This window comes from Schistocerca gregaria, chromosome 10, assembly GCF_023897955.1.
Source record: "Schistocerca gregaria isolate iqSchGreg1 chromosome 10, iqSchGreg1.2, whole genome shotgun sequence".
NCBI lineage: Eukaryota > Metazoa > Arthropoda > Insecta > Orthoptera > Acrididae > Schistocerca > Schistocerca gregaria.
The window spans coordinates 186,379,604-186,953,482 of record NC_064929.1 but is presented as its reverse complement, the minus strand read 5'-3'; the positions used below and the strand labels follow the sequence as shown (position 1 = coordinate 186,953,482).

Genomic DNA, 573,879 nt, shown 5'->3' with positions numbered 1-573,879 from the left:
ACACACGCGAGACAGTCCTCTCTCCCCCTCTCCCTCCTCTCTCATCTCCCCCTCTCCCTCCTCTCCTCTCTCCCCCTCTCCCTCCTCTCCTCTCTCCCCCTCTCCCCTCCTCTCCTCTCCTCCCCCTCTCCCTCCTCTCTCTCTCCTCCCCCTCTCCCTCCTCTCCTCTCTCCCCCTCTCCCTCCTCTCCTCTCTCCCCCTCTCCCTCCTCTCCTCTCTCCCCCTCTCCCTCCTCTCCTCTCTCCCCCTCTCCCTCCTCTCCTCTCTCCCCCTCTCCCTCCTCTCCTCTCTCCCCCTCTCCCCACTCCTCTCTCCCCCCCCTCTCCCTCTCACACCTCTCCTCCCCCTCTCCCTCTCATCCTCTCTCTCCCCCTCTCTCCTCTCTCTCCCCCTCTCTCCCTCCTCTCTCCTCTCTCCCCCTCTCCCTCCTCTCCTCTCTCCCCCTCTCCTCCTCTCCTCTCTCCCCCTCTCCCTCCTCTCCTCTCTCCCCCTCTCCCTCCTCTCCTCTCTCCCCCTCTCCCTCCTCTCCTCTCTCCCCCTCTCCCTCCTCTCCTCTCATCTCCCCCTCTCCCTCCTCTCCTCTCTCCCCCCTCTCCTCCTCTCCTCTCTCCCCCTCTCCCTCCTCTCCTCTCTCCCCCTCTCCCTCCTCCTCTCTCTCCCCCCTCTCCCTCCTCCCTCTCTCTCCCCCTCTCCCTCCTCCCTCTCTCTCTCTCCCCTCTCCCTCCTCCTCTCTCTCCCCCTCTCCTCCTCCTCTCTCTCCCCCTCTCCCTCCTCCTCTCTCTCCCCCTCTCCCTCCTCCTCTCTCTCCCCCTCTCCTCCTCTCTCTCTCTCCCCCTCTCCCTCCTCCTCTCTCTCTCCCTCCTCCCTCTCCTCCCCCTCTCCCTCCTCTCCTCTCTCTCCCCCTCTCCCTCCTCCTCTCTCTCCCCCTCTCCCTCCCTCTCTCTCCCCCTCTCCCTCCTTCCTCTCTCTCCCCCTCTCCCTCCTCCTCTCTCTCCCCCTCTCCCTCCTCCTCTCTCTCTCCCCCCTCTCCCTCCTCCTCTCTCTCTCCCCCTCTCCCTCCTCCTCTCTCTCTCCCCCTCTCCCTCCTCCTCTCTCTCTCCCCCTCTCCCTCCTCCTCTCTCTCTCCCCCTCTCCCTCCTCCTCTCTCTCTCCCCTCTCCCTCCTCCTCTCTCTCTCCCCCTCTCCCTCCTCCTCTCTCTCTCCCCTCCCCTCCCCTCCTCCTCTCTCTCTCCCCCTCTCCCTCCTCCTCTCTCTCTCCCCCTCTCCCTCCTCCTCTCTCTCTCCCCCTCTCCCTCCTCCTCTCTCTCTCCGCCTCTCCCTCCTCCTCTCTCTCTCCGCCTCTCCCTCCTCCTCTCTCTCTCCCCTCTCCCTCCTCCTCTCTCTCTCCCCCTCTCCCCCTCCTCTCTCTCTCCCCCTCTCCCCTCCTCTCTCTCTCCCCCCTCTCCCCTCCTCTCTCTCCCCCCCTCTCCCCCTCCTCTCTCTCTCCCCCTCTCCCCCTCCTCTCTCTCTCCCCCTCTCCCCCTCCCTCTCTCTCTCCCCCTCTCTCCCTCCTCTCTCTCTCTCCCTCTCTCCCTCCTCTCTCTCTCTCTCTCTCTCCCTCCTCTCTCTCTCTCTCTCTCTCCCTCCTCTCTCTCTCCCTCCCTCTCTCTCCCTCCTCTCTCTCTCCCTCCCTCTCTCTCCCTCCTCTCTCTCTCCCTCCCTCTCTCTCCCTCCTCTCTCTCTCCCTCCTCTCTCTCTCTCTCTCTGCCTCCTCTCTCTCTCTCTCTGCCCTCCTCTCTCTCTCTCTCTCTGCCTCCTCTCTCTCTCTCTCTGCCTCCTCTCTCTCTCTCTCTCTGCCTCCTCTCTCTCTCTCTCTCTGCCTCCTCTCTCTCTCTCTCTCTGCCTCCTCTCTCTCTCTCTCTCTGCCTCCTCTCTCTCTCTCTCTCTGCCTCCTCTCTCTCTCTCTCTCTGCCTCCCTCTCTCTCTCTCTCTCTGCCTCCTCTCTCTCTCTCTCTCTGCCTCCTCTCTCTCTCTCTCTCTGCCTCCTCTCTCTCTCTCTCTCTGCCTCCTCTCTCTCTCTCTCTCTGCCTCCCTCCCTCCTCTCTCTCTCTGCCTCCTCTCTCTCTCTCTCTCTGCCTCCCTCCCTCCTCTCTCTCTCTCTCTCTCTCTCTCTCTCTCTCTGCCTCCCCTCCCTCTCTCTCTCTCTCCTCTCTCTCTCTCTCTCTCTCTCTCTCATCCCTCCCTCCTCTCTCTCTCTCTCTCTCTCTCCTCTCTCTCTCTCTGCCTCCCTCCCTCTCCTCTCTCTCCTCTCTCTCTCTCTCTCTCTCTCTCTCTGCCTCCCTCCCTCCCCTCTCTCTCTCTCTCTCTCTCTCTCTGCCTCCCTCCCTCCCCTCTCTCTCTCTCTCTCTCTCTCTCTGCCTCCCTCCCTCCCCTCTCTCTCTCTTCCTCCCTCCCTCCCTCCCTCCCTCCCCTCTCTTCCTCCCTCTCTCCCTCTCCCCAACTGCCCATGGTTCACTCCTATATAAGACTATACTCCAGTCAATAACATTTAGCAAGTCTTTAGCTCAGCTCGATTCAAAGTCTTGCAGCTGTTAGTAACTACTTCACCTTGTCAAGTGCTCTATTTCCCATCTATATCCTTCTCCTTGTTGCTTCTCTGTAGCTTATGTGCCATGCCATAAACTTCTCAGGTACATGAAGGATTTAGTTGTGCTTTCTTTTTTCCCACCTAAGAAATGTTAACTGGAGCTTAGCTTGATGAATGCATATTCTCATCTCTTCTTGTCTTTCCTTTATTTATGTTGATTGCGTACGCCTTGGCCTTTCTTGCATTACTCTTCAACATCTTCTGTAGCTCGTATGATTCCATAAGCACTGCTTTTATAGTCTTTATCCTTAAATTGAAATATAACTTGCATCCTCTATGGCCTCGCTTTTGTCCATATACTGGGTGAAGCAGCTGAGTCATAACATCCTTTGTATCTCTTCAACCGTAATAGATACAAAGATGCTGTTTGGACAGTGAATTGCAGCTGACAGGGGGCTGCTTGAATACATCACATTTCATGTTTGTGCTCTTTTTTTTATTGCAGAGATATGAGGCCCATCCTTTTTTTAAAATTATTAATGGAATGTTAAATTTTAGCGTAACATGATGGGCTTAAAAAGATGGTTTCAAATATATGTATATCATAATAATTGGGCGAATAGTTTCTGAGACACAGATACGATCTCGTATCGTGTTTGTTCTTCAATGCGGCGTTGTCCAATGTGACCTTTCTTGTTGTGTAGAGGACATTGTAAACATCGTGAGTCCGTCCTTACACAAACACCACACCCATTTACCTGACAATAGAAATACATACTGTGATATTTTGAACAAAAATTAACTGATGATGTTGCACAAATATTATTCAGTTATTTGACAACTGTGACACGAAAATAGTAGACAACATACAGTATTAAAATACTACAAGATGTTAATACATTTTAAGTAACAGAAATACAAATGTAAATGAGGAGGCACTTATTGGTAACAATTATTTCCTATGTATTTGTTTTTTATTTGAAAATATTTATTATTGATCACAATACGAAGCAAATACGCACTAAAATGCAAAATACATACTGTACATGATACAAAACTTTACTGAAGCATTTTTCCTTGTAGTAACCAAAACCAACTGCGTGAACGCCTTGGGCTGCGGATCAGAGCCGCCAGGTGGGGAAGCCGCCGGTGGTGGAGCACGCACCACCAGGTAAACGTAGGAAGAGTCGGGCGACATACCAACGACAACTGACAACTGACCACGGCCGACTATGACCGACACAACAAGGAAGAGATAAACAACAGAGGCTTGTGGAAACCACAACACCAAACACAAACAGTAAATCCACTCAGAACCAGAGCCAGGCAAATGTCGACAACGAGCAACGACCAGAGGGCAGTACCGCCGAGATAGAAACGAAATCCAGAGTGAGTACCAAACTGACTGGACTAGGGCAGAGCGGGTCCCTATATACGAAACTGGAGGGAGCGGCTATTGGCCGCTGTCTGCACGTGGCGTAGCGGTGGCGCCCTCGCTGCGCAGCATAGCCGGCGCGGATGCGGAGCCCTCTATGGGCTGACCACGTCCATTTGTTCTGGCGTGTGTTCGACTTCCGCAGCGGAAGGTACTAGACCCCTCTGCTGTAATGGACATTTGTAGTCGCTGTTCGAATGATTTGTGAACAGCTGTGAGGGTGTCACATAAGATATCAGCGCACGCTTCGATGATACGTTGCATCATATCGTCTGGTGTACTTGGTATTTGAGTACGCACTTTGTTTGATTGTTCCCCACAGAAAAAAATAAAGAGGGGTCAAATCAGGAGACCGGGCTGGCCACTCCACTTCAGCATGTTGTCCTATCCAACAGTCTGGGAACTTTCCATTTAACAGCTCTGTAGCCACATGGGAAGAGTGAGCAGGACAGGCGTCATGTTGGAACAATGTGCACTGATGTGTAGTTAGTGGTACCTCTTCCAGCAAAATGGGTAGAATGTTTTGCAGGTACTGTGCATAGTTATTGCCATTTAGTATATCCGGAATGTCGTACCGCCCCACAATGACATTTCTGACAATGCCGCACCACACGTTAACACTCCACGGTTGCTGATACTGTACCTGTCGAAGCCAATGAGGGTTCTATATTGACCAGTAATGCATATTATGTAAATTCACATTACCATGGTTGGTGAAAGTTGCTTCATCAGTAAAAAACACCCATTGGAAAAAAAAAGAATGTTTTATCATCTCATAGGCACTGCAGAGCAAACCGGCAAAATTCCTAGCATCGTTTGAAATCCACACCGGAGAGTGCTTGATGTGATGAGAGGTAAAAAGGGTGAAATCTGTGCCAGTGCAATATGCGTAGAACACTTCTGACTTGTACCACATTCCGAGGCGATACGTTGTGACGAAACAGTAGGGTTGTTATGTGCCAGCATTAGAACGCCCTCTTCATGTACCTCACCAGTTGCAGTTTTCTGCCTTGTACTCCAAATGGTGTTCCTTGGTCTCGATTCAAGTAGTTTCTTGCAAATATGTGCAAGAAGCTGGTGCATAGGATGCTCACGATCAGGATACAGCTCTCCATATAGCTTTATTGCTCTAACAGCATTTCTTCTGCTTTCACCGTACACGATAAGCATATCTAACTTTTCTTCGTTAGTGTACCTGTCTGCTCCAAGAAACTCTGATGGAAATGCAATGTCTCATTACCCCAGAAGCACATTTGTACCCTTCTCTCCAGCTCCCTTGTGCGTCGCCTTGCGTTACTGAGAAGCAGGAAAACAACGTCTTCCCTGTTAAGTTCCTCATTGGTCAACAGGAAAGGCAGCATTGGACAACGCCACTTCCCAGGACGAATACAATATGGGAATATATCTGTGTCTCAACAACTATTTGCCTATGTATTATCATATGCACATATTTGAAATTGTCTTTCTAAGCCCATTGTGTTACAATAAAATTTAACATACGGTTCCATTAAAAAAAAAAACAAACCAAAGATGGCCCCATATCTCTGTAATAAAAAAAAAAAGGGCACAAACATGAAACGTGGCGCATACAAGTAGCCTCAGTTTCTGCAATTCACTGTCCAAACAGCATCTTTATATCTATTATGGTTGGGGACAAGTAAGGGGTGTTACGACATAGCTGCTTCCTCACACTGTATGTTGTATATCTATGATGATGATAGTGTGCGATGTTCGTTACACTCCTAGCATTCATCTCTTCTCTGGCATCATTCCCTGCTCACATCACCTTTGCTTTGCATACTTTTCCTTTATTAACCTTCTATCTTTCCAGTCTATACCAACATCTTTTAAAATACTCAGCAATATACTCCAATTGAGTCTTATTGAAAACACACTGGACTCGCATTCGGGAGGACGACGGTTCAATCCTGTCTCCGGCCATCCTTATTTAGGTTTTCCGTGATTTCCCTAAATCGTTTAATCGTTTCAGGCAAATGCCGGGATGGTTCCTTTGAAAGGGCACGGCCGATTTCCTTCTCAATCCTTCCCTAACCCGAGCTTGCGCTCCGTCTCTAATGACCTCGTTGTCGACGGGACGTTAAACACTAACCACCACCAACTTATTGAAAGCTTTCTCCCAGTCGATAAAATGAGTAGACACCATCTTGTTGATTTGTCATTCTTTCTCCAGTTATGCTCAGACAATCTGTAGCACCTCAGGTTCCCTTATTGTTTCTGAACCCACTCTGGCCTTCCTCAATATTTTCCTCAATTTTCTTTTTTGTTCTCCATAATGACTTAAAAAAAACTAATTGTTCAATAGTCTTTGTATTCTTTTATGTTACTCTTTTTCAATAAAGATACTAGAACTGTGTTAAGTAGGTCCTGAGAACAAATTCCTGTGTCATAAACTCTGTTTACTGCCTCAGCCAATCTGGCTGTTAAATTTGGACTTTCAGTGCCAAAGATGGTATTCTATGACAGCCAATACTTTCTTTTCCTGGAGCTCTCTAATTGCTTTCTTCAGGTCCAATTTAAATATCTTGGGACCTAAGTCATCTTCACTCTGTCCCTCTTCATCTTTGAAAACCAGTCTGCTGTTATATGCCCTCTGCACCGTATAACCAGGATCAGTCAACTTGAGCCAAATCGGATAGAAATTGTCTGGGATAATGGAAACAGTCGATCAATGAAACATAATGGTGAGTGCTGAATCAGGCTTCGTCTTTCATTGACTAGCATGTATTGAGGAACAAATAATGGAAACTCCACGTTGGAATATCAGCAATATATAAGGAAAAGGATAGGTTACTACTCACCTTAAAGATGACAGATTGAATTGCAGGCAGGCACAGTGGAAATACTGTTGCACAATTAGCTTTTGGCCAAAGCTTCCATCGGAAAAGAAAACACACATTCATTCATACAAGCAAGCACACCTTATGCACTCATGACTGCTATCTCCAGCAGCCAGGTCTGAAATGCCTGGATTATGTACCTGGAATATCGGGCACCCTGGCCCGAGCTGCCGCAGATGGTGGTCATGTGTGCATGAGGTGTGCTTGGTTGAACGAGTAAATGTGTGTTTCCTTTTCTGAAGAACGCTTTGGCTGAAATCTAAGTGTGCAACAGTATTTTCATCGTGCTTACCTGCAACTCGGTGTGTGATCTTTATGGCGAGAGAAGCAATCTATCCTTACCCTTGTATTATTTATTGAGGAACAGGTTCATATAATTTGCAACAAGTCTGCCTTTAGAAGAGGAGATGCTTAATTGATGCTCCCTTAATATAGTGACATGCTTCATGGCCATGTGATAACCGCTACAGTACAGCTTGCTTCAACATTCTGCAGTTGAATAACAACAAAAAAGTCTGGAAATTCATCATTGTTAAAATAATAGCAATAATATAGTTGTAAGAAGGTTAGGAAGGAAGATTAGGGTTTAATGTTGCGTTGACATTGAGATCGTTACAGACTGGAGGGCACCAGCTCAGATGAGGGAAGTATGGGGAAGGGAACTGGCCGTACCCTTTACAAAGGAACCATCCGGGCATTTGCGAAAAGTAATTTAGAAAAATGGTGGAAAACATAAATCTGGGTGATGGGACGTAGATTTGAATGAATGTTTGTCCTCCCAAATGTGAGGCCAGCGTGCTAACCATTGCAGCACCTCACTCGGTGATTTGGTGAATGAGCTACAGTTAAACATCTTTTACTGAAGTACAACATAAAATTTCCAATGTTTCAGGTATCCTAGCACGTTTAACTGATTCTGATCAAGCTGATCTGAAGAAGCAGGGCTACAACTTGATAAGAGTGGTTGTGTGTAACCTGTACCCATTTGTCAAGACTGTTGCAAGATCTGATGTCACAGTTCCTGATGCTGTGGAAAACATTGACATTGGTAAGTCATCCACTATATGATATTTTGTTTTCCAAAGTAGCAGGTATCTTCCTAGTGTACTTGGTTAAATTTATCTGTCAGCGGCACTAATAGCATAAAGCACCATAGTGATATTATTTTAAGGAATACCACAACCAACCATTTTTTTACGTATTTTTATTTACGCCCATGTCCATTTTGGGCTTTCACCAGAGTTTTCTTGGCATGATAAATATTTCAATCTTCAGTTAGTACATTGTCAATTTTGGTGCTGTGGCTGGTCTGTGCTGAATAATTGTTTTGTTTAGTTATTATACTTTGCAAGCTGCATAAAAGATTGGCCAGAGACACAATTTTGTGATCCAAATAAAGATGTCAGACGCTGATGTGGCAGATACTGCATTGTTTTTGTGCAACATTCAAATGGAAAAAGTGTTTGTGCCAGGATTATAAATGGGAAAATCAAAACAACAACAAGCAGAGTAGAAAGTAAGGACTTTGAGCAGTAGGCAGGCATAAGGCTGCTAGGTATCCATACTAATAATAGGAAACCCACTTTGTGGCTCATGGTGCACTTTGCCAGTTTCAGGTTACCTGTCTAATGGCACCTGGGGGAAACAAACCCCTCCCAAAATTAAAAAAAAAAGTGCAATGATGTCATACTCTACTCACTAAGAGACGTCTTTCTCCCCTTGCTCACTACACCTGAGGGGTTACCTCAAGCCAGTCAGGATGCAGAACTGTAATCCTGAGACAGTGTATTCAGCCAGAACATTGTAGTCGCACAGGTTGTATATCTTGTGTGGGGGCTGTAAAGCTTTACTTTTATTATTATTTTGTGTTGTAGAAATGAAATGTGGATTGGATTACACCTGTAGATTAATTAAATTTTGGCTATAAAGAAGTGGTATGGTGAATTACAGGTGGGGTAACGCTGTTACGTGCAGCTGCCAAGAACCATGATCGTGTTACTGTGCTCTGTGATCCTTCAGACTATGATTCGGTAGTTGCCGAAATTCAGAAGTCGCCTGGCAAGGATACTGAACTTGCAACGAGGTAGGCTGCCTTTCATTTACAGTTGACATGTGGAAATTTGTAAGCATGTAGTGCGATGTATTTTTAGCATTGTGTAAATTTTCATGGTTTGGTAGTAGTGATGGTGGTGTGTTTGTCTGTGAAACATTTTGCAAAGTAGTATTAGTCACTTCAAGATACACAGAGACATGTAAGCATGATTTGGCCTAATTTGCATTACAGTTATATTTCACAATTTGTGCTAGACAAATGCCCAGTGGGCAGGATATTTATAAAAGGGTATTATCCCAAAGCGGTTTTAAATGCCCAAAATATGGGAATTTATAAAAAAAGAGTACCCTTTAAAATTTTTACTGCTAGAACGTATAATTTATCAATTGTAATAAGGTATGGAATGATATTCCCGAAGTTAAAAGTTGGTAAATGTTTAAATTTAAAACTACGTGTATCATTTATTGCCATTATTACTAGGAACGAAAGGACAGAAGAGAGAAGCATGGTTTTTTTAACTAGCACTCCAACTTGTTGTAGCGAGGAAAGGGCAAGTATTGCTGACAGCTGCTTGTCATTGATAATGTCCTTTTTCTTCTTACAATTTCTACTATTCTCCCTCTCCTCCTCACCCCCTCACCCCCCCCCCCCCTTACACACACACACACACACACACACACACACACACACACACACACACAAAGAATTGAAGAACAGGAAGTGATAAGACGGTACATATACCAAGACATTGCCCTAAGCTAATTGCTTTGAAGTGTAACACACTTTATAATCCATTGAAATATCTGAATGATTATCAACAACAAAATTATCACTAAATGTTAAACTATTTTCGAGGGGGAAAAAAATGGTTTTATTGTCAGATGCAGCAACATTTGAGGCAGACTCCAATTGTCTATTCTGCTCCTTTATTTATACGCGTTGGTATGACTGACTGCACTGCTGTGAATATAAAACTGGCATAAAAAAAGACTTATTAACAAAGAATCGATGTCCAAGACACTGGAATCATTCGATTCTGATACTAGTAGAGTCCTAGAGAATTGGTGATTCTTTGAATTGTGGATTGGAAGTGCCACATTATACATTCCTAATTAAAATCTTTATGATTACCCTTCTTGTCACTGTAATTCCAGTTACTCTAAGTAAATATTAGTGCTATTGCTATAATTACATGTAGTAGATGATATTTTGGGTGAGTGGCCGGTGATGTCAGGTAAGTCGTGCAATTCTGTGAGTTATTCAGTTACTTGGAATTGGCAACAATGGTCTGTCTATCTGATAAGCATTGAATTCTTTGTGGTTGAGTGAGAAGCAAAGTAACTTCAGGCTTGTCTTACGTAGTGTTACAGGTATTATTTGTAGTGAGATCACTGAAGCAACCTCAAACATGAATCCATTATTGTCAAAGTTTCAAAGCCTGAACCACTTTCTGTTGAGTTTGTAATAACTATAAGGGGGTGTTAAAAAAGAAACGAGTGGGAGCCATAATGACAGAAACCAGTACTTGTACATTAGAAGTATTAACCCTGGCTGTTGAGACACTTGTCACACTGTTCCACAAGGTGATGAATGGCTGTCTCACAAAATTCCCAGGGCTGTGATGATAACCAGTTCCGCACATACAGCTGGATGTTTGTCATCAGAGATGAATGGTTTGCCCCTAAAAATTGCGTGGTCCGGACAGTATGGAGGATGGCTGAGAACCACCTATCTGCAGGAGTGCCACGACTGTGTTGGCTGTATATGAGGCTTTGCATTGTCGTGGAGCAGAATGATCCCACGGGTGAGATTGCGTGGTCATTTTGATTCATTTGTTTGGTGAAGGGTGGTCAATGTTTGAGAGTGATACTGGGCGTTCACTTCGGTCCCATGCTGCAGGAAGGGAATCAGAAGGGGGCTATCTTGTTCAAATGAGGTCAGCATGATGATCCACCTCAGACAGCCACCTCCAGCTGTACGTGCAGAACTGATTAACATCGCAGCGCCGGGAATTTTATCAGACAGCCGTTCACCACCTTGTGTCACATTGGGACAAGTGCCTCAACAGCCACGGTCAATACTTCCAACATACAGGTACTGGTTTCTGTAATTATGCCTCTGGCTTGTTCCTTTGTGAACGCCCCTTATGAAAGCAAGGGCCGCAATCACAAATGTTTCACAGAAGCATGGGCCAGAAAAGTTTCTGGTGGTGATAGGTGACAGTGCTGCATTGAATTACGTGAAGGATAAGTTCCTTCTCATTGTTCCACTTGGATTCCTAGCTCACCACCAGAGGTGCATCTCCCCTTTCACAACCTTATTTATGGATGTCGCCCCATCCTTGTCACTGACCGAGTGACATGATCACCTCTTGGCTTCTTTATGTCTATCCCTCCAGGTAGGCCACTTCCTCATGTTGAACTGTCTACCTAAATACAGCAGCTCATGCCCCCGTTTCTCCTCCTTTGGGACTTTAGTGCCCAGCATCCACTGTGGGTGGAAGTGCCACTTAAACGGGTAGGGGTCTCCTAATTGACGAACTTGCTAAAGACTTCAATTTGTCTCTCCTCAATGATGGGCCCTCTGCCCATTTCAGTGCCACGCATGGCACCTTTACTGCTATCGATCTCACGATCTTATCTGCCTTCGTGGCTCCCCTACATTGGCCATCCCTTGATGATCTTTGTGACAGTGACCACATTCCAGTGGTCCCCCTGCTGCCGCCAGGCAGGCAGGCCCCCACGTTGGGCATTCCACAAAACCAATTGGCCTTTATGTACACTTCCACATTTCCCTCTTCCTCTTGAATTGCATTGATGCGATCATGCACTATTCTTCAAGCTGCTAGCATTGCTGTCCCACCTATCTACAGGTCTCCCATGTCATTGACCAGTACAGTGGAGGACCAAGGATGCAGCAGTTGCTGTCCAGGACCAGCGTCATGCGCTGCAGTGATTTAAACGACAAGCTTTACAGACCAACCTCCTCGCTTTTAAATATGCCTGTGCTAAGGCCTTATTAAGCAGAGTAAAATTGAATGCTGGGAGCGCTTCGTTTCTACCCTAGGGATTTATGCCTCTTTGTCGCATGTTTGGTCCAAGCTCCATAGCCTTCTGGGCTGCTAGTGACAGTCAACTGTCCAGGGTCTTAACCTCCGAGGTGCTATTTGCACTGATTCATTGGTCCTTGCAGAACACCTTGCACCACTCTTTGTGATGGCATCATCATCCTGTACGTTTCTGTGCCAGAAATGCCGAGTTGAACAGACCCCCCCTCTCTGTTTTGCCTGCAACATGCTGAACCCTATAATGAACTCTTCACTGAATGGGAATTCTTGCAGGCTCTTGCCTCTTCACGAGGCACAGCCCCAGGCACAGATTCCATCTACCAACAGATGATCCGACACTTGGACATTCCCCAGAGGCAACATCTCCTCAGAGTCTTCAACCACATGTGGCTCACGGGAACTTTCCTGTCGCAATGATGAGACAGTATACCTATCCCCGTCCTTAAGCCTGGGAAGAACCTAACATCTCTCAACAGCTACCATCCAATTAGCCTGATGAATGTACTTTGTAAACTGCTCAAGGGGCCTTTTGTCTCCATATCAGTGTGGCTTCCACAAAGGACAATCTCCAACAGACCATTTACTCAGACTGGAAACAGTAATCTGACGGGCTTTTATTAACCATCATCTTTTTTCATCCACATAAAGGCATATGACGTGGCTTGGGTACATTTTAGTTACCATCCATGACTGGTGCTTCCGTGGCCCCCCTACAAATTTTTATCCGCGAGCTTTTATCTCCCTGGCTCTTCCGGGTTTGAGTTGGCACTTCACTCAGTGCCCATCAGATTCAAAATAGTGGTATCCCACAGAGTTCTGTGTTAAATGTCACACTCTCGCTCCTAGCTGTCAATGGGCTTGTAACCTCTGTTGAGCGTGTGGTTACCCTGGTGTTGTACATCGACGATTTTTGTATATGGTGCTGCTCCCACTCGGCAGCATCTGCGGAGTACTGGCTCCAAGGCGTCATCCAATGGGTCTCTGGGTAGGCCATCTCCCTCCAAAATGCAGGTTATGCATTTTTGTCATAGACCCACAGTAAACACCGATACCGAACTTTATTTAAGTAACCAGATCCTCGATGTTGAAACACAGTGATGTTTCTTGGGCCTTATTTTTGGTAAGAGGCTGACATGGCTGCACCATATTCGCCACCTAAAGACTACATGCATGCGGAAGCTCAATGCTCTCCACCTTGTGTCCCAAACATCTTGGGGTCCAGACCATACAACTCTACTTCATCTGTACTGTGCTCTGGTCTTGTCCAGAGTAGATTATGGCAGTCAGGTTTATGACTCGGTGGCTGCTTCCACGCTGCAAATACTTGACACTGTTCACCATTGTGGGGTGTGTCTGGCTATTGGTGCCTTTCATACTAGTACCGTTGACAGTTTCCTCACAGAAGCAGGGATTCCCCTTCTACAAATATAACAGAGCCAACTCGTGGTTTCTCACACAATCGCCATTTGCCGATTCCCCGACTATCCCATGTACCCTGACCTTTTTGCAAATGAGGGATGTCTCCCTCCTGACAACCGCCCACGGGTGTTGATTGCCAGTTAGCATGTGTCTCAGTTCCCCCTGTCAGAATCTCCATTTCTACTCACTGGAATGCACCCCGTGTGTTTCCTCCCACACCCCACCTTGGATGGTGCTTAGACACGGATTGGGACCAACCTATTCCAGGGTCCCAAGGTCTCTGTCACCCATGTGGTTTTCAGGCATCTTTTATGTGCCATGCTTGCAGACTTACAGGGTGCCACCATTTTCTACACTGATCGTTCTAAAACAACAGATGAGGTGGAATATACTTCCATGTCTCCTACTGGCTTAGAACACCATTTATTGCTAGCATCATGTAGTGTGTTCACAGCTGAGCTTCTAGCCATTCACAGAGCCCTCCACTTGGTTTCTCAGACCTCTCTGCACCGTGTGTTTATTTGTACTGACTCAATGAGCAGCCTGCAGGCTATTGACTGATGCTACTCTCACCATCCTTCGGTCTCTGCTATCCATGGCCTTCTCTCTGCCCTCGGCCAGGCTGCCAGCTCAGTTGTCTTTCTCTGGGTCCCAAGTCACGGGGGCATCCCAGTGAATGAACTGGCTGACCGTTTGCCCCCACCCCCCCATTCTCGTCACGTTTCTAGTTGCGGATATGCGGAACTGCCAAATCTCTCTTTGGTGGAATGACATCGGGTGTGCTACTGCTCATGGTAATAAACTCCACACAGTGAAGGAGTCCACTGCAGTTTGCCTCTCTTCCATTCCTCTTGGAAGGAATCCACTGTTTTATGATGTCTACACTTTGGTCATACCTGGCGCACCTATTGTTTCCTCCTGCATAACAAACCATTCCCACAATGTGGTTGTGGAGCCAGACTGATAGTATCCCACATATTGGTGGAATGTCCCCTTCTTTTGCGTCTTTGTGCTAAGTATAGCCTTCCAGAGTCCTTAATTTTAATATTCCTCCATGAAAGTGGTTTTTATTTCCACGTACAAGATGTAGGAATAGGACAGGGTAGTTGTGGTTGGAACCTCTCTTCATGTCTTCTTGGTGTGGGGACCCCATGACTACTCTGCATGGAAGATTGCTCTTTTTTCCATTTCAGATTTGGTCTCACCTTTTATGCTTTTTACTTTTTTTTTTTTTTTTTTTTTTTTTTACTTCGATTTGACTCCCCTTTACCGGATCTGTCCACTTTTAGCAGACCCTCTTTCTTCTGTGAATAACTTTGGAATTGTGGGACTGATGACCTTGCCGTTTGGTCCCATAAACCCTCTCAGTAATCAATCCATCAATCAGTCAGTCAGTCAGTGGAGCAAGAACATGACCTAAGCCTGTCGATCCCAAGAAAAAAGTCCATATTTAACAGTCCAAGCAAAGTGGGAAAGGAACCCAGTAGTCGGTGAGGAATAAGATCCAGGAGAATAGGAGGCAGAGTCAGAACTTCATGAATCTTCTTCAACTTATAAGGATCAAGCAGCTGACGGAGAAGAATTTCTTAATTTTTTACAGTAGTATAGTGTAAGTAAAAATACCACCTACAGGCTAGCTACTCAACATAAACTATACTATACTTCAAAAATTAGTTTTAATATTGAATGTTGTTTTCATTTTTATTATGTACTAACCCAAGAATTGACCTCATTAAAGATGTAAATAGTTATGTTTACAGTCCAATTTATTTCCCCTAGTAACGCTCCACTAACTCCCAAGCAACTACTTGAACTTGGTTACCCACTCCCTGAAAAGCAGTGTTGCAAAACACCTTTTCCGATACAAAATATCATGTTAATTTTTTTTTATAAGGGCCACTTGTCAATTAATCTTTAAAATGCATAAATGCTAGGACATAATGAACTTTGGGCATCTGCCCACGCATTTATCCTAGGCATCTGCCCCAACTTACAAATGCTCAGGCTTTTTGCATCAGTAGTTATATAACATTGTTGGTCTGACTTATTGTCAAAACACTCACAGATATGTGTTTGTTCAACCCCCCCCCCCCCCTCTCTCTCTCTCTCTCTCTCTCTCTCTCTCTCTCTCTCTCTCTCTCTCTCTCTCTCTCTCTCTCTCTCTCTCTCGTCCTTCCCAAGACTTGGGTCAGCAGCCTCATGTGTCAGTGAAGGCAACTGAGAGAGAAACGAGCAGCAGAAACTTTTTTATGTATACACATCACTCCACATTTTGTATGCACATGTGCATTACTTATCCAAAATATTATTTTGCACCTGCATTCCCAAGCCATCTTTTGCTGTGTGGAGGAGGATACCTTGTGTATCACTGTCACATCCCCTTTCCTATTGAAGTTGTGTGCAGTGAAGAACATTTGCTGGTAAGAATATGTGTGAGCTCAGATCTTATCTTTAGTTGTTTTGCAAGATATACGTAGGAGGAAGCAATATATTGGCTGGTTCTTCTAGGTATGTACACTCTAATAATTTTAATGGCAAACAACACGACAGTGTAAAGCACCTGTCTTGCAGTGTGTCACTGGAGCTGGTTGAGCATCTCTGTGGTGCTTTTGTGCTTGTCAGATGAAACTGTGGTGAAACTTGATCTTCTTTGTGTCTTCCCTATTCCCTGTATAAATCCAAGCTAGTACAGGTCGATGACTGATAATCTTCTCAAATATTGTTCAAATGAGGGTTTCTTAAACTGTTTCCTTGGTGAGTGGAGTACATTTCCTCGGTGAGTGGAGTACATTTCCTCTGTATTCTTTCAATAACTCTCACTCTATCGTCTGCCTTTCCCATGCAGTTTGTTTTACATAGTTGTTTTCCCCTAAATTGCTCTGCACACATACTCCTAGGTGTTTAATGGCTATCACAGCTTCCAGAGCCTGTTAGGCACTTGCGTAATAGTACATAATGTGTATTTTCTTCTACTGATGTACAATACCTCTTTTTTTCTTTTTCTTTTTTTTTAAGTTCTATATCAACTGTTAAGAGCTGCTAGTAAATAATTCTTTACCCAGAACTAGTTTCACTCTTCAGATTCTTACCAGGTATCCTAATTACTAAGTGCAAGAAAAGAAACACATTTCATATTGAACTTTCAGTGCAGTGCTATATGGTGTAGATGTCAAAGCACAATCAGATGTCAAATAAGTAATTTTGTCACTTCTAATAGTCTACATAGCACTAATAAAGCTTTGGCATCAAGTAACATAAAACTTGTCCTCCATAACAGAAATTAAAAGTACAAAACATCCTGCAGTCATTATGAATCAAGACACAAAGGAATTAAAGATATTACCTGCCAGTGGGCATTGATTTATATAAATGGTGAAGAGTTGAAAATTTATGCCAAACTGGGATTTGAACCTGTCTCTCCTTCTTACTAAAATGGCTCTAAGCACTATGGGACTTACCATCTGAGGTCATCAGTCCCCTAGACTTAGAACTACTTAGACCTGACTAACCTAAGGACATCAACAGACATCCATGTCCGAGGCAGGATTCGAACCTGCGACTGTAGCAGCAGCACGGTTCCAGACTGGAGCACCTAGATCTTCTGGCCGTCCTCCTGCTTACTAGGCAGATACGCTGACCACTGTGCCATCCGGAGACAGTGGTTAACACAACTGCATGGATGGACTATCCCAGCATGTCTTCCATCAGACCCAAATTCTCAACATATCCACACACTACTGATGTAGTGCTTCTTGCCAATTATCCTCATTACTCGTGGCACTTTGCCGATTCCCGTAGGTATGCAGGTGTGCATCTGCAGTAAAGAGATCAATTGCCCTCCTCATCTTAATTATATATGTGGGGTGTCTGTTCTTTTGGACATGTCCGAAAGAATGGAAACGACTTAAATGATCCTTTCTGTGCATATGCATACAAAGCTTGAACTCTTATGGGAATTGCCGAAATGCCACACGTGACGAGGATAGTGGGTAAGGGACGCTACATCAGTAGTTTGTGGATAAATAGAGAATTTGGGTCTGACAGGAGGTGTGCTAGGGTAATCCATGCAACTGTGTTAACCACTGTGTCCGGATGGTATAGTGGCCAGTGCATCTGCCTAACAGGCAGGAAGCCTGGGTCTGAATCCTGGTCTGGCACAAATTTTCGAGTTTGCCCATGGCAGCTAATGTCTTTAATTTCTTTGTGCCTTCGGAAAGTAATGGGGGAACAAAATACTTAATACAATGTGTTTGAACAGTGTCAAGAATGAAGTGTAGCAAACGCTATTACTCTTCGTGTACATGCTACAGACTGGTTCTAACATTTTGTGTGGACGCACTCTACGTACCGGTGGTTACACAACTGATTTATGTTTACAAGTCCAACCAAAGATAATAAAGTGTAGTACACAGTATGTCTCCATGCCTCAACATTTACGCTACAGTCTGTCAGATTATAAATGTTTTACATCATATGTAACTATGAGAATTTCTGACAGTTATATAGGTAAAACTCACAATATATAGAAGTCATATTCAGTAGTATGTTGTATGTACTACAATAAGGTAAGTGTTCAAACAGTTTAATAAGTAATGGGTTCTATTTATGCATTCTCACCTATGTGAAATAATGTAAACTGTGTGTTCTATATGAAAGTCTTTTATTTTACAGCAATCTTTGAGGGGAACAACACACTTCAGTTTTAATATTAATCGTGTATGAGTGGGTACATTTATATGTGTGACACACACTTGGTTTATAATTTCACTCCCCTAAATATAGGATTTTACAGCTTAGTATAAAATGCTGTTTTTGGACCAAGTAATAACTTAAATAATTTCTCTGAGAGTGCTGCTTGTTAGCAGTTCTCCTCCTCTTCTAGTATTTCTGCTGTGAAATATCCAGCTAACCTGCTTTATCGAGTAAATATGGGAATATTCTCCAGCTCCATACATATCATTTGTGGGGTCCTCAGAGATGATGATAGACTAGTTATAGCGCACACAGGATGATTTGAGCAATCATTGTTCTTGTGCTCCATATGAAAATGGAAAGGGAGATAACTCTAATGTGTTGTACAACAGGAAGTATTCTCTCCCATGTACTTCAGTGGTGTTGGAAGGTTAATGTAGATCTTTGAGCAACCAGTAAACCCATAAACTGAGCCAGTCCATGTTTGCTGACAGTACCAAACGAACAAATGCCAAACGTGGGTAGTAAATGTTTGCAAGCCCTCTGCTACAGACACAGTTGGTGATGGACTCTGGTGGTTTGTGTTACACCACATTGACAGGGTCACTCTGTCATATATGAGAATAGATTACTGAATGTGCCAGATGCCACAATGCAGACTGTTAACATAGACATGAGAGTGCATCAACAATGTTTTTAGTGCTAGAACCCAGTGCGTTGTCCTTGATAGCATGTGTTCATCAGAGACAAGGGGATCATTAGGAGTGTCCCAGGCAAGTGTGATAGGCCTGCTCTTGTTATCTATATATACTTAAAAGATAGCGCAGGTGGATTGGCAGCAATCTGCCACTGTATGCCAATGGTGCTGCAATGTATGGGAAAATATTATCATTGAGTGAATGTTGGATGATACAGGGTGACTTGACCAGATTTTCCATTTTGTGTCTTGTATGACAAGTTGCTATAAATGTGGGTTAACTAACTTGAAATAGATGAGTAGGAAAAACAATCCTGTAGAGTGATGTAATGCTTCACACAGTCAGCATGCTAAGTAAATATGTAGGTATGACATTGCAAAGTGGCATGAAATATGTAACAAGCACATAAGTTAGGCTGTAGAAAAGGCATCTCATCTCTAAAGGAGACCATAAACAGAATATTTGTGCGACAATACTTGAGCAACCCACCACATACAGACAACTTGGACATCCCATTCCTGAGTACTGCTCACATATTAGTGACCCCTACCACACCAATTAAAGTAAGACTCCAAACCAATTCAGAGGCATTCTGATAGATTTGTTACTTTCAGATTCAATGAAAACAAGCATTGTGCAAATGCTCCTTATACTCAAATGGGAATCCCATGAGGGAACAATATGTTGTTTTCGCAAAACACTGATAAGAAAGTTTAGAGAACCAGCATTTGCAGCAGATTGCAGATAGTTCCTACTGCCACCAACATAAATCTCACATCTTGTGTACGGGCTGTGAAGACAAGACAAGAAATTGGGGTTTGTGCCGAAACATATAGACATTTATTTTCTTCCTTTAATCCATTGGTGGTCCGCCACTTGTGGTCTTGTGGTAGCACTCTCACTTCCTGAGCGAGAGGTCCTGGGTTCGATTCCCAGTGGGGTCAGGGATTTTACCGGCCCTGAGATGACTGAGTGTTGTAGTGCTGTCTTCATCATCATCATTCATCCCCATTAAGGTTCGAGGAAGGCAACGCAAACCACCTCCATTAGGACCTTGCCTAGTACCACGGTGTGGGTCTCCTGCATTGTTCCCCTACACTTTATCAAGAAGCGTGGGACTTCATTTCCGTGAGTAGCATTGGTGTAAGGTACCCACTGTCCTCCTGCCTTGCATCATATGCTGTCTTGGTAAGACTCCATGATAATTGAATCCCAGAAAGATGATACAGATGCCCGAATTTCAAGGGTGTCATAGTCCATTGAGTGGATGGCACAGTTGGGTGTTGGGCCACTGAATTGTAGTGAGGTAGTGGACAAGTGTAACATTGATTTTCCATGCATCATTCTCAAATGCTTTGTGTTATTTGTTTGACATACGGAAGTCCACACTTGCACGAGAGAGTGCTGTGTATCGCCAGACTGTCCTTCACATAACTGAACAGAATAGACTTTGATGGTGACAGGCAAAACATCCTGTTGTTGTTTGTGCTTAGGATTTAACTGATTTTGGAGGACAGTCTCCCAGCATAGGGTAGGAAGACCAAAGATTGAAATCTTCAAATTAACGGCTTTGTCGTCGGTAGCCCCTTGTCACCCTTGGTGGCCAACTCCTGTATTGAAGATTCTGAGGCAGTCAATGCACTCTGCAAGCTTATCAGGCTGTATGCTGAGAAAAAGGTGAAGGTACATGCATAGCATTTCTGGTAATTTATGAATTAAATCTCGGACAAGAACTGCCTTACTCCATTACACAGTATAGAAATTTATTTGCTGCTATTTACAGTAGGAATACCTATGACAGGAGCTAGTTGCAGTTCATTGTGTAAGTGTACCATGTCTGCCAGGGCATAGTTCTTTCCTAGCACAATAGACAATGGTTATTGTAGTGTAGATATACAAGTTTTTGGATTTGCATGCCTTTTCATATAGCAGTGATTCATTGGGGGCGAGCAGAAGCAGTCAGATTTTCTGTGATTGGAAGGGGGGGACGGGGGAGATGAAGCAGGAAAACTGGGGAAGAGGGAAAGGACTTCGCAGAATAGATGTTAGCTTCTGGGAGAGGGGGGAGGAGGGAGAGAGAGAGAAGGGGTACATGAGACTGGAGCGGGAGCAGGTAGAATGTTGAAGCAGGTCGAGGAAAGGGACTAGTGAAGGTTCAGTCCAGGATTGTCACAGTTAGGTGGTAGTTGTTTGTGCTCACAGATAGCCTATTATCGATCATTTCCACATAGAATGCTGCACAGTGGCTGCAGATATTTTACTAGGCCGAATGGCTTCTGTCATGAATGGCACAGCTCGTGATGAGATAGGCGACACTTGTAACAGAATTGGAGTAGCTGGTGCTGGTATGATGAATAGGACAGGTCTTGCATCTGGGTCTTCTACCGCGATAAGAGCCATGGAGCAAAAGGATTGGGTACAGGGGTGGGATAGAAATGTACCAGGATATTGTGCAATGCCATTGGGCAGCAGAATACCACAGTGAGAGAAAACCATATGTGAATTCCACCCCAAAAATGAATAGATTCTGGTTGCCTCAATTAATCTCGTGGCCACAAATAAGGCGAATGTGGGACGGAAGATTGTGGCAGTATGTCAAGATTGTTGCCTTACTGTTTCTGCAGGCAGCGCCTGGCACTGAAGGCATTCACACACACAGCGCAGTATGACGATGCCATCTCTGACTACTTCCGGCGGCAGTTCAGCAGTGGGCAGGGCCAGCTGACACTGCGCTATGGCACCAACCCCCACCAGAAGCCGGCACAGCTGTTCACGACGCGGGGTGCACTGCCACTGCGTGTTGCCAACGGTTCCCCCGGCTACATCAACTTGTGCGACGCACTAAACGGCTGGCAGCTGGTGCGTGAACTGGACAGGGCGCTTGGGCTGCCGGCGGCTACTTCGTTCAAGCACGTCAGCCCTGCAGGGGCGGCAGTGGGTGTCCCACTCACCAAAGATGAGGTGGGGTGCTTTGTTAATGTGTGTTACTCTGTTACACTTAAACTGAGGTGACAAAAGTCATGGGACAGTAATATGCATGTATACAGATGGCAATAGTGTCATGGACACAAGGTATAAAAAGGCAGTGCATTGGCGGAGCTGTCATTTATATTAAAGTGATTCGTGTGAAAAGCTATCTGATGTTGTTATGGCCACACGATCAAGAATTAACAGACTTTAGACGTGGAATGGTGTTTGGAGCTAAACATGTGGAATGTTCCATTTTGGAAATCATTAGGAAATTCGGTATTAGGAGATACACAGTATCGAGAGTGTGACAAGAATACTAAATTTCAGGTGTTACTTATCGCCGAGGACAATGCAGTTGTGACGCTCTTTTCTTAATGATAAAGAGCAGTGGCATTTTTGAGAAGTTGTCAGTACTAACAGACATGAAATAATCGCAGAAATCAATGTGAGGCGTACAATGAATGTATCCCTCGGGTCAGTGTGACAGAATTTGGCATTCATGAGCTATGACAGCGGATGATTGACATGAGTGTCATTGGTAACAGCATGATGCTGCATGCAGCACCTCTCCTGGCAGATGACTGGAAAACTGTGGGTCAGATGAGTCTCAATTTCAGTTGCTAAGAGCTGATGATAGTGTTTGAGTATGACAGACCCCATGAAACTGTGGACCCAATTTGTCAACAAGGCACTCTGCAAACTGGTTGTTAATCCATAATTGTTCGCGTTGTTTATATGGAATGGACTGGTTCCTCTGGTCCAGCTGAACTGATCACTGACAGGAAATGGTTATGTTCTGCTACTTGGAGACCATCTACAGCCATTCAAGGACTTCGTTCCCAAACAATGATGGAAATTTTTATGGATGACAATTCACTATGTCAGTGGGCAACAGTTTCTCGCAGTTGATTTAAAGAACATTCTGAATAATATGAGCAAATGATTTGGCTACCCATTGAACATTTATAGGCAACAATTTTGCAATTATGGGCTGTTATGCAGGCAACATGGCTCAGTATTTCTGCAAAGGTTTTCAGTGACTTGGTTAGTACATGCCACTTAACATTTCTGCACTACGCTGGGCAAAAGAAGATCCCACATGTTATTAGGAGGTATCCCATGACTTTTGTCACATCAGTGTATTTTTGGGTTCTTTTGAAATACTGTAAGATTCAAATATAAGTTGCAACAAAAAATTTGTCCACAGAAAATTTGAGTGTGGCTTATTCTTTTAATGGTACAATTGATTGATTTGTGATAGTCCAGTTATATTGTACAGTGTGAATTGTAAAAGTGATATTGGACAGGTCAAAATGTTGATTCAATAAACCATTTTATCAGCAAAAGAAGTAGACAAAATAAAATAAGGTAGGTATTCTTGCAGCCTCAGTATATGAGTGCTTGTTTATGTAATATTTATTTTTGCATATTCAGAAATCCTTTTAGAAAATAGAAATAGTGTTTTATTAGAAATGCCTTGAATGTAGAAATATTTATTTCCCGTGGTATCTTGTAGTGTAGTATGGTACAAATGTCAGTTATACACCTCTGATACGATGATGATCTGGAATATCTTTGCTGTATTTTTGTGATTGTCCTGTGCTACAGTAATTGTGTACTTTTTCTTATTCTGAAACAATTTGCCTGTTTTCTTGAAGTTCCAAGTGAATAAGATAGTTTCATAGATAAGTAAGCATAGAACACTGGCTTAGTAGTGAAGTTAATAGCATTCCATTTCTGTACTGCCACAAATTATTCTTGGAGCTTTTTTTTGCGTTCTAAAAACATTTATGCTCCAAGTTGTGTACCCGTGGATCACAGGAACATCATCTGTAATGCTTATTCCTCAGTTTGAAATGGAGCAGCATTATTGATAGTTCAATCATGTTTTCTCGGCATGATTAATAGTGAGCTTGGGGGGGTGTTCAACCAGGTTGTCGTTTCCAGTTTGTGATATTATATTATTTCGATGACCGAAGCAGCTGTCTTCTTAGAGTGCTGCAAATTTTGTAGTTCTGTGTACTCACTGCCCGGACTCCGACCAGACTGTGAGTTATTGTCTGACTCATGCCGCTATTTATTTCAGAGTTAACTATAGATGTGTCACGGTGAGATACGTGCTGTTCAGCAGGGAATTTAAATTATGTTATCATTTACAACTATAAGATTGTGGTATACTTATTTTATGTCTCCTATTTTTTTTTCTTTTTCCGCAACTATTTTGTAAGCACTATGTGAACACATAATAAATCTTCGTTAACTGCAATCACAGTTTCGCTGTATTAACAGGGACTGTAAAACAAGAATAATCACTACTCCAGCAGTGACAGCACTGCCCGGGCCACACTAACTGCTATTGGCGTGCAGCAGCAGTGTTTGAATGCTGCTGGAGTACTGATTATTCTTTTTGTTTCATTGACCCTATTCATGATAAAACTAATATTGCCCTAGACTAATTTGGGACTGCTCTTAAAAATGGTCATGTAAAGTTCTGCTTAAAACATAATTTTGCTTATAACAGTAAGTGAGCCTGCACTTTCCACTGACAATGGACCTCACATGAAAGATGTGGTGAGCAGTGGCCTAGACTGTATCATTATTTCTACTATGTGGCACACAAGTACAGACAATACCAAATATAGGATTGGTGCATAAGTTCATAGTATTTTTCAATAAATTTAATAAGCACAACAGATACATGTAATTGAGACTTCAGTTGTCAATAATATATTCTCCTTCACTATTTACAACAGCCTGCCAATGCTGAGGTAAATTTTCAATTCTGCAACCATAGAAATCCTATGGTTTTGAGGTGAAGAACTTGTTGAACCATGTGCAGATCGCATTTACAAGTGGAAAGGAAATTGGAAAGGAAATTCCTTGAAGGTTGTGGAGTAGATAGGGGGGGGCGGGGGGGGGGGGGGGGGCGGAAAGGTAAATAATCTGAAGGCGCAAGATCAGGTGAATAAGATGGATGCAAAGTGTGTTCCCAGTCTAACTCCTGTACACTGTTTATTGTGTCGAGCAGAGTGGGGTTGTGCATTATCCTGCAGTACCATCAATTCGTGTAGTGTTCCTGATCATTGTTCTTTGATTGTGCCTGGAAGACATCTCAGCTGTTGACAATAAATGCCATCGGTGTTAGTGACACCTCGGAGAAGCAGTTTGTAGTACATAACACCTTTGCTGTTTCACTAGACACTTAACATTATCTTTTGTGGGCACGTGCAGCTGGGGAGCTGCTGCTTCGTTTGGGCTCAAACATTCCTTTCTTTTCCTTATGTTAGCTTAAAGACACCATTTATCGTCAGCAGTAACAATTCAGGATAGGAATGGTTGGTGTTGTTCAGGAGCCAGTTGATGATGAGCCAGCAGAGATGCACATGCGGCCAGCTGCAGATTTTTGTGATATTGGCTTAGAACATGCAGTAGCCATACACCTGATTCTGGAATCTTTCCCATTGCAAGCAAATATCACACCGTGGTGAAATGATCACAGTTCGTCACATTGTACTGTTCTTGAATACACTGAAGGTCTTCTCAAACATAGTGTCACTAATGTCAAAATGACCCTCCCTAAAATGAGAGAGCCATTTTCTTGCTGTGGATTGTCCAATGACATTATCCCAAACAGGAATACCAACATGTGAAAAAAAAACCAACCAATACGAACTTTTGCACCAGTGTAATTTGTAACACTCTTATCGAGGGGATTTCGAGGGATTGGTTTCTTCTCTGCACAAGTGCTGTTGCATTCAGTGTAATGGCTCATAGATATCGAACTGGTTGTCTGCAAGTGGTAGCTCACTAGTGGAGCGAAAAATAAATTGCCAAACACATACACAGTTTTGCTGTTGGCAGGCGCGGCTGTGCATGGTGGAGGACCTACTGGAGCAGCTTACGCCCCTGGCCACTGCCTATGCCCGTGCCCGTGGAGCAGACAGGATGTCGTCCTTCGGAGACTTTGTGGCCCTATCCAGGACGTGTGATGCTGTCACTGCCAAGATAATCTCTCGAGAGGTTTGAATATTGATTCAGTTTTATATACTCCTTTTACTTTCCTTGTAAGTGTTTTAATTTTTAACCTCTCATTTCCTTACGTTTTCTGTTCGTACAGTAACATGGTGAGACTGTAGGTAGGCTTAGAGAGCAAATTGTGTTAACAAAAGCATTGCTGCTGACTGCAGCATTAGGGTTTATTTTATTCATTCACTAGCAACACAGCCTGACACTACACAGGTAGTGGTAAGTGTCTACGCCAAGCCGACTTGGGTGGTGTAGTGCATTTTATCAGCCACTGTGTAGAGTTATAAATGAATTTGAGAAAACAACATGACTGAATACTTTCATGTAACTTACATATTGTTAGCAATGCATGTCAGAAAAGTTGTCTGGAGGCATGAACATTGTGTATTCCACATGGAATTGGTGTATGAAGTGACCTATCTTTGTAATGATGGGAACATGTCATGATTTAATATCTTTACAATTGAGATAAATATTGTGTGTGTGTGTGTGTGTGTGTGTGTGTGTGTGTGTGTGTGTGTGTGTGTGTGTGCGTGTCTTGAGAGAAAGAGAGAGAGTGTGGGAGGGGGAGTCTCACATCATGTTCTGTAAATGTCATCATGATCGAGAGCATTCGACAATAGTCAATGAGTAAAGTTATGTATTATTAAAATTTTTGACAGGCTCGCAGAAAGAATGAAAAATTTATTACCTTTGCCACCTTTTGGCAAAAATCCTTAAATGAGTGCCCATGTGCCAACACACACACACACACACACACACACACTGCGCCTTCATTGTGCCAACTGGACACACAGTGCCGGGCCTAACATTAACAGGCAGAAGAAACCATTACTGGCTACAACAAATTATGACCAGAAGTAATGTATGGAAACTGATAATTATGGTATTTACTTCTGGATTACTTAACGTATTTGTGGACTGTAGAAACTTGCCTCATAAGCTTGGTGTGTAGGGCACAACTAGGACTTCAATGTAAGTAAACAGGAAGACAAAACCCTCAACCACTTTTGAATGAACAGGGCTTAAAAATTTTTAGGTGTACTTATATTATTCTTATTTTTGCTAATATCCAAAATATATTATTTTCATAATTTTTACCCTGAAAAATCAGATTTTTCTCTGAAGTTTTGGAGGTAGGTGTCCATTATAACTACATTCACCATTCATTACACGTGCTGTATGTTGCAGTTGTGGCAGTTACTTGGCAGTTGAGTTATTCATATCTCCCGCTCTCACCTAACTCTGTTTTCTTCATTCTAAGCCCTAGTTTCAGACTGTTTAACTGACTTCTTTTTTAGTAATGTATTAACATTTTAGCAATTTAAAAACTATAGAATCGATTTCTTCTGTTTCCCAGTCTTTCGGCCTGCAGTTCTTTTAAAACACAAACTCCACCACAAATAGCAATAGGTCTTATCTTTTCTTGACCAGGGTTCATAGTGGTGCAAAATTTTTCATAGTTTAGCAAAACTTTTTGACGGAAAACGTTTTCAATTTTGATGGTCAGTTTTATTGCGGTCACCACAGTTGCAGTTTTGACCATTCACTTTTTAAAGTGTAACACTTCATACTGATGCATGGGCACCTACAGAAATTTATCCACAGGGGCCTGGATTCTAACCTGACATTTTGATATAACTGATTCAGAAAGAACGTGTTGTATTCCAGTACTGAATTTGATGAGAATTACACAAAACTTATTGTCTCTCAAACAATTGATAGTTTTAACTCAATAGAATGTGCAAAGTACATATCTTGGTACTACTAATATGAATGCCATCTCTTTAAATTAATCATATGAAATTACATTCCCTCATCATTACATACAAGTTATCCAGTTAGTTATAAAATCAAGCTTGAAAGTACAGTATCCAAAAAGATACTTTTGTTCATATTACAGGGTTAGGTTGGCCCTTGAAATTAACATATAGTCAGAGAATAAAAACACTTTAGAAAATCATATTGGTTATTAACAAAACTAAACAGCAAAAATGCTGAAGATTAATAATCCTCTAAGTTGAGAAACAGTAAACGAGCTTTAAAAATTGTTGTCCATCCTTGGTTTCATCTGAACACATTATTTGCTTACAAAACTTCATTTCTGGTCATGTTAATTAACTAATTACATTTCATGCCTTTTAATGTAACTATATTTCATTGAGTTGCTTCAGTCAAATTTAACCTGGTTCAACACTGAAGGAGATGAATGTAGGGAACCTTCCAAAACACACACACACACACACACACACACACACGAAGTGTCCAATACTTCCTAAACTCACACAGCACTTGAAAGCAGGATGAAATTCCTGAAATGCTACGCCCAAAATAATGTTAAGGCTGCAGTACTTCATTATTTAAATTAATTATGTTGTATTTTTAAGAAATTTCAAAGGGTTTGTGGAACCAAATATGAAAAAACAAAATTGCACTGGAGTTGTCACAGTTGAGAACTTAAAAGGATAGAAAATTAGGGTTTCCCTCTTTTGCTGCTGTGGGAATGTACGCACGTCCTGTTATGTTGTTCCCCAGATGCTGTGGACGTGTATATTTGTGCCATTTGGATTTTCCTACAGTGCTGTAGACGTCTGAAAGTGTCCTGAGGCGACTACCTGTTACTGCTGCGGATTAATTATTTTCACATCTCTGTGAATAAAACAGTTTCAAGTATTTATCATAAAACATACGTCCCTCATTGTGTGCTACCATTTGCATAAAACCTCATTTTCATATCTTGAATTGTTTGAGATACGGCGATTGTTATGACCACGTGATTTGAAAGGTGCAAGGATGTGTAAGGGCGCATGGTGTGCAACCATTCTTAGTGTATAAATTCCAGTAACTTGAGAATGAAATGAGATATACTTCTGCTCTCATTGTTACATACAATTTTGATATCGTCTTTAAATTTCGCTCATTGCAGTGTATCGGATAAACTAATCTTAAAACTTCACACAATGTTTTACTTAATTTGACATGGCACGGTAACTATGGTACGTAATGAAAATAAATTCAGCCTTTTATCGAGTGAAGATATCAGACCATAAGATATGCAAAAATAAATTTATTTCATCCACTCACTTTCAGACAAGTGGATGATAAAAATATTGGCCGGAATGTGATCTGTCGGCATAGGCACCAACATTTGGCGAGAAGCAAAGCTGTAGCAAAAACCACTTCAACATGGTATGCAGAGAGCATGTCTGTAGCAGCGAAAGAGTTAATCTGTCAAAAATTAAACTTTTATCAATTTTGCAGGCTAATTTTAAAAAAAAGTGTTGTCACTAATAATTGTTTACATTTTTCCAACTTGTTTTTTTACTGTTAAAATTATAGTCTACTGTTGACAATAACTTAATAAGTGTAATTTTTTCTTTTATTTATGTTGTCGTTCCCCTCATGGTTTCAGTTGTGGCCAGTACTAGTATTCATCCAAACTTAACATGTTTTGATGCCAGATATTCCTCTTAATGTCATTATCAATTTAAATACATCGCTCCAGGTTTCTGACGGTATCATTGCCCCTGGCTACACATCAGAGGCACTCGAGATTTTGAGTAAGAAGAAAGGTGGTGCCTATTGTGTCTTGGAAATGGATCCGAACTACGAGCCGGACCTCATCGAACGGCGCACTTTGTTTGGACTGACATTGGAGCAGCGGCGGAACGATGCAGTCATCGACGAGTCCCTCTTCCAGGGGCGCACGGTGTCGCAGAAGAAGGAGCTGCCAGCAGAGGCAGTGCGGGACCTGATAGTCGCCACGATAGCACTCAAGTATACACAGAGTAACTCCGTGTGCTATGCCAAGAACGGCCAGGTGATCGGTGTGGGTGCAGGCCAACAGTCGCGCATCCACTGCACCCGGCTGGCAGGGGACAAGGCTGATAACTGGTAAGTGTAGCTGTCCAATGAGTTTCATCATTGTAGAGCATTGCATGTCATCCTCTGTGATTTTTTTTTCTGAAATTACAGTGCTAGGTAGATTAAAACTGTGTGCCAGAAAGGGACTCGAATCCGGAACAGTGTCCATCACAGGTTGTGCTCTTACTGACTCAACTATCTGGGGAAATCTTACAACCCGCCTTCACACTTTTTGTTGGCTTGTACTCTCTCCCACTTTCCAAATTTCACCCAAGCACTCGTACATGTCTTGTGTGTCAACTACTTTACTTTTTTCATATGCTGATGCCTTAAACAGTCCTTTAGCAATTGACTACCTGAAGCGGAATAGCTTTATTTGTTTAATATACAAGTGATAACATTTCATATAAAATTGATTTTTACAAAAACTTCTTAAAGTTGTATTCACTTCTTTATCAGTATTTACAACTTGTATAGAAGCTGGACTGCTGTTGGAAGAGTCAAAAGACATGATGGGGAGGCAGTAATTGAGGAGTACATGACAGGTTTGTAGTCTGTTCCTGATGTCCTTCAGTCTGTATTTTCAGTGAGTAGTAAAGGAAACTAAGGAGAAATTTGCAAAGGGAGTTAAAGATCAGGGAGAAAACATAAAAACTTTAAGGTTTGCTGATGAGATTGTAATTCCATCAGAGACAGCAAAGGACTTAGAACGGAAATTGAACAGAATGAATAGTGTCCTGAAAGTAGGTTGCCAGATGAATATCAATAAAAATAAAACAGGGGTAATGGAATCTAGTCAAATTGAATCAGCTGATGCAGAGGGAATTAGTTTAGGAAACAAAACCCTAAACGTAGAAGAGGAGTATTGCTATTTGGGCAGAAAAGAACTGGATGGGTGTAGTAGAGAGGATATAAAAATCAGATTGGGAATACCAAGAAAATTATTGCTGAAAATGAGAAACTTGTCAACATCTGATATAAATTTAAGTGTAAAGAAGACCTTTTTGTGAATGTCTGTGTGTGGTGTGTAACAAAGTACAGAAATTAAACTTGGACAATAAGCAGTTTATACAAGAAAATAGAAGCTTTTGAAAAGTGATGCGATAAAAATGGATGAGATTACATGGGTTGGGCGAGTATTGAGGAGAGAAGAAATTGATGGCACAATTTGGCTGAAAGAAGGGACCAGGTAATAGGACCCTTCATGAGGCATCAAGGAATAATTAATTTGGTAATGTGGGAAGTGCTTAGGGTATATTTGGAGGGGAACTTGAGCATCAATACAGATTCAAATGGGTGTAGGTTGCAGTAAGTATAGAGAGACGAAGAGTCTTATACAGTATAGACTTCCATGGAGCACTGCATCAAACCATTCTTCAGACTGAAGACAACAACAAAAACAGTAACAACATTATTTTTAAAAACTAATATTGACACTGTACTCCATAAAATTCTGTTATCTTATAGAAGAATACAGGGTCCCCTTAGTGCTGCAGTGGGAACAGGAAGAGGATAGATGGATGACGACTAACAAACATTGAGCGCAGGAGGTTTAGGAGAATGTAGGATAGGTTGCTGGGAGGGTTCCCACCTGTGCAATTCAGAAAAGCTGGTGTTGGTAGGAAAGGTCCATATGGCACAGGCTGTGAAACAGTCATTAAAACTAAGAAAGTTGCATTGGGCAGCATGCTCATCAACTGGGTGGTCCAGTTGTTTCTTGGCCACAGTTTGTTCGTGGCCATTCAGGTGGACAGACAACTTGTCAATTTTCATGCCCACGTAGAACGCAGTGCAGTGGTTGCAGCATAGCTTTGATTAGATTTACTTTTATTCCAATTGATCATTAGTGAGGTGGTCCTCCAGGATGTAGAACATGTCAGAAAACCAATAACACATGATAAATACACTCCTGGAAATTGAAATAAGAACACCGTGAATTCATTGTCCCAGGAAGGGGAAACTTTATTGACACATTCCTGGGGTCAGATACATCACATGATCACACTGACAGAACCACAGGCACATAGACACAGGCAACAGAGCATGCACAATGTCGGTACTAGTACAGTGTATATCCACCTTTCGCAGCAATGCAGGCTGCTATTCTCCCATGGAGACGATCGTAGAGATGCTGGATGTAGTCCTGTGGAACGGCTTGCCATGCCATTTCCACCTGGCGCCTCAGTTGGACCAGCGTTCGTGCTGGACGTGCAGACCGCGTGAGACGACGCTTCATCCAGTCCCAAACATGCTCAATGGGGGACAGATTGGAGATCTTGCTGGCCAGGGTAGTTGACTTACACCTTCTAGAGCATGTTGGGTGGCACGGGATACATGCGGACGTGCATTGTCCTGTTGGAACAGCAAGTTCCCTTGCCGGTCTAGGAATGGTAGAACGATGGGTTCGATGACGGTTTGGATGTACCGTGCACTATTCAGTGTTCCCTCGACGATCACCAGAGGTGTACGGCCAGTGTAGGAGATCGCTCCCCACACCATGATGCCGGGTGTTGGCCCTGTGTGCCTCGGTCGTATGCAGTCCTGATTGTGGCGCTCACCTGCACGGCGCCTAAAACGCATACGACCATCATTGGCACCAAGGCAGAAGCGACTCTCATCGCTGAAGACGACACGTCTCCATTCGTCCCTCCATTCACGCCTGTCGCGACACCACTGGAGGCGGGCTGCACGATGTTGGGGCGTGAGCGGAAGACGGCCTAACGGTGTGCGGGACCGTAGCCCAGCTTCATCGAGACGGTTGCGAATGGTCCTCGCCGATACCCCAGGAGCAACAGTGTCCCTAATTTGCTGGGAAGTGGTGGTGCGGTCCCCTACGGCACTGCGTAGGATCCTACGGTCTTGGCATGCATCCGTGCGCCGCTGCGGTCCGGTCCCAGGTTGACGGGCACGTGCACCTTCCGCCGACCACTGGCGACAACATCGATGTACTGTGGAGACCTCACGCCCCACGTGTTGAGCAATTCGGCGGTACGTCCACCCGGCCTCCCGCATGCCCACTATACGCCCTCGCTCAAAGTCCGTCAACTGCACATACGGTTAACATCCACGCTGTCGCGGCATGCTACCAGTGTTAAAGACTGCGATGGAGCTCCGTATGCCACGGCAAACTGGCTGACACTGACGGCGGCGGTGCACAAATGCTGCGCAGCTAGCGCCATTCGACGGCCAACACCACGGTTCCTGGTGTGTCCGCTGTGCCGTGCGTGTGATCATTGCTTGTACAGCCCTCTTGCAGTGTCCGGAGCAAGTATGGTGGGTCTGACACACCGGTGTCAATGTGTTCTTTTTTCCATTTCCAGGAGTGTATTTACAACTGAAACAAATAAGCTAATGTACCTTCCACAGGTCCAGGCTTATTTGATAATGAGCACTATTTGAAAGAATCATTTTACAAACACTTATTTATAAGGTAATAAACATGTAAGAGAACTACTACAATGAACACATTACTGCACTGAAATGGTGCAGAAGTTAGATTTTAGTGTCAAACACACACACACGAATCAGTTGGTTCTACTGATAAATTCAACAATGGAGTAGGAGTAGTTGGCAACCAATAAATCCTTCTTTTAAATTGAATTTCATTGGTTGCAAAGCTTTTTATGGCTGCTGGCAAGCCATTGAAAAGGTGTGTTCCTGAATACTGCACACCTTTTTGTGCAAGAGTAAGTGACTGTAAATCCTTGTGAAGATTATTCATATTTCTAGTATTAATTCCATGAGTTGAGCTGTTGGTTTGAAAAAGTGATGTATTTGTAATGACAAATTTCATTAAGGAACAAATACATTGGGAAGCAGTAGTTAGTATCCCTAGTTCCCTAAACAGGCTTCTGCAGGATGTTCTCGAGTTCACACCACATATAACTCTCACTGCATGTTTTTGTGCCCAGAAAACATTAGCTTGGCTTGATGAACTACCCCAAAAAATAATCTCATAATCCATTATGCAATGAAAGGAAGAATAGTATGCCAGATTCTTCATTTTTATATCCCCCATGTCTGACATGATTCGCATTGCAAAGAGAGATTTGTTAAGACGCTTCAGCAGTTCCGTGGTGTGCTCCTCGCATTTGTATTTATTATCAAGCTGCAATCCCAAGAATTTAACACGGTCCTCGTATGGTAGGCATACACTTGTGGGGCCCCCCTTCAAGTTCTGAACTGTATGTAGTGTGTTTTTTTCAAAGTTTAGTGACAAAGAATTGGCTAGGAGCCAGTGATTAATGTCCACAAATATTTTATTAGCCAATGTTTCTAAGATCACATGTCCGCTTTCATAGGTAGCCCTACCTTTGATGGGACAGGTGATACTTTTGACCAGACTGGTGGTGGTGGTGGTGGTGGTGGTGGGAGGTTGTATGGGACAGGTCTTGCATCTAGGTCTATTAAAGGCATATGAGCCGTGAGGCAATGGGGTCTGGCTGCTCACAGTCTGGCCTCGGCAGCCAGTTACAGTGGTCGTGTGTGTGTGTGTGTGTGTGTGTGTGTGTGTGTGTGTGTGTGTGAGTGAGTGAGCAGAAGGCCATTTAGCTGGAAGCTTACTTGGTAAGTCTTTTTGTTGTGCCTGTATGTGACTCAACATCTGCATTTTATGGTGAGTAGCAACCTATCCTTTTTGTAACATTGTCATTATTCCACCATGGATTTTCCATTGTTTGACAGTACATAAAAAAGCACACAACATACACTGAATAGACTCAAAATAACTAATTGTGGAAAGAAATGGAACAATTCTTGTCAGGTGACCAGCATGAGCCTACATCACATGTTTGACAACTCCATCTGGATCTGAGAGGGGTCTTTCTCGTACTACAGTATGCACAACGTTTTGGAAGGCGATGTTGCGGCATGTATTTTGCTCCTGAATTTCTCTCTCTCTCTTTTTGACACCTGTGGTTTGAATCTCTTGGAGGGGGTGGGGGGGAGAAGTGTACTACATGATGGACCTTGCAAGCCTGTCACACTTCCAGTATCTGCTACATCTGTTACAACATTCCTTCTAAATTCTTTTAATCGTGAACTCCTACCAGTGTTGTACAGTGTGTGCAAAGTAAATTAATTTACAATTGATGCATTGACAAAATACCAAAACAATCTTAGCGTGGACCTGTGCCAAACCTTTGCGATCACACTCGACGGTACCACAGTGAGGCATTCCACATTGTTTTTGCTTTTCTACTAATGCAGATTCGTGAAATATATATCAAAGAATACATGGCAACCTTTCCCCTCCAGACCCTTGCACAAATAAAGTACAACTCTTTTTTCCTTAATTAACCTTCGCTGTATCCTTTTTTTCCCACTGAACACTTGAAAACAACAAACAATTCCTAATTTATTAGCTCAAAGCCATATGCTATATTTTATTTTGATAGGTTTTTGGGCATGTATTGTCTATAACTTATCCTACCTTTGAATTTCATCATGTGTTCATCAACTGCTTCATTTTTGGTGGGGCATAATTCTTTTTGAAAGTTTTACTCGACATGTTAAGCACAGGTCTTTATAAATTATAAAGTTTGTCCTGACACGGAGATTCCCTTCTTGGCATCATGTTGTTGTTATTCAAATGGATCAAATCTATTTAGAGACTTGAGGGAACTTCATAGTTGCCCCTCAACTCTTAATTGCAATACCAACAGTCACAGTAACTACGAGGTTGTTCTGTTAACATGAGAGTATCTATTGGTAGAAAAACTAACATTTTGTCTTCGTTACAGGCTTAAATGGTTTGGCATTTTGCATGGCATATAAGTTAGTTTGAAACACTAAATGTTCAATCAAATCATCAAGAAAGTAACTGAAAAGAAATTGTTATGCCCTTTTGTTAAGCCGGCCGCAGTGGCCGAGCGGTTCTATGTGCTTCAGTGTGGAACTGCGCTGCTGCTGTGGTTGCAGCTTCAAATCCTGCATCGGGCATGGATGTGTGTGATGTCCATAGGTTAGTTACGTTTAAGTAGTTTAAAGTAGGGGACTGATGACCTAAGATGTTGAGTCTCATATTGCTTAGAGACATTTGAACCATGTTGTTACCCTCATATTTCAGTTTGTCCTTTACACCAACATACCCATTGAAGTTGGGTCACATTATACTGCTGCATTAAATTGTACTCCACTTATTAGTGGCCAGAGACAATAAAGGCACATAGCCACCACTGCTAAAACTAACATTATGACTTTCACTGTCAGAAATTACTAGGCCTCCTGGGATTTTGAGCGGTGGCATATCGATGTCACTTTCTTCAGCAGCAGCATCCAGAACAGGATCAGAATAGGCATGAAGATCACTTTCTAATCTGGGTTCATATGTAACTTTGTCCAAAGATTTCTAATATATCTTTCTCAGACAGTATTTTCCTAGATTGTGTTCTGGGGAGGAAAAAATATAGTTTAGATTTGGTTGCAAGTGTTAAAGCCCAGTAGCTCCATATGAAGCCATCATATTATTGCACATATTGTGCTAACTATATTTTTTGTTTCGCGTTTTAAAATATTACACATTGTATCTACAACATTTTTAAACATAAATACCTATGAACATACCTTACGTATGTACAAGAAATGTTTGCTTTAGTAAATTGAAGAGCAGCCACCATGACTGTAGTAAACATCAGTGTAGATACTTTCTTATGACAACAAGAACCTGTTTACAAAATTTCCTATTGTTGGCAGCACCGTGTAAGGCTGAGAGCAGGTGGATTCAGTTGAAGCCACTGTCTCAAATAGGCTGAGAAAATATGAGACTAGGTGGACTCAAATGAAGCCACTATGCCTCAAAGGGGTGGTTGCTTTGACATAAAGTAATTCTTTCTAGATATATAGTTTAACAACAGTTAGAAGACCACCTCCATAGTCAAATGGTTAGCATCACTGTTTTTGGTGCAGAAGGACCTAGGTTCTATTCCTGGTACCTCCTTAGATGTTTTCTGAGTGAGGGAGATCTGGAATGATGTCCACTCTGTGTTGTGTTGCCAGAAGATGAGCTGCTCCAATCAAGAAGCAATGGGATAGTCAGGATTCATGTAGTAGCCTTATTGGCTCGTTGAATTTTCAACATGCCAATAATGTGTTCCACGATTGTAGATTATTTCCTCATTCTGCCTTGAGGGCAGCAGTGGTCAGTTAGAACAGTCAATAGCTGCAGCTTGATGAAGAGGAGATGGCAGTGTTTCTTAGTATTTACTTTGCTCATTAATCTGACTACATTTTTCTCTTAATTGTCTGATACAGCACTGTCCCCATATCAGTATGCCTTAGGAGATATGAAACTGCAACAGGCCAATGTATGCCATCTTCAGAAGTGACTGCATCTGTCAGTTTCGGCATGCGATAGCACTTTGAGCTATTCTCTTGCCGAACTGGCTACTTCAGTCTAAGAATACATGTGAAAGCCTAATAGTTTTAATGATTTACTTTTTATGTATTCAGTTCATACCATAATTAATTCCTGTGTCTTATGCGGATTACAGAGTTTTGTGGAAGAAATCCTATTCATTTCTTGTTCTAATTTTTCCAGAGTTGCCTGGTGCAATGCTATGGCGTTGTGATGTGTATTATGCTGTATTTGTATTGTACCGTATGGATAATAAACTGCTGAAATAGCTTCTATGTGGGGAGCTTTATTATCAGTTACATCAGTGAAAAGAAGTGGACCAAGGACTAAGCCCTGCAAGTGAAGAGCGCCTGTTGCTATCTGAGACCATCTGTTTCTTGTTGCTAGAACAGAAGTTGATTACCAACAGTTGGCACCCCAAGTTGGAATATCAACAGTGTAAGGAAAATGTAGTTTGCTACTTACCATAAAGATGGCCTTTTAAGTTGCCGACAGGCACAATTAAGATACCCGCCTCCCTGTTGTCACCTCCCACCGTCTTTGTGTTCTGCACTCTGCAAACGCACCTGCCTGTCTTTCCCCTTACCTGCTCAATTCGCCCCCACCCCACCTGCACCACAGTCTGCTCCTGATGGTGCACTCTTGCATGACTGCACCCTCCACCAGACAGCTTTCTTCTCTCCCCATATCTATACACTGCTATCCTTTCTCTTCCTCACCCCCTCCAGACTTCGGCCTCGGCCTCCAGCCTGAGCTGCTGAGATGGTGGTGGTGTGTGTGAGGTGTGCTTTCTTGTGTGAATTAATAGATGTGTATTCCCATTTCTAACAAAGGTTGTTGCTGAAAGCTAATGTGTAAGTGTCCTTTAGTTGTGTACAAGTTAATGTATAATCTTTATGGTAAGTAGCAGTCTATCTTCTCCTTACATTACAGAACTTGATTATTGTTATAGGTGGGTTGTGTACACGATAAAATTACAGTTTTGCGAATACGATACTAAGGACTATACAATCAAAGGCACCTTAGAAAATGCCAGATTTTAAACATTCGTTAAAAATGAAAGTAACTGGTTGACAGGTAATACATGTTTATTTTTGTAAAAACATATTTTGAGATAACATTAACATGGAAAGCATCCCTTGTAAATGCGTCTGCACCAAGCAGGTATAATACATGTGTTACATTTTGGTTTGTCTTGTTTTTCACCTCACTATAGGGTGCCTTGCGTAAACCCGGACAAATTTCAATTTGAATTTCCCGCCACATTGTAGTTGCACAGGAGGTTGCTATTAGCATCCTTGAAAGCCGTAGGCATCTAGTAAACAATCAGAACCTCTAAATGGCTGAGATGTTATGGACAAGTGCGGAGTGCAACTGAAGAGCCACAATTATCGAAAGTCTTCTTGCTGGGCGTTAGTTGGATTCTTCGGGTGCCTGAGATCAACTGTTTATGGTATTGTGGCCAAGTATAATACTTTGGAGAAGTCTGGGGTAGGTTCTGCTAAACCGGCAAGGTAAACTCATTTGAGGACACACGTGTCACAAATTGCGGCAGTTATTGGAAAGGCTGAGGTGCTGATTTCAGAGGAGGAAGCTGGTATCAGTATTAAAAGTGAGCAAACAATGCATCAGATGGCAGACAAGGACTCATACAAGCCGTTTAGTCCAAAACTGGTTCTTGAATTACGTTGACATGTTCTGGTCAAAGGAGTTCTGGCCCCCGAATAGCCCGGATTTGAATCCCTTGGCTAATATGTTTGGAGTGTAGTCAAAGCTACCAATAAGGCAAGGCACCCTAATGTTGCATCTCTACACACTGGCCATGGTGGCTGAAGGGGTTTCCATTGAGTAATGTTGTTCTTGAAGGATACCACTACTTGTAGGTAAAATGATTTTAATTTTCATTTGTATTTTTTTTTTAAAGTTTCATTTGTCCAGATTTAAGTGCCGTACCCTATACTTCTGCGTCCAAAAGTGTAAGTGTGCGTGCGTGCGTGCGTGCGTGCGTGCGCGCGTGTACGTTTCATTTAGTCAGTAGAAAAAAAGTTGTAGGCTGCACTTCAAAATTGAATCACAGTTGGGTCATTCTAACACAAGATACAGATAAATACAATGGATGAAGATCCACCTATAGTAGTTAGGTTTGAGTTGTAAGCTTCAGTGGGGTTACATTGTAGATTTAATTAAGTCTTTCGAACATTTAAAACCACAAAGCTTGTCTGTATAGAATTTATAGTCTTAGAAAATTTAAGCATCAGCGCCAGAAGTCAGTGCCATGCTTCATTTCTCACTGTAAATTCATGTTCTACTTTATTGTGTAGCGCTACTTATATTTGACAGCAAAAGTTAGTTGGCCCCTAGCACCATTTTTCAAAACTTCTGTGCTTTGCAATCGATTCTAAGCTGCAGGCAGGTGTTTCTTTTATATCTAGAAAACTGGAAAGTAAGTTTGGATTAGATTTGGGTACATACAGTAGTTATTTGTAAAGACATACATTTTGCATTTTGGCACCATTTGCATGGCATCTAATTGGTCATTTGCCTGAGGATAATGTCACTGCTAAATTTTTGTGATGTCATTCTTTAATAGAACACAGAGTAATAATCTGTGATACACACTTAGAAATAAAGTATTCGTTGCGCAGAAATGTGAAGCAAAGATGTGTTTATACATCATCAGTTCTCCAATCAATTGGTTAAAGCTAATGGGCGTACAGATTACAAATTCACGTTACACTGACACACTTATAAAATGTGTTGCTAACAATAAATCACAGTACGATAAATCCGTGTTCCTAAATAAAACGTTAAGAATAAAAACATGATCTCAGGTGTACAAGTCAGGCACAGAAAGGTACAATTAAGATTGCCATAAAAGTAATCAGCTATGCACTTCAGATGCTGATCGATGAAGTTTTTGAAGATGCTATTGGATAGCGAAAACAGTTAAAAGTCCTTTTATTCAATAAAGGAATCTTGGAATAGACAAGATGTCTTTCCCAATTAATTGATTGAAAAACATATAATACTCAGTTGAAATATCAATTACACCACTCTTATAAGTTGATTATACTTGAGAAGTATCGTATTTGCCTGATTGCAAGACCCCTTTTTCTTCAAGAATCTTTTTGAGAAAAAAAAATTATATTCTGAAAAATCAAAACTACAACTGTTTTATTTATATGAAGTGTCTGCTTAATAAGTTAACATTATACTGATTCTAAATTCATGCCATTTATTGATTGTCTACATCTTGATAATACACGGAGAAATAAAATAAATGATAAGAAATAGTTTACATTAATTTGAGGACTGTTTTTTTTTCTTTTCTGTGTTTTTTGCCTACAAACCCTGTCATCTGTAGCATTACTCTTTTTAATCATCATCATCCTAATAGCACAGCTGTGAAATTTATATCTTTGTTGTTACGAATATTTGACTGTTACTTCCGAATGTTATGATTCCTGAGGTTGTGGTTACCATGGGGCCTGAGAAACTCTGCTGTTCTTATCCATGTGCATAACAGATTTTGCTTCTGTACTGACATGAGAATGTTAACAATGTCACTTGCTTCCAAACATATTGTCTGCCTGCCAGTCTCTCATTGGCTGTGTAGAACTAGTAACTGATACACCCCTTTTTGTTCCTGTTATGTCACTGCAACCATCGACAACATTGCAGCTCAAAACGCCTAAGTCCGCTACTGACCCCATGTAGGCTTTTACAATCTGGTGCAGAAATGAATACTGTTGCTGAGTATTTGTCCAATTTTGAAGTTGGTTTTATTCAGACTGCAAATGGATTCAGGCAAACTACATTTTTAATGTATAGATGTTCTTAAGAATCCAAGGTACGCAATATAGATTCCCATGGTTGGCAACGTGACGTAATTACTGCCTCCTCATTGCTCACTTCTCCACACTCATCTAGTTCTCAGCCAAGTTGGTACCACTGTCTTCCCTCCAACTCTTTCACAGTGCTGTTGCTTGAGCAACTGTGAGACATAGACTGCTATATTTTCTAGTATGCAAGTCATATGCAACAACAGAAACAAGTACATAAATAAAAGGTCACAATCACGATTCCCAAATTTTTGCTCCCACGATCTATTGATGCCTATTGATCTCCATAACAGGTCTTGCTGCTGTAGTGTATTGTTCTGACAACAATTAGTCAGTTTAACAGGATTTATTTTGTTTGACAGACATTTCATTCTGGATTAATTTGCTTTTGTGTTTTACTTGTATGCACCATAATGTTCTAAAACCAATTAAAAGGTGGTAATGTATTTACCCAGTATTCTAAACATTAATAGTGACAAAATTTCTCATTTCCAATCCAGTTAGTAATACATTAGTCTCTTGCAATCAGATAGAATAGTGATCTAGGATCAGAATTAAATGATGTTCTTTGAAGAGTAATATTTTTACATTGTGTCGATAAAAGTATGAGGTCTTCTATTGTAAACCTATTCACATATGAGAACAGTTTGTAAGTTGATAGAATTTATTGCTATTTCCTCCTGTGTTTCACAAAATTGTCAAATTTGAAGCAGGGTAATCGATTATTGTAGTGGCTAGTTCAGTTTTTTGAGCATCATGTGCACTACCCCTGCATGAATCAAATTTCTCGTATTTGTTCAAGCTGTGTTGATACTGTATGAAACATGTCAGTGTATCAGGAAATTTTCAGCCTGTTAGAGTCCTAGTATTGTTTGCCCAGTTTGTCCTTGTGAATTCTTCAAAATAAATCTGCACGTGACCTCAATAACCAAAACTTCATCTGTAAATGTAAGATGACCACTATACACTGTATTAACCAACATTAAAATGTTAACCTCAGCAGAAATAGTTCAATCTGGGAGTATAAGACGACCGTGTACTTCCCAAATGACAAATTTGGAAAAAAAATCTCATCTTAAAATTGGATAAATAAGGATGTGTGGAAAATAATTTGAGGGTTCCCATTAGCTTTTGTAAATTGTCAAAATAAAGGAGTATATCCACTGTGAACATTTCATTTCTTGTTATAGTGGTATTATGGAACACTTTTCAGCTTCATGATTCCTAATATCTGCTGTCCCTAAACCACTGCAGGCCAATGTCAGAATCATATCATACCATCTATCGCTTCCTTCTTCATTCTTGTCCAAAGTAGCCAGCACTCATGACTGAGTGAAGTGGCGCAGTAGTGGACACACTTTTGGGGGGCCAGAATTTCGTGTTCTCATCTGACCATAGAGATGTAAGTTTTCTGTGGTTCCCCTAAATTGCAGAAGGCAAATGCTGGGATGGTTCCTGTGAAAAAAGACACCGTTGATTTCCCCTCCCCCACCACACACACACACACACACACACACACACACACACACACACACACACACTCTCTCTCTCTCTCTCTCTCTCTCTCTCTCTCTCTCTCTCTCTCTCTCTCTCTCTCTCTATTCGATCTGTTGCTCCATCTCGGACATCATCGTTGACGGGATGTTACACAGTAGTCTTCCTTCTTATCTGTGCTTTGTCTTGTACTGGCCTTGAGGATGATAGAGAATTAAACTTCAATATTCCTCACTGATTAATTACTGAGGTAGAGAAAAATAAATACTGTAAAGTCAGTTTCCTGTTTTCCTATGTTCTTTTTACAAGGTCATTTGCAAGACTAATGTGAAATGATACCCCATATTGTTTGATATACAACCAACTGCAGTTTTCCCTCTTGTAGCAGACTTAAATTATTTTTACTTTGCCTTACAAGTTTCTGATATGTACTCTGTTGCAGGTGGCTACGACAGCACCCACGAGTTATTGGCATGAAGTTCAAGAAAGGTGTGAAGCGTGCCGAGATATCAAATGCCATTGACAACTATGTGGGTGGCAGTGTTGGTAAGTAGTTCCAGTAATCTTTCTTCCTGCATGTTTGAAGTTGTAAAAACGTATTTTCCTAAAAAGTACATTCTTCGTAGTTTGCCATATGTACTGTAGCATCTTCATGTTTTCACAAAACATTTCTCAGACAATGAAATTGCAGGAATGCAGCCATAAACCATCCTTCTCTTCCTAGATATGGGCTGCAGAATGTGTTGCTATTTTCAGAGTCATTAGAGTAATGGTGTGGCCCTCCTGTCTGCCTTATAAACCTGTGGTCCCACTCCATTGTGCATATCATAGTAGACACTACCAGCTGAATTAATACCATTTGAACAGCAGAAATATTCACTGCCTGTGGGGTCATCATTGGTGATTACCTTGACTCATAAACATTAGTATACACCAACTTTGGTGGTCTGTTGTTGGCTTTGAGGGTTGACTACTACTACTGCTGCATATTGCATTCATATGGTACACTATTGTCTGAGACAATGTCTAAATTCCAGCACACGTGTCATCTTTTTGGAATTTGATCACTGAGGAAGCCTTTGAAATCCACCTCGTGAAGGACTGACTTGATAACACTATTGGCTTCAGTTTCAGTTGTGTGTGGAATCTGGCACTTCCAGTGGCCAACTGTTAAGACAATGTTACAGTACCCCCCATTGATAGGGCATAATGCTTGTCACCAGTGGTGTTCTTTAGTGGAGAAGTGCAGGCAGTGAATGCCTCTGCTGTGCACGTGGCATTTCCTCACCAGGCAATGTCTGTGATCGCCTGCATGCTGGCACTATTCGCGAGTTTGAGGTAAGCTGTGCTGCTCTTCGTAGATTTGTTGACATTCACCATAAGTTAGTATCATGGCATCATTTTAAAAGTTTAGAAATTAATACCAATTTGACATTGTAAATATTTTATGAACTGCACAAATTAACCTTAGAATGGTCGGTCGAAAAACCGTTTCAAGAACGGTTGACAGGGTCTGTGTGGGACCCAGTAACAAGTGATAAACTGTTCAGGTAGTACTAAATGTTTTCTGAATTATGCGATAACTGTAAAAAAGAAAACTAAGAAAAATATCTCTTTGTAGTATTAAAGGTAAGAAGGTAAGCAATCTGGAAATACAAGTAAATATGATTGATAACTAATTTGTATGAGAGTTGGTTGTAAAACTAAGAGTCAAAAATATTAACGTTTCATTATATAAATAGAACAATCAGGTTACCTTCCATTCAGAAGGCTATTGCACGCAGCGACAGTTATATTGACTTCTAAATAATAGATTTCAGCTAGCAAATAGCCATTCTCAATGCTAAGAATACAAGAGGTATGTAATTAGATGATGTCACAAAAAAGTTGCAATTAATGGCTTAACTCATCTGGTTTGTGTATTACATACCACTATCATTTATATCAACGCATGTAATGCCTGTTGGTTGGGCAATTACGTCAGGTGGAAAAAAAAACTTGAAGGTGTGCTGTAAACTCCTATTAGTTGATATGGCTTAAATATATTTATTTTATATCTCCCTTTATTAAAATATAATAAGTATATTGTTCATCATATTTACTAAATAGTTCATAGATGGCGCCAAACATCAGTCAGATGCATTGTTATTACAATTTGTCTATTCCACTATAGATATAGAGGGTACTAGCCTCTTTCTCCCATGAAGCTGATTTTCCTTGTAAATGCAAAACAACCAACGTATTGAATTAATAATACTGTTTATGCGTTTGACCTAACATATCATGGAAGAAGTTGTTCTGTTGGTTCAGAATTATACTCATCATATTTGTATAGTATAATGCAAATGGTTGCTACACATTGGCAGGTGTTATCTCGTTCCCCCGGGTCAAATCCTACACCGGTTCCCAGCAACAAGTTATCAAACTTCCAGAACCATGCATTTTTCACAACAACCTGATCATTAATCGGGTTGCTGCTGGTATTTTTGTGATAGCAGAAGATCTTCAGCTCTTCCAGGAGGTGGAGGAACTTGCCCTTCTCACACTTATGCAGCAACTTCTTCCATGATGTGTTAGGTCAGATGCATAAACAGTATTATTAACAGCAATTCAATGTATTGGTTGTTTGGCATTTACAAGGAAAATCGGCTTTAAGGGAGAAAGAAGTTAGCACCCTCTATATCTACAGCGGAACAGCCAAATTGTAATAACCATGCATCTGACTGATGTTTGGCCCATCTATGAACTATTAAGTAAATATGATGAACAATATACTTATTATGTTTTAATAAAGAGAGATATAATATAAAAATAAATATATTTAAGTCATATCAACTAATAGGTGTATACAGGACTTGTCTTCTAGTGTTTTTAAATAAAAAAAAATAGTTTTGTCCACCTGACCCAATTTAAATGTTTTAATAATAATGACAGACTCACAAGGAGTGAAGATGGAAATTTTTTATTACTTGATGATAAATATGAAATAAGTCAGACGACAATGTAAGAATTTTACTTGTGTTTCATTTTATGTAATTAAATTTGAAGTGGTTTACTTCCCTTGAGGTTTATACATAGTTCACATAGATGGCGCCATGTAACCAACGAATGTGTTCTCCATACAGCCCGCCTTCCGCAAACAGTAATATTCAAAGAACTGTGGGCGAAGCCCAACCAACAGGCATTACATGCACTGATAAAAATGATAATGGTATGTAATATACAAACCAGATGAGTTGAGCCATTAATTGCAACTTTTTTGTGACATTATCTAACTATGTACCTCTTGTATTCTTAGCATTGAAAATGGCTAGTTGCTAACTGAAATATAGATCTGGCAATAAAATTTAAAAATGATGACTGATAGCTGAAATCTAGTATTTACAAATCAATATAAATAGAAGTTATGAATATAATGAATTGTATGTGAGATATCGTCCTCCAAAATCATCATTTCTCAAAACAGTCACCACAAACCATTTCAGCATATGGTAGCATAACCACATCTTGCAGACTTAGTGAACGGTTTTAGTTCTGCTGTTCTTGCATTTCTGGCATTTTCCACTTTTCCTTGGTTGTGGATCTTCAACTAGTCTTTGTTCTTGGATGCCGGAAAGGTTACAGGCAAACCTGAGAATTTTGCGCAGGAGGTATGTCTGGATTCCACTTACTGTCAAACGTGGTGTTATGAGACTTTCGTAGGGTTCTGAGGTATTCTCTTCTAACTTCTTCATCTCAGTGACTGCTTCACAGCCTGTGCCATATGGATCTTTCCAACCAACACGAGCTTTTCTGAATTGCGCAGGTAGGATCTTTCCCTGCAATACATCCTACATTCCCGTAACCCTCCTAGCCTCAACCTTCATTAGTCACTGTCCTCACCCTTCCAGCCCCATACCTGTTCCCATTCCAGCACTACACAACCGTCATTTCACCGCCCCACCCAGACTTTTAATTTATTTTTATTTCTCTCCTTTCCGTTGCTTATCCCCTCCGAAGCTTTTCTCCTGCCCTCCGTCTGAACAGCGACACTTCACTGTCCACCACTCCCTCCATACTATCCCTCCTCCTCCCGGCCCCAGCCTCCTCCCTCCTCCTTAACCCCCCCCCCCTCCCCTCCCGGTCGCCACTCCCATCATGCACTGGTGCTGCTGCTCGCAATGTAGTTTCCGCTCTCTGAGACTGCAGATGTATGTGCAAGTTGCATTTGTGTGTGTGTGTGTGTGTGTGTGTGTGTGTGTGTGTGTGTGTGTGTGTGTGTGTGTGTGTGTGTGTCTATGGCTGACAAGGGCCTTAATAGCCGAAAGCTATGATTGTGTGAATCTTTTTATTGGGCCTATCATGACTCACCATCTCCGCTATATGGTGAGTAGCAACTTTCCTTCTCTGGTATTGTCTCTTCTAACTGAAACGTTTTTCTTAGTTTTGAATACAATGTGGCTATTGAGAGCTGCAGTGTTCAACAACCAAGAAGAGAGACACAGAAGCCACTGTCTTGTCATGCTAGCAACAGAATATTTACTACACACAGCATCAGTGACATCTATGCAATCATTGGTTTTGTTGTTGTAATACATTATTATACCTTTTGCCTCTCCCTCCTCAGCTGTGACAGTCGGTTTCATCATGATGATGCATTGATGAAATACGCGGTTCTGATTTGTTTTGCTTTTGTACGTGTACATATCCGATGGAAAAGAATGACTACGAGAGCAGGTTTTTTTTTTTTTTGTGACAGTTATTTTATATCAGCTGGTCTGCCCTATGTATCATTATATCAAAATGGTTTATAAATGTTACACTACACTCACGTATGTGGTACTGTACTAATAGTAGCGTATATAGTGTAACTCATGTAAGCCCTCCCTCAAACCTGTCGCATTATATCTTCACAGATCCAATGATGGCAAATTTAGCGTGTTGAAACCGGTTATCCAGTAAGTAGTTCTTAAGTGATCTTGGCTTTTGATTATTTCTACAACAGAGTGATTGCCTCACTACGCACTGTGTGTTCACTGCAAAATTATTTCGTAATTTTGGAGGAGGAGTAGGAGGAGGATGGGTGGGTGGGTGGGTGGGTGGGTTGGTGGGTGGGTGGATGGATGGATGTATATATGTATGTATGTATGTATGTATGTATGTTTCCATTGAAAGTTGTCTGCAACAAAATCTAACACCATGATGTCAATTGCTGCATCTGGGAACACTAAATTTTGCAAAATAATGTTTGAGGCACCATGATTTTCTTTATATTTACTCAACCTTTACAAAATGGTTTTCCTTCTTTGAGGTGATCATTATTTCTGTTCTCATGCTATGGAGGATGATCTGCTATTGTCATGCTATGGGGTCTTTTAATTAATTTCAGGATTGTTAATGAATGATTTTCAGGAATGATAATATGAATCCAATGTAGTTTGGATACTCCGTCAATATAATATTGTATAATGCTATATGCATTAACTTGTTCTGAACTGCACAAAATATTTAACATAACGTTTGTTCTGACACACCTCGTGCCAGTCATGTAACTATCCGTTGAATCAATAAAAATTGAAAAACAGTTATGCAGAATTCTTCGTTAAACTTCATTCAGCTATCTCGTACACAAAAGTACTGTACTTTTTCCTGCCACTTTTTACAATCACTGTTGGGTGCTGTTCAGTTTATTCTACTGTTTCATAGAGGTTACTTTGGCATGTTAATGGATTATTCTATCACTTCATGGTAGAACTACTCCATACTTGTTTGTTGTTGTGGTCTTCAGTCCTGAGACTGGTTTGATGCAGCTCTCCATGCTACTCTATCCTGTGCAAGCTTCTTCATCTCCCAGTACCTACTGCAACCTACATCCTTCTGAATCTGCTTAGTGTACTCATCTCTCGGTCTCCCTCTACGATTTTTACCCTCCACACTGCCCTCCAATGCTAAATTTGTGATCCCTTGATGCCTCAAAACATGTCCTACCAACCGATCCCTTCTTCTAGTCAAGTTGTGCCACAAACTTCTCTTCTCCCCAATCCTATTCAATACCTCCTCATTAGTTACGTGATCTATCCACCTTATCTTCAGTATTCTTCTGTAGCACCACATTTCGAAAGCTTCTATTCTCTTCTTGTCCAAACTAGTTATCGTCCATGTTTCACTTCCATACATGGCTACACTCCAAACAAATATTTTCAGAAATGACTTCCTGACACTTAAATCTATATTCGATGTTAACAAATTTCTCTTCTTCAGAAACGCTTTCCTTGCCATTGCCAGTCTACATTTTATATCCTCTCTACTTCGACCATCATCAGTTATTTTGCTCCCCAAATAGCAAAACTCCTTTACTACTTTAAGTGTCTCATTTCCTAATCTAATTCCCTCAGCATCACCCGATTTAATTGGACTACATTCCATTATCCTCGTTTTGCTTTTGTTAATGTTCATCTTATATCCTCCTTTCAAGACACTGTCCATTCCGTTCAACTGCTCTTCCAAGTCCTTTGCCGTCTGTGACAGAATTAGAATGTCATCGGCGAACCTCAAAGTTTTTACTTCGTCTCCATGAATTTTAATACCTACTCCAAATTTTTCTTTTGTTTCCTTTACTGCTTGCTCAATATACAGATTGAATAACATCGGGGAGAGGCTACAACCCTGTCTCACTCCTTTCCCAACCACTGCTTCCCTTTCATGCCCCTCGACTCTTATGACTGCCATCTGGTTTCTGTACAAATTGTAAATAGCCTTTCGCTCCCTGTATTTTACCCCTGCCATCTTTAGAATTTGAAAAAGAGTATTCCAGTCAACATTGTCAAAAGCTTTCTCTAAGTCTACAAATGCTAGAAACGTAGTTTTGCCTTTTCTTAATCTTTCTTCTAAGATAAGTCGTAAGGTCAGTATTGCCTCACGTGTTCCAACATTTCGACGGAATCCAAACTGATCCTCCCCGAGGTCCGCATCTATCAGTTTTTCCATTCGTCTGTAAAGAATTCGCGTTAGTATTTTGCAGCTGTGACTTATTAAACTGATAGTTCGGTAATTTTCACATCTGTCAGCACCTGCTTTCTTTGGGATTGGAATTATTATATTCTTCTTGAAGTCTGAGGGTATTTGGCCTGTCTCATACATCTTGCTCACCAGCTGGTAGAGTTTTGTCATGACTGGCTCTCCCAAGGCCGTCAGTAGTTCTAATGGGATGTTGTCTACTCCGGGGGCCTTGTTCCGACTCAGGTCTTTCAGTGCTCTGTCAAACTCTTCACGCAATATCGTATCACCCATTTCGTCTTCATCTACATCCTCTTCCATTTCCATAATATTGTCCTCAAGTACATCACCCTTGTATAAACCTTCTATATACTCCTTCCACCTTTCTGCCTTCCCTTCTTTGCTTAGAACTGGGTTGCCATCTGAGCTCTTGATATTCATACACGTGGTTCTCTTCTCTCCAAAGGTATCTTTAATTTTCCTGTAGGCAGTATCTATCTTACCCCTAGTGAGATAAGCCTCTACATCCTTACATTTATCCTCTAGCCATCCCTGTTTAGCCATTTTGCACTTCCTCTCCATACTTACAAATGATAAATATGGTTGTTCTGCAGTAATTTATTTTGGTAACCGCTTTTTGGCTTACAAGCCCATCATCAAATGGTAACTGTTATTCATGTATAGTGCTTTTCTATTACATCTTTAAAAAAAAATATTTAAATAACCATTTTATTTTGTGGTTTTGTGCTGTGACAATACTGGTAGTTACAGGGTCCTTACTAATTTTGTTTTATATTTATCAGCTAATAATTCATTATTCATTAAAACAGATCTTGTTGATACAATTTTTCGTTTTTCAGGTAAAGACATGGAGTATGATACCTGGGCATCAGTTTACGAAGAGGTTCCCCCATTCCTCACACAGCAGGAACGTCAGGAGTGGATCAAGCAGTTGAAGTCAGTTGCTCTCAGCTCAGATGCTTTCTTCCCCTTCCGGGACAATGTCGATCGCGCCTACCAGGTGAGTGGCTGGAAGAGGAAAAACTATGTATGATATCAGAAGGTATAAATGTCCATTGTTATGTCCAATAACATGATTAGAGTTATTTTAAGACAGTGTGCTTGGCTGTTAAGTTTTGGAAAAATCTTAGGCTGTTTTTATTTTACCAGTTTTGGTTAATACAGTGCTAGTAAAATAAAAAGAGATATCAACTTGAAATTGTCCCTTCCCAATAATACATAAATGCTGTTAGTTTAATTATTAAGATGACTGAAATCATCTTTTGGTGTAAGTGCATTCATTTAACTGATATGGTGCTTATGTTAGTGCAACTTATCTCCAAGCATTAGAGAGATGCTTTAAAAAAAAAAAAAAATTTTTTTTAGTACTCACCTGTTGTCGGTTCATTGTTGAAATAATGGCTCATTGAGATGGTGGTTGTCTGTCTAGGTGCAATGTCCCAGTTTAATTTTATGAATGAATAGTTGTTGAAATGTTTGCTTCCAGATATTTATGTCCTTGTTCGTACATTGTCAAATAATTTTCATATTCATCATCATCATCACCACCATCATCATTTAAGACTGATTATGCCTTTCAGCATTCAGTCTGGAGCATAGTCCCCCTTAGAAAATTCCTCCATGATCCCCTATTCAGTGCTAACATTGGTGCCTCTTTTGATGTTAAGCCTATTACTTCAAAATCTTTCTTAATCGAATCCAGGTACCTTCTCCTTGGTCTGCCCTGACTACTCCTACCCTCTACTGCAGAACTCACAAGTCTCTTGGGTAACCTTGCTTCTCCCATGCGTGTAACATGATCCCACCATCTAAGCCTGTTCGCCCTGACTGCTACATCTATAGAGTTCATTCAACCGGTTTCTCTTTGATTTCCTCATTGTGGACACCCTCCTGCCATTGTTCCCATCTACTAGGACCTGCGATCATCCTAGCTACTTTCATATCCGTAACCTCAGCCTTGTTGATAAGGAAACCTGAATCCACCCAGCTTCGTTCTCATACAACAAAGTTGGTCGAAAGATTGAATGGTGCACAGATAACTTAGTCTTGGTGCTGACTTCCTTCTTGCAGAAGAGAGTAGATCGTAGCTGAGCGCTCACTGCATTAGCTTTGCTACACCTCACTTCCAGTTCTTTCACTATGTTGCCATCCTGTGAGAACATGCATCCTAAGTACTTGAAACCATCCACCTGTTGTAACTTTGTTCCCCCTATTTGGCACTCAATCCGTTTATATTTCTTTCCCACTGACATTACTTTCGTTTTGGAGATGGTAATTTTCATACCATAGTCCTTACATTTCTGATCTAGCTCTGAAATATTACTTTGCAAACTTTCAATCGAATATGCCATCACAACTAAGTCATCCACATATGCGAGACTGCTTATTTTGTGTTCACATATCTTAATCTCACCCAGCCAGTCTATTGTTTTCAACATAAGATCCATAAATAATATTAACAACAGTGTAGACAGGTTGCAGCCTTGTCTTACCCCTGAAACTACTCTGAACCATGAACTCAATTTACCGTCAACTCTAACTGCTGCGTGACTATCTATGTAAAGACCTTTAATTGCTTGCAAAAGTTTGCCTCTTATTCCATAGTCTCGTAGAACTGACAGTAACTTGCTCTGAGGAACCCGGTCATACGCCTTCTGTAGATCTATAAAGCAGAGATACAATACACTGTTCCACTCATAACACTTCTCCATTATTTGCCGTGAACTAAAGATCTGTCCTGACAACCTCTAAGAGGCCTAAACCCACACTGATTTTAATCTAATTGATCCTCAACTAATACTTGGACTTTCCTTTCAACAATATCTGAGATTATTTTATCCACAATGCTGACTAAAGAGATACCTCTGTAGTTGTTACAGTCTTTTCTGTTTCCATGTTTAAAGATTGGTGGAACCTGTCCCGACTCCCAGGCCATTTCAATTATCCTGTGTAGCCATTTAAGACCTGACATTCCACTGTATTTGATGAGTTTTGACTTAATTTCATCCATCTCCAGCTGCTTAATTGCACTGCAAGCTATTGACCATTTTCTCCACTTCTTCAAATGTGATCCTATTTCTATCATTCCTATCCCATTGTACCTCGAAATCTGAAACATTACTGATCATATTTTCACATACATTGAGCAACTCTTCAAAATATTCCCTCCATCTGCCCAAGGAATCCACAGGATTCACCAGCAATTTTCCTGACCTGTCCAAAATACTTGTCATTTCCTTCTTATCTCCCTTGCAAAGACTGCTAATTACACTCCAGAATGGTTTTCCAGCAGTTTGAGCCAAAGTATCCAACTTTTTTCCAAAGTCTTCCCAAGATTTCTTCTTGGATGCTGCTATTATCTGTTTGGCTTTGTTTCTTTCTTCAACGCAACTTTCTCTGTCTCCCTGAGTTCTAGTATGTAGCCATTTTTGATATGCCTTCTTTTTCCTTCTACAGGCTGCCTGGACTGTGTCATTCCAACAAGCTGTTTGCTTCATCCTACCTTTACACACTAGTGTTCCAAGACATTATTTAGCCACTTCTAATATCGTGTCCTTGTACTTTGTCCATTCCTTTTCCAATGACTGTAATGGACTATATTCAACTTAGTGGTACCTTTCTGAGATCACTGTTATGTACTTGTGCCTGATTTCCTTATCCTGAAGTTTCTCCACTCTTATCCTCCTACATATGGACCTGACCTCCTGCACTTTCAGCCTCACAATCCCAATTTCACCGCAGAGAGAGAGAGAGAGAGAGAGAGAGAGAGAGAGAGAGAGAGAGAGAGAGAGAGCTATGCTGTGCTTTTTGAACACTCGAGGCAGTTGTACAGTGAAGGGCCCAGAGGGGACGAGATACCCCTCTGGCCTGGGAACAGTGTCATAAAGTCGTTGATTCTCTCCTGAGACAAGCTGACCCACAACTGGTATAACTGATCATTCATATTCTGGATACCACACACATTCTATCGGGGACAGATCTGAGGATCTTAGTGGTCAGAGGAGTACCTCAACATTGAGCGAAGTGTTTGTAGAGATGTGCTAAATGTGGACGAGCAATATCCTGTTGAAAATGTCACCATGATACTTTCACGTGAGAGTTAACATGTGAGGACACAAGATGTCCGTAATGTACCATTGTGCCATCAAAGTTTCCGCAATTACTACCAGCCGTCACCTGAAATCGTACCTAATGGCTGTCCACACCATGACACTGGGAGTGGCACTACTGGGCGTTACCAAAGCAATAAAAGAATGGGACCTATCCTCTGCTTAACACTGTACTTGCCAACAATGGTCATCTGTTGTAATGCAGAACATTGATTTGTTAGTGAATGCAGTGTGACATCACTCCTCAGCAGTGCACACTTCGCAGACATGGTGCCACTCCAAACACAACAATTGGCATTAATTTTGGCTCCTGTATGGGACGGTAATTCCATTATCCAGCTGCTGCTGGTCTTTGGCTAATGGTGTGTGGGATGACACAAAATGTTGCACGGAGTTCTTTACTCATCATGAGGTGGCAGGAACAGACGTGAATGGGTTACTACATGCTTGGCACTCAGTATGGTGATCCATCCTTATCGTGCTCAGGTGTCGTTGACAGAGAACCTTGATGACAAATGTACCTGCATTCACATTCCTGTGCCGTCCAGCAACCAGTCACAGTAACGTCCGATTGCACTGCAGATCTGGGTATTGTACGAGTTTACCAGCTGGTCAAATGGACACCCACAATGATGCCCTTTTCAAACTTATCAGGTTCTGATAATGCTGCTTCACATGAGTATGTGACATCTTCTTGTCCTTCACAATGAACACTCGACATCTGACACTGTCACACCCCTTATGTATGCTAGTGGGACTGGTAACAACACTTAAAACACTGGTGGACATTCTACTGGTTACAGACAGATGCAAATCCTAGCATTTATGTTCTCAATGACTTGTATGTATGTGTGTGAAGTTGCATTGACATCCGATGATGTCTACTGGCTGCTTCATGTTTTTGCTATCGGGCAGTGTATATGTATATATTTTGATTTTGTATACTTGCCTGGAATATTTATTATTAGCTTCCAGTAATTATGACAACATACTTGATGACATACATAATTGGTTTTGGATTTTTTCTAATCGGTATAACATCAATGAGAGATTAACTTTTTTACCTGATGCTTGAGATACTATTCATCTTACAATTACATTAAATTATTTTTCATAATCTTTCAAACAATTGAAAATCCAGGAGGGAACAATGAAAATGTTATGAAAAGGGTAGATTACTACCCACCCTAAAGTGGAGATATTGATTCACAGATAGGCACAGCAAAAGACTTGAAACAAATAAGTTTTCAGCTAAAAGGCCTTCTCCCGAATTAGACTTCGCACACACACACACACACACACACACACACACACACACACACACACACACACACACACACACACACCATTGCTACATGGTCAGTATCAACATTCCCTTTCATAATATTGTTACATTCCATGTCGGATTTTCCACCGTTAGATCTAATTTCTCGTATCTTATCTTCGTGGCCATTACGCGCGTTCTCGTGGTCGTGCGGTAGCATTCTCGCTTCCCACGCCCGGGTTCGATTCCCGGCGGGGTCAGGGATTTTCTCTGCCTCGTGATGGCTGGGTGTTGCGTGATGTCCTTAGGTTAGTTAGGTTTAAGTAGTTCTAAGTTCTAGGGGACTGATGACCATAGATGTTAAGTCCCATAGTGCTCAGAGCCATTTTTTGAACCATTACGCGTGATATTTGTTGACAATAGAATCTTTCGGCAGTCGGCTTCAAATGCTGGTTTTCTAAATTTTCTCAATAGTGTTTCTCGAAAAGAATGTCCTCTTCACTCCAGGGACTTTCATTTGAGTTCCCGAAACATGCCCATAACAAGTTATGTTCAAACCTGCTGTTAACAAATCTAGCAGCCCACTATTAAATGCCTTCTTTCAATCGGATCTGGTATGGGTCCCAAACACTCATGCAGTACTCAAGAATAGATCAAACCAGCATCTTATACGCAGTTTCCTTTACAGATGAACTACTCTTTCCTAAAATTCTCCCAAGAAACTGAAGTTGAACATTTGCCTTCCCTCCCACAATTTCCAGATGCTTGTTTCACCTCATATCACTTTGCAGTGCTACACCCAGATATTTAAACGACTTGACTGTGTCAAGCAGGACACCAGTGATACTGTATCTGAACATTACAGGTTTGTTCTTCCTACTCATCTGCATTAACTAAAATTTTTCCATATTTAGTTCTGGCTGCCATTCATCACAACTGGAAATTTTGTATAAGTAGTGTTGTATTTTCTTACAGTCACTAAACTTCGACACATTGTACACTACGGCATCATCAGCAAACAACCATAGACTGCTGCAGACCCTGTCTGCCAAATCGTTTATGTATATAGAGAACAGCGGTCAAATAACACTTCCCTGGGGCACTCCTGACAATACCGTTGTCTCTGATTGACACACACTGTTGAGGACAACATACTGGATTCTATTATTTAAAAAGTCTTTGACTGTGAACTTATTCCATATGCTCATAGCTTCATTAACAGCTTGCAATGGGGGCACGGTTTCAAATGCTGTCCAGAAATCTAGAAATATGCAATCTGCCTGTTGCCCTTTATCCATAGTTTTCAGTATGTCGTGAGAAAAAGGCAAGCTGAGTTTCACATGAGTGATGCTTTCTAAAACTGTGCTGATACATGGACATACGTTTCTTAGCCCCAAGAAAGTTTATTGTAGTCAGACTGAGAATATGTTCAAGGATTCTGCAGCAAACAGAAGTTAGGGATATTGGTCTATAATTTTGCTGGTCCATTCTTTTACCTTTCTTATGTGTTGGAATCACCTGCTCTTTTTTCCAGTCACTTGAGACTTTGTGTTGAGATACACGATAAATGCAAGATAGGTAAGGGGCCAATGCTGTAGAGTATTCTGTATAAAATTAAACTGGAATTCCATCCGGAACAAGTGATTTATTTGCTTTCAAATCTTTCAATGGCATTTTGACGCCATGTCGGACTCGATGTTTTCATGCCTTTTCTACTAGAGTAAAACTACTTACCACTCATTCTTACTTGAAAAACAAAACTGTTTACTATAAATCACTAATAAACTATCAGAAGTCAGCACTGCCAAAAAAAAAAAAAAATAAAATAAAATAAAATAAAATAAAATAAAATAAGGATTTGAAGTGAAAGAATTGTCTGATGCTGAGCTAACGTATTATTGTTTTCAAATGCTTCTAACTACACCCTGACACTACGGGGGGTATCAAGATGGGGCAGGTGGGTCGTTTCGGGTTATCTGAGGTGCTAGAGGAGCAGCTTGGAATTTCATAGAACCTGAAGAGAGAAATGGGACATAATGTGAAATTATTGATGGGATGTTGAAATAAATATAGGTTGAAAATTTCCTTATGAAGATTGATGGCTTAAAGTAAATGTTGGCTAATGACTGAGATGTTGCATAAAATATCTTGAATAGAATGGCCTCCTCCATACAGATCAGCACAAATTTAGAAAACACCGATGATGCAGAATCTGATTCGGATCAAGAAAATCAGGTGAATACAGTATTTCTTATTTCCAAAATGCATTTGATGCCCTACCAAGCCAGTTTCATTAATAAAAGTGTGATTACATGGGTATCAAACACAGTTTGTGACTGGGTTAAGGATATCTTGGTTGGCAGGACACAGCAAGTTATCTCAGATGGAGAGTCATCAACAGAAGGAGAAGCAACTTCAGCCAATGCTCCGAGGAAGTGTGTTATGGCCTGTGCTGTTCATATTGTACATCAGTGACCCTGCAGATGGTATTGATAGCAACCGCAGGTTTTTTGCAAATTAGACAGTTATCTGTAATGAACTATTTGTCTGCACAAGTATCTGGACGATCTTAATAAGATTTTGAAGTGGTGCAAAGGTCAGCATCTTGCTGTAAAAGGACATAAATGTAAATCTGTACACTTCACGAAACTCAAAAATGCAGTATCTGACGACTATAATCCCCCGAGTCACTGTCGGAATCGGACGGTCGTACAAATACCTGGGTGTAACAGTTTGTCGAGATATGAAATGGAATGATAATGTAGGCTCAGTTGTAGGGAAACTAGGTCACAGACTGCAGTTCAGTGGTAGAATACTGGGGAATTCCAGTCAGTAAACAAATGAGACTGTTTACAAAATCTCTCGTACGATTAATCCTAGAATATTACTCAAGTGTGTGGGACACAAACGAAATAGGACTAACAGAGGCTATTGCATGCACATAGAGAAGGGCAGCATGACTGGCCATAAGCTCACCTGACAAAAAATTGGTCACCCTTAGAGAAATAGTTTCCAGCAACAGTTAATACAATATATTTCCTCCCCTGGACTTAATAACGACTTAACTCAATAAGGAAGTGAGTGCACAAGGATGTGCAGGTATGCCGTATGTAGGTTAATCCACTTGCTGAGATCTGATCTCGCAGTCCCACCAAACTGTGAGGTTAGAGTTGTGTGATTTTGCAGGCCAGTCAAGGCGTAATATGATGGGGAATGTTCAGAAAACCAGTCACATATTCTCTTGGCCCAATGAACTTTGTTTTTTGTGATCTATAGGTGCCTGTGTGAGCAATGGCCTCCTGTGAGATGACATACTCAAAATGTTCATCCTGTGCAGTTCCTCTCACTATTTTGTCTTGCTAATCTTTGGGGGTGGTCCTTTCTTCACTGCCTGCAGCAATTCCTGTCAGGTTTGAAAGCAGTTTTAATTCACGAGCCGTGAAACATGTTTTCTGTCCCTCTGTCAGGTTTCAGACCACAATACAGTGTCGTGCATCGTGGCTGTGTGTGTTACACCACTTCTTCTAGACACATTGGATAGTCTACTGCGAAACACCAACAAATGCAGCGACTTTATACACTGTGTGGTCATGGTCACGACCAAATGTGATTGCCCTGCTTTGCCACTTTGTCATGTCCTTACATTTACTCGTGTTTGCTGCTGCCTTATGCTCACTTAGAGGCAGCATGTGCATGTTGAGCATGTAACTCGATTACTGTGCCATCTGTAAAGGCGTAACGATTCATTTGTGCATGCCCACTGAGGTGACTAGCTCGTTTGTCTGGTGAGCTTACGTTTGTTTGGCTCACAAGAGAGACTCGAAGGAATTTTTAATAGCTTGAATTGGTGTTCTCTTGAAGACAGATGCATACTGCGAGCCTGAGAGACTACTTACAAAACTTTAATAATTGTTATAGCATAACTTAATCATAGCTAACACTTGGTTCAAGAATCCTGAAAGGAGGTCGAATACATGTAAGAATCCTGGAGATACTAGAAGGTATCAGATATATTATATAATGGTAAGACAGAGATTTTAGGACCAGGTTTTAAATTGTAAGACATTTCCAGGGGCAGATGTGGACTCTAACCACAATCTATTGGTTATGAACTGTAGATTAAAACTGAAGAAACTGCAAAAAGGTGGGAATTTAAGGAGATGGGACCTGGATAAACTGAAAGAACCAGAGGTTGTACAGTGTTTCAGGGAGAGTATAAGGGAACAGTTGACAGGAATTGGGGCAAGAAATACAGAAGAAGAAGAAGGGGTAGCTTTGAGGGATGAAGTAGTGAAGGCAGCAGAGGATCAAGTAGGTAAAAAGACGAGGGCTACTAGAAATCTTTGGGTAACAGAAGAAATATTGAATTTAATTGATGAAAGGAGAAAATATAAAAATGCAGTAAATGAAGCAGGCAAAAAGGAATACAAACATCTCATTTTTGAGATCGACAGGAAGTGCAAAATGGCTAAGCAGGCATGGCTAGAGGACAAATGTAAGGATGTAGAGGCTTATCTCACTAGGGGTAAGATAGATACTGCTTTCAGGAAAACAAAAGACACCTTTGGACAAAAGAGAACTGTTGTGGTTGGCAGGGGAGCCAACACCGTATTACTAAAAAAAGAGGCCGAAATGCACGCATTTTAGCTCATGCAGGCTGCCGTGAGGTCTGGAACATGACAAGAGAATTAGAATTGAGAAAAACGTACGTAGCTGGTGGAATACTTAACTTTAATCCATTAATGACGATCGTCTCTCTCGACATTAAATGATCCACAGTATCAATAGTAACAGATAATGGCGCCTTGCTAGGTCGTAGCAAATAATGTAGCTGAAGGCTATGCTAACTATCGTCTCGGCAAATGAGAGCGTAGAAGTCAGTGAACCATCGCTAGCGAAGTCGGCTGTACAACTGGGGCGAGTGCTAGGAAGTCTCTCTAGACCTGTCGTGTGGCGGCGCTCGGTCTGCAATCACTGATAGTGGCGACACGTCGGTCTGACGTATACTACCGGACTGCAGCCGATTTAAAGGCTACCACCTAGCAAGTGTGGTGTCTCGCGGTGGCACCACAAGAACCACTTGTATGAATATCAAGCGCTCAGATGGAAACCCAGTTCTAAGGAAAGAAGGGAAAGCAGGAAGGTGGAAGGAGTATATAGAGGGTCTATACAAGGGCGATGTACTTCAGGACAATATTATGGAAATGGAAGAGGATGTAGATGAAGATTAAATTGGAGATATGATACTGCATGAAGAGTTTGACAGAGCACTGAAAGACCTGAGTCGAAACAGGGCCCTGGGAGTAGGCAACATTCCATTAGTACTACTGACGGCCTTGGGAGAGCCAGCCCTGACAAAACTCTACCCTCTGGTGAGCAAGATGTATGAGACAGGCGAAATACCCTCAGACTTCAAGAAGAATATAATAATTCCAATCCCAAAGAAAGCAGGTGCTGACAGATGTGAAAATTACCGAACAATCAGTTTAATAAGTCACGGATGCAAAATACTAAAGCGAATTCTTTACTGGCGAATGGAAAAACTGGTAGAAGCTGACCTCGGGGAAGATCAGTTTGGATTCCGTAGAAATGGAAAACTTGAGGCAATACTGACCCTTCGACTTCTCTTAGAAGCTAGATTAAGGAAAGGCAAACCTATATTTCTAGCATTAGTAGACTTAGAGAAAGATTTGACACTGTTGACTGGAATACTCTCTTTCAAATTCTGAAGGTGGCAGGGGTAAAATACGGGGAGCGAAAGGCTATTTATAATTTGTACAGAAACCAGATGGCAGTCATAAGAGTCGAGGGGCATGAAAGGGAAGCAGTGGTTGGGAAAGGAGTGAGACAGGGTTGTAGCCTCTCCCCGATGTTATTCAATCTGTATATTGAGCAAGCAGTAAAGGAAACAAAAGAAAAATTTGGAGTAGGTATTAAAATTCATGGAGACGAAGTAAAAACTTTGAGGTTCGCCGATGACATTCTAATTCTGTCACAGACGGCAAAGGACTTGGAAGAGCAGTTGAACGGAATGGACAGTGTCTTGAAAGGAGGATATAAGATGAACATTAACAAAAGCAAAACGAGGATAATGGAATGTAGTCCAATTAAATCGGGTGATGCTGAGGGAATTAGATTAGGAAATGAGACACTTAAAGTAGTAAAGGAGTTTTGCTATTTGGGGAGCAAAATAACTGATAATGGTTGAAGTAGAGGGGATATAAAATGTAGACTGGCAATGGCAAGGAAAGCATTTCTGCAGAAGAGAAATTTGTTAGCATTGAGTATAGATTTAAAGGTCAGGAAGTTATTTCTGAAAGTATTCGTATGGAGTGTAGCCATGTATGGAAGTGAAACATGGACGATAACTAGTTTGGACAATAAGAGAATAGAAGCTTTCGAAATGTGGTGCTACAGAAGAATGCTGAAGATTAGATGGGTACATTACATAACTAATGAGGAAGTATTAAATAGAATTGGGGAGAAAAGCAGTTTGTGGCACAACTTGACTAGAAGAAGGGATCGGTTGGTAGGACATGTTCTGAGGCATCAAGGGATCAGCAGTTTAGTAATGGAGGGCAGCGTGGAGGGTAAAAATCGTAGAGAGAGACCAAGAGATGAATACACAAAGCAGATTCAGAAGGATGTAGGCTGCAGTAGGTACTGGGAGATGAAGAAGCTTGCACAGGATAGAGTAGCATGGAGAGCTTGCATCAAACCAGTCTCAGGACTGAAAACAACAACAACAACATTGCCTATTTGTTAGTAAAGCATTTCCTTAAGGGTAACTCATGACGTTTGAGCACAGTATACCTTCCAAAATCCTACTGCAAATTGATGTTAGTTACATGGATCTGTAATTCAGCAGTTTACACTACTCCCTTTCTTGGGTGTTGATGGGATTTCTACAACTTTCCAGTGACGATCTTTCAATAAGCAACAATTTCCTTATGATTGCGAAGCATGGAGCTATTGTATCAGCATACTGTGCAATGAACCTGACTGATATACACCCTGGACTGGAGGGCTTGCATTTATTGTGCGTTTTAAGTTGCTTCACTACACCACAGATACTTACTTGTAAGTTACTCATGTTGGCAGTTGTTCTTGATTCGAATTCTGGAATATTTACTTAGTCTTCTTTTGTGATGGAATTTTGGGAAACTGTTTAGTAACTCTGCTTTAGCGGCACTGTCATCAATAACGTCACCATTGTTATCGCACAATGAAGATATTGATTTCGTCTTTTCGCTGATGTGCTTTACATATAACCAGAATGCCTTTGGGTTTTCTGCCATGTTTCAAGAGAGTTTCGTTGTGGTAACTGTTAAAAGCATCCCTCATTGAAGTTTGTGCTAATTTTTGAGCTTCTGTAAAACTATGTTATTTTAAATTTGGCATGCTTTTTTCCATTGGTTCTACAACAGTGTTTGTTCTGCCCTGTTTCGTGTACCATGGGGATTCAATACCATCTCATATTAATTCATTTGGTATACATCTCTCGGTTGCCTTTGATACTATTTCTTTGAATTTAAACCACATCTGGTCTGTGCTTATGTAGTCGGAGTGTAATCTCTATCCATAACAACTCACAGGAACTGCTTACTTCAATTTCACTCTGAGGTAAAATATTGACAGCAATAAAAACTCCACTACCAACTGTGTTTAATGTATCCTTTCTAAACACATTTAAATCCTTTGTAAAAGTTTTGGTTGTATTTATTTCCAGCTTTAGCCACTTTGCATACCTCTGATTGAGATTAAGTGTTTCCTGTTAGCACTTGGAGCTCTGGTTCTTTTCTGACACAGCTATGACAGTTTACAATTACAACATTGATCGCTGCTATGCCTACCATCTTCTTGTGCTCGCCCTGCACTCTTTGAAACTGAAGCCCTTTCAGCACTTTCTGTGGAACTTCTAACCTAAACATGTATAAGTGAAGGCTCTGGAGAGATTCTTCAATCCCAATGTATCGCTCCTTTAGGGGCTGTAGAGGTGTAATTAGACTAATTAGAGGATGTGTGGAAGTATTTAATCAATCACTCTACCTGTGTTACATACCAGATTTAACAGGAAGAAACCCCCGTGTCTGATACTGTGATAAGTGTCCTGTGCCATGGGTTTCAGTCTCTTTGCAATGTATGTGGATCAAGTAACTACCTAAATAGATCTGACCATTTTTAAAATTCATGCAGACTCATTGTTGCTTAGCATAGGTTAAAATAAAACTTTGTCTCCTGGTTTAAATTAATTTTATTTCTGTTTCAGAGTGGAGTGGAATACATTGTCAGCCCAGCAGGATCTGCAAATGATGCTGAAGTCATCAAAGCATGTGATGAGCGCAAAATCACTCTTGTACACACCAACTTGCGTTTGTTCCACCACTAAACTGCTGTTATCTGTACTTTATAATCAAATGGAGTATCAGCATGCAAACAGTAGACACATGCAAAAGTTAGTCTCGCACGCTTGATAGTTGTAATATGATCCACTGTCACAACTATCTTTTCCCCGTGAATTGTCATCTCATTGTTTTTAAATGTGGTCACTAAAGCAGTTTGTTCCTTCTGCTTGTTAGTTTTTTACCACATGAAATGCACACTTCTGCAGAAATCTTCTAGCACAGGCTACGAGCTTAGGTCCTTCAATGTAATGCCGTAAAAACCAGACTTCCGTGCACAAACAGTAAGGTCCAACACACAACTTGACTGTCTGTCAACAGCTTTCCGTCTATTGCTACACATCGACCATAACAGGCCTTATGGATCCTATAGAGGGACATTGTAGGTGCCCATCTGCCTTGGAACTATCCATACACTTATATTAAGCATGATGGCCCACAATGCTATTAGTTTCGGCACCTTACCACATGCAAACTTTAGGTGTTCTGTACCAGTAAGGATGCAATATTTAGAATTATTGCATCCATACTGTTAACAGAGCACCTGAAGTTTGAATACGGTAGGTATTCAACACTACTAGCATAGTAGGCCATTGGGCCTAATATTGGTGTATTGGTAGTTCTAATGTCTGCAGAAGGCAGATGGGTACCTACAGTGAAGGACGTAAGCTCGTAGCTTGCGCTAAAGGCTTTCTGCGTTAAGTGCAATTTCATGTGGTAAAAACTAACAAGCAAAAGAAACAAACCACTTCAGTTATTGCACTTACAACATAAATAGTGAAATGACAATTCAGGACAAAAAGGCGTAGAACACTTGCTGAAATTTTGACTGTCATCAATAATGTGTCTGCAACCATAAGTGGATAGGGAATACTTTTGTTGTGATCAACAACATACACCTGGAAAAATAAATTTTCAAGTTAGTACAGAAAAGAAACACATTTGAGTAGTATGTTACATTTACACTATCGAAAACTGAAACACTTAATTGCAACATAATTAAGCTGAAACTGAAAGAACTGACGAAATGAAAAAAAAGAGATGTCCTCTCTTAAACAACATAATTTGTTATTCCTGAGTTCCAGTAGTTATCTACACAGCTTACATATTACCAAAGCAGACAGTGACACTTTTATCAATGATTATAAAATCTAAAACCAGATGCTGCTAGCAGACCGAAAAGATGCTGGAACTTGCAAGGAACAAAGTGTCACTGAGCTGTCACTATAGCAAATACACTGCCAAACCATTGACCTGTTCTGATGTTCGATTTTATACCACACCGCTTCTGTTTAGTGTAGCGCTTAGCTTCTGTTTAGTCTTAAACAGTTGCTAATATGTCATACGAAAACATTCCATGACATCCAAGAACAAAAATGGTGTATGTAGACCTTAGTACATGTTAGATCTGAGTTAATGTATACAATGAATTGAAGGTACATTCCTAGCTGAATCATGCCTGCAGAAATAGAATCTCTTGTTCTAAAACTGTTTGTGATGCAGCATGTGCAATTTGCTCATTTTTGTAAGACTGTTAATGTTCTCATTTCTGCTATGTTTGTTGTGGTCAGTATATGGCTTTGTAGATACTGAGGAGTTTGATTAGAAGTTTCCTGTATTCTGTGCCATTTTTATACTCATATGAAATTTTTATAATTATGAGGATATTTTTCAAAAACATAATGCAGCTTCTTTACTGTATGGATATTTTTGTACTAAAGCATTTACTCATTGTTAAAGTCTGTAATGTTTTGATGTTAACTGTTGTCTGGAAAAGCATCCTGAAAATTAATATTGTAATGTTAGTTTTTTTATTGAAAATATATAGTTTGATATGAATGGCAATAGTTGTGCTGGGTTTAATTCATATGAATTATCTGTTGAGGTAGCTATAGTATAATTAGCTAATTAAAAAAGTCTACCCACAAAGAGGCAGCAGGAAAACACACATAAAAGGTATCACAGTTTGCAAGCATTAGAAGTCAGTGGCTTCTGGCAGAAGTGTTGAAGAGGAAGGAAGAATGGTGAAGGAAAAGGATTGGTGAGATTTAGGAAAAGGGGTAGTGTTTGGAAAGATCACTCAGAACCCAGGGTCAGGTGAGAGTTACCAGACAGGGTGCAATGGAAAGAGTGAATGTTGGGGAATGCACCGGATGAGATTTGAAACCTGCGAGGTTAAAGGTGGAAGATGGGGTAATATAGAAGACAGTGATTACTGCTGGAATATCGTGCATGAGTTTATAAGAGCAAAAAACTAAGTGCATTGTGTGTGATAGAGGTTGGAAAGGGAATTGAAGAAAGAAATTGTTACTGTGAAGAAATGCTTAGACAGAAGAAATTGACATAAATTGAGGCCAGATAGGTGGTGAGAACCGAGGACATGTTGTAGTGTCAGTTAGAATCTGGTGTCCGGGAGAAGGGTCCAGATTGCATGTGTGGTGAAACAGACCCCAAGATCTTGACTGTCATGTTGTAGAGCATGCTCTGCAATAGGGTGTTGTGTGTGGCCAGTATACTCCTTCTGTCTGTGCTCATTCATCCTAACTGATAACTTGGTGGTAGTCGTGCTGATGGAAAAGATCGTACATTGTTCACATTATAGCTGTGTTGTTTCAAAAGTGGCTCTCCCTTTGACAGTATATGTTTTGCCAGTTACAGGGCCGGTATAATTTGTGATGATAGGATGAAGGGGCAAGTCTTGCAGTGGGGACGGTTACAGTGGTAGGCGCCACGGGATAGGGAGATGGGTACAGGAGCAGCGTAGGGTCTGACAAGGATTTAAGAATTTTTAACATTGTGCAGCCCTGTCAGCAACTGTGATAATTGAACATATAACACGTAAGCCTCAGTTGCAAACAGAAATCAAACTTTACCCAGGTTTCAGCCAAAATAATTTGGCCTTCTTCAAAGAGAGCGACTCTAAACTACTGCATGCCAAAGTTTGGCTATGTCAAGTATAAAACTGTAGCACCTTAGTAACCAGTCATAATGTATTTGCAGCTGAGGCTGATGTGTTAAATGTTCTGACAAGGATATTGTGGAGATTGGGAGGGTGACAGAATGGATGACATTTAAGGGCATAATTTTAGGAAGTTGTAGCCTTGTCGAGGTAGCTTATTAATACATTCAAGACCTGGATAATACTGAGTGACAAGAAGTGTACTCCTGAGTTGTTTTTTGGAGGGATCAGCAGTACCAGTATCAGCTGTGATGGTCTGGAATGTCTGCTTTTGAACTAAGCTGATGGGGTAATTATGCCCAGTGAATGCTGAGGTGAGAATGGTGCTGTACTGCTTAAAGAGCCTATCTGAACAAAAACATATGCCTCAAGCGTCGAGGCCCTATGGTACGGAATGTTTGACATGGAAAGGATGGCAACTATCAAAATGTAAGTACTGTTGTTTGTTAGTTACTTTTATGTGAACAGAAGTGTGTAGCTGATCTTCGTTGATGGTGAGATCAACATCAAGGAAAGTGGCATAATGCAAAATTTAATTGGGAAAATCTATTTAGAGATTTCAGGAATTTTAACAGGTTAGCCTCACAAGGAGTCCATATGGCAAGCATGTCATCAACGTACTAAACCAAATCGGGGCTGACGACTTAGAGATCCCAGGAAAGCTCTGTCCAAAACAACCTGTAAAAACTTTGGCATAGGAAGGAACCATCGTGGTTCCCATGCCTCTACCTCTGATCTGTTCATATGTTTGGTCCTCAAAGATGTAATAGTTGCTGGTAAGTTATACGTTAGGTAAGGTGAGCAGGAGGGATATCATAGGTTTGGAATTGGGTGGGCACTGACTGAGGAAGTGTTCAGCAGCAGGAGACCATGTATGTGGGGGATGTCGGTGCAGAGGGAGCTGGCATCAGTGGTGACAAGCAGGGGGTGTGGTGGGAGTGGGATGTTCAGATTTCAGATGATTTAGGAAATGGATGGTGTCTGTGATAGAGGAGGGAAGTCTTCGTACTATGGGTTGCAGGTGTTGATCAACTAAGGCAGATATAAGTTCAGTGCTTTGAAGCCAGCAACTATGGGACGGCCAGGGTGAGTAGGTTTGTGTGTTGTAGAAAGGAGGTAAAAGGTGGGGGTGCATGGTTTGGGTGGAATAAGAACTTCTATGGGTTGAGGTGTTAGTCCTTGTGAGGGGCCTAGGATTTTGAGGAGGAACTGCCCTGACAAAACTCTACCATCTGGTGAGCAAGCTGTATGAGATGTGCGAAATACCCTCAGACTTCCAGAATAATATAATTATTCCAATCCCAAAGAAAGCAGGTGTTGACAGATGCAAAAATTACTGAACTATCAGTTTAATAAGTCACGGCTGCAAAATACTAATGCGAATTCTTTACAGACGAATGGAAAAACTGGTAGAAGCCGACCTCTGGGAAGATCAATTTGGATTCCGTAGAAATATTGGAACACGTGAGGCAATACTGACCCAACGACTTACCTTAGAAGCTAGATTAAGGAAAGGCAAACTTAAGTTTCTAGCGTTTGTAGACTTAGAGAAAGCTTTTGACAATGTTGATTTGAATACTCTTTCAAATTCTGAAGGTGGCAGGGGTAAAATACAGGGAGCGAAAGGCTATCTACAATTTGTACAGAAATCAGATGGAAGATATAAGAGTCGAGGGGCATGAAAGGGAGGCAGTGGTGGGGAAGGGAGTGAGACAGGGTTGTAGGCTATCCCCGATGTTATTCAATCTGTATATTGAGCAAGCAGTGAAGGAAACAAAAGAAAAATTTGGAGTAGGTATTAAAATCCACGGAGAAGAAATAAAAACGTAAAGGACCACTGGTGACATTGTAATTCTGTCAGAGGCAGCAAAGGACTTGGGACAGCAGTTGAACGGAATGGACAGTGTCTTGAAAGGATATAAGATGAACATCAACAAAAGCAAAACGAGGATAATGGAATGTAGTCGAATTAAGTCGGGTGATGCTGAGGGAATTAGATTAGAAAATGATACACTTAGAGTAGTAAAGGAGTTTTGTTGTTTGGGGAGCAAAGTAACTGATGATGGTCGAAGTAGAGAGGATATAAAATTTAGACTGGCAATGAAAGCATTTCAGAAGAAGAGGAATTTCGTAAAATCGAGTATAGATTTAAGTGTCAGGAAGTCGTTTCTGAAAGTGTTTATAGGGAGTGTAGCCATGTATGGAAGTGAAACATGGACAATAAATAGTTTGGACAAGAAAAGAATAGAAGGTTTCGAAATGTGGTGCTATAGAAGAATGCTGAAGATCAGATGTGTAGATCACATAACTAATGAGGAGGTATTGAATAGGAATGGGGAGAAGAGGAGTTTGTGACACAACTTGACTAGAAGAAGGGATCGGTTGGTAGGACACACTCTGCGGCATCAACGGATCACCAATTTAGTACTGGAAAGCAGTGTGGAGCAATCATAGAGGGAGACCAAGAGCTGAATACACTAAGCAAATTCAGAAGGATGTAGGTTGCAGTAGGTACTGGGAGATGAAGCAGCTTGCACAGGATAGAGTAGCTTGGAGAGCTGCATCAAAGCAGTCTCAGGACTGAAGAGCACAACAACAATTTGTTCACCTATTCTGTTGATCCTTTGTGCATATGAGAGACTGATGTGTAACGATTCAAGTGATATGTAAATTTAAATTACATAGAACATGTAATGGGTTAAAGTACAGTTAATTTATGAAAACATTTGCAGGATGAATAAAAAAATAGAACTGGGACCAAAACCAGAGCAGAATGGTAAGACATTCAAGGATTAGCATATCTTACAAAATATAACAAGCAGGCAGCAAAGTAAAAAATAGCAGCGTAGTTTCCTGTATTGTTTGCTGGAGTGAGGGAAAGGTAAAGTGGATATATCCTGTGTAACTGTTACCCATATGAGAGACCTTCAAGCACATCCCTTGAACAGTGCTGTGTTCGCAAGTATAGTGCATTGCCTCTTGTAGTTTTTGACAGAATTGTACCTGGACACTGACAAGTAACGACATGTACTGTACCTCATTAGTCAAGTGACCTTTTTCCAAGCTTCAAGCATATATTGCTGCACCCTCAGTAATGTCTTTTTTTTCCCCTGTGACATACACTGAGAACAGGTATGTGGAAGGGGCATTAACTTCTGTGCATCACAGGGAGAAGATGGTTCTGAAAGCTACAGTTACTCACGCTGAACAGTAGAGAAGTTGCTGCACTGTCACCCGTTTGTGCACTGTTAGAATCTGTGGCAATTGACCGCTGCCTGTAAAAGTTTTCTCTCACAGTGGCAGTTCCCTCCGAATTGAGGTACCCATGATACACACTCAGTATAATGGTGTATAAAAGGCCCAGTGCTTCCTCGACTGGGTACCGTGTGTTAAGCACCTACGGCCTGGCTACAATTGAATGGCTGATATTGTAGGTATCATCTATTCTACATTTCACTAACACACTGACACCAGTAAGAGTTACAATGAGAAAACTGTCATGTTATACACTCGACTGTGCCGTTACTGGTTGCAAGAGATGAACACTCTGTAGAGCTCAGCAGCTGTATCCTGTTCAGTTTCTCCTGACAGTAAATAGTAGGCATTACAACAACAATGCATTAATTGTATCACCCAGCAAAGCAAACTATGTACCTGGCATTGGAGGGAGCATACAGGGTCACATGACTGAATTGCTATTGCACAGTGCAAACACGTTCATGTTGCTAACGAAATTAAATTTACTGGTGATAAGAAGGAGAAAGCAGTGACAGATTAGACTGCAAAGGGGATGAAACTTGGAAGGAAAATGTTAAAGCTAAGCAAGTCAAAAGAACGTGCCACTAAGTCTGCTCAATGTGTTACATCAGTGTGCAAGTTCATAAAGTTTTTATTTTGCATGTTGGTATTCCAGCTGCATTTGCACCATGTATAGGGATAATGCTACTGGGCAAAGCATGGCAAGATAGTGGTTTTCTTGTTTTAAGGAGGACTGTTTTGACATTACTGGCTCTGCACATTAAGGAGACCTTTGGTGTCTGATGAAGATCGTTTAAATGTGTTAATCCACAATGATCCATGCCAGTGTACGAACTGTGATCATTCCACCATCATGCAATATGTGCATCTCTATTTGATCATCATCAGTTGGCTCGTGAACAATACCGATCATTCCTATCCTGTATTGTCACTGGTGATGAGAAACGGTGTCTTTATGCTGATATAAAGAAAAGAAAGGAATAGTACAGTCCACACAAAGCAGCAACTCCTCATACAAAGACCTGCGTGCATCCAAAAAAAAAAGTTACACATATGGTGAAGCAGCGGCAGTGTGGTGTACTACGAATTGCTTTTCCAAGAAGTAACCATCACTGCCGACACATACTGTTAACTAGTGATAGGTTTTGCAGACGCAACCTAAGAACGACAACTAGGAAGAATGCATGAAATCTTGCTACTGCACAATACCGCCTGTCTGCATTCTGCTAGTGACAAAAATCACTATACGGGGCTTGGGTTGGGAAGTCATTCTGCAACCATCTTATCCACCCGATTCACATCCACAGATTTTCACGTTTCCTGCTCTCTATCAAACAACCTTCAAGGAACTTCCTTTAAGGATGAAAGTGTGCTCTGAACATATCTAAAATGTGTTCTTCGCATCAAAACCGTGTGATTTCTGTAGTCTATGAATCAAAAAGTTAGCCCAGCACTGGAGGCTATTGTTAAATAGTGAAGGAGAATACATTATTGCTGACTAAAGTCGCTGTTTCGTGTAGCTATGTGTTTATTAAACTTGTGGAAAAACGTAATGAACTTACGCACTAATCCTACAGGAAAACCTCTTCTTTGGTAGACCTTCAGAGCATGTATCATATAGAACTGTAGTTCAGAGCTCCCACACAAATGCTGATGTGGGGTCTGGGAGCGGGATAGGACATTATACTGAGTGATGATATGGATTAATTTATTTGGACTGAAAAGTGGATTTGTACATAGTATACTGTGAGTGTATGTTAGCGAAGTGACATCGTCTGAAGCAGTCATCGTCAAACTGCTGTCTACGGGACGTATGCAGCCCGACTTGAGTTGTGAGCCGTGTATTACAATAATATGCATGTAGCACATAACAGCCAAATGCAAAAACATCGACTAACTTTAAGAGCTTCGTAAGAGACTAGTTTTCCTCTCAGTAATACTCGGAGACTGTAATACTTAAGATATGTGTTGCTTTGACTGACAACGTGAATTCGGCCATCAGGTAATCGTAGCTGGTGGCCTATCTCAGGAACAAATGGGTAAATAGTGTAACCACGGTAGGGTTGGAGGATGTGAGAGAGGGAATGTTTTGCTGTCTGCCAGCCAGTGCTGACGACTCTAGAGTGTGTGTGTGTGTGTGTGTGTGTGTGTGTGTGTGTGTGTGTGTGTGTGTGTGTGTGTGTGGGCGCGCGCGCGGGATCACAATGACACTTTCATGAAGTTCAGTGTTACAGCTTCGGGGTCACTTAATGATGGCAGCTAACTGAAACAGACAACAGTCGTCCTGAAATGTTCCGAATGGTGCTGAGTTTTAACGATCAGTAATCACTGGCTGGTGGGCAATTTACCACTCCCTTACTACAGCTAATTTATTGGGCACTGATAACACATTAATTTATCTGTGTCACCAGTCAATGAGATCAGTACATATGCAGACACCCCCCCCCCCTCCCCCCCAAGGTGCCGCACTGCAAGTCAGTGTTGGCATTTCAGCAAAAATGTTTGACAACCACTGGTCTGAGAGTGTTGGCAGATAAAGTGCCCATTTTTGCATTTATTGATTGTGCTGTGCAGGGCTTCTCTGTACGGACGAGTAGTGTGTGGTAGTACTCTACTTTTATGGATACCAGACTGTGTACTATTGCTGCCTCCCTTCCCATCCATCCCCCTTCCTTTCCTTGGGTGTAAGAATGGCTGTGCTGCCACCCTGGTCAGGTAGCCAGTCTGTTTTGCTGTGTAATATAATTGCACTATGAACTAGAAGCATTATGAAGACTGGTGCAACTATTGCTGTTTTTCCTTTAACAGGCTTTCATAGGTACACACAAATACAAAACTTGTTAACATACACTATCTGATCGAAGGTATGTGAACATCTATTAATAGACATTAATATGAGGTGTGTCCACCATGCACTTTCAACAGCTTGAACTCTGCTGGGGTCACTTCCAAGAGCTGTTGAATGTCTGTGGAGGAATGGCAGCCCATTCTTCCTGAAGAGCCTAAAGCAGAGGTAGCAATATTGGGCATTGGAACTAAGAGCAAGGTCTACGTTCTAATTCGTCCCAGAGGCGTTCAGGTCAGGATTGTGGGCAGGTTGTCAATTTCGGGAATGTCATTGTCAACAAACCATTACTTAGAAGTGCTGCTCTATGACAGTCTACTGTATATGGTACACAATGCTGTAAAATGAGTTCATACCCATAGAATTTAGTATTTTCTTAAGCACAATAAGGGAGTAACACACCGCCTCCTCTGTGCTTCACTGTAGGCACTACACATGATGACACATAACGTTCTCCCAACGTTCCCCAACCCAAAACTCTTCTGAAAGTTCCTGGCAGATTAAAACTGTGTGCAGGAGTGAGACTGGACCTCGGGACCTTTGCCTTTCACAGGCAAGTGCTCCACCAGTTCACAGGAGAGCTTCTATAAAGTTTGGAAGGTAGGAGACGAGGTACTGGCAGAAGTGAAGCTGTGAGGACGGGGCATGAGTTGTGCTTTGGTAGCTCAGTCGGTAGAGCACTTGCCCGCGAAAGGCAAAGGTCCCGAGTTTGAGTCTCGGTCCAGAACACAGTTTTAATCTGCCAAGAAGTTTCATATCAGCACACACTCCGCTGCAGAGTGAAACTCTAATTCTCAAAACTCTTCTATTGGACTGCCACAGGGTACAGTGTGATTCATCAGTCCAAATCACTCATCTCCAGCCATCCACCGTCCTGTGGTGTCGCTCTTGACACGGTCTCAAATGTCGCTTGGCATCGCGTAATTGTGGTATCTTGCCTGCCAGTAGGACTTTGGAATTCATGACTGATTTCTTCCGTTAGCATTGCATGATTTGTGACAAGTGCACTCTGCAATGCTCAACAGATCCTGTCAGTTAGTACATGAGGTCTAACTGTTGTTGCTTTGTGTTTCCACTTCACCAACAGTCCAACTGAGCCTCTTTAGAAGGACTGAATTGTCATTGATGGAGTTGTTACTCAGATGACATCCAACGGTTAGTCAACATTCAAAGTCATTGAGCTCTCTTGACCGACCCATTCTGCCATTGCAGTTTCTCTATGGGTGACACAATACTTGACACCTCCTTTTAGACTGGCAGATTCATCTCTTGTGACATATACTGGTCAATTCTGCTCTAGTTGTGGTGTCTGGATGTTTATGATCAGATAGTGTAAGTTATGTAAACAGTGTTCAAGAAATGAAAGTAACTCGTCAGAGATTTCCCTTTATTAGGTACTCAACTGAACATTTTATTTTCATTGTACTTTGTGCAAGTATCAAATACTTACACCACACTGAAGACCTGTTGGCTTCTGGTGTTATTCCTTAGTACCTGGATAAATTCCAACACAAGCTGTGAATTCTAAAGTGAAGAAAAGATACTGTTGCAGTACCTGCATGTCTGGGAATATGTATGGGGCTAGATTCAAGGTGAGCAGTAAATGAAAGAATGAATTTGTTGGAGCTAAGAAAGTAACACCACTCCTTATCATACTGCAAAATTACAAGACATGATGCAGTGATATGGGCACAGCAAAGAGCAGAAAATGAACTGTGGTTGGCAGTTACCACGTCATTCTTTCACTCATACACCATGTTCCATGAATCTCATCATGAGAGAGATCCTTCAGTGATGGAGGAGAGTCATTAGACATTAACAGAGACAACCAGGCGTTGCTGGCTACTTCATTATTTTTAATGAAAATTCACACAATGTGCAAGTGCAAATATAAAGCTGAGTTACATTACCCTAGTCCTAGTTTTCTTATTGACACAGTTCTTTCCCTGTAGTTTTTTGTGAGATATCATTCACAGTTCACACATGCAGTCAGTTGGTGGAACCTCTTGTTTTGGTAGAACTTGTGGTGGAATTCGTGTGTTGCATATAATGTTACCATGTATTAGATTTTGTAGCTTGCCTGTTTCCACTCTTCTGTCCTTATGGATCAGATGAGTATAAGTTGTTCCAGATTGAGTTGTGTTTCTATATTGAGCAGGAGCATCTGCATTCTGATGTCTTCTATGAAGGAGGTTCCTTTCATTAAAACATAAGCCAGTCTCGAAGGCACTGTCTTCTCAATGCCCAGGATTTGTGCACATATCAGGATTTGGCTTTCTCTAGTGTTAGTCATTGGCTTTTAGCTAGTTGCTATTGTTGCTATGGCTGTTTTAAATAGTGTCATCACCATTTCTATTGCTGCTATTGCTCTTTCCTTCACATGGGTGTTGAATGATGCTGATGTTTGCAGATGACTAAGATATTTGTAATTTAGTACCACTTCTAGTGGTTTGTCTTGGAGGGTCAGCATGCCCTCTCCAAAAATCATCTGTTCGGTTTTGCTGCGACTTATGTGTAGGTCGTTTTCCACAGCTCGTGACATGAGTCTGTTTAGCTCTTCTTTGTCTCCTGATCCTATTACCATGTTGTCTACTTTTGTTTGTTTGTTTGTTTGTTTGTTTGTTGTGGTCTTCTGTCTGAAGGCTGGCTTGGTGCAACTCTCCATGCTACTGTATCCAGTGCAAGATTCTTTATTTCCAAACGATTACTGCAGCCATCATCCATTTTAAATTGTTCATTGTAATCGGTCTCTCCACAATTTTTACCCTCCACACTTCCCTCCATCCTCAATTTGACTATTCCTCGATACCTATCAACAAATCCCTTCTTTTAGTCAAGTTGTGTCATAAATTTCGTTTCTCCCCAATTCAGCTGAGTACCTCTGCGTTAGTTACACTATACAATAATCATTTTTTGAAAGTATAATGTAACGGTATAGAAAACCAATATAGAAGTTATGGGAATGTTGCAAACTTTTGTAGCCAGTGGCTCTTTCTTCTGGCAGAAGGGTTGATGAATGGGAATAGACAGTGTATATTAGCAACTCACAATAGCCTGATGTGGAGCATGCTCTACAATGTAACAGTGATGACTGAGTGCCTCTTTCACCACACATGCTATATGGAGTGTGTCTCCTGACACCACCAGTTGCTCAGAACTCTGCTGGTGAGAATTGCGTGATTCTAACCATCCACACGGCATAAATTTATGTTAATTTCTTTAGTTTCAGCATTCTTTTTCAGTAACTATTCCTTTTCCTCATTCCCTTTTAGTTTCCTACATCTTTTGTTTTCTGGGCTGTCTATTTCTCCTCACCTGTCTACCACATTTAATGCACTTAGCTTTCCACTCTTGTGAGCTCTTGCATCATGTTTTCTCAGTAATCCCTGTCTTACATATTACCTTATCTGCCAACTTTAAGCTTTCAAATTTTCAAATCCCATATGGTGCAGCCCCTAACAATTAATCTTTCCTTCGCATCCCTATCAGTAAATCTCCCTGGACCTGGAGTTCTGGGTGTCTTTTCTGCAGCTTTTCGACCAGTTGGGCATGGCGCTCTTGTCCTCTTCACCTAAGAGCCACTGCTGTCACATTGTTGTCTTGGAGAAGGGTCAGTCAGCAGGCTATTGGCTGACCTCTTATCACAGCCCTGCTATGTTGTTTCTGAATGCCATGCTGATGCTTGACTTGATGCCGTAACAGAAAGTTTGCACATTTCCGTAACTTTTATGTGCATTTTCTCCTGCTATCACTTGGTAAATATATTTTTTATCAATCCAGTTATATTATATCTTCAATAGCGATGCCATTTACCATTCTGTAAAGCTGTGTTGTCTGTGCTGTTTGTCATCTACATTCCTCTTCTGTACAAGGCAACACTACAGACAAATAACTTAAGAAAAAATCTTCCTAACCCTTAAATTTATATCCAGTGTTAACATATTTTTCTTTCCTCTGTTTTGGCAGCCTACATTTCAATATCCTCTTTACTTAAGCCACTGTCACTTAGTATGGAGCTCAAAAAGCAAAACTCATGTATTACTTTTAGTGCTCATATCCTAATCTAATTCCATCAGTAGCACCTAATTTAATGTGACTACTTTCCGTAACTCTTGTTTTACTTTTGTTTATTTCACCTTGCAACATCTTTTTCAGGCATTACCCATTCCATTTAACTAATCTATGTCCTCTGCTGACTTATGGAATTATATTGTCAAAGGCAAATGTCGAAGTTTTTATTTCTCCTACCTGAATTTGTTCTCCCTGGGCCTCAATTCTCTTTCAAGATTTCTGCTAGGCTTGCTTTATTGCATGCTCGGTGTACCAGTTCAGTAACATGGGGGATAGAATAAAACCCTGTCTCACTCCCTTCTCAACTACTGCTTCCCTTTCATACCCTTCTACTTATGTAACTGCAGCCTGGTCTATAACATTTTTCTCTCTGCACATCTGACTGATGTTGTTGAGAGTTTTTATCTTGTTGGTATTTCGCAACTAAGACTTATTAAACTTGTTGTTCAGTAGTATACACGTCTTCTTTCTCGGAACTGGAATTTTTACATTTATCATGAAGTGTGAGGGTATTTCACTTGTCTCATATACTGTGCACAACAGGTGGGAGAATTTTTTGAACGCTGGCTCTCCCAAGAATCTGTCATTCTGAGGGACTTAGGCTTTTCAGTGCTCTGTAAAATTCTTCTCGCGCTATCATATTTTCCATCCCATCTTCATCAAAGCCCCCCTTTCCTTTTTAGAATATTGTCTTTAAGCTCAATTTCCTTGTGCAACTCTTCTAAATATTGCCTCAACTTGTCAGCTTTACAGTCCCAGAATACTCTGGTGCGACAAGACTCCTTTGTGACTTCAAATGCATCTCCTTTCACACACTGTTTAATCATTGCCAGCTTTTTCCATATCCAAGAGATCAGCAGCATTGATATTAGTGCTTACCAGAGTTTACATCATGCAGTCAAAATATACTCAATCACTTAAAAAGTACTCATTTACCTCTATTTTTTTATTAACCGGGGAATTCCAGTTTCCTGCCTTGGCAACCTATAACAACTGCCATGCTTTGTGAAGTGTTATCTAAAACCAGCAAAGCACTTCATTCAGATTGAGGAAAATATGTTATATTGACACATAACTGATTAGGAAATCTCTCCTTCAAAGTGTTTCAGATTCTTAATTACTCTTATAACCCTTCTGTAACCTACTTTCCCCCTTACAATTTAATCCCAAATAATTGCCCATTTAGTTTAATTATTTTCATGTTCTCTTAGTAATTTGAAACATGCATTATAATGATACATAACAGGTTGATTTACATTCAATTAAACATTACTTGTGTTTAAATAATGCTGTAGGGGTATGTGTAGATGACCGTAAAAATATTTACTATAATAACAGAAGTAATAATGCACTAAAGAATGCTGAATTCAAATTGTGTTATTGAATGTAAGCTGATATTTAGTTTATCTCTGATACTTGTTTGGGATTTTATATACCAAGAGGTAAAAATTTTGGAAGTAGCTTTATTCAACCCTTTGTGAGTGAAATTCAATGTTAATTAAGAGTAACAGTGGAGAGTGTGGTTTGAAAATGAACACTAAGGCAAGAGATGAAGAGTATGCCCAAAAGAGAGATGCACCAATCAGGTTAGAAGTTATCTAGCAATGTGGATAATAGACAAAGTAATCCATTTGAGCTTAAATAAATGGATAATACTCATTCATTGCACCCAGAAAAATGGAATTCGTTTGGATGATGATGATGATGATGATTATGATGATTATGATTATGATTTTTCTTTTAATATCGTAGTTATGGAAAGGTTTTCCTGCTGAATATTAGGGTATTATTTACTGTAATTTTTTTGAGAGAATTTATATGTTGCTAACATGTAACTGAAATACCAAACTCACTGAACAGGTGTCCGCAAGACCTGCTAAATGCTTCAGTGCAATGAAAATTTTTGTTAAAAATGAGTTAGTCCACAACATGATTACACGTGGCAGAAATTGAAAAGTGAATGAAACAAGCTGTTTTAGAAACTCTGAATGTTATTTCTCCAATAAAGATTCTCAACAATCTTACAACTGAAAATTCTTAAAAATTTGGCGTATTTGGTAACTCTTGGTTGTGAACTGAATTTATGAGTGGTGATGTGTGTTTTGACGTGTGAAGCCAGTACTGTAATCTTTAAGGTGTAGTGAAAGATGAAGTTAATTTTAGTTTGTTGAGAGTGTATATATTGATGTCTTAATATTCCAAATGGAATAGATTATCAGAAACTTATTCATTTAAAACTTGTAAGGGCAGTGCTTCCTTTCGGTCATTTTACTCGAACCTTTTTATTGCAATATAGACAGAAGCAGCAAGTTTTAAAGCACATAGGCAGTTGCAAGCACAGGGGCCATTTTTATGCATTAATCCTGATTCAGATTCTGAAATTAGAAATGACGTTACAAATAATTTGCATTGTCACTCACAGAAGCTCGTTTGTCATTTCCTCTTCTGTATGACAGGGTGATTAAGGAGTACCGGTAAGTAATTGCGTAAGGGCAGATGGTGAGACCAAGGTCAAAGATGTGAACCTACCTGTTTAGAGTAGAAATTAACTGTGGTTGGAATAAAAAATGAAGATTAAAAGTAATAGTAACAAATATTCCACATTTTCATATCCCAGTTTGATGATGTAATTTTGGTTTATGCACTAACCTTTTTACCGAACCCTGTTGCCCATTGCTACATACTTCATTTTGCTAGTTGTCTGGAGAAGTTGACTACGTTGAGTTTTTTTTTCTGTGCCTCTAGAGACCACACACTAGGCTACTGCAGCTGAAGAGTCAGGAACAGGATCTGCCTTGTATGTGGGAGCCACTCATGAAAGTCTAATGTTGTCCTGGCTCATTAACATAGCTGACAGTGGGAAATCTTTTCTTCCTGCCTCGCAACGCCTTGTTGTGCTTTGTGTATTAGCTGACAGTGATAATGTGGGTCATCTGGTACAGTCATCATTTGCTCTTGTTGATCTCAAAATGTGACAGCTTAGGTAATTATTCTGTTTCAACAATGGTGTCTGATGAGACTTTTGCCTTCCTCAGAATGCATAGGGAAGTAACCTGAAATGTACATCGTAGTGGAGGGGATATAGCTTATGATCAGACTGCAACATTGAAGTTGTTAAGGGAATACTTTTATTTTGAAGATATTTTCATTAATGCAAATAATTACTTTTATGTTCAAAATGTAATGTGTTACTTCAACTACATAAACTAGGAGAAATTATGTTAACACAATTTAACCATTAATGTACAAAGTTAGCAACTTTCATTCTGGCATTACATTTCCTTAATTTGAACTTAATAGTTCAATTGTAATATTAACAATAATACACATTTTATTGCTCCCACTAGTAAAATAGAGTACAGTATAGTTTACCAAAATTCAAGGTCCAAACTAACTGCAATACTTCACTTCTTATTCAGTATAAGACTGATTGATTAACATCAAAACTTTTCGAATGCAACTCAAATGTTCTGGTTGACTACAATCCTTTATTCTGCTCATGGAAGTCCTCCTTGATTTCATCCAGGATGTAGCCTCTTAAAAGAACTAAACTGAAAAATATTGTTATTGTTTGCGTAGTGATGTTTAATGTTTCTCATAATAATTGAAACTGGTAGAAATAGTGCAATTACTACATCAAAAATGAAGAAAATTGCAGCAAATTCTTGAAGGGAGAGAAGGATTCAAGTTAAACCTTTGTGTGTGTATGTGTATGTGATGCCTATCATCATGTCTATCTCAGACATTTAAGTTGTAGAACTATGTTAATTATCTAACTGTTTACAGAGACTTTATACATAAGGGTTTCATTTGCATAATCTCAGTTTCTCAGATGATTCTTGTAATCAATTTTTTAGGTGATTTTTGTTATACGAGTAGTGTGGTCACAAAATTGTTTCATATCAAAAGCTAAGAGAGCTGGACTGTTCGCAAATCCTAGACAACTGGGGTTTTAAGCTAATTTGGTATTTAGTTAAATTTTCCTTTTTCCCAAATTTTCATGATCATTTTGACTGAAGGCCATGATGAAAAGCAGTTGGGATAATTTATTGTCTTGTCTGAGTTTGGTCATTGTTTTGAAAGAAAGTTTCTATTCTTCCTCCTGAATTTCACTTTGGAATTTGTGCTAGCTAAAGTTAGTATGACAATTTTTAATAATTCTGCGACGAAAACAGTATGGTCCAAGGATTTTTAAAATTAAGACCATAAATATAATTTCAAACAGTGAGAAGAATATTATCTTTTCTTCCAAAGATTGAACTGATTTTCTTTCAATAATACCAATCCACTGTTTCATACATTTACTCAAGTTCTGTTAATAGTTGCAAATTTCTACATAATTGATGCCACTGTTCCCTTAGATTTTCAGTGAACATACTCCTAATGTTCCTTGGTTGGCTGCACCTTCAGTATTTCAAATATGTTATTTGAGACTTAGGAAAAAGGGGCATAATAAATAGCGGATTAAAAATAATTATGGCATGCTGTTTTTCATGTTTTTGTTTCGGTAACACTGGTTAAAATTTGCACTGCAAATGCAGCCCACACCTACCACAGTAGTACAATTTTATATGCCAACTAGCTCTGAAGATGATGAAGAGATTGAAGGAACATATGATGAGAGGAAAGAAATTATTCAGATATTTAAAGAAGATGAAAATGTAATAGTGATGGGAGGATGGTATTCAATAGCAGGAATATGAACTGGGGAAAGGAATGTAAGTGGAACTTCCACATGGGAAAAATATATTAAAAACAAAGATTCCAAGACTTACCAAGCGGGAAAGCGCCGGCAGACAGGCACATGAACAAAACACACACACACACAGAATTACGAGCTTTCGCAACTGGCAGTTGCTTCGTCAGGAAAGAGGGAAGGAGAGGGAAAAATGAAAGGATGTGGGTTTTAAGGGAGAGGGTAAGGAGTCATTCCAATCCCGGGAGCGGAAAGACTTCCCTTAGGGGAAAAAAAGGACAGGTGTACACTTGCGCGCGCGCGCGCCCACACACACACACACACACACACACACACACACACACACACACACACACACACACACACACATATATATATATATATCCATCCGCACATATATATATATATCCATCCGCACATATATGTATTATATAATGGTAAGACAGTGATTTAGGAACCAGATTTTAAATGTCTTAACATTTCCAGAAGCAGGTTTGGACTCTGATAACAAGTTATTTGTTACGAACTGTGGATTAAAACTGAAGAAATTGGAAAAAGGTAGGAAATTGAGGAGATGGAACCTGGATAAGTTGAAAGAACCAGAGGTTGTTGAGAGTTTCAAAGGGAGCATTAGGCAATGGATGACTAGAACAGGGGAAAGGAACACAGTAGAAGATGAATGGGTAGCTTTAAGAGATGAAACAGTGGAGCCAGCAGAGGATGAAATACGTAAAAAGACATGGCCTAGTCGAAATTCTTGGATAACACATGAGATAGTGAATTTAATTGATGAAAGGGGAAATTTTTAAAAATGCAGCAAATGAACCAGGCAGGATTTAGAAGCACATTTGACTAGGGGAAAGATACATACAACCTACAGGAAAATGATAGGTGCCTTTGGGGAAAAGAGAAGCAGCTGTATGAATATCTAGAGCAAAGATAAACCACCCCTAAGCAAATAAGGGGAAGATGAAAGGTGGCAGGAGTATTTAGAGAGTCTATACAAGAGAGATTAACTTGAAGGTAGTATTAGAAAAGTGGATGTAGATGAAGATGAGATGGGAGATATGACACTGCGAGAGGAATTTGACAAAGATCTGAAAGATCTGAGTTGAAACAAGGCCCCAGGGGTAGATGATATTCTGTCAGAATTACTGATTGGTTTGGAAGAGCTAGCCATGAAAAAACTCTTCCATTTGGTGTGCAAGATGTACAAGACTGGCAAAATACCCTCAGACTTCAAGAAGAAAGTAGTAATTGCAATTCCAAAGAAAGCAGTTCGTAGGTCATGGTTACAAAATACTAACTTGAATTCTTCAGAGAAGAAGAAGAATGGAAAAACTGGTAGAAGCCAACCTTGAGGAAGATTGGTTTGGACTACAGAGAACTGTAGGAACATGCGAGGTAATGCTAACCCTACAACTTGTCTTAGAAGAATGGGTAAGAAAGACAGACCTATGTTTACAGCAATTGTAGACTTGGAGAAAGCTTTTGACAATGTCAATTGGAATAAGCTCTTTGAAATTCTGAAGGTAGCAGGGGTTAAAATACAGGGAATGAAGGGCTATTTACATCTTGCACAGAAACCAGACAGCACTTATAGATGTCGAGTGGTGTAAAAGGGAAACAGTGGGTCAGAAGGGACGATGATATTATTCAGTCCGGACATTCAACAGTCAGTAAAGAAAACCAAAGAAAAATTTGGAGTAGGAATAAAGTTCAGGGCGAAGAAACAAAAACCTTGAGCTTTGCCAGTAACATTGTAATTCTGTCAGAGACGGCAAAGAACTTGGGAGAGCAGTTGAACAGATTGGACAGTGTCTTTCAAGGAGGATATGAGATGAATACCAATAAAAGCAAAACAAGGATAACAGAATGTAGTCAAACTAAATCAGATGATGCAAAGGGAATCAGATTAGGAAATGAGACAATTAAAGTAATTTAACTACTTGGGCAGAAGAATAACTGGTGATAAAATATAGCATGGCAATGGGAAGAAAAGCATTTCTGAAGAAGAGACATTTGTTAAAACTGAATATTGATTTAAGTATTAGGAAGTTTTTTCTGAAAGCATTTGTCTGGAGTGTAGTCATGTATGGAAGTGAAACATGGGCAGCAAACAATATAGAGAAAAAGAGAATAGAAGCTTTTGAAATGTGTTATGGATGAGTCAATAACATAACTAATGATGAGGTACTGAATAGAAGTGGGGAGACAAGAAATTTGTGGCACAACTTGACCAAAAGAAGGGACACATTCTAAGACACCAAGGATAATCCGTTTAGTATTAGAGAAAAGTTTGGGGGGAGGGGGGTGGTGGGGGTAAAAGTCATAGAGAGACACCAAGAGATTCAGAAGGATGTAGGTTGCAGTAACTTTTTGGAGATGATGAGGATCACACAGGATAGAGTAACGGTGCATCAAACCAGTCTTCGGACTGAAGATCACAACAGCAACACCATTTTCATAATTCCAGTGGTCCCTCCTGTTCTCATTCTCTTTGTGATCCAATGACAACCTATTCCTCATCTTTTTCACATTCATTCCCACGATACATGGAATGTCTTTGGCTGTCTGAGATAAACAATGTGGTTATTATTAAACTTTCAATGCCTGAGAGTGCCTCACGAGAGAAGAGTGATTGTAAGGCTATGAAACTTTGAGGAAACATTTATGAGGACATGCAGAAGAGAAATAATTAATAAACCACTGAAAAAAATATTTATATCCCACATGAGAGTGTAACAATTGTTAATTACATATCAAGTTTACGCTCCAGGTTATAAACATTGATCAGTGCAAGTACTATCTGCATCCATGACAGCTTGGAACCTCACTAGTGATACCTTTTCATAATTGTTTGCAACACTTCTTGAATGGTGGACCTCGGAATGTTTTGCTGTTGTGACATAACTGTGCACTGCTTGAAGATCGCACATTGCGCACAGCATTTTCAGACACGGCAACAGTAATTTCTTCACTACAATGAAAAAACAGTCAAAAGTTGTAAATTTTACTTTTTTCATTCACTCAATGACTAGTTTCGGGCTGAGACCCATTTTCAAATAATTGTAACATAGTCAAAAATGGTGTTTCCAAAGACCATGTCAAAAATGTGCAATGAACAGTTAAAGGCTGAACATAATTCATATGAAGTTAGTGGCCCATATGGTAAATAGTTTTCTGTTCACACTGGCTCAAGTAGTGAAAGTTTAATTGTAAGCACAGTGTAAGTCTAGTAGTTCTGTAATGATCGATTCCTTTTGCATTTGAGTTCGTTCTTATGGGGACCGTGACTTGTGGTGCAATTGGCCATCAGCCTCTCCCGTGAGTAGTTCCTAAATCGCCAGTTGATTTGAACTTCTGAATCGTGCTATCCAACCCCGGTACTGAAAGAAGACCCATCCATATTCCTTTAATGCATTGATATGCACGAAGAGCAGCAGCACTATTACTGTTGTTTAGTAAAGCAGCTTTATGAGTGAAACCCTGCTCATCTTGTCCAGACCCACATTAACTGGCTGCAACTGTAGTGCACACTGATGCTTGTATTTTAACCCTACACTGCCACACCAGTACTAGCACCTAATAGCAAGTCACAGCTCTAACACTACTAACAATGCAAATCCAGGAGCACATAGGCCTGAACATAGTCCATATGAAGTTAGTTACTCATATGGTAAATAGTTTTCCATCTACAATGACTCGAGTAGTGAAAGTTTAATCGGAAGCAGCCTTAAACCTTTTTTGCATTTGGGTTCTTCCCTATAGGGACCATGACTATATTAAGAAAATCTTTTCACTATATTTGTCAACTGAACCTTTTGGTTGTGAGTGATTTTAGCCTCTTTACTGCATCACTTCTGGCTGTTGTTCAATATTTATGGTACGATGCGATACAATACTACAGTGCCTGTGCTATTCTGATTACTGTGAAGAGTTCCTTTGGACAAGCACTGCAGTGACCACAGCTGTTACAAAACACATCAAATGAATTTGTTATTATGAATGAGGACTGTCATCAACTGTAGAATGGAATGGTGACAGTGAAAATTTGTGCAGGATCATAACTCAAATCCAGATTTCCCCCTTATCATGAGCAGTCCCTTTACCATTTGGCTATCTGCCCATGACTCACGGCCAGATCCATACTTCCATTTGTCATCAACCGTGCATCTATGACCGGAAGTCGTACGTCCATTATGTATATTCCCGTACAGATCAGTGTTGTACTTGGAAGTCGCTCGCCCGGTATCGGCAGATAAATACGATACTGCAATGCCTGTGTTATTCTGATTATGATGGAAAGTTCCTTTGAACATGCATGCATTGATGTGTTCTGTAACAGCTGCGGTTGCTACAGTGCCTGTTCCTTTGGACATGGATTCATTCCTCCAAAAACTCAACATAAAAAAACCTCAACAGAATAAATCTCAGTTTTTGGTACACCACAGGGTGAACAATCCATCCTAGTGATATGTGGGGATCATGGAGGGTATTTAGTAGCACACCATCTGCCAATCCATTCATCAAAATTTTCATTCACAAGGTCTCTCACTACTACTTCATGGAGGAAGGGGGGGGGGGGGGGGGAGGTGCATCTCACTTCCATGTTAACTTTTCCTCAACTGCCTGCATATGTTTAAGAAGTGGACTATTTTTCAGTTCTGCTTAAAGCATATGCAGGTAATTTACAGAACTGGCAGTAGCACTAATAAATAAATAAATAAATAAGTAAATAAATAAGGCTCTATTAGCCTACCACTGAAAAACTCTGCTCATAAACTTGTGACAGTGTTTGGTCTACCTGAACAAGTAAGATATGCCTACAGATTCAGTCTTTCAAATGTTAAATATATCCTGCCAGTACCATGTGAAGATGGAGGTTGGATGATTTGAAAATATTCCACAAACAAATCGCGAACATCACTGTAATTATGGTCATGTTTCTACAATGTTTACAAAATGAATGCATACTGTTCTGGTGTTAACTTTCTATTAATTGTTTTTCAGATAGCAATAAGTAACCTAACTGCAAACTGTTCAGGTCAGCTGACTTATGGGTACGACACAGCAGTCTAGTTCACAACTGACTACTACTGCACTAGGCAACACAAAGTCTAAGGACTGCTAGTTGCAACTGATTTTGACCCATATTCTATGATTTGAAAGATTTTTCCTGTGGAACACTGTTCTCTTCCCTTCATGAGTCATTCATTGCTAACAGTTATCAATCAGCACCTCTAAATCTCAGAACTTTGTCGGAATGACATTACTGAATATGTTACCAGGATAAGCACAAATTGCAAATTTTGATACCAGAAGATGAAAACAAGTAAGAACAAGAATCTCTTGCAAACTGAACATAGTCACTATTTTTAATAAATTGGTCAACATTGCTAAGTTGCCACCACTGAATATTTGAAAAGTAAAACAGCATGATTTACAGTAAGATGACCAATTTTACATTATAAAAACAATTATACAGCATTTACAGTACTGACCTTCGATTTTGTGATTGCAACTGTACTTCTTGTATCGTCAATATTATTACTGTTTATCAGTGGTAAAGCTTATTTTATTGTAAACAGTCATAGCTAATAAAGATTGAATCTCATGCCAATGTAGGAGACATTTGTGAAAACATTGGCAGAGTTTGTGCACTCTGGGTGTGTGGCAGGCAATGACTTATGATAAACAGGAATAGGATAGGAATTCTGATCTGAAAACCATATGATAAGTGGGGTGAGGGAAAAATGAGTGTTGAGTAAGAATAGTTAGTTTTTATTTCATATAAAGTTGTGGAACTTACATAAAATAGTATGTTTTATACTAAAGCAAACCTCCTCACTAAAAGTTGTGCAAAATGAATTACTTCACAGCTCTGGAGTAGATTTCTGTAAACACTTAGATAAAGTTTTAGTTTCTGTTTCATATGATCAGTTTGTCATCATATCCATTTGGAATCACTAGGAGCTGAATATGAAAGACAACAAGAAGGATCTCGTAACGCAATGATGTAAGGTTTTGCCATGAAAATTAATGAATCATTATTAAAGTGTGTTGATGGTATAATCACTGCTAATCTAAGAAGTTAGACATAATATTAAGCTAAAAAAATAAATAATTAAGAAATAAGTGTTGACCCATCTTTTATTACACAAAATATGTTAATTTGATTTTTTACATAAACCTAAAAAATAGCAGTCAAATATGCATTTTAGCAGATTTCTTACAACTTGAATGAAAAAATATTACATTGAAAGCACAAAGAACTGATGTCTGCAGTCTCTTAATGTAAAATAGAACAAAAGCATTTACATTTACAAATGATAATGATTATTACATTTTTTACCTTTTATGTAACTCTTAATGTAAACACAACATTATCAATTATAATTTATGACAAGTTATAAAGCCTCTATCGTTTAGGTTGTGAGGTTTGTGGTCAGTTCATGCAACTATCCATCACCCCCCATCATTTTCTTAACCTTTCCTGGCTCCTAGGCAGTCCCTGTTAAATGATATGCTACATTGTATTTACAACCATGCCAGTATCACATGTAGACATGGATTTATGGGTTTTAAAAACTTAACTGGCCTTTCCCTGTAATTTCGTGGAACGTGTTGCATAGTTCGTGCCAAGTGTGGCACTATTCTGCCTAAGTTTCCTAGGTCAGCAATATTTCCTGTAGTTTGCCGCCGGCAATGTGCTGAGACTCTCTGGTGGAGGAAGTGTTTACCTTCTGGCACAGAGAGCTGAAGGAGGACTGTAAGCAGAGCCACAAGTGTTGACAATGCATGCCGGCTACTGGCAGAAGTTTGGCTATAAGTAGACGTGAGGTGTGTTTGTGTGAGGCCGCCCACATGCACGGCAGTTATGGGCTGCTAAGCTGGACAGTCTTGAGGTGCTGAAACGTGTGACTAAGGAGATCAGTTGCAGTGTGCTGATGTTGTCTGTAGGTCACATATGTGGAATAATACTATGTCCGTGATGTGCATTTAGCTAGCATATATACTTAGTATTGTAATCTGCTGTTTGCTAAAACTGCTATTGTCTGACAACTACCCATACACAGTGGGTCACTAGACTATGTTAATAACTGATATGAGGTGGCCACCTACAGTATTATGGTACCTGACTGGATTCTGATGATACTGCTGGTTCTTAAGCAGAAGGGCTCACTGGACCACGTATCGCTACCTTAGAAAACAGCTGAGGAAGAAGCAGAAGTTGAATCTGGGTGCTTCAACACAGAGAGCGATGATGCTAACCATTTGGCCACAGGGGCAGTCAGTGGAATATATCTAACAAATAAGAAGAAGAGATTGGCCTAGGCCAAATCCAACCAGTCAGTAGACTGATGACATAAAAAAAGAATAGGTGCCCATATCTGGTACTATTATTACTCACTGCGATAGCGAAGTGCTTCAGGAACCCACTTCTTTGACACTGGTTGGAGAGTTGGCCTCTGATCAAATCCGTCTCATGAATTAATAACACTGTCAGCCTGGATGTGATTTTTAGGTGATTTTCCAAATCCATCTATGTAAATATCAGGCTGGTGCCCATGTTCTGCCTCAGATACACAATGCGCAAACGCTTTGAAAAATGACGTTGTACATGACTGTGCAATGAACACTAGATGCAGTCAGAGAGGGTACATGGATCGCTCTGCTGGGACAGAGCTGCTGGTAGCTTTAAAATCCCTTTGAGAGTGTTGATACCATCATAATAATAGTCTATATATGGGTGTTACTGGTTTTCCATGAAATAGGCGAAGCCATATTGGTCCTGAGCTTCACTGGTTGGAAAAGAGGACTGAACAGGATGAAGGATCTGTTAAGATTATTCTTTGTGTATGTGGAATACAAATGTGTAAAATGGTGAAGAGAATAATGTATTGTTAACACAATGGAATACACATCACTATGTACTAGTTCATTACTGTTATTTGAGACCACCTCCTGTTGCATGTATTAGTTCAACATTACTGGCCGTAATGTACACATTAACTTGGAGACTCTGGGCACTCCTTTCAGTCAGTTCAACTACAAGTTATTTAGTGGCAAAACGACCCAAGGAATGCTGAGAACTGGTAGCTGGAACATTTTGTATGCTTTATACTGGGAGGTGCACCTTACAGAAATATTCAGTTTGATCTACTATTGTTGAGCTGTCGCTTTAACAAAACCATTTTTACAGTGCATCTGATGAATAATTATTGGGGAAAGTCTCAGGAGCTAATTGTATGAGCTGTAAAGAACAGCAAGTGAGTTTCTTTTGATATTGTATCATTTCTATAGAGTAAATAAAGAAACTTCCTAATTCACATGCTCAGTTTATTGTGGATTTGTGACATGTATTGTTGGCTGCCTAGGAGATACATGGGCATCAAGCCTGTTTCAACTTATTGAATTAGCTACAGATCATCTTTTCTCTCTCTCTTTTCTTTTTTCTTTTTTTCACATTGTTTGTAATATAGTCACATCTTAATAAGGGATACAGAATAAATTATGCCACTGTACCAGAAGGAGGCCATGTAACCTACCAGTATGGCAGAAGAATTGAAAAGAGAACCAAGAGATGCCAGTGGTGGTCTGTAGCCTGCTTTTGCTTTTAAACACAATGTTGCCAGGCAGTGAAACTGCAGTGAGAAGATTACCAATCCTTCCATGCAGTGTTTTGCAATCATTAGCCATAGTCTCAATATAATTATAATAATAGCAATGAATTCTGGTACAGAAAATTGCACGATAGAGAGGGGATGATAATCAGCAGTGACAATTTTCAGTGACACAATTTGTGTGAACGTGCTTTGGGGCTAATGGTAATGTATATTGTGCTGTGTATGTTAGTGTACATGTCTGTGTTGCCGCAGCCCTTTAGACAACTATTGTTCTCAGTCACACAGCTTCAGTATCGCTAGCAGCCCCCATGCTTTGCAGACCGTGTTGCAAACTGTAAGTGTGCTAATTTCGTCATACAAAGTAGAATAGCAAGTGCACCAAGAGCTATTTGTCATAAACTATCAGAATTATTTCATAAATCACTGTGAAACGAACACAAGTTGCAACACCCGTGTCTCCATCCCACTTCAGATCCTGACCACACAGCTGCTAACTCACTTGCAAACCCAGGTTCTTGGAAACTACTGCATATTGCAACATTTCATTAATTTCATTATTTTATGACAGGAAAAAAGTGGCAGCAATATATAGTTTTCTGAATTTTTTTGTTATTTACAAACAATCATCAGAGACTTTCACAGTGTCAGCCAGTCACTGCCTTTAGTCTTAAGATGACCAGTAGCATAGTGAAATGCTTATGTGTTTGTGTTGTAAAGATATATAAAAAATAACATGAATCATTTACTCTACTAGACAACATGTCATTGTTCCAAAGTAATGTATCGAACAGGATGAAACACCTAGGAGCTCTGTCAATCGGTGACAGCACACCTGCCGCACATCTCGGGCTCACGAGGTTCACCTTGCAGAACTGCACAGCATGCCAGTGCCGGTATGCTGTCAGTATTGTTGGGCTATTGTTCTGAAGTGGCTATTACTATGAGCTATTGTCTCAGTGGGCGAAACTCTCGACCCCACAGAGCAGAAGTCTGCATTTCACGGTGCGTGGCCATCTCGTGAAGGCACGGCGGCCATCTCGTGCTATAGGCCGGCAGCTTCGGGCGGTCGCCGGTGGCGGCGCTGGCTGCGTGGCCGGCAGCTCTTGACGAGGCGCACGTGGTAGAAGCGGCGCGAGCCGTCCTGGCAGAGCAGCTCGACGCGTCTCCTGCGGGTCGCACCTTCGACGCATCGCTGCCTCTCTCTTTGGGCCGGGACTGCCTGCGACTGCTGTTGCTGCTGTTTGCGGCGGCGGCCGTGGGAGGGTGCACGGTCTGCACACACCACCTCGTGTACAGGATACGGCGATGAACACAGCCCGTCCGAGATGAACCGCTTGGACCGCAATGACGGGCATGCCTCCTCGACAGCACCTGCAAACACAAAGACATGTGTCTGTAACTCTTGGGACCGAATAACCTGTATGAAAACCCTTCAGACTTTGAGATGAATGTAATAATTCCCTTCCTAAGAAATCAGGTGCTGACAGCTGTGAATATTAATGCACTATCAATTTTATATGTCATGAAAAATGCTGACACGAATTATTTACAGAAGAATGAAGAAACGGGTAGAATTGGGTCTTGGAGAAGAATAATGGATGCTACCAGGCACCACCACTAGTAATTTCGTTTCCCGTTCCATTTACAAACAGGGAAAGGGAAAAACGATTGTCTGATGGCCCCTAAATGACACCTAATTTTTTGCATCTTAGGCAACATGTGCCTTGGCGGCATTAGAATCGTTCTGCAGTTGGCCAAAATGCTAATTCTCTAAATTTGCTCAATCGTGCTCAGAAATAACATAGCTTTCCTCCATCGATTCACATTTGAGTTCATGAATCATCGCCATAATACTTGCATTCTGATTGAACACACTGGTAACAAATCTAGCAGCACACTTCTGAAATGCTTCGAAGCGTACCTTCAATCCGACATAGATAGCATACCAAACACTCAGAGTGTACTCAAGAAGGCGTCGCAAAGTGTTCAATACATTGTCTCCTCTATAGGTGAACTACACCTTCGCTAAATTCTCCCAATGAACTGAAGTCGAGCATTCACCTTCCCTACTACCAATCTGGCTCACATTCCATTTCATATCGCTTTGCAACGTTACATTTAGATTATTTCTTTCTTAGTGTCTTTGTCCCACTTTAACGCAGTGTCGGCCATGTTACTATCGATTTGACAGTGTTAGTTGCTGAGGGTTGATTGATGCCCTTCCTGCTGCCCCCCTCCCCCTCCCCTGTGGAACGAATTAGCATACCCCTGCTGTCTTTGCCTAGTGCAAGCCATGGAATAGTGCGAACGGCTTCAAATGTCTGCGAGTCGTGGAACGTGGGGACCAGCCCAGTGTTATTCTAGTGGGACGTGGAAAACCACATTCAGGCTGGCCGGCAAACTGGCCATCGTCATTAATCTGCCGGGTGGATTCGATCTGGGGCCAGTGCGCATACCCGAGTCCAGGAAGCAGCGCATTAGTACTCTCGGCTACCCTGGCAGGTCAGTGTTACACCTAGGTATTTAATCGATATGACTTGTGTCAAGCAGCACCCTGCTAATACTATATTTGAATGTTATAACACTCAGTTTCCTACTCATCCGCATTAACTGACAATTTTATATTTAGTACAAGCAGCCATTCACCACACAAACTAAGTCACTTGTGCCATCCTAAAGTCAGGCAGGCGCACGTTGTCGCTCACACTGTCCATCAAATCTTTTATGTTTAAAGTGAACTAGCTTAGTGTTGCTTCTTTTGCGTAGACTGCATGGCCCGCACAGAGTTTTTTTTCCTTTAATCTAAATTTTACGCTGTTCACAAACTGCAACAGCCTCTAAACTTTTCACGTTGATTGTGATATTTTCCGGAGGCACTTCTGGGTTGCATTAAAAAAGTATTGATATAATCAATCAACTTTAACTAGAATAAGAAGCGAAATATTGCAGTCAGTTTCGACCTGAAAGGAGGAGGAGATTAGTGTTTAACGTCCCGTCGACAACGAGGTCATTAGAGACGGAGCGCAAGCTCGGGTGAGGGAAGGATGGGGAAGGAAATCGGCCGTGCCCTTTCAAACGAACCATCCCAGCATTTACCTGAAGCGATTCAGCGAAATCACGGAAAACCTAAATCAGGATGGCCGGAGACGGAATTGAACCGTTGTCCTCCCGATTGCGAGTCCAGTGCGCTAACCACTGCGCCACCTCGCTCGGTCGGCCTGAAAGATTGGTAAATAATGTACCCTTAATCTTATTAATTGAAGCCAAAAAGAGGCGTATTACTGTTAATAATATAATTGAACAATAAAGTTCCAATTAAGGAAATGTAAAGCCAATATGAAAGGACCAAAAATCGATTCTGATCGCTTTTGCCTTCTTGTGGTGCAATTTCCATAGAAACTCCCAGTCTCTAACACATTTCTTCATATCCAACTGAGAAACGACCAGTTTGCTTTGAAACGTTTTACAATATACCGAAATATTTCGTTAAAATATTTGATCTCCTTTTTCTTCACCTCAGGGACTGAATATCGAAAAAGAGTGAGACACGTGTATATATATATATATATATATATATATATATATATATATATATATATATATATATATATATATATATATATTACTTATGACAGAGAAGCCAAATACAAATCTTAATAGATTAAGGTTTAAAAATGCTTTCATAATGAAAACAAAACATTTCATCCCCTATTTCACCCTATTAAGGGCTGCATTCCCAAAAACACTGAATCACATATTATTTATTTGTAAGTGAGAAATCAATCACAAATTTTCAGAGATACAGCATTGAAACACTTACAGTAGTTCTTTAAGAATGATTTAGTTTTTTAAAAAATTCACCCACTATTTCACCCCGATAGTCCGCTGCTCGTGTTCTCACGGTAGCGTTCTCGCTTCCCGAGCAAGAGGTCCCGGGTTCGATTCGCGGCGGGGTCAAGGATTTTCATTTGCCTCGAGATGACTGGGTGTTGTTGTGTCGTCCTGATCATCATCATTCATCGCCATTACGGTCGGAGGAAGGCAATGACAAACCACCTCCGCTAAGACCTTGCCTAGTATGGCGTGTGGGTATCCCGCATGGTCCCGTAACCTCAGAGGGGTTACATTTCCAAAAAATGTTCAAACACGTATGTCTTTATTTCTGACAGAGGAACCAAATATCAATTTTCGTAGGTCTAGCTTCAAAGTTGCCTTAATATGGCCATATTTTCAAAAAACCTGTCATCCCGTATTTCACCACCTTAGGGGTGGAATTTCGAAAAGTCCCTTCTTAGACTTAGCCGAGCGATCTAAGCCTCTGCAGTCATGGACTGTGCGGCTGGTCCCGGCGGAGGTTCGAGTCCTCCCTCGGGCATGGGTGTGTGTGTTTGTCCTTAGGATAATTTAGGTTAAGTAGTGTGTAAGCTTAGGGACTGATGACCTTAGCAGTTAAGTCCCATAAGATTTCACACACATTTGAACATTTTAAGCCGCTGTGGCCGAACGGTTCTAGGCGCTTCAGCCTGGAACCGAGCGAACGCTACGGGTGCAGGTTCGACTCCTGCCTCGGGCATGGATGTGTGTGATGTCCTTAGGTTACTTAGGTTTAAGTAGTTCTAAGTCTAGGGGACTGATGACCTCAGATGTTAAGCCCCATAGTGCTCAGAGCCATTTCAACCATTTGAACTCTTCTTAAACGACGCCAGCAGTATAATATTAGTATCCTGCCCAAATTTCGAGTTAGTCAGGACATTGCCTTTTATACCCTAATCAAAACAAGTTTTGCATCACCTCGGTTCCGGAACCTGTACAGAAAATTGGAATAGGAATCAATATAAACACTATTTCCGCCTTTTTTATTGCTCATGAAACCCACACATTGCGTGTTGTACCACCATACAGCCAGACCTTTCGATGTGGCGGTCCAGACTGCTGTTAACACCGGTACCTCGATACCCAGTAGCACGTCCTCTTGCATTGATGCATGCCTGTATTCGTGATGGCATACTGTCCACAAGTTCATCAAGGCACTGTTGGTCCAGATTGTCCCCCTCTACAACGGTGATTGGGCGTAGATCCCTCAGATTTGTTGGTGGGCCACGTCGTCCATAAACAGCCCTTTTCAATCTATCACAGGCATGTTCGGTAGGGTTCATGTCTGGAGAACATGCTAGCCATTATAGTCGAGCGATGTCGTTATCCTGAAGGAAGTCATAAGATGTGCATGATAGGGGCGCGAATTGTCGTCCATGAAGACGATTGCCTTGCCAATATGCTGCCGATATTGTTGCACTATCGGTCGGAACACGTCATTCACGTATTGTACAGCCAATACGGCACCTTCCATTACCACCAGCGGAGTACATCGGTCCCACAAAATGCCAACCCAAGGAACATCCGTCTTGCTGAACAGTGTCTAAGGCGTTCAGCCAGACCGGGTTGCCTCCAAACGCGTCTCCGACGTTTGTCTGGTTGAGAGCATATGCGAGACTCGTCGGTGAAGAGAACGTGATGCCAGTCCCGAGCGGTCCATTCGGCAAGTTGTTGGGCCTATCTGTACCGCGCTGTATGGTGTCGTGGTTGGAAAGATGGACCTCGCCATGGACGCCGGAAGTGAAGTTGAGCATCATGCAGCCTACTGCGCACAGTTTGAGTCGTAACACGATGTCCTGTGGCTGTACGAAAATCATTATTCAACATGATGGCGTTGCTGACACAGTTACTCCGAGCCATAATCCGTAGGTAGCGGTGATCCACTGTAGTAGTAGCCTTTGGGCGGCCTGAGCGAGCCATGTCATCGACAGTTCCTGTCTCTCTGTATCTCCTCCATGTCCGAACAACATCGCTTTGGTTCACTCCAAGCCGCCTGAACACCTTCCTTGTTGAGAACCCTTCCTGGCACAAAGTTAACAATGTGGATGCGATCGTCTAGGCACGAGCCGTCTACCTCCTTCCTGGTGGAATGACTGGAACTGATCGGCTGTTGGTCGCCCACCGTCTAATAGGCGCTGCTCATGCGTGGTTGCTTATATCTTTGGGCGGGTTTAGTGACATATCTGAACAGTGATACAATATCCACAGTCCTATCATACTTCTCTGAGGAGCTCCTTAAGATCCTTACTTCTGCTGAACACTCACTGTCTAGGACAACGTACTGCGTTCTGTTACTGAAAAAGTCTTCGAGCAACTCGCATACTAAGAAAAACCAAGACCTTAGGACACATATTAGTATAGAAGCTGAGGAAATGCTAACCTACATTCACAGCCTTTGTAGTTTTAAAGAAAGCATTCGGCGGTGTTGACTGGAATATACCCACTGAAATTTTGAAGGCAGCGGTGATAAATACAGGAAGCGAAAGGTTATTTACAATCTGTTCAGAATGCACAGTGCGTTTATAAAAGTTGAAGGGGAGCAATGGCTGAGAAGGGAGTTAGTGTTTGCGGCCTCTCCCCAGTGTTACTGAACCTGTACATTGAACATGAACTGAATGAAACCAAGGAGAAATTTGGCAAGGGGATTGAAGTTGCGGTTTGCGGCGACGTTGTATTTCTGTCGTAGACGCCAAAGGACTTCAAAGAGCAGCTGAATTTAATAGATAGTGCCATGTATAGCGATCATATGAACATCAGCAAAACTAAAACAAGGATAATGGAATGTAGCCGAATTAAATCTGGTGATACTGAAGAAATTAATCGGAAAATGAGGCAGTAAACTTAGTAGATGAGTTTTACTATTTGGACAACGAAGTAACTGATGATGTAAGAAGTGCAGAATACATCAAAAACAGAATGGAAGAAGAGAAAGCTTCTGAAAAAGAGAAATTTGTTTACACTGAATGCAAGTTTAAGTGCCAAGAAGTGTTTTCTAAAGATATTTACATAGATGATATACAGTTCAGACAAGAAGGGAAGCTTTTAAACTGCGGTGCTACAAAAGAGAGGTGAAGGTTAAGACGGATAATCGAGTAGCTAATGAGGAGGTACTGAATCGAATTGGGAAAAGAAGTTTATGGTCAACTTGACGAAAAAAAAAGGTCAACTTGGGTGGTAGGTTTGGGGAGTAAAAGGACTAAACTGTTGGGTTTTCAGTCCCTTTTTACGAGGTCACTCAGGTCTCGGATGAAAACCATACACCAACAAAGGGAGAGAAGAAAAAAAAGAAATCGGTCGATAGGACAAATCTCGAGTTGTGAAGGAATCTTCCACAAGGTGATGGAACAAGATGTGGTGGGATGAAAATTGAAGAGGGACACCAGTAAGGAGATTCTGTGAGAAATAGCCCGCAGAAGTTGTGCAGGTATGAAGAGATTTTCACAGGCCTAGTTAGCAAGTAGAGCCACACCAAACCTCTCTCCAGGCTGAAGACCATAGCAGCAGCAACAAGAAGAAGACCAGGTTAGGAGCTTCGGGCTCTTTTTTACATCTACATACACCCTCCGTAAGTTACCTTTGGTGTGTTGTGGAGGGTACTTGGTCTACCATTTGTGGCGAAACAAGCGCTGTATCGTTTGAGAGCGAGTGTGGTAACGCGTCTGTGCATAGCACTCAATTATTGCCACAAGAATGAAATTAAAAGCTGAAGTTGCTTTTTCAAACTTTGTCAACAGATACTTTAGTGTAATAATGTTTAAACTGTCAAGTATCAGATTGATTAGTTCAATATTTTACCTAAATACGACGTTTTAAGAAAAAAAATAAGTTGCGCTAAATAATAAAGCTAGGAAGCCAGAAATTGGTCATAATGTTGACATGTATGTCAAAATATTTTGGTCAGAAAAACTGAACGCGATAAATATTAGACTTAGAAATGTGAAAATTTGTATGACGCTTCCGTTCAAGATAAAAATAATTACTACGTGACCCCATTAAGCTACCTCTAACAGTTTTCGAGTAATGTACTGAAAACTAAATTTGGAACAAGAATGTCCTTATTTGTAGTAGATTAAGTATCTGTTATATTAATGCTAAAAAGTTTTGGTTACAGCACGTGATGAAACCTATTAAATAATACAGCTATAACAAGTTTTAGGACCTTGATGTTAATAACAACCAGATTAGATTAGATTAGATTAGATTAGATTAGATTAGTAGTTCAGAGGTCATGTTCTACTGTCAGTTCCGTTCTAAAAATTCTGGAAGGCAAAGATTTAATTCAGGCGAACTACAACTTCTTCTGTGGTTTTAACCAACTTACCTACATGCGTACAAAAATTACAAAGACTCTAATTTGATTCATGACATTGTTATTAAATATTGTGTGTCCTAGAAAGTGGCCGTTTAGAGACCGGTACCTTGTGCATAAGGCGGATGACAGCATCTGTTCCCTTGGCCGTCCGCTGCGCCACATATATAAATACAGCTCGAGAGGAAAGACTAGGCTTCACTTCGCACCCAGCCACCGCAAGATCAGCGTCAGTCAAACGCCGGAGTGCGCGCTGCCTCGGATGACGTCAGAGACAGGCTGTTACAAAACGCTTATTTTCAGTAATAATAGAAAGTGAACTCGCCAGGGCTGTACAACGCCCTGGATCGCTTAGATTTCGCAAAAGTAACTGTTAGTGTTTCGCCTGTAATGTTAACAAATCCGCATGGCAAATGGTGAAAGTTATTTTCCACTTTTGTGGCGAGCATTTATTTCGATTATCGGTAGTCAGGGCGAAAGACAATTTAGTAGGAACTTGCCGTGGAGGTGACCTCTGAAATGCTCATAGTGCTGTTCAGGATAGAGACTTACTGTCAGTATGAACGTAATGACTATTACAATGTTGTGTGTGTGAAATTTCACCAAATATATGTACCGATTAGAATTCAAAAACTAACATTTATAATCATAGCCTTGATCCCGCCGAAGAGGTAGAGAATAGAAACATTTCTTTGAGTGGGCTGGACAAGAAAGTGGGCTTGCAGACTGAGAACTATGGTCAGTACGTTTTCCATCGCTTTCTGCCTGGCCACAGAAATGCAGTAGTTGCCAGGTTTTCGTAAAAGACGGCGAACAATATTTACAATTCCAATTTCCTCCTATGAATAATGATGTAATAATTTAATCCGCTGCCCCACACACTGTAACTTTCCCCTTCTCCTGTTCCATTCGTGATGATCCGCAGAAAAGACGATTGCTAGTAAACATCGGTCTGAGCGTCAATCTAATTCTACCTTCATGGCTTTCTTCGATCTATGTACACTGAGGTGACAAAAGTTATGGGATAGCGATATGTACATATACAGATGGTGGCAGTATCTTGTAGGCCTACACAAGGCGTAAAAGGGCAGGACATTGGTGGAGCTGTCATTTGTACTCATATGGTCATGGTCGCATGACGGAAATTAACAGACTTTGAACGCGGAGTGGTAGTTTCAGCTAGACCCAAAGAGGATTCTATTTCAGAAATCGTTATCGTATTCAATATTCCGAAAACTACGGTGTGCAGAGGATACCAACTTTTAGCCATAACCTCTCCCCACGGACAGCGCAGTGACCTACGGCTTTCACTTAACGATCGAGAGTGGCGGCGTTAGCATAGAGTTGTCAGTGCCAACAGACAAGCAACAGACAAGCCGCAAAAGTCAATGTGGAACGTAGGCATCCGTTAAGACAGTGCGACGAAATGGGGCTTTAATAGGCTATTGCAGCAGACGATCGACGCGAGTGCCTTTGCTAACAGCGCGATATCGCCTGCAGCGCCTCTCCTGGACCCACAACCATATCGGTTAGACCTTAGATGACTGGCAAACCGTGGTCTGGCCGCATGGAGATGGAATGAGCGTTTGGAGACATTGGCCGGGAGACCCCTTATGGAGCAGGTCCAGCCCCCTCTGGTGAAGGTCTTACTACATTCGATGACACATTGGGCGACCTGTGCGCCGGATGGGGATGAAATGATGATGAAGACAGCACAACACCTAGTCGCTGAAAGAAAATTCCCGACCCAGCCGGGAATCGAACCGGGCCTGTAGGACGGCAATCCGTCAAGCTCACCACTCAGCTATCAGGGTGGACGCCTGGTCGCATGAGTGATTGAATTCGTCGCTGGCGAAGAAATTGTGCCGATTGGAAACCGTCAACGTTTGCTAAAGGTGTACGGAGGCGGTACAATAGACTTGAGGAATGTGAGGTGATCGGTACCACGGCATTTTCAAGGTAGTGAAGAGGCTGTGCATGACAAGCCACAGCCCAGTCGATCCTCACGTCTTGATCAACTCATCCGTGCTGACCAGCAGATAACGACCAGAGAATTGTGTTGGTTCAAATTGCTCTGAGCACTATGGGACTTAACATCTATGGTCATCAGTCCCCTAGAACTTAGAACTACTTATACCTAACTAACCTAAGGACATCACACAACACCCAGTCATCACGAGGCAGAGAAAATCCCTGACCCCGCCGGGAATCTAACCCGGGAACCCGGGCGCGGGAGAGAATTCTGTGAAAAGCTAATGTCGACTCTACAGCACTGGAAACAATGCTGGAACATCTTTGTCTGTGCGAGATGGGTTCTGCAGATGTTCACAGAAGAGCAAAAGCCCATCGAATGGAAATTTATCGGGGCCTGCTGGACCGATATGAAGTTGAAGATGGCAGTTTTTCGAATAGCATCGTCACCGGAGATGAATGAGACGTGGTGTTACCATTACATGCCGGAATCCAAAAGACAGTCCACAGAATGGCTACATGCGAATTCTCAGTCAAGGAAGCAATTCAAGACACAGCTGTCTGCAGGCAAAGTGATGTGCACAGTCTTCTAGTATAGCCAGGGTGTATTTCTTTTGGATGTCCTGGAGCCTGGAGAAACTGTCAGATCAGCACACTCAAGACGACACTCACTAGGCTGAAAGCCAAAATTTTCAAGGTGAGGCCAGAGAAGAAGACCTACACTACTGGCCATTAAAATTGCTACACCAAGAAGAAATGCAGATGATGAACGGGGCCGGCCGTTGTGGCCATGCGGTTCTAGGCGCTTCAGTCTCGAATCGCGCGACCGCTACGGTCATTGGACAAATATATTATACTAAAACTGACATGTGATTACATATTCACGCAGTTTGCGTGCATAGATCCTGAGAAATCAGTACTCAGAACAACCACCTCTGGCCGTAATAACGGCCTTGATACGCCTGCGCATTGAGTCAAACAGAGATTGGATGGCGTGTACAGGTACATCTGCCCATGCAGCTTCAACGCGATACCACAGTTCATCAAGAGCAGTGACTGGCGTACTGTGACGAGCCAATTGCTCGGCCACCATTGACCAGACGTTTTCAGTTGGTGAGAGATCTGGAGAATGTGCTGGCCAGGGCAGCAGTCGAACATTTTCTGTATCCAGAAAGGCCCCTACAGGACCTGCAACATGCGGTCGTACATTATCCTACTGAAAAGTAGGGTTTCGCAGGGATCGAATGAAGGGTAGAGCCACGGGTCGTAACACATCTGAGATGTAACGTCCGTTGTTCAAAGTGCCGTCAACGCGAACAAGAGATGACAGACGTGTAACCAATGGCACCCCATACCATCACTCCAGGTGATAAGTCAGTATGGCGATGACGAATACACGCTTCCAATGTGCGTTAACCGCGATGTCGCCAAACACAGATGCGACCATCATGATGCTGTAAACAGAACCTGGATTCATCCGAAAAAATGACGTTTTGCCATTCGTGCACACAGGTTCGTTATTTAGTACACCATCGCAGGCGCTCCTGTCTGTGATGCAGCGTCAAGAGTAACCGCAGCCATGGTCTCCGAGCTGATAGTCCATGCTGCTGCAAACGTCGTCGAACTGTTCGAGCAGCAGGTTGTTGTCTTGCAAACGTCCCCATCTGTAGACTCAGGGATCGAGACGTGGCTGCACGATCCGTTACAGCCATGCCTGTCATATCGACTGCTAGTGATACGAGGCCGTTGGGATCCAGCACGGCGTTCCGTTATTACCCTCCTGAACCCACCGATTCCATATTCTGCTAACAGTCATTGGATCTCGATCAACGCGAGCAGCAGTGTCGCGAAACGATAACCCGCAATCGCGATAGCTACAATCCGACCTTTTATCAAAGTCGGAAACGTGATTGTACGCATTTCTCCTCCTTACACGAGGCATTACAACAACGTTTCACCAGGCAACGCCGGTCAACTGCTGTTTGTGTATGAGAAATCGGTTGGAAACGTTCCTCATGACAGCACGTTGTAGGTGTCGCCACCGGCGCCAACCTTGTATGAATGCTCTGAAAAGCTAATCATTTGCATATCACAGCATGTCGCGTGTGTAGCACGTCATCTTCGTGGTGTAGCAATTTTAATGGCCAGTAGTGTATATAAAAATTAAGGGTGTACCTCATGATATGAAGGTTACTGAGAAGATAAATCTTTTCTTTATGTTAAGATAATAACATTCATCATCGCTTGGACATATATTTATGATTAAAGCAAGTGGCGGCTTGCATTATTATTGTATGATTATACAGTTGCAGAACTGTCGCTGGAAGCAGTGGCAGCCATTGAACATTTGGAAATATGCATATAGAGCGACAAGAAGTTGAACAACCACAAAAAATTAATCGCAGGGAAAACTTGATGCCGGACTGAGGTTCATTGGAAGGACCCTCAAGAGCTGCAGTCCACCGGAACAGAAAGTAGCTTACAGAACCCTCATTCGTACCATACCTGAATACTGCTCGTCAGTTGGGATCCATATCAAATAGGATTCATTCAAGAACTAGAGAAGATCCTAAGGAAAACAGAGCATTTCGCCACAGTAATTTTTAGTGGGCGCGAAAGTGTCGCGGACGTAATCAGCTAACTCTGGCGGCAGACGTTACAAAAGAGGCGTCGTGCATCACGGTGTGATTTTTGTTCAGATTCCGAGAGCATGCGTTCCTAGAAGAGTCAACCAATATATTGCTTTCTCGGAAGTATAGACCATGAAAGAAAAATTAGAAGCTACAGTTAGACACATTAGAAATATAAAAAAAAGTCTTACTCCCCACAAGCCGGCCGGGGTGACCGAGCGGTTATAGGCGCTACAGTCTGGAACCACGCAACCGCTACGGTCGCACGTTCGAATCCTGCCTCGGGTATGGATGTGTGTGATGTCCTTAGGTTAGTTAGGTTTAAGTAGTTCTAAGTTCTAGGGGGCTGATGACCTCAGAAGCTAAGTCCCTTGGCGCTCAATGCCATTTTACTCCCCACATTTGCTACTGAACAGGCAGAGTCAGCTCAATTATTCACACCTTTTACATGCGAACAATATGTCTTCTACACGTGAGTGAACCTTGGTGCCGTCATCCATACGTAGATAACACAAATATCCATTCCTATGCACATAGGACTTTTCAAGCACACTGAAGAGCCAAAGAAACTGGTAAATGTGCCTAATATCGTGTAGGTTCCCAATGAGCACGAAGAAGTGCCGGAACACGACGTGGCATGGACTCGACTAATGTCTGAAATAGTGCTGGAGGGAATTGACTCAATGAATCCTGCAGAACTGTCCATAAATCCGTAAGAGGTGGTGGAGATCTCTTCTGAAGAACACGTTGCAAGACATCCAAGATATGCTTAATTATAAAAAAAAAAATTCTTCCAAAAATACAGCTTCAAGAACATAGGTGACTGGTTTCGGTCATATCACATTACCATCATCAGACCTGTAATTTAATTTAGAAAGTAATAGAAACCTTACTAGATTGACAATAAAATATGACAAAATGCTTATAAGGATAAAATACAATAAGACTTGTTATACCCATGGCAACCTTCGAAAGTGGTAAGTGGAGCACTCTTCTCAGTTGCTGTGATGTCAACTGGTGCCAGGAAGTGACGGTCATACGCTTAAATACCTCTTCTCCCTCTACCTCACATCAACCAATCAGTGAAAACGGGTTCACATAATCGTCAAAACGTAACAAAACAAAGTACAATAATAGCATAAAATAGTTATGTATAAAATATTCTTTAAAACCATGGAACTGCTGAAATGTTGTATAAAATATCAATTAAAAGCTTTAAAAATAACAGTACAGGTGATGTATACTCAGTGTGCCCTCTATGGGCTAAGGTGGTAGTACCACAATGGTTTCAAAGTCAATGATGTTGTGAAGGTCTTTGGTATTGTGGCATCATATCGATATGTGAGTTGAGACTTGACTGCAAGTATACACCTATGCTAGATTTAGTTTGTCTGTCTTATATTAACATTATTTGGCACTGGAGATATATGTAATAAAGGAATCATCAGCTGCAGAATGGTATGATATTACATACATTTTTCTTAAACCTCATAAAACTGATTTACTAAAAATGGAGTTATATTTCGTAACATTTCTAGTTGGAAGTTTGAGATTGTGATATAAATATTTATGTACTGTTCTAAGGCACATTTCTGCCATGGATAGAACTGGGTCCTGTGATTTTTTGGAACAAAATAGTACATATGTGTTCACAGAATTACGTCAAAGAGATAATAAAAATGTTTTTCACGAAAATCCAACTGTTCATTGAGAAGCAGTGACGGTTCATCTCTATAATGGGCATATATCTCGATCTCCTCCAAAATATTTAATAATAAGCCTTTCTTAGCGTAATGAAGGACTTGTAAATTCTGTTGTACCGTCCCTTCGGCATGCTTATTAAATGTTATGTGATGTCCGAAGCCTGATTTTGTTCATGTGGTACATGATGTATGTTCTTTGTATCGTGTGGTAAAGCTCCGGCCTATTTGGCCAATGTGTATTTTTCTATACTTACCACACTGGATCTTGTAAACCCCTGATCTAAGACATCTATCGTTATCGTTACCTACAGTATGTCTTAATTTATTTTGCAAAGTATTGTTAGTTTCAAATGCTATTGTTATTTCAAAGTTCTTAAATAAATTACTGATCCTATCTGATATGTTCCCCATGTAGGTCAGGCGTGCACTACACGCCGGAAGCGGCTACGAGGGTAGCGGAGTACGTGTGGAGTGCACATGGGGTTTTTTTAGGTTAGAGAATTCCCTCCCTAGGCCCGACAAGACGCCTCCTGAGACGCGGCAAGGCAGGAGTAGGCAAAATGCAACAAGGAATAACAATATTAATGTGCTAATAGTAAACTGCAGAAGCGTCTATAGAAAGGTCCCAGAACTGCTCTCATTAATAAACGGTCACAACGCCCATATAGTACTAGGAACAGAAAGTTGGCTGAAACCAGACGTAAACAGTAATGAAATCCTAAACTCTGATTGGAATGTATACCGCAGAGATAGGCTGGACAGTGAAGGGGGAGGCGTGTTTATAGCGATAAGAAGTGCAATAGTATCGAAGGAAATTGACGGAGATTCGAATTGTGAAATGATTTGGGTGAAGGTCACGGTTAAAGCAGGCTCAGACATGGTAATTGGATGTCTCTATAGGCCCCCGGGCTCAGCAGCTGTTGTGGCTCATCACCTGAAGAATAATTTTGAAAATATTTCGAGTAGATTTCCCCACCATGTTATAGTTCTGGGTGGAGATTTTAATTTGCCGGATATAGACTGGGAGACTCAAACGTTCATAACGGGTGGCAGGGACAAAGAATCCAGTGAAATATTTTTAAGTGCTTTATCTGAAAATTACCGTGAGCAGTTAAACAGAAAACCGACTCGTGGCGATAATATATTAGACCTTCTGGTGACAAACAGACCCGAACTATTTGAATCAGTTAATGCAGAACAGGGAATCAGCGATCATAAAGCGGTTACTGCGTCGATGATTTCAGCCGTAAATAGAAATATTAAAAAAGGTAGGAAGATTTTTCTGTTTAGCAAAAGTGACAAAAAGCAGATTACAGAGTACCTGACGGCTCAACACAAAAGTTTTGTCTCAAGTGCAGATAGTGTTGAGGATCAGTGGACAAAGTTCAAAACCATGGTACAATATGCGTTAGATGAGTATGTGCCAAGCAAGATCGTAAGAGATGGAAAAGAGCCACCGTGGTACAACAACCGAGTTAGAAAACTGCTGCGGAAGCAAAGGGAACTTCACAGCAAACATAAACATAGCCAAAGCCTTGCAGACAAACAAAAATTACGCGAAGCGAAATGTAGTGTGAGGAGGGCTATGCGAGAGGCTTTCAATGAATTCGAAAGTAACGTTCTATGTACTGACTTGGCAGAAAATCCTAAGAAATTTTGGTCCTATGTCAAAGCGGTAGGTGGATCAAAACAAAATGTCCAGACACTCTGTGACCAAAATGGTACTGAAACAGAGGATGACAGACTAAAGGCCGAATTACTAAATGTCTTCTTCCAAAGCTGTTTCACAGAGGAAGACTGCACTGTGCTTCCTTCTCTAGATTGTCGCACAGTTGACAAAATGGTAGATATCGAAGTAGACGACAGAGGGATAGAGAAACAATTAAAATCGCTCAAAAGAGGAAAGGCCGCTGGTCCTGATGGGATACCAGTTCGATTTTACACAGAGTACGCGAAGGAACTTGCCCCCCTTCTTGCAGCGGTGTACCGTAGGTCTCTAGAAGAGCGAAGCGTTCCAAAGGATTGGAAAAGGGCACAGGTCATCCCCGTTCTCAAGAAGGGACGTCGAACAGATGTGCAGAACTATAGACCTATATCTCTAACGTCGATCAGTTGTAGAATTTTGGAACACGTATTATGTTCGAGTATAATGACTTTTCTGGAGACTAGAAATCTACTCTGTAGGAATCAGCATGGGTTTCGAAAAAGACGATCGTGTGAAACCCAGCTCGCGCTATTCGTCCACGAGACTCAGAGGGCCTTAGACACGGGTTCACAGGTAGATGCCGTGTTTCTTGACTTCCGCAAGGCGTTTGACACAGTTCCCCATAGTCGTTTAATGAACAAAGTAAGAGCATACGGACTATCAGATCAATTGTGTGATTGGATTGAGGAGTTCCTAGATAACAGAACGCAGCACGTCATTCTCAATGGAGAGAAGTCTTCCGAAGTAAGAGTGATTTCAGGTGTGCCGCAGGGGAGTGTCATAGGACCGTTGCTATTCACAATATACATAAATGACCTGGTGGATGACATCGGAAGTTCACTGAGGCTTTTTGCAGATGATGCTGTGGTGTATCGAGAGGTTGCAACAATGGAAAATTGTACTGAAATGCAGGAGGATCTGCAGCGAATTGACGCATGGTGCACGGAATGGCAATTGAATCTCAATGTAGCGAAGTGTAATGTGATGCGAATACATAGAAAGATAGGTCCCTTATCATTTAGCTACAAAATAGCAGGTCAGCAACTGGAAGCAGTTAATTCCATAAATTATCTGGGAGTACGCATTAGGAGTGATTTAAAATGGAATGATCATATAAAGTTGATCGTCGGTAAAGCAGATGCCAGACTGAGATTCATTGGAAGAATCCTAAGGAAATGCAATCCGACAACAAAGGAAGTAGGTTACAGTACGCTTGTTCGCCCAATGCTTGAATACTGCTCAGCAGTGTGGGATCCGCACCAGGTAGGGTTGATAGAAGAGATAGAGAAGATCCAACGGAGAGCAGCGCGCTTCGTTACAGGATCATTTAGTAATTGCGAAAGCGTTACGGAGATGATAGATAAACTCCAGTGGAAGACTCTGCAGGAGAGACGCTCAGTAGCTCGGTACGGGCTTTTGTTAAAGTTTCGAGAACATACCTTCACCGAAGAGTCAAGCAGTATATTGCTCCCTCCTACGTATATCTCGCGAAGAGACCATGAGGATAAAATCAGAGAGATTAGAGCCCACACAGAAGCATACCGACAATCCTTCTTTCCACGTACAATACGAGACTGGAATAGAAGGGAGAACCGATAGAGGTACTCAGGGTACCCTCCGCCACACACCGTCAGGTGGCTTGCGGAGTACGGATGTAGATGTAGATGTAGATGTACGTCATTTTTGTATATTTATGAGCTCCTATTAGTGGTATACTTTGTGATTGTTTCATTTTATTAAACATAATGTCAACTTGACGTGTATCAAAAGAATCGTGAGTCATAACCTTATGTTATAAAAAAAGAAACAACTATTCTGAAACTGAGTGCGAAGACCAATTCTTTTGAGATACATCAAGTTGACATTATGTTTAATAAAATGCAACAATCACAAAGTACATCACTAATAGAAGCTCATAAATACACATAAATGACGTACATGGGGAACATATCAGATAGTTGACATCACAGCAGCTGGGAAGAGTGCTCCACCTACCATCTTCGAAGGTTGCCATGGGTATAACAAGACTTATTGTATTTTATCCTTGTAAGCATTTTGTCATATTTTATTGTCAATCTAGTGAGGTTTCTATTAGTTCCTAAATTAAATTACAGGTCTGATGATGGTCATGTGATATGACCGAAACCGGTCACCTATGTTCTTGAAGCATATGTGGTGTGATCAAGGCCGAATTTTTGAAACAAAAATTTAAAAAAAATTTTGATCACTGTACCAAAAATGTTTATTAAAAATGCTTAATAATGTTCATGTCTGGAGAGTTTAGTGGCCAGTGTAAGGGTTTAAACCAGAAGAGTGTTCCTGGAGCCACTATGCAGCAATTCTGGACGTGTGGAGTGTCGCATTGTTCTGCTGGAAAATGCATACTGACCATCAACGTTCTACCACCGTACTTTTCATCTTGCGTTCTCCTGAAAGCTTTAATTGTAGTTATGTTATTAACTGACGTTTAATTATAACAAAATGTACGAAGAACATTGCATTTATTATGGATCTTCGGTCTACTGTTGCCTTGAAACGTCGTACTTCCACAACACGCAAGTTACAATAATTCTTTAACCACCAATATGACGTTCCCCGTCATTTTATCGCAAGAAATCACACAATTAACGACGGGACTTTTGAGAGATCCTTAGCTTTCTGAAGCTTAGAACGGGAAAATTATATACATATAGGGTTCAACTCGAAGCCAAAATGGCGTCTCGCGCTTCTGTACTGAAGAGAGATGGCACGAATGTGACGTAGGTGGCTCTTTGCCATTTGATTGGTCAACGTTCGGAATATTTGTCATGCCAGATATTGCTCTGCACCATAGACCATAGATAACATAGACTGCACATACTTCGTTATACTGAAACCAACATCTAAGTCATGTGACTCGGGAACGAAGCCTAGTATCGCACTACGCTTTTATAGTGCAAAATTTATGACATTTTTTTACAGATCAAATGTTGTGCGGTTGTGCTTCTTACTAGAAGCTGAAATAAAGACCTTCACATATGCTCTGATAAGTCTTTTTTTTTTGTATCCTACAGATTAGGTAAAGTGCCGAAAATTACAGTTGTTGAGCCGTGAGGTTCGATCAGCGATATTCCCGCCGTCATCTTTCCGGTGGTGTGTGCAGAGCGCGCGGTGGCGCCACATACCGGACCGATCGGTAAGTGAGGGCTAAGCTCTAGCAAGTAGCGTGGAATTTTGTTTTGGGAGTCCTGGCTGTAAAGTCGTTTGGGAACCCTGGCGGACAGTACAGGCGCCGTGCGAGGCAGCAGGAAGAGCGCATCTGAAAGGGGCTGTTTACCCGGGAGACGGCGCCGTAACAAATGTCGCCGGCGTGGAAGCAGTCTCTTTACTGGGAAGCCTTTGGTGTATTTCGCTTGCTACATGTCTCCTGGCCCCGGGATCTGCGGCGGCTGGCTTCGTCGAACAAGCAAGAGGGTGAGGGCTTTGCTCGTGCTGTAAGTTGTGACCGGAATCGACTACTGGCTTCTGTGCTGTTGACTTCGTTTTCTTGGCTGTCCGTTGCTACTCCTACTGACAAGGGAACCTCCCCATCGCACCCCTCTCAGATTTAGTTATAAGTTGGCACAGTGGATAGGCCTTCAGAAACCGAATACAGATCAATCGAGAAAACAGGAAGAAGTTGTGTGGAACTATGAAAAAAATAAGCAATATATACAAACTGAGTAGTCCATGCGCAAGTTAGGCAACATCGAGGACAATGTGAGGTCAGGAGCGCCGTGGTCCCGTGGTTGGCGTGAGCAGCTGCCGAACGAGAGGTCCTTGGTTCAAGTCTACCCTCGAGTAAAAAGTTAAATTTTTTATTTTCAGACAATTATCAAACTTAAGGCACTCACACATAAACAACTTCGCTCTTCAAAATTCCAGGACATGTCCAGATTTTCTTGGACGTATGCAGGATTTGACGGTCTACGCACGGAAAAATTTGAAAACGGTAAAACATATGTTTTGACAGAGCACAGGGAAAACTGCGGGACTGTGAAACTGTTGCATTCATTTGTTGCAGTGTATGTGACAAACTCTTATGTTTTCATTACTTTTTTGGGAGTGATTATCACATCCACAAGACAACCAAAATCGGGCAAGGTAGAAGAATCTTTTTATCCATTCGCCAAGTGTACAATTTAGGTGGGTCGACAACATATTTCTGTCATGTGAAGCACATGCCGTCACCACTGTCGTATAGAATATATCAGACGTGTTTTCCTGTGGAGGAATCGGTTGACCTATGACCTTCCGATCAAATGCTTTCGGTTCCCATTGGCGAGGCAAGTCCGTTCGTCTACTAATCGCATGGTTTTGCGGTGCGGTCGCAAAGCACAGACACTAAACTTATTACAGTGAACAGAGACGTCAATGAACGAAAGGACCGATCATAACTTTCCGAAAGTAAAGAAAGTAAACATTTCACTCGAGGGAGGACCTGTCGTTCCGCAGCTGCTCAAGGCTGATCAACGGGACCACGGCGCTCCGGAGCTCACATTGTGCTTAATGTTGCCTATCTTGCGAATGGAATACTCATTTTTTATATTTTGCCTATTATTTTCATAGTTAAACACCACTTTTTTCTGTTTTCTCGATTGATCTGTGTTCAGTTTTTCAAGGCCTACCCACTGTGCCAACATATAACTAAATCTGAGGTGGGTGCGATGGGGAGGTTCCCTTGTGAGTCTGCCCTCGAATGTGTTTAATTTCAGCTTGCTTAGTACGCAATACTCCAGTGAGAGCTGTATGTCATGCGACGATTAACATTTACTAGGGCCTGGAGTGCTGATACATTCTGTTTGTAGATTCTTACTATCACTGTTTAACCGTCATTGAAAACAGTTTGGCTGGTCCTCGTCTAAGTGCCGCCTGGTTATTGTAAGTTTAGCTAGCCATTTGCTATAGATATATACATGGATAAAAAAATTTCCCTGGATATATTTTGCCGTGAATTGCAATAACATTACTGTTACGTTTCTATGTGAAGTAATAGTGTGTCTGAGAGACACGTGTCTATTTCTAAATGATAAGTTTCATAAATTCTTACGAGCTGCTAAAAAATGTGTGTGAAATCTTATGGGACTTAACTGCTAAGGTCATCAGTCCCTGAGCTTACACAATACTTAACCTAAATTATCCTAAGGACAAACACACACACCTATGCCCGAGGGAGGACTCGAACCTCCGCCGGGACCAGCCGCACTGTGCATCACTGCAGTGCCTAAGACCGCTCGGCTAATCCCGCGCGGCTTTAACAGTTACTGAGAGGCCAGTTGTTTCTGTGTGTTTACATAGTTTCAAACTGATTCTATTAATGAAAATACAAGAATTCCTTCAATGTCAGTATGTGGATATTGTAATTCTGATTTAATCACAAATTTAAGTGTGGCTATTTGCTGCAAGTCGCGGGAGGGGGGACTCGATACACCGTTAGCCTGCACGCTAGTTACTGACATTTTGATTTCATTTTATCGGGACTTCTGCTGGTTGTCTTGCTAGCGGGTGCGGGGTCCTGGGTTGTGTCCTGCTTCTGCTGTTGTGTATTTTCCGTCCCCTTTTCCCGCTCGTGCCGGCTGGCCGTGTATCTAGTTCGCTCGTGGCTTAATGTATAATTGGCCACACGCACATAATAATTTGTACTGCTTAGCTGATGTTCAATAATAGCTTGATTAATTCTATAGATGATGTGCTTTAATCAATTATTGTGTTTCTAGTTACTTAAGTCAGATGTCAGTCTGTTGTAGACACCCTCTAGCTATGGGATTTTTTGTGCCTGTTCGTGACGGTCGCTGCTCCCGTTTGGGGGTCCATGCCGAGCCTGTATTGGAAACAGCTGAGTGAGCGGGTGTCAGCTTCTGCGCGTAGTTTGTTGAATCCCACGAGATTGCTTGGTCACCTGATATTTTATATTTTATATCCTACATTGTAGGGTGCCTGACATGGTTGTGTGCCATGGTATCTGATTTGTTGTTGCCTGTACTGTGAATTACTTTGGTAATACCAAAGAACCTGACGTTATGTACGTAAAGGAATTTCCTTTCTTACAAAGGCTTACTAAAGCGTTTCACATATATTCTTGTGGAATCGTTAGAAATTATTTTGTCTTCCGCTCCTGTGGAAGCGGCGAACTACAAGAATTCATAGTGCAAAAAGAAGTATACACTAAAGAACAGTCATTCTGTCGCCTGTTAAAAGAACTGTCAATACCTTTCAACTTGACCACATGTAAGACAGTAACCACTGGTTTATCAGGAATTTCGGAGAAAGTAGGTTAACTGCACTACTACATGTGTAAGAGTAGTACTACAGTAATTTAAATAAGTCACAGCTGCAAAATACTAACGCGAATTCTTTACAGACGAATGGAAAAACTAGTAGAATCCGACCTCGGGGAAGATCAGTTTGGATTCCGTAGAAACATTGGAACACGTGGGGCGGTACTGACCTTACGACTTATCTTAGAAGAAAGATTAAGGAGAGGCAAACCTACGTTTCTGTCATTTGTAGACTTAGAGAAAGCTTTTGACAATGTTCATTGGAATACTCTCTTTCAAATTCTGAAGGTGGCAGGGGTAAAATACAGGGAGCGAAAGGCTATTTACAATTTGTACAGAAACCGGATGGCAGTTATTAGAGTCGAGGGGCATGAAAGGGAAGCAGTGGTTGGGAAAGGAGTGAGATAGGGTTGTAGCCTCTCCCCGATGTTATTCAATCTGTATATTGAGCAAGCAGTAAAGGAAACAAAAGAAAAATTCGGAGTAGGTATTAAAATCCATGGAGAAGAAATATAAACTTTGTGGTTCGCCGATGACATTGTAATTCTATCAGAGACAGCAAAGGACTTAGAAGAGCATTTGAATGGAATGGACAGTGTCTTGAAAGGAGGATATAAGATGAACATCAACAAAAGCAAAACGAGGATAATGGAATGTAGTCGGGTTAACTCGGGTAATGCCGAGGGAATTAAATTAGGAAATGAGACACTTAAAGTAGTAAAGGAGTTTTGCTATTTGGGGAGCAAAATAACTAATGATGGTTGAAGTAGAAAGGATATAAAATGTAGACTGGCAATGGCAAGGAAAGCGTTTCTGAAGAAGAGAAATTTCTTAACATCGAGTATAGGTTTAAGTGTCAGGAAGTCGTTTCTGAAAGCATTTGTATGGAGTGTAGCCATGTATGGAAGTGAAACATGGACGATAAATAGTTTGGACAAGAAGAGAATAGAATCTTTCGAAATAAGGTGTTACAGAAGAATGCTGAAGATTAGATGGGTTGATCACATAACTAATGATGAAGTATTGAATAGAATTGGGGAGAAGAGGAGTTTGAGGCACAACTTGACAAAAAGAAGGGACCGGTTGGTAGGACATGTTCTGAGGCATCAAGGGATCACAAATTTAGCATTGGAGGGCAGCGTGAAGGGTAAAAATCGTAGAGGGAGACCAAGAGATGAATACACTAAGCAGATTCAGAAGGATGTGGGTTGCAGTAAGTATTGGAAGATGAAGAAGCTTGCACAGGATAAGGTAGCATGGAGAGCTGCATCAAACCAGTCTCAGGACTGAAGACCACAACAACAACAAGTTAAATGGTCAAAATCAACACTTGAGTTCAGCTATAAATGAGAGAAACTGCAAGTATCAGCTCTACTTCGCACAGCGCGTAATGACGGGAACCCAGGTTTCTGCTCAGTCACGTGACTGATGTTTTCAAGTGTTAACACGGCACGGCAGAGGTAGCGACATGCGCGGTCTGCGTTATACAGGGTGAAGTGGAATAACGTAGTCAATGATCGACGTATCAAAAAGATATATAGATACTGTTAATCATCGCGAAAAATAGAGTAAGAGAGCGTTTTCAAAATTTTGAATATCATAATTTTCATCCTGACCTTCATTGATATCCTTTCACCTTGTATTTTAATTCCCCTCCTGAACCTTTCTTTAGTTTTCCACCATTGCTTCCTCGATGTACAGATTGAAGAGTAGGAGCGAAAGGCTACAGCCTTGTCTTACTCCCTTCTTAATATGAGCACTTCGTTCTTGATCGTCCACTCTTATTATTCCCTCTTGGTTGTTGTACGTATTGTATATGACCCGTCTCTCCCTATAGCTTACCCCTACTTTTTTCAGAATCTCGAACAGCTTGCACCATTTTATATTGGCGAACGCTTTTTCACGGGTCGACAAATCCTATGAACGTGTCTTGATTTTTCTTTAGCCTTGCTTCTGTATATTATTCTTGTAAGCAACTTTGATGCATGAGCTGTAAGCTGATTGTGCAATAATTCTCGCACTTGTCAGCTCTTGCCGTCTTCGGAATTGTGTGGGTGATGCTTTTCCGAAAGTCAGATGGTATGTCGCCAGACTCATATATTCTACACACCAACGTGAATAGTCGTTTTGTTGCCACTTCCCCTAATGATTTTAGAAATTCTGATGGAATGTTATCTATCTCTTCTGCCTTATTTGACCGTAAGTCCTCCAAAGCTCTTTTAAATTCCGATTCTAATACTGGATCCCCTATCTCTTCTAAATCGACTCCTGTTTCTTCTTCTATCACATCAGACAAATCTTCACCCTCATAGAGGCTTTCAATGTATTCTTTCCACCTATCTGCTCTCTCCTCTGCATTTAACAGTGGAATTCCCGTTGCACTCTTAATGTTACCACCGTTGCTTTTAATGTCACCAAAGGTTGTTTTGACTTTCCTGTATGCTGTGTCAGTCCTTCCGACAATCATATCTTTTTCGATGTCTTCACATTTTTCCTGCAGCCATTTCGTCTTAGCTTCCCTGCACTTCCTATTTATTTCATTCCTCAGCGACTTGTATTTCTGTATTCCTGATTTTCCCGGAACATGTTTGTACTTCCTCCTTTCATCAATCAACTGAAGTATTTCTTCTGTTACCCATGGTTTCTTCGCAGCTACCTTCTTTGCACCTATGTTTTCCTTCCCAACTTCTGTGATGGCCCTTTTTAGAGACGTCCATTCCTCTTCAACTGTGTTGCGTACTGCGCTATTCCTTATTGCTGTATCTATACCGTTAGAGAACTTCAAACGTATCTGGTCATTCCTTAGAACTTCCGTATCCAACTTCTTAGCGTATTGATTCTTCCTGACTAATGTCTTGAACTTCAGCCTACTTTTCATCACTACTATATTGTGATCTGAGTCTATATCTGCTCCTGGGTATGCCTTACAATCCAGTATCTGATTTCGGAATCTCTGTCTGGCCATGATGTAATCTAATTGAAATCTTCTCGTATCACCCGGCCTTTTCCAAGTATACCTCCTCCTCTTGTGATTCTTGAACAAGGTATTCGCTATTAATAGCTGAAACTTGTTACAGAACTCAATTAGTCTTTCTCCTCTTTCATTCCTTGTCCCGAGCCCATACTCTCTTGTAACTTTTTCTTCTACTCCTTCCCCTACAACTGCATTCCAGTCGCCCATGACTATTAGATTTTCGTCCCCATTTACATACTGCATTACCCTTTCAATATCCTCATACACTTTCTCTATCTGTTCATCTTCAGCTTGCGACGTCGGCATGTATACCTGAACTATTGTTGTCGGTGTTGGTCTGCTGTCGATTCTGATTTGAAGAACCCGGTCACTGAACTGTTCACAGTAACACACCCTCTGCCCTACCTTCCTATTCATAACGAATCCTACACCTGTTATACCATTTTCTGCTGCTGTTGATATTACCCGATACTCATCTGACCAGAAATCCTTGTCTTCCTTCCACTTCACTTCACTGACCCCTACTATATCTAGCTTGAGCCTTTGCGTTTCCCTTTTCAGATTTTCTAGTTTCCATACCATGTTCAAGCTTCTGACATTCCACGCCCCGACTCGTAGAACATTATCCTTTCGTTGTTTATTCAATCTCTTTCTCATGGTAACCTCCGCCTTGGCAGTGCCCTCCCGGAGATCCTAATGGGGGACTATTCCGGAATCTTTTGCCAATGGAGAGATCATCATGACACTTCTTCAACTACAGGCCACATGTCCTGTGGATACACGTTACGTGTCTTTAATGCAGTGGTTTCCATTGCCTTCTGCATCCTCATGTCGTTGATCATTGCTGATTCTTCCGCCTTCAGGGGCAATTTCCCACCCCTAGGACAAGAGACTGCCCTGAACCTCTATCCGCTCCTCCGCCCTCTTTGACAAGGCCGTTGGCAGAATGAGGCTGACTTCTTATGCCGGAAGTCTTCGGCCGCCAATGCTGATTATCTATCAAAATTTTGGCAGTGACGGGGATCGAACCCCGGACCGAAGACGTTTTGATTATGAATCAAAGACGCTACCCCCTTTTTTTCTTTTTTCTTTTTTTCTTTTTAATCTCATTTTGTTCGTGTTTGTTCGTTGCTTCTGCTCGTTGATCAATTTATTAGAGAGGGCAGCTAACCCTCTGACCGAACACGCTGAGTTAACCGTGCCGGCATCTCCTAGACCCTAGAACTTATAACTACTTAAACCTAACTAACCTAAGGACATCACACACATCCAGGCCCGAGGAAGGATTCGAACGTGTGACTGTAGCGCTTAGAACCGCTCGGCCACTGCGGCCAGCGCAGACAGAGGCAGACCGCATTTGGCAGTTAACCTGTGTAGCGGTGAGACGTTGCTAATGTAGCAGGAACGAAAATTTTTCGAATATCACAGAATTTTAACTTCTACTACAAAAAATGAAGTATTGAGCGGGACTCGACCCGTCGCTCCATACGCGTTTTTTACACAGCTCGAACGCTAACCACTTTTTTTTGTTTTTTGTTTTTTCTTTGCATTTGTTCGGGATGGACGTCCCATGACACCCGTTGACGTTCACTGTTTATCATTTGCTCAGTTTTTATATTACAGAGGGCAGCTAACCCTCCTACCGAACACGCTGAGTCACCGTGCTGGCGTCCCGGAACTTCTGCCACTTGACCACCACGTAGTCTAACAATCGGCGCCTAAGCACAGGTGCGCTGCGACAATTATTGAACTGCATGAAATAAAATCGTCATAACTTCAGAACGGTTTGCATAGTTCGTTCCAACTGCACGGTTGGACACGGGGGATGATGGGAATTAGTATGCAGACGCAATGGTCTGATTTAGCGACGAAGCCGAGTTTCAGTCGGATGGACTCGTCAGTAAGCAAAATTGGAGGGGGACTGAGAATCTGGGTTTCGCAATGGAGAAGTCTCTTCACCCTCAACGGGTGACTATGTGGTGTGCAATGTCCAGTCACGGATTAATCGGTGCGTTATTTCTTGATGGCACGGTGACTACCGAACTGTACGTGAAGGTTTTGGAAGATGATTTCAACCCCATTGTTCAAAGTGACCCTGATTTCGACAAGATGTGGTTCAAGCAAGACGGAGCATCGAAGGAGGAGTGTGTTTGATGTCCTGGAGGAACACTCTGGGCACCGCATTCCGGCTCTGGGGCCACCAGAGGCCACTGGCATCGGGTTCGATTGGCCAGCTTGTTCTCCGCATCTGAACACATGAGACTATTTTTGTGGGGCGATATTAAAGACAAGGTGCACATCAATTACGACGAAACCATTGCTGAGCTGAAAGCCATTCAGGAGGTCATCGACAGCATCGGTGTTATGACGCAACACGGGTCAAGCAGGAATTTCGCTATTCGTCTGCGCCACATCATCGCCAATGATGGCAGGCGTATCGAACATGTCATAACGTATATTGAAGAAAGGTTGTGCACGCCGCAGTTTCTAAGTAATCTACGTTTTTTTTCATGTAGTTCAATAACTGTAGCCCAACACTATGTGAACAAAAGTATCCGGACACCTGGCTGAAAATGACTTACAAGTTCGTGGCGCCCTCCATCGGTAATGTTGGAATTCAGTATGGTGTTGGCCCACCCTTAGCCTTGATGACAGTTTCCACTCTAGTAGGCGAACGTTCAATCAGGTGCTGGAACGTTTGTTGGAGAATGTCAGCCCTTTCTTCACAGAGTGCTGCACTGAGGAGAGGTATCGGTGTTGGTCGGTGAGGCCTGACACGATGTCGGCGTTCCAAAAAATCCCAAAGGTGCTCTGTAGGATTCAAGTGAGGAATCTGTGCAGACCAGTCTACTGCAGGGATGTTATTGTCGTGTAACCACTCCGCCACAGGCTGCATTACGAACAGGTGCTCGATCGTGTTGAAAGATGCAATCGCCATCCCCGAATTGCTCTTCAACAGTGGAAAGCAAGAAGATACTTACAACATCAATGGAGGCCTGTGCTGCGAAAGTGCCAAGCAAAACAACAAGGGGTGCAAGCCCCTTCCATGAAACCCATGAAAAACACGACCACACCATAATATCGCCGACTCCGGATTTTACTGTTGGCACTACACACACTGGCAGATGACGTTCACCGGGCATTTGCCATACCCACACCCTACCGTCGGATCGCCACATTGTGTACCGTGATTCGTCACTCTACACAACGTTCTTCCACTGTTCAACCGTCCAATGTTTACGCTTCTTACACCAAGCGAGGCGACGTTTGGCATTTAGCGATGCGATGTGTGGCTTATGAGCAGCCGCTCGACCATGAAATCCAAGTTTTGTCACCTCCCGCTGTCATAGCACTTGCAGTGGATCCTGATCCAGTTTGGAATTACTGTGATGGTCTGGATAGAGGTCTGTCTATTAGACATTAAGACCCTCTTCAACTGTCAGCAGTCTCTGCCAGTCAACAGACGGGATCGGCCTGTACGCTTTTGTGCCATACGTTTCCACTTTACTGTCACATCGGAAACAGTGGACCTGGGATGTTTAGGAATGTGGAAATCTCACGTACATACGTGTGACACAAGTGACACCCAGTCACCTGACCACGTTCGAAGTCCATGAGTTCCGCGGAGATCCTCATTGTACTCTCTCACGATGTCTAATGACTACTGAGGTCGCTGGAGTACCTCGCAGTGGGTGGCAGCACAATGCACATAATTTTTGGGGGTGTCCACATACTTTTGGTCCAATAGTGTGTAATAGGTGCATAAAACTTCTGCGAATTTCTCGGAGTTGCCAGAGTTGTGCACCTTATTACTTGCACAGTATGTTGTTTTAATGGCCTGCTATAGTTGTAGAGTTTGAAGCAAATCCGTGATTCCCCGTTGTCAGTACAGGAATAAAACACCAGGGCCGCTGCAGCGGAAGCACTTGTTTCGAGCAGCCAATTGAGACAAGAAAGTCGAACGCGTAAAAGGGGCTCAAGTGAGCGTTGCAGCCGGTGTCTCGCGAAGCGCCTCTGAGCCAGAGCCGAAGTCGGTGTTGTGAGCAGAGAGCAGCGCTCGGGGACAGGGAAGCCACAGCAGCGGCAACACGGCGAGAAAAACGGTCCAGGTTGAGCGGGGCGCGCCGCCTCTGCCGCTGCCGGCCTTCTTGCGCCGCCTGCGGCCCGGAGGCTGCAGCCATTGTCCGCGGCGGCCACATCAAAAAACGCCAACTCGCCGGACGTGACTCGCCGGACACCGCCGACGGCCGCTCTGCTAACACCGCCGGTCGCCCGCACGACGGCGTGTAAACACCCGCAAAACAGTCGGAAACTCCGGGAAACCCTCGCACCGAAACGTCCCTTGCGTCCGCGGTTCGGACCACCTGTTGCGTCCCGCGGAATCACCCTTGCGACCACAGCCGGAAATCGCACTCTCTGGGTTGTCTTCGCAAGCCAGACGTGCTGTTCTGGTGGCTACAACGTGATACGTCTCACCTGGAGTTGTAAACCTGCCGCATGATATCGGAACAGAGTGTAGACTGCTGTACTTTTCCTAGCATCTTCAGTCACTTAAGATCGTAAGCGCATTGCCCATACGCAAGGTGTGTTGCATACCTATCGGCCGTTACATCATTTCGATCGTTTTGTTTGTATACGCGATCAGCATCGTATTATATTCTCCTAGAAATGGGACGTGGTGAACCGCCTGCAACCTGAGTATGGCTATACAGGGTGGTCCATTGATTTTGACCGGGCCAAATATCTCACGAAATAAGCGTCAAACGAAAAAACTACAGAGAACGGAACTTGTCTAGCTTGAACGGCGAAACCAGATGGCGCTATGGTTGGCCCGCTACATGGCGCTGCCATAGATCAAAAGGATATCAACTTCGTTTTTTTTTTTAAAATAGGAACCCCCATTTTTATTTCATATTCGTGTAGTACGTAAAGAAATGTGAATGTTTTAGTTGAACCACTTTTTTCGCTTTGTGATAGGTGGCACTGTAATAGCCACAAACATATGGCTCACAATTTTAGTCGAACGGTTGGTAACAGGTAGGTTTTTTAAATTAAAATACAGAACGTAGGTACGGTTGTTCCAATGTGAAACATATAGCTTTGTGAACTTATCATTTCTGAGAACTTCAATGCATTTGGCAATATGTGTAGCGACATTCCTCTCAAGAGCGAGTAGTTCGCCTTCCGTAATGCTCGCACATGCATTGACAATGTACTCACGCATATTGAAAGGAGTTGTTGGTGGACCACGATAATGGTATACAGAAACAAATCCGGGGTCATCAGATCCGGTGAACGTGCGGGCCATGGAATGGTTCTTCGACGACCAATCCACTTGTCATGAAATATGCTATTCAATACAGCTTCAGCGCACGCGAGCTATGTCCCGGACATCCATCATGTTGGAAGTACAACGCCATTATGTAATGCAGGGAAAAATCTTGTAGTAACATCGGTAGAACATTATGTAGGAAATCAGCATACATTGCACCATTTAGATTGCCATCGATAAAATGGGAGCCAATTATCCTTCCTTCCATAATGCCGCACCATACATTACCCCGCCAAGGTCGCTGATGTTCCATTTGTCGCAGCCATCGAGATTTTCCGTTGCCCAATAGTGCATATTATGCCGGTTTACGTTACCGCTGTTGGTGAATAACGCTTCGTCCCGTATTTCTCTTGTGCCCAGTGGCAGAACTGTACACGACGTTGAAAGACGTCGCCATGCAATCTCTGATGTATAGAAATATGGTACGGGTGCAATCGATGTTGATGTAGCATTCTCAACACCGACGTTTTTAAGATTCCCGATTCTCGAGCAATTTGTCTGCTACTGATGTGCGGATTAGCCGCGCCAACACCTAATTGATCATTTGTTGCAGGTCATGGTTGACGTTTCACATGTGGCTGAACACTTCCTGTTTCCTTAAATAACATAACTATCCGGCGAACGGTCCGGACACTTGGATGATGTCGTCCAGGATACCGAGCAGCATACATAGCACACGCCCGTTGGGCATTTTGATCACAATAGCCATACATCAACATCGTATCTACTTTTTCCGCAATTGGCAAACAGTCCATTTTAACACGGGTAATGTATCACGAAGCAAATACCGTCTGCACTGGCGGAATGTTACATGATACCACATACTTATACGTTTGTGACTATTACAGTGCCATCTATCACAAAGCGAAAAAAGTGGTCCAACTAAAACATTCATATTTCTTTACGTACTACACGAATACGTAAAAAATGGGGGTTCCTATTTAAAAAACGCAGTTGGTATACATTTGACCTATGGCAGTGCCATCTAGCGGGTCAACCATAGCGCCATCTGGTTTCCCTCTTCAAGCTAGAAGAGTTTCGTTATTTTGTAGTTTTTTTTTCTTTTAATGCTTATTATGTGAGATATTTGGCCCGGCCACTACCAATGGACCACCCTGCTCTTTGCTCTTCATAGTTACGCTCCTGTCTGTTACTTGAAAATAAATAATATTTCTAGCAGAATGAGATTTTCACTCTGCAGCGGAGAATGCGCTGATATGAAACTTCCTGGCAGATTAAAACTGTGTGCCCGACCGAGACTCGAACTCGGGACCTTTGCCTTTCGCGGGCAAGTGGTAGAGCACTTGCTGTACGACCAATTCAAGAGTGTACCGTGAGTATCAGCAGTCCGGTAAAACATAAACTTCCGACATCGCTGCGGCAGGAAAAGATCCTGTAACGACGACCGAAGATAATCTTTCAACGTGACGGAAGTACAACCCCTCCGCAAACTGCTGCAGATTTCAATGCTGGACCATCAGTAAATGTCACAAAGGACGAAACATTCAACGAAACATCGTCGATATGGACTTTCAGAGCCGAAGGCCCACTCCTGTACCCTTGATGACTGCACTACTCAGAGCTTTACACCTTGCCTGGACCCGTCAACACAGACATTGGACTGTTGATTACTGGAAACTTGTTGCCTGGTCGGACGAGTCTCGTTTCAAATTGTGTAGAGCTGTTAGACGTGAAGGGTATAAAGACAATCTCATTCATCCATGGACCCTGCATGTCAGCAAGAGACTGTTCAAGCTGGTGGAGACTATAACGGTGTGAGGCGTGTGCAGGTGGAAGGATTTGGGATCCCTGATACGCCTAGATAAGACTCTGACAGGTGACACGTACTTAAGCATCCTGTCTGATCATCCGCACCCATTCATGTCCATTGTGCGTTCCGACGGACTTGGGCAATTCCAACAGGACAATGCGACACCCCACACGTCCAGAAATCGAAGAAGGGAAAAAGAAAAAAGAAAAATGAGTGTTCTAAGAATGACAATGATCATAGATATTTTTCCGTATAGGAATTCTTTGTAGGTCATGACACAACTTCATCCTTATCAGTTCTGCACACTTTATAACTCGTAACGAAGTTTTTGATTGTAAATAAAGTTGACTTTCACGAAAGTTTATCGGAAAAGTGTATGCTCCAGGAGGCAAGCAGAACAACGTCGTAATATAATATAGATACCAGATACGATATTCAACTAAGTGTCGAAAGCCAATAAGGCTTCTCCCAATTCTCGGAACTAGATACGACCCCAAAAGTAGATCGACATCCCCGACGGTCAGAAGTGGGCGTTTACGCGTCACAGTGACGTCATGGAGAACTGTCATCGAGGTGGCTCTAGCGCCGGCCACCGAGCAGACGGCGTTTTTGTTGTGCCCAGCGGATAGCCATTCACCACCCAAGGACTCTGGCCTTCCCCAACGGCAGGCCTGTTGGGTCTGTAGCGCCATCTGTTACACTCATCAGCGTCAAGACTGTAGCTTTGCGCACTCCCCTTGTCTAGAGCCCGTATCTTCATAATGTTACTTAAAAACCGTCTTGATTGCAAATATTTTTATTCATATGACCGGTTTCGGTTCATTCAGAACCATCTTCAGATCTGATATTTCAGTTACAGGAGTAACCCGTCCAAATCCAGCAGTTTTCACATGCTACGCCACATGATGTGACGTAGCATGTGAAAACTGCTGGATTTGGACGGGTTACTCCTGTAACTGAAATATCAGATCTGAAGATGGTTCTGAATGAACCGAAACCGGTCATATGAATAAAAATATTTGCAATCAAGACGGTTTTTAAGTAACATTATAATTTCACTGATTGCTGTTGTCCCATAAGACATTATGTCTGTTTTTGCAACGTATCTTCATGTTTGTATGACTACAGCAAGGTTAGTAAGTAACGACCAGGACGTTTTCTAAATATTCTAATCAGCTTAATTCTACATCTGCACTGATCTCTACAAAAAGTGTACCCATTCCATTTAGCCCAGATCAGTTTAGTATCAGCTTTGTTAGTTCAGGGAAATACACTGGTGACGATGAGACAGTAACTAATAACGTCAGTGAACGAGCCTTAGTTTCCTTACTGAGTGCGGACTTCGAAAACAAGCACCACAGTACATCGAGTTTGAATGGAAATGTGTCTCCCCTATCGATGCAGTAGATGTAGTAGCAAAACTCAGCAACTCAAAAACTGACGACTATAATGGCCTCTTCAGTGTTATTGTAAAACAAATCACACAAATAATACGTCAATCCCTGTGCTACTTTCTAAACTAGTTATTTGAGGAAAGTGCCTTTCGTGACTAAAGTTAACCATAATTTTACCTGTGCATAAAAGGGAGTAGGGAATCATCAGAAAATTACAGATTCATTACTATAGTTCCAATATTACCTACAATCACTGAGATGACCATCAAAAAGCAACTACCGCTACAGTCTGGAACCGCGCGATCGCTACGGTCGCAGGTTCAAATCCTGCCTGGGGCATGGATGTGTGTGATGTCCTTAGGTTAGTTAGGTTTAAGTAGTTTTACGTCTAGGGGACTGATGACCTCAGAAGTTAAGTCCCATAATGCTCAGAGCCAAAAAGCAACTACATCAATATTTGAGCACAATCACGTCTTAAGTTACGTCCAATATGGGTTTCGTGAAGGTCAGGACACGCTTAAAGCAGTGCAGGATATTGTTTTATCTGTCTTAAAGGGATTTCAACATAATCAATATACATGTGCCACGATAGCTGATCTACAAACGTAATTTCGCATAATGTTCAGTGGTACATGTCCAAAATGGAGCAAATGATCCCAACTAATTCAAATAAAAAGTCAGGTTTTCTGTACATCATAAGAGGAGTGCCTCAGGGATCGGTGGTCGGATCACTTTTGTTCATTGTTTATGTTAATAACCTGCCTAGCCACATTGATTACTTCTCATAACGACAAGAATACTTTGGAAAAAACGAATAAATTTATTACGGCCAGGCATGTTGTTGATTTAAGGCAAATGAACTAAAATTAAACAGTAGCAAAACCGAGAATATAGTATTCTCCCTAAAAGATAATGGCTGCCATCTCAAAGATTCTGGTATCCATCTCGACACAAAACTGAACTGGAACACATGCGCACACACACACACACACACACACACACACACACACACACACACACACACACAAGCTGCTTGAGCCAGAAGAGTCTCTATTTAGTGAAAAAAAGGCTAATTAGATGCACGTACGGTCTAAGAGCCAGCACTCCACATGAAATGTATTTCATTGACAACAAAATAATCACTGTCAAAAGTCTATACATATTTCACATCCTTATGCTCACCAAGAACAATTGGGGTAAACATGACACAAAATCGAACGTTCACTCTTGCTGAACTAGGAACAGAAACTCTTTGTATATTTTCTGGACTAGGCTTACAAATATTTAAAAAAAGGCTTTCTCCACGCAAGAACGTCTCTTCTTTACAAATTACCAAGTGGGATAAGCAAGTTAAATACAAATAAATTCAGTAAGATTATAGAATCCAGCCTGAAAGAAACAAGCTTTCTATATTGCTTATGAATCGGTAAATAGCGACAGTTTAATTATAACGGATTTATGTTCTCCTTATTACCCAATAGTTTAATTTTAAGCAAACAGATTACATCCTCATTTTTTTCAAAAATGTGCGGAGCAACTTTGTATAAGTAGTGTAAGAAAATTTAACCTAGCGTAGTTACAAAATTGTCCTATTTCATACTGCCCAGTACAACTTGCATGTGGTTGTCATTACGCCTTATGCAGCTTGAAAGCAGATGAATGTACGAATGAATGAATACTCCGGAAGCCACATTACGGTGTGTGGCGGAGGGTACTGCTGGTGCGATTGGCGACGGAGCTCAGTCAGAACTCTGATTTTCTCGTTTGGTCATTCTGCAAACGTACGTTATAGGAATTAATATGGTGGCTGATCCTTCTCCTAATTACAACAGTAAACTTCTCCCAGGTGTTCAAGGCCTCCATTGTAGCGATCGCCGCTGGAGCTTGTTGGTCATCTCCGAAATGTTCTCGCGCTTACTAAACGATTCTTTCACGAAAGGCGCCACTCTCGTTCTTCCTGCTTCATCTCTTCTACACAGCCTGACAAAAGAAGTGAAGCTCCCAGAAACGGAGGAAACGAAAAATTGGGAGGATATATCATATTATTTCAGTGACTGCAAAATCGAGTCAAATTTATGGAAAACTTGACAGTAAGGGGCCACTCATATCACACCCTCTATGACTGGGCGCATGCACTGATTCGATCGAGAAGGATGTCAAAAGTCGTTACATCGGGTTGCAACGGGCCCTTGATACCCTGGACACTGCCTCTACGACGGAGCTGACGTCTGAACTGGTTACACACATGTTCCATCGTGAACAGATCTGACTGGCAACACGAGTACTTCGATATCATGCAGGCAGTTTTACGGCAAGTGAAAGTGAGACAGAGGCATCAACTGAAAGGGATTTACGTGCGTTTGATAAATCTCTTCCCTCGAAAATTTCCCTCCTCCGTGCCCCCGCTGTTACCACAGAGGACGTGACACTGATCTCATTTGTACTAAGACTGCAGACCCCGCGAGGTGGCTACCTGCTTCCATCGCCCCGGGTGGAATGCGTCACTTCTGAATAACTTTCACAAACCTGCAGTTTTCTGTAGTAGTTGTCCCCTGCACAGTAAAGAGTACGTACGTCGTGAATCCGTTATCCTGACGCTGTAATAGATTCCTAGCCAGAAACAGGTATCGTATTGATACACTACTGGCCATTAAAATTGCTACACCAAAAGGAAATGCAGATGACCAACGGGTATTCATTGGACAAATATATTATGCTAGAACTGACACGTGATTACATTTTCATGCCATTTAGGTGCATAGATACTGAGAAATCGGTACCCAGAACAACCACCTCTGGCCGTAATAACGGCCTTGATACGCCTGGGTATTGAGTCAAACAGAGCTCGGGTGGCGTGTACAGGTACAGCTGCCCATGCACCTTCAACACAATACCACAGTTCATCAAGAGTAGTGACTGGCGTATTGCGACGAGCGAGTTACTCGGCCACCATTGACAAAACGTGCTGGAGAATGTGCTGGCCAGGGCAGCAGTCGAACATTTTCTGTGTCCAGAAAGGCCCGTACAGGACCTGCAACATGCGGTCGTGCATTATCCTGCTGAAATGTAGAGCTTCGCAGGGATCGAATGAAGGGTAGAGCCACGGGTCGTAACACATCTGAAATGTAACGTCCAGTGTTCAAAGTGCCGTCACTGCGAGCGAGCGGTGCCCGAGACGTGTAACCAGTGGCACCTCATACCGTCACACCGAGTGATACGCCAGCTGGCGATGACGAATACACGCTTCCAATGTGCGTTCACGGCGATGTCACCAAACACGGATGCGACCATCATGATGCTGTAAACAGAACCTGGTTTCATCCAAAAAAATGACGTTTTGCCATTCGTGCACCCAGGTTCATCGTTGAGTATACCAGCGCAGACGCTCCAGTCAGTGATGCAACGTCAAGTGTAACCACAGCCATGGTCTCCGAGCTGATAGTCCATGCTGCTGCAAACTTTGTCGAACTGTTCGTGCAGATGGTTGTTGTCTTACAAACGTCCCCATCTGCTGACTCAGGGATCGAGACGTGGCTGTACGATCCGTTACAGCTATGTGGATAAGATGCCTGTCATTCGACTGCTAGTGATAAAAGCCCGTTGGGTTCCAGCAAGGTGTTCCGTATTACCCTCCTGAATCCACCGATTCCGTATTCTGCTAACAGTCATTGGATCTCAACCAACGCGAGCAGCAATGTCGCAATATGATAAACCGCAATCGCGATAGGCTACAATCGGACCTTTATCAAAGTCGGAAACGTGATGGTACGCATTTCTCCTCCTTATAAGAGGCATCACAACAACGTTTCACCAGGCAACGCCGGTCAACTTCTGTTTGTGTATGAGAAATAGGTTGGAAACATTCCTCATGTCAGCATTTTGTAGGTGTCTCCACGGGCGCCAACCTTGTGTGAATGCTCTGAAAAGCTAATCATTTGCATATCCTAGCATCTTCTTCTTGTCGGTTAAATTTCGCATGTGTAGCACGTCATCTTTGTGGTGTAGCAATTTTAATGGCCAGTACTCTAATTCAGTAAGTCTGTTTAAACTGTTGCCACTCGCTTTTTATTAACAGAAGACGAGAAACTGCACAATTATATACCACTTTATGAATCACAAATAATTTCAATTTTTCACACTTTTCATAGAAAATAAACAAAACAATGTACTGTGTATTTGGGTAATTACTATCAAACTGTTATTACTTGAAAATCCAAATAACCAGAGATTCCTAGTTAATTTCTTAACTGATATCGACCAAGGCAGATAGCATGTTTGTCCTCAGAGACTGTCGAATCAGCTCTGATCCTACAGCCAAACCACTCCGCCGCCCATCAAACTTAAGCGCGGTCCGAAGACCTCCGAAGTGCTTCGCCTGCCTCTCTGTTCATCAATCGTTTATTATTCTGCTGGTAACTGACACTTTTGAAACAATGCAGTGATAGCCTGCAATCGAGAGATGCTTTTATTTGAAGTACAAGTAAACTCACTGTTTAGTCTTTCAAATATTAGTAACACAAGTTAATCATTTCGGCGGGCTACTTAGCCAGCCGTTGTGGCCTTGCGGTTCTAGGCGCTTCAGTCTGGAACCGCGTGGCCGCTACGGTCGCACGTTAGAATCCTGCCTCGGGCATGGATGTGTGTGATGTCCTTAGGTTAGTTAGCTTTAAGTAGTTCTAAGTTCTAGGGGACTGATGACCACAGATGTTAAGTTCCATAGTGCTCAGAACCTTTCGAGAGGGCTGCTTCCGAAATAAGCAGCCAGTCACGGAGGAGAACCACTATTTAGGCGGTCTTTCTTACGATGCCTGTACCGAACAAACCACAGGTACGTCAGAGAACATTGCGTCATCTTACCTCTGCTGCTTTCTCAACTGTTCTAAGAAGAGCTTCTGGTAGCTGAATATGATGGATGTGAAGCCAGAGATATTACACTTTGTGCGGTCGAGTGCTTTCCTGTTGAAAAACTGGGAGCAAAGTAATGTCAGATGAGAAATAACACATGAGGATGTAAGAGGGCGTGCTGAAAACCAATACCTCCGAACTTTTTATGTGAATACTCTTAGGGCTATTTAAATAAAACAAACGTTTTATTAACATTCGACATCTTCATTCTTTATGTAACATATTTAGTGTTCAACATATAGTCACCATTAGTACATTTTTCTAAGAAAAAAAGTGAGGGTGCTCCGACATTGCATTTAATGCAGCGAAAATTACTTATAACTGAAACATGGAATACCACCCACCTGATTTTAGCCATGACGTCAACAACATTTCGAACTAAAAAAAAAAAAAAAAGGTGTTGGACTCTTGAGTTGACTTTAGCTCAAATAAAGCAGGCGATACCGAGAAACACATACAAGAGATTGTGGTATCGAACACTTCAGTTTACATCACCTCAAATCAAGCATGCGACTCCCATCAATCCCTGAACAATAAAATGGTATCATACACGTCAGTTGACCTATAATATACCTCAAATGAAACAGGTGAGTTGAATCAACCCTCCGACATACAACGCAATACAAGGAAATATTACTGAACATATATTTTAACCTATAAAACACCACTAAAAGACACAATACAACAAAAACCATCCACATCTATCGTCAACAACAATAGAAACCACACTACAAAAATCTTTTGTAACCTTGTGTGGCTGCCGAAATGGCATAGATGATGGGTTGTATCCCATGCTTCAACGTACCCAATTTTTAATATAGCTTAAAATTTATTTATCTATGAAACTACAGTGTAACTTACATTAATAGCATTACAACAGTTTCCAAACTGAATGCAGTTCATAGCTGCTGTAGTCTTCACGCCTTCTTACTTTACTCTTGCTATCTGTAACAAGGTGTCTGCTCGGCGTTCGAGAGTACGCATATCCGTTTAGCCCTAACGTCGCCCACTATTAGCGGGCGAGGGCACTGCAAGCTTGTTGAACTGCCTGCCAGCGATTCAGTTGTCGAGAACGGTTGCCGCAACTTCGAAATGATTGAAACAGTCAATGACATCACTTTTCCCACTGGTATCGTTCGTACTGCAATTACCAACACGAAAAAATGAAATAAAAAATTTGCGTTTGTGAAATAAATCTTTGGCACTTTTCCAGGTTCTCAACAAAGGCAAAAAATTACTTTGTGGGCGAAAAAATTTAAGGGTACGCATCCCCCAGCGTTCCCCCAGAAAAACAGCACTGGTCACCATGATGACAAACACATTTCTCCCAACGAGAGACCAGTTTGTTGAAGCGGTTACGGTAGAACGTTTGACTGTGTTGACGGAGCCACAACCTCACATTTGCTTGCACCGCTTCATCACTTCCGAGATAAAATTCTCCAAAGCGTTGTTTAAGTTTTGGAAACACATAAAAATCAGATGGGACCAAGTCTGGACTGCATGGAGGATGATCGACGACAGCGAACGAAAGGCATCAGCTTGTTGCCTACGCCGCTGACCTCGTATCTGGTGTGACATTGTCACGCTAAAGGAGAGGGTACTCGATGTGTGGACGAAACCGAATTAAAACTCGGTTATGGCCTCTAGCGGCAGAGGGCTACAAATATACATTGTGAATCACTAACTATTGCCACCAAGAATCACTTCGAAAGTATGATAGTAGCTTGAAAAGTTTGTGGGCAAAAGTTGCAGTGGGCAACGAGGACCATAATATGCCGTTGGTTTTTTGTTGCTAGGTGGAGCCGCTTCAGACACATGAACGTGAACTTCGTTTTTTGAATGGGGATGATGTAGTTTGGTACTTATTTTCTGATAGAAACTGTCGAGACGAATCCAGTGATGTGTAACAGTGAGGTCTTTGAAAGTCAACAAAGGTCGCAAAGGTGGCATAAACGTCCATTTACAGAAGGTGTTCGAACTGATGACTATTGGTATCAATGCAGTGCTTCAATCTTCTTATAATGGATTGAGTGATATTCCTTATCACATCGGCACTTATATAAGCACATGCTCGGACAATTATCTCTCGCATATTTTCAGGTGTTGTTGGAACGTCTTTATAAACAATATATTTTACGAATCCCCACAAGAAAAAATCCAGAGGCGTCAAGTCTGGCGAAGGGGCAGGCCACTCCTCCGCGACAAATCCAACGATTCGGGAATTGTCTCTGCAACTCATTTCTAGCCATCAGCGAAAAATGTCACCCATCGTGTTGATACCACATTCTGTTCCTTGTTCCTAAAGGTACCTCTTCCTATAGCAGAATTAGTGTTTCTTGCAATGATGTGGTGTACTTCCTACCTTTAAGATTTCCTTCGATGAAATAGAGGCCTATAATTCTGTCCTCCAGAATCCCACACCATACATTCACCGACCACTGTTTTTGGTGTGCAGCTTGCCCCAGCCAATATGGATTTTCAGTTGCCCAATAATGCATGTTATGCAAATTAACAGTTCTATGGTTCGTTAATGCAGCCTCGTCAGCAAATAAAATCGAACTGATAAATGTGTCATCCCTCAGAATCTGAAGTTGAGCCCATCGGCAGAATTCACTGCGAAGCATACAATCCGTATCAGTTAATACTTAGTGGATGTAATTGGTGTAAGTGGCTCTGAGCACTATGGAACTTAACATGTGAGGTCATCAGTCCGCTATAACGTAGAACTACTTAAACCTAGCCAACCTAAGGATATCACACACATCCATGCCCGAGGCAGGATTCGAACCTGCGACGGTAGCAGTCGCGTGGTTACGGACTGAAGCGCCTAGAACCGCTCGGAGACACGGGCCGGCTAATACTTGGTGGAAACTGATATGGTAAGGATGATATTTATGTCGATGCAGAACACGAACAAAACGACTGTGGCTCATGCCAGATTCCCTTGCGATTTGACTGGAACTAACACAAGGGTCTCGAACCACAGAGGCAAGAGTGCGAATTTCAGTTTCCTCGCTTGTAACATTCCTTTGCCGAATATGTTTCCGATGTGTTAAAGATCGAGTTGTTCTCATCTTATCATACACATATTTAAATGTACGACGTGTAGGGCGAGTACGTTGAGGATATCTTTCAGCGTATAAGTCTCTAGCTCTCATTGAATTTCTTTGGCATTCTCCGTAAATGAGAAGCATATCGACTTGTTCTTCGAAGGAAACATCATCCAAATTCGCTTGATTCGACGATACTAGTCTTACATTTTCCTGTTAGTGCTGTATTGCGAAACCGTCGAATGCTGTTTACATCTAATGACACGTAGACGGATACATCGTATACGGAGAATATTTATTATTTACACGATATACGAGAGAGAATTGTCAGAGCATGTGCTTCGGTAAGTGCCGATGTGGTAAGGAATTCCACTCACTCCATAAGAAGATTGCAGCACTGCATTGATACCAATGGTCATCACTTCGAACCGCTTCTGTAAATGGACGTCCATGCCACCTTTTTTACCTTCGTTAACCCGCAAAGACATTACACATCGTTGGATTCGTCTCGATAGTCGCTATCAGAAAATAAGCACCAAACTATAGGATTTCATTAAAAAAAAACAATGTTGACGTTCATATATCTGACGCGACCCCACCTAGCAACTAAAACCAACGTCGTCCCCTGCAACATTTGTCCCACAAAATTTTCAGCTGCTTTCGTACTTTCGGAATAATTCTAGGTCGCAATTGCTAGTGACTCACCCTATACAGACATAAAGAGTAGAGGTGTAGAATGTTAATAAAGGGTGTTTTTTTCAAATAACATAAAAAATTCGGAGGTGCATGGCCTTATATACCGAAGAGACAGAGAAATTGGTACACCTGCATAATAACGTGTAGGGCCCCCGTTGGCACGCACAAGTGCCGCAGTGCGACGTGGCATGGACTCGACTAATATCTCAAGTAGAGACGGAGGGAACTGACACCATGAATCCTGCAGGGCCGTCCATAAATCCGTAAGAGTACAAGTGGGTGGAGATCTCTCCTGAGCAGTACGTTGCAATGTATCCTAGATATGCCGAATAACGTTCATGTCCGGGGAGTTTCGTTGCCAGGGAAGGTGTTTACTCAGAAGACTGTTGCTGGAGGATGTCTGTCACAGTTCTGGACGTGCGGGGTGTCGCGTTGTCCTGCTGGAACTGCCAAAGTCCGTCGGAACGCACGATGGACACGAATGCATGCAGGTGATCAGACTGGATGCTTACGTACGTGTCACCCATCAGAGTCGTATCTTGACGTGTCGAGTGTCCCGTATCACTCCAACTGCACACGCTCCACCCCATTACAGAGTCTCCACCGGCTTCAACAGGATCCGTGGATTCATGCGGTTGTCTCCATACCCGTACACGTCCATGCGCTCGACACAATTTGAAGCGAGACTTGTCCGACCGGGCAACATGTTTCCAGTCATCAATAGTCCAATTTCGGTGTTGACGGGTCCAGCCGAGAGGTAAAGCTTTGTGTTGTGCAGTCATCAAGGGTACACGAGTGGACCTTCGGCTCCGAAAGCTCGTATCGATGATGTTTCGTTGTTTCCGCGGTTACGGACTGCAGCGCCAGAACCGCACGGCCACCGCGGCCGGCCACGTGTTGGTGGCCAAGCACTGAAATCTGCATCACTTCGCGGAAGGGTTGCACTTCTGTCCCGTTGAACGATTCTCTTCAGTCGTAGTAGGTCCCGTTCTTTCAGGATCTTTTTCCGGCCGCAACGATGTTGGAGATCTGATGTTTTACCGGATTCCTGATGTTCACGGTTCAGTCGTGAACGGGTCGTACGGGAAAATCCCCACTTCACCACTACCTCGGAGAAGCTGTGTCCCATAGCTCGTTCGCCGACTTTGACATCACGTTCAAACTCGGCCAGTACCTCGTCTCCTACCTTCCAAACTTTACAAAAGCTCTCCTGCGAAACTTGCAGGACTGGCACCCCTGAAAGAAAGGATATTGCGCAGACATGGCTAAGCCACAGCCTGGGGGATGTTTCCAGAATAAGATTTTCACTCTGCAGCGGAGTGTGCACTGATATGAAACTTCCTCGCAGATTAAAGCTGTGTGCCGGACCGAGACTCGAGGTCGGGACCTTTGCCTTTCGTGGGCAAGTGCTCTACCAAGGTTCGCAGGAGAGCTTCTGTAAAGTTTGGAAGGTAGAAGACGAGGTACTGTCGGAAGTAAAGCTGTGAAGACGGGGCGTGAGTCGTGCTTGGATAGCTCAGTTGGTAGAGCACTCGTCCGCGAAAGGCAAAGGTCCCGAGTTAGAATCTCGGTCCGGCACATAGTTTTAATCTGCCAGGAAGTTTCATATCAGCGCATACTCCGCTGCGGACTGAAAATCTCATTCACGTTCAAACATTTAAATCTTGATAACCTGCCATTGCATCAGCAGTAAACGATCTAACAGCGGCAGACCCTTATTGTCTTATATAGGCGTCCGCGACCTCAGCGCCGTATGCTATCTGTTTACGTATCTCTGTATTTGAATACGCACGCGTAATCCAGTTCCTTGTCGCTTCAGCGTGTGACGTCCCTGACGTACCGTTATACTGTAAGAGTTCGCTCAGTCTATACCGATCGTGATTGTACATGATGGCTATCCATACTGCGAGGCCCGGAGGAAAATCGCTGCGCCTCTCCAGAGAGGAATGGGACCTCTCCCCAGGTCACCGCCATAATTACAGGCGGTGGTCTTCAGGGTTGGTGCAGAACTGCGACTCATCGCTGAACACAATTCGATGCCATTCGTCAGCAGTCCGTGCTTCGCATTCACGGCACCACTCGAAACGCAGCCGTTTGTGTTGTGGTGTTAACGGCAGGCAGCACATTGGACTGTAATTCCCTGGTCCGGTTTCTGCTAGTCTCCGCCAGTGTTGGGGGATGACACACAGTTTTGCAGGGACTCCATTACTTTTTCTTGGGAGGCTGGGCGAGATTTGTAGCGTTTATCTGTGCTCGGTGCACAAGAGACACCTTGCAGTGGTCACACGTGGTCGGCTGAAACCTTCACGTCTGCCCCCACACTCCCCTCACGTGCCATGCAGTCCAACATCGGACCACTGCCACTTCTGAATCCCCCGCAAACCTGAATACTGCGCGTTTCGAAGTCTTCCAAGTGGATATCCGCAATGAGGCCATTTCAGAACTCTGTAACGAGCTGATAACGCTGCCTCACAGACGTACCCGGCATCTCAGCCTCCTTCACAGTGCCCACTCAACTTCTGACGCTGTTCAACACTAAACACCAATAACTTTAATGCACTTTTATAGGCGTTCTACCTTTCACAGAGAACTCCATGTACATATCCGACGATGGTGTGTGCTTGTATGAAATTACCCACTGACATCTGACCATGTCATCCGTACATCCTATCCTAATTCTCCACCACTTTTGTATGAGAGCTCACGCCGGGAAGAACTGGCGATGAATGCTTGTGTGCGATGCATTTGTCATGTACGCTATTTCGACCCTATCATTCCTGCCTACTAACAGTCATGGCTACCTGCTGATAAGCTTATAGATTATCATACCCCGTTTTTGCTGTACCGCCTTCTCAATCAGTGCATCCCATCCTGTCTTCAAATCTTACACTGTTAACTGAGTAACACAGCGGATATACTCGTTCCCAACAATTTTTGAACGTGGCTGTCTTTCAGCGACTGTATATAAGTTTCAATGGAGAAATAGCACAGACAACCGGTTGCAAATAATTGTTCAATACATTTACCCAAGTTTCGACACCTCTAATATGTCTTCATCAGAATGAAAATTTAAAAGCCGTAAAGTTACAGCGCAAGGAGGCAATTGTCAAAGTTTAGAACAGACATGCACAAGTCAAAGAATTTTAATTTTACGTCTCTTCCTGATCGTGCTCACTAGTGTTTTTTTTCTTGTATACTGCTTCATTTGAAGCTCTTCCCCAATTCACATATACTTGGCATTGTTTATTGATGCATGTCCTAATTATTCTTTCTTCTGCACTCAGTATTTTGTCAGTTTCTGCCGCATCAGTTGTTTTGCAGATGGTTTCAGCTGCGTAAGCTATTTCTGATTGTGTAACTGTTTTATAATGCTTTAATTTTTCGTCTATGAATAAGTTTTTTCTGTTGTATGTGTTTTTGGTAATGTAATTTGATTCTTCCAGTTTTTTAAATTCTATTTTGCGATGATGGTTCCTCATTCTGACTGTATATAACGATTTCATCTAAACATTTAAATAGATCAACGATTTTGATTTCTTTTCTCCTATTGTAATTTCAATTTAATTTTATCCATATTTCGCAGTTTCGAACGTGACTGTATTCAATAGACCGGAGGTATGAATTTAAAAAACGGAGCGACATGTGCGAAAACGATGGGGAAAAGAATGTTTGCTAGTGCTAAAACGTTAAAAACACTTTTCGTGGATTATGTGGTAAGTTTACACTGTTCATCTTTTCCACTATTTCGCACATTTTTTCCGCGCTTGACTTGCGAAATTCATAACCAAACACCAAATCTTTTTGTGACAGGAATATGCACTTCAACTCGTTCAAGAGGAAAAATAAAGCATGTATTAAGACAAATTACACCTGATGATGAACTCACAGGGTCCGAAATACATCGTGTACTTAATCAAACACGGAAAGTTGTGACTGAACGCGCTTTTTAATTCATACCTCTACTGTAATTTTGTTTGCAAGCGGTGGGTCAGTTAGCGATATTCTGAGATCAATTTTCTGTGCTATTTCTAGTGTTGATTTAACTTCTTGACTGTTTGCTTGAACTTTGTTGGCTACGAAAGCAAGATCATCAGGAAATCCCAAGCAATTCAGACTTACATAATTTTTCGCACTTCCAATTCTTATGTTCTTTGGGTTATCCTTGTAACATCCTCTCGTTATATATTTCAGTGCACAGTTGAACAGTGATGGTGATAGTCATCTTGTCCTAAGCCTGTCTTTATAAGAAATGGTTCAGAAATTTCTCCTCGAAACTTCACTTTAGATTTGGTGTTGGTTAGTTTAATTAGTTTTGGGTTGAGTCTCAGATTCCTTAAAATTTTTAATACTGACGGTCTGTGGAGACAGTCATATGCCGCCTTAAAATCTAGAAATGTTTTGTCAGTGGTTTGTTGCGTTTCCTGTAGTAATTTTAAACTAATTATCTGCACTGCACAGCTTCTCCATGGTATGAAACCCCTGATATTCCCATAATTCCTGTTGAATTTGATTCTTCATTCTTCCACATAGGATCTTGGATAAAATCCCTTATGTGCAGTCTAGGAGCGAGAGTTCACTGTAGTTGTCGGGATAGCTCTTATTCCTGCTCTTGTATAATGGGTGGATGATGGTCATGGTGCAGTGTTTAGGGAATCATCTGTTATCCAGATTTTTGTTAGAGCCGCGGGTAAGGAGCTCTTGACTGTGTAACTCCAATATCTCCACATTTCAACAAAAACCTGATCCTCTGCACACGCTTCAGAAGTGTATTGAATGCTTTTAAGGTGGTTTCAGCATTTTCTTTGTTACTGTGTGCCACTCTTCCATCTTCATTTTTCAGTATTAGCGTAGGGGGCTCATACCGTTGTGGTTGTTTCGCAAAATTTTGTCGTAGTTACTGGAATTGGTTTTGTGGTAATTATCTCCTGTAGAGTTTCTTATGGCTTTATGGCACCCTCTCTTAATTTTCTTAATGTTTTGTATGAATTTTTTTCTTTAATTTTTGAGGTTGATGGAACTTTCTTCTGTTTAGTGTGTCTGAAACTTTAACCATGCTTAGTGTCTCTTTTTGAGACTTGGAGATCGATGGTTTGTGGTATTTGTCAGTAATGTCGTTTTTAATTAACTAATGAGGGTCATACCTCCCTTTTGTTTTACAATTTTTTCCATTCTTTTTCTTTGATGAAGTGAATTTAATTTTAGTTTTAGTTAAGTAGTGGTCTGAGGCTGTGTCTACTCCTCTCACCGAGCGAGGTGGCGCAGTGGTTAGCACACTGGACTCGCATTCGGGAGGACGACGGTTCAATCCCGTCTCCGGCCATCCTGATTTAGGTTTTCCGTGATTTCCCTAAATCGTTTCAGGCAAATGCCGGGATGGTTCCTTTGAAAGGGCACGGCCGATTTCCTTCCCAATCCTTCCCTAACCCGAGCTTGCGCTCCGTCTCTAATGACCTCGTTGTCGACGGGACGTTAAACACTACCCACCACCACCACCTACTCCTCTCAGTACATAATAATTGTATATTGCCTTATGAAAATTTTATCTATACATACATAGTCGAGCTGACACTCCTCCCTTTCTCCAGTCTGGGTGTTCCCGTGTTTTATCGTTATTTGGTTTTTCTTGAAGTTTGGTGATTGAGATACAAGTTGGTATTCTCTGGAGAGTTCTACAAGTCTTTGACCACTCTTTTTTGTAAAGTTACATGGACTCTATTTTCCAATTATATTTTTCCTTTTTTTCAGCTGGTTGTTGAAGTTAGTATTGTTATTATTGCCAATTGTTACTTTTCGTTAATAATACAGATTATTATTACTGAATTCGATACGTGATAACTAATAAATATCATGATAATTCTTCCATTTTTATCGTTCTTATTAATGTTGCTATTATCATTAATGTCGATTTTTATTTTTATCAATAATGCCAGTTAGTGATTGTTAAACAATATTTTTCTGTACCTGTTGTTCCTGGTCATACGTAAGACGGGGCCTCAAGACCCTAATTTGTTCAGGCAATATATGCAATAAAAAAGGAAATAAGTAAGTAAATAGAGGCTGGCATGCTATGATACATGGAAGGTACGAAACTAAAAAGGACTGCAAATAAGATGTTTACTTACGAGAAGAAAAGTGCCATGGCTGACAGAAATACTTCTTGATATAGGGAAGCGTGGGACCGGTGACGAAAATCATCATCTGAGAAAAGATAGTTAGTGGCAGATCCATCCGACGAGAAGCAAGAAGAAGGGAGAGCAAGGCTGAGTAGGAACATGGAGTAATATTGTCGAAAAAGGGAAGAATTAAGTAGTGAACGAAGTTGTGTAATCTTAGCCCATAGGCAGCTGAAACTATGAAATAATAAAATACGAAAAGGAAAATTCACGTAGGTGAGTGTTCCTAACGACTGAATACAAATACTTAGCAGATGTTACTCACTGCCTCTTGAAAATGTCTTAAACAATTGTCTTCATCTCAGGGTAGCACTTCTGCCCTACGTTCTCAGTTACTTGCATATATTGCAATTTCTATCTTCCACTATAGTTTTTTACGCTCTACGTCGATCCTCTAGTACCACGAAAGTTGTTCCCCGATATTTTAACGGATGTCCTACCATACTATCCCTTCTCCTTGTTAGTGATTTCCACATATTCTTTTCCTCTCCGATTCTGCGCAGAACCTCCTCATTCCTTATCTTACCAGTCTACCTAATTTTCAACGTTCTTCTGTAGCACCACGTCTCCAACGGTTCGACTCTCTTCCGGTTTTTGAACAGTCCATGTATCATTACCTTACAATGCTGTTCTCCAATCGTAGACTTCTCTTTGCCTTCTTTGTTTCGTCCGACATATGTTATTTTGCTTCCAAGGAAAAAGAACTCCTTAATTTCGTGTACTTCGCGACCATCAATATTGACATCAACTTTATTGCTAATGCGTTCTCCTACCCCCGTTACTTTCGTATTTGTTCTGTTTACTGTTGATTCGTAGTGTGTGACTTTTAGACTGTTAACTCCATTCCTCTGGTCCTACAATTCTTCACATTCACTGAGAATAGTAATATCATCGTCGAATCTTATTACTGATAGCCTTTCACCCTGAATTTTTTATCTCGCCCCTGAATATTTGTTTTATTTCGGCGATTGCTTCTTCAGTGTATATAGACACCATAAGTGACGGAATATTATAACCCTGTCTTATACCCATTTTAACCCGAGCCCTTTCTACTTGGTTTTTCTTTCGGTTTTTCCCCTACTTGGTTCTTCTTAACGTTATGCGTTAATCTGTTTGTCCCTGTGACTCACCCCTATTTTCCTGAGAATTTAGACATCCTGCACCATTCCAGAATGTGGAATGCTTTTCAGAGTCGACAGATCTTATGAATATTCGATTTTTCTTACGTCTTGCTACCATTATCAAGTTGTTTTCTTTACCGTCTGTCGTTATAATCAAACAAATGAGGAGCGACCCAGAGGAAGTGGCATAGCCTATCCAAAAACAAAGACGCGTATTATAGGACGCCAAAGCCCTTGCCGCAGTGTTAACACCAGTACGCGTCAGATTACCTAAGTTAAGCGCTGTCAGCCTTGGCTAACACTCGGATGGGTGACAGTCCAGGTCTGCCGAGCGCTGTTGGCAGGCGGGATGCACTCCGCCCTTGAGAGGTCAAGTGAGGAGCTACTCGATTGAGAAGTAGCGGCTGCGTTGGCGAAAACTGACAGCGGCCGGGAGAGTCGTGTGCTGACCTTGTTGCCTTCCATATCCGCATCCACTGACGTCTCTCGGCGGAGGATGACACGGCGGTCGGTCGGCACGGTTGGTCTTTCCTAGGCCTGTTCGGACGGGGAGTTTTATAATAAGGCGCGTTGAAACTACAGGGGGACTGTTTTTCCCTAAAAATCATTACATTTTTAGTACAACGAAAAACCAATTCAAAGTTGCTAATTTTAGCCTTTTTTATTCACTCGATGACTTCGGGCCAGGACCTATTTTCAAATCATCGTAACATAGTCAAAAATGATGTGCAACGAACAGTTACAGCGCCCACAGATATGTTCAGTCATGGGCTGAATAAAAAAAAATAATATTCGCAACTTTGGAATGGCTTTTCGTTGTACTTGTTAACGGAAGTTGTCGACCCACAACTATTCCAGCATGCTGGGAGTTCGCATTAAATTTTTATCTGGTTTTGGTCACCAGTGCATTTGATCTGTTAAGAAAACAGGAGCATTGTCCCTCTCTCCAACACGTATGAAAAGTTTCATGCTAGTGTTGCGTAAAAGCGCTACCCGGCGTGCTTTGAAATGGAACGCTCACACTTTCACGGAGCACTGCACTGCGGTCGTCGACGAGAACAGAGCATCGATTGGAGAACAGGATTCGAGTGTTATCGATATGACGGAACTTGCTAACGAGATCACGAACTATCATGCTACCTCTTTTCCAGACCGACGGTGAAAGTAACGTCTCGGGGCGTCTGTATTCGCGAAGACGGAATCGCTGACACCTTTGTTTAATGCTGCCATTCCGGGGTTCCAAAGACGGGGACTAAGACGACACTCTAACACACTGGTCGTCAATATTTTCGCTCGAGAGGCCGCAGATGTACTGATTTTATTAACAGCTGGTTACGATCTCCGACTAGACGAGCCACACTTTAGGTGCGAGGAGTTCGCCGCGAGCTCGGAAGAACTGATCGTTAAACGTTGGCATCATTCAGAAACTTCATGTCGACTGTTCTGTTTCAGTTTGCTGTCGTTCTTAGCGAACACAAAAATACAGGGTGTATAAGAAAAAACATGTGATTTGACACATCTGTTTTTTGAAATACACTACTGGTCATTAAAATTGCTACAGCACGTAGAAGATTTGCTACAGACTCGAAATCTAACAGACAGGAAGAAGATGCTGTGATATGCAGATGATTAGCTTTTCAGAGCATTCACACAAGGTTGGCGCCGGTGGCGACATCTACAACGTGCTGACACGAGGAAAGTTTCCAACCGATTTCTCATACACAAACAGCAGTTGACCGGCGTTGCCTGGTGAAACGTTGTTGTGATGCCTCGTGTAAGGAGGACAAATGCGTACCATCCCGTTTCCGACTTTAATAAAGGTCGGATTGTAACTTATCGCGATTGCGGTTTATCGTATCGCGACATTGCTGCTCGTGTTGGTCGAGATCCAATGACTGTTAGCAGAATATGGAATCGGCGGGTTGAGGAGGGTAATACGGAACGCCCTGCTGGATCCCAACGGCCTCGTATCACTAGCAGTCGATATGACAGGCATGGCTGTAACGGATCGTGCACCCACGTCTCTAACCCTGAGTCTACAGATGCGGACGTTTGCAAGACAACAACCTGTGCACGAACAGTTCGACGACGTTTGCAGCAGCATGGACTATCAGCTCGGAGACCGTGGCTGCGGTTACCCTTGACACTGCATCACACACTGGAGAGCCTGCGATGGTGTACTCAACGACGAACCTGGGTTCACGAATGGCAAAAAGGCATTTTTTCGGATGAATCCAGGTTCTGTTTACAGCATCACGATCGTCGCATCCGTATTTGGCGACATCGCGGTGAACACACATTGGAAGCGTGTATTCGCCATCGCCATACTGGCATATCACCCGGCGTGATGGTATGGGGTGCATTGGTTACACGTCTCGGTCACCTCTTGTTCGCATTGACGGCACTTTGAACAGTCGACTTTACATTTCAGATGTGTTACGACGTGTGGCTCTACCCTTCAATCGATCCCAGTGAAACCCTACATTTCAGCAGGATAATGCACGACCGCATGTTGCAGGTCCTGTACGGGCCTTGCTGTATACAGAAAATGTTCGACTGCTGTCCTGGCCAGCACATTCTCCAGATCACTCACCAACTGAAAACGCCTGGTCAATGGTGGCCGAGCAACTGGCTCGTCACAATACGCCAGTCACTACTCTTGATGAACTGTGGTATCGTGTTGAAGCTGCATGGGCAGCTGTACCTGTACACGCCATCCAAGCTCTGTTTGACTCAGTTCCCAGGCTTATCAAGGCCGTTATTACGGCCAGAGGTGGTTGTTCTGGGTACGGATTTCTCAGGATCTATGCACCCAAATTGCGTGATAATGTAATCACATGTCAGTTACAGTATAATATATTTGTCCAATGAATGCCCGTTTATCATCTGCATTCCTTCTTGGTGTAGCAATTTTAATGGCCAGTAGTGTAATATACAGACACATGAACGGGAAACTCAAAACGAATGTTTTTCTTACATTTTCATAGTTGGTCAGTACGCCCCCCCCTTCCCCCCTTGATATACACGGCGGTATTCATGTTAGTCCCACACAGCAGTGAGTGTGTCTTGAGTTAAGAGCTTCCACAGCAGCTATTATGCGATCTCTCAGTTCCTCAACTATTGTTGGTAACGGAAGCACATAATAAGTCTTTCTTTATAAACCTCCACAATAAATTATCACATACAGTCAGGTCCGGTGACTTTGGGGGCCAGTAATGTAAGACTGAATCATTCGGTCAGGCCCCCGATCCAGCGTTCAGTAATCCTTTTATTTAAAAAATTCCGCACTTCCAGATGCCTGGGCGGCGGTGCACCATCCTGTTGGTAAATTAAGTCGTTCGAATCAGCCTCCAACTGTGGGAAAAGTAGTTTCCCAAGCATATCGAGATTTGCACTCCGTGTAACAGTGTTCTCGGCAAAGAAAAATGGACCATACACCTTTTCCCGTGATCCTGTACGAAGCACACTAAATTTTGGCGAGTCCCTCTCACGTTGTACAACTTCATGCGGTTGTTCCGTATCCCACATTCTCACATTGTGACGGTTCACCTTTCCACTTACATGGACTGTTGCCTCGTCACTAAACACTGAGCGTGAAAGAAAACTGTCACCCTCCATCTTGCCAAGAACGAAATTACGGAACTCCACACGTTGTTGTTTGTCACCTTCACGAAGAGCTCGCAGTAGCTGAGTTTTGTATGGTTTCTTGAGTAAACGTCGACGCAACACATGCCAGACGGACATCGGGGGCATTTTGAACTGTCGAGCTGCACTGCGTACGGATTTCTGTGGACTCCCTGTGAAACCATGGCGTCTGTGTCAGACACTTGAAGACGGCCCTGCGATTTGATTTTACACAAACAACCTGTTTCTCGGAAATGTTCGCGCCGTCGTCCAATGCTCTGTGCTGTAGGATTCACGCCATACCTAGTACGAAAGTCACGCTGAACAGTTACTACTGATCCGCACAGCGCAAAACGCCTTATGTTGTGCCGACATTTTTACTATAACTGAAGTGGGCGCACCCTACTGTTTAGCGGGAATCTTGTAAAACTCGATATTTTGCCCTTTCCAACAGTACGTTGTTCACCCACATATCTTAAATAATAGACTAGTTATGATTTTTTGAAATCGGATTATTCTTTTTGACACACCCTGCAGGAATCCCGTCTTTTCGGTTCGCTTTGCTGTTTACATATAGATTACACACTACAATACACCCACTCCATTCGTCAACAACTGTTTAAAGATAACTACTTGCCGATATTGATCACTACCAAAGAATAAACCGAAATACAAGGAAGCCAGTTGTGACCGACTACCTCAGTACTCTACTTGATTTTTCTTCTTCTTTTGTTTGAATCGGGTAAGAGCGCGTGAGTTAAGATTTCAACGAAGTTGTTTTCATGTAATCTGGATTGTTATCGTTTTCTTTGTTCTCCAAGATACAATGGCTTGGAAGGGCGGGAGCTTAGGCTGTACAAAGAAGAGGTCTACTGACTGGATGCGTCGAACCAAAGCTAATTCGCGGGCAAAAATTTCCGCAATTTTAAAATGTAGTAAGGTAACTGGGAACTGTGGAAAGCAGAGACACAATGATGAGCAATCCTTACATACATACTTTCGAATTCTAACATAAGTTTGCTAGTCTTTATGGCTAAATCCTTCATAAGAGGTGGATATTACTGACAATGAACGCAGTGAAATTCATAATAAGTCAAAAAATAAGGAACCAAAGAATACGTCTGCCAGTTCATGCACTACATCACCAACGAACAGTTAAAAAGTAATCATTTTAAAAAAAATATCGGGACTCCCCAGGAAACGCCATTGATATGCACACGCGGAAAATTTGGGAAGTCGGCGCCCATGTTCCTGTGTCAAAATTTATACCATAGGAATGGATCGGCATGAGACGCGCACGCCTCACTCACATATCTAACGCCGCAGTGGCCGGGCTACTTTTCACTCGGTCCTTGAGGTAAGCGGCCAAATTTAGTAACGTCAATTAAAATGAAGCTCATGTAAAATACTACTGTCTCTTAAGTATTAGGTTGGTGCATAAGTTTGTAGCGTTTTTGTTCCGGATGTTGGTATGCCGGTTGTTATGGGTTTATTTATCGATTGTCATTTTTTATTTGTCGTTCACTGTCGCTATTTCAGTTTTCATATTGTCATTTGGTAAAAGTGAGTGGATCTGTGGATTCTAGAAAATGGAGTGTCAAGTGGAGAAATAGGAACATTTCCGATCTATTCTTGTGAGTTCAGTAGAGGGGAGACAGCCGCGGAGGTGGGCAGAAACATTTGTTGGGATAATGCCAGTGGACAGAGCCCAGTGAACAGAGCCCGGCAAGGAAATGGTTTCACAAGCTGCGACATCGTCGCGAAAAAACAGAGTGACCTGTATGTAATAAGTTTCTTTAATTTACGTGTATGGTCACAATCTTTTTTGTTTAACAGATTACCGGTTTCGGTCTTTAATGACCATCATCAGATCTGTTTCATAAAAACAAAGAACTACTTAAATCTAACTAACCTAAGGAAGACAGACACATCCATACCCGAGACAGGATTCGAACCTGCAACCGTAGCGATCGCGCGGTTGCAAACTGAAGCGCCTAGAATCGCTCGGCCACTCCGGCCGGCCCTGAGACAAGAGATGGGGACGTTTGCAAGACGAGAACCATCTGCACGAACAGTTCGACGACGTTTGCAGCAGCATGGACTGTCAGCTCGGAGACCATGGCTGCGGTTACCCTTGACGCTGCATCACAGACAGGGGCGCTTGCGATGGTGTACTCAACGACGAACCTGAGGGCGCGAATGGCAAAACGTCATTATTTTCGGATGAATCCAGGTTCTGTTTACAGCATCATGCTGGTCGCATCCGTGTTTGGCGACATCGCCGTGAACGCACATTGGAAGCGTGTATTCGTCATCGCCATAGTGGCGTATCACCCGTCGTGATGGTATGGGGTGCCATTGATTACACGCCTCGCTCACCTCTTGTTCGCATTGACGGCACTTTGAACAGTGGACGTTACATTTTAGATGTGTTACGACCCGTGGCTCTACCCTTCACTCGATCCTTGCGAAACCGTACAATTCAGCAGGGTAATGCACGACCGCATGTTGCAGGTCCTGTACGGGCCTTTCTGGTTAATGTTCGGTCGCTGCCCTGGCCAACACATTCTCCAGGTCTCTCAGCATCTGAAAACGTCCTGTCAATGGTGGCCGAGCAACTGGCTCGTCACATTGCGCCAGTCAGAACCTTTGATGAAGTGTGGTATCGTGTTGCAGCCGCATGCGCAGCTGTACCTGTACACGCCATGCAAGTTCTGTTTGACTCAATGCCGAGGCGTAACAAGGCCGTTATTACGGCCAGAGGCGGTTGTTCTGGGTACTGATTTCTCATGATCTATGCATCCAAATTGCGTGAAAATGCAATCAGTTCTAGTATAATATACAGTCCTGGAAATGGAAAAAAGAACACATTGACACCGGTATGTCAGACCCACCATACTTGCTCCGGAGGGCTGTACAAGCAATGATCACACGCACGGCACAGCGGACACACCAGGAACCGCGGTGTTGGCCGTCGAATGGCGCTAGCTGCGCAGCATTTGTGCACCGCCGCCGTCAGTGTCAGCCAGTTTGCCGTGGCAGACGGAGCTCCATCGCAGTCTTTAACACTGGTAGCATGCCGCGACAGCGTGGACGTGAACCGTATGTGCAGTTGACGGACTTTGAGGGAGGGCGTATAGTGGGCATGCGGGAGGCCGGGTGGACGTACCGCCGAATTGCTCAACACGTGGGGCGTGAGGTCTCCACAATACATCGATGTTGTCGCCAGTGGTCGGCGGAAGGTGCACGTTCCCGTCGACCTGGGACCGGACCGCAGCGACGCACGGATGCACGCCAAGACAGTAGGATCCTACGCAGTGCCGTAGGTGACAGCACCGCCACTTCCCAGCAAATTAGGGACCCTGTTGCTCCTGGGGTATCGGCGAGGACCATTCGCAACCGTCTCCATGAAGCTGGGCTACGGTCCCGCACACCGTTAGGCCGTCTTCCGCTCACCCCCCAACACCGTGCAGCCCGCCTCCAGTGGTGTCGCGACAGACGTGAATGGAGGGACGAATGGAGACGTGTCGTCTTCAGCGATGAGAGTCGCTTCTGCCTTGGTGCCAATGATGGTCGTATGCGTTTTAGGCGCCGTGCAGGTGAGCGCCACAATCAGGACTGCATACGACCGAGGCACACAGGGCCAACACCCGGCATCATGGTGTGGGGAGCGATCTCCTACACTGGCCGTACACCTCTGGTGATCGTCGAGGGGACACTGAATAGTGCACGGTACATCCAAACCGTCATCGAACCCATCGTTCTACCATTCCTAGACCGGCAAGGGAACTTGCTGTTCCAACAGGACAATGCACGTCCGCATGTATCCCGTGCCACCCAACGTGCTCTAGAAGGTGTAAGTCAACTACCCTGGCCAGCAAGATCTCCGGATCTGTCCCCCATTGAGCATGTTTGGGACTGGATGAAGCGTCGTCTCACGCGGTCTGCACGTCCAGCACGAACGCTGGTCCAACTGAGGCGCCAGGTGGAAATGGCATGGCAAGCCGTTCCACAGGACTACATCCAGCATCTCTACGATCGTCTCCATGGGAGAATAGCAGCCTGCATTGCTGCGAAAGGTGGATATACACTGTACTAGTGCCGACATTGTACATGCTCTGTTGCCTGTGTCTATGTGCCTGTGGTTCTGTCAGTGTGATCATGTGATGTATCTGACCCCAGGAATGTGTCAATAATGTTTCCCCTTCCTGGGACAATGAATTCACGGCGTTCTTATTTCAATTTCCAGGAGTGTATTTGTCCAATGAATACGCGTTTATCATCTGCATTTCTTCTCGGTGTAGCAATTTTAATGGCCAGTAGTGTATGTTACGTAGGCTAATGAATTCCCGGAATGTCGTTGCTCTATATTTTGGTTTTGGGATTATTTCCTCCGGCACGTGGTCGTGCCACAAGTGCAGAACTGGGACAGCGACAGGGCGGGGTGGCGGCGGACAGTCTCGCAAAAGCCGGCAGGCGGGCGCGCCCGTGGAGTCGCGGCGGGCGCCGGTCTCAGACAACAAAGGCGTCGCCACGGGCGGCGCACACCGGCGCGGCGTGCGCCTGGCGGGACTGGGGCAGCGGGCGAGCGTTGCGCGAGGTCAGTGCGGGCCGGCCTTCGGCGCACACGTGGCGCCCGCCGGCTCGCCCACACGCGCCCTCCTCCTACGACGCTAACCGGCCGCGGCGGGAGCGACAGCCTGCCAGTAAGAAAAGCGGCGGCCGCGTCCCGCAGGGATCTTTATTCGGACCGCGGGTTTCTTCCCCGCGTACAGACCAGCCGGCCTTCGGCGCACTCGTCGCGCCGTTCCCACGTGCCTACACACACACACGCGAACTCCTCGGCTCCTGCTCTTCTGCAACACTAACCGGCTACCCTGGGAGCTGGACCGCAGGCGGTACCCGGTCAAATAAGAAAATTAGCAAACGTGTCCCACAGGCACCCGCATTCGGACCGCAGTTTTCTTACCTGCATACGATTCAGCCTGGCCTGCTCAGTTTCGTTTTTCCCTAATGACGACATCCTCCTAAATCGACGTTTGCAGGCTGTGGTGTGCGTACTGTAAGACCTTCGGTATACACACCATCAGATTATTTGACTTCTCGCTCTAACGAAGTAGGCGAGTGTCAGCAATATGTCTCGTGGTCTTATCGTGGCGTGTTTATCTTCTGCCGTTAGGTCAGACGATAGAAATGCCACTTGCACGCCTAGAGTAGCAGGTTGACGGTGACCAACTTTAAACAGAACTTGATTAATTTTCACACACATTTATTAAAATAATAACAAGCATAAAAATTACTTAACTTGGTTCTGGATTCTATTTACAATTGACAATCTGAAGTTCCTTTGGTATTGGTACGTTAATCTTATTCTCAAATATATCTCTGATACTTCACAAAAGTGTCTACACATTTATCTTCATGGCTATGTACAGGAATATGGTAATCTTCTTAGGCGCACACTGAAACTTGACTGTAGACTGGTACAGACAAATGTATAACTCGTACAGATTGGTACAGACTAATGCAGACTGGTATAGACCGGAGCAGACAAATGCAGACTCACTAATCGGAGGTCTGTACATTCATTGTAATACCTCGCGCATTCATGTATCACTGTGCGAGTGTGATCCACGAGGAGAAAAGGTTCGATGTTAGCAGCAATCTCATTGGCTGCGTTACATATTAATACGCGGATCGGCGAAAGCAGAATTTAGTCCGTCTCTAAGACAGCACCATCTCGTAGAGCGGAGACGGACGAGCGCTGCGCCTGCACTGTTGTGCTTAGCGGGGCGCGCTCTAGTGGGAAAGTTGTGTACACACTGACTACGCGGAACTATGTACACAACAGAGTCTTTAGGATCTTCTGGTGTCCACTGTAGAATGCTAATTCTACAGTGGACACAACAAGATCCTGAAGTAGTAGTGCCAGCACGGAGATTCGAATGGGTGGCCATTTTACCTCTGGAATATTTTACCCAAGAAGATGCCATCATCATTGAAGCATACAGCAGCGCTGCATCTCCACGGGAATAATTACGTCTGTGTTTCTCCCTTCCTTTCAGTCAGTCACAATACCAGCACGGCAAGGCCTTTGTGGCTCATGTTACGAGACCAGAGCCGTCAATCATCCAGACTGTTGCTCCTGCGACTACTGAAAATGTTGCTGCCCTCTTCAGGAACCACACGTTCGTTTGGCCTCCCAACATATATCACTCCGTTCTGGTTGCTCCTACAGTACGGCTACTTGTATCATTGATACACGCAAGCCTCCCCACCAAAGGCAAGGTCCATGTTGCATAGGATGGGAGATGGAAGGAGGGGGGGGGGGGATACAGTGATGTACCTAGAAACAAATACTTATCTGAAATACAAAAGGTGGACTATATGGCATATTCTACACCACATTTTAGATCTATGTGACGATGCTATGCTGATTATATTTATGTTTAGACGATGCCATTATGGCCGTATCACTTTAGGACATGGTGTAAAAAAGATCTGAGGATGGTCATTACAGACTGAAACCGGTCATCGTCTAAAGAATTCATATTGTGATCAGAGACTCGAATAAAAAGCATTTTAAATATAAAAGTGTTGCAATCCAGAAAATCTTCTCAGTACTATATTTAACGATGTGTGTTACATTATTACTCCACTACACAGCAATCAGTAAGTAAATGGTTCAAATAGCTCTAAGCTCTATGGGACTTAACATCTGAGGTCATCAGTCCCCTAGACTTAGAACTACAGAAACCTAACTAACCTGAGGACATCACACACATCCATGCCCGAAGCAGGATTCGAACCTGCGACCGTAGTAGCATCGCGGTTTCGGACTGAAACACCTAGAACCGCTCTGTCACAGCGGCCGGCAATCAGTAAGTGAAATCATATTAAGAAGAACTGGTATCAAATTAGTAGTTACAAGTAAGCACCTTTTGAAATAGAAACTATTGAACACTAAGACAAGTTTCCATTTTCAAGACATAAAAATGACGAATCATCAAGAAAGAACTCAGTTAATTTGCGAGTATCACATGTTCCGTTGTAAGGAAAACCTCCTTTCGTTTCAATATACAAGATGGTGCACAACGAAGTATGGTTTATTTGCCACAAGCTGTATAACTAGTTTTAGGAAATGTACGCAGTTTTGTTATGCGCAAAATTCTGTAACATCTTTAATATATTAAACAACACTTAAATGTGAAGATCTGTCAATACTTACAAACTCTGCGTAAAATACAGCCTCATCTGTCACATCAACAAGAACAGTGGAGAAACGTTAATGTGATGTCTGCTGTTTCTTACATTTCAGAAAGTATAGACACAACTTACGGTGCATAAACGGTGCAACGACCGAAGATACATTCTTTCATTACGGATGCACACCACGCCTGCTACGTTAGTAAAGGGTAATAGCCTGGGAATCTGGGTCATGCAGGAAGCGTGATCGGATGGCCGAGGCGGTTACGGTGATAGTTAGCGTAAGAGGGACATCGGGATTCGAGTACCAGTCAGGTACAAATACTCACCTGTTACTATTAATTTATTTCAGTGCCCATATGCGGTTAACGTCAGTGAAGACCTGTGAACAGTAGAAAACGCTGGAAACTGCTAAAGAATGTCTCTTGCTAGCATTCATTCATGTGATTCTGACACTGGTCACTTGACTCGAACACCTACCAGGAAGCTGCATGGGTACCAGGTACATTATCTAGGCACATCGGTCTCCGCTGCAGTCACGTGACGAAACATTGCGGAAACGTTTTGTGAGTGCTACTGAAAATGCCACCAGGGTTTGTCATAGAACCCAGAATGATTTAGATTCTGAAATCGACTGTGCAGTTTTATCCCCATCGTACTCTGCAGCCACCTAACGGTGTACGGCGGAATTTTCTCCTCGTGGTCATTAAGTGATAAATATATGGGGGAAGTAATATGTTGTCCGATTCTCTCCGGAAAGTTCTCTCTCGAACTTTCAATGGTAAATCTCTCTGATATACAACGTCTCTCCTGTAACGTCTGCCAATGGAGTTCGTTGTTCATCTCCGTAACGCTCTCGAGCCGGCTAAACGATCCCGCGTCGAAACGCACCGCCCTTCGTTTGATGTTCTTTGTCTCTTCTGTCAGTCTTTCCTGGTATGGAACCAGATAGACGAAAAATACTCAAGTCCCATAGATTTTCGATAGGATTCATGTAGGTCGGTCTGGGTGGTTTACCATTCATTCGAATTTCCAGAACGTTCTCTAAACCAATCGCAAACAAATGCGGCCCAGTGATGGCACATTACCGTCCAAAATAATTATATTTTGTTTGGGAACATGAAGTCCATGAATGACTGCAGATGGTCTCCAAGTAGCCGAACAGAACCATTTCTAACAAATAATCGGTTCAGATGGACCAGAGGAATCAGTCCATTCCATGTAAACACAGCCCACACCATTATTTATTTATTTATTTATTTATTTATTTAACCTGGCAAGATTAGGGCCATCAGGCCCTCTCTTACATCTAACCAGGCATTCTACATATTTTACAGTCATATGTTTCAGTAGGCATGTTAAACTACATCTAATACAAAAAGTGAGATAAACAATTAGAAAGGTACACCTCGAAAAATACATTATTGAAGAGAAAGATTTAAGGTAGGAGTCCTGGCAGCAGGGAGTATGAGGGAGACTCATGGTGAAGGGAGGAGAAGAATAGAGAGACATGATGAAACATAATTAAGGAAAATATAAAGGAAAAGGAGACTGCGTGGCTAATAGAGTTAGATGAAGAGGAAGGCATCTCAGGAGCAAGATAGGAGACGCTAGCTTTGCTATTTGACAGATGAGAGGATTGGCCTTGCACATTAATTTTGTGGAGAATTTTATGCGGATGATAGTAGGAAATACTTCAACTTCTTCTTAAAAGCAACAGGAGATTGAATTTTCCTCAAGGTAAGGGGCAGTTTGTTCCAGAGGCGGACAGCGGCAACTGAGAAGGAGTTTGCAAAAGTTTTTGTTTTGTGAGTGGGCACAGTTAGGATACCAGATAAGAGCGACCTCGTGTTTCGATTATGATGGCATGGCAGGTTTTTAATCTCTGAAGCTAGGTACTGGGGTGCTTGCGCGATGAGGAGTCGGTGAAGTAGACATAGAGTGTGGTAGTCACGCAGTTTGTCCGGCCGCAGCCACCCTAGCTCGGAGTATGAAGCACTAACATGATCATATCGGCGAATGTTGCAGGTGTAACGCACACAGGCATTCATGGTTAGCTCTAGCCGTCTTTTGTTTTCACTACTCATGCCTTGTTGAATCACATCACAATAGTGGAGGTTCGGTAGAACGAGTGCTTGCACGAGCTGGCGTTTCAAGTCCTGTGGGAATATGTTCCGAAACTTTTTGAGAGCATAGAGACAAGCAGACGTCTTTCGGCACACTGCGACTGTCAATGGAGCCACCACGGAGCTTTCAGAGTGCCTTGTTGACAACATAGGTCCATGGCTTCGTGGGGTCTGCGCCACAGTCGAGTCCTACCATAAACTGAAATTGGGACTTACATGACCAGGCCACGACGTTCCAGACGTCTAGGGTCCAATCGATTTGGTCACGAGCCCAGGAGAGGCGCTGCAGGCGATGTCGTGCAGCTAGCAAATGCACTCGTATCGATCGTCTACAGCAATAGCTCGTTAAGGTAAGATTTCGCCGCACTGTTCTAACGGATACGTTAACCATACGACCCGCATTGTTTTCTGGGTCATTTCACACAGGGCTGCTTGCCTATGAGCACTGAGAATCTGCTGTCGGTTGTTAAGTGTAGGCTGCCGACCACTGTTGTCAGTGGCAATACTGAATTACCCATCGATTTCCGAAATGGAATGTCCCCTACGTCTAGCCCCATTTGTAAGTAGGCTGTTCAGGTTTTTATATTGGTAACGCCACGTAGCGCTCTATATGAAAATCACAGGATGTGCTGTGTGCAGTCCGTGGCTGGTTGGCATTGTTGTAATATTCGCTATTATAGTGTGGGGCAGTTGGCTGTTAACAGGGCGTAGCGTTGCGCAGTTGGAGGTGAGCCGCCAGCAGTGGTAGATGTGGGGAGAGAAATGGCGGAGTTTTTAGAGTGGATGATATGGATATGTGTCCATCAGAGCGAGTAAATTTGGAAGGCTGCATGTCATGAACTGACACATATATTATAACTTTTAAACACTATTAAGGTAAATACATTGTTTGTTGTCTATCAAAATCTTTCATTTGCTAACTATGTCTATCAGTAGTTAGTGACTTCAGTAGTTAGAATCTTTTATTTAGCTGGCAGTATTGGTGCTCGATGTATTGCAGTAGTTAGAGTACCGAAGATTTTTAATGTCTGAGTACGTTCAGTTCTGCTCAGCTGTTTGAAAATCAAATAACGAAAGAGGTTTATCACCACAGTAATTCATTAATTTTTCTAAAGGAACGTTTCACACTCTTCTACCTTTCTGCGTTCAAAGTCTGTCATTTCCCGTCGTAATCACGTCGGAAACATTCTCACATGAATCCCCTGCGTAAAAATGACAGTGCCGCCAACGTAATAGCCTCGTATACCTCCTGTACGGGATTTAAGAAAAGATGGTTCAAATGGCTCTGAGCACAATGGGATTTAACATCTGAGGTAATAAAGTCCCCTTGAACTACTTAAACCTAACTAACATAAGGACATGACACACATCCATGCCAGAGCAGGATTCGAACCTGCGACCGTAACAGTCACGTGGTTCCGGACTGAAGCGCCTAGAACAGATCAGCCACCGCGGCCGCCTGAACGGGATAATATCGCCATCTGCATACGTGCGTATCGCTGTCCCATGAGTTTTGCCAACTGAGCGTATTTCGAAATTAATTCGCTGTCATCTATATTAGATGTAGATCTACAACCCGATAAGCACTTCGTCTTCAGGCCATGAGTGGCCTACCGGTGCCATCCGACCGCCGTGTCATCCTCAGATGAGGATGCGGATAGGAAGGGCGTGTGGTCAGCACACCGCTCTTCCGGTCGTTATGATGGTTTTCTTTGAGCGGAGCCACTACTATTCGGTCGAGTAGCTCCTCAATTGGCATCACGAGGCTGAGTGCACCCCGAAAAAAATGGCAACAGTGCATGGCAGCTGGATGGTCACCCTTCCAAGAGCCGGCCACGCCCAAGAGCGCTTAACATCGGTGATCTCACGGGAACCGGTGTATCCACTGCGACAAGGCCGTTGCCCATAACCCAATAAAACATACGAAAATCTGTGCTGGACAGGGACTTACCCGACTAAAGCTCGTGGCTGGACACGGAACTTTCGTTTTTTGTGTTACAACATGGTCAAGAGAACTGCAGATTTAATTTATACACAGGGTGTCCCATTTATCTTGACCACCCTAAATAACTGTTTCTCCAGATGCATATTACAAAATATTTCAAGCAAATGTTCTTTAGCCGTCAGGGGGACATCTATCAGCATGATTGCCTTCGTTGTAGCTTTATTTTCTTACAAAGATATGAACAGCGGTATGACTTCTTTAAATGGCACCCTGTATTTTTATTCAGTAATTCGTTTCCTCTCGTAAAGACCTATTTAAAAATATATCACATTGTACCATTCACTGAAACACAGCTTTGCGATTAACAGCGACTGTCATAGAGATAACGTTGAACAGATACGCATAACAATGGATATTTGTCTTTTATTGATTTCTCAACACCGTTCGACTTGCCACTAGCAACGTTTGCACCATGTAACTCTGAGCTATTAGTTTTGCCCGTTCATCACCAATTAAGGGTTAAATTTCTTTCAGAATACTCACAGCTATAGTACGAGCATTCTGACTTTCTGGATTAACAAAGCTCCAAACCCCTCAACAAGTTTTCCCTCAACAACATAACGCAAAACAATAACAAACAGAAATTCGCATGACACATCTGTACTTTCACCCGCGATTATCGCAACATAATTAGCACTTTTTATTTCTTTACGAACTTCATCATGGTATTCTTCCAACGCACATTGTAGTATTTCGTTCTGAACAGTCTTAAAAATGCTTTGAGCACTGATACCTGAATGAGATAAACTTGGAGACAGTTATCCTGTTGTGCGCTGAACTGAATTAGCTAACGAAAAACCCTCTAACTTTGAGAGGCTTGAGATTTATAGTGGTCCCTGAGAGCCAGTTCCAAAGCATCACAGAACCAAATACAGTTTACAGTTAAATTCAGTATATATCTATTCTTTTCCACACGTTTGTTACGTTTGTTGTGGCTGTCAAATGTCTGTCTATATTGCGAATCTTATTTCTGTTGAATGTTGTATTTGCCTAGAAATGAAAGACTAAGCGCATACTTTCATTTTAGACAATATAAGCCCAATATCCACCCCCCCCCCCCCAACCCATGAACCATGGACCTTGCCGTTGGTGGAGCCGCTTGCGTGCCTCAGCAATACAGATAGCCGTACCGTAGGTGCAACAACAGAGGGATATCTGTTGAGAGGCCAGACAAACGTGTGGTTCCTGATGAGGGGCCGGCCGCGGTGGCCGTGCGGTTGTAGACGCTTCAGTCCGGAACAGCGCGACCGCTACGGTCGCAGGTTCGAATCCTGCCTCGGGCATGGATGTGTGTGATGTCCTTAGGTTAGTTAGGTTTAAGTAGTTCTAAGTTCTAGAGGACTACTGACCTCAGAAGTTGAGTCCCATAGTTCTCAGAGTCATTTGAACCATTTTTGAACTTGAAGAGGGCAGCAGCCTTTTCAGTAGTTGCAGGGGCAACAGTCTGGATGTTTAACTGATGTGTCCTTGTAACAATAACCAAAACTGCCTTGCTGTGCTGGTACTGCGAACGGCTGAAAGCAAGGGGAAACTACAGCCGTAATTTTTCTCGAGGTCATGCAGCTTTACTTTATGGTTAAGTGATGATGGCGTCCTCTTGGGTAAAATATTCCGCAGGTAAAATAGTCCCCCATTCGGATCTCCGGGCGGGGACTACTCATGAGGACGTCGTTATCATGAGAAAGAAAACTGGCGTTCTATGGATCGGAGCGTGGAATGCCGGATCCCTTAAACGGGCAGGTAGGTTAGAAAATTAAAAAAGGAAAATGGAAAGGTTAAAGTTAGATATGGAATTACTTAAGTTCGGTGGCAGGAGGAACAAGACTTCCGGTCAGGTGAATAAAGGGTTATAAATACAAAATCAAATAGGTGTAATGCAGGAGTAGGTTTAATAATGAATAAAAAAATAGGAGTGCGGGTAAGCTACTACAAACAGCATAGTGATCGCATTATTGTGGCCAAGATAGACACGAAGCCCACACCTACTACAGTAGTACAAGTTTATATGCCAACTAGCTCTGCAGATGATGAGGGAATTGATGAAATGTATGATGAGATAAAAGAAATTATTCAGATAGTGAAGGGAGACGAAAATTTAATAGTCATGGGTGACTGGAATTCGATATAGGGAAAGAAAGAGAAGGAAACGAAGTAGGTGAATATGGATCGGGGTGAGGAACGAAAGAGAAAGCCGCCTGGTAGAATTTTGCACGGAGCATAACTCAATCATAGCTAACACTTGGTTCAAGAATCATAAAAGAAGGAGATACTATAAGGTATCAGATAGATTATGTAATGATAAGACAGAGATGTAGGAACCATGTTTTAAATTGTAAGACATTTCCAGGGGCAGATGTGGACTCTGACCACAATCTATTGAATCTGAAGAAACTGCAAAGAATTGGGAATTTAAGGAGATGGGGCCTGGATAAGTTGACTAAACCAGAGGTTGTACATAGTTTTAGGGAGAACATAAGGGAGCAATTGACAGGAATGGAGGAAAGAAATACAGTAGAAGAAGAATGGGTAGCTTTGAGGGAGGAAGTAGTGAAGGCAGCAGAGGATCAAGTAGGTAAAAAGACGAGGGCTAGAAGAAATCCTTGGGTAACAGAAGAAATATGGAATTTAATTAATGAAAGGAGAAAATATAAAAAATGCAGTAAATGAAGCAGGCAAAAAGGAATACAAACGTCTCAAAAATGAGATCGACAGGAAGTGCAAAATGGCTAAGCAGAGATGGCAAGAGGACAAATGTAAGGATATAGAGGCTTATCTCACTAGGGGTAAGATAGATACTGCCTACAGGAAAATTAAAGAGACCTTTGGAGAAAAGAGAACCACTTCTATGAATATCAAGACCTCAGATGGAAACCCAGTTCTAAGCAAAGAAGGGAAAGCAGAATGGCGGATGGAGCATATAGAGGGCCTATACAAGGGCGGTGTACTTGAGGACAATACTATGGAAATGGAAGAGGACGTTCATAAAGATGAATTGGGAGATAATATACTGCGTGAAGAGTTTGACAGAGCAATGAACGACCTGTGTCGAGACAAGGCCCCGGGAGTATACAACATTCCATTAGAACTACTGACGGCCTTGGGAGAGCCAGTACTGACAAAACTCTACCATCTGGTGAACAAACGGTATGAGACAGGCGAAATACCCTCAGACTTCAAGAATATAATAATTCTAATCCCAAAAAAGTTGGTGTTGACAGATGTGAAATTTACCGAACTATCAGTTTAATAAGTCACGGCTGCAAAATACTGACGCGATTTCGTTACAGACGAATGGAAAAACTGGTAGAAGCCGACCTCGGGGAAGATCTGTTTGGATTCCGTAGAAATATTGGAACACCTGAGGCAATACTAACCCTACGACTTATCTTAGAAAATAGATTAAGCAAAGACAAACCTACGTTTCTAGCATTTGTAGACTCAAAGAAAGCTTTTGAGAATGTTAACTGGAATACTTTCAAATTCTGAAGGTGCAGGGGTAAAATACAGGGAGCGAAATGCTATTTACAATTTATACAGAAACCAGATGGTAGTTACAAGAGTCGAAGGACATGAAAGGGAAGCAGTGGTTGGGAAGGGAGTGAGACAGGGTTGTAGCCTCTCCCCGATGTTATTCAATCTGTATATTGAGCAAGCAGTAAAGGAAACAAAAGAAAAATTCGGACTAGGTATTAAAATCTATGGAGAAGAAATAAAAACTTTCAGGTTCGCCGATGTCATTGTAATTCTGTCAGAGACAGCAAAGGAACGGAATGGACAGTGTCTTGAAAGGAGGATATAAGATGAACATCAACAAAAGCAATACGATGACAATGGAATGTAGTCGAATTAATTCGGGTGTTGCTGAGGGAATTAGATTAGGAAATGAGACACTTAAAGTAGTAAAGGAGTTTTGCTATTTGGGGAGCAAAATAACTAATGATGGTTGAAGTAGAAAGGATATAAAATGTAGACTGGCAATGGCAAGGAAAGCGTTTCTGAAGAAGAGAAATTTCTTAACATCGAGTATAGGTTTAAGTGTCAGGAAGTCGTTTCTGAAAGCATTTGTATGGAGTGTAGTCATGTATGGAAGTGAAACATGGACAGTAAATAGTTTGGACAAGAAGAGAATAGAAGCTTTCGAAATGTGGTGCTATAGGAGACTGCTGAAGATTAGATGGGTTGATCACATAACGAATGCGGAGGTGTTGAATAGAATTGGGGAGGAGTTTGTGGCTAAACTTGACTAGAAGAAAGGATCGGTTGGCAGGACATGTTCTGAGGCATCAAGGGATCACCAATTTAGTACTGGAGGGCAGCGTGGAGGGTAAAAATCGTTGAGAGAGATTAAGAGGTGAATACACTCAGCAGATTCAGAAGGATGTAGGTTGCAGTGGGTGCTGAGAGATGAAGAAGCTTTCACAGGATAGAGTAGCATGGAGTCTCTGAACTGAAGACCACAAGAATAACATGCCCAGTTCCAGCTATTCCGGTCTTAAACCAATAAACGCACAAGGAAAACAAAAAACAGCATTGCTTTCATCACAATGACAAATCCATTTGTTGTTTTGGTAAATTTCTGGATTGAACTTAGTCATCGATTTATTGTTTGCTGCTGCAGATTCAGATTAGGGAGCGGCCTAGTGTTTTTTTATCTGAGAGTCCTGTCACTAATAGACGTTTTAATATCTCATTTACATTGTTGATGTTTGCTATTTTCACAGTTAACTGAATTTTCCCTTACAGATTGCGCTATGAAGACTGCCATATACGGTCAGTTACCTGACCTCACAGTAACTACAACGTGTTTGTACAGAACTGTATTACACGAACGTAACAGAAATTCTACACTTTGCTTGGGAAATAGATGCTCAAAAATGTTCAAATGTGTGTGTGGATTTCTAAGGGACCAAACTGCTTAGGTCAACGGTCCCTAGACTTACACACTACTTAAACTAATTTATGCTAAGAACAACACAAACACCCATGCCCAAGGGAGGGCTCGAACCTCCGGCGGGAGTGAACAGATGCTCAACAGGTGGTGAATACGTAATTTTTTTGTTCTGTAGCAACAGCTCTGTTGTTGCGAAATATTCCAATATTGAAATAACGCCTCTTAGTTTCAAAATCTAAGGACATAATTACACTACTGGTCATTAAAATTGCTACACTAAGAAGAAATGCAGATGATAAACGGGCATTCATTAGACAAATATATTATACTAGAACTGACATGTGATTACATTTTCACGCAATTTGGATGCATAGATCCTGAGAAATCAGTAACCAGAACAACCACCTCTGGCAGTAATAACGGCCTTGAGACGCCTGGGCATTGAGTCAAACAGAGCTTGGATGGCGTGTACAGGTACAGCTGCCCATGCAGCTTAAACACGATACCACAGTTCATCAAGAGCAGTGACTAGGGTATTGTGACGAGCCAGTTGCTCGGTCACCATTGACTAGACGTTTTCAATTGGTGAGAGATCTGGAAAATGTGCTGGCCAGAGCAGCCGTCGGACATTTTCTGTATCCAGAAAGGCTCGTACAGGACCTGCAACATCCTTCTGAAATGTAGGGTTTCGCAGGGATCGAATGAAGGGTAGAGCTACGGGTCGTAACACATCTGAAATGTAACATCTATAATGTAACTGTTCATACCATCATGCCGGGTGATACGCCAGTATGGCGATGACGAATACACGCTTCCAATGTGCATTCACCGCGATATACGGATGCGACTATGATGATACTGTAAACAGAACCTGGATTCATCAGAAAAAAATGACGTTTTGCCATTCGTGCACACAGGTTCGTCGTTGAGTACACCATCGCAGGCGCTCCTGTCTGTGACGCAGCATCAAGGCTAACTGCAGCCACGGTCTCCGAGCTGATAGTCCATGCTGCTGCAAGCGTCATCGAACTGTTCGTGGAAACGGTTGTTGTCTTGCAAACGTACGCATCTGTTGACCCGGAGATCGAGACGTGGTTGCATGATCCGTTACAGCCATGTGGGTAAGATGCCTGTCATCTCGACTGCTAGTGATTCGAGGCCGTTGGGGTCCATCGCGGCGTTCCGTATTACCCTCCTCAACCAGCCGATTCCATATTCTGCTAACAGTCATTGGATCTCGACCATCGCGAGCAGCAATGTCGCGATACGATAAACCGCAATCGCCGTGACTAGCAGACCAAAACCCAGCCGAGGCTTTCAAGATGGCTATACATAGCAAACTCTGAAACATGTGCTGTATATTCCCAGTATCCCGATCTCTAACAACCTTGAAAATTTTCTTAATATATTTATCCGTTTCCGAGATACAGAGGAATAAAAAACGCAAGTAAAATCCGGTGTGAGGCGAAAATGTTGTTTATAAAGTGATGTACCATGGAGAAATATACTAAGTGTCTCCGTTATCATCTAGGAACGCCATATTGTAGTACTGAAGCAAATGTAGTTTTTCTTTTTTCATGCAAGCCTGAGGTGTAAAATTAGTTTTCTGTTATTTCAGTTTCACGTAAATAAACTATCTAAATCCGTCGGATGGCAGCTTCTACACAACCGGAAATAGCATCCTAGTGACGATCTTTGGTTTTCAGGTGTGAATCTTCGGTTTTAGAGGTTTCCGCTAAGCTACTAAAGCAAGTTTTTCCTAAGTCGTAGAGTTATTAATCTTTGTGGCTGTTTTATGGTGATACTTTTGAAGCATACTTATAGTAATATGAAACTTTCGAGTTCTTCTAAGGCGTGATTGTTAGAAATGGCAGAAACATGTGCAGGATGATAAATAGTTGTGTGTAGACCAATAAGGCCACCTCGCCTCATTAGGAGAAAACATCCCTGATAGGAGAATAATAAAAAATATCATTCAGGAAACTTTTCTCCAAAGAGTGGGCTAGAGATCTAACACCGGGCAACTTAACTGCTCGGTTCCGGAGCACAGGGATTTACCACTTTGGCCCCATTGTCACTCCTCCTGAATTTTTTGCTCCCACTCAAATCACTGAAGGAGAAAACCTAGCACACCACAGTAATGGAGGATGGAGACTCCACAGATGATGGTGAAAACGCTCTTGATCTGAGTCGCAAACTATGCCTGCAATGGAATCTGACGAATCAAATCTAGCTGATGGAGTCAACGTCAACGAAGCCACCTCACAAGACCAGTAAGAAACAGTTCCTGAAACGGAAACCTGTCATCATCTGGCAGGTGGTCCTTCATCGACATCTTAAAACCGCCCAAAAGAAAAAAAGAGTCGCACCCGTAGAAGGAAACGTTTGTCATATGGGGGATCAACGTAACCTGAAGTTTGTTAGAAGAGAAACCGCGAACATCGACATGAAGACAACGGCAGTCAGTGTCAGTCATCTAGGGAAATTTCTCAAGCAGACCCCAACGCCTTGAAACTGGATGCATCTACATCTTGGTACTGTTCCATGTGCACTAAAAGATTGGTAGAAGATACGCTCTTCACTGTGGACTATAAGTTTACGAGCTTTGTACTGGGATTGACAAAAAGAGACTGTTGAGAACTATTTGTGCTCCTACCGTGAAATACTGTAGTTCAATCTCAGTCTGCCAATCTGAATTATTCTTGTCGCTTTTCTTTTCTTATCTAATAACTTTTTTTTGTCTGTTTACTCGGCATTTCACTGTCTACGCCCGATCTTTTGTTACACCTGGTCTTATCGCAATATATGCCATGACGTTATTAGGAAACCAAAAACGGCCATTTACTACGTTTTCAGATTTCAATTTAGAACTTACTTGAACTGTTATTAATGACCAGAAATAGTTTTCTTAGTAGCTCAAGAGCTATTATAAAGGCATGGGAAGTTCCAAGTTATTCGGCTGAGTAGTTTGACGATGAAAAATTGTCAAAACTTACAGAGGCGTTATTTGGCGCTTCTACCTTTTAACTTCTTTTCAAGACCCTATCCATTTCGTTCAGCTCCTGTGCCGTCTCTAACGGAACTACAGTGTCATCGGTAGACCTAAAAGGTTTTAAAATATAGTCAATAAAAGCTACACAGTTTTGTGTAGTTCCATTACTTATATGGGTATAAAAGACTAAGCAAGCAAATGTTCAACTTACCGACAGCTACAAATCCAAAACCACATGGTTCACCTACATTAATAAAGAAATAAAAAAAACGTCTGGAATTAAAATGGACGTAATAGATAACAATACATTTTAGAGAAGCAGAAGACATCTGAAAGAGGAAGAAAGTGGACAAAAAAGAAAAAAAAAGGAACGACACTCTCGAAGGATGAACGAAGTCTGGGAGTAACGAAAATTCAACACAAAGAAGCAAAACCGAAGTTTGTTTACAGAACCCTGCAAAAAAGGGTTATCTGAATAAATAAATAAATAAAAACCACGCAATATGAGTGTTGGAGAATATTTGGCTGAAAGCATGCTTCACGGCTGAGTACCAGTTTCTACCATAAGAGTATCCTATTTTTGAACAAGATTGCGTAAAGGCAGCCCCGATCTACGATATTTCCGAATCTGGGCAAAAACTTCATAGTGGCGCTCCCCCTCCACCCCTTTTACCTCCATACTGGGGCGTCGAAACTTTCTAGAAAATCAATTTTTCAAAAATGTGTTCATCTTTTATCGCACACCTTTCTGAAGAGTTTAATATACAAAACGCCTATGTTCGAGGAAATGTAAGACATGTTATTTGGTCTTAAGTCCGCCGAAGTGCAGTGCCACGCCACTTCACACATCATTGTTCTATCGTAAGTCACTGTACTTCGTTCAGTATAATTCAAACGGGTATATTTTGTATATTCAGGACACTAGAAATGTCCTGTTGTGTCGGTTTTACATCCTATCCCCCTTAAAATAACCCACTGTTAATACTTTGTGGGATTATTTGTAACCGGGAGTATAAGAACCCTTCAGAAAATTTGCTCTCTTTATTGCACATTAGCTAATAACTTTCCCTTTGGTGTGACATCAAATTAAATAAGGGAAACATCAAAGCAGTAAAGACAAGAGTCATGCAAGACAGTACAATTTTCTTCAATCCTTAGGTCCCAGCATTTTTTCTCTCAGATCTTGCTATAGCGCTAGACAGCGTTAGTTTCCTTTCTGTGAAAGAATTTATTACCTCATCAAAGTTCTTCAAACGTTTTGCTACACGAAAAATAAAAATGTCGTTGTCTAATACTGAAAAAGCCGTTGATACTAGTAGTTCCAGAGACTGGTTTGGTTTCTCGATCTGATTACGTGTATTTTTGCACTATCTGCTAGATAAAGCGAAATAGACCTTTCTGATTTTGCGGGAACTGTAATACACGCCAAGTAAGTGAGACTGTTTTGGCTCAAATAGTCATTTTTATTTACCACACTTATATATTTATATAAGTACGAGAGAATATAATTCTTGAAGTACCAATATCAAATGCCTATTAGGCCTAGCCGGCCGTTGTGGCCGAGCGGTTCTAGGCGCTTTAGTGTGGAACCGCGCGACCGCTACGGTCGCAGGTTCGATCCCTGCCTCGGGCATGGATGTGTGTGATGTCCTTAGGTTAGTTAGGTTTAAGTTATAGGGGACTGATGACCACAGATGTTAAGTCTCAGAGCCATTTGAACCATTATTAGGCCTACTACAAGCAAAAAGATTTATTTTAGGAAAAAGTTTCACATTAGATTCATAGGCTCCAGTGAGATCGTAAAGTGGTAGTACGAAATTCTTACATAAATTTGGAATTGTCATATTGTTTCATTTAATTTTTGTGATGTGCCCGTTTCTCTTCCTTCCTTGTTCTAACAATCAATCTTGTCATCACCAATTCTGTAACTATACCTGCCATTATGAGATTTTCACTCTGCAGCGGAGTGTGCGCTGGTAATGAAACTTCCTGACAGATTAAAACTGTGTGCCGGACCGAGACTCGAAATCGGGACCTTGGCCTTTCACGGGCAAGTGCTCTACCGACTGACCCAACCAAGCACGAATCACACGCCGTCCTCACAGCTTCAATTCTGCCAGTACCTCGTCTCCTACCTTCCAGACTTCACAAAAGTCGTGCTTGGGTAGCTCAGTCGGTAGAGCACTTGCCCGCCAAAGACAAAGGTCCCGAGTTCCAGTTTCGGTCCGGCACACAGTTTTAATCTGTCAGGAAGTTTTATACCTGCCATTGTCAAAACTATTCACCGGTTAACTTCACTAACCCTGCCAGAATCACCAGTTTAGTTATCCTGCGTTTATTCTCCAGTTGGCGTTATTACGTGTTCGTACAACACGTTTTCCGCGCTATTCTGGGAATAGAACTTCACCGGCTGCTAAACAGGGACTGTACAACTGGCTCTTAGTAGCGTAGCGATATGGCAAGAATTTTCTGCCAAAATTTCATTTTCTTGGATACACCGAGACGATTAATATGTAATCTTCCTTACCTGTATTCCTGTCAGTGGTTTATTTCCGCTCTGGTAGTCTGAATCTATGGATTTCGCTAATAATCGTAACAACACCTATCATTCGCACACACAACCAAACACTTAAACAACGATTGGCATTCACTCTTTCGGATTTATTGGGTTCAGCTAGTAGCTTTTGTCTGCGGAAAAAGATTTCATTTCTAGATGTGACAGGGATTCCCCTGACAGAACCATGCACTATACACGCATTCAAAAATCAGCATATGATTCGTTCAGAAATTACCTTGAATGTGTTCAAAAACCAACAGGGATGCGTTTCAAAATCATATGAATAATCGGTAGACAAACGTGTGCCGGATGGTAGGCACTTTGTGAAACAAGATTTTTTCCCTCAAGAATATGAATTTGGCGACCCCTGAAATTGCCGCCTGGGGCAGATACCCCGGTCCTCCCCACCCCTTCCCCCATCACTAGATCCGGGCCTGCGTAAACGCACAAGGGACAGCTTAAAGGGCGACGAGACAAGTGCTGTGGAGTGTGTGTGTGTGTGTGTGTGTGTGTGTGTGTGTGTGTGTGTGTGTGTGTGGCCTTCCGACGGTCAAGGACGTCTGCGGCCATCCGATGCTCGGCGGGCTCACTTTTTTTGTGTCTGGCGGCAAACCCGATTGTAGGCCGGCGAACTGAGGTCACCAACAAATGGCAGGACTTCGTGTGTGCCGCGGCGATACCGCACACGATTGCTACACGTGTAACTCGGTTATCCTTGTTTCTAAGTAAGTCAGCCACAATGGTCAGGTCCTCTCACATCGTGCTTGTTAACTGTGCACCTCTTAATACGACTCAGTGGCCAAAACAAAGCTGCTCTATTTGTAGGACGCCCTAATGTCGCAGCTCGACGCGGCGCGTGAACATACAGGTGTGTGGTTGGATGTCCAGAAACAGGGGATAGGCAAAATAATGTGAACACCTATACTTACTTGAGAATGGCTTATTAATAAGGGGTTGTACCCACATTTGCCCATAATGCAGCTGCGATTCTTCTTGGAATACTGGCATATAACGATCGTATAATCTCCAGTGGAATGTTATGCCAGTCTTCGATCAGTACCTATTCTAACTCTTGCAATGAAAAGGGAGGTGGAAGTCTGATCCAGAGTCTGCGCTCCAATACAGCCCATAAGGTTTCGATAAGTCTGGGGACTGTGCTGGCCAGGGAAGACGCTGCAATTCAGTTGTATGCTCCTCATACCACGACTGTATTGTCCTGGCAGTGTGAATGGGTGCATAATTGTCCTGAAATATGGCATCACTGTTGGGAAACAAAATTTGAATCAAGGGGTGCACCTGATCACCTAAAATGTTCACATAAAACGACCATCGAGAATAATCATGGGACCCCTAGAATACCATGCTGTGGCTGCCCACACCATCACAGTTCCACTTCCACTGTTAACTTCTGGAATCAACCAATCAGGATTGTAGGTTTCGTCTGGCGCTCTTCAGACATAAACCAAGCCCGATGCTAGAAATAACGAAAACGTTGGCTTGTCGGTAGGGTGACCATACGTCCCGATTAATCGCGATTGTCCCATTTTTTTTGAGGCTCAAAAATTTGTCCCGACTTTTTTTACTTGCTGCACTGCTACAGACAAGGACTGTTTAGCAAAATGTAACGTATGTAACTGTGCTGCATCCGTGTCTCATGGTGGTGTTGCAGATCTCAAGCATCGTATGGAATCAGAGAAACACAGGAAGGTTCCTCGCAAAAAGTGACGAGATATTTTGTAACTTCAAATACACAGGGACAGAAAATCGTAGCTGCAGCAGAAGGAACCCTGTCATTACATGTTGTTAAACACCACCAAAGCTATCGTTCTAATGTCTGCAGTGTTCAACTTAACAAAAAAAAAATCCCGATTCTAAGATTGCAAAAAATGTTTCGTGTGGAAGAAGAAAGTGTGAAACACTCTTGAAGTTTTCCCGGCGTATCGAATATTCCACAAGATTTCGGGATAGCAGCCGGATCTCGTCTACTTCTTTCCACAATATTTCGGCTGACAACCTTACAGCCATCTTCAGGCGAGTGTTTGACACTGGAGATTGCTAGTATATTACTGCATCTATGGAGCGCAAGCGAATGCGTGGTACAAGTAAAACATGCAGGGCCCCTGTTGGCAGACGTGTCCAAAACAATGAAATGCAAAATTTCAATATTAAAATTAAAATTACTTGTCGCTCGACATGTCAGAAGTATAAAAAGTTATCTTTTGGTTGATATTAAAGAAATCAACGGGTCCCAGGCCTTATTCATTTGAAAGCCGCCATCACGATTAATGAGATTTTCCGCCAAACGTATTTCCACGGATTCCTTGACAACTGAATCCCAGAAGGATCTCGATGGGGCCAAGATTTTCGTGGCAGAATAATCCATGGTATGTCCTGTGGAAATAAAATGTTCGGCTATGGCCGACTTACTGGGCTGTAAAAGGCCAGTGTGGCGCTCATGTTCAACGCAGAAGTCGTGTACTGTGTGAAGCAATTATCAACAATCTTATAGCTCCGCATTCCCGCCGGCCAGTGTGACCGAGCGGTTCTAGACGCTACATTCTGGAACCGCGCGACCGCTACGGCCGCAGGTTCGAATCCTGCTTCGGGCATGGATGTGTATGATGTCTTTAGGTTAGTTAGGTTTAAGTAGTTCTAAGTTCTAGTGGACTGATGACCTTAGAAGTTAAGTCCCATAGTGCTCAGAGCCATTTGAACTATCCGCATTCCCAGAAACAGGTAGTAGCTGCTGTAAACAGTTCAAAATACTTTTCATTATCTACTGATGTTAGCAACCAAGGGCATCAGAAAATTTTTCCTGTGATAGTTCCGTATTTTTCTGTAAGTGAGCGTGGACTGCAGACGAAATTGCTTGAGCTTGATGAATTGTAGAACGAAAAGTCCGAAACAATTTCCAGTTACCTTTCTCATGTTATACAGTCATTCAGTATCATCTCAAAGTGTGTTGCATTTGGTGCAGACAATACTAACTGTAATTTTGGGGGTGTTAGGGAAGAAAGAGGGTAATAATGTTAAAAAATTCATCGGCTCAACCACTTGTTTATAGTGTAAAACGGGACACCTCATGTTGGGAATAGATCAGGAACTCGTTATTTTACATAGACAGGACAAAGGCAAAAAGCTTGATCTACTAGAACAGCTGGAAATTAAGATACATAGCGTGGATAATCAGAACACACTGAACAGCTAACTGGTGATACAAATAACTTTTTCAAACATTTCACTTGTTTCTTTTAGTAACTACATTTTTAGCAATTGGCAAGATACCATTATTTCATGAGGTACTTGGAACATGTATACGTTATCTGTTTGTATAGACATCTCTGTGACTTCCTTGTTTACTTGCGAGTGAGCTCACTCGCGTTTCAGTGTCGTGTTTGGCTACGTGGTGTGTGGTATCAACGAAGACGCACGGGCGGTTTACGACGATAGAGGAGAGAGCCATGTGGTTAGATGTTGAACACCATAGGCGACACCATTTTAAAGTTTTTTTGTATTTTGACGACTATGTGGAGATGCACCTTGGAAGACGCGGATGCAACAAGGGAAGTAGCGACGATGTTTTAATTTTATTATCAATTTTATTGTGCCTGGTGCTTGTCCATTTTAGCGAGCTTTAACAGGTTATTTTACTTTTTATTATTCTGATGATGGAAGCTTGACTTCCGAAACGCGTCAAAAAAAATCTTAGTGTTTTACACTATAAACAAGTGGTTGAGCCGATATATTTTTTAACATTGACATTCACAACCACGACCTCTCATCCAGTATGGATAAAATCAAAGAGGGTAATAATGTTTTCACACATCTGAAAAAAATTATTATTGCAGTGTGGAATCCACAAAACCATAAATTCTGTGTTTTCACGAAGAACTTTTTTTGCAGTGATTGTTACGGTATGTCTTTCTACAGTCTGTGTTATAAATGTTTCACTTCTTAATAAGTAAATATTTCTGAAAACTTGAAATGTACATCTTTTCAGTCTTTCCATTCTTTGTTTGGTTTTGCACACTACACACACACACACACACACACACACACACACACACACACACAAATATCAGTGAAGGCTATGGTAGCAGAGGAAGAAGAAATACTAGCATTAAAAGTGATATTTAAAGAGAAATAAAAATTGTCGCACTTTTTGGCCAAGAAAATATATGAAAGTCCCACTTTTGTCTGAAGAAAATATGGTCACCCTACTCGCCGGACCATATAACGTGTTTACACTAATCAGCTGTTTAGGATTTATGCTCCTGACACCATTTTTACGCTTCTTTGCGTTCGTTGTCGTCTCTAATGGTTTCGGTATAGGAGCTCGTCCGTGAATATTCGATTTATGGAGCTCTCGGCGGACAGTGTCGATACATACGGGGTCTCGAACATGGTATTGAGCTTTGCAGTCAGTTTACCCGCCGTAGTTTTGCGTTACTTTTACAGAATTCGTGTTAGTGCACGACTATCTCTTGTCATTTAGTATTGATTTGCACCCACTATTACGTTTACACGATTATGTCTTTCCATATTTTGTGTAGGTTTTCATAACTGTTGAAACAGTTGCTCTTGAAACATTCAATAAGTTGGCTGTCTTGGTTACAGACGCTCCAGTTGATGGGGCCCTCACAATCTGCGCTCTTTGGAACTTGTTGGGTCTCTCACTGCACATCGACCTCGGCTTCTGAACGCAAAATCGAAGTGTGCACTACTCTTAAACAACCTGCACTGCTGCCTAGTCCGTACTGAACACGCTCAGTCCAACGCGACACGTACCTTATCTGCATTGTTGACCGTTAAACACAACTATCCCATTACTACGACTGTTCACATAATTTTGCCTATCCTCTGTAACTTTAGCATGGTATGCCCGCGGGGGAAGTTGGTACCATTGCCCTGTAGCGGGAGGCCAGGGGAAGGAACGAGCATTCCCAACAATCAGTGGCTCGTCGATTAGTGTTGTGGTGACTGTTAGAAATGAGAGTTATCATTCGCGCTACCGCCAAGTGCGAAGTGCGAGCTGTACTTCGCTACCTACATGTTACGGGCATGGTCGCCGCTGCAATTCATCGCGAAATTGCTTCAGTTGGTGGAGAGGACGTAATGTCAAGTTAGCTTGTGACGAAATCGGTACGGAATTTCAATTTTGGAAGGACGGAAATTCACGATGAAGACAGAAGCGGAAGGCCATCTCTTGTGATGTGGTGCAGAAAATTGGAAAACATCTTCTCTCTGATCGCTTTCGACCACTGACTATCTGTCGCAATTTGTCCATACATTTCACGAAGTGTTGTTCATGAAATCTTAACTAATCGACTAAATTATCGCAAAAAAAAGTCAGTGAAATGCGGAGCAAACACGTTTTTTATGTGAATAATTACCTCTCCCAAATGGTCAACTACACGGATACTAAGAAGCATGGCTGTGGATAATAAAAGCCTTGCTTCTTCCTTTTCTTTATTCCCAATGGGCTCTTACTTAAAAGCAATTTTAGGCTGCATAGCTGCAAGCTACAACAATTTACTTAGTCAAAGCGTGGTCAACGATGTAAAACCGATCAACGAATGACTAATCAATTGAAAAAAGGTTACTTACCTTTTTTATACTTCTTTGACATCCCATCAGATTTAAAATCTCCGTAGCGACTCCTGTACCACAAAATTTGCATTTCGTTACATGACCCGTAGTGCTTTCAATAACTTGAAGCCAATCTCTTAAATGTGAGTCTTGAAGCCGAGAATCCCGAAATATTGGCGTATGTTGTGGTTTCGGCATAGTTATACATGTGTGAAGTCGTGAAATAATACCATACACTGAGAATCACAACTGTATAGTGCACACCACGAACGACGACAGTTGAGTTACTTTTTCTGCGCATCTGACGTGACGCACTCGGCGTAAGCCAACAAGCGCTCAGTGGTTATTCGGAGCGACAATGAAATAAGTGAGCACCCATTGTTTGAAACTGGTTGCTTCACCCTGCACCTGCGCACCCAGACTTCGCTCTTGAATTGAACCATAACTAGGTGCTACTAAATACTGTTTATCCTATAGGGAATCCCCGCATGTAGTCTATCGAGTGTGATGGTTCATTTAATGTCACTTGGTAGTGCATCAGTGTTGTCTTTGCCGAAAAAGTTAAATACTCCTGAAATCAAATAAAGTAGAAATAACATATTTCGAAACATATACATAGCTTAGTGGTTGAGAGATCGCATTCTCAGTAACTGAAACTGAATTCCAGTAAACGACTATAAAATCCACCAGCCACTAGAAGCAATGCTTCCATACTAAAAGGAGGATAGAAACCACCAGTTTTGGTGGAAAATCCACTATGTTGGCGACACTGGCGGCGGGAGACGTCTAATGACAAAGGAATCAAAAAACTCGTCCCACAGATGACAAAACGTATTGTGGTAAATAACGCAATACCTATCCTACAATGCATGTAAAATTTATTAAAATAAATTCACTTTCCGGATTAGCAGCACGGCGCGAGCTAACCAACCGTGGGATGATAGTCGGTGTAACATGCATGTGTGATATCGTATCTGAGACTACACAAGAATCCTGACCATGAGGTGTCTGTGGTATATCTCCAACATCGCAGTGTAAACCCCTTTTACACAATCGCTCTTCTTGCCTCAGCTGAGCACTCAAGGGAAGTGAGTCCAATACTGTACTGAGTTTCACCGGTTACGAATTGTCTTCCTTTTCACGTCAGATGTGAGAGGTGTCTGCTGTGCAGTTTGGCACAGTGAAAGTGAGGTTGTAGAAGACTGTCCTTTCTTCGAAAAAATCGAAATATAGTAAAAAATACAAGAGCCAGCAATGACAAATTCTATTATCATTGCTTGACCAAAGCAGAATTCATAGTGGGGGTTCTTGACAAACGTTCTCTGCTAAATTCTTTACACTCCTGGGAATTCAAATAATAGGGAAACTGTCATCCAAAAATTTCAGACCATAAACATTATATGTTCGAGAAAATATATATTTGCAAACACATCAAAGAATATATAGAATGCAATGAATAGCGCCTGTTTGATTTATCCTTCGCATCTTTTTTTTGCTAAGTGTCAAATAACAACGAAAATTATTTTTCTCGTCCAAGATTCTGACTTTTTCGCTGTTGAAATAACTTTCACTAAAACACGTTTATCTGTTTATGTTCTGATTTACGAATGGAGTAGATTTTTTTTCTTTACAAACAGTTGTGAGCTAGATCACAGTGGGTTAGAATAATGCTTACGATTGCGAGGTAAATTAGAAAAATAACTAAAACTGACAAGGGAATCACGCTACACAACAATGTATAGTAAAAGTAGATGAATGAGAACCAAAATCAAAATACAGTTATTCTAATGCAAACTAGTTGTTCTTGGGACCGAAAACCAGTTTCAAGAACTTATATTTTAATCAGTTTTAGATTTTAATTAATGAGATTTGCGCAAAAACTAAAATATTAAGCACGTTACACTGATTTTTTTCACTGCGTTAAAAGTGCTGGTTATGTTACCTACGGCAAGCAACAGCCTTTGTTATGGTATAATTTATTTTCAGTTGTCAATTTCATTTGTTAAAACGACTCCCGACCTTCGAAAAATAAGGCACCTGGCGTCCTATACAACCCTTATGCCCCCTACCGGTTTCTACTAGATACTCACGCGGCATGTCGGACCATGCCTGTGTCTGTTCCTGCTATGACTCTTTAGCGACTGCACTGCACGCGATGTCATCATTAACTCTCCGCAGACAAGACAGCTATTTTTAAGTTGTATCAGGAGTGCAACAACGGTAAGTTGCTACCGGACTATATTTACGGGATTATGATACCACAGTTTCGTGTTCTTCCGCTTATCAGCCGTATTTTTCAGTTTCAACTTAGTATGTCCCTCACTGATGACCCATAGTTATCTATGGTCATTAATCGATCTTTAAACATCAATTGCGTTTCATGTTGCCAGGATATGTGCCCTTCTTACATTAAGCCATTAGGCCATTACGACCTCCCAACGTTCTGCAGCGAACATGTGAGCCAAGTGAGTACTTTTCTATCTCCTTCATAGTAGGCGCTATTAGTATTTTTTGCACTTAACGACCTCTAAATCGTATGTATGTTGTTGCAGATTTACCTCAAGATGCAATTCATTATAACGAAACCGGTTGTACCTTGATCGCATAATAAATGAGGACTGGCAGTAATAAGATGACTCTACAATTTTTAATAAGGTTTTACCACAGAATTTTTAGATCTTCTAACTCTGTAGATTACGCTGTGGTTGCCCACAGAGAAAACTTATATTTGAAGTGTGCTTTGCTGCCTGTAAGGCTCGTAATGTTATTGGGCAAATCATTCCAGAATTTTCTTGTTGCATATTCAACTCGTTTCTGACCCATTGACAGCTTTAATGAAGGGTAATAAAGGTAGTTTTTTCCTCTTGTGTTGTAGGTAAAGAAATCACTGTTTCCCTCAAATTGTAATGGACTATTTATGGCGAATTTAATTGGCGAATATATGTACCGTGATGATGCAATTAAAATGCCTGACTCCTCGAAGAGGAACCTATCTGACGACCACGGGAGAACATAACTCTCTTTTGTACTGTCAGTTCTTTCTTTCTAAGTAATGAATTAGCTTAGAAAGTTGTTCCATAAGGCATTACCGTGTGGAAGCGTTCAAAACATATTGCGAGGCCGAAGCTTTTCCAAAAGTAGCAGTTATAAAAGGGCAAAGTAGCTGCACTTAACTGTTTGAGACACGCAGTAATATACCTCTACCAGAGCGAATTTTCATCAATATGCATTCCCAAAAATTTGGAGCATTCTTCCCTGTTTGTTGACACCTGTTCATGTGCTACATAAATTGTTGGTATGACTGTCTGTTGTACAGACTTGTATATAATGTGTTTTCTTAAAATATAGGGGAGTCCGTTTTCAGCGAACTACATAATAATTTTTCGAAAAATTATTGTTAAAAAATCTCTCTTATTGTTTCTCTCTAATGGTATTTACTATAACACTCGTATCGTCTGCAAAATTAATAGTGTCAATTCTTTTATTTGAACGTCAAGTAGATCACTCCCATACAAGGTCATTCAGCTGCCCCTACAGCTGTCCTTTTCTGCAACCCGCAATGTTACATCTGGCCTTCAGAAATTACTGATTTCCTGTAGGAAATTTAGTGTAGTCAAATTTTGTAGGGTAGCTGAATCACCCCGTATATAAAAAATAGCAACAGACCCAAAACTCAAAGCTGTGGGGCTCCCGTGTGAGTTCTCTCCACTAACTAAAATGTTTTACGTTTCCACCATTGTTAGAATTACTTAGCACATTTTTTCGCGTTCCGTCTGTTAAGTATGATTCAAACCATTTGTGTGCAACTTAATTGTCTTCGTACTGAAGACAATAATCAATAATAACAAAGAATTGCACTGAGGTGACAAAAGCTATGGGATAGCAGTTTGCACATTTACAGATGGCGGTAGCATCGCGTACACAAGGTAGACAAGAGAGTGCATTGGCGGAGCCGTCATTTCTACTCAGTTGATTCATGTGAAGAGGTATCAGATTTCATTATGACCGCCCGACGGTAATTAACACACTTTGAACACTGAATGGTGCTTGGAACCACACTCATGCTTATAAATGAAGGATAATTGCAGAATGTGGTGCCACACAATGTGGCACTACACAAAACTGCCACTAATAGCATAGGCACATAGGGAACACACACGACACAGATCTGTACGTCCATGGTATTGGTGATAAGTTCAGAAAACTGTCCTGAAACACATGGCCTACAAAACGCCACTGCGCATGTACCCAGACATCAATATGGGATATGATCACCATCCACACGTACACAGGCCGCACAACGGGTTGGCGTGGTCTGGGTCGGGTGGTCGAGCAGCTGCTGGGGTATAGCCTCCCATTCTTGCACCAGTGCCTGTCGGAGCTCCTGAAGTGTCCTAGGGGTTTGAAGACGTGCAGCGATTCGTCGACTGAGAGAATCCCAGACGTGTTGGATGGGGTTTAGGTATGGAGAACAGGCAGGCCACTCCATTCGCCTCATATCTTCTGTTTCAAGGTACTCCTCCAACATGGCAGCTCGGTGGGGCCGTGCGTTATCATCCATCAGGAGGAAGGTGGGACTCAGTGCACCCCGAAAATGCAAGCGTACTGGTGCAAAATGACGTCCCGATACACCTGACCTGTTACAGTTCCTCTGTCAAAGACATACAGGAGTGTACGTACACCAGTCATAATCCCACCCCACACCATAAAACCACGACCTCCATAGAGGACCCTTTAAAGGACATCAAGGGTTTGGTATCTTGTTCCTGGTTCAGATCAGATGAAAACCCGGCGAGAATCACTTTTCAGACTATACCTGGACTCGTCCGTGAACATATACTGGGACCACTGTTCCAATGTATTCTTGACACCAGGATTTACGGGCTCTCCTGTGACTGGGGTCAGTGGAATGTACCTTGCAGGTCTCCGGGCGAATAAACCATGTCCTCTCAGTCGTCTGGAGACTGTGTCAGGAGACAACTGTTCCAGTGGCTGCGGTAAGGTCCTGAGCAAGGCTACCTGCAGTTCTCCGTGGCCGGCTGCGGGCAGTGATGGTGAGCTATCGGTCTTCTAGTGGTGTTGTATACTGTGGACGTCATGTACTGTAGCGCCAGGACACGTTTCCTGTCTGCTGGAATCGTTGCCATAATCTTGAGATCACATTTTGTGGCACACGGGGGGCCTGTGCCACGACCTGCTGTGTTTGACCAGCCTCCAGTCGCCCTAGTATTCTACCCCTCATAACGTCATCAATATGTGTTATTTGAGCCATTTTTAACACACTTGTGACCATATCGGTTGGACCATACACAAATGGAAACCGTGGCCCGGTCAGATGAGTCCCGAATTGAGTTGGTAAGAGCCGATGTGGGGTTAGTGTGGCGCAGACCCCACGAAGCCACGGATCCAGTTTATCAACAAGGCACTGTGCATGCTGGTGGTGACTCCACAATGCTGTGGGCTGTGTTTACACGGAATGGACTTACACTACTGGCTATTAAAACTGCTACGCCAACAAGAAATACAGATGATAAACGGGTATTCATTGGACAAATATATTATACTAGAACTGACATGTGATTACATTTTCATGCAATTTGGATGCACGGATCCTGAGAAATCAGTACCCAGAACAACCACCTCTGGCCGTAATAACGGCATTGATACGCCTCGGCATTGAGTCAAACAGATCTTGGATGATGTGTAGAAGTACAGCTGCCCATGCACCTTCAACATTATACCACAGCTCATCAAGTTGCTCCGCCACCATTGACCAGCCGTTTTCAGTTGGTGAGAGTTCTGGACAATGCGCTGGCCAGGGCAGCAGTCGAACATTTTCTGTGTCCACAAAGGCCCGTACAGGACCTGCAACATGCGGATGTGCATTATCCTGCTGAAATGTAGGGTTTCGCAGGGATCGAATGAAGGGTAGAGCCACGGGTCGTAACACATCTAAAATGTAGTGTCCACTGTTCAAAGTGCCGTCAATGCGAACAAGAGGTGACCGAGACGTGTAACCAATGACACCCCATACCATCATGCCGGGTGATACGCCAGTATGGCGATGACGAATAAGGGCTTCCAATGTGCGTTCACCGCGATGTCGTCAAACACGGATGCTTTTGGCTTTGTGTGTCGATTTTGTGCCATGTGTTTGGTAATCAATGACCCTTCTTGTCCACCACAGCACCGCAATAGGCTTTATTTTAACAGTTTGCTTGTTTAATGAGCTATAATTTCCGCAAGAATATGTGTTCTTTCATTGCTTTCTACAAAGCAACAAAACAGTGCTATAGTTCGGCCTTTTGCAAGCAGCAGACACAATATGTTGAATAATTATCGCACAACCTCGTGCATTGGTTAAACCTCTGTCCAGAGTAGTGCATGCGTGGAATCGTAATGCGAATCTCACTGAGATATTTTTATGGTATGAATGCAAAGGAGATGATAGTACCATTGTCTCCCACCCCCGTTTCCTGTGTTTCTTCTTGCTGTAGTTAAATTGTACTCCATTACATTCTCACGTAATTCTTACTTAAATATTTCTGATCAGGCACCAGTTTCGTGTAGTTAGGATGTGCAACCAAACAAATCATCTACGTGAAAGATAAATTCTGTGGAGTTGATCTTACCCAATCGTGAGTTAATCAAGTTGCTTCATGAACGACATGGAGTGCTATTTATCTAGCTATTTAAAGAAATTTGCATACTTGTAGTTAAATTATTGAAGTAATTAACCTAATAATTTTCCAGCTCCGTTTTTTTTCTAAATGGTTAGGAAGGGCTTGGGCTGGTGGCGACCCTGAATTTCGGAATTTTTATCATTATTTGTGTGATAGAAGCGGCTAGAAACGCGAGATAACGTACATGGTTCGATGAGAAACGTCGTAAACATAGTAATACGTTACAAGAGAAAGAGACGGGAGCGATCTCGGCAGTAACGGTTGTAGGGACGGGAATCCGACATGACGGGGGGGGGGGGGGGGGGGGAGAGTGGGAGGGCAGCAATTTTCGCAGGTCGGCTCGATCTGCGCGCGCATCTCTGTAGAAATAGGTTCGCGGCTTTAATTAGGACGTGTGAGTGTGAGCGTGTGTGTGTGGGTCCGCCCCCCGGTCTCGGGGCGAATCTAATTACGGGGCAGTTAATCGAGTGACAGCGACACGGCATAAAGCGGGCGACGATCCCAGATGGCGGCGCAGACACCGGCCAGCGACCACCTGCCGCCGCCCCCCTACGTGCAGGGGGAGTGAGTTCACTTCGCCCTGCGCCCCGACACATCTCGCGTCCAGACGGCACACAGGCTCTCTCGTGTGCGCGCAGGGCTCGTGGGCGAACGCTGAAGCCTGCGCGGCTCGCCACACTCCTACACCCTACTAACAGCCGCTGTGGGAAGTGACGTCAAACCGAAGTCATACTCGGTGCGACATTCGCCATATTGTCCCAAACACGTCACCCTTGGTACGAATTCTTATAATTAAATGTCAATTAATGACGCGTTGCGTAATCTCCCTCTCCTTCCTAATTCCATCTATTATCCGTAATAGTCTTTTGTGAAGATTTGAGAGGCGCAAAAATTACAATAAACTTTCTAGTTTACTTAAGTATTCGTGTAGAGTTAGCTCCAGTTCTACTTGTCTAGAGGTCTGACTCTTGAAGTTGAAAATGTGACAAAAAATGGTTCAAATGGCTCTGAGCACTATGGGACAACTTTTGAGGTCATCAGTCCCCTAGAACTTAGAACTACGTAAACCCAACTAACCTAAGGACATCACACACATCCATGCCCGAGGCAGGATTCGAACCTGCGACCATAGCGGTCGCGCGGTTTTAGACTGTAGCGCCTAGAAGCGCTCATCCACTCTGTTCGCCTGAAAATGTCACGTTTTAGGTCCTCACTGTTGGATTGATCCAAATAAATTTGAAGATTGTTGTTTCGGAATTTTTATTTTTACGTAAATATTCTTTTTCACATTTTAGTATTGAGAGGGAACAGTTTGTTCCATCTCATTACAATTAGTTTTTTGTTACTTTATATTGAATATCCTTTCAACGTTTTTTTAGTTTAAATAGTGTGATATCTCGAGTCAAGAGGTGGACTACCTGTTTTTTTTTTTAATTCAATTCATAATTACATTAATGCACTTCCTTTCCCTAACCCCTCTACGTTGCCTTGGGTTGATTAAGTTTGGGGTTTGTATTAAGAGTTCGTCTGCTGGTAATGCGAAGGCAGAGGTGTGGTCACCCTGTGGGTCGGTTAGGGCCAACCTAAGCCTGGAGTAAAGACAGATGTGATGCACCTGTTTGCCAGGGTGTAGTCCGGGGTAGGTAACAGGTCCCCCTCCCCTGCTTGTAAGGGAACGGCCGTTGTGGGCCGCCATGACAGTCACTCGTGGGGTAGCGGCTGAACTGAGCGGACGGGATCGAGAGCGATCTCCGTCTTTGCCGCTAATTTCACCGTGTTCACCGTGGGATGAGGTATTATATTTTACGCTGTTACTAATCCGTTCTTTTTCAGGATTGAAATAGTTAGCGTGCCGTTACGGCCATTCATTCATTTTTTTTTTTTTTTAGAAATTTTGCCTTTACAATTAAAGTTTTCAGTTAGGTTTTATTTTTCACAGGCGAGTACGGGGGCTCGCGTTATCCCTTTATTGTGCTGCAATCACTTGGTGCCTTCAGCACACGAGAGCAGCAACAGCTCTAAAAAAATTGTATAGTTTCACTTTTAGAAGCAGCGTTTATTTTGCAATGTTAAAGTAACCTGGGCCCTCACCCCGCCTAGTTAACTCGTGGTCGTAACGGCTGATGAGTAATTTGGATGACGATTTTGTGAGAAACCTGTCAGGAGATGCGTGTGTGACATAATTAAGGTTCTAAGCGCGTGACGTAAAATTTTTCTAGGCCATCTCTTAATTTTTGTTCACGGTTCCTTTTTAACCCCCATTTGCAAGCAGCACGTCCTAACTACTTTGATAAAGAATAGGTTGAGCGTGTGAATGATTGTATAGTATGGAAAGCAAGAACGAACAGAGGGGTGAGTAAAGAGAAATTAGCTGTCGGTATCTGTCGCCTCTGTGGTGCCGAATTGCCATACCAGCGAGCTACCAGTTCGTTCTTGAAAATTAGTTACGGTGAGGATGCTTACGTGTGCTGTTAGTTGTTTATTTGCGTGTGCCGTATTTAATCGTATGTTTAATTTTTAAGAATTTGCTTTCTTTTGTGAATATGGGAGATGTTTGTGTCTGCTCTGTTCCCCCGTTTTTCCGCCAAAGAGAATTTTTGTTATTCGATCCTAGTAGTAATCTTGGGTGCGAATTTCGATCACTCTCCCAGCAGACGGACCACAAGGGCAGCAACTTAGTCCCATCCTCTTTCCCAGTGCTTAAGTAGAAACGAGATGCCTGTTAGTTTAAGCACCTTCAGCGCGAGACAAAACTAGTAGACATTTGACTTGACTTTGTTTGCTGCAATTATTAAATTTGTAACGTTTTGGGGACTATAGATAATAAATGTCATATTAAGTTTGTAAAGTTTCCGGGAATCTAGAAAATAAATGTCCTATAAACTTGATATCATGGATTTAGTGGTCATTACAAACCCCAGTCCTGTGTAGAGAGCAATGTTACCAACAAAGTGGTGTCCTTATAGATCATGATAGAGCGTGGCCTTTCCTGACTTGCCCAATTGGTTGTTTGAGCCCTCGCCCGCGTTATCCGTTGCGCAATATTAACATAATAATCATCAGATCCTTTAACTAAACGTCGGGCCGACCCCTTAAATTGAACCCTTCCAAGCAATGTATCGAGCGGGCAAGCACGTGTCGATAGGGCGACTTGGCACCCACATGCCCGGTATGCTCTAGCCTGGATAGAAGTAAACAGAGGAAGAGAGATACAAAAAGGTAACGATGCATAACTAAACAGAAGGAAGCATTCAGTATATCATACAGTCTTATGAATTTTCACATTAACGAAGCCGAAATTACGTTGTTCGCACAAAATACAAAAAAATACGTCCGATCACGTCAGAAATAAACATGGTAACCAGTACAATATCGCGTAATTAATAATAGAAATTTTAATGTGCCAATAGTTCGTAATTTCAAATGTTTCTGAAATAATAATTTTAACTGTATGTTCAGACCTGCTGGTACTTATCTATTCTAACATCGAAACTAAAGCATTTTATAAAGTAATTCAGTTTCAGAAATTTTAGAATGAAATATAACAAACTGTGTATAAAATTATATGAAAGTATTCAGTAAAGCAACTGAGATAATGCTGACCTGCCCAAAATACAAAGAAATAATACTGGTGTCGACAACTCAACTACTGTTGAGGAAAAATAATGCTAGAGGAGGATGTCCCGTTAGAGTTGGCAGTGAAAGTCTTCAGGACGTCTTAACGTTAGTTAGAAAGAAGGGAATTTGAGGTTTTCAGCACACTCTTTAAACGCTGTCAAGAAGTATTATATCAGTAAAAGCTACTTACAAACAGACGTCCTGAAAGAAGGAAAAGTCTGTAAAATGGCCGTAGCTCCCAAAAAATACCAGTTCCTAATAAATAGGAGGTGAGACTATCGCTGGACAGTTGGAAAATCGTGTGGGAAAATTTAGTGATGAAAATGATCCCAGCAGGAACCAGATCGACTTCGTACAAAGTGATAAACCGGACAATAGCGACCAACTCGAAACTCTACTCCATCCAGTTAAAGCCGTCAGCCGCAAATGCAGGCTGTAATTCAGACATAGTCGAACATCGTTTTGAGTGCCCGATACGGCATGATCTGACTGATCAATAGAACGGACAATCGCAATATATAGATTTCTAACTGCATGACTAGTGAATGGGAATTTTCCCTAGTCGAAGCACTCGCAACATTCTGATGTTGGTTATCTTAGGTTGTGTGTTGACTCTGCGGTTACTTGTTCTGTGGTTGCTATCTTCCTTGTTTCTCCTCTGTGAACCGAGGTATTAAATTCCCTTGCACACTGCTTCCTCCTTGCAGTTGTGCCTTGAGAATGGCAGGGTGTGCTGCTGTCGAAATATCGGGGGTGGTCGACGACGTCACCCGGCAGCAAACCCCCAAGTTGTTCGAACATCTATAATGTAATTTACCGTCTTTCTTACATCCCCAATTGGACCGGACTGCCGCGAGTGAAATAATTAGCTGCTGTACCTGCGATTCCCATGGGACCAGTCACACACGGGACAAGGTTGGAACTTAAATAGTGGCAACACTGCTCTGGAGACACTATGCAATGGAACCTACTATTGTTGCTGACGGCACACTTTGTTGACATACCTGTCTTACCTCTGATCAAATGGACTCGCCCGCCCCACGCCACCGGCGTGCGCACAATCGAGGGAAACACAGTCTCTTGTGAGCGAGCGGTCTAACATAACGGTGTCACTATGTTTTCGAAACAGGAACAACGGAGTTGGATCAAGATTGAATGTGCCAAAGGCCGTACAGGACGATAGTGTCATCAGGGTCGTTAAGAGGCGTGCAGGGAATCGGTATTGCCGTACAGAACAGTGGCACGTTGGGTAAAAGCCTTCAACGAAGGTCGGCAAACTGTGGCAGACATGTATTGGGTAGGGCGTCCTAGCGTGCTGTTGCCGCGTTAGTGGACAGTGATCGACGCCATACGATTCGTGAGCGAAACCGGATTAGCGCATCGACTGTGCTTCGCATCCTGAAGGAACGCCTGGGCATGCGATAAATTGCATAACGATGGGTTCCGCATCACTTGACGAAAATGCAGGAATGGATGCGTTACGACGCTGCTCACGTGTACTTGGAGCGCCATGATTGCGACGGAGAGGCTTTCTTACGCCGTATCCCAACACTGGTTGAGGCATGGGCCACATCGTACGAGCCAAAACTGAAACGCCAATCCGACGAATGGCTTCATTATGGGTAACCGCGAAAGTCGAAAGTTCGTTAGAGTCCCAGTACGGTGAAAATTATGGTGATTCTCGTGTGCGACTGTCATGGTATTATCCTAACGCTCCTCCACGGCAGACCGTCAGTCCACAGAATTGTTGTTCGTTTTTGGAGCATCACTTGCGATCAGCTTTGCGAAAGAGGCGGCGACACTTTCTGCGCAACCCACCCATCATTTTGCACGACAATGCGCGGGCGCATACAGCGCAAGCTGTGGCTGCTCTGTTCGGTCGATGGGACTGGGAAGTACTGTACCTTCCACCATACTCCCCGGACTTAAGTCCTTGTCACTTTGATTTGATTCCGAAGATGAAGGAATCTTTTCGTGGCATTCGTTTCAGAACTGTTCCAGAGATTCGACAGACAGTAGACCGCTCCATTCGCACCAACAGAACAGGCTCTGCTAACGGTATACTGCGTGCCTTCCACATCGCTGGCAACGGGTTCTACACAACGCTGATTACTACTTTGAAGGACAGTAAAAGGTGCAAATATGTATCTCTTTTGTGCCGATTGTGAATAAATATTTGCCACAATTTACGTTACAACCCTCGTAAAAGGCTGGCCGAAGTGAGATGGAGTCTGGCCCTGACTATGCTTTTAAAATTCCGTTATTACAAAAGGCAAAGGTTGCAATAAATAATGAAATGACAAACTAATATTTTTTTAGCGGCGTCTGACTTTATTCAGGAAACAGCATCAACACCTGATATACTTGCATTATAGGAATTACGTAGAGTGGTGACTAACTAGCACTGCTCCGTCTACTTAAAATGGATCTGTCTGCACTAACTGAGTCTGCACACACGACACGACAGGCGCAAGTGACTGGAATAGACCTCTGGAAGTGTCCTGTTTTATAGTTTTATTTAGTTTTTCTCTTCCTCCCCACAGTCCACGACATGGCATTTTGTCAAAGGGCATCTGGTTGGTTCTAAATGTGTACTACTCTTCAGAGGCTATGTGGAGACATGGAGGCATCTGTCTTTGAATCATGTCTTAGGCAAGCTATACGCCCTTCATGACATACAGGTGACCCTTCCAAAGACTCTCTCCCTCTAACTCTTACCCTCGTTCCTCGTCTGTAATTATCACTCTTGTTTTTACAGCTTACCGTGTTATCGCGATATGGGACCATGGATATCCTAGCGCCTCTGGCCAGTGTTTTCCTCTGATGCGTTTAGGAGCCTCTGACTATATATGGAGGAGCCCTCTGAGGTCTGGCTGTCTCACACATAAGCGACCAGTATCTCTTGTCTCGTAGCTTACCCTGTTATGTTTCGAACTAACAGGACTTGGCCATTTCCTCATAGGTACCACATCATCAACGTCAGTTGATCGAGTATCATGGAAGGTTGACATTTCTCGCACTACAGATCACAAGTTGCTGCAGAAATGACTTCGCTTGCACTCTTACGAAGTTCAAACTGTTCAAGCACTGAAGCAAAAAGTCTTGCAGCTTCGCCACGAATTTTATATCTAGCTGATGGGAAAGTTCAGGTAAAATGCTTTCTACCTTGGAAATGTCGTTTTCTCTAACGAAGTGACTTTCCACATATGTGGGAATGTTAATCGACACAACGTTCACTTCTGGATTTCGGAAAAACACACCACAGTATAAAGAAAGTTGTCATAGACAGTTAGAAGGTGAATGTGTGATGTGTGCTGATAAATGATGGCATATTTGAGCCATTTTTCTTCACTGAGCAAACAATAACAAGAACAGTTTATCAAGACATGCTTGGGCACTTTGCTGCTCTGAGCTTCTTCCCCTTCAGCCAAATGTGATCTTACAAGCAGGACAGTGCACAACTGCACTGAAATTTACATGTTCGTGACTCACTGGACTGAATATTTCCACAAAAGTGGTCAAAAAAATGGTTCAAATAGCTCTGAGCACTATGGGACTTAACAGCTGAGGTCATCAGTCCCCTAGAACTTAGAACTACTTGAACCTAACTAACGTAAGGAAATCACACACATCCATGCCAGAGGCAGGATTCGAACCTGCGACTGTAGCGGTCAAAAGTGGTCATTGCGATCTCCAGGTATAAACCCTTTGGATTTGTTCCTGTGGAGGTACGTGATAAACACTGTGTATGCTTCATCTGTAAGTGACCAGGGCAATTTTCACCGAAGAATCACGGATGAAATAGCATCTATCATTTCAGACATGCCTGCCTGTGCGCACATGGGTCGAAGTAGAATATCGCTTATGTTGCAGCGAGGCTTCACGCCTGCTGTGTCAGCAACCATCATCACATCAGTGCTTCGAAGATGCCTAACAGACAGGGGACAATTTCCGAAGACAGACCACCACGCTCCGACAGTCCACCAGATGGTGACTCAAGCGGCGTTAGAGGCCACAGTCGACACGGACCTATTCTCTCTCGCGAGACACACTGACCAGTTGACTCTGAGTTAATTTTTCTGGGGCAGGCGCCGATTCCGCAAGGATTCCCACTCGAGAGACGCCTCCACGATGTTGCAGCCTTTCACGCCTGATTTCACTACTGCAGAAGCTGCTATCTGTGGGGTTAGAGTGTTTGACACTTCCTCATCAAAGATGATGGGGACTCTGACATCATGAAGACATGTGAACTTACTTATTCCTGTCTGACTTTCATGCGGCTACACACCACAAGACAGTTTTGCTCCCCACTGGAATTTAATCATTCAACTATATATGAAGGTAGTATCTGTTCCCGAAAGAACAGATACCATCGATAACCGTCGAGCTTCTCTAGAATGAAATGATAATTAAATCGACACCATAGCTGCAGACAGGCGTTGTTATAAATCATGGAGGACATGTTGAAAATGTTTGTCCCGACTGGTACTCGAACCAGGGATCTCCTGCTTGCATGGGAGACGCTCTATCCATCTGAGCCACGAGGGCACAGAGGATAGCGCGCCTGCAGGGACTTATCCCTTGCACGCTCCCTGTGAGACCCACATTCCCAGCATGTCCACACCACTACATTCGTAGTGCTTCTTGATGAAGTATTTTACCAACAGCCGTATGTGTTGTAGAAATTTATTTTATGAACTTCTTATGTGCTATCAGTTACATTGCTGCCATCTTCAGGCCCCTGTACAATGAGTAGAACAAATGTACTATTATAAAAACATACGTTAGCAATTGACATGTATCCTGTTAACTATGTAAGTGGCTCAAAAAGACATATTGTATATCATTAAAACTATATGTAACATTAAGGCAAATATGCTTCTGCCTATGTCATACTGTTGTTAATAGTTTTCACTGTTCTACTCTAATATAGCATGATAGATGAACGTATGTATACGCTATTATTCAGAAATCCGTACCACACAGTTGTTATAGGCCATGCAACACATCAAATGTACTGCATACAATCATATGTCCAGTGGAAGAACGTGGAAAAATAGACATTTTTTGATATACAGAGACTGAGAATCTTCTTTGTAACTATGACTGTATCAGGCAGGTCCTGTCGTTTCATTAATCCACTCGCCACAGTGCGGGGTTCTAATGAAGTGCCTACGGTGACCAGGTGTTTGATGATTTTTTTTATAATACTATTGCACTGGTTTAATTCGTGAATGCAACTGGGTTTTAAGACAAACCCTTTTATGCTTTTTATCGTTAATATTGCGGCAGCTATTTGTCGTACCACACATAATACGACCTAGGCTACACATATCTAACTTATATATTCTGACGTGGTTATGTCACATATTATGGTATTTTAATTTATTTTATTATTTATTTATATTACTTAATTATTTAAAACAAATAAAAATAGAAATAAAAAACCTTCTTACATTGGACATATGATTGTATGCAGTGTATTTCATGTGTTGCGTGCCCTATTACAACTGTGTGGTACGGATTTCTGAATAACAGCGTATACTTATGTTCATCTATCATGTTATATTAGAGTAAGACAGTGAAAACTATCAACAACAGCATGTCATGGACAGAAGCATATTTGCCCTAATGTTACATATAGTTTTAATGATATACAATATGTCTTTTTGAGCCACTTCGGCTCGTCCTGCCGGCGGTTCGAGTCCTCCCTCGGACATGGGTGTGTGTTTTTGTCCTTAGGATAATTTGGGTTAAGTACTGTGTAAACTTAGGGACTGATGACCTTAGCAGTTAAGTCCCACAAGATTTCACACACATTTGAACATTTTTTTTGAGCCACTTACATAGCCGACAGGATACCTGTCATTTGTTAACTTATGTTCTATAGTTTTATAATAGTACATTTGTTCTAGTCATTGTACAGGGGCCTGAAGATGGCATGAATGTTATGTCGAAACTAGTAGCAGGTAAGAAATTCATAAAATAAATTTCTGCAACACATACGGCTGTTGGTAAATTATTGCATCAAGAAATACATGCCAGCCGTTATCCCACGGTCCATAACGGATCAACGAAGACATTCGTAGTGCGCCTAACAGAAGTTTGCCCATGACACTCATTAAGCAGGAGATCCCGGGTTCGAGTCCCAGTGGGGGCACACATTTTCAACAGGTCCCCAATGATGTATAACAACGCCTGTTTGCAGTTAGGGTGTCGATTTAATTATCATTTCATTTAATCATTCAGTTTTTATGAGGTGTCTCAATAAGTACTGCAACACCTTTTTTGTTGTTGTGAAAGCAGTTTAGTTTTATTGAGGATTCAAATACACCATGTTATTCCCCACACTGTTGGCTACAAAACAATATTTTTCAACAGTCTTCGTTCAATTCAATGGCCTTACGCCACCTTACTGCCAGGGACTGTATGACCGTGTGGTACCACACTACTCATCGACGTCGGAGACAACGTCTTGCTGCATCAGTAACCTCCCCATCACCCACGTACTGCTTCCTGTGCAGTGGTCCTTTGTTGCTCTTTGTGGTCCTATGTTGGGTGGCGAGGAACCCAGTGGACCCAACTGTTGGATGAGTGTATCAACACTACCAACAGACACATACAATTGTGCAGCGAGGTGTCTGATTGTGATCCGCCGTTCACTTGAACGAGAGTGTCCTCACGTGAGACCGGACGGGTTTGTATAACCTCTTTGCGATGATGACAGACGCCTCATCCAGTCACCCGCTACGCTTTTGTTCACCGCCAGGCCTCCACAGACATTGTGCAAGCGCCTTTGAATATCTGTGATACCCCGGTTTTCCGCCAAAGAAACTCAAACACAGCTCTCTTCTTGGAACGCACCTCCGATACAGACGCCATTTTGAAGGCTACGTATAGCGCGGCCATCTGTCGGAACTTGGTGAAACTATAGGGCTTGAAGCGGAAATATTTCAAAATGTTCCACAACAAATTCCGCATTTTTTTCAACTGAAACTGGGAGAGGAAAAAATACATTGCATTATCACAAGCTGCGACATCGACGCAAAAAACAGTGACCCCTATATGTAATAAGTTTCCTTTAGGTCTATAATCACAAACGTTTTGTTAACAGATTACCGGTTTCTGTCTTTAATGGCCATCGTCAGATCTGTTTCATAAAAACATTAGGACTTTGTTTCTATGAAATAGATCTGGTGATGGTCATTAAAGACCGAAACCGGTAATCTGTTAACAAAACGTTTGTGACCATAGACGTAAATTAAAGGAAACTTATTACATTGCATTATTTTTGAACGCCTCTCGTACTTTGAAATTTGGCCACCTACGGGATCTCGACTTTTATAAAGCGTCTATTTTATGAACTTAGATTCAGTTACAATCTAACCAGCCTTTTTCTGCCAGAAGTATTTTTGTCCACCATCAAGAAGTGACTTATTTCTTTTTCCAATCCCCATCGGACTAGACATGCTATTTATCTTTGATAAATAAACGCTCGTTCAGTAATGGCTACCTGAGTATTTTTGTGCCTCCGTCGGCGTACATATCAGTCTAGGCTTTTTAGGAAAGGAGCTCATATTGAAGAGATTAATTTTTTGTTCAGTACTTTTGAAGTTACTTTACGTAACCATACAGACGGCAAGTATGATTGCCTTATGATTTTTTTATTTGCACTTGCAAGTAAGGGGGGATCCAGGTGGACACACCGTATTTCGAGATCTTTACAGAGAACACTTCGTATGAGGCATAGGACAAAGAAAGCATCCAACACGCCAACTGATAGTTCTTCAGTCAGCGTTTTGAATTTCAAACTCCAGCTGCACAAAACACTGATCCAAGTCGTAGAGCTGTACGGATGCCAAACTTGGAGTGAGCGGAAAAATGCTCTGTTCGTTCACGAAATTCAGAAACAGGTAGACGCCGGCGCCAAGGCGAGACGCGGTGAACCGCCTAGAAACTGAATTTTGATACGTAAATGGCCGTAACTTTTTGTGTTACATATTTATCCTCCTGTTCGTTATTTAAAAATAAAGAGTATACATAGCAAAATTGAGACTGCCGTTGTTTGGTTCAAGTTTTATTCGAAATTTTGTAACATGAAAGACAGGGATGTTGTAGCAAAAATAAAAAAAACCCACCGATTTATCACATAGCGGTAGAAAATGCAATTTCTTCAAAAAAGACAAATTAAAAAATGCAAAACAAAAACATATTAATCATTGCTTCAATACTTCGTCGATCTTATGTAAAATATTTTTCTTTTATTGCCAAAGAACTATCGCACTTACGAATTACAACATGAAACTTGTGCCGTTGATCGTGATGATGAACATTCTCTTGACTACAAAATAACAACAATAATTGTATACATTTTTTGTGTTGGTTCATGTAAACTGTTCTTGCATCAGCAGTAACTGTCTTGGTTCCATAAAAGCGCAGACGCTACGCGAGTAGCTAGTTCTTTTTACTTCAAAAATGCAATTTAAATTTTGTAAGAATATAAAATACACAATGGATTAACAATAAACGATGTGCTGTTCTAGTCATGTGCAAGACAAACAAACAAACACACAGAAAACAGTTCCTCTCTCAAATATTCATTTATGTTTGTTTCCCTTCCGCCGGTTGGAGTGGTCGAGCGGTTCTAGGCGCTACAGTCTGGAACCGCACGACTACTTCGGTCGCAGGTTCGAATCTTGCCTCGGTCATGGATGTGTGTGATGTTCTTAGGTTAGTTAGGTTTAACTAGTTCTAGGGGACTGATGACCTTAAAGTTAATTCCCATAGTGCTCAGAGCCATTTGAACCATTTTGTTTCCCTACCAATGGTATCAATGCTACCGGGTGTCCTACCATTTAATCCGTCATTTATGTGCTGCCCTAAAACTACCGAACAATAGTTATGGCAGAGCGCAACTCTAAATGTTTCCATATTGTTGCCCAAATCTCGTACTGATCCGCATGATGACGCCTGAGAAGTGATTTACTTATTGTGGGGTGTGGCTACGATTGCTATAATTTCTGCCTGACAGACAAGGTCATTTCCTTTAAACTGACTAAAATTGAACGTAATTTGGGAAGCAGAAATCAGGACAGTCCTCTTAAGCTTAAAGAGGTGAATCAATTAATGGAAATATTTTCTCGCTTTTGTGATTACTACCGTCTGTAGCTACAACAAAGTGACATACCATCGAAACAGCATCACATGTTTGTTTCAAAATATCGTGTGAATACGGATTCCACAATTCCTGTTGATTTCGTTCTCTCCAGCGTCACATTTATTACCGTTTCGGAATCATTAAAACGTCTGGAACTTAACATAGAGCAGCAGTCCACTAATTTCAAAGCCATATGACGTTAACGGTGTGACAGGACTCTTCTAATTTCTTTGCAGTAATTAATATTCTCTGTTAAAATGAATTTGAAACAACATTACTGTCGATTTTTTAAGTTGACATACTTTACGCTAGCTGAATGAGCCTTAAACCAGGCGATTCACAAAGTTCCAGAGTGGGATGTAATTATCGCATATCAGTGAAACTTGGTTCAAAAATGGCTCTGAGCACTATGGGACTCAACTGCTGTGGTCATCAGTCCCCTAGAACTTAGAACTACTTAAACCTAACTAATCTAAGGACATCACACACATCCATGCCCGAGGCAGGATTCGAACCTGCGACCATAGCAGTCTCACGGTTAAAAACTTGGTAGATATGCTAACGTGATAATGCGGAAACTAGTTATGCTGGGAAAAATTAGTTCTAGTTTTGGCCCCCAGACGCAAATCTTTCGCTGTGAATGCAAGAAGGACGTATATAAATATTTCCATACATACCGGGCTAGGAACGCGATGTGGGCAGAAAAGGTGAAACAATTGAGGAAGGCATGATGTTGATTTATTATTAACTGCCGCTTACACCATTTGTCCGATATGAGCAACGGAGGCTATATCGAGGTGTTGTACAACACCAGGATCGTACCTGGTGGCCAAAATTGGATCTATTATTTTTTCCAGCGTATATTAGTTCCGCGTTAACGCATTAGCACATTTACCAAGTTTTACTGCCGTGCTATAATTATAACCCAAACTGGACCTCTACGAGTAACTGCACTTCAATTACAGCTGCCCGGTATTTGCTCTTTCCCCAAGTGGAATGGAAACATAACACAAATAACACGTTGTACTTCATCCTCACCTCTCCCTCGTGTTATAAGGAACCATTTTTCTGATTATTTTTCTAAGAATAAACACTTCCTTTTGGCATTCTGAGTTCACTTAAAACAAAGGAACACTTTAATGACGAATAAACTGCAACACGACTCAGAAAGAGAAACAGGGAACCACGTATGTGCAAAGCTTAAACTGAAGTGAAATAAGAGGCAATAATGGAAACTCAGTAGCGTTGCTGGGCAATAATACTCCTTAGCCCTTTGGCATCCAATTTCATTTCGGAAACATTAATGTCTTGTTATTTTAATAAATGTACGTGTGCCAGCGATCTGTTTGGCTTTAGGTAAGGTAAAGGCACCATAGAGGCAATTCTGACGTTGCGTTTGATAATGGAAGCAAGACTGAAGTAAAATCAAGACGCGTTCATAGGATTTGTTTACCTGGAAAAAGCGTTCGACAATGTAAAATGTTGCAAGATGTTCGAAATTCTGAGAAAAATAAAGGTAAGCTACAATATGTACAACAACCATGAGGGAATAATAAGAGTGGACGACCAAGAACGAAGTGCTGGGATTAAAAAGAATGTCGGACATGGATGCAGTCTTTCGGCTGTACTGTTCAAGCTATACATCGAAGAGGCAATGACGCAAATAAAAGGAATATTCAGGAGTGGAATTAAAATTCAAGGTGAATGGATATCAGTGATAGGATTCGCTGATGACATTACTATTTTGATTGAAAGTGAAGAAGAATTACACGATCTGCTGAATGGAGTGAACGGTCTAATAAGTGCAGAATATGAACTGAGAGTAAACAGAAAAAAGGAGAAAGTAATGAGAGGTAGCAGAAATGAGAACAGCGAGATACTTAATATCAGAATTGGCGGACACGAAATAGATGAAGTCAAGAAATTCTGCTACCTAGACGGCAAAATAATCGATGACGGACGGAGCAAGGAGGATATCAAAAGCAGACTAGCTATGGCAAAAAGTGCATCCCTGGCCAAGAGAAGTCTACTAATATCAAAGATCGGTCTTAATTTGGGAAAACTGGAACAGAAGACAATCATAGTATTTGAAATGCGGCGCTAAAGACGAACGTTGAACATTAGGCGGACTGATAAGGTAAGAAATGAGGTTCTGCGCAGAATCGGAGAGGAAAGGAATATAGGGGAAACACTGATAAGGAGAACGTACAGGATGATAGGACATCTGCTAAGACATGAGGGAATGACTTCCGTGGTAGTAGAGGGAGCTGTAGAGAGCAAAACCTGTAGAGGAAGACAGAGATTGGAGTACATCCAGCAAATAATTGAGAACGTAGTTTGCAAGTGTTACTCTGAGATTAAGAGGTCGGCACTAGAGAGGAATTCGTGGCGGGCTGCGTCAAAACAGTCAGATGCCAAAAACATCTGTCCAAGTTTGTAGCTCACCCTGCTGGTGGACTTCGTCAACTCGTGGTTGCAGTTCGTCGACACCATGTGACGGGGAACGCGAGAGGGCAGCCCGTTTGCTCATCTGGTCACTGAGATGCCTCTCTGCGGGTGCGAACTAATTCGATGCCACAATACGGGAACGAGGGTTAACAATAAACAGCACGCCGCAGGGGTGCAGTCTGTAATTATAAGAATTGTGCGAATTAGCAGGCTTCCATTTACCAGTGGGACATCGATGCATAGCAAATCTTAACTGATTCTCTAATAACGTATCGTGGGACATACACGTCCCGTTGGTAGTCGAAGGATTAAGACTTTCGGTGTTTAGCTTAACAGCTGTAGATACACGCAGGTATTTGCAGAAAAAATAAAGAGTGTGAGAATATACATCAGAAATCCGAAATCCGGGACAAACTGTCATCCCAAGAGTATTTCTTTAATCTGCAATCGGGATTGCCCTGGAAAACCATAACATCTGGAAACCCTTGACAGTGTAGTTTTTCAACAGAACTCACCAGTAAATGAATTTTTACCACTGCGTGATAGGTCTGGTGGTTATAATTGAAACAACCGGTTTTCGGTTACATCTTTTTTTACGCCAGTTTACGCTGTTAAAAGCGCAGAAAATAACCTCTTTCTGAAATAACCGATTTTCGGTTCTTTGTTCCTGTTATTTTACGTAATAAACATAGAAATTGTTCAAGACTGAAAAATTTTGATTCCTTCAGTTTCAAGATACTTCGAATTAAAATATTGAATTAAATAGGCAAATGAAGGAAAACTTCGTCTGTGCACTGTTCGCTGCTATTCTCGAAAAGTTGTAAATGGTTGCATACTAGAAAAAATGACCAGTACTCTTGTAATGATTCTATTTTTTTTGAAACTCAGCTGAATAATCAGTGTTTGGGCATTACGAAAAGTCATTGCTGAAATGAAATGCCGTGTGGCTAGGACTTGCCATCGAGTGGATCGATCTTTTAGCGGACGCCTCTTCGGCGACCTGCGTGTCGATGAGGATGAAATGATGATGACGACAGCACGACACCCAATGGCAAATATGAAATAAGTCGGACAGCAATGTAAAGAATTGTTTCATTTTGTGTAATTCCTATGTCAATTTGGAGTGTTTTATTTCCCTTAAATATTATATACGTAGTTCATATAGAGGGCGCCATACAACCAACCGATGTGTTCTTTACGCAGCCTACCTTCTTTATAAAATAGTATGCAACGAACTTTGACTGACGCCCGAACAACTGGGACTTACATGCATTGAGAAAAGAAAATAATGATATGTAATATACAAGCCATGTAAGTTATGCTATTAGTTGTAACTTTTTAGGCGCTTCAGTCAGGAACCGCGCGACCGCTACGGTCGTAGGTTCGAATCCTGCCTGTGTGTGATGTCCTTAGGTTAGTTAGGTTTAAGTAGTTCTAAGTTCTAGGGGACTGATGACCTCAGAAGTTGAGTCCCATAGTGCTCAGAGCCATTTGAACCATTTTTTTGTAACTTTATATTATATCATCTGACTATGTACTTCTCGTATTTTTAGCATTGAGACTGGCCAGCTACTAGCCGAAATATGCATTTGCGTAATAAAATCTATAAAAGGACGACTGATTGCTGCACACTAAAATTAATAATAAACATCATCGGTATGGGCTTCCGAAGCCAAATGCCTTTTCGTGTACTCTTGATGACTGCACGACACAAATCTTCACGCCTCGCCTGGGCCCGTCACACTGACAATGGACTGTTGATGACTGGAAACATTTTCTCTGATCGAATGAGCCTCGTTTCAAATTGTATTCAGCGGTTGGACGTGTACGGGTATGGAGACAGCCTCATGAATCCATGAACCCTGCATGACAGCGGGGGACTGTTCAAGCTGGTGGAGACTCTGTAATGGTTTGGTTCGTGTGCCGTTGGAAGGATGTGGAACCACAGATACGTCTAGATACGACTCTGACAGGTGACATGTACAGGGTGTTTAAAAAATGACCGGTATATTTGAAACGGCAATAAAAACTAAACGAGCAGCGATAGAAATACACCGTTTGTTGCAATATGCTTGGGACAACAGTACATTTTCAGGCGGACAAACTTTCGAAATTACAGTAGTTACAATTGTCAACAACAGATGGCGCTGCAAGTGATGTGAAAGATATAGAAGACAACGCAGTCTGTGGGTGCGCCATTCTGTACGTCGTCTTTCTGCTGTAAGCGTGTGCTGTTCACAACGTGCAAGTGTGCTGTGGACAACATGGTTTATTCCTTAGAACAGAGGATTTTTCTGGAGTTGGAATTCCACCGCCTAGAACACAGTGTTGTTGCAACAAGACGAAGTTTTCAACGGAGGTTTAATGTAACCAAAGGACCGAAAAGCGATACAATAAAGGATCTGTTTGAAAAATTTCAACGGACTGGGAACGTGCTGGAAAGGTAGGGCGATCGCGTACGGCAACCACAGAGGGCAACGTGCAGCTAGTGCAGCAGGTGATCCAACAGCGGCTTCGGGTTTCCGTTCGCCGTGTTGCAGCTGCGGTCCAAATGACGCCAACGTCCACGTATCGGCTCATGGGCCAGAGTTTACACCTCTATCCATACAAAATCCAAACGCGGCAACCCCTTAGCGCCGCTACCATTGCTGCACGAGAGACATTCGCTAACGATATAGTGCACAGGATTGATGACGGCGATATGCATGTGGGCAGCATTTGGTTTACTGACGAAGCTTATTTTTACCTGGACGGCTTCGTCAATAAACAGAACTGGCGCATATGGGGAACCGAAAAGCCCCATGTTGCAGTCCCATCGTCCTTGCATCCTCAAAAAGTACTGGTCTGGGCCGCTATTTCTTCCAAAGGAATCATTGGCCCATTTTTCAGATCCGAAACGATTACTGCATCACGCTATCTGGACATCCTTCGTGAATTTTTGGCGGTACAAACTGCCTTAGACGACACTGCGAACACCTCGTGGTTTATGCAAGATGATGCCCGGCCACATCGCACGGCCGATGTCTTTAATTTCGTGCATGAATATTTCTATGATCGTGTGATTGCTTTGGGCTATCCGAAACATACAGGAGGCGGCGTGGATTGGCCTCCCTATTCGCCAGACATGAACCCCTGTGACTTCTTTCTGTGGGGACACTTGAGAGACCAAGTGTACCGCCAGAATCCAGAAACAATTGAACAGCTGAAGCAGTACACTCATCTGCAGGTGAAGCCATTCCGCCAGACACTTTGTCAAAGGTTTCGGGTAATTTCATTCAGAGACTACGCCATATTATTGCTACGCATGGTGGATATGTGGAAAATATCGTACTATAGAGTTTCCCAGACCGCAGTGCCATCTGTTGTTGACAATTGTAACTACTGTAATTTCGAAAGTTTGTCTGCCTGAAAATGTACTGTTGTCCCAAGCATATTGCAACAACCGGTGTATTTCTATCGCTGCTCGTTTAGTTTGTATTGCCGTTTCAAATATACCGGTCATTTTTGAAACACCCTGTGCGTAAGCACCCTGATCACCTGCATCCATTCACGTCTATTGTGCATTCTGACGGACTTTGGCAAGTGCATCAGGATAATGCGACATCCCACACGTCCAGAATTGCTACAGACTGATACAAAAAAAGACTTGTCTGAGCATATGTGAAGGTTTTTATTTCAGCTTCTAGTAAAAAGCACAACATTTGATTTCTAAAAAAAAAAGGCTCGTAAATTGTGCACTATAAATGCGTAATTCGATATTCAGCTTTGTGTCCCATGACTTAGATGTTGCTTTCAGTATAATGAAGTCATGCGCAGTCTGTTATCTATGGTCTATGGTGCAGAGCAATATGTGACATGACAAATATTCTGAACGTTGACCAATCAAATGGCAGAGGCCACCGACGTCACATTCGTGCCATCTCTCTTCAGAACAGAAGCGCGAGACGCCATTTTGGCTTCGAGTTGAACACTATATGTATATAATTTTCCCGTTCTAAGCATCAGAAAGTTAAGGATTTCTCAAAAGCCCCGTCGTTAATTGTGTGATTTGTTGCGATAAAATTACGGGGAACGTCATATTGGTGGCTAAAGAATTATTGAAACTTGCGTGTTGTGGAAGTAGGCAACAGTAGACTGAGGATCCATAAGAAATGCAATGTTCTTGGTACAATTTGTTATAATTAAATGTCAGTTAATAACATATCTACACTTAAAGCTTTCAGGAGACCGCAAGAGGATAATTATGGTGGTAGAACGTTGATGGTCAGTGTGCATTTTCCAGCAGGACAATGCGATACCCCAAACGTCCAGAACCGCTACATAGTGGCTCCAAGAACACTCTTCTGAGTTTAAGCAGTTTCACTGGCCACCAAACTAACCAGACATGAACATTATTGGGCACATCTGGGAAGCCTTGCAACATGCTGTTCAGAAGAGATCTCCATCCCCTCCTACTCTTACGGATTTTTGGACAGCCCTGCAGGATTCATGGCGTCAGTTCTTTCTAGCAATACCTCAGCCATCAGTGGAGTCGACGACACATCGTGTTGCGGCACTTGCGCGTGCTCGCGGGTCCCTACACGTTATGAGGCAGGTGTACCACACTCCACTGCAGAGTGAAAATCTCATTGAGGTGTACCACTTTTTTGGCTGTCCAGTGTAAAATACCGGTATCGGTTTTAACCGGAGGCAGCTCCACGTGTCTGCCGGATCACTCGAGCGTGACGGGCCACGGAGGTCAGCAGTGGAGAGGCGGTGTGATAAGCGGCTATTCGCAGGCCGCTCCCTGGCTGTGATTGGCGCGCAGGAAGTGCACCCTTGAAAGCGGCGCCGGGTGTATATGTGGACGGCTGCCTCTGGCAGTAGTGGGCCGCTTCCTGTGTGTGCAGCTGCGCTCTCCGCTCTGGTCCATCATCTGCCGCGGCGCGCAATCTGGCCGCTAAGTGGCCGCCGTGGAAGCTTGCCAGGGCGCGCGGCAGCCGCCGTAGCAGCCTGGGCCACTCCTGTGTGCGCGCTCTGCCAAACACTGCCAGCGTGCATCGCAGAGGGTAGCTCACAGCCGTGTAGGATCCGTCATCGTAATACCGTGAAACTAAGTACACTGCGTGATCAAAAGTGTCCGGACACCTGGCTGAAACTGACTTAAAACTTCGTGGCGCCCTCCATCGGTAATGCTGGAATTCGATGTGGTGTTGCCCCACCCTTAGCCTTGATGACAGCTTACACTCTCGCAGGCATACGTTCAATCAGGTGCTGGAAGGTTTCTTGGGGAAATCAGTCAATTCTTCACGGAGTGCTGCACTGAGGAGAGGTATCGACGTCGGCCGGCGAGGTCTGGCACGAAGTCGGCGTTGCGAAACATCCCAAAGGTGTTCTATAGGATTCAGGTCAGGACTCTGTGCAGGTCAGTCCATTACAGGGATGTTATTGTCGTGTAACCACTCCGCCACAGGTCGTGCATTATGAAAAGGTGCTCGATCGCGTTGAAAGATGTAATCACCACCTCCGAATATTTCGCCGACAGTAGAAAGCAAGAAGGTGCTTAAAACATGAATGTAGGCTTATTCGGTGATAGTGCCAGCCAAAACAACAAGGCCTGCAAGCCCCCTCCATGAAAAACACCACCTCCGAATGTTACTGTTGGCACTACACACGCTGGCAGATGACGTTCAGCCGGCAGGTGTGGCCGTGCGGTTCTAGGCGCTTCAGTTTGGAACCGCGTGACCGCTACGGTCTCAGGTTCGAATCCTGCCTCGTGCATGGTTGTGTGTGATGTCCTTAGGTTAGTTAGGTTTAAGTAGTTCTAAGTTCTAGGGGACCGATGACCTCAGATGTTGAGTCCGATAGTGCTCAGAGCCATTTGAACCATTTGATGAGGTTCACCGAGCATTCCCCATACCAACACCCTGCCATCGGATCGCCACATTGTGTGCCGTGATTCGTCCCTCCACACAACGTTTTTCCACTGTTCAATCGCCCAATGTTAACGCTCCTTACACCACGCGAGGTGCCGTTTGGCATTTACCGGCTTGATGTGTGGCTTATAAGCAGTCGCTCGATCATGAAATCCACGTTTTCTCACCTCCCGCCTCACTGTCATAGTACCTGCAGTGGATACTGATGCAGTTTGGAATTCCTGTGTGATGCTCTGGATAGATGTCTGCCTATCACACATTACAATCCTCTTCCACTGTCGGCGGTCTCTGCCAGTCAACAGACGAGGTCGACCTGTACGCTTTTGCGCTGTACGTGTTCTTTCAAGTTTCCACATCGGTAACAGTGGACCTGGGGATGTTCAGGAGTGTGGAAATCTCGCTTACAGACGTATGACACAAGTGACACCCAGTCACCTGACATTGTTCGAAGTACCCGAGTTCCGCGGAGCGCCCCTTTCTGCTGTCTCACAATTTTTAATGACTACAGAGGTCGCTGATATGGAGCACCTAGCAGTAGGTGGCAGTACAATGCACCTAATATGAAAAATGTGTGTTTTTGGGGGTGTCCGGATACTTTTGATCCCATAGTGCAGCTGAGGTGTATCACGGTTTCGAAATGCGAATACGGAGTTTAAGGCTTTGTGTAAGCAAAGGATACAGTAGCATGGAGAGCTGCATCAAACCCGTCTTTGGACCGAAGACCACAACAACAACGATGAGAAAAAGTATTGAGACCGATTTTTTTTATGCACCAAACTTTTTTAATTTTTTTCAGATACCAGCTCTGTCTTCATTTGTGTGGCCGTATTGTCCGTAGTTACTTTACAATTTTCGTTCTGTCGTTACAACAACAAAAAAAATGCGTTTTTTTTACCAGACGCGTTTCACTTTATTGAGGTAAAGCATCATCAGTGGTCTGTAATTAACTTATTTAAATTTTGATTTCCGCTTGATTTCTCTCCTACATCGGGAAATGCCGTCTATAAGTACATCGTTGATGTTTTTGTCTTTTAGACACTGACAGTTTTAGTCTAACCTTTAGTTGCTCTGCAGAACTATGCATTCGTTATGTTTTACAGAGCACACTTTTGGTAACGTTATGCTAGCAACACTACAAAAAACGAAGGAAAATACATACTTAGAAGTATGAAAACAAACAGAATACAGGGATGTACGAATCAGTGTGCTGTTCAAAATGGTTCAAATGGCTTTGAGCACTATGGGACTTAACAGCTATTGTCATCAGTCCCCTAGAACTTAGAACTACTTAAACCTAACTAACCTAAGGACATCACACAACACCAAGCCATCACGAGGCAGAGAAAATCCCTGACCCCGCCGGGAACAGTGTGCTGTGCAAACATAAAAAAATGCATAGTTTTGCAGAGCAACTAAGAATTATACTCAAACGATGAGTTTTGCTGTTATGTTGACAAGGCACACTACATACTTAGAAGTATATAAATAAACAGGAAATGTGGATCTACGAAAAAGCATGCTGTGTGAAACATAAAAAATGCAGAGCAACTAAAAATCGTACTAAAACTATCAGTGTATAAAGGAGAAAAAAGTTAACGATGTGCTAGTAGACTGCATTTCCCGATGTAGGAGAGAAATCAAGCGGAAATCACTATCGGTAAAAACCAACATATTGTTAACAAACTGTTCTTGGCCTTCCGAAAACGATTTGTGTCGGCGGAAAACTTCCGTTCTTTATAATAATGTTCCGCAAGGGCCTGTTTCAATTTGTTAATGGTCACACACGCTGAGTCTCGAATTTAATACAAAACTTGATGGCATAATGTTGCTCTAAATTCCGCTATTCCATTTTCGTAACGGCCAACAAAACCACCACTTCACTGATGGTGCTCTCAAAAATAACGTGACTGCTGTACGGAGCTGCAACTCCGACCGGGCATCCACAAGGGATGAAAATGAAATGAAATGAAATGATCGTAGGACATTGTTGGCCGGGAGGCCCCATGCGGGTGAAGTTCGGCCGCCGTGTCGCAATTTCTTTTTAGTTGACGCCACTTCGGCGACTTACGTGATGAAATGATGATGAACATACAACACCCAGTCATCACGAGGCAGAGAAAATCCCCGACCCCGTCGGGAATCGAACCCGGGACCCCGTGCGCGGGAAGCGAGAACGCCACCGCAAGACCACTACAGCAAATATTTTCCTACTAATCTTCAGTAACTTACATTTTTTCCACTTTGAGAGCTATCTGCCATCTGCCACACCAAGTAGAAATATTGTCTAAGTCCTCTTGTGTCATCATACAGTTAACGTCGTCGACACCTTCCCATACACCACAGCATCATCAGCAGACAGCGCACCGTGTCCGGCCGGCCGCTGTGGACGAGCGGTTCTAGACGGTCAGTCTAGAGCCGCGCGACCGCTACGGTCGCAGGTTCGAATCGTGAATCGGGTATGGATATGTGTGATGTCCTTAGGTTGATTAGGTTTAAGTAGTTCTTAGTTCTAGGGGACTGATGACCTCAGATGTTAAGTCCCATAATGCTCAGAGCCATTTGAACCATTTTTGAAGCACGTTGTCCGCCAGATCATTCATGAATATGGAAAATAATAGCGGTCCTGTTACACTTCCCTGGGGCACTCCTAACAATACTCTTGCCTATGATGAACACTCGCCTTCGAGGACAACGTACTGGGTTCTGTTGCTGAAGAAGTCTTCGAATCACTCACATATCCAGGGACCTATTCCATATGTTCGTACCTTCGTTTACCAGCCTGCAGTGCTGCACGGTGTCAAATGCTTTCCAGAAGTCTAGAAATATGGAATCCGCCTTTTGCCCTTCATTCATAGTTTGCAGTTTATTATTTGAGAAAAGGGCAAACTGAGATTGGCTCGAGCGATGCTTTGTAAACCAGTCTGTGAACTGAAGCTTTCCTGTCTCACGGAAATGTATCATTTTGGAACTCAGAATATATCCAAGAATTCTGTAGCGGAGGATACTGGACTGTAAGTTTGCGGGTCCGTTCTTTTACCCATCTTATATAGAGGAATCGCTTGCATTTTTCCCGCTCGCTTGGAACCTTGCCCTAGGCGAGAGATTCGCGATAAATGCAAGCTAAGTAATGGGCCAACGCTGCAGTGTGATCTGTGTAAAAGCGAACTGTGATGCCATTCGGATGTGGGGACTTACTTGTTTTCAAGTCTTTGATTTTTTTTTTTTTTCGACAGTGGTTGCTTATTTCCATGTTGTCTATAAGGGAGTCTGTTCGACGGTCGAACGACGGTATGTCTGCACTATGCTAGTCCCTGAACAATTTATTCAGAGCGATATAAAAATTTTACAGTAAAAGCACTGTGGAAGAATATTTATTGGTCAGGCAGAGCTGTCACAATTAAGTTCTATGCACATAAGAAACTTTTACCGATAATATTTTAGCAGAAAACGATTCACTTGACGTATAATCTGAAGTTTTAAATAATGTTAGCACAACGAAAATGACTCTTCTATAAATAACGGAAATGAACAAACATAAGAGACAGAATACCAGATTACTATTAAATGACCGAACGCCGTTTCCTCTTTCGACTCTATTAAATTAAGTTTTAGTTTCAAATAATAGACTGAAATTGTAACTTCAACTATAGTTTTTCATCATTTGTTAAATGTTTCTACATTTAAAAACTTCTTTCGTTTTTTAGTTAGTATAACTGTACTAAAGCACCGAAGAAAGTGGTTAGGCGTGCGTAATCAAATACAGAGCTATGTTAACAGGCAGAATACGGCGCTGCGGTCGGCAACGCCTATATAAGATAACAAGTGTATGGCGACGTTGTCAGATCGGTTACTGCTGCTACAATGACAGGTTATCAAGATTTAAGTGAGTTTGAACCTGGTGTTGTAGTCGGCGAAAGAGCGATGGGGCACAGCGAGATAGCGATGACACAGGGATTTTCCCGTACGACCATTTCACGAATGTACCTTTAATGTCAGGAATCAAGTAAACCATCAAATCACCGACAGCGCTGCGATCGGAAAAAGATCTCGCAACAATGGAACCAACAACGACTGAACAGAATCATTTAACGCAACACAAGTGCCACCCTGCCGCAAGTTGCTGCAGATTTCAATCCTGGGCCATTAACAAGTGTCAGATTGCGAAACATCATCGATATTGGCTTTCGGAGCCGAAGGCCCACTCGTGTACCCTTGATGACAGCATGACACAAAGTTTTATGCCTAGTCTGGTTCCGTCAACACCGACATTGGACCGTTGATGACTGGAAACATTTTGTCTTGTCGGACGAGTTTAGTTTCAAATTGTACCAAGCGGATGGACGCATACGGGTATGGAAAGCACCTCAAGAATCCATGGGCCCTGCATGTCAGCAGGGGGTTGTTCAAGCTGGTGGAGGCTCTGTAATGGTGTGGGGCGTGTTCAGTTGGAGTGATCCCCTCATACTTGTAGATACGACTCTGATGGGTGACACGTACGTAAGCATGCAGTCTGATCACCTGCAACCACTCATGTCCATTGTGTTTCCCGACGGACTTGGGGAATTCCGACAGGACAACGCGACACCCCACTCGTCCAGAATTGTTACAGAGAGCCTCCAGCAACACTCTTCTGAGTTCAAACACTTCCGTTGGCCACTAAACTCAGCGGACGTGAAAATTATTGAGCCTATATTGGATGACTTGCAACGTGCTGCTCAGAAGAGATCTCCACCCCCTCGTACTCACATGGTTTATTGACAGCCCTGCAGGATTCATGGTGAGAATTCCCTCCAGCAGTACTTCAGACGTTTGTCGAGTCCATGCCACGTCGTGTTGCGGCACTTCTACATGCTCGCGGAGGCCCTACTCAATATTAGGCAGGTGTACCAGTTTGTTTGGCTCTTCAGTGTATATACACTGCACAACAAAATTAATCTATCACCTTTACGGAGTATCGTTATTGTCTCCCTTTGCTGTGTCTAAGTTTGAAATATGGCTGAAAGGTGCTACAGCCTTTCTTTGTAAAGGTGCAAAAGCGTGGCACCCTGTGACGTCACCCTCGGGCTCGGCGACGCTACAAACAGCAGGGTGTCGACACGTGCAAAGAAAAGAAAAAGGGACCCAGCTCAGAAGTCAATTCGAGCTAAACGGTAGGTTAATGATGTCCCATTAGCACAAAAATTCGCCGAATTTGTGCTCAACGCCACCGTGGGTAGCTCGTCACACCCATTCTTACCCACGTTTCACCCCTTCTTTTGACATCGCTGGCATGGAGGGCAGAACCGAGACATCCCGTGTTGAAACTGAACGGTTTTCGTAAGGGTGACCGAGGAAAACATTTTCGACAGACCGCCGCTCAGACAGGAAACTGCCTCAGGGAGTGGCACGAAGGCCGTCAATGAAACTATCCCTTTTCCTTGGCACGTTATCACGCATGTCGCGGTCAAATATGACAGTTCTTTCTTGACGCCACCCCCTGGGCGTTTCAAACTTCGTCTAGGACATTACAAAGCTACATCTTATTGAAAGTTATCTCACATCTTTGGAGCTTAGAGTGACAGCAATTTTTGTAGAAACATTATGGACCATTCAAACCCATTCGACGAAATTTGAACGTAATTCGAAGCAGTAGAGCGATTTTATGCTTTTTCATCCCTCCTTTTTTGCTCCTTCTCGTAGCCTGATCACGAGAAAGTTGGGCTTTGTCACATTTGTGAATAAAGTGGCAAAGTGTCCTAAGATCGCCGTGTTTGGCGACACCCTCGGAGCCACCCGCGCTCCTTTCACATTGAAGATTTACCTATCGGCAACTTCGACAGCAATTCAGCCTGGTGGCTGCTGTAGCGCCCGATGTTTAGGAAACCCCTTCCACACCCCTAGGTGGAGCTTGCCTACCGTCATGATCTAGAGCAACTGGGAGATTGAATTTGTGTCGAAGTTTCTGACAGGCAAATTTTTAATGTGCTCAGGAAAGGCGAATGGGTATCACCGAGGATTTTGCCGAAGTGGGTGAACTTTTTGCCATTTTATTCGCGCTTGTGTCAATGCCGAACTCTCCCATGATCACAAGAGGGCGCAGAAAAGGAGGGATGAAAAAGAGCACAAAATCACTTTACTGCTTCGGATGACACTCGAATGTCGCCGAATGGTTTTGAACGATGTTTCTACCCTGTATGGGACAGCAAAAACTGGAGTCGTGCTGCTGTCCAAAGGGGTAAGACTACGTACAGTGGTGTTGCAGACGCACTGTGTCTTTAGAGTAGAGGTGAAACGCCCTGAGGTGGCAGCTTTTGAAAGATTCGTCAAGAACGCCGTCCTGTTGCTCGCTGTACTGCGACTGTCGTTTTCGACCACGAACTGTGTGGGAATCCAAGCGTTAAGACAAGGTGCGAGGCCTTTCAGTGTCGGTTCTGTGCGGCCGGTGTGTCTGAAAATTTTCCCTCAGCCACCTATACGATAACCCCATGATTTCGATACCGAGTTATGACCTCCATCATAGAGGCGTTAAAGGAAGAGGCAGAATGTGGGTAAGAAGGGTGGTTGATGACTTTCCTGTCGTGTGACCCGTCCATGCCGCCGTTGGGCAGAACTGTGGTGAAATTTGGTGCCAATGTGACGTCATTAACCCAGCTTGCACCCCACATAACCTCCTGAGCTGTGGCCTTTCTTTCGCAGGTGTCGACACCTTGCTGTCTGAAGCGCCACAGCGCTCGAGGGTGGCTTCGCAAGCGCCGCCCTTTTGCGCTGTTAATTTCAAACTAACGCGTCTAACTTTGTTGTGTAACATAGCTATTGCTGAAATCATGGTATTTTTTTCTTTGGTCATGATCAGCAGCGTGAACCTGCAGTTCAGTACAGTGCAGGTGTAATCATTACTAGGAATGTACGAGAATTCTGAAATGAATAAATGGCTCCTCCCCTTGCGGACCACCCAGTAGATGAGGTCCGTGCCAGACCGCTCTGCGGATGAGGAGCACACGCGGAAAGCACGTGGAGACGGCTGAGCTTCGCAGAACCCGTCCCTGGCCACAAAGCGCCGCCTCGGCCGGACAATTTCTCCGATTGCCGGCGCGATTTCTTCTGCCCGCTTGAGGCGCCGCGCGCCGTCTGCTTGCTCCTGTTTTCCTGCCGCCTGGCCGCCGCTGTGTCCTTTGTCCTTTGTCCTCCCTGCGGCTGCGCATGTGTAGCGCCTGCACAGCGCTCGGACCGCGTGCGAGGTGCCCGGTTCCACACTTTGCAGCTGCAGATTTCGCTAAGGTGTCTGCTTTTATTACGACTTTCATTATACTTATTAAACACAGCCTTCAGCTGCAGTAATGATACAGGGTGTGCATAAAGTCTTTTAAAGGGACACTATTATTACTAAGAAACGCTGCTGGATACAGCTGTGTAGCAGTCCACCTATCCGCCGATTCACTCCGAACCGTTGTGTCACCTCTACGTCAGGGTATATTCGCACCTGACATTACGTCGCAGCAACTTCAGGGCATATGTAAGTCTGCAGGCTTTCGTGGCCGTTGTCACTGAAGTTAGAACCTTCTGGGTTACTAGGCGCGTCATGTTTCTTCTAAAATGTTCGACGTTTCTACCCCTGTGCTGGGATCTTCCCCAGGAACTTTTGGAGTCCACTACTGCTAGAACACTCCCAGCTGAGGAAGGTCCCAGCAGAGGGGTCGAAACGTCGAACATTTTAGAAGAAACATGACGCGGCCTAATAACCCAGAAGATTTTAACTTCAGCTTCAACTTCAGGGCATATTCACACGGAGCTTCACGTCACCACGGTTTTTGGTGTGCAACTCGCCGCAGCCAACATGGATTTTTCATAATGCATTATGCAAATTAACATGTCCATCGTTCGTGAATGTAGCCTCGTCAGTAAATAAAATCAAATTAATAAATGTGTCATCTCTCTGAATCTGAAATTGAGCCCATTGGCAGAATTCAACGCGACGTATACAATCCATGCTAATTAAATGGTTCAAATGGCTCTGAGCACTATGGGACTCAACTGCTGTGGTCATTAGTCCCCTAGAACTTAGAACTACTTAAACCTAACTAACCTAAGGACATCACACACATCCATGCCCGAGGCAGGATTCGAACCTGCGACCGTAGCAGGCATGCTAATTAATTCTTGGTGGGAACTGATACGGTAAGGATGATATTTATAGCGATGCAGAACACGAACAACACTACTCTGGCTCACGCCAGATTCCCTTGCGATTTGACGCGAACCAACACAAGGATCTCGAACCACAGTGGAAAGAGTGCGAATGTCAGTTTCCTCGTTTGTAACATTCCTTTGCCGAATATGTTTGCGATGCGTTAAAGATCCTGTTGTTCTCATCTTATCATAAACATATTTAAATGTACGACGTGTAGGGTGAGTACGTTGAGGATACCTCTCAGCGTTTAAGTCTGTAGCTCTCACTGAATTTCTTTGGCATTCTCCGTAAATGAGAAGCATACCGACTTGTTCTTCGAAGGAATACATCTTTCTCAGTCGCTTAATTCGACGATACTAGTCTTACCGTTCCTATTAGTGTTGTATTGCAAAACCGTCGAATGGTGTTTACGTGTCAATGACACGTTAGATGGATACGCCGTATTCGGTGAATATTTACTACGAATATTTGCACGATGTACGAGAGAGAATTGTCAGAGCACGTGCTTTGGAAAGTGCCCGTGTGATAAGGAATACCACTCAATCCATGATAAGAAGATTGAAGCACTGCATTGATAATGGTCATCACTTCGAACACCTCCTGTAAATGGACGTTCGTGCCACCTTTTAGACCTTCGTTGACATTCAAAGACCTTACTGTCATACATCATTGGATTCGTCTCGGTAGCCGCTATCAGAAAATAAGTAACAAACTATAGCATCCCAGCTAAAAAAAAAAAATAATGTTGACCCTCATATCTCTGACGCGACCCCACCTAGCAACAGAAAACCGTCATGTTATGGCCTCAGTTGCCCCATGCAACACTTGTCCCACAAACTTTTCAGCTACTATCGGAGTTATTCTAGGTGGCAATAGTTAGTGACTCACCCTGTATAGACTTGAAGAGTAGAGATGTAAAATGTTAATGAAGTTTGTTTTATCCAAATCACATAAAAAATTCGGAGGCATCAGTTTTCTGCACGCCCTTAGATACTGAAGAGCCGGAGAAACTGATACACCTGCCTAATGTCGTGTAGGGCCCCCGAGCAGGTAGAAAGTGCCGCAATACGACGTGGCATGGACTCGACTAATATCTCAAGTAGTGCTGGAGGGAACTGACACCATGAATCCTGCAGGGCTCTATGTAAATCCGCAAGAGTAAAATGGGGGTGCAGATCTGTTCTGAGCAGTACGGTCTCAGAGTAGTGTAGTGCGATTTTTGTTTTATCGGTATGAGCTAACAGGGACGGTAAAACACGAAGAATGGCCAGTACTGCAGTAGCGACTGAGCAGCGCTGCAGCGCGGCGGTTGCAGTGCTGTGCTGTCACTGCTGCAGTACTGGCCATTCTTCGTATTTTACTGCCCCTGTTAGCTCATACCGATAAAACAAAAATCGCACTACACTAATTTGGGTCCGCTCTATCGAATGAGGACGTAACATCCCATTTGAAAAATTGTTTTGTTTGTAAAGGGAAACAGTCCGACACTTTTCTACGACAATGGGCGTTGTACGAAAGAAGTGGTGAGCATTATTTGTTTGAGATGATTGCAGCTACACATTCAACAACTAAATTGCAGATAACTGCGGAAACACCAGAGAACTTTTGATGATCATTACAGTTGTAAGGTGGCCAAAATTTAGCACCTTACAAGCACTCGTCCACATACTTTGCCGTGATCTACAAACACAATTAGGTATCATGTGATAGATTCTACATCGTATATATGAATAGATAATGAAGACTGACATTGTCACGTACGTCTTGTAAATAGTTGTTAACGCTTATTTCATGAAAGGTGACACAGTGTCTTTATTATAAAAACGCCGTAATGAATGATTGCCTATACTAGTAGAGGTTGGAACGCCAGTGGAGATGAAACGGCAGGCAGAACTTAAGCTCTGGGTGGAAGGCCCACACAGGTGTTGGTCCTTCTTAAACACAGGAAGTAGCTTGACGGACGTCGTGGCACCTGAGCTCTGGAGCAAAAATGGGGTGACGGCCGGCCGCTATTGTAGTAGGGGCCGGAAGGATAACCGGACAATACTTCCGAACGCCTAAAATCTTCGATGCAGGTGAGAGGAACGAATAAGCGGCACCTCAGAAACCACACAGGTTGGGTTATTTCCAAGGATTTTTACTCAGAAGCGTACCATTGTACGAGTATAGGTTTTTCCTCGCAAGCTTTCCTCGCTCGACCACTAAAGACTAAAATATTGTTGGTCGGCGTTCGGAAGAATTAATAGCGAGAGAGAATATTCCGTGGTTTCGGGAATGTGATTCGGTTTCGGAACTACGATGGTGGGGAGCCGAGCCTTGCTGGGAGGCCAGCGGTGGAGAGACGTGGTCTTCCGTTGTGAGCGCCCGTGTGTGACGGTCGCTCGGTATCAGCTTTGTTGTCACGGACGGACTTGCTGTCTTTGCTCTCAGGAGGGTTTATAGTTAGAACAGTTAGGCACTGTACTGTTGTGAACCTATACGATTCCGAACTTCACCTCCGGGTTGGAAGTCGTCGCTGAGTGTGCAGCGTTCAGTAATTGAGGGCACATCCTCTGCCTATACTTATTTTGAGACGTTATCCGAACTCCGTCCTTGTGGTTGGCAGTTCGCGTTTCTCGTCTGTAGAACACAGAGGAGAATACAGTATTATATTAGTCAGAGGACCGCATTCTGCCCTTCTAGTGTTTGAAAGAGTTTATCTGTACCTGGGGTTCTTCCATCGTCGCAGACGGGCACGAGAACCATCTCTTCGACGCACTGGACGCAGTACATACGGTGATATGGCAAATTGCTTCGGCTTGTTAGGGCTATAAAAGCTAAACAGCTATGATCACGTTTATTTGCACTGAGGTTCCACACCACCGTAGATCATCTTTGAAAGAAGTGTCTTCTGGTGTTTGGTACGTATTGATGTCAGTCACTTCGCGTTATTAATAATCCATCTCGCAGTCATAATAAGGGGCAGAGTGGGCAATTGATTAGTAATTTTACTTAGGAAATGCAAACTTTGTAGTATAAAGGTTTTATAATGTACAATAAATATATAGGCAGGAACAACGTTTATCATTTAGTAGGATTAGTTGCCTTCATCATTCATTCATGTTTAGATAGAATTAAGAAATCCTAAGATCTGCTTCAGGGGGTAGTCAGACAGGGCCAAATCTTCATTTTAGAGTTTATTTTCCGTTGCCCATGTTCATTTTACACTCACATGGAGTGGCATCTTGGACAGTTTATAAGTTAGCTGGGGGCAGTAAGAAATAAAAATAAAATGTGGAGGGCAATATGCGTGCAACACAAGATGCAACCGGAATAAAGCGCATAAATTTACATGTTAGCAAGTCTGCGCAGTAGCGAAACGTGGACGATAAACCGTTCAGACAAGAAGAGAAAGGAAGCTGTGTAGCCTCCCCATTACACTTGTTTCTGTATGAAACAGCCCAAATTCATTTCCCACTATATAGCACTACATATTACCAAAAACTATGTCCCTACGCACTGTTACCCAACTTAAACTCGTATGCTAACCTTTCACTAAAGAGGACCTAATTTGAACAGAACTGTAACTGTTCTGAATGCAACTTGTCTTTATGTTAAGTAAAACGATTATCGGGCTCTAACCGAAATTTTCACTTACCTCGCATCTTCATAACATTGTTGCAGATTTCTCGAAAGCACAACAGCAAACGACAAGGAGGGAGCGGCTAAGCTAGATTTCTATTTCTTTTCTAAATACATAATTTTGCATGTGGTAATGCGTAATGACAAAGAGTAGGATAGGCAGAATAGCTATTCCTATGAAATAATATTCTAAAATAACGATTTCAGAGTGAGGGACTTATGCGAACGACAGAGTAAAATTATGCGTGATATTCACACATAACACAGGTCTGAACAATGATTTAAAGAGGCTGCAATGTTAATAGAAAATTTCTATAAAAATCAAACAGTTTAATCAATTAATATATTAATACATGACTCAGGTAAGTGGGGTGGTCTTTCTCACAGTTCTGACCAAGTTAACAAGCTGACGATAATAATTCCTACCTGCACAGTGCTGCAGTCTTAGCTCAAACTATTTCTCTTAAAAATAATGATAATATTCAAAATTTATATTCCTTTCACCTTTCAATGTGACCCATCCTTGCTGACCTTTCTTCGTCTAACAAATACGATCACAAATCCGCACAGCACTACTAAATTCGTCCATCACCTACCACGCTTCAACTAAGAATGTATCAGCCTGCGCAGAGGCGAAGGCTGTGCCATGACAAGACCAAAGATTGTTTAACGGTAACATAACTTGCAAGGGTGCATACTGTCACCGTACTTATTCAATCTGTATGCAGAACATGTTATGAGGAATACGAGGCTAGATGAAGGAGAAACAGGAATTAAAATAGCTGGAATAAATGTAAACAACCTCAGGTACGCGGATGATAAGATGCCGTTGGCAGAAAGTGAAGAAGAATTGAGAACACACTAATTGAAGGTGAAAGACGAAAGTGAAAAGGCCGGTATTAGGCTGAATGTGAAGAAAACGAAAATTATGGCAACTACACCTACCAATTCGTAGGATATAGCAGGAGAAACCATGGAGGTAGTGACCACATTCAGTTATCCCGGTTCCCAGATCTCTGCTGATGGCGACTGCAGCCGTGAAATCCGGAGACGCCTGTTGCTCGGTAGACAGGCGATGTCAAACCTTGACAAGGCTATAAGGTCCAGAGATATAACACTAGCAACAAATATCCGTATTGTGAGGGCTATGGTCTTTCCAGTTGTGATGTATGGATGTGAGACCTGGACCATTAGAAAGGCTGAACGGCGAAGAATTGACTCCTTCGAATTGTGGTGTTGGAGGAAACTTCTTAGAATTCCATGGACTGCAGAGAGAACCAACAGATCAATATTGGAGCAAATAAAACCAGATTTCTCCCTGGAAGGTCTAAGGATAAAACAATGCGAAGGCATGGCTCACTGGAAAAAACATTAATGCTGGGGAAGATTGAAGGAACTAGAAGAAGAGGACGTCAGAGGATGAGAGGGATCGATGGCATCACAGCAATGCGTTCCAACCTGGAAGATCTACGGGAGAAAGTGCAAGACAGGAAAAAGTGGAGTGATTTGGTTCATGGGGTCACGAAGTGTCGGAACCGACTAAACGAAGAGAGAGAGAGAGAGAGAGAGAGAGAGAGAACTTGCTTTCTTTCTGGCGTGCTCATCGATGACATAAAAAGCTAAGTGACAGGACCACCTTACAGCTTTTGAAATGTAGTGCTGCAGAGGAATGCTGAAGGTCAGAGGGGTTCACTCGAGTGGCTAATGAGGAGGAACCGTATCAGGGAGGGGAGAGATTTATCGCATAACGTGACTTAAAGGGGTGAGGAGTGTTAAGGTGCGGGATGGGGCAATTGAAGAGAGCTACCAAGGCCTCACTGATGAACTGGCGTGGACGCTGCAGGAAACAATTGTAGGACTGAAATCAACAACAACGGCGACGACGACGACGACGACGACGAGATAGCTCTTGACGTAAGACTCACGGCGGACAGAAATAAAATACAAAATGCTGAGAGCCAGTAAAGGAGTAGTGACGCACAACTGGCAAGGGCGGTTGCTTCAGGGGCGCAGCGTCCGGGTGGGCAGGAAGAAAAAGAAAAGATTTTTGCGCTACTATAAAGATAATTGGCAGGAATGAAATACGACGAGCGAGAACGACCCAGATGCGCGTGAATATATGACGCGTGTGTAAGGAGGGGAAGGAAGGGGTGTGGTGGGGAGGGGGGGGAGGAGGGGGAGGGGGAGACTACGAAAGACGGGGGGAGGGGGGTGAGAGGCAGGGCATTTACTCTCCTGGACTGTAGGATCTGAGCGATCGGTTCTTATTAAGATTTAAAAAAAAAGTGTAACGGCAGTTGAAAAAGAAACAAACATATGAATCGAACCAGTTGGGTGCTGGAGCGCTAGCGACACGCGGCCATGTGTTTTCGGCAGCTGCCGCCGGGATCAGCCGGTATTCTCAATTGACAGGGCAGCGCGAAAAGTAAATGAAAAAAAAAAAGTCCCTGCGAAAAAGAAAAATAGAAATGGAGGCGTAGCAAAAAAAACGTGATAATATTCGAGGAACCAGTTTTGCCGAAAATTAATATCCTGCCCCGTTGGGAAGTGCACAGCAATCCTGAACAGGTGTTGGCCGGAGTCTGCTCGCGACTGCGACCGAGCGGAGCTTTTTGTTTTGCTTTCTGCACTGCGGTCGGCCCAGGCAGACGTGTGTCGCCTCGTGCATAGTGCACCGTGAGGTGCGATTCTAGCAGAAATTTTAGCCTGACAACTGAAATCTGAATATCGACGTAAGTTAAATCAAAGTGCAACTACACCACTCGAATGTCCCTGTGTAACAAGGAGATAAGACGTTTAAAGGATAGCTAACAATCTTTCGTATGCATAACTACTTGTCCAGAAGTTCCCTCCTTTTTTCCTTTTTAAACTTAGGGCTGATGTGTCCATTTGCGTGATTCAGCCAATCTAATTACGTTGTTCCATACCGCAGAAACCCACCGAGTTGGTGCTGTTTATGAAAGGTTGCTTCTCCTTAGTACGAGAGTAAGAAAAACTATTGTACACTGGTGAATAAAAGTTAAGGATGGAAGTGCATCGAAGCGCCAGAGAAACTGGTATAGGCATGAGTATTCAAATACAGAGATATGTCAACAGGAAGACTGTGATGTCCCAGCAGCTGAGAAGAGTGCTCCACCTACCATCTTCGAAGGATGCCATGGGTCTGATGATGGTCATGTGATATGACCGGTGACCTATGTTCTTGTAACATACGTGGTGTGATTAAGACTGAATTTCAAAAACAAAACAACAAAAAAAAAACTTAAAAAATTTTAATCACTGTTCCAGAAATGTTTATTAAAATTTTTCAGAAGAGTATTCCTGGAGCCACTATGTAGCAATTATGGACGTGTGGGCTGTCACATCGTCCTGCTGGAATTGCCCAAGTCCGTCGGAATCCAGAACGAACATCAATGGATGCAGGTGATCAGACTGGATGCTTACGTACGTGTCACCTGTCAGAGTCGTATTTAGACGTATCAGGGGTCCCGTATCACTCCAACTGCACACGCCCCACAAAATTACAGAGCCTCCACCAGCTTGAACAGTCACCTACTGACATGCAGGGTCCACGGATTCATGAGGTTCTCTACATACCTGTACACGTCCATCCGCTCTATAAAAGTTGAAACGAGACTCGTACGACCAGGCAACATGTTTCTAGTCATCAACAGCCCAATAACGGTGTTGGCAATCCCTGGCGAGGCGTAAAGCTTTGTGTCGTGCAATCATCAAGGGTACACGGGTGTGCCTTCGTCTCCTAAAGCCCATATCGATGATGGTTCACCCCCTGGCACTTGTTGAAGCCCCAACTGAAATCTGCAGCAATTTGCGGAAGGGTTGCAGTTTTGTTTCGTTGAACGTCGTTGGTCCCGTTCTTGCATGATCTTTCTCCGGTCTCAGGCATGTCGGAGATATGATGTTTCATCGGATTTCTGATATTCACGGGACACTCCTGAAATGGTCGTGCGGGAAAATCGCCACTTCATCGCTACCTTGGAGATATTATGTCCCACATCGTTTATGCGCCGACACCATATTGAGAGTGACTTAAAAATGGCTCTGAGCACTGTGGGACTTAACAGCTGTGGTCATCAGTCCCCTAGAACTTAGAACTACTTAAACCTAACTAACCTAAGGACATCACACACATCCATGCCCGAGGCAGGATTCGAACCTGCGACCGTAGCAGTCGCACGGTTCCGGACTGCGCGCCTAGAACCGCGAGACCACCGCGGCCGGCTTGAGAGTGACTTAGATCTTGATAACCTGCCATTGTAGCATCAGTAACCGATCTAACAACTGCGCCATACACTTGTTGTCTTCTATAGGCGTTGCTGACCGCCGAGCCGTATTCTGCCTGTTTACATATGTCTGTATTTGAACACGCATGCCTAACAGTTTCTTTGGCGCTTTAGTGTATATGTGATCAAGTTGCAATGAGCTACGTTACTTGATGAAAGTTACTTTCGTCCTAAGTTTTACACTATCTATCACTTGAGCCTTGTCCCGCAGTTACCCAGGGTCAGCCATCGTTAATCGGATTTGACACGTTAATGTTTAAGGGGTGGCCGGATGCGCTTCCTGCCGCCACCCCGTACACCCTTGGACGGAATTAGTGTACCCCAACTGTCTGCGTCGAGTGTAGGCTATCGAATACTGCGAATGGGTTCTGATGCCTGCGAGCCGTGGAACTGGGGCGGAACATGGGAACCAGCCCGGTATTCACCTTGCGGGATGTGGAAAAACGCCTAAAAACCACATCCAGGCTGGCCGGCACATCGGCCCTCGACGTTAATCCGATCTGGGACCGGCGCACCTGCCCGAGTCCAGGAAGCAGCGCGTTAGCACTCTCGGCTACCCTGGCCGGTTGTCCTAATTTTACACTCCAGTGTGTTACTGATTTTTTATGTACGCAACTGAATAAAAGCAATAGTTGTTGGCCTGTTGTCCGGAAGATCGGAACACAGCCTTACGCAAGGGGTCCTGAGGCGCCTGCAACTCAGGCAGCACCGAGTTTAGGCGACGATAGCGTTCAGAGGTTGAGCCACATGGGAAGATCTTATACACTCGCCTATCGCCACTCAAATAGCTTCAAAGTGAACAGCAATTTTCTGATTGTGGCTATAAGCCGACACACGGCTACGTCAGTAAGCGCACAGTACCTCAAGACAGCTTCAGGGTTACGTCTACAGTTCCCGCCAAGATGAGGCAAATTGGACGTCCTACAAGAGATCGCAATTACCGTTCACTGGCTTCAAGACTAGAGTTAAAGACAGATCACTGCTAGTGATCATAGAACTATTGCCACGCAGCTAATTTACACACAGTTAAGTATTATACAGTTTTTGTTAATAATCTTTGGTAATTTGTGTGTCTATTACTTTCACTGTAATGTTGCCTAGCCCTATTAGGCCCTGTGACGAAGCTGTTCAGTTACTGCATGCAAGCTAGCCCCTCATAACAGCAACTAATTTCGGTGGCCGGAGGTTTTCTTCTTGCCTCATATGCACATTTGACCCAATGTCATTTGTGAATACAACAGACATAAAAACTTGTAGTAGTATAGTCTTTGGTCACGCGACGAATTATGTCGATGTCATAAAAATATAACTGTGTGTAACAACAAAGCTTCTGCTATCGAATTATTCTAAACGAGCTGAGTACCTGGCAATGGCCAGTAATGTACTTATCACAATTCCAATAGTTCATCTCCTCCTTCGTCCTCCTTTCTGCCTACTTCCTCCTCCTCCTCCATCTAACACCCTCTGTCCATCACCTCCTCGAATGTCCACCTCCTCCTCGCCCTTTTATCTCCAGTGCGCTTTCTCTTTCCATCTCCTCTTCTACACATCTCTTTTCATCTACTACTTCAGAATAAGCAGATCTGCTTATGGGGCCTTGTGGACCCAATATTGAGGATGACGGACATTAAGAGCGGAAAACAGTAGCGGGGCGGAAATGTGGTAAGAATGCGGTCGACAGGTTGAGCAGTAATGAATAGTAGATTACGTGGCAGGAATTGGTGGATTGTTCAGAAGTAGAACTGGTGGTCTACGTATTGTGCCTTGTGGAAGTGCTTATCAAGGATGAACGGCATAATATACGTGCTGAGAGAAAACAAGAAGCTGTGATGGGAAGACTGCATCACTGCAGGAGAAGGATTGATAAGTAAAAAATGATAGAAGGTTGTGATCAATTGTGCACAACCAGTACCAGCAGTTTGTATATGGAATCTTGCAGAAGTACATGAGGAAGATACTGTACACGTGTAGGTGTAGAGAGGAAGCAAGTAGCAGTAGGCACGTTGAGTATTAAAAATGATAGGTGTGGCAAGAATTGGACTGTTTTCAAGTAGATTCAATGGTTTGGATTTGTGGAGGCTCATGAACTATATAGCGATGAATTTGGGCGTAGAGAGGAAACATAAAGCAGTGATGAAAAGAGAGTACAACAATGATGTCAGTAGGTTGTCTAGTGAGAAATTGTAGTAATGAGTATGAAGTGACGGACTACGAGAACCAAAACTAGCAGTCTAGACATGTGGGTTGCGTTGTTTTGGGGGAGGAGACCAGATAGTGAGGTCATTGGTCTCATCGAATCAGGGAAGGATGGGGAAGGAAGTCGGAAGTGCCCATTGTAAGGAGCCATCCCGGCATTTGCCTGGAGCGATTTAGGGAAATCATGGAAAACCTAAATCAGGATGGCCTGACGCGGGATTGAACCATCGTCCTCCCAAGTGCGAGTCCACTGTGCTAATCTGGCGTCAGAGAATTACAGATCGAGGGTGTTGAGTACAAAATGCCGGGAAAGAGGAAATACACTCCTGGAAATGGAAAAAAGAACACATTGACACCGGTGTTTCAGACCCACCATACTTGCTCCGGACACTGCGAGAGGGCTGTACAAGCAATGATCACACGCACGGCACAGCGGACACACCAGGAACCGCGGTGTTGGCCGTCGAATGGCGCTAGCTGCGCAGCATTTGTGCACCGCCGCCGTCAGTGTCAGCCAGTTTGCCGTGACATACGGAGCTCCATCGCAGTCTTTAACACTGGTAGCATGCCGCGACAGCGTGGACGTGAACCGTATGTGCAGTTGACGGACTTTGAGCGAGGGCGTATAGTGGGCATGCGGGAAGCCGGGTGGACGTACCGCCGAATTGCTCAACACGTGGGGCGTGAGGTCTCCACAGTACATCGATGTTGTCGCCAGTGGTCGGCGGAAGGTGCACGTGCCCGTCGACCTGGGACCGGAGCGCAGCGACGCACGGATGCACGCCAAGACCGTAGGATCCTACGCAGTGCCGTAGGGGACCGCACCGCCACTTCCCAGCAAATTAGGGACACTGTTGCTCCTGGGGTATCGGCGAGGACCATTCGCAACCGTCTCCATGAAGCTGGGCTACGGCCCGCACACCGTTAGGCCGTCTTCCGCTCACCCCCCAACATCGTGCAGCCCGCCTCCAGTGGTGTCGCGACAGGCGTGAATGGAGGGACGAATGGAGACGTGTCGTCTTCAGCGATGAAAGTCGCTTCTGCCTTGGTGCCAATGATGGTCGTATGCGTGTTTGGCGCCGTGCAGGTGAGCGCCACAATCAGGACTGCATACGCCCGAGGCACACAGGGCCAACACCCGGCATCATGGTGTGGGGAGCGATCTCCTACGCTGGCCGTACACCTCTGGTGATCGTCGAGGGGACACTGAATAGTGCACGGTACATCCAAACCGTCATCGAACCCATCGTTCTACCATTCCTAGACCGGCAAGGGAACTTGCTGTTCCAACAGGACAATGCACGTCCGCATGTATCCCGTGCCACCCAACGTGCTCTAGAAGGTGTAAGTGAACTACCCTGGCCAGCAAGATCTCCGGATCTGTCCCCCATTGAGCATGTTTGTGACTGGATGAAGCGTCATCTCACGCGGTCTGCACGTTCAGCACGAATGCTGGTCCAACTGAGGCGCCAGGTGGAAATGGCATGGCAAGCCGTTCCATAGGACTACATCCAGCATCTCTACGATCGTCTCCATGGGAGAATAGCAGCGTGCATTGCTGCGAAAGGTGGATATACACTGTACTAGTGCCGACATTGTGCATGCTCTGTTGCCTGTGTCTATGTGCCTGTGGTTCTGTCAGTGTGATCATGTGATGCATCTGTCCCCAGGAATGTGTCAATAAAGTTTCCCCTTCCTGGGATAATGAATTCACGGTGTTCTTATTTCAATTTCCAGGAGTGTAGGTAGCAGCACGAGGAAGGCAATACCAATGGCCCATAAAAATGGTATCAAGAGTTGCGGCAACTGATGGGCTGTTTTAGAAGCAGAACCTGCTGCCTGCATGTGGAGTTTCGCAGGAGTATGTATTGAGAATGTTGTGAATATAGCTTGAATAGAGACGAAACGGTCGACAAGTTGATTTCTAAAATGGTAACATGTGTGGCAAGAAGTGGTGGACTGATCAGAAGTAGTAGTATGCACATTGTAGCTTGTGGAGCTGCTTATTAAATACTTAGGGCATGGTGTACATCGGGAAATCAAACGAGGGGCAATGATGGGAAAACTATATCAATGTGGGAGAAAAACTGAGGAGTGAAAAATGATAGCAAGTGATCGACTGTGCAGTAGTGGTACTAGCAGTCTGGATGTGGAACCTTCAGAAGTCATATTAAGCATGTCGGGAATATACAGGATGAGTCACCTAACGTTACCGATGGATATATTTCGTAAACCACATCAAATACTGACGAATCGATTCCACGGACCGAACGTGAGGAGAGGGGCTACTGTAACTGGTTAATACAAACCATAAAAAATGCACGGAAGTAGGTTTTTTAGCACAAACCTACGTTTTTTAAAATGGAACCCCGTTAGTTTTGTTAGCACATCTGAACATATAAACAAATACGTAATCAGTGCCGTTTGTTGCATTGTAAAATGCTAATTGCATCCGGAGATATTGTAACCGAAAGTTGACGCTTGAGTACCACTCCTCCGCTGTTCGATCGTGTGTATCTGAGAGCACAGAATTACTTAGGGATCCAAAGGGAACGGTGATGGACCTTAGGTACAGAAGAGACTGGAACAGCACATTACCTCCACATGCTAACACCTTTTTATTGGTCTTTTTCACTGACGGACGTGTACATTACCATGAGGGGCGAGGTACACGTTCGACGGGCGTTTCATAGGACGTGGAGGACGCATGAATTGGCCAGCCCGTTCTCCTGATCTTACACCTCTGGACTTCTTTCTGTGGAGTACGTTAAAGGAGAATGTGTCCCGTGATGTGCCTACAACCCCAGACGATATGAAACACGGTATTGTGGCACCCTTCGGCGACGTTACACCAGATGTACTGCGGCGTGTACGACATTCATTACGCCAGAGACTGCAATTGTATGCAGCAAATGATGGCCACCACATTGAACATCTATTGGCCTGACATGTCGGGACACACTCTATTCCACTCCGTAATTGAAACCGGAAACCACGTGTGTACGTGTACCTCACCCCTCAGGGTAATGTACCTGTGCGTCACTGAAAAAGACCAATAAAAAGCTGTTAGCATGTGGACGTAATGTGCTGTTCCAGTCTCTTCTGTACCTAAGGTCCATCACCGCTCCCTTTGGATCCCTACGTAATTCGGTGCTCTCAGATACACACGATCGAACAGCGGAGGAGTGGTACTCAAGCGTCAACTTTCGGTTACAATATCTCCGGATGTAATTAGCATTTTACAATGCAACGAACGGCACTGATTAGGTATTTGTTTATATGTTCAGAAATGCTAACAAAACTAACGGGGTTCCATTTAAAAAAAACGTAGGTTTGTGTTAAAAAACGTACCTTCGTGCAATTTTTATGGTTTGTATTAACCAGTTACACTAGCCCCTCTCCTCACGTTCGGTCTGTGGAATCGATTCGTCAGTATTTGATGTGGTTTACGAAATACATATATCCAGCGGCAACGTTAGGTGACTCACCCTGTATATGTGAACAGAGGAACAAACAACACTAATGGGAAGGCGGTATCAATAATGTCAACAGATTAAGAAGTGGAAAAGTGTAGCATGTGTGGTACACACTTGTGCACTGTTCAGAAGTGGAAGCTGCAGCTCATGTTCGGAGACTTATGGAAGTGGATACTGAGGATGTTTGGAATACAGTGTGAGTTGACAGGAAAGAAATGCGGTCGTATGAATACCGTCAACAAGTTGAGCAATAAGAAACGGTAGCAGGTGCGGCAGGGAGAGGTGGACTATTTTGATGTGGAACAGTGGTCCGCCTATGGACCTATGCGGAAGTGTATATTGAGGATGTCGGTTATGGTGTGCGTGTAGAGAGAGAACAAATAGCGGTGATAGGTAGATGGTATGAACGTCGTCGACTGATTGAGGAGCGAAAAAAGTGACAGTAATAATGGCACGATCTGTGTGGCTACACAGAAGCGGAAGTAGTGGATGGTAGATCCTTACGGAAGTTTATACTGAGGATTTCGGATGTAGTGTGCATGTAGAGAGGATACAAACTGCGGTGATGGGATGCTGCGCTGTAAAAAATGGCAGCAAGTGTGGCAGCAGCTGTTGGACTGTGGAGAAGCGGAACCAGCGGTCCACGTACTGAGCTTAGCGGAACTGCAGCTCGCGGGCCACCTGGCCGCTCCCACGGGAGGCGCATTTTGCGGGCTGCGTTTTTTTTACTTCCAGCGGCCGCTCGTAACACCTCCGCCCCTCTCCCCTCTCTCCCTCCCACCCCCCTGGCCCGGAGAACCGGAGCGGGCTCGCGGGCTCGCGGCCGCGTATTAATTTTAAGTGTTCCCGGAATCTGTCTTTGTGTGCGTCCGACGCCGCCGGCCGCGGGGACCGGCACTCCTCTGCGGAAAAAAGTCTGCCGGCTATCGACCCCGCGCGGTCGATTACGGTCGCGATAAACTCGAACCCATTCTCAACGCTGCCTTTCTCTAACGAGTATTGTGACGCGCGACAACGCACATCCCGCTGCTGCCGATGGATCTGGAGGAGGCAGGGAAACCTGCTCTCCCCGGAAAATCGAAGCCGTGCTGCTTGGAGTGTAAAGTCGATTCGGACGTGAGGGACAGAACGGGATGCCAAGCACACCACAGTGTAATGTATTTAAAATTGCGGCATTCAGGCACACTATAAACGTAATGGGACAGGATGTCGCCGTCAATGCTTCAAGGAAACACATTTTTCAGTATGACGATGGTGGGGTACCGACACAGTATTGAAAGAAAAATATCAGTACTTGTGAATAGTATAATAAGAAAATTATCGTACCCATAGAAATATTGACAACTACACTACTGGCCATTAAAATTGCTACATCAAGAAGAAACGCAGAAGATAAATGGGTATTCATTGGACAAATATATTATACTAGAACTGACATGTCATTACATTTCCACGCAATTTGGGTGCATAGATCTTGAGAAATCAGTACCCAGAACAACCACCTCTGGCCGTAATAACGGCCTTGATACGCCTGGGCATTGAGTCAAACAGAGCTCGGATGGCGTGTACAGGTATAGTTGCCCATGCAGCTTCATTACGATACCACAGTTCATCAAGAGTAGTCACTGGCGTATTGTGACGAGCCAGTTATTCGGCCACCATTGACCTGACGTTTTCAATTGGTGAGAGATCTGTAGAAAGTGCTGGCCAGGGCAGCAGTCGAACATTTTCTGTATCCAGAAAGGCCAGGGGGGATCGAATGATGGGTAGAGCCACGGGTCGTAACATATCTGAAATGTAACGTCCACTGTTTAAAGTGCCGTCAATGCGAACAAGAGGTGACCGAGATGTCTAACCAATGGCATCCCATACCATCACGACGGGTGATACGGCAATATTGCGATGACGAATACAAGCTTCCAATGTGCGATCACCACGATGTCGCCAAACACGGATGCGACCATAATGTTGCTGTAAACAGAACGGTGATTCATCCGAAAAAAATGACGTTTTGTCATTCGTGCTCCCAGGTTCGTCTTCGAGTACATCATCGCAGGAGCTTCTGTTTGTGAGGCAGCGTCAAGGGTAGCCACAGCCATGGTCTCAGAGTTGCTAGTCCATGCTGCTGCAAACGTCGTCGAACTGTTCGTGCAGATGGTTGTTGTCTTGCTAACGTCCCCATCTGTTGCCTCAGGGATCGAGACGTGGCTACACGATCCGTTACAGCCATGCGGATAAGATGGCTGTCATCTCGACTGCTAGTGATACTAGGCGGCTGGGATCCAGCACGGCTTTACGTATTACCCTCCTGAACCCACCGATTCCATATTCTGCTAACAGTCATTTGATCTCGACCAACGCGAGCAACAATGTCGCGATACGATAAAACGCAATCGCGATAGGCTACAATCCAACCTTTATCAAAGTCAGAAACGAGCTATTACGCATTTCTCGTCCTTACACGAGGCATCACAACACTGTTTCACCAGGCAACGCCAGTCAACTGCTGTTAGTGTATGAGAAATCGGTTGGAAACTTTCCTCATGTTAGAACGTTGTATGTGTCGCCACCGGCGCCAACCTTGTGTGAGTGCTCTGAAAAGCTTATCATTTGCATATCACAGCATCTTCTTCCTGTCGGTTAAATTTCGCGTCTGTAGCACGTCATCTTCGTGGTGTAGGAATTTTAATGGCCAGTGGTATATATAATAACTGATCAATGTTAAAACATAAAATTCTGTAGCACTCTGCTCGTTGACCAAAATTGGACTGATGTTAACGGTTTAACAAAGTCCAATTGAAAAGTTAGAAACTGTGTAAACGCCTTGAGACAGCGTAACTGGAGGCGTACAAGTTACCCACACTATGTAAGTCAGCGGGCTTTAGTGGTCGTTGACACTAAACTGTTCTATCAATAGTGGACACCCTACCATCCTAAAGGGGATCCCAGCAGTGGGGTGTAAACGTCGATTATTTTAGAAGGCAGGATGACGCGGCCTAACAACCCAAAAGATTTTAACTTCACCCACACAGTACCTATCCCGTATTTCAGGACAAGACTACTTAACAACTTCCAATAAACGTCAGATTTAGGGTGATTATTATTAATGTATATTAAAAACGCTGTAGCGACGCAGGTGACACTGAGACACTTGATTTAATATAAGACACATGGGGCAGCAGAGATCGGAAAATACCTCAAAATAGCACGACAAATGTTTAACATGTTACGTCACATCCTAAATACAGACGGTATTTTCGGGCACGTGCGTGTAATGATGACTGAGTGATGCACTCCGTGCATTCGAGCAAACTGTACAAATTTTTAAAACCTTTTGCAAATGTCGTCTATTGTAACTCTAGAGAAAACTTATTGTCCTTGCTGTAACAAACCAAAAGCTGTTCTTGTTTTGTGTTCCTTTCCTTTTGTCCCTTTTTTTGTTTACAGGAAATATTTAGAAATTTTAGGCCATTTACTGGTAGCGACGCAATTCGAAAACCTGTATTTATTTAGTTGTGATGTAGCACGGTAGGCTTTTGTTGCACAGTACTTTGTAATAAACCAGCAGAGACGGGAGACCAGTGAATAAAATAATACCTCACTGTACAAATATAAGTCTCTCTCGCAACGAAAAAAAAAACAAAAACAAAAAAAGCAACAAGGAAAAAAAAACACATACACAAGACTCTGCCTCAGAGCTCAAGGCACTAACGTCGGACGTGTAGGTTCCGGAGTCTCACTGACGTGAATACTTCATTATGTAAACTGAAGATGTAGGCGGAGAAAGAAAAGAAAAGGGAGGAAACTTATGACATCAGCTGTATCGGAGCCCTACACGGAATCAGCGCCGACGAGCGAAAATGTGAGCCCTACCGTTTTTCGAATCGACAGTCTCTCGCTTACTATGGCATAGCGTTAACCACTGCGCCACCCGGGCACGGTGTTCATCGCAAATGCGTGGACTACCTCGACCCGCTGCCTGACCCACTCACGTTCACACATGGCTCCACCTATCCGTAGTCCCTGTCCATGTCACATATGCTTGCTAATTTTAGATCCTCAGTGAAGTCCGAAAGTAAAAGTCCATCCAGAATAAAGGTTGTGGATTCATTCCTCATAGAGGCGAGTCAGCTATAGGAATGCGCGATTTCTGTTCTTTGGGAATGTCCAAAAGAACAGACACCACACATTCATATAAGTAATTGCTTGACTTTTGTTGGGATGATCAGGTGTGACAGATCGGTAACCTCAACCGGCAGATGGTGACGTCACATGTTCAACATTTCTCATCCACTTTTCGCCTACTGTCCGACATTTGCAACTCCTTATGTCTCATACTAAATCACTTGCTTCTGCATAACGTACGTCGCTTCGGAAGGTTTTTAAATGTTACTAAGAATCACCTGTATAATTCCAAAAGTTTTGCGTCTTGCGAAGAAACTGGTATAGCCATGCGTATTGAAATACAGAGATATACACTCCTGGAAATTGAAATAAGAACACCGTGAATTCATTGTCCCAGGAAGGGGAAACTTTATTGACACATTCCTGGGGACAGATACATCACATGATCACACTGACAGAACCACAGGCACATAGACACAAGCAACAGAGCATGCACAATGTCGGCACTAGTACAGTGTATATCCACCTTTCGCAGCAATGCAGGCTGCTATTCTCCCATGGAGACGATCGTAGAGATGCTAGATGTAGTCCTGTGGAACGGCTTGCCATGCCATTTCCACCTGGCGCCTCAGTTGGACCAGCGTTCGTGCTGGACGTGCAGACCGCGTGAGACGACGCTTCATCCAGTCCCAAACATGCTCAATGGGGGACAGGTCCGGAGATCTTGCTGGCCAGGGTAGTTGACTTACACCTTCTAGAGCACGTTGGGTGGCACGGGATACATGCGGACGTGCATTGTCCTGTTGGAACAGCAAGTTCCCTTGACGGTCTAGGAATGGTAGATCGATGGGTTTGATGACGGTTTGGATGTACCGTGGACTATTCAGTGTCCCCTCGACGATCACCAGAGGTGTACGGCCAGTGTAGGAGATGATGCCGGGTGTTGGCACTGTGTGCCTCGGTCGTATGAAGTCCTGATTGTGGCGCTCACCTGCACGGTGCCAAATATGCATACGACCATCGTTGGCACCAAGGCAGAAGCGACTCGCCTCCATTCGTCCCTCCATTCACGCCTGTCGCGACACCACTGGAGGCGGGCTGCACGATGTTGGGGCGTAAGCGGAAGACGGCCTAACGGTGTGCGGGACCGTAGCCCAGCTTCATGGAGACGGTTGCGAATGGTCCTCGCCGATACCCCAGGAGCAACAGTGTCCCTAATTTGCTGGGAAGTGGCGGTGCAGTCCCCTACGGCACTGCGTAGGATCCTACGGTCTCGGCGTGCATCCGTGCGTCGCTGCGGTCCGGTCCCAGGTCGACGGGCACGTGCACCTTCCTTGACCACTGGCGACAACATCGATGTACTGTGGAGACCTCACGCCCCACGTGTTGAGCAATTCGGCGGTACGTCCACCCGGCCTCCCGCGTGCCCAGTATACGCCCTCGCTCAAAGTCCGTCAACTGCACATACGGTTCACGTTCACACTGTCGCGGCATGCTACCAGTGTTAAAGACTGCGATGGAGCTCCGTATGCCACGGGAAACTGGCTGACACTGACGGCGGCGGTGCACAAATGCTGCGCAGCTAGCGCCATTCGACGGCCAACACCGCGGTTCCTGGTGTCTCCGCTGTGCCATGCGTGTGATCATTGCTTGTACAGCCCTCTCGCAGTGTCCGGAACAAGTATGGTGGGTCTGACACACCGGTGTCAATGTGTTCTTTTTTCCATTTCCAGGAGTGTATATATACAGGCAGAATACGGCGCTGCGGTGGGTAACGCCTGTGTAATACAACAAGTGTCTGACGCAGTTGTTGGATCGGTTACTGCTTCTTCAATGGCAGGATATCAAGATTTAAGTGAGTTTGAACATGGTGTTACAGCTGGCGCACGAGCGATGGGACACAGCATCTACGAGGTAGTTATGAAGCGAGGATTTTTCCCGTAAGACCATTTCAGGAGTGTACCGTGAATATCAGGAGTCCAGTAAAACATCAAATCTCCGACTTCGCTGCGGCTGGAAAAAGATCTTGCAAGCACGGGACCAACGACGACAGAAGAGAATCGTTCAGCGTGACAGAAGGGCAACCCTTCCGCAAATTGTTACACATTTCAATGCCGGGCCATCAACAAGTGTCACAGTGCGAACCGTTGAATGATACATCATCGATCTGGGCTTTTGGAGGCGAAGGCCCACTCGTGTACACTTCACGACTACACTACAAAAAGCTTTTCGCCTCGCCTAGGTCCATGAACACGGACATTGGACTGTTAACGACTAGAAATATGCTGCCTTGTCGGACGAGTCTCGTTTCAAATTGTATTGAGCGGATGGACTTGTACAGGTGTGGAGAAAACCTCATGAATCCTTGGACCCTGCATGTCAGCAGGGGACTGTTCAAGCTGGCAGAGGCTCTGTAATGGTGTGGAGCGTGTGCAGTTGGAGTGATATGGGACTCCTGATACTTCTAGGTACGACTCTGACAGACAACATGTACATTAGCACCCTGTCTGATCATCTGCATCCATTCATATCCATTGTGCAGTCCGACGGACTTGGGCAATTCCAGCTGGACAGTGCGATACCCCACACGTCCAGAATTGCTACAGAGTGGCTCTTGGAACACTGTTCTGAGTTTAAACACTTCTGCTGGCCACCAAACTCCCCAGATACGAACATTATTGAGCATATATTGAATGCCTTGCAACATGTTGTTAAGATGAGATCTCTGCCCTCACATAGTCTTGCAGATCGGTGGTCTGCCCTGCCAGCACTACGTCAGACATTAGTCGGGTCCATGTCACGTCATGTTGCGACCCTTCTGCATGCTCTTGTGGGCCCTACACGTTATTAGGCAGGTGTACCAGATTCTTTGGCTCTTGAGTGTATATGGGCCAAATACACGGTGCACTGATTTCACCACCGCCCATGTTCGGCGTCAACGAGCAATAACCACTCTCAGACGGCAGGTAGTAGGTGAGTATACCGCGAATGGAAAAATGGCACTATCCAAAAAGGGCTAGGAGGCGACTGTGGTGTACCAGGGGCTGTAGATGGCAAGGATGAACGGTGGTTGTGGAGATGTGTACTGGCGAACAGACGTGCAGCAGTTGAGCAACTGCCGGCTCAAATGAACCAAAGCGCTACCAACCGTCTCTTCTCACAGAACGTTGCTGCATCTGGGCCTCAGCAGGCGGCACCTGAATCATGTAACCGTGCGGATGCTGCTGACTGCTACTCATCCGCGGCAGTGGTTGGAATTTTCATTACTTTACGTCGTGGACGTCCGTGAGTGGCGATTGGTGGCCTTTTCGGATAAATGTAAATGTCGTGTGACTAGGGCCTCCCGTCGGATAGACCATTCGCGCTGGTGCAAGTCTTTAGATTTGGCGCCACTTCGTTGACTTGCACGTCGATGGGGCTGATATGATGATGATGATTAGAACAACACAACACCCAGTCTGAGCGGAGAAAGTCTTCGACCCAGTTGGGAATCGAACCCGGGCCCCATAGGATCGACAATCTGTCGTTTTGACCACTCAGCTACCGGGGGCGGACGCCTTTTCAGAGTAATCATGTTCTATGTTCCATCGGACAGTTGGCAATTGGCATGTATGGTGTCCCTGGGTGATCTCGCCATCCCGGAAGGCACGGCGGATCAGCACAAGTATGCACTGACCTCGAGGCCACATCCATCCTGACAGGTGGTCACAATGTGACTGGACGTGTATTAAACACATTAACTTATCTGTAAAGTAATCAAACGTTTGAAGCCGTTTTATGCGCGGGAGTTCGATACTTTAAAAAAATTGGTTTACAATAACTAATATGTAACCCTTGAGAAAAGATGAAACCTCGGTCGCAGCTGCGGGGCTTGAAAACGAACACCCACTACCCTAATTCCTACTGCATAATGCCTCGAACTTGTCTTCTGAGCGCCGAGCGAGGTGGTGCAATGGTTAGCATACTGGACTCGCATTCGGGAGGACGACGGTTCAATCCCGCCATCCTGATTAAGGTTTTCCGTGATTTCCCTAAATCGCTCCAGGCAAATGCCGGGATGGTTCCTTTGAAAGGGCACGGCCGACTTTCTTCCTCGTCCTTCCATAATCCGATGAGACCCAAGACCCCGCTGTTTGGTCTCTTCCCCCAAACAACCCAACCAGGTCTTTTGCTACAGGCCTGATTCGACCTCCGTTGGCAACCACAGTGGAGTAGACGAGGCGGCTGATTCATTAAGGGTGGGAGGGCGTGGCACAACTACAGACTCGATTAAATGGGAGTCGCTGAAGAGTGTTGTCCCAACCGGAGGTGTTTATGGCTGCGGGACAGTTCTCAGCAAGTCACTCCCCCAACGCCACTTAATCTTTATTTTTCAGGGTGAATAACCTAAAACTTACTCCGCAAATATTGCGAAAATGGAAAGTGCCACTGAGGTACGGTTTTCATGAAATTGATTGACAGTTATGGGCTCCTATTGTTAGCCAGTAAGCAGCTTGCAATAATATTTAGAAAGTCTATGTTTGTGCAAAAAATAGCTCTGAGTCCTATGCGACTTAACTTCTAAGGTCATCAGTCGCCTAGAACTTAAAACTAATTAAACCTAACTAACCTAAGGATAACACACACATCCATGCCCGAGGCAGGATTCGAAGCTGTGACTGGAGCGGTCGCTCGGTTCCAGACTGTAGCACCTAGAACCGCACTGCCACTCCGCCCGGCCTATGTTTGTGCAAACATGCACTTTTTAAAATGGGAAAATTCCTATTTAAATTAACAGAATAAAAGCAGGGTAAATTAGAATATCAGTGGCTTTCTTTGCAGGATTATAGTGTGAGTTGCTTACAAAATATCGAATATCGAAAAGTTTCCACACTGACACCTGTTTGTGCCATTCAACCTGTGTAGCTGGCCGCGGTGGCCGATCGGTTCTAGGCGCTTCAGTCCGGAACCGCGCGACTACTACGGCCGCAGGTTCGAATTCTGCTTCGAGCATGGATGTGTCTGACGTCCTTAGGTTAGTTAGGTTTAAGTAGTTCTAAGTTCTAGGAGAGTGATGACCTCAGATGTTGTCCCATAGTGCTCAGAGCCATTTTTTGAACCAACCTGTGTAGTTGCTAGGGATGATGTTGTTATATTTACTTACAGTGTGCTTGATGTCTCTTGAGTGCAACGCGATTTTCTAGTCAGCGAGTGAAGGTCCAAGCAGTGGGTCGTGAGTGGATGATGGGATTTACCAATGCAGAAAAAGCCGACATGTTCATAATGTATGGAGAGTGTGGCAGGAATGCAGTTCGTTCTTGTACAGTGTACGTGGCCACGTATCCCAACAGACATCACCCATCTCGGCAGTCATTTACCAACCTCTTCACCAAATTACATGAAAGTGGTAGGTTAGCACCTAGACAGCGTAACAGAAGGAAACAAGTGCCAATACAAGAGGAGGAAATTAATGGTTCAAATGATTCAAATGGCTCTGAGCACTATGGAACTTAACATCTGTGGTCATCAGTCCCCTAGAACTTAGAACTACTTAAACCTAACTAACCTAAGGACATCACACACATCCATGCCCGAGGCAGAATTCGAACCTGCGACCGGAGCAGTCGCACGGTTCCGGACTGCGCGCCTAGAACCGCGAGACCACCGCGGCCAGCGGAAATTAATGTTTTTGTTGCCGTTGCAGTTGAGCCGCACATTAGCTCGCACACAATCGTACGAGGAACTGGCATGAATCAGGCAAGTGTACTACGCATTTTCCATCGACCGAAGTTCCATCGCTGTCACATCTCTCTCCATTAAGAGCTGCGTGGAACGATGTATATCGTTTAGTGACGAAGCCACATTTACAAATCATGATCAGGCAAACCGCCGAAATATGCAGTATTGATCTGCTGACAGTCCTCGTTGGCTTCATCAGGTGGAACATCAGCGTCCATGGAGTGTAAACGTGTGGTGTGGGGTAGGGAACGGTTTTTAACGACGAAACACTGAAAGCGCACAAGTATCGCGGCCTCCTAACACACCATCCTTCACGGACGCTAGAAGACGTTCCTGTACAGGACTAGGTCTGCACCAGACAGGGCAAGCATATTCTGCAGCTGAATAACAAAGAGCTACAGCTGAAGTTCTTAAGATGCGAGGGTGCGTCCCCCAGGCTGTACCCGATTGTTTCCGGAGCATGTTGTTCCTTGCAGATACCTTCCGTTTGGTGTTCAAGCAGTGTATTCTATAGGCATGTGCTTGACCAAGAGCTACTCCAAGATATTTGGGAGTGAAGCAGTGTTCTAATTGCTTACCTTCCCAGAACACCTGCAATTTCCTTTGTGAAATAAATAATAAATATTACAGAGTGTCACACCAGTGTTGTCTGGGATTTCATTCTTACTGTTCAAAATATTCTACCAAGAACCGACGGAACAGTCAATGAACGTAATTTTTCATTTATTTGATTAATTCTGAGGTTAAATCAATGTGCAACGCTAATTACCGACGCCAATTATTTTTTTCCTTTACTTGCGCTGTAAAACATTGGATCTCGCCAAATTTCATGCTTCTACGTAAATGGGACGTATTTTGCAGGTTTCGATGAATGAATTTGCGAGTATCAACGAATATGACGTAAATGACCGTATCTTTTGATTTATAACCTTAAATTCTTTTGCACCATCAAGGGATCGTAGATCTTAGTGTGTGACATACATTTCAATTTCATACGTCTACCCATTCCCGAGAAAAAGGGTCTTAAAAGACGGACAGAATGACAAACCGATTACAAATGATAAAAAACTGTTTTCCTTGTGTCACAACTGCAACTTAACAATTTTAGGACTTTTTCAGTTGCCGACGGGAGTGGCCAAGCGGTTCTAGGCGCTTCAGTCTGAAACCGCGTGACCGCCACGGTCGCATGTTCGAATCGTGCCTCGGGCATGGATGTGTGCGTGTCCTTAGGTTAGTTAGGTTTAAGTGGTTCTAAGTTCTAGGGGACTAATTACCTCAGAAGTTAAGTCCCATAGTGCTCAGAGCCATTTGAACTTTTTCATTTGCTTCTGCTTTGTAACGTTTCTTCTCGCCAAATTTAATGAGCCTATGCCAATGGGAAGTACCCTTTAGGTTTTCATGAGTGAATTTGCGGGCGACAAAACATGTGACACAAATGACTTACAAGCTTAAAGTTTTTACACTGTCAAGGGATCGTAGACGTTAGTACATGGCATAAATGTTTACCTGATACGTCACCTTTTTTCCGAGAAAAAGGGGTCTTAAGAAACAGACAGATAAACGAGCAAGGGTGGTCCTGTAAGGATTCCGTTTGTATCGATTGAGGTGCAGAAACGTAAAAAGGCAAACAAGTACCACGCTCTTCACACAGAGATCACTGCTCGGAATACTAGAGGCCGAACGAGGAGATAACAGGATCTTTCCTCCAGCATAGGAAAAAAAAAGAAACCTCCCATCTTACGCTGATCATTTATTGCTTTCAGTGATTACGACGTTACCGCAGATCACGTAACTTTATTATACGAGCGGGAAATTAAGGATTTAGCCGATGAAATGGCGGCGGGGACCGTCATTTCGCGGAATGGTAGCGAGAAAAGTGGCCGGCAGCGTAATGGCGCGATAGGACAGATTACTGCAATTATTCGACGCCACGGAGCGGGCTGTTAGCGCGGCGACATCAAGAGCGGCCGCGCACCCGCCCTATGACGTGCGAGCAGGTAGCAGGTAGTAGCAGCTAGAGGCCAAGCAGCCGGCGGTGGCGGGCCTCAAGTTTATGGGGTCTGTGGGAGCTCCAAATAGTAAAACGCTTAGAAAAAACGATTATTAGGGCCGGTCGGATGAAGCTCGAACACCTCGTGTTGTCGAAGGCTTCCGGGCAGCGTCTGGCGCATCATAAATAGAACACAACGGTGATCAGAGGCTCGTGGAGGCGAACCCCTATGGCCACAGTCAAATAGTGGTTTGCCCGTAGCAAAACTGCGAATAAGTTTATCTCAAAAGTGCTAAATGTGAATTTCGTCTTTGGTACCTTCTAAGAGGTCGGTTTCACAACGAAGAATGCAATAAAATTACCGCTGGGGTTTCGGTATCTCTCTGGTGTTTCGAACACAACGCGTTTTTCGAAAACGACCACTATACGTAAAATAAAGTAAGTCATAGTTTCCTACAATAGGGACTAGGCGGGCTTGATTTTTCTGGACAGCGGTATCAGTGCGAGAGGACGCAGAAAAACAGCAATTTTTTGATTCTCTGCGAAAATGTCAAATACGTCAATGCCCACCCTCTACAACTAAACATTAAAATTGCTACACCAGGAAGATGACGTACTACAGACGCGAAATTTAACCGACAGGAAGAAGATGCTGTGATATGAAAATGATTAGCTGGCGCCGGTACGGCACCTAAAACATGCTGACATGAGGAAAGTTTTCAACCGATTTCTCATACACAAACAGCAGTTGACCGGCGTTGCCTGGTGAAACGTTGTTGTGATGCCTCGCGTAAGGAGGAGAAATGCGTACCATCACGTTTCCGACCTTGATAGAGGTCGGATTGTGGCCTATCGCGATTGCGGTTCATCGTATCGCGACACTGCTGCACGCGTTGGTCGAGATCAAATGACTGTTAGCAGAATATGGAATCGGTGGGTTCAGGAGGGTAATACGTAAAGCCGTGCTGGATCCCAGCCGCCTAGTATCACTAGCAGTCGAGATGACAGCCATCTTATCCGCATGGCTGTAACGGATCGTGTAGCCACGTCTCGATCCCTGAGGCAACAGATGGGGACGTTTGCAAGGCAACAACCATCTGCAAGAACAGTTGGACGACGTTTGCAGCAGCATGGACTAGCAACTCTGAGACCATTGCTGCGGTTACCCTTGACGGTGCATCACTGACAGGAGCGCCTGCGATGGTGTACTCACCGACGAACATGGGTGCACGAATGGAAAAACGTCATTTTTTCGGATGAATCCAGGATCTGTTTACAGCATCATGATGGTCGCATCTGTGCTTGGCGACATCGCCGTGAACGCACATTGGGAGCGTGTATTCGTCACGGCCATACTGTCGTATCACCCGGCGTGATGGTATGGGATGCCATTGGTTACAGCTCTCGGTCACCTCTTGTTGACATTGACGGCACTTTGAACAGTGGACTTTACATTTCAGATGTGTTACGACACGTGGCTCTACCCTTCATTCGATCCCTACATTGCAGCAGGATAATGCACGACCGCATGTTGCAGGTCCTGTACGGGCCTTTCTGGATAGAGAAAATGTTAGACTGCTGCCCTGGCCAGCACATTCTCCAGATCTCTCACGAATTGAAAACGTCTGGTCAATGGTGGCTGAGCAACTGGCTCGTCACAATACACCAGTCACTACTCTTGATGAACTGTGGTATCGTGTGAAGCTGCATGGGCAGCTGCACCTGTACCCGCCATCCAAGCTCTGTTTGACTCAGTGCTCAGGCGTATCAAGGCCGTTAATACGGCCAGAGGTGGTTGTTCTGGGTACTGATTTCTCAGGATTAATGCACGCAAATTGCGTGGAAATGTAATCACATGTCAGTTGTAGTATAATATATTTGTCCAATGAATACCCGTTTATCATCTGCATTTCTTCTTGGTGTAGCAATTTTAATGTCCAGTAGTGTAGAACTGCATCTACATATACCGAGCAGTCACCGAAATGAAACACGGTACTTGCCATGTTCATAAATACTCCCTTTAATGTTTTATTCCACGAGTAAGCATTTGTTATCATGAAACCGGAACTTCTCCGTCTCTTTGCATTTTTGCGAAGACTATTAGTGGATGTTTACTGTGATGGTCACGTATGGAAATTGGAAATTTGTGATGTCTTAGGGGACCAAACTACTGAGGTCACCGATCCCTAAGCCTACGCGCTATTTAATCTAACTTACACACACACAGCCATGCGCGAGGCAGGACGCGAATCTCCGACCGGGGGAGAGCCGCGCGGACCGTGGCAAGGCTCCCTAGACAGCGTGGCTACCCCGCCGGCTGATGGTTACGTATCATTTATCACGTAACACTGTAGTAGCTTTTAGACCAATCTGTCTTGTTGAGTTTCTAATCGCATGAGGAAGTTCGTACAGAATGAAACGGGTTGTAGGTTATTAGATGTATGAAAAATAACAGCTGAGGTGACTTTCTTTACCATCACATGTTTATTACTTAGAACGTTCAGTGTTCCTGAACAGTGTTTTTATCCCCAATGACTCCGTTAACTTTGCTTAATGTAATTTAAGCGACTGCTACTGGTTCAGCTACATGTGTTTGAGATGATGGCATAGGAAATGTAATACCCAAGTTTTTTTATATCACCAAATCGTCTCAGAGTTTTAATAAAATCATTTTAGGTATTAGGATGCATCATTATAAAACACTAAAACAGTTGTATCACTGACATTTGAAACATTTATGCAACAGCCCTCTTCAGAGCTTTTCTGCAGTTGCCTCAACGCTGCTGTCATCAGAAACGAGCTTGTTGTAAAATTCGTCCATTATCATCACAAAGCAGTTAGATGCTCTGAAGTGGATAGCTGCAAAGGTGGTTGAAATTTCCGTAGCATTGTTGTAGTAGTGTTTTATAATGATTTGGTCTGACACAGAACGATTTTATTCAGAACTAGCAAACTCAGCAATGCTTTGCAGTTGTTAAATATGAGAGATATACATCCTAGTGTGCTTCTCCCATCTTTCTATCCTTCTCTTCCTCCCCCGTGCTTTGTTCCTCTCCTCCTACTTCCCACTGTCTCTATCCATTACCTTCCTCGCACTCCTTGTATATCTCTTATCCCACATTATATATGTTAATCTCTTCCTCCCTTATCTCTCTATGTACATCCTTCTCTTCCTTTTTTATATCCATTTTCTTCCCCCTTCTCTGTCCATCTTCTCCTCCCTACTCTCTTTAACCTTATTTATTGTTATTGCAAATTGAACCTAGATTGGGAATAGAAGTCAAACTGAATAGGTGAACTGCTTGGAATTATTAATACTCAGGGTATGAGAGAGACATTTCCAGTTGCCTTATGTTTGAGGACAGTAGCTTTAAAGACAGTATTTCACATGGTTTTAATCTTCGATTATAAAGTTAGCCATTAACAGAACTTTCCTGTTTTCTGTCAAAGATAATTGCAAAAAGGAAAACCAATCCGCACGTTTTCACAGCACAGCTTAGCACGGTCTTTCTTACAGCCAGTTTAACACCAAGTGTTTATTGTATAACATATCTATATCTGTAGTGAGAAATCCTTATTCGTTTTGCCTCCTAAGGCTGTTTCCACTATTTGTCAGTCTCATTAACTCAGCGATCATGCGGTTGGCCTAGACTGCTCTCAAACTGAAGGCAGATTAAACCTGTGGCAGATTAAACCTGTGTGCCAGACCGAGACTCGAACTTGGGACCTGGGACTCTGGAAACATCCCCCAAGTTGTGGCTAAGCCATGTTTCCGCAATATCCTTTCTTTCGAGAGTGGTAGTTCTGCAAGGTTCACAGGAGGGCTTCTGTAAAGTTTGAGGGCAAAAGACCTGAGTTCGAATCTGAGTCCGGCACACAGTTTCAATCCACCAGGAAGTTTCATATCAGCACAAACTCCACTGCAGAGTGAAAATCTCATTCTGAACTAGCTTTCTTTTTTTTATTATGAAAACATGTGAAATAAGAACTGTCAAACAGGCTGTCATACTTATTTCATTGAGATGGCCATACCAAAATACTATCTAAATTACTGACATTTCCAGCAGATTTTCCAAAAACTTTCTTCCTAATTAACTTTGTCCTGAAAATTACGAAACGACAAAAGAAAATCAGCCAAATTGATCTTTTTTACATGTGGCAATTATTTTTTTTATATAGATGGCTTAGGCTGTCGAAGGTTACAAACTTAAATCTCACAGTATTTGAACTGATCGTTTAAATGTTGGGACCTGTCATTGCCAGTGAGAATGCATTCTTCACACACCAGGAGCGACCAACATCGACTTGTCAAATTTCCTCTCATCCACGAATTACATAATACACCAGCAATCACTGTAAAGCCATGCCTGGCTATTACAGGTGCTCTGCAGTTTTTTTTTATTAGGCTGCTGTCGTCGAAAACGAGCACGTCGGAATGTTCGTGCTTCATCGTCATGAAGCAGCTGCAATAAGACCAGTAATTTCGCTAATAGGGTCAGGCTGTTCATTTGCTGGCCAGACGCCGTCCCTGAGTCAGTCGATTACCTGTCAGATTGCGACTTCGCTAGTGAGGTGCACATTCAGCAGCGGGGAGCTTTAATACCCGTGCTGCAATTGCCCGCGGGCGCTATTGGTCGGCTCGCGGCCAATGGGCGCGGAGCTACCCAGCCTGGCCCACCAGGAGCCGCCGCGTGGCAGCCTGTAATTTGCCAGTTGCCGCATGCGCGCGATAATTGCCGTCGTCTGCCGGCGCCGGAACCGCTGCCCTGCATCCGGCAATGGCCCGCGAAATGCACTCTACTGGAACACAGTCGTCTAGGTGGTACAGTCGAAAATGTTTTAGGCTTACCGTATATCCAGAATTAGTCCAGACAGAAACAGTTTCTCGGTACTGTCCAGTGTAATATCTGCAGTTGCAAAGATGTCTGGGGTTTGAGAATATTATGACTATTATTTTTTGTCCTGTATGCTCGACATCACATTTTTAAACACGCTCTTAAGCCTGATCTACACATAACGTTTTCACATCAGTCCTACATGATCATGCCAGACTTTTCAAATAAAACATAACACGCGGACAGTAGTTTCTCAGTCTTGAATGAAGTGAATGAAGTTTGACAGATTTGCACAAGTCTAATGCCGTGTATACATACAAGACTGCCGACAACTCTGTGCATGTAGCTGCATGTCTGTCTTACCACTCAAACTAAGTTCTGCTGCCAGTCTACTCTCGATCATGCTAGAGCCATCCTGTCATTTTAGTGCATGTAGTGGCAAAAGAAACTGGCAGACTTGCAACACTGGACTCAAGAATTTTTCAAAGAGTTCATAGACATGTACCAACATTTTCCTTAAAATCTAAGGATTACAGAAACTGAGACTTATTTCAAACAGTTTACACCAAAGAGAGAGTGACAATAAAAGCTTCCAAGAGATCTGAACCTGGAAGAGAACAAATCTGTAAACCTTCTTTGTAGTGTTTTGATTTACTTTCCTTGCTGAATGTCAAAGATCATGGTTACACATAGAAGATTCTGAAAACGAGTTGTGTACTAAAAATAACTTTCAGTTTTCTTGGCCAACAGCCGTTATGTACTCTGAGGTGACAGAAGTCATGGGGTCCACAGCTTGTGGTCTCACGGTCACATTCTCTCTTCCCGAGCACGGGGTCCCGGGGTCAATTCACGGCGGCGTCAGGGATTTTCACCTGCCTCGGGATGACTGAGTGTTTGTGTTGCCCTCATCATTTCATCATCATTCATGAAATTGGTGAGACTGGACTAAGCAGAGATTTGAATGGGCGCTGATAACCGCGCAGTTGAGCGCCTCACAAACCAAGCATCATCATCATCATCATCAGAAGTCATGGGATACCACTTAACACTGTGTCAGACCTCCTTTCGCCTGGTGTAGTCAAGCAGCTCAATGAGGCATAGACTCAACAAGTCGTTGGAGGTATCGTGCAGAAATATTGTGCCATGCTGCCTCTATAGCTGTCTGTAATCAGGAAACTTTTGCCAGGATTTTGTGCGTGAACTGATATCTAAATTGTGACCCATAGATCTTCGCTAGGGTATATGTCAGGCGATCTTGATGGCCAAACCATTTGGTCGAATGGTCCAGAATGTTTGTCGTCTGCTGACATACCCCATTAAAGCCAAATTTTGCCGTTCTGTCCTAAACAATGCGTTCGTCATGCATCCTACATTGATTTTTGCACACAGTGTTGCTTGTCTGCTGGCACTGACAACAATGCCGCTGTTCTGTTTCGTTACGTGAAGGCCGTCAGCCACTGTGCTGTTTGTGGTGAAAGGCAGTGCCCGAAATTTGGTATTCTCAGCACACTCTTGACACTGTGCATCTCTGAATACTGAATTCCCTAACGATTTTCGAGATGTATTGTCCCATGTCGCTAACTCTTACTACCATTCCGCATGTATTCCCGGCGTTGAAAACCTTTTCACAAGCATCACCTGAGTAAAAAATCAGAGCTGCGGCAATGCACTGCCCTTTTAAACCTTTGTGCACGCGATACTACCGCCATCTGTTTATGTGCATAATGGTCAGCTCATTGTATATAGAACAAGTGTATAGCGTTGTCTGGTAGATAACAAGATTGTAGAATTCACCAGTTTCATTATAAGCCAATCCATATGGCTCCGTTTGGCAAGCAAATTGCCGCAATGGATACACCGGTTCCCGTCAGATCACCGAAATTAAGCGCTGTCGGGCGTGGCCGGCACTTGGATGGGTGACTATCCAGGCCTTCATGCGTTGTTGCCATTTTTCGGGGTGCACTCAGCCTCGTGATGCCAATTGAGAAGCTACTCGACCGGATAGTAGCGGCTCCAGTCAAAGAAACCCATCATACCACCCGGGAGAGCGGTGTACTGACCACATGCCCATGCTATCCGCATCCTCAGCAGAGGATGACACGGCGGTCGGATGGTCCCGATGGGTCACTTGTGGCCTGAACACGGAGTGCATATGGCTCCGTTAGCCGTCCCTGTATGAGTAACACGCCTTTCTGCGGTGGGCGCTCCCGCAGCAAGGAAGCAGAGCCAAATACCGCTGTTCCACTGTGCAGAACGCTACCTAGCCTGAAAGTCCCTGTCCTTTCGCAAGACTCCTGGCGAGCCGGGTAATTGGAGAAGCAGACGGGCGTGTTTATCGTCGAGTCCTGCCCAGTCTTGTCCTAAGCTCGCACTCGAGACTGCGGGGATAATTTCATTGCGGAAATTGGCGTTAACGCTAACAGCCAATCAGCACCGGCTGCCGCGGGTAATGAAAGGGAAGCCGCAAACAGGCGACTGCCCGCCCCGGGCTGTTTGTGCGCGGCGCGGCTGCGGTTAACCGTGCGCCGCCGACAACAGGAGCCACAACAACGACAACAACAACAACAACAACGGCGGCGGCGGCGGTGCTGATAACGGGCGTTCCTCTACACTGCCCGCCACCGAACTGAGCTCTACCGTGCGCTACGGGTGGGAAAAACCGACAGGTGAAAATTTACAGTGCCAGCCATATATGCAAATCTACTTACCCCTGTGCCAGCCCCTTTTCTCAGTCTTCTTTACTCAGCACCTGTCGTTTTTACAGTGCTTTATCCCTTTGGTACAGATTCAGGAATAATCATAAATATACTGATCATTCAGAAAACCACCAGCTTAACCGAGAGCGCTAATGCGCTGCTTCCTGGACTCCGCTAGGCGCTCTGGGCCCGGATCGAATCCGCCTGACGGATTAACGACGTGGGCCAGTGTCAGCCAGCCCGGATGTGGTTTTTAGGTGGTTTTCCACTTCCCACTAGGTAAATACCGGGCTGGTCTCCACATCCCGCCGCAGTTACATGACACACAGACATTTGTAACACTTACGCACTATTTAATGGTTTACACTAGACGCAGACAGCTGGGGTACTCTGATTTCGTCGTGGGGGGTGTGGGGTGGCGGAAGGAAGGGCATCCGGCCACCCCTTTCAATTAACCTTGCCAATTCCGTTGTAACCACACCAATCCTGCGGCCATTGCGGGACTAAGGCGCAAGTGAAAGAAAGAAAGAAAGAAAGAAAGAAAGAAACTGACCATCCAGAACATTAGTCGGTATGTCCACTTTTGGCACGGGTAACAGCAGTGATGCATAGTGGCATGTATGCAATGAGGCCTTTGTAGATCGCTTTAGGAAGCTGGTACCACACACACAGAAGTCACCTAATTCCCGTAAATTACGGGGAGGTATGCGATGATCTCTGACGCTAGATTCAGTCACATCCCCATATGTGTAGGAAATAGCATGGGTTTCGAAAAAGATGGTCGTGTGAAACCCAGCTCGCGCTATTCGTCCACGAGACTCAGAGGGCCATAGACATGGATTCACAGGTAGATGTCATGTTTCTTGACTTCGGCAAGGCGTTCCATACAGTTCTCCACAGTCGTTAAATGAACAAAGTAAGAGCATATGGAGTATCAGACCAATTGTGCTATTGGATTGAAGAGTTGCTAGATAACAGAACGCAGCATGTCATTCTCAGTGGAGAGAAGTCTTCCGAAGTAAGAGTGATTTCAGGTGTGCCGCAGGGGAGTGTCGTAGGACCGTTGCTATTCACAAAATACATAAATGACCTGCTGGATGACATCGGAAGTTCACTGAGGCTTTCTGAGGATGATGCTGTGGTATATCGAGAGGTTGTAACAATGGAAAATTGTACTGAAATGCAGAAGGATGTGCAACGAATTGACGCATGGTTCAGGGAATGGCAATTGAATCTCAATTAGACAAGTGTAATGTGCTGCGAATACATAGAAAGAAAGATCCGATATCATTCAGCTACAATATAGCAGGTCAGCAACTGGAAGCAGTTAACTCCATGAATTATCTGGGAGTACGCATTAGGAGTGGAATGATCATATAAAGTTGATCTTCGGTAAAGCAGATGCCAGACTGAGATTCATTGCAAGAATCCTAAGGAAATGCAATCCGAAAACAAAGGAAATACTTTACAGTACACCTGTTCTCCCACTGCTTGAATACTGCCCAGCAGTGTGGGATCCGTACCAGATAGGGTTGATAGAAGAGATAGAGAAGATCCAACGGAGAGCAGCGCGCTTCGTTACAGGATCATTTAGTAATCGCGAAAGTGTTACGGAGATGATAGTGGAATACTCTGCAGGAGAGACGCTCAGTAGATCGGTACGGGCTTTTGTTGAAGTTTCGAGAACATACCTTCCCCGAGGAGTCAAGCAGTATATTGGTCCCTCGTACGTATATCTCGCGAAGAGACGTTGAGGATAAGTTCACAGAGATTAGAGCCCACACAGAAGCATACCGACAATATTTCTTTCCACGAATAATACGAGACTGGAATAGAAGGGAGAACCGATAGAGGTACTCAAGTATCCTCCGACACACACCGGCAGGTGGCTTGCGGAGTATAGATGTAGATGTAGGTGTAGATGTTCTTCGGGTTCAGATCTGGCGAGCTGGGGCGCCAGTACATCAATTGGAACTCGCCACTGTGTTCCTTGTGCCATGTCGCATTATCTTGTAGAAAAGTGCCACTACTGACTGGGAACATGATCGTCATGAAGGGGTGTACGTGGCCTGCAACCACTGTACAGTACTCCTTGGCCATCATGATGCTTTGCACGAACTTCACTGGACCTGTGGATGTCCTCGTGCTGTTGCCCGGAGCATACTGGAGCCGCCACAAGCTTGCCCTTGTCCCACAGTACAGGTGCCAAGTAGCTGTTCCCCTGGAAGAAGATTCGTGTCCTCCCATCGTCATTATGACGAAAGTAGTGGGTTTCATCAGACAATGCAACTCTCTGACACTGTGCCAACGTCCGGTGCCCATTTCGCCGTAGCTGTAGACGTCGTGGTGTTAACATTGCCATTCGAACCATTTTTTGAGTTCCGCCACGGTTCGCCGCCTGTCCTGCTTTACCAGCCTGCCCAGCCTACGACATCCGACACCTGTAATGAGGTGTGGCAGCCCACGTGTGGACGTAGTTTTACCTTGGTTTCGTGACGTGTTGAAGGAACTCACCGCAGCACTCTTCGAACATCCGACAAGTCGCGCAGTTTTCGAAATGCGCCTTCCGAACCTCCGGACCATCACAATACAGATAGGTTATGCGTCTTCTCCATTCTACACACGGGCAGCACTGCTGACATATGCAGACTTCGTGTGTCTGACTAGTAGTCATTCCTCGCCTGGTTAGTTCATTATTTTAATTTGTATTTGTGATCTAATTGTTTCTGGTAAATGAATTTCTTGAAAGACCGTTTTTTATTTTCTCGATAAAAAACCAATCTTATTCAAATTCTCATTAAAATGTAAAGATAAGCCGCGCTGGATCAGCCAAGCGGTCTAAGGCGTTGCAGTCATGGGCTGTGCGCCCGGACCTGGCGGAGGTTCGAATCTTCCCTCGGGCATGTGTGTGTGTGTGTGTGTGTGTGTGTGTGTGTGTGTGTTTGTCCGTAGGATAATTTAGGTTAAGTAGTGTGTAAGCTTAGGGACTGATGACCTTAGCAGTTAAGTCCCATAAGATTTCACACACATTTGGACATTTTTTGTAAAGATAATATTCGAAAACAACACACATTTTTCATTCGAAATAATTAAATTACACAAAAGCTTGTTATTTGTCTTATAAAATAATGAAAGATAAATGAAGCTAAGGCAATAGTACTAAATTTAAAATTTAATAATTTTAGCTTGTAATAAAAATAGATGTTCAAATGTGTGTGAAATCTTATAGGACTTAATTGCTAAGGTCATCAGTCCTTTAAGCTTACACACTACTCAACCTAGTTACCCTAAGGACAAACACACGCACCCATGCCCGAGGGAGGAACCTCCGCCAGGTCCGGGCGCACAGTCCATGACTGCAACGCCTTAGACCGCACGGCTAATCCCTCGCGGCTAATAAAAATAGAAAATAGCTGATGTAATGAGCAGAAGAACAGAAATTTGTTAACATCGAGTATAGAGTTAAGTGTCAGGAAGCCGTTTCTGAAATAAGTTGTATGGAGTGTGGCCATGTATGGAAGTGAAACGTGGACGGTAAATAGTTTGCACAAGAAGAGATTAGAATGCGGTGCTATAGAAGTATGCTGAAGATTAGATGCGTAGATCACATAACTAATGAGGAGGTACTGAATAGAATTAGGGAAAAAAGAAATTTGTGGCACAACTTGACTAGAAGGATTGGTTGGTAGGACCTGTTCTGAGGCATCAAGGGATCACAAATGTAGTATTGGAGGGCAGCGTAGAGGGAGACCAAGAGATGAATACACTAAGCGGATTCAGAAGGATGTAGGTTGCAGTAGATATTGGGAGAAGAAGAAGCTTACACAAGATAGAGTAGCATGGAGAGCTGCAATAAACCAGTCTCTGGACTGAAGACAACAACAACAACAACAACAACAACAACAACAATGACTATGTGTATAACGTATGCTGTTATCTGCTTGTAAACCCTGGAAACATACAAACGTGAGGAATAGAGTTCTCCTGCACAGTTTTCACCCTTCAGTAACAACTGTTCGTATGACTTTTGGGCAGAGATTTAAAAACATGAATTAGGGAAATACTGATGAATTTTTTGCAGTGTTCAACCACTCATTAGCTTTAGAGAAAAGGAGTGAACATTTACCTATTTTATTTGCGATCTTCAGTCTATGTGTCTTGAAACGTATAATATGAAAGTGTGATGGCTTCTCAGAATCTTTCCATCTTTATGCGATGTCTATGTTTATTTATGAATCGGTTCCTTCAGAAACTATTTTCTTCGGCTTTAGCACTCACTTTAACCTGAAAATGGATGAAAACAGGTGTGGAGTTCCGTAACTCACTTGCCACTGTAAGAGCCATCAGAGTGAAATTTTCACTCTGCAGCGGAGTGAGCGCTGATTTTGAAACTTCCTGGCAGATTAAAACTGTGTGCCGGACCGAGATTCGAACTCGGGACCTTTGCCTTTGGCGGGCAAGTGCTCTACCAACTGAGGTACCCAAGCACTACTCACGACTCGTCCTCAGAATTTTACTTCCGGCAGTACCTCGTCTCCTACCTTCCACTCTGAAAACATCCCCCAGGCTGTGGCTAAGCCATGTCTCCGAAACAAGGGTGCACAGTGAGTCTTCTCGCACTGTACGCTCAAAACTTAAATGTACGCAGGCCGGGGTGGCCGAGCGGTTCTAGGCACTACAATCTGAAACCGCGTGACCACTACGGTCGCAGGTTCGAATCCTGCCTCGGGCATGGATGTGTGTAAGGTTTAAGTAGTTCTAAGTTCCAGGCGACTGATGACCTGAGAAGTTAAGTACCATAGTTCTCAGAGCCTTAAATGCACTAACGCAGGACCAGAGGTCTCCAGGTGAACTGCGTACGACCAGTACAACCGAAAACAAGTTGGTTTTGGTTGATTTCGTAGGGGAGATTTGTAGTGATTACTTATAATAAGAAGTACTTCTTAGCATACCAGGGTGCCACAGGACGATATTTTGGCGAATTGTGATGTATATATTAATTTTAATTTGGACGTAGCAACGCATCGCTCATTTTGGTTTATGTACATGGAAACTCAATGGAAAGCTTTTGTGTGTAGATGACGCTACATGTTTGTAGCAACCTTTATGAAGATTTGAAGATGGTAGCTTAGTTTTACCGAACCAGTCATCTATAGTGAAGTGTTTTAAGACGATCTCGGCTAAGAAGATCTTCTCCTCCGAAGAAAACCGGTTGTTTCAGCGATAACTGGCATCCTTATCGTACACCTTAGTGGTTCTGGCGGTCATCACAGTGGCACCGACGTCGGTCCATTCTGCCGACGACTGGCATCGCAGGAAGACGGCCGACCTCCTCAAATCACGAAAAGATAAGCCAGAAGTTGGCGCAGAGGAAACTGGAAACAAGGAACTGGTTCTCAATTGTGTGCTGTAAACATGCGTTAATAAGATTAATTATAAGCATGAAGCCAACTGCACAGAATTGCGTTCCTTCCCAAGTCGAAAACTGCCCTGAAGCTGTTCGTCCTAAAATATTTCGAGTCCTGAGATATTTTCAAAATGGTTCAAATGGCTCTGAGCACTATGGGACTTAACATCTATGGTCATCAGTCCCCTAGAACTTAGAACTACTTAAACCTAACTAACCTAAGGACAGCACACAACACCCAGTCATCACGAGGCAGAGAAAACCCCTGACCCCGCCGGGAATCGAACCCGGGAACCAGGATGCGGGAAGCGAGAACGCTACCGCACGAGAAGAGATATTTTCGCAATTGGTAAAGGAGAGAAGAATATTTGTGATGTACTTAAATCTCTTCACCATACAAAATACATACACAAAGTGACTAATACTTAACCCCATATCTTATATACGTACGTTAGGACGAGTGATAATTCAGATTTTTTATGGAGATTTGGTTATTTCGAGGGAACCTGCACAAGTGAAATAACCTTCAAAGAATAAAATTTCTAGCACAATTCAACAGGCAACAAACCTATCATGAAGTAGGCCTACATAAAATGAAGACAGGTTTCATGACAGATAAAACAGTTAGTAAAATTTCGTTTCACTGTAACATGCAACTATACTTTTCCCCACTACGTCTGACAAAAATGACGCATTTCTTAAAGCATATAGTTATGATTAAAAAATAAACACCAGTTTTACAAGTGCCTATACACGGGTAAAAACTATTGAACAGGAACAGGTTGTTACTGCGCAACACCCATATTTGAACAAATTGGGAGCGTCCGCTTAACAGATTATATTTGATATTTACAAACTACCACGGAAGTCCCGTGCCTAAATGTTAGTAGGGGCGTAGCATTACATTTCAGGTTTCTGTTGTCCGCCCCCGGCAGCTGAGTGGTCACCTCGACAGAATGTCAATCGTAAGGGCCTGGGTTCGATTCCCTGCTGGGCTGGAGATTTTTCTCCGCTCAGGGACTGGGTGTTGTGTCATCGTAATCATCATCATTTCATCCCCATCGACGCGCAAGTCGCCGAAGTGGCGTCAAATCGAAAGACTTGCACCCGGCGAACGGTCTACCCGACGGGAGGTCCTCGTCACACGACGTTATTATTAGTTTTATATGGAAGCGCATTCTAAATACATCTATACACAGCAATTACTGTTCGTTATTCTTCATACATGCAATAACAAATACACTCCTGAAAATTGAAATAAGAACACCGTGAATTCATTGTCCCAGGAAGGGGAAACTTTATTGACACATTCCTGGGGTCAGATACATCACATGATCACACTGACAGAACCACAGGCACATAGACACAGGCAACAGAGCATGCACAATGTCGGCACTAGTACAGTGTATATCCACCTTTCGCAGCTATGCAGGCTGCTATTCTCCCATGGAGACGATCGTAGAGATGCTAGATGTAGTCCTGTGGAACGGCTTGCCATGCCATTTCCACCTGGCGCCTCAGTTGGACCAGCGTTCGTGCTGGACGTGCAGACCGCGTGAGACGACGCTTCATCCAGTCCTAAACATGCTCAATGGCGGACAGATCCGGGGATCTTGCTGGCCAGGGTAGTTGACTTGCACCTTCTAGAGCACGTTGGGTGCCACGGGATACATGCGGACGTGCATTGTCCTGTTGGAACAGCAAGTTCCCTTGCCGGTCTAGGAATGGTAGAGCGATGGGTTCGATGACGGTTTGGATGTACCGTGCACTATTCAGTGTCCCCTCGACGATCACCAGAGGTGTACGGCCAGTGTAGGAGATCGCTCCCCACACCATGATGCCGGGTGTTGGCCCTGTGTGCCTCGGTCGTATGCAGTCCTGATTGTGGCGCTCAACTGCACGAAGTCAAACACGCATACGACCATCATTGGCACCAAGGCAGAAGCGACTCTCATCGCTGAAGACGACACGTCTCCATTCGTCCCTCCATTCACGCCTGTCGCGACACCACTGGAGGCGGGCTGCACGATGTTGGGGCGTGAGCGGAAGACGGCCTAACGGTGTGCGGGACCGTAGCCCAGCTTCATGGAGACGGTTGCGAATGGTCCTCGCCGATACCCCAGGAGCAACAGTGTCCCTAATTTGCTGGGAAGTGGCGGTGCGGTCCCCTACGGCACTGCGTAGGATCCTACGGTCTTGGCGTGCATCCGTGCGTCGCTGCGGTCCGGTCCTAGGTCGACGGGCACGTGCACGTTCCGCCGACCACTGGCGACAACATCGATGTACTGTGGAGACCTCACGCCCCACGTGTTGAGCAATTCGGCGGTACGTCCACCCGGCCTCCCGTATGCCCACTATACGCCCTCGCTCAAAGTCCGTCAACTGCACATACGGTTCACGTCGACGCTGTCGCGGCATGCTACCAGTGTTAAAGACTGCGATGGAGCTCCGTATGCCACGGCAAACTGGCTGACACTGACGGCGGCGGTGCACAAATGCTGCGCAGCTAGCGCCATTCGACGGCCAACACCGCGGTTCCTGGTGTGTCCGCTGTGCCGTGCGTGTGATCATTGCTTGTACAGCCCTCTCGCAGTGTCCGGAGCAAGTATGGTGGGTCTGACACACCGGTGTCAATGTGTTCTTTTTTCCATTTCCAGGAGTGTATTTTATGAGAAGTATTGTATAGTTGCACGATTACGTTAAACACCCATAAGGTAAACGTTTCTGAATTCTCAGAGTTGGGAAAATCATGGCGGACGATTCAGCTTAGTATATATGGACTGTGCTCAACCCGGAAACATTAAGCTGGACGATTATAATTGAAGTTACTTGTGGAGGATCAGTGTGGGCTGCAATTTTAATATGGCAGCGAAACTTGTAGATATGCTAATGCGTTAACTCGGACCCAATTTACGCTGGAAAAAAATTAGTTCCAATTTTGGCCGCCAGGTGTAAACCTGGCGCTGTAGACCGTTTATATAACGGAATGACATCCACCACGCTGTCATTTAACGTGCGTGACCAGTATGGCTATTGAGAAGAGATACATGCGCTGGTAGTGAAATTGATTTCTTTCTTTCTTTCTTTCTTTATTTGTTTTTGAAAGGCAGCAGTTACAGTGCTGCATTGAGAGAGTATCGGTGATCGGAAGCTCTAAGGACAGGCCCGATATCATTCAATGGTTTAAAGAAGATAATTAAATCTGAAACCACGGGTGATCTTGTAGTGTTATCCGGAAGAGGACGACTTTCAGCCCCGGTGGAAGCTACTTACGAGGTTGCTGTCGCTGTGAGGAGCATTCAGCACTGTTCTGGGTAGTGCTAGTGCTGTCCCAGTGTCACGAGAATTGACCATCACATGGACAATAGTACAGAGAATTTGAGATCTGTATTATACTGATATTCATACAATAACCAGACGGTGCAGAAACTGCAACCTCATGATCTTCTGAATTCGCTCTTCAGTTTCTGGCACGAATCGAAGTTGATGACATGCGACCAGGCAAAATTCTTTGGGGTGACGAAGCACACTTTACATTAAGGGGTTCAGTGAACATTCAGAACTGCCGAATCCATGGAACTATTAAACCACATGCTTTGCTCGAAGAGCTATTGCACCAGCCGTATACGACTATGTGGTGTGGATTACACGCATTTTTCTTTGCAGCGAGACCTCCTTGAATGACATCCGATTCCTGCTTTCGAAGAGAGCAGCTCAGTGGGAACCACTGTTTTCATGCAAGATGAGGCAACACCTCACGCCGCTCGGCCAGCGGAAGATCTGCTTAATGCAGCCGTCCACGAGCGGATAACCTACAAACTTTTTACAGAGGCATCGGCTACCGCCAGTTACTTTACTTTTTCACGTGAGTGGAGTTCAGTCCTGCACTATCTTACAGTGACCTGTTTAACTAAAATGAGCAGTCACGTGGCTGTCGTAACGAATGGCATGGGGTAGCTTGGTGGATGATTTGAGAGTGAGCTTGGGCTCGAAACTAGTCTACTGCTTTTAGGCCGGGTGTAGTGACCGAGCGGTTCTAGGCGCTACAGTCTGGAACCGCGCGACCGCTACGGTCACAGGTTCGAATCTTGTCTCGGGCATGAATGTGTGTGATGTCCTTATGTTAGTTAGGTTTAAGTAGTTCTAAGGTCGAGGGGACTGATGACCTCAGATGTTAAGTCCCATAGTGCTCAGAGCCATTTCAACCATTTTTTACTACTTTTAGTGTGTCATTTCCTAATCTAATCCCCTCAGCGTTGCCTGTTTAATTCAGCTACATTCCATTAGTCTTGTTTCACTCTTATCAACATTCATCTTGTATCTCCCTCTGAAGACACTCTTCATTCCTTCAAACTACTCTTCCAAGTTCTTTGCTGTCTCTGACAGAACTTAAATGTCATCGGCAAACCGCAAACCTATTATTTCTTTATCCCCATATATTTGTGGAAATACAGTACACGATATCTTCGGAGGAATTGTCAGTCTTTAAATATACGACATGAACTATAATTCAAAGCAAAAATGTTCAGTATTTAAACATGGACTCTAGAATGCATACCGAAAGAGATATGAGTACTTGTTGATCTTCATACTGTGAAGCAGATCCCTTCTACTGCAAGTCTTTGCTTTTCAGTTAGCGGAGTTACTAAATACAGTTTTCCGTAATTCCTTCACGAAAGAAGACGAAGTAAATATTCCAGAATTCGAAACCAGAACAGCCGTTAGCATGAGTGACATAAAAGTAGATACGTGTTGCAAAACAACTCAGGCAAATCTTCCGGTCGAGATGGTATACCAATCAGGTTCCTTTCCGAGTATGCAGATACAATAGCGCCTTTCATAGCAATCATATACAATCGCTCACTTGACGAAAGGTCTGTCCCTAAGGACTGAAAAGTATCACAGGTCACACCAATATTCGAGAAAGGAAATAGGAGTAACCCATTGAATTACAGACCCATATCACTAACCTCAGTTTGCAGTAGGATTTTGGAGCATATACTGTTCTCTTGAAGAAAATTACTTACTGATACACAACCAACACGGATTCAGGAAATATCGTTCTTGTGCAAAACAGCTAGCTCTTTATTCCCAAGAAGTAATGAGTGCTGTCGACAAGGGATCTCACATCGATTTCAAATTCCTAGATTTCCAGAAGTCTTTTGATACTGTTCCTCACAACCGACTATTAATCAAATTGCGTGCATATGTAGTATCGTCTCAGTTGTGTGACTAGATTCGTGATTTCCTCTCAGAGAGGTCACAGTTCATAGTGATAGACGGTAAATCATCGAGTTGAACAGAAGTGATTTCTGGCGTTCCGCAAGGTAGTGTCATAGGCCCTCTGCTGTTCATGAATTATGTAAATGATCTAGTTGATAATCTGAGCAGCCCCCTTAGATTGTTTGCAGATGCTGCAATTTACCGTCTAGTAAAATCATCAGACGATCAATTCCAATTATAAAATGATCTAAGAATTTCTGTATGGTGTGAAAAGTGGCAATTAGAACTTAACAAATAAAAGTGCGCGGTCGTCCACATGGGTATTAAAAGAAATCCGATAAATTTTGGGTACACGATAAGTGTCACAAATCTAAGGGCTGTCAATTCGACTAAATACCTAGGAATTACAATTACGAGCAATTGAAGTTGGGAAGACCACATAGATAATATTGTGGGGAAGGTGAAACAAAGACTGCGCTTTGTTGGCAGAACACTTAGAAGATGCGACAAACCCACTAAAGAGGCAGCCTACATTACCTCTGCTGGAATATTGCTGCTCGGCATGGATCCTTACCAGATGGGACTGACGGAGGACATCGAAAAAGTGCAAAGAAGGGCAGCTCGTTTCGTGTTATCGCGCAGTAGGGGTGAGAGTGTCACTGATATGATATGCGAGTTGGGGTGGCAGTCACTAAAACAAAGACGGTTTTCTTTGCGGAGTGATCCATTTACGTAATTTCAATCACCAACTTTGTCTTCCGAATGCGAAAATATTTTGCTGACACCTACCTACGTAGGGAGAAATGGTCATCATAATAAAATAAGAAAAGTCAGAGCTCGAACGGAAAGATGTAGGTGTTCTTTTTTCCCACGCGTCATTCGTAAGTGGAATTGTAGGGAAGTAGAATGAAAACGGTTCGATGAACCCTCTGCCAGGCACTTGTGTGAATTGCAGAGTAATCATGTAGATATAGATGTAGATCATATTTTTGCAACAGGTAGATAAGAAAAATCGTCAAGTAAACATGGGCTCTGAAATACCTTAGGGGCTACGAGCACTTGTTCGGTAGAATAGATGTGTTTCAGAATTCACAAGATGTGCATTTTAGAGCCCACGTTTACTAGACTTTTTTGCTATGAATTATCGTTCTCGTCACATCTTCGGACACCGCGTTTAAGATTTCTAGACTTAGCCACACGACGATATCTAAGTAAATGGATAAGGCCTCCCGTCGGGTATGCCCTTCGCCGGGTGCAGGTCTTTCGAGTTGACGCCACTTCAGCGACCTGCGCGTCGATGGGGATGAAATGATGATGATTAGGACAACGCAACACCCGGTCCCTGAGCGGAGAAAATCTACGACCCAGCCGGGAATCGAACCCGGCCCCTTAGGATTGACATTCTGTCGCGCTGACCACTCAGCTACCTGGGGCGGACTATTTACTTAGATGATCTGTGTAAATAGGGCCAAGAGCAAGGGGGGATATGTCAGTATCAAAAGTCCTCTAAGCCACATACTGTAAGCTGACTTGCAGAGTGTGCATGTACAAGGGATGTTCATTAAGTAAAGCAACATTTTTTTTCTGAAACTAGTTGGTGCTCATTGAGATTCCAGTACAGCATTTTATAACACTCGACAGGCCGAGGTGCCGAGCGGTTCTAGGCGCTACAGTCTGGAACCGCACGACCGCTACGGTCGCAGGTTCGAATCCTGCCTCGGGCATGGATGTGTGTGATGTCCTTAGGTTGGTTAGGTTTAAGTAGTTCTAAGCTCTAGGGGATTGATGACCTCAGAAGTTAAGTCCCATAGTGCTCAGAGCCATTTGAACCATTTTTTTTGTAACACACTCTTTTGTACACAATACCCTATTTTCAACATAATCTTCGTTCAATGCGACGACTTTACGCCACCTTATGGGGATGGCCTGTATGCTTGTACGGTACTCTGCTGGTCGATGTGAGAGCCAACGTCTTGCTGCAGCAATAACGTCCCCATCATCCATGCATCCTTCATTGGGCCAAATACATGGAAGGCGCGAGATCTAGGCTGTACGGTGGATGAGACAGAGTAGTTCAATTAAGCTCCTCTCGGGTGCGCAGACGTGTGTGAGGCCTTGCGTCGTCATGAAGGATTGCTGTTTTATTTCCAGTTCAAAGTGATGACCCCATGTTTCAGCGCCTTTGACTATGTTCGACAAAACATTGCCACAATCAGCAATGCCACGCAGATGGTCCTGTGCTCTTTATGGTCTCCTATTAGATATCGATGAACCCAGTGGACACAACCTTTGAGTATCCCACAGGCGGACGAGTGTGTCAGCACTATCACCAGAGACGACCAGTCGAGCAGCGAGGTTTTCGATTGTGATTCGTCGATCACCTCGAATGGGAGAGTCCGCACAATCCAGCATTGCAGGAATCAGAGCCATTGGAGGCTGACCGGCGCGGGGAAACTCGGACAGGTTTGCACGACCTTGTTGCGGTCATCATGGTTCTTCCGCTGACACGTATCTGCAGACATTCTGCAAGCGCCTATGAATATCTGTGATGCTCTGGTTTTCCTCGAAAAGAAACTCAGTCACAGCTTTCTGTGTCGAATGCACCCATGTCAGAGACGCCATTCTGAAAGCTATGTACAGCGCCGACACCTATCCGAACTTCATGAAACTACACTAAGGAGGCAGAACATTATGACCACCTACCTAATAACCGGTATGTCCGTCTCTGGTACGGGTAATAGCAGGGACACATCTTGGCATGGAAACAACGAGGCTTTTGTAGGTCGCTGGAGGCAGTTGCCACCATATCTGCTCACACAGGTCACCTTATTCCCGTAAATTTAGGGGAAGAGAGCGATGAGCACGTTGCGTCACATACCAGACATATTCGATCGAGTCGTCATAAAGGTTTTCTGGGTATGGTACCGCGCCATAATGAAAAAAAAAAACTACTGCTGCTGGAGAAAAACAACCGTTTCGGCCACGGTTGCAGAGTGGCCTTCTTCTCCGTGTAATGGTGCGTTCTAGCTACGCAGTGTCCTTTATATTTTGTTGTTACTGTTCACTGCGCATGCCATTACGTCACAATTTTGAAAAGGTGGTTAGTTTCATTGGTGACTTAAGGGAGAAGTAGAGGAAATTTTATTTTAATAGGTTATGCGGTGGAGGGAGAACGTGACCTCTGTTGTTCATTGGCTCTTGTGTTATGTACCATGATTGGTGGCCGCCGACGAATGAGAAGTTGTCTGCTGTTTACCAACTGCTGGACGTCGGCCGTTACTCGCCGGCAGTGCTCGTGCCTCGTGTTGACAATGCGGTCTGTTGGGCTCTGATTGCGGGCAGCCAAGGTGGGGCAAGCCTGAGTCCATCATCCCTGTTCATGTTCTTAGGGTGTTTAAGTATTTCGATGGCCTCCCTGATTTTGCGTTTCGTCATAATTGGCTGCTTTGTAACACACAGGATTCGCTGAATTTTATTTCTTTTCCGCAGTCTTGCTGATGTTCTGCCACTGCGGATTTGTTGTGTTGCCCTAGATGAATATAGCTCGTGTTCCCCAATGCACACTGCTATTGGCCTACCAGTCTCGCCGATGTATGCCTCTCCACATTCGCATTCCATCTTGCAAGCGCCTGCATTGGCTACAGTCGATAAACACAGCCTTGTCGACGAACACAACTAAGAAAGAATAGCAAGAAATAGGCAAACTGCAGCCAACAGTGCGCTTACCTTATGAGAAAAATGTTACTGACCGAATAGGCAAACACCTTCCCCGCGTTGGGGTGCAGCCTGTCTTCTATAGTGGTCGCAGGATCCAGGACGTGCTAGACCCCACCAAGGACAAGGTGGATGTATTACACCCTGCAGGCGTTTACAAGGTGGAATGCGAATGTGGAGAGGCATACATCGGCGAGACTGGTAGGCCAATAGCAACGCACATTAGGGAACACATATTCGTCTAGGGCAACACAACAAATCGGCGGTGGCAGAACATCAGCAAGACTGCGGAAAAGAAATAAAATTCAGCGAATCTTCTGTGCCGGCCGCGGTGGTCTTGCGGTTCTAGGCGCGCAGTCCGGAACAGTGCGACTGCTACGGTCGCAGGTTCGAATCCTGCCTCGGGCATGGATGTGTGTGATGTCGTTAGGTTAGTTAGGTTTAAGTAGTTCTAAGTTCTAGGGGACTAATGACCACAGCAGTTGAGTCCCGTAGTGCTCAGAGCCATTTTTTTTGAATCTTCTGTATTGGTCAAGCAGCCAGTTATGACGAAACGCAAAATCAGGGAGGCCATCGAAATACTTAAACACCCTAACAACATGAACAGGGCGGATGGACACAGGCTTGCCCCATCTTGGCTGCCAGCAATCAGAGCCCAACAGACCGCATTGTCAACACGAGGCACGAGCTCCATCGGCGAGTAACTGCCGACGTCCAGCAGTTGGTAAACAGCAGCCAACTTCTCATTCAACGGTGGGCACCAATCATGGTACGCAACACAAGAGCCAATGGACAACAGGGGTCACATTCTCCCTCCACCGCATAACCTATTAAAATAAAGTTCCCTCTCCTTCTTCCTTAAGTCACCAATGAAACTAGCTACCTTTTTAAAATGATGACGTACTGGCATGCGCAGTGAACAGTAACACCAAACTAGAACGCACCATTAGACCCAGAAGAAGGCCGCTGCAACCTTGGCCGAAACGGTTGTTTTTCTCCAGCAGCAGTAGTTTTTTTTACATTATGGCCCGGTACCATACCCAGAAAACTTTTATGTCGACTGACTCTGGCCGCGGAAGCCTACGCAATTGTATTCGATCGAGTTCAGATCTGGTGAGTTGGCGGGCCAGTACATCAGTTAGAACTCGCTTCTGAATTCCTCTAACAACTCCATCACAGTCATGGCCTTGTGACATGGCGCATTATCTTGCTGTAAAAGGATACTGCTGTCGGGAAACGTGATGGTCATAAAGGGGTGTTCGTGGTCTGCAAGCAGTGTACAACACTCCTTGGCCGTCTTGGTGCCTTGCACGAGCTCCACTGGATCCATGGATATCCACATGAGTGTTCGCCAGATCGTAATGGAGCCACCGCCAGCTCGTCTCCGTCGCGCAGAACAGGTGTCAAGAAGCTGTTCCCCCAGAAAGCGGCGGATTCGTACGCTCCCATAGGCATGAAGAAGAAGGTAGCAGGATTCATAAGACTGTGCAGCGCTCTTCCAATCCGCCAGCGTCCAGTGCCGATGGCCTCTTGTCCATTTCAATTATAGTTGCCGATGTCGTGGTGTCAATATTGGCACATGCACGGATCGTACGTAGGCTGCAGAAGCCCCCCGTTAGGAGAGTTCAGTCCATTGTGTGTTCAAAGACACTTGCATTCTGCCCAGCATTAAAGTCTGATGATACTTCAGCCACTGTTCGCTATCTGTCCTGTTTTACCAGTCAGCCAAGTTGGAAGAAGGCTGTTTACGTTTTCATGTTGGTAACGCCACGTAGCGCTCTGTATGAAAATCACTGGCTGTGGTGTGTGCAGTCTGTGGCTGGTTGGCACTGTTGGAATATTCGCTATTGTCGTGTTGGGCAGTTGGATGTGAACAGCACGTAGCGTTGCGCAGTTGGAGGTGAGCCGCCAGCAGTGGTGGGTGTGGGGAGAGAGATGGCAGAATTTTGACAACGGACGATCTGGACGTGTGTCCATCAGAATGAGTAAATTTGTAATATATATATTACGACTTTCGAACTCTATTAAAGTAAATACACTGTTTGTTCTCTATAAAAATCTTTCATTTGCTAACTGTGTCTATCAGTAGCTAGCGTCTTCAGTAGTTAGAATCTTTTATTTAGTTGGCAGTATTGGCGATCGCTGTATTGCAGTAGTTCGAGTAACGAAGATTTTCACATTGACACAGAAAAGCACAATTGAAGAGTACAATAAGAAAACACATAAACATAATACTGATATTAATATCAAGTTAATTGCAAGCGCAGCTGCGAAATACTTGGTGCATGCCACAACTGTTTTACTGTACAACAATGAAAAACTACAAAAGAGATTCTCTCTACAACTACGCACTAGCAATGAACAATAGCTACCCTAATTACACCATCTACAAGAAAAAATCAGAAGATTCCAGTGAGGTATCCTTGGCTAAGGGTCGACATATGTAACATCCACTTAAAAAAATTAGTGAATTACTGTGCTGATAAACCTCTTAAGTTATTTGATTTACAAACAGTTCAGCAGAACTGAACGTACTCAGACATTTCTCTCTTTACTTACTCTGATCAACACTAAAATGACACACAACATTTTTAGCGCAACGCAATCTGACTTTAAATAATCCCTAGAAAAGAAAGGCCCTGACTAACAATAACCTATACCTTTCACGAATCACTTACCTCACAAAAATCTTCGTTACTCGAACTACTGCAATACAGCGAGCGGCAATACTGCCAGCTAAATAAAAGATTCAAACTACTGAAGGCACTAACTAGTGATAAGCATACTTAGCAAATGAAAGATTTTGAGAGAGAACAAACAATGTATTTACCTTATTAGTGTTCAAAAGTCATAATATATATATATATATATATATATATATATATATATATATATATATATATATATATATATATATATATATATATATATATATATACCAGTTCATAATATCCGGTATTACAAATTTACTCTTTCTGGCGGACACACGTCCACATCATCCGCTCTCAAAACTCCGCCATCTCTTTCACTGCTGGCGGCTCACCTCCAACTGAGAAACGATACGCACTGTTCACATCCAACTGCCCAACACTACACTAGGGAATATTCCAACAATGCCAACCAGCCACAGACTGCACGCACCACAGGCAGTGATTTTCATACAAAGCGCTACATGGTGTTACCAACATGAAAACCTAAACAGCCTAGATGTCAGGACGTGGTTTCATCACTTGTTGAAGACACTACAGCACTCGTTGAACATCCAACAAGTGGTGAAATTTCCGAAATGCTCTTGCCGAGCACCCGGGCCATCACAATCTGCCCTCGGTCAGACTCAAAACGCGCGCCTTCCCCATTCTACCCACGGATAGCACGCTGACTGACATTACATGTGTGGTCTCGCGGTTGCGTTCTCGCATCCCGAACACGGGGTCCCGGATTCCATTCCCGGCGGGGTCAGGGATTTTCACCTGCCTCGAGATGACTGGGTGTTTGTGTTGTCCTCATCGTTTCATCATCATCCAGGAAACTGGCGAAGCTGGGCTGAGCAAAGGATGGGAAACTGTACGGGCGCTGATAACCGCGCAGTTGAGCGCCCCACAAACCAAACATCATCATCATCACTACATGCGCCTTACATGAGTCTGACTAGCACTCTCTCCTCGACAGATGACGCTGCTATCGCCTGGACAGGTTTATATCGATACTAGGTGGGTGGTCACAATATTCTGGCTCATCAGTGTACAGGGGCTGAAGCGTGATTATACACAATATCCCACAACCAATTCCGAATTTTTTTCAACCGAAAATGGCCGAGACAAGAGGATATTACTTACCCCTCGTACATGCCTAAGTAGAGAATGATTAACGGAACGTCTTGCAGGGCGGTAGTCTGTTGAAGAGACGGTGCAGGTTTTCATGGCCACGACTGCGCTCGAAAGCATCTGGTGAGTCCAGGGCCGTGGGAAGGTTGTAGCTGGACGGTGAAGCGCGTCGCGGACGAGGAAAAGCAGCGAGCGGAAGAGGTAGAGAGAGAGAGAGAGAGAGAGAGAGAGAGAGAGAGAGAGCGCAGGGAGCGAGTGGTACGAGGGGAAGGGGGAGACTGGAGATCAAACACCTGTTTGCACGGCGGCGGCGGCTGTGTGAGCAGAAAAAACTGCTTTGGCCGCAAATTGCGTTTTGACACAGGTGGCCGCTGCCGGGCGCCTGTTGTTGGCCTAACGGACCGTCCGGCGGACGGCGACACAGCGCAGCGCAGCTCAGCGCAGCAAGAAGTGCTCCGCCGGTCATCGCGCCCTTCCCTTCCCTTCCCTTCCCTTCCCTGCTCTCGGCGCTCTGAGCGGCTGCCGGCAGCTGCGTAGCGCGGCGCAGGACCATGGATAGAGCTGTGGAACTACTGTAGGCTACCGTAGAGTACCGCAAGCGAGTGAACACTACGGTAGTTTCGCGTTATAGCTTTGGTTGGTTAAGATAGTACTTGCGTCAGGGATGGTGGTTATCTCCGAAAAAAAAAAAGCCGCTTTTCTGTTACATCGGCTTTTTCCCGCAGCATCTTCTAGATCTACATCCATACTCCGCAAGTCACCTGACGATGTGTGGCGGAGGGTACCTTGAGAACCTCTATCGTCTCTCCCTTCTATTCCAGTCTCGTTCGTGGAAAGAAATATTGTCGGTATGCCTCTGTGTGGGCTCTAATCTCTCTGATTTTATCCTCATGGCCTCTTCGCGAGATATACGTAGGAGGGACCAATATACTGCTTGACTCCTCGGTGAAGGTATGTTCTCGAAACTTCAACAAAAGCCCGTACCGAGCTACTGAGCGTCTCTCCTGCAGAGTATTACACTGGAGTTTATCTATCATCTCCGTAACGCTTTCGCGATTGCTAAATGGTCCTGTAACGAAGCGCGCTGCTCTCCGTTAGATCTTCTCTTTCTACCAACCCTATCTGGTACGGTTCCCATACTGCTGAGCAGTATTCAAGCAGTGGGCGAACAAGCGTACTGTAACCTACTTCCTTTGTTTTCGGATTGCATTTCCTTAGGATTCTTGCAATGAATCTCAGTCTGGCATCTGATTTACCGACGATCAACTTTATATGATCATTCCATTTTAAATTGCAGTAAATGAAGCAGGCAAAAAGGAATACAAACGTCTCAAAAATGAGATCGACAGGAAGTGCAAAATGGCTAAACAGGGATGGCTAGAGGACAAATGTAAGGATGTAGAAGCTTATCTCACTAGGGGTAAGATAGATACTGCCTACAGGAAAATTAAAGAGACCTTTGGAGAGAAGAGAACCACGTGTATGAATATCAAGAGCTCAGATGGCAGCCCAGTTCTGAGCAAAGAAGGGAAGGCAGAAAGGTGGAAGGAGTATATAGAAGGTTTATACAAGGGTGATGTACTTGAGGACAATATTATGGAAATGGAAGAGGATGTAGATGAAGACGAAATGGGAGATATGATACTGCGTGAAGAGTTTGACAGAGCACTGAAAGACCTGAGTCGAAACAAGGCTCCCGGAGTAGACAACATTCCATTAGAACTACTGACGGCCTTGGGAGAGCCAGTCATGACAAAACTCTACCAGCTGGTGAGCAAGATGTATGAGACAGGCGAAATACCCTCAGACTTCAAGAAGAATATAATAATTCCAATTCCAAAGAAAGCAGGATAAGGTGGATAGATCTTGTAACTAATGAGGAGGTATTGAATAGGATTGGGGAGAAGAGAAGTTTGTGGCACAACTTGACTAGAAGAAGGGATCGGTTGGTAGGAAATGTTTTGAGGCATCAAGGGATCACAAATTTAGCATTGGAGGGCAGTGTGGAGGGTAAAAATCGTAGAGGGAGACCGAGAGATGAGTACACTAAGCAGATTCAGAAGGATGTAGGTTGCAGTAGGTACTGGGAGATGAAGAAGCTTGCACAGGATAGAGTAGCATGGAGAGCTGCATCAAACCAGTCTCAGGACTGAAGACCACAACAACAACAACAACAACAACAATGCGTACTCCCAGATAATTTATGGAATTAACTGCTTCCAGTTGCTGACCTGCTATATTGTAGCTAAATGATAAGGGATCTTTCTTTCTACGTATTCGCAGCACATTACACTCGTCTACATTGAGATTCAATTGCCATTCCCTGCACCATGCGTCAATTCGCTGCAGATCCTCCTGCATTTTAGTACAATTTTCCATTGTTACAAACTCTCAATATACCACAGCATCATCCTCAAAAAGCCTCAGTGAACTTCCGATGTCATCCACCAGGTCATTTATGTATATTGTGAATAGCAACGGTCCTACGACACTCCCCTGCAGTACACCTGAAATCACTCTTACTTCGGAAGACTTCTCTCCATTGCTTTTGTTGAAGCTTCGAGAACATACCTTCACCGAGGAGTCAAGCAGTATATTCTTCCCTCCTACGTATATCTAGCGAAGAGACATTGAGGATAATATCAGATAGATTAGAGCCCACACAGAGGCATAACGATAATCCTTTTTTCCGCGAACAATACGAGACTGGAATAGAGGGGAGAACCGATAGAGGTACTCAAGTACCCTCCGCCACACACCGTCAGGTGGCTTGCGGAGAATGGATGTAGATGTAGATACTTTGCAAATCACATTTAAGTGCCTGGCAGAGGGTTCATCGATCCACCTTCACAATTATCTATTATTCCAACATCGTATAGCACGTGGATGGAATGAACACCTATATATTTTCGTATGAGCTCTGATTTCCCTTATTTTATCGTGGTGATCATTTCTCCCTACGCAAGTAGGCGCCACCAAAATATTTTCGCATTCGGAGTTCATTGGTACAACACTCCGTAAAAATATTGGCTCCATTCTGCAATGCAACGGATGCCTGATGACGGCAGCAAGAAACTACCGAATAGGCCAGGTGGGGGGGGGGGGGGGGGGGGAGGAGGGCGCGATGGACACGTCTTCCACGCTGCATGCACGCACGTACCTTAAGCCGTGACACAGAACAACGGGGATACTATTGTCTCAGCAATGAGGTACCAATTCTTATGCCATGTGTGTTTGGGTTGGGTTTGGTTGTTTGGGGGAGGAGACCAAACAGCGACGTTATCGGTCTCATCGGATTAGAGAAGGACAGGGAAGGAAGTCGGCCGCGCCCTTTCAAAGGAACCATCCGGGAATTTGCCTGGAGAGATTTAGGGAAACCACGGAAAACCTAAATCAGTATGGCCGGACGTCCCGAATGCGAGTCCAGTGTGCTAATCACTGCGCAACCTTGCTCTGTTCATGTGTGTTGTTCGTTTCTGTCGCCAAAGTTATGAAAACTGATGGCTTTCCCTGTTTCCTATAATAGCGCTATATTTCGAACCAATGCAAATTTTGTGGATTAAAAATTATTCCCTTTCAAAAATGGAGTACTTAAAAACGAACGATTTTAGCATTGGTCGTATGCCTAATTGATATTTCCGTCTTATTACTCGGTTATTTGTACATAATAAAAAGTACCATCAGGGCTCTGTGTTCGAAGCGGGGTTCATCAGTGAAGACACTTCGACGCCAGTCAAAGGGATTCCATGTCGAATGCGCCCGACACCACTGCTGACAGAGGTCAATGGTAGCGCCGTCGTCTCAGCCCTCTTTCTGTGAGCCGCCTATCAATGGTGGTCACCGAATCACCAATTGTACGTCGGATCGATGATAGTGATGAACCCGGAGCCCCTCTGACGATTGCTCGGTCCTCACTTTCTGTCACCTCTAGGTCGAGCGGTTCCTTGTTGACGCTGTGTTCTGCCAACATCGTCGAAGCTTGGAATCGCTCCTGTTCAAACGCCGAAAGATTCGCCGATTACTCGAACCTGCCTCATGTAGACCAACTACAAGTTCTCTCTCAAATGCTGACATCTGCATACATTGCTCACGTGTCTGCGAGTCATTTTTACTGTCCAACTGAATACCCGGAATGAAATTTGTAAAAACTTTATGGCCTGATATCGACATGTCCCCTGATACCTATTCTTGCCAACTGCGCGGTGAAATTGATCTGCAGCGTCACATGTGCATACATCGGTCGCTAAAGATTAAGACTTTGCGATTTCCGTCGATACACGCCTGAATACCAGTTTATGACAATTTGCATAATTCCTTCAAGGCGCATGTTTTTGTTCTGTTTTAGGGTGTATTTCACATCTGTACGCCATGCATCACTGTTCCCAAATAACAAACATGAAAAGCAAAGTAGTTTATCGCAAACATCACACCGGCAGATTCAGCTCTTTTCATACGACTTTACACCAGGTTTGCTCGAATACTCACATGCACATGTAGTAATCATAATTAAATTGAAGATATTACTTTTGCTTATACAAAATGAGCCGTCCCCTGTGGCCGAGCGGTTCTAGGCGCTGCAGTCCAGAGCCACGCGGCTGATACAGTCGCAGGTTCGAATCCTGCCTCGGGCATGGATGTGTGCGATGTCCTTAGGTTAGTTAGGTTAACGTAGTTCTAAGTCTAGGGGACCGATGACCTCAGATGTAAGTCCCATAGTGCTTACAGCCATTTGAACCATTTTGAACTTATACAAATTGAACTGTTTAAATACACACTGATGGAAGAAAAATCGCTACACCAAAAAATAATGACTGTGGCGTAGTGAAATTTTGGAAATACATTTTTCTCGGTAAGATATTTAACTGAATAACCCTGGAAGTCACAGGTTAATGTAAGCGCGAGATAAGCCATTGGAAATGTGAAATGCTGGTACACCAATAAAACGATGTAATTGACATAATGTTGAAATCAAGCATGCAAAGGTGCATAGATTGTGTCGTACATGTTGCTATGACTGCTGGTTGGCTGTCTGCTGGTTCTTTATATATTTTTAATTTATATTGAACCTGTGTGACCTTCTCCCCGCGTTACCTTAGAGAATTGTACCCGACTTTGCGTCCTGGGTGCTAAAATACCAGGACCATAAGAAAAGGTGTCTATGTTGAACCCTTATTTGATTAATTTGATAAACAATTATTTTTGAAATATGCGCAACGGAAACTGGTGCTAGTTTTTCTAAGATAACACGTTCTTCGGTGGTTGAGCTCAAAGCCGTCCTATAACAGCTGGTAGCTGATCTAAATTCACATTTCAGATTATTTCTGTCTTTCATTAACTTTAGGAAATCGGACTGAATAAGATACATCCTACCCATTACATGTGTCAGGTGACTGGGGGACAATTTGTTAACTGAAATGCTGACTCTCATTTAATAGATTTATTTTCTACTTTGATGAAAACTTAAGATGCCGGCACATCACAATTTTTCTTTAGTTACAAAACTTCAGCGTTCCCCCTCATGGGTAGGACAATGACAAAACGAAAACGCTAAACGAATAATTTCATATATGACACATAATTTCATAACACAAAAAATACATAAGTGGGCAACACCGTTTTTAGCGGGAAAATCGTCATCCATTCTTTAAGACTCACTTATCGTAATGCATGAATTACATCACTATAAATTTAAGGTGGGCCACTGCTGAAGGTAGATAACCTCTATCAGAGAAAAGAATCTGGGCAATAATGACGTACCATTGGCACCAAAATGAAGTGCGAACTGAACACACAAAGAAAGTACCAAAAATAATTCAATTTCGCGACAGAAATTTCTAGATCTACCATCCCATACGCAATCTGCACTCATTGAGCTAAAAGTGAAGCTTATAAGTCGGGAAATAGCTACATGAACTGATGGTTCCTGTTGCACGCCCACTACCACAAAGCAAAATTTCACAAACACATTTCAGAGAAAACTATTGCAAATAAATTAAAACCGTAACCTGTACCGATGAAGGTATGTTGAAAGCGTGCTATGAGCGTACCCTGTCGTGAATTTTTAGCCATATTACCTCGTTTCCATCTCACCAAATCTGCGAGCTGCTGTGCTCCCGCGTCCGGTCCGTCTCATGGCTGGCCCCACAGTGCTCTCCACGTACCGAAATCCGACCAACGTTCCTATTCAGACGCGGTGGTGGGGAGACTCACCTCACCCCCGCACCAACTTTGTAACCTAACCTCGTGCCTGTTTTCATCTTTGCTTGCTGCTCTGGCCTACCTGCCGTTATTCTTGTAATGTTGGCAATGACTGCTATTCCCTTAAACTGTTCTCTTTGGCCCATGCTCCCGCTACATTTGACTTCCATTCATACCCATGCACACTCAAACAGGATGGAACAAGGAATATACATATAAACGCCGTGTGCCCTCTTTGTGAAATGATGAAAAGAAATAAACAAATGCGTCAAATATTCCTTTCACTCAGCGAAGTATAGAAGCTGCTAGCAATCAAAGAAAAACTTATGTCTCGTTATAGAAAGCATAATTAGTTCCTACTGTAACCTGAGGCAAAACGAAAGTAACGCCTCAATGTGCCGGATGTCAGTTTCTTGGATGGAGGAGTTCGAAGCCTGTAAGGTGTCAGGCAAATCCAACACCTTACATGAAAACCCTGACATGATAAGCAAATCTACTAGTATGTCACATAGCTCCGAATAAATCGTGACATGAAATTAACCAAAGCAATACAAGTAACGAGTGAGCAAATGGAATGCCACAGACTAACACAAGAATGCCTCAATGCATGTCGTGCCTTCCCACCGTGAGGCAGACGCAGTTCCGAGGGGAGAAACGAGGACAGAAGCCGAGAGCAGAACCGTGTTGAGCTAGAAGGCCCTAGGATAAAGAACGGACGGCCCAGCCTACCTGTACAACTACCACCCGCACGTTTTAGCGTGAGACTGTTTCGCGTCTCAGGTATGTCAAGGACCACCCCCAGCCCATGTTAAAAGCTAGAGCCCTCCAGAAAAGCAGTATAGATCTTACGATAACACAAAAAGGGCCGCTACCACCCGCAAGTTTTAGCGTGAGCGTTTTCGCGTGTCTGTTACATTAGGATCACTCCCCAGCCCATGTTAAAAGATAGAGCCCTCCAGAAGAGCAGTATAGATCTTACGATAACGCTAAAATGACCACACTAGCTGCAGGTTTTAGCGTGAGACTTTTTAGCGTCTCTGTTACGTTGAAAACTTTAAGAAACATTGCCCCACCACGAAAAGTATAACGTTTCTCATTGGATAGACAGAATTTTTGTAGGCGGAGCTTAAGGTTAACATTGAGACCCTGATTGGTCAGATGAAAACACAGCCAGATAGTTTTTTTAAACCAACTTCGGTAAATTGTAGAAACGAGAAGTTAGAGCAGAGTTGGTTCCGAGACGGCGAGCTGGATGGCTGCTGCGCCGGCCGCTGCCGCCCTGACGCTGCTTAAACACCGACAAGGTAATGAACGCACGCGATGCCGCATTTTTGAGCGCATAAGGCCTCACTCAGTACTGCAGAAGTCTCATCTGTTACACCCCGTTTTTGCGTAATACTAGTGTCGATCGTTAATTAAAACTCATGGTGTTCACATTTGCCACTTGAAGAACAGATCTGAAAGGCGATGATTTTTCTTTTATATAGTTATTGAGAAGCCACATCAGCCACTGTAATTTACGACAAGTTAGATAAGTAATTAAAGATAATTGAGGGTCACTGTAGACCATTTTTATAGTTTTCTCTTTGGTGAAACTTAAATTAAACCTAGATTATAGATGTGATATGGCATAGGTCATCCTTCGATCGATTGTAGAACTTGGAAACCCATTTAGGGAATATTCGTTCACATTTTTGTTGAACGCAGTTGGTTTTTACCACCCTGTATTAAAACATTTCCTTTTATCAATAGTGCAATTTATAAACGATGCTTTGTGAGTAGAATAAAATTTCCAATGGTAAACTTAACTGCTTTTTCGACGTTATTTTACCAGCTAACTAAAAATAGGAAAGGCTTGAACCCTTTCCACTAAATGTAGTTAGTATTAAGATTCTTTTACAGGGAGTGCAGTGGAGATGATGCTGAGATCATTAAGTATTTGGTTATATCATCGATAGTCTCACTGAACTCTTCTGAATTCTACATGTCATGTGTGGTCTGGCGTCTCCTTGCCAGCAACAGGTCCCAGGTTCAAACTGGTCAATTCCCTAAAAAACACGCTCAGAGCGTCGTTGCGCGAAAGTGGTAGGGAGACACGATATAGTACAAACAGACACCACCATGAATGTTTAGAAGCCTGTTGCAGTTAGTTGGTCAATTCTGGTTCAGGATGACGCTGTATGTGTCATCCGATCATGTCCCAAGTGTGCTAGATTGGAGACAGATCTGGTGGTCGAGCAGATCAAGGCAACGTGTCGAACTGTGTAGAGCGTGTTGGGTTACAGCAGCGAAGTGTGGGGGATAGCGTTCTCCTGTTGAAAAAAAAAAAACCTGCAATGCTGTTTATAAGAGGCAGCACAATAGGGCTAATTACCAGACTGACGCACAAATTTACAGTCAGGATGCGTGGGATAAGGACGGCAGTGCTCCTGCCGTCACACAACATCGCACACCAGACCATAACTACAGCTGTAGGTCCAGTGTGTCTAGCCCACAAACATTCTGAAAAGTTGCACAGGTCACACCAATATCCAAGAAAGGTAGTAGGAGTAATCCACTACATTACAGGCCCATATCATTAACGTCGATATGCAGCAGAATTTGGGAACATTTTGTTCGAACATTATGAATTACCTCGAAGAGAACGGTCTATCGACACACAGTGCACATGTATTTATTAACAAACTAGCTCTTTACTCACATAAAGTGTTGTGTGCTTTTGACAAGGGATTTAAAATTGATTCCGAATTTCTAGATTTCCAGAAGGTTTTAGACACTGTACCACACAAGCGGCTCGTAGTGAAATTGGGTGCTTATATACTATCGTGTCACTTATGTGACTCGATTCCTGATTTCCTGTTAGAGAGACCACAGTTCGTGGAAATTGACGGAAAGTCATCAAGTCAAATAGATGTGATTTCCGGATTTCCCGAAGGTTGCGTTACAGGCCCTCTGCTGTTTCTTTTCTACATAAACGATTTAGGAGACACTCTGAGCAGTCGTCTTAGGCTTTTTGCAGATGGCGCTGTCGTTTATCGAGTAGTAAAGTCATCCGAAGATCAAAACAAATTGGAAAACGGCAGCAGAGGATAAAGTAGGTATAAAGACGAGGGCTGCTAGAAATCCTTGGGTAACAGAAGAAATATTGAATTTAATTGATGAAAGGAGAAAATATAAAAATGCAGTAAATGAAGCAGGCAAAAAGGAATACAAACGTCTCAAAAATGAGATCGACAGGAAGTGCAAAATGGCTAAGCAGGGATGGCTAGAGGACAAATGTAAGGATGTAAAAGCCTATCTCACTAGGGGTAAGATAGATACTGCCTACAGGAAAATTAAAGAGACCTTTGGAGAGAAGAGAACCACGTGTATGAATATCAAGAGCTCAGATGGCAACCCAGTTCTAAGCAAAGAAGGGAAGGCAGAAAGGTGGAAGGAGTATATAGAAGGTTTATACAAGGGCGATGTACTTGAGGACAATATTATGGAAATGGAAGAGGATGTAGATGAAGACGAAATGGGAGATACGATACTGCGTGAAGAGTTAGACAGAGCACTGAAAGACCTGAGTCGAAACAAGGCCCCCGGGGTAGACAACATTCCATTAGAACTACTGACGGCCTTGGGAGAGCCAGTCATGACAAAACTCTACCAGCTGGTGAGCAAGATGTATGAGACAGGTGAAACACCCTCAGACTTCAAGAAGAATATAATAATTCCAATCCCAAAGAAAGCAGGCGCTGACAGATGTGAAAATTACCGAACTACCAGTTTAATAAGTCACAGCTGCAAAATACTAACGCGAATTCTTTACAGACGAATGGAAAAACTGGTAGATGCGGACCTCGGGGAGGATCAGTTTGGATTCCGTAGAAATGTTGGAACACGTGAGGCAATACTGACCTTACGACTTATCTTAGAAGAAAGATTAAGAAAAGGCAAACCTACATTTCTAGCATTTGTAGACTTAGAGAAAGCTTTTGACAATGTTGACTGGAATACTCTCTTTCCAATTCTAAAGTTGGCGGGGGTAAAATACAGGGAGCGAAAGGCTATTTCCAATTTGTACTGAAACCAGATGGCAGTTATTAGAGTCGAGGGGCATGAAAGGGAAGCAGTGGTTGGGAAAGGAGTGAGACAGGGTTGTAGCCTCTCCCCGATGTTATTCAATCTGTATATTGAGCAAGCAGTAAAGGAAACAAAAGAAAAATTTGGAGTAGGTATTAAAATTCATGGAGAAGAAGTAAAAAACTTTGAGGTTCGCTGATGACATTGTAATTCTGTCAGAGACAGCAAAGGACTTGGAAGAGCAGTTGAACGGAATGGAAAGTGTCTTGAAAAGAGGATATAAGATGAACATCAACAAAAGCAAAACGAGGATAATGGAATGTAGTCAAATTAAATAGGGTGATGCTGGGGGAATTAGATTAGGAAATGAGACACTTCAAGTAGTAAAGGAGTTTTGCTATTTAGGAAGTAAAATAACTGATGATGGTCGAAGTAGAGAGGATATAAAATGTAGACTGGCAATGGCAAGAAAAGCGTTCCTGAAGAAGAGAAATTTGTTAACATCCAGTATAGATTTAAGTGTCAGGAAGTCGTTTCTGAAAGTATTTGTTTGGAGTGTAGCCATGTATGGAAGTGAAACATGGACGATAACTAGTTTGGACAAGAAGAGAATAGAAGCTTTCGAAATGTGGTGCTACAGAAGAATGCTGAAGATTAGATGGGTAGATCACGTAACTAATGAGGAGGTATTGAATAGGATTGGGGAGAAGAGATGTTTGTGGCACAACTTGACCAGAAGAAGGGATCGATTGGTAGGACATGTTCTAAGGCATCAAGGGATCACAAATTTAGCATTGGAGGGCAGCGTGGAGGGTAAAACTCGTAGAGGGAGACCAAGGGATGAATACACTAAGCAGATTCAGAAGGATGTAGGTTGCAGTAGGTACTGGGAGATGAAGAAGCTTGCACAGGATAGAGTAGCATGGAGAGCTGCATCAAACCAGTCTCAGGACTGAAGACAACAACAACATTTAGAAAAGACATCTGTATGGTTAAAAAAATTGGCAATTGATCCTAAATAATGAAACGTGTGAGATCATTCACATGAATCATACAAGGAATCCGTTAAACTTCGGTTACACGATTTATCAGTCAAATCTGAAAGCCGTAAATTCAACTAAATACCTAGGAATTACAATTACGAACAACTTAAATTGGAAGGAACACATAGAAAATGTTTTGGGGAAGGCTAACCGAAGACTGTGTTTTATTGGCAGGACACTTAGAAAATGTAACATACCTACTAAGGAGACTGCTACACTACGCTTGTCCGTCCTCTTTTAGAATACTGCTGCGCGGTGTGGCATCCTTACCAGATAGGACTGACGGAGTACCTCTAGAAAGTTCAAAGAAGGGCTGCACGTTTTGTATTATCGCGAAATAAGTGAGTGGGTGTCACTGAAATGATACACTATATAGGGTGGACATAATTAAAGCAAAGGCGTTTTTCGTTGCGGCAGAATCTTCTCGCGAAATTTCAGTCACCAATTTTCTTCCCCTAATGCGAAAATATTTTGTTGACACCGACGAGGGAGAAACGATCATCACAATAAAATTAGGGAAATCACAGCTCGTTCGGAAAGATATAGGTGTTCGTTTTTTCAGCGGGTTGTACGAGACTGGAATGATAGAGAATTATTGTGAAGGTGGTTCGATGAATCCTCAGCCAGGCACTTACATGTGACGTGCAGCGTATCCATGTAGATGTAGATGTAGAGGCTGGTTGCACGCCCCCAACTGCCTCCTCCTTGTGATGTCGTCAGTCATACGACCACACCGCCACCTGAGAGAGCGATCCGCCGGCTGCGATTCTCTCGATAAACGGAAAAGAAGAACAACTGTGCTAGACAAAGAGTACAGAGCCAGTCGCAGTACTTATGCTCGCCGCTATGCCACTTCATGTGCAGCAGGAGAGTAGTGCAGTCGTGCCAGTCTACAGTTCGTAGCCCCGAAAAGTGGTCAGCCAGCGCCGATGTTAGTCAGCTCAGTCATTGCTGCCATCAAGTCTTTGTAGCCCAGTGCCAAGTTAGTCTTCAAAGTCAGCGAATTCGGCATTCAAGATAACGAGAGATTAATTCGTCATTACAACATTTGTGAGTTGTAAATTATATCGTTTTACAGACAGTCTAGTCGCGTCTTCTATAATTGTCAACTAACAGATCATGGACTACAACAAAGTTAAGTAATAAATACTTTCTACTTTTGTACTCCAGATAATTAATTGTGTTTTCCTGATGTAGCTTCCAATCAGTCTTGGCATAGTAGAACCCTCGTTTCCATCTCCTTGGCTACTTCATATTTGCTACCTCATGTTGATTGACTCAGTTACGGTGGAAGATCGAGAGACATCACTCCTAACCAACACACGGCCATAACTGGTAACGAGGCACAACAAGTTTTCTTCAGAAAACCCTCCCTGCCCTCCAATGATCTCTCGCTTGACACTAGTGAAGTCGCAAATGGCGACGGTTTGGGGTCACTGGAAAGCACTCTACAGGGAGTCTGGCTCGGAGCTGTCTTCAAGTAACCGATTCGTAGCAGTTGGTTGTGTCAGTGTGGTGCCAACTGCTGCTGCAGATGCAGTACGATGCGCCAGAGGCCCAAGCCGAACACAACGGTCTTCCTTCTCCGTAGCGCCAACTGGCCGTCCGGAGCCCAGTTTCCTCGTGGCCGTACATTTTTGTGACCGCCGCTACATCACGTACTGCTGTGGCTCCATTCTTGACAAGTCTTCCTGCAATGTCGCAGAAGGAACATCCACCTTCTCGTAGCGCTATTGCACGACCTCGTTCAAACTCAGTGACGTATTAATAATAGCATCTTTGTCGTCTTAAAGACATTCTTGACAAACATCAACGTATCACGTCCAATCTCAAAGGTAACGAACGCTCACAACCGTCACGGGGCGTCTTTAAAGCAAACCTGATCCTCTACTAACGCCAGTTTTTTTTTGCGAACGGCGTGAAATTTGAATAGACATAATGTAGAAACACGCCTACCAACTTTCGTTTGTTTCACTATTTTTCCTATCAGTGTTTTTAAATTTTTTAATTTATAGTTTCACATTTCGAGTTATAAAATGAAGAAAAAAATAGTGATGGTAGTAACAAGAAACGAATCCGAGCTGACGAGTTTGCAGTCTTTGCACTTGACCCTTAGCTACAGCAAGGTTGCAGCAGCTGCTGTACAAAAATACGAGGGCTGTCCAGAAAATAAGTTACGATTGATCGCGAAATGCAAATCACAGTGAAAATCAGAAATGTTTCATTTGTAACAGTTAGCTACACCTGTCAGCTACTTCTCTACGTAGTCGCCGTTGTGACTCAGACATTCGTCGTAGCGTTGTACCAACTTTCCAATACCCTCATCGTAGAACGCAGCCGCCAGTGCTTTCCGCCAATTCTCTACGCTAGCCTAAAGCTCGTTGTCTGTGCCAAAATGTTGTCTTCATAGCCAGCGGTTCGTTTGAGCAGAGATGAAACTCAGTGGGAGACAATTACGGGCTGTATTGTGGGTAACCAAACATTTCCAATTGAAACGATGAGGGAACATCTTCATTGCCCCTGCAGAATGAGGCTGAGAATTGCCTTGAAGAAGAAACCGCACGACAGTTATGTAATGTTGGTTGCATAGCTTCAGGGGAAAATTCTCACCAGGCCCTCCTACTTGGCGGGAGACACTATTTTCTATAACATCTTTACGCGCTCACTAAGAGCTCAGGAATGAAAAGAGCGGCATAATTCTACCTACAGTCATACTAGAGACACTGCCCAACACATCTTTGCAAAGCTTTATCGGATGTTCATAGTCGTTTCCATTTCGCGACCGATCGTAACTTACTTTCTGACCAGGACAGCCCTCGTACATAACGGTCCACACGTAAACACTTAGAGAGCGCCGTATCTTTTTCCTGCGGACCATTCAGCGGAAACATTCCAGACACTTGAAAGAGGCTTCTGCCCACTTCTCCTCACATCATTTGAGGCAAATATTAATCCACGTCCCACAGTCTTCCGTTCTCAGATTTAACCGCACTTTCACAGAAATATCCTGACCTGGCGCTGTAGGCGACGTGGCACCCATAATACCACGCGGGCTGACGTCACATCAGATCATGCAGAGCCGAAAACAGACAGCTGCGTCTCTTCTCTGAGTTGATCGTGGGCTGGCTGACAATCATTTCAATACCGCTTTCTAGTTATCACGGGAGAGTGCTACAGAAAGTCTTTTCGTCCATTTTATTTGCATGCCCGCTGGTATTCGAGGAGAAACGGCGTGCTCTTGATTCGATTTCTGGCTCACGTGCGAAGACAAATGACATAATTGAAGTGTGTTATTTAGAGTGTGCTCTAGCCCATTGCCACATAATCACCAGCCGCCAACGAATAGACGGATCGTCACGACCGTTGTTCAACGTGCGATTAAATGCCAGCTTGTCGTGCTGGGGGCACGTAACGACATCAAACGTGAGCGTGCCGGAGACATAGGGTGTAAAAATCACGCAGCACAGTGGTTTACAGTGAGCAGAGCAATATCAGGCATATTTCGAACGCGCATATGAACGTAGACCAATGAAAGAACCTCAAGTACGTCACATCTCTCTCTCTACCTCTTTCCTTTTCTCCCTCCCTCCCCCCCCCCCCTCTCTCTCTCTCTCTCTCTCTCTCTCTCTCTCTCTCTCTCTCTCTCTCTCTCTCTCTCTACCCCTCCCTCCCTCTCTCCCTCACTCCCTCTCTTAAGTAGAGAGTCGCGAGGCACCATACTGCATTTCTCTTGAAGCTCTTATTTGGAGGGTTTTATACTACACAGAAGCACCAAAGAAACTGGTATAGGCATCCCTATTCAAATACAGATGTATGTAAACATGCAGAATACGGCGCTGCGGTCGGCAACCCAAGTGTCTGGCGCAGTTCTTAGATTGGTTACTGCTGCTACAGTGGCAGGTTGTCAAGATTTAAGTGATTTACAACGTGGTGTTATAGTCGGCGCATGAGCGTTGGAACATAGTGTCTCCGCGGTAGCCATGAAGTGGGGATTTTCCCGAACGACCATTTCAAGAGTGTAACATCAAATCTCTGACATTCCTGCGGCCGGAAAAAAAATCCTACAAGAACCTGACCAACGACGACTGAAGAGTATCGTTCAGCGTGACAGAAGTGCAGCCCTTCCGCAAATCGCTGCAGATCTCAGTGCTGGGTCAACAAGTGTAGGCGTGCGAAACATTCAATGAAACATCATCGACATGGGCTTTCGGAGCCGAAGACGCACTCGTGTACCCTTGATGACTGCACGACCCAAAGCTGTACGTCTCGCATGGTCAACACCGTTATTGGACTGCTGATGGCTCAAACATGTTGGCTGGTCGGAAGAGTCTCGTTGCAAATTGTATAGAGTGGATGGCCGTGTACGGGTATGGAGATAATCTCATTAATCCAGGGACCCTGCATGTCAGCAGGAGTCTGTTCAAGCTGGTGGAGGCTCTATGATGGTGTGGGGTGCGTGCAGTTGTAGTGATATAGGAACTCTGATACGTCTAGATACGACTCCGACAGGTGACACGCATGTAAACGTCCTGTTTGATCACCTGAATCCATTCATGTCCATTGTGAATTCCGACGGACTTGGGCAATTCCAGTAGGACAATGCGACACCCCACACGTCAAGAATTGCTACAGGGTGGCTCTTGGAACACTCTTCTGAGTTTAAACACTTTCGGTGGCCACCAAACTCCCCAAACAGGAACATTATTGAGCATATCAGGGGCGCTTTGCGACATGATGTTCAGATGAGATCTCCACCTGTTCGTTCTATTACGAATTCATGGACAGCCCTACGGTATTCATGGTGTCAACTCTATCCAGCACTACTTCAGACGTTAGTCGAGCCCATGCCGCACTTGCGCATGCCCGCGAGACCCTCCCATTAGGCAGGTGTATCAGTTTCTTTGTTTTTCATCTACATTCCCTCAAGTAGCGAAAGTTTAATAGTAACCATATTATACAATGGCAAATCAAATTCATCAGCACATCCAGTGTGACACTGATGATTATCTCGAGCTGTTCGTTTTAGCGTCCGCATCCAAGTCGACGTCAGCTGCTCGTCTCCCGCGAGGATGGCTTAAAGCTACGACAGCTGGTTTGCGCTCGTCCATTTAGAGAGTACTGAATGCACGGTGTGTCCCAGATACGTCAGGACTGCTTGTGTGAAATTCAAAACTGCAATGCTATCTCGTGGCGAGTTGCGGCGTTCATCCTTGAGGTTTCACAAACAGCTGTGTAGGAATTCAAAGCTCAAGCACTGCTAAAGCAAGCATCCTGGCGGGCTAACTAGCACAACATGTCTGACACTCGTTAGAAAATAGCAGTGGAGTCTTTTGAGTCCTCCAGCAAGTGTGTGCGAGAGTTCGTCGAATTCGCCCCGAATACCGAGAGGAAGGTTCCTGATTGCTCCTCTCAGCCCACAAAGCGAAGATTGTGCATGAGTTTTTGGCCAGCATATGGATCACCCGCCACATTCGACGGATTTGGCCCCAGACGACTGCTGGTTGTGCCCAAACTGAAGCAGGCATTGAAAGGATCCGGTTATGGCGTCGTTAAGGACATCCAAGAAAATTGTTCTGCAGTACTGACTGCAACTCCAAAAAAGAGCTATGATGAAACAACGCTCTGGTGGGCGGTTTCCTGGTTTAAATAACTTCGGGGTATGGCCATGCGGAGCACTTGACCTGCCGTCGTCGCACGGTGGCGCTGGCAGCAGTCCACATACGCAGAGGTGTGTTGGTGCATGTCAAAGTACGGTGCAGCGAGTAAGTGTGCAGACGTTTTCAGACGTGCTAATGGTGACTGTGTGTTGAAAATGGCTCAAAGAACACATATTGATGACGTTATGAGGGGTAGAATACTAGGGCGACAGGAGCCTGGACAAAGACAGCAGGTCATAACGCGGGCCCTCCGTGTGCCACAAAGTGTGATCTCAAGATTATGGCAACGATTCCAGAAGACAGGAAACGTGTCCAGGCGCTACAGTACGGGCCGTCCACATTGTACAACACCACAAGAAGACCGATATCTCACCATCGGTGCCCGCAGGCGGCCAGGGAGTACTGAAGGTAGCCTTGCTCGGGACCTCACCGCAGCCACTGGAACAGTTGTCTCCAGACACAAAGTCTACGGACGACTGAACAGACATGGTTTATTCGCCTGGAGACATGCAAGGTGCATTCCACTGACCTTTGGTCATAGGAGAGCGCGTAAAGCCTGGTGTCAAGAACACAGTACATGGTCATAGGAACAGTGGACCTAGGTTACGTTCACGGACGAGTGAGTCTCGCCGGGTTTTCATCTGGTATGAACCAAGAAGCAGATACCAAACCCCTAATGTCCTTGAAAGGGCCTGCATGGAGGTCGTGGTTTAGTGATGTGGGATGGGATTATGAAAGGTCTCTGTTAGATTCCTTTCATGTTAATTTCTTAAATCTGTTGTCATTTACGGCATAAATTCCTCTTCTAAATTTACTGTGGCAGTTCTGACTATCTGCGAGGAGACTGAGTAGTGGAACGTGTTACTTTTACACATAAACAAGAACGATCTGTCACACTACTACACTTTAAAACACAGTTTATATGCAATTCATGTCACGCAGTCTCATACGGAACCTACATCCGCTTTCTTTTATGTACTGTATATGATAAGATACTGTCATCCCCCTTCCCTTCTGTGTGAGAGGATGAATGAGCAAATGTATTTCTAGTTGCATCCTTGTGGGTAGCAGACAAGCCTGTCTGCTAGAGAACAGTAGGACCAACGTCGGAACAGGTAGCTATGCTTTCTAAAAGCAAAGAGGTTTCTATCCTTAGTATGGTCCTGTCCGTCCCTTGTCATGTTGGTATAGGAAGCTGCCCCTCTGGTCACTTCCGTTTTGTATCGGGAAGCACGCTCGGTAGGAGCGCAGGTCAGTCTGTCCGCGGCGAGCGTCTGAAGTGGTAAGATCTCCGGCTAAGCGCGTGTCTGCTAAGTCCGCAGGACAATGGATTTCTTAAGTTCAGCCTAACTGAAACTTTAATCAACTTTATTTCAGGTTTAGCTCTAAAATATCTAATGTTATCTTAAATTGCAACGCAGTGTATTTCGAATGTGAACTTCAGAAAATTTTACAGTAGTTGCTTTGTCACTACTTTGTGAGTAAAGTGGAACCACGTGTTGATCAGTAACTCTAACTAAGATCATCAATCTTAAATGCGAATGTGCGTTTGATTATAACGTCTCGCCTTAACAATATTTTTCAATATAGCAACTTTTCTTTATGTTCAACCCACGTGGGGTGTACTTCGTAAGACCAGTACCACGTGCTTATACAATTGTTTGACCCATCAGGTTAATAGTAAGACGATAGTAACCAGTTCGAGGTTTTTCTTTTGTAAATTGCTTTTCGATCTAATTCATTTTAATTATCAAAATTATTGTGGAGTTACACTCTTTGTGTAAACCAAGTTAACCACGTGAAGCATGTGGTGTAATCATCAAAGTAGCTCTCAGCTATTCTTTTCGGGAAGATTTCTCAGAGAGTTAGTATGAATTTAGTATACCAGTGTGTGGTAATTACATGACGGGCAGGATTGCGCTACAAACGTAACTTCTTTGGGTAAAAATTGAATCGGTTGGTCGTGGTTAATTTCCTCTTACATATGTTTCAATGTTCTTCGTGTGTTATTTTATGAATGTAGTGTTGTATGCAGTCTCCCAATCTTGGCTCCCTATTTGATGTGTTCCGTAAGATTACAAACTCACATTTTCACAATCCAAAATAAGGCACCAGCTTAGTTATGACTCAAGTTTAATATGCTGAAATTTCAATGATCAATGTTAAAATAAATTTCCAAATATAAACTGATTTATTTATTTTTATTTAAATTCTCTTTTTTATATATGTATCACCGGTTTTCTTATGACTATTAAAAGATTATAATTAATGTTAGTCTGGTTGGAAATTTGGTAAGCTAGATTGGATACCTGGTGAAACAGTTGCTCAGTAATGCAACGTTAACTTCCTCAGATAGCTCACAGCTTTTAAACCGCTCTATTGTCTATCAGCACCGCTTTACACCTCAAATTAATGCAACAACCCTACAATTATGATTGGTGCATGTACACCCCTGAATGTCTTTGACAGAGGAACTGCAACAGGTCAGGTGTATCGGGACGTCATTTTGCACCAGAATGTCCGCCTTTTCAGGGGTGCGTGGGTCCCACCTTCGTCATGATGAATGATAATGTATGGCCCCACCGAGCTGCCATCGTGGAGAAGTACCTTGAAACAGAAGATATCTGGTGACTGGAGTGGCCTGCCTGTTCTCCAGACCTAAACCCCATCGAGCACGTCTGGGATGCTCTCGGTCGACGTATCGCTGCACGTCTTCAAACCCCTAGGTCACTTCAGGAGCTCCGACAGGCAACGGTGCAAGAATGGGAGGCTACACCCCAGCAGCTGCTCGACCACCTGATCCACAGTATGCCAACCCGTTGTGCGGCCTGTATACGCGTGCATGATGATCATATCCCCTATTGATGTCAAGGTACATGCGCAGGAAACAGTGGCGATTTGTAGCACATGTGTTTCGGGACGGTTTTCTCAGATTATGACCAATACCGTGGGCTTACAGATCTGTGTGGTGTGTGTTCCCTATGTGCCTGTGCTATTAGCGACAGTTTTGTGTAGTGCCACGTTGTGTGGAACCACATTCTGCAATTATCCTTAATTTATGAGCAGGAGTGTATTTGAGATAAATAAAATGATTTTGTGACATAATATGTGACGTCTATTTATCATCGTCGCAGTCCTAACGCAACTGGGACACACTGCGTAGTTCACTCTGCGAACTGTCGCTGGAGCGCGCTGTGGTCGTGTGTACCGCAATGAGGCACACGTACCATGTCCACGATCTTCCTGAGCATTCGAGAGCATGGTGCAGATCAAGACAGTACCTTGCACGCTGAATGCCAGGGACCGGGAAAGAATGCAAACACGGGAGACACGAAAACGGAGTTATTCTAGCGACAGTATGAACTGCAAATGGTGAAATTCGCTTACACCTGCGACTTTGAAAATGGGGAGATTGCTGTGACCTGGCGCCTGGGAATGAGCACCTCGGAAATGATCGAAGCGCATTCGCTGTTCTTGTGCTACTGTCGTGAAGATCTCTGGAAAGTGATCGATGGCGAAACTACGCATAGGCGACAAGGTGTTCGACGTCCCCACCTAATCGTAGAATGTGGAGATCAGAAGCTTGCACGCACTGTAAAGTAGGGTAAGTGGCGTTCTGTGGCAGGTGGCAAGGCAGAGTACAACGCAGACACGGTTTTGGAGGAGATCGTTCAATGCGCACTGCTGAACACGGCATTCCGGGACTGACGACCCCTACGTGTTTTCATGCTGACCAAACGGCATCGTCGATTAAGACTACAATGGGCATAGTGTCACTAAGATTGAACTTTGTCCACTCAGGAGATGGTAAGTGGCCGTCTCCACATACCCCATCATCCGTGCGAATGGCTCCTCTATGCATTCAGCATGTCACCAATGCAGGCTGGTGGAGGCAGTGTTATGCTACGGGGAATATTCGCTTTGGCATCCACAGGATCTGTGACAGTAATCGAAGGCACTATGACAGCTGTTTACTATGTTGACATTAATGTGGGCCCATTAGCGATGGTGTTTTCCAGCAGGATAACTGTCCGTGTCACGAAGCCAGAATCATCCTGCAGTGAGTTGAAGATCCTGATAGCGAACTCAAGTTGGATGACCTGGCCATCAAACTCGTCTGATGTGAACAGAACGGAACACATCTGGGATGTTATCAGGTGCCAGCTCTGCAACAACCGGCTGGTACTCTACAGCAATTGTATGGCCTGTGCATAGACGTTTCGTGCAACGTGCCTCAGGTAACCTACTAAGGACTTGTCGAATTCATGCCATGCAGAACTGCTGTAGTATTTTGTTCCAAAGGTGGACCAATACATTATTAAGCAGATAGTCATAAAGTTTTGGCCCTGCAGTGCATTATGTTTTTAGATGCAAGCAGGCAGAATTGATCTGTGGATTAAAAAAGAAAACTGAAACTAAAGGAAAGAGCGTTTCCATGCTTCAAAAGAAAATGTGTAGTGTTCGATGCACAGTAGATCTTGTGGTTTTTCCTGTCACTTACCACCCATTTCACACACAGCAATGATTCGTTAACGTCAAAAATACGAAAAAGGCAAAGTCAGTTCAAAAGTCCCTACAAGACAAGGCAATGTCTAGTGAAGCACTCCAGTGCTGAAGCCAACCTTTAGAATAACAGCTGCTTTACTTTTTATGTCCAAATGAAGGTCAGGGACTGCGATTGCTGTGTTCGGATGAGGGCTGACTTGGCATCCCTTCGCTCACAGCTGCAATCGGCGCTGACTTCGGTCGCGCAGCTTGAGGCTGTTACCAATGGGCACCACTGTGGGGAGCCGGACTTGGGTATCACAGGGATGTCAACCTCATCCCGTCTGTCCCCAGATCGGTCTGCCGCTGTGGTTGCCCCGGTTGCTGCCCGCAGTGGGGCTGAGCCCTCGCCTGTGGTTGATTGGGAGGTCGTTCCAAGGCGTGGCAGGCAGCGAAAGGTGTCCCCGGAGGCTGATCAGAAAGCCTCCCCGGTGCGTCTGACAAACCGGTTTCAGGCACTGTCTCTGGCTGAGCCAGATGCAGCTGCCTGCCCTGTTTCAGACGATCATTCTCAGCCTTCAAGGTCCGGGCAATCGCAGAGGGTGGGCTTACTGGTAGTTGGGAGCTCCAATGTTAGGCGCGTAATGGGGCCCCTTAGGGATACGGCGGCTAAGGAGGGGAAGAAATCCAGTGTACACTCCGTGTGCATTCCGGGAGGAGTCATTCCTGAGGTGGAAAGGGTCCTTCCGGATGCCATGAAGAGAACAGGGTGCAGCCAGCTGCAGGTGGTGGCATATGTCGGCACTAATGACGTGTGTCGCTTTGGATCTGAGGAAATTCTCTCTGGATTCCAGCGGCTATCTGATTTGGTGAAGGCTGCCGGTCTTGCTTACGAGATGAAGGCAGAGCTCACCATCTGCAGCATCGTTGACAGAACCGACTGCGGACCTTTGGTGCAGAGCCGGGTGGAGGGTCTGAAACAGAGGCTCAGACGGTTTTGCGACCGTATTGGCTGCAGATTCCTTGACTTGCGCCATAGGGTGGTGGGGTTTCGGGTTCCGCTGAATAGGTCAGGAGTTCACTACACTCAGCTGGCGGCTACACGGGTAGCGAAGGCTGTGTGGCGTGGACTGGGCGGTTTTTTAGGTTAGAAGGCCTCGGGAAAGTGCGGGATGGGCTGCAATGTCAAAGGGTGCTTGGCAATTACAGGACGTGCTTGGATCAAGGAACAGTCGGAATTATAGTTGTAAATTGTTGTAGTTGCGCTGGAAAAGTCCCTGAGCTTCAAGCGCTAATAGAAAGCACAGAAGCTGATATCGTTATAGGTACAGAAAGCTGGCTAAACCCTGAAATAAGTTCTGCAGAAATTTTTACGAAGTCTTAGACGGTGTTCAGGAAAGATAGATTAGGCAGAATTGGTGGTGGAGTGTTTGTGTCTGTCAGTAGTGGTTTATCTTGTAGTGAAGTCGAAGTAGATACTCCGTGCGAATTGGTATGGGTGGAGGTTATACTTAACATCCGAACTAAGTTAAGAAATGGCTCCTTCTACCGACCCCCAGACTCCGATGTTATAGTTGCTGAACAGTTCAGAGAAAATTTGAGTCTCGTAACAAATAAATATCCCACAAATAAATACCCCACTTCAACCTTCCCACGATATGTTGGCAAGAATACTTGTTCAAAACCGGTGGTAGGCAGAAAACATCTTCCGAGATTGTCCTAAATGCTTTCTCCGAAAATTATTTCGAGCTGTTAGTCCACGAACCTACGCGAATTGTAAATGGTTGCGAAAACACACTTGACCTCTTAGCCACAAACAATCCAGAGCTGATAGAGAGCATCATGACTGATACAGGGATTAGTGATCACAAGGTCATTGTAGCTAGGCTCAATACCATTTCTTCCAAATCCATCAGAAACAAACGCAAAATAATTTTATTTAAAAAAGCGGATAAAGTGCCACTAGAAGCCTTCCTAAAAGACAATTTCCATTCCTTCCGAACTGACTATGCGAATGTAGACGAGATGTGGCTCAAATTCAAAGATATAGTAGCAACAGCAATTGAGATATTCATACCTCATAAATTGGTAAGAGATGGAACGGATCCCCCGTGGTACACAAAAAAGGTCCGAACGCTGTTGCAGAGGCAACGGAAAAAGCATGCGAAGTTCAGAAGAACGCGAAATCCCGAAGATGGGCTAAAATTTACAGACGCGCGAAATTTGGCACGTACTTCGTTGCGAGATGCCTTTAATAGGTTCCACAACGAAACGTTGTCTCGAAATTTGGTAGAAAATCCGAAGAAATTCTGGTCGTATGTAAAGTACACAAGCGGGAAGACGCAGTCAATACCTTCGCTGCGCAGTGCTGATGGTACTGTTATCGACGACTGTGCCGACGCAGTTTTCCGAAATTCCTTCACCAGGGAAGACGAATGGAATATTCCAGAATTTGAAACACGAACATCTGCTAGCATGAGTTTCTTAGAAGTAGATACCTTAGGGTTTGCGAAGCAACTCAAATTGCTTGATACGGGCAAGTCTTCAGGTCCAGATTGTATACCGATTAGGTTCCTTTCAGATTACGCTGATACTATAGCTCCCTACTTAGCACTCATATACAACCGCTCGCTCACCGATAGATCTGTACCTACAGATTGAAAAATTGCGCAGGTCGCACCAGTGTTCAAGAAGGGTAGTGGGAGTAATCCATTTAACTACAGACCTATATCATTGACGTCGGTTTGCAGTAGGGTTTTGGAGCATATACTGTATTCAAAAATTATGAATCACCTCGAAGGGAACGATCTATTGACACGTAATCAGCATGGCTTCAGAAAACATCGCTCTTGTGCAACGCAGCTAGCTCTTTATTCGCACGAAGTAATGGCCGCTATCGACAGGGGATCTCAAGTTGATTCCGTATTTCTAGATTTCCGGAAAGCTTTTGACACCGTTCCTCATAAGCGACTTCTAATCAAGCTGAGGAGCTATGGGGTATCGTCTCAGTTGTGCGACTGGATTCTTGATTTCCTGTCGCAGTTCGCAGTTCGTAGTAATAGACGGCAAATCATCGAGTAAAACTGAAGTGATATCAGGTGTTCCCCAGGGAAGCGTCCTGGAACCTCTGCTGTTCCTGATCTATATAAATGACCTGGGTGTCAATCTGAGCAGTTCTCTTAGACTGTTCGCAGAAGATGCTGTAATTTACCGTCTAGTAAGGTCATCGAAGACCAGTATCAGTTGCAAAGCGATTTAGAAAAGATTGCTGTATGGTGTGTCAGGTGGCAGTTGACGCTAAATAACGAAAAGTGTGAGATGATCCACATGAGTTCCAAAAGAAATCCGTTGGAATTCGATTACTCGATAAATAGTACTATTCTCAAGGCTGTCAATTCAATTAAGTACCTGGGTGTTAAAATTACGAACAACTTCAGTTGGAACGACCACATAGATAATATTGTCGGGAAGGCGAGCCAAAGGTTGCGTTTCATTGGCAGGACACTTAGAAGATGCAACAAGTCCACTAAAGAGACAGCTTACACTACACTCGTTCGTCCTCTGTTAGAATATTGCTGCGCGGTGTGGGATCCTTACCAGGTTGGATTGACGGAGGACATCGAAAGGGTGCAAAAAAGGGCAGCTCGTTTTGTATTATCACGTTATAGGGGAGAGAGTGTGGCAGATATGATACACGAGTTGGGATGGAAGTCATTACAGCATAGACGTTTTTCGTCGCGGCGAGACCTTTTTACGAAATTTCAGTCACCAACTTTCTCTTCCGAATGCGAAAATATTTTGTTGAGCCCAACCTACATAAGTAGGAATGATCATCAAAATAAAATAAGAGAAATCAGAGCTCGAACAGAAAGGTTTAGGTGTTCGTTTTTCCCGCTCGCTGTTCGGGAGTGGAATAGTAGAGAGATAGTATGATTGTGGTTCGATGAACCCTCTACCAAGCACTTAAATGTGAATTGCAGAGTAGTCATGTAGATGTAGATGTAGGAATATGTAAGTTGATTTAAAAAATGAAGAAGCAAAAAAGTTTCCTTCCCCTGCTTGAAAATGACGATCAGAGGTCACTCCAAGTTGAAACTAAATAGTCTTGTTACTTTAAAGCATGTGCAACCTACAAACTTTTCCATGCCCTTGTTACAGTTTCATCTGATTACCTGTCTGTTATACATCATAAGCACAGTGTACGTGTGTGATGTCCAGGGTCTCCTCCCAATCCCCTGCATCGATTTCAGCCAAATTTGGAGCAGAATCAGCAGGCCTCACGAATACCAGCAGTGTGGGGTTTATAACCTCGTCACTCCAAGAGGGGCAAATCGGTAGTCTTTACATTCCTTCACGTATAGGCTGCATGACAGGCATGTGTGTTCAAACAGTATCGGCCTGTTTTGTAAGGCACCTACTTGGCAGGGGCAAAAGACGAAGAAACAGTTCTCCGTGCCCCAACATGTAGGCTGCCCACCATGACAGGTGCGTTGTGTTGGAGTGGTATCCGTCTAATTCATAGCCGGCCGGAGTGGCCGTGCGGTTCTAGGCGCTACGTCTGGAGCCGAGCGACCGCTACGCTCGCAGGTTCGAATCCTGCCTCGAGCATGGATGTGTGGGCTGTCCTTAGATTAGTTCGGTTTAATTAGTTCTAAGTTCTAGGCGACTGATGACCTCAGAAGTTAAGTCGCATAGTGCTCAGAGCCATTTTTGTCTAATTCATCGAACTGCTTTGCATAGCGGCCTAGGAGTCAGGGGCATGGGAGGAGGAGGAGGTATGTTCAGTATATGTATTTTAAATTATAGAGTGCAGCAATCATTCGTCCTTTTTAGATTTTATTATGCAAATCCAGATTTCGGCTAGTAGCTGGCCAGTCTCAATGCGCTATTTTTTGTTCTCAATGGATGTAAGTCCCTGTTGTTCAGGCGTCAGTCACAGTTCTTTGAATATTCAAGAAATTGAGAGTAAAAATGCATTGCGAATGGCTAGCTACAAGCCGAACTCTGGATTTGCATGATAAAATCTTAAAAGGACGCCTGATTGCTGCACTCTATTATTTATAAGTCACATACAGTCGCTGAGTGCATCCACTTTCCGAAGGGAAGGTAACCTGATGGGTTCAATATATGTGCCAAAAGCAGTGTCGAGTGATGGTGCGAGGCAAAAACCAGTATATTTTTAAAAATCATTGCATATACGTCATTTTTATCTTCACTTTAATACTGCTTTGATGCAACTCGCCATGCTACTCTATCCTACACAACCCTCTTCATCTGAGAGTAACTACTGCAACCTCCATTCATTCGAACCTGCTTACTGTACTGAAACATTGCAAGGTGCACTGCTGACAAATACCTTCAGGAAGGATTTCATAACAAATTTATATTTGATGTTAGCAGATCTCTTTCTCGGGAATATTTTACTTGATATTACCAGTATGAGTTTGATATCCTCTCCGCTTTGACAATTATTCTGCTGTCCAAATAGCAAAACTCATCTGATGCAAAACTCAGTTCCCAATCTTATTGCCCGCATCTCGTGGTCGTGCGGTAGCGTTCTCGCTTCCCACGCCCGGGTTCCTGGGTTCGATTCCCGGCGGGGTCAGGGATTTTCTCTGCCTCGTGATGGCTGGGTGTTGTGTGCTGTCCTTAGGTTAGTTAGGTTTAAGTAGTTCTAAGTTCTAGGGGACTGATGACCATAGATGTTAAGTCCCATAGTGCTCAAAGCCATTTGAACCATTTGACGCAATCTTATTCTCTTAGCATCACGTGATTCAAATCGACTACATTTCAGTCGCATTGGGAAAGATTAGGACCTTGTGGGGCATTCCTAAGGATTTCCCAACGAAACCTGTGCAGAGCCGGCCCACATATTACTAAGATTGTTTCGACTAACATGCAGAAGTTTCGCTCGAAAGCCCTTAGATAACCTCTACACAGTCCAAATCTCTCTCAGTGCGATTTCCATATTTTTGAAGCCCTGAAGTAATACATTATTGGCCGTCAGTGTCGTTCAGATGAAGAGATGCACGCTTTCCTACAAATATGGTTCCATACGCAACTCCATACATTTTTCCGTGAAGGCACTGACTGTCTTGTCTTACAGTGGGATAAATATGTTAACAGTTATGGTGATTGCTTTGAAATATATGTAACATATGGTATACACCAGTTAGCGACGCCACAGGCAAAAATAAACCAAATTCAACAGGAGAACAGTTTTATACATAATTTAACAAAATGGTTCAAATGGCTCTGAGAACTATGGGACTCAATTTCTGAGGTCATCAGTCCCCTAGAACTTAGAACTACCTAAACCTAACTAAGGACATCACACACATTCATGCCCGATGCAGGATTCGAACCTGCGACCGTAGCGGCCGCGCGGTTCCAAACTGTAGCGCCTAGAACCGCTCGTCCACTCCGGCCGGCCACAATTTAACACGCGGGGCGTTCAGGAAGTAATGCAACACGTTTCTTCCCATTGAATTTCGTTTGAAAAAATGTGGATGTTTTTGTGGGATATCGTGGAATATTGCTGCTTGAGCCCTTATACGCTGAAGAGCCAAAGAAACTGGTACACCTGCCTCATATAGTGTAGGGCCTCCGCGAGCACGCAGAAGTGCCACAACACGACGTGGCAGGGTCTCGAATAATGTATGAAATAGTGCTGGAGGGAACTGACACCATGAATCCTACAAGGCTCTCCATAAATCCGTAACACTACGACCGGATAGAGATCTCTTCCGAACAAGACGTTGCAAGGCGTCCCAGGTATGCTCAATAATGTTCATGTCTGAGAGTTTGATGGCCAACGGAACTGTTTAAACCCAGAAGAGGGTTCCTGGAGCCACTCTGTAGCAATTTTGGGCGTGTGGGGTGTCGCATTGTCGTGGTGGAATTGCCCAAGGTCGTCGGAATGTACAATGGACATGAATGGATGCAAGTGATCACACAGGATGCGTACGTACGTGTCACCTGTTAGCCGTATCTAGACGTATCAGAGATCCCATATTACTTCAACTCCACACACCCCACACCATTACAGGGCCTTCACCAGCTTCTACATCTACATCCATACTCCGCAAGCCAGCTGACGGTGTGTGGCTTGCTGTCATGCAGGGTCCATGGATTCATGAGGTTGTCTCCATACATGTACGCGGCCATCCGCTCGATACAATTCGAAACGACACTCGTCCGACGAGAGAACATCTTTCCAGTCATCAGCAGTCCAATGACGGTGTTGACGGACCCAGGCGAGGCGTAAAGCTTTATATCGTGCAGTCATTAATGGTACACGAGTGGGCCTTCTGCTCCGTCAGCCATGTCGATGATGTTTCGTTGAATGGTTTTCACGCTGACACTTGTTGACGGCTCAGCATTAAAATGTGAAGCAATTTGCGGAAGCGTTGCACTTACGTCACGTTAAGCGATTCTCTTCAGTCGTCATTGATCCCGTCGTTGCAGGATCCCTTTCTGGGCGCAGCGGTTTCGGAGATTTGCTGTTTCACCGGATATCTGATATTCAAGGGACACTCGTGAAATCGTCGAACGGGAAAATCCCCACTTCATCGCTACCTCGGCGATGCTGTGTCCGCCGGCCGCGGTGGTCTCGCGGTTCTAGGCACGCAGTCCGGAACCGTGCCACTGCTACGGTCGCAGGTTCGAATCCTGCCTCGTGCATGGATGTGTGTGATGTCTTTAGGTTAGTTAGGTTTAAGTAGTTCTAAGTTCTAGGGGACTGATGACCACAGCAGTTGAGTCCCATAGTGCTCAGAGCCATTTTTGATGCTGTATCCCTTAGCTCGTGCGCCGACTAAAACGCCACGTTAAAGCTTCCACTGTACCAGACGCGTGTCGTCTTATATAGGCGTAACCGATCGCAGTGCCGTATCCTGCCTGCTTACATACCTCTGTATTTGAATACGCATGCCTATACCAGTTTCTTTGGTGCTTCACTATAGTTTCACGAAGTTCCGATAGGTGGCATATGTAACGGAGGTGTATCCCAAGCAGAGAGCTGTCAGTGAGTTTCTGTTGCCGGAAAACCAGAATATCACATTCATAGGAACTTGCAGAATGTGTACAGAAACGGTGAACAAAAGCACGCTGAGTCGTTGGGCGAGGCGTTTGTCATTGTCGCAACAAGGTCGCGCAAACCTGTCCGATTCCCCGCGTGCCTGCCGGGTGCGCACAGCTGTGACTCTGCAACGTTGGAATGTGCAACACTCTCATTAGAGGTGACTGACAGATCACAATCGAACACCGCATTGCACAAATGGACGTCTCTGTTGTTAGTGCTGAGCCACTCATCTACCAGTTGGGGTGCTCAAGGGTGTGTCCTCTTGGTTACTCGCTGCCTAACAGAGGACCATAAAGAATAACGGACTGTTCCTTGGGAAACACTATGTGAATGATGTCGAGTTTATTGATGCAGCAAGTCATTGGCTCTGACGTAGACCAATGAAGTCGTAGCATACCCTCCCAGAATGGTGGCGTAACGCTGTAGCATTGACCGGGGAGCATGTTCAAACATACTATTTCATAGCTAAAAGAGTGGGGAATACTATGTTGAATGCGATCCCGAATGAAACCTACCTACCTTCTGAAAAAAAAATGTGTTGTATTATTCATTGTACACCCACCGTATAATGAGTATGGAAGTTTTATTTCCATGCACTAAATGGATAGCAGCAGATTCTCAACCTTTTTCTTCACTGTAATTCTAATCCCTTTAAAGCTCACAGATATAATAATTTCCGAGTTTTTTTGTAAATGTATGTATCAAAATCTTTGCACGAAAGCAAAAGTGGCAGTCAGCAGCACCACCCTATGTGAACTCTCGTCGCTGCCTAGCTACCTGGAGTAGGCCGGAGTCTGCGAGTGGTATGTGTAGTTTCGAAAATACGGTCCGTGACTGGCGCCAGCATACACCGGGTGATCAAAAAGTCAGTATAAATTTGAAAACTTAATAAACCAAGGAATAATGTAGATAGGTAAAAATTGACACACGTACTTGGAATGACATGGGGTTTTATTAGAACCACCCCACATTGCTAGATGCGTGAACGGTCTCTTGCACGCGTCATTTGGTGACGATTGTGTGCTCAGCCACCACTTTAGTCATGCTTGGTCTCCCAGGTCCCCAGACCTCAGTCCGCGCGATTATTGGCTTTGGGATTACCTGAAGTCGCAAGTGTATCGTGATCGACCGACATCTCTAGGGATGCTGGAAGACAACATCCGACGCCAATGCCTCGCCAAAACTCCGGACATGCTTTACAGTGCTGTTCACAACATTATTCCTCGACTACAGCTATTGTTGAGGAATGATGGTGGACATATTGAGCATTTCCTGTAGAGAACATCATCTTTACTTTTTCTTACTTTGTTATGTTAATTATTGCTATTCTGATCAGATGAAGTGCCATCTGTCGGACATTTTTTGATCGTTTGTATTTTTTTGGTTCTAATAAAACCCCATGTTTTTCAAAGCATGTGTGTCAATTTGTACCTCTCTATCTACATTATTCCGTAATTTACTCAGTTTTCAAATTTATACTGACCTTTTGATCACCCAGTACCTCAAAGTGTGAAAACCTGTGGCAACACAAACATGCGGAAAAACGTAAATGTGGTTCGTCCACAAATGCTACCAGGATTCATTGGAAATAAGCGTTGCTAGCGTAGGCCAGTGTCCAGCCACGACTTGGTTCCCACCTTTTTACTTGGACGGTGGTATTCCGATACTGGAGCTGTATCAGTGGGATCAGGTGGACGGTTGCTACAATGTAGAATGTAGTTGCCTTGTTCCCTACCTCTACCCGCCGCTGCAGACAAGGACGCCGTCTCGTTGCCGAGTGCCGTCGACGACTGCGTCGTCAGCGACAGAGCGGTCGCAGCGACCAGGAGGGTCGCCAGATGAAGCATGCTGCCCCTTTTTGCGGAATCTGAAAGAAGTGAAAAGTCACCTGTGACGGCAGACAGCACTCTTCTGCATCTCCATTCACAGATATGTATTGGCGCTGCGTCCAGATCGGACCAGTGAAGCTAAAGATAGGCATGGGAACACTGGCGGAAGGTAGGAGGAGGTCGGGCAGCTGAAAACACACATGTAAATATAGGTTCTTACTTTACGATTTTTGAGAGCGGACATAGTTCAAGATGGGAAAAATATTTTAGTGAATTATTTTTCATTTAAGGATTTTGATTAGGGAGTCTACCCGGGCTATCAGCCGAGTCATGGGGCGTTTTTACGGCAACGTTGACGAGTTTCCTACTCCTTATCTTCAGGCGAAGTATCGGTTTGATGTCCAGTCAGTATCTTTATAGACGCTGCACCGCAGGCTCTCCTGCCTCGTCTGCAACGACTGGGCCAGTCGTACGCCTCCGGAAGGGGTGCCTGCAATAGCAAAGAACAGCCTCAACGAGGATAATATATGTTTGATTTTGAACAGACAGAGGTGTCGAGTCGGACAAATAGTTCTGGGATTCGCTCTCTAAAAGGCGGTGGAAGTACGTGTTCATGATGATGTTTTCAACCAGTACTCGATCATCAGAGAGGCAATGGAGATACGGGTCAACGATGATCTTGTGAATTAGGACTCGGTAACCAGAGAGCCCAGTGGATATACGTGTCCATGGCGATCATGACAGCCATATATCGTTTTCCTATTAGGCGTGCATGGGATGCAGTGCCAGCAAGAATACGTCAAGAGTGCTCTGATATTAATGCGGCAAAGGCAGTGGATGGACGCGATGCCAGGGTCCTCCAACACGCCGGCAGTCCGCCCCCACCACTGTCCGCGAGATCCTTCCGGAGGCGCGCGATTGGCCCAACCGTTGCAGACGAGGCAGAAGAGCTTGTGGTCCAAGTTGGACATGAACGCTACACTTAGCCTATAGAAAACTTGGCGAGTAGGAAACTTGTCGAAACGTTGCCGCCTCGACTCGGCTGATATTCCGAGAAGACTTCATCGAATTTCGGCGAGAAACCAGGACGCGATCATCACAGAGGCATTCCCATACTTAAAGGTTTTGTTGGTCCTTGGGTACATTAAAAATAGCAACATATTTTTCTTACCAATGAGTACGAAATTGGAATATAAAATATCTTAGCTGTGGGTTATTCGAGTATAACAATCTACACTCCTGGAAATTGAAATAAGAACACCGTGAATTCATTGTCCCAGGAAGGGGAAACTTTATTGACACATTCCTGGGGTCAGATACATCACATGATCACACTGACAGAACCACAGGCACATAGACAAAGGCAACACAGCATGCACAGTGTCGGCAATAGTACAGTGTATATCCACCTTTCGCAGCAATGCAGGCTGCTATTCTCCCATTTAGACGATCGTAGAGATTCTGGATGTAGTCCTGTGGAACGGCTTGCCATGCCATTTCCATATGCTTTATGAAGGACTGCGTTCTACCGAGTCATCTCTACTTTATCCACTCTCTGCTCACTTGCACATTCAGATTAGATGTGACTGCTGGCCATTGTACCTGACTTACACGGATTAGTGAAAACACTCCTGAATCTTGTACTCCACAGTTAGGAAATGCTCTTCCATACTCTCTACAAGCAGCAACAGCGTCTCCATTAAAAAACGCATTCACAGATACCGTATCAGCATAATCCGCTTCTGTAAACGTGTGCAGCATGCTTAAACGATACAGGAGAATTGAGTTAAAAACCACAGCTAAAATCACAGTTGAGGAAGTCAATTATGTAATCTCAAGCAGGACGTCACAAGCTGAACTTCAAACCAAAAACGACAATCAACAAAGAAACCATTGGAACTGGGGTATCTTGGTAAACAGCTATGTCTCTACAACCAATAAAAATTGGACACATTTCATATACACTCCTGGAAATGGAAAAAAGAACACATTGACACCGGTGTGTCAGACCCACCATACTTGCTCCGGACACTGCGAGAGGGCTGTACAAGCAATGATCACACGCACGGCACAGCGGACACACCAGGAACCGCGGTGTTGGCCGTCGAATGGCGCTAGCTGCGCAGCATTTGTGCACCACCGCCGTCAGTGTCAGCCAGTTTGCCGTGGCATACGGAGCTCCATCGCAGTCTTTAACACTGGTAACATGCCGCGACAGCGTTGACGTGAACCGTATGTGCAGTTGACGGACTTTGAGCGAGGGCGTATAGTGGGCATGCGGGAGGCCGGGTGGACGTACCGCCGAATTGCTCAACACGTGGGGCGTGAGGTCTCCACAGTACATCGATGTTGTCGCCAGTGGTCGGCGGAAGGTGCACGTGCCCGTCGACCTAGGACCGGACCGCAGCGACGCACGGATGCACGCCAAGACCGTAGGATCCTACGCAGTGCCGTAGGGGACCGCACCGCCACTTCCCAGCAAATTAGGGACACTGTTGCTCCTGGGGTATCGGCGAGGACCATTCGCAACCGTCTCCATGAAGCTGGGCTACGGTCCCGCACACCGTTAGGCCGTCTTCCGCTCACGCCCCAACATCGTGCATCCCGCCTCCAGTGGTGTCGCGACAGGCGTGAATGGAGGGACGAATGGAGACGTGTCGTCTTCAGCGATGAGAGTCGCTTCTGCCTTGGTGCCAATGATGGTCGTATGCGTGTTTGGCGCCGTGCAGGTGAGCGCCACAATCAGGACTGCATACGACCGAGGCACACAGGGCCAACACCCGGCATCATGGTGTGGGGAGCGATCTCCTACACTGGCCGTACACCTCTGGTGATCGTCGAGGAGACACTGAATAGTGCACGGTACATCCAAACCGTCATCGAACCCATCGTTCTACCATTCCTAGACCGGCAAGGGAACTTTGCTGTTCCAACAGGACAATGCACGTCCGCATGTATCCCGTGCCACCCAACGTGCTCTAGAAGGTGTAAGTCAACTACCCTGGCCAGCAAGATCTCCTGATCTGTCCCCCATTGAGCATGTTTGGGACTGGATGAAGCTTCGTCTCATGCGGTCTGCACGTCCAGCACGAACGCTGGTCCAACTGAGGCGCCAGGTGGAAATGGCATGGCAAGCCGTTCCACAGGACTACATCCAGCATGTCTACGATCGTCTCCATGGGAGAATAGCAGCCTCCATTGCTGCGAAAGGTGGATATAAACTGTACTAGTGCCGACATTGTGCATGCTCTGTTGCCTGTGTCTATGTGCCTGTGGTTCTGTCAGTGTAATCATGTGATGTATCTGACCCCAGGAATGTGTCAATTAAGTTTCTCCTTCCTGGGACAATGAATTCACGGTGTTCTTATTTAAATTTCCAGGAGTGTATCTTCGGACGAGCGTACGCGTAACCGACACGACGCTGGTGATTGTTGATGATGCGGAAGCCGAATGATCGCACGAAAGTTCTTACGCTCGTCACACATACACAGACATTTGGTACCAATCCTCCTTAACACTAGTAATGATATGGCACTGTTCGTAAAGTTAATTTTTTAGTTCTCGCTTGTACGAGTGTGCGCGTAACCGTCGCGACGCGGTTGATTTTTGACGATGTGGAACGGCATGATCGAACGCACGTTCTCACGCTCGCTACAAGACACTGGCACTTAAATGCTCTCTTTTGTGGTCAATAGTATTACTGATTACATTAGTTCATTCTGGGAGGCCGCACACGGTGCGGATGTCTGATACAGTAGGGACGACACGCAGCGAGAGGGTACACAAATACGTTATCAGCAGCACTGCACATTTTTGAATTACTTCCTGAGACACTTTCCTCTGAATCATTTGCTTATTTTACCACTTTACTGTAATAGCACTTGTAGCAACACTTCAACTTCCATACTAACAATGCCTCTCACATGCAGAGCTACACACTACTCGACGTAACAGTTCCGTGTCCCACGCTCGCCTCTGCAGCCGCGGCTGTCCGCAAAGATACTCCACAACTAAGCCAGCGATATGACAATACGCTTACAGAGTTTGTTAATTAGTGCATCGAGTGATACGTTAATAGTTGATGACAGTTGTGAATTATCAAACACTCTGGTACTAATGTATCAAGTAAATCTCTTTATTCCTTGATGTAATAAACTGAAATAATATTTCATATGTTGTATCTCCAATGAGCCAGCTACCAAAGTAATCTAAGAATCCACAAGGCTGGACGATTTTATTTTCGTCTGATCAAAATGGGTATCAATAACTTTCGTAACTCACAAATGCCGTCCAATGAAAATCCGCCTACCTTCGTGGAGGGACATTTTCAAGAACGCTTCTGTGTGAATGTGTCGTGGGCTCTGACAGATGTTCGTTGATAGAGCCTGCTTCGTCTTACAGTGCCTTTTTGTCTACATTTGCTTGAAATCGAATTTCCAGCTTTATCGTGAGAGGTTGCGTTGGCTAGAAGCATAGGTATGTTCTTATAGCACGATGGGGATTCTGCACATTCTAGTTGCCAGGTGACTCATCAACTAAATCTAACATTCCCTGGAAGATGGATTGGCAGAAATGGTCACATTTCTTGGCCACCAAGATACCCGGACCTTACCCCTTCAGATTTTTGCCTCCGGGGGATAGTTGAAACACCAAGTTTACAAAGAAAAAGTAAAAGCAGGAGACGATTTGATCATTCGGATTATAAACAGTGTTGCCCTCATAAAAAACGCCAAGACGACCTCTGAAGACCTGTACATGTTATTAATAAAGAGAATTCGAAACTGCACTGAAGTCGCAGGAGAAATTTATGTAATTGAGGTGTGAACTGAGTCATTTACCTTTGATTAACACCTCCTTCGGGTATTTTTAAGGTTAAATTCAGTCAGCTGTATGGCAGCAAATGCCTAAACTGCGTGTGAGCCGGTCGGAGTGGCTGAGGGGTTCTAGGCGCTACAGTCTGGAACCACGCTACCGCTACGGTCGCAGGTTCGAATCCTGCCTCGGGCATGGATGTGTCTTATGTCCTTAGGTTAGTTAGGTTTAAGTAGTTCTAGTTCTAGGGGATTGATGACCTCAGAAGTTAAGTCCCATAGTGCTCAGAGCCATTTGAACCATTTGTAACTATGTGAACCATGTACTACTGTTCGTGAAAGTTTTGACAGCTGCAAGGATTGGTCTGAATCGTTCCGAAATGGATGTGTAAAGTCGTGGAACCATAATAAGAGGTTGCGTGCACCAGCGACGACCTCTTTTGTGTGTCCAGGCGGGCCAGAGCCGGCAGACGAAGTGGAAATGCGCAAGCTAATGTAGGTATGCCTCGTTGATGTCAAAGGGTGCTAGATTAGCATGTGAGTGATTTAGAATATAGCAGAAAGACTGGTCTCTGGGAAACGGGTTTGTCGTACCACAGCACTGTGTCTCATACAGTCATCCAGGGCACGCAGCAACGGTAGTGATGTGTGTGTGGAACCAGTGGGTAGGAGCTGGCCGTACACGTGCCAAAACTGTCGACTGCCGAACTCGTGCAGTCACGCACAGTGAACAGTACAGATGGTGTGCAACTCAAACCATAACCCTCGTATTGCGATTGTTACTCCAAGTCGCGCGGGATTAGCCGAGCGGTCTTAGGCGCTGGAGTCATGTTACTGTGCGACTGTTCCCGGCGAAGGTTCGAGTTCTCCCTCGGGCATGGGTGTGTGTGTTTGTCCTGAGGTTAATTTAGGTTAAGCAGTGTGTAAGCGTAGAGACTGATGACCTTAGCAGTTAAGTCCCATAAGATTTCACACACATTTGAACATTTTTTTTTCTGAACTTGTGACCAAGGCCATTTACATTAAGACATTTACATCGCCGTCTGTTAGTGAAACTTATTTTTCTGTTCAATGACGTTTCCCCCTGAGTAGTAATATGTTGTTCAAATCTGACGTCATTCTCTCTAGAAGCTGGAACATTAATTGTGGATACCCCGTATAATAAGAGCTGAGGCTGAAATATTTCACGTCCCCGTCGGCAGTGTTAAATCTCCAGTTTAGTGGAGTCGAAGAACATGACTGCTGAAAGTCAGCGAGAATTCTGTTATGAATAAGAGGTTTGTCCCGAATTTCTAAAAAGGGGGCAAGAACCTCCTCTGCCTCCTCGCCCCCTCCCCCGCCCCCCCTCCCCGATTCTCCCCACGACCCCCACCCTCTCAGGGATTGATGACGTTATTTTAGCAATTTCACAATCGTGTCAAGTTTGTAAACAATTTGGTGGTAGGAGCCCACTCATCAGTACGACTTTGCTCCCCCTCTGACCTGCTGGATGGATCTACATCTACATATACATAGCCGCTCGGGATTAGCCGAGCGGTCTCAGGGGCTTCAGTCATGGGCTGTGCAGCTGCTCCCGGCGGAGGTTCGAGTCCTCCCTCGGGCATGGGTGTGTGTGTTTGTCCTTAGGATAATTTAGGTTACGTAGTGTGTATTGTTAGGGACTGATGACCTTAGCAGGTAAGTCCCATAAGATTTCACACACACATATAGATACACACTCCGCAATCCACCATACGGTGTGTGGCGGAGGGTACTTCGTACCACAACTAGCATCTTCTCTCCCTGTTCCACTCCCAAACAGAACGAGGGAAAAATGACTGCCTATATGTCTCTGTACGAGCCCTAATCTCTCTTATCTTATCTTTGTGGTCTTTCCGCGAAATATAATTTGGCGGCCGTAAAATTGTACTGCAGTCAGCCTCAAATGCTGGTTCTCTAAATTTCCTCAGTAGCGATTCACGAAAAGAACGCCTCCTTTCTTCCAGAGACTCCCACCCGAGTTCCTGAACATTTCCGTAATACTCGCACGATTATCAAACCTACCAGTAACAAATCTAGCAGCCCGCCTCTGAATTGCTTCTATGTCCTCACTCAATTCGACCTGGTAGGGATCCTAAAGTCTCGAGCAGTACTCAAGAATAGGTCGTATTAGTGTTTTATAAGCGGTCTCCTTTACAGATGAACCACAGCTTCCCAAAAGTCTACCAATGAACCGAAGACGAATATCCGCCTTCTCCACAACTGCCATTACATGCTTGTCCCACTTCATATCGCTCTGCAGTGTTACGCCTAAATATTTAATCGACGTGACTGTCTCAAGCGCTACACTACTAATGGAGTATTCAAACATTAGGGGATTCTTTTTCCTATTCATCCGCATTAATTTACATTTATCTATATTTAAAGTTAGCTGCCATTCTTTACACCAATCACAAATCCTGTCCAAGTAATCTTGTATCCTCCAAAAGTCACTCAACGGCGACATCTTCCCGTACACCACATCATCATCAGCAAACAGCCGCACATTGCTATCCACCCTATCCAAAAGATCATTTATGTAGATAGAAAACAACAGCGGACTTACCACACCTCCCTGGGGCACACCAGATGATACCCTCACCTCCGATGAAAACTCACCATCGAGGACAACGTACTGGGTTCTATTACTTAAGATGCACTGAACCGGTTCAGAAGATGGTCATAAAGCCGTTGTATCCCGTCCTGAGCCAAGCTGGCCCATCACTGTTCCAATTGGTCGTTTATATCGAGAATACTGGCACAAGAACAGATCTAATGTTCGAGTTCGACCCACACATATTCCCTTGGGGGCAGATCTGGGGCTACTGCTACATTGGCGAGACGTGATCTTGCTGGCCGTGGGAGTACCTGAACATTACGGAAACAGTTCATAGCGACAGGTGCCTGTGTCGACAGGTGCTTGTGTCACGTTGAAAAATGGAGCCACGATACTGTCGTGATGTACTGTTGTCTCGTCAGAGATCCCTCTACCATCACTGGTCGTGACCTGAAATCGTACCCAAAGTCTCCTCACACCATGACGTCAAAAATAACACCACCGTGCCTCTTCTCAACAGTGGAAGAATGGAGGCTCTCTCTAGGTCGGCGTCATACTCGTTGACGGTGATAACGCAGGGTAGTGCCGAAACCTGATACATGTCTAGACACAATGCGACTCCATTCATCAGCAGACCATTCTTCCCACCGACAGCACCACTCCACATGCAGCCATTTGCGATAGGGTGTTAACAGCAGCCTACACACTGGACGGTTATTCCGTTGTCTGGCTGCAGTTACTCTGCGACCAATGGTACGAGACGAACACAGAATGTTGCAGGGACTCGTGCTTCTGTGTTCAACACGGCGATCCTCCGTTGTGGTAGTCACACGTTGTCAACTGGAACCTTGAAGAGGAGTGTGCCTCCCACCGCATTCCCATGAAATCCATCATCGGCCCACTGTCAGATCCAAATACACCACAAATGTTGCAGAGTTCGACAGGCTGACCCTATCAAACAGTGCCATATGCTGATAACGCTGTCTCGCACGAGTATGTGGCATCGTTGTTCTTCACAGCCGTTAGTGAACAACCTGATAATCTACCAGACCAGGCAACAACACGGGCGACACTAATGTAGAATGTCAAATCAAACATCTATCAGCTGTCCAAATTGCCAAATTATTATTTTATTGGGCTACCAGTTTCGGCGATTTTCATGCCATCTTCAGGCCCCGTGACCGATGTGTAGGAAAATTCCCATCTTTGGTCCAGTCAGAACAAGACCCAGCATTCGAAGAGTGTAGATTTCTACTTGAGACAGTCTTAACTTCAGGTGGCAGATGATGTTTGAAGTGATCACTGTCTCAAGTAGACACCAGTTTTTGAAACCTGACCCCTATTTTGACTGGACCAAAGGTGGGAATCTATCTACGCGCAGGTCAGGGGCCTGAAGAGGGCATAATATAGCGCCAAAACTGGTTGTTGTTGTTGTTGTCTTCAGTCCTGAGACTGGTTTGATGCAGCTCTCCATGCTACTCTATCCTGTGCAAGCTGCTTCATCTCCCAGTACCTACTGCAACCTACATCATTCTGAATCTGCTTAGTGTACTCATCTCTCGGTCTCCCTCTACGATTTTTACCCTCCACGCTGCCCTCCAATGCTAAATTTGTGATCCCTTGATGCCTCAAAACATGTCCTACCAACCGATCCCTTCTTCTAGTCAAGTTGTGCCACAAACTTCTCTTCTCCCCAATCCTATTCAATACCTCCTCATTAGTTACGTGATCTATCCACCTTATCTTCAGTATTCTTCTGTAGCACCACATTTCGAAAGCTTCTATTCTCTTCTTGTCCAAACTAGTTATCGTCCATGTTTCACTTCCATACATGGCTACACTCCAAACAAACGACTTCCTGATACATAAATCTATATTCAATGTTAACAAATTTCTCTTCTTCAGAAACGCTTTCCTTGCCATTGCCAGTCTACATTTTATATCCTCTCTACTTCGACCATCATCAGTTATTTTACTTCCTAAATAGCAAAACTCCTTTACTACTTTAAGTGTCTCATTTCCTAATCTAATTCCCTCAGCATCATCCGATTTAATTTGATTACATTCCATTATCCTCGTTTTGCTTTTGTTGATGTTCATCTTATATCCTCCTTTCAAGACACTGTCCATTCCGTTCAACTGCTCTTCCAAGTCCTTTGCCGTCTCTGACAGAATTACAATGTCATCGGCAAACCTCAAAGTTTTTACTTCGTCTCCATGAATTTTAATACCTACTCCAAATTTTTCCTTTGTTTCCTTTACTGCTTGCTCAATATACAGATTGAATAACATCGGGGAGAGGCTACAACCCTGTCTCACTCCTTTCCCAACCACTGCTTCCCTTTCATGCCCCTCGACTCTTATTACTGCCATCTGGTTTCTGTACAAATTATAAATAGCCTTTCGCTCCCTGTATTTGACCCCTGCCACCTTTAGAATTTGAAAAAGAGTATTCCAGTCAACATTGTCAAAAGCTTTCTCTAAGTCTACAAATGCTAGAAACCTAGGTTTGCCTTTTCTTAATCTTTCTTCTAAGATAAGTCGTAGGGTCAGTATTGCCTCACGTGTTCCAACATTTCGACGGAATCCAAACTGATCTTCCCCGAGGTCTGCATCTACCAGTTTTTCCATTCGTCTGTAAAGAATTCGCGTTAGTATTTTGCAGCCGTGCCTTATTAAACTGATAGTTCGGTAATTTTCGCTTCTGTCAGCACCTGCTTTCTTTGGGATTGCAATTATTATATTCTTCTTGAAGTCTGAGGGTATTTCGCCTGTCTCATACATCTTGCTCACCAGCTGGTAGAGTTTTGTCATGACTGGCTCTCCCAAGGCCGTCAGTAGTTCTAATGGAATGTTGTCTACTCCGGGGGCCTTGTTTCGACTCAGGTCTTTCAGTGCTCTGTCAAACTCTTCACGCAGTATCGTATCTCCCATTTCGTCTTCATCTACATCCTCTTCTATTTCCATAATATTGTCCTCAAGTACATCACCCTTGTATAAACCTTCTATATACTCCTTCCACCTTTCTGCCTTCCCTTCTTTGCTTAGAACTGGGCTGCCATCTGAGCTCTTGATATTCATACACGTGGTTCTCTTCTCTCCAAAGGTCTCTTTAATTTTCCTGTAGGCAGTATCTATCTTACCCCTAGTGAGATAAGCTTCTACATCCTTACATTTGTCCTCTAGCCATCCCTGTTTAGCCATTTTGCACTTCCTGTCGATCTCATTTTTGAGACGTTTGTATTCCTTTTTGCCTGCTTCATTTACGGCATTTTTATATTTTCTCCTTTCATCAATTAAATTCAATATTTCTTCTGTTACCCAAGGATTTCTAACAGCCCTCGTCTTTGTACCTCCTTTATCCTCTGCTGCCTTCACTACTACATCCCTCAGAGCTACCCATTCTTCTTCTACTGTATTTCTTTCCCCTATTCCTGTCAATTTTTCCCTTATGCTCTGCTCTGAAACTCTGTACAACCTCTGGTTCTTTCAGTTTATCCAGGTCCCATCTCCTTAATTTCCCACATTTCTGCAGTTTCTTCAGTTTTAATCTACAGGTCATAACCAATAGATTGTGGTCAGAGTCCACATCTGCCCCTGGAAATGTCTTACAACTTAAAACCTGGTTCCTAAATCTCTGTCTTACCATTATATAATCTATCTGATACCTTTTAGTATCTCCAGGGTTCTTCCACGTATACAACCTTCTTTCATGATTCTTAAACCAAGTGTTAGCTATGATTAAGTTGTGCTCTGTGCAAAATTCTACTAGGCGGCTTCCTCTTTCATTTCTTAGCCCCAATCCATATTCACCTACTATGTTTCCTTCTCTCCCTTTTCCTACACTCGAATTCCAGTCACCCATTACTATTAAATTTTCGTCTCCCTTCACTATCTGAATAATTTCTTTTATTTCATCGTACATTTCTTCAATTTCTTCATCATCTGCAGAGCTAGTTGGCATATAAACGTGTACTACTGTAGTAGGTGTGGGCTTCGTATCTATCTTGGCCACAATAATGCGTTCACTATGCTGTTTGTAGTAGCTTACCCGCATTCCTATTTTCCTATTCATTATTAAACCTACTCCTGCATTACCCCTATTTGATTTTGTGTTTATAACCCTGTAGTCACCTGACCAGAAGTCTTGTTCCTCCTGCCACCGAACTTCACTAATTCCCACTATATCTAACTTTAACCTATCCATTTCCCTTTTTAAATTTTCTAACCTACCTGCCCGATTAAGGGATCTGACATTCCACGCTCCGATCCGTAGAACGCCAGTTTTCTTTCTCCTGATAACGACATCCTCCTGAGTAGTCCCCGCCCGGAGATCCGAATGGGGGACTATTTTACCTCCGGAATATTTTACCCAAGAGGATGCCATCATCATTTAATCATACAGTAAAGCTGCATGTCCTCGGGAAAAATTACGGCTGTAGTTTCCCCTTGCTTTCAGCCGTTCGCAGTACCAGCACAGCAAGGCCGTTTTGGTTAATGTTGCAAGGCCAGATCAGTCAATCATCCAGACTGTTGCCCCTGCAACTACTGAAAAGGCTGCTGCCCCTCTTCAGGAACCACACGTTTGTCTGGCCTCTCAACAGATACCCCTCCGTTGTGGTTGCACCTACGGTACGGCCATCTGTATCGCTGAGGCACGCAAGCCTCCCCACCAACGGCAAGGTCCATGGTTCATGGGTAGCCCAATAAAATAGCAATTTGAAAATTTAGACGGCTAAAACGCGTCTGATTTCCATTCGTACATACTGTACAACTGTGGTCTCACATCCACCTGTGAAAAGATGGACATACAGACACCTAACACACTCTTGTGACCGCTCTGCCTGTCATACGGACTTACAACTCTAGTTGTTCACATTCCCAACAATGGTGTATGTATGCGTACAAAGTTATGCTGACGTCCAGCCGTGTCCTCTGGGAACTTCACTTTGTCTTTGTCGGGCAGAGTATGTACCAATAAGACAAACAACAAAATTTCCACGATATCGATGCAATCTGTGGTCGCTTCTTGTTCTCGAGGGGCAGCACATTCTCTGGAAGAGAGCAGGCGACTCTTCGTGCACCTCGCGCACCAGTGAAGTCCCGCGAGGAGATCTAGGTGGGAGAACCTGTCCCGAGCCGTAAATCTCCTCCCCCTGGTGGATAACAGACTGCTGGCGCGCTGTGGACAGGGGTGGGCGTGGAGGGGACTGCAACCGGCTGATGGATGGCGCATTTCGCTGCCGATTCAATGCAATCTGGCGCTCGGATCGGACCATCTGTGCCCCTGGCGCATCCGGGAGAGGCCGCGGTTCGAGCCGTCCTTCTCCCACGATCCTAGCCCAGCTCGGCGAGCATAGGAAGCGGCTTTTCGTAAAGACCTGGTTGCTGTGCGTTTGAACGATTTATGTCCCTATTGTTCACGGACAGCTACGTAAGCTTTTATGATAAAAGAGACGTACATTCGTCAGCTACATCATCACGATCAGTCCCACAGTAGAATATTGGATCGATTTTAGAATGTAGGGATTTTGAATGTCACGGATGCTAAAAGGCATTCGTAGGTTTCCAGAGGTACAGAGTTTGGACAAGGAAACACTGCGAGAAATGCATTCTTGGAGATAAACTGAGATGTAGCCGAGCCAACAGGTGGCGCTGTTGTACTCGAGCACGAAAGGCTGTAATGTTGATACATTAATTTGTTCTGAAAGCAAGACAATAAAAACGGATTAAAAGCCGTGAGCTATCTGGAGAAGTTAACTTTGCATTACTGAGTAACTGTTTCACCAGGTATTCACTCTAGCTTACCAAATTTCCAACCAGACTAACATTAATTATAATCTTTTAATAGTCATCTTACGACAACAGGTAGAGAGAGAGAGAGAGAGAGAGAGAGAGAGAGAGAGAGAGAGAGAGAGAGAGAGAGAGAATTTAAATAAAAAGAAATAAGTTTATATTTGGACATTTATTTTAACTATGATCATTGTTCCGTTAAAATTTCAGCATATTACACTTGATTCATAACTAAACCGGGGCCTTATTTAGGACTGTGAAAATGTGAGTTTGTAATCTTAAGGAACACATCAAATATGGAGCCAAGATTGGGAGATTGCACACAACACTTCATTCATAAAATAACACACGAAGAACGTTGAAACATATGCAAGAGGAAATTAACCACAACCAACCGATTCAATTTTCACCCAAAGAAGTTACCGTCATAGCGCAATCCTGTATACTAATTTCATACTAACTCTCTGTGAAATCTTCCCGAAAAGAATAGCTGAGGGCTACTTTGATGATTACAGCACATGCTTCACGTGGTCAACTTGGTTCACACAAAGAGTGTAACTCCACAGTAATTTTGATAATTAAAAAAATTACTTCGAAACGCAATTTACAAAAGAAAAAACTCGAACTGGTTACTATCGTCTTACTATTAACCTGTTGGGACAAACAATTGTATAAGCACATGGTACTGGTCTCACAAAGAACACCCCACGTGGGTTGAACATAAAGAAATGTGGCTATACTGAAAAATATTGTCAATACGAGACATTATAATCTCACACACATTCGCATTTAAGGTTGATGATCTTAGTTAGAGTTACGGATCATCAACACGTGGTTCCACTTTACTCACAAAGTAGTGACAAAGCAACTACTGGAAGATATTCTGAACTTCACACTCGAATTACACTGCATTGTAATTTAAGGTAACAAGCAGATTCAGAAGGATGTAGGTTGCAGTAAGTACTGGGAGATGAAGAAGCTTGCACAGGATAGAGTAGCATGGACAGCTGCATCAAACCAGTCTCAGGACTGAGAACAACAACAACAACAACAACAACATATTTTAGATCTAAACCTGAAATAAAGGTGATTAAATTTTCAGTTAGGCTGAACTTAAGAAATCCACTGTCCTACGGACTTAGCAGAGACGCGCTTAGCCGGAGATCTTACCACTTCAGATGCTCGCCGCTGACCGACTGCCCTGGTCCCCTACCGAGGGAGCTCCACAGATACAAGCGGAAGTGACCAGAGAGGCAGCTTCCTACACCAAAATGACAAGGGACAGACAGGACCATACCAAGAATATAAACCTCTTTGCTTTTAGAAAGCATAGATATCTGTTCCGACGTTGGTCCTGGCGTTCTCTAGCAGACAGGCTTGTCTGCTACCAGTATGAGACTGTGTGACATGATTTACATATAAACTGTGTTTTAAAGTTTAGTAGTGTGACAGATCGTTCTTGATTATGTGTAAAAGTAACACGTTCCACTTCTCAGTCTCCTCTCAGATAGAAATACACAAGTAAATTTAGAACTGGAATTTCTGCCGAGAATGATAACAGATTTAAGAATTTAACATGAAAGGAATCCAAGAGAGACCTTTCAAGGCACCTGTGCAGTTCCATCAACTCCTTCATGTGTCAGCCGCCGTCAGAACAGTGTTGTGTGTAGTCGGAGCTTAGTGACTTCGAATGTGGCCAGATAACTCTTGGTGCTCGTCCGATACTGTTTGGTGTTTCAAAAGGAATCTTATCGAAAATTTATAGCGCATACAAGGCAAGCGAAGAAACACCATCCGCTAAGTCACCAAGCGGACGAAATTACGTGTTACGTAATGAAAAATAAGATGACGATAGCTGCAAACGTTACTGCAGAACTGAATGCCGTGCTCACGAATTTTGTCAGCGCCGAAGCAACCCGAATGGACCTCCGGAAGCTACCCACTGCGGGGCGGGCTGAGATTAGAAAACCGCTCATCAGGCATGCAAAATGCCCGTAAGAGAAAAACTGAGTCAGAGCCATGGAACCTGGACTATGGAGCGATGGAAGAATGTCAGCTGTGTCGGATGTGCCTTGTTCCACATTTTTTGAACTTCCCGGTCGAGTCTACATCCGGAGAGTGAAACATAGCCAGCCATACCGTTATATTCCATGGGCCTCATGACTGCCTTGCGAGGTTGCATTAACTTATTGATTGGCGACTCCATGGCGTGTTGTGTGCACCATGACCAAATAGTGGATGGAATTGGCAGGAAAATCAGCACTGGCAGTATTTTGTTGCTTTATTGTCACTAAAATCGATTTTCGGTCACTTAATGACCATCCTCAGTGCTGTAACATACAATTAAAATTGATAGGCACTGGTGTTGAAGAAGTGTCATGATGATCTCTCCATTGGCAAAAGATTCCGGAATAGTCCCCTATTCGGATCTCCAGGAGGGGACTGCCAAGGGGGAGGTTACCACGAGGAAAAGATTGAATAATCAACGAAAGGATAATGTTCTACGAGTTGGGGCGTGGAATGTCAGAAGCATGAACGTGGTAGGGAAACTAGAAAATCTGAAAAGGGAAATGCAAAGGCTCAATCTAGATATAGTAGGGTCAGTGAAGTGAAGTGGAAGGAAGACAAGGATTTCTGGTCAGATGAGTATCGGGTAATATCAACAGCAGCAGAAAATGGTGTAACAGGGGAAGGTAGGGCAGAGGGTGTGTTACTGTGAACAGTTCAGTGACCGGGTTGTTCTAATAAGAATCGACAGCAGACCAACACCGACAACGATAGTTCAGGTATACATGCCGACGTCGCAAGCTGAAGATGAACAGGTAGAGAAAGTGTATGAGGATTTTGAAAGGGTAATGCAGTATGTAAAGGGGGACGAAAATCTAATAGTCATGGGCGACTGGAATACAGTTGTAGCGGAAGGAGTAGAAGAAAAGTTTACAGGAGAATATGGGCTTGGGATAGGATTTGGGAGAAGAGAAGTTTGTGGCACAACTTGACCAGAAGAAGGGATCTGTTGGTAAGACATGTTCTGAGGCATCAAGGGATCACCAATTTAGTATTGGAGGGCAGCGTAGAGGGTAAAAATCGTAGAGGGAGACCGAGAGATGACTACACTAAGCAGATTCAGAAGGACGTGTGTTGCAGTGGGTACTGGGAGATGAAAAAGCTTGCACAGGATAGAGTAGCATGGAGAGCTGAATCAAACCAGTCTCAGGACTGAAGACCACAACAACAACAACATGGGCTTGGGACAAGGAATGAAAGAGGAGAAAGACTAATTGAGTTCTGTAACAAGTTTCAGCTAGTAATAGCGAATACCCTTTTCAAGAATCACAAGAGGAGGAGGTATACTTGGAAAAGGCCGGGAGATACGGGAAGATTTCAATTAGATTACATCATGGTCAGACAGAGATTCCGAAATCAGATACTGGATTGTAAGGCGTACCAGGAGCAGATATAGACTCAGATCACAATATAGTAGTGATGAAGAGTAGGCTGAAGTTCAAGACATTAGTCAGGAAGAATCAATACGCAAAGAAGTGGGATACGGAAGTTCTAAGGAATGACGAGATACGTTTGAAGTTCTCTTACGCTATAGATACAGCAATAAGGAATAGCGCAGTAGGCAGCACTGTTGAAGAGCAATGAGCATCTCTAAAAAGGGCCATCACAGAAGTTGGGAAGTAAAACATAGGTACAAAGAAAGTAGCTGCAAAGAAGCCATGGGTAACAGAAGAAATATTTCAGTTGATTGACGAAAGGAGGAAGTACAAACATGTTCCGGGAAAATCAGGAATACAGAAATACAAGTCGCTGAGGAATGAAATAAATAGGAAGTGCAGGGAAGCTAATACGAAATGGCTGCAGGAAAAATGTGAAGACATCGCAAAAGATATGAATGTCGGAAGGACTGACTCAGCATACAAGAAAGTCAAAACAACTTTTGGTGACATTAAAAGTAACGGTGGTAACATTTAGAGTACAACGGGAATTCCACTGTTAAATGCAGAGGAGAGAGCAGATAGGTGGAAAGAATACACTGAAAGGCTCTATGAGGGTGAAGATTTGTCTGATGTGATAGAAGAAGAAACAGGAGTCGATTTAGAAGAGATAGGGGATCCAGTAATAGAATCGGAATTTAAAAGAGCTTTGGATGACTTACGGTTAAATAAGGCAGGAGGGATAGATAACATTCCATCAGAATTTCTAAAATCATTAGGGGAAGTGGCAACGAAACGACTATTCACGTTGGTGTTTAGAATATATGAGTCTGGCGACATACCATCTGACTTTCGGAAAAGCATCATCCACACAATTCCGAAGACGGCAAGAACTGACAAGTGCGAGAATTATCGCACAATCAGCTTAACAGCTCATGCATCGAAGCTGCTTACAAGAATAATATACAGAAGAATGAAAATGTAAATTGAGAATCCGCTAGGTGACGATCAGTTTGGCTTTAGGAAAAGTAAAGGCACGAGAGAGGCAATTCTGATGTTACGGCTAATAATGGAAGCAAGGCTAAAGAAAAATCAAGACACGTTCATAGGATTTGTCGACCTGTGAAAAAGCGTTCGACAATATAAAATGGTGCAAGCTGTTCGAGATTCTGAAAAAAGTAAGGGTAAGCTATAGGGAGAGACGGGTCATATACAATATGTACAACAACCAAGAGGGAATAATAAGAGTGGACGATCAAGAACGAAGTGCTCGTATTAAGAAGGGTGTAAGACAAGGCTGCAGCCTTTCGCTCCTACTCTTCAATCTGTACATCGAGGAAGCAATGATGGAAATAAAAGAAAGGTTCAGGAGTGGAATTAAAATACAAGGTGAAAGGATATCAATGATACGATTTGCTGATGACATTGCTATCCTGAGTGAAAGTGAAGAAGAATTAAATGATCTGCTGAACGGAATGAACACTCTAATGAGTACACAGTATGGTTTGAGAGTAAATCGGAGAAAGACGAAGGTAATGAGAAGTAGTAGAAATGAGAACAGCGAGAAACTTAACATCAGGATTGATGGTCACGAAGTCAATGAAGTTAAGGAATTCTGCTACCTAGGCAGTAAAATAATCAATGACGGACGGAGCAAGGAGGACATCAAAAGCAGACTCGGTATGGCAAAAAAAGGCATTTCTGGCCAAGAGAAGTCTACTAATATCAAATACCGGCCTTAATTTGAGGAAGAAATTTCTGAGGATGTACGTCTGGAGTACAGCATTGTTTGGTAGTGAAACATGGACTGTGGGAAAACCGGAACAGAAGAGAATCGAAGCATTTGAGATGTGGTGCTATAGACGAATGTTGAAAATTAGGTGGACTGATAAGGTAAGGAATGAGCAGATTCTTCGCAGAATTGGAGAGGAAAGGAATATGTGGAAAACACTGATAAGGAGAAGGAACAGGATGATAGGACATCTGCTAAAACGTGAGGGAATGACTTCCATGGTACTAGAGGGAGCTGTAGAGGGCAAAAACTGTAGAGGAAGACAGAGATTGGAATACATCCAGCAAATAATTGAGGACGTAGGTTGCAAGTGCTACTCTGAGAGGAAGAGGTTAGCACAGGAAAGGAATTCGTGGCGGGCCGCATCAAACCAGTCAGTATACTGATGACAAAAAATAATAAAAAAAAAGGCACTGGTGTTGTTGTTGTGGTCGTCAATCCTGAGACTGGTCTGGTGCAGCTCTCCACGCTACTCTATGCTGTGCAAGCCTCTTTATCTCCCAGTACCTACTACAGCCTACATCCTTCTGAATCTGCTTAGTGTATTCATCTCTTGGTCTCCCTCTACGATTTCTGCCCTCCATCCTGCCTTTTAGTACTAAATTGGTGATCCCTTGATGCCTCAGTACATGTCCTACCAACCGATCCCTTCTTCTAGTCAAGTTGTGCCACAAACTCCTCTTCTCCCCAATTCTATTCAATACTTCCTCATTAGTTATGTGATCTACCCATCTAATCTTCAGCATTCTTCTGTAGCGCCACATTTCGAAAGCTTCTATTCTCTTCTTGTCCAAACTATTTATCGTCCATGTTTCACTTCCATACAATACTTTCAGAAACGACTTCCTGACACTTAAATCAATACTCGATGTTAACAAATTCCTCTTCTTCAGAAACGCTTTCCATGCCATTGCCAGTCTATATTCTATGTCACATAAACTGATGGCTCTACGCTTGTGGGTATAGCTTGATACCAGTACCCACCTACCAATTTTAATTGTATATTACAGCGAAAATCGATTTTGCTGACAATGAAACAACAAAATACGGCCAATGCTGATTTTCCTTCCAATTCTTGCATTAACTTTCAAGGATTGTGTACCATTTTCCGCGATCAGGTCCATCCTTGATACGTCCGCAGCTCGATCGATTGGCTAGCGTTGCTGTCTCTGGATCACGGGGTCCCAGGTTCGATTCCCGGCCAGTACGGAGGTTTTCTCTGACAGGGGACTGGGTGTCTGTGCTGTTCACCACCACCACCACCACCATCATCATCATCATTAGTGACAGTGGGAAAATTGGACTGTATAAAATTGGAACTGTACTGGCGCTGATGAGCACGCAGTTGAGCGCTCCACAAACCAAACGTCATCACCATCATGATCATCATATTCATCATCCCATGGTACAATGTTTGTTCCCCAGTGTGCAGTGTTGCAAGATGACTTTTGTGAGTCCGAGGTTGGATTGCCATATAATTCCCAGCCATCACAGCCATCAAATCTCAATATTACTCTGCCTTCGTGATCTACTTTGCAGAGAAGGGTGCGTGGTCGCTATCGGCCACCATCAACGTCACCTGATCTTGCCACTATTTTGCAGCCGTGCGGTTCTAGGCGCTATAGTCTGGAACCACGCGACCGCTACGGTCACAGTTTCAAATCCTGCCTTGGGCATGGATGTGTGTGATGTTCTTAGGTTAGTTAGGTTCAAGAAGTTCTAAGTTCTAGGGGACTAATGACCTTAGCAGTTAAGTCCCGTAGTGCTCAGAGGCATTTGAACCATTTTTCAACCAATATTTTGGAGAAATACCGTATCCTGGCGTGAATTCATCCATTCCGAGACGGCTGGAAGCTGTTTTGAATGCCAACGGTTTTCTAACACCGTGTTGGGCATGGAAATGTATTTCTGGTGTCTCCATATGTTTGTCCACTATCTGTATATGATATCATATGTCTATGAACAAGTCCACGGTTGACATAGGAGTCTGGTTGTTTGTCGGCACAAAGCTTCTTCCATCGGGTTAGGATCAGGCGAATTTCCTGGCCAAGACATCTAAGTAAGGTATCAGACCTTTCTTCAGCACCTCTTTAGTAAACTGTCTCGTGTTGGCTGGGTGTTGTGTGTTATCCTTAGGTTAGTTAGGTTTAAGTAGTTCTAAGTTCTAGTGGACTGACGACCATAGATGTTAAGTTCCATAGTGCTCAGAGCCATTTTTTTCTTTAGTAAAACACTGGTCATGTCACACGGAAGATGCCATCGGCATGGTCATGTGACATGGACAGTTATCATGTTGGAAGATGGCATCGCCGTCGGAAAAGGCATCAAGCATGAATGGATGTTAGCGGTCAGGAGTAACGTTCATATAGTCTAACAATTGTCATGGTGCCCTGGATTAGTAACATACGTCCCATATAGTTGTGGATCGTTTCGCTTATTTTTCCGCAGTACATTACATTTATTTATGTTCAAGCTGAACTGTCAGCCCTTGCCACAAATCATCGATCTTCTGCGGGACTTCCTACATTTCGCCACAGTCTTCTGGCGTTGCTGCCTCCTCAGTCAACCACGTCATATGCGAACAGTCTCTTGGAGCTTCCGATTTACTCACTAGATCATTTATGTACATGGTAAGCAGTAATGGTCCTATCACACTCCCTTGGGGTACTCCAGAAATTACCTTTAAACCTGTCGGTTTGATTTCATTAAGAGCAATGTGTTGAATTCCATCTGCAAGGAAGTTCTCAAAACTGGTCCGATACTCGGGTAAGCTAGTATTTTTACATTAAACGGCAGTGTGGTACTGTATGTTTCCTTTAAGTCAAGGAACACAACATCAGCCTGGACGCACAGTCTACGTCGCAATGTATCTCACAGACGAACAGAGAAAGAGAGATGAGTTTCGCCGTATCTCTTTTTGCGGAATCCATGTTAATTTTTACAGAAAACTTTCATCCTCCAATACCGTTATAGCACGTCAGCATAAAAAGTATTCCTAAAGTCTACAACAGACTGACGTTAGCGGTTGTTGTTGTTGTCTTTTCCGAAAGCTGTTTCACAGCGGAAGACTGCACTATAGTTCTTCTCTAGATTGTCGCAAAGATGACAAAATGGTAGATAACGAAATAGATGACAGTGGGATAGAAAAACAATTAAAATCGCTCAAAAGAGGAAAGGCCGCTGGACTTGATGGTATACCAGTTCGATTTTACACCGAGTACGCGAAAGAACTTGCCTCCCTTCTTGCACCGGTGTACCGTAGGTCTCTAGAAGAGCATAGCGTTCCAAAGGATTGGAAAAGAGCACAGGTCAACCCCGTTTCCAAGAAGGGACGTCGAACAGATGTGCAGAACTATAGACCTATATCTCTAACGTCGATCAGTTGTAGAATTTTGGAACACGTATTATGTTCCAGTATAATGACTTTTCTGGAGACTAGAAATCTACTCCGTAGGAATCAGTATGGGTTTCGAAAAAGTCGATCGTGTGAAACCCAGCTCGCGCTATTCGCCCACGAGATTCAAAGGGCCACAGACACGGGTTCCCAGGTACATGCCGTGTTTCTTGACTTACGCAAGGCGTTCGATACAGTTCCCCACAGTCGTTTAATGGACAAAGTAAGAGCATATAGAGTATCAGACCAACTGCGTGATTGGATTGAAGAGTTTCTACATAACAGAACGCAGCATGTCATTCCCAGTGGAGAGAAGTCTTCCGAAGTAAGAGTGAATTCAGGTGTGCCGCAGGAGAGTGTCGTAGGACCGTTGCTATTCACAATATACATAAATGACCTTGTGGATAGCATCGGAAGATCACTGAGGCTTTTTGCGGATGATGCTGTAGTATATCAAAAGGTTGTAACAGTGGAAAACTGCACTGAAATGCAGGTGGATCTGCAACGAATTGACGCATGGTGCAGGGAATGGCAATTGAATCTCAATGTAGAAAAGCGTAATGTGCTGCGAATACATGGAAAGAAAGATCCCTTGTCATTTAACTACAATATAGCAGGTCAGCAACTGGAAGCAGTTAATTCCATAAATTATCTGGAAGTAGGCATTGGGAGTGATTTAAAGTGGAATGATCATATAAAGTTGATCGTCGGTGAAACAGATGCCAGACTGAGATTCATTAGATGAATCCTAAGGAAATGCAACCCGAAAACAAAGGAAGTACGTTACAGTACACCTGTTCGCCCACTGCTTGATTACTGCTCACCAGTATAGGATCTGTACCAGATAGTGTTTATAGAAGAGATAGAGAAGATCTAACGGAGAGCAGCGCGCTTCGTTACAGGGACATTTAGTAATCGCGAAAGCACTACGGAGGTGAGAGATAAACTCCAGTGGGAGACTCTACAGGAGAGACGCTCAGTAGCTCGGTACGGGCTTTTGTTGAAGTTTCGAGAAGATAACTTCGTCGAAGGGTCAAGCAGTATATTGCTCTCTCCTACGTATATCTCGCAAAGAGGCCATGAGGATAAAATCAGAGAGATTAGAGGCCACACAGACGCATAGTGACAATCTTTCTTTCCACGAGACTGGAATAGAAGGGAGAACCGATAGAAGTACTCGAAGTACCCTCCGCTACACAACGTCAGGTGGCTTGCGGAGTATGGATGTAGATGTAGAATAACTACTACAACCTACACCCGTAAGGATCTGTATGCTGTATTCATCTCTTGGTCCCCCTCTACCCTTTTTACGCCCCAAACTTCCCTCCAATACAAAATTGCTGATCCATTGAAGTCTCAGAACGCGCCCTAGCAATATATCCTATGTTTTAGTCAACAAATTTCTTGTCTCCCCAATTCTATTCCGTACTTACTCATTACTTATTCGATCCATCCACCTAATCTGCAGCGTTCTCCTGTAGCACCATGTGTCTCTTGCCTAAACGATTTGTCGTTCAAGTTTCATTCCATGAAAGACTACACCCCAGAATATCCTTCGTGAAACATTTTCTTGTATTTAAGCCAATATTTGATGTAAAGAAAATGCTCTTCTTCAGAAACGCTTCTCTTGCTGTAGATAGTCTACATTTTATATCCTCTCTACTTCGACCGTCATCAGTTCTATTACTGTCCAAATAGCAAAACTCATCTACTACTTTTGGTGTCTCATATCCTCATCCAATTTCGTCAGAAACGCGTGATTTAATTCCACTACATTTTATTACCTTTGTTTTGTTTTTACTGATCGTCGTCTGATATCCTCCTTTCAGGACACTGTCCATTCCATTCAATTGTGTTTCAAAGTCCTTTTCTGTCTCTGACAATGCCACTGGTAAACCACAATGTTTTTATTTCTTCTCCAGGAACTTTAATTCCTCCTCCAAACTCTTATTTAGCTTCCTTTACTGCCTGCTCAAAGTAGAAATTGAGTCACACTTGTCACAGGCTACAATCTTGTCTCACGCCCTTCTCAACCACTGCTTCCCTTTCGTGCCCCTCTGATATGTGCAGATGATGTAAAGAGGGCATCCACAATTTGCCGAAACTACCCAATATGAGTATGTGTGGTTACTGTGGTCTGAGCGAATAAAAATTATCTAACGAGGAGATTATATTTTGTGGAACAGTTTTGTGTTGGCTGGCGCACTCAATGATATCAGTAGTAGTGAGAATGTTGTTTCAACTGCGGTCCTCCACCGCGCTGTCAAATTGTCGCACTATCATATCTCCTATGCTTTTCTTCATATACTTTCTCTTTCATTTTTATAACATTGCCTTCAAGTGTGTGTCCCTGGTATAGGTTTAGGACTGGTTTCCGATTTAACTCTTCTTATTCAGAGGGCTACTGTTTTTTTTCCCAAAGTTCCTTTAACTTTCTTATAGGCGGTCTCTATCTATCCACTCGTTGTATAGACTGTCAACTCTCCTCGAACCATTCCTACCTAACCGTTTTGCACTTTCAGTCAATATCACTTAAGTCCCAGTTGAGCGTTTCATTTCCAACATTTTTATATTTTCTCCTTGCACCAATCATATTCAGTATTACCTGCGAAATACAAGGTTTTCTAATAGGCCTTGTCCTTTTACTTATTTCGTCCTCAGTTGCCCTCACTGTTTCATTTCTCAAAGGTACTCATTCGTCTCCCTTAGTATTTCTTTCCCCTGTCTCAGTCAGTCGTTGCCTAATGCTCCCTCTGAAACTCTCAACGACCTCTGGTTCTCTCATTCTATCCAGGTTCCATATCCTTCATTTCCTACATTTTTTGTAGTTTCTTCAGTTTTAATCTACAGTTCATAACCAGTAAATTGTGGTCAAAGTCCATAACATCCTCTGGAAATGACTTGCAGTTGAAAATCTGCTTCCGATATCTCTGTCTTACCATTATATAATCAACCTGAAACTTACTAGTGTCTCCCCGTGTCTTCCATGCATACACCTTTCCCTTCATGATCTTTAAACCAAGTGTCTTAATTATGCTCTGCATTCTCCTCCTAAGTTTCCTTCCCTTCGTTTTCCTAAAAATGAATTCCAGTCCTCCATCACAATTAAATTTTCGTCTTCCTTAACGATCTCAATAACTTCTTTTATCTCTCCATACATTCCTACAATCACTTCATCATCTGCGGTGTTATTTTTCGTATAAACGTGTATTACTGAGATAGACTTTGGCTTCGTTTCTATCTTGGCTACCATAATGTGTTCAATATGGAGTTAATAGTAGATTAGTGTAATTCCACGCCGCGAGGACCGGCCGCGCGGTTAGAGTGTAAGACGTGTATATTTCTACTGTCTACAGTCAAACCACAATTAATGAATGTTGTTTATATTTTATTAATAGGATTAAGTAGGAATAATTTGTATTTGTCATGTTGGAAATAATTGTTGTAGCAGGGAATGTCTGCAGCAAAGTACTGTTGGCGGGAGAGACCGCGAATGGGTACATTTTAAGAAAAGGGCTGGAAAGACCACGCATTGATACATTTTGTAATGGTAGCAGGGATTGTCTGCGCCAGAAAGCATTGTTGGCGGAAGAGACAGCACTTAAGCGTTCTTAGGAAGTCAGTAGTAAGCGAGATGTGAAGCGAGTCGGTAGCAGGTCTGAAGCGAGAGGTTGAGAGGAGCGGTGTGCCTGCCAGCCACCAGCTATGATTTACAAGAGATTATAAACGGATGTACAAAGACATCAGCTAACTATTATCATAAGAGAAACTAATATTATTGAATTTTTTTGAGAAAGTCAAGACTACTGAAGGAATGTTTGCGCAATGCTAGTTGTAAGATTGTTGCAAAAAGTAAGTCCCATTTGAAAGTTTGTAAAATCATTTCATTCGGAATATAATTTTTGCCAGCAATATTGCATTACTGATTATGATCCATCCCAAATAAATCAACGTAAAACTCTACAACATTTTGTTGTTGTCAAGAAAAAGTTTAACTATGACTGACGTACCTTCAGTCACATTAATTAAAGAATAGCGTCAGCTTTGCTATTAAAGAATAACATCAGCTTTGGTAATAAATACAGCCACTTATTAAGACAGCCCACCAGGAGCTAATAGAGTATAGTAAAACAGAGTAAGTATATTCGTGTTGCAGTTCGATGTAGCAGTCAGATGGCGATCCAGTAACAGTAAAGAAAGGTGAGGAATAGTTTTGGGTTATTGCAGGTAACGACTGAGGGCCACGACGACGACACGTTTTACGTTTCGTCGAAATAATCAGAAAATCACTTTTAATAAGCAGCAATTAAATTTGTATGCGAGTATTGAGAAATAGAATTAATTTCAAAGGAAAGATTTCATTTGTTATTATTAAGCAAGAGATAGAAATCCTAAGGGAAGGTTTCATAGGTTAATGTAGAAGGGCAGGTTGCGTAACAAAAGAGATATAGAGCCGACGGGAAGGTTTTAAGAGGCGTCATGTCACGGATTGCACGGCACCTCTCGCCGGAGGTTCGAGTCCGCCCTCGGGCAAGGGTGTGTGTGTTATTCTTAGCATGAGTTAGTTTGAGTAGAGTGTAAGTCTAGGGACTGATGACTTCAGCAGTTTGGTCCCTTAGGAATTCACACACATTTTTTGTAATTCCGGGCGAGATGGACTACTGATTGAGGTCGACCAAATCTTTCGTTTCTAACTAAACTGCTTGAACGCACCACCGGCGGTCTTGTAGCGACGTGGCGGATGCGGTAAGAGCGCCTTGTGTTTTTAACCTGGTGCTTTTCGCAAGTTTCCCGACGATAAACTGCTTAAATGTGAATGCAGCCATGTGGAAGTTTTCTCTCTACGCCAAGTAAACGTTTTCCACACAAGCATCATGTTGCATAGTCTCACTAGCGACCTGTATTCGTTCCGTCACACACCTTACGACCCTAGTTGTGGGATTAGAAGCGTCTCCTAGTAACAGGGCCGCCATGACGACCTGGTCCGCCCCTCTCGGAAACTCGGGAGACGTGGAGCACTAGACTGACCAAGCTGTCCAGTGATGTTGCGCAAAATTGTGGTTTTTAGCATCACCTTTAACTATTACAACTTCAAAAATAAGAACTACAATGAACACAGCTAAACCTAGCGCTTTTATGTGCTTTGTCTGTTTGATAGTTGCTACTTGAAAGTAGTCTTTTATATTAATTTTTGTTTTTATTTTAATTATATTAAATAAACTTTTATTTTTGAAACTAAACGGTTGATATAAATGTTGATTTAACTTTTAGAGCTTCGTGCAGACTGGTATTATAATATACGATTAACCGGCTTAAATTTTCATTTTAAATGCCTAAATGTAAGTGCAGGTTCTTACTAGATTTTTTATTTTCTTATTTGTGGAGTAAAATTCCGATACGTTGTGATAGAAAGGCAGGTTTCGTTACGGGATGTTGGAGCGAAGAAACTCTGCAGAAGGCCTACACTGCTGTGCAGAACCGTACAACTGGTGTCGACGCAGCTGCCAGACATTACCAGGTACCGTCTACCACATCGAAAACAAGATTAAAATCCGGCATCGTGTCGAAAGTTCGTCGTGGGTCGCCACCATTTCTTGGAGAAGATGCGAAGAAAAAATGGTGCAGCGCATAGTAAAACTGAACAGAGTCTTTTCTCCTAATACAGAGACAATTGGTGTGATGGGTTTCAAATTAGCTGAAAGCCTCAAAAATTCCCCTGATTTTAGTAAGGAACAGTGGAAAGCAGGTTATGGCTAATGGTTCAAATGGCTCTGAGCACTATGGGACTTAACTTCTGAGGTTATCAGTTCCCTAGAACTTAGAACTACTTAAACCTAACTAACCTAAGGACATCACACACATCCATGCCCGAGGCAGGATTCGAACCTGCGACCGTAGCAGTCCCGCGGTTCCGGACTGAGCGCCTAGAACCGATAGACCACCGCGGCCGGCAAAGCAAGTTATGACTCGGTTGAATGATTCTTAGCGCAGAACCCCGAGTTATCAGAATGGCTGAAAGAGTGTCGATAAACGGAGCTATAAGGATGACTAGCGAAGCACTAGAAAACAATTTCGCCATGCTCGAGAGAATCCTCCGGGACAATGATTTAGTCGGGAAACAAGGTCACTTTTTTAATTGAGATGAGACTGGTCTACAGCTGAATAGTAAACCCGGACAAATAATAGCGAAGAGGGGGCTAAAAATATATGAGCAGTATTACTAGCGGTGAAGGTGATTAAAACATCAATGTAGGCCTGTGTTGTGATAGTGTCACGCAAAACAACAGGTGGTGCAAGCCCCCTCCATGAAAAACACGACCACACCATAACACCACTGCCTCCGAATTTTCAAAAATGGTTGAAATGATTCTGAGCATTGTGGAACTTAACATCTGAGGTCATCAGTCCTCTAGAACTTACAACTACTTAAACCTAAATAACTTAAGGACATCACACACATCCATGCCCGAGGCAGGATTCGAAACTGCACCGTAGCGGTCGGGCGGTTCCAGACTGAAGCTCCTAGAACCGCTCGTCCACGCCGGCCGGCTCCGAATTTTACTGTTGGCACTACACATGCTGGCAGATGACGTTCACCATACCCACAGCCTGCCACCGGATCGCCACATTGTGTACCATGATTCGTCACTCCACACAACGTTTTTCCACTGTTCACTCGTCCAATGTATACGCTCCTTACACCAAGCGAGGCGTCGTTTGGCATTTACCGGCATGATTTGTGGCTTATGAGCAGCCGCTCGACTATGAAATCCAAGTTTTTTGATCTGCCGCCTCACTGTCATAGTACTTGCAGTCGATACTGATGCAGTTCGGAATTCCTGTGTGATGGTCTGGATAGATGTCATCCTATTACACATTACGACCCTCTTCAACTGTTTGGCGGTCTCTGTCAGTCAACAGACGAGGTCGGCCTGTACGCTTTTGTGCTGTACGTGTCCCTTCACGTTTCCACTTCACTATCACATCGGAAACAGTGGACCTAGGGATGTTTAGGAGTGTGGAAATCGTATGAACCAAGTCACACCCAATCACCTGACCACATTCGAACCCCGTGAATTCCGCGGAGCGCCCCATTCTGCTCCCTCACATGTCTAATGACTACTGAGGTCGTTGATATGGAGCACCTGGCAGCAGGTGGCAGCGCAATGCACTTAATATGAAAAACCAATGTTTTTGGGGGAGTCAGTATACTTTTGAACAAATAGCGTATCTTCAAAATGTAAGTGGCAGGAATAATTCACGCTGCCTTCGCATATGTATTCGTACCCTAGACGTTCAATAAAAATTGTTAATTTCTTACCATTTCTGCCAAGATGATAACGATAAACTCAGTCTGGCCCGATGCAGCTAAAGTGTGTGTGTTGCCAGACGGCAACATCATGCTTAACGAGTGGTTTCGTTAACATTACACACAAATTTACGATTTGTTAACAAATGCGAACGCCATGCGGTATCTGGTTAACTTGCCCAGGCGACTGGTAGAAATAGACTTGCGGAAGGTTTTATTCTAATGTGCAAGTGGTTGGAAATGTTGCTATACTTGCTAGTGAACGCACGCCTCAGCCTCAGTTAAACATAACAGTCGGAACTCCCCGTCTTGTTTTTGTTGACCATTGCGATAGTAGCGCACCAAGCGGCCAGAGAGTTACACATTTGAATATGATAGCGGATGAGTGTTTACCTTTGCATGCGAGCCAACTTAAAATGAACACGTTCCATAAGAAAAAGATTTTTTACGATATGTGAATGTACAGTTCCACTTCCATTATTGTAATGCTAATCTAATACTTTTATCTCAAAAATTACGTTTTAACTTACGTCATGAGACGTATTCCATGTACATACACTTTGTTACAGACCTGAAGGTAACAGCAAAGTCAGTCGAAACCGGTTTTAAATAAAAAATATTTATGCGATATTGACTTTATAAAGTTTTTAGCAAATTGGCAATAAGAAAAAAATTACATCACATTTGTCTTTTATTACTTTCCAGAGGACCCTGGGAGGTATGAAACGGAAGAAAGTTTATTTACGATTCTCTTTTAACATGCATACATTTACTGAATATCGTTTTCTTTTAACAACACAAAATTGCACCAGGAGACCTGAACTTTTGCAGTAAGATACCTTATCTAAGGCGCTGAGAGCCAAAGTGGTGTAACTCAATTTTTCCCTCTTCTGAGAAGCGAATGGTTTTGCGTTTCGTTTAATGTAAATTCATGTTTTACAATGATTCATGGTTTATTTGATTAAGTGTACAGTAATTACGTTTACTAGACCCTTTTTAATTACTTACACACTTGTACCTTAGATTCGTTTTTGTAGTCACTAAAACTTGGAGTACCACCTTTCCTCTAAAAAATTTACTCATATGGAAAGGTAAAGTGGTATAAGCCAAAAATTATATCATTCTCCTTATAAACGTTTCGATGAAGTAGAATACCTAAAAAGCAATACGCTGCACTTTACTCTCCATAATTGCAATTTATTTATAAAACATAATGTGAAACTGCACTTATTGCTCCCATTATGCAATTTTCTCTCAAAAATCGAGTTAAAATAATTGTGTTATTGTTGTTAATTACTAGAATGCTACTTGCTGAGCCTATCTAATAGATCATCAATGTGTTCACCTACGGTTTATAAATAAATTATACTTTCTAAACGTCGAAATTTCTTTTAATGTAATTCTTGCCACGCTGATATTTCAATAGGCTTTATAATGGTGCATGTCTGTTTACTCGATTTCACGGTCCACGTCATCTTCCTCTGCCAAAGCGTAAACATATCGAGGTACAGATTGCTGAGCCGAACTTGCAGTTGTCAATTCGTTGAAGGAAGTGTGGTGCACCGGAGGGGTGTACGGGAGAAGCGTCATTATGTCTTTCCTTTTTGCCTCTGTGACAGGACGGGATGAATTTTCCGGTTTATGTATTTAATGTGATACAGCACTGCTTGATTCGTGTAGGCTTTAACCTAGACTTCAATTGGGAGTGCAAATTTCCATTATAAGACAATTTCTGCTTAGTAACATCTGTATATCTAAAACATAACAAGGCTTATGCTAAAACTGTTACAATGCCTTCTTTAAGGTTACCCTCTATTTAGAGGCTGTTGCACGCAGCGACTGTTATTTTTACTTGTAAATAATAGATTTCAGCCGTCCTTTTTTGATTTTAGACCATAAATAAACAGGCAAAACAACAAGAAAGAGCAAGACTACGTAGTCTTGTCTCTTGACTTACACCACTATTTTCGCAAACACAGTTCATCCTGGTGAGAGGGCCCTCCGGAGTGGCCGTGCGGTTCAAAGCGCTACAGTCTGAAGCCGAGCGACCACTACGGTCGCAGGTTCGAATCCTGCTTCGGGAATGGATGTGTGTGATGTCCTTAGTTAGGTTTAATTAGTTCTAAGTTCTAGGCGACTGATGACCTCAGAAGTTAAGTCGCATAGTGCTCAGAGCCATTTGAACAATTTTTGAACCTGGTGAGAGGGGAAGAATGCTTCTGGAGCTCTCAAGTGGCCCCGGTGGGACTTGCCGTTATAGCACTTCTCCACAACAAATTTCCGTGCATTGTGAATAAACTGAATGGTATAACTCAAAACTAAAATATTTTGACTTAGGCGACTTTGCTACTCAGCATCTCATATTTACCCCTCCAACGCGAAATTTTGTTCTCTACCATTCCAACTAGATAGCTGAACGTGGAACGTAAGAAACTTGTATAGAATGTAATACATTATATAACGTAAAAAATAACCACCGCACCTGTAACAGAAGTGAAGACTACACAGACGTGATAACAAACCGTTAAATGCAGTAAAACTATTTCCCAACGTAAAAGAAACCAATTCCACAACAGCATTCGCTTTTAAAGCAAAAATAATTTTCAGAAATATTCGAGCAATCGAAAGTCCAGTAAAGTGCAAGTATCGGCGAATCAGTAGTCTCTACACAAACACTTTTACGAGTCAAGGAAAATATCTATCATAATAACAGACAGCAACTGAAATATATGCTTATGATGCGGGAAATGTGTGTTTATATTCTCTCTCTTTCAGCGGAGTAAGGTGAAATGATGCACATATATGGAAGCGTTTCTGCCTGAAGAAGTTGCAGCTTATGTCATTGAATCACTGCGATTCAGCATTTTTACACCTATTCCACGATAATTCATGTACGAAAAGGAAGAGCCAAATAAATGGTACACCTGCCTAATATCGTGTACGCGGAAGTGCCGCAATATGACGTGGCGTGGACTCGACTAATGCCTGAATTAGTGCTGCAGGGAAATGGAACCATGAATCCTGCAGGGTTGTCCATAAATCCGTAAGATTACGAGGGGGTGGAGAAAAAAAAAAAAAAAAAAAAAAACGAAACTGGAAACCAGCAGCAATGGGAGCGAAACTCAAAAAAGTGGGGAAACTAAAAACAGAAGGAAAGCTTAAAAAACCACTATAGAAGGGCTGTTGTTTGTCCCCAAAAAGAGCTTCAAATGACTGACGTCATCTCACTGGCACTAATGAACTCGAGAACGCGATCGGCTGAGCGCGTGTCATTTGCTAAAATGGAAGATATAACAGGCGGCAGCTGTAGACGGGCGCGTAACGGAGTAAAATAGGGGCACTGAAGTAAAAGGCGTCTCACCGTCCACATTTGAGAGCAGTGGAGACAGAGTGGGGGAGGATCGCCTCTTAAAAGATGTCGATGGCTAAAAAGACAGTGACCTATCCGGAGTCTAGTTAAAATTACCTCCTCCCGTCGATGAGTTCGGGAGGAAGCGGTCCAAGCACAGGGAAGATGTCTGGAGGGCTTGGTGGCCAGAGGAAGTGTATAAACTCAGAACAGTGTTCACAGAGCCACTCCAGCAATTCTGGACATATGGGACGTCGCATTGTCCTGCTGGAATTACCCAAGTCCGTCGGAATGCACAATGGACACGAATGGATGCAGGTCATCGTATGGCTAGGGTAGTCCGGTCGCCTGGTGCAAGAGATCAGACAGGGTGCTTAGCTACGTGTCACCTGTCAGAGTCGTCTCTAGACGTATAAGGGGACCCATATCACTCCAACTGCACACGCCCCACACCGTTACAAGGCCTCCACTAGCTTTAAGAGTCGCCTGCTGACATGCAGGGTCCAAGGATTCATGAGGTTTTCTCCATATCCGTACACGTCCATCCACTCGATACAATTTGAAACGAGATTCGTCCGACTAGCCAACAGGTTTCCAGTCATCAACAATTGAATATCGATGTTGACGGGCCCAGGCGAGGAGTAAAGCTTTGTGTCGCGCAGTCATCAAGGGTACACGAGTGGGCCTTCGGCTCCAAAAGCCCATATCGATGATGTTTCGTTGAATAGTTCACATGCTGAAACTTGCTGATGGGCCAGCACTGAAATCTGCAGCAATTTTCGGAAGTGTTGCACTTCTGTCACGTTGAACGATCCTCTTCAGTCGTCGTTGGTCCCGTTCTTGCAGGATCTTTTTCCGGCCGCAGCGATGTCGGAAATTTAATATGTTATCGGATTCCTGATATTCACGATACACTCGTGAAATGGTCGTACGGGAAAATCCCCAATTCGTCGCTTCCTCGGAGATGCTGTGTCCCATCGCTCGTGCGCCAGCTATAACACCACGTTCAAACTCACTTAAATCTTGATAACCTATCGTTGTAGCAGCAGTAACGGATCTAACAAGTGCGCGAGACACTTGTTGTCTTATATAGTCACTGATGACTGCAGCTCCGTGTTCTGCCTGTTTACATACCTCTGTATATGAATACCCATGACAAACCAACTTCTTTGGCGCTTGACTGTATTTCGTTAATGAACCAGGAAAAAAATTAAAGCAAAGGATAGGTTAGTCACCAGTGGTGGCGGCGTGTTTATTGCAGAAAGAAATTCGATTCTAGCAATAGGACCGTTTCTGTTCACTATATATAATCTAGCAGAAATACTCGGATGCTCTTTAAGACTATTCGCAGATGATGGAGTTGCCTATACCAAAGTAGCAACGCCAGAAGATAGTAAGAATTTGCAGAACGACCTGCAGAGAGTTGATGAATGGTGCAGACTCTGGCAGTTGACTCTCAACGTAAATAAATGTAGCACATTGCGCATACATAGGAAAAGAAATCCAATACTGTGCAGCCACACTACTGATGACAAACAGCTGGAGACAGCATCTGCCGTCAAATATCTACTCGTAGCTATCCAGAGCGACCGTAAGTGGAATGAATACATAAAACAGATAGTGGGAAAAGGAGACCCAGGACTCAGATTCATCGGAAGAATCTCATGGAAATGTAACTCATCCACGAAAGAAGCGGCTTATAAGGCTCTTGTTCGCCCTATTCTTTGGTTCATCTATCTGGGATCCGTATCTGGATTGGATTGGATTGTTTGGGGGAAGAGACCAAACAGTGAGCTCATCGGTCTCATCGGATTAGGAAAGGACGGAGAAGGAAGTCGGCCGTGCTCTTTCAAAGGAAGCATCCCGGCATTTGCGTGGAGCGATTTAGGGAAATCACGGAAAACCGAAATCAGGGTGACCGGACGCGGGATTGAACCATCGTCCTTCCGAATGCGAGTCCAGTGTGCTAACCACTGCGCCACCTCGCTCGGTGATGCGTATCTGGTAGGACTGATAGAGGAGATAGAGAAGATCCAACGAAGAGCGGTGCGTTTCGTCAGGGGATCGTTTAGCTGGCAGGAGAGCGTTACGGATATGCTAAACAAACTCCTCTGCCAGACGTTACAAGAGAGGCGTTGTGCATCACGGAGAGATTTACTGTTGATATGTCGGGACAGCACATTTCAGGAGAAGTCAGACAACATATTACTAATGTAAGTTAATTCTTACAAAGAAGAAAACAGCAACCAGCCACATCTCGCGTATTGACCACGAGGAGAAAATTGGAGAAATTAGAGTCAATACAGAGGTTTACCGGCAATCATTCTTCGCGATTGGAACAATGTTGGAGGGATCAGATAGTGGTACCGAAAGTACCCTCCACCACACACCATTAGGTGGCTTGCGGAGTATGATGTAGATGTAGAAACGTTTTCCTTATGAAGCATGTGGCCGACTGCTTTCTTACAGCTCGGAGCGCTAGTTTCGCTCCAGCCGTGAAACGGTAACTACTTTCACAGCATAGTGTGTAGCGACAGTGTGCGTTACACCGTGCCTTAGCGCTACCGTAACAGCGGCCCCTCGATTACTGAATGTATGCAACCCTCAACATTCATTCCTGCTCGCTCAGTCTGTGATTACTACAGAAGTGGTGGCGGCTTCGAGAGGGCGAGAGTATAGCTGCGCTGCATCTCGCGGAGACCGCCGCCCGTGTTTTCCGGCTGCGGGTGTGTATGTATGTGTGTGTGTGTGTGTGTGTGTGTGTGTGTGTGTGTTTCTCAGACGCGCCGGCCATAAATACAGCGGCAGACGGCAGCCGGCGGACGGCACAGCATCTCTGGCCGCCAAGGCCGCCCACGCAGAAGCGACCTGCCCGACTGCGTGCACGCACTCTTACGCACCGCCCGCAAACCGGATCCCGCGGCACGCATACACGTCTGCGCACGCACCGGCCGCCCTTGCCGCAGGTCAGGAACTGGCTCCGCCGCCTCGGGAGCATCCACACGTGTCACCTCTGCGCTTCGCCCTTCCCAGACGCGTCTGCTCGTCTACCTGTCTTGTCTCAAGGTTTGCCTGAACTTTTCTAAACAAACGTAGACTTCTTTTTCCAGAAACTTGGCGCTTCTGCACTGAAAAAGTGTAGACAGCGGTGGAAAAGTCAGGTACGTGTAAATATGCTGTCTTACACAAAATATATTTCGTATTTTTACAGGTAGTATGAACCAAAGCAAGACAAAAATGCCCAGTAATCATGGACTCTTAAAGTGCAAACCTTAAGAGCTATGATTGCCTCTTCATTTCCGCTACTGTGAGACATACCTCTCGTACTGCAAGCTCTTTCCTATTACGAACGACTTATAGCGAGAAGAAATCAGATGAGGACACATTATTCTGTTACTGTGAAATAGAAGAGCATCTAATACAACATGCTTGTGGTTAGCACACTGTACTCGCGTTTGGGACGACGGTTCAAATCCGCGTACGGCTATTCTGATTTAGATGTTCTGTTATTGCCGGCCGGAGTGGCCGTGCGGTTCTAGGCGCTACAGTCTGGAGCCGAGCGACCGCTACGGTCGCAGGTTCGAATCCTGCCTCGGGCATGGATGTGTGTGATGTCCTTAGGTTAGTTAGGTTTAAGTAGTTCTAAGTTCTAGGCGACTGATGACCTCAGAAGTTAAGTCGCATAGTGCTCAGAGCCATTTGAACCATTTTTTTTGTTCTGTTATTTACCTATATCGGTTAAGGCAAATGCCGGGATGGTTCCTTTGAAAGGGCACGGCCGATTTCCTTCTCCACTCTTCCCTATCCGTCTCTAATGACCTCATTATCGACGGAACGTAAACACTAAACTGCTCCTCCTCCTCTTCCGATATAACCTTCTTCCTATTGAATACCACCTCGACTTGTGCCCCATCGCTAAGGGACTTGCTCGAAGCTGTGTTCACAAATCGTAAGGCATGCTTGTGTCTGACGTTTACATGTACACTCCGCAAGCGGTGTCCTGCTGAGGGTACTTTCTACCACTGTCATTCCTCTTACCCTCCTCTTCCAGTTTAATTGTTTGGGGGAAGAAAGGTTGCCGGTAAGCCTCCGTGTAGGCTCGAATCTCTCTAATTTTACCCCCACGGTGTTTTGGCGTGATGCTGAACATAACGTTAAGACCTTTTCAACAACTGTGCCAAAATGATTCTTTCGAGTAAACATTGTGTTGACGCCCCTACCTATTATACGTGGAGCACAAGACAAATTTTTCAACGACGAAAACAAGGACTTCCAGTAGAACTTGTAGGAATAATCTAAACTGGAGCAATAGGCCGAGTATACACCGTTCATCCGAACAACACCGAACGTTTCTGTTTCCCGATGTTGTTACACGAAATACGGCGATTACCAAGTTCCATAGGCTGTTGACGGTTACCCATGCCAGACGTACAGAGAAACACGCCATGCCACTGAGAATTATCACTACAAGAAACCCTATTCACAGCCACAGTTGAAAAAAAGAGAGTTCTTTTCCATAATTCTAACAACATGTAACCCATCGAATCCAAGAGAGCTACGGGACACCGTCCAAGAGAGAATGAGTGATGACATAGTGTACCAAATCCGACAAGCTCATCCTGATCTGACCTTCGAATTCAACATCATCAATCAAACACTCATTCGCCTAGAAATAAATGTTTACCAATAGACAACGAGACCTTAGTACAACTTGAGATGCAAGGACTACGAAAAGACGCTAAATTACAAAGGAAAAAAGCAACAACATCAACGAGCTACTTCAAAACATTGCTCACAACAAACAACTCCTTAATGACAATTAGAAGGAAATTTACGGCGTTATCATGGACCGGATCGTCAGCAACACTGGCGGAATTATTTACTTGGACGCACCATGCGGCACCGGGAAAACGTAGCTGGAAGGAATAATCGGACTTGTCCGAAAAAACAGATACCATCTTCATATAGCTAAGGCTAACAGGCCATTGACCTCCTCCCTCTGTGCGGATGCACAGGCATTGCCCGAACCCTTACCGGACTCGGTAAGATTGTCTGCCGCGAGTAATGAGTGTAATGGGTAGGGGCACTATGAAGGTAGTGTGTGGACGTTAAGTTGGGAATGTGGGTCTCACGGGGAGCGTGCAAGGGATAAGTCCCTGCAGTCGCACAGTAGCACTATCCCCTGTGCCCTCGGTGGCTCAGATGGATAGAGCGTCTGCCATGTAAACAGGATAGTCCCGGTCGGGGCACACATTTTTAACTGTCTCCGTTGATGTATATCAACGCCTGTGGACAGCTTCAGGTCTTGATTTAATTATCATTTCACTCTTATGGACGGAGGACGAACTACCCATTCCGAGCTACAGCTACCGTTGAATATAGCCGGTGGGTAAAATATCAAGAGCACCTGGACGGAGTGAACTAAAGCAAGCTAAAACTATCTTCTGGGACGAATGCAAAATGCAACATAAAAAAATCACTCGAAGCCACGGACAAAAGATTACAAGACTTGCGAGGAAACTCTGAAGGTGATACTTCCACTTGTCCCCAAGTCAACACCAACAGACGAGATCAATGCATGCTCAAAAAAGAAATAACATCTCTGGCCACACATATTTATACTGCGACTAACAATAAATATGATAGCTGAACTATCGAAAGACGAAACAACAGCACATGTTGCTGAACAACTTTTACAAATAGGAGAAGGCACATATCCGATTGACCAGACGACCGGCCTCATTAAACTCAACAGTGATTTCTGCAACATAGTCACCGCTGAAAATGAACTCACAGGCCAAATTTTTCCAAACATTGTGCACAGCTATAGCAATCCGAACTGGCTGTTTGAAAGGGCAATGTTGTCAACTAAAAATAATATTGTCGACGAAATTCAAAAGAAAATTCCCGGTGAAGAGAGAATATACGAATCTATCGCCATGATGCTAAAGGTTAACTTCGCTACAGAATTTCTCAACTCTTTGCAGTTAGCAGGAATGTCATTACACTGACTTCGACTTAAAAATGGATCTCCGATCATACTACTGAGAAATTACGACTAAGCAAGACTGTGTAATGGAACAAGCGTGATCGGCTAACAGCTATCGAATGACATTATCGAAGCTGTACTTATGACGGAAAAGTACAAAGGAGATACAATTTTTATTCCCAGAGTACCTCTGATCTCTACTGAACTGCCATTCCAATTTAAAAAACTGCAGTTTCCAATCAAATTTGCGTAACGTTTTACAGTTAACAAAGCGCAAGGCAAACTTTCAAATACGGCAGCATCGACCTCAAAGACTCGTGCTTCTCTCACCAAAAACTGTACATAGCTTCCAGAATGAGATTTTCACTATGCAGCGGAGTGTTCGCTGATATGAAACTTCCTGGCAGATTAAAAATTGTGTGCCGAACTGAGACTCGAACTCGGGACCTTTGCCTTTCGCGGGTAAGTGCTCTACCAACTGAGCTACCCAAGCACGACTTACGCCCCGTCCTCACAGCTTTACTTCTGCCAGTACTTCGTCTCCTACCTTCCAAACTTTACAGAAGCTCTCCTGTGACCCTTGCAGAACTGGCACTCCTGAAAGAAAGGATATTGCGGAGACATGGCTTAGCCACAGCCTCGGAGATGTTTCCAGAATGAGATTTTCACTCTGCAGCGGAGTTGGTAGAGCACTTGCCCACGAAAGGCAAAGGTCCCGAGTTCGAGTCTCGGTCCGGCAAACAGTTTTAATCTGCCAGGAAGTTTCGTACATAGCTTGCTCTAGAGTAGGACATTCTAAAAATTTGTTCATATATACCCCGGATAACAAAATGAAAAATGTTGTTTAAACAAGTTTATAAGTAGTTAGAATATGTTTTCAATAATAATTTTTTACCTCTTATACGTTAAAGTTTATCCCTTTATTCCAACTACCACACAGTCTCGTATCAGTTCCCTGAGCGAAGCCAGGTATCCCGCTAGTAAGTAATAAGTTAAAACGTTATGCCTGATGCTGCAGTTTTACTGCCTCAAAAGCAAAAATGTAGTAAGGGATAAATTTTTTCATTACATAATTTTTTGGGGGTTGTCAGGAAAAAAAGTATCGTGAAGGTTTGAAATTACGTGTAAAGATTGATGCAAGTCACGAAATATTTTCATTCTCAAGCATTGGGTGACAAAAGTCTGGACATCTACGCGCTGTGTGCTACACTATTTTTCACATCCATCCTCACCTCCTCAATTGGAAGGTCGTTCTTACCTTCACAGCGTCTCTTTCCAGAGAGCAAACGTTCAGGAGGAGAAGTATTTATACATGCTTTTTCATAATATGGATGGATGTATTCCATCTGACCACCTTAAACATTCTGTATATCGTTATTAAATGAAGCTGTTACCTCCTCAGTAATTTTCTGCAAACACATGTTCAGCCTCCCGAGGCGAAATGAGATGCGGTGTGAATAAATAAGCAGTGAACCTGACACGCAAGCCACCGAAGCGGCGTCAGATTCCACGCGAGGTGTTTTTACCTGTGGAATAGCCTCGGCTGTCGTGTTCGCTTTGGGAGGTGTGGGCCACACGCTGTTCGACAAACGGGAGCAGCAGCGAGAAGTCTCCAGATTGCACCGGGATGTCTAGCTGCTACTGATCAAAACGGCCAACCCTAATTCGACATTTTGGTAGCGGCGTAGCCAACCTCATTCCTGAGGTAACAGATATTCATGTCAAAAGAGTAAAAATGAAAGTTAGGTTGAAACGTAGCGAGATGGGGTACCCCCATTTGCTGCAATACTGCTAGTATTATTTTTATCTTAACGTGTTCCGCTTTCGGTAATAAAAGGTTCGTCCAGAAAGTAACAGGAGTTTTTGTAATTTCCCGTGTTGTGTAAGTTCGATTAGCTCGATTTGTTTCGTTGTTGTGTTGGTAAACATATCTGAAAAGTATTTGTACACGTTTTGGCTTAGCATATATTTAGTCTGTTATTACCTGTAACAAAGATTACCGACAGGGCTGTGGAGTCATGCCTACTCCAGTGTGAGACCAGCTGCGCACAGGCTCTCGATTGAGGATCCATTGACCTTGCCTCTCAAGTTTTCAATTTGGTTTAAATCGTAGGAGTTTGGTGGCCAGGGGAGTATGGTAAACACACCTTGGTTGTCTTCGAACCACGCATATTCACTGCGAGCTACGTGACACGTGCATTGTTGCATTGTCCTACTGGTAAATGTCACCATGCTGAGAAAAAAAACATAATCCATGTAGGGGTGGACATGGTCCCCAATGGTAGATGCATACTTGTACTGATTCTCCCAGAATGATCAGATCACCTAGGGAATGCCACGAAAACATTCTCCAAATCATAAGCGGCGCGGAGTGGCCGCGCAGTTTGAGGCGCCAAGTGACGGATTGCGTGGCCCCTCCCGCCGGAGGTTCGAGTCCTCCCTCGGGCATGAGTGTGTGTGTGTGTGTGTGTGTGTGTGTGTGTGTGTGTGTGTGTGTGTGTATTGTTCTGAGCATAAGTTAGTTTAAGTCAGTTTACGTAGTGTGTAAGTCTAGGTGCCGATGACCTCAGCAACTTGGTCCCTTAGGAATTCACACACATTTGAACATTTCCAAACCATAAAGCATACAGGGTGTTTGCCTTCAGACGTTTCACGCTGTATACGCCACCAGCCATCTGTTGGATGGAGCATACAACGTGATTCATCTGAGAAGGACTCCCTATCGCCACATGGTGGACGTCCAGTTGCCCTACTGGCGAGCGAATTCCAACTTACACCGCCGGTGAACTGCAGCCGCCATGGGTGCATCCAGGCGCCTGCAGCTGTGGCCCGTAGGCAGCAACTGTCGCTCAAGGGTCTTGGTTCACCTGGGTGGTCATTCCTCTCCCCACCCAAGGGCGTACCCAGGATCTGGATTGGGGGGAGGGTGGGGGCAGGTCATACTAGTCTCAGGAAACAAGGACTCGAGACAACATACAGCACTTCTTATTAGATGATACAGTAAACCAGTGAAAAACTGCTTTTAATAAACATTTTTAAATACAAGAATGCACTTGTACAATCCGAGAAAACATGCACATTTCTTATTAAATAAAACAGCACACTAGTGAAAAACTGCTTTCAATAAACATTTTAAATATAAGAACAGTAGCATAGCGAGGTGCCCGTTTAGAGTGCTGGCTGGGCAGAGCGATGCAGAACAGTGCCGCACGGAAGCTCCGAGTATTGTTTCGTGCGATCGTTGGATGTGGTTTCTTGCGATGGACATCGAAAGTCCCATATGTACCTCAACATCCCGTGTTATGGGATCAGAAAAACAATCACTGCCACGACAGGGGTCTGGTATGCCAAGCTTGGAATGAACTATATAAGTACAAAAAATTAAAATAAATAACTACCCAAAATACTACAGACAAGAAACGCATAAACTTTGGTATATTATCGTATTTGAGTTACGTACAAATTTTATCATTTTAATAAAGAAATGATAGGCCCAGTAGTTACAGTATTCAATAAACGATTCATGAGGTAAATTTGCAATAATGACAGTTGACAGGTTTTGAACACCTCTCCTCCGCTCCTCATCCTTCTTGAAGCTCCACTGTTTGCTTCTGAAAGCATGCTTCAAAGCGCTGTTTTCGATTATGTCCTGGTAAAAACTCAACTGAAGAGAGATTTTGGGTCTACCTTTATCGATTAATATGTTGTAGACTTAGAGAAAGCTTTCGACAATGTTGACTGGAATACTCTCTTTCAAATTCTAAAGGTGGCAGGGGTAAAATACAGGGAGCGAAAGGCTATTTACAATTTGTACAGAAACCAGATGGCAGTTATGATTCGAGGGACATGAAAGGGAAGCAGCGGTTGGGAAGGGAGTGAGACAGGGTTGTAGCCTCTCCCCGATGTTATTCAATCTGTATATTGAGCAAGCAGTAAAGGAAACAAAAGAAAAATTCGGAGTAGGCATTAAAATCCATGGAAAAGAAATAAAAACTTTGAGGTTCGCTGATGACATTGTAATTCTGTCAGAGATAGCAAAGGACTTGGAAGAGCAGTTGAATGGAATGGACAGTGTCTTGAAAGGAGGATATAAGATGAACACCAACAAAAGCAAAATGAGGATAATGGAATGTAGTCGAATTAAGTCGGGTGATGCTCAGGGAATGAGATCAGGAAATGAGACACTTAAAGTAGTAAAGGAGTTTTGCTACTTGGGGAGCAAAATAACTGATGATGGTCGAAGTAGAGAGGATATAAAATGTAGACTGGCAATGGCAAGAAAAGCGTTTCTGAAGAAGTCAAATTTGTTAACATCGAGTATATATTTAAGTGTCAGGAAGTCGTTTCTGAAAGTATTTGTATGAAGTGTGGCCATGTATGAAGTGAAACACGGACGATAAATAGTTTAGACAAGAAGAGAATAGAAGCTTTCGAAATGTGGCGCTACAGAAGAATGCTGAAGATTAGATGGGTAGATCACATAAGTAATGAGGAGGTATTGAATAGAATTGGGGAGAAGAGCAGTTTGTGGCACAACTTGACAAGAAGAAGGGACCGGTTGGTAGGACATGTTTTGAGGCATCAAGGGATCACAAATTTAGCATTGGAGGGCAGTGTGGCGGGTAAAAATCATAGAGGGAGACCAAGAGATGAGTACACCAAGCAGATTCAGAAGGATGTAGGTTGCAGTAGGTACTGGGAGATGAAGAAGCTTGCACAGGATAGAGTAGCATGGAGAGCTGCATCTAACCAGTCTCAGGACTGAAGACCACAACAACAACATGTTGTGAAAGAAGGAGTTGCACTGAATAACAATGTCTTCGTGCTCTAAAAGAGTTTTTTTTTCTTTGGTAGAATAAGGAACTTGCACGTCAAAAATCCGAACGTGCGTTCCACTAGCACTCTAGCCGCCGATAATTTCTTGGTAAATAATCTTTCTTCGTCACTTAGTAACAATTCAGAAAATGGACCCATTAAATTATGCAAGTAAGCAAGGGCTTCAGGCAGTTTAGGAGCAGAAAAGCATTTTACATTTAAATATGGTAGGCGAAACGATGTTGTTCGTTAGAAACTTCACATAGTCATGATACCTTACTGCCTACATGTGAATACGTTGTTCCTTGGCGACGTAACATGCCTACGAATAGCAGAGCGGATTGCTTATCGCTAAATTTATTATTTCTGTAAACTTCCTTGCCGACAGTAACGTGCCGAAGACGAAAACATTACTCCCGGATCTGCGCGAACGAGTTCGAATATCTTCCCGTCGCTGGGTACGCCCATGTCTCCACCCCGCACGTCTCCTCAGCTGTCGTTCACCCCTGTCGTTCACGGCCCGTGATGCAACACAAATGTCTCGGCGCCGGATTTAGATCGCGGCATTTTGCCACGCGCGTAATACTTTAACCACGACGGCACGCGAACTCTTTATAAACTCAGTCGTTTGGGAAATGCTTTCATCCTTGGCTAGAAACCCAATGATGGTGCTCTTCTGGAAGTCAGATAAATCATTCCATATCCGCTTGACGATAACGTCTTGTAAGCATATTGTCATATCGCTGGCTTAGTTGCGGAGTATCTTTGCGGGCAGCCGCGTCTGTAGAGATTCGAGCGCGGGACACGGAACTGTTATGTTGTAGTGTGTAGCTCTGCATGTGAGAGGCATTGTTAGTAGTTGTAGTTGTAAATTGTTGTAGTTGTGCTGGGAACGTCCCTGAGCTTCAAGCGCTAATAGAAAGCACAGAAGCTGAAATCGTTATAGGTACAGAAAGCTGGCTATAGCCTGAAGTAAGTTCTGCAGAAATTTTTATGAAGTCTCAGACGGTGTTCAGGAAAGATAGATTAGGCAGAATTGGTGGTGGAGTGTTTGTGTCTGCCAGTAGTGGTTTATCTTGTAGTGAAGTCGAAGTAGATACTCCGTGCGAATTGGTATGGGTGGAGGTTATACTTAACATCCGAACTAAGTTAAGAAATGGCTCCTTCTACCGACCCCCAGACTCCGATGTTATAGTTGCTGAACAGTTCAGAGAAAATTTGAGTCTAGCAACAAATAAATACCCCACAAATAAATACCCCACTTCAACCTTCCCACGATATGTTGGCAAGAATACTTGTTCAAAACCGGTGGTAGGCAGAAAACATCTTCCGAGATTGTCGTAAATGCTTTCTCCGAAAATTATTTCGAGCTGTTAGTCCACGAACCTACGCGAATTGTAAATGTTTTCAAAAACACACTTGACCTTTTAGCCACAAACAATCCAGAGCTAATAGAGAGCATCATGACTGATACAGGGATTAGTGATCACAAGGTCGCTGTAGCTAGGCTCAGTACCGTTTCTTCCAAATCCACCAGAAACAAACGCAAAATAATTCTATTTAAAAAAGCGGATAAAGTGTCACTAGAAGCCTTCCTAAGAGACAATCTCAATTCCTTCCGAACTAACTATACAAATGTAGACGAGATGTGGGTCAAATTCAAAGATATAGGAGCAACAGCAATTGAGAGATTCAAATCTATTAAACTGGTAACAGATGGAACTGATTCCCCATGGTACACAAAACAGGTCCGAACGCTGTTGCAGATGCAACGGAAAAAGCATGCGAATTTTAGAAGAACGCGAAATCCCGAAGATTGGCTAAAATATACAGACGCGCGAAATTTGGCACTGACTTCAATGCGAGCTGCCTTTAATAGATTCCACAACGAAACACTGTCTCGAAATTTGGTAGAAAATCCGAAGAAATTCTGGTCGTATATAAAGTACACAAGCGGCAAGACGCAGTCAATACCTTCACTGCGCAGTGCCGATTGTACTGTTACCGACGACTGTGCCGCTAAAGCGGAGTTATTAAACGCAGTTTTCCGAAATTCCTTCTCCAGGGAAGACGAATGGAATATTCCAGGATTTGAAACAAGAACAGCTGCTAGCATGAGTTTCTTAGAAATAGATACCTTAGGGGTTGCGAAACAACTCAGATCGCTGGAAACGGTCAAGTCTTCAGGTCCAGATTGTATACAGATTAGGTTCCTTTCAGATTACGCTGATACTATAGCTCCCTAATTAGCAATCATATACAATCGCTCGCTCACCGATAGATCAGTACCTACAGATTTGAAAATTGCGCAGGTCGTACCAGTGTTTAAGAAGGGTAGTAGGAGTAATCCATCGAAGTACAGCAGACCTATATCATTGACGTCGGTTTGGAGCATATACTGTATTCAAACTTTATGAATCACCTCGAAGGGAACAATCTATTGATACGTAATCAGCATGGTTTCAGAAAACATCGTTCTTGTGCAACGCAGCTAGCTCTTTATTCGCACGAAGTAATGGCCGCTTTCGACAGGGGATCTCAGGTAGATTCCGTACTTCTAGATTTCCGGAAAGCTTTTGACACCGTTCCTCACAAACGATTTCTAATATGGGGTATCGTCTCAGTTGTGCGACTGGATTCATGATTTCCTCTCAGGAAGCTCACAGTTCGTAGTAATAGACGGAAAATCATCGAGTAAAACTGAAGTGATATCAGGTGTTCCCCAGGGAAGCGTCCTGGAGCCTCTGCTGTTCCTGATCTATATAAATGACCTGGGTGACAATCTGAACAGTTCTCTTAGGTTGTTCGCAAATGATGCTGTAATTTACAGTCTAGTAAGGTCATCCGAAGACCAGTATCAGTTGCAAAGCGATTTAGAAAAGATTGCTGTATGGTATGGCAGGTGGTAGTTGACGCTAAATAACGAAAAGTGTGAGGTGATCCACACAAGTTCCAAAAGAAATCCTTTGGAATTCGATTACTCGATAAATAGTAAAATTCTCAAGGCTGTCGATTCAACTAAGTACCTGGGTGTTAAAATTACGAACAACTTCAGTTGGAAAGACCGCATAGATAATATTGTGGGGAAGGCGAACCAAAGGTTGCGTTTCATTGGCAGGACACTTAGAAGATGCAACAAGTCCACTAAAGAGACAGCTTACACTACACTCGTTCGTCCTCTGTTAGAATATTGCTGCGCGGTGTGGGATCCTTACCAGGTGAGATTGACGGAGGACATCGACAGAGTGCAAAAAAGGGCAGCTCGTTTTGTATTATCACGTAATATCGGAGAGAGGGTGGCAGATATGGTACGCGAGTTGGGATGGGAGTCACTAAAGCAAAGACGTTTTTCGTCGCGGCGAGATCTATTTACAAAATTTGTCACCATCTTTCTCTTCCGAATACGAAAATATTTTGTTGAGCCCAACCTACATAGGTAGGAATGATCATAAAAAAAAAAAAAAAAAAAAAAAATCGGAGCTCCAACAGAAAGGTTTAGGTGTTTGTTTTTCCCGCGTTTTGTTCGGGAGTGGAATGGTAGAGAGATAGTATGATGTGTTCAAGAATACAAGAGGACTAGGTATTCTTGGAAAAGACAGGGTGATACGGGAAGATTTCAGTTGGATTACAACGTGGTCGGACAGAGATTCCGAAATCAGATACTGGATTGTAAGGCGTACCCAGGACAGACATAGACTCAGATCACAATATAATAGTGTTGAAGAGTAGGTGCAACTTTGACATTAGTCAGGAAGAATCAATACGCAAAGAAGTGGGATACGGTAGTACTAATGAATGGTCAGATACGGTTGAAGTTCTCTAAGGCTATAAATACAGCAATAAGGAATAGCTCAGTAGGCAGTACAGTTGAAGAGGAACGAACATCTCTAAAAAGGGCCATCACAGAAATTGGGAAGGAAAACATAGGTAAAAAGAAGGTAACTGCAAAGAAACCATAAGTAACAGAAGAAATATTACAATTGATCGATGAAAGCAAGCAAGAGAGTGTGCTCCCTGCCGCCGTTGGATAAGCAGCTGCCAGCAGGAAGTCGTATACTCCTAGCTCACTCATTTGTTACGTAATTGAATTCTTAATTTTTTTGCGTACTTTTGGTGCTTGCATTGTTTAATTCCTAAACTTCGGGCGTATTATAGTATTTGAGTTGTAGCACCGTGATTTAGTACCTGAATAGTGTAAAATCCCGTAGTCTCCTTCGCCGCCAAGCAGTGTGTCAGCAGTGCGCAAGTAGCAGCATTACTGCATTTACTAGGCAACCTTGTATTTTAATAACCGTTTAAATTTTGTGTCGATTTGTTTGTGCTCTCTGTAGATTAATTCAGACTTTTTTGCACAACAGTTTTTAGCATGGATAGGGACTGCAACTTCTGTGTTCGGATGCAGGCTGAGTTGGCATGCCTTCGCTCCCAGCTTCAGGCAGTGTTGGCTTCGGTCACACAGCTTGAGGCTGTTGCCAATGGGCATCACTGTGGGGGTCCGGATGGGGGTTTGTCGGGGACGGCCAGCTCGTCCCACGCATCCCCTGATCGGACTACGACTGTGGCTGCCCGGGATACTGCCCACATTGAGGCTGATCCCTCACCTGTGGTAGAGTGGGAGGTCGTCTCGAGGTGTGGCAGGGGGCGAAAGACATTCCGGAGGGCTGAACGGAAGGCCTCTCTAGTTTGTCTGACGAACCGGTTTCAGGCTCTGTCTCCGGCAGATACTGATGTTCGGCCAGAGATGGCTGCTTGTCCTGTTCCAGAGGTTGCCCCTCAGTCTGCAAGATCCGGGCGGTTGCAGAGGGTGGGCTTACCGGTAGTTGGGAGCTCCAACGTCAGGCGCGTAGTGAGGCCCCTTCGGAATATTGCAGCAAGAGAGGGGAAGGAAACCAATGTGCACTCCGTGTGCATACCGGGGGGAGTCATTCCAGGTGTGGAAAGGGTCGTTCCGGATGCCATGAAGGGTACAGGGGGCACCCATCTGCAGGTGGCCGCTCATGTCGGCACCAATGATGTGTGTCGCTATGGATCGGAGGAAATCCTCTCTGGCTTCCAGCGGCTATCTCATTTGGTGAAGACTGCCAGTCTCGCTAGCGGGATGAAAGCAGAGCTCACCATCTGCAGCATCGTCGACAAGACTGACTGCGGACCTTTGGTACAGAGCCGAGTGGAGGATCTGAATCAGAGGCTGAGACGATTCTGCGACCGTGTGGGCTGCAGATTCCTCGACTTGCGCCATAGGGTGGTGGGGTTTCGGGTTCCGCTGGATAGGTCAGGAGTCCACTACACGCAGCAAGCGGCTACACGGGTAGCAGGAGTTGTGTGTCGTGGACTAGGCGGTTTTTTAGGTTAGATGGCCTCGGGCAAGTACAGAAAGGGTAACAGCCTCAAAGGGTGCGGGGCAAAGTCAGGACATGCGGGGACCAAGCAACAATCGGTATTGTTATTGTAAACTGTCGAAGCTGCATTGGTAAAGTACTGGAACTTGAAGCGCTGATAGAAAGCACCGAAGCTGAAATAGTTATAGGTACAGAAGGCTGGCTGAAGCCAGAGATAAATTCTGCCGAAATTTTTACAAAGGCACAGACGGTGTTTAGAAAGGATAGATTGCATGCAACCGGTGGTGGCGTGTTCGTCGCTGTTAGTAGTAGTTTATCCTGTAGTGAAGTAGAAGTGGATAGTTCCTGCGAAATATTACGGGTGGAGGTTACACTCAACAACCGAGCTAGGTTAATAATTGGCTCCTTTTACCGACCTCCCGACTCAGCAGCATTAGTGGCAGAACAACTGAGAGAAAATTTGGAATACATTTCACATAAATTTTCTCAGCATGTTATAGTCTTAGGTGGAGATTTCAATTTACCAGATATAGACTGGGACACTCAGATGTTTAGGACGGGTGGTAGGGACATAGCATCGAGTGCACTATCCGAAAATTACCTCGAGCAATTAAACAGAGAACCAACTCGTGGAGATAACATCTTGGACCTACTGATAACAAACAGACCAGAACTTTTCGACTCTGTATGTGCACAACAGGGAATCAGTGATCATAAGGCCGTTGCAGCATCCCTGAATATGGAAGTTAATAGGAATATAAAAAAAGGGAGGAAGGTTTATCTGTTTAGGAAGAAAAATAGAAGGCAGATTTCAGACTACCTAACAGATCAAAACGAAAATTTCTGTTCCGACACTGACAATGCTGAGTGTTTATGGAAAAAGTTTGAGGCAATTGTAAAATGCGTTTTAGACAGGTACGTGCCGAGTAAAACTGTGAGGGACGGGAAAAACCCACCGAGGTTCAACAACAAAGTTAGGAAACTACTGCGAAAGCAAAGAGAGCTTCACTGCAAGTTTAAACGCAGCCAAAACCTCTCAGACAAACAGAAGCTAAACGATGTCAAAGTTAGCGTAAGGAGGGCTATGCGTGAAGCGTTCAGTGAATTCGAAAGTAAAATTCTATGTACCGACTTGACACAAAATCCTAGGAAGTTCTGGTCTTACGTTAAATCAGAAAGTGGCTCGAAACAGCAAATCCAAACACTCCGGGATGATGTTGGCATTGAAACAGAGGATGACACGCGTAAAGCTGAAATACTAAACACCTTTTTCCAAAGCTGTTTCACAGAGGAAGACCGCATTGCAGTTCCTTCTCTAAATCCTCGCACGAACGAAAAAATGGCTGACATCGAAATAAGTGTCCAAGGAATAGAAAAGCAACTGGAATAACTCAACAGAGGATAGTCCACTGGACCTGACAGGATACCAATTCGTTTCTACACAGAGTACGCGAAAGAACTTGCCCCCCTTATAACAGCTGTGTCCCGCAAGTCATTAGAGGAACGGAAGGGTCCAAATGATTGGAAAAGAGCACAGGTAGTCCCAGTCTTCAAGAAGGGTCGTCGAGCAGATGCGCAAAACTATAGACCTATATCTCTGACGTCGATCTGTTGTAGAATTTTAGAACACGTTTTTTGCTCGAGTATCATGTCGTTTTTGGGAACCCAGAATCTACTTTGTAGGAATCAAAATGGATTCCGGAAACAGCGATCGTGTGAGACCCAACTCGCTTTATTTGTTCATGAGACCCAGAAAATATTAGATACAGGCTCACAGCTAGATGCTGTTTTCCTTGACTTCCGGAGGGCGTTCGATACAGTTCTGCACTGTCGCCTGACAGACAAAGTAAGAGCCTACGGAATATCAGACCAGCTGTGTGGCTGGATTGAAGAGTTTTTAGCAAACAGAACACAGCATGTTGTTATCAATGGAGAGACGTCTACAGACGTTAGAGTAACCTCTGGCGTGCCACAGAGGATTGTTATGGGACCATTGCTTTTCACAATATATATAAATGACCTAGTAGACAATGTCGGAAGTTCCATGCGCCTTTTCGCGGATGATGCTGTAGTATACAGAGAAGTTGCAGCATTAGAAAATTGTAGAGAAATGCAGGAAGATCTGCAGCGGATAGGCAGTTGGTGCAGGGAGTGGCAACTGACCCTTAACGTAGACAAATGTAATGTTTTGCGAATACATAGAAAGAAGGATCCTTTATTGTATGATTATATGATAGCGGAACAAACAATGGTAGCAGTTACTTCTGTAAAATATCTGGGAGTATGCGTGCGGAACGATTTGAAGTGGAATGATCATATTAAATTAATTGTTGGTAAGGTGGGTACCAGGTTGAGGTTCATTGGGAGAGTCCTTAGAAAATGTAATCCATCAAAAAAGGAGGTGCCTTACAAAACACTCGTTCGACCTATACCTGAGTATTGCTCATCAGTGTGGGATCCGTACCAGATCGGGTTGACGGAGGAGATAGAGAAGATCCAAAGAAGAGCGGCGCGTTTCGTCATAGGGTTATTTGGTAACCATGATAGCGTTACGGACATGTTTAGCAAACTCAAGTGGCAGGCTGTGCAAGAGAGGCACTCTGCATCGCGGTGTAGCTTGCTCGCCAGGTTTCGAGAGGGTGCGTTTCTGGATGAGGTATCGAATATATTGCTTCCCCCTACTTATACCTCCCGAGGAGATCACGAATGTAAAGTTAGAGAGATTCGAGCGCGCACGGAGGCTTTCACACAGTCGTTCTTCCCGCGAACCATACGCGACTGGAACAGAAAAGGGAGGTAATGACAGTGGCACGTTAAGTGCCCTCCGTCACACATCGTTGGGTGGCTTGCGGAGTATAAATGTAGATGTAGATGTAGAAAGGAGGAAGTACATATAAGTCCTGGGAAGCTCAGGAATAAAGAAACACAAGTCGCTAAGGAATGAAATAAATAGGAAGAGCAGGGAAGCTAAGGGGAAATGGCTGCAGGAAAAATGTGAAGACATCGAGAAACACATGATTGTCGGAAGGACAGACTCAGCATACAGGAAAGTCAAAACAACCTTCGCTGACATTAAAAGCAAGAGTTATAACATTAAGAGTGCAACGGAAATTCCACTGTTAAATGCAGAGGAGAGAGTGGATAGGTGGAAAGATTACATTGAAAGCCTCTGTGAGGGGGAAGATTTGTCTGATGTGAAGAAGAAACAGGAGTCGGTTTAGGAGAGATAGGGGATCCAGTATTAGAATCAGAATTTAAAAGAGCTTTGTAGGCCTTAAGTTCAAATAAGGCAGAAAGGATAGACAACATTGCATCAGAATTTCTAAAACCATTAGGGGAAGTGGGAACAAAACGACTATTCTCGTTGGCGTGTAGAATATATGAGTCTGGCGACATCTCATCTGACTTTCGGAAAAGCATCATCCACACAATTCCGAAGACGGGAAGAGCTGACAATTGCGAGAATTATCGCACAATCAGATTAACAGTTCAAGCATCCAAGTTGCTAGCTAGAATAACATGCAAAATGGTTTCAAAAATGGTTGAAATGACTCTGAGCATTGTGGAACATAACGTATGAGGTCATCAGTCCCCTAGAACTTAGAACTACTTAAACCTAACTAACCTAAGGACATCACACACATCCATGCCCGAGGCAGGATTGGAACCTGCGACCGTAGCGGTCGCGAGGTTCCAGACTGTAGCTCCTAGAACCGCTCGGCAGAATAATATACAGAAAAATAGAAAAGAAAATTGAGGATGTGTTACATGACCATCAGTTTGGCTTTAGGAAAGGTAAAGGCACCAGAGAAGCAATTCTGACGTTGCGGTAAATAATGGAACCAACACTAAAGAAAAGTCAAGACACGTTCGTATGATTTATCAAACGGGAAAAAGCGTGCGACTGTGTGAAATGGTGCAAGATATTCGAAATTCTGAGAAATGAAGGGGTAAGCTATAGTGAGAGACTGGACATAAACAATATGTACAACAGCCAAGAGAGAATAATAAGAGTGGACGACCAAGAACGATGTGCTCATATTAAAAAGGGTGTAAGAGATGGATGTAGTCTTTCATTCCTAGCGTTCAGTCCGTATATCGAGGAAGCAATGATGGAAATAAAATTCAAGGTGAAAGGATAGCAATTATGCGATTCGCTGATGACATTGCTATCCTGAGTGAAAGTGAAGAAGAATTACATGATGTGCTGAATGGAATGAACATTTTAATGAGTACAGAGTATGGACTGAGAGTGTAAGTAGGCTGTTTAGGTTTTTTATATTGGTACGTAGCGCTGTGTATGAAAATCACTGGCTGTGCCGTGTGCAGTCTGTGGCTGGTTGGCATTGTTGTAATACTCGCCATTGTAGTGTTGGGCAGCGTCAGCTGGATGCTAACAACGCGTGGCGTTTTCTCAAATATATCAAGACACATTTTCTGCTTTTCAAAATGCGAATATTGCCGGTTCAAATGCACTGCCAAAAAGCACTGAGGAACATGTTTCAGACACTAGTGCACTGTTATTACAGTTAATGCAACAAATGGGACAAAGGCTACAAAAGTTAGACACAACGCTTGAACAAAATCAGAATCAAATGGGACAAAATCTTCAAAAGTTAGACACAATGGAACAAAATCTTCAAAAGTTGGATACAATGGAACAACACCAGAGACAAACACAGCAACAGTTAGACACAATGGAACAAAATCAGAGACAAACACAGCAAAAGCTTCAAAGGTTAGACACCACACTTGAACAAACACGTGACGATTTAACTACTGAGTTACATAACATTGAATCGAAATGCCAAAAAATCTGTAATGAGGTAAAAACACAAATTTGTGAGCATTTTCAACCTATTTTTTCGCGGCATGAAAATGCGTTACAGAATCATGAAGCAGCCATAAAAGAACTGCAAACTATTGTTCGTGAAAATCACAACACCTTGCAAGCTAAAATGGACTCAGTTGCATCCACCGATTCGGTTACGCAACTTGCAAGAACTCAGGAAAACTTAAAGGACACAGTAGATTCGATTTCAACACAAATGGACACTCTGAAACTTGGTTCAGAAAAACACACTGAGGAAATGTGTTCACTATCGGAGAAAGTAGCCGAACTTTCAGATCAGTTCACTAACTTATCTACAAAGGTAGATGATGATCTGAATGATAGAGAAGAGTGCGAACAAATTAGAAAATTCAAACAAAATCAGAATCAAATTAATACACAACACCAAAGAGAAATCCGGGAAGTGCAAGATCAGCTGACACAGGTAATACAAGAATTACGTATTTCAGAGGACACTCGCGCTCCAACACATGAAGAGGGACTTAGAAATACGGAAAAGCCACAAAATAATAACACAGGGCATTTCGGAAATTGTGAAAGAAATTGGCAAGGTGCACCGAATTTTGAGATGGAACCGCCGACACGACGTAACAATGAACGATATGCTGCCCGCCGACACGATGATTTTGACTAGAAGCTGTTCATTACTGCACGTAAATTCAAAACATTTAAAATTCTGGCAACGACATTCATCCACAAGCGTGGCTCCATCAATTCTCTCATTGTTTTCCTCCCAACTGGTCATTAGAGCACAGATTAGAATTTATGTGTGGCTACTTGGAGAATGAACCAGCTGTAAGAATGCGATCGGTCATTGACGATTGTCATAGTCAAGGAGAATTTTATCATGCCTTCCTCTCAGCATATTGGTCTCAAGCTACACAAGACCGAGTAAAACATAGCATCATAATGATGAAACATTTCGAACAATCTGAATTTTCCAGTCTTTTCAAATATTTTGAAGACATGTTACATAAGAATCAGTATCTTTCAAACCCATACAGCCCCTCAGAACTCATCCGCATTTGCTTAATCAAATTACCTGAACATTTACGACAGATTATTTTAGCAGGACGATGCAAAGACGACATTGAAGCTTTTCAGGGACTGTTACAAGAACTGGAAATTGACACTGACAATCGCGGAACGCGAAAACAGGAGCACAACAATTACAGGTCACACCTGTCACAATTCCGCGATGACAGAAATAATACACAAGGCTATTCGTACAACGTAAATCGTGACCAAAACACACCACCCGTATGACAACCGTTGGCAGAGTAGTAATTATTACAGGGAAAGATCACCTCTCCGTGGTAATGACTATCACAGAGACAATCAGAGAAACAGACAATATGGAAACCAAAATAATTATTATCAAGGGAGACGGAATAACTTAAGACGCAACGGTCCAGCGCGCAGTTACGATTCAGGGAGAAATTCTCCAGCACGTGACCGACAAGAAAGAAACTATGGAATCTACCGACATGACGACAGACGATATGATCGTAACGACAGACCTGAATTTCAGCAGAACTGGCGGGATTCAAACAGAGCAGGGCCCTCTCGACAAGGTGAATTTGTAGAAGTTAGGTCTCCAAATCCCATTAACGACTCGCACCAACAAAGACAGAATACGCAATGACTCATACCGCTGGCAGCCACAAAACGTACGCATGAAACTGACGACGCAGCTGCCGTAGCTAGTAATTACGTAAAAATGGAAGACATTAGGGACATCTTACTCCAGGAACACGACGTAAAACATAACAACATTGCATATCCTGTGATTCACATTACTGTAAATGACGTAAAATTTTCGGCAGTACTTGACTCAGGCAGTCCCATTTCAGTAATTAGTGAAACAGCTTTTAACAAATGCAGCAAATCGAAAGATTGCCCCACACTTCCGTTACGCAAGATTAAGTTACAAGGTGCAGTCATTGGAAAAAGTGTAGATGTACGCCAACAAACCAACTTAAAATTCTTTTGTCAAAGCCACAGCTTCTCTATGATCTTTCTTATTGTTCCATTATTGTCGACGGAAATTATACTGGGAGTAGACTTCTTGAATGAAAACAAAGAAAACTTTCACGATGTTGAAATAAGTTTAGAGCAAGAACGTAAGTCAATAGCTTTGAAATTTGAGGATTGGCTCTCAAACCGCGACGAGGAAATTAATCGGATTTACCTTCTGTTAGACAACAGTTCGGAATTTTCTACGGAACTAGACACTAACAATCACTCTGCAAGTACTAACAGGGATGATATCGACGGAATATCTGAAACTAATGAGTTAATTCAGAATAAAATTCAAAAAATTGATAATTGTAATGACATTGATAGGCAGGACCTTTTTGAGATTTTACAAGCACATTCCACAGTTTTTACTCACAAAACAGGAACAATCAAGGGATTTCAATACCAATTTCGTGTTCGTGAGCATACTAAATTTTGTGTTAGACCATATGTAATTCCAGCACATCATAGAGACCGTGTTAGAACAGAAATACAATCTATGCTTGACGAGGGCATTATTGAGCCTGCAGTAAGCTCATACAACAATCCATTACATGTTGTTGAGAAGAAAAATGGGTCGATCAGGCTTGTCTTAGATTCGAGACAAATCAATACTGTCATTATTTCTGAAACAGACAGGCCGCAAACGTTGGAAGAACTTCTTCAAAATTTTAATGGTGTCAAAGTGTTGTCTTCCATTGATCTCAGATCCAGCTTTTATCAGATCGAACTTCATGCAGAATGTAGAAAATACACAGCTTTCCTTTGTTTCGGCGTTTGTTAGCAGTTTCGGAAACTTCATTTTGGCTTGAACATTTCTTCGGCAGCATTCATTTGCAGGCTAAATTGCATATTACCTGAGTTCTTAAAACGTCCCATCACCTTATATGTGGACGATATTCTGATAGCAGAAGTCTCATGGGAACAACATAATCGCATCCTCAACAGCGTGTTACGTATTTTTGCAGAATCTGGAATTACAGTTAACTTTGAAAATTCTGAATTAGGTAGGACAAAGGTGAAGTTTTTGGGACATATTATTTCTTCTGAAGGCATTCAGCCGGATCCTGAAAAGTTAGAGACAATCAGAGCCATTCCAGTTCCATCCACAAAAAAACAAGTCCGCAGTTTTCTAGGTCTCATAAACTTTTACCGTCGTTTTGTGAATATGCAAATTCTAGTTACACCAAAACTTTGTTCTCTCACTGGAAAAAATACTATTTGGAACTGGGACGAACAAGCACAGTTGGAATTCAATTCTTTGAAAGAATCGCTACTTAACGCGCCAATACTAGCTCATCCAGATCTGTCACAAGATTTCTGCCTTAGCACGGATTCTTCTAAAGTCGGTCTTGGTGCCCATTTATTTCAAGAAGCCATAGAAAATGACACTACCGTTCAGAAAACCGTTGCTTTTGCTAGCCGAGTGCTAACAAAATCTGAAAAAAATTATTCCGTTACTGAATTAGAAGCTTTAGCTATCGTTTGGGCATTTAACAAATTCCATTTCTTTCTTTATGGTAAGCACGTAAAAGTATACAGTGATCATCGTGCATTACAATTTCTTATGTCTTCAAAATTAAACCATGACAGGTTAAAACGTTGGGCATTGTTTCTGCAGAATTCCACTTCACAATTGTCTACATTCCCGGCAAGGAGAGCATTGTTGCGGACGCACTGTCCCGTGCACCGGCTGGGCGTGAGAAAAGTAACACAGAAAGCAACCTCGAGAAAAATTTCAGTATTCTTTACATTCAGAAAGTCGCCTTTGAAAACTTCATCACCACATCTTTAAAGGACATTGCTCATGAACAAGATAAAGATCCGATTTGGAAGGACATCAAAAGTAAATGGCATGAAAAGACACACACACAGATTCGGCATTATTATCTGGTTAGAAACAACACACTGTTCAAACGCTGCACTGTTGATGACAAGCTATGGGTACTTTGCATTCCAGACGATTTCGTTAATAAGGTCATTTGGTACAATCATTTCAGCTATGCACATTTTGGTCCGCGAAAATGTTATCATATTCTACTAACGACTTGTTATTTTATCAATATGGAAAAGAGAATTCGAAGAGTCTTGTCTATTTGTAAACTTTGTCAAAAGGCGAAACCATCTACTGTCTCGCATCGTGCTCCATTGTTTCCTATCATTCCTTCTAAATTAAAAGAATTTGCTGCTGTTGATCTCTTGGGACCGCTTGTCAGAACATCTAAAGGATTTTCGTACGTTCTAGTCGCTGTTGAACTTACTTCAAAATTTGTTTCTTTCACTCCGTTACGTAAAGCCACTGGACGGTCTGTATCCAACGCCTTTGTTAAAAAGTTACGTGAAGTTGGACACGTTAGTAAAGTCATTTCAGATAACGGACCGCAATTCAGATCTGCTGTTTGGTCACGCATACTTCGTAACCATAAAATCAAATCTGTTTTTATTTCATTGTACTCACCACATTGTAACCCGTCTGAACGGATTATGAAAGAAATCAATAAGCTTTGCAGACTTTATTGTCACAGAAAGCATCAGCATTGCGACAGATATTTACACTTATTTCAAAATGTGCTGAATGAAATGCCTCATGACTCCACTGCTTTACCACCTGTTCTTGTACTGAAGAATAAAGAACCACCGAACAGAATCAGAAAGCTTTTACCTTTTCCGAATAAACGTAAACTTCGACACAAAGACATAATTGATTTGGCTATTAAAAATATAAATTATGCTGCAGACAAAAGGAGAAAATTACACGGTAAAGCAAATGCAAAGAAATTATACACTCCTGGAAATGGAAAAAAGAACACATTGACACCGGTGTGTCAGACCCACCATACTTGCTCCGGACACTGTGAGAGGACTGTACAAGCAATGATCACACGCACGGCACAGCGGACACACCAGGAACCGCGGTGTTGGCCGTCGAATGGCGCTAGCTGCGCAGCATTTGTGCACCGCCGCCGTCAGTGTCAGCCAGTTTGCCGTGGCATACGGAGCTCCATCGCAGTCTTTAACACTGGTAGCAAGCCGCGACAGCGTGGACGTGAACCGTATGTGCAGTTGACGGACTTTGAGCGAGGGCGTATAGTGGGCATGCGGGAGGCCGGGTGGACGTACCACCGAATTGCTCAACACGTGGGGCGTGAGGTCTCCACAGTACATCGATGTTGTCGCCAGTGGTCGGCGGAAGGTGCACGTGCCCGTCGACCTGGGACCGGACCGCAGCCACGCACGGATGCACGCCAAGACCGTAGGATCCTACGCAGTGCCGTAGGGGACCGCACCGCCACTTCCCAGCAAATTAGGGACACTGTTGCTCCTGGGGTATCGGCGAGGACCATTCAAAACCGTCTCCATGAAGCTGGGCTACGGTCCCGCACACCGTTAGGCCGTCTTCCGCTCACGCCCCAACATCGTGCAGCCCGCCTCCAGTGGTGTCGCGACAGGCGTGAATGGAGGGACGAATGGAGACGTGTCGTCTTCAGCGATGAGAGTCGCTTCTGCCTTGGTGCCAATGATGGTCGTATGCGTGTTTGGCGTCGTGCAGGTGAGCGCCACAATCAGGACTGCATACGACCGAGGCACACAGGGCCAACACCCGGCATCATGGTGTGGGGAGCGATCTCCTACACTGGCCGTACACCTCTGGTGATCGTCGAGGGGACACTGAATAGTGCACGGTACATCCAAACTGTCATCGAACCCATCGTTCTACCATTCCTAGACCGGCAACGGAACTTGCTGTTCCAACAGGACAATGCACGTCCGCATGTATCCCGTGCCACCCAACGTGCTCTAGAAGGTGTAAGTCAACTATCCTGGCCAGCAAGATCTCCGGATCTGTCCCCCATTGAGCATGTTTGGGACTGGATGAAGTGTCGTCTCACGCGGTCTGCACGTCCAGCACGAACGCTGGTCCAACTGAGGCGCCACGTGGAAATGGCATGGCAAGCCGTTCCACAGGACTACATCCGGCATCTCTACGATCGTCTGCATGGGAGAATAGCAGCCTGCATTGCTGCGAAAGGTGGATATACACTGTACTAGTGCCGACATTGTGCATGCTCTGCTGCCTGTGTCTATGTGCCTGTGGTTCTGTCAGTGTGATCATGTGATGTATCTGACCCCAGGAATGTGTCAATAAAGTTTCCCTTCCCGGGACAATGAATCCACGGTGTTCTTATTTCAATTTCCAGGAGTGTATATTGGTCAGAAAGTTCTCATTAAAGCTCATTCATTGTCACATAAGAAGAAACACTTGAGTCACAAATCCTTTCTAGTTTACAATGGACCTTACAGAATCCGACGTATACCACATGATAATTGTGTTGAAGTTGAAACTCTTCGTACTAGGAAGAGTAAAGGTTTACACCACATTTCACATGTAAAACCGTTTATTGAAAGATAATCTGCTTTTTAACTTTGTCTTTGCCATAAAGCTGTTCACTTCACGTTACTAGTATACTTTGTCAGACTTAGAATCTGTTAACATGCAACAATGTTTTGAAGTTAACTATCCAGTCTAGAACTTAGAGAACTTATTTAGACAGTATTTACGAGTGCATTGTTATAGTGAACAGACGTCACAGTGTTATTGTGTGTGTACATTCTTGCTTGTTAGTTGCACTATTACGTAACGACTATAAGGCTTACATACTTAGAACATTTACCAGTACTGCCAATGTGATTTTAATGCAACATTTTGGTTTACTTGAAAATACATTCTTTATTTGAAGTACATTCGGTGAGATTAAAGATGACTTAGCATTTGGTTTCTCTGATAGCTACACGATTATATCACGACGCTACTAATATGTGACACGATTTACATTGTTGCTTTTGCGTTGTATCTGTTTTATATCTGCACAGTTTTTCTGTATTATTCTGGAAAGTAAAACATGTTTTAGTAGTAACTTTTGTGGTATAGCTACAAATAGACAGCCTTTTCGTAGCACAACAATACGTTACAGTACAGTACTTACTTCATCACGGCAATAAGCGTAGTAACTACGATATCTATACGCAAAGCATTTCACTTTTGTTTATCATGAGGTAAGTACATTGACTTCTGCAGAACTTAGCTTTCGGAGGACGATAACTACGACACTTCCACAGAGATTATCTTACAACAAGACACACAGTTTAGCGCTACAGTACACGTATTTTAGTGATTAATTTTGTACTTAAAATATTTATTTTTAAAGATATTTGAAGTACAATGATACAAAGGTTTTCCGTGATACATTTCATTCCATTGCTGTAATCTGCAACACCTGAGGAAATAATTGCATTAATCCTCAGGGGTACACACTTACTTTGTGTACCATGTGTTTGGCAAGCACAAGGAGCCCTAGCTAATATGGTATTTGCTTATACAACTTTACACATCGGTACCATATTTATCTAACACATAAATTACACAGCTATATGATCATTTAACTGAGAGACAAACATTTTTTTTACTACATCAGTGGCACATGTTTACGTAATTATACTCTTGGATAACTGCACACTTATGGAATTGTATTTTGTCTGTACTTTGTGAATTGTTCATATTTTTTCGGAACCATTGTGATACTATGAGAGCTTTGAATGACATATTTGGTATGGGATCATGATTTTTAAATTACGTTTGAGGTAGATGACACTTTTGACATGAGCAGAGAATTTTTTTTAGGTTTTGAAATTATTGGAGGAATCTACGACGATTTTGAGAATATGACTGAGGTGTTATGATGTTATTATTACAATGACTATGTGTATTATGCTGTTGCGGTATGTTTATGATCAATAAGCTGATGCTGTATGAGTTATTTGATTATGCTACGTATCTGTTATGATGAAATATTGAAGAAATGTCGACGAATAAGGTAAGGAATAAAGAGTTGTGGTTAGGGACTCTGGTTTGTGAAAAAGGTTGTTGGAAACCAAGAATCGTACTTTGAGAGCTATGAAATGTATGTAAATGTGTGAATGTATTACAATGCCGACGAAAATTTTTTGGACACTGTTATATCAATAGGATTTTGTTTCTAGATATTTGTAACGCAAATTCTTGACCTGTGAATTTTTTTTATATGAGACTGTCACTGTAGCGGAAACTGCTGTCGTAAATTTTTCAGTAAGAAAGGTAAGTGGCCACCTGCACGTAATGCGTCGTGGGCACTCAGCTGTGCGACAGTCGCCTGGGAAAAAAGCCATTAGTGTGTGCCTTTCAGAGGCACAGGTAAAAAAAAAGGGGGCCGTTATCCTCGCTATTGACATTTCTTTGTAGAAGGCGTCGCAAATACGACACGCTCAAACTTGAAAACATATGATTACAATTTGGAGTTCTTAATTTATGATATTTACTGAAATGAAATGATGAGAAACATTCCATGTCTACTGTCTTGCTAGTTGGAAGATTGTTTACTGCATTATGAAATGACTTATGGCTAGCGAATGACGTTTCACGCCTTGCTTCGCCTATTTGGTTTAATATCTAGTTTCTAGCTGCACTGCAGCATTGGTTACAATAAAATTTAATGAATGTACTAATATAGATATTTTATGCCTACAGATCCAGTAAATAATAACTTTATGATGTACTTAAAAAAAAAACGAAGTAGCACAAAAAGACATTTCCCTTCACAGAAATTGCATACAGAATTGTCTTTTCAAGTACATGGTAATATTTTTTTTACAATAAATTTTTGTGGTGCACCACTTTAATTGCATAGACATTAAGATGTGAATAGACATTGTCCTTATCTGCATTGTTGTCTTTAGTGTAACATTTTTTCTGATTGAGCTTTGTCATGTTTAGGTATAAGTTATAGCATTTGCTGCAGCTGTTTGCCATTCATAGTGCTACTGAATGTCACTTTGTATTACTAGGTTAAGCCAATTTTATTACTGATTTATTTATCTTGTTTGCTGCGCATTGCCTTATATTAGTTGTAATATTGCTGCCTTTTTTTGCCAATTTCCATTTTTTAACATTGCTGTTTGTGTAAATTGTTTTATGCTGCTGCATTGCCTCATCCCTTAGTTAAGCATCTGAGCTCAGTAGATTTAAGTTAGCTTAAGAGGGGGTAGACTATATTAGAAACTAACTATGAGGAATTGGAAGAAATGTATTGAGAAGTTATAAGAAAATGGTTTGGCCAAAAAAGTAGTGTACAGTGGAGGAAAACTATTTTTGAAAGAGGATGAGAACAGAATGCAGAAAGCATGCATGGATAGGATTTTTTTTTGCTGGAGCAAATGTTGAAATAAGAGGGGCGATCTATGGAATGACGTTTTCGGTTGGACTCCAGTACCAAATGTTACCCTGAAAACAAACCCTGTCCTTTCCTTTTGTGTATCCCACTATGTGTTTGTGCACCCTTGTGTATTTATTTTCTTCCTGTCTCTGTGTACTGTTGCATAGAATTTTTTCTGTTCTAATACTAAGCTACATTCACTATGATGAGGAATACTGTTATCCTCAAATATAATTTGCATCAATAATATGTTATTTACTTTGTAAAGATGTTTAGACATTATTTACTCTATTTTGTTTTAATGCTCATGTGTGAAGTTGTTTCAAAAGTTATTCTTATCTATTATGTATTTACTTATGTCATAATTCCTGTAACACTGATGTATTTGTTATTTCGATTCTTTTGTAAAGCCTGTATTACTGCAAATGTTATCTGTACTATTATGTTCTTTAATGTTCTATTTTGTATCTTTGTTATTGTATTCTTATGTTATTAAATTTATTATTGACGTCAGTTGATCAAATTAACTAATTTGTAAGTTACATTTCACTGCACACTTTTCTGTTGGTCATAGTATATGGACAATATGTGAGAAGTAGGGACTGATAGTGTTTGCACGTGTGTTAATAATTCAGTAAGGGACTGGATAACAGCATTGCTGGTTCTAAGGACATTTCAAAAACAATTTTTGTGAGTGCACAAGTGGTGGTTATGGACTTGCTATATTATCCACAAGACTCTTCAATGGTGATTGTGCGCCTGCACAGTCGAACAGATGGCTGCTGGCCATCTCTACAAGGACTACAGTGGGTCTACACCTTTGATGACCCACCAATACCATTATTTCTACAAGGACTGCAGTGGGTCTGCACCTCTGGTGGCCCACCAATACCGTAATCTCTACCTGGACTACAATGGGTCTACTCTGTGACGACCTACCTACCAATATTCTTTGAAACTTCAACGGACTCTGCTGTGGGTTTGCTCTGTTGTGGCCCATTACCTGTCTGCATGTCAAGAGTCAGCATTGTCTTTCCGTTAGAAGGACAACACTACTTCTTCAAGACTGCATTGAAATCCACTACTTCCGTGTGCATTTTCTTCTACTACTCAGACTTCGAGAAAAACACTACAATTTTACTTTGATGAATGATCAGGACTGTCTTTATGGACTGTGAGAAAATTTTAGCTTTTGACCAACATTGTATAGATGAGTGTGTGCATTTCATTTCTTTGCTATTGTAATTATGAAAAAAAATTTCAAATCTGTATAGACCACTGCCCAAAACAATTTGTAAATTTTTTTGTGGGGAGCATGGGGGCTATGTAAGTTGGCTGTTTAGGTTTTTTTATTGGTAACGCCGCCGCCACATAGCGCTGTGTATGAAAATCACTGGCTGTGCCGTGTGCAGTCTGTGACTGGTTGGCATTGTTGTAATACTCGCCATTGTAGTGTTGGGCAGCGGAAGCTGGATGCTAACAGCGCGTAGCATTGCGCAGTTGGAGGTGAGCCGCCAGCAGTGGTGGATGTTGGGAGAGAGATGGCGGAGTTTTGAAATTTGTAAGACTGGATGTCATGAACTGCTATATATATTATGACTATTAAGGTAAATACATTGTTTGTTCTCTATTAAAATCTTTCATTTGCTAACTATGCCTGTCAGTAGTTACTGCCTTGAGTAGTTTGAATCTTTTATTTAGCTGGCAGTAGTGGCACTCGCTATATTGCAGTAGTTCGACTAACGAAGATTTTTGGTGAGGTAAGTGATTTGTGAAAGGTATAGGTTAATGTTAGTCAGGGCCATTCTTTTGTAGGGATGTTTGGAAGTCAGATTGCGTTGCGCTAAAAACATTGTGTGTCAGTTTAAGCACAGTCGTGTATAATTTTTCTAAGGGGACGTTTCAAGACTAAATTGAAGAAAGACGATAGTAAAAATGAGAACAGCGAGAAATTTAACATCATAATTGATGGTCACACTGAAGGTATGTTGGAAGTCGCCATGTGCTCCTGGGTGAATGTACAGGTTGTATAAAAAAGAAACACCCAATATGGCACTTCCGTATTTCTGAAACTAATGAATATATACTATACATTTTGTCCTCTGATGAACGGAAAACTCAATTTTCTTTTATACCTTATCATATTGTTCAATATGCTCCCCTTGAGATGTGTGGCATATGTCAATGTGGTATTCAAACTGTTCCCACACTGCAGCAAACATGTGTTGAGTTACAGCTTCCAAGGCTGCTGTTATGCCATGTCTCAGTTTCATCCACCGTTGTTGGTAACGGAGGCACGTAAATAGTCTTTCATAAACCCCCACAAGAAATAATCACATACAGTCAGGTCCCGTGACCTCGGAGGCCAGTAAGGTAAGGCCCAATCATTTGCTCCAGCGCAATCGATCCATCGTCCAGTAATTCTTTGATTTAAAAATTCCCGCACTTCCAGACGCCAGTTTGCGGTGTCCCATCCTGTTGATTAATGGATTCGTACGAATCAGTCTCCAACAAAGTTTTCATGCATATCGAGATGTGTGCTTCCGTAAAAGTGCTCTCGGCAAAGAAAACTGGAGCATACACGTTCTCCTGACGGCCTTGGGAGAGCCAGTCCTGACAAAACTCTACCATCTGGTGAGCAAGATGTATGAAACAGGCGAAATACCCTCAGACTTCAAGAAGAATATTATAATTCCAATCCCAAAGAAAGCAGGTGTTGACAGATGTGAAAATTACCGAACTATCAGTTTAATAAGCCACAGCTGCAAAATACTAACACGAATTGTTTACAGACGGATGGAAAAACTAGTAGAAGCCGACCTCAGGGAAGATCAGTTTGGATTCCGTAGAAATACTGTAACACGTGAGGCAATACTGACCTTGCAACTTATCTTGGAAGAAAGATTAAAGAAAGGCAAACCTACGTTTCTAGCATTTGTAGACTTAGAGAAAGCTTTTGACAATGTTGACTGGAATACTCTCTTTCAAATTCTAAAGGTGGCAGAGATAAAATACAGGGAGCGAAAGGCTATTTACAATTTTTACAAAAGCCAGATGGCAGTTATAAGATTCGAGGGATATGAAAGGGAAGCAGTGGTTGGGAAGGGAGTGAGACAGGGTTGTAGCCTCTCACCGATGTTATTAAATCTGTATATTGAGCAAGCAGTAAAGGAAACAAAAGAAAAATACGGAGTAGGTATTAAAGTCACATGGAGAAGAAATAAAAACTTTGAGGTTCGCCGATGACATTGTAATTCTGTCAGAGACAGCAAAGGACTTGGAAGAGCAGTTGAACGGAATAGACGGTGTCTTGAAAGGAGGATATAAGATGAGCATCAACAAAATAAAACGAGGATAATGGAATGTAGTCGAATTAATTCGGGTGATGCTGACGGAATTAGATTAGGAAATGAGACACTTAAAGTAGTAAAGGAGTTTTGCTATGTGGGGAGCAAAATAGCTGATGATGGTCGAAGTAGAGAGGATATAAAATGTAGACTGGCAATGGCAAGGAAAGCGTTTCTGAAGAAGAGAAGTTTGTTAACATCGAGTATAGATTTAAGTGTCCGGAAGTCGTTTCTGAAAGCATTTGTATGGAGTGTAGCCATGTATGGAAGTGAAACATGGACAATAAATAGTTTGGACAAGAAGAGAATAGAAGCTTTCGAAATGTGGTACTACAGAAGAATGCTGAGGATTAGATGGGGAGATCGCATAACTAATGAGTAAGTATTGAATAGAATTGGGGAGAAGAGAAGTTTGTGGCACAACTTGACCAGAAGAAGGGATCGGTTGCTAGGACATGTTCTGAGGCATCAAGGGATCACCAATTTAGTATTGGAGGGCAGTGTGGAGGGTAAAAATCGTAGTGGAAGACCAAGAGATGAATACACCAAGCAGATTCAGAAGGATGTAGGTTGCAGTAGGTACTGGGAAATGAAGAAGCTTGCACAGGATAGAGTAGCATGGAGAGCTGCATTAAACCAGTCTCAGGACTGAAGACCACAACAACAACAACAACAACAACAACACGTTGTCCTGTGAAACTGCACAAAACTCATTACATTTTTCGAGAATATTCATATAGTTGTTCGGTACACCATATTATCACCTTACGACGGTTCACCTTTCCATTTAAATGGAATATAGACTCATCACTAAACACTACCCGTGGAAGAAAACGGTTATCCTCCATCTTGCCAAGAGAGCTTGCAGTAGTTGAATTTTGTATGGTTTCATGTATATAAGTCGACGCAACACACGCCTGACGGACATCGGAGCCATGCTGAGATGTCGATTTGCACGGCGAAAGGATTTCTGCGGACTCCTTGTGAAACTATGGGGGATGCGTTGGACGTCTGTGTCTGACAGTCGGAGACAGTTGGGCGATTTGCCATTACACAAACAACCTGTTTATCGGAATTGTTTGTGCCATCGTCTAATGCTTTGTGCTGTAGGACAATCCACTCCGCATCTAGTACGAAAGTCACGCTGAACGGTTATGTTGACCCGCACAGCGCTAAACAGAACACAAAACGCTTTCTGTTGTCCCGACACCATTTTTAATAGAAACTGAAGATAGCGTACACTGCTGATACCTAGCGAGAACCATGTAAAACTCGAGAGTTTTCTCTTTCCTACAGTACGTTGTTCACGCACATATCCAAATAACATAATAGTTAGTATTTATTTTTAAATAGTATGATTATTTTTGAAAGTACCCTGTAGTTTGAGCAATTTGCGCTCCATTGTTTGCTGTCGCTATGTTTTCACTCATCTCAATGACGTCGTATCTCCTTAACTGCGTGTCAGTCAATGATAGCTACACTACTGGCCATTACAATTGCTATACCAAGAAAGATGACGTGCTACAGACGCGAAATTTAACCGACAGGAAGAAGATGCTGTGATATGCAAATGATGAGCTTTTCAGAGCATTCACACAAGGTTGGCGCCGGTGGCGTCACCTACAACGTGCTGACATAAGGACAGTTCCAAACCGATTTCTGATACACAAACAATAGTTAACGGGCGTTGCCTGGTGAAATGTTGTTCTGGTACCTCATGTAAGGAGGAGAAATGCGTACCATCACGTTTCCGACTTTGATAAAGGTCGGATTGTAACTTATTGCGATTGCGGTTTATCGTATCGCGACACTGCTGCTCGCATTGGTCGAGATCCAATGACTGTTAGCAGAATATGGAATCGGTGGGTTCAGGAGGATAATACGGAACGTCGTGCTGGATCCCAACAGCCTCGTATCACTAGCAGTCGAGATGACAGGCAGCTTATCCGCATGACTGTAACGGATCGTGCAGCCACGTCTCGATCCCTGAGTCAGTAGATGGGGACGTTTGCAAGACAACAACCATCTGCACGAACAGTTCGACGACGTTTTTAGCAGCATGGACTATCCGCTCGAAGACCGTGGCTGCGATTACCCTTGACGCTGCATCACAGACAGGAGTGCCTGCGATGGTGTACTCAACGACGAACCTGGGTGCACGAATGGCAAAACGTCATTTTTTCGGATGAATCCAGGTTCCGTTTACAGCATCATGATGGTGGTCGCATCCGTGTTTGGCGACATCGCGGTGAACGCACATTGGAAGCGTGTATTCGTCATCGCCATACTGGCGTATCACACGGCGTGATGGTATGGGGTGCCATTGATTTACACGTCTCGGTTACCTCTTGTTCGCATTGACGGCACTGTGAACACTGGACGTTACATTTCAGATGTGTTACGACCCGTGGCTCCACCCTTCATTCGATCCCTGCGAAACCCTACATTTCAGCAGGATAATGCACGACCGCAAGTTGCAGGTCCTGTACGGGCCTTTCCGGATACAGAAAATGTTCTAGCCAGCACATTCTCCAGATCTCTCACCAGCGCCTGGTCAATGGTGGACAAGCAGCTGGCTCGTCACAATACGCCAGTCACTACTCTTGATGAGCTGTGGTATCGGGTTGTAGCTGCATGGGCAGCTGTACCTGTACACGCCATCCAAGCTCTGTTTGACTCAATGCCCAGGCGTATCAAGGCCGTTATTACGGCCCGAGGTGGTTGTCCTGGGTACCCATTTCTCAGGAGCTATACTTCTAGTATAATATATTTGTCCGATGAATACCCGTTTATCATCTGCATTTCTTCTTGGTGTAGCAATTTTAATGGCAAGAAGTGTATATGTTGTAGGTACATGCATTGGTAGAGGAGATAACGGGCAAAGCGACCATTTGACTCCTAGTTTCTGTAAGGTGCTAGGATGACTCAGGAAATGCTTCTAACTTATGCTCTCTGTAGAGCCCAGTCAACCCATGAAGTCCAACCTGTTGCCTGAGCCGCTTCTCAGGTTTAAATTCATTTTTGTGGATTTTAACTATCCTGGTGTAACGTAAGTTCTTAATTTGTCTATTCATTATTAATTTAATTTATTTTTAATGTAGTTATGTTCAAAGTGTCTTTCCTTTACACAAAAACCTACTTTAGTTATTGACTTTGCGGTCATACTATTAGAACGTATTACTGCTTTCTTGTAATGGCGTGAATGCGGGTGAAGTATCCGTCTGGCCACTTTGTATAGCGGGAAAACGTAAAAGCAGCGGCTCGTAGCAGGTTCGTATAATAGTGATCTCCAAGCGGCGAATAAAGAAAGAGAAGAAAGGAAAACAAGATGAAGATCAAACGGAAACAAGCCGGAGAAAAGAAAGGCAGTGAAAAGAAGAGTGGGAAGAGCACGAAAGCCAGCCTTAGAAGATCTCTTTTTGACCACAATGATGAAGACATATAGTGCATGTACAGCCATGAGAAACTTCCAAATTCGACGCTCCTCTGGCACAGGAAGAACACAAAACGACTATTATTTCTGAAAAGCGCGAATAATTTAATACGAATCACATTTCATAATGAAAAGGATTTACCTTTTTGTTAAGAGTTTATTACCTTTGTTTATGAGAGTATAATTAACTGGCCACTTTGCCCGCTTACTTCGGGTAAAGTGGCCGTTTTGCCAATCTGTGAAACCTGAATTGTTTGAAGTGCTTAATTTGGTCGTAAGGTAAATAACTACTCTATATTATACTTCAGAAGTTTCAAATTATTATTTATTTCTGCGCCTTTCCGTCAGCTGTTACACGGTTTAAGAAATAGGAATACCTTAGCCCAGCCGCTTTGGCCGGCTTTCCGCTGTATGTAGCTATTGTCTGAATGATCTGTTCCGAACTGAATCGGTAGTGAAGAAGTAATAAATCAAAAATTCATGCATGATGCTCGAGAAATACTGCAAGAACAGTTCAAATTGAAGTAACTGATGAACTTACTTTCCTTTCATCATTCTGTGAGGGGTGTCAGCGAGAAAAAGTTTCGTAAAGGTTTAAAATAACATTTAAAGTTTACTAGAAATCGCTAAGTGCTCTCATTATGAAACACTGGATGAATGAACTCTGGGCAATTTGCGATCCATTTTAAATAAACACAAGTTTCGCGGCGATATCCGTTAGCAAAACATTATCGGGTTTCAAGTGGTTTACTGCCTACGAGCTTTCGGCAGATATCTCCGCTGCCATCGTCATTGTCATCCACTGCCGGAAGCTCGTAGGCAGTAAACCACTTCACGCGGCTTGAAATCCGAGAATGTTTTACTATATGCAAGTTCTTTCTGCCATCTCAACGGTAATGCCGTTATATGTCCAGAACTGTCTATCGTACATGCATTGGTATCTACATCTACATCTACATCCATACTCCGCAAGCCACCTGACAGTGTGTGGCGGAGGGTACCCTGAGTACCTCTATGGGTTCTCCCTTCTATTCCAGTATCGTATTGTACGTGGAAAGAAGGATTGTCGGTATGCCTCTGTGTGGGCTCTAATCTCTCTGATTTTATCCTCATGGTCTCTTCGCGAGATATACGTAGGAGGGAGCAATATACTGCTTGATTCTTCGGTGAAGGTATGTTCTCGAAACTTACAGGTAAACAAAAGCCCGTACCGAGCTACTGAGCGTCTCTCCTGCAGAGTCGTCCACTGGAGTTTATCTATCATCTCCGTAACGCTTTCGCGATTGCTAAATGATCCTGTAACGAAGCGCGCTGCTCTCCGTTAGATCTTCTCTATCTCCTCTACCAACCCTGTCTGGTACGGTTCCCACACTGCTGAGCAGTATTCAAGCAGTGGGCGCACAAGCGTAGTGTAACCTACTTCCTTTGTTGTCGGATTGCATTTCCTTAGGATTCTTCCAATGAATCTCAGTCTGGCATCTGCTTTACCGACGATCAACTTTATATGTTCATTCCATTTTAAATCACTCCTAATGCGTACTCCCAGATAATTTATGGAATTAACTGCTTCCAGTTGCTGACCTGCTATTTTGTAGCTAAATGATAAGGGACCCATCTTTCTATGTATTCGCATCACATTACACTTGTCTACATTGAGATTCAATTGCCATTCCGTGCACCATGCGTCAATTCGCTGCAGATCATCCTGCATTTCAGTACAATTTTCCATTGTTGCAACCTCTCCATACACTACAGCATCATCTGCAAAAAGCCTCAGTGAACTTCCGATGTCATCCACCAGGTCATTTATGTATATTGTGAATAGCAACGGTCCTATGACACTCCCCTGCGGCACACCTGAAATCACTCTTACTTCGGAAGACTTCTCTCCATTGAGAATGACATGCTGCGTTCTGTTATCTAGGAACTCCTCAATCCAATCACACAATTGATCTGATAGTCCGTATGCTCTTACTATGTTCATTAAACGACTGTGGGGAACTGTGTCAAACGCCTTGCGGAAGTCAAGAAACACGGCATCTACCTGTGAACCCATGTCTAAGGCCCTCTGAGTCTCGTGGAAACACGCGATCTAGTGTGTTTCACACGACCGTCTTTTTCGAAACCCATGCTGATTCCTACAGAGTAGATTTCTAGTCTCCAGAAAAGTCATTATACTTGAACATAATACGTGTTCCAAAATTCTACAACTGATCGACGTTAGAGATATAGGTCTATAGTTCTGCACATCTGTTCGACGTCCCTTCTTGGAAACGGGGATGACCTGTGCCCTTTTCCAATCCTTTGGAACGCTACGCTCTTCTGGAGACCTACGGTACACCGCTGCAAGAAGGGGGGCAAGTTCCTTCGCGTACTCTGTGTAAAATCGAACTGGTATCCCATCAGGACCAGCGGCCTTTCCTCTTTTGAGCGATTTTAATTGTTTCTCTATCCCTCCGTCGTCTATTTCGATATCTACCATTTTGTCAACTGTGTGACAATCTAGAGAAGGAAGCACACTGCAGTCTTCCTCTGTGAAACAGCTTTGGAAGAAGACATTTAGTATTTCGGCCTTTAGTCTGTCATCCTCTGTTTCAGTACCATTTTGGTCACAGAGTGTCTGGACATTTTGTTTTGATCCACCTACCGCTTTGACATAGGACCAAAATTTCTTAGGATTTTCTGCCAAGTCAGTACATAGAACTTTACTTTCGAATTCATTGAAAGCCTCTCGCATAGCCCTCCTCACACTACACTTCGCTTCGCGTATTTTTTGTTTGTCTGCAAGGTTTTGGCTATGTTTATGTTTGCTGTGAAGTTCTCTTTGCTTCCGCAGCAGTTTTCTAACTCGGTTGTTGTACCACGGTGGCTGTTTCCCATCTCTCACGATCTTGCTTGGCACATACTCATCTAACGCATATTGTACGATGGTTTTGAACTTTGTCCACTGATCCTCAACACTATCTGTGCTTGAGACAAAACTTTTGTGTTGAGTCGTCAGGTACTCTGTAATCTGCTTTTCGTCACTTTTGCTAAACAGAAAAATCTTCCTACCTTTTTTAATATTTCTATTTACGGCTGAAATCATCGATGCAGTAACCGCTTTGTGATCGCTGATTCCCTGTTCTGCATTAACTGATTCAAATAGTTCGGGTCTGTTTGTCACCAGAAGGTCTAATATGTTATCGCCACGAGTCGGTTCTCTGTTTAACTGCTCAAGGTAGTTTTCAGATAAAGCACTTAAAAATATTTCACTGGATTCTTTGTCCCTGCCACCCGTTATGAACGTTTGAGTCTCCCAGTCTATATCCGGCAAATTAAAATCTCCACCCAGAACTATAACATGGTGGGGAAATCTACTCGAAATATTTTCCAAATTATTCTTCAGGTGCTGAGCCACAACAGCTGCTGAGCCCGGGGGCCTATAGATACATCCAATTACCATGTCTGAGCCTGCTTTAACCGTGACCTTCACCCAAATCATTTCACAATTAGAATCTCCGTCAATTTCCTTCGATACTATTGCACTTCTTATCGCTATAAACACGCCTCCCCCTTCACTGTCCAGCCTGTCTCTGCGGTATACATTCCAATCATTAGTGTTTACATGTGGTTTCAGCCAACTTTCTGTCCCTAGTACTATATGTGCATACTGTATGCAAAATGTGTTGCGGATACAATAATGTCTCCAAATTTTTTATGTGAAAGATCTTAGTGTTTTTAAATAAAACAAACTTTATTAAGATTCCGCATCTTGATTCTTCACGCCTACATATTTACACCGAAAAGCAAAAGAAACTGGTATACCTACCAAATATCGTGTAGGGGCCTCGCGAGCACGCTGAAGCACCTCAACACGACCTTGGAATGCACTCGACCAATGTCTGAAGTAGTGCTGGAGGAAGCTGACACCATGAATCCTGCAGGGCTGTCCATAAATCCGTAAGAAAATGTTGCAAGACACCCCAGATATTCTCAATAACGTTCATGTCTGGGGAGATTGGTGGCCAGGGGAAGTATTTAAACTCAGGAGTGCTCCTGGAGCCACTCTGCATCAATTCTGAACGTGTGAGGTGTCGCATTGTCCTGCTGGAATTGCCCAAATTCGTTGAAATGCACAACGGACATGAATGGATGCAAGTGGTCAGAAGATAGCTTACGTGTCACCTGCCACACTCATACCTAGACGTATCACGGGTCCCATATCACTCCAACTGCACACGCCCCACACCATTGCAGAGTTTCCACCAGCTTGAACAGTCCCCTGCTGACATGCAGGGTCCATGGATTCATGATGTTGTCTCTGTATACCTGCACACATCCATCCGCTCGACACAATTAGAAACGAGACTCGTCCGACCAGGCAACACGTTTCCATTCAGCAACAGCCGAATGTCGGTGTTGGCAGGTCCAGGCGAGGCGTAAAGCTTTGTGTCGTGCATTCATCAAGGGTACACGGGTGGCCATCGGTTCCGAAAGCCCATATCGATGATGTTTCGTTGAATGGTTCGCAAGCTGACGCGTGTTGCTGTCCCAGCATTTAAATCTGCAGCAATTTTTGGAAGGGTTGCATTTCTGTCACACTGAACGATTCTCGTCAGTTGTCGTTGGTCCCGTTCTGGGCAGACACTTGTTGTCTTATATAGGCGTTGCCGACCGCAGCGCCATATTCTGCCTGTTTACATCTCTCTCTATTTGAATGCGAATGGCTATACTAATTTGTTTGGAGCACCAGTGTATGTTATGGATGGCATCAGGTGAAATCTCTCACCAGGCCCATATATGTGCAGGAGACACTATTTTATAGCATTTGTCCGTGCTCGCTGTGCGCTAAGAACTGAAAAGGGCGAAGTGACGCTAGAGACTGGTCAACACATCTGAGCAAAGCTCCATTGGAGTTTTCTCTGTAGTTTCCATTTCGCGCCCAATGAGGCCTTGCTTTCCGAATAGCCCTGGTACTTGTCTTATTGCATTAAACCTTTAGCAGGACATTATACCACTTAACGAATAGATTATGACAGCATTTTGAATTATTAAATATGATCAATGATTGTAGAAAACTTTAAAAGTCCAATTTTTTGTTGCCGCAACATGCAATTGCGACGGTTTACCATAAATCACGAACGTGGTTCGTTATATAGCAGTCAGGGCCCTGTGCTTCAAAACATAAAGAAAATCGAACAGGTCCAGTCCCTAAGGTCCTCGTTTCATAACAGGTGAATCAGTTTCATCCTCTCGAGTACGACTTTCAATGACTCACCGCCTCGCTCTGTGGTACATAAAGATGTAACGGCTACTCGAAGATAATGGATACAGCATGAGGTGAAGGCAGAGACATACGACGTAGAAAGGAATGCTGTTATTATTACTGCACAACCTGCAACTAACAAAAATACAAAGAGTTTACTTTAAGGGCGACTGTGCGCCGACGCCCCGTTAAATATGGCCAATAAGTTGTGGCAGACCACAAATCTGGAACAATCTGGAAAACGGCTTCTTGATTACTGCGGGAAACAAATCTAAAGGCGCCTAATGAGAGCAAAGCCGACGGACTGCTTTACGACCGTGAGGAGCGAACAGCTGCAGTAATTGCTGCCGGCCGAGCCACTGCATCGCGTGTAGTAAGCCGGGGAGTCCCCGAACAGGTGCGCTCTGCTAACAGGCCGGTGCTTTCCGTGAGAAAAGCCAGCCTCATCCCGCCTTCACACACACACACACACACACACACACACACACACACACACACACACACAGAGAGAGAGAGAGAGAGAGAGAGAGAGAGAGAGAGAGAGAGAGAGAGAGAAGGGGTACCTCGCGAGCACACGCAGTTTCCTACACTGTACATTCCAGGTAGATGTCGTATTGTGGTCTGAATTTAAGGGGCCCTCACACGTTGAATATACCGGGTGATCAAAAATCAGTTGGAAACTTAATAAACCACACAGAATAACGTCGATAGAGAGGTAAAAATTGACACACATGCTTGGAATGACATGGGGATTTATTAGAACATGAAAATCTAGTTCACATTATGTCCGACAGATAGCGCTGGACAGCAAAACGTCAGTGAGTGCACACGACAATCGTGTATAAAAGGAGCTGTAACGAGAGAGAGAGAATATCAGATGCGCCAGCAGTCGCAGCATGTTGACGTTATCTGAAAAGGCGCTTTTAGTGAAGCTGTATTATCAGAATGGGGAATGTGCTAGTTCAGCGTTACGATCCTAACGCCAAAGGAAGGGGATTGGAACGGGTAAAGGTCTGTTGACAAATGCAGCTGTGGCGAGAATGATTTCGAAGTTTGAAGCCACGGGTTGTTTAGACGATAGACCCCGGAGTGGCCGACCGAGCACAAGGCGTAATGCTGATGAGACAGTTCAGGAAGAAATGGAGATTGTAGCGGGTTCGTCTATGTACGGGGAAGTCAGCGCTCGTATAATTGCACGTCGCACTGGCTTTCCGTACACTACTGTTTGGTTGGCACTGAGGCGTGGCCTCCGGTGCTATCCTTACAAAATCCATCGGCATCATGGTTACCTGGCGATTTAGTGAAGCGGAGGGCATTTGCGGTGTGGACGTTTCAAAAGATGGCAGAAGATGACGATTGGTTGAGTAACGTTTTGTGGACCGTCGAAGCTCATTTCATTCTCTGAGGGTCTGTCAACGCCCACAACTGCAGTATTTGGGCTACCGAAAATCCTAGAACTGTCGTGAAAGCTCCATTGCACGACGAGAAAGTCACGGTATAGGTTGGATTTACTACATCTACCGTTATCGGGCCTTTTTCTTCGAGGAAATACGTGATTCTGGTTTTGTAACTGCTACCGTGACGGGTGAGAGGTATGCCGATATATTACAGAATCGCATCATCCCCAGCCTGGCTGATAAACACCTACTGGAACGTGCGATGTTTATGCAGGATGGCGCTCCACCCTATATTGCTAGACGCGTAAAGGATCTCTTGCGCTCGTCGTTTGGTGATGATCGTGTGCTCAGCTGCCACTTTGTCATGCTTGACCTCCCAGGTCATTATTGGCTTTGGGGTTACCTGAAGTCACAAGCGTATCGTGATCGACTGACGTCTCTAGGGATGCTGAAAGACAACATCCGACGCCAATGCCTCGCCATAACTCCGGACATGCTTTACAGTGCTGTTCACAACATTATTCCTCGACTACAGTTGTTGACGAACGATGGGGACATACAGAATATTTCCTCTTCTCCCCAAATCTATTCAGTACCTCCTCATTAGTTATGTGATCTTCCCATTTAATCTTCAGCATTCTTCTGTAGAAGCACATTTCGATATTTTGCGGTAATGGGATGTGGCAGCAGGTGACCTCTGCTACAGCACGCCGCCCCGTGCCGCGCCTCTCCTGGGCTTTCGACCATGTCGGTTGTTCACTAGACGACCAGAAAACCGTGGCCTGCGCAGACGAGTCCCGATTTCAGTTGGTAAGAGGGGATGGCAGGGTTCGAGTGAATCACAGGCCCCACGAAAACATGGACTCAAGTTTTCAACAAGGCACTTCGCAAGCTTGTGGTGACTCCATAACGGTGTGGGCAGTGTTTACATGGAATGGACAGGGTGCTCCGTTCCAGATGAACCGATCAGTGACTAATAATGGTTATGTTCACCTGCTTTGAGACCACTTACAGCCATTCATGGATTCATGTTTCCAAACAACGAAGGAATTTCTGTGTATGGCAGTGCACCATTTACCGGGTCAGAATTGTTCGCAGTTTGAAGAACTGGACAACTGGAAGGAACGATTTGGCCACTTATATCACCCGGTATGAATCCCATGGAACATTTAGGGGACATAATCGAGAGGTCAGTTCGTGCACAAAACCCTGCACCACAACACACTTGCAATATGGACGGCTATGAAACAGCATGGCTTAATATTTGTGCAGGGGATACCCAACGACTTTTTGAGTTGTTGTACTGCGCCTGGATAAAGAACATCCGACACGGTATTAGGAGGTATCCCCGTGTGTATGTGTGTGTGTGTGTGTGTGTGTGTGTGTGTGTGTGTGCGTGATAGAGAGAGAGAGAGAGAGAGAGAGAGAGAGAGAGAGAGAAGAGAGAGAGCGCTTCACTGCAAATTTAAACGCAGCCAAAACCTCTCAGACGGACAGAGGCCGGCCAGAGTGGCCGTGCGGTTCTAGTCGCTACGGTCGCAGGTTCGAATCCTGCCTCGGGCATGGATGTGTGTGATGTCCTTAGGTTAGCTAGGTTTAAGTAGTCCTAAGTTCTAGGTGACTGATGACCTCAGGAGTAAAGTCCGATAGTGCTCAGAGCCATTTGAACAAACAGAGGCTAAACGATGTCAAAGTTAGCATAAGAAGGTTGGTTGGGTTATTTGGGGAAGGAAACCAGACAGCGAGGTCATCGGTCTCATCGGATTAGGGAAGGACGGGGAAGGGAGTCGGCCGTGCCCTTTGAAAGGAACCATCCCGACATTCGCCTGGAGCGATTTAGGGAAATCACGGAAAACCTAAATCAGGATGGCCGGACGCGTGATCGAACCGAGTCCAGTGTGTAACCACTGCGCCACCTCGCTCGGTAGCATAGGGAGGGCTATGCGTGAAGCGTTCAGTGAATTCGAAAGTAAAATTCTATGTACCGACTTGACGCAAAATCCTACGAAATTCTGGTCTTACGTAAAATCAGTAAGTGGATAGAAACAGCATATCCAGACGCTCTGGGATGATAATGGCATTGAAACAGAGGATGACACGCATAGAGCTGAAATACTTAACACCTTTTTCTAAAGCTCTTTCGCAGAGGAAGACCGCAATGCAGTTCCTTCTCTAAGTCCTCGCAACGAACGAAAAAGTGGCTGACATCGAAATAAGTGTACAAGGAATAGAAAAGCAACTGAAATCACTCAACAGGGGAAAGTCCACTGGACCTGACGGGATACCATTTCGATTCTACACAGACTCTGCGAAAGAATTTTCCCCCCGTCTAACAGCCGTGTACCTCAAGTCTTTAGAGGAACGGAAGGTTCCAAATGTTTGGAAAAGAGCACAGGTACTTCCAGTTTTCAAGAAGGGCTGTCGAGCAGTTTTTAGCAAACAGAACACAGCATGTTGTTCTCAATGGAGAGACGTCTACAGACGTTAAAGTAATCTCTGGCGTGCCACAGGGAAGTGTTATGGGGCCACTGCTTTTCACAATATATATAAATGACCTAGTAGATAGTGTCGGAAGTTCAATGTGGCTTTTCGCGGATGATGCTGTAGTATATAGAGATGTTGCAGCATTGAAAATTGCAGCGAAATGCAGGAAGATCTGCAGCGGATAGGCACTTGGTGCAGGGAGTGGCAACTGACCCTTAACATAGACAAATGTAATGTATTTCGAATGCATAGAAAGAAGGATCCTTTGTTGTATGATTATATAACGGCACAAACACTGGTAGCAGTTACTTCTGTAAAATATCTGGGAGTATGCGTCCGGAACGATTTGAAGTGGTATGATCATATAAAATTAATTGATGGTATGGCGGGTGCCAGGTTCATTGGGAGAGTCCTTAGAAAATGTAGTCCATTAACAAAGCAGGTGGCTTACAAAACACTCGTTCGACCTATACTTGAGTATTGCTCATCAGTGTGGGATCCGTATCAGGTCGGGTTGACAGAGGAGATAGGGAATGTCCAAAGAAGAGCGGAGCATTTCGTCACAGGGTTATTTGGTAAGCGTGATAGCGTTACGGGGATCTTCAGCAAACTCAAGTGGCAGACTCTTCAAGAGAGGCGCTGTGCATCGCGGTGTAGTTTGCTGTCCAGGTTTCGAGAGGGTGCGTTTCTGGACGAGGTATCGAATATGATGCTTCCCCCTACTTATACCTCTCGAGATGATCACGAATGTAAAATTAGAGAGATTCGAGCACGCACGGAGGCTTTCCGGCAGTCGTTCTTCCCACGAACCGTGCGCGTCTGGAACAGAAAAGGGAGGTAATGACAGTGGCACGTAAAGTGCCCTGCGCCACACACCGCTGGGTGGCTTGCGGAGTATAAATGTAGATTTAGATGTAGATGGAGAGAGAGAGAGAGAGAGAGAGAGAGAGAGAGAGAGAGAGAATTTTTCTTCGCCTACCAAAAGCACGCGACTGAGCGAAAAATAGACGAGAAGAAGAAGCAGAAGACGTAAAAAAGGACTTAACCTAGAAGAAAAATGTGGGCGTGACAGCGCGCTTTAGGCAGAAAATTGCTCCTGTTTTATTGGCACATCTCTGAAATAATTCAAACGTGTGAACACTCAGTCATTAATTACCGTCCGACACGGAGTGAGTCCGAGCAATCACTGGAGAATTTTTCTCTCTGTGGGCGCGGCGTCTCGCTGATGTGATTTAGGCGGTAATGTGTGTAAGTAAACGGCACATGCGTATAAATATGCAGATTGCATGAATTACGCACCTCCGACCGCCGGCGAATCTACTCCGCGCGTATAACTCATGCATATTGCAAGGCTCGGCTGCTAACTACCTTCGCACCACGTGTTACGTTGCACGGCAGCAATTTTTTTCCGCCTGCCGATACAGTTCGTTAGCTGTTTTTTTTCCGCTGACACTGCTTCTTACGGCCGTGCATCATGCCAGTAATTTGCAGAGTCGCTGATCGGATTCGATGTCATATATCAGAACGGCGGTACGCAAATATATTTTTAAAAAAATCATGGCCTGGTTGGCAGAAAAAAAGGAAAGTTATTCTAAGACTGGAAAGGATGTTATAAGGTATACATATTTTTGTACTGTCTTCATTCATTTTTTTAACCGGTTTGAATCTGTATACTGGTTTGGACGAAATGATTTGGACACCTGTGAAGAGAGACAAAATCTTTCGTATTAATCGGCTGCTGGCAGTGCCAGCAATTTCAGTCGAACGCAGTACACACATGACTTCTTCTTCTTTGGTATATGTGTCTTACGACAGACCAGTTGTGAGAATGGAACGATGTGTTCCTACTAGACAACACACGGTAGGTAAGGTTCTAATAAATCTGAAAGCATGTTCCTAAGTACATTATCATCATCATCATCATTCACCTAGGACAGATATTCTGTTGAAATTTAAGAACGTTTCAGTCGAGAATATTTTATCGCTATTGTGTTTAAACGTACATGTGTTACATTATTAATCAACGACGCATCAGTAAGCAGTAAGTGAAACCAAGTCAGAAGTATCATCAAACACCAGCTACAAGTTAAACATATTTTAAAATTAAACCTATTGGGAACCAACACAAACATCGATTTTCAAGACACAAATTGCAAATGTCCCATGTGCCACAGTAAAGAGCCCCCTTCCACTTCAGGGTACAAGGTGGTGCATAACCGATCAAGTATGGCTTAACCATCCAGACGCTACGTAAAATATAGAGAATTTTACTCACCATAAACCTCTGTAATTACACTATTTGCCATTAAAATTGCTACACCAAGAAAAAATGCAGATGATAAACGGGTATTCATTGGACAAATATATTATACTTGATCGGACATATGATTACATTTTCACGCAGTTTGGGTGCATAGATTCTGAGAAATAAGTACGCAGAACAACCACCACTGGCCGTAATAACAGCCTCGATACGTCTGGGCATTGAGTCAAACAGAGCTTGGATGGCGTGTACAGGTACAGCTGCCCATGCAGCTTCAACACGATACCACAGTTCATCAAGAGTAGTGACTGGCGTATTGTGACGAAGCAGTTGCTCGGCCACCATTGACCAGACGTTTTCAGTTGGTGAGAGATCTGGAGAATGTGCTGGCCGGGGCAGCGGTCGAACATTTTCTGTAACCAGAAAGGCCCGTACAGGACCTGCAACTTGCGGTCGTGCATTATCCTGCTGAAATGTAGGGTTTCGCAGGGATCGAATGAAGAGTAGGACCACGGTTCGTAACACATCTCAACTGTGGTGTCCACTGTTCAAAGCACCGTCAATGCGAACAAGAGGTGACCGAGACGTGTAACCAGTGGCACGCCATACCATCACGCCGTGTGATACGCCGGTAAGGCGATGACGAACACACGCTTCCAATGTGCGTTCACCGCGATGTCGCCAAACATGGATGCGGCCACCATCAAGATGCTGTAAACTTAACCCTGATTCACCCTAAAAAACGACGTTTTGCCGTTCGTGCACCCAGTTTCGTCGTTGACTACACCATCGCAGGCGCTTATGTCTGTGATGCAGCATCAAGCCATGGTCTCCGAGCTGATAGCCCAAGCTGCTGCAAACGTCGTCGAACTGTTCGTGCAGATGGTTGTTGTCTTGTAAACTCAGGGATCGAGACGTGGCTGCACGATCCGTTAGAGCCTTGCGGATAAGATGCCTGTCATGTCGACTGCTAGTGATACGACACCGTTGGGATCCATCACGGCGTTCCGTATTACCCTCCTGCACACACTGATTCTATATTCTGCTGATAGTCATTGGATCTCGACGAACGCGAGCAGCAATGTCGCGATACGATAAACCGCAATCGCGTTAGGCTACAATCCGACCTTTATCGAAGTCGGAAACGTGATGGTACGCATTTCTCCTCCTTACACGAGGCATCACAACAATGTTTCACCAGGCAATGCCAGTCAACTGGTGTTTGTGTACGAGGAATCGCTTGGAAACTTTGCTCACGTCAGCACGTTGTAGGTGTCGCCTCCGGCGCCAACCTTGTGTGAATGCTCTGAAAAGCTAATCATTTGCATATCACAGCATCTTCTTCCTGTCGGTTGAATTCCACGTCTGTAGCACGTTATCATCGTGGTGTAGCAATTTTAATGGCCAGTAGTGTAAGAATATCCTCGAAACAGCTTTAACGTATTAGTATCTGAGTAGTCTGCGTTGCATTTGTACGTATTTATTCCAGTATTCTGTTAGTCCATCTCCTTCTCCCCCTTTCTATCCATCTCCTCCTCTCCCTTTTCTGCACATCTGCCCCCCCCCCCCCCGAAGGTAATCTCCTCCTCCCCGTCTACCACCCCACCACTGGAAGCCCATCTTCCCCTTCTCCCTACCTCTGTCCATCTCCTCCTGCCTCCTATCTATGTCCATTTCCTCTCTCTTTATTTCCTCCTACCCCTTCTCTCTTCACGTTACCACCTTACACCATTAGAAGGTTGGTGTTCCTATCCCCTCCCCCGCCCCCAGTATTTCTTTCCATTATTCTTTCTATATGCACACATCAAAAAGAGTTTTGCATCATCCCGGTTGCCAGAACGGCTGAAGATAGACCTTGACTGTTGCTTTGACTGTTCGGAGATATCATTAAACCCGCCCAAAGATGTAAACAATGCATGAGCAGCGCGTATTAGACGGAGGGGGCCCTACAGTCGATTAGTTCCAGTCATTCCACCAGGAAGGAGCTACACAGCTCGTCTGTAGTTTAACCATGCCTAGACGGTCAATACCGCGGTTCGATCGCGTCCCCATTGCTACTTTGTGCCAGCAAAGGCTCTCAACAAGGGAAGTGTCCAGGCGTCTCGGAGTGACCAAATCGATGTTGTTCGGACATGGGGGAGATACAGAGAGACAGGCACTGTCGATGACAAGCCTCGATCAGGCCGCCTACGGTCTACTACTGCAGTCGATGACCGCTACTTTAAGGATTATGGCTCGGAGGAACCCTGACAGCAACGCCACCATGTTGAATAATGCTTTTCGTGCAGCCACAGGACATCGTGTTAAGACTCAAACTGTGTGCATATTCATTGAAATAAAGTCTGTAAATGAGCCCGCAATCATTTTTTCGCACTTTATTTTTACAAGTCCATCTTGACCACCCAGATTTTTACACTTTATTACCGGTTTCGGCTACTTGATTCAAATGGCTCTGAGCACTATGGGACTTCGGTCATCAGTCCCCTAGAACTTAGAACTACTTAAACCTAGCTAACCTAAGGACATCACACACATCCATGCCCGAGGCAGGATTCGAACCTGCGACCGTAGCGGCCGCGCAGTTCCAGATTGTAGTGCATGAAACCGCTCGGCCACTCCGGCCGGCGGTTTCGGCTACTGCCATCTTCAGATCTGTTACGAAAGTAAGTGTTGTGCAAGCGACAGGTTCAGTTACCTAAAGCTAAATCTATCAAGTTCTAGTGGTACATAAAATATAAAGTAAAGTACAAAAGATGTAAGGTGGCTATAATTTCGTACCTTACAAGAACTCATCCACATACTTTGCCGTGATCTACAGACACAATTAGGTATCATGTGATAGGTTGTACATCGTATATACGAATAGATAAAGGAGACTGACATTTTCACGTACGTCTTGTAAATAATTATTAACGATTATTGCATGAAAGGTGGCGGAGTGCCTTTAATATAAAAACGCCGTAATGAATGATTGCCTATACTACTAGAGGTTGGGACGCCAGTGGAGAGGAAACGGCAGGCAGAACTCAAGCTCTGGGTGGAAGGTCTGCAAAGGTGTTGGTCCTGCTTAAACACAGGAAGTAGTAAGACAGACGTCGTGGCACCTGAGATCTGGTGCACAATGGGGTGACGGCAGGCCGCTATTGTAGTAGGGGCCGGAAGGATAACCGGATAATAAGTCCGAACGCCGAAAACCTTGGGCGCAGGTGACAGGAACGAAGAAGCGGCACCACTCAGGCTGGGTTTTTTCCAAGGATTTTTACTCAGAAGCGTACCATTGTTCGAGTATAGGGTTTTCCTCGCAAACTTTCCGCGCTGGAAGACAAAAGACTAAAATATGGTTGGTCGGCGTTCGGAAGAATCCGTAGAGACGGAGAATATTCCGTGGTTTCGGGAATATGATTCGGTTTCGGAATTAAGATGGTGGGGAGCCAAGCCTTGCTGGGAGGCCAGCGGTGGAGAGACAAGGTCTTCAGGCGTGAGTGCCCATGTGTGACGGTAGCTCGATATCAGCTTTGTTGGTACGGACGGACTTGCTGTCTGTGCTCTGAGGACAGGCAGAATAGTTGAGCACTGTACTGTTGCAAACCTGTACGATTCTGGACTTCATCTCCGGTTTGAAAGTTGTCGTTGAGTACGGAACGTCCAGTAATTGAGGGCACATCCTCTGCCTATACTTATTTTGAGATGTCATCTGAACTCCGTCCTTGTGGCTGGGAGTTCGAGTTTCTCGTCTGTAGAACACAGAGGAGAAGGCAGTATTAGAGTCTATTAGTCAGAGGACCGCATTCTGACGTCCTAGTGTTTGAAAGAGTTTATTTGTGGCTGGAGTTCTTCCATTAATTGATGGTATGGCGGGTGCCAGGTTCATTGGGAGAGTCCTTAGAAAATGTAGTCCATTAACAAAGCAGGTGGCTTACAAAACACTCGTTCGACCTATACTTGAGTATTGCTCATCAGTGTGGGATCCGTATCAGGTCGGGTTGACAGAGGAGATAGGGAATGTCCAAAGAAGAGCGGAGCATTTCGTCACAGGGTTATTTGGTAAGCGTGATAGCGTTACGGGGATCTTCAGCAAACTCAAGTGGCAGACTCTTCAAGAGAGGCGCTGTGCATCGCGGTGTAGTTTGCTGTCCAGGTTTCGAGAGGGTGCGTTTCTGGACGAGGTATCGAATATGATGCTTCCCCCTACTTATACCTCTCGAGATGATCACGAATGTAAAATTAGAGAGATTCGAGCACGCACGGAGGCTTTCCGGCAGTCGTTCTTCCCACGAACCGTGCGCGTCTGGAACAGAAAAGGGAGGTAATGACAGTGGCACGTAAAGTGCCCTGCGCCACACACCGCTGGGTGGCTTGCGGAGTATAAATGTAGATTTAGATGTAGATGGAGAGAGAGAGAGAGAGAGAGAGAGAGAGAGAGAGAGAGAGAATTTTTCTTCGCCTACCAAAAGCACGCGACTGAGCGAAAAATAGACGAGAAGAAGAAGCAGAAGACGTAAAAAAGGACTTAACCTAGAAGAAAAATGTGGGCGTGACAGCGCGCTTTAGGCAGAAAATTGCTCCTGTTTTATTGGCACATCTCTGAAATAATTCAAACGTGTGAACACTCAGTCATTAATTACCGTCCGACACGGAGTGAGTCCGGAGTGAGTCCGGTTGAAAGTTGTCGTTGAGTACGGAACGTCCAGTAATTGAGGGCACATCCTCTGCCTATACTTATTTTGAGATGTCATCTGAACTCCGTCCTTGTGGCTGGGAGTTCGAGTTTCTCGTCTGTAGAACACAGAGGAGAAGGCAGTATTAGAGTCTATTAGTCAGAGGACCGCATTCTGACGTCCTAGTGTTTGAAAGAGTTTATTTGTGGCTGGAGTTCTTCCATCGTCGCAGTCTAGTGCGAGAACCATCACTTCGACGCACTGGAAACGGTACATACATTGATACCGCAAATTGCTTCGGCTCATTGGGGCTGTAAAAACTAAACAGCTGTGATCACGTTAGTTTATTTCCACTGAGGTTCCACACCGCTGCAGATCATCTTTGCAAGTAGTGTCTTGAAGTGTTTGGTACGGTGATGCCAGACATAAGAGCCCACAGTCATAATAAGGGGCAGAGTTGGGCAACTGATTAGTAATTTTACTTAGGAAATGTAAACTTTGTAATATAATTTTTTTTAAATCTACAACAACTATATAAGCAGGAACGAAGTTTATCGTTTAGTAGGATTAGTTGCCTTCATCATTCATGTTTCTCGGCACGAGCGCCACCTGCCCTGTTTTCAGAGTAAATACGCTCGCCGATTACACTCAGTCGGTTGTGAGCCCTGCAAGATCCATGAGCAGTTTTACATTTAAATGAAAAACCCTAATTCTTGGGGTATATTTTATTTTTGACACATGGATCTATGCCGACAATTGTAAAAACGGCGATGGTACATTAGTCCTTACTAATGTATAATTGTAAGTACCAGTCATCGTTATCATACTCCTGTAATGCAAGAGTTCTCTAATTTGTGTTAAAATTTATTCTTGGCTTACAAAGCTCATATTTACTTATTTATATAATAAACGTCTTCGGTCCCGTGTTCGATCCCCGCCACTGCTTATATTTTGATAAATAATGAGCATTGGCGGCCGAAGACTTCCGGCATAAGAAGTCAGCCTCATTCTGCCAACGGCCTTCTCAAAGAGGGCGGAGGAGCGGATAGAGGTTCAGGGCACTCTCTCGTCCTAGGGGTGGGAAATTACCCCTAAAGGCGGAAGAATCAGCAATGATCAACGACATGAGGATGCAGAAGGCAATGGAAACCACTGCATTAAAGATACGTAACGTGTATCCACGGGACATGTGTCCTGTAGTTGAAGAAGTGTCATGATGTTCTCTCCATTGGCAAAAGATTCCGGAATAGTCCCCCATTCGGATCTCCGGGAGGGGACTGCCAAGGGGGAGGTTACCATGGTGTGTAGAATATATGAGTCTGGCGAGATACCATCTGACTTTCGGAAAAGCATCATTCACACAATTCCGAAGACGGCAAGAGCTGATAAATGCGAGAATTATCGCTCAATCAGCTTAACAGCTCATGCATTGAAGCTGCTTACAAGAATAATATACAGAAGAATGGAAAAGAAAATTGAGAATGCGCTAGGTGACGATCAGTTTGGCTTTAGGAAAAGTAAAGGCACGAGAGAGGCAATTCTGACGTTACGGCTAATAATGGAAGCAAGGCTAAAGAAAAATCAAGACACGTTCATAGGATTTGTCGACCTGGAAAAAGCGTTTGACAATATAAAATGGTGCAAGCTGTTCGAGATTCTGAAAAAAGTAGGGGTAAGCTATAGGGAGAGATGGGTCATATACAATATGTACAACAACCAAGAGGAAATAATAAGAGTGGACGATCAAGAACGAATTGCTCGTATTAATAAGGGTGTAAGACAAGCCTGTAGCCTTCCGCTCCTACTCTTCAATCTGTACATCGAGGAAGCATGGATGGAAGTAAAAGAAAGGTTCAGGAGTGGAATTAAAATACAAGGTTAAAGGATATCAATGATACGATTCGCTGATGACATTGCTATCCTGAGTGAAAGTGAAGAAGAATTAAATGATCTGCTGAACGGAATGAACAGTCTAATGAGTACACAGTATGGTTTGAGAGTAAATCGGAGAAAGACGAAGGTAATGAGAAGTAGTAGAAATGAGAACAGTGAGAAACTTAACATCAGGATTGATGGTCACGAAGTCAATGAAGTTAAGGAATTCTGCTACCTAGGCAGTAAAATAACCAATGACGGACGGAGCAAGGAGGACACCAAAAGCAGACTTGCTATGGCAAAAAAGGCATTTCTGGCCAAGAGAAGTCTACTAATATCAAATAGCGGCCTTAATTTGAGGAAGAAATTTCTGAGGATGTACGTCTGGAGTACAGCATTGTATGGTAGTGAAACATGAACTGTGGGAAAACCGGAACAGAAGAGAATCGAAGCATTTGAGATGTGGTGTTATAGACGAATGTTGAAAATTAGGTGGACTGATAAGGTAAGGAATGAGGAGGTTCTACGCAGAATCGAAGAGGAAAGGAATATATGGAAAACACTCATAAGGAGAAGGGACAGTATGATAGGACATCTGCTAAGAGATGAGGGAATGGCTTCCATGGTATTAGAGGGAGCTGTAGATGGCAAAAACTATAGAGGAAGACAGAGATTGGAATACGTCAAGCAAATAATTGAGGATGTAGGTTGCAAGTGCTACTCTGAGATGAAGAGGTTGGGACAGGAAAGGAATTCGTGGCGGGCCGCATCAAACCAGTCAGTGGACTGATGACAAATTTATATTTGTCGAAAGCTAGGTAAATAATTTCTTTATCTATTGCAACTGGTCGGCTGTTTATAATTTTATATCATTCATTTATGTTTAGATTGTAATTTATAGCCCGCATCTCGTGGTCGTGTGGTAGCGCTTCCCACGTTCGGGTTCCCGGGTTCGATTCCCGGCGGGGTCAGGGATTTTCTTTGCCTCGTGATGGCCGGGTGTTGTGTGATGTCCTTAGGTTAGTTAGGTTTAAGTAGTTCTAAGTTCTAGGGGATTGATGACCTAAGATGTTAAGTCCCATAGTGCTCAGAGCCATTTTTTTTTTTTTTTTTTTTTTTTTTTTTTGTAATTTATAGAATTAAGAGAACCTAAGATCTGCTTCAGGGGGCAGTCAGACAGGGCCAGATCACCATTTTATCGTTTATTATTCTCCGTTGCGCACTTTCATTTTAAACTTACCTGGAGTAGCATCTTGTAATTGTTCACAGCCATGTATAGCACCCATAAATACGATTAAAATATTCTGATGTAAATCATTGTCAAGTTAAACATGTGAGTACATGGTACGTGCTGTTAATGCTCTGACTGCGTCTGGTATTTATACAAGAAATTAATGCCAGCAGAGGGCACTTATCTAGAGCGCATACTAAATCAGTGTCGCCAAAGTGATTATTAAATTGCGGTATGCACAGTCCTTTGTTATATTATTTTAATTACTTCCCATAACCAAACGAGCGTCTGACAATAGAAAAAAAATCTTGTGCGCAATAGGCTGCATGATACACAGCTTCACTCCTGACGTCCATGGCGAGGTCCGTCTTCGCAAGCACGACACCATGCAGTGCGGTACAGATGGGTCTAACAACATGCCGAATTGACCGCTCAGGATCGGCATCACGTTCTCTTCACCGATGAGTTTCGCATATGCCTTCAACCAGGCAATCGTTGGAGACTTGTTTGGGGGCAGCCCGGTCAGGCTGAACGCCTTAGACGGTGGGGGTTCCCTGATGTTTTGGGTGGTATTATGTGGAGCCGAAGTACGCCGCTGTTGGTGATGGAAAGCGCCGTAACGGCTGTACGATACGTGAGTGCCATCCTCCGACCCGTAGTGCAACCATATCGGCAGCATATTGGCGAGGTATTCGTCTCCGTGGACGACAATTCGCGCTCCCATCGTGCACATCTTGTGAATGACTTCCTTCAGGATAATGACATCGTTCGACTAGAGTGGGCAGCATGTTCTCCAGACATTAACCCAAACGAACATGCCCGGGATAGATTGAAAAGGGCTGTTTATGGACGACGTTACCCATCAACCACTCTGAGCGATCGACGCCGAATCGCCGTTGAGGAGTGGGGCAATGTGGACCAACAGTGCCTTGATGAACTTGTGGATAGTATGCCGCGAAGAATAAAGGCATGCATCAATGCAAGAGGACGTGTTACTGGGTATTAGAGGTACCCTTGTCTGCAGCAATCTGGACCGCCATCTCTGAAGGTCTCGCTGTACGGTGGTACAACATGCAATGAGTGGTTTTCATGAGCAATTACAAGGGCGTAAATGATGTTGTTCTCTATTCCAATCTTCTGCACTGGTTCCGGAACTATCGAGGCGATGCATAACTTTTTGATATATGTATTTGTTACCAAATATTGGAAATGTACTTAACCGATTTCCTTCAGACATTTACACGATACTCTAATGACGTTAGTATCGATATTGACTATACAGAGAGTGCATGAAAAGCAATCAGACGATTCAAAAAAATCTTAAATTTTATGTTATTTGAGATATGTGCGTGAACAACGTACTGTTGGAAAGAGCAATCTCTCGAGTTTTACATGGTTCCCGCTAGGTGACAGCATTGTTCACCAACTTCAGTTCTAGTAAAAATGGTGTCGGGACAACAGAAAGTTTGTTTTTTACGTCTTGCAGAGTTCAAATCAGGAATAACTGTTCAGCAAGACTTTCGTGCTAGATATGGTGTGGATTCCCCTACAGCACATAGCATTAGACATGGCGTGTACCGAGATGATGCAAAACTTTTTTATGTGTTTATTAAGTAGTATGTGTAACAAGTTTGGCTGAAATCGATCCCGTGGATTAGCGGGAGCTTTCTATCCGCGGCTCTGTCCGCGTACACACATGTCACATGTATTTCACATATTTGACAAATATTTGCACGCAACATCTGTGTCTGAAGCGATTTTCGCCCTGCCCTTTGGTTTGACGCAACTCAGTATTTATGACATCATATCCACTGATACAAATTTGCACGTACATTATGTGGTACATGAGAATACTGCCTGTAAAATACGTCACGAATGCAGTTGGTATTAGAGAAGTAAAAAATTAAAACGTCATGCATGATACGACAGTTACTGAATGAACAGTGCAAATGCGCTAAGCGATAAAATTTCCTTCTTTCTTGTTATAGTTGTCAGCGAGCAAAATATTTGTAGTGCTTTGAAATTTTGTGTGACGTATGTTGGGAATGACTAAGCACTCTCATTGTCAAACATTGGATGAATGAAACCGTGGTATTTGCGCGTCATGGGCTACACTTCTTGTTCTAGCCACCTCCAGCCCCATCCCTTGATGGGTGCGTAGTTTTTTAGCCCCCTCCCCCCCCCCCCCCCCCCCCCAACGATTCTTTCCAGACAGCAAGTAATACGTGTGCCAAGATTAGTTGCACCCGGTAGAGTGGTATATAATATGTATGGATACAGATGTTTAATTTGTATATGTGCTGGACAAAACACAAACTCGTGTCTCACAACAACAAAATGAAGGATACTGAAGAAATTCAAAAGAAAGGAAGAAAGATTATTAGCAAAATGTTAGCCCCCAACATTATTGATGGAGAGACTTATAGGCTGAGAAGTATTAAGGAAATAGAAGAACACACAGACATACATGGTGACATGAGAAAACGGAGACTTAAAGTTTAGGGGCACATTAAAAGAATGGCACCCACTAGGTTGGCAAAACAAATAGTAGAATTCTACGAAAACAGTAGTAAGGCCAAAACTGAGCCAATTAAACGGATCGCTGCGATTAAGGAGGATCTTAAGGTAGCCGGTATGACTCAGTGAGATTTTACAGATAGAAAAACATTCATGAAAAAGTTATTTGCTTGCAAAGTTGGTCAGAGGGAAATTAGAAAACAGACTGGAACACCGTGGTCTGAAGAAAGAAGCAGACTTCATTCTGAAAGGATGAAACAAATTTGGACACAAAGGAAGGCCAACCATCAATAGCGTCACTGATAGATTGTACCTCGCGTGGAATAAATATAAATGACCTACTGGAAAATGTCAGAAGTTTAGGCTTTTTCAGACGATACTGTTATATACGCAGTGTGTCCCAGTACGGTTAGGAGTGTAGCTATGAAAAACACAAGTCGTCGATTATGTTCGCAAAATCACTTTATTTGCTCAAAATAGTGTCCTAGAGTCATATACACAACTAAAATCGTTTTAGAAGTGTTTTTGAAACAGGGACTGTAGTCCATTTTTGGTATTTAATTTAGTAGTGCAGTGCAATTTAGTTGTCCATCATTCTCAACTCTAGTTGATGGAGCAACCAGAAGTTGGCTGGTGCCAAATCCGGTGAATAGTGCAGGTGATCCAGGACTGTGATCTGTTCCATGAATTCTCGCCCACAAACGATGGAGGACAGAGAAACCTTTATGTCGGCTCGGTGCTCCATCGCCACGTGCTGCTAAATTCGGGCCAGGATGTCTGCTGCCTTCATCTTCTACAGGGCTGTTTTTCCGAGTTCAAGGATTGTATTGCTGCAATTCGCCACGAGATAGCATTGCAGTTTAGAATTTCACATAAGCAGTCCTACCGGAGTTGGGACATTCTGTGTACAGATTCCACCACACGATGCAGAATAATACTGACCTAAAACCAACGAGGGTGGGCATGTCTCTTAGGATTTTCATTGCAAGTGCTATCATGCTGCTTGAAAACTGTAGTGGTATGCACGAAGAACCCAGAATCTACATGGATTCCAGAAACAGCGATCGTGTGAGACCCAACTCGCTTTCTTTGTTCATGAGACCCAGAAAATATTAGATACAGGCTCCCAGGTAGTTGCTATTTTCCTCGACTTCCGGGAGGCGTTCGATGCAGTTCCGCACTGTCACCTGATAAGCAAAGTAAGAGCCTGCGGAATATCAGACCAGCTGTGTGGCTGGATTGAAGAGTTTTTATCAAACAGAACACAGCATGTTGTTATCAATGGAGAGACGTCTACAGACATTAAAGTAACCTCTGGCGTGCCACAATGGAGTGTTATGGTACCATTGCTTTTCACAATATATATAAATGACCTAGTAGATAGTGTCGGAAGTTCCATGCGGCTTTTCGCGGACGATGCTGTAGTATACAGAGGAGTTGCAGCATTAGAAAATTGCAGCGAAATGCAGGAAGATCTGCAGCAGATAGGCACTTGGTGCAGGGAGTGGTAACTGACTCTCAACATAGACAAATGTAATGTACTGCGAATATATAGAAAGAAGGATCCTTTAATGTATGATTATATGATAGCGGAACAAACACTGGTAGCAGTTACTTCTGTAAAATATCTGGGAGTATGCGTACGGAACGATTTGAAGTGGAATGATCATATAAAATTAGTTGTTGCTAAGGGGGGTGCCAGGCTGAGATTCACTGGGAGAGTTCTCAGAAACTGTAGTCCATCAACAAAGGAGGTGGCTTAAAAAACACTCGTTCGACCTATACTTGAGTATTGCTCATCAGTGTGGGATCCGTACCAGGTAGGGTTGACGGAGGAGAAAGAGAAGATCCAAAGAAGAGCGGCGCGTTTCGTCACAGGGTTATTTGGTAAGCGTGATAGCGTTACGGAGATGTTCAGCAAACTCAAGTGGCAGACTCTGCAAGAGAGGCGCTCTGCATCGCGGTGTAGCTTGCTCGCCAGGTTTCGAGAGGGTGCGTTTCTGGATGAGGTATCGAATATATTGCTTCCCCCTAGTTATACCTTCCGAGGAGATCACGAATGTCAAATTAGAGTGATTCGAGAGCGCACGGAGGCTTTCCGGCAGTCGTTCTTCCCGCGAACCATACGCAAGTGGAACAGGAGAGGGAGGTAATGACAGTGGCACGTAAAGTGCCCTCGGTCACACACCGTTGGGTGGCTTGCGGAGTATAAATGTAGATGTAGATGTAGATGCAGAAGACCTGCAGAGGATTGACACCTGGTGCGGGAAGTGGTACTTGACGCCCAACAAAAACAACTGCGCATAAATAGGCAGAAGGAACCACTGCTGTGTGATTAGACGACTGCGGAACAATCATCAGATGCAGTCAAATTCATTAAATACCTAGGAGTATACAAAGGGAGCAATTACAAGAAGACTGTTCCTGTTGATATTGCTCCCTACGTATACTGTGAAACTGTTGTTGTGGTCTTCAGTCCTGAGACTGGTTTGATGCAGCTCACCATGCTACCCTTTCCTGTGCAACTTCTTCATCTCCCAGTACTTACTACAACCTACATCCTTCTGAATCTGCTTAGTGTATTCATCTCTTGGTCTGCCTCCACGCTGCCCTCTAATGCTAAATTTGTGATCCCTTGATGCCTCAGAACATGTCCTACTAAACGGTCCCTTCTTCTTGTCAAGTTGTGCCACAAACTCCTCTTCTCCCCAATTCTATTCAATACTTCATCATTACTTATGTGATCCACCCATCTAATCGTCAGCATTCTTCTGTAGCACCACATTTCGAAAGCTTCTATTCTCTTCTTGTCTATACTATTTATCGTCCGTGTTTCACTTCATACATGGCTACACTCCAATACAAATACTTTCAGAAACGACTTCTTGACACTTAAATCTATACTTGATGTTAACAAATTTCTCTTCTTCAGAAACGCTTTCCCTACCATTGCCAGTGTACATTTGATATCCTTTCTACTTCGACCATCATGAATTATTTTGTTGATGTTCATTTTATAATTTTATATCAGGACACTGTCCATTCCGTTCAACTGCTCTTCCAAGTCCTTTGCTGTCTTTGACAGAATTACAATGTCATCGGCGAACCTCAAAATTTTTATTTCTTCTCCATGGATTTTAATATCTATTCGAATTTTTCTTTTGTTTCCTTTACTGCCTGCTCAATATACAGATTGAATAACATAGGGGAGAGGCTACGACCCTGTCTCACTCCCTTCCCAACTACTGCTTCCCTTTCATGCACCTTCGCTCTTACAACTGCCATCTGGTTTCTGTACAAATTGTAAATAGCCTTTCGCTCCCTGTATTTTTCCCCTGACTGTTCGATTCCTGCCTCGAGCATGGATGTTTGTGATGTCCTTATATTTAAGTAGTTCTAAGTTCTAGGGGACTGATGACCTGAGAAGTTAAGTCCCATAGTACTCAGAGCCATTTGAGCCCCTGACTGTGAAACGAAGTGTAGGTAATCCAGACAGAGATCCACTGGGAGAATCATAAGGAATGGTAAACCTCCCACGATGTAGGTGGTTTACTAATCCCTCGTTCGAGCAATACCTGAATACAGTGAAGTGCCACAAGTCATAGGATAGCGATATGCACGTAATACAGATGGCGGTATATTCGTGTGCAAAAGGTACAAAAGGGCAGTTCATTGGCAGACCTCTCATTTTTTACTCAATTGATTCACGTGAAAAGGTGTCCGACGTGATTACGGCCGCATGTCTAGAGTTTGCAAATATCACAATACAGGTACTACCTCTTAGTACGGACAAAGCAGTGGCCGTCGGCCTTCACTTGACAACCGAGAGCAGCGGTGTTTTGCGTAAAGTAGTCAGTGCCAACAGACAAGCAATACTGCGTAAAATAACCGCAGAAATAAGTGAGGGACAGTGCAGTCAAGACGGCGTTAATGGGCTGTTGCAGTAGGTGACCAATGCGAGTGCCTTTGCTAACAGCACACCTCCTGCAGCACCGCTCCTTGGGTCTTGACCATATCCATTGGACCTTAGACGACTGGAAAACCTTACCCGGTCATGTGAGCCTCGATTTCAGTTGGTAAGAGCTGATGGTAGGGTTCGAGGATGTGGCGCAGACACCGTGAAGCCAAGGACCCAAGTTGTTACCAAGGCACATTGCAAGCTGGTGGTGGCTCCATAAAGGCGTCAACTGTTTCACTGGATCATCTGGTCCAACTGAACCAATCATTAGCTAGAAATGGTTATGTTCGGATACCTGGAGACCATTTGCAGCCATTCATGGATTCACGTTCCCATACAACGATGCAAATGTTATGGATGACATGCACGATGTCACCAGGCCGCAGCTATTCGCGATTGGTTTGAATAACATTCTGGATAATTCGAACGAATGATTTGACCACCCAGATCGCCCGAGATGTGACATTATCGAGAGGTCAGTTCGTGTACACAACCCCGCACCGGCAACACAATCGCAGTACTGATGGCTATACAGGAAGCGTGGATCAATAATTGTGCAGAGGACTTCCAACGACTTCTTGAGTCAATGCCATGTCGAGTTGCTGCATTATATGGTTCAAGAGGAGCTCCGACACGATGACGTCAGGTGTAGTGCACTGCTGTTGAAATTGTTTGTTGATATTTTATAAAATTTTAGTCTTCAGTTACTTATTTTAAAGTTTATTTGTCTTAATATTTGCTGCAAAAGTAACTTATTAGCGGATTTTCATTGATCTCAGTGTTTCTTCCTGTGTTATTGACTCGAGTGGTCTATTATTCGCGAGTGCGCTTACGTCGTTCGTATAAGCCTCCCGCCTCAGTAGTGTGTTTACATTTTGCGGCGTGCATTGCAGCTGTAGAGGTTTTAAAGCTAAGTACTGACAAACTCATTTGTGCAATGTTATAGAGTTGTTAAATTTAATAATTTTCAGCGGTGTTTCGCGGGATTTGTGGCGAAATAACAATTTAATACACGGACGCTCGCTGCGTTTCTTAGAGTTTTCTGTGCGTTGATGTCGTTTAGTAAATTTCGTGCTTTAGTTTTCAGCTGACGTTTCTTATTGTTTCTAGTGGAATATTTCAGTAAAATTTCCATTCAGTGTTTTAACTTCGTTTAGTGTTCCAGTGGCCGTTAGAATTTTTTGGTTTTAGCTAATAATGTTGTTGGTATTGGTATTAGCTGTGGTGTAGTAGTATTAATACAAGTTGCTTTCTTAGTAGGTAGAGGTTTTCGAGACCATTATTGTGTATTCTATAAATAGTTCTACTGGGGTAACTGATAACGTAGACGTAGCCGCGCTGGATTAGCCGAGCGGTCTGAGGCGCTGCAGTCATGCACTGTGCGGCTGATCACGGCGTAGGTTCGAGTCCTCCCTCGGGCATGGGTGTGTGTGTTTGTCCTTAGTTTAGGTTAGGTAGTGTGTAAGCTTAGGGACTGATGACCTTATCAGTTAAGTCCCATAAGATTTCAGACACATTTGAACGTAGACGTATAGTTTTTCTCAGTAACTGTAAAATTTTACCATGAGTGAGAAGTGTGGGCTCTGTCGTAGGTTTGTGAGTAGTGGGTCACGGTGTGGGAATTGTTCAAAGTATTTTCATTGGGGGGAATGCAGTGGGGAAGCTAGTGGTCATTTTAATGAGATCCTCTCCTGGGAATGCAGAATCTGTAACAGAAATAAATTGACAGAGGAGCAGGAGCGTAAAACTGTGCCCTTCAGGTGCAGTTAAAACGTGCCAAGGAGGAAGTAGATAGGTTGAGGAGGGTGAAGGGTGGTGGGGAATGGGAACTGGCAAGTGGCAGCTAGGAAGAGGAGGTATTCAGGGAGTTTTACTTTGCGTATTTGCAATAAATTTGACCATTTGTCAGAGTTGAGTGGAGAGGAACCTCGTGTTTCTGTAGACAACATGCTGCAGTACCGTGCGACTACTACGGTCGCAGGTTCGAATCCTGCCTCGGGCATGGATGTGTGTGATGTCCTTAGGTTAGTTAGGTTTAAGTAGTTCTAAGTTCTAGGGGACTGATGACCACAGCAGTTGAGTCCCATAGTGCTCAGAGCCATTTGAACCATTTGAACATGCTGCAGTCCTCAGCAATTAGGAGGCCTAGGTTAGTTACAAAGTCTAGCAGAAAGAAGGTTCTGCTCCTAGGTAGTTCTCACGATAGAGGTGTGGGCCAGCAGTTGCAGGAAGTGTTGGGGAGTGCGTACCAGGTCACCAGCATTGTGAAGCCTAGTGTATGGTTGGCTCAGGTGACTTACAGCATAGGGGAGTTATGTAGGAATTTTATCAAGAAGGATCAGGTAGTGATAGTAGGCGGAGCAGGGAACAGTCTTGATAGGGACTGGGAATAGATGTAGGTGGTGACCTAGTAAAGATAGCTACTCAAACTGGTGGCACTAATTTGCATTTCGTGCAACTGTTTCAGCATCGTGATCGGCCTAACCTTAATGCGGTTGTTAGGTCGCGTTAACATGTGGTTGGGGAGGCCGCTGACGGCAGAGGGCATGGGTCACATCTCAGTGGTACCAGTTGGGTCTATCAGTAGATCGGGTTTCACTAGGCATGGCCTGTACATCAATATGTATGACATAAACTGACAACAAAAAGTTTATGTGATCGCTCTAAGCTTGTTGACACCAGCGCCTACCAATTTTATTTGTATATTACAGCACTGAGGATGGTCACTAAGTGACCGAAAATCGATTTTACGGATAATAAAACAAAAAATAAATACGACCAATGCTTTTTCTCCTTCCAATTGTATCCATTATCTGGTCGTGATGCACAGAACACTTCATGGAGTCGCCAATCAACAAGTAATATTTGAATTTTTTGTTTCTAACAGACAAGCCAAATACAAATTTCATGGAGTTAGATTTAAAAATGATTCCATAATGAAGTATTTTCGTAAAACATTTCATTCCTTATTTCACTACCTTAAGAGTTGAATTTCCAAAAACACTGAAATACATGTTTTTATTTGTAACTGGGAAGACAAATACCAATTTACAACGATATAGTTTTAAAAATAATTTAATAATTCTTCAATAACGATATATTTTGAAAAATCTTTCAGCCACGGTTTCATTTCAATAGAGATTAAATTTCCAAATATGCTGGAACACATTTCTTTATTTGTGACTGAGAGACTAAATACCAATTTTCATAAATCAAGCTTCAAAATTGCCTTAATAGCGACATAGTTTTGAAAAACACTTTACGCCCTTTGGAGTGGAATTTCGAACAATGCTATCTTAAACGATACCCGCAGTATGAGATCCACATCCTCTCCAGCTTTCATGTTTCTTTACCTTATCTATTTCGGCTGGGCACGATGCGTCAGTCAGTCTGGACTTCCCTTTTATATTCACAGATTGCCTTTTTTGTACGGGATTTTTACGCATCTGATAAGTTTTAATCGGGAGTCGGGCTTTCAACTGAAACGCTGGGGCAATCTCGTTTAAAGCTGGATATTCGGCAACCCTGGGAGGCATTACTACCCAGCACGTCCTCGTATTAAGCTTCTATTACAGACTGGCTGGAGGCTAATACCCGAAAAGTGTAGGAAGGTACAACACTCTCCCTTACTTAAAACGGTTTACATTCTACATAACTGAATAAACGTGCAAAACAGCTCTTTGCATAATAGGCGGACCTGAAGTCCCATACTTTTGTTTGAAAACACGGTTGTTGCTAGAGCTTTAAGCCAGTACAGGCTATTGGCGTGGCGTTTTCGGCTGCATATCGACTGATGTTGCTTTGTACACTCCTCTACACTGTTCAGGTGACTCTGGGATGAAATGCTGCTGTTTATTTGGCTTCGGTGTGGTCCGTTGTAAGCTACAGCATTAATGTAGTGTAGCGCCACCAGAGGTACTGCTACTTATGTCGGTACTTCATAGAAGGTAGTCGGTGTGTGCAGTTTGCTGGCGTACTCAAACATGAATACGCAGATATGCACCTCCTTTACGGCGCAGCAGAAGGCAATGCACTAGCAACAAGACGACGGTATATAGAAATGTTCCCAGACAGAAGAGTACCAAACTATACGACTTTCACAGCTGCGGGTAGGTGTTTAAATCAATATGGCATTCGTGGTGCGATACGATTAGGTCGGCTTCAACTGGACGGAGTTGGTGTTGAGGACATCCTGGAAAGTACCCGCCGGGTAAGTGCTAATGCAGGGGTTTCTCATTAAAATGTATGGTGTCGGCTTCGTTGACAGTAATTCCACCCATGTTGAGAAGTTCCATGCCCTCTTTTGCATGTCTCCTCTCATTTTCATCAATTTTATTAATGTTCTGCGTCATTGCACGGTAGTAACAGGCCGAATAAGGTTATTGTAATGAGAGTATTTGTATTGAGAGCTCAAAAACTACTTTTCACTTGATGCCCATGCATGTTGGTTTAGTTCCATGAGTGGCCTGAGCGAGGCAAGCATCGGAGGACGCGGCACGCGGCATTTCCGGTTGGGGGCTGCACTTCCCTGAATTCTGTTGGGTTCGTAAAACAGGCTTAAGCGCCTGGCGGAAAGTCTGTCGGTCGAGTTTCGCCTGTTGTATGCAGGGCGAAACGACCTACGAGACGTCTGAGTGTCACCGGCGTGTCCGGAACGCAGATTCCTGACACCGACTGACTGCATTGTCCTCTTGATTCGTAGAAAACTTGTGGACTGTGCCCTGCTGAGTGTGACTGTCTGGCACCCGATGGCTGGTGGTCCTAGGCAGGTTGTTTTCGTAGCCGGTCAAACAGCAAGTTCAATGTCCTCAGCTGAATAGCAGAGGCATGATAGGTCAACTTAAACTGAGGCTAGTTGACTGCTCGAAATTGGAGGGAACGGTCGCTATTGACGCGAATGATGTTCCGAGTGGGGGAATTTTGGAATCAGCACTGAATGCTGATTCGCGGTTTTCGAAGAGAGTAGAGAGTTCAGTATTGCTGGTTCAAATGGCACTGAGCACTATGGGACTTAACTTCTGAGGTCATCAGTCCCCTAGAACGTAGACTACTTAAACCTAACTAACCTAAGGACATCACACACATCCATGCCCGAGGCAGGATTCGAACCTGCGACCATAGCGGTCGCGCGGTTGCAGACTGAAGCGCCCAGAACCGCTCGGCCACACTGGCCGGCTCAGTAATGCTGGTTTCGCTGCTTGCATCGCATCACAGAGGGGGATTCGGGATCTGATCTTCGTCGGAGTTGGACGGGCTTGCGACTTGGACGCTCGTTTTCGGAAGAACTTAGATCCTCGAACAGCCTTCGAGGTCAGGGGTTGACACAGAGTTGGTGCACGGCAGAAGTCGGCGCCTACATCATCAGGACGCTGCCTACCGACGATGTGCTGCAGATTCAGTACTGGTACAGTATTTTGCGGTTCCGGCATTGTAGGACCTTATCAATTTTACACTGAATGCCTCAGCAGCACGCGCGCTCGTTTTTCTACAAGTCCACCTGGCTTGGGTCTCCATGTGATCCCATTTGAGCCCTTAGTACTAATTGCGATACTGCTATATAGTCTGGAGACTACTATTCGATACATTAGGACCTCTAGTCATTATCGTCAGTCTATTGAATCAAAGAGAGTAAGAGCCCCTTGTTCTCGACCCAATTCTTATTCATAATATTTCAGTATACCCTATCCTTTAACATGCTGTGTGTATCGACAATCATGTGCATTTATGTCCTGATATATAATAAGTCTCACTGTAATATTTGCCGGCCGGTGTGGGCGTGCGGCTCTAGGCGCCTCAGTCTGGAACCGCGTGACCGCTACGGTTCGAATCCTGCCTCGGGCATGGATGTGTGTGACGCCCTTCGGTTAGTTAGGTTTACGAAGTTCTAAGTTCTAGGCGACTGATGACCTCAGAAGTTAAGTCGCATAATGCTGAGAGCCATTTTTTTAATATTTAATCCGCATATCATTTCGCAGATTTAGGCAGAATCCCAGTTCGTGTTGTTTATTATGATAAAGTTCTCTTTTTTTGAGTAGATTACAATTGTTTTAAGTTATTGTGAGTGTGCACTCCTTATTTTACCAACTAGCAGGGTCCATCTACCGTTGCGCTCAAAGTTAATTAGCTGGTAGATAAGGAGGGGGTCGAGTGCATGTCTCGTTATCATGCAAAATTCGCCTGAATTAAAGAGGTACAAACTCTTCTCCACCCCGGCACCGCGCAGTGTCATCTGCAGAAGGTATAGGGGCTGACACATGTAGACTTCCCTAGACCTGGCAGTGTGACCGTGGTTACACAATCACTATGCTGCTAATCCACTGTTCGATCTTTGAGTTCTGTTTACAGACGTGAGCGCGTCCGGCCATCCTGATTTAGGTTTTCCGTGATTTCCCTAAATCTTTCCAAGTAAATGCCGTGATGGTTCCTTTGAAAGGGCACGGCCGACTTCCTTCCCCGTCCTTCCCTAATCCGATGAGACCGACGACCTCGCTGTTTGGTCGCTTCCCCCAAATAATCCAATCCAATACAGATGTAAACGTCTTTACCTGTGCGGGTACCGTTAACATCAAAACATGCACGCGTGGACCTATAAGAATCCTCGACTAACTACTGTACAAGGATATCAACATGGTTTTCCAGTGAACATTTGGACAATCCTTTTCTCGGACCGTATGTCACCCTACAGTGCCTGACTTATAGTGTCTCGACGGTGTTTGAATTGTGTAGTCTACTTCACTATGTCCCACTCGCTACACAAACCAACTTATGGTTTATGCACGACTGTGCCTTCTGCACCATTTCAGTCGGGAGGCAAGAAAGTATCTCAGTATTGCTTATCCCCATAAGTGGATAGGCCTTACAGGACCAGTTGCTTGGTCTGTCAGATCTTTTGGGGCCATCTCAGGCAGCTCGTGGATGGTGCTGCAACTGACAACTGCAGCAGTGAATTGAAAATGGCTGAGCAGCTGTGCAGAATGAGATGAACGGAGGCTCCAAACATTCCGAGTGGTTAGACGTCGATCACGTCACTGTCTTCGTTAAGTGGGCATCATTTTAAACATGTCCTGGGGTAAAAGCACAGTACGTGGCTGAGATGAATTTCGGTTCCCTTCGAGTCGTTGCTTTCTGAGAAGAAATAATTTCATGCTGTTTGTGCTGCGCTCGTGAGCCCCACGGTTTTGCACAGCTCTGAAATAAAGCAGTTTCAGACAAAACTTTATTTAACATTTTTCGCTTATTTTGATGCATACATCACACCCGCGGAGTGTGTACAGTTGCTGTTCAACCACGCTGTATATCGGAAATATAGGTAACATTGTAAATAATACGCTACTGGCCATTAAAATTGCTACACCCAGACGAAATGCAGATGATAAACGGGTATTCATTGGACAAATACATTATACTAGCACTAACATGTGATTACATTTTCACTCAATTTAGGCGCATAGATCCTGAGAAATCAGTACCCAGAACAACCACCTCTGTCCGTAATAACGGCCTTGATACGCCTGGGCATTGAGTCAGACAGAGCTTGGATGGCGTGTACAGGTACAGCTGCCCATGTAGCTTCAACACGATACCGCAGTTCATCAAGAATAGTGACTGGCGTACTGTTACGAGCCAGTTGCTCGGCCACCATTGACCAGACGTTTTCAATTGGTGAGAGATCTGGAGAATGTGGTGGCCAGGGCGGCAGTCGAACATTTTCTGTATCCAGAAAGGCCCGTACAGGACTTGCAACATGCGGTCGTGCATTATCCTGCTGAAATGTAGGGTTTCGCAGGGATCGAATGAAGGGTAGAGCCACAGGTCGTAACACAGCTGTTATTTTTCGATATTTGTCGGGTCTGTGTTATAACAGGATTTTTTATTTTTTACTAACACTCCAGCAAAAAACCGAAATATCAATTAGCTATAGCAGCAGTGCTAAAAGTTTTCGTTTTTAAATAAACTTTTTTGAGAATCATGGCGTTGCATTGAAGCAACTCTAGTCTGGAAATTATACTGCAGTTATACTGCAATGGAGTATGGTTCTTCAGTTGCTTTAAAAGAGTGAAGATTTGCCGGACATTTCTATGAAATAGAAAAAGAGGAGGGAAACTACAGTAAGAATAATAAATTAAAAGCTTCACAATTCAATGTGTGCTGCCTGTGTGCTGCCTGTGCCTTACATAATACGCCTTTATCAATTCGTAGCCCTTAAAAATGGACAAATTAATACGAAAAATGGAATCCTTCAACCTAAGTATTCACCCTTTAGCACTGACTATTTGTAATACCTAAATAGTGCTATGATCCCCGAATACGTTAAGACTGGAGCAGCGTTTAAAAGAATTAGAATCAGTATGAATCCTTGTGATTTTTTTTTTATATTCAAGCACTTATTTTTCGAGAAGAGTAGCGAAGAATGGAAAACTAAGTTTACTTTTATTCGCCTATTAAATTTAATACTTTGAACCTACGTATCTTGAAACTGAGTGAGTCAAAAATTTTTGGCCTTTGTTCGATTTCTATGTTTACTTCAAATGGTTCAAATGGCTCTGAGCACTATAGGACTTAACATCTGAGGTCATCAGTCCCCTACAACTTAGAACTACTTAAACCTAACTAACCTATGGAAGACACTTACATCCATGCCCGAGGCAGGATTCGAACCAGCAACCGTACCTGTCGCACGGTTCCAGACTGAAACGCCTAGAACCGATCAGCCACTCCGGCTGGCTCGATGTTTAGAATGCGAAATATTAGGAATAACAAACAGGAAAACGGTTATTTCAGAAGCCAATTATATTGAGAGGTTTTAGCAGCCAGGTTGAACTGGTGTGAAAAAAAAACCGATGTATCCAAAAACCGGCTGCTTCAGCGACCACCACCATCCTTATTTTGTGCCCATCTACCTGCCAGACGTACGCCCGTAATTTCCTTCCTCATACCATTTCGTCGAAACGGCCAGTCACCTGATATCCAAGCCAATATTTTATTCAGAATAACATTCACGACAGCACTGAGTGTGGAACGTGAATGAACATTAATCGTATTCTCGTGATATTAATGAAAAGGACTTCTTCGTTAATAAAATAACAAATAAATATTGTCAATGACATAGTTTAATGTTTTGCAAAAATATTATATCTCAGACAATACCCTTGGACTGGTGACCATAGATGTTAAGTACCATAGTGCTCAGAGCCATAATACCCTTGGAAAAAGATAATGAAAAACTCAATCTTTTGTTACCTATGATTCTTCTAGAGAAATTCTTCTTCTTGTTCGAACTGTTGTACTGATGGGATGTGATTCATGTCTCATAATACAGAGGTCTGTAAAAACTTGTATTATGTTGCTAGTTTATATTTGAAAAACAGAGAGTATGTGTCAATGAAATGAATCTTTTTTGTTTGGAGTTTTATTTCATTGTAATACTAGTCATCTATGTGAAGTTTTATGCTCAGATACAAAAGAGCGCAGCCATTAACTGCGCAGTTTATTGGTAAATGCTGTATAATAAGCGATTAACATTGAGAAATATTTTCAAATGTTAATGCATATAGTGAAGGTACAAAAAGATTTAATATATGTTATTTGTCAGTAGTACAACAGGGTCGGAAGTCGAATCTATAAGTGATTGTCTTATGTTAGCCGCCATCTTAGTCAAATATTGCAGCGACAGTTTTAAATTGAATTTCTAAACAAGCAAATGTTGTTGATCATAATTGCGATAATAATTGTGTATTGGTGGCTCAGAACCCACTCTGAGGTAATAAGTTTCAGTTAGTCTGTGACTATTGTGAACTTCTATGGATGCAAACAGCTTCTTACGTGATATAAATTCTTATTTGCTGATGTATGAAGCCTGGTTATTTCGTAACAACTTTTTTGAAATGCTTTGACAGGAAAAAATACATTAGTGTTGTGTGCGCGTGGTATTGTGTGAGAAAACCGTTCATTTTCCTTAAAGAAAATTGTTGCCACGCCGGCCGCGGTGGTCTCGCGGTTCTAGGCGCGCAGTCCGGAACCGTGCGACTGCTACGGTCGCAGGTTCGAATCCTGCCTCGGGCATGGATGTGTGTGATGTCCTTAGGTTAGTTAGGTTTAAGTAGTTCTAAGTTCTAGGGCACTAATGACCACAGCAGTTGAGTCCCATAGTGCTCAGAGCCATTTGAACCATTGTTGCCACCTTGAATAACAGCAGCGCTAAATTGAATAAACGATCTGTAACTACTAAAGAGACTATGATGCAACAGCACTGAAAATTGCTAAAAATCATTACTCTTGTTTAGTTCAGTTAGCTTATACAATTAGCTTGTTTGCTGGTTATATATATGATTACGTTTGTGCATGAACTTAGTGCCATTTACACTGATTGACAGAAAACATTGCTACACGTTCTCAGGTGGAGATTACTTTAGCAAAATAACGATCATTAGCAGGGCAAAATCAGTGATTATAACTGATGTTACGTTAACAATAAGTAACTAGTTTTATTGTAATCTTGCTGACATTGAACAACACGCAATCAAACCACACACGCCACATCTTTTAAGGCAACAGAAGTATTGCGCTTCATTGCTGCATCACTTCGTAAAAATATTTCCGGGATAGGGTTGGTGGCATTCTGCAATACAATGGATACCCTACAAGGACAGTGAGAACCGGTGGGGACTAGTCTCGCACACTGCATGTGCCCGCGTACCTTAAGCCACGACACATAGCAATGCTGGACCATTTCTTTTGCCACATGTTTGCTGCTCGTTTCTTCCGCATTGTTACTGAAATAGCACAGATCGCTTTTCCTCATTTTCTATAATAACGCAATATTTCAAATGAATGCACATTTTATGAACAAAAATAATTTCTTTTATTTAAAAAAAAAGATTTACTTAAAAACGAAAAATTTTAGTATCACTGCTATGGCTAATTGATATTTCGGTTTTTTTACTCGGTTATTAGTAAATAACAGAATAGTAACTGTTATAACCGAGACCAAATACCAAAAAATACCGGTTATTGAGAACTAAAACACCGGTGATTCAGAGCTAAAAGTACCGGTATCGGTTTTAACCGGTCGGTTTTTTTGTTCTTTAACCATAGTTTACCTGTGGCGTCCAGTGCTTTTCGGAGAAAAGCTCGGCTTTCTACTTTTGTGCACAATAGCGCCATCTGCTACGCAGCGTTCCTCGTCCTTGCACTGCTGGGTTGTAAAGAGGGCACGAATGGGCGACTTGCGCCACAGGAGATCCTATCTGTGTCAGTCTACGACGCTCTGGAAGCCCATTGCGGCATTACAAAAGGCCCGCGAGCCACTGACCTGCGCGTCTGCTGGATTGTGCTTTTGTAAAAGCGGCTCCGAGAGTGGGGGCCTAAGTCAGAGCGGGTGCTTCTGCAGCGTTCCATATCTGCTTTCGGCGTCCTTTCATTTACATAGAGAGTGCTTGGAAATTCCCGTTACAAATTACTAGGAGTTGAAGAGCAGAGTGAGAACACAATATTTTGAGTAGGAACTTAGGTCCGGAAACCGACCGCCTTCGTGCAACAGCCATTTTTGTAACATGTCTGCTAGGTAGGTATGCAACAGGGTAATCGTGGTAGGGGTGCTTAAATTGGATCGTCTGATGTCTTTTAACGACTATCCTACTTCTATTACCTAGTTCGAGATAGGACTGTTGATATTTTAAAAAATATTGAGAGTCCGACATATGGATATTTGAAAAGAGTATTGTTATCGGCACTCGATATATAGAGAGAAAGTATAAACATATCGACGGAAAAAACTGGCTTACCGGCCCATAAAAATAATGGCTTTCACATTGTAAATTACTGCCGATTTTAGAGCTGTATTTTTAAGTACTGATTTTTTAAAATATTGGTTTGGCCTACTAAGGACCACATGAAATAACTTTTCTCCTTTCTTTCTTTCCAGTAATTTTTCATTCTTTCCGTATGTTTTTATCTTCTTCCTCCTGTCCACATTGCACCTGTCATTTTGTTTTTTCCTGTAAACCCCTAATAGTTTTTACTTTTGCTCTGAACCTTTCTCTTTCTCCTATTTCTTCCTCCATTATTTCCATTTCTCACTGGTCTGCATTAGCTTCGTTTATCCACGTCACAGAATGCAACTTTTCTGTTCCTCATCGTGTCTGATATTCTGTCTATTTTTCCATAAACTTCTTTATTACTTGTCAATTTCCATTTTCCATTCACATATTTTGGTCCCAAGAATTTCATAATTAGTTTCCTTTTCTTCTTTTCTATTTCGCCTGACTGTTTGGCAGTATTTAACGAAAGGAACTCTGATGCATAGAGGCATTCTGGTTTAATTACAGTATTGTAGTGTCGAAGTTTGGCATTTATGGAAATAGATTTCTTGTTACACAGGTTTTTTGTTAGTTGAAAAACCACCTTCATTTTCCTTGCCCTTGCTAGGTTAGCTTCTTTGTCTAAAGCATTTGGTTGTATTATTTCATCTAGATATTTAAATTTTATAGCCTTTCTTATTCTGCCATAATCAGTTTGCATAATTTCGGTGCCTCCTTCACATCTGTCATGTACTTTTTTTTTTTTTTTCAAAAGATGTATGTAGGTCTGCTTTTGAAGCTGCCTGTATCTGTGCTGTTGTATCTACTATAGATTCGGCAAAGATGGCAAGATCATGTACAAAAGCCAGACAATCAAAACTCAGATTATCCCCTTTCCTCCCAGTTGTGTTACTGATTTGTTATTAGATATCAGGTACATCAACAGACTATTAGCCTGCCTAATCCCCTTAGAGCAAGGATTCAAAGGAAAAATATGCACGCTCAAGCTTGGCGATAACCAATTTGCTAACAAAGGTAGATGCAAGTAAGTGGTACAATAAAAGGTGCTGGGTGCGTCCGTCGCTCGGCTTCGTCACATATCAGATTTTTCCGGAACACTTCATGTCGACTTCCCTGTTTTCTCATTTCCGTCAACGCCAGCGATCTCGCAGTTATGGCGTCAAATTTGAGTGGTGAAGCTAAGCGTTGCAGTTTAAGTTGGTACCGCCAAGCGACGGCTCCGTCAGCATTTCACCTCATACGTCTCCGCTCACTCCAAACAACAGTCTGGTTAGTTATATTTTTGGTTATCAGTTTCAGCAACCGCTTTTGAAGAATGCCGATGGAAGAAATAGACTACACCAGTTGCTTTACTTTTTTTCTTTTTTTTGACGTAGTTGGTGTGCTGTTTCTGCACATCGAATATCTTGTTATTCGATTCACACCATCTCCCCAGTTACACTGGACTTCGTCTTTGTGCCATCTATATTTGCTTCACACAGTCAAAGAGAAAGGCTGGACGTGATGAAAGCTCAAAAAGTAGTGACTCCTTCAGACAGTGATAATAAAATTAAATTATACTGTTGTTGTTGTTGTGGTCTTCAGTCCTGAGACTGGTTTGATGCAGCTCTCCATGCTATCCTATCCTGTGCTAGCTGCTTCATCTCCCAGTACCTACTGCAGCCTACATCCTTCTGAATCTGTTTAATGTATTCATCTCTTGGTGTCCCTCTATGATTTTTACCCTCCACGCTGCCCTCCAATACTAAATTTGTGATCCCTGATGCCTCAGAACTTCCTACCAACCGGTCCCTTCTTCTTGTCAAGTTGTGCCACAAACTCCTCTTCTCTCCAATTCTATTCAATACCTCCTCATTAGTTATGTGACCTACCCATCTAATCTTCAGCATTCTCTATTTCGAAAGATTCTGTTCTCTTCTTGTCCAAACTAGTTATCGACCATGTTTCACTTCCATACATGGCTACACTCCATACAAATACTTTCAGAAACGACTTCCTGACACTTAAATCTATACTCGATGTTAACAAATTCCTCTTCTTCAGAAACACTTTCCTTGCCATTGCCAGTCTATATTTTATATTCTCTCTACTTCAACCATCATCACTTATTTTACTCCCCAAATAGCAAAATTCATTTTATACTATTATTTCATAACCCATAACTTCACTTGTTTTACAGTTCCACTCAGTAATAACCAAAGAAACACATGCAGTTGCTTGTGTACCTGTTGACTATTTTATACTATTATTTCGAAAGAACAACTTCAAATATTTGTCGGAAATTGCGAAAAAAGTATAACATAAAATTAAAATATCGGCACTAGATGTTGGCATTTAGACATCGATGTATCACCGATATATTTCGATATTTATTAGTAAAACTATCGAAATATCCATGTATCAACATTTTACCAGTAGCCCTATTAGTTACGCAACACGGTAGCCATGATGGGGCGGGCTTATGCCGTGTCAGTTGTCTTTTGACGGCCATCCTATCTCTCTCACCTTGTCCGAGCCTCATTGACATGTCAGTGAGTGACAGAGCAACATCGTTGAGTACGCATATGCAGAGTACACCGACAAGAGCATTCTGTATGGCGAAGCTCACGATGACGGAGGAGCTGGTCGTCACCTTTATCAAGATTGTTATGCACCACGACCGACTCCATCGGATACCCTATTCGCCACAGTTGCGCAACACCTTCGAGAAAGGAGTACCATCACATCTGTCGTGACTGCGGTGCTCTAGAGAGACACCGCACACCCGAATTGGAAGAGGCCGTACTGCATTATGCTGAAGAGAATCGGTCAATAGGTACACGAGCAACTGCATGTGTTTCTTTGGTTATTAATGAGTGGAACTGTAAATAAGTGAAGTTATGGGTTGTGAAAGTGGTCGCGTTACCGACATGTTTTCATATGGTTGTAGGACGAAAAAAGTATGTTTCTAGACAGGGGTTCCTATACAAAATATTATCTACTCACTACCCACCACAAGTTTGTTAAAGGAATGATCAAACACCTGTATAAGGCGTGCATATCAGAATAAAACATTGCAAGAAGACTAACGTGACATTAGTCACTAACTGACAATCGTATTCGCGAGCGTCACGGAAATAGGCACATCAAGGTTATCGCCTCATCTTACAGCATTGCCAGATTGTGCTAATTTCAAATTCCGAAAACAATTTACTCATCCATTGCGGATATTATAGAACCCGTGACTTAACTGAATGTAAATACATAAAACTGCAATCTGTCACTTTTTTGAATAATCATTTAGGGTCAAGGGAAGTGCCAGATTCCTGTAGATTTTGAAATTACTTCTTTTGTTAGTCATTTTGTATGTTTTGGGATCGTGGTGTATTTTTTTACTGTTATGTTTAGCTTGCCCCTCCCTAAAACCCCCAATTTCCCGCGGTTGTCCAGTTTTTTTGAGGGAGTTTTTAATGTCTTATTTATATTTATTTTCGTGTTTTTTGCCCTGTGGATGTAGTGAAATCATAGGCGCTATATCGGAGATGCTTAGAATAGCCATTTACGCCAAATTTATGACGTCATGGGTTAAAGCAGACAGATGGAATCGGAAAATTCCGTAATGACTTTATTAATTATTCCATGGACCGATTTTCGAATCTTTTCAGATTCATCTTAGGATTGTTTTCTAGAAGTTACATCACTGTTTCCAGCACAATGCAGAGTGCTGGCTTACGACGGTATGGGCGGCTTTCTTCGTTATTGTCCATCTGATGCTTCCATTTTGATGGCCAGTTCAAAAAATCTTGATGTTGGATGCTGGCAAAGTTTCGCTGTTACTGTGAAAATGAAAACAAATTGTGTAAAAATGTGACATACGATCTGGCCATCAAAATGGAAGCAGACAGATGGACACTAACGAAGAAAGCCGCCCATACTGTTACAAGCCAGCACCCAGCATTATGCTGGAACAGTGATGTAACTTCTAGAAAAATTATCTGAAGACGAACCTGAACTGATTCGAAAACCGTTCACGGAATAATAAATAAATATTCAAGAAAGGCACTGGTTGCAGTTTTATATGTTTACAACAAAATATTAGATATGTCTATTTCTTATAAAATTAGTGAAGAAAAGTCCAGGTCTCAAGGTTATTTTATTTAAAGTGACCTGTTTCGGCCTATCTTAGCTCATCTTCAGAAAAGCACTGTGAAGGATAGAAATCAAGCCAGTTACATAAACAATTCAATGACTTAAAATAAAGTAATTGACTCGTTACCAACCAGCTGAAGTAGACAATGTCTAGAACAGTCAGTAGATCTCAGTTGCTGAAATTGCTGATGTTGGCTCGACAGCATCGCGCTATATAGATAGACCTGGTAAGGGCGTGTTTGTGCTGCAGGACCTAAACGTTAGCCAATGAGGAACGATTTACGCAAAGTACGTATCATTTGAAGATAAAATTCACCTAAAAGTGAATAATTAAAAAAAAGTAGTGCCTACATGACAGAATAGATTGCTAAAAATATTGTACTCATGTTATTTAAAAATTATTTCTCTTATTTCTTATAATACCATCTGCTGGTAATAATTTATTTAACCAGATAATATATCCATAGCATTGGCTGTTAAATCGATAGAATGGATTTATTTAAAATAATTATCATCTATGATAATAAGACGGTAATTACACTGTGTTCTGAATATTACAAAATTTAGTAGAACATTGGCGCACTCTTCTGGCCTGAACTTGCTATCTACGGACACCGTTGGCATGGAGACGTCTTAGTAAGACGAGCAGCAAATACCAACGATGTATATCACGGACGTCATGTGTTACCATAACGACTGAGGTCGATCGCAGCTGACTTTGACGTCAAGCAGCACAAGCAATCCCTCACCAGATCTATATAACGCAATGCTGCCCAGCTAACAGCAGCTGTTTCAGCGACTGATAGATACTGACTGTTCTGTACATCGTCAACTTCAGCAGATGGCCAACCACTCTTCGGTTTTAATAAGTACAAATTACTGTATTTTAGTCACTACTTTCTTTATTTAACTAGCACGATTTCTGTCCTCCACAGTTCTATTCTGATGATGGCCTAAGACTAGGCCGAAACCGGTCATTTTAAATAAAATGCCCATTAGTATCTGGACTGTTTTTCACTAATTTTATATAGCTTACAAGATCGCTGCTCTCCGAAAATGTTACCAAAAATTTTCACCTCCATTTTTAGTTTAGAATATGATGCATTAGTATCTAAAAGAAAATTGTCCTCAGCTGCTACAATAATCATAATAACGATAATAATAAAAACTAGCGTTAAAAGAAATTTTGGAGGCAAATAACCTTCGAAAAAAAAAAAAAACAGAACGTCTGACATATTTGGACTGAAAAAAATATATGAGCATTCTGAAATTACAAGGTGTATCAGAAAGAATCATCCAATTTGGCACGTCTATATTTCTGAAACTAATAAATATATACAATGAATTTTGTTTTTGATGGACGGGGAACTCAACAATTTTTTTTCATACCTTTTCATAGATATTCAATATGCCCCCTTTGAGATGCATGGCATGTGTCAACGCGGTATTCAAATTGTTCCCACACTGCAGCGAGCATGTCTTGAGTAACAGCTTCCATAGCTGCTATTATGTGATGTCTCTCTTCATTCATTGTTATTGGTAACGGAGGCACATAAACAGAGTCTGTTATGACCCGGCACAAGAAATAGTCATATTCAGTCAGCTCCTTGTGAAACTATGGCGGATGCGTTCGACGTCTGTGTCAGACACTCCGGGACGGCACGTAGATTTGCCTTTACTCGGTATTTTTGATGCCATCATCTAATGCTCTGTACTTTAGGAGGATCCACACCATACATAGTACGAAAGTCACGCTGAACAGTTATTATTTACCCGTACTGCGCAAGACGTAGAACACAAAACGCTTTCTGTTGTCCCGACACCATTTTTACTAGAACTGAAGTTGGTGCACACTGCTGCTATCTAGCGGGAACTATTTAAAACTCGAGAGTTTGCTCTTTCCGAGAGTACGTTGTTCACGCACATATCTCAAACAACATAATAGTTATGTTATTAAAATCGAATAATTCTTTTTGATACACCATGTATATATATGCATGTGACACATATTTTCTTGTGAAAAAGTAAAAGTATTTCGCGGTAACGTACCGCAAGAGATAATGGGTGGGGGGATGGACTAAACAGCGAGGTCATCGGTCCCATCGGATTACGGAAGGATGGGGAAGGAAGTCGGCCGTGCCCTTTTAAAGGAACCATCCTGGCAGTTTCCTGAAGAAATTTAGGCAAAAAAGCCTAAATCAGGGTGGCCGGACGCCGACTTGAACCGCCGTCCTCCAGAATGCGAGCCCAGTGTGCTAACCACCGGCCCACCTCGCTCAGTTAACGAATAATGTCGTCGCTGATGAATTTGCCCTCTGTTGGGACTCGTAGGAACTTGCAGGGAGAAAGGTTTTAAGAACACTATAAAATTAATTTTGTTAACATGTGAGATATCATTATTGTACCGTGTCGCGTATTCAATTTATATGAGAGAGACTCGGTGCGCGGCAGTGCACTAGTGCTTCCGCCCCACTGCGAGATTTTTGGTATCACAGCTCACCTTAAAACGATAGAGAATTTTCCCACCTCTCGAATTATTCTTATTTATAGCTCTTATTGATCCTTCGTCATTGCATACACCACCCAAATTGCCGATACACACAGTAGAAAAGCAACTGCGGGTACTCTCATGGCACTACTTCCATTGAAGTCGCGCAAAATACATCTGTGCTTACGGTATGGTTAAGTGAAAGTCACATTTTTCAAAGTATACTACGAGACTATAGCCCTCAGCAAGCAAAACACCGTTCTTACAGCTGCATCGTCTCTACATTCCAGGAAAATTTTCGCCCACCATTAAATTTTCTGAAACACCAAATGAGCGGAGAAGACAAACAACAGATGTCTCTGAGCCAGAATAATTTTTTTTTCACCAGGATCACGCTGCATTTTTCCAACCGTTACTTACCCTCATCGGTCGTGGTACACACAAATTTTCTGTCAAAATCGTTAAACCATACAATGTAGGCTTTCACGGCCAGTGTTGTCTTCAGTTGAAACTTCCGGACTGAGAGGCCGTGTTCGATGTATAAAGTTTCCACCTGACGTTTCGTCTCCATCTGCGGGAGACATCTTCTGAGGTTGTCCGGCTACTGCCACTGAGGCTCCAGGTACTCTAGCATTTATAGAGTCCATAGAGGGCACCACCATTCTTCACGTGATGCCGACGGTATGCCTATCTTTGGAAGGCGTCATCATTCTCGATTAAGAGTAATAGATTGTTATTCTGCAACGTCGACATCCATATTTTGTCCAACTTTAAAACTTCCTCTTTTCTATTACAATTGTTATGGTGTTAGTGAATTTCTATTGGTTCTCCACACATGTGCGCATGATAATGGGATGTTCGTGCTAGAACGCTTGTCTCATTAAATTTAATTTCGTAGTTCCCATCTAGAAAAACACCCTCTGCTACGGCCGATTTTTCGATGTGTCATAAGCGAGGTATCGATCCGTGTGAGTGTTCTTTCTATATACCTTGTGGCGCAGGGTCCCATCCACCCGTTTAATTACCGACACGTCCAGGAAATTGAGTTGACCGTTGCTCTCTTTCTCAATCGCAAACTGTGTCTTCGAGTTAATGTTGTTCAGATGCACCAAGAAGACATCCAACTCTTTTTTTCACCGTGGGTCCACACTACAAACGTATCATCAACATAGCGGTACCATTTAGCAGGCTTTTTACTGGCAGTCTGCAGCGCTCGCTGTTCGAAGATCTCCGTAAATAAATTGGCAACAGCTGGGCTGAAAGAGCCTCCCATCGCCACCCCGTCGATCTGTTCGTAAAATTCGTTGTTATTCTGGAAATAAGTTGTGGTCAAGTAGTGTTTAAATTTTATACATCGACCGCGGCCTCTCAGCCCGGAAGTTTCAACTGAAGGAAATCGTTAAATTTCATAGATTTTAGTTTTCATTTATATCACTCTTCTTAGAGAATCCAAACAAATGTTCATATATAGAAATCTGTCGATGTTACTGCACTGTTAATATGAAATACAATCGATTACTAAATGCCACAAAATTTTATAGTCAGTTTTATGAACAAAGGTTATACACTGAGGTAACAAAGTCACGGAATAGCGATATGCACGGATACAGATGGCGATTGTATCGCGTTGACAAGGTATGAAAGGACAGTGCGTTGGCGCATTGGTGGAGCTGTCATTTGGACTCACGTGATTCTTATGAAACGGTTTCCGACGTGATTCTGGGCGCACAATGGCAGTTTACAGACATTGAACGCGGAATAGTAGTTGGACAAGATTCATTGAACATTCCATCTCGGAAATCATTATGGAATTTAATGTTACTAGATCCACAGTGTCAAGAGTGTGCAGAGAATACAAAATTTCCGGCGTTATCTTTCACTACTGACAATGGAGTGGCCGACGTCCTTCACTTAACGACCGAAAGCAGCGGCGTGTGAGTAGAGTTGTCAGTGCTATCAGACAAGCAACGCTGCGTGAACTAAGTTCAGAAATCGATGTGCGACGAAATAAATGGCTCTGAGCACTATGGGACTTAACTGCTGAGGTCATCAGTCCCCTAGAACTTAGAACTACTTAAACCTAACTGACCTAAGGACATCACACACATCTATGCAAGAGGCAGGATTCGAACCTGTGAGCGTAGCGGTCGCGCGGTTCCAGACTGTAGCGCCTAGAACCGCTCGACCACCCCGATCGGCGATGTGGGACGTTGCAACGAACGTATCCATTGGAACAGTGTGGCGAAATTTGGTGTTAATAGGATATAGCGGTACACGACCGAAGCGGCTGCCTTTGCTACCAGCACGACATCGCCTGTGTCTGCTCTCCTGGGCTCGTGACCATATCGGTTGGAACCTAGTCGACTGGTGAACCGTGGTCTGGGCAGATGAGTCCCGATTTCAGTTGGTAAGAGCTGATGGCAGGGTTGGAGCGTGGCACAGACTCAACGAAGCCATGGACACAAGTGGTCAACAATGTACTGTGTAAACGAGAGTGGCTCCATAATGGCCGGCCGCAATAGCCGAGCGGTTCTAAGCGCTTCAGTCTGGAACCGCGCGATCGCTACGGTCGCAGGTTCGAACACTGCCTCGGACATGGTTGAGTGTGATGTTCTTAGGTTAGTTAGGTTTAAGTAGTTCTAAGTTCTAGGGGACTGATCACCTCAGATGTTAAGTTCCATAGTGCTCAGAGCCATTTGAGCCATTTTTGAGCTCCATAATGCTGTTGGCTGTGTTTCTGGGAATGGACAGCGTCCTCTGCTTCAACTGAACCGATCATTTAATGGAAATGGCTATATTCGGCTACTTGGATAGCCATTCATGAACTACATGTCCCCAAACAACAACGGAAGGGCAGAATATTGTTCGCTATTGGATTGAAGGATATTCCGGAAAATTCGAGCGAATGATGTGGCCTCAGATCGCCCGACATGAATCCCATCGAACATTCATGGGACATAATCGAGAAGTCAGTGTAGAAAGTCCTGCAACAGCAAGTCTTTTTCAATTATGGACGACTAAAAAGGCCGCCTGGCTCAATATTCTGCTTGGGACTTTAGTGAATTGGGGAGCCAATGCCACGTCCAGTTGATCCTCTACGCCTGACAAAAGGAGGTACGATATGATATTAGGTCATCTCAGTATACAATAGCGCAACAGAAACTGAGACATCAATGTCCAATTGACGTCTAGACCACTTAATGTACATAAAAATTCACAGTTCTATAGAAGGTTAAAATACATGTTTAAAAATTCTAAATATTGTTCCAACCTACGTGTTTTTCATATATATAAGTAACTTCTGCATGGCAGTCAGGTCGATAGAAGACTATAGTAATAAACTTAACAATCAAAGACAGCAGTACGAGTGGTTTCTTAACATAATACACTGAAGCACCAAAGAAATTGGTATAGGCGTGCGTATTCAAATACAGAGATCTGTAAACAGGCAGAATACGGCGCTGCGGTCGGTAACGGCTACAAAAAGCGACCAGTGTGTGGCTCAGTTGTCAGATCGGTGGCTGCTGCTACAGTGGCAGGTTGTCAAGATTTGAGTGAGCTTGAACGTGGTGTTATGAACGGCGCATGAGAGATGGAACACAGCATCTCCGAGGTAGCGATGAAGTGGGGATTTTCTCGTACGACCATTTCACCATTGTACTGTGGATACCAGGAATCCGGTGAAACATCAAATCTCGGACATCGCTGTTGCTGGAAAAAGATCCTGCAATAACGGGACCAACGACGACTGAATAGAATCGTTCAACGTGACTGAAATGCAACCCTTCCGCAAATCGCTGCAGATTTCAATGCTGGGCCATCAACAAGTGTCAGCTTGCGAACCATTCAACGGATCATCATCAATACGGGCTTTCGCAGCCGAAGGCGCACTCGTGTAGCCTCGATGACTGCAGGATATTAAGCTTTACGCCTCGGCTTGGCCCGTAAACACCGACATTGGACTGTTGATGACTGGAAACATGTTGCCTGGTCGGACGAGTCTCGTTTCAAGTTGTATCGAGCGTGAACAGGTATGGAGACAACCTGTGCAAGCTGGTGCAGGCTCTGTAGTGGTGTGGGGCGTGTGCAGTTGGAGTGATATGGGACCTCTGAGACGTCTAGGTACGACTCTGACAGGTGACACGTACGTAAGAATCCCGTCTGATCACCTGCATCCATTATGCGTTCCGACTGACTTGGGTTATTCCAGTAGGACAATGCGACACCCCAAACGTCCATAGTTGCTACAGAGTGATCCCAGGAACACTTTTCTGATTTTAAACACTCCCCAAACCTGAACGATATTGAGCAAGTCTGGGATGCTCTGCGACGTTCTGTTCAGAAGAGGTCTCCACCTCCTCGTAATCTTACAGATTTATGGACAGCTCTATAGGGTTTATGGTGTCAGTTCCCTCCAGCACTACATTCAGACCGTAGTCGAGTCCATGCCACGTCATGCTGCGGCACGTTTGCGTGCTGTTGGGGGGTCCTACACGATATTACGCCCACGTACGAGCTCCTTTGGCTCTCAAGTGTATAACAAGTACTGCAGAAGGGGCCTACAAGAGGTGGAGCAGCCTTCAGCTGGTCGAGATGTTGCCTTCAGTATAACGACGTCGTGCACCGACTGTATCACCCACCGTCAGAGGCAGACGCTGGGGCAACAGGTTTCGCGACTGGCGGCCAGTCCGTCTTCTTTGGGCTCCCCACGCGTCTGGGCCGCATAAGCGATGTCCGCGCTGATTTAGGTGGCAGCGGTCGTTAAGTGTCGACACGGCGAGACAGGGTGGTGGGAAGCAGGGAACCAGGGTGGAGGGGGGGGGGGGGGCATTCTGGTCAGCCAGGGCGGCAATAAAGTGCCGCGATTATGGAAACGGGACGCGAGCTGGGCTACTCTGGCTGCAGACAGGCGCCCAAGGACACGTCTGCTCTCCACGTCTCACCTCACCGTGTCAAGCACACACCTAATTTACCTTTCCGAACTTTTTAGCATTACATACCTCTTTCGGTGCAAGCGGAACGCCTATACATTCGCATTGTTGTCCGTCTGTCCGACTGTTAAAACCTGTTTTTCTCAGGAACGAGTACAGATATCGTCACGGTGGGTGATCAAAAAGTCAGTATAACTTTGAAAACTGAATAAATCTGGAATAATGTAGGTTGAGAGGTACAAATTGACACACATGCTTGGAATGACATGGGGTTTTATTAGAACAACAAAAAAAATACAAAAGTTCAAAAATGTCCGACAGGTGGTGCATCATCTGATCAGAATAGCAATAATTAACATAACAAAGTAAGACAAAGCAAAGATGATGTTCTTTACAGGAAATGCTCAATATGTCCACCAGCATTCCTCAACAATAGCTGTAGTCCAGGAATAGTGTATTTTCTCGTCGGGCAATGGAGTTTCCACGACAGTTCTAGGATTTTCGGTAGCCCAAATTCTGCAATTGTGGGCGTTGATAGACCCTCGGAGCGTGAAATGAGCTTCGTCGGGCCACAACACGTTACTCCACCAATCGTCATCTTCCGCCATCTTTTGAAGCGCCCACACCGCAAATGCCCTCCGCTTCACTAAATCGCCAGGTAACAGTTCATGATGCCGATGGATTTTGTACGGATAGCATCGGAGCGTACGCCTCGGTGACAACCAAACAGTAGTGTGTGGAATGCCGGTGCGACGTGCGACTGCAAGAGCGCTGACTTCCCCGTGCATAGACGAACCCGCTACAGTCTCCATTTCTTCCGGAACTGTCTCAGCAGCATAATGCCTTGTGCTCGGTCGGCCACTACGGGATCTATTGTCTAAACAATCCATGGCTTCGAACTTCGAAATCATTCTCGTCACAGCTGCATTTCTCAACGGACCTTTATCCGTTCGAATCCCCTTTCTATGGCGATAGGATGGTAACGCTGAACTAGCACATTCCCCATTCTGATAATACAGCTTCACTAAAAGCGCCTTTTCAGGTAACGTTAGCATGCTGCGACTGCTCGCGCATTTGATCCTCTCTCTCATTACAGCTCCTCTTATACACGATTGTCATGCGCAGTCACTGACGATGTGCTGTCCAGAGCCATCTGTCGGACATTTTGTGAACTTTGTTTTTTTTTTTTTGTTCTAATAAAACCCCATGTCATTCCAAGCATGTGTGTCAATTTTTACCTCTCTATCTACATTATTCCGTGGTTTATTAAGTTTTCAAATTTATACTGACTTTTTGATCACCCAGTATATATGGTGTAAATTTTAAGTTGACAAACCAGAATAACTCGAAAAATGAGCTTCACACGAAAAAATGGGTAGAATCCAAAGCTGATTATTTTCGAGGGGGAAATCTGCTGGTGCTAAGATTAGCCCACTACCCTAGCCCCCTGGGGGTGGGGCGGAAGGCAACTTTAAAATTTCAAGTAGGAACCACCACTTTTTATTGCAGACTCACATTCTACGTAAAAAAAAACTATGTACATTTTGTCTTAAACATTTGTTATGATTGGTGGTAGTTGGCGCAGTAACCCAAGAAAATCCATGTTCTCATTTTTGCGTGGAAAATGGTTACGGATAAATAAAAAATACTTATTTAGTTCGTAAATTTTGATTCGCTAAAACTAAAACTGTCTTTCTCTCTCCATGGATGGACTTTGAGAGAGAGGAATTAGAGTTATACAAATGTTGACCCAAATATAAATTTTTCCGCAGATTCGGGTATATATATATATATATATATATATATATACTTAACAAATGTTCATTAACGATGTAAATTTCACACGGTTTGCACAAGTACAAGGTGTCACGTATGAGTGGATATGGTAAGTTTCACACAGTTTTGCATAAATGCGAAGTGTTGATTTTCCAGAATGAAGAATGTATAATTTTTTCTTAACATCCTTGAACGATGCGTGGCAATATATGTATGCAAACCGTGTGAAATTTACACCGTTAATGAACATTTGTCAAGTATAAAAACACAGCTTTAAACACCAAATGAACATCGGTTATGATAGAATTAATGATACTATCGAAAGTGGATGGATGGATCGTGTCCTTAGATACAACGGAACGCGAGGAAACATTTATTTATTTATTTATTTCCACGTCAAGTTCCGTACGACCAAACTGAGGAGCAAATCTCCAAGGTGATGGATCGTGTCAGTACATGAAATTACAACATAAAAGTGATAACAGATAAAAATAGATGTTTATGAACACGAAAAAAGTCAGTCCATAATTTTAAATAAACGATAAGCACAAAACAACAAGAATTTAGCTTAATTTTTCAAGGAACTCCTTGACAGAACAGAGGAGGAAACTCTTCAGCTTCGATTTGAAAGCACGTGGATTACTGCTAAGAGTTTTGAATTCGGTAGCTTATTGAAAATGGATGCAGCAGTATATTGCACACATTTCTGCACAAGAGTTTACGAAGTCCGATCGCTATGCAGGTTTGATTTCTGATGAGTATTAACCAAGTGAAAGCTGCTTGTTCTTAGGAATAAGCTAATATTGTTAACAAGAAATGACAGTAAGGAATATATATATTGAGAGGTGAATGTCAGAACACCCAGACTCGTGAACAGGGGTCTTGAATGAAATGTTCGCTATGCAACGGACTGTGTGCTGACATGAAACTTTCGGACAGAATTAAAACGGCGAAAATAGTGAGGACGGATCGTACTTGGATAGCTGAGCTGGTAGAACTGCGAAAGTGAAAGGTCATGAGTTCGAGTCTCGGTCTGGCACAGTTTTAGTCTGCCAGGAATTTTCTGTTTTTTTTTTCTTTCTTTATTTACATCCAAGATTTCTTTGCACTTTTCACGTACGTCAAAGGCGTAACCTTTATCAGTTAGCGAGCTTGCACGATGTTCTCTTCTCATACCACACTGGACACTAATTAAAGGGATCTCATCTTACGTCCTTTGGAAGTAACGATGATCGCTTATATTTAAGCCTGTTGATCTCGATTGGATCTCTGCCACCTAGTCTACCTTGCTTTTCTTGCTCCAGGACCAATCCGGCAAAGAGTTTGAGCAAGTTGAGTTCTAGCTTCCTCCTGTTTATTGGCACGTCTGCTGTTCTGTTTCCAGTGAGTACTGTTCCCTAGACTCCACGAATTTATAACAGGTATACCAATCAGCTGGAAAAAGAAACGCAAAAATCTAAGTTTCTATCTAATCTTTATATGACATATGCCATTACTGTTATCTAATGAATCTACATTTTCCATAAATGAGTTGTAAACAGAAATAGCAGTAGGACTTTCTACTGTTCTTCGTATATTTTACATACTTCTTCAGTTCAGATTTTATCATGTCGCCAATAAAAGTAGACAGAACATGATGTCTTTGTCAACGGCAGTAATGTGTTTATTAGAATTCCCAGTAGGTCTTTCTTTAGCTCCTTTTCATTCTGCAGTTTAGAGTTTGGTATCCTATTCCATTGGATCCTTCCTACACACTAAGTCCCTAGCTTCCATAGGTATAAAACTAACTCTATAGAAGTGTAATACCAATCAAAATAGAGCTTTTAGTACTGCTCTCTGGAAATTTCCCACACGAGGCGAATGAAAATATTTCCAGATGCTCCAGTATCTGCCTCATTATGAAATGAAGCACTTTTTTTTTCTCCGAATGGTTCGATTTTTCTTCATCTGGGTGTTGTTCAGAAGCTTGTAGTACCGATGTATCAGCAACCATTTCATCGTCATCCTTCTCCAAAAATTTATTTGAGTTATATGTAGTCCCTCTAACATCTCATACTCGCTATCACTGTCTGCAGATATCAGATTATTTACAGCTGTAGGGCGATCTTTTTCGGAGTCGACAAAATTTAAGCCATCTACACTCTCAGACGGACATTGTTCTTAAGTCATCACTTCACGTCCAATTCCAGAATAGGAGAATGACTCCATTACAACGCTCTAACTAGTACGAGAAAAAGAAAGCAGAGTGAAGGAAAGAAAAATAAAAGCTGAACTGAACAGTGCTCTCCAGAGGTTGAAGAAGCACTATATTTTTTTCTTTTTTTTACGTTCGCGGTTTTTTGCTTGCAGTTATCAGCAATCACCATCAGAAGACAAGTGATGTGCGCCAGACTGACAGTGTTACACGGAGCAACACAAGTTGCCCTGTCAAGGAGTCAGTAGCGCACTCTAGTTACCTTCATTAAGCAACACTGCGCAGCTGCAAGGCAGTTTCCAGGCTTAACTTCAAGGACAACGATGAAAAGATGGTTGTAACTTTGCTTTGCAAGTCTGAAAAGCAGCGCAATGAAGAGTTAAGCTTCTACGTCAGTGCAGTCAAAACATACGGACATGTTTTGATACTCGAAAATTCATTCATAAAATGAATAGAGGGTACTTACTGACTGATTAATTGAGAGAGTATGGGACAAAACGGCAGGGTCATCAGTCCCGCGATTCCAAAGTGGGTTACATAAAAAACAGGGTCTGCTATAAGTGGACGGATCCAATCAGAGGAGTCAAATTATAAAATAATGAAACACGCACAATAAAGGCATAAAAGGGAGACCAAATCTAAAAACTTGTAAAAAAAAGGGGGGGCGGTGGACTTCTTCCGCGAGGGGCGGAAAGAAGTGCCCAAACTGCAGTAGACTCCATGATTGTTCGGAGTTTATTACTATGAGCAGTAGCGCTCCACATGGCATTCCACTGTTGGTAAAAGAGAGATTGAACGTAGACCCGCATATCCGCAGCTGGAATCGTGAAATGAAATGGGAGGTAAGTATCTGCTTCTCTTGCCAAACGGTCAGCCAGTTCATTCCCTGGGATTCCCAGATGACTCGGGATCCAGAGAAAGGCGACTAAACAGGCGGCACGCTCAAGGGCAGAGAGAGGGTCATGGATGGCAGAGACCAAGCAGGGACGAGAGTAGCATCGATCGATAGCCTGAAGACTGCTCATGGAAAAAATTAAAACACTGTGGAGGGAGGCCTGAGGAACAAAAAGGAGGGCCCTGTAAATGGCTAGAAGCTCTGCTGTAAACACACTACATGGTACTGTCAAGAAATGCTGCTCGAAGCCGGTAGGAGACGTGAAAGCGTATCCCACCTTATCAGTAGTCGTAGAACCATCAATGTAAAAGATGGTGGCACCCTGAAACTGTGCAATGATGGCACAAAGACGCCGGTAAACCATAGGAGCAACAGAGACCTTAGGACCCTGGAAGAGATCGGACGTAATCCAGGGTTTAGGCACCGAACGGGGGTGGGGGGATGGTAGGAAAGACACGGGTCGCAGTTCAGTGAGTGCAGATGGTGGAGATCCCGGCAGGTACTTCTGACACCGACAGTTAACCAACTGCAAGACGCTGTCGCCGTCATACAGCATGAAGGGATGCAGCTGATCCACAGTATTCTGCAAGCAGTCTACAGCCTCCATGATGCCTTCGATTACAACCAAAAGTCTCGCGGAACCGCAGACGAATGACCCCGACAGTACAGTTCCCCACAGCAACCAATCTGTCTGATGATCTAAATGCCCTGCAATCGTAGCTAAAACTGACTGCGAAAAAGAAAACAAAACCGCACCTCACATGATCAAAACCAACTGAAAAACGATTTAGACAAGATATCTGTATGGTGCAAAAATGGCACCTGACTTTAAATAATGGAGAGTTGTAAAGACATTGCTTTCTCCGAAAGTCGACAATATTTTTTCCTTTCGTGCATTACCTTCTCATAGTACGTATGTATGATTTATTTCAACTATTCTTTATTTGTTAATACGTCACATTGTTTCTTCATTCCTTTTGCTACTGTTTTATGTTTAATATTGTTCGAATATGAATGTTTTGGTTTTATATGCTTTGTAAATCTTTGGTTAGGCTAGGAGAAGTACTGTGTCAGAGAGACAGCGAACGACTATCGATAGCGAGCGTGCGAGTTGTTGTGGTATCGTGGCCGGTTCGTGGGTGGAGAAACGTTGCAAAGGTCGGCGTGAAAGACGGTGATACGCGGAGGAACAATTAATTACAGTGCGTCCGCTGTGTTAATAGTAGATCGTGTATTATTAAGTGAACAGTAAAAGCTGAAAACTATATCGAGTGTTTACGGTGACGATTTTACATACTGTGTGAGATTGTGACAATTAGCCGTGAACCTGACATCATTGTCGTGTGGAGACACTAACTGTTAGAATTGCATGAAAGTGGAACAAACAAAAATGTCAAGTAAAAGAACAGTGCTGTGATTCATTCAAGAAACATTTATCATATCATCCTAACTGTCTTAAAGACGACGACGTAAACTGAACTGATGTTTAACGGACTGTTATAGTGATAAACACATGTGACTGTTCTCCTGTGGCAACACGGTGAAAGAACTGTGCGAAGTATTGGCGTTAACCGGCTATATATCGTGAATACTAAAGACACTGCATAATTCCGAACCACCCGCACCGCGTGATTAATAAACTTCGCGCGCTTAACGACAACGCACACACTGGAACTACTATTACCGCGCTCGTGCTGCCAGCTGATTCGACCACAACGGAGACGTGGACCACCGCCGTAACTGGAATATTAATGAAACAGGAGGATCCATCATTATCTTCACGCCACGAACCAGGATTCACTTCACACATCGTCCGCCCGGACCACCGCTGACGTCATCGCACTGCCTGCAGCAACAGTTAAGACAATAAAAGAAAATTATTACGCTCTCTCTCATTTCAAAATTAAAGACAATTGCAGTTAAATTATCTATTTTAAAAATACTGTCACAGTATCAAGATTCAATTTTGTTTAGTTCCAATAAATATTCTTTCCATTATTTCGTCTTGTTGACAGTGTTAAAAACCCGCCGAATTAAAGTTCAATTAATAATTTTCTTTCAAAATTCTTCTCAGACATTTTGCTGCTCACCAAAATTTTATTTTAATGTTTGTGTGTAGCTTCTTTTGGTGGGAGTACATATTTTATTTTTTGAGCAGTAAAATTAGCTACCATAAAATTACGTATATTACTAGCTGATGCTGTCCGCCATTACTGCTTGAAAACTGACCAATAGTATTTTTGCACTTAATTTCTCATTGGCTGTCAGCTTCAGAACAAAATTACGTATTTCGTGGGCATCTAGCAGATGCGCGATGTCTATGTAGGCCCCTACAATAATTTTTTTACCATTTCACTGGAATTATATTGACTTTAATTGTTCACTTGGGCCCCGTTAAAGTTATTTATCGCATCTATATAATAATTGTACTGAATTACCGAATTTAGTTTTTTTTATTTCGTAAACATTGAAATGCAATATTTAGATCAAAATTGACGACTTATTGGCCCCACATAAGATTCTGCACGTTCTGACATGACTAACAGCGGTAGTCTGATTCCTTGTTTACGTCATGTTTTATTATTTAAAAGGTTTTTTTTCAGAAGTAGGGAACCAGTTTCTTTACAGAGCGTGAAGTCATCTACAAGAGTACTGAAAGAAATCCGCTGCAATTTGGTTACGCGATAAATCACACAAATCTAAAGACTGTAAAATCAGTTAAAGACTTAGGGATTACAGTTAAGAATAGCTTATATTGGAGCGATCACATAGATAATGTCGTGCGGAAAGCAAACCAAAGACTGCTACTTCTTGGTAGAGCTGAGAAATCGCAACGGATCTAGAGAATACATACAATGCGCTTGTCCTCTTCTGGGGCACTGCAACAGGTAGCACTGACGGACGACATCAAAGAAGTTCAAAAAAGGGCAGCTCCTTTTGTACTTCGTGAAATAAGGGAAAGAGCGCCACGGATTTGATACACGAATTAGGGTGGCAGTCATTACAACAAAGGCGTTATTCACTGCTGCAGGATATTCTCATGAACTTTCAATCACCAACTTTGTCCTCCGATTACGAAAACGTTCTGTAGGCGCACACCTACTAAGGGAGAAAAGACCATTATTGTAAAATAAGACATATTGCAGCTCTCAAACAAAGATTTATTTACACGTTTCTCCCGCTCCCCGTTCGAGAGTGGAACGGTTGGAAAACAATTTAAAGGTGGTTTTATGAACTTTCTACATGGAACTTAAATTGCAGAGTTATCATGTAGATGGATATTTTTACAGCAGAGTACAGCACAGAATATTTTTTCTCGCAAGCTATTTTTTACGGAATACCCGTACAGAGTTGTTGAAAAAAATTAGGTCTATGTCTGTCTGAATCTTCATAAGAGTGTCATGTAAAAGTTTGAAGTAAGCCGTTGAAGAAAATATAGAAATTTTTGGTAACAACGTTTTTTCTTTACATATCAGACATATATTTATATACTACAAATATGTATAAAATACTGTACAGGGTGTATCAAGGAAGAATCATCCGATTTGGCATGTTTATATTTCCGAAACTAATAAATATATACAACGAGCTTCGATTATTAATGAACGAGAATCTCAAAAAAAAATTAGTCATATCTTTTCATAGATGTTTAACATGACCCCTTGAGATGAAAGGCGTCGATACGGTATTCAAATTGTCCTCACACTGTTGCAACAGCTGCTGCTATGCAATGTCTCAGTTCATTCGTTGTCGTAACGGAGGCACATTAACACAGTCTTTTATAAATCCCCACAAGAAATAATCACATACAGTCAGGTCCGTTAACCTTGGAGGCCAGCAATGTAAGGCTGAATCATTTGGACCAGTGCGACCAATCCATCGTTCAGTAATCCTTTTATTTTAAAAATTCCCGCACTTCCAGATGCCAGTGTGGTGGTACCCCATCCTGTTGGTAAATGAAGTAGTTCCAATCAGTCTCCAACTGTGGGAAAAGAAAGTTCTCAAGCATATCGAGATATATGCTTTCTGTAACAATGTTCTCGGCGAAGGAAAATGGACCATACACCTTTTCCTGTGAAACTACACAAAACACATTAAATTTTGTAGCGTCCCTCTCATGTTGTACAACTTCATGTGGTTGTTCCGTAGCCCATATTATGACGGTTCACCTTTCCATTTAAATGGGATGTTGCCTCGTCACTAAGCCCTAAGCGTCATCCATCTTGCCAAGAAAGAAATTGGCGAACTGCACACTTTGTTGTTTGTCACCTTCACGAAGAGCTTGCAGTAGCTGAATTTTGTATGATTTCATGTTTAAAAATCGATGCAACACACGCCAGACGGACATCGGGACATGGTGTGCTGTCGAACTGCACGGCGAACGGATTTCTGCAAACTCCTTGGGAAAATATGGTGGATTGGTTCGACGTCTGTGTCAAACACTCGGGGATGGCACGACGAATTGCCTTTACACAAACAACCTGTTCCTTGGAATTGTTCATGCCATCGTCCAACGCTCTGTGCTGTAGGAGAATCCACACCGTATCTGGTACGAGAGTCACGCTGAACAGTTATTCCTGATTTGAACTGTGCAAGACGTAAAAGACAAAACACGTTCTGTCGTCCCGACAAAATTTTTACTAGAACTGAAGTTGGTAGAAACTGCTGTCACCTAGCGGGAACCATGTAAAACTCGAGAGATTGCTCTTTCCAACAGTACGTTGTTCACGCACATATCTCAAATAATAGTTAACGTTTTTTTTAATCGGCTAATTGCTTTCCATGCACCCTCTGTACAGCCAATATCGATACTAACGTTCATTAGAGTATCGGTTAAGTACATTTCCAATTTTTGGTAACAAATATATATCAAAAAGTTATGCATCACCTTGATACTTCCGGAACCTGGACAGAAAATTGGAATAGAGATCAAAATAAAGGCCATTTCCGCCCTTTTTATTGCTCATGAAAGTCACACATGGCATGTTGTACCGCCACACAGAAAGACCTTCAGAGGTGGTGGTCCAGACTGCTGTGCACACCGGTACCTCTAATACTCAGTAGTACGTCCTCTTGTATTGATGCATGCCTGTATTCGTCGTGGCATACTATCCACAAGTTCATCAAGGCACTGTTGGTCCAGATTGTCCCACTCCTCAACGGCAATTCGGCGTAGATCCCTCAGAGTACCTAAGTACTGCACAACCTAGACTTGGTGGCTAGAATGTGCCAAACTGGCCAACGGACGTACCTTGATTCAAAATGGCAAGGCTGTAATTGCGTGGTGCCGGCACACTACCAACTATTTCTACGCCGATCTCCGCGGCGTGGATGCCCAGCCACGTCGTCCATAAACAGCCCTTTTCAGTCTATTGCAGGCATGTTCGATAGGGTTCATGTCTGGAGAACATGCTGACCACTGTAGTTGAGCGATGTCATTATCCTGAAGGAAGTCATTCACAAGGTTGTTTTGTCATGAAAAATAATTTTAAAAAAATTTTAACAAATGTCTGTGCATACCGAAATTTAATGATGACATTGGCGACACTGGTTTAGGATGCGCTCTAGTTTAAGTGCTCTCTGCTGGCATTAATTTCTTGTATAAATACCAGACGCAATCTGAGTATTACCAACACGTACCATGTACTCACATGTTTAACTTGACTGATTACATCAGAATATTTTAATCGTATGTATGGCTGCTATACGTGGCTGTGAATATGTTATACTTTTATACTTTATATTTTATGTACCACTAAGACTTGTTAGATTTAGCGTTAGCTAATTGAACCTGTCGCTTACACAACACTTATTTTTGTAACAGATCGAAGATGGCAGTAGCCGAAACCGGTAATAAAGTGTAAGAAATCTGTGTGATCCAGACGGACTTCTAAAAATAAAGTGCCATAAAACGATTGCGGGCTCATTTAGAGACTTAATTTCTTCTTCTTTGAGTTGACACACGACGTCCTGTGGCTACACGAAAAGCATTATTCAACATGGTGGCGTTGCTGTCAGGGTTCCTCCGAGCCATAATCCGTAGGTAGCGGCCATCCACTGCAATAGTAGCCCTTGTGCGGTTTGAGCGAGGCATGCCATTGACAGTTCCTGTCTCTCTGTATCTCCTCCATGTCTGAACAACATCGCTTTGGTTCACTCCGAGACGCCTGGACACTTCCCTTGTTGAGAGCCCTCCGGGCACAAAGTAACAATGCGGACGCGATCGAACCGCGGTATTGACCGTCTAGGCATGGTTGAATTACAGACAATACGAGCCGTGTACCTCCTTCCCGGTAGAATGGCTGGAGCTGATCGGCTGAGAGACCCACTCCTTCTGATAGGCGCTGCTCAGGCATGGTTGCTTACCTCTTTGGGCAAGTTTAGTGACATATCTGAACAGTCAAAGGGACTGTGCCTGTGATACAACGTCATCAGCAACTTCTGTCATTAGTACTTCCGGGAACAGGGGCGATGTGTGTGTGTGTGTGTGTGTGTGTGTGTGTGTTCATTTTATCTCTGAGAATTACTTGTTGGAAGCGCTAGAGTCTTGGTTTACAGAAATGTGCTGGATACTAAGTGTGCTGGTAAAATAAAGAGTGAGGTTGTCTGCAGAGACCATGAAGAAGGGAAAATATAGAAAAGAATGGGTAGGATGGTAGGAGACGGGTGCAGACATCAGAGAACAGTTTCCATGGTTCGAAAGGAAGCTGTAGTGAGCGAAAATTGTAGTGTAAGACAAAAGTGAGAATGTACAGAACAGGTAACTGAGGAAGATAAGTGTCACTGGTTCTCAGAGAAACGCATGGCAGGTCACATTCAACCAAAACATAAAAGCAGTTCTAAAATGTTAATTTATTGGATATGTTATTCTATTTATTTTTGAATCGTAGGTCAGTCGGCCAAGGTTGGAGGCTGATACGAACGACTTCATTTACAAACATGATGGGGCACCGCCACACTGATATCTGGAAGTGGGCAAATTTTTAAATCGAAGGATTACTGAACGATGGGTTGATCGCACTGGGCCAAATGATTCACTTTTACATTGCTGGCCTCCAAGGTTACCGGACCTGAATGTATGTGATTATGTCTTGTGGGGATTTATAAAAAGACTCTGTTTATGTGCCTCCGTTACAACAACAAAGAATGAACTGTGAAATCGCATAACAGCAGCTGTTGCAACAGTGTGGGAACAATTTGAATACCGCATCGATGTATGCAGTTCATCTCAAGGGGGCACATTAAACACCTATGAAAAGACGGGAAAATTTTTTTTTGAGTCTCTCATTCATTAAAAAACGAAGTTCATTCTATATGTTTATTAGTTTCAGAAATATAAACGTGCCAAATCGGATGATTCTCTTTGATGTGTCACAATGAATTTTGTAAAGAGAAACTACAATAAATTTAGCCGTGGTCTGAACCAAATATATTTTATGGATATAAATACCGCTGCAAAGTACTTTGGCTACATAACAGTACTGCAAAAGAGTCCCTTATATTCGTTACCGATTGCAAGTTATTTTGTTATAAAAGTAAACGATATTAGACTAATAAATCTATCACCGCTAATGAACTATCGGAGTGAGATGAATTGCCTATTTTATAAACTAAGCTGGGAGAAACATAGGCATCTCACAGCCAACCGTTTGCAAAAAACTGTCTGGTACACTGAGATGGGTTTCGACACTTCTAAGAATGTCTTCATCAGAATGAAATTTTGAGATACCGTAAAATTACATTGCGAGAAAGCAGTGGTCAGAATTAAGAACAGATATGCGGAAATCAAAAAATAAAATAAAACACGTTCCAGCCTTTGGCACAAGTGCCTAGCTAGGAAGAACTGGGAGTCTCAACAAATTTACCTTTACAATATGTTTGCAAAAAAAAAAAAACTGCTATATTTTATCGTGTGTAACTGTACGTCTAATATGTTGACAAGGGATTCTTCGGAAGTGAGTGGAGCAAAACGTAGTGTAACACTGTTGGTAGAAAATAATCTCTGCTGCATCCCGGAAGATAATTTCCGTCACAAGGATGATTGCCTGGATGTGCTGTGATCGAATAAGTACCAAACATAAAATCTCACTATTTTTTAAAATTCACCTGTAAACATGGCAGTAGAAGTTCAGTGGGAAGTATTTCGGGTTTAGCTATAATTTTCGGGTAATCCTTCCCGTTTCCTGCCCTTTAAGTTTACAAATATCCGCACAGCTGTAGCTCCAGCTGTGGCGAGATGTCAAGTAGCATTCCAGCTGTGAAATGCCGCGTGTTGGATGTTAATAGTACTGGCAGTGAGGTATCGGCTCCCTCTAATAGCAGCCTATGCCACGATGTTGATGACCTCTGATGTCCAGAAGTCACAGCATCTCAATTACCTTATTCACTCTCGACATACAGTTTTAATTTTTTTATAATACGCTGCCAGTCCTGTTGTGTGCTCTCTCTTGCACATTAACTGTAAAAATGTCATGGCAGCTTCACTTATAGGGACTCAAAACTATGAATTTATGTACCTACAATATGTGAGAAAAAGTACCCGGACATCCTCAAAACATACGTTTTTCATATTAGGTGCATTGTGCTGCCACCTACTGCCAGGTACTCCATATCAGCGACCTCAGTAGTGATTAGACATCTTTAGAGAGCAGAGTTCGGCGCTCGGCGGAACTCACGAACTTCGAACGTGGTAACGTGATTGGGTGTCACTTGTGTCGTACGTCTGTACATGAGATTTCCTCACTCCTAAACATCCCTAGGTCCACTGTTTCCGATGTGATTGTGAAGTGGAAACGTGAAGGGACACGTACAGCATAAAAAAAGTACAGGTCGACCTCGCCTGTTGACTGACAGAGACCACCGACAGTTGAAGAGGGTCGTAATGTGTAATAGGCAGACATCTATCCAGACCTTCACACAGGAATTCCAAACTGCATCAGGATCCACTGCAAGTACTATGAGACGGGGGAGGTGAGAAAAATGGATTTCACGGTCGAGCGGCTGCTCTTAAGGCACACATCGCGCCAGTAAATGCCAAACGATGCCTCGCTTGGTGTAAGGAGCGAAGACACTGGACGATTGAACAGTGGAAAAACGTTGTGTGGAGTGACGAATCACGGTACACAATGTGGCGATCCGGTGGCAGGGTGTGGGTATGGCAAATGCCCGGTAAACGTCATCTGCCAGCGTGTGTCGTACCAACAGTAAAATTCTGAGGCTATGGTGATATAGTGTGGCCGTGTTTTTCATGGAGAGGGCGTGCACCCCTTGTTGTTTTGCATGGCATTATCACAGCACAGGGCTACATTGATGTTTTATGAGCTGCCTTACTTCCCACTGTTGAAGAGCAATTTGGAGATGGGGATTGCATCTTTCAACACGATCGAGCATCTGTTCGTAATGCACGGCCTGTGGCGGAATGGTTACACCACAGTAACATCCCTGTAATGGACTGTCCTGCACAGAGTCCTGACCTGAATCCTACAGAACACCTTTGGGATGTTTTGGAACGCCGACTTTGTGACAGGCCTCACCGACAGACATCGATACTTCTCCTCAGTGCAGCATTGGTTGAAGAATGGGCTGGCATTCCCCAAGAAACCTTCCAGCTCCTGACTGAACTCATGTCTGCGAGAGCGGAAGCTGTGATCTGCATTACCGATAGCGGACGCCACGAACTTGCAAGTGATTTTCAACCATGTGTCCGGATACTTTTGATCACATAGTGCACCTTCACAGAGTGCACTTATTAGTTGAAGCATTTGATACCGCTTCGCCATCTCCCAACCAATCTGTCACCTTCCTAGTTATATATTTGTTCAGTAAACTAGATAAGAGCTGGGGTGTCATTTCTCAACGAGGAACTATACTTTTTGCACAGGGCAGGAGCACGGACAGGAACTATGGCTTAAGTTTAAAAGAACAGTTGGCCATACGTTTGTAGATACACTGATGGAAAAAAAGGAAAAGATCACAGTACCAAGGAGGACTAGTGCCACATAACTGAAAGTTGGTAGGCCTGTTTCTACACCTGAAAGAAGATGGCTATTCAAATTTCGCGGCAGTCGCTTAGGACTGAAGATGCAGACCAGTATTTGCTTTAAACAAACGCTGTAACGGTCGTAAGCATTAGTTACCTTTAAGATTGGTGAGTTAATGTTGCTCAACAATGCCTTAAAGGATACTGAATATGAACAAGGTCGTGTAGTAGGGTTACGAGGAACCGGACGTTCCTTCTGCGATGTTGCATAAAGACTTGGCAGAAATGTAGCCACTGTACATGATCGCTGGTAGTGGTGGTCACGAGAATGTATGGTCTCGAGACGACAAGGTTCTGGACGGCCACGTGACAGTACTGAGAAGGGAGACCATCGTGTTCGGCGTATGGCTCTGACGCATCGTACTGCATCTGCGGCAGCAGTGGGCACCAAAGTGACACAACGAACTGTTACAAATCTGTTACTTCAAGGACAGCATGCGTTCCACTTACTCCGAACCACAGCCATTTGCGACTCCAGTGGTGTGGAGCGAAAGCTCATTGGAGGAATGGGTGGAGTTCTGTTTTATTTTGTGAAGAAAGCTGGTTCTGCCTCGGTTCCAGTGATGGCCGTGCGTTGTTTAGGTAGTGGCCAGTTGAGGACCTGCAACCAATCTGGCTGAGTGGTACACACAGTGGACACGCACCTGGAATTGTGGTCTGAGGTGCGATTTCGTATGACAGCAGTTGCACTCTCCTGGTTACTCCATTCCACAGGCTGACAACCGGCACCCATACAACAAAATGCATGGACGTTTGCATCCAACATTCCAGTGGTTACACGGATTATTAATGTACCAGTATATCACATTTGCAGTGACTTATCTCGCACTTACATTAACCTGTGAAGTTGTGAAGTTAATCATTTAAATACATTACTGGTCATTAAAAGTGCTACGCCAAGAAGAAATGGAAATGATAAACGGGTATTCATGGGACAGATACGTTACACTAGAACTGACATGTGATTACATTTTCACGCAATTTGGGAACATAGATCCTGAGAAATCAGAACCCAGAACAACCACCTCTGGCCGAAATACGGGCCTTGATACGCCTCGGCATTAAGTCAAACAGAGCTTGGATGGCGTGTACAGGTACCGCTGCCCATGCAGCGTCAACACGATACCACGGTTCATCAAGAGTGGTGACTGGTGTATTGTGACGAGCCAGTTGCTCGGCCACCGTTGACCAGACGTTTTCAGTTGGTGACAGATCTGGAGAATGTGCTGTGCCAGGACAGCGGTCGAAAATTTTCTGTATGCATAAAGGCCCATACAGGACCTGCAACATCCAATCGTGCATTATCCTGCTGAAATGCAGGGTTCCGCAGGGATCGAATGAGGGGTAGAGCCACGGGTCGTAACACACCTGAAATGTAACGTCCACTGTTCAAAGTGCCGTCAATGCGAACAAGAGGTGGCCGAGACGTGTAACCAATGCCACCCCATACCATCACGCCGGGGGATACGCCAGTATGGTGATGACGAATACACGCTTCCAACGTGCGTTCACTGCGATGTCACCAAACACGGATGTGATCATCATGATGCTGTAAACAGAACCTGCATTCATCCGAAAAAATGACATTTTGCCATTCGTGCACCCAGGTTCGTTGTTGAGTATACCATCGCAGGCGCTCTGTCTGTGAAGCAGCGTCAAGGGTAACCGCAGCCACGGTCTCCGAGCTGATAGTCCATGCTGCTGCAAACGTCGTCGAACTGTTGGTGCAGTTGGTTGTTGTCTTGCAACATCTGTTGACTCAGGGATCGAGACATGGCTGCACTATCCGTTACAGCCTTGTGGATAGATGCCTGTCATCTCGACTGCTAGTGATACCAGGCTATTGGGATCGAGCACGGCGTTCGGTATTACCCTCCTGAACCCACCGATTCCATATTCTGCTAATAGTCATTGAATCTCGACCAACGCGAGCAGCAATGTCACGATACGATAAACCGCAATCGCGATAGGCTACAATCCGACCTGTATCAAAGTCGGAAACGTGATGGTACGCATTTCTCTTCCTTACACGTGGCATCACAACAACGTTATACCAGGCAACGCCGGTCAACTGCTGTTTGTGTATGAGAAATCGGTTGGAAACTTTCCTTATGTCAGCACGTTGTAGGTGTCGCCTCCGGTGCCAACCTTGTGTGAATGCTCCGGAAAGCTAATCATTTGCATGTCACAGCAGCTTCTTCCTGTCGGTTAAATTTCTTGTCTGTAGCACTTTATTTTCGTGGTGTAGCAATTTTAATGGCCAGTAGCGTATGACACATACACAAATATATTCGCCAGAAATCGTTGCTCTACATTAACTATTTTTTTTTTTTTGCCATCGAGTAGAACAGTTCGTAATGGTTGGTCCTTGCAAGGTATTCAGTCACTGTAACGCCACTTTTTAAAAAACGCGATCAACTTATAATTGCATGGGGATATACATGGAGATGTGGTAAATGAAACACATTAGGCTGTCAAGAGAGCAATTCGTGAAGTCTTCAGGATTGTCGAATGGTCATCCACAAAACGCAAAGGAATTATGGTCGTATGTAAAAGTCTTTAGTGACACCAAAGCCAGCATTCAGTAACTCGCGAATGAGACAGGAGTTGAAACTGAGGGTAGCAAAGCAAAAGCAGAAATATATATATACTAAGATGGTATCTGTTCTTTCGGATATGTCATTGGATCTCGACCAACGCGAGATATGTCCGAAAGAACAGATACCATCGGCGACCATGCAGTTCGTTAGAATGAAATTACAATGAAATGAACACCCTTAGCTGCTTACAGGCGTTGACATACGTTAACGGGGACAGATAAAAATGTGTGCCCCGACCGGGACTCGAACCCGGGCTCTCCTGCTTGTATGGCAGACGCTCTACCCATCTTTTTTTTTTATGCATCTGAGCCACCGAGGATACAGAGGATAGCACGACTGCAGGGGCGAGACAACACGTTGAGAATATGGGTTTCGCGGGGGGCGTGCCAGAGATAAATCCGTGCAGTCGCCAAATCCTCTGTGTCCTGGGTGGCTTAGATGGATAGAGCGTCCGCCATGTAAGCAGGAGATCCCGAGTTCGAGTCCAGGTGCCAACGAAAAATGCAAATAAAAATAAAAATATGGCATTTCAGTCTTGATCTCTACTTTTTATTTTCAATGACCGGTTTCAGGCTAGCTAGCTATCGCTGTACCGATAGCTCTGTACTGACGAGTTACTCTGTAACTGCAATTTATGATCTGAAGATGGGCAGCTAGCCTGAAACCGGTCATTGAAAATAAGAAATAGCGATCAAGACAGAAATGCCATTTTTTTATTTAAGGAACGATCCCGACAATCCCATTAAGACAATCATGTCTAGTTTTGATAAACGAAAAATGCACTGAAGTGACCAAATTTTGGTCAAAGTTTATATAAACCGTGTTGATCTGTCAACAATTGTATAAACTGTGTTTTACGTATGTTTCTGAGACGAAAATAATAATAACTAAATGACTCTCCGTCATTTGCTACGAAATGCGGCCATCCTGACAGGAAATAAGGAATCCAATCACACAGTTGAGACACTACTCCTCAGGCAATCAATTCGATTAGATGCTGCTTCTGGGAACCAGTGTCAAAAGCGTCCTGGAAGTCTGAAATCTATAAATATCGATTCAGCTTGAGATTCTCTCGAGGTAGCAATCGTTACCTTCGTGTGCGTAAGGAGTCATGTAGCGATGTAGCAACAACCACTACCAAAACCGTTGCGCTATCGTTGCAGAAGTCAGTCACGAGGGACGAGAAGCATATTCTCTCCGATGGTCTTGAGGAACGCTATTACGCGCTCTGAATATCTGGAGTGGAGCCACAACGGACGGCACAGTCTCCTGGAACCCGGGGACCACGCAACTGGAGAAAGTCTTGCGGTGATAAATCGCGAGCCGCTGGTTTTGGGCCAACCGGCTGTCGCATTGTCCAACACGTGCGCGGGCTCCTACCGGCTGCCAAAACCCTCTGGGCAGGAGAGCTGCGACAACCGTACACAGTGTATTCAGCGATAAATCTACTTCTGCCCGCTAAAACTGCAGCAGCACGAAGACACTGGCAACGAACCTCCAATTAGTGTGAAGCGTTCTTCACGCGTGAACCTTCCTCTCAGGGGATGTGAAAACGCACTTTACGGAGCAGCCGGTGACGCTACACTGTGGAACGCGAAATGAAGAATCTGGCATGTCACAGTTGTGTCTCGAGGAGCGGAAGAGGCAAATCAAACGCGACGTCGTTATTACGTCACAAATGGAACATAGCAGTCGCCATATTGTATGGAGTTAAATTCCATAATTGGTGTTGTTTTCTTTGGAGTACGTGGCGTGAGAATAAGATTTTTCATAGCATCAGCAAGATGAGGATTTTTCAAAAATGCGTCGATTTTCGAAGGATGTTAAATAAATTTTTTTCTGAAAGCAGGTTGGTTTTATCCAGTATTCTATACACCATATTACTCCACACTTTCTTGGCTACAAATCACTATTTTTCAACATAATGTCCGCTCAGTGTGACGCCACTACGCCATTTTACTGGTCGACGTCGGAGCCAACGACTTGCTGTATCAGTAAACTCTCCAACATTAACATGCTGCTTCCCGCAGAGAGCATCCTTCATTGCGTCAAATAAATGGAAATCTGTGCAGGTGGCTGGACACATTCGACACTGAAGCGTATGCTGAACAATCTGTTCTTCCGCGCAGTCACACTGGGTTTTGCATTCTTCAGTGTATCAGTAAACTCTCCAACATTAACATGCTGCTTCCCGCAGAGAGCATCCTTCATTGCGTCAAATAAATGGAAATCTGTGCAGGTGGCTGGACACATTCGACACTGAAGCGCATGCTGAACGATCTGTTCTTCCGCGCAGTCACACTGGGTCTTGTATTCTTCAGTGTATCCCCATTTTGCCAGGTGACCCCGTGATCTGCCCATTCCTGGCCTCAGCCTATTCGAGGAATTCCAGAAAGGCCAATTCTCATCGTGACCAGGGAGTCTGAAAATCTTTTCCAACCAGAAGGGTGGGATGTCTCAGTCCTCCAAAGTTGCAGCCTGCCTTCTTGATCAGTAGTTGTTAGTTTCCCCGATATCGTGCGGAAACATTTCCTTGAACTTACTCGCTGATACTGTTGCTGTCCATGCACGGGATGCGTTTCTTCCTGCTCCAATTTCAACAATGGCTCTGAGCACTATGGGACTTAACATCTCAGGTCATCAGTCCCCTAGAACTTAGAACTACTTAAACCTAACTAACCTAAGGACATCACACACATCCATTCCCGAGGCAGGATTCGAACCTGCGACCGTAGCAGTCCCGCGGTTCCGGACTGCAGCGCCTAGAACCGCACGGCCACCGCTCCAATTTCGTTCTTTCCCTGTTTGTTGCTATTTCTTGTCAAACAGGAGATGGTGCGATTCATGAAAGGAGCCTCCTCGAAGACTGCGACTGAGAAAAGCAATCTGCTGCGTCGTCCGAACAAGACACAGCCAGGGCCAAAGCAGCGCGGGCTCAAAGATGCGAGCTGGTGCCAGTGGCGTAGAAACCCGCCACTTACGCAAGTTCCACCAGCGCCACGGGCTGCGCCGAGGAAGATATCGACTTCGCCTCGGCCAACCGCCGGCCGAATACAATCCGGCAATGACCGGACGACAACGGACAGAAGCCTACTCGGGAAGAAAGAAGAGCAGCTCCTCTCGCCCACTTGGTTACAGATCATCGTCCATGGCTGACTTGGACATTGAATGTCGTTTAGTGACCTCTTAGAATTGGACAGGCAGTTGTTATAAATTGCATTTTCTATTTACTGTGAAGTTTCCGTACTATTATTTGCACTTAGCCATTGAGGTCCCTTTGTGTTGTTTTTCGAGCAGTGTTGCAGACTTCAATATTGAAACAAGTCACAAAGATAAGTAAACCTTTTTAACTCAGTTGCGTGACTTTATTACTAATTATTTGGGGTGTTGTAGAACCTTCTGCCCTGTTACCTGATCCTGGGACATAGCTGTGTAATAGTCCATGGAGAAATTGTCCTAGCGGTGTACTGCACCAGAAACCGTTTCACGAACTCACAAACTCGGCCTACCGTAACAACTTGGCAACACGGCTTCCACACCAGTAGCGACGAGGCCTTTGCAGAACTGGTGGCGAGGGTTTACAAAGCAATCGGCGTATCCTCGGCGTCAAGAAATGACGACTGATCGTCTCACACCAGAAACATCTATATTCGAGGCCTTCTTAGAGCCACAGTTAAGCTTTATCTCAATCGACATGGAAGAACATCAGCCAAAGAACAACTACCGCAAGAACTAAGCAGAAAGCATCAACGTCACGCACTGTGTGTACAGGGATTATAGAAGAAGTGCGACATGCGTAAACCGAATATAAACGGAATGCGCCTTGCCATCGAAAGTCATCTAGTGAAATAGAAGTCATAGCTGGGGTTCCCCAAACCCCTCCGCTAAAGACCCTCTGCAGCTCTTAATTGATATAAAAGATGTACGAGACAATCGGGTACCCCTCTTAAATTGTCTGCAGATATTGCTGCTGTTTACCGCCTACTAACGTCACCGTAAGATCAAAACCAATTTGAAAATTGTTCGGACAAACTATTTGCATTGTATGAAACGTCACAATTGAACCTGAGCGATAAAAAATGTGTCCGAATCCACACGACTGATAAAAAAATTTCGTTTACTCGATGAACAAAACAGATTTAAATGTTGTCGATTGAACATAGTACATATAAATATTAAACTGGACTCATTACATAGAAAAAGAGAAACAGCGGACGGTGCTGTCTCCAGTATGTATATTTGCATCCAGTGTTACTATAGGACGTGTGTGTTTTTTGTACGTGTATAACCGGAAGTGTGAGGCGTGCATTTTAATATTGGCGCGCACTAAACCTTTCTTCCAAAACTGTTTAACACAGCAAGATCATATTCTACTGCATCTTAAAGGAGAAGTGTACACGAACTACAAAATTTTCGAACCCGTCTATGAAGGTGTCTATTAGTTGTATAGGAATATTCAGTTACCTAATTAATATTTCATACTATATACGGTAGCAACGTAAATGGTTAATATTTGGCGTAATGAACACGTTGAACATGCACACAGATGGTCAACCGATATTCGGTATGCACGTTCTAGAGTTAAGAACGGTTTCAACACTTGATTCAATTAGTGGATAATAACTTCGTCGGTCAATAGCATGTACGTGTAGTAACCGGAATGAAGATGAAAAAAAAAGGTTCAAATGGCTCTGAGCACTATGCAGCTTAACTTCTGATGTCATCAGTCGCCTAGAACTTAGAACTAATTAAACCCAACTAACCTAAGGACATCACACACATCCATGCCCGAGGCAGGATTCGAACCTGCGACCGGAGCGGTCGCTCGGCTCCGGCCGCAATGACGATCACGAAGTCACTACCCCCTTATCGAATATAGGTGCTACCACATAATCCTTCAATGTGACCAGTTGCGGTCAAATATTATGTGTATGTGATAGCAGTGATGCCATCACATAGTCATAGACAACTTTTATTAACATAATTAATGGCAGTCATATCCATAAAAGTATCAGGGGAGGGTAACGTCACCTACCCACCATCTACTGGATACGAGGTTTTGGTTCAGACTAACCGTATCACTTTGAATTGATCGTACTCAATGACGTTTCAAGGTGTCCTCTGGAGCGTTGTTCGCGAAATTACATCATAATTTGACCTTTTTCCCGTCATCCTCCCATAGTTTAGACTAGTTCTTTACGTATATATTGACCTTTGTCGGTCAATTATTTTAAGTGTGTTGAACGGAGCGATGTTCTCCAAGTCACACTTTAGCTTTAAATGTAATTCCGCTGTCATTCCCTAAGTTCAGAGGCAGTGGTCACCAGGCCCGAATTATGATGGCAATGTTCCACACACAGTTTTTACAGTATGTGTGTGGATCACCTCCTTGAAGACAAATTGAGTACCCCATTGCCGCCACATTATCATCAACTTTCGTGTTTCATGTAACTCATAACCATAACATCGTCATGAAGCTCAATCACACACGTTTAGGTCAACTATACTAATCCTGAATAATGACCACCTATATTATATGGCCTGTATTGCCCTAATGTTACAGATTAGATGTAGACTTGTTCATAAGTTCATTCTTGACAATTTGTGTGATAAGTCAGTAGGATGTTCACACGTTGTAACCAAAGCTAAGCAAATGCTTAAAATTTACGTCTCAGTAAGACTTTTAGATCTAGTCATAATAACGACGACGTTGGCTTTGTATTATCCTTCCCACTCCTGAGTTCTTTAAGGTGGTTAAACTTCGTGCTTAAGCACAAAATTTTCCTAGACAGGCCACACGTTGTAAGCACGTGCTGTCTTCCTCATATCATGACCAACGAATACTTAATAATTGTTAAGACAGTCGATCTAAGTTCAAATGGCTTTGAGCACTATGAGACTTAATAGTTATGGTCATCAGTCCCCTAGAACGTAGAATTACTTACACCTAACTAACCTAAGGACATCACACAACACCCAGTCGTCACGAGGCAGAGAAAATCCCTGACCCCGCCGGGAATCGAACCCGGGAACCCGGACGCGGGAAGCGAGAACGCTACCGCACAACCACGAGCTGCGGACGTCGATCTAAGTACGTCCTGCACAGGATAACATATACGCCCTTTTCCTCAGCTGTACCTTTCTTTTATTCCACTTTAGTAGTAAATCCAAGGTCAGGAGCTAGGTTCGCGTCTTGTCCAAGCAAGTACCCTTCACATACACTCCTGGAAATTGAAATAAGAACACCGTGAATTCATTGTCCCAGGAAGGGGAAACTTTATTGGCACATTCCTGGGGTCAGATACATCACATGATCACACTGACAGAACCACAGGCACATAGACACAGGCAACAGAGCATGCACAATGTCGGCACTAGTACAGTGTATATCCACCTTTCGCAGCAATGCAGGCTGCTATTCTCCCATGGAGACGATCGTAGAGGTGCTGGATGTAGTCCTGTGGAACGGCTTGCCATGCCATTTCCACCTGGCACCTCAGTTGGACCAGCGTTCGTGCTGGACGTGCAGAACGCGTGAGACGACGCTTCATCCAGTCCCAAACATGCTCAATGGGGGACAGATCCGGAGATCTTGCTGGCCAGGGTAGTTGACTTACACCTTCTAGAGCACGTTGGGTGGCACGGGATACATGCGAACGTGCATTGTCCTGTTGGAACAGCAAGTTCCCTTGCCGGTCTAGGAATGGTAGAACGATGGGTTCGATGACGGTTTGGATGTACCGTGGACTATTCAGTGTCCCCTCGACGTTCACCAGACGTGTACGGCCAGTGTAGGAGATCGCTCCCCACACCATGATGCCTGGTGTTAGCCTTGTGTGCCTCGGTCGTATGCAGTCCTGATTGTGGTGCACACCTGCACGGCGCCAAACACGCATACGACCATCATTGGCACCAAGGCAGAAGCGACTCTCATCGCTGAAGACGACACGTCTCCATTCGTCCCTCCATTCACGCCTGTCGCGACACCACTGGAGGCTGGCTGCACGATGTTGGGGCGTGAGCGGAAGACGGCCTAACGGTGTGTGGGACCGTAGCCCAGCTTCATGGAGACGGTTGCGAATGGTCCTCGCCGATACCCCAGGAGCAACAGTGTCCCTAATTTGCTGGGAAGTGGCGATGCGGTCCCCTACGGCACTGCGTAGGATCCTACAGTCTTGGCGTGCATCCGTGCGTCGCTGCGGTCCGGTCCCAGGTCGACAGGCACATGCACCTTCCGCCGACCACTGGCGACAACATCGATGTACTGTAGAGACCTCACGCCCCACGTGTTGAGCAATTCGGCGGTACGTCCAGCCGGCCTCCCGCATGCCCACTATACGCCCTCGCTCAAAGTCCGTCAACTGCACATACGGTTCACGTACACGCTGTCGCGGCATGCTACTAGTGTTAAAGACTGCGATGGAGCTCCGTATGCCACGGCAAACTGGCTGACACTGACGGCGGCGGTGCACAAATGCTGCGCAGCTAGCGCCATTCGACGGCCAACACCGCGGTTCCTGGTGTGTCCGCTGTGCCGTGCGTGTGATCATTGCTTGTACAGCCCTCTCGCAGTGTCCGGAGCAAGTATGGTGGGTCTGACACACCGGTGTAAATGTGTTCTTTTTTCCATTTCCAGGGGTGTAGTTTATGCGCAGGCGCAAGGTGTTGTGTCCGCCTCATGACACTATGGTCAGTTCCAGCACAGCAGTCGTGGCTGCCGCATCGCGGTCGCGAATTGGGGCCGACGAAGTTTCAGATACGTTTTTACAGTCTGGCGATAATTTATGGGTTTTTAATTTTAGCTTGACGATGTCCACTGTAGACAAGCAGTAGTTACTTTTATCCCGACTGAAACCTAGGTAAACACAGGTAATCTGTGCAACTGAGGCTGTTGGCTATTAAAATTAAAAGTAATATTTATATAGTTGCTGACAGAGCCGCGAAATGTTGAAAATATCAAAATAAGTGACTATCGGATAGGAAAGTCATTGATGTTGTCCAACAGAGGTAAGGCCACTGGACCTAACAGGATACCAATACGATTCTACACGGAGTATGCGAGAGAACTTTCCCATCTTCCAGCAGCAGTGCACCGTAGGTCGTTGGAGGAGCGAAATGTTCCCGATGATTTGAAAAAGGCACAGATCATTGCCATTTTCAAGAAGGGTCTTCGGTCAGACGCACAAAACTGTACGCGTAAATCTCTGATGTCCGTCAACTTAGAATTTTGGAACATGTTTTATGGTTGCATGATACGAAATTCTGAAGGCCGAAAATCTCCTCTGCAGGAATCAAAATGGATTCCGAACACAAGGATATGTTCATGCACGAGCCCCAGATATCAGTAGATACGGGCGCCATGACAGATTCCGTGTTGCTTGACAACCGGAAGTGCCGCAGTGGTTACACCGGTTCCCGTGAGATCACCGAAGTTAAGCGCTGTTGGGCGTGGTCGGCACTTGGATGGGTGACCATCCAGGCCGCCATGCGTTGTTGCCATTTTTCGGGGTGCACTCAGCTTCGTGATGCCAATTCAGGAGCTGCTCGACCCAATAGTAGCGGCTTCGGTTAAGAATACCACCATAACGACCGGGAGAGCGGTGTGCTGACCCCACGCCCCTCCTATCCGCATCCTCCACGAGGATGACACGGCGGTCGGATGGTCTCGGTAGGCCACTCGTGGCCTGAAGACGGAGTGCCTTTTTTTTTGTATGACAACCGGAAGGCATTCGATACAGTTCCGCACTGCATCTACATCATACTCCGCAAGCCACCTAATGGTATAAGGCAGAGGGTACTTTCGGTACCACTATCCGATCACTCCAACCCTGTTCCAGTCACGAATAGTGCGTGGGAAGTATGATTGTCGGTAAGCCTCTGTATTGGTTCTAATTTATCGAATTTTCTCCTCGCGATGAATACGCGAGATGTATGTGGGAAGAAGTAATACGTTTTCCGACTCCTCCTGAAAAGTGCTGTCCCGAAATAATAACTCTCTGCGTGATGTACAACGCCTCTCTTGTGACGTCTGTTAATGGAGTTTGTTTGGCATCTCTGTAACGCGCTCTCGCCAGCTAAACGATCCCGTGACGAAACCTTCCGCTCTTCGTTAGATCTTCTCTTGCAGTCCTACCCGATAGGGATCCCAGATAGATGAACAGTACTCAAGAATCGGGGGTGAACAAGCGACTTATAAGCCACTTCTATCGTGGATGAGCTACATTTCCTGAAGATTCTTCCAGTGAATCTGAGTCTGGTGTCTGCTTTTACCAGTATCTGTTTTATATGGTCATTCCACTTTAGGTCGCTCTGGATAGTTACGCCTGGATATTTTATGGCAGACGCTGTCTCCAGCTGCTTGTCATCAATAGTGTAGCTGTACAGTAGTGGATTTCTTTTCCTATGTATGCGCAATATGTAACATTTATTTACGTTCAGGGCCAACTGCCAGAGCCTGCACAGTTAATCAATTCTCTGCTGGTTGTTCCGCAAATTCTTACTATCTTCTGGCGTTGCTACTGTACAACTGCATCATCTGTGAATAGTCTTAAAGAGCGTCCCGCGCTTTCTACTACATAATTTATATATATTGTAAACAGCAACGGTCCTGTCAAATGGCTCTGGGTACTATGGGACTTAACATCTGAACTGTCTGCAAGAAAGTGTTGAATCCAATCGCAAGTCTGCTCCGATACTTCATAAGCTCGTATTTTTTATTATTACTATTATTAAACGGCAATGCGGGACGATGTCAAATCCCTTACTGTAAAGAAGGAACACGGCATCAACGTGAGCATCGTTGTCGACTGCGCTGTGGTTCTCATGGAGGAACAGAGCGAGCTGAGTTTCGCAGGATCTCTGTTTGCGAAATCCACGTTTTCCAAAAACGTCATAATTATTCAGCATAAAACATCTTACACAATTGTACAGCAGATTGACGTCAACGATGTAGGTCTATAATTGTGTAATCTGTCTTACGGCGCCGGCCAGTGTGTCCGAGCGGTTTTAGGCGCTTCAGTCTGGAACCGCGGGACCGTTTCGGTCGCAGGTTCGAATCCTTCCTTGGGCATGGATGTGTGTGATGTCCTAAGGTCAGTTAGGTTTAAGTAGTTCTAAGTTCTAGACGGCGCTTTACGGGATTCAGCAACAGGCGTAACGAGACTGCTTCCGGAAGAGAAAATGGCGTTGGGAACGATGTGTTAATTGTGGGAGAGTATTTCGAAGAAGACCAATAAGTAAAAGGTAAACGTAGAAAATTTTGTGGACAAAGTTCCGGAATTTTTCGAAGAGACCTCGTATACACATGTCACTCTCTCAACTTTGAAGCCATACGAAACGAATGGCCTTTCTTTGAACCTTTTTGATACTGTCTGTCGGTCCTAAGTGGTTAACGATAGTGTACCGAGCAGCAATACTCCAGAAGAGAACGGGCAGTCATAGTGTAGGCAGTCTCTCTAGTAGACGTCTCAACAAGCAAAACGCAGTGTTTGGATTGATTTACCCACAACATTTGTAAGCTAGCTAGTTCCCAGTGCAGCTACCTTACTCCATATTACTGGCCCTCCTTCTCCATTCACTCTGCACGCGACGCGTTCTTCAAGAAGCAAGCAAAGCCTTCAATTCAATGCATGTTCCTTCGTGTTCACCTTTCGACAACACAAATTTACACTATAATAGTAATCGGAACAGCCTCATCACAAGGTAACCTCTGGCGTGCCACAGGGGAGTGTTATGAGACCATTTCTTTTCACAATATATATAAATGACCTAGCAGATATTTCGGGAGTTCCATGCCGCTTTTCGCGGATGATGCTGTAGTATACAGAGAAGTTGCAGTATTAGAAAATTGCAGCGAAATGCAGGAAGATCTGCTGCGGGTAGGCACTTGGTGTAGGGAGTGGCAACTGACTATTAACATAGTCAAATGTAATGTATTGTGAATACATTGAAAGAAGGATCCTTTATTGTATGATTATATGATATCAGAACAAACACTGGTAGCAGTTACTTCTGTAAAATATCTGGGAGTATGCTTACGCAACGATTTGAAGTGGAATGATCATATAAAATGAATTGTTGGTAAGGGAGTGCCAGGTTGAGATTCATTGGGAGAGTCCTTAGAAAATGTATTCCATCAACAAAGGAGGTGGCTTACAAAACACTCGTTCGACCTATACTTGAGTATTGCTCATCAGTGTGGGATCCGTACCAGATCGGGTTGACGGAGGAGATAGAGAAGATCCAAAGTAGAGCGGCGCATTTCGTCACAGGGTTATTTAGTAAGCGCGATAGCGTTACGGAGATGTTTAGCAAACTCAAGTGACAGACTGCAAGAGAGGCGCTCTGCATCGCGGTTTAGCTTGCAGTACAGGTGTCGAGAGGGTGCGTTTCTGGATGAGGCATCGAATATATTGCTTCCCTCTACTTATACCTACCGAGGAGATCACGAATGTAAAATTAGAGAGATTCGAGCGCGCACGGAGGCTTTCCGGCAGTCGTTCTTCCCGCTAACCACACGCGAGTGGAACAGGAAAGGGAGGTAATGACAGTGGTGCGTAAAGTGCCCTCCGCCACACACCGTTGGGTGGCTGGCGGAGTTTAAATGCAGATGTAGAAGTAGAAGGGTTCTGACAGACCTCCAATGCTCACCGAACCCAGAACCTCCCTCCCCCCACTCTCTCTCGCGCCATATCTCTCTCTCTCTCTCTCTCTCTCTCTCTCTCTCTCTCTCTCTCTCTCTCTCTCTCTCTCTCGCTCTCTTCTCTCTCTCGCTCTTTTAGAACTGAGACTGGCAGCAATATCTACGCGCTGAGGCGCACATTACGTCGACATCTATGCTTCCCAAGCCGCCTTACGGTGAGTGGTGGAGGGTACTATGTGTACCACTCTCACTGTCCCTCTTTTCCTGTTCCATTTCCGAATAGTTAGCGAAAGGGCCATTGCCGGTAAGCCTCCATTTCGACTCGAATCACATTTTCACGGTCTTCTTGCAAGATATATATAGGAGGATGCGCAATACATTGGTCGAGTGTTCTGAGAATGCAGCGCGTGAAGCTTAACAATCTACATCTGCATCTACATCAATACTCCGCAAGCCACCTGACGGTGTGTGGCGGAGGGTACCTTGAGTACCTCTATCGGTTCTCCCTTCTATTCCATTCTCGTTCGTGGAAAGTAGGATTGTCGGTATGCTTCTGTGTGGGCTCTTATGTCTCTGATTTTATCCTCATGGTCTCTTCGCGAGATATACGTAGGAGGAAGCATTATACTGCTTGACTTATCGGTGAAGGTATGTTCTCGAAACTTCAACGAAAGCTCGTAACGAGCTACTGAGCGCCTCTCCTGCAGAGTCTTCCACTCCGTAACGCTTTCGCGATTACTGAATGATACTGTAACGAAGCGCGCTTCTCTATCTCTTCTATCAACCCTATCTGGTACGGATCCCACACTGCTCAGCAGTGTTCAAGCAGTGGGCGAACAAGCGTACTGTAACCTACTTCATTTGTTGTCGGATTGAATTTCCTTAGGATTCTTCAAATGAATCTCAGTCTGGTGTCTGATTTACTAACGCTCAACCTTACATGATCATTCCATTTTAAATCACTCCTAATGCGTACTCCCAGATAATTTATGGAATTAAGTGCTTGCAGTTGCTGACCTGCTATTTTATGGCTAAATGATAAGGGATCTTTGTTTCTATGTATTCGTAGCACACTACACTTGTCTACATTGAGATTCAATTGCCATTCCCTGCACCATGCGTCAATTCGCTGCAGATTCTCCTGCATTTCAGTACAATTTTCCATTGTTACAACCTCCTCTACCTATCCAATGTCGACCATTAGTCCGAGATAGAATCCGGAGCACTCAGGAATGAAAATGTGCTGGAGCACCGTCATGTATGAACCACATGTTCAGGCGTTGGTTCAGTGGGACATCATCATGTACATGTGGAAGTACAGTCCGCAACAAACCCATGTACTGCTGTCCAGTTAGTCTCTGCAGCAGGAAGTGTGGCCCAATTATGCGGTCTCCGTGCAGTCCTGCCGGAACGTTCAGTGAATAACGCGGCTGATTTCGTGATAAGTGTGGTCCATTAGGATTGTCATCGGCCCAAGGTAGTTAAAAATACTATCATGGGTAAATGCAGCCTCATCCGTGAGCAGAATACTGCTTACGAACAGGGGATTTAGGGTACCTGTTGTTGCACCCATTGGCAGAAATTTTCTCTAGGGGGGAAGTCTGCATTGTTGAGGGTTTGCACTCGCTGGGGATGATATTGGTAGAGTACTTGCCGATGTAAAATCTGTCACACACAGCTATGACTCAGGACACGTTCTTAAGTAGCAAACCTCCTTGATGAAGTACTCGGACGTTCGTGAACAAAGCGTAACAGCCTTCCTCAACATCGGGTGTTATGGATCTGAGTCGACTTTCTCGTACATGGCGTGTGAAACTCCCGGTTTCTCTAAGGCACTGATATAACTGGCTAAATGTGGAGAGGAAAAGTTTCTTCGTGCAATAGTGCAGCCTCAATGGCACTGCCGTTCGCTTTGCCACAGATGAAGTGCTTGTCAGCGTACTCTTCATTGGTGTAACTGTCCCCCGTGCGTTCACGTACGTAACTGATTGTCAGACCTGTACGGCTCAGTGCACTTACGGAGAAAGGGAAGTAGTTGCGCATGCAGAGAGAGTTACTACTGAAATGTCGGGACAGCACTTTGCAGGTCTCGGACAACATACTACTCCCACCACCCCCTCACATACATCTCACGAGGAGAAAATTCGAGAAATTCGACCTAAACAGAGGCTTACCGACAATCATTGTTCCCACGCACTATTCGAGAGTGGATCAGGTCTCGAGGGATCAGATAGTGCTAACGAAAGTATCCTTCGCCACACACCAATAGTTGACTTGCGGAGAATGATGTAGATGAAACGCCCTGTATATTAGACCTTCACAACAAGTAGATTTCTTGCTTCACAGTCATTGGCTTCCCAGGGTGAGCCATGGGCTTCGTAGACAAGTCATTCTGCCCAGGTGTTGGGCTTAGCCCCTTATCGACAGAGATGAGCGTATAGGAGACGTCAGACGAGATGCTGGGGACTGTGATTTTGCTGGGGACGCTGTAGGAGGGTAAACACGAGGCCGGCTTGATAGCTCCGGACCACTGGCTGTCTGTGATCAGTATGGTCGGTGCAGAGGCGCTGCGCAGTTTGTGCACTGCACGGTGACGCAGCCTGCCTGATCGCAGATGCGCTTTCCGTCCGTGCGGTCGCGCGGTGCGTATTCCGGGCACGCAGGTCGCTTATGAATCACGCGCGTGCCGAGTTCCGTGCGTGCCGCATGGCGGCCGCTGTTCCGGGAACTGCTTATGTAAACCGCGGGCGCGACCCTGCGGTCGCAAGCGCCACGGAACCCCAGGTCTCCTGCGCATCCTTCTGTGTACGAGATTCCCACCAAAGCCAGGGTTCGGAGGACAGTGCTCTGGCTGGGAAGAAATCACGTGTGGAGGTCCCCAACGCTCCGTCTTACGTCCGCTGTCCAATATACACTCCTGGAAATGGAAAAAAGATCACATTGACACCGGTGTGTCAGACCCACCATACTTGCTCCGGACACTGCGAGAGGGCTGTACAAGCAATGATCACACGCACGGCACAGCGGACACACCAGGAACCGCGGTGTTGGCCGTCGAATGGCGCTCGCTGCGCACCATTTGTGCACCGCCGCCGTCAGTGTCAGCCAGTTTGCCGAGGCATACGGAGCTCCATCGCAGTCTTTAACACTGGTAGCATGCCGCGACAGCGTGGACGTGAACCGTATGTGCAGTTGACGGACTTTGAGCGAGGGCGTATTGTGGGCATGCGGGAGGCCGGGTGGACGTACCGCCGAATTGCTCAACACGTGGGGCGTGAGGTCTCCACAGTACATCGATGTTGTCGCCAGTGGTTGGCGGAAGGTGCACGTGCCCGTCGACCTGGGGCCGGACCGCAGCGACGCACGGATGCACGCCAAGACCGTAGGATCCTACGCAGTGCCGTAGGGGACCGCACCGCCACTTCCCAGCAAATTAGGGACACTGTTGCTCCTGGGGTATCGGCGAGGACCATACGCAACCGTCTCCATGAAGCTGGGCTACGGTCTCGCACACCGTTAGGCCGTCTTCCGCTCACGCCCCAACATCGTGCAGCCAGCCTCCAGTGGTGTCGCGACTGGCGTGAATGGAGGGACGAATGGAGACGTGTGGTCTTCAGCGATGAGAGTCGCTTCTGCCTTGGTGCCAATGATGGTCGTATGCGTGTTTGGCGCCGTGCAGATGAGCGCCACAATCAGGACTGCATACGACCGAGGCACACAGGGCCAACACCCGGCATCATGGTGTGGGGAGCGATCTCCTACACTGGCCGTACACCTCTGGTGATCGTCGATGGGACACTGAATAGTGCAATGTACATCCAAACCGTCATCGAACCCATCGTTCTACCATTCCTAGACCGGCAAGGGAACTTGCTGTTCCAACAGGACAATGCACGTCCACATGTATCCCGTGCCACCCAACGTACTCTAGAAGGTGTAAGTCAACTACCCTGGCCAGCAAGATCTCCGGATCTGTCCCCCATTGGGCATGTTTGGGACTGGATGAAGCGTCGTCTCACGCAGTCTGCACGTCCAGCACGAACGCTGGTCCAACTGAGGCGCCAGGTGGAAATGGCATGGCAAGCTGTTCCACAGGACTACATCCAGCATCTCTTCGATCGTCTCCATGGGAGAATAGCAGCCTGCATTGCTGCGAAAGGTGGATATACACTGTACTAGTGCCGACATTGTGCATGCTCTGTTGCCTGTGTCTATGTGCCTGTGGTTCTGTCAGTGTGATCATGTGATGTATCTGATCCCAGGAATGTGTCAATGAAGTTTCCCCTTCCTGGGACAATGAATTCACGGTGTTCTTATTTCAATTTCCAGGAGTGTACAACAAGCAGAATTATGGGGACGTTCAATAAGTACTGCGACACATTTTTTCTCTGCCATTACGATTGAAAAGAATGCGAAATTTTTTGTGGGACATGGTGGAATACTCCTGCTTCAGTCCCTATCGTTTCATGTTGTTCTGGTAGGCAGTAGCCTTACATTTCTTTCTTTCTTGGCCCTTTGTCCCGCGTCACGCGGGAGCGACTGTGTTACTATTAGTGATTAATATTCTTCTGGGTATTATGCAGCGTCATTGCTATAAAATTAAAAATAATAATAAACTAAAACCGATATTTCGACCGAATTGCAACGGCCTTCTTCATTGCCTCAGGGCACGACTGAGGAAGGCCGTTGCAATTCGTCCGAAACGTCGGTTTCAGTTTATTATTATTGTTATTTTTTTAGCAATGACGCGGCATAATACCCAGAAGAATATTAATCACTATGACACCGGCCGTAGAAGCCTACGTTCTTATATCGTGTTACTATTTATTGGGCAGTGGGAGTTGCAGCGGGTGGGCGGATGCCCTTCCTGCCACCACCCCAAACCCCCTGGGATGTAATTAGTGTACCCCAGCTGGCAGTGCGTAGTGTAAGCCATGGCACTGTGGTAACGTTTTCAAATGTCTGCCAGTCGTGTAACTGAGGCAGAACGTGGGGACCAGCCCAGTATTTATGTGGTGAAATGTGGAAAACCACCTAAAAACCACATCCAAGGTGTGTCGTTAATCCGCTGGGCAGATTCGATCCGGGGGCCGGCGCGCCTACCCGAGTCCAGGAAGCAGCGCATTAGCGCTCTTGGCCACTCTGGCTGGTTAGGCAGTAGAGCTACATGTAGCTTTCGAAATGGCATCTGTAACGAAGGTAGGTTCCATGCTGAGAGGTGTCATTGAGTTTCTTTTGGCGGAAACATAGCACATATTTATAGGCTCTTACAGGATGTATACGGAGATCTGGCAGTGAACAAAAGCACGGTGAGTCGTTGGGCGGGGAACCTGTCATCATCGTAACAAAGTCGCGCAATCCAGTCCGATCTCCCATGTGTCGGCCGCTTCTGCATTGTTGGAAAGTGCTGATCCTTTCATTCGGCATCATTAACAGATCACAATCAAAGAGCTCGCTGATTAACTGGACATCTCTGTTGGTAGTGCTGACGTACATATCCACCAGTTGCAGAACTCAGAGATGTGTGCCCGCCGGGTACCTCGCCGCCTGACAAAAGGCCATAAGGAGCAACGAAGGACCATTTGTGCGGAATTGCTTCTGCATTACAAGGCTGATCGTGACAATTTTTTCCAAACTTTGTCACAGGCGATGGATCATGCGTTCATCACTTCAAACCGGAAAAGAAATAGCAATCCATGGAGGGATGTTACACAACCTCTTCTCGGAAGAAAAATTTCAAAGACGCACCCTCAGCCGGTAAAGTCATAGCAATGGTCTAATGGGTCTCTGAAGACGTTATTCTGTTTGATGCCTTCTGTGACGATGCAACGATAAACTCTGCACTGTACTGTGCTTCTTTCGAGGGGGCCCGCATCTCGTGGTCGTGCGGTAGCGTTCACGCTTTCCACGCCCGGGTTCCCGGGTTCGATTCCCGGCGGGGTCAGGGATTTTCTCTGCCTCGTGATGGCTGGGTGTTGTGTGCTGTCCTTAGGTTGGTTAGGTTTAAGTAGTTGTAAGTTCTAGGGGACTGATGACCATAGATGTTAAGTCCCATAGTGCTCAGAGCCATTTGAACCATTTTTTTTTCTTTCGAGGCACTGACAAAACTACACTATTGGCCATTAAAATTGCTACACCAAGAAGTAAAGCAGATGATAAATGGCTATTCATTGGATAAATATATTATACCAGAACTGACATGTGATTACATTTTCATGCAATTTGGGTGCATAGGTCCTGAGAAATCAGTACCCAGAACAACCACCTCTGGTCGTAATAACGGATTTGATACGGCTAAGCGTTGATTCAAACAGAGCTTGGATGGCATGTACAGGCACAGGTGCCCAAGCAGCTTCAACACGATACCGCAGTTCATCAAGAGTGGTGACTAGCGTGTAGTGAGGAGCCAGTTGCTCGGCCACCATTGACCAGACGTTTTCAATTGGTTAGAGATCTGGAGAATGTACTGGCCAGGGCAGCAGTCTGACGTTTTCTGTATCCAGAAAGGCCCGCACAGGACCTGCAACATGCGGTCGTGCATTATCCTGCTGAAATGTAGGGCTTCGCAGGGATCGAATGAAGGGTAGAGCCACGGGTCGTAACATATCTGAAATGTAACATCTACTGTTCATAGTGCCGTCAATACGAACGAGAGGTGACCGGGACGTGTAACCAATGACGAATCCGCGCTTACAATGTGCCTTCACCGCGATGTGCGAAACACGGATGCGACCATCATGATACTGTAAACAGAACCTGGATTCATCCGAAAAAATGACGTTTTGCCGTTCGTGCACCCACGTTCGTCGTTGAGTACACCATCGCATTCGCTCCTGTCTGTGATGCAGCGTCAAGGGTAACCGCAGCCATGGTCTCGTAGCTGATAGTCCATGCTGCTGCAAATGTCGTCAAACTGTTCGTGCAGATGGTTGTTGCCTAACAAACGTCCCTATCTGTTGACTCAGGGATCGAGACGTGGCTGCACGATCCGTTACAGCCATGCGGATAAGATGCCCGTCATATCGACTGCTAGTGATAGAAGGCCGTATTACCCTCCTGAACCCACCGATTCCATATTCTGCTGACAGTCATTGGATTTCGACCAACGAGAGCAGCAATGTCGCGATACGATAATCCGCAATCGCGATGGGCTACAATCCAACCTTTATCATAGTCGGAAACGTGATGGTACGCATTTCTCCTCCTTTCACGAGGCATCGCAACAACGTTTCACCAGGCAACGCCCGTCAACTGCTGTTTGTGTATGAGAAATCGGTTGGAAACTTTCCTCATGTCAGCACGTTGTAGGTGTCACCACCGGCGCCAACCTCTTGTGAGTGCTCTGAAAAGCTAATCGTTTGCATATCACAGCATCTTCTTTCTGTCGGTTGAATTTCGCGTCTGTAGCACGTTATCTTCGTGGTGCAGCAATTTTAATGGCCAGTAATGTAATAAATAGTGCGAAGCTAAAAGTTTTAGATTTACATACTGACGAGAATTTCAACTGGAAAAACCGCATTCCGGAAATCGTAAGACACTGAGGTTCACTCACATTGGTCCTTCGAATCAGTGTAAATCTTGGGGAGAGACAAATCAAGAACTTGCCACGTTCTGTATATTATCATTCTACATCTACATCGATACTCTTCAGGCCACCGTATGGTGCGTGGCGGAGGGCACCTGTACCACGGCTAGTCGTTTCGTTTACTGTTTCATTCGCAAACAGTGGCGGAAAAACGTCTGCATATAGACCTCCGTATGTGCCCTAATTTCTCGTATCGTCGCGGTCCTTCCGCGTAATGTTTGTTGGGGTACTAGAATCGTTTGGCAGTCAGCTTCAAATTCCGGTTCTCTTAATTTTCGCAATATTATTTCGGGAAAAGAACGCCGTCTTCCTTCCCATTTGAGTTCCCGAGGCATCTCCGCAACACTCTCGAGTTGTTCAAACTTACCGGTAACAAAGCTAGCATCCCGCCACTAATTTGCTTCGACGTCTTCCTTCAATCCGGCCTGGTACGGATCTCAAACACTCTAGCAGGAATCAAGAATAGCCTGTAATGGCGCACGATGTCAAACGCCTTCCCGAAATCAAGAATTATTTAATTCAGTAATATCATGCGGAACAACGTTGTGTGGAACTCCTCTTCAATAAAGTCTTCATTGCTCAAAAACGTGCTGTAACAATAAAATGTAGCACTCACAATCATTTTTTAGCCATTTGTGTAGAAGTTAGACAGTCTGAGTACTGCTTCACAGTGTGTTTAGGCCCTCATGATGTTTGATGTAAATAATACACTGCGTTTAGAAAGGAGCAATGATGTATATGATTACATTGTAAGAAGGATAAATGAAAGTCTTTACTCCACAATAAATTCCTCTTTACCACAGAAGGGGTGCACAGTGTTGCAACAGAAGTTTTGATCACTTACCCAGTGACATGAAATGTCTGACAGCAAGCAAAGTTTGAAAACAAAACGAGAACGTTTCTCTTTGGTGACTCCTCCTGTTCCACAGAAAAATTTATTGTCACAATGTGTGAAAGGTGGTGGGAAGAAATTCATGACTCGTATCTGTATATTTAAAAAAGCCTTATTTACAGATTAATTTGTTGCCTCAATATAAAAATTACTCGTTCAATATCATTACGATTATCTGCATGGGAGATGAAACTAACCAACTAACTGCGCCGACATTCGGATGGATTCGCACTACATGGTTCTGTATAAAACAAGCGTTATTTACTGTTACACTGACTGTAAACTGCACACCATCAGCTACATCTATATCTACGTTCTACATCTAAATCTGCAGCTACCTGAGTACTTTGCAGTTCACTCTTAAGTGTCTGGCAGAGGATTCATCGAACCACTTCCACACAATTTCTCTACCGTTCCACTCTCGAACAGCTCGCTGGAAAAGCGATCACTTAAATCGCACTGTGCTAATTCTAATCTCTCTTATTTTACTGGAATGTTCATTTCTCTCTCAGTAGCTGGGCTTCAACCAAATGTCTTCGCATTCGGAGAAGAACGTTGATTTCTCCCTTTGTAGATGAGCGTGAACAAAATGTTTTCGCATTCGGAGAACAGACTGAAATTTCGCGAAAAGGTCTCTCCGCAAAGAAAAACAGCTATGTTTTAATGACTGCCACCCCAACTCCCGTATCATATCCGTGACACTGTCTTTCTTATTTTGCGATAATACTAAACTTCCGTCAATCCTATCTGGTACGGACCAGATACCGCACAGCGGTAGTCCAGAAAAGGACGAACTAGCGAAGTGTAGGCAGTCTCTTAGCTGAACATGTTGCATCTTGTGCTCTGCCAATAGCCGGCCGGGGTGGCCGATCGGTTCTAGGCTAGAGTCTGGAACCGATACGGTCGCAGGTTCGAATCCTGCCTCGGGTATGGATGTGCGTGATGTCCTTAGGTTAGTTAGGTTTAAGTAGTTCTAAGTTCTAGGGGACTGATGACCTCAGAAGTTAAGACCCATAGTGCTCAGCCATTTGAACCAATATTTTGCTCTGCCAATAAAACGTATTTTTTGGTTCGTCTTCCCCGCAGCATTACCCGTGTCATGGTTACAATTTAAATTATTCGTAATTGTAGTCCCTAAGTATTTAGTTGATTAAGCTGCGTGTCATTTACCGTGTGACTGAAAGGTAGCTGATTACTTTCAGTACGCCCGCGGGTGACCTCAAATTTTTTCATTATTTACAGTCGATTACCAGATTTCGCACCACGCAGATATCTTATTTAAATCATTTTGCAATTGGTTTTGATCATTTGATGACTTTACAAGACGGTAAATGACAGCATCATTTGCAAACAATCTGGAAGGTCAGCTCAGATTGCTTCCTGAACAGCTTAAACAGATTAAGTACAATAGAGGACATATAACACTTCTGCTCTGTTCGATGATGTTTCATCAATTAGTACGAACTGTGAGGTTTCTGACTGGAAACAACGAATCTAGTCACACAACTGAAGCGATACGAAAGCAGTTTGATTACAAGTCGCTCTTGAGGAACGGTGTCTTCTGGAAATCTACAAATATGAAACCAGTTAGTGATCCCCTGTCTATGGCCCTCATTACTTCGTGCGAATAAAGAGCTAATTGTTAAAACTCGTGGAGAAACCTTAATTTATTTTGCAAAATTCGATACTGGTTTCGGTCTGCGACCATTATCCAGTTTAGCTGGCATAAACGACAGGAAAATTATACAATAATTTGAACAAAAGTCATTTGCCATTTTGATCCCACCACAGTACTTATAAAAGTCTCACAATAATAACTATGTACGATAATTTTTTATTGCGAGAAATTTTTTAAGTGGTATGGTAGGCTTTTGTTCGAATTATGGTAGAACATTCCTGCCGTAAGTTCGATAATTGTCATGGCCGAAACTAATAGAGAATTATGCAAAATAAATGACAGCTGAAGGTACAACTGTGACTTTTAACAATTATTTGGCGGTTGAACAGCAACACCTGCAAACATATATAATGTGCTAGTTGTTTTGCGAAAAATCGATATTTTATGAATCCGTGTTGACTGTGTGTCAATAGATCTTTTCTACGAGGTAATTCATAATTTTCGAACACGATATATTTTCCAAAATCCTTCCGCAAATCGACTTGTGGTATGTCAATCATTGGATTACTCCTACTTCCTTTCTTGAGTGTTTGTGTGACTTGTGCAAATTTCCATTATTTAGGTACGGATCTTTCAGTGAGTGAGCAGTTCTATATGATTGAGAAGTATGGAGCCATTATATCGACAGACTCTGAAAGGAATTTCGTTGATAGACAATCTGGAAAACATGCCTTCATTGAGCGATTCGAGGTTTCCACGCTACAGCGAGGATATCTGTTTCCTAGGTGCTCATGGCGGCACAGGAGTTCTTGATTAGAATTCTGGAATATTTACTCCGTATTCGTCGGTGAAGGAATTTCTTTCGTTTTAGTGGCGCCGTCATAGGTAATAACCGGCCGCTGTGACCGAGCGGTTCTAGGCACTTCAGTCTGGAACCGCGCTGCTGCTACTGTCGCAGGTTCGAATCCTGCATCGGGCATGGATGTGTGTGATGTCCTTAGGTTAGTTAGATTTAAGTAGATCCAGGTCTACGGGACTGATGACCTCAGATGTTAAGTCGCATAGTGTTCAGAGCCATTTGAATCATCGTTAATATTACCATCACCACAGTAACACACTCTGATGTAGCTATGAATAATGGGCTCCTGCAAGCCGATTTTTGGGACTGGGCTAGAGACTGGCCATCATGGAGTTCTTGAAGACACTTGTCCGCGCCATTCCGGCATCCAATGCCGATTTTGTACTTGACGTTTCTGGTCTCTAATCACTGTGTCTTGAACATTTATGATGTTACCTCCCGTTCGAATACTTTTTGAAAGTACACTGTTTCCTTTACAGACCCCGTACACACACATTTCTCATGGAGTCGATGGGTAGTTAAACAGCTCCGAGGATCCTTATGAAACCATTTCTGAAATTTTTTTCTCGCTATTGGCCGATGAGATTAGTACCCAAAATTAAAGAGAAGAAGAATTACATGGTCTATTGAATCTACTGAACAATCTAATGAGTAATTAATGTGGACTAAGGGTAAGATGAAGAAAGATGAAAGTAATAACAATTGAAATTAGCGATAAACTTCATATAGAAACTGGGAACCACGAAGTGGTCGAAGACAAAAAATTCTGCTGCCTAGGGAACGAATCAACTCATGGTGGAAAGATCACGGAGGATATAAAAGGCGGACTGGCACTGGCAAAAAGGGCATTCCTGCCCAAAAGAAGTCTAGTAGTATCAAACATAACTTTTAGTTTGAGAAGGAACTTCCTGAGAATTTAAGTTTGGAGCAGAATATTGTATGGTAGTGAAACATGGACTGTGGGGAAACCGGAACAGAGGGGAATCGAAGCGTTTGAGGTGTGGTTCTGTACGAGGATGTGAAAATTAGATGGATTACAAGATACGGGATCAAGAAGTTCCCCGAAGAATCGGTGAAGGAGGGAACATTTAGAAGATTAAGGAACAGTATTCTTATTTTAGACTACTGGCCATTAAAATTGCTACGTTAAGGAGAAATTCAGATGATAAACACGTATTCATTGGACAAATACATTATACTAGCACTAACATGTGATTACATTTTCACTCAATTTAGGCGCATAGATCCTGAGAAATCAGTACCCAGAACAACCACCTCTGGCCGTAATAACGGCCTTGATAAGCCTGGGCATTGTCAAACAGAGCTTGGATGGCGTGTACAGGTACAGCTGCCCATGCAGCTTCAACACGATACCACAGTTCATCAAGAGTAGTGACTGGCATATTGTGACGAGCCAGTTGCTCGGCCACCATTGACCAGACGTTTTGAATTGGTGAGAGATCTGGAGAATGTGCTGGCCAGGGTAGCAGTCGAACAGTTTCTGTATCCAGAGAGGCCCGTACAGGACCTGCAACATGCGGTCGTGCATTATCCTGTTGAAAAGTAGGGTTTCGCAGGGATCGAATGAAGGGTAGAGCCACGGGTCGTAACACATCTGAAATGTAACGCCCACTGTTCAAAGTGCCATCAATGCGAACAAGAGATGACCCAGACGTGTAACCAATGGCACCCTATAACATCACGCCAGGTGATACGCCAATATGGCGATGACGAATACACGCTTCCAATGTGCGTTCACCGCGATGTCACCAACCATGGATACGACCATTTTGATGCTGTAAACAGAATCTGGATTCAACCGAAAAAATGTTTCGGCATTCGCGCACCCAGGTTCATCGTTGAGTACACCATCGCAGGCGCTCTCGTCTGTGATGCAGCGTCAAGGGTAACCGCAGCCATGCTTTCCGAACTGATAGTCTATGCTGCTGCAAACATCGTCGGACTGTTCGTGCAGATGGTTGTTGTCTTGCAAACGCCCCCATTTGTTGGCTCAGGGATCGAGACGTTGCTGCACGATCCGTTACAGCCATGCGGATAAGATGCCTGTCATGTCGACTGCTAGTGATACGAGGCCGTTGGGATCCAGCATGGTGTTCCGTATTACCCTCCTGAACCCACCGATTCCATACTCTTCTAACAGTCATTGGATCTCGACCAACGCGAGCAGCAATGTTGTGATTCGATAAACCGCAATCGCGATAGGCTACAATCCGACCTGTATCAAAGTCGGAAACGTGATGGTAAGCATTTCTCCTGCTTACACGAGGCACCACCCATCGGTTCACCAGGCAACGCTGGTCAACTGCTGTTTGTGTATGAGAAATCGGTTGGAAACTTTCCTCATGTCAGCACGTTGTAGTTCTCGCCACCGGCGCCAACCTTGTGTGTATGCTCTGAAAAGCTAATCATTTGCATATCATAGCATCATATTCCTGACGGTTAAATTTAGCGTCTGTAGCACGTCATCTTCGTGGTGTAGCAATTTTAATGGCCAGTAGCGTATTATTCCTCTCTCGTCGGAGACATATATAAGACGCAGTTTATACAATTATTGACAGATAAATACGACTTACATTATCTTTGACCAAACTTCAGCTACTTACAATACATTTTCCGTTGCCTGGTGGAGGTCATCTTCTGTGCAGGTGGCAGGACCCAGTCGACAGAGAGGCATATGTTGAAGAGTCTGTTTTTTCCCGCAGTCACATTGGGTTTGATTCGCCATTTTGTCTTGTTAGCCTGTGATCTGCCCACTCTTGACCTCATCCTATTCAAGAGCTTCCAGGCTGTGAAATTCTAATCATGACCAGATGTTAAAGATTCTGAAAGTCTTTTCCAACTAGGAAGGTGGGATGTCTCATCCCTCCATAGTTGGAGCTTGACTTTTTCATCAGCTGTTGTTAGCGTCTCCGATGTTCTCAGGGAAACTGGACCTTGCCCTTAGTCGTTGTGGGAAGGGTTGTTGCCCATGCACGGGACGCGTTTATCTCTGCTCCAGTTTCCTTCTTTCCCTGTTTAGTGCTACTTATCTTTGAACAGGAGGTGGCGCAATTTCTGCAGGGTGGTAGAGACATTCGACTGGAGCTAATTTCAGGCACCCTCCTATAATTCTGCATGGGTCGTTTAGGGCAATATCACCTGTTTGGCTTGTGTTGACCTGTATCAAATGGGACAGGCATACTCTGCAGTGGAGTAGCATAATGCCAGTGCAGAAGTTCGGATGGTTTCAGACTGACTGTCCTACTGTGATCCGGCCAGTTTATTGGAGACTTTTGACTTGAAATTCATGAAGTGTTCTTCTAACATTAGAGATCTGTCAAGTGTTATTCCTAGGTATTTTGGAGTGTCACAATGTTCCAATTCAACCCCTGACCACTCTGTCTTTAACTAGCGGGTGGTTTCCCTATTTCTCCGATGGAAAGGACACGCAGTAACAGTTTGATAGGTTATGTGTTATTTTAGAAGGACGTCATCTTTACGCCAGTGACCGTTATAAGTTTTTATTACACTGTTGCAATTTCGGCCTTGGGCCGTTATCAAGTCCTGATGTTATGGCTTTAAGCCATGTCAACGTGATGTAAGCTGACACATTTGTATGTCGTTGTCAGTACTGTTAAATACACTCGTCACGTTGTTACACAGTGCGAGCACACATATTCAAACATCGTAAGACAACATAATCTGTAAGTGCACATCTTCGTTAAACCATCACTACTCACAAATGCATTAGACAACAGCGCTTGATAATGGCCTAAGGCCGAAACTGCAATAGTGTAATAAAAACTTCTAGCATGCACTGGCGTAAAGATGATGTACTTCAAAAAAATTTTTATGCCTGCGAATCCCAGCTACAAGTTTATTCATTTGTTATTTTAGAGGTCAGGGAAAAATTTAGAGTAGGACGGAGGGTAGGGGGTCGGGGGGAGGAGGATTAAGCGTTGTTCCACACTCTGTTTCAAGGCTGATAACCGCAACGATCGAAGCTGTTCTCGCCTGTGACACCGTTGCATACATACAAATGGTTTAATCCGGAAGACCACCGGATACATCAGGTTATTTGTAGTTGGAAACGCGTCCCCGCAGTTCTACACGTGTTGTGAAGGCTGGACACTCCCTTACATCTTGAAACACCGAGAGTTGCTTCTAGAATGACCTTGAGTGCCGCAACCAGCGTGTAAGTGGTTACAGAAGAGTTTTGTTCTCTTCCCATAACGGGTACGCGCACAAACTGCTTTATTCCTGCACCATGAATACGAGAGGCTGTCAAACGATGTTAACGGTAACCTTAAAAAAAATTCCCTCGTCAATAAACTTATTTGTTTCGAGGTATATTTCTGCAGTCTTTGAACACTTCGAAGTCCCTGCGCAATAGTATCTTAGCACACCGCTAGAGGCAGGCACGGCTACGAGGTTCTGTTCTCGAGCAAGGGGGCGGGGGGTGGGGGGTGATCACATTTTGCCACCCACCCATCCCAAAACAGGGTTGTTTAATAAGATGTTACCTCTCATATCGAGCTACATAATTTTAAATTATCTCATGTCGTAGACTAGAGATTGAGACCCGACTTAGCATGGGAGGGAGAAGGAAGGTAGCTCGTCGGATGAAGATATTTTGGGTCACCCCCAGTAGCGAGAAAGAAATTTCAGTAATGGATTCATATGGATCCCCCGAGCTGTTTAACTACCCATCGACTGGATGGCACAGGGTCTCTTAAGGAAACACTGTACTTTCAAGAAGTATTCGAATGGGAGGTATGATCATAAATATTCAAGGCACAATGATTAGTGTTACGGCGTAAGGTGAAGCGTTTGCACGCCATTCGGGAACGATAGAGAAGAGACGGCTGTGAGAAGGAGTCAGTCAGTCAGTCAGTCAGTCGCACGCTGACCAGAGCACTCTTCAGGATGACAACGCGACAGCAGCGGCCCCTATGTGGATAGGACGTAAGCGCCGCGACCGACTGGTGACGGTCCAGTTGAACAGTAACTTGTATAGCAGCGTCAACGCTTGTCACTTCGCTTGTACTTTGTATGTAGCACAGACTAGGAATTGTGTATACTGAAGAAAATTGCTTATTTCGTATGCCACCCTTTGCTTGCGACATAAATGTGTAATTGCAAAAGTTAAAAAAGCACTCCGTCTTCATGTCGCGAGTGACCTACCGGGACCATCCGACCGCCGTGTCATCCACAGGGAGGATGCGGATAGAAGAGGCGTGGGGTCAGCACACCGCTCTCCCGGTCGTTATGATGGTATTCTTGACCGAAGCCGCTACTATTCGGCCGAGTAGCTCCTCAATTGGCATCACGAGGCTGAGTGCACCCCGAATAATGGCAACAGCACATGGCGGCCTGGATGGTCACCAATCCAAGTGCCGACCACGCCTGACCTCTTAAGAGGGTAGGACGTCAAACGGGCCGACTTGGACCAGGAGAGTGGCCACAGGACATTTTCATTTCTACTGTCTACACTTTTACAAATAAATTCATGAAACTTTGTCACCATGACCAGGAAGGATTGAGGACTCACACTCATCGCAGTGGAAGTTCAAAAACGTAGCAAAATACCTTTTTTTACATGTGAAATTTCATAATTTTTTCGCTTATTATTGGCTGCATTTGTTGCTAAAGGTACACTTTTCTTCCTAAGTAAGAGAGATTCTTCGATGAATTTTTCATAGCATACAAACAGTAGTTACAGGTGTATGAAACTCTATAATTTTCCAAATCTAATAAAAAACTGTGGAAAAAATTGAGATAATTAACTATAAAACTTGAGTTTTTTCTAAACATGAAATTTAAAATATACACTCCTGGAAATGAAAAAAAGAACACATTGACACCGGTGTGTCAGACCCACCATACTTGCTCCGGACACTGCGAGAGGGCTGTACAAGCAATGATCACCCGCAAGGCACAGCGGACACACCAGGAACCACGGTGTTGGCCGTCGAATGGCGCTAGCTGCGCAGCATTTGTGCACCGCCGCCGTCAGTGTCAGCCAGTTTGCCGTGGCATACGGAGCTCCATCGCAGTCTTTAACAATGGTAGCATGCCGCGACAGCGTGAACGTGAACCGTATGTGTAGTTGGCGGACATTGAGCGAGTTCGTATAGTGGGCATGCGGGAGGCCGGGTGGACGTACCGCCGAATTGCTCAACACGTGGGGCGTGAGGTCTGCACAGTACATCGATGTTGTCGCCAGTGGTCGGCGGAAGGTGCACATGCCCGTCGACCTGTGCACGCCAAGACAGTAGGATCCTACGCAGTGCCGTAGGGGACCGCACCGCCACTTCCCAGCACTGTTGCTTCTGGGGTATCGGTGAGGACCTTTCGCAACCGTCTCCATGAAGCTGGGCTACGGTCCCGCACACCGTTAGGCCGTCTTCCGCCCACGCCCCAACATCGTGCATCCCGCATCTAGTGGTGTCGCGACAGGCGTGAATGGAGGGAGGAATGGAGACGTGTCGTCTTCAGCGATGAGAGTCGCTTCTGCCTTGGTGCCAATGATGGTCGTATGCGTGTTTGACTTCGTGCAGGTGAGCGCCACAATCAGGACTGCATACGACCTAGGCACACAGGGCTAACACCCGGCATCATGGTGTGGGGAGCGATCTCCTACACTGGCCGTACACCTCTGGTGATCGTCGAGGGGACACTGAATAGTGCACGGTACATCCAAACCGTCATCGAACCCATCGTTCTAACATTCCTAGACCGGCAACGGAACTTGCTGTTCCAACAGGACAGTGCACGTCCGCATGTATCCCGTGCCACCCAACGTGCTCTAAAAGGTGTAAGTCAACTACCCTGGCCAGCAAGATCTCCGGATCTATCCCCCATTGAGCATGTTTGGGACTGGATGAAGCGTCGTCTCATTCGCTCTGCACGTCCAGCACGAACGCTGGTCCAACTGAGGCGCCAGGTGGAAATGGCATGGCAAGCCGTTCCACAGGACTACATCCAGCATCTCTACGATCGTCTCCATGGGAGAATAGCAGCCTGCATTGCTGCGAAAGGTGGATATACACTGTACTAGTGCCGACATTGTGCATGCTCTGTTGTCTGTGTCTATGTGCCTGTGGTTCTGTCAGTGTGATCATGTGATGTATCCGACCCTGGAATGTGTCAATAAAGTTTCCCCTTCCTGGGACAATGAATTCACGGTGTTCTTATTTCAATTTCGAGGAGTGTAGCAGTTCATTCATTTTTTCCTAAATTAAATAACTTCTAGAGTTTCAAACACCTGTAACTATGGTTTGTATGCTGTGCAAAAGTTATCGAAGAATCTCTCTTACTTGGGAAGAATAGTGTACCTATGGCAACAAATGCAGCCACTAGTAAGTGAAATGATGAAATTTCAAATGTGTGTTGTTACCTCTTTGAGCATCCACTGTTATGAGTATGAATCCTGAATCCTTCGTGATCATGCTGTTAAAGTTTTATGAATTTATTTGTAAAAGTATAGACAGTGGAAATTAAAATGCCCTGTGGTGTGCCTCTCCTGCTCCAAGTCGGCTCGTTTGACGTCCTACCCCCCCTTAACTTCGGTGATCTCACGGGAACCGGTGTAGCCACTGAGGCAAGGCCGTTGCCAATTGCAGAGGTTAGGTATTGTAAATTTCTTTTTGTCATAAAACTCATTAATACGATTTGTATGAATTTTTGTCTAGCGGACTGAGTATGAAGGCTTCATAGACACCACAATTAGGAGCCCAGGAACGTCAAGTACGAGATTAGCATTGGACTCCGAAACAGTGCCGTTAAGAATTCTCCATCTCGAACTGGAAATGCAGCCGTAGCACATTCTGACGGTACAGGCCCTATCTGATGCTGACAAAACCGCTCGCGCACGAGCTTTAGAAGTATTATTAGAAATTACGCACATATATCCTATTGTGTTCTTTACGCCGGATGAAGCCACAATTCATGAAAGCGCCAAGGTAAATAAGCACATCTGCGTCCCCTGGATCACAGAAAATTCCCATGAAGTATGGAGCACACCCGATCCTCTTCCAAAATTAACGCGTGGCGTGGCATTTCCAAGGTACGAGTATTTGGTCCATATTTTTTTAATGATCGAACTGTAACGGTTGGTTCTTATTTAGTGACGTTGCAGAATTTTGTTGTTGAATCAAGAACAGCTGCCAACCTGAGTAACTTAGAAGCAGATGTCCTCTGAGTAGTGAAGCAACTTTTGTCACTTAATATGCAACTTTCCGGTCCGGGTTGTATACCAGTTAGGTTCCTTTCAGAGTATGCTGATGCAATAGCTCGATACGTAACAATCATTTACAACCGCTCGCTCGACGAAAGATATGTACCAAAAACTGGAAAGTTGCATAGGTCACACCAATATTCATGAAAGGCAAATTACAGGTACGTATCATTAATCTCTATACGCAGCAGGATTTCGGAAAAAAGTTGTGTTCGAACATTATGCATGGCATCGAGCAGTCTATCGACGAAATTTACAGGCATTTAGAAAAGGTCGTTCTTGTTAAACTGGCTCTTTACTCACACGAAGTGTTGAGTGCTATAGACAAGAGATTTCAACTTGATTCCGTATTTATAGATTTCCAGAAGCCTTTTGGCTCTGTACCTCACAAGCGCTAATTAATCAAATTGCGTGGTTATGGAATATCGTCGCAGTTATTCGACAGGATTCATGATTTCCTGTCACAGAGGTAACAAAATGAAATTTTGACTCTGCAGAGGAGTGTGCGCTGATATGAAACTTCCTGGCAGATTGAAAGTATTCTCCGAGGTTCGCAGGAGAGCTTCTGTGAAACTTGGAAGCTAGGAAACGAGGTACTGGCGGAAGTAGAACTGCGAGGAGGGGTCTTGAGTCGTGCTTGGGTAGTTCAGCAGGCAGAGCACTTGCCCGCGAAAGGCAAAGGTCTCGAGTTCGAATCTAGGTTCGGCACACAGTTATAATCTACTAGGAAATTTAAGAGAGGTCGCAGTTAATAGTAATTTACAGAAAGGCACCGAGTAACATAGAAGTGATTTCTGGCGTTCCCAAAGGTAGTGTTGTACGATTTGGGAGACAATCTGAGCAGCCATCTTATGTTGTTTGCAGATGACGATGTCTTTTACCATCTAGTAAACTCATGAGAAGATCAAAACAATTTGGAAAATATATTTGTATGGAGTTAAAATTGACAGTTGACCCTAAATAATAAAAAGTGTGAGGTCATCCACGTGAGTACGACAAGGAATCCCTTAAACTTCGGTTGCACGATAAATCAATCAAAGCTAAAGGCCGAAAATTCGTCTAGATACCTAGAAATTACATTTGCGAACATCTTAAATTGGAAGGAACACACAGAAAACATTGTGGGGAGGGCGAACCGAAAACTGCATTTTGTTGGCATAACACTTAGAAGATGCAACAGATCTATTAAAGAGACTGCCTATACCACGCTTGTCTGTCCTCTTCTGGAGTACTGCTGTGCGGTGTGGGATCCTTACCATGCAGGATTAACGGAGTACAACGAGATTAGATGGGTAGATCACATAACTAATGAGGGGGTATTGAATAGAACTGGGGAGAAGAGGTTTGTGGCACAACTTGACTAGAAGCAGGGACCGGTTGGTAGGACATGTTCTGAGGCATCAAGGGATCACAAATTTTGCATTGGAGGGCAGCGTGGAGGGTAAAATCGCAGAGGGAGACCAAGAGAAGAATACACTAAGCAGATTCAGAAGGATGTAGATTGCAGTAAGTACTGCAGTAAGATCTGCATCAAACCAGTCTCAGGACTGAAGACAACAACAACAACAACGAGAAAGCTCAAACAAGAGCAGCACGGTATGTACACTCCTGGAAATTGAAATAAGAAAACCGTGAATTCATTGTCCCAGGAAGGGGAAACTTTATTGACACATTCCTGGGGTCAGATACATCGCATGATCACACTGACAGAACCACAGGCACATAGACACAGGCAACAGAGCATGCACAATGTCGGCACTAGTACAGTGTATATCCACCTTTCGCAGCAATGCAGGCTGCTATTCTCCCATGGAGACGATCGTAGAGATGCTGGATGTAGTCCTGTGGAACGGCTTGCCATGCCATTTCCACCTGGCGCCTCAGTTGGACCAGCGTTCGTGCTGGACGTGCAGACCGCGTGAGACGACGCTTCATCCAGTCCCAAACATGCTCAATGGGGGACAGATCCGGAGATCTTGCTGGCCAGGGTAGTTGACTTAAACCTTCTAGAGCACGTTGGGTGGCACGGGATACATGCAGACGTGCATTGTCCTGTTGGAACAGCAAGTTCCCTTGCCGGTCTAGGAATGGTAGAACGATGGGTTCGATGACGGTTTGGATGTACCGTGCACCATTGAGTGTCCCCTCGACGATCACCAGAGGTGTACGGCCAGTGTAGGAGATCGCTCCCCACACCATGATGCCGGCTGTTGGCCCTGTGTGCCTCGTTCGTATGCAGTCCTGATTGTGGCGCTCACCTGCACGGCGCCAAACACGCATACGACCATCATTGGCACCAAGGCAGAAGCGACTCTCATCGCTGAAGACGACACGTCTCCATTCGTCCCTCCATTCACGCCTGTCGCGACAGGGGCTGCACGATGTTGGGGCGTGAGCGGAAGACGGCCTAACGGTGTGCGGGACCGTAGCCCAGCTTCATGGAGACGGTTGCGAATGGTTCTCGCCGATACCCCAGGAGCAACAGTGTCCCTAATTTGCTGGGAAGTGGCGGTGCGGTTCCCTACGGCACTGTGTAGGATCCTACGGTCTTGGCGTGCATCCGTGCGTCGCTGCGGTCCGGTCCCAGGTCGACGGGCACGTGCACCTTCCGCCGACCACTGGCGACAACATCGATGTACTGTTGAGACCTCACGCCCCACGTGTTGAGCAATTCGGCGGTACGTCCACCCGGCCTCCCGCATGCCCACTATACGCCCTCGCTCAAAGTCCGTCAACTGCACATACGGTTCACGTCCACGCTGTCGCGGCATGCTGCCAGTGTTAAAGACTGCGATGGAGCTCCGTATGCCACAGCAAACTGGTGACACTGACGGCGGCGGTGCACAAATGCTGCGCAGCTAGCGCCATTCGACGGCCAACACCGCGGTTCCTGTTGTGTCCGCTGTGCCGTGCGTGTGATCATTGCTTGTACAGCCCTCTCGCAGTGTCCGGAGCAAGTATGGTGGGTCTGACACACCGGTGTCAGTGTGTTCTGTTTTCCATTTCCAGGAGTGTATTATGGAGAAATGGAGGAGAGAGTGTCATGAACATGATGCAGGATTTGGGACGGACTTCATTACAACAAACTCGTTTCTCGTTGCGGCGGAATCTTCTCACGAGATTTCAACCACAAGCCTTCTACGCAAAATGCGAAAATATTTTTTTGACGCCGACCTACATAGGGAGAAACGATCATCATAATGAAATAAGTGAAGTAGGAGCTAGCACGGAAAGATACAAGTGTTCTTTTTTTCCACGCGCTGTTAGACATCGGAATAATAGAGAATCATTGTGAAGGTGGTTCGATTAACCCTCTGCCAGGCACTTATGTGATTTGTAGAGTATCGATGTAGATGTAAATATAGATAAACTTCCCTTCCGTATCGTAACATCAGGTTACCACCAGCAAGATGATGCACCACCATATTATTCCTTAGAGGTTAGACATTATTTGTATGAAACTGGTATGACAGGAGTGTTAAGGTGCCGGGCTATCATTAATTCAGACATCCTTTATAAAAATTTATTAACAAGCAATTCTTCATCAACAGTTATTTCAAAACGAGTTTCGTCAGTTCATTATGCCACTTCAGGCCCGTATGTACTTCTTAAAAATTAATCGATATTGGCATACTGAGGCCATATGTTTCTGGATGTCGTGAATTCGTAGCTCAACTGCTTTCTTCTACGGCACAAACATATGGAACAAAAAGTTCATTATTATTGTTACTACAATGGCAGTTCAGTAAGGAATGACAATATTTCTTCTGCTTTTCAGTTTGACAACTCCGACACCGACAATGACATTCATTTGCGGTAGCCATGTTGGCTGAGTGAATTATAGACTTCAGAGTACCTTATTAATAGTACCCTGAAGCTACGTCGATTATTGCAGAATTCATTTGCGGTAGAATGACACCTGCCTTAGAGAAACAAAAATTTACGAGTGGATAAACATCTGTAAGGGGGGTAGGACGACAAACGGGCCGGCTTTGAGCACGAGATTCACCACAGGACATTTTAATTTCTACTCTCTATACTTTTACAAATAAATTCATAGAACTTTGTCGCCATTACCGGGAAGGATTGAGGACTCACACTCATGGCAGTGGAATTCCAAAAACGTAGCAAAATACCTTTTCTTTACATGTTAAATTTCATCATTTTTTCACTTATTAGTGGCTGCATTTGTTGCTAGAGCTACACTTTTCTTCCTAAGTAAGAGAGATTCTTCGATGAATTTTTCATAGCATACAAACAGTAGTTACAGGTGTATGAAACTCTATAATTTTCCAAATTTATTAAAAACTGTGGAAAAAATTGAGATAATTAACTATAAAACTTGACTTTTTTTTCTAAACATGAAGTTTAAATTATAACAGTTCACTCATTTTTTCATAAATTAAATAACTTCTAGAGTTTCATACACCTGTAACTATGGTTTGTGTGCTGTGCAAAAGTCATCGAAGAATCTCTCTGACTTAGGAAGAAAAGTGTACCTATAGCAACAAATGCAGCCAGTAGTAAGTGAAAACTGATGAAATTCACATGTAAAAATATGTGTTTTGTTACGTTTTTGAGCTTCCACTGCTATAAGTATGAAACCTGAATCCTTCCTGGTCATTCGGAGTCCAATGCTAATCTCGTACTTGAGGTTCCTGGGCTCCTAATTGTGGTGTCTATGAAGCCTTCATACTCAGTCCGCTAGACAAAAATTCATACAAATCGTATTAATGAGTTTTATGACAAAAAGAAATTTACAATACCTAACTTCTGCAATTGGTAACGGCCTTGCCTCAGTGGCTACACCGGTTCCCGTGAGATCACCGAAGTTAAGGGGGGTAGGACGTCAAACGAGCCGACTTGGAGCAGGAGAGGCACCACAGGACATTTTAATTTCCCTTGTCTATACTTTTACAAATAAATTCATAACTTCAAAAGCACACGACTACCTGTCTGCAACGTGAATACTTGGGTAGGCCATCCACTTCTTAAACCGACAGGAACACCGAGGCAGCCAAAGTAAGTTGGAAAGAGAATTTTCGGAAAATCCACTGGAAACGTCAGTAATTTGGATAGTATTTTTGTATGACCATCTCAATGAAAGAAATATGACAGCCTGTTTAGGAGTTCTTATTTCATATGTTTTCATAATAAAAAACGAAATTCAGTTCATAATGAGATTTTCACTCTGCAGCGGAGTGTGCGCTGATATGAAACTCCCTAGCAGATTAAAACAGTGAGCCGGACCGAGACTCGAACTCGGGACCTATGCCTTTCGCGGGCAAGTGTTCTATCAAATGAGCTACCCAAGCACGACTCACGACCCGTCCAAACATTCTCAATTCTGCCAGTACCTCGCCTCCACCTTGGGTAGCAAAGGTACCGAGTTCGAGTCTCTGTCCGGCACACAGTCTTAATTGGCCAGGAAGTTTCAAGCTGAACGTCAGTTGTATTCAGCGTTTGAAAGCATCCATGAACCTAAAGACGACCACAAATTCTGTGCGTTAGTACAAAGTAGTGCGGCTGCTGCACAGGAATACTGGGCGAATCGATCCCATTGTTCCAAAGTCGTGGCCACATCATTGCGGACCCTTGCACGATCTCCACGAAAATTCTAGCAAAATAAAAGTGGCGTATATTACGATAAGTACAAATTTTAATAAGTGGTTCAGTCAGCGCTGAATATGCTGAAAACATTTTAATATTTGCAGCTTCATTTTGCTTGCATACTGTGATAAATCTCCCACTGAAGGAAAAATAATTTTGTTTTTAAGATGTTGATTCTGCAATTGTTGTGTCACATCTGTCACTGTTACCGTCTTCGGATGTGTCTCTCGTGAACGTGTGTGTTTATGAACTTTCCATGTCGTTCTACCGTTTAAGCAATACATCGTAATAAAACACCTTATCCCTTCCTAAAATACTAAGCTGGTGATGCCCTGATATCTCAAAATGTGTTCTATGAACCGATCCCTTCTTCTAGTCAACGTCGCGCCACAAACGTTTCTCCCCAGTTCTGTTCAGCGCCTCCTAATTGGTTACGTGATCTACTCATCGAATCTTCAAAATTCTTCTGTAACATCATATTTCGAAAATTATATTCTCTTCTTTTTTACACTGTTTGTCGTTCATGTTTCACATCCATACTAGTCTACACGCCATAAACATACTTTCAGGAAAGACATCCTAAGACTAATTAATTTTCGATGTTAACAAATTTCTCTTGTTCATAAACGCTTTCCTTGCTACTGCCAGTCTACATTTTATCCTCTCTACTTCGACCATTATAAGTTAATATGCTGCCCAAATTGCAAAACTCATTTACTACTTTAAATGTCTTGTTCCCTAATTTAATTACCTTTGCGTCATCTGATTTAATTGGACTATATTCCAGTTTTGCTTTCATTGATGTTTATATTCTATCCGCCTTTCAAGACACTGCCCATTCCGTTCAACTGTTCTTCCAAGTTCTCTGCTGTATCTGACAGAATTAGTCATCGGCAAATCTTAAAATATTTATTTCTTTTCCTTGAACTTTAATTCCTACTCTAAATTTTACTTTGGTCTTTACTGTTGGCTGAATGAATCGATTGAATAACGTCGAAAATAAACTACAACCCTGTCTCACTCCCTTCGCAACCACTGCTTCCCCTTCATGCCCCTTTCCTCTTGTAACGTCCATATGGTTTCTGTACAAGTCGTAAATAGCATTTCGCTCACTGTATTTTACCATTGCTACCTTCAGAATTTCAAAAAGACTATTCCAGTCGACACTGTCAAAAGCTTTCAGTCTACAAATGCTGTAGACATAGGTTTGCCTTTCCTTAACCCATCTTTTAAGATACGTCGTAGGGTCAATACAGCCTCACGTGTTTCTATATTTCTCCGGAATCCAAAATGGTCTTTCTCGAGGTAGGCTTCTTCAGGTTTTTTATTTTGTAAAGAATTCGTGTTAGTATTTTACAACCATGGCTTATTAAACTTATAATTTGGTAATATTCACACCTGTAAACACCTGCTTCCTTTTGAACAGGAATTATTGTAGTCTTCTTGAAGACTGATGAATTTCCCCTGTTTGAAATTGGTTCAAATGGCTCTGAGCACTATGCGACTTAACTTCTGAGGTCATCATTCGCCTAGAACTTAGAACTAATTAAACCTAGCTAACCTAAGGACATCACACACATCCATGCCCGAGGTAGGATTCGAACCTGCGACCGTAACGGTCGCTCGGTTCCAGACTTTAGCTCCTAGAACCTCACGGGCACTCCGGCCGGCCCCCTGTTTCATACATCTTGCTCACCAGATGGAAGAGATTTGTCTTGGCTGGCTCTCCCACGGCTATCAGTAGTTCTGACGGAATGTCGTTTAACGATCCATGGTTTCCCAAAGTGCAGCAGCAGCTTGTTTTAGTAATACTATCAATTGTATTTTTTATGATGTATTATATTTGTCTCTTTCCTCCTAAACTGATGATGAGAGAAAGAAACACTAGGTGATGACAGTAGATACATTATCAGTTTGAATACGCTTTGCGGATTTAAATGCTGTTGCAAAGTGAACATTACATTTTCTGATACATTTTAGAATATTAAGACGTCATAGATGGAGTAAGGTAATTAATTCGAGCCTTGCAGCGGTGTTTCTTGTACTTAACCCCAACAAAATCGCAGCTAACCGATGCAAACATCACACTTTTAGATATCGAAAATAATTTAATTTATTGGTCTGGTACGTCTTAAGCCAAGGACATATATCGACTTTGAATGGTTTTACAGACACCTGTTGGTAACAGAGAGATCGACTCGTGGTCACTTTTTAACAGTGAAACCCATCTATTGCTAATATTGGTACCATGACATCAGTGCGGGTCTAGTTCAGGTTACGATATTTAATGAAGGCAGTCTCAGTTTCGCTGTTGGTGACAGTAAGCACCTGGGATGTGAAACATGTTTTTTTTATTTTTTATTTCGCGTTTTAGGCTTTTTGGAACAGTATTTAAGATAAAACTCCTGTTCGACAATTCTGTATTCCTAATTCGTTTATATTTTTTAAGCAAACGTCGATTTTCAACTGTGTGGTGTTGCAGAAGGGCCAACACCGTGTTACAACTGGAGGCCGAAATGCACGCGTTTTAGCTCTTGCAGGCTGGCGTGAGGAGGGAAGAACTATACTGACGTGAGGTCTGGAACATGACTAGGAATGAGAATTTAGAAAGCGGACGTAATTTGTTTGATACTTAACTTTAATCCATTAATGATGAACGTCGCTCTTGACGGTAAATGATTCACAATATTATCTGTTCATAATACATTTTTGAATAGGGCGCCTTGCTAGGTCGTAGCAAATGACGTAGCTGAAGGCTATGTTAAACTGTCGTCTCTGCAAATGAGAGCGTATGTAGGCAGTGAAACATCGCTAACAAAGTCGGCTGTACAACTGGGCGAGTGCTAGGGAGTCTCTCTAGACTAGACCTGCCGGGTGGCGGCGCTCGGTCTGCAATCGCTGATAGTGGCGACACGCGGGTCCGACGTATACTACCGGACCGCGGCCGATTTAAAGGCTACCACCTAGCAGTTGTACTGTCTGGCGGTGACACCACAAACTGTTAATAGGGAACGATTTGATTTTAACTTCACGTCGACAGCGCGATCGTTAGAGCTGGAGCACAAGCTCGGATTACGAAAAGATGTTCGGATACAGCATTACTAGTGTCCTGATTGACACAGTAAAGTCATTTAGATGAGCGCAACATTGCAAAGCGATATGAAATGGAACGAGCACGGTAGGGAAGGCGAATACCCGACTTCGGGTTTATTCGGAGAATTTTAGGGAAGAGTGGTTCACCTGTATGGAGACCCCATGTAGGACGCTGGTGCGACCTGTTCTTGAATACTGCTCGAGAGTGTGGGATCTGTACCAGGTCGGATTGGAGGAAGACATTGAAGAAATTCAGAAGCGGGCTGCTATATTTGTTACCGGTAGGTTCGAACAACACGAAAGTGTTACGGAGATGCTTCGGGAGCTCAAATGGAATCCCTGGAGGTAAGGTGACGTTCTTTTCGAGAAACTCTATTGGGAAAATTCAGAGAAACAGTGTTTGAAGCCAAACGAGTCTACTACCGCCAACATACAGTGCGCGGAAGGTCCACGAAGATAAGGTGGGAGAAAGTAGGGTTCATGCGGAGGCATATGGACAGTCGTTTTCCCTCTTTCTATTCGCGAGTGGAACAGGAAAGGAAATGACTAGTATTGGTACAGGGTACCCTCCGCCAAGTTTGCGGAGTATTGGCATCATTGTCATATAGTCCAGCGACTTGTGTAAAGGGTACAAAACACAAACACCTGTCGGGCAGTAGGTGCTACATTTACAGCAAGTTAACGCCGGTGATATTGTCCTATCTACGAAATCTCTGTAGAGTTATATTTCAACAAGATAACACAAGACCGCATGTAACCGGTGCTGTTCTGACCTGGATACATATCAGATGCGTTGGTTCATAATTGCAAAAACCTGGCGCCCTTGATACATGTCGAACACAGAGCCATCTACCATGACCGGATAACTATGGTTTGACGTATTTTCTCCGTAGGATTCGAATATACAATAAAAATGGAGGATTCTCGTTTTGAAATACAAAATTGACGCCGAACACCCACGTTGGGATGTGGCCAGTTGCAGCACAGAAAGATGCCCGCTTTACTAATATTAACGTTTAACCTAGAATGCACGATGTGTCATTTTCGAGCTATTCAGCTGCTTCAAGTTGAAACACCCATTATACAGGGTGGTCTATTGATAGTGACCGGACCAAATATCTCACGAAATAAACATTAAACGAAAAAACTACAAGGAACTAAACTCGTCTAGCTTGAAGGGAGAAACCAGATGGCGCTATGGTTGGCCCGCTAGATAGTGCTGCCATAGGTCAGACGGATATCAACTGCGTTTTTTAAAAATAGGAACCCCCATTTTTATTACATATTCGTGTAGTACGTAAAGAAATATGAATGTTTTAATTGGACCACTTTTTTCGCTTTGTGATAGATGGCGTTGTAATAGTCACAAACGTATAAGTACGTAGTATCACGTAACATTCCGGCAGTGTGGACGGTATTTGCTTCGTGATACATTACCCGTGTTAAAATGGACCATTTACCAATTGCGGAAAAGGACGATATCGTGTTGATGTATGGCTATTGTGATCAAAATGCCCAACGGGGGTGTGCTATGTATGCTGCTCGGTATCCTGGACGACGACATCCAAGTGTCAGGACCGTTCGCCGGATAGTTATGTCATTTAAGGAAACAGGAAGTGTTCAGCCACATGTGAAACGTCAACCACGACCTGCAACAAATGATGATGCCCAAGTAAGGGTTTCAGCTGCTGTCGCGGCTAATCCGCACATCAGTAGCAGACAAATTGCTCGACAATCGGGAATCTCAAAAACGTCGGTGTTGAGAATGCTACATCAACATCGATTGCATCCGTACCATATTTCTATGCACCAGGAATTGCATGGCGACGACTTTGAACGTCGTGTACAGTTCTTCCACTGGGCACAAGAGAAATTACTGGTCGATGACAGATTTTTAGCACGCGTTCTATTTAGCGACGAAGCGTCATTCACCAACAGCGGTAACGTAAACCGGCGTAATATGCACTATTGGCCAACGGAAAATCCACGATGGCTGCGACAAGTGGAACATCAGCGATCTTGGCGGGTTAATGCATGGTGCGGCATTATGGGAGGAAGGATAATTGGCCCCCATTTTATCGATGGCAATCTAAATGGTGCAATGTATGCAGATTTCCTACGTAATGTTCTACCGATGTTATCACAAGATGTTTCCCTGAATGACAGAATGGCGATGTACCTTCTAACATGATGGATGTCCGGCAAATAGCTCGCGTGCGGTTGAAGCGGTACTGAATAGAATATTTCGTGACAGGTGGATTGGTTTCTGAAGCACCATACCGTGACCCGCACGTTCACCGGATCTGACGTCCCAGGATTTCTTTCTGTGGGGAAGTTGAAGGATATTTGCTATCGTGATCCACCGACAGCTGTATACATGGAAGAACCCTGGAGATACTAAAAGGTATCAGATAGATTATATAATGGTAAGACAGAGATTTAGGAACCAGGTTTTAAATTGTAAGACATTTCCAGGGGCAGATGTGGACTCTGACCACAATCTATTGGTTATGACCTGTAGATTAAAACTGAAGAAACTGAAAAAAGGTGGGAATTTAAGGAGATGGGACCTGGATAAACTGAAAGAACCAGAGGTTGTACAGAGTTTCAGGGATATCATAATCGAACAATTGTCAGGAATGGGGGAAAGAAATACCGTAGAAGAAGAATGGGTAGCTTTGAGGGATGAAGTAGTGAAGGCAGCAGAGGATCAAGTAGGTAAAAAGACGAGGGCTAGTAGAAATCCTTGGGTAACAGAAGAAACATTGAATTTAATTGATGAAAGGAGAAAATATAAAAATGCAATAAATGAAGCAGGCAAAAAGGAATACAAACGTCTCAAAAATTAGATCGACAGGAAGTGCAAAATGGCTAAGCAGGGATGGCTAGAGGACAAATGTAAGGATGTAGAGGCTTATCTCACTAGAGGTAAGATAGATAGTGCCTACAGTAAAATTAAAGAGACCTTTGGAGATAAGAGAACCACTTGTATGAACATCAAGAGCTCAGATGGAAACCCAGTTCTAAGTAAAGAAAGGAAAGCAGAAAGGTGGAAGGAGTATATAGAGGGTGTACACAAGGCGATGTACTTGAGGACAATATTATGGAAATGGAAGAGGATGTAGATGAAGACGAAATGGGAGATACGATACTGCGTGAAGAGTTTGACAGGGCACTGGAAGACCTGAGTCGAAACAAGGCCCCCGAAGTAGACAACATTCCATTGGAACTACTGACGGCCTTGGGAGAGCCAGTCCTGACAAAACTCTACCATCTGGTGAGCAAGATGTATGAGACAGGTAAAATACCCTCAGACGTCAAGAAGAATATAATAATTCCAATCCCAAAGAAAGCAGGTGTTGACAGATGTGAAAATTACCGAACTATCAGTTCAATAAGCCATAGCTGCAAAATACTAACACGAATTCGCTACAGACGAATGGAAAAACTAGTAGAAGCCAACCTCGGGGAAGATCAGTTTGGATTCCGTAGAAATACTGGAACACGTCAGGCAATATTGACCTTACGACTTATCTTAGAAGAAAGATAAGGAAAGGCAAACCTACGTTTCTAGCATTTGTAGACTTAGAGAAAGCTTTTGACAATGTTGATTGGAATACTCTCTTTCAAATTCTAATGGTGGCAGGGGTAAAATACAGGGAGAGAAAGGCTATTTACAATTTGTACAGAAACCAGATGGCAGTTATAAGACTCGAGGGGCATGAAAGGGAAGCAGTGGTTGGGAAGGGAGTGAGACAGGGTTGTAGCCTCTCCCCGATGTTATTCAATCTGTATATTGAGCAAGCAGTAAAGGAAACAAAAGAAAAATTCGGAGTAGGTATTAAAAGCCATGGAGAAGAAATAAAAACTTTGAGGTTCGCCGATGACATTGTAATTCTGTCAGGGACAGCAAAGGGCTTGGAAGAGCAGTTGAACGGAATGGACAGTGTTGAAAGAGGGTATAAGATGAACATCAACAAAAGCGAGGATAATGGAATGTAGTCGAATTAAGTCGGATGATGCTGAGGGAATTAGATTAGCAAATGAACACTTAAAGTAGTAAAGGAGTTTTGCTATTTGGGGAGCAAAATAACTGATGATGGTCAAAGTAGAGAGGATATAAAATGTAGACTGGCAATGTCAAGGAAAGCGTTTCTGAAGAAGAGAAATTTCTTAACATTGTGAATAGAATTAAGTGTCAGGAAGTCTTTTCTGAATGTATTTTTATGGAGTGTAACCATGTATGGAAGTGAAAATTGGACAATAAATAGTTTAGACAAGAAGAGAATAGAAGCTTTCGAAATGTGGTGATACAGAAGAATGCTGAAGATTAGATGGGTAGATCACATAACTAATGAGGAAGTATTGAATAGGATTGGGGAGAAGAGAAGTTTGTGGCACAACTTGACCAGAAGAAGGTATCGGTTGGTAGTACATGTTCTGAGGCATCAAGGGATCACCAATTTAGTATTGGAGGGCAGTGTGGAGGGTAAAAATCGTAGAGGGAGACCAAGAGATGAATACACTAAGCAGATTCAGAAGGATGTAGGTTGCAGTAGATACTGGTAGATGAAGAAGCTTGCACGGGATAGAGTAGCATGGAGAGCTGGATCAAACCAGTCTCAGGACTGAAGACCACAACAACAACAACAATCCACCGACAACGCCTGTGTCAATGCATGTGCGAACATTACGGAAGGCGCACTACTCGCTGTTGAGAGGAATGTCGTTACACGTATTGCCAAATGTATTGAGGTTGACGGACATCACCTTTTGAGCATTTATTGCATTAATGTGGTATTTACATGTAACAACGCTGTAACAGCATGCATTCTCAAAAAATGTTCAAATGTGTGTGAAATCTTATGGGACTTAACTGCTAAGGTTATCAGTCCCTTATCTTACCCACTACTTAACCTAAATTATCCTAAGGACGAACACACACACACCCATGCGCGAGGGAGGACTTGAAACTCCGCCGGGACCAGCCGCACAGTCCATGACTGCAGCGCCTGAGACCGCTCGGCTAATCTCGGGCTGCAGCATGCGTTCTCAGAAATGATAAGTCACAAAGGTACATGTATCACATTGAAACAACCGAAATAAAATCTTCAAACGTACCTTCGTTCTGTATTTTAATTAAAAAAAAATGTACCTGTTACCAACTGTTCTTCTAAAATTGCGAGCCATATGTTTGTGGCTATTACAGCGCCATCTATCACAAAGCGAAGAAAGTGGTCCAACTAAAACATTCATATTTCTTTACGTACAACACGACTATGTAGTAAAAATGGTGGTTCCTATTTTAAAAAACGCAGTTGATATCCGTCTGACCTATGGCAGCGCCATCTAGCGGGCCAACCATAGCGCCATCTGGTTACCCCCTTCAAGCTATACAAGTTTCGTTGTTTGTAGTTTTTTCGTTTGACGCTTATTTTGTGAGATATTTGGCCCGGTCACTATCAATGGACCACCCTGTGTATCACTTGTGATGGAACTGTGGCTGATGGGCCGTATCATCGAAAATTTTCCGGCGCAGGTTACTTGGCGAGTAGATGCAAATAAATTTTGTAATGCTAATAGAATCCGTATATGTTTCAACACTGATATGTGATGCTTTAAAAATCCATTTTATTTCTTATGTTTCATGTTCTTCAGGACGGGCTGGGCGGAGGCGGAAGGATCAATCTTCATATCCAGACGAAAACAATCGTTTCCGAACCCCATCGGCACTAAATCGACAGTCGTCTGCCACACAAGACATTACGGAACAACTTGCCAGACGCTGCGCTAACAACGAAGACAAAAGAATAAAATGTGCTAAGAACTGCAAGAGTATGTATGAAAACCGTTCAGTTGATGTTCATCCTGAACCACGCTTAGATGAAAACTGCTGAGGGATTAGATTAGTGTTTTAGACATAGCAATCTCGTCACCGTATAAAAGAGTCTGTTATAGGTATTTAAAATGTGTGAAATGTATTAAGAGGATTTTAATTTCTCCTTGAAGATCATTTTCCTGAATGAGTACGATTACTCAGTGATTTAGGACGTACTGAAGTTACCAACTCCGAAACGAAGTTTGAAATGAAACGCGAAAAAACCGAGTCTCGATAAGAGCACCTCTGAAATTGGGGAAAGCATGCTAAGGAATTGTGTGTGATCTTATTTCTCAGCACATAGCCAGTACTGACCAGCACATTCTCCAGATCTCTCACCAATTGAAAACATCTGGTCAATGGTGGCCGAGCAAGTGGCTCGTCACAATACGCCAGTCACTACTCTTGATGGACTGTGGTATCGTGTTGAAGCTGCATTGGCAGCTGTTATTATGGCCAGAGGTGGTTGTTCTGGGTACTGATTTCGCAGGATCTATGCACCTAAACTGCTTGAAAATGTAATCACATGTCAGTTCTCGTATAATATATTTGTCCAATGAATACCCGTTTATCATCTGCATTTCTTCTTGGTGTAGCAATTTTAATGGCCAGTAGTGTATAACAACGAATCAGCCGACCATAATAAAGTAATCAGAATCTTGAATTTATTGACTGCTAATAATAAAAAGGCAGATTAAGCCCTCAACGGTCGAACACGGGACTAGAATGTGCGAAATTAATCAAAAATAACTTCGGAACAATTCAATGGTAAGCGTCAGGGTCGTAAGCTTACATTCCTAAGCGGCGTTCGAAGACCAACGGGCCACTATAGTAGTTCTTCCTTCTTCGTGCACGCCAAATTATGTCAAGGTTTATTGGAAGACAGGACTATGCAGTGTTATCTGTAGTGGAGTGCCTCACTAAACATCTATCGCCCCTGAAATGTGGTGATTTGCGAAAGTCGTAAGGTAAATGCCGTGTGGAGGGTCTCCCGTCGGGTAGACCGTTCGGCTGGTGCAACTCTTTAGAGTTGACGCCACTTCGGCGACTTGAGTGTCGATGGAGATGAAATAATGATGGTAAGGACAACATAACACCCAGTCCCTGAGCGGAGAAAATCTACGACCCAGCCGGGAATCGAACCCGGGCCGTTAGGTACGACATTCCGTCGCGCAGACCAGTCAGCTACCAGGGGCGGACAGGCGTATGGTATCATCATAACTACATCACACATTTGAATGAGTACCCTGTTCCAGATGATATAATCTGTCAAACTGCCTCGTTGCAACCACTGAAATACGTGTGAAACCTCCAAGATACGAGGAGGGGCAGTAACGGACGTAAATTTTTTATCTGTGTACTGCATATCAATTTCAGCTACTATGTAGCTATCTTCAGTGAAATTATAGCCAAGTTATGATTAATGCACTAAATATAGCTACGTAGTAGCTGAAATTGATTTGCAATAAACAGAATACAAATTTACGACTGATGTTGCCCTTCCTCCTGTCAATTTCTGATGGAAACGAGCCTAAATTTGTGGTAGGTTGTATCTGAACTATAGCTGAGTCTTTATATAAGCAATGACCTTATGAACATTCATCGCAAGACGATTGTAATACTAGAAACAACAATTGCGTGTAGGAGACAATTTCAGGGTGCGAATAAAAATTTCAGTTATTGCGGCTGGGGGGGGGGGGGGGGGAGGGGTGAAGTGCTTTTTGTCACTGTCAAACGTCTTCCAAATTGTTTTCTTGTTGCAAAACTAGACCAGTCAAATAAGCATAATAATGAATCCATGAACTGCATAAGCGACATCAAACATTCCAATCTTTTTATTAATTTTTAATGTTCGAGTTTGGCCTGTAACTAATAAGTTATTACTTGGAATGTCTCTTGAATCCTTAATGATGACTTGATCAATGCTGTTTTTAATTAGGACGTTTCAGACAGAAGGGTGATGTGTACGGCCGCTGTCTACTATGTAATTTCTTCGGAGATGTTAGGATGGCAACGTGTTAGCCCTGTCCTTCCTTCCAGGAGTGCTAGTTGTGCAAGGTTGGCAGGCGAGCTTCTGTGAAGTCTGGACGGTAGGAGACGAGGTAATGGCAGAAGTGCAGTTGTGAGGACTGCTTATGAGTCGTGGTTGGGTAGCACAATTAGGCGTCGGCACGGTAGCTCTGTAATAAAGAAACTGAGTTAATAGATCAACAACGAACTTAAACGGTTGTCTTACGACGTCCGCCCCGAGCACATGCAACGAACAAAATCGAACAAAATGAAATTACAATAATGAGGTTTTTTAAAAGTTGGTAAAGCATTTGCCCGCGAAAGACAGAGGTCCCGAGTTCGAATCTCGGTCCCACCCACAGTTTTAATCTGCGAAGAAGTTTCATGTTACCCAAGCTGATTCGTAGGTAAGTGTAGTGTTGTTTTCTTTACAAAATTAAAAAGTAATTACTGGACTATGTACATTTAAAGTAATGAGCTGTGATTCAATGAACCAGTAATTCTCGAACAATCCTGGACTTCGCAACAGAGCACACAAGTTTTTTACCTACTGCGAAGAGTGACAGTCGCTACACTGTTTAAGATTTATCAGTCATATACACAGGGGTATCCTTAAAGAATTTTGTAATTGTGTTAGCCCACTTCACACGATATTTCGATTTTGTGTTGGTAAACATGTTGCAAAAGTATCTGTAGTGATAGTTGTTAGTTGTCAAAAAAAGTTAATGTCTTCACAACTACATCTACATGATTACTCTCCAATTCCCTATTAAGTGCCTGGCAGAGGGTTAATCGAATGACCTTCAAGATATTTTTCCACCTTTCCATCAAAGAAGAGCGCGCGGGAAAAACGAACACTTAAATCTTTACGTGCCAGCTCTGATTTCTCTTATTTTCCTTCTCCCTACATAAGTGGGCGCCAACAGAATATTTTCGTAATCGGAAGACGAAGTTGGTGATTGGAATTTCAGGAGAAGAGACTGCCGCATCGAAAAACGCTTTTGTTTTAATGACTGCCACCCCAATTTCCGTATTATGTTCGTGGCGCTCTCTTCGTTATTTCGCTATAGTACAAAAGGAGCTGCCCTTCTTTGAACTTTTTCGATGTCGTCCCTCAGGCCTATCTCATGCGGACCCCACAAAGCACAGCAATACTCCAGGAGAGGACGGGCAAGCGTAGTGTGGGCAGTCTCTGTGGTAGACTCGTTGCATTTCCTCTGTTCTGTCAAGATGTCGCAGTCTTTGATTTGCTTTCCCCACATCATTATCTACGTTATCGCTCCAATTTAAAATATTCGTAACTGCAATCCCTAAGTATCTAGCTGTTTTCAGCCTTTAGATTTGTGTGTATTAATCTGCAGCCGAAATATAGCAGATTTTCGTGATACAGAGTGGATTGCCACTTTTCTCACGGAAGGAGTATATTGACTAAACCGTTTTGCAATTTTTATTTTCTAATGATTTTTATGAGGCGGTTGATGACAGCACCATCTGCAAATAATGTTGTGGTAGGATTGGTTGTTGTTTACTTTGTATGAAGGTTGAATCACCCCCTTTGAAAAATTAATGAATTACTGTGCTGATAAACCTCTACGTTATTTGATTCTCAAACAGCTGAGCAAAACTGAACGTACTCAGACATTACTCTCTTTACTTATTCTGATCATCACTAAACTGACGCACAATATTTTTAGCGCAACGCAATCTGACTTTCAAAAATCCCTACAAAAGAATGGCCCTGACTAACAATAACCTATACCTTTCACGAATCACTTACCTCACAAAAGTCTTCGTCACTCGAACTACTGCAATACAGCGGGCGCCACTACTGCCAGCTAAATAAAATATTCTAACTACTGAAGTCACTAACTACTGATAGGCATAGTCAGCAAGTGAAAGATTTTGATAGAGGACAAACAATGTATTTACCTTAACAATGTTCAAAAGTCATAATATACATATCGCTACATGATATCCAGTGTTAGAAATTTACTCTTTCTGCCGGACACACGTCCAGATCGTCCGCTCTAAAAATTCTGCCATCTCTCTCCTCACATCCACCACTGCTGGCGGCTCACCTCCAACGGCCCAACACTACATTAGCGAATATTCCAACAATGAAAACCAGCCACAGGTGTCACACAGCACAGTGATTTTCATATAGAGCGCTACGTGACGTTACCAACATAAAAACCTAAACAGCCTTCTTACAAGATGTAAAGCGTATTTCTATTAAATTTTGGTATAATACGATAATAAAGAGCAACGAAAATTTTAAATATTTCTTTTGGTGAATCTTCAACTAGTAAAACGATGGTTTACGAATGACGTTGTAGATGAAGAGCGTCCTGGACATCCAAGGACAACAGGATATGGTGGAATAAGCGAATGCTAGCTAGGATTATGAACGATCGCCGTCTCACAATCTGAGAAGGCGATGATGATGATGATGATGGCATATAAAATTGTAAGATACCACGCAGTGCACCATGACATTTTGCTACGAGGTCAGTCAATCTGTAGTGAGTACTGTTACAAGTTGGACGCAGTACGAAAATGACGCCCGGACTTGTTGCGAAACAATTCCTGGCTTCTTCACGACGACAATTCACCTGTTCGAACTTCGTGACTTATTAGCGAATTTTATAATCAAAACTAAAACGTGATAATTCTTCAGCCTCCATATTTGCCAGACATGGCAACGTGAGATATTTTTCTGTTTCCAGAACTAAAGGAAAGTTGGATTGGCTGAAATAAGAAAACTCTTTATTATACAACACAAAGTTCGTTTAGGATGTACATAAAATTTCAATTAAGGAAAAAGTGCATTCAGGAGCTATTTAAACGAAGATTCTACTAGTCTGAGGAACAGAAAAGTGATAACAATTTCCATTCTTCTGATCATTTTTGTCCAACAATGAAGTTTGGAATTATATTCTGCAGCGCATCATCTTTAAGAAGCCAAGCTTTTTCTGCAGAAAATCGTACAGTAAGAACGATATTCGGTCTTCAGCCACAATCACCTTAACAGGTAAAGAGTTATTTTAATTATGTCATCGAAGCATATACCGGTATATTAAGCGAAAATGGGTAATTCCAGTACGGACAGAAGTTTCATTTCCGTAATTATAATACTGAAAGAAAACATAATAGTCATTATTCTTCATTAAGCGTTGCTATCTAACAAGGGCATGAGAAATTGTACATTTTTTCCATCATTTAACAAACGTTATTCAATGTCTGAAAGATTAGCACAGCTAAATCCTAAAGTGAATTACAAAAGTTTGTCAAGGTGGATTGACTTCGTTTCATTTGGAAAATTGTGGATTCAAGTGAATGAACAATTTGTATACTGTATTTCTTTAATGCATACCACATCATATGGACACGTAAGGTGTATCATAACAAACAACAATGGCTTAGACAAACTTATTACACAAAAAGTAAAAACTCAGAAGACGCAGTCAAATGAGCCTAAACGTACACAGCACCGGCGGCTATGTAACTGTCTCCAATCATGTGTGACAGGTGGAACTGCCATATAGGTGCATTAGCGTTGATCGTGCTTAGAGGAAGAGGTCCCCTGCGGTGCGATCGACTTTTAGAAGCTATTTGTATGGTGCTGTAGGTCAAGATCCCAGGTATCACACACTGCAGCCATTCACCCTGGTGGGCTCTCGTTCGCGAGTAATTGATGAATCAAAAATTCGAAATTTTGTGCGACACTCAATAGCATTAAAAAAGTTACATTTCGTAGTGTGGTTGCGTGGTATAAAGGATGGGAGAACAGCTTCGCATGCTGGTGGTTATGGGCTCGAATATTGTCGGGTGTAGTACGATTTTTATTTTTAAATCCTTATTGAAATTACTTTGATCATCTTTCATTATTTAAATTTTCATGTGCGCTATTTTGTGCATAGAGCAACAGGTGTTTATGTTATGCTTCAAATGTTTGTATGACAATTACCGTGGAAAAAAGAAAACAACTACACCTCTGATAACAAAAATATGTTTTTCACACCACTGCACAAATACACTACAGGCCATTAAAATTGCTAGACCACGATGATGTAATACAGACGCGAAATTTAACCGACAGGAAGAAGATGCTGTGATATGCAAATGATCAGCTTTTCAGAGCATTCACACAAGGTTGGCGCATGTGGAGACACCTACAACGTGCTGACGTGAGGAAAGATTCCAACCGATTTCTCATACACAAACAGCAGTTGACGGTCGTTCCCTGGTGAAACGTTGTTATGATGCCTCGTATAAGGAGGAGAAATTCATACCATTACGTTTCCGACTTTGATAAAGGTCGGATTGTAGCCTATCGCGATTGCGGCTTATCGTATCGCAACACTGCTGCTCGCGTTGGTCGAGATCCAATGACTGTTAGCAGAATATGGAGTCGGTGGGTTCAGGAGGGTAATACGGAACGCCGCGCTGGGTCCCAACGGCCTCTTATCACTAGCAGTCGAGATGACAGGCATCTTATCCGCATGGCTGTAAGGGATCGTGCAGCCACGTCTCATCCCTGAGTCAACAGATGGGGACGTTTGCAAGACAACAACCATCTGCATGGACAGTTCGACGACGTTTGCAGCAGCATGGACTATCAGCTCGAAGACCATGGCTGCGTGTACCATTGACGCTGCATGACAGCAGCGCCTGCGATGGTGTACTCAACGATGAACCTGGGACCTGGGTGCACGAATGAGAAAACGTCATTTTTTCGGATGAATCCAGGTTCTGTTTACAGCATCATGATGGTCGCATCCGTGTTTGGCGACATCGCGGTGAAAACACATTGGAAGCGTGTATTCGTCATCGCCATACTGGCGTATCACCTGGCGTGATGGTATGGGGTGCCATTGGCTACACGTCTCAATACGTCAGTCACTACTCTTGATGATGAACTGTGGTATAGTGTTGAAGCTGCCTGGACAGGTGTACCTGTACACGCCATCCAAGCTCTGTTTGACTCGTTATTACGGTTAGAGGTGGTTGTTCTGGGTACTGATTTCTGAGGATCTATGATCCCAAATTGCTTGAAAATGTAATCACATGTAAGTTCTATTATAATATATTTGTCCCATGAATACCTGTTTAAGATCTGCATTTCTTCTTGGTGTAGCAATTTTAATGGCCAGTAGTGTATGAATAGATAAATTTCCTTCATGTCTATGATCACAAAATTTCTTGGCTGCAGACTACCGGTTTCAGTCTATAATGACCATCTTCAGATCTGCTTTATAAGATACTGGATCCATAGTGGCATCGGCAGCCGTCGTGGCCGAGCGGGTCTAGGCGCTACAGTCTGGGATGTGTGTGATGTCCTTAGGTTAGTTAGGTTTAAGTAGTTCTAAGTTCTAGGGGACTGATGACCTCAGAAGTTAAGTCCCATAGTTCTCAGAGCCATTTGAACCATAGTGTCATCGTCAAATGTTAAGCACAAACTCACCGCCAGTATCGTCAAATACACTCCTGGAAATGGAAAAAAGAACACATTGACACCGGTGTGTCAGACCCACCATACTTGCTCCGGACACTGCGAGAGGGCTGTACAAGCAATGATCACACGCACGGCACAGCGGACACACCAGGAACCGCGGTGTTGGCCGTCGAATGGCGCTAGCTGCGCAGCATTTGTGCACCGCCGCCGTCAGTGTCAGCCAGTTTGCCGTGGCATACGGAGCTCCATCGCAGTCTTTAACACTGGTAGCATGCCGCGACAGCGTGGACGTGAACCGTATGTGCAGTTGACGGACTTTGAGCGAGGGCGTATAGTGGGCATGCGGGAGGCCGGGTGGACGTACCGCCGAATTGCTCAACACGTGGGGCGTGAGGTCTCCACAGTACATCGATGTTGTCGCCAGTGGTTGGCGGAAGGTGCACGTGCCCGTCGACCTGGGACCGGACCGCAGCGACGCACGGATGCACGCCAAGACCGTAGGATGTTACGCAGTGCCGTAAGGGACCGCACCGCACTTCCCAGCAAGGCGAGGACCATTCGCAACTGTCTCCATGAAGCTGGGCTACGGTCCCGCACACCGTTAGGCCGTCTTCCGCTCACGCCCCAACATCGTGCAGCCCGCCTCCAGTGGTGTCGCGACAGGCGTGAATGGAGGGACGAATGGAGACGTGTCGTCTTCAGCGATGAGAGTCGCTTCTGCCTTGGTGCCGTATGCGTGTTTGGCGCCGTTCAGGTGAGCGCCACAATCAGGACTGCATACGACCAAGGCACACAGGGCCAACACCCGGCATCATGGTGTGGGGAGCGATCTCCTACACTGGCCGTACACCTCTGGTGATCATCGAGGGGACACTGAATAGTGCACGGTACATCCAAACTGTCATCGAACCCATCGTTCTACCATTCCTAGACCGGCAAGGGAACTTGCTGTTCCAACAGGACAATGCACGTCCGCATGTATCCCGTGCCACCCAACGTGCTCTAGAAGGTGTAAGTCAACTACCCTGGCCAGCAAGATCTCCGGATCTGTCCCCCATTGAGCATGTTTGGGACTGGATGAAGCGTCGTCTCACGCGGTCTGCACGTCCAGCACGAACGCTGGTCCAACTGAGGCGCCAGGTGGAAATGGCATGGCAAGCCGTTCCACAGGACTACATCCAGCATCTCTACGATCGTCTCCATGGGAGAATAGCAGCCTGCATTGCTGCGAAAGGTGGATATACACTGCACTAGTGCCGACATTGTGCATGCTCTGTTGCCTGTGTCTATGTGCCTGTGGTTCTGTCAGTATGATCATGTGATGTATCTGACCCCAGGAATGTGTGAATAAAGTTTCCCCTTCCTGGGACAATGAATTCACGGTGTTCTTATTTCAATTTCCAGGAGTGTATATATAAATAACATCATATGCAAAAGTCATCACGTGTGCAGCACTACTGTACTATTTCGTCTGTTGTGTTTTAACTGAAAGTTCGGAATTTTCAAATTATTGAATGTTACAAAAGATAAATGTAATTCAATTGATATTCACAAAAATTTCGATTGGAAAAAGAATGATCTAAAGAAAAAACGTATCTAGGCGTATCATGGGTCCCATATCACTCCAACTGCACACACCCCAAATCTTCACAGAGCCTCCATCAGCTTGAATATTCCCCTGATGGCCTGAGGAACCATTGATTCATGAGGTTGTCTCCATACCCATACACATCCATCTCCTGGATACAATTTGAATCGAGAATCATCCGACCACGCAACATATTTCTAGTCATCGACAGATCAAAGTCCGTAGTGACGGGGCCAGCCGAGGCGTAAAGCTTTGTCTCGTGCAGTCATCAAGGGTACACGATCGGGCTTTCGTTGAATGGTTGGAACGCTGACAATTGTTGAAGGGTCTGCACTGAAATCTGCAGCAGTAACCGATCTAACAACTGCGCCAGGTACTCGTTGTGTTACACAGACTTCGCCGACCGCAGCGCCGTATTCTGTTTACATATCTCTGTATTTAAATATGCATACCTATACCAGACTTTTTGCGCCTCAGTGTATATACACTGATCATCCAAGACGTTATGATGACCTGCCTAATAGCCGGTATGTCCACCTTTGCCACCGATAACAGCGGTGACGCACCGTAGCGTGGAAGCAGTAACTTGGTAGGTCGCTGGAGGAAGTTAAGAGACGTAACTCCCGTATATTTCGGGGAGGGGAGCGATGAACTCTGTCGCCACACTCAATCACATCTCAGATATGTTTGACCGGGTTCGGATCTGAAGAGTTTGATGGCAAGAACTATGCCTCTTACATGACGTCATTAAAGATACCTAACTCACGTTGATCGCACAGTAGGGCTGAACAAAAATGACTGACAAGGCACAATGCATCTTGTGGAGGGTATAGTATGGACGTATTGGAATAATTAATGTCGGGTGATGGTTTTAAAGTAATTCACACGACGTGAAAACTTTGTGGAAACGCATCGATTTACTGGAGGCTAGTTTACCCCAGGGAAGTATTCGAGTTGACCACGGCGCGCGGCTGGGGAGCGTCGAAGGGAAGCGACAATAGGCAGCTTAGGGCGGCTCAAATTCTTGAGAAAGCAGTAACAGGGCGCGATCTTCAGCTGCCTTAAGATGAGTGACAGTGAGGGGGTGGTTGACCCCATGCTGGTGTACAGGGAAGCAGACAGAGAACTTGGATGCCTGTTGATAAATGTCTATCATCCCATTTTCAGTGAAACATGCGAGAAAGCCGCGCAAAGCTATGGTGGAGCGGTCAACAGAGGTCAAAATATACGTGTTCGTGACTATAGCAACTTCACGCTGAATTCACGGTCTGTAGAGTCTGAAGTAATTCAGGTGAAGAGCGACGGAATGAAATACGCCGGCCTCTGATGGGAATGCAGGACCAAGGAATTTGAAGTACTCTCCTGGGAGTCAGAATTCCGGAATAATTGGTGTTTGTGCAGATGCTAACCTTGATGGGTGTCCTGGGAGGACCTAAATAGCAGAAGTTGAGAGGAAGTGAAATTTTGTAGGAATTTGTTCACTTGCCAGAGGAGGCATTGGCTGGTGCTGGGAAGCAACACATAATTAACGCGACTTGCGCTGCAATTGGCATAAGTGATTTTGCTGGAGGAGAAACAGAGGTGAAGAGCGGACTGTAAGAAGTCTCCGTAGGGGTCTTCCATTCCCAACTTGCCTAGAGTGCAGACGTGGCCTTCTTTACTCAGCTTGCCTGAGAAAGAGTGAGCATCTCTACAGTTTAGGACTTAGCAAATGGAACGATTGAGCTTGGAAATAGGAAGTTTTGGTTCAGCTATGTACTGAGCAAGCTAGCTAGGAGTGAATAGACGAGTGCAGCCTTGCATCACCATGAGGTCGGCCGACGTCCACACAACGACACTGCTCCGCCACACTGAATTCGGTGATATTGTTGGATCACGCTGCAAAGCCTCCACGAGGGGCCGTGTATTGTAGAATTCTTCTCGCACTTCCCATTATGCATGGGTCAGTCGATAGGAATTACTTTTGTTTTATAGCGCTTTACTCTACACAAACGCAATTTATAACCACTGCCTGTTAGGAGAGTCATGTAATATGATGATTGAAGGTCGTGAGGTAAAATATGTCTGTGCTAATCGACTGCATCTGTTTTCAATCAAGTAGTTGAAATCCCAAGTCACTTTCTGAATTAATTTTGTGTATAACATTTCCATCTGGTGTTCGATAGCTGAATATAACATCAATGTGCACCCCTTCTTAATTAAAAGGGATCAATTTTGAACCAATTAATGTCAACACTGCTACCGTAGTTCAATCAGGAGTCACAGTGCCTTATTACTTTCTTTGCGGTATCCGACATTGCGGCAGTTTGGCACTCTCTGTTGATCTGTTAGTCAATTACCTGGGGTGAACACACACCAAAACCAGATAAGTGACGGGTGAGGTGTTACAAGTTGTGGATCCAGCACATCAACTGGATCTCGCCTGTGTCTTGCCCGAACCACTCCATCATACTCCTGACCTTGTGATATGGTGCATTATTTTGTTGCAAAATACCACTGTCGTCAGGGAACACCATCGTCAGGAAGGAGTGTACGTGGTCTGCAACTAGTACGATATTGCTTGGCCATCATAGTGCCTTGCATGAGCTATGCTGGACTCGCGGAAGCTTACTTGAGTGTCCCTTAGAGCATAATGGAGCCGCCGCCAGTTTGTCTTCGTTCCGCAGTACAGGTGTCAAGGAGCTAATGCCTTGGAAGACGACAGATTCGCACCCTCCCATGGGCATGACGGAGAATGTATCGGGATTCGTCAGATGGTGCAACGCTTTGCACTGCGCCAACGTCCAGTGCCGCTGGTCACGTGCCCACTTCAGTCGTAGCTGCCGATGTCGTGGTGTCAACATTGGCACATGGACGGGTCGTCGACTGTGGAGGCCCATCATTAGGAGTGTTCGGTGCACTGTAGATTTAGATACACTTATACTCTGCCCAGCATTAAAGTCTGATCTTATTTACCCCCAGTTCGCCGCCAGTCGTGTTTTACCTATGTGCTCAGCCTACGAGTGGCCGTCCAACCCGACGAGGTCTGGACGTGGTTTCACCTGGGTTCCGCCACGTGCTGAAGACACTCAAAACAGCACTCCTCGAACACCTGGCAAGTCGTGCAGTTTCCGTAATGCTCGTGCAAAGCTTCCAGGCAGTCACAGTCAGCCCTCGGTCAAAACTCCGAAAGACCGCGCGCCTTCACCGTTGTACACACGGACATAACGCTCACTGATATTACACTATTGGCCATTGAAATTGCCACACCAAGAAGAAATGCAGCTGATAAACGGGTATCCATTGCACAAATACATTATACTAGAAGTGACATGTGATTACATTTTTACGCAATTCAGTACCCAGAACAACCACCTCTGGCCGTAATAACGACCTTGTATGCCTGAGCATTGAGTCAAACAGAGCTTGGATGGCGTGTACAGGTACAGCTGCCCATGCAGCTTCAACACGATACCACAGTTCATCAAGAGTAATGTTTGGCGTATTGTGACTAGCCAGTTGCATGGCCACCATTGACCAGACGTTTTCAATTGTTGAGAGATGTGGAGAATGTGCTGGCCAGGGCAGCAGTCGAACATTTTCTGTATCCAGAAAGGACCCGTTCAGGACTTGCAACATGCGGTCGTGCATTATCCTGCTGAAAAGTAGCGTTTCGCTGGGATTGAATGAAGGGTAGAGCGACGGGTCGTAACACACCTGAAATGTAACGTCCATTGTTCAAAGTGCCGTCAATGCGAACAAGAGGTGACCGAGACATGTAACCAATGTCACCCCATACCATCAAGCCGGGTGATACACCAGTATGGCGATGACGAATATACGCTTCCAGTGTGCGTTCACCGCGATGTCACCAAACGCGGATGCTACCATCATGATACTGTAAACAGATTCTGGAGTCATCCGAAAAAATGACGTTTTGCCATTCGTGCACCCAGGTCCCAGGTTCATCGTTGAGTACACCATCGCAGGCGCTGCTGTCATGCAGCGTCAATGGTACACGCAGCCACGGTCTTCGAGCTGATAGTCCATGCTGCTGCAAACGTCGTCGAACTGTTTGTGCAGATGGTTGTTGTCTTGCAAACGTCCCCATCTGTTGACTCAGGGATCAAGACGAGGCTGCATGATCCGTTACAGCCATGTGGATAAGATGCCTGTCATCTCGACTGCTAGTGATACGAGGCCGTTGGGATCCAGCACGGCGTTCCGTATTACCCTCCTGAACCCACCGATTCGATATTCTGCCAACAGTCATTGGATCTCGACCAACGCGAGCAGCAATGTCGCGATACGATAAACTGCAGTCGCGATAGGCTACAATCCGACCTTTATCAAAGTCAGAAACCTGATGGTACGCATTTCTCCTCCTTACGCGAGGCATCACAACAACGTTTCACCAGGCAACGCCGGTAAACTGCTGTTTGTGTATGAGAAATCAGTTGGAAGCTTTCCTCATGCCAACACGTTGTAGGTGTCGACACATGCGCCAACCTTGTGTGAATGCTCTGAAAAGTTAATTATTTGCATATCACAGCATCTTCTTCCTGTCGGTTAAATTTGGCGTCTGTAGCACGTCATCTCCATGGTCTAGCAATTTTAATGGACAGTAGTGTACATGCACCGTGCAGACGGGTTTTTATTGATAGTTGGTCGTTGGTCACGATGTTCTGGCTGATGAGCGTTTATGGAGTTTGTGAAGTAGTTATACAACAGTCGTAGCTTTAAATATGGAAAAGGTGAATAACTTGCAGAAATGTTTGATGCAGCACTGAATTCAGTATATGTCAAAATTTTATTCCCGCTTAACATGTTCGTTCCCGACGTTCCCACTAGGTGGCAGCACGAATTCCAAAAGTCATCATGGCGTCGTATAATGGAGCAGAGTAGGAGCAGTGTTTTTTATGGTTTCATGACTCATATCCACTGCAAGAGTTAAGACAATTGGGCGCTAAATATCGCATGGCACTACCTCAAAGACGTTATTAACTCGTACAATAGTTTCACCGAAACTGGCTGTGTATTACTTAGGACGCCGGCTAAGGTTGGGCTTGCAATCTTTTCTTTTTTGCAGAGTCGACTGTTATTAGCATGTCGTTCCTGGACATTCTTGAACATTATCTAATTTTTCTGTTACAGTAGGAATTGGGCACAGATTTTATTTTCCAGCAGGATGACGCACGACCGCTTTATCATCGTGAAATTGTCGCGTATCTCGTAAGAAAGTGCCGTCTTGGATTGAATGTGGCCGCCATGATCACTTGATTTAATGGCTGTTGACTTCTGCGTATGTTCAAATGTGTGTGAATTTCTAAGGGTGCAAACTGCTGAGGTCATTCGTCCCTAGACTTATACACTTCTTAAATTAACTTACGTTAAGGACAACACACACACACCCATGCCCGAACGAGGACTCGAACCTCCGGCGGCAGGGTTGCCGTAATCCGTGACATGGCGCCTCAAACGCATAGTGTGTTTGTTCCTCTGCTTCTCGGAAGCAACGTATAATACAAGCAATTGTCACCATATATTAAGACTTGACAGGAAACTGAATACAGTTGGGACGTTTGTTGTGTTAACAAAAGATAGCCGCAGTATTCAGTGCTGCATCAAACATTTCTGTAACTTATTTACCCTTTTCACAATTAAATGTTAGTTCTTGTATAAGTAATTTATGAACAACCTACAAACAAATATCACTTTTATCTATGTCACATGTACCTTCTTTCCAGAGAAATGAGAAGTAGACACACAGTTAGTGGACTTGGTTTCACTGCTCTGAGCTTTATACCTTCTGGAACATTAGCTGTTTAAATAAAGGAAACGTTGCCACAGTTTCTGCAGTAATGTTGCAATGCGGGTTGCCTGCCCCGTCCTGAAGCCTGTTGCAGGGCAATCCTCGCTCTGCGCAATACAGCAGAAACTGTGGCGTCGTTGCTATCCTTCGGAGTCTGTGTGTACATTTTTACTCTTGATCAAAGAGAGTTCACTCTCTGCGTGATTCACTGTTGCAGCGAATAAACTCGCATACAGAATGTTGCATTAAAAACATTGAAGAAGGATCCATTTATGGAAAACATTAAGAAATGCTGCTTTAAAGGGTTGAAGAACAGGTGTTACTGAATGGTATACAACAGGTTTTCCCATAAATTATGGATGGAATCAGAAAAAAAAACAACGCAAATTCTCATATCAGTCTTCTCTGCCAACGCCATTTTGGCCACACGGCACGCCGAACAATTATTTGGCAAAGAAAAACATCGGATTTATACTTGATTGCGTATGTTTTATCGCCTGGCTACGACTTCTACATTTAAGTGGAACAGAAATGTGCGGAGAGACAGTTTCGTGACGCTAAACAGCTGCCGAATCGTACCAAAATCTTGTTTTTGGTCATCAGTATCAATGTGACAGAAATGTTTTCGTAAATGGTTCGAGCGGGTGCATGGGTATAAAAGTTAAAAGGTGAATATTTTTAGAAACAATTAAAAGATTTCTATAGAGGAATGTTTTCCGTTGAATGTTAACGTGTAAACGTAAAAGGCTGCAGCGCTCACAAAATAAATGTATCTGTAAATAGGAGTTAGTCTGCATTCGTTCGATCAGCCCCATGAAGGATGCACCACGGGTACTTCAGGTAACGAAAGGAGACGATGTGATGATTATGTTTGGTTTGTGGGGCGCTCACCAACGCTGTTATCAACGCCCGTTCAAATTACCAATCTCGCAACTTTCTCCCAGGGCGGGGAAAATCTCCAACCCGGCCGGGAATCGAACCCGGGACCCAGCGATCCAGAGGCAGCAACGGTAGCCACTAGACCACTTTTCTTTTTAATCTCATTTTGTTCGTCACTGTTCGTTGCGTTTGTTCGGGGCGGACGTCGCATGACATCCGTTCAAATTCATAGTTGACCTGTTCACTCAGTGTTTTATTACAGAAGGCAGCTAACCCCCTGAACAAACACGCTGAGCTACCGTTCTGGCACTCAGACCTCAATGGATGCGCCGGACTAAAAGAACTCCTCACAGCTCTAAGTTGGCGCGCAGCTGATCGTCAGACTGCAAAATAAGGTCCCTGTGGAATATAATACCCTGGACCATATTTAAGCTCTTATGAGGTGTGATGGTAACGGTAACATCCCCCAGCTTGTCACAGGCGAGTAATGCCCATGATTAGGCAGAGGATGCCGTTTTTATCACAACGACCCTGACCGCATTTTGGACAAGCCCTCCACATTCCCAAACTTGTCCTCTATGTGCTAAACAAAAAATTGAGGCTTCATCGAGACAATGGAGCCCCCATCAGCTCTAGTAAATACAGGGTACTGGGGCCAATAGGGTTCGCTGCCATCCTTAGCCTGCCGCGCGGGTTATCCGAGTGGTTTGAGGCACTGCATTCATGGACTGTGCTCCTGGTCCCGGCGGAGGTTCGAGTCCTCCCTCAGGCATGGTGGTGTGTGTTTGTCCTTAGAATACTTTAGCTTAAGTAGTGTGTAAGCTTAGGGACTGATGACCTTAGCAGTTAAGTCCCATAAGATTTCACACACATTTGAACATCCTTAGCCTGCCGTTTCTCCCATGGTGTGGCCAGGGAGGGGAACGATTTAGGATCATACTTCCTTGCATTGTTCTGAGACTTGGAATGCTTAGAGACTTCTCGCGTTTGATCACCAGCAAGTGATGACATGGTACGCTTCATCACGCGTCATCTGCCCTGATGCCATCCACTCTGACCAGGGGGTCTCCCCACAAGCGCCACCCACCCACCCACCCACCCACAGCAAAGACCACCTGACCGGATAGCCATTGCCAGGAGTCCTGATGCTCCAATGTGAAGGGCATATACTACTTACTTGTCATACGTGGTGAGTTAAAGGCGCAGGCATCAGCAGAGCGATCCCTTTGTAGTCAAGGGGCTACAGCCAACAGAGTACACTGCGGCCCTACAACAACGGACTGGATATGAGGTGCAAAGAATTCCATGATCATCGTCGGCGCAGAAAACGACACTGCGTAGTGGGTGGAGGAAAACGCACCCAGGAAGGTGTCCTCACTCAAGAGATGGAGGGTGAATGGGACTGCCGGTGGTTGTGGCCGAGCGGTTCTAGGCGCTTCAGTATGGAACCGCGCGACCGCTATGGTCGCAGGTTCGAATCCTGCCTCAGGCATGTGTGTGTGATGTCATTAGGTTAGTTAGGTTTAAGTAGTTCTAAGTTCTAGGGGACTGATGACCTCAGATATTAAGTCCCATGGTGCTCAGGGCCATTTGAAACCATTTCAATGGGACTGCAATGCAACGACGAGAAAGTGGGCTAAAGCTCTCAATGCATGATGGCCACGATGCACCATGTATGGTGTCCTTCCCCAATTGTCTCGCTCTTCGGGAAACTTTTGAAAATGGAGGTCAAACCCTACAGGGGACTATCACATAAAGACCGAAAGATGTGAGACTCTTAGTCGCCTCTTACGACAGGCAGGAATACCTCGGGCCTATTCTAACCCCTGGGCTCGCAGTGGGGAAAAAGTGTGTGAGTAGGTATTGAGGTTGCATCAGCCTTTTTAGTTACCCAATGGTTACCCAGTGACGCCCTGATCAAAGAGGTAAGTTTGGATTCCTCCCTTGGTCATACCATCGAACAGATTAACACCACACGAATAATTAAGGTTTCGTAGGGCCTCTACACGAACAGGATAGCTGTGGAGGATCGAAGCTGCAAATCACTTGGGGTGGGGGGCGCTTGAAAATTACATTTGGTATCCAAAAGCAAAGTTCCATTACGTAAACGAGAGCAGGATTTCACAGGGCCTGCAACTGCATCAACACCTTTCTGGATAATAAGCCGATTAACTGTAGCAAAGGACTGACCTTCTTCCATACATACCTCGAGGAACAGAGGTACAGCTGGGAGATTCTTTGAATGTATATCTTAATTCGGTTCACGTTTAGAAGACGTAGACTGAGATGGTGATTGGCTCACTGTGAGAAAATTCCCCATGATTGCCAGCGTCACCAATGTCACGCACTCTGCCACTGGTAGTCCCCCCTCAGAGGAGGGATCACTCACCTTAGGTGACTGTTGACACCTTAGGTCACACCTCCCAAATACCTGATAGAGGGACCAATTGAGAATTTGCAATTTGTGAACGTAACAGCCCATCGCTGGGCCTGGCCTGTACCAGTGGGTAAGTGCGAACCCTACCTGTCAATCCAGGGCTGGGAATTACGCATTACCCAGTCACCAGTCACTGGTCAAGTGCGTGGGCCGTCCTTCAGAAGTGCACAGGGAGGAAGAAGAAACAAAGTGAAACCTCAAACACCGAAGCGCAGGAAGGGTGGGAGATCGAGAACGGAAAAAAAACGATTGGGCTATTCTTGTGATGTTAGGCTACTAAAACTTTAGAACACATTTACAAAAACAACCCTGACATGTTCCCCAAGGGAGGGGGAAAGAGAGTAGCTCGGAAAGCGTAAGGTGCTGCAATGTCTGGTGCCTTGTGGTAACCAGGCACGAACTTACCAAAGAGTGGCGAGGCCCCAGAGGAGATATCTGATTCTTGAACAGAGTGTGCGCTATTACTAGCTGAAATTACATATCTCAGTCTTTCTTACAATCACCCATGACTATTAGATTTTCTTCTCGCTTGACGTGTACTGAATTACTATTTCGATATCCACATATCTCTGAATCTTCATCTTCGGCGTGCGACATCGGCTTGTGTAGCTCAACTATCGTTGTCGGTGTTGGTTTGCTGTCGATTCTGACGAGATCGGCCCTGTCATTGAACTGTTCACATTAACTCTCTCTCTGCCCTACCTTCCTATTCATAACGAATCCTACTACCGTTTTACCATTTTCTGCTGCTGTTGATATCATCCTGTACTCATCTAACCAGGAATCCTTGTCTTCTGTCCATTTCACTTCACTGACTCCCCTCTATTTCTAGACTGAGTCTTTGAATTTATCTTTTCAGATTTAATAGCTTCCCTACGACGTTGAGAATTTTGACATTCAATGCCCCGACACGCAGAACATTATCTTGTCGTTGCTTAGTAAATCTCTTTTTCACGGTCATCCTTCCCTTGGCAGTTCGCTCCTGGAGATCCGAATGGGGGACTATTCTGAAATTTCTTGCCAATGGAGAGATCATCATGACACTTTTCAAATACAGGCGACATGTCCTGTGGATACACAATATGTGTGCTTAATGCGGTGGTTTCTATCGCCTTCTGCATCCTCATGTCATTGATATTGCTCATTCTTCCGCCTTTAGGGGCAGTTTCCCACCCAAAGGGCTCCTGCGCACTTTTTGACAAGGCAACTGACAGAATGAAGGTTTTTCTTCTTATGTCGTAACTCGTCGGCCCCCGCTGTTGATGGCTTTTATTGACTGTTTAAGCGGTGGAGGGGTTCAAATGCCGGACCGAGAGCGTTTTGATTTCTAATCAAAAACTCTATCCCTAGACCACGGCTATTTTTAAAGTATACTACAGATCTGCCATATATATTTTTCTTTATGTTGAATATCTTCGGTTCTAGCAAAATCTGTATAAGGAAGAGTAACGTACATAGTTCGAAAGCCATCAGACCGATCGCGTAACGTGTCTCGCTGTTTGAGCATTTTGTTTCAATTAAAATCTGTATATTTTATTTCGAATTCCAAACTCGTGTCGGTACCACTATTTGAAAGGGAAATTAAGCTAATACTTCTCATGGTCAAGCCGCATATCGAACAAGAGCAATTCTGCAACACCCACAACTTAATACCACCTACGCCCAGCAAGAGTATTTATTTTTCAGAAGTTAAATCAACCCATAACAGCTTATTTAGCGATTAAATGGTGAGATTTACATCTTGCCATCGCTTTTGTGGCGTGTTCTTTGAATGGCACACCTTCACTTATGCACTATTTTGATCACTGAGAAGTTTTAATTACCTCCACCAGTTACATTTGCTATTTACTGCCAGACAGAGGATAAGCTAGAATGCTCAGAAACCGACGCGAAAGTTAAAATGTCGTATGCAGGAATCGACGGCACCAGATAAAGAGCAGCGTCTAGTGTACAGTACGTGGAATCGATCAGGTGTTGACATCCACGGTATCGCATAAATGACTGGGTTTGCTTCAGTGATCTAGCGTGGTTTTTCTTTCGTGTTCAGTCAGAGCATAACAATCATTCGCGTGTGGTTCATGAGTAGACATTGCGCTGCCACAAAATTGGAGTCTCGTGTGGCGGGCCCTCTTTTCTTTGAAACTACAGAGAACAGCGTTTTTTACGTGGATATTAATTGTTTATTATTTACGTATTTTAATTTGGTGTCATTTACAAATGACCTGCCACCTTATTACTAAGATGGGTCGTACTTTCACAAAACGAAATTGTACATGTAAAAAATTTGAAACTTATTTCTAATGAGGCTTAATAATGTTGTATCTTCAAATACTAATGGACTTATGAATAATTAAGAAACTGAACTCTTAAAATTTAGGGTGGATATATACAAGATGGTAAACGTTGATGTAACTAACTAAATTTTGTAATATTGGAATATAAACCATTAGTATACCGTTGGGAAGAATAAAAACAGAAGACAGGAAAGATGACATCCTACTTACATACTTAATTTCACTTCCCAAAACAGCAGGACGTTAGAAATTGCCATATATCTAATAAAACAATTCATTTAGTAAGCGAAATTTTTTGGTGTTGGAATCATCTGCACTGTCTTATGGGCCCAAGGATCTCACGATTTAACATTTCCAGCCTCTGGGCCTACCTTCAAGGAAGGCAAAAACACTCTCAGGTGCTAACAAAAGGCAAATGATTAAATTTAAAGTAAGGTGACCGTATTACTGGGAGTCGAAACTCGAACCAATTTTATAACAGCTCACTGCTGTTGACAGTCCTCTGTAATTGTTTCACATTCTTAAAGTTTACAACGAAATGAATAGCAACAGAAAACTTGCTTTAACATTCCTCGCAACGGACATTGCAGTCTGCTCACCCTTCTAGATTATGAATGGATGACAGTTTTAAAAGTAAGTAATAACGTGTGAGATTTTGATTGATTAAATCTGATTTGATTAAAAACATTTGCATCACATTGTTTATGACATCGAGCTTTGAATACACTACTTATCTCTCCTGAAGTTCCGAATTGAAATTGGTCGTTGAGGAGTTAGTTTCAGTCTAAAGAAAGTGAATAGAGAACGCCAACTAGATACACACGGATGTATTAGGGCTACCTTTAAGCAAATCCAGCTCCATAGTGCCACCTTCATCGCAAGTATTATTGAAGATTTCGAACTTGAACGCTTAAGCAGCGTGGGCGCATTCCATAACACTGCACATCATTGTATTTTAGATTAGGAATAAGATATTGAAGTAAAATGCTAGAAAAATAAACAGCAGTATGTTGAAACGTCATATACCGACAATTTGATTTGATTTCAAAAAACCAGAGCATTTAGTCGTCCCACCAAAACCCAGTGAGGACAAGGCGACTGGACTCCAAAATTCGGAACTGTGCAGGTCAAATTGGGACGTTTGGTCTCTTTGAATAAAGTTAGTTTTCATGAATTGTACCACCAACTTCAGTGCACTTTCGGAATTCTCTTTACAACACCACGGCTAGCTCTTTTGCGGTTATCGTGGTGTTTTTTTTATGAGGACAGCACTGTTAGAAATTCGAACGATCAATTCGTCTTTTGTGTTTCATTTTCCTTCGCAGACTTGGCCTTTTGACCACCTATACAGGCGTAAGATCCGGGGACATGGGCGCCTAGGAAATATGACCTTTTCCGCAGGTCCACTTTACCGGAACGTTGAATTCACATGATGTGTCATCTGATGGCAACATGCAGTGGGCCGTCCTCGTACTGAAAGAAAGCTCTTCCAATAATGCTGGGGGCTCGTTTTCGAGATTGTTTTGTTACAGCGTCCCCGTATAGGGACCCGTTACTGAGACTATCTCAGTCAACTGATTGTCTGTCGTGCCACACCATACATTTAGAGAGCAGAGTTCTTAAAAATGTGGCTCCACAAAGACAAGGGGGCTTTCGTCGTACTACCGATGTGAGTTAAGAGTGGCACTGAAACTAAACTGACACTGTTTGATGATGATACAAGTACGATTTTTAATCCAATAGAAAATGATAGAAAAAATGTCTCTGGAAAAGTTATTAACTGCATTTCTGCGAATGGGTTTGCTCTGAACTTTGAAAAAACACAGTACATCCAATTTTCTACTGCAAGGAGTACAGTTACTTCGAGAAATATAAAACATCGATAGAAGTCAGTAGGCAGAGTAGAGCATAGTAAGTTTTTGGGTGTACTTATAGGAGAGAATCTTAAGGGGAAAATTCATGTTTTGGGTCTCCTAAAGCGACTAGGTTCAGCAACTTTTGCAATCAGAACAATTGTCAATTTTAACGATATAGAAATTAGTAAGCTAACATACTTTGCATAGTTTCACCCTCTGATGTCATACAGAATAATATTTTGGAGTAACTCAACACTTAGGCAAAAAGCATTCACTGCTCAAAAGAAAGTGATAAGAATAATGTGCGAGGCTCATAATAGCACATCTTGTAGGCATCCTAAGATACAGTGAAAATTTTTGCTTTTGGAAACACAATTTTTGTGCCATACAAGTTTCGCCTTTATTCTCTGCAAGCCATCTACCGTAATTTTTCACTCAAATGAGGGAGGGAGGACTATACAAGTTGTAGGCATCTGTTTAGAAGATTAGGAATTCTTACAACAGCCTCACACTACATTTACCCATTAATAAAATTTGTTCTCGACAACATGGACCAGTTTAAAAACAAGAGTGACATTCGTGATAATAATACCAGAAGAGAGACAGACTTTACTCTACACTTAACCTATCTTTGGCACGGAAAGGGGTAAAATATGCTGCTGTAAAACTTTTCGTTAAATTACCAGGTGCAATAAAAAGTCTGACAGACAGTAGTAATAGTTTCAAAAATAAATTGGTATCATATCTACATGACTACTCCTATACCATAGATTTTTTTTTTTATGGGACACAACTGCTGAGGTCATCGTTCCCTAGTCTTACACACTACTTAATCTAACTTATGCTAAGAACAACACACAAACACCCATGCCCGAAGGACGACTCGAACCTTCGGCGGGAGGCGCCGCGCAGTCCGTGACATAGGCCCTCAAACTGTGCGGCCACTCAGCGCGGCTATACCATAGATGAATTCTTAATTAGGAATCAATAAATCTACAGGTATAATATATGCATTTTGTGCCATTTAAGAGAATGGGGTAGACAATAAAATCTTAAATTTAAAAAATCCGTGGTTCATGAGCGCATATCTTATGCAGTTTACACGTTCCACATAATAATGGGTACCATCAGAATGATCAATGGCACACGTAACTAGTTAGCTATTATACCGTTATGAATGTAAGTGGCTCCGTCAGTAAACAGTATTAATGGGCTTACTCGGTGGTTTGCAACAGCCAACGAGAAAATTCAGATAGTCTACATTCATGTTCTTATCGAAGATATAAGAATAGAGGCCGAGCATACCTCATGTCCGCTACTTTCCCTCATGTGGAGAATGGAGAAATTGTGCGTGTGTTAAATATTGACCAGTCTCATGCGGTTTAGTGAAAACACAAGTAAACGCTCACGAAGCTGGTACTCCGCCGGTAGGGAGTCGTCTACTGTATTCTGTACAAGAAGCAACAGCGTTTGTAAGTAAGAAATAAATTGAAAAAGCCTTATACAAATACCTAATCGGGGTAGTAAGCATTTATAAACACGTGCGGAATGTTTAAACGATACAGCAGAATTGGCCAACACTTCACGCTCATAGTCACAGTCGGAAAATCCAGTGCTGTAAACTCAAGCACAACTTCAGAACGAAAGCGACAGTCGCTAAATAAACGCATAGCAACTGGTTTACCGATACACGAAAGAAATCTTTCACCCGTAACAGACTGTTTCTTTGCAACGAATGAAAACTGAGTGCATTTACGTTCATAGCTTCATTCGGATTAATTTATACTTACCCCTCGTAAAATACAGATTGTTTCAAAATGAATATACGGGTTTTAAGGTTTTGTAGCATTTATTACGTTCAACTTACAATGATAAACAATACGTCACATAAAAGAGCAATTCTTACACTTTCTCCTACAAGTCTTCAGTGTGAGCACCCATTCGTCACACATAGAGTCGATAGGCGAATTCTTCCTGACCTTGCTCAGCGTATGTGCTTGGAGTAATTTTTGCAAAAATGTTATTTCCTTATGTCGGGTAGATCAGATGGTAGAGAAATTACATACCATGTTCAGTTATGAACCCCCCACAGATAAAAATCTCATGGCGTCAGATGTTCTGTGAATCTGGAGGTCATGAAAATCAAGCTCTGTCATCCGGGGCAACTTGGGGCCAGTCCAGCGGTCGGGTACAACGTCGGTTAATCAATCGCGTACTGACTTATGCCAGTGAACCGGCTCAGCAAATTGCTGACAAATAAAATTCTGTTGTTCAGCTTCTTCAAATTGAAGAAAAAGGCATAGTTCCAGCGCATGGAGATAAGAAACACCAGTTACAGTTGCTTCGCCGAAAAAGATTGGTTCAAATGGCTCTGAGCACTATGGGACTTAACATCTGGGGTCGTCAGTCCCCTAGAACTACTTAAACCTAACTAACCTAAGGACATCACACACATCCATGCCCGAGGCAGGATTCGAACTTGCGACCGTAGCAGTCCCGCGGTTCCGGACTGAGCACCTAGATCCACAAAAAACACTGATTTTTCGGTGAGTCTCGTTGCAGATGTTCCATCTCATGGGGATTTCTATCCCCAGACGCGCATATTATATGTCTTCACATTTCCGCTTAGGTGAAACGTCGATTCATCACTGAAGACGACACAACCCAGGAAATCATCTTCAAGCGGCAACGTATCTTTTGCAAAGTTAGCACGTAAGACTTTAGAGCTTGTAACAACTGCAAACGATAAGACCACAGATGTAAATGTCTCCTTAAAGGTCTCCACACAGACTTCGCGACTACCTTTCCGAACTGATTTCTTGGGGCTAAGCGTGAAAGATACTCACTCGTTCAACACGTTCTTCATTCACTCTTCGTCGTTCCACAGTCTTTCCTTTGCACACTGGTATAGAGAAACAAAACTGTTTGAGTTACGCTTTTATTTGATGTATTATTTATAATTGTAAGTTGAACGTAAGAAATGCTACAAAGCGTTAAAACCAGTATATTCGTTTTGAACGCCCGGTATTTACTATTTCTCCTCAAGTACATATCACATACAAGAAAGAAAAGTGAGCAAAGTCAAGAAACGGCAATTTTTAGTTGTTGACCCCAAAAAACGACGTCCGAAGTGCCCCAACCAGCACGAAAAGCGTCTCGTCTCAACCTCGCAATTTGTCCACTTCAGGGAAGATATGTCAGTTCTGCTGCAGGCTACCTCGTGCTGTGTCACTGCGAAACGCAGTGACGCCTCAGCGATGCTGCTGGTAGGTGTCCACGACACGTGTCTCTCACGAAGGGCGGCGCGTTCTGACTTGTGAAACTTTTCGTGTATGAGGTAAGTCGAATGTACGTGTTAATATAATTGATTGTTACAATGTCAGTGTTTATGCAGTGTCTGTACCTCAGATTACAACATCATTCACACGTGCTCGCATGTCTGAAAGAACAGAGACAGTTTTCAAATAACAAAATTTCGTGCGCTGCAGTGCACAAAAAATACACTTCTGCTACAAAGGTAGTCCGCATTAAATCAGTTTTCTCCGCGAAAAGCATCGCTGCGTCATACAGGTTTTTCGGAAATTCTCGTTACAGTCTTCTAGGACTTGTAGAGGGGGACTGAGTAGGTAATATTTTGTATAGAAACCCATGCCCGGAAACGTACCGTTTTGTACGGAAGTTTGCTGGCAGCTACGACCGAGCGGTTCTAGGCGCTTCATTCCGGAACCGTGCTGCTGCTACGGTCGCAGGTTCGAATCCTGCCTCGGGCATGGATGTCTGTAGTGTCCTTAGGTTAGTTAGGTTTAAGTAGTTCTAATTCTAGGGGACTGATGACCGCAGATGTTAAGTCCCATAGTGCTCAGAGCCATTTGAAACATTTTCGTATGGCGGTTTCAGTTCAGATGCGTCACTCGTCCACTTCCGATTGAGCAATTGAATTAGGAGTGAGGCAGTACAGTTGTTAAGTATTAACACTTAAACACCACGTGTGTATATTACTACAGAATAAAAAAAGAGCCGAATACACTGTACTTACAGAACAGTCCTGATGCATTAGAACAGCGGATCGATGTCGCGACCACCAACGTCGTTACAGACAATGCACCTACGAAGCATGTTCTTGGTCCAGGACAAGAAACGCTGAGACTTTTCTCTTTTCCTCAGCAGACGTGGACGCGTTACACACCTGAACTGAAACCATCGTAGAACGGGAAGTTTCCGAACATGAGTTAATACTCAAAATATTAATCGCTCACTCCGCTCTAAAAGTTTATAACGATAATTTCCGTCACCATGCATATCCCTCTTTATGATTCTATGTTTTCGTAAGTTGTGTTCCTTAAATTGCACGTAATTGATGTTTATTGTTAAATTTTATTAATCTTCATACATTACACTTCATCGTTTCTCTAGTTCGACAATTTCAACATATTTTAATTTTTCATTTTAACATACCATTATTACTAATTTTGGCTCATGGAGGTTCGAATGTCGTATTATATAAGAGTAACTAGAAATATAACCTATGTATTTTGCTGGATGGAACAGTTGCAGAAGTATTACGCGAGTTCTCGTAACAAAAACAAGATAGTAATCAGAAGATCAAGAAAAGTGAGAACTAAAAGAATTAATAATTTTAACGAATAGTTATTTCCTGTTAGATGCTTAAAGTTTATCGGTCTTTCGTGCTGCTTGCTTTTTTCGTCATTACTGCAATTTGTAGTATAACTTGCAATAATTACATGTAGTCAGTGTGAACTAAATGGTATTTTAGATGGATTATGTACAGATGTATACTTAAGTTGTTCATAACGTACGTACAACTTCGTCTGTGTCTACTCGCTATTTTCTTGCTGTCACTTCATGAGTGACGACATAAGCTTATAGCACGAAATAAAAATGACAGTTTAAGCAGCTAACAGGAAACAACTATTCATTAAAAAGTCATACTGTGACCTTCATTACGCTGCAGGCCGTGCAGTTCGGAAATTACTGACAATAGTTAATAATTACCTGAAAACAGCTCACATTCGTCGAGAGAAGAACTACATGTCCATATTACTGATGTATAGATTACAAAGGGAATTACTGGCAAAGTTACGTACTTTAAATTTCCAGAACACCTGTACTACCCATTACATGCAGGCCGTGCAGTTCGGAAATTACTGACAATTTATTTATTTATTGTTCCGTGGGACCAAATTAAGGAGAAGTCTTCTTCTACATGGAACGAGTCAATACATGAAATTATAACATGATAATAGAAACAGATAAAATGAAATATAAGTAACATAATCAGGTGACAATTCGTAAATTTAAATAAAGAAAATCAACAATGTAACACTGGAATTTGCTTAATTTTTTAGCTCTTCCAGGAGCTCCTCGATAGAATAGAAGGAGTGAGCCATGAGGAAACTCTTCAGTTTAGACTTAAAAATATTTGGGCTACTGCTAAGATTTTTGAGTTCTTGTGGTAGCTTATGGAAAATGGATGCAGCAGAATACTGCACTCCTTTCTGCACAAGAGTCAAGGAAGTGCATCCCACATGCAGATTTGATTTCTGCCTAGTATTAACTGAGTGAAAGCTACTAACTCTTGGGAATGAGCTAATATTGCTAACAACAAACGACATTAAAGAAAATATATACTGTGAGGGCAAAGTCAGAATAATAATTAACTGAAAACAGCTCACATTCGACGAGAACAGAACTGCGTGTCCATATTACTGACGTATAGATTACAGCGGTACTTACTGGCAAAGTTGCGTACTTTAAATTCCCAGAACTCCTGTACATTACAGTATAAGTTTTAAGGACTTATTGATGTCGATTTATTTCAAGTTGAGGCACTGTCCTTACCGGGGTGCGATATATTTGCTTCCCCTTCGATAGCGGCGAATTTTCAGTCACTTTGTTGTACGGGAGTGTCGTGCGGGTTGCGTGTTTGCGGGTGGCAGGTGCAGTGGTTAGTAGGGGTGCTAGTGCGCGCTGCCCTACCTGCTGCGGTGCTCCAGCTGCGGCTGCGGCTGCTGCGGCTGCTGCTGCTGCCGCTGTGTGGTGTTGACGCCTCGGAGGTTGGGCGGCGACTGAGCGCTGAGCGCTGCACCAGCGGACTACGCTACTGTCCGGCCGCGGAGCAGGCAGGCGCAACACACGCTCCGACGTACCCTCGCCGCCGGCACGCCGCTGCCCACCCACCCACCCACCAACCCACACGCAGTTTGCTTTCCTTGAGACACTGTAGGGTTCTAACAGAACTCATTATCACTAAACGCTCGTTGTCTAATGAACAACACGGAACAATATTCCAGTATAGGGGTGACAGTTCTTTAACGATCTATCGGTCAAATCGGTCAAATGGGAAAACTACAGATGTGTTAGTTGTGGGTGTTGTGTTGGCAGAAGAGCCAACACCGTGTTACTAGTGGAGGCCGAAATGCACGCGTTATAGCTCACGCAAGCTGGCGTGAGGAGGGAAGAACTATACTGACGTGAGGTCTCGAACACGACAAGGAATTAGAATTTAGAAAGTGGACGTAATTAGTTTGATGTTGTTGCTGTTGTTGTGCTCTTCAGTCCTGAGACTGATTTGATGCAGCTCTCCATGCTACTCTATCCTGTGCAAGCTCCTTCATCTCTGGAACCTACATCCTTCTGAATCTGCTAAGTGTATTCATCTCTTAGTCTCCCTCTACGATTTTTACCCTCCACGCTGCCCTCCAATACTAAATTGGTGATCCCTTGATGCCTCAGAACATGTCCTACCAACCGATCCCTTCTTCTAGTCAAGTTGTGCCACAAACTTCTCTTCTCCCCAATCCTATTCAATACCTCCTCATTAGTTATGTGATCTTCCCATCTAATTTCAGCATTCTTCTGTAGCACCACATTTCGAAAGCTTCTATTCTCTTCTTGTCCAAACTATTAATTATCCACGTTTCACTTCCATAAATGGCTACACTCCATACAAATACTTTCACAAACGACTATTTGACACTTAAATGTATACTCGATGTTAACAAATTTCTCTTCTTCAGAAACGCTTTCCTTGTTATTGTCAGTCTGCATTTGATATCCTCTCTACTTCGACCATCATCAGTTATTTTGCTCCACAAATAGCAAAACTCCTTTACTACTTTAAGTGTTCATTTGCTAATCTAATTCCTTCAGCATCACCCGACTTAATTCGACTACATTCCATTATCCTCGTTTTGCTTTTGTGGATGTTCATCGTATATCCTCCTTTCAAGACACTATCCATTCCGTTCAACTGCTCTTCTAAGTCCTTTGCTGTCTCTGACAGAATTACAATGTCATCGGCGAACCTCAAAGTTTTTATTTCTTCTCCATGGATTTTAATACCTAATATGAATTTTTCTTTTGTTTCCTTTACTGCTTGCTCAATATACAGATTGAACAACATAGGGGAGAGGCTACAACCCTGTCTCACTTCCTTCCCAACCACTGCTTCCCTTTCATGCCCCTCGACTCTTATATCTGCCATCTGGTTTCTGTACAAATTGTAAATAGCCTTTCGCTCCCTGTATTGTACCCCTGCCACCTTCAGAATTTGAAAGAGAGTATTCCAGTCAACATTGTCAAAAGCTTTCTCTCTAAGTCTACAAATAATATAAACGTAGGTTTGCCCTTCCTGAATCTAGCTTCTAAGATAAGTCGTAGGGTCAGTATTGCCTCATTTCCAACATTTCTACGGAATCCAAACTGATCTTCCCAGAGGTCGGCTTCTACTAGTTTTTCCGTTCGTCTGTAAAGAATTCGTGTTAGTATTTTGTGACTTTAATCCATTAATGGTGAACGTCGCTCTTGACCGTACATGAGTCACAATATTATCTGTTCAGATATAGTAATTATAGTAACTGAATATGGCGCCTTGCTAGGTCGTAGCAAACGATGTAGCTGAAGGCTGTGCTAAACTGTCGTCTCTGCCAATGAGAGAGCAAGTAGACAGTGAACCATCGCTAGTAAAGTCGGCTGTCCAACTGGGGCGAGTGCTAGGGAGTCTCTCTAGACTAAACCCGCCGTGTGGCGGCGCTCGGTCTGCAATCACTGATAGTGGCGACACGCGGGTCCGACGTATGCTAACGGACCGCGGCCGATTTAAAGGCTACCACCTAGCAAGTGTGGCGTCTGGCGGTGACACCACAGTGGGCGTGACAAGATGTCCTGTGGAACAGTACTAAATGCCTTCGCTGATAGTTCGTAATCGCACTCATAATGGAAATACATCTACATCTGCATCTACATCTACATCTACATGGATACTCTGGAAACCCACATTTAAGTGCCTTGCAGGCGGTTCATCGAACCACCTTCGCAATTCTCTCTTTCCGTACGAGCTCTGATTCCCTTTATTTTATCGTGGTGATCATTCCTCCCCATGTAAGTCGGTGTCAACAAAATATTTTCGCATTCGGAGGAGAAAATTGGTGATTGCAATTTCGTGAGAAGATTCCGTCGCAACTAAAAACGCCATTCTTTTAATGATTTCCATCCCAAATCCTGTACCATTTCTGTGACTCTCTCTCCCATATTTCGCGATAATACAAAACATGCTGCCTTTCTTTGAACTTTTTCGATGTACTCCACCAGTCCTGTCTGGTAAGGATCCCACACTGCGCAGCAGTATTCTACATTAGGACGGACAAGCGTAGCGTAGGCAGTCTCCTTAGTAGATCTGTTACATTTTGTAAGTGTCCTGCCAATAAAACGCAGTCTTTGGTTTGCCTTCCCCACAACATTTTCTGTGTGTTGCTTCCAATTTAAGTCTTTCGTAGTTGTAATACCTAGGTATTTAGTAGAAATTACGGCATTTAGATTAGACTGATTTATCGTGTAACCGAAGTTTAAGGAGTTCCTTTTAGTACTCATGCCAGACGAAGTGGCCGTGCGGTTCTAGGCGCCGCAGTTTGGAACCGCGAGAACGCTACGGTCGCAGGTTCGAATCCTGCCTTGGGCATGGATGTGGGTGTTGTCCTTAGGTTAGTTAGGTTTAAGTAGTTCTAGGGGACTGATCACCTCAGAAGTTGAGTCCCATAGTGCTGAGAGCCATTAGTACTCATGTGGATGACCTCACACTTTTCGTTATTTAGGGTCAACTGCTACTTTCGCACCATTCAGATATTTTTTTCTAAATCGTTTTCAGGTTGTTATGATCTTCTGATGACTTTATTAGTTGATAAACGACAGCGTCACCTGCAAACAACCGAAGACGGTTGCTCAGATTGTCTCCTAAATCGATTATATAGATAAGGAACAGCAAAGGGCATATAACACTACCTTGGGGAACGCTTGAAATCACTTCTGTTTCACTCGATATCTTTCCATCAGTTAATACGAACTGTCACCTCTCTGACAGTAAATCACAGATCCAGTCACATAACTGAGACGATATTCCATAAGCACTCAATTTTACTACGAGCCGCTTGTGTGGTACAGTGTCAAAAGGAAACACATGGTTATCATAAAGAATCATCCGCTTTGGCACGTCTATATTTCTGAAACTAAGAAACATATACAGGATGTTTGAAAATTCGTCTAATTAATTCATAGCAGCTACAGAGGTGAATGTAGTGTCAATTTGTTGCGAAATAGATCAAGTTTTGTTCTGCGCAGTTCGATAGGGCGGAATCGCACCGTAAGGAGCGGTAGCTGTAATGGTTCTTTATTTACGTGACCATTACGGCACTCCAACCCCAGTTCTCGATACCAGTAATATCGTGCTACTTTTCTGCGAAGTAACAGACATATTTTTCTGACAATACCCACATTTGGTTTCATTAATGTATAGGTGCTCCGATGTATCGATATATTACAGTGATATGGTTCTTGTGTGTATTCATTTCTGTGAGACTGTCATAATCTTTGACTTACTTGTAACCGTTTTGGCGCAAATCCGCACGGAGCAGTCTTTGTTTCACTTTGCAGAAGTTAAGTTGTTATTTCTCTTTGTAAAAGAACAGTCAAGTCTTGTGTTTGGTTAAAGTGGAAATTAAATATATGAAGATTGATACAAAACTGTTTTCTTGATGATGTGACAATTAAGAAGAAGTATATGTGAATTTACAAGAAGTTTAATAAAAATGTGGATAGTGAACACCAAGTCAAAAATTATTCCTACCATGATCTGGGATTGTTTGATCATTAAGAATTTCCTGAAAAACGCATTTGTCAGGTCTTTAAATATTGCTAAAATACAGATCTGAACTTTCTAGCAGTGGAATCACCCTAGAATCAACAATATTAGCCATAACAACTTGGACGAAATCTACGTGGGAATCCATTCAAGATAAGTGCCAAAATTAATGGCTTTTTTTACAGTGACTTCATTATTTCCATTCTGACGATACCATCCACAGTCAATAACTTTGTTGTTGCCCGATAAAGCGAACATATGCTGCGTGAGCAACATTATTAACCTCATTTCTAACCTACTTTGCAAGTGGTGGTATTGCTGGAAGCTGCGTTAAAGAGGGCTGCCTTCACTGGACTCGAGCGTGCTAGCGGTGGTGGTTGGGTGTTGGGTTGATTTGGTGGATGAGAACAAGCAGTGAGGTCATCAGTTTTATTGGTTTAGGGAAGGATGGGAAAGGAAGTCGGCCGTGCCCTTTCAAAGAAACCATACCACCACTTGCCTGACGCAATTCAGGGAAATCGCGGAGCCTCCCGCTGTGGCGGCCCTTCAGTCCGGAACCACGTGGCTGCTACGGTCGCAGGTTCGAATCCTGCCTCGGTCATGAATGTGTGTGATGTCCTTAGGTTATTTAGGTTTACGTAGTTCTAAGTCTATGGAACTGATGACCTCAGATGTTAAGTCCCATATAGAATTAGGGCCATTTAAACCATTTTGAAATCGCGAAAACCTAAATCAGGATGGCCGGACGCGGGACTGAATCGTCGTCCTGACGAATGGGAGTCTAGTGTGCTAACCACTGCACCACCTCGCTCGGTGTGCTAGCCGTGTGTTTTGGTTTGAAGACTCGAAGTAGGTGACAACAGTTCAGCGTAATTTCCGTACCAAGATCCTCCTAGTAGACATACAATTTATGAAAGGCATAAATGTTGTGTAGAGACAGGGCGCTCGGTAAGCCACGGGAAATCCTCAGGTTGTCCAGGCCCGCCCATCTGACGACGTCGCTGAGCGAGTGGGACAACGGTTTGTCAACAGCCCTACGAAATCGACCGGACGTGCATCTCGCCAACGGTAAATCCCGCATACAACTGTTTGGCGTGTGTTGAGAAACCGTTTGCATTTGATCCGGTACAGACGTGCGATCGTTCAAGCAATAAAAGACACTGATAAAATTGCTCGCAAGAACTTCTGTGCGGATATGTTAAATCGATAACACGAGGATGAACATTTCTTGGACAAAATCATCTTTTCTGACGTCGACTTTCCATTTACGGAGCAAGTTTAACACACACAACTGTAGGATTTGGAGCAGTGAAAATCCACATCAAACATTGCAACGTGTTCGTGATAGCCCTAAACTGAACGTTTTTTGTACATTGAGCAAGAATAAAGTGTATGGCGCCTTTTTTAACGCACAATCAACGGTATAGTGTACCAGGATATGTTACAACAATTTTTGACACAACAGATTGATGAAGACGACCAAGAACGCAATTTTTACTTTTTGCACCACACCACTTCCTTCTTGATGCAATCATTTACCCACAGCCCTATGTATTGTAGACATTTATTTTATTTTATGAACTTTTATGTGCTACCAGTTTCGGCATTACATTGCACCCATCTTCAGGCCCCACTCGTCATAGCGATTTTACGAATAGCACATAGAAGTTCATAAAATAAAATAAATTTCTTCAGTACATACGGCTGTGCATAAATTATTGCATCAAGAAGTCCATGCCAGCAGTCTTCCCACGATCCATAATGGATCAATGAAGACCCCACTACCTGGCTGACATCCGCGATTTTCTCAGTGACTGCTTTCCAGGTCAATGGATTGGCCGTGACGCACCAATTGCATGGCCCCCACGACCCCACACCAAACAACACTCGATTTTTCGTTATGGGGATTCATCTACGATATCGTGTTTGTACCTCCTGTGCCGGCTTCTGTATCTGAACTTAGAGCAAGAATTTGCGCCGCCACTGAACAAGATACACCTGCAATGCTGCAGCGAGTTTTGGAAGAAATTGACTTCCGATGGTATGTGTGCAGGATAACCAACGGAAGCCACATACAGCATCTTTAGTTTAAGGTTAAAAAGCTTTGTGTGTTTCAAAAATGGTTCAAATGTCTCTGAGCAGTATGGAACTTGTGAGGTCATCAGTCCCCTAGAACTCAGAACTACTTAAACCTAGCTAACCTAAGGACATCACACACATCCACGCCCGAGGCAGGATTCGAACCTGCGACCGTAGCGGATTGCGCGGCTCCCGACTGTTGCGCCTAGAACCGCTCGGCCACCCCGACCGGCTTTGTATGTTTCCCTACCAAATAACACTAAACCCAGCTCTACACTTTCTTTCAGTAAATATATATGAATTTTTAAAGTTGAGCCGGCCGCGGTGGCCGAGCGGTTCCAGGCACTTCAGTCCGGAACCGAGCGACTGCTACGGTCGCAGGTTCGAATCCTGCCTCGGGGATGGATGTGTGTGATGTCCTGATGTTTAAGTAGTTCTACGTTCTAGGGGACTGATGACCTCAAATGTTAAGTCCCATGGTGCTCAGAGCCATTATTTTAAAGTTGTAAAATCCTTTTTTAAATCCGCTATACAATAAATTTTGTTTTTTGATGAATGAGAAACTCAATAAGTTTCTTACATACCTTTTCGTAGGTGTTTAGTACGCCCCCTTTGAGATGCATGGCATACCATGCGGTATTCAGATTGTCCCCACACCTAAGGTAGCATGTCTTGAGTTACAGCTTCCACAGCTGCTGTTGTCCGATGTATTAGTCGATTCATTGTTGTTGATAACAGAGGCACTTAGACGGCGTCTTTTATAACCCTCACAATAAATAATCACATATAGGCAGATCGGTGACATTGGAGGCCAGTAATGTAAGGCTGAATCGTTTGGGACAGTGCGACCGATTCATCGTTCAGTAATCCTTTGATTTAAAGATTCCCGCACTTCTAGATGTCAGTGTGGTGGTGTCCCATCCTGTTGGTAAATGAAGTAGTTCGAATCAGTCTTCAAGTTCTCAAGCATATCGAGATATGTGTTTCCTATAAAAGTGTTCTCGGCAAAGAGAAATGGACCACCTTTTCACGTTGAAACTGCATAAAACACACTAAATTTTGGAGAGTTCCTCTCAAGCTGTGCACCTTCATGTGGTTGTTACGTACCCCAGATTCTCACATTATGACGGTTCACCTCTCCACTTACATGGAATGTCGCCTCGTCACTAAACACTAAGCGTGGAAGAAAATTGTCATCCTCCATCCTGCCAAGAACGAAATTACAGAATTCCATACGTCGTTGTTCGTCACCTTCACGGAGAGCTTGCAGTAACTGAATTTTGTACGGTTTCGTGTGTAAACGTCGGCGGAACACACGCCAGAAGACATCGGGGGCATTTTGAGCTGTTAAGCTGCACGGCGAATGGATTTCTGTGGACTCCATGTGAAACTATGGCGGATGCGTTCGATGTGTCAGTGTCAGACACTCAGGGATGGGCTGGCGATTTGCCTTTACACAAACAACCTGTTTCTCAGAATTCTTCACGCCAACGTATGATGCTCTGAGTTGCAGAAATTTCCACACCATACCTAGTACAGTCCGGACCGATTGCGTACTCGGTCAGAATGTTAGCTACCCTCTGTAATAAAAAAAAATCAAAAACAAGAAAAAACTGAGTGAACGGATCAACAAAGAACCTGAACGGGTGTCATCGAATGTCCGCCCTGAGCAAATTCAACGAAAATGTAGAACAAAATGAGATCTAAAAATAAAAAAAATAAAAAATAGCTGAGTGGTGAGCTTGACCGATTGCCGTCTTACGGACCTGGGTTCGATTTCCGGCTGGGTCGGGGATTTTCTCCGCTCAGGGACTGGGTGTTGCGTTGTCTTCATCATCATTTCATCCCCATCCGGGGCGCAGGTCGCCCAATGTGGCGTCGACTGTAATAAGACCTGCACCAAGGCGGCCGAACCTGCCCCGTAAGGGGCCTCCCGGCCAATGACGTCAAACGCTCATTTCCATTTTTACCTAGTGCAAAAAATCAGGATAAACGGCTATTACTGACCCCCACTGCGCAAAACGTAGAGCACAAAACGCTTCCTGTTGTCCCGACACAATTTTAACTATACGTGAAGAGGGCACACAGTGCTGCTACCTAGCGGGAACCATGAAAAACTCGAGAGTTTTCTCTTTCCAACACTACGTTCTTCACGCATGTACCTCAAATAACATAATCGTTACGATTTTTTAAAATCGGATGATTGATACATGCTTTATATTAATTTCGCTCATGATATTCGATGTAAAAATGTTTCAATAATTCTGTAGTCAAAAGATATGAAAATAAATTTAGTAACTGATAACCTTATTGACATAATGTAATCCAAAAGTTCGCAGCTCGTGGTTCCCGGGTTCGATTCCCGGCGGGGTCAGGGATTTTCTCTGCCTCGTGATGAGTGCTCAGAGCCATTTGAGCCATTTTTTTGCCTACTGACAACGACAAAAACGTTAGGAACTGGTACAACTGCTTATAATAACCTCTAGTGAACATTCCTCACCTGATTCTAAAATCGGTTACTAGACTTAAGTACGTTTAAAAAAATCATTTGTTCCTAGATTCACTATCCTCCAGGTACAACGCTCTTTGTTCATGTTCTGTAAACAAAGACTGTGTATGATGATTTGATTGTGCGTGACATTCTGCATAATGGAGGAGGCACGATACCTGTAAGCAGACAGACAAAAATATCATTCCTAACATTAGCATTTAAAAACACTCCAAAAGGTACTTGAAACTATCATCTCAGGACAGTAGTATCTGGAGGAACTATGGCTCAAGTTTAAAAGAATAGTTGACCATGCACTGCGTAGATATGTACCCAGAAGAACACTTCATAACGTGAGGAACCCTTCGTAGTTTCAGGAAATGTAAAAAAACTTCTAAAGAAACTGAATCTACGGTATAGAAAATGTGGAACAAAGCGTGGGGCAGTAGATAGAGAGATACCCAATGAAACGCGTTTGGCTGTCAAGAGAGGAATGCGTGAAACCTTCAGTGTCTACCGTAATAGAATATCGATAGATGATAGTGCACAAAACCCAGAGAAATTCTGGTTGTATGTAGAGGCCAATAGTGACACCATAGATAAGATAATGTCTAGGCTCTCGCGAATGAAACAGGAACTGAAATTGAGTGTAACAAAGCAAAAGCTGAAATAATCATCTTGGGGTTGAAGCTCTTTTCTTCCGTGTTTGCTTTAACAATGTGTTTTGCTAAAGGCGGACCCTATCCAAAAACATACAAAAGCTGAAATGCTTAACTCCGTTTCCAAATGTTCTTTTGCAAAGGAAAACCCAGGAGAATTGGTCCAATTATATCCTCGTACCACTGAAAAGGTAAGTGAAGTAAGTGCACTGGTGTCCATAATGAAAACCACAAACCGAAATTTTGCAAGGTTGCGTTTATTTTACCACAAAACAGCATACACAGGTAGTACTAAAGAAGAAACAATGTAAAGAATACAGAACGAAAACAACTGCATTGTGCGTAGCGGTAGACAAAAATTTTCTTGGTTTGTTCCAACTTGATGGATTTTCACACACATACCGACGACTAGGTAATGTGCTCAGTATGGGGTGTGACAGCCTCTGGCAGCAGCGCAGACCTCACAACGACGTAATTATTGCACTCTTGTGTAATCATGGCACTAACGCCCATTCTTCCCCCAGAGATGCTCGCAGTCTTGGAAAATGGTTGGTGGATGCTGACATGATGCAAGCCGTCACGCTAGCACATCCCAGACACGCTCTATGGGACTGAAATCGGAAGAGCGAGCAGTCCACGCCAAGCGTGCAATATCTAATGTTTGCAAGAAAACATCGACAAGTCGTGCTCTATGAGGTCGAGCGTTATCGTCCATCAGTACGACGTCTGGGCCCACAGCACCTCGCAAAAGCCGCAGATGAGGTCCCAAAATCTCGTCACGATAGCCGTTACACCTCGCCTATTCACCCGCACAGTTTCATGATGAGGGTTCGAGTGGTAAACATAATCTCTGCCCACAGCATTAGGGATTCAAGTTTGTCTCTTTCCACAATGTCTGGGTCCCGAAATAGAGTTCCACGTTCCCTCTAGATGCGAATCCACCTAGATTCACTCTCCACACTGAATCGGGACACATCTGTGAAAATAAATTGGCCCACTGTTAGACCATCGAGGTGGCATGTTGATCACTCTAGACGGTCCCTTCTGTGAAGACGCGTCAGAGGTACACACACACCATGTCTCCGACAATAATGGCCACTCTGCCGAAGCCTTTTTCACACAGTTTGCCTCAATACAACACGCCAAGTGGATGACAGCTGCCGAGCAGTACTGATGCGGTACCGTCGTGCCCTTACGGCCAAATAATCGTCCTCTCTTCTGAAACCACACCTCGTGATACGGGTTCGATCTCTGTCACCTGTCACCACATCCGAGAAACAACAGACCGATTCACATTGAGCCATCGGACCAAACCAGTCTGCTATTGTCCTGCTCCTTTTCTTACCATGAACCTCCACCGCAGAGTGTCTGGTAGGCATTTTCTCTGTGACTGTGTACACAGCGATTTTGGATGTGGGGCTACCCACCAAACACTACGTCGTTTCTTAGGTGCCCTGACATCATCGTTTGCATGATTGTCTGTTGACCAGAATGCCATCTTCCGTGCAGAATACGGTCTTAAGGACATCTGGCTGACAGTTTGTATGATTATATCGTGAATCAGACACAGGACAGGGAAACAGCAGTTTCTGCCTTTAGTTTTCGTCACCAGTATTTTTGTTTCACTGGTGGGTGTCAAGAAACAGGTGAAATCTTTAAAACTGAACACAGCTCCAGAGCCCAATGGAACTGCCGGCGCTACAGTATGGAACTGCGGGACCGCTACGGTCGCAGGTTCGAATCCTGCCTCGGGCATGGATGTGTGTGATGTCATTAGGTTAGTTAGGTTAAGTAGGGACTGATGACCTTAGAAGTTGAGTCCCATAGTGTTCAGAGCCATTTCAACCATTTGAACCAACCCAGTGGAACTCCAGTCAGGTATCATACTGATTCTGAGGCTTAGTTAGCACCTCTTTTAAGTGTAAACTATTGTATGTCCCTGGAACAAAAAATAGTGTCCAGTAGTTGCAAGAAAGCACAATTCGTACCCGTCTACGAGAAGCGCAGTAGAAGTGATCCACAGAGCTACCGGTCATTACCACTGACATAGATCTGTTGTAGAATCTTAGAACATATTCTGAGCTCAAACATAATGAGGTGTATCTAGCAGAATAACCTCCTCCATGGCTACTAGAACTGGATTCCGAAAACAACAGTCATGCGAAACTTTTCTCATATGACACACTGAAAGCTTTGGATCAAGGCAGTCAGTTCTCGATTTCCAAAAAGCGTTTGATTCAGTACCTCACCGATGCTTATTATTAGAAGTACAGTTACGTGGGGTACCAAGATAAAATTTGTGACTGCATTCAGATTATTTCAGTTTCGCTTCTAGTCAGCCCTGTAATAGGAAGTTTAATGCGTTTTCATATTTCACCCTGCAATGGTAGCACTGAATTTATGTGTGTAATGCAGTCTGTTTCTGAAATTCCAAAAATTACTTTGAAAAAGTAACGTTTCTCCAAATGTGAGAATTTGTTCTAAGCTACAACGTGGTCATTTACCTAGTAACAATATATTAGATTTTGTCGGTGTTACATGTAACGTAAGAGCTCGAAAGGGGAAAAATGTTTTATTGCTACTAAACCATATTAAAGTCTAGTACTCCAAATTTAATTCAAAAGAAGACGTAATTGATAGGTTATGAATTACACTGGTGTCCAAAATAAAAGCAAGAATCTGAAATTATGCAAAGTTGTATTTATTTTGTCACAAAACGGTACAAACAGGTCATAGTAAAGTAGAAGCAACATAAAAAATTCAGGATGTAGACAACAGCGACATTCATGACGGTAGACAAAAGAGTTCTTCGTTTTTTGTAACTTCGTGGATTTACGCACACATTCCAGCAACTGGTGTGGGATGTGACCACTTCTGGCAGCAATACAGGCCAGACAAACGAGGGGGCATAATCTGAATAATGCCATTGTCTCAAGGTAAAAGTGCCAATTTTTCCTGCAGTGCTGCTCGCAGTCTTGGCGAGTGATTGGTGGATGATGACGTGCCCTATTGGATTCAAATCGGGAGAGCGAGCAGGCCACACCTTGCATGCAATATCTTCTGTTTGCAAGAAAACATCAGCCCCATTTGACCTATGAGGACGAGCATTATTGAGAACTTTTAACATTGCACCGCGTCAGCAACCGTAAATAGTTTAGTGATTACACTGGCCAACAATGAAAATGTTTTTGACTCAAAAATAGTTAATTCTCATGTATTTCAATTTGCTGAATTAAAAAATCACAATAAAAATGACAGATTAGCTCTTCCTTTAGAGATAAAGTGACATTTCATTTTTATAGTCAACATTTGCAGTTTGGAGGAAAGTTTGTTTCCAGAGTTGGCACACCTGCCAATAACAAAACACACAAATGCTCTTAAGCTGTTTGTAAGTGATAAACATAGATACTGTTGCTGCAACTCTGGATTTCAATAGTTTCTGTTGTAATTGAAGGAGAATTTCTGGTATGAGAGTGATTTAGTAGTGTAACATTTGTAAAAATGCTACGAAAATGTATAAATAAGGTGAACAATTTTTGTTACATTTGTGGTGAAATAACATTTTCATCACAGAAATGTAATCTAATGCCTAATGTGAAGACTGCGTAACAGCATTATTTCGGTATGAAGGTAGAAGCCAAGGTTAAATCTTGGCCTTCACGTATATTTTGTCATATGTATGAACCAAGAAGATGGGCCTTTAAGTACATATTGGTCTATTTCTTTGTGTTTGGCATTCATGTGAATCAAGGAATTCGATTGACTGTCAAAAAATGGACGAAAAAGTATTTTGAGTCGTGATCATACATTACTCTATGAAAGGCAAAACGCCTCAGGAGACTAAAGAGTAGCTTGATGAACATTACGGTTACTCTGCACCTTCGATTAGAACAGTTTATAAGTGGTTTCAAAATTTCTAGAATGGCCATATGGGCACAAGTGATGCTGAACGTTCTGGACGCCCTGTGGAGGTTACGACTCCAGACATCACTGAAAAAAAAATCCATGAATGGTGATGGATGACAGAAGAGTTAAGGTGCGTGAGATTGCTAGTGTTGTGGGCATCTCGAATGAACGGGTACATAATATTCTGTATGAACATTTGGACTTGAGAAACCTATCCGCAAGATGGGTTCCGCGATTGCTCATGCTTGACCAAAAACGGAATCGTGTGAAGTGTTGCAAGGATGGTTTGCAGCTGTTCAGGAAGAATCCGCAGGACTTTAAGCGTCGTTTCGTCACTGTGGAAGTTACAGGGATACATTACTATACTCCTGAGACCAAAGAACAATCTAAACAATGGGTTACCAAGGGAGAATCTGCACCAAAAAGGCGAAGACCATTCCTTTTGCCGGTAAGGTTGTAATCCTCATCGAATGTCTGGAAAAGGGTAAAAATATTACAGGTGCATATTATTCATCGTTATTGGACCATTTGAAAACGGAGCTGCAAGAAAAACGCCAGCGATTGGACCGCAAAAAAGTAGTTTTGTCTCACGACAATGCACCTGGACACACCTCAGCAGTTGTGGTACCACAATTAATGGAAATAGGATTCCAACTCATTTCACATCTCCCCTATTGTCCAGACTTGGCTCCCTGGGACTGCTATTTGTTCCCCAATTTGAAGAAATGGCTGGCAGGACAAAGATTTTATTCAAACGAAGAGTTGATTGCAGCAACTAATAGCTGTTTTGCAGACTTGGCCAATTCCTATTATTCGGAAGGTATCAATAAACTAGAACACCGTTGGTCGAAGTGTATAAGTCTGAAAGAAGACAATGTCGAAAAATAAAAAAAAAGGTTTACCCCAAACACGTAAGTAGTTATTATTTTTGCACGGATTTTGCAAACTCCTCTCGTAAGGCCACGTAACCATCGTCTTTTCAGGATGTGATTCTGAACAAAATGGGATTTCGGTAGCTGGAGTCCAAGGCTTTTGTTAATCATGCCTTTTGTTAATCATGCCTTTTGCGTGATATTATTTCTACAGAAATTTCATATGAAGTATCAGTTTTCATACATTTAGATTTTAGAATTTTTTATTTTAAATTTTCATCCACTGTTTCACCGCGTCAGAGGCAGAATTTCCAGAAACAGTGAAGCACGTGCGGATATTTATTTTATTTGTAACCGAAAACTCATAGAAAGTTCATAGCTGTAGCTTCAAAAATGCTTTAGTAGTCCTTTAACAATGATTTATTTTCAAAAATAAATTTCACCCATTATTTCATCCCCATAGCGGGTTAAATTTCTAATAACGCTGAAACACGTATTCTTTTCCTTCTGACCGAGATACCAAATACCAATTTTCGTACGTGTAGCTCCAAAATTGTGTCAGTGACGACATATTCTCAAAAAACCTTTCCCTGTCTCAACACCTTAGGGGCGGAATTTCAATTTCCGTTCTTAAACGACATCTATGGTATAAAATTGTCACCTACGCCAGATTTCAAGATGCTGTCCTTAGTGGTTTAGGCTGGGCGATGATCATCAGTGAGTGAGTGAGTCAGTCGGGACATTGCCTTTTAAATGTAGAGGAAATGAAAATTTTACTGCTCAAAATGTTATTGGGTAAGAAGTTACAATTTGTGTTAACTGTATTCACTAGTCACCAATTATTATAACTTCAACAGTATTTTACAAACAAAATGAGAAGAGGGTCTTTGCTTCAGACACTGTTAGTACAATATAAGCAAACACTAGCTCGGTCTTCATCCAATAGTCTTCTTCCGACCCCTCATTTCGTTCATATGCTGCTTTAAAGCCTGGATATACATCGCTGTCATCTGTAAACACAGCATTATATTCTTCTAGAAAATCATTCTCTTCCGTACATTCTTCATTGTCTAGGTCTTTATCAGATTCTTCAAGCATATCACCCTATATGTTGGCGTCAAAACCAAACTCACTACCATTCATTGTTGTAACAATTTCCGTAACACAGGAAGAGATTTGAACTGAAGTGTACTAATGTGATATAAAAAAACGCCTACGACGCCACAGTGAGGTAAATTCTAATCGATAAAACAAATATGCCCACTGTTAGAGCACAGGCACACCATTACTAAACATTCGTAATATGTAGGAAAAGTGCTCCAGTGTCAGAAAACCGCTGAGGTCAGGCAATGAATAATTCAGTCATTGTTAACATCAGAGTTTCCCGTGAAGGCATTCAAGGCACGTGGCGCTCATGTGTCCAGGTTGGCGGGAACTGCGAATAGATACCAACAGCAACTGCTGATTCTATGAAGCTTTAGTAATGAAGGTTACGTTATTAATGTGCGACACACCAGTAGTGCTGATTGGACAGTTCGTAGGAGTAAGTGTGGGTCCGGCGCCAAGACCTCGAGGTACGGAGTGCTTTTAATATTTTGGAAGACGACTCGTAAGTTCCTCTTCCGAACACATTAAAAATCCGCATAATATCGACGTTTAAATGAATTTCTTGAAATAAAAACCCCTGCGTAAACTATATGCTTTCCTTTCCCTGAGAACTTGGGAGGGTGGGGAGGAGGGAAGGAGGAGGGGGTAGAGGTGGGCGCTCTTCCTACACACCAATAATAAGTATGTGAAATCCAGTTAAGAATAAGAAGTATCAAAAACAAGATAAAAGTTAAACGCATTTTCAGATGCACTGAGGAAAAGAGAAAAATAAATAGGAACACCGAGGAGTTGTAAGACATAAACAAAAGTTTTGTTCTTTGGGGCTCGTAGTACCCAAAAGAACATGATTATTACGAATATCTGCCAGCTATACTGCTCTGTAAATTGTTGTTATTTTATATTTTATAATTTATAAATCATTCACGATGAGCCTATTTCGGCATATTGCCATGATCAGCTGCCCTGTAAATGCGTAAGTAGTCGATGGTCTTAATCCAATGGTTCAACGAAGAAACCGACCTAAAGCACAAAAAATTCAAACACAACTTAATTCACATTATAAATCAAGAAAACGGGTAAAGTAATAAATCAGGAACACTAAAGAACACATACCCATAGGAACAGCGATATCAACATGAAGAACATAAAAAAAGACATAACACCAACATAGACAATAACAAAATTATTACGAAAAATAAAAATATAAAATAAGAATCTCAAATAATACTAAAACAAATTCCATAAAAAAAAAATTAGAACTAAACCGACCGAGCGAGGTGGCGCATTGGTTAGCACACTGGACTCGCATTCGGGAGGACGACGGTTCAATCCCGCGTCCGACAATACTGATTTAGGTTTTCCGAGATTTTCCTAAATCTGTTCCGGTAAATGCCGGGATGGTTCCTCGCAAAGGGCACGGCCGACTTCCCATCCTTCCCTAACCCGATGAGACCGATGGCCTGGCTGTTTGGTCTCCACCCCCAAACAACCCAACCCCAACCCAACAACAACAACAACTACTACTACAACTAAACCGATAAAAACAATAAAAAACTACTGAATTTCCACCCATCACTTATTTATAAGGGTAACTATGTAAATATGTAATATTGCTGATCTATTGTCATCCAAGGTGTCAGAAAAATAGCATGCTTGGAAACCAACTAAAATCATATATGCTCCAATGTACACCTTAGGAGAAAGTAATAATTCTAAAAAAAAAAAGCCAGGACATGACAGCAACGATTTTACATGTAAGGTAAAAAACCTAATGATGTATTGTAACTTTTCTGATCATAGCTACAGACCATTATATTAAGACCATCGCTTACTTATGTATTTACAGACCACCTGATGATGGCAACGTACTGAAATGGACTCATCGTGAATGATTTATAAAATACAAAATAAATAGAATTTACAGAGCAGTGTAGCTGACTGCTGTTTGTTAACAATCATGAACGAAAGTTGGTAGGCGTATTTCTACATCTGAAAGGTCATGTCTAATCAAACTTCGTGGTAGTAGCATAAGAGTGGCGCTAGAGGCGCCACTGTGAAGATGTAAATCGGGTTTTGCTTCAAATATACGCTGTGTAAGGTCATGCGCGTTACTAATGTACGGTTAAATAGTCTTCATGTTACATTATTAATCTACTACACACCAATAGCTTTCATACGACAGTTTGTAGGATCGGGAGGGGGGAGAGAAGGGAATGGTGTGGAGTGCTTTTTAATATTTTGGAAGATTTGCTGGAAGCCCTCAATTGGCATCGTCCTATCCAACACACGGCCGTCACTGGCACCGAGTCACAACCAGCTCTTCTCAGATCTTAGAGATCGGAAGTAGTTACTTGATGTTTGTCAAGAATGCCTTTAAGGCGTATAAGACGTCATTATCAACACACCACTGTTTCAACGATGTTGTGTAATAGGGCTATGAGAAGCTGGATGTTCCTTCTGCGATACTACAGTCGTCCCGAAAATGTACAGCTGCAAGATCGGGATCCGTACGGCCAATGTCACTGCCGAGAGGGAAGAAATCGTGTTCGCCGTATGCTCTGGCTCATCGAACTGCACCTGCATCGGCAATGTGAGCAGCAGTTGGCACCACAGCGAAACAACGTGCTAGGAGCCGGGGCTGGCAGTGTATTTAACACTAAATTCTTCTAGAATCTTCATATGGAAATGCACATGGATTAAGAAGAAACGCGAACTGACTGTAATCGACGCTGCAAGTGGAGTAGGAAAAAGTTTGGCACCTGCAATAATTTAATTTGATAGAAATTAATTTGATAAAGGAAAGTTTGATTAACGTAGTGAGAAATGAAAGGGTTGCTTTACCTATCCACAGAATGAAAGTTCTGTCCAAAATAACGATTTGATTTACTATGACTAAACTCAAAATAATAAACAAAACACATGATACATTTACAATACGTCAAAATGGATACTCAAATAAATGCTGTGAAAGTGAAGAGGTCCATAAACTAGATTGTGAAATTTATGGCCAAGTGGTATCTGAAGCCAATTCCTTGCAACTCAAATCTTAAGAGAAACATCCAGCCAACCCAACATTAATTGCTGCGACAGTAGTGAGAACTCAGACAATGAACACCCAAGACAAAACCACGTTAGAAAAGACGTGAACAGGCGCGCTCTGCTGACCTCTGATTATCACAGAGCAAAATTCCCTGATTTGCCGGTGCTGCGGACGTACATTACCAAGCTGTCTTCTCAACTGCAAGGACACGATATGGCGTACCGGAGGCGATGGCTGGTTGCTTCGACGTCCCGTCGTGGTGATGATAATGTCGCCAGTAGAGCCCGAAACAAATTCTCCTGCTCTGGTTGTTCCAGACTAAAGACTTCCTAGCAATACAAATGCGCCTCTGAGGGAGACGATGAAGGCTCGCTACACAATCACTGACGGTACAGTGATTGATTTTAACAAGCGTAGTCACACAGTAACTCCGATACAGTCAACTTCAGCCAAAACTGCTCAAGACGGACAACATAGGCTGCTTGTATGCAGAACGCTCAATTGCCAACTGTACTCGGAAAGTTACGTTGAGGTCGAAACTTAAGCAACTTCGTCAAACAGTTACAATTAAATGAAAGTTTATTAGACAGCCAACGGAAGGCAGGCTGTCCAGAACAGCGAGAGCTCAGTCTTGTAACCTACTCCGATCGAAAGGTGAGAGCTGACTCCCTCAAGAGCACCCATACAAGCCGAACGCAGAACATTCCCGCCCCCCGACAGTGGCCGTGGTTAAACGTTCCAATCAGCAACTCGAAAACCGGTGGAAAATTCCACTCTATTGCCGATGCCGTACTATTCCACCAATGGAGATACTTGGCGCCAATTTCTGGGGCCGATTTTGCTACGTCACAGAGCTATCCCTGAGCAAGCCAATCACAGTTATGATTTTGCAGAAAACGCGGGAATTTGCCCGCCAAGACTGCCTGGGAACACAAGTCATTCCCACGCCTCGCTGGTAGCCCCCCAGAAAGTGTTTTCACTAAGTTTCTGCGAAGTAACAGAATCTCTAGCCCAGCCGCTCCGTCAGGCCCCTGTGGGCGTGTCGCCCCCACTCTTACGACAATGTCGGCGTCTGCAAAGCATCCACTCGACTCCCTCACACCTGTCGGCTTAACCCTTTCAAGATCAGCAGAAACTGCCCGTCAGCGGACCAGCCAGGTGACTAGAGACGCTGCGTGGGAAGTCCGCATGTGAAGGAATAGCAACTTTTCACTCCATGCAATTAGAGAGGAAAATCGAATTACTCAGAGTAAGATAGAAATATGAGAGGGGACTCGTGCCACCTCTCAAACAAACTGTTAAAGATCGCTTATTTCGCGGACAGTTCCGAGCCAGGTGCCCTGTAGCGTTCCACTGACCCCGAGCCACCGCCATTTGAGAGTTCAGTGGTGTCCAACTAGAGCTCATTGGAGGGCAGGGTGAAAGTCTGTTTTGTTTTTTGAGGAAAGCTGGTTCTGCCTCAGTGTGTTGGTTAGAAGGAGGCCAATTAAGGACATGCAAGCAATCTGTCTGGGAATAGGCACACTGAACTTACCCCTGGAGTTATCGTTTGGGGTGCGATACCGTCTGATAGTAGGAGCACTCTTGTGGTCATCCCATGCATCCTGACTGCAAATTTGTGCGTCGCTACGGTGATTCGACCTGTTGTGCTGCCATTCGTGAACATTATTTCATGGAGTGCTTTTAAACAGGTTAACCCTTGCCCACATATTGCTGTTGCAACCCATCATGCTCTACAAAGTATCGACATGTTGCCTTGGCCTGCTCGATCACCAGATCTGTTACCAACCGAGCACATATAGGATATCATCGGATGACAGCTCCAGCGTCGTCCACAAACAGAATTAACAGTCACTGTATTGACCGAACAGGTGCAACAGGCATGGAACTCCATCCTACAAACGGACATCTGTCACATGTACAACACAATGTGTGCCCGTTTGGGTGCTTGTATTCAACATTCTGGCAGTTACAGTGGTTACTGATGAACCAGAATTTCAGATTTGCAATGGTATATCTCGCTTTTACATTAACCTGTGATCTTGTAATATTCATAGCTTAAATAAGGCCCTAGACAAATGTGATCCCGAAATTTCATCATTCTACAATAATTAATTTTTGGTGTTACGATTTTTTCTGTTAGTATAGAAGATATTGACAACTGAAGCATATTCCCATTTCCAAGACAGTGAAAATTGTTAAATATTCGGTAACTTTTGACATATTACCTAACTAGTTTCAAAAACATACATACACTACTGCCCATTAAAATTGCTACACCAAGAATAAATTCAGATGACAAATGGGTATTCATTGGACAAATATATTATACTAGAACTGACATGTGATTACATTTTCACGCAATTTGGGTGCATAGATCCTGAAAAACCAGTATCCAGAACAACCACCTCTGGCCGTAATAACGGCCTTGATACGCCTGGGCACTGAGTCAAACAGAGCTTGGATGGCGTGTACAGGTACATCTGCCCATGCAGCTTCAACACGACACCACAGTTCATGAAGAATAGTGACTGGAGTATTGTGACGAGCCAGTTGCTCGCCCACCATTGACCAGACGTTTCCAGTTGGTGAGAGATCTGGAGAATGTGCTGGCCACGGCAGCAGTCGAACATTTTCTGTATCCAGAAAGGCCCGTACAGGACCTGCAACATGCGGCATTATCCTGCTGAAATGTAGGGTTTCGCAGGGATCGAAGAAAGGGCAGAGGAACAGGTCGTAACACATCTGAAATGTAATGTCCGCTGTTCAAGGTGCCGTCAATGCGAACAAGAGGTGACCGAGACGTGTAACCAATGGCGCACCATACCATCACGCCGGGTAATACGCCAGTATGGCGATGACGAATACACGTTACCAATGTGCGTTCACTGCGATGTCGCCAAACACGGATGCGACCATCATGATGCTGTAAACAGAACTTGGATTCATCCGAAAAAATGACGTTTTGCCATTCGTGTTCCCAGGTTCGTCGTTGAGAACACCATCGCAAGCGCTCCTGTCTGTGGTGCAGCGTCAAGGGTAACCGCAGCCACGGTCTCCGAGCTGATAGCCCATGCTGCAGCAAACGTCGTCTAACTGTTCGTGCAGATGGTTGTCGTCTTCCAAACGTCCCCATCTGTTGACTCAGGGTTCGAGACGTGGCTGCACGATCCGTTACAACCATGCGGATAAGATGCCTGTCATCTCGACTGCTAGTGATACGAGGCCGTTGTCATCCAGCACGGCGTTCTGTATTATCGTCCTGAGCCCACCGATTCCACATTCTGCTAACAGTCATTGGATCTCGACCAACGCGAGCAGGAATGTCGCGATACGATATACCCCAATCGCGATAGGCTACAATCCGTCCTTTATCAAGTTGGAAACGTGATAATACGCATTTCTCCTCCTTACACGAGGCATCACAACAGCGTTTCCCCAGGCAAGGCTGGTCAACTGCTGTTTCTATATGAGAAATCGGTTGGAATCTTTCCTCATGTCAGCACGTTGTAGGTGTCGCCACCGGCGCCAACCTTGTGTGTGTGCTCTGAAAAGCTAATCATTTGCATATCACAGCATCCTGGCGGTTAAATTTCGCGTCTGTAGCACGTCATCTTCGTGGTGTAGCAGTTTTAATGGCGAGTAGTGTACATACCGAAATTGTGAGTTATCTGACCAGGACACGGTTTTCCAGGGGTCTAAGGTCCAATTGACATGCGCAAGAGCTCAGGAGAGGCGTTGTAGGTGACTCGCGTCGGTCGTCTGCGCTGTAGCCCATTAATGCCAGCACTGTCTTAATGGATACGTCCGTCGTACGTCGCACATTGATTTCTGCAGTTATTTCACGCAGTGTTGCTTGTTTATTAGCAGTGACAACTGTACACAGACGCCGATGCTCTCTGTTGTTGAGTGAACTGCATTGTCAGTGGTGAACGGTAACGCCTGAAATTTGGTATTCTCAACACATTTTTCACACCGTGGATCTCAGAATACTGAATTCGCTAACGATTTCCGAAATGGAATGTCCCATGCGTCTAGCTCCAGCTATCATTCCGCGTTCGAAGTGTGCTAATTCCGGTCGTGAGACAACAAGCCTTTTGACGTGAACACATGAGTACAAACGACAGCTCTGCTAATGCACTGCCCCTTTGTGCCTTGTGTATACGATACTACCTCCATCTGCATGTATACATATCACTATCTGAAGACTTGTTACCTCAGTGTAGAGGTGGTAAGAAGTATGGAAATCAGAAGTCAGCCCAGTATACCGGAATGGGACACATAGAAACGTTCCACTATCTATCTTTCATTATCTATCTTCTTTTTTAATTCTGTAACCTATCTGCCTGAAATCGGGACCTGATATTGCACGTTCCGAAATTTAGAATGCCAGTTTTTTTTTCTCCTGATTACAACATCCTGTTGTGTAGGCCCCACCTGGAGACCCGAATGGAGGACTATTTTACCTCCAGAATATTTACGCAGTGGGATGCCATCATCACTAGGCCGTACAATAGAGATGCATGTCCTTGGAAAATACAGTGACTATAATTTCACCCAGTTTAAAAAAAAATTTCAAACGTGTCTGAAATCTTATGGGACTTAACTGCTAAGGTCATCAGTCCCTAAGCTTACACACTACTTAACCTAAATTACCCTAAGGACAAGCACACACACCCATGCCCGAGGGAGGATTCGAACCTCCGCCGGGACCAGACGCACAGTGCATGACTGCTGCGCCCCTTGTTTTCAATCGTTCAAATTACTAGCACGGGAAGGTCATGCTGGTTAATGTCACAAGGTCAGAACAAGCCAATCTTCAAAACCTTTGGTCCTGCAACAACTGAAACGGCTGCTGCCCCTATTCAAGAATCACACATTGTGTGGCCTCTCCCCGTATAGTGATTGCACCTACGGTACTGCTATCCGTATTGTTAAACGCACGCAACAATTCCGCGAAGTGCATGGATCGTGCGGGTGGCAAAGGTAGGAAGAATAAAACTGACGAAATCACAAGCTATGGAAACTAAAGTGAAGCGGCAAAGAAACTGGTATAGGCATGCGTATTCTAATACAGAGATATGTGAACAAACAGAATACGGCGCTGTGGGGGGCAACGCCTATTATGACAAGTGTCTGGCACAGTTGTTAGATCGATAACTGCTCCTACAGTAGCAGCTTATCAAAGTGAGTTTGAACGTGGTGTTACAGTCGGTGCACGAGTGATGGGACACAGCATCACCGTGGTAGCGATGACGTGGGGATTTTCCCGAACAACCATTTCACGAGTGTACCGCGAATATCGAAAATCCGGTAAAACATCAAATCTGCGAAGTCGCTACGGCCGGACGAAGATCCTGCAACAACGGGACAAACAAGAGGATCGTTCAACGTGACAGAAGTGCAACCCACCGGCAAATTGCTGTAGATTTCAGTGCTGGTCCATCAACAGCGTCCGAAGCATTCAACGAAACATCATCGATATGATCTTTCGGAGGGGAAGGCCCATTCGTCTACTCTTGAAGGCTGCACAACACAAAGCTTTACGCCTCGCCTGGGCCCGTCAAAACCCACATTGGGCTGTCTATGACTGGAAAAGTATTGCCTGGTCGGACGACTCTCGTTTCAAATTGTATCGAGTAGATGGACGTGTGCTGGTATGGAGACAACCTCATGAGTCCACAGACACTAATTGTCAGCAGGGCACTGTTCAAGCTGGTGGAGGCTCTGTAATGCCGTAGGGCGCGTGCAGTTGGAGTGATATGGGACCCGTTATATGTCTAGATACGACTCTGACAGGTGAGCATATGTAAGCATCCTGTCTGATCATCTGCATCCATTCATGTCCATTGTGCGTAACGACGGACTTGGGCAATTTCAGCAGGATAATATGACACCCCACACGTTCAGAATTGCTACAGAGTGGCTCCAGGAACACTGTTTTGAGTTTAAGCACTTCCGCTGGCCACCAAACTCCCCAGACATGAACATTAATGAGAATACCTGGAATGCCTTGCAACGGGCTGTTCAGAAGAGATCTGCACCTCCTCGTACTCTTACCGATGTATGTGCATCCGGTGACAAGTCAAGTAAGGTGTGTGTTACCATATTGGCTAACAGTAATGCTACTGGCAACCACAAGTTTAGGCTCACATGAACGAGGAAATAACGGAAACTAAGAGCTTTCAAAAAACTGAAAACTCAGGAATCACTGTCCCTACACTACACTCATGAGAAGAAAACATGGATGGATTCAGAAAGCTTTGAAACTTGGTTGGGAAATGAACTCGTACCAGATATATAGAAATATTTAAAAGACAATGATTTATTGAGGAAAGATCTGATGGTTCTTGACAATGAGCTTTCGCATCCTGCCAGTGACCAACTCACAAATCGAAATACCGAATCATTGTTGTTACCACCATTGCTCTATGTCAGCTGAGCCGACGGACCAGGGTTTCGCTGAAATGGTAAAAAACTAAGCATCGTCTCCGACTTCACAGTTTTTGATATCAGCGATTGAACACACTGTAGACTACTCATCTGAAGAGGATTGACTTGCTAGATGTCATAAGGCGGTTGGCCGAAGCGTGGGAAATATTCCTATCATGTCACTCGTAAGGTCTTGGGAAATTGGGGAGTATTTTAACTTCAAATCCGAGTGTCGCTCAAAAATGTACCACGCTGTGAGGATGTGAATGCAGAGGGCGTCACGGAATGGATGCCAAATGATGAAGCTGATGAACTAACGCACAACGATATTGTGGCAATTGTAACACTAGACGAGGAGGTAAACTATACTGAAGCGCCAAAGAAAGTTCTGTAGGCATGCGTATTCAAATACTAACCCACGTAAACAGGTGGAATACGGCACTGCGATCGGCAACGCCTGTATAAGACGACAAGTCTCCAGCACAGTTGTTAGATCGGGTATTGCTGCTACAATGGCAGGTTATTTAGATTTAAGTGAGTCTGGACGTGGTGTTATAGTCGGTACACGAGCGATGAGACACAGAATCTCCGAGGCAGCGATGTAGTGGGGATTTTCTTTATGACCGTTTCGCGTGTGTGCCGTGAATATCAGGAAACCGATAAAACATCAAATCACCGACATCGCTACGGCCACAAAATGGGGCTGCAAGAAAGGTACAACCGACGGTTGAATTTTAACTCTTGGCCATCGGCAAGTGTCAGTGTGCGAACTATTCAACGGAACATCACATCATCAATATGGGCTTTCGCAGCAAAAGGTCCACTCGTGTTCCCCTGATGGCTGCACGACACAAAGCTTCACTCCTCCCATGCCGACACTGGACTGTTGGTGACTGGAAACATGTTGCCTGGTCGGACGGGTCTCGTTTCAAATTGTAGCGATCGGATGGACGTGTACGGGTATGGAGACAACATCATGAATCCATGGACCTCGCATGTCAGCAGGGAAACCTTCAAGTTGGTGGAGGCTCTGTAAAGGTGTGGAGCGTGTCCAGTTGAACTGATATTGGACCTCTGATACGTCTCGATACGACTCTGACAGGTGACACGTCTGTAAGCATCCTGCCTGATCACCTGCATCCATTCATGTCCACTTTGCAATCAGAGCCACTTGGGGAAATTCCAACAGAACAACGCGACACCCCACACGTGCAGACGTGCTACAGAGTGGCTCCAGGAACACTCGAACACTCTCCTTAGATTAAGCACTTCCGCTGCCCACCAAAGCACCAGACATTAACATAATTGAGCATATCTGGGATGCTTTGCGACTTGCTGTTCAGAACAGATCTCCACCCCGTCGCACTCTCACTGATTTATGGACAACCCTGCAGGATGCATGGTGTCAGTTCGCTCCAGTACTGCTCCAGACATTGGTCAAGTCCATGCCACGTCGTTTTGCGACACTTTGTACACCTACATCTACATCCATACTCCGCAAGCCACATGCCGGTGGGTGGCGAAGGGTACCTTGAGTACCTCTATCGATTCTCTCTACTATTCCAGTGTCTTATTCTTCGTGGATAGAAAGATTGTCGGTATGACTCTGTGTGGGCTCTAATCTCTCTGATTTTATCCTCATGGTCTCTTCGCGAGATATACGTAGAAGGGAGGAATATACTACTTGACTTCTCGGTGAAGGTATGTTCTGGAAACTTCAACAAAAGCCCGTACCGAGCTACTGAGCGTCTCTCTTGCAGAGTCTTCCACTGGATTTTATCTATCATCTCCGTAAGGCTTTCGCGATTACTAAATGATCCTGTAACGAAGTGCGCAGCTCTCCGTTGGATCTTCTCTCTCTCTTCTACCAACGCTATCTGGTACGGATGCCACACCGATGAGCAATATTCAAGCAGTGGGCGAACAAGTGTACTGTAGCCTACTTCCTTTGTTTCCGGACTGCATTTCCTTAGGATTCTTCCACTGAATCTCAGTCTGGCATCTGCTTTACCGACAATCAACATTATATGATCATTTGATTTTAAATCACTCCTAATGCCTACTCCAAGATAATTTATAGAATTAACTGTTTCCAGTTGCTGACCTGCTATATTGTAGTTGAATGATAAAGTATCTTTCTTCTATGTATTCACAGGCAGCACATTACACTTGTCTACATTGAGATTCAATTTACTTTCCTTGCACCATGCGTCAATTCGTTGCAGATCCTCCTGCATTTCAGTACAATTTTCCATTTTTACAACCTCTCGATATACTACAGCATCATTCGCAAGAAGCCTCAGTGAACTTCCGATATTATCCACAAGGTCATATATATACACTCCTGGAAATGGAAAAAAGAACACATTGACACCGGTGTGTCAGACCCGCCATACTTGCTCCGGACACTGCGAGAGGGCTGTACAAGCAATGATCACACGCACGGCACAGCGGACACACCAGGAACCGCGGTGTTGGCTGTCGAATGGCTCTAGCTGCACAGCATTTGTGCACTGCTGCCGTCAGTGTCAGCCAGTTTGCCGTGGCATACGGAGCTCCATCGCAGTCGTTAACAGTGGTAGCATGCCGCGACAGCGTGGACGTGAACCGTATGTGCAGCTGACGGACTTTGAGCGAGGGCGTATAGTGGGCATGCGGGGGGCCGGGTGGACGTACCGCCGAATTGCTCAACACGTGGGGCGTGAGGTCTCCACAGTACATCGATGTTGTCGCCAGTGGTCGGCGGAAGGTGCACGTGCCCGTCGACCTGGGACCGGACCACAGCGATGCACGGATGCACGCCAAGACCGTAGGATCCTACGCAGTGCCGTAGGGGACCGCACCGCCACTTCCCAGCAAATTAGGGACACTGTTGGTCCTGGGGTATCGGCGAGGACCATTCGCAACCGTCTCCGTGAAGCTGGGCTACGGTCCCGCACACCGTTAGGCCGTCTTCCGCTCACGCCCCAACATCGTCCAGCCCGTCTCCAGTGGTGTTGCGACAGACGTGAATGGAGGGACGAATGGAGACGTGTCGACTTCAGCGATGAGAGTCGCTTCTGCCTTGGTGCCAATGATGGTCGTATGCTTGTTTGGCGCCGTGCAGGTGAGCGCCACAATCAGGACTGCATACTTCCGAGGCCCACAGGGCCAACACCCGGCATCATGGAGTGGGGAGCGATCTCCTACACTGGCCGTACACCTCTGGTGATCATCGAGGGGACACTGAATAGTGCACGGTACATCCAAACCGTCATCGAACCCATCGTTCTACCATTCCTAGACCGGCAGTGGAACTTGCTGTTCCAACAGGACAATGCACGTCCGCATGTATCCCGTGCCACCCAATGTGCTCTAGAAGGTGTAAGTCAACTACCCTGGCCAGCAAGATCTCGGGATCTGTTCCCCATTGAGCATGTTTGGGACTGGATGAAGCGTCGTCTCACGCAGTCTGCACGTCCAGCATGAACGCTGGTCCAACTGAGGCGCCAGGTGGAAATGGCATGGCAAGCCGTTCCACAGGACTACATCCAGCATCTCTACGATCGTCTCCAATAGGAGAATAGCAGCCTGCATTGCTGCGAAAGGTTGATATACACTGTACTAGTGCCGACATTGTGCATGCTCTGTTGCCTGTGTCTATGTGCCTGTGGTTCTGTCAGTGTGATCATGTGATGTATCTGACCCCAGGAATATGTCAATAAAGTTTCCCCTTCCTGCGACAATGAATTCACGGTGTTCTTATTTCAATTTCCAGGAGTGTATATAGTGAACAGCAACGGTCCTACGACACTTTTGCGTGCTTTGTGGGACCCTACACGATATTATGCGGGTGTACCAGTTTCTTTGACTCTACAGTATAGATTATGTGAAGAACTCTGTTTTGATAAATATCCTAAAAGCTAGCGGTAAAGGATGAATTTGGAGTTACAACTGTGGCGTGTTTCCGGGGTCTCCCGCAACCCGCCAAACCTCAACGTAGCACCACTGTGCGGGTCATTACTTCTGCTCTGCAGGCGCACTGGCCGAAGTTAGCCGAATTTCGCGTGACATGCAGAAGGCAGGCTAGTTGAGAGGGCGCGCGCGCAACAGCAGTAGAGTCCACCACTTCTACGGGCCTTTGGCTGCATCCGCCGCGCCATATTCCTCGGCCAATCCGAGCACACATCGCTAAACCAATAGCTGTCTAATAGTCATCCGCCACGCGGGTATAAGTGCTCTCGCCCTGCGAGCAGCGGGGAGTTCCCTCCCCGCCCTCAGAAGAGGTGGTTCGCCAGCAGCAACGCCACGCCACCGCCCTCGCTGCCGTGGACCACCACGCATCGCGACCAGCTGATCCTGCCGTGGACTCTGATGCTGGAAATGCTTGCACTGTTCGTGAGATGGAACTCTTAATTTTCTGCCTAGCGTTGATGTGTTAGAAGCTAGCCTGTTTAGTTTGTAAGAGCACTTTCAGAAGACTCATGCAGAGATTTACTTGCGTTGTTCTCCAAGAATCTTAAGTTGTCAAAGAAGTCATGCCCTTATTTTCAAGAAGGACTTTCCTAATGTGTTTTGAACTGCTAACGGCTCGCGCAGTTTGTACGTCCGAACATAAACTATTGTGTCAATAAAATGAGCCGCGCGGGATTAGCCGAGCGGTCTTGGGCGCTGAAGTCATGGACTGTGCGGCTGGTCCCTGCGGCGGTTCGAGTCCTCCGTCGGGCATGGGTGTGTGTGTTTGTCCTTGGATAATTTAGTTGAAGTAGTGTGTACGCTTTGGGACTGATGACTTTAGCAGTTAAGTCCCATAAGATTTCACACACATTTGAACATTTTTTTTTCAATAAATTGATTTTTGAGTATAATGAACTCACATCCTATGAAAGTGCCCAAGCTGGGACGCTTCAAATTGTCTCCTACGTGCCACTATGTACAGGAAGATAGCACAAAGTCCTCTTTCCTGTACTTTAAGTGTCTCACTTCCTAATCTAATTCCCTTAGCATCACCCGCCTTAATTCGACTACATTCCATTATCCTCGTTTTGCTTTTGTTGATGTCAATTCCATTCAACTGCTCTTCCAAGTCCTTTGCTGTCTCTGGCAGAATTACGATGTCATCGGCGAACCTCAAAGTTTTTATTTGTTTTCCATGGATTTTAATACCTACTCCGAATTCTCCTTTTGTTTCCTTCACTGCTTGCTCAATATACAGATTGAATAACGTCGGGGAGAGACTACAACCCTGTTTCACTCCCTTCCCAACCACTGCTTCCCTTTCACGCCCCTCGACTGTTATATCTGCCATCTGGTTTCTGTACAAATTGTAAATAGCCTTCCGCTCCCTGTATTTTACCCCTGCCACCTTCAGAATTTGAAAGAGAGTATTCCAGTCAACATAGTCAAAAGCTTTCTCTAAGTCTACAAATACTATAAACGTAGGTTTGCCCTTCCTGAATCTAGCTTCTAAGATAAGTCGTAGGGTCAGTATTGCGTCATTTCCAACGTTTCTACTGAATCCAAACTGATCTTCCAGAGGTCGGCTTCTACTAGTTTTTCCATTCGTCTGTAAAGAATTCGCGTTAGTATTTTGCAGCTGTGACTTATTAAACTGATAGTTCGGTAATTTTAACATCTGTCAACACCTGCTTTCTTTGGGATTAGAATTATTGTATTCTTCTTGAAGTCTGAGGGTATTTCGCCTGTCTCATGTATCTTGCTCACCAGATGGTAGAGTTTTGACATGACTGGCTCTCCCAAGGCCGTCAGTAGTTCTAATGGAATATTGTCTACTCCGGGGACCTTGTTTCGACTCAGGTCTTTCAGTGCTTTTTTTCGCAATACAGGATAAAAATAAACTACAGATTGATAACTGTCTATGAAACTGCCACCAACAAAGTATGACAGTTCATAGGAGACGAGGTAAGGTCCGTCTACCCGGCAGGTGGCTCCAGCTGGTCCACTAACGACCATGGCAATCAGTCGCAACCACTTTTTTTTTTTGTCGTCAGTCTACTGACTGGTTTGATGGGGCCCGCCACGAATTCCTTTCCTGTGCAAACCTCTTCATCTCAGAGTAGCACTTGCAACCTACGTCCTCAATTATTTGCTTGACGAATTCCAATCTCTGTCTTCCTCTACAGTTTTTGCCCTCCACAGCTCCCTCTAGTACCATGGAAGTCATTCCCTCATGTCTTAGCAGATGTCCTATCATCCTGTCCCTTCTCCTTATCAGTGTTTTCCACATATTCCTTTCCTCTCCGATTCTGCGTAGAACCTCCTCATTCCTTACCTTATCAGTCCACCTAATTTTCAACTTTCGTCTATAGCACCAAATCTCAAATGCTTCGATTCTCTTCTGTTCCGGTTTTCCCACAGTCCATGTTTCACTACCAAACAATGCTGTACTCCAGACGTACATCCTCAGAAATTTCTTCCTCAAATTAAGGCCGGTATTTGATATTAGTCGACTTCTCTTGGCCAGAAATGCCTTTTTTGCCATACCGACTCTGCTTTTGATGTCCTCCTTGGTCCGTCCAGCATTGGTTATTTTACTGCCTAGGTAGCAGAATTCCTTAACTTCATTGACTTCGTGACCATCAATCCTGATGTTAAGTTTCTCGCTGTTCTCATTTCTACTACTTCTCATTACCTTCGTCTTTCTCCGATTTACTCTCAAACCATACTGTGTACTCATTAGACTGTTCATTCCGTTCAGCAGATCATTTAATTCTTCTTCACTTTCACTCAGTATAGCAATGTCATGAGCGAATCGTATCATTGATATTCTTTCACCTTGTATTTTAATTCCACTCCTGAACCTTTCTTTTATTTCCATCATTGCTTGCTCGATGTACAGATTGAAGAGTAGGGGCGAAATGCTACAGCCTTGTCTTACTCCCTTCTTAATATGAGAACTTCGTTCTTGATCGTCCACTCTTATTATTTCCTCTTGGTTGTTGTACATATTGTATATGACCCGTCTCTCCCTCTAGCTTACCCCCTACTTTTTTCCAGCTTGCACCATTTTATATTGTCGAACGCTTTTTCCAGGTCGACAAATCCTATGAACGTATCTTGATTTTTCTTTAGCCTTGCTTCCATTATTAGCCGTAACGTCACAATTGCCTCTCTCGTGCCTTTACTTTTCCTAAAGCCAAACTGATCGTCACCTAGCGCATTCTCAATTTTCTTTTCCATTCTTCTGTATATTATTCTTGTAAGTAGCTTCGATGCATGAGCTGTTAAGCTGATTGTGCGATAATTCTCGCACTTGTCAGCTCTTGCCGTCTTCGGAATTGTGTGGATGATGCTTTTCCGAAAGTCAGATGGTATGTCGCCAGACTCATATATTCTACACACCAACGTGAATAGTCGTTTTGTTGCCACTTCCCTTAATGATTTTATAAATTCTGATGGAATGTTATCTATCCCTTCTGCCTTATTTGACCGTAAGTCCTCCAAAGCTCTTTTAAATTCCGATTCTAATACTGGATCCCCTATCTCTTCTAAATTGACTCCTGTTTCTTCTCCTATCACATCAGACAAATCTTCACCCTCATAGAGGCTTTCAATGTATTCTTTCCACCTATCTGCTCTCTCCTCTGCATTTAACAGTGGAATTCCCGTTGCACTCTTAATGTTACCACCGTTGCTTTTAATGTCACCAAAGGTTGTTTTGACTTTCCTGTATGCTGAGTCTGTCCTTCCGACAATCATATCTTTTTCGATGTCTTCACATTTTTCCTACAGCCATTTCGTCTCAGCTTCCCTGCACTTCCTATTTATTTCATTCCTCAGCGACTTGTATTTCTGTATTTCCTCCTTTCATCAATCAACTGAAGTATTTCCTCTGTTACCCATGGTTTTTTCGCAGCTACATTCTTTGTACCTATGTTTTCCTTCCGTTGTTTATAAATCTCTAAACTTCATGTCGACTGGGCTGTGGATAATGGAGAGATTAATTTGTTTTCAGGAATTAGTTTCGAACCTTAGTGAAAAAGTTGTACCAACTAAAATACGTCTTCACCAACCACTAAAGCGAGACGGCTTGCGGATTTACAAGCAAAAAAACAGCTGAACACAGCTAGCATTGAATACATTATAGTATATGTTCGATATTGTTCATAAAGATGTTTCAACAACTTAAGTTTATTTTTAGAAACACCGAAAAATGGTTTCGTTGGTTGGTCTGTAATTAAGAAGAGCGGATGGAAATGAATGAGAAAGAAGTACCATATTCGGAACTTTAAGAATGGGCAAATTCTCCTGATCGTTTACGGACGTATCACGCGATTTGGAGCCCGCGCTGCCGCTATACCAGTCGCTTACATAATACAGTTATTCATAGCTCCAATTTCGCCTTTAATCCACGTCCCCGGGAACTCGTTCCGTGGAAAGCCGGGAGCATAGCTTCTCGTTCGGCTAACTCGCAAATTGGAGGACGGTTGTTTATTGATTCGAAAACAGGCGGGGAATTCAGTTTCAAAGACCTTTCGCTTTCGACGGGCCTGCCTCCCTTTTCTTGCTACGGGCGTCCTTCGAGAGGCAACCAAACCTCCCAGCTTTGTGAGTTCTTTGATGTGTTGACAACGTCTGACTCATGTTGGAAGCGAATGCCTTCCTTCTTGTTCACTGTTTCACGCTATCTTCAAGTTGATTTCACAGCCAACGCTTCTTCCTTTGCGGCTCATGTAATAATGTTGCTATTACGATATTCTGCGAGCGGATAAACATATACGCCGTAATGTAAAACATTACAGATTTAATAAAAATTTATTCAGGTCAAGCATTGCAGAACTTCCTCTGTATATCCATCTTCTCGAAATCGTTGCGGGACTCGGCTGTTCGATACAGGATGTCACACCAAACACTTTCCAACCATCTAGTTTCCAAACTGACCCTACTGGCCATTAAAATTGCTACACAAAGAAGAAATGCAGATGATAAACAGGTATTAATTGGACAAATATATTATATTAGAACTGACATGTGATTACATTTTCATGCAATTTGGGTGCATAGATCCTGAGAAATCAGTACCCAGAACAACAATCTCTGGCCACAATAACGACCTCGAGACGCCTGGGCATTGAGTCAAATAGAGCTTGGATGGCTTGTACGGGTACATCTGCCCATGCAGCTTCAACACGATACAACAGTTCATCAAGAGTGGTGACTGGCGTATTGTGATGAGCCTGTTGCTTGGCCACCATTGACCAGACGTATTCAATTGGTCAGAGATCTGGAAAATGTGCTGGTCAGGGCAGCAGTCGAACATTTTCTGTATCCAGAAAGACCCGTATAGGACCTGAAACATGCGGTCGTGCATTATCCTGCTGAAATGTAGGGTTTCGCAGGGATCGAATCAAGAGTAGAGGCACGGGTCGTAACACATCTGAAATGTAACGTCCACTGTTCAAAGTGCCGTCAATGTGGGCAGGAGGTGACCGAGACGTATAACCAATGGCACCCCGTACCATCACGCAGGGTGATACGCCTGTATGGCGATGACGAATACACGCGCGCAATTTGCGTCACCGCAATGTTGCCAAACACGGATGCGACCATCATGATGCTGTAAACAGAACCTGGATTCATCTGAAAAAATGACGTTTTGCCATTCGTGCACCCAGGTTCGTCGTTGAGTACACCATCACAGGCGCTTCTGTCTGTGATGCAGCGTCAAGGGTTACCGCAGCCATGGTCTCCGACCTGTTAGTCCATGCCTGCTGCAAACGTCGAACTATTCTTGCAGATGGTTGTTGTCTTGCAAACGTCCCCAACTGTTGACTCAGGGACGGAGACGTGGCTGCACGATCTGATACAGCCTTGCGGATAAGATGCCTGTCATGTCGACTGCTAGTGATACGAGGCCGTTGGGATCCAGCACGGCGTTCCGTGTTACCCTCCCGAACACACCGATTTCATATTCTGCTAACAGTCATTGAATCTCGACCAACGCGAGCAGCATTGTCGCGATACAATAAACCGCAATCGCGATAGGCTACAATCCGACCTTTACCAACGTCGGAAACGTGATGGTACGCATGTCTCCTCATTACACGAGGTATCAGAACAACTTTTCACCAGGCAACGCCGGTCAACTGCTGTTTGTATATGAGAATTCGGTTGGAAACTTTCCTCATGTGAGCACGTAGTAGGTGTCGATACCGGCGCCAACCTTGTGATAATGCTCTGAAAAGCTAATCATTAGCATATCACAGCATTTTCTTCCTGTCGGTTAAATTTCGCGTCTGTAGCACGTCATCTTTGTGGTGTAGCAATTTTAATGGCCAGTAGTGTTTTTTATTTGGCTACCAGTTTCAGCGATTTACCATGCCGTCTTAAGGCTCCTGACCGACGTGTAGGAAGATTCCACTCGGTTCTGACGGAGTCGGCAGACGATGGATGAAGTGATCGCTATAACAAGCATAAATATACTAATACGAATATTGCTGGCCCCTGTTTTTACCAGAACCAAGGTGAAATCTCCCGACGCGTCTGTCAGAGGCCTCAAGATGGCGTAGTGAATCGCCAAAACTGGTAGCCAAATAAAATAAGCTCTGAAACTAGACGGCTGAAAGGTGTTTGATTTGACATCTTACAGAACTTTGATCTAACTAGGAACCTTAATGACGCAGCCACTTCGATTTCTTTCATAGTTTGCGGGATTTGAATCTCAGTACCTGGATATCAATCGCCGGAAGCAGGACAACACAATACAGAAAAATGAGATGTCAGTCAGAAGAGTTTTTGACTCATCATTTTTCGACTTTCTTTTTTTTTGTTCCAATATGCCACCTATGTTACGCAAAACAACGCGTGTTTGAGAGAATTATGTTTATTGAATCACACCTCATCGTGATGCAGACGTCAAACGGGTCGACTTGGAGCAGGAGAGGCATCACAGGACATTTTAATTTCCACTGTCTATACATATACAAATAAACTTTGTCAGCATCACCAGGAAGGATCCAGGATTCACACTCGTAGCAGTGGGTGTTCAAAAACATACAAAATATTTTTTTTTACATGGGAAATTGCATGTGGTTCATGGTGTGGGTTCCTGTAGTCATGTCCTAGTTCATGAACCACGGGCAACGTATGAGTGGCCAAGTAAGTGGTCCCGACAGTCGGGATACCAGTTACTTTGGAATAAGGCTGGGCATCTCCGGCATATTCTGAGTCGTGGTCACCTTTGTGCTCAGACGGCAAAGACTACCAAATCCACCGGTTAGTCCCTCAACAGTTAGGGGTAAAACTCAATGGGACTCGGGGCAAGTAAGGCTAGCAACCTGCTTCCCCGATACTTTAAATATGATGCTGGCAACAATCAGAGCAAAATGCCTAGGACCTTTGGAGGTGACGGAGTCCCACCTCTAACTGACAAACCAGGGACTCCTAAGATACGACTTGGCAAATAAATGGTAATGAGATGGGGAGCTATTAATATCTATGGGGGCTACCCTGGGAAGAAGGTAGAGCTGGCAGAGGCCTCAAGTAAGACGGATCTGGACGTTTTAGCTATTAGTGACTTTCGGGTAAGGGGTGAGAAAGAAGAGGAAGTGGGAGAATACAAGATCTACCTGTCAGGAGCCAAAGCAGGAATAGCACAATGGGGTGTAGGGCTTTACATCAGGAAAGAAATGGAACCCAGCGTAGTTGCAGTAAGATATGTAAACGAACGACTGATGTGGATAGATTTGACAGTGTCTAGCAAGAAAATTAGGATTGTGTCAGTATATTCTCATTCTGAAGGGACAGATCAAGATAAGATGGATAGTTTTTATGAGGCACTCAGTGATGTAGTTGTTAGAGTAAAGGACAAGGACAGTGTTCTGCTCATGGGTGATTTTAATGCCAGGATTGGAAATCGAACAGAAGGTTATGAAAAGGTTATGGGTAAATTTGGAGAGGATATGGAGGCCAACAGGAACGGGAAACAACTCTTGGATTTCTGTGCCAGTATGGGCTTAGTAATCACAAACTCCTTTTTTAAACAGAAGAACATTCACCAGTATACTTGGGAAGGCAGGGGAACCAGATCTGTCATTGACTATATAATAACAGATCAGGAATTCAGGAAGGCTGTGAGGGACACACGTGTATTCAGGGGATTCTTTGATGACACTGATCATTATTTAATCTGCAGTGAAATTGGGATTGTGAGGCCGAAAGAGCAGGAGGTCAGGTCCATATGTAGGAGGATAAGAGTGGAGAAACTTCAGGATAAGGAAATCAGGCACAAGTACGTAACAGCAATCTCAGAAAGGTACCAGTTAGTTGAATGTAGTTAATTACAGTCATTGGAAAATGAATGGACAAGGGACAGGGACACAGTACTAGAAGTGGCAAAAGAATTTCTTGGAACAATAGTGTGTAAAAGTAGGATGAAGCAAACAGCTCGGTGGAATAACACTGTCAAGGCAGCCTGTAAAAGGAAAAAGGTGTATCAAAAATGGCTACATACTAGAACTCAGTTAGACAGAGAAAGTTACGTTGAAGAAAGAAACAAAGCCAAACAGATAATTGCAGCATCCAAGAAGAAATCTTGGCAAGACTTTGGAACCAGGTTGGAGACTATGGGTCAAGCTGCTGGAAAACCATTCTGCAGTGTAATTAGCAGTCTTCGAAAGGGAGGTAAGAAAGAAATGACAAGTATTTTGGACAGGTCAGGAAAACTGCTGGTGAAACCTGTGGATGCCTTGGGCAGATGGAGGGAATATTTTGATGATTTGCTTAATGTAGGTGAAAATACGATCAGTAATGTTTCAGATTTCGAGGTACAATGGGATAGGAATGATGATGGAAATAGGATCACATTTGAGGAAATTGGAGAAAATGGTCAATAGCTTGCAGTGCAATAAAGCAGCTGGGGGTGGATGAAATTAAGTCGAAACTCATCAAATACAGTGGAATGTCAGGTCTTAAATGGCTACACAGGATAATTGAAATGGCCTGGGAGTCGGTACAGGTTCCATCAGACTAGACAAAAGCAGTAATCACACCAATCTTTAAACATGGAAACAGAAAAGACTGTAACAACTACAGAGGTATCTCTTTAGTCAGCATTGTGGATAAAATAATCTCAGATATTGTTGAAAGGAAAGTCTGAGTATTAGTTGAGGATCAATTAGATGAAAATCAGTGTGGGTTTAGGCCTCTTAGAGGTTGTCAGGACCAGATCTCTAGTTTACGGCAAATAATGGAGAAGTGTTATGAGTGGAACAGTGTATTGTATCTCTGCTTTATAGATCTAGAGAAGGCATATGACCGGGTTCCTCGGAGCAAGTTACTGTCAGTTTTACGAGACTATGGAATAGGAGGCAAACTTTTGCAAGCAATTAAAGGTCTTTACATGGATAGTCAGGCAGCAGTTAGAGTTGACGGTAAATTGAGTTCATGGTTCAGAGTAGTTTCAGGGGTAAGACAAGGCTGCAACCTGTCTACACTGTTGTTAATATTATTTATGGATCTTATGTTGAAAACAATAGACTGGCTGGGTGAGATTAAGATATGTGAACACAAAATAAGCAGTCTCGCATATGTGGATGACTTAGTTGTGATGGCAGATTCGATTGAAAGTTTGCAAAGTAATATTTCAGAGCTAGATCAGATATGTAAGGAATATGATATGAAGATTAGCATCTCCAAAACAAAAATAATGTCAGTGGGAAAGAAATATAAACGGATTGAATGCCAAGTAGGAGGAACAAAGTTAGAACGGGTGGACGGTTTCAAGTACTTAGGATGCATATTCGCACCGGATGGCAACATAGTGAAAGAACTGGAAACGAGGTGTAGCGAAGCTAATGCAGTGTGCGCTCAGCTACAATCTACTCTCTTCTGAAAGAAGGAAGTCAGTACCAAGACTAAGTTATCTGTGCACCGTTCAATCTTTAGACCAACTTGGTTGTATGAGAGCAAAAGCTGGGTGGATTCAGGTTACCTTGTCAACAAGGTTGAGGTTACGGATATGAAAGTAGCTAGGATGATTGCAGGTACTAGTATATGGGTACAACGGCAGGAGGGAGTCCACAACGATGAAACCAAAGAAAAACTGGGAATGAACTCTATAGATGTAGCAGTCAGGGCGAACAGGCTAAGATGGTGTTGTCATGTTACATGCATGGAAGAAGCAAGGTTACCCAAGAGACTCATGGGTTCAGCAGTAGAGGGTAGGAGGAGTCGGGCCAGACCAAGGAGAAGGTACCTGGATTCGGTTAAGAATGATTTTGAAGTAATAGGTTTAACATCAGAAGAGGCACCAATGTTAGCACTGAATAGGGGATCATGGGGGAATTTTATAAGGGGGCTATGCTCCAGACTGAACGCTGAAAGGCATAATCAGTCTTAAATGATAATGATGATGATGATGTGAAATTGCATCATTTTTTTCACTTAATATTGGCTGAATTTGTTGCTACAGGTACACTTTCCTTCATAAGTAAGAGAGACTGTTCGATGAATTTTGCACAGCATACAAACCATACTTACAGGTGTCTAAAACTCTAGAATCTATTTAATTTTTGAAATACTGAATGAGCTGTTACGTTTTACACTTTATGATTAGAAAAAAATCAAATTTTGTAGTTAATTATCTCAGTTTTTACCACAGTATTTAATAGATTTGGAAAATTCTAGAGTTTCATACACCTGTAAGTACGGTTTGTATGCTGTGCAAAATTCATCAAAGAATCTCTCTTACTTGCGAAGAAAATGTAACTATAGCAACAAATGCAACAGTAAGTGAAAAAATGATGAAATTTCATATCTAAAAAAAATTTATTTTCTCTTTTTTCTCTTCGACTGGTATGAGCGTGATTCCTGAATCCTTCCTGGTCGTGCTGACAAAGTTCTATGAATTAATTTGTAAAAGTATAGACAGTAGAAAATAAAATGTCCTGTGGTGCCTCTGCTGCTCCAAGTCGGCCTGTTTGACGTCCTACCCCCCTTAAGACGCCATGCTAGAATACACTGAGGCGCCAAAAGGGGGATCACGATATTCATATCTACAGATGGTGGTACACAAGGTATAAAAGGGCATTGCGTTGTCGGAGCTGTCATGTACTCAGGCGATTCATGTGAAATTTTTTTCAATGTGCTTGTGGCTGCACGACGGGAATTAGGAGACTTTGAAAGCGGAATGGTAGTTGGAGCTAGACAGATGGAACATTCCATTTCGGAAATAGTGTAAAGAGCGTGCCGAGAATACCAAATTTCGGGCGTTATCGCTCACCACGGACAGCACAGTGGCCGAGCGCCTTCACTTGACGACCGAGAGTAGCAACATTTGCGAAGAATTATCAATGCAAACAGACTAGCAACACTGCGCGAAAGGACCGCAGAGATCAATGTGGGGCGTAAGACTAACGTTTGAGTTAGGACAGTGCGGCGAAATTTTGACGTATGGCAGCAGAAGACCGACGCGAGTAACTTTGCTAACACTACGTCATCGCCTGCAGCGCCTCTCATGTTCACGTGGGATGGACTGGGTTCTTTGGTCCAATTGAACGATGAAATGTAAATGTCGTGTGACAAGGGCCTCCCGTCAGGTTGACCGTTCGCCGATTTGACGCCACTTCGGCGACTTGCGCGTCTATGGTGATGAAATGATGATAATTAGGACAACACAACACCCAGTCCCCGAGCGGAGAAAATTTCCGACCCAGCCGGGAATCGTTTCCGGGCCTTCAGGATTTGCATTCTGTCGCAATGAGCACTCAGCTACCGGGGCGGACAGTTGAACGATTACGGTATGGGTGTGGTGTGTGATTTTACTATCTCCTTGATTATTCAACTGAGGGTACTGGCTTGCTACAGCAGCTACCTGAACAGGTGTCAGAACCTGAAACAACGCCGGCCCGCCCGTGCTCCACCTGCAGTGTGCTACTCGCTTGTGTTCTGTCAGTTTGCTGCCACGACTCATCTGCCAAGGTGTCTGCTCCAACACCAGGAGGTACCACTGCTTGCTGGCCTGCTCCAGAAACCAGTCACTCTAGAAGATACACAACTGGCCATTAAAATTGCTATACCACGAAGATGACGTGCTACAGACGCGAAATTTAACCGATAGGAAGAAGATGCTGTGATATGCTAATTAGCTTTTCAGAGCATTCACACAAGGTTGGCGCAGGTGGCGACACCTACAACGTGCTGACAAGAGGAAAGTTTCCAACCGATTTCTCATACATAAACAGCACTTTACCGGCGTTGCCTTGTGACACGTTGTTGTGACGCGTCGTTTAAGGAGGGGAAATCCGTACCATCACGTTTCCGACTTTGATAAAGGTCGGATTATAGCCTATCGCGATTGTGGTTTATCGTATCGCGATATTGCTGCTCGCGTTGGTCGAAATCCAATGACTGTTGGCAGAATATGGAATCGGTGGGTCCAGGAGGGAAATACGGAACGCCGTGCTGGATCCCAACGGCCTCGTATCACTAGCAGTCGAGATGACAGGCGTCTTATCCGCATGGCTGTAACGGATCGTGCAGTCACGTCTCGATCCCTGAGTCAACAGATGGGGACGTTTGCAAGACAACAACCATCTGCACGAACAGTTCGACAACGTTTTGCAGCAGCATGGACTATCAGCTCGGAGACCATGGCTGCGGTTACACTTGACGCTGCATCACAGACAGGAGCGCCTGCGATGGTGTACTCAACGACGAACCTGGGCGCACGAATGGCAAAACATCATTTTTTCGGATGAATCCAAGTTCTGTTTACAGCATCATGATGGTCGCATCCGTGTTTGGCGACATCGCAGTGAACGCACATTGGTAGCGTGTATTCGTGATCAATATACTGGCGTCTTACCCGGCGTGATGCTATGGAGTGCCATTGGTTACACGTCTCGGCCACCTCTTGTTCGCATTGACGGCACACCTTTCAGATGTGTTACGACCCGTGCCTCTACCCTTTCTTCGATCCCTGCGAAACCCTACATTTCAGCAGGATAATGCACGACCGCATGTTGCAGGTCCTGTACGGGCCTTTATGGATATAGAAAATGTTCGACTGCTGCCCTGGCCAGCACATTCTCCAGATCTCTCACCAACTGAAAACGTCTGGTCAATGGTGGCCGAGCAACTGGCTCGTCACAATTTTCTGGTCACTACTCTTGATGAACTGTGGTATCGTGTTGAAGCTGCAAGGACAGCTGTACGTGTACACGCCAACCAAGCTCTGACTCAATGCCCAGGCGTATCGAGGCCGTTATTACGGCCAGAGGTGGTTTGTCTGGATACTGATTTCTCAGGTTCTATGCACCCAAACTGCGTGAAAATGTAATCACATGTCAGTTCTAGTATAATATATCTGTCCAGCGAATACCCGTTTATCATGTGCATTTCTTCTTGGTGTAGCACTTCTAATGGCCGCCTCTACGACCCCCCAGCGCACCCGACCCTCTCGCTGGGGCACGGCGACCCCTCGCGGGGCTGGTGAGACGCAGCGGCTAGCGGCGTCCTGCTGAGCGGAACCCCTTACGCGGACCCCCCGCCGAGTGCACAGTGTTTACGGCGGGCTCCGCCGTGTTTACCTGCAGCGCCGCACTCGCCGTAAACGGCCGGCCCCGAATAGCCGCCGGAGACTAAACGACGGCGCCGACGCCCGCGAGGCCCGGTCTGACTCAGCAGCGCGCTGCTTGCTGGTCGCTCGGCAGATGGACATCGGCAGGTCTGACGGCAGCACCGGCCGAACGTCCGGGCTCAGTAGGCGCCTCGCAACAGTCCTGTCGGCGAAGGAAGATCAGCGGGAAGAGTAGTGTAGGCCCAAATTTTTTTGGTCAAAAAGACCAACGTAGAGTAATGAATTTCGGGAATGCGTTTGTCTAGATACAGTGACTCCCCAAATTATTCGTCAGATCGTGGCGCACAGACTATAATACGCACAGTCATATAAATATAGCTGCGAAATGAATAATAACTATTTCTTCACATTGGTTGATTTCCACACTTGGAAATAAAACGTTGTTTACGGTTTATACGTTGCTTAATTTTTGACCAAATGCATGCTATGTAAAATCACACTGCAATGGACGCCAAGCAAGTATTCGTCTAGTACGAGGGGCGTTAGAAAAGTCCGTGCAATAATAAAGACTACTTACGTGTATGGGGGAACCGTCTTTATTTTTCGACATAGTCTCCTATTAGACTTAAACACTTCGTCCAATGCTGTTCTAATTTGTTGATCCCTTCCGAATAATAGGAATTGTCCAAGCCTGCAAAATAGCTATTAGTTGCTGCAATCACACCCTTAAACATACAATCATGTATTACACGAAAACTTTGTGGGGTAACTGTATATACCACAGGTGTATGGTATTAGAGATAAAAGTGGCAATAAGGTGCTGGAGAGATCCAATATTTTGAAGACAGAAGTGCAGAAATGGAGTAACAACATGATTATCAGAGTGTTGATCCCTTTGTGGAACCGCCGACAATGAAAAGATAATAGACTCAATCAAAATTCCAGGGAGAGAAGGCATAGCAGTTGAATTGTTTAAGAAGAGAGGAATAGAAATTGCAAAAGAAATACACAAACTTGTTACGAACATGTGGAATGAAAAAGAATGCCAGAGGAGTGGACGGAAGTGATAATAATACCAATTCATAAAAAGGGTGAAAACAACAATGCAGGCACTACAGAGGCATCTCATTAATTAGCAGGGCCTATAACGTGTCCTCCAAGGTCGTCATGAAAAAATTAGAATCATATTTAAAACTCATAATAAGCGGGGTTCAAGAAGAAACGTTCAACTACTGACCAGATATTCTACTGAAAGAAGCCATATCCAAATATTGGGAGTGTAGCAAAACAATGGCAATACTGAAACTTCCTGGCAGATTAAAACTGTATGCCGGACCGAGACTCGAACTCCGGGCCTTTGCCTTTCGAGGGCAAGTGCTCTCCCAACTGAGCTGCCCAACCACGACTCAGACCCGCCCTACAGCTTCAATTCTGACAGTGCATCGTCTCCTACCTTCAAAACTTACAGAAGCTCTTCTGCGAACCTTATAGAACTAGTACTCGTGGAAGAAGGGGTATTGCGGAGACATGGCTTAGCCAGTCTGGGAGATGTTTCCAGAATGAGATTTTCACTCTGCAGAGTGAAAATCTCATTCTGAAATGGCAATACTATTTGTTGATTTTAAGAAAACCTATGATAGCATATCCAGAGTCAAGTTGCAGGAGAAAATGCAGGGATTCGGAATACCCAAGAAGATAACAAATCTTGTGAAAGTGATACAGAAAGGCTCGAAAGGGTGGTCAAAATGTGTGGAGAGTATTCCAAGGCGTTTTAAGTAAAAACAGGAGTCAGGCAAGTAGATAGAATATCGCCCCTCATGTTCAACATTGTAATACAGGAACCGCTGGACGCATCAAGTGAAGCAGAAGAGGGTATTAAAATAGGAACAAAAATAAATGTACCGGTCCTTGTAGATGACGTAGGACCGAAAATCCAGATGACCTTAAAATACTGTCAAAAAGGCTCTTTCAAAAAGCAAAGGAAGCTGGATTAGAAGTAAATAATGAGAAAACAGAATTCACGAGGGTAGAAAGAAATTATAGAACAAAAAGAGGGAAAATCTGCTAATCGATAACCAGATCAGATGGTAGAGCACTTGCCCGCGAAAGGCAAAGGTCCCGAGTTGGAGTCTCGGACGGGCACACAGTTTTAATCTGCCAGGAAGTTTGATAACCACGTGTTTGAAGTAGATGAATTTAAATATGTTTGGATAGTAGTAAACAATAAAAACAATGAGAAGCAAAAAATAGATGTGTGTGTCAAAGCTGCATCCAGAGCATCATACACACTCAACAAACTACTGTCATCTAAAATGTTTTCAAGAGGCACCGAAGTAAGGATATATAAAACCATGATATGTCAGAAATATGGAGACTAGATAAATACACGGAGAGAAAGATGAAAGTTTTTGAAAATAAAATCTTGTAAAAGATATTTGGACCTATCTGTGAGGGAGGACAATGGCGAAGAAGAAAGAACAGAGCTATACAATGAAGTAGGTGTAGTTTCGGAAGCCAAGATAAGAAGACAAAAATGGGCCGGCCATCTCTCTAGATGGTAGTAGGGATCCTTACTGAGAGAAGTCTCAGAGAATGAACCGGAAGGACGGAGATCTTTAGGCAGGCCGAAAATGAGATGGGGAGACTAGGTTGCTAAAGATCTCCAGGTACTGGAAGCAAGGAAAGAAGATGCCGAAGACAGAATACTCGGAAGAGGCTATTTTACGAGGCCAAAAACCGACTACAGTTTGTAGGGCCAGGAGAGTAAGTGTAAGTAACTTTGTAAAGGAAACATATTTAAGTGATTAACATTGCAAGATCACAGATGAAACACGGTACACCACTGCAAATGTGAGATGCTGGTACATCAATAACCGGTGGAGCCGCCAAAATGCTGAGTGCAAACATGCGTGCATTGTGTGGTACGGGTGCCAGATGTCAGTCGGTGGGATGGAGCTCGATGCCTGTTGCTCTTGGTTGGTCAGTGCAGAGAAACAGTACAAGTAAAGGGAAAAAACCGAAAATTGTTAATTTGTAGTTTATAATATGAAAAAATACTCTTTCTTTCTTTTTCCTTATCCGGTAATCGTCTTGTCTTTCCGTGTTTGAGACACTTTTCTCAAGGAGAGTTTGGCGTATCACGTTAAAATTTATGTCACATACTAAGGTCGATGGTCCTTTAGCAGTGAACAAATTTTATGCTTCTGAGTCAATGTAATCAAAAGTTACCGTCATTTATGTTACACCTTTCGGTATTGGAAAACGCACACCACCAACACTTGTAGAGTACGTCTGTTGATCTAGAATCATGGGACCTGGAAACTAACAACGTTTCACAGTTCAAATAAAGGAAAACAACAGAAAATTGTCAATTCGTAATTATAGAACACAAAAATATAGTTTTCTCCCATTTTTTCACCCGTTGGTCGTTTTGTATTTCCTTCTTTGAGACCTTTTTTCTCAAGACTATTCGGCGTATCATGTTGAAATTTATGTCGCATACTAAGATTGATGATCCCTGGGTAGTGTACAAGTTTTATGCAGTCCACAGTGATAAGAGTGTATGCATGTATAGAACTGAGGACCTAGAAACGACGGAGAGGTTTCGTCCCCGCCGTAGCCCTCAGTGGTTAACAAGCCCACAGCAGTCCACTCACCCCACCGCCGCCCCACACCGAACCCAGGGTTATTGTGCGGTTCGCCCCCCCCCCCCCCCCCCTCCCCTGGATACCCTCGGGAACTTCTCATACCAGAATACCAGACACGTGAAACCCCATATGTTTGCGTGGTAGAGTAATTATGGTGTACGCGTACGTGGAGACAGTGTTTGCGACATAGTGTAACTGAGGCGGAATAAGGGGAACAAGCCCGCATTCGGCTAGGCGGCGATGACAGAATCGACGCAATCGCCCTACGACCTTTCTCAAACGATTTTAAAGAAACTACTCAGTAAAAAAAATTCTTTCTTGCTTTACTTACAGCTTTGTAGTGTCAGCTTCATGACTATGTGCCTATAATTTCATTAATGGTCATAGTTATTGTTAAGTGTTGAAGCAAGACACTGCGCGATGTGGAAAAAGTTTGGAATGAAAAATTGAGATCGCTACGATTTTGCGTTTGTTGCATATTGGGTAATATGTTGCTATGAATGAAATTTATGTACCATATTGTATTTTATTTTTAGATTTGGGCTCAGGTCTGTTACTAATCTCGAGAACACTGATCTGAAACATTTTTTTGACACTCATTTGCGATCACGCGCGCCAGTTGATACAGCCAGTGTGAAATATCCACTACTTTCCTCACAAGTGAGATTTTGGTAAATGATAGCACACAAAGAGCCGCGCGGGATTAGCCGAGCGGTCTAGGTCGCTGCAGTCATGGACTGTGTGGCTGGTCCCGGCGAAGGTTCGAGTCCTCACTCAGAATGGGTGTGTGTGTGTTTGTCCTTAGGATAATTTAGGTTAAGTAATGTGTACGCTTAGGGACTGATGACCATAGCAGTTAAGTCCCATAAGATTATCACACACAAAAATAGCACACAAAGAGGAAAGTATTTTGCTGAATGGTTATTGCGCATAACTTCATCATCTACCGTGCTATTCCACCAGCTACAGACTTAATGCAATTTTTAAGGGCCATCGATAGCTAGTGAAACGAGAAACGCTATAGCTTTTGGAACAACATAAGTGAAGGCATTACACGTTTATTTTTGTACCGAGGATGTGCTTCTTCATAAGATACTGAACTTGCTTTTCCTCAGTTACTCACTTAATAAACTTAATAGATCATTGTTTCAGAATTGTCTCAAAATTGTGCCTGTACAACACGTTACTGAGTTGAGAATACGTAAGCCGCACTGTGTTTTTGCAAAAGAAGAAACAAGAGAAATGTGTATGTTTTACTCAAAATTTCCAGCTAATGACACTTCTCTAAAGGTTGAGAATGCCTTAGGAGCCAGCGAAAATAACTTATATGAATTTTCTGTGGAATTATTTTTAGATACTGACAAAAGAAGATGTGACAGAACCTTTTAAATGGTCTCCATGCAAGTATGGGCGTGAATGGATCCCAGTTAATATTTACAAAAAATGTGAGTGTAAGCTTCAGTTTAGAACGGCACTTCCCCTCTGTTGTGTACATAGTTCCGCGTAGTCAGCGTGTACACAACTTTCCCACGAGAGCGCGCTCCGCTAAGCACAACAGCGCAGGCGCAGCGCTCGTCAGTCTCCGCACTACGTGATGGCGCTGCCTTAGAGACGGACCAAATTCTGCTTCCGCCAATCCGCGTATTAATATGTAACGCAGCCAATGAGATTGCTGCTAACGTAGAACCTTTTCTCCTCGCGGATCACACTTGCGCAGTGATACCTGAATGCGCGAGGTATTATAACGAGTGTACAGACCTCCGATTAGTCAGTCTGCAGTCAAGTTTCAGTCTGTAATTTCTAAGACTTTCCCTGCGATTTGTTGACATCTCGTAAAATCGGGTGTACTGCCGGTGGTCCTCGTCTTCCCAACACGATATTTCGACGTCGTAACTCGGCGTCTTCATCAGGTGTTCCCTGAGACTGGTTGGCGAGCTGACCTCGTCCCATATTTCGCCTGGGCGGTGTGTGGTGCTCCCTATGCCGTCCGCGCCCGCTGTGGCCATTTCTGTCGGTGGTATCAGTCTCTAGGCGCTTCCTCTCCGGTCCGCGCCCGTTGCGGCTCTCTTCTGAGGTATCGGACGTCCCAAGGTGTTACCTATTGGGTCCGCGCCCGATAGGCGCGATCCTAGCACTATCATGGCTCTACTGAAGCTCCTTATGCTGTCCGCGACCGCGGCGAGTTTCTCTCGTGGCCGAGCCATTGTCCTGGCCTTCTGAACCCGGTATGCGCCTGTGAGGTGCGCTTCCTGTGGCATCCGGCTTTTGTTGGAGCTGCATATTATGATGGCCATCCTCCAAAGAGCTTGCTGCCGCCTGGTGTCGCGTATGCCTTTCTGTTCCGTTACTTATACCCTTGAACGTCTGTAGTTCATTCCTGGGGGATGGAACTTCCATTGTTTCTGTAGTAGTTCCAAAGCAGGATTCCATGCAGTACACCCGATTTTACGATATGTCAAGTTTCAGTCTGGTTGGTTGGTTGTTTGGGGAAGGAGACCAGACAGCGTGGTCATCGGTCTCACCGGTGTATGGAAGGATGAGGAAGGAAGTCGGCTGTGCCCTTTCAGAGTAACTATCCCGGCATTTGCCTGGAGTGATTTAGGAAAATCTCGGAAAATCTAAATCTGGATGGCCAGACGCGGGATTGAACCGTCGTCCTCCCGAATGCGAGTCCAGTGCCTTACCACTGCGCCACCTCGCTCGGTTTTCAGTCTGGACCTGATAAGATTATCATATTCCTGTGCATAGCTATGAAGAGAAATGTATAGACACTTTGTCAGGTATCAGAGATATGTGAGAATAAGACTAACGTACCAAGACCAAAGGAACTTCAGATTGCCAATTTTAAATATCATCCAGAATCACGTTAAGTAAGGTTTATGATTGTTATTATTTTAATAACAGTGTGTGGAAATTAATCAAGTTCTGTTTAAAGTTGGTCACCGTCAACCTGCTACTCTAAGCGTGCAAGTGGCATTTCTATCGTCTGACCTAACGGCAGAAGATAAACACGCCACGATAAGACAACGAGACATATTACTGACACTCGCCTACTTCGTTAGAGCGACGAGTCAAATAATCTGATGGTGTGTGTACCGAAGGTCTTACAGTATGCACACCACAGTTTCCCACGATCATCGTTTCTCACGTCAAAATATCAACTTTTAAATTTTTTTAAACCACTCGAAATACGGTGTTTTCTCAAGATCAGGTTCGCCGAAGACTTCGACAAGCATTCCATGCGATTCTGCAGCAGTTTTCTTCGAATGATGACAGCAAAACCAATTCTATCTGCAAATCGTACTTCGTAGGTACAAAACTCGACATGTGGACGTGTTTGAAACAGATACCGATGTATGTAACTTCGGTTACTCTGTGTTGACATTCGTCGTCAGCCATTACAGGAAGCAGATGGCGCTGCAGACGCGGTCTCACGAGCCCTACACTAAAGCTCAGCATAAAAGAAAGTATAGCCATCCTTTTCGCCTACGCTTGCCGCCGTCCGCAGTTCAGAATTGGCTGAAAACGCATTACGTGACAGTGGCAGCCATTTTGGGCCCAACTGTTACGTGTGAAGCATAGGACGTCTGTATTTTCGAAGCTTTAAGTAGAATAACTCCTCAGTGCTGTGGCGAAAAGAAAAGAAAACTGTACAGAATTCCTTCCGAAGGGAGAGATTCAACAAGAAATATCTTTGTCTCGTTTTTTACATTTCTGTTAGTTTCCAATCTATTCGAACAGCAAAAGAGTCAGAAAAGCTAATAGGATGGTTTAGGAAATCTTAGAGATGCAGGCCGGAATGGCCAAGCGATTCTAGGCGCAACAGTCTGGAACCGCGCGACCACTACGGTCGCAAGTCCGAATCCTGTCTCGGGCATGGATGTGTGTGATGTCCTTAGGTTAGTTAGGTTAAGTAGTTCTCAGTTCTATGGGACTGATGACCTCAGATGTTAAGTCCCATAGTTCTCAGAGCCATTTGAATCTTAGAGATAAAACTGCCACTGTGAGCACAAAACGGAAAGTAGTGAGTGATACCGTACAAAGTTATCATGATTGGTAAAAAATTTGACCTGATTGACTGTACGGTGTGGTCTAAACTTATATTTAGGATGCTTACAATAATAAATTGAACTTTGTTCCACACAATATAATATACAAAAAGAGAAAAAAAAAATTGCGGTATGCACGTACCGAACCTACGGCCTTTCATTCAGTAATCATCAATGTTACGAGGACACTATTTCTGCTGCTGCAGCACACCCAATAATCTACATTATATTAACAGAAATACATTTGCCACAGTTGCTACAGCCTAGTTTTATCCGAACACATTTTAAAAATATTGTATCCCCTTATACTTTCGTGGTAATTCTCCTAATGTCATAGAACAATTTGCAGACAGAATTTTATGGGACAGATGTGACAAAAATATAAAGCATGCGTAATCACGTAGGGACGTTCATCAGTTCTATTTACTAAGGTACCGCGAACCTATATTTGAATCCAAGCTTTATTTCGTATAACGAAAGAGACATTTGGCGGATTTTCGCAGTAACGAGTAGCAGGAACAAGAAGTAAATCGATATAGAGCTTTAAATTGGCGGTGGATGTTTCCTTGCGATTGAGGACTAATATTGGTTCCCTTTTGTCAAAAAAGAAAAAAAAGGGCTCTGAACACTATGGGACTTAACATCTATGGTCATCAGTCCCCTAGAACTTAAGAACTACTTAAACCTAACTAACCTAAGGACAACACACAACACCCAGCCATAACGAGGCAGAAAGAATCCCTGACCCTGCCGGTAATCGAACCCGGAAACCCGGGCGTGGGAAGCTAAATATCCGACATTTTCCGTTTGAAGCCACCAGTTTTAGCATCGCATTAGACGGTAGAGTGCACTTCATTAATATGCAAGGCTACATATGCTGCAGAAGTCAATGTATCACCAGCGGAGCAGTGGGCCCAAAATGGCAGCCACTGGAAGGTTGGCCTTACTTTCCCTATACAGAGTTACTAAACACAGCCTTCCGAAATGCCTTCACAAAAGAAGACGAAGTAAATATTTCAAAATTGGAATCGAGAACAGCTGCCAACATGAGTAACGTAGAAGTAATTATCCTCAGAATAGTGAAGCAACTTAAATCACTTAATAAAAGCAAGTCTTCTGGCCCAGACTGCATACAAATTAGCCTCCTTTCGGAGTGTGCGGATGCATTAGCTCCAGACTTAACAATCATATACAACGTTCGCTCGAAGAAAGATCCGTACCCAAAGACTGGAAAGTTGCACAGGTTACACCAATATTCAAGAAAGGTAGTACGAGTAATCCACTAAATTACAGGCCCATATCGTTAACGTCGATATGCAGCATGATTTTAAAACAGGTATTGTGTTCGAAAATTATGAATTACCTCGAAGGAAACGATCGATTGACACAAAGTAAACATGGGTTTAGAAAACATCACTGCTGTGAAACACAACTACCTCTTCATTCACATGAAGTGCTGAGTGCTATTGACAAGGGATTTCAGATCGATTCCATATTCCTGGGTTTCCGGAAGGCTTTTGACACTGTACCACTCAAGCGGCTCATAGTGAAATTGCGTACTTATGGAATATCGTCTCAGTTATGTGACTGGATTTGCGATTTCCCGCCAGAGAGGTCACAGTGCGTAGTAATTGACGGAAAGTGATCGAGTAAAACAGAAGTGACTTCAGGCGTTCTCCAAGGTAGTGTTATACGCCCTTTGCTGTTCCTTATCTATATAAACAATTTGGGACACAATCTGAGCACCCGTCTTCGGTTGTTTGCAGTTGACGCTGTAGTTTATCGACTAATAAAGTCATCAGAAGATTAAAACAAATTGGAAAACGATTTAGAAAAAATATCTGAATGGAGTGAAAAGTGGCAGTTGACCCTAAATAACGAAAAGTGTGAGGTCATCCACATGAGTGCTAAAAGGAACTCGTTAAACTTCGGTTACACGATAAATCAGTCTAATCTAAAAGCCGTAAATTCAACTAACCAAAACTTCGTTTTATTGGCAGGACATTTAGAAAATGTAACAGACCTACTAAGGAGACAGCCTACACTACGCTCGTCCGTCCTCTTTTAGAATACTGCTGCGCGGTGTGGGATCCTTACCACTTAGGACTGACGGAGTACATCGAAAAAGTCTAAAGAAAGGCAGCACGTTTTGGATTATCGCGAAATATGGGAGAGAGTGTCATAGAAATGATGCAGGATTTGGGCTCAAAATCATCTAAAGAAAGGCACCTTTCATAGCGACGGAATGGTCTCACGAAATTCCAACCACCAACTTTCTCCTCCGAATGCGAAAATACACTCCTGGAAATGGAAAAAAAAAAAAAAACATTGACACCGGTGTGTCAGACCCACCATACTTGCTCCGGACACTGCGAGAGGGCTGTACAAGCAATGATCACACGCACAGCACAGCGGACACGCCAGGAACCGCGGTGTTGGCCGTCGAATGGCGCTAGCTGCGCAGCATTTGTGCACCGCCGCCGTCAGTGTCAGCCAGTTTGCTGTGGCATACGGAGCTCCATCGCAGTCTTTAACACTGGTAGCGTGCCGTAACAGTGTGGACGTGAACCGTATGTGCAGTTGACGGACTTTGAGCGAGGGCGTATAGTGAGCATGTGGGAGGCCGGGTGGACGTACCGCCGAATTGCTCAACACGTGGGGCGTGAGGTCTCCACAGTACATCGATGTTGTCGCCAGTGGTCGGCGGAAGGTGCACGTGCCCGTCGACCTGGGACCGGACCGCAGCGACGCACGGATGCACGCCAAGACCGTAGGATCCTACGCAGTGCCGTAGGGGACCGCACCGCCACTTCCCAGCAAATTAGGGACACTGTTGCTCCTGGGCTATCGGCGAGGACCATTCGCAACCCTCTCCATGAAGCTGGGCTACGGTCCCGCACACCGTTAGGCCGTCTTCCGCTCATGCCCCAACATCGTGCAGCCCGCCTCCAGTGGTGTCACGACAGGCGTGAATGGAGGGACGAATGGAGACGTGTCGTCTTCAGCGATGTCGTTTCTACCTTGGTGCCATTGATGGTCGTATGCGTGTTTGGCGCCGTGCAGGTGAGCGCCACAATCAGGACTGCATACGACCGAGGCACACAGGGCCAACACCCGGCATCATGGTGTGGGGAGCGATCTCCTACACTGGCCGTACACCTGTGGTGATCGTCGAGGGGACACTGAATAGTGCACGACACATCCAAACCGTCATCGAACCCATCGTTCTACCATTCCTAGACCGGCAAGGGAACTTGCTGTTCCAACAGGACAATGCACGTCCGCATGTATCTCGTGCCACCCAACGTGCTCTAGAAGGTGTAAGTCAACTACCCTGGCCAGCAAGATCTCCGGATCTGTCCCCAATTGAGCATGTTTGGGACTGGATGAAGCGTCGTCTCACGCGGTCTGCACGTCCAGCACGAACGCTGGTCCAACTGAGGCGCCAGGTGGAAATGGCATGGCAAGCCGTTCCACAGGACTACATCCAGCATCTCTACGATCGTCTCCATGGGAGAATAGCAGCCTGCATTGCTGCGAAAGGTGGATATACACTGTACTAGTGCCGACATTGTGCATGCTCTGTTGCCTGTGTCTATGTGCCTGTGGTTCTGTCAGTGTGATCATGTGATATATCTGACCCCAGGAATGTGTCAATAAAGTTTCCCCTTCCTGGGACAATGAATTCACGGTGTTCTTATTTCAATTTCCAGGAGTGTATTTTGTTGACACCGACCCACATAGGGAGGAACGATCACCACGATAAAATAAGGGAAATCAGAGCTCGTACGGAAAGATGTAGGTGTTCATTCTTTCCGCGCGCCATACGAGATTGGAATAATAGAGAACTGTGAAGGTGGTTCGATGAACCCTCTGCCAGGCACTTAAAAGTGATTTGCAGAGTATCCATGTAGATGTAGAGCCGTACCCTACACTGCCGGCTAGCATCATCTGTAGTGAAATTCCGGTTTCATACTTCTACACCTTGTATGCACCTCCTGCCGAGACACAGGTCAGTAAGCGGGCGAATAGGTCGCGTACTGGAAACACTGGCGCACAGTACGGCAAGTGTGACAACAAAGGGAACGCCGCAGAGCAACGGCTCGGCACTAGAGATTGGTAGTTCGCGAACGAACGGCTGCAGAGGAACGGTTGACCAAGATGGACGAAAGGACCGAGTAACGAATTCCAAGGAACGATCGGTTCATAGTTCACTTCGGTCGCGGCGGTCTCCTTACAGTTCCCGGGAAAGAGGAACGATTGGTTCATAGTTCACTTGTTCGCATGCTCGTCTCAGTCTCGGTCTCCCTCGGCCGCACCCGTCGTTCTTCGCACGACCACCTGTCTCATTTCCACTGCCGACTACTCATGGTTAGTTCAGTATCCAGTTGTTCCTTTCGTTCACTGCGCTCGCCCATTTTACATGTATTCCAAACTGTTCTTGCACTTGGTTCTGGCTATTCAGCGTCCACGATCGGTAATAAAAAAGTATTTTATAGTTACGTAAATTGGATAAAAATTTCGTTGTATCTAATAGGTACGTCCTTTCAGGTAGCAAAGGGTCTATCAACTCACTTCATTACATCGATGAACAGCCGGCCGCGGTGGTCTCGCGGTTCTAGGCGCGCAGTCCGGAACCGTGCGACTGCTACGGTCGCAGGTTCGAATCCTGCCTCGGGCATGGATGTGTGTGTTGGCCTTAGGTTAGTTAGGTTTAAGAAGTTCTAGGGGACTAATGACCACAGTAGTTGAGTCCCATAGTGCTCAGAGCTATTTGAACCATATCGATGAACAGCAGAAAACATACTTCTATCAAGGCAAGGTTTTTTTATTCATATATTTTTTGGTTTCATCGATTTGATTTAGCAACTAACTTTCAATAATTTGCTTAATTTTTAATGTAAGAAAATTCATATAAAACGATTTTCGTGTATCTTTCATATACAAAATATTACATGTGTTGTTGTTGTTGTTGTTGTCTTCAGTCCTGAGACTGGTTTGATGCAGCTCTCCATGCTACTCTATCCTGTGCAAGCTGCTTCATCTCCCAGTACCTACTGCAACCTACATCCTTCTGAATCTGCTTAGTGTACTCATCTCTCGGTCTCCCTCTACGATTTTTACCCTCCACGCTGCCCTCCAATGCTAAATTTGTGATCCCTTGATGCCTCAAAACATGTCCTACCAACCGATCCCTTCTTCTAGTCAAGTTGTGCCACAAACTTCTCTTCTCCCCAATCCTATTCAATACCTCCTCATTAGTTACGTGATCTATCCACCTTATCTTCAGTATTCTTCTGTAGCACCACATTTCGAAAGCTTCTATTCTCTTCTTGTCCAAACTGGTTATCGTCCATGTTTCACTTCCATACATGGCTACACTCCAAACAAATACTTTCAGAAACGACTTCCTGATACATAAATCTATATTCGATGTTAACAAATTTCTCTTCTTCAGAAACGCTTTCCTTGCCATTGCCAGTCTACATTTTATATCCTCTCTACTTCGACCATCATCAGTTATTTTACTTCCTAAATAGCAAAACTCCTTTACTACTTTAAGTGTCTCATTTCCTAATCTAATTCCCTCAGCATCACCCGATTTAATTTGACTACATTCCATTATCCTCGTTTTGCTTTTGTTAATGTTCATCTTATATCCTCCTTTCAAGACACTGTCCATTCCGTTCAACTGCTCTTCCAAGTCCTTTGCCGTCTCTGACAGAATTACAATGTCATCGGCGAACCTCAAAGTTTTTACTTCGTCTCCATGAATTTTAATACCTACTCCAAATTTTTCTTTTGTTTCCTTTACTGCTTGCTCAATATACAGATTGAATAACATCGGGGAGAGGCTACAACCCTGTCTCACTCCTTTCCCAACCACTGCTTCCCTTTCATGCCCCTCGACTCTTATTACTGCCATCTGGTTTCTGTACAAATTATAAATAGCCTTTCGCTCCCTGTATTTTACCCCTGCCACCTTTAGAATTTGAAAAAGAGTATTCCAGTCAACATTGTCAAAAGCTTTCTCTAAGTCTACAAATGCTAGAAACGTAGATTTGCCTTTTCTTAATCTTTCTTCTAAGATAAGTCGTAAGGTCAGTATTGCCTCGCGCGTTCCAACATTTCGACGGAATCCAAACTGATCCTCCCCGAGGTCTGCATCTACCAGTTTTTCCATTCGTCTGTAAAGAATTCGCGTTAGTATTTTGCAGCCGTGGCTTATTAAACTGATAGTTCGGTAATTTTCACATCTGTCAGCACCTGCTTTCTTTGGGATTGGAATTATTACATTCTTCTTGATGTCTGAGGTTATTTCGCCTGTTTCATACATCTTGCTCACCAGCTGGTAGAGTTTTGTCATGACTGGCTCTCCCAAGGCCGTCAGTAGTTCTAATGGAATGTTGTCTACTCCGGGGGCCTTGTTTCGACTCAGGTCTTTCAGTGCTCTGTCAAACTCTTCACGCAGTATCGTATCTCCCATTTCGTCTTCATCTACATCCTCTTCTATTTCCATAATATTGTCCTCAAGTACATCGCCCTTGTATAAGCCTTCTATATACTCCTTCCACCTTTCTGCCTTCCCTTCTTTGCTTAGAACTGGGTTGGCATCTGAGCTCTTGATATTCATACACGTGGTTCTCTTCTCTCCAAAGGTCTCTCTAATTTTCCTGTAGGCAGTATCTATCTTCCCCCTAGTGAGATAAGCTTCTACATCCTTACATTTGTCCTCTAGCCATCCCTGTTTAGCCATTTTGCACTTCCTGTCGATCTCATTTTTGAGACGTTTGTATTCCTTTTTGCCTGCTTCATTTACTGCATTTTTATATTTTCTCCTTTCATCAATTAAATTCAATATTTCTTCTGTTACCCAAGGATTTCTAGCAGCCCTTGTCTTTTTACCTACTTTATCCTCTGCTGCCTTCACTACTACATCCCTCAGAGCTACCCATTATTCTTCTACTGTATTTCTTTCCCCCATTCCTGTCAATTGTTCCCTTATGCTCTCTCTGAAACTCTGTACAACCTCTGGTTCTTTCAGTTTATCCAGGTCCCATCTCCTTAATTTCTCACATTTTTGCAGTTTCTTCAGTTTTAATCTACAGGTCATAACCAATAGATTGTGGTCAGAGTCCACATCTGCCCCTGGAAATGTCTTACAACTTAAAACCTGGTTCCTAAATCTCTGTCTTACCATTATATAATCTATCTGATACCTTTTAGTATCTCCAGGGTTCTTCCACGTATACAACCTTCTTTCATGATTCTTAAACCAAGTGTTAGCTATGATCAAGTTGTGCTCTGTGCAAAATTCTACTAGGCGGCTTCCTCTTTCATTTCTTAGCCCCAATCCATATTCACCTACTATGTTTCCTTCTCTCCGTTTTCCTACACTCGAATTCCAGTCACCCATTACTATTAAATTTTCGTCTCCCTTCACTATCTGAATAATTTCTTTTATTTCATCGTACATTTCTTCAATTTCTTCATCATCTGCAGAGCTAGTTGGCATATAAACTTGTACTACTGTAGTAGGTGTGGGCTTCGTATCTATCTTGGCCACAATAATGCGTTCACTATGCTGTTTGTAGTAGCTTACCCGCATTCCTATTTTCCTATTCATTATTAAACCTACTCCTGCATTACCCCTATTTGATTTTGTGTTTATAACCCTGTAGTCACCTGACCAGAAGTCTTGTTCCTCCTGCCACCGAACCTCACTAATTCCCACTATATCTAACTTTAACCTATCCATTTCCCTTTTTAAATTTTCTAACCTACCTGCCCGATTAAGGGATCTGACATTCCACGCTCCGATCCGTAGAATGCCAGTTTTCTTTCTCCTGATAACGACATCCTCCTGAGTAGTCCCCGCCCGGAGATCCGAATGGGGGACTATTTTACCTCCGGAATATTTTACCCAAGAGGATGCCATCATCATTTAATCATACAGTAAAGCTGCATGTCCTCGGGAAAAATTACGGCTGTAGTTTCCCCTTGCTTTCAGCCGTTCGCAGTACCAGCACAGCAAGGCCGTTTTGGTTAATGTTGCAAGGCCAGATCAGTCAATCATCCAGACTGTTGCCCCTGCAACTACTGAAAAGGCTCCTGCCCCTCTTCAGGAACCACACGTTTGTCTGGCCTCTCAACAGATACCCCTCCGTTGTGGTTGCACCTACGGTACGGCCATCTGTATCGCTGAGGCACGCAAGCCTCCCCACCAACGGCAAGGTCCATGGTTCATGGGGGGGATATTACATGTAGGAAGGCTATAATTATTTTTAAGTTTGGTTGTTTCCAATTTGCATTACCTGCTAGTTTGGTTTATATGAGAAACAGTGGGTTGTGGGTCATTTTGGCTCAGTAGGAAAAGCGATGCCTCTCAATTTGAAAAGACGTAGATTGCCATAAAATCGTATTTACTTATTATCTCAAAAACATTTGTTCAGAAGGAGCTTTCAAACCAAAAACTTTATTACTGCGAACTTAATTATTATTATTGTTGTTGCATTAACTTTAATAATGAAACATAAAAACCTAATTTTTACTAAGCGTTTGACGCAAGTATGAGAAAACTACATTTTATTTTATGCTTCCATAACGTCTCTACTTCACCTACGAACTCGGAGACAACGTGAAGTATATATAGGGTGTAAACGATTATTGTTTACAACGTAGCATAGATATGTAGTGGAAGTCGAAACGAAGAATTTTGTAGAAGACACTTTTGGTGTATTAAGTTGGGAAACAGCCACCAACAGGTTTACAAGACTACATGAGCTATAGCGTGAGATTTTCATGTTCTCTTCTCCAGCTCTCTACACATCGTCATCGTTTGTTTCGGAGTTGTTGCATGCATTAGCTTGTTATTTCTTCACTGCCTAATTATTACATGTTTGTCTGTTTGTAGAGTCTGCTCGTAACGGGCAACACATCGCCCGTAATTGGCTAGCAGTCTGTACTCGGGGCCGGTTTCCCGTGCGCCACCCTATATTATTCCCCTGCGATCAGCCACACAACGCTAAACGAGAGGTTCTGCAGAATCACAGAAATGAGTTCTAAAAGAGTGTAAGAATTCTGTAGTGAATAAAAACTCTATACTCCAGGGGAAAGACAAGTGACCCCTCTTGGTGCCCTCCATCCTTCAGTCACCTACACTACTAGTTTTCAGTTTTTCATAAGAACCATATACCAAGCACAAATGAACGGTGAACGAGTAAAAATGAACGGTTCCCAAAAGAGAACTATTAGCAGTGGACTAGTTCCCAAGGATGAACGAGTTTGCCCATCTCTACTCGGCACGACACGAGCGGGCCCGCATGATAGCGGCAACGCTGGGCGCTCAATCACAGTCGGGCCGGCGATGTGGGCGGCCCGCGGAAAGTGCGTCCCTGTGCGTCGCTGTGCGTCGGGGCGCGTATGACGGATGACGCGCCGGAACAATCTCTCCAGTGCAGCCGCCGCTGGAGCGTGGAGCGGCTGGAGTGCGGCACGCTGATCAAGACGGATGGTGAACACGAGGCAGCGTGGCGCCTGCGCCGGCCAGCCCGCAGGTAATCTGATCAGAGTGACAGGCGCCGCGGTGGAGCGGTGGCTCGTGAAATCGTCCGGAGTGCTCTGCATTTTTGGAGTCGCCCCTCGCCATCTTGCCATCTTTTCAGTGGTTCACCTCGTCGAAGTGAAGGGCAGCCCACATGCAGAGGGCGTTGACTTCCAACGAACGACGCCTCAGTGGACCGCAGAGCCATTAGACGTACTTTCAGAGGTAAACACTATTCTTTAAACAGCCTACATCAACACCTACACTACTGGCCATTAAAATTGCTAAACAAAGAAGAAATGCACATAATAAACGGGTATTCATTGGATAAATATATTATACTAGGACTGACATGTCATTATATTTTCACGCAATTTGGGTGCATAGATCCTGAGAAATCAGTACCCAGAACAACCACCTCTGCCAGTAATAACGGCCTTGATACGCCTGGGCATTGAGTCAGAGCTTGGATGGCGTGTGCAGGAACACCTGCCCATGCAGCTTCACACGATACCACAGTTCATCAGGAGTAGTGACTGGCGTATTGTGACGAGCCAGTTGCTCGGTCACTATTGACCAGACGTTTTCAGTTGGTGAGAGATATGGAGAATGTGCTGGCCAGGGCTGCAGTCGAACATATCCAGAAACACCCGTACAGGACCTGTAACACACGGTCGTGCATTATCCTGCTGAATTGTAGCGTTTCGCAGGGATCGAATGAAGGGTAGAGCCACCGTTCGTAACACATCTGAAATGTAACGTCCACTGTTCAAAGTGCCATCAATGCGAATAAGAGGTGACCGAGACGTGTAACCAATGTCACCCCATACCATCACGCCGGGTGATACGCCAGTATGGCGATGACGAATACACGCTTCCAATGTGTGTTTACCGCGATGTCACCAAACACGGATGCGATCATCATGATGCTGCAAACAGAACCTGGATACATCCGGGAAAATGACGTTTTGCCATTCTTGCACCCTGGTTCATCGTTGAGTACACCATCGCATGCGCTCCTGTGTGTGATGCAGAGTCAAGGGTAACCGCAGCCATGGTCTCCGAGCTGATTGTCCATGCTGCTGAAATCGTCGTCGAACTGTTTATGCAGATGGTTGTTGTCTTGCAAACGTCCCCATCTGTTGCAGCCATGCGCATAACATGCCTGCTAGTGATACGACGCCGTTGGGATCCAGCACGGCGTTCCGTATTACCCTCCTAAACCCACCGATTCCATATTCTGCTAACAGTCATTGGATCTCGACCAACGCGAGCAGCAACGTCGCGGTAGGATAAACCGCAATCGCCATAGGCTACAATTCGGCTTTGATAAAAGTCGGAAACGTGATGGTACGCATTTCTCCTTCTTAGACGAGGCATCACAACAACGTTTCACCAGGCAACGCCGGTCAACTGCTGTTTGTGTGTGAGAAATCGGTTGGAAACTTTCCTCATGTCAGCACGTTGTAGGTGTCGCCACCGGTGCCAACCTTGTGTGAATGCTCTGAAAAAGCTAATCATTTGCACATCACAGTATCTTCTTTCTGTTGGTAAAATGTCTGTAGCACGTCATCTTCGTGGTGTAGCAATTTTAATGGCCAGTAGTGTATGTCTACATCTCTAGACTCCGCAAGCCACCGTACAGTGCATGACGGAGAGTAGCCTGTGGCATCTCCTTCCGTGTTCCATTCACAAACAGGGAAAGATGGTGTTCTACATGTCTCTGTACGAGCTATCATTTTTGTTATCTTATCATTGTGGTCCTTATGCAAATTGTACATGCATACTCACGGAAACCACCGTTAACAAATGTAGCAGCCCGTTTCTCAATTACTTCGAGGTCTTTTTTTACTCCGACCTGCAGCGTGTCCCAAACACTCGAACACTACTCAAGGCCCGACAGGAAAAAAATGTTCAAATGTGAGTGAATTCCTAAGGGACCAAACTAGACTTACACACCACTTAAACTAATATTAAGAAGAACACACACAGCCATGCCCGAGGGAGCACTCGAACCTCCAGCGGAAGGGGCCGCGTAGTCCGTGACATGACGCCTCAAACCACGCGGCCACTCCGAGCAGCTACTCTACAGCACTAGCATACTATACGCCATCTCCTTTATACATAAGCTGCACATTATGCGAACTCGGGCATTCGCCGCTCTACACAGAAGCGCCAAAGAAACTGGTATAAGCATGCGTATTCAAATACAGATATATGTAAAAAGGCAGAATAGGGTGCCGGGGTCGGCAACGCCTGTACATATAAGACAACAAATGTCTGGCGCAGTTGTTAGATCGGTTAGTGCTGCTACAGTGGCAGGTTATCAACATTTAAGTGAGATTGAACGTGGTGTTATAGTCGGCGCACGAGCGATGAGACACAGCATCTACGAGTTAGCTACGAAAGAGGGGTTTTCCCCTACGGCCATTTCACAGTGTACCATGAATGTCGGGAATCCGGTAAAAAATCAGATCTCCGCCATCGCTTCGGGTGGAAAACGATGGAATTGCTCCAGATTTGAATGCTGGGCGATCAACAAGTATCAGTGTACGAACCATTCAACGAAACATAATCGATATGGGCTGTCAGAGACACACTCGGTACCCTTGATGGCTGCACGACACAAAGCTTCTTGCCTCGCCTGGTTCCGTCGTCACCGACATTAGACTGTTGACGACTGGAAACATGTTGCATGGTCGGACGAGTTCCGTTTTAAACTGTTTCGAATGGATGGACGTGGACTGGTATGGAGACAACCTCATGAATCCATGGACCCTGCATGTCAGCAGGGAACTGTTCAAGTTGGTGGACCCTCTGTAAGGATGTGGTGCGTGTGCAGTTGGAGTGATTTGGGACCCGTTATACGTCTAAATACGACTCTGACACATGAAACGTCCGTAAGCATCCTGACTGATCACGTGCATCCATTTATGTCCATCGTGTATTCCGACGGACTTGCTCAATTCCTGCAGGACAATGCGACACCCCATTCGTCCAGAATTTCTACAGAGTGGCTCCACGAACAGTCTTCTGCGTTTAAACACTTTCGCTGTCCAGCAAACCACTAGACATCAACATTACTGAACATGTCGAGAGGGGACTGATGACCTCAGATGTTCAGTCCCATAGTACCCAGAGCCATTTTGAGTATATCTGGGCTGCCTGTCAACGTGCTAAGCACAAGAGATTGCCAGTTCCTCGTACGGATTTGTGAAGAGCCCTGCAGGAGTCATGGTGTCAATTCCCTCCAGCGCTACTTCAGACGTTAGCAGAGTCCGTGCCACGTTCTGTTGCGGCACTTCTGCGTGCTCGCGGGGCCCTACACGATATTAAGCAGGTGAGCCAATTTCTTTGGCTCTTCAGTGTATAACACGTGTTCAGTTGAAAATATTCCACACGTCAAAACAACCAAAACCGTTGAAATTTGCATATGCCGATTTGGGATAGCACAGTGAGCCATCTAGGGATATGAATGTAATGTCCAGTGTGGTTTTGCACCGTCACGTCCACTTAAAAAAAATTCAGAGCTGTACCCTCAGCAGACAAATTCATCCCCACCATCTTTTTCAGTGTCCAAGGTTCGATACTGACAGTATTCCTCGAGCAAGGAAAAACGATTAACCGTTTTGTGGTTGATGGGACATACATGGCCCACTAAAGAAATATAATTTTTTGGGCGCTGGGACTTCTATATCTCATGTTTTCCCAGTTCTAAAATATACCGAGCTACTTTCCGAATGCTTCAAATGGCTCTAAGCACAGTGGGACTTCACATCTGAGGTCATCAGTCCCCTCGGTAACTAACCTAAGGACAACACACACATCCACGCCCGTGGCAAGATTCGGTCCTGCGACAGTAGCAGCGACGCGGTTCCGGACTGTAGCGCTCAGAACCGTTGGGCAACATGCTTTCCAAACTTGGGGAAAAATACCATGGAGTATGGAAAGGATATGTAGGTGACTCTGACCGATCAGATGGGGAGGCGGTTGTTTACAGTGTTTCACGACAATCAAATCAAATCACGATCTTCTGCATTCCAAGAATATCTGAAGTAACTAACTGATTTTCTTATCCACCCCCAAAAACTTCATGTACTGTTGAAAACTTTACTAGGTGTTACGTCAAAGCCACCTTCAAATGTTACGTTGAAAACATGTGTGCGATGTTTTATGCTTTTCATTGTCAGGCTACTCTTTTTTTCCATAATCGCCATCATGATAAAATCAGTCTAAAACTAAATATTTAACTCTGGAAATCCTAGGTGCACATGAAAAGTGGATTTAGTTAGGTTCAAGGGGTCACCTACGTCCCACTTTTGAAAATCGGCCAGGTGAATTTTTTTTGTATAATAGTGTATTGTTTACCTTAAAGGAAAACAGATTTTTGATCTTTTATTTTTCACATATATGCTAAATAAATTTTAACCACGAAAGGGTTAACAGTGACGTGTACGCAAATCCATCAAAAGCAGACGGTCTGTGCTGCTCTCGGAGGGAGTGATTCTGCTCCGCGATAATGTTGTTTTGCTTCAGGGCTCGATAAAAACTAAAGTCGTGTGAATCCATGTCAGAACAGTAGAACACAAAGACAAAAAGGGAGTTAAAAGTGTCTACACGTTAAGCGTAATCGACGGAAGGAAAGACTGCTAAAAACAGGGACTTTCCCGTTGGACAAAGCTCTATAAAATACCCCATAGAGATAACGGAGGTCCTGAACTGGAGATTAAATGCCCTTCGTCATATTGCTACGACGGATAAAAAATAAAACGCTGTCGCAAGCCCGCGCATCGTTCGCTAAAACGACCGATAAGTCAGACGGCAAACGCAAACGAGAACGTAAGTGGTTAAAAGGAGCACATTCAGTCAGGAAATGCCGAATCGTCAAAGGAAGATTGCAATGGGCACGAAGTGGTGGGAGGATTGCTTCTGAACAAATGGCGATGTAACTGCGAAGTTCAGGTGGCATCACATTGAGCATCATCTCAACGTTGCGGATATGTCGTCCTGCGACTTCCGTGTGTTTGGTCCGCTAAAAGAAAACATCTCAAAGGGAAGCCCTTCACCCCCGACGCTGAACTGAAGGTCACAGTAGAGGACTACTTCTTGTAACAGCGACAGGAATTCTAGTAATATGAATTCTATTGACTCGTGAAAGCACCCAGGCCTGTGGTGGTTATTTTTGAATAAACCCGTCAGTTGTACTGAGGTAAACGTGACAGGCACATTCCATTTCATCTCACATGCGAAAGTGGGGCATTCTTCCAGCTGACGGAGATACGTCCTGCGAGTGCAGAACAACACAAGTGCCGGACCACCGCCGGCCGCGTTGGTCTAGCAGTTCTAGGCGCTCAGTCCGGAACCGCGTGACTGCTACGGTCGCAGGTTCGAATCCTGCCTCGGGCATGAATGTGTGTGATGTCCTTAGGTTAGTTAGGTTTAAGTAGTTCTAAGTTCTAGGGGACTTAAGACCACAGCAGTTGAGTCCCATAGTGCTCAGAGCCATTTGAACCATTTGAACCCGGACCACCATTTAACTTGAACAACCTTGCACAACACAGGGCCTGATCGAGGGAAACAACAAGGCCATCGGAGTTGCTACCTGCTGGAAATGCTGACAGGACACGGAAATAAATGAATGAATGAATGATTTCATATCACGTACGCTTAGATATTTAATCTATGTGACTGTGTCAAGCGGCACACTACAAGTGCTGTACTCAAACGTTTTTCCCACTGGTCTGCATTAAGTCACATTTTTCTACATTTAGAGCAAGACGACTTTTACCACCCCAGGAGGAGGAGGAGATTAATGTCCCGTCGACAACGAGGTCAGTAGAGATGTGGCAAAAGCTCTGATTAGGGAAGTATTGGGAAGGAAATCGGCCGTTCCCTCTCAAAGGAACGATCCCGCCATGTGCCTGAAGCGATTTAGCGAAATCGCAGCAAACCTAAATCGGGACGGCCGAGCGCGGGTTTGAACCGCCAGCCTCCCAACCGTGAGTTCAGCGTGCTAACCACTGCGCCACCTCGATCGGTTTCATCACCCGAATTAGAAATTCTGTGTAAGTTATCTTGCGTCTTCGTCAGTCACTGAACAGCGACTCCTTGCCGTATACCGCAGCGTCACCAGCAAAACAGCGGTAAATTGCTGCCCACGCCTGTCCGTCAGATCATTTATGTACATGGCCCACGTCCACGACAAGAATATCCGCGGGCCGCCAGTCCGGCATATTCGCCGGGTTTGTGGTGACAAATTGTTTCTTACGAGGGCTTGCCCACGGGACGACACGGCAAAACGACCGGCCCGGCTGCCGGATGCACCTCCACCTCCGGCTGCCCACAGCAAAGCCGGGAACCGGACGCTGCGCCGGGATCTCAGTTGGACATGTTGGAACATGACGGCGTGTCCACGAGCCGGTAGCTAGCCGGGTGCCGGGAGAGTTTAGTCGCGCCTGGAGCCGTCATACGTGCTACCTGTTGAGGTTCAAGATGAATGCTGAACTGAATATTGATTGTGAAATTTTGATTGCGTTAGTGGAGGGATGACCACTCTAGTGTGATAAGACAACCGAAGAATATAAGGGTAGACGACTGACTTTGGAAGCGTCGAAGGATGTGTGTAGACAACTTAAAGAAGATTTTAAAACGCTTGGAGATAAGGAAAGAAATGATATAGGTATGTAGTTTGACTTCATCTCAAATTTATTTTGTTTCATTTTCATTACACACCACATACCTTTACTCTATACTATTGTTTGTTTCACATAAAATATGAATACGTTAGGCGAACTTATCTTGCCACGGAATTTTCCCATTTTCAGAAACAAAGTAATTAGCGAACTGATTTCTAATAGTGTACGTGGCAGTTCCCGCAGGTTAGAGGCCACATCTGTAGTCGTATCTGCACACAGAGTATTAAGACCGTCTTCTTTACGGATGAAATTTTGTAGAACAGTACAAGCCTTCACTATGTCAGTAGCAAAATCAGTGCAGTCATTTAAAGGTCGCTGAAAAGTCCTCCATTTTTTGGCCATGATAGCAAAAGCACACTCTACAAATTGTCTTGCTTTGCGTAAGCGATAGTTAAAAATACGCTTAATGATATCAAGATCTCGTCCACTATAGGGACGAAGTAAATTGTTATGCAATGCAAACGCTTCATCTGCAACGAAAGGCAATGCCCCAAGAATATTTTGGAGTACCATAGGAGGAGGTGGGTTCAGTGTGTTTGTCTGCAACTTTTTCCAGGAAGACGTTTCTTTCAAAAAACTTGAGTCACAATGTTTACCATGAACCCCTACATCCACATAAATAAAATTATAATTTGTGTCCACTACCGCCACCAGGACTAACGAATAGCAGCCTTTATAACTGAAAAACATTGATCCACTTTCTTGTGGTTTGTTAACTCTGATATGTTTACCATCAATGGCCCCTAAGCAGTTTGGAAATTTTGCAGTATGTTCAAGCTGACGCGCTATATTCAGCCAGTCATTTTCCTCCAGAATGGGCGTATATGTGTCATACAATAACAACCACATCTTCAAACAAACCTCACGTACAATTCTAGTTATTGTTTTCATTCCCAGTCTGAAACTGTAATGGAGATCGGTGACAGTATTTCCTGTTGCAAGGTACCTGAAATGAGAAAAAACATATGGGTTTGATTCTACTCCAGCTTTCTTTTCTTTTCAGCAACGGTGGTTGTAAAAAATGGGCAAACATAAGAGATAACTGGATGAAATACAACAGGAAATTAAACGAAGGAAATAAGAGTGGTTCTGGAGCAAGCAGGAAGCGGAAATACGTATTTAATGAGCAGCTACATTTTCCAAAGAAAATAGCAGACAGACGAGAAACTTCATCAAATATGCCGGATAATAGTGATGATGTAAACCCTACTGACGATCAGTCTGAAAAACATTGTCACCAAGTTAAAGAAAAGCCGCAGAAAAACAAAACAGCTACAAATGAGTTGGACAGAAAAATGATGACTATCATTGACGTCTCTATTGAGCAGGGTCATAGTAGAACTATGTCTTTTTTTAGGGGGATTGCCCCAACTGTAGATAAATTTAACGATGATTATATCGTAGACTTCCAGTATGAAGTCATGAAACTTAAAATGGAATTAGGTCGAAACCACTACACAGAAACAAGCATCAACAATCTTCCCAGGATTCCTGGAGCTATGTCTCACAGTAATACCAAACTTTTGGTGGTAAATCATCGTATCATACACCAAGGCCAAATCAAGATAGCAAGTATTCGGCGTACACCTCTGCAGAACACTATTAAGTATCAACTTGTACGAGGCCGCCTAATGAAGGCATGTCTTTGGAAACGTGTGCAAGTCCTGCATCCATCGTATCCAACGTTTTCGAGACATTTGATTTTTGAAACTAATCCTAAATCGAACATTATTTCTTTCATCTTAATGGAAATAAGAAAACCCTATTCACTGTCATTCTACTTTCTTTACCAAGAGCGTTTTTAAATTGTGGTGTTAATTTTTGATACAGCAAATTAATAGTTTCTAGTGAGTAAATTTCAATTGTGTACTTAGGTCAGTGTCACTGAAAGCATTTCAGTAGGAGATATGCAGTTCCTCGTATTGGTGTCTTCGTGTTAGAGTGAGTTTGTAAAATTGACAGTAGTTTGTCAAACGTTGTTTTTGACATCCTGTAAAAATTAAAGTGCCTTGTGTCGCCTTTTCGTAGTTTTTCATGTAGCGTACTGAAGGCACCAAACTTAAATCGATCTTGCAGCACGGGATGCACCCAATCCTTCCTACGACGACGCTGTTTCTTTTTGTAAAAATAATATAGTGCAAATAGAGTGCAAAGGCCGCTGCTATCCATCCTACCGCTCCGTTGCACACGACTCGATTGCAGTATTTCAAGCGCCGTCTCCGTGGACAAGGGCGTCCGGTTTTCTACCGGCCGGCAGAAGCGCCGGCCCGGCGAATATTCTTGTCGTGGACAACCGGCCTAAGAGTAGCCCTATCACACGTCCCTGGGCCACTCCTGACGATACTATTGTCTCTGATGAACACTAGCCGTCGAGGACAAAGTAGTGGGTTCAGTTACTTAAAAAGTCTTCGAGCTACTCACAGATCAGGGAACCTAAACCGTATGCTAGAACCTACGTCAGCGGTTTCCAAGTGGTGCACCGTGTCAAACGCTTTCTGCAAATCTAGATATATGGAATCTGCATTTTCCACTTCCTCTGCCGTTTTTATGAAATCACGAAAGAAAAGGGCAGGCAGAGCTTCGCACGAGCGACGCTGTCTAAATCGGTGCTGATTCGTAGACATCTTCGTCTCAAGAAGATTTGTCACACTCGAACTGAGAATATGTTCAAGGATTCTACAGCAAACCGATGTTAGGGATGTAAGAATGGCTCTCAGGTGAGACATCGGATGTCGTGAAAATTCACCAATATTTCATCTGCGCAGCTGACCGACATCTTCAAGTGTGGCGAACATAGTGAGCACCTGCAAATGTCTGTCAATTGCGGCGACGAAATTTTGGAACATTTTCAAAACGGTATCTGACGTCTCAACCGCGAACCATATTTACAACTAGTCCATGGGGGAAGCCTCAAGAAACCGATGTTGGCGATACTGGCCTGTGTTTCTTTGCAGTTGATTGGGACATTGCGCTGAGCGAGAGATTCGCGAGAAATGGGAGCTAAGTAAGGAGCCAGTGACGTAAGTACTCCTTGTGAAACGGAATTGGGATTCCAACCGGACCTGGCGACTCATTTGTTTCAGCTCTTTCGGTTAATTCTCTACCCTAAGCATGATTATTATGTTATCCATACGAGACCCTGTGTGATGGTCTAGCGACAGTATGTTTTTACGATTCTCTTGCGTGAAAGATTTCTTAAATGCAGAGTTTTTCATTTTGCTAACTTCAGGTGTCACATCAGTGTGGCAATCAGCGTCTGGCTGGAAGCCTTATACCCTCCTAGCGATTTTACATAGGTCCAGAATTTGCTCAAGTTCTCATCCAGATCTTTTGCCAAGGTATGTCGGTTGAGATTGTTGTATGCTTCGATAATCGATCTTTTCACAGGCGCGCGAATCTCTACTAACCCTTGCCCGTCGTCATCTGCGCGTTATCTTTTGAACCGAGGATGCAAAGCCTTTGCTTCATCAGTATTTTCCGGATTTCGTGTTAATCCACGGTGCGTCTTTTCCGTCCTTAGTACACTTACTAGGCCCTTAGTTCTACAGACCACGATTTACAGTCTGTTTAAACTTTGCCCATAATTCCTCTGCGTTCATCTTTTGGAATTAAGTGATGACAATTCACTATCTAAGTAGTATTTAAGGTCTGTTCAGGAATAGTGTCACAATGGTGAACTAGAACGTTACGGTCACTGTCCGCAACAGGTTTCAACGGCGTTGGCACGTTAGGGGGGCACGTTACATGGTAAGGAAAATGCGTAAGCGGAGGAAATACGAATGCAATACGTCCTAGTAATACTGATATTGGCCGCAAATGGAGAAACAAAGGGCAGGAGACTTATGGCCAGGTGCATGGGAACTTGCACCTCGGTAAGTGCCGAACCTATTGGCCGTTTGTGTGCTATAGGGGTGAAAGGCGAGTACGCGAAAAGGTGTTGGACGTCGTAGTCTTACCACAGAACGTCGAGGCCAGAGGCTTTCCCGCTATGTTAAGTAGGATAGGTGGTGATCTCACGTAGATAGACTATGTGATAAAAAGTACGCGGACACCCCTAAAAACATACGCTTTGTGCTGGCACGTACTGCAGGTACTCCATATCGCCGACCTAGGTAGTCATTAGACATCGTGAGCAGGATGGGGTGCTCCGCAGAACTCAAGGTGGTTGGGTGTCATTTGTGTCATACGTCGTACGCATGATTTTTGCACTCCTAAACATCCCTAGGTCCACTGTTTCCGATGTGATTGTGAAGTGGAAACGTGAAGGGACTCGTACAGCACAAAAGCGTACAGGCCGACCTTGTCTGTTGACTGACAGAGACCGCCGACAGTTGAAGAGGGTCGTAATATGTAATGAGCAGACATCTATCCAGACCATCGCACAGGAATTCCAAACTGCATCAGGATCCACTGCAAGTACTGTGACAGTTAGGCGGGAGGTGAGAAAAACTTTGCTTTCATGGTCGAGTGGCTGCTTATAAGCCACACATCACTCCCGTAAAGGCCAAACGACGCATCACTTGCTGTAAGGAGCGAAAACATTGGACGACTGAACAGTGGAAAAACGTTGTGTGGACTGACGAATCACTGTACACAGTGTGGCGATCCGATGGCAGGGTGTGGGTATGGCAAATGCCCGGTGAATGTCACCTGCCAGCGTGTGTAGTGCCAACAGTAAAATTCGGAGGCGATGGTGTTTCGGTGTGGTCGTGTTTTGCATGGAGTGGGCTTGCACCTATTGTTTTGCGTGGCACTATCACAGCAAGGGCCTACTTTGATGTTTCAAGCACCTCCTTGATTCCGACTGTTGAAGAGCAATTCTGGGATCTGTCAACACTATCGAGCACCTGTTCGTAAGGTACGACTTGTGGCGCAGTGGTTACACGAAAATAACATCCCTGTAATTGACTGGCCTGCACAGAGTCCTGACCTGAATCCTACAGAACACGTTTGAGATGTTTTGGAACGCCGAACGTGGCATTACAGGCGGCGCACGAGCGATGGGAAACAGTACATCCGAGGGAGAGATGAATTGGAGATTTTCCCGTACGGCCATTTCACGAGAGTACTGTGAATACCAGGAATCCGGTAAAACATCAAATATCCGACATCGCTGCGGTCAGAAAAAGATCCTACAAGAACGGGACCAAATGACGACTCAAGAGAATCTTACGACGTGATAGAAGTGCTCTCCTTCCGCAAATTGATAGAGGTTTCAATGCTGGGCCATCAACAAGTGTCAGTGTGCGAACCATTCAATGAAACATCGTCGATATGGGCTTTCGGAGCTGAAGGCCCACTCGTGTACCCTTGATGACTGCACGACTCCACGACACAAAGCTTTACGTCTCTCCTGGACCCGTCAACATCGACACTGAACTGTTGATGCCTGGAAACATGTTGTCTGGTCGGCAATCTCGTTTCAAATTGTATTTAGCGGATGGACGTGATCGGGTACGGAGACAACCACATGAATCCATTGACCCTGCATGTTAACACGGGAATTTTCAAGGTGGTGGAGGCTCTGTAATGGTGTGGGGCATATGCGGTTGCAGTGATATGGGGTGCATGATACGTTTAGATTCGGCTCCGACAGGTGACACGTACTTAAAAGCATCCTGTCTGATCACCTTCATTTATTTATATGCATTGTGCATTCGGGTGGACTTGGGAAATTGCTGCTGGTGAATGCGATAGCCCATACGATCAGAATTGCTACAGAGAGGCTCCAGGAACATTCTTCTGAGTTTAAACACTTCCGCTGGATAGCAAACTCCGCAGAGATGAACATTATTGAGCATATTTGTGAGACCTTGGAACATGCTGTTCAGAACAGATCTCCACTTCCTCGTACCCGTACAGATTTATGGACAGCCCTGCAGGATTCATAGTGGCAATTCGCTCCAGCACTACTTCAGACATTAGTCGAGTCCACGCGATGTCGTGTTGATGCACTTTTGCATGTTTCGCGGATCCTACACGATACAAGGCAGGTGTACCAGTTTCTTTCGCTGCTCGGAGTAGTTGATCCGAAACAGACACTCCATAAGTGTTAGTATGTCGACCCAATGACATTGTCATTACGATTGCTGTGGACACGTGATAATTAAGACTGAGCCGCAGGTCAGTGATAAAGTGTTGGCTGGTGGGACAACTCACGTGTCTTGTTACCTCAGACGCGCCTGGATGCGATCCTGCCGAACGAGTCCTTGAAACATTCAGCGCGCCACGAACACAGGCCTGTGGGGATAGTATTTTGCTATGGGAGAAATTCTCCTGTGCTTCCATGATAGTTGTGGACTACGTGAAGATCGTTGTTACCGTCTTCCATCCCTTCGTCACTGATATCTTCTCAGACGGCGATGGATCTTCCAGGAGGATAACCTTCTTTGTGAGTCAGCAAATGGAAATGTCAAAACAACATCCGGTGAAATTACGAGGAAGGGGTGTAACATTAAGAGTGCAGGGGGAATTCCACTATTAAATGCAGGGGAGAGAACGGTTAAGTGGAAATCATGCAATGAAGAACTTGTCTGATGTGCTGGAAGAAGAAATAGGAGTTCACGGAGAAAAGATAGGGGATATATTCTTAGAATCAGAATTTAAAAGAGATTTGAAAGACTTAAGCTCAAATAAGACAGAAGGGAGAGATAGCATTCCGTTATAATTTCTAAAATCATTGTGGGAATTTGTAATAGAAGACTGTTCACGTTGGTGTGTAGAATGGATGAGACTAGCGATACCCCATCAGACTTTAGAAAAAAAATAACATCATCTACACAAATCCGAACATGGCAAGAGCCGACAAGTGCGATAATTATCGCACAATCAGCTTAACAGTTCAACGATCCAAGTTGCTGACAAGAATAATACACAGAAGAATGAAAAAAAAAGAGCCTGTTAGATGACGATCAGTTTGGCTTCAGGCACCAAACAGGCAGTTCTGACGTTGAAGCTGATAATGGAAGTGAGACCAAAGGAAAATCAAGACACGATCGTAGGATTTGTGGACATGAAGAAAGCTTCGACAATGTAAAATGGTGGAAGACATTCGAAGTTATGAGAAAAGCAGAGGTACGCTATAGGGAAATGTACAATTTGCATAAGGCGCAAGAGGGAATAATAAGAGTGGAAGACTAAGAACGAAATGCTCGGATTTGGGAGGACGTAAGACAGGCTGTAGTTTTCAGCCGTACTGTTCAAACTGTACATCAAAGAGTCAATGACGGAAATAAAATTCAAGGTGAATGGATGTCAGTGATAAGATTCGCAGGTGACTATGCTATGCTCAGTGAAAGGGAAGAAGAATTACAGGATTTGTTGAACAGAATGAACAGTGTAATGAGTGCACAATATGGATTGAGAGTAAATCCAAGAAAGACGGAAGTAGTGACAACTAAGAGAAATGAGAACAGCGAGAAACTTAACGTCAGGAATGGTGATCAGGAAGTACATGAAGTTTAGGAATTCTGCTACCGAGGCAGCAAAATAACTGATGACAACGGAGGAAACTCCGCCATGAAGGCCCAAAGGTAGCGACGGGTCGCCGTGTCATCCACAGTCCACAGGCGTCATTGATGCGGATACGGAGGGGCATGTGGTCAGCACACCGCTCTCCCGGCCGTATGTCAGCTTCCGAGACCGGAGCCGCTACTTCTCAGTCAAGTAGCTCCTCAGTTAGACGGAGCAAGGCGGACATAAAAATCTTGGCAAAAAGGGCATTCATTACCAAGAGGACTAGTCTCAAACATAGGTCTTTATTGAGGAAGAAATTTCTGAGAATGTACGTTTGGAGCACAGCATTGTGTGATAGTGGAACATGGATTGTAAGAAAATCTGAACAGAAGAGAGTCGAAGCATTTGAGATGTGGTGCTGCAAAATGATGTTGAAAAATAAGGAGCACTAATAAGGAAAGGTATGAAGAGGTTCTCCGAAGAATCGCCGAGGAAAGGAATATATCGAAGACGCTGACAGTAAGAGGGGACAAGATGATAGGTTACGTGTTAAGACACCAAGGAATAACAGCGATGACACTAGCGAGAGCTTTAGAAGGCAAGGACAGTAGAGGATCACAGAGATAGGAATACATCCAGAAAATAATTGAGGACATAGGTTGAAAGTGCTACTCTGACATGAGGAAGTTAGCGCAGGAGAGGAACTCGTGGTAGGTCGCACCACACCCGTCAGAGACAAAAAGTTGTTGGCCAAGGGGAACGAAAGACTGTTTTTTTTTGTCGGAAGACTTAGAGGAGACTAAAATCTATGAGGCGGCTGCTTATATAATCCTTGTCCGTCCTCTTCAGAAGCACTGCTATGCGGAATGGGATGCTTACCGGGATATACGGAGGACATCGAAAAAGTTCAAAGAGGGGTGTTCGAGAAAGCGTCGTCGTCCAGTGCCTAGGAGAGTACAGGATGACCTCCATAACGTTTCTAGTTAGTGTGATGAATGTAATATATGAATGTGGGAAAACGCAGGTTAATGCAGATGAGTCGAAAAACAAACCAATAATGTTTGAATACAGGATCAGTAGTGTGCTTCCTGACATAGTAGCGTCGATTGAATATTTAGGTGTAACGTTACAAAGCAATGTGAAAAGGAATGAGCTTATAACGATTGTGGTAGGGAAGGCGAATGGTCAACTTCGGTCTATCGGGAGAATTTTAGGAAAGTATGGTTTCATATGTACGCTGAGACCTCATATGGGATGGTAGTGCGATCCATTCTTGAGTACTGTTCGAGTGTTTGGGGTTCACGACAGGTCGGATTAAAATAAGTCATCGAAGCAATTCAGAGGCGTGCTGCTAGATTCGTCATCGCTAGGTTCGAACAACACGCGTTATGAAGATGCTTCGGGAACTCAGACGGAAATCACTGGAGGCAAGGCGGCGTTCTTTACGTGGAGCGCTACTGAGAAAATTTAGAGAGCCGGTATTTCAGGCTGAATGCAGAAAGATTCTACTGCCAGCAAAATATATTTCGCGTATGGACCACGAAGATACGAGATATTAGGG

At 43.8% G+C, this 573,879-nt stretch overlaps 2 protein-coding genes and 1 non-coding gene across 7 annotated transcripts in view; 1 reads left to right on the top strand and 2 right to left on the bottom strand.

Annotated features, from left to right (window-relative positions):
* The window catches only part of LOC126293737 (bifunctional purine biosynthesis protein ATIC), a 96,751-nt gene extending 31,797 nt beyond the window's left edge, over positions 1-64,954 (top strand). For all 5 annotated transcript variants that reach the window (XM_049987081.1, XM_049987078.1, XM_049987080.1 and 2 more), the window contains exons 4-11: positions 7,752-7,907; positions 8,810-8,942; positions 21,413-21,749; positions 25,620-25,778; positions 29,290-29,678; positions 42,781-42,884; positions 50,174-50,334; positions 62,977-64,954. In XM_049987081.1, the coding sequence (XP_049843038.1) occupies positions 7,752-7,907; positions 8,810-8,942; positions 21,413-21,749; positions 25,620-25,778; positions 29,290-29,678; positions 42,781-42,884; positions 50,174-50,334; positions 62,977-63,096 (1,559 nt within the window). In that variant the 3' untranslated portion in view covers positions 63,097-64,954. The remainder of the gene's footprint in view (positions 1-7,751; positions 7,908-8,809; positions 8,943-21,412; positions 21,750-25,619; positions 25,779-29,289; positions 29,679-42,780; positions 42,885-50,173; positions 50,335-62,976) is intronic.
* Positions 64,955-86,701: 21,747 nt separating this feature from the next.
* LOC126293417 (sclerostin domain-containing protein 1-like) lies at positions 86,702-498,829 on the bottom strand. Its single transcript, XM_049986641.1, has 3 exons — positions 498,672-498,829; positions 288,848-288,979; positions 86,702-90,939 (listed from the first exon to the last, which is right to left on the bottom strand). The coding sequence occupies exons 2-3, from the start codon at positions 288,957-288,959 to the stop codon at positions 90,611-90,613; spliced, it is 441 nt and encodes a 146-aa protein (XP_049842598.1). The 5' UTR covers positions 288,960-288,979; positions 498,672-498,829; the 3' UTR covers positions 86,702-90,610.
* Positions 92,706-92,787, bottom strand: Trnaa-cgc (transfer RNA alanine (anticodon CGC)). The gene has a single exon. It is a non-coding gene; the product is annotated as a tRNA-Ala (tRNA).
* Positions 498,830-573,879: the final 75,050 nt, after the last annotated feature.

What these genes read in the sequence shown, in the direction of transcription:
- LOC126293417 (XM_049986641.1), bottom strand. Translation starts at nt 288,959, where the DNA reads ATGCTTCATCTGGCGACCCTCCTGGTCGCTGCGACCGCTCTGTCGCTG. An exon ending in GTCTGCAGCGGCGGGTAGAG is followed by an intron (nt 90,940 to 288,847) that starts GTAGGGAACAAG and finishes TTGTGTTTGCAG; the next exon opens with GTGCTGTCGAGGAGGCATGC.